At 42.3% G+C, this 442,467-nt stretch overlaps 2 protein-coding genes and 1 long non-coding RNA gene across 9 annotated transcripts; 2 read left to right on the top strand and 1 right to left on the bottom strand.

Annotated features, from left to right (window-relative positions):
* Nucleotides 1-12,121: 12,121 nt before the first annotated feature.
* On the bottom strand, nt 12,122-289,536 carry NBAS (NBAS subunit of NRZ tethering complex). Its single transcript, XM_010947343.3, has 52 exons — nt 289,382-289,536; nt 287,191-287,245; nt 285,631-285,667; nt 283,347-283,424; nt 282,797-282,844; nt 278,954-278,997; nt 266,631-266,764; nt 264,663-264,796; nt 263,085-263,183; nt 243,555-243,693; nt 238,704-238,772; nt 229,588-229,716; nt 222,546-222,609; nt 219,678-219,871; nt 218,298-218,555; nt 217,484-217,609; nt 214,401-214,552; nt 213,341-213,478; nt 212,997-213,075; nt 207,823-207,927; nt 207,332-207,468; nt 187,412-187,495; nt 183,091-183,244; nt 176,744-176,929; nt 175,062-175,235; nt 170,128-170,261; nt 168,201-168,263; nt 166,230-166,352; nt 162,578-162,680; nt 159,398-159,627; nt 156,837-156,949; nt 150,998-151,111; nt 145,281-145,394; nt 142,968-143,125; nt 142,105-142,194; nt 129,933-130,100; nt 129,163-129,276; nt 128,702-128,825; nt 119,382-119,458; nt 118,862-118,999; nt 107,667-107,896; nt 103,775-103,885; nt 94,075-94,325; nt 92,746-93,080; nt 66,536-66,754; nt 63,464-63,666; nt 61,281-61,370; nt 49,328-49,523; nt 33,212-33,351; nt 29,671-29,815; nt 23,753-23,881; nt 12,122-12,552 (listed from the first exon to the last, which is right to left on the bottom strand). The coding sequence occupies exons 1-52, from the start codon at nt 289,496-289,498 to the stop codon at nt 12,277-12,279; spliced, it is 7,122 nt and encodes a 2,373-aa protein (XP_010945645.2). The 5' UTR covers nt 289,499-289,536; the 3' UTR covers nt 12,122-12,276.
* Nucleotides 204,159-223,206, top strand: LOC105062930 (uncharacterized). 6 transcript variants are annotated; one of them, XR_012499225.1, is made up of 4 exons: nt 204,159-204,780; nt 212,257-212,339; nt 213,408-213,467; nt 222,570-223,206. It is a non-coding gene; the product is annotated as an uncharacterized LOC105062930 (long non-coding RNA). The 6 variants fall into 6 exon arrangements; XR_834727.3 differs by lacking the exon at nt 222,570-223,206 and adding an exon at nt 214,344-215,205; XR_012499227.1 differs by lacking the exon at nt 222,570-223,206 and adding an exon at nt 213,664-214,133.
* Nucleotides 289,537-303,844: 14,308 nt separating the features above from the next.
* On the top strand, nt 303,845-339,709 carry DDX1 (DEAD-box helicase 1). 2 transcript variants are annotated; one of them, XM_010947347.3, is made up of 26 exons: nt 303,845-304,035; nt 311,016-311,067; nt 311,367-311,430; nt 312,409-312,438; nt 313,043-313,139; nt 314,920-314,967; nt 317,218-317,301; nt 317,527-317,610; nt 317,972-318,048; nt 318,607-318,679; nt 319,336-319,412; nt 319,524-319,638; nt 320,343-320,481; nt 324,566-324,626; nt 327,762-327,860; nt 329,071-329,160; nt 329,886-330,074; nt 330,730-330,781; nt 332,354-332,500; nt 335,731-335,822; nt 337,103-337,175; nt 337,310-337,382; nt 337,466-337,508; nt 338,246-338,341; nt 338,620-338,740; nt 339,382-339,709. In XM_010947347.3, the coding sequence occupies exons 2-26, from the start codon at nt 311,018-311,020 to the stop codon at nt 339,510-339,512; spliced, it is 2,205 nt and encodes a 734-aa protein (XP_010945649.1). In that variant the 5' UTR covers nt 303,845-304,035; nt 311,016-311,017; the 3' UTR covers nt 339,513-339,709. The 2 variants fall into 2 exon arrangements, with proteins under 2 accessions (XP_010945649.1, XP_010945647.1); XM_010947345.3 differs by lacking the exon at nt 303,845-304,035 and adding an exon at nt 308,281-308,380.
* The last annotated feature ends 102,758 nt before the right edge of the window (nt 339,710-442,467 follow it).

The following is a 442,467-nucleotide window of genomic DNA, read 5'->3' on the forward strand; positions in this document are numbered from 1 at the left end:
AAAGCATTTTATAAGCTAAAAAATGCTGTGCTAATGTGTGTTATCATTAAGATTTTAGGAGCTTGGAAATAAAGGACTCTTGAGGCTAGCAGCATTTCCTACAGACGGCAGTGTTTGACGCTGGCACTCTGAAGCCTGGATAGAAATAAAGTGCTGGGGAGCGCGTCCCGCCAGCTCTGGCATGCAGTGCACAGACTGTTACTCAAGCTCCTCGTTCGGCTGTAATGATTATTTTAAAGCATCCAGGCCAGCTACTGAATCAGCTTGTAAGTTGGCATATTTTTATTCCAGTTTATTCCGAGTTGGAAAAATGATGTACCAGGTAGTCTTCAGGTCCACAGACAGTTGATGAAATTCCCCACCTAATTAAAGAAGGTGACAGATGGAAATGAGTTTCATGACATTATAGCCCAGGCTCACAGCTGGGCTTGGAGCAAGTTTGCCGGGCTGTTCACGGGGCCTCGGTGACGAGAAGGACGTTGTAGCTGGACAGGGTTGGTTTCCTCTTTTTCGCTCAGAGGGGCTGCAGAGACACCATGGTTTGGGGCTGCCTCTCAGCCGTGACTTCTGGGCGTCCCGCCAGTACCTCCAGCCCGAAAAGCCCCTTCCTGGTATCTGGGGAGCCCGGCTGCATTTCGTTCTCATTTGCTGTGTGCCTTCTTTCTCATGTGATTCAATCAGGGAGAATCTGTTGAGCAAAACTTCGTCTCTCCTGTGAGTAAGACTGGGTCCAGCCCTGTCCCAACACGGGATCCTTCTGACCTAAAAGCCACCAAAGGTGGATCACCGAGCTGACCCTGCGTTTATTACTGCCATTTCCCCAGGGTTCCAGCACTCTGGCCATGGACACCGTGAGGGTATCAGATCTGGTGAATTTCCAGGGACCCTGTCTATCCAGGGATGGAGTCAGGGAAACATGTAAGCGGAGACTGCTCGGTTAATTCTAAAGGATCCCTGCACCAAAAAGATGGTTGAACTGTGTGATTCTGAAGAACATTTCCAGAGCCCTAATTGATTATAAATTTGCCATGGCAGAGTAGTTGAATTTCTAAAATATTAGAACGCTCTATAGCAAAACAACATTAGCTTTTGGGCTCTGTCACTTAACGAATTCAACATCCTTGGGCAAGCAACTTGGTCTCACTGATGCTCCATTTTCCATCTTAAATAAGGATGAAAAATCCCTACCTCCCAGAAGAAATTTAAGTTCAAGGGCGTCTAAAAGCTTGACGGGCACATAGTAGGGACTCAGTAAATGTTTGTTAGTTACCTTCCCTTCCCCTACATCTCCAACAAGAGCTTCTATTTGTCTTCAAGGACTCGTCTGTCAGAAGGCCTCACAGATCATGCATTCAGAAAGAGGGGAGCTCCCAGGACACAAGTCAAGCGAGAGAGATGCTGTTCCCATCTCCTCCACTTGGGTGGGAAGTTTCTAAGACCACCACCCTTGCAGCTGCAGACGCCTTCCTCTCTACCCTCTGATTTCCACAGGGTCCTGGTGCTGTTTTTCCCTGTGGCTTGCAGGGGAAGTGGACCCCCCTTTTCTGAATCCAGGAGCAGATGGTGCCCTGCCAGGGGTCCAGAAAGCAGAGCCACCCACCTCCCAGCCAGGCCGTGTTCCAGACGCTGCATTTTACAGCACGATATTCGCAAGGCTCTGCATTTCTAGACGTAGTAAATCTTCCTTCTTCCCGCAGAAGTAATTGCCATACACACATAAAACTGACTTGAAAAAGTTTCAGCCCGTTTCTCTGTTCCCTTTCCACCACGTAAGCATTCCTCCAGATCCCGGCTCGGTTGCCCAGATGGTCTATGAGAAGAAATCAACAACTCATCACCGGGCGTTTCTGGGAGCCAAGACGCACAGAAGGTTGATGTTTCACAATGGAAAGGTAAGTAGCTCGCACAAGGCAGAACCCAGGGTAATAAAAGCTCCTCTTACTTCATATTCTCTTTCACAGTGGTAGGTTTTATTCTGAATCGCACTAGACGCTTGACAAACATAAAAACCAACCATTTCCTGCCCGAAATATGTTGCCTTCTGAGTTCTTTCTGTTTCCTTGAGCTGAGCCAGCCAGGTAAGAGAAGGCTGTTCTCCATGGGAGGGCAGCAATGTGGAGAAAGATGTCATTGTTTGCACTGGGACCAGGGGAGGGGCTGTGTGGGGCGCTGGCATCCTCCTCCCCAGGCCTCTTCCTAAAGCAGGTGGGGGATGGGGGGCAACAGTGCAGGGGGACAGGTCACCAGGCACAGGGGGTGTGGTTGCCTGTGTGTGACGCTAACATTGCCCGTGGAATTGAGTTCAAGTCCATAGACTGCTGTGGCCGTCTTTCTGTGCTGGGCACAAACTCTGCAGAACGTAATTTCTAATGCTACGTGTCTTGAATCCAGTGACGTGTCTGGATTCTGATTCAGTGCTTCTCAGACCCCCTGAAGGTTCTGATTCAGTGCTTCTCAGACCCCCTGAAGCCCATCCATGCAACCCTAGGGGTCAGTAGATCCCCAAGTTAAGCACTTTGTGCAATTTGTGCCCATCCTAGGAAATAACTTCGTAAGAAATTTTTCTTCCTTTGAATGTAAGCTGTCTGAGGGCAACGTTACCTCCCGTTCAGCTCCGTATTTCCCATGAATGTTAACCCGGGACCAAGTGGTAATGAGAGATGAATTCCACGTCCAAATCAGCACTGGCCAGGCCCACTAGGTGACTTTGCTTAATCTATTAACTGAAAAAGATTCTACCCACAGCACAGAGTGTAGAATTGTAGCACACCTCCAGTGGAGGGCTCGTTCCCGACCCTCTAAACCAGACAAACCCTCCCACTCAGACCCAGGCTCCGAGCCCTCTGCAGCTCCCAGTGCCTGTTCTAAGCATCTCCATAGCATGACCCCCTCACCTGCCCTGCTTCCTGGACCACCTCATCACCGCCCTGAAGTGCCCTCCCACGGCTCTGTTGATACTAACTAGACACCCTTCTTTCCACCAGAAGCAGGGCTATCTAAACATTTCATAGAACGCTGCACCAAGCCCATTTCTCCCCCTCCAGGTTAGGGCAGGTCTGCAAGGGTCGGATAAGCCCAAGTGCAGGCATGAGAACTGAGGAAGGCGGAGGACAGAAATGTAATGGAAAGAGGAATGGATTTGGATGGAAAATACCCAGGTTCTACTGCAGACTTTGAGGCTCACATCCCGGGCTGCGCTGGGTACATCACTTAACCTGTCTTCAACTGTTTCCTCATCTGTAAATTGAGGATGACGCTATTTACCTCGCACGGTTGTTTTGAGAATCCAAGGCTGGGGACGTGCCTTGTCAACTGTGGAGAAGTGAGGAGGAAGAACAGAAGTGTCCCCATCCTGGCGCACAGCCACTCTGCACACCCGGGCGGCGGGGACGGTGCCCGCGGGAAGCCAGGAGCCTGCCAGGACCTTCTGCACCTGCCCTGCGAGGTCATCTTGTGAGCTGAGGGGCCCGAGTTAACAGCGCTGATCCCGGTAACCTCCATGCCTTGGGATAGACCAGCCCCAGGCCACCCCCGGGACCGGGAGTCCTGAACTTCTACAGCAATTACCCTTTTTCTGGCAAACTCTGGCCTCCACCACTCTTAGCACCGCGGTTCACAGCCAGCTAATAAGCCCCGGGGGTGGGGGGTGGGGGGAGGAGAGCAGGGCAGCGGGATCCCGTCGCCATGGCAACTCCTGCAGGTGCTCCGGGAAGGAATGACAAGGCCAAGGGGGTGGGGCTGCTTTTCTTTCCCTTTCGGAGAGTCTCAAAGTGAGAGAGGTCACCCCGGGGTGAGGGAGGCAGCAGCAGACACACAGGGGCCCTTGCCTGGGGTTTCACAGCCGGTAAACGCCGACAGGGGACTGCTCCTCGGATCTGCTTGTCCTTCTGCACCGCTCAGCAAACATCCCCACTTGAGGACACCATGTCTCTGCTGCACAGACTTCCCAACCAAGCCGCCTCTCCAGACTTTCAGACACCTGTTCCCTGTCACTGTCTGGAGGACATTTACGTTAGGGCCGCTGCCAGGCCCCAGCTCCCGACTCCTCTCCTGCGCCTGCCTGCCGGTAACAGAGCCTGCTTGCTGCAGCGCTGACCCAGTGGAGTCTGTCCCCAGGATCCAGCTGTCCTTGGAGGAGGCGGGGAAGGCCCCTCTCATCTTGGGTGGCCCAGTCACTAAGATTAAGCCCACGGACCTGCCACGTGGCGAAGGCCCATGTGTGGGAGCTGGTGACAGGGGCGGGGGGTGACGAGCAGGCAGAGGACTCAGTGATGGCTGGTGAAAAATGAGGGACTTGCATAGGCGTCTGAGTCCTTAGACCTGGGGTTCCCTGCCCTTTCTGAGAGGAAACCACTGCCCCTCCCTTTGTTCTGAGCAGTCCTCCATCAACAGCACCCACGTTTCTCCCACCTTGCACACCGTCTGAGGCTGTGAGCCCCAGTCTGGTGCGGCAGCAACCATTGTGCCCTTCTCTCCAGGGACCTCTCCTCTCGCTGCTCCTGGGACCTGAGTGCCTCCACCCCTTGGAAGAGGCTCAGAAGAGGCATCAGGAACCAGGAGGGAGGAAATCAGGCATGGGGGCGGGATGGGGGGGACCTTTCCACACCCTGAGAATACCTGGCAGGCCGCCCATTCCCCTACAGGGAGCACCAGCGACATCATGGCCCCTGGGGAACTAGGAGGTAGATTTAGGTGTGGAGAGCTCTGCCACTCACAAGCTGGGTAACTTCTCTCTCTGTGCCTCAGTTTCCCCCACTGAAAGTTGGGGACTAATATGACCAACCTCACAGAGTTGTTGTCAGAATGGAAGGACATGGTGTGTTGTTCCAGGGAAGATGGAGTTTTGGCAGGATGAGCAGAGGTGCCCAAGCTCCAGCCCCACCCCAGGCATTTACTATAATAAACAAGGACTTACAAAGGAGGGGCTTGCCCCCCAGGACTCAAACCAGGGAAGGGCACACGTCACCTGTCTGCCAAGGATGCTTGAACAGGAGCAGCGGCCACTCCGTAGGATGGACTCCCGGATTCCACTTGTGGTGGGAACTCCTGGGGCTGGAGTCCTACGATTGCCCCAGCTCAGCTCAGTTTCTTGGGTGTAATCCTGGCTTTGCTGGGGCATCTGCCATTCAGAGCCCAGAGCATCCCTGCATTGCTTATCATGAACAGTCCCTCCACTTGGAAGGAAGATGGTGAACAAGATGCTACGATGCTGCTTGCTGCTCAGAAAAAGCACAAACAACAGAACACCTGTTCATTGTATGTCTATGCATACAATGAAATATTATTCAGCCTAAAAATGGAGGGAAATTCTGAAGTATGCCACAATGTGGATGAACCTTGGGTATATCACACTGCACAAAATAAACTCGTCACTGAGAGACCAACAGTGTGTGATTCCACTCATACGAGGCTCCTAGAAGAGTCAAAGCTGTAGAGATAGAAAGGAGGACGGCGGTTGCCAGGGAATGGGAGCAGGGAAATGGGGAGTTCTTTAGTGAGTGTAGATTTTCAGTTGTGCAAGATGAAAACGTTCTGGAGACAGGTCACTCAGCTATGTGAGTGTCCTTAGCACTGCTGAACTGCACTCCTCGAAATGGCTAAGATGGCAAATTTTATATGTTTTTTACCGCAATTAAAACACACACACGCTGCTTGGGGACATGGAACAGAGTAGAGGTTTGAGCCTCTGAGACCACAAGGTTCAGATCTTAGTTCTGCCACCTACTGACTGTGTGATTTGCGGACATTGTTTAATCTCTGAGCCTCGCCGTGCTCTACAGAACACATTAAAAAATCATATCTAGCAGCAAGGTGATTGTGAAGCTATACCTATAAAGGATGTTGCAAGTTTCATTAAAAATAGCCACCAATCCAAACGTGATGTAAAAGGCTTTGCTTATCGGGTTAAGAGGCTTCTCTTGTAGACCCTGAGAGCCACGGGGGGAGGTTTAAGTTGAGGGAGGACAAGGTTAGACACCTGTTTTAGAAAGATGGTTTTGGTGGTCGCAGGGAAGGGGCAGGGACTGGAAGTAAGGAGACCAGGGAGAGCAGGGTGGGAACCGGGTGAAGAGGGGGCCTGCGTGTCCGCTGGGGTAGAGAGGCCACTTGAAGAAGCATTCGGGGACTTGACCCAGCCTTGTAGGCGAAGGCGATGAAAGGGCAGGCTCAGTGATGTCCAGTGAGCATCGCTGCAGGATTCCCTGCAAACCGGAAACGCTCGGGCACGCCTGTGGACCACAGCGGCAGGGTCAGGAAGCACCACGGCTGGGAGGAGGCAAGTCACAGCTCGTAAGAGACGGAACTTTCAAACAACTAAACCTGTCGGCCCAGGGACAAGCTGCTTTGTGAGACATCCTCCAGGCCGAGACGCGAGGCCCTGGAGCAGAGTCCCAGCAGGGGGCGGGTGGGAGGCTGGACCACGCAACCTACCTGCAAGGTCCCTGCCGTCCCCAGGCCTCCGATCTCCTGCTCCCTCACAGAGGGACCGATCCTTCCCCATCTGCTAACCAGGGAGAGCTTGAGAGAGAAACGGTGGCACAGTGACTGAGCTCGGATGGAAGTGGAGTGTGGGGAAAGCAGTGTGGGGTTACCTGGAATGAGGTCTTTCTTCTGAATGGGGACATCCCTTCTCTAGGGCGGGGTCACAAAAACGTCCACTTTAATAAGAGGTTAACATGAAAGGGTTCAGAGACCTCCTTCTTCACCTGACGGAGCTTGAACACATTCTGGGTCATCTCTTTTACCCGAGGGGACAATGATTGCTGACCCTCTGGCCGTGGTCCACCCCCTTTAACAAAGTGCACCGCTGTTGCAACTATGAGCAGGACGCAGAAAGCCGGAATTCTCCAGGAGTATGGCGACCTGCAAAAGCTGGGCTTTGGAATCATGTTGACGAGAGTTCAAATCTTGACCCTCCCTTGTAGGGAGACCTCGGGCAAGTCAACTCACTCTCTGAGCTGCTTTTCTCAAATATAAATGAGGGGTCATATCTGCTTTCCTTGTTGGAGTGGCTTGTGGATAACTGTTGACATACATGAGAACTTGCACACATACAGGTGCTCAAAACCCTGGACCTTTTATTGTTTGTATTGCTAGTACCAGCAAAGAGCAAAACACCTTCCCGTTAAAGCAAAGGAGTTGTTAAAAATGGGCTCCAAGCAAATGGACCAAATGACAGAGGAGACCTCCTCCCATCTCCTGGGAAGACACACGTAGCAGCGAGGAGGACTAACTTGGACACGGGGACGACGGACGCAGGCACGGCTGTGCAGACAGACGACCTTCTGCACAGCTCTCGTTTGCTCGAGCCAGGGCCCTCATCCTGACACCCCTCCCCTCCCCCAGGCCCGGAGGAAGCACCCCCCACCCCCCGACTGAACTGGAGCCTCACAACAGTGGAGCCGTGCGGACAGGAAACAGACACTGAGAAAGCCAAGAAGGGAGGCTGCCAACATCGTACACTCGGCAGGCGGGTTCTCAAACCCAGTTCCCTGACTCAACCTGAGGCTTTCCCATAAGCTCGCTGCCTCGGCAGCAGGCACGGCACTGGTCAGGACAACGCCAGGCCCGTCCCCAGGCGGAGGTTTCCCTGCAGGACAGTGCAGGTCCCCCTCCTGCTGGCTGTCTAGTTAAGCATCGGGGTCCCCCCACCTCTAGAGCCCCTCCAGGGCCGCCGGAATCACACATCCTGCGGCTCCTCTCACCAGCTGACCTTTGTCCAGGGCTCTCGTTTCTGAAACCGGCGTCCAGTGCAGCACCCTGACAGCTCCTGGGGAGGGGACACTCACACTCAGGGAGTTTTTAACGCCAGCGTCCGAGTCCGAGCTGCTCTTCGTTTTACCCCTAAGGGTTTGATGCAGGTCGTCCCAGCTCTAGCTGTGAGCAATCTGGAGATCACAGCTCTGGAGTCGGCCACGTGAGTCTCGGGTCAGGACTCTGGGCTCCTTCCAAGCCCCGCGTCTCACAGCTCCCCCTGCCGGTGGAGAGAGAGCCCCGCGCACGGATCCTCGAACAAGAGGCTCCTCTTCCTCGCAAGCCCAGGCACGCCCGGTAGCCTGTTGTCCGATGTTCACATTTTCTAAGCCATCTTCAATTTATGAGTTTGGAGTTATAGGGAAGAGATACGAAGGAGACACCAAGGCCCCAGCTCTTGGAGCTAAATGAGGAGGGAGCTGCTGCGTTCACAGTTAACTGGAGAAAAACCGCAGCCTCCCTCCAAACAACAGGGCAAACCTGCATTTGAATGCTCGCCTGCTACACTGATCATAATGAGCTCTCCTTCCAAAAAGGTAAGACCCAGTTGTCAAGGGGAGGGGGAAGCTCAGCAGACACGGGGACCGGGCTGACTGGGAACCACAACTCCAGCTCCAAATTTCGCTGCAGGTTAAATCCGTGATGGCCCTTTCATCCCCTTTGTCAGTTGCTCCCTCCTTGGAGAGCCGGCTCCTGGCCTGGCTTAGGGGGAAGAGCACTGGCTTTGGCAGGCCACCCCAAACCCAGAGGCCAGCCTCCTGTGGCCCAGCCGACGCTTCCGCAGTGGGAATGGCATGCAGAGAGGGGGCCAGAGAGACGAGAAGCCAGTGACCTAAAAGGAATCCTGCTCCTTCCACTGGCTGTGGTTTCACACCACGGGGGCCTCGCCCCTGGAGAGTCTAATTTAATTGGTCAGGGAGGGGGTGGGGGACTCGGCACCGGTGTTTTCACTCCTGCTCAGGTGATTCTAATGTGCGGCCATGACATAACCACGGGGCCCACAGGTCTTCGAGGTGGGAAGGTGGGGATTAACACTTGGGAAGTCCTTGCCTCGCCCTCATTTCAGTGAGCTGGGTGCTGCCACGGTAACTGTCCACAGAGAATGTTGATGGTGGTCAAACCTCCCGTACCTTCCGGGAACCCTGAAATAGCCGGGAAGGTGTGAGTGAAGGCCCCGAGGTCTCCTGAGAAGTGGGGAGCCTGTTCATTTCAGTGTCAGAGCTGTTAAACAGAGACGAAGTGTGCCCTACCTTTTAGAAGGCTGGGGCATCGGCAGGCAGGTGCAAAGATTCAAAGGTCATTTCCCAACCCCCGTCTGCCCTGATATTATCATTTCATGAATGAGGGGGGAGGGAAAATATAGGGTAGTGTCATTCAAATGCCCCCCCCCCGAAAATTCATCCAGGTTTCTCAGCAGAGGACCTGAGGAGCTGTGAGGACTGGCATGAACACAGCATCATGGCCAAGGGCTAAGTTCCGAGTCAGGCTACCTAAGATTGCATCCTGGTTCCATTACTTACTTGTTGTGTGTCCTTGAGTGAATGACTTACCATCTCTGTACCTCATTTCCTTATAAGGTTGTCATGAGGATTAAATGAGTGACTGCATTTAAAGCTGGGGTACATGTTTGGGGGAAATTTTCTGCAGCTGAAGCAGGGGCCCAGCACCATTGTTAGAGAAGGGAGTCCCTTGGCAGAGAGGCAGGGCATGGGGTGGCTGATACATAGTAGCATTATCTTGTTGAACTGCTAGTATCTGGAAAGGCACTGTTAGTCCTACTGTGCGTGAGAAAGTGAGTCTGAGAGAGGACATGGCTTGCCCGAAGGGCTCCCGGCCTTCAGGCCTAGGCCATCTGACACCCAAGGCTCAGCTCCGATCTGCTCACCCTGGGGTGTATTTTCCAGGCAAGCAAGGCCATGAAATCTGAGTGTGAGGGCCAGAGAAGCCCTTCCTTCTTTTGTTCTCAAAGAAAAAGGTTTCGGGCAACTTTTATTTTTACAATAAGAAAGATAACAGTATCTTACTACTTTATGTAACATTTATGGTAAACAGCTAAATACCAACACAACGTTCTAAAACCCAGCGCAGCCTTCTAGAGTATGTATGCAATTGACATACATCTGAAATCCTTTATTTCTTTGCTCTTTTTTCTTCCCCATAGAAACTGCTCAAACCTCGGAAATTTGGTGTCTGATAAGCAAGAACATGAGTCAGCTCAGAACAACGTGCGAGGGACCCCCTTCCTCTTGAGCATCTCAGGGTGAGTCTGCTGGGATGTGGAGAACCACAACTCACAGCTGTCCCAGCACCCTCCGGGCCCCAGTTTATTAATATATGTGGTCAGGATGCCATCCTGACGTCTAAGTCCTCTAATTCTACAATTTGCAGAAAAACATCTCTGAATGGATTCCACTAAAATGGACTCTGCCACCTGAGAACACCACTCACTATGTCTTCAGTCACCTGAAATGATGGAAGTTTGCTCTAAGGTTAGAGAAAACCCAAGTTGCTAGGAGGCATCCTTCCTGGCAGTGGCTTGGTTAATGCCGCCTGGTGCTGCTGGTGCCGTCAGGGCTCTAGGAAGGCCCTTTGGCCTTGTGGGTCAGTCTGGACAGATGTTACCTCATTTGGGAGAAATGTGCTGAGCCCTTTCCTCAGAAGCATTTCTGAGACTTATGCAAGCCATTTCTCAATTACAGGTGCTGCTGAAAGTTTGGACAAGGAACTCAATCCTAAGATAGACAACTGGTCAGAAGTCAGGGAGTGAGCTATTGTGCCAATAAGTCTCCTCCAAAGATTACAGAAAACTTTTCTTGTCAGAGGACTCTCTAGCTATGCCCACAGGAGCAGAAATGAGGTGAAGCTGATGATGATGGTGATGATGATGATATGATGGTGATGATATGATGGTGGTGACAATGATGATGATATGATGGTGATGACCATGATGATATGATGATGATGGTGGTGGTGGTGATGGTGACATCGTGGTGATGATGATGATAATGATATGATGGTGATGACAATGATATGATGATGATGGTGGTGATGGTGACAATGGAGATGGTGACGATGATGGTAATGATGATAAGTGAAGTAATGAGAAGCACAGTTATCCTTAGATAGAGGGTGTACCCAGGCAGGAGTGTGTGGCCTTGGTGAGAGTGTGAGGAGGAAAGGTGGAGATGGGGCTGCCCCAATGTGCCATATCTCAAAGATGCACTGTGAGCCACGTAACCTTCAGGCCGTCGGCTTTGACAAAGCAATACGGACATTGACCAGAGGCAGCCTTTCCAAATGACTTAAACTAAAAACTATTTCTTGTAACAAAGGATTGTCCTAGATGGTATTAGCTTGCTGAACATTTCTATGAACACACAGCCACCTTCTTGCCCTCCCTTTCTTGGGGTCGAGGTAAAGACCAGGGTGCATCCGATGGACCCTCTGACGGTCCTTCAGTCACCCAGTTTGCTCTCCTTCCCCGTCGACCGCTACCTAGGTTGCTGCTGTGGTTTGCATCTGATGTGAGGCTTTCACGAGAGCTAAGCCCAGAACTTCCAGCCAGAATGTCCACCTTCAAGCACACACTCCTGCAGTGGAAGCGAGTATCAGCGAGTTATGCACAGCAGTCCTCATCATCCTGCGTGGGGAACACACTTTAAGTGCTGTCTGGAAAGTGGATCCCAGGGTGAGCAGAGCTGGGCTGAGCCTTTGGTGTCAGATGGCCTGGGCGTGAATGCCATGAGCCCTGTCAGCAGGCCACTTCTGCTCTCTCAGTCTCATTTTCTCATGCATAGTAGGACTAACAATGCCTTTCCAGATACCTGTGGTTCAACAAGATAATGCTGTTGCATTTCAGCTACCCCATATGCCCCGTTCTCACTCCGCCAAGTGGCACTGGGCCCCTGCTTCAGCTGGAGAAATTCTGCACAAGTGAGGGGGAAGAAGAGGTAACATGTGTTGGGTCCCTGCTAAGTATCTGACAGAGCCTGACGCAGACTCACATAACACTCAACAACCTAATGAGATGAACAATACAACCCTCATTTTACACACGTTAGATGAAGGTTCCAAGAGAAGGCGCACTTTGCCCAAAGTCACATAACTAACCTGAGGCTTGAATCCAGGTCCATCCTTCCTCCATCCTGGGACACAAGCTCCAACCACTGACCACTCCACTGCTCTCCCTCTCTACCTGCCCCACTCCTCCCGCCGCCAATGGTCTGAACAATTAACTCAGTTTTAGATAATAAATTAATTGTATTCTACCTGAAAAGACAAATTAAAAAAATAAATAAGAGAAAGAGTCAAGTCTCTCTTAGAAGGTATGTTAACTGGTCACTGTAAGACAGAAAAAACAGTGGCTTGCTCATCCTTTATGTACAGCTTTATTTGCAACTTGCTGGACCCACTGAAAACAATCAGTAGGTACACATGTTGCCTCTGGGGACAGCACTGGGCTCTGGGAGCTCTCTTCCACCAGGAGTGAGGGACCGGTGGCTGTGCGTGGCCACGAGCAGGCGCTCACACCCAGTGCTGCCCTGCACTGAGCGCGGTGCTGAAGGTCCACAGGGCCTGATGGGTGCCCCTGGCGGCCAGAAGGAGTGACCCAGCTTCGGCTTCATGGCCGGCCCCCCGCAGGTGTCTGGCCAGTTCCTCTGCGTCCCAGCGCCCTTGCTGGGGGCTGGCCAACAGGTGCTGGATGAGATGCGGATAGAAGGGAGTGGAGACACACTTCACCAAGAGCTTGGCATCCAGGAGCAGGGAAAGGAGTTCTTGGTCACAGTTTGAATCGTTCACCTTCAAGAAAGAAGACAGGCAGAGATGAGGATGGCGTTGCTGACTTCTCACCAGCAGACACATCACTCCCCGGCGGTTTCCTAGGCACTGCCTTTCTGCTTTTTTATCAGAAACCCCTTATCCTGGTTAACAGTGGCTGCTCCAAAAAGCACACGCGGCATGAGCATCTCTGAGATCACACCCATGGGAAGACAGACCTGGTTTCCTTTACACAAAAGACCCAGCCACAGACCGAGAACCCTCCTTGCTTCACTGCAGTGGCCACTGTACTGAGTGTCAGAAACGGTGCCAGACGCTGCACTGTCTTACTTCACTGCATCCTCCCAATTCAACCCCGTGAAGTCAGCACTTCGACCTCCTGATTTTACACATTAGGAAACTGATGTGTAAGAATTCTGCTTAACATCATGGTCAGCAAATCGTGGAGCCAGAATCTGAATTTAGGTCAGTCTTGACTTCAAAGCCTGAGCTTTTAACAACCACATTTCCCGTTTCATCTGTGCTTCACCTTGGTCCCCATTCTTTCACCCCAAACCTCTCCTCCATGTAGATCCACGTGAAAAAAAAAAATTCTTTTCAGAGCAGGAAAACCTTTTTTCTACTCCATTGGGAAACGTACACCTGTCAGCCCCACTGATGTGACCAGGATAACTGCCAGGGGGTGCTTGGAAGCCGTTCCTGCTTTCGCCTCTAGAAAACCTAGCACCAAACTTGCCTTTGCACAACGCATTTTCTGGGCTCTTTCAGTTGCAAAGTCTCTGTACTTTCTCCCTGGTCTTTGCTTCTTGGTCCGTGTATGATTTTCCAGGTCTCTGACATTTTATATTATGGTCCATATTTTTGTAAGCAATCGAGCCAACACAAATGATGTATCACAGTTCAGTGCTTCTCAGCGTTACACTGGGGTGTCATACAGCAGCTTCACGACGGCTGCTTAATGTCACCATGCACTTTTAGTAGTTTGGGCTGTAGTAACCTCAGAAATGATGTGGCATTTCAAAGCCAATTAGCCAATGTTTAGACCAGCTCTGTTCTACAACTGTGCACAAGGTGCCTGTGATGCACATTCTGTGACAAGGAGGAAAGGCTCCTGACGATCAGAAGGTCACTGGTGTCTACCGGCTGCAAGAACTAAAACGGAAGTTCTGGGAGCAAGAGCTCCTGCCCACTGCCAGGCAGCGCCTGTCTTTCCTACCACCCAGTGATCCTTCAAAACCTAACATAAACGTCAGCTCCCATGCCATCTTCTCGGTGACGTTCCCTACATCTCCTGGCCAAGCTGATCCCTCTTCCGTCTACACTCCTGGACACCGTACACCCACCTCATCACGCTGCATCAGAGGGATCTGCACGTGGCTCCCCTGCCTGGGAGCTTCGTGAGGCACCGAGGGTTACCACCCCTTCATGTCAGCATCCAGTTTCATGAACGCTTGTGACATGGCTGATGCACCGACCTGTCACAGGAACCCTGTCACATTTTTGTAAAGTACACACTACGGGATAAGGACCCGATCCCTGCAGAGCATCTGAACCAAACTAGACTCTAGACTCGGAACTGAGGAGTCTCTTGGAAACTCTGGGCGTCTCTTCTTTGACCTCTTGTTCCATCGCCACTCACATTCTGCTCGCCCACCCCTGACTCCGGAAGACATTGAGGCTGAACTCAACTTTGCCTGTTTTGATTTTGTTTTTAGAGATGGCAGCGAAAGCAGCTGGTACCGGACTAGCTTTCCTGCTGAAAGGGCCACGGGAGCTCTCAATCCTCCCCGCTGGGTTGTTGACGAGTTCCGCGGGTCCTCTTTCCTTCCTTTCTGTCCTGCTCCGCAGCCAGGAAACGATCTGAACCCAGAGGAGCTGCCTCACCATCGGTGTCTGCCACTTCCTGAGTGTCCCCCGCGCGGTGACGCACCTTCGCTCTAAGTCTTAAAACCGCCCCTCCAGACAGCTCCAGTCTCACTGGATAGATGCACCAGCTGGGGTTCAGTGAGGTCAGTGGCACGTGTCAAATGTCACATGGCTGCTAGGTGGTGAGCTGGACTGGAGCCCTCATCTGACTGGTTCATGTGTTTACAGTTTGTCCCCCCACCAACACGAGCTCCTCCAGAGCAGAGATGGTGTCTTTTCTGTCCACCCCTGCAGCCCCCACGCCCAGAACAGTGTGGGCCTCGTGTTACACGCTCAGCAGGATTTGCGGAATGAATATGTGAATGAATGAGCAACCCCAAAGTTCGCATCATTTCACTGTACACTGCTGTCTCCAGACATGCCCGTGTGTGCACACACACGCCCCCCCACACACACGGAAGCTACCATGCATGTTGTTATTTTTGTACACTCTTAACATTAAAGGCTCCTTCCACCTAACCCTCCAGGAGGGGACAGAGTGGGTCAGGATGCTATGGGCAAATGTTTGATAAAATACATGGAAAAAAGGCTCAGAACACAAGCACTGCAGGGGAGTACTTTCTTTGTTGCCCTGAATAAGTCTTCAAGGCTTGGACACCTTTATTATTCTTTCTGTTTACTCACTAACCCTTCCTTTGGGGGTCTGAAAGATTCCTGGAAAGGGAGTGATGGATTTTTCCGGCTCGAGGAAGAGACAGGGGTTCAGTCAATGCCAGCGGCTGCTGCTTCTCTGATTCCCCTCTTCTGTTTGTTTCTCTCCAGAGCAATGACATCCTTCAAATTGGTTTCCCACTGGATGGGGGAAGCCCAGCCTTCCGGACAGCTGGCCGTGTCCCGGGGCAGGGACAGGGTGGGTGTCCGCCCTTCGAAAGCGCTCTGTTTACTCTCCCAGCTGACAAAGCCTAAGGCTCAAGTCATGGGAGTGAAATACGACGTTTCTCCTGTGGCCCCAGCCGGCTCAGAGGCTCCCTAAAGAGAGGCAGAGTCAGAGGTTGCTGACCTCCACCAAGCCTGGGCAGCGGCCAGGGAGAGGCACGGAGGGAAATCTTGGTTTAGCTTCTTGTGATCAAATGCTGGGAAAATGGAATGGCTGACTTCATGTTATTTCCTTTTTCTGACTTTCTATCTGATTCTGGCTCTTTGCAAGATGCACAGAATGGCCAGAGTACACTTAATAATTGTCAAGTGCAAGGAAAACACTGCAGAGACAACTATGCTGTGCATATTTGGGACACAACAGAAAATGAAAGAATACAGAAAGCAAGAGACGGCCTTTTAAAGGACCCATCCCAACAACTGCACTTTAAAGAAGAGGAGCCTGAGGGTCAGGGAGGGGGACTGCCCAGGTCACAGGCAGCCAGGACCGCTCCTCTCCACACACTAAGTCGCCCGCTTCAGGGACTCCAAGGCCAGCCTGAGTCCTGCTCTGCACCTTACAGGGCCTGGCATCATCCCCATGTTGCTCAGATGCTGGACTGATTTGTTAAGCCTCAGTTTGTCTTCATTTTTCTTGTTTTTGAATAAAATTCTACCTTAAGGCACTAAAACTCTGGTACTATCTACCACAGAAGCCTGGTACTGTCTTAACCAGCTAGAATTACCCATGCCAATCTACTTTATTTTTCTTTTTGAAATAAAAAGAAAAAAATGGAAATAATAGTTTCAAAAAAGAAAGAGGGCACCTATACTGGATCACTGTAAGGAAGTTATTTTAGCCTCCCTTTCGCTCCAGTAACTATCCCAATGCAGGTATTTCCCCACAATCAATCATATGGTATTTTTATCCTACTTTTCTTGTTATATGTTGAGAATTTTTTAAAATATTTTTATACAGTTTTCATTCTGAAAAAGTTTAATGGCTGCAAAGTAGTCTACTGAACTAGTTATTTAACTTCTCCTGCTATAAATAGTGGTTTTTAATTGTTTAATATTATTGAAACACTACAAATGAATGTTTTACACATATACTTTATTTACTTGAATTCTCTCCTTAAGATAGATTATTAGGAAAGTTCTTCTGGGGTCTAACTGGGGTCTTCTGGGATGAAGGGTATTGCCCCTCAGATTCGTATGTTGAAGTCCTAACTCCTAATACATCAGAATGTGACTCTATTTGGAGACAGGGACTTTAAAGGGGTAAATAAGGTTTAATGAGTCCTAATCCAAATGGACTGGTGTCTTTACAAGAAGAGAAGACACATATAAGCCAAGAGGCATACGTGAGGACACAGGGAGAAGGCAGCCATCTCCAAGCCAAGGAAATCAATTCCGCTGACACCTTGACCTTGGACTCTGGGTCTCTGGAATTGCGGAAAAATAAACTTCTGTTGTTGAAGTTGCCCAGTCTGTCACACGTTGTTATGGCGGCCCACGCAGACTAAAATACGGGGCAAAGCATCTGAAACGTTTTGGCTGAGATGTGAGTGCAAGGCAGTGACGCAGGAACGCCGGCCGTCCGGTTCACGGCGGCAGTTATCCGTGGAGGAGCGTGCCCTTCTCACTGTGACCGTGTTTGGGTGTTGGGTGTGTTTATTTTGAAAAGAAAATCTTTGCAAGATGCACAGAATGGCCAGAGTACACTTAATAATTGTCAAGTGCAAGGAAAACACTGCATAGACAACTATGCTGTGCATATTTGGGACATATTTGCTAACCTGGTACCTCACAGATGCTTTCATCTGAATTTGTTTATTCGTAAGAATGAGTTTTTTCCATACATTTCCTATCATGTTTTCCTTGTGGGAGGGATCAAGTCCTTTGCTCATTTACTGGAGTTTCAGCATCATTTTTCACATGCAAAGGAGTTCTCTGTATAACTTAAACATTAGCCCTGATTTTAGTCATAATGAACATTCTAATCTGTTGTTTGCAATTCTGTTCTGGTTGTTTGTTTTCTTGTAGAAGTTTTACATTTTTATATTGTCAGGAAAGAATCTGTTCCTTTATGATTCTTTCCCTGTTGCTTTAAAGCTTAGAAGTTATACTTGAAGGATCTGATATGTGTATGTATACATATATATAAAATATTTTAATATATAATATTTTTATTATATATAAAATATTTATATACAAAATAATATCTATTTTTATTATATATAATGTAATAATATTTTTTATTTTCTGATTTTAAACATATCTACCTTTTTAACTGATCAGGAATCACTCTGGTATATGGTCTGCAGAAAATCACACATTCCTGACATTGGCTTGATTGGTGCTTTAAGAGCTTGGGGAAGAAACTATATTCTGTTATTTTGGACTCAGCTGGATGTTTGAAATAAATATGAGATAAGTCCAGGAGGACTAGCTGATTTAATTCTTCTGATCAAGTCTGAATTAGAGTGAGGAGCAGTCGTCTTGTGAAAAGACGGCAGACGGGCTTTGGGTCAGAGACCTATTTCCAATCCTGGCTTTTTTGCTAATCAGGTGTGTGACCTTGTTAAGGACAATCTCTCTGGGCCCCAGTTTTCTCATATGAAATGCAGACTGCCCACAGAGGGTGAGCTAGTCTATGCTTTTACGTGCCTGGCGTCAAGTTCAAGTTCAGTGAGTGGCTGGAGTTACTAGGGTCAAACAAATCAGGACCAAAGCACAGGACAAGGCCTTACCAATGTCATAAAGCGAGCACAATGCCTGCCTTCTCTATCAGTGATTTTTTTTTTCTGGTCAGTGATTAGTTTTTGAGAATAAATGAAACTTTGCAGATCTTGAGGAAAAAAATCTATTAAAGCGCAAAGCACCACTGTCTTCCAAGCCATTAAAATGTTATCTGCTTAATTCCTGTTTCAACAATAGGTAATGAACCTTCTCTGAATTAAATCTTTGATCTTATGGATCTATACGAAGCTAAGAGTAATTACAGTAATGAGGGAAGCTGAAATCCCAGTAGCATAATGCATGCGGGACCTCATTTAAATTACTTTAAAGGAGGTTATTTAATATTAGTTCACTGTTTACTTTAGGAAGGGTACTTGTCTCACTGCTACATATACTGTTACTAATGAGAGTTACTAGGTACATCAACTGCCAGAGCAGAAAAAGGAAACACACGGGCAACACTAGTGTACACCTGGAGTGAGAAAAATGCCTGCAGGTACATTTTTGTTTTCTGGATTTATCTGTATGACATTCAGACTCCATGTCTCAGCATTCCATCAGCCCCACTCCCGGCCTGAGATTTAACAGTACACCTCTTCTGAAGCCAACGCTAGGACAATCCTCTGACTTAGGATCTGAAAATGGGAGAGAATCTTTGAAGACCCAAGCCTGATCACCTCGATGACCAGAATCAAATGCTCCATTTTGGACCCTGAGTCTGGCCAGTCCCACACTATGGCCCCTTCCTACTTTGCTCAATTTCGTGTGTTATTATTTCATGTCAGTCACCCCAGGAGATAATTCCTCTGCACACAGCGATGGTATTGTATTTCATCTTTACAAATGTCCTACCCATTCCTCACAGTACCAGGCTGGGCATGATGGGTACTTAATATGCCTATCCACACCGACCCTAGAGCTGTCTAGAAATGGAACAGGCTAACCTACAGGGAGTGAGCTGCCTGTCACTAGAGGCATCCAGCTGAGAATATTGGGAGATATGTGGTTGCAGAGCCTCCTTCGTCGAGAAGACCAACCACTGGCTGAGGACAAATGATGACAGATAAAAGTAACATATCTAGGTGTGCCCAGAATTCTACGAAAAAAAGCCTGGTACTAAAAGAGTCAAAAGAACAGTGATTGTAATAAGGGGCCAGTTTAGTATCAGCTGGCATCTGCAAGATACAGAGGAAGGCACGCACTTGATTCTTCTTTGAATGACTGGGTCACATCGGCCTAGCTTGGTCTGGATACACTTAGAAGAAAACCAGCTGACACTAGGGCTGAAACCAAAGAAGGACTTGGCAAGACTGTCAGGCCCCAGCCCAATGCGCCTGTTAGCACAGCCCACCGAGGCACGAAGGGAAGAGCGTGAGCCCGGTTTCAACGCAGAGGAAGCAAAAATGAAGGAGGACCAAAGAGGAACAGACTCCCACTGGGAGGTACCAGCTGGAAATCTGGGTGGAGCTGAAGGGGGAATGAAGGAAGGGAGGCCTCATGGTTTTATCTACAGTTGACCCTTGAACAACGTGGGTTTGAACTGCACTGGTCCACTTATATGTGGATTTTTTTTTCAGTAAATGCTACAGCACCACACAGTCCCTGGCTGGGTGGATCCATGGATGTGGAGGAACCTCGGACGGGGACGGCCAGCTCTCAGTTATGCTTGGATGAACTTCTGGGATGTCCCAGGGTCAACTGTAAATATGTTAATCCAAGCAGGCTTTTCTGAGGATCTTTAAAGCTTACCCTCCCACCGAGACACTGGTCACTGTGAGTCCATTGGTAGGTTCCAGTGCCTTCATGGCAAAATTAAAGGGGATAATAATCACATTTATTAAAAACATGAAGGGCTTCCCTGTGGAAGCAACTAATTCTGAGCAACAACACAGGGCGGGACTGAGACCCACGTGTTCAAGACACAGGGCGAGACTTCATCCCAGAGGCGCTCTCCTACGAGGGCTTTCAAACCACGGCACAGAGCACAGCGGCCTCCCTCCTCCTATCGGACTCGACCAGGGCCCAGTGACTCAGCAGGTTTAAAGAGGAGCCCCATGCCAGGCAGGCCATCAGACTAGCTCTGCACTTCTCTTCCCAGCGCTGGTATTCTGTGGGTCGAGATGCTTTCAGCACCCTCATTTCTCTGTAGAGATAACCATCCTCCATTATGAGAGCCTGCCCAGTTCCGTCGAAAGCAGCAGCACCGTTGAGGGCAGACTCTGAAATTGGTACTGGGAGATGGTTACTATTAGCATCAGAGAGAAACAATTAGGTGCTGAACGTTTTAAACACTTCCTTTATAATCCCATAAAGTATTCTATTAATAGGCACGTGGTCCAGGACAGTCCCTGGGACGTGGGGTGGGGGCAGAGGCAGTACTGAAAAGGGGGAAGCAGTGACGAGCAGAGGCCACCACAGATCTGGAACATGAAACGGGGACTTTTTCTGTATGTGAAGCTGCTATAAATATACATCTGCTTACTTTGATGAGATGAGTCAGGGGACTCCCACCTGGTAAGAACTATCCCGGAGATGAGATTCAAACACACTCGCAAGGAAGAGCCTTCTTGGAAAGAAGGCGTCTTTGAAGGGGAGCTCTAAATCTCTCAGAGGCTGATGGAGAGGCTGATCTAGCAGTCTGGAACATATGAGGGTTTTAATTATTCATCAACAATATAATTTCTAAGACGGCCTTTCTATTTCTGGCCCAGGAAAGAGGCTGTTGGCCATTTGTAAAAAGGACATGCCAAACACCAGAGGACTGCAATTTCAGAAGAGCTCAGAGGAAGGAGTGAGGATCACTGCTAAAGAACAGCCAGCACAACCTCAGGCATCAGCACTTGAGTATCACCCTTTTGCATGTAAGCACCTATAAAGCTGTCAGTATCTCAAAGCGAACAGCGGAATAACACATGCCGTCAGCAAGCGAGAGGTGGCATTTTTCCATCTGGATCCAGGCCCTGTGCAGGAAGGACTGCCTATCAGAGGAGGCTCTTCACCTTTTCTTTTAATGTCAACAGGAACTACCATCCACAACCAATAGAGAAGAAACAAGCTGATGAACGCAGGGCCCCTACTACTGGGCAGAGCGAACAGCAAAACAAACACACAAGAAAGAAAGCAAATGCTCTCTGTTTTCCACTGCAATGCCAAGCACAATCTAAAATAGCCTGCCAGGAACCCTGCAAAAAGGCCCAGTGAAATGCTTCCCTTAGGAAAGTGTAACATGACCCTCTAAGGGTGCTGGGAGAGCAGTGATGAATTATAGTAATCTCTTATTCCATTTATACAGCATTCTTGAAATGACAGAATTACAGAGATGGAGATTAGTAGCTGCCACTGGTTGCTGGGTGGGTGGTGAGGGAGACGGTGGCTGTGGCTATAAAGGGCTGTGATGGAAATGCTCTGTACCCTGACTGGAGTGGCAGTCACATGGATCTACGTGTGACAATGGTGCACGGAACTTTACACACAGACACACACATGAGGGCATGGACAAGTGTGAAATCGAAGGTCCAGAGACCGTATCACTGTCAATGTCCTGGTTATAATTACACTGTAGTTATGCAAGCTGGAGCTGCTGGGGGAAGCCAGGTGAACAGTACAAAAGATCTGTATTATTTCCTACAACTGAATGTGAACTCAAATTACCTCAAAATTAAAAGAAAGTATTGAAAAACTGGGAAACTCTGTTAACACTTGAGTTCTTTGGAGGAAGCAAAAGGTCTTTGAACACACTTAAAGGTCACAGAGGAGCTAGCCCAGTGTGAATCCTCAACTCAGTGTGGAGAAGTTTCAAGTAAGTCTCACGATTGAATTCCTAGAAGTAAGGGTCTCGGGGTAGGGAGGTGCCTCCCCTCAGCACGGTACACCGCTGGCGTGGATTTCTGCACCTGAAGGCCACAGAGGTTTTGGGTGTTGGCACAACCCCAGGCAAACCACTCACAGTCTGCAGTGAGGCTTCACGACCGCAGAGTTTCAGCACAATGCTGCACATCAGAGGCGCAGGTGGACGTGTTATGACGGTGCCCTGGTGCCATTTAAAAATGACTTGGGTGTTGCAGCATTCCCATGTGGTTTCTTATTTTGATTGTGTGTGTGTGTGTGTGTGTGTGTGTGTGTGTGTGTGTGTGTGTGTGTGTGTGTGTGTGTGTGTGGTGTGTGAGAACAGGTGGCGCGGTTAGTTCAGTTAGGGCGTCTCTGTTCCAGGTGCATCTGATTACATCTAGTTGCATTCTAGTTGCATCTGACTGACGCATTAGAGATACAGACTCTTTTAAAGTGAAAACTGATATACTGACCTATGGAATTCCGCAGGGCATCGGGAAGTCCCTATGCAGGACGAACAGGGAAAGGCAGTGTTTAATACAGTGTTTTATTCTCAAAGAGGCCCATGGCAAAGTTTAGTGGGAACACCTAAGCCGAGATATAAATACAGTGTACAATGGTGCTGAGGAAAAAAAAAACATTGAAAGTATGCAGCCTGATTTCCTTCAGTTTCCCCTTCTCCTGATTTCTTGGATTTACAATAAAAAATTGGCTAAGAAAAAAAAAGTTCACTGTAGCTCTTAGTTTCTTGTCAATCCCTAGCATTGTGCAACTTTTATTTGAGCCCAGAAGACAGGGAGGTTACCACCGGACAAGCCCCCACCCTTCCTACTGCAGACTGATTTCTGAAAAGGCCCCTGTTACGCACCAATCTGTGATGACGGATACTCACAAAGTCTTCACAGAAGCTTTGCATTATTTTGAAAATACATCTAAATGAATAAAGGTACTAGATTTTTCTCATTTTGTTCATTATGACTATTTCCAAATGCAATTACGTTCCACTTTCTGCCTCCTTTGTCATTAACAAAATTTACATCAATGGCGTATTTTCATCAGTCTCTTCACTGCACCTCTGCAGTAGGATTCTCCTTTCCTTTCTGGTGCCTGGAAGACACCCTCTTATATTTTTGTTAAAACACACACACACACACACACACACACACACACACGCTTCAGATGAAAGAAGATCACCCTACAGAGAGGTTTCAATAACGATCATAAAACGCAAATTCATTAAAACACAACCCTGCGCTATCTAATCCTAAAGTGTGAAGTTTAAAAAGGGACGTGAAAGTTTCTCCCTCAATCATGGTAACAAGACAACCAGCCTTGAGGGGGAATCTCGAGCCTTGACACCAGCGCCCCATCTTCAAGCCGGGAGGCGAGGTGAGGCGGCTTCAGTGGCGTGTAGGTTGCCGGGGGGGAAACGCGAGCTGAGACTTCCCGTGGCGCCAGTAAGCACTTCCTGCAGCTGCTTTCTCACCTTTAATTAGCAGATAACCAAACACACACATCCAGGCCCAGAAAACCTGCCTGACACTAGGAGTGCTTCGCCCAATTTTCAGGTGGCAAGGACTAGTCCACTGGACCCAGGATGCTCTGACATTTACTTAAGAGACTAACCCACTGCTTCCCTGGAGGAAACGCTTCACCATTTGGATTTGTATTCTTGGCGTCTAAACACAGCGTGCAGTTCATAGGAGGAACTTAGTGTTCGTAAAACAAACAAGTATGTACTTAGACAAACAGAATTCAGAGAATTCGGTACATAAGACAGTCCTAGGTAAATCGTGGTTGTTATTTATGAGAATGGCTACATGAGTTCATTTCTCTGAAACATAGAGAAGAGGAAAGTCCCCTGGAGTACCTGAGTGATGGCGGTGACGTGCTCCAGCGCCGCGGCCTGCAGACCCTCGTCCTGGCTCTCGAGGAGAAGCTTCAGGGCCGGGAGCAGCAGGGACTGCTGGAGCAGCAGCGAGCACAGCTCCTTCACACCCTGAAAGCACCAGGCGACAATGTGAGTGAGAAAGCAGGGAAGCGCTGGGCCGCCCAGGCGCGGTCCTCCCACACCTTTACCCACGAGGGTGCATGTCTGTGCAAAACGTGCACGTGGGACCACGCTGACTTAGTGTTGGGTACCCGCTTCACTCGCTTCGCCATCTCCTGTGAACGTCGTTCCCCATGTCGGATGCTCGTCCATGGCACTGCTTTTAGTGGTTGCATAGCATCCCACTGGATGGACAGACAGCTACAATTTATTTTCCTAAACTCTCAGAGCCCTTATTTCTTCATAAATAAAATGGAGGTAACTGTATCTACTTCGCATTGCTTTGTGTGGGTGTGTGTGTGAGAGAATAAGCATGAGTGACTAATAATGCACAATGCTCAGCACTTACAAGATGCTTAACAATAAAACTATCAACCGTTAATACTATCAAAAATATCTAGTTATCATCTACCGTAACAAAGGAAATCAGCGTTTCAAATATTTTAAAATCTGTTTATAATTCTAAAGTCAAGGTAAACCGAGTGCTTGATATACTTGGGATATTCCATCTTCATGAAAACTCTGTGGTCCAGAAAAATCCAAATGTATTTGGAACTCCACAGATGCATTTGAATTTTATTCTTGGCTCTTTTTACCATGGCTAAACCTGTCATCAGACAGCAGGTTTTTATATAAGATAACAAATGATAATCCTTCACAACAAGAGTATAAAAGCATAGAAAATAAATTTGCAAGCTAGCGCTCCCTGCTGAGTTATATGTTCCCTCGGTGTCCTGACTTCAGCTGTAACATGAAGAACAGAACACTTGGACCAAAGACCAGACAATGAGTGCAACCTCACTACATACAGCGAGGTCTGTTTCTGAAAGAACTGAGAATCACTGCCCTGTATGGGTCTGACCTTTCTCTTGTGCTGCTGTAACAGTAGTGTATCAGAGAAGGAAAACTCAAATTCATGATATTTTCATAATTCCTTTACATTATTATAAAGTGTAGATAAAATAAGGTGGACACAAAAGTTCCTATTTAAAGCTTGGGAGAAAGGTCCCTGGAATTCCACTCATTGTAGGTTTTTTTTTAGCTCTCACCCAGCGGGATTCTGCTGGAAATCAGATTGGACATTGTGCCACACAAACCTGTGTGAAAACGATCAGTATCACCAAGGTAACAGTTTTGTAAAACGTGTACTTCAAACATGGATTCTAACTCAGAAAAGTGCTGCGTGTGCCTTAAAGCACAGAGGACACACAGAGGGGTCTCACCCAGCATCTGGGCCGAAGAGAAATGCGGATTTTTAACCCGGGGATGCCTACACCTGCAGGAAATAATTGGGAGGATGAAATTTAAACTTGGTACATACTGTACCTAAGAATATTTGTGGATTTCCCTCTCTGAACACTCGTATTTGCTTGTTCGGTAAGTTACCAGTACGTGGCAAGCAGGTATTTCTCAGCAACGTGTGATGCTCAGACTAAGCGCATCGCTTGGCTGATCTTGGCTCTGATGAAAAACTTACTGAAATAACCTTTATTTCCCTCAAGCAGACACAATGGATAGATACCCCACAGCCAGGCAAGGACACCCAGCCATGGAACAACTCATTTCATGAGAGCTACTGAGTATTTTTTATCACTCAGCTAATAGTTCCTGGCTAAACACTTACCCTGTAATTAAATACTATACTATGCTCACCAGGTATTTTCCCCTGTGTTACAAGAGGACAGTTTACTAGGACATTTATAAAGGGATTTTGGAAGCTGCAAGGAAGGGCAAAGTAGCAGAGTGAACCCCAGAACCCCTTCTATGGCACCTTCACAGCTCAAGTCTGTCTGACCGTCAAGACACAGTATAACACGAGACCTTGAATGAAGAGGAGCAGGTGGGCCTGGGCCCAGAGCCGGGCCAGAACTCTGGGCATCTGTCCTGCCTGTGGACTGTGGCTTACGGTGATGCCCTGGTCCCTGTGGCTGACGGCTGTCAGAGAAGCAGGACTGGTCCACCATGGACCTTCCGTTCTCACACAACCCTCCTGCTGGTCTGGAGGAATCCAGCACCTAAAGGTGTTGCAGGGCCTGTGACAAGAGCGTGGGGCACAAGGTTTGCCGGGACAGGTGTTGTCGAGGCTAAAAATCGAGCTCTTGACATCATCAGAAGTGCCTCCACCACGAGAGAGAACAGTCATGCTGAGACTTAGGAGCCGGGCTCCGCTGGGCGTCTCACTCCCACACCCCCACCCACAGCATCTGCACCTCAGCAAAATCATGGACACTAAGGGGCGGCTGGAACTTGAAGTTTTAAACCTAAATGCCAAGAACTTGTTTTATGCCAATTTCTGATTCTACAGATCCCCCTACTCCTGAGAATGTTTCATTGCCATGGATACAAGCTGAGAAGAAGGATGCGTGACTTTCAAGACTGGTGGACACGTGACCTGTGAGAAACCATAACTTTATCTTTCTGGTAATATTTTCCATCAGCAAAACCGTCATGGCCATAAGTAAACAAGTACCATGAGCAACAGCAGGTAATCACAAAAAGGCGTCCTGAAGAGTCGAGAAATAAAACGCCTCTACCTATAGGAAACTAGTGGGGAGGTGGGGAACAGGGATGAAGGAAAAAGTAGGACCCTTTAAGTCCTGTCAGAGATAATCAAGCAAACAGACTTCACAAACCACGCAGGAGGGCACCAGAGATACGAGAGTAAAAAATTGAGTCATGGATGATTCTACGGCCATAGTGACAGTCAATCTTACGGAACTCTGAAATGAGGCTATATAATTTCCAAATGTGGTAAAATAAAGTTCCTTCCTTTGTAACAATTCTAATTCACATTGAGCACATTTAGCGATTAATAAAAATAGTACCCATTTGAGCAAAGTTCCTTTAATCATGACATCCTAAGAAAAAAATCCACGAATGCACCCAATTAAAAGGCAGAAAGCAGCAAAAAGAAACAAAGAAGAGTCACTGGGCAACATAACTCTTTTGATAATGATCTTTCATTGCATCCAATTGGAACAGAGAAGCGATAACGACCTGCTTCAAAAGGGGGCTCAACCCCATCCTTCCTCCTCACCCCAAGATCACAAGAGGCAGTGAGTCATGTGCTGTGCACGGAGAAGCAAACAGACAGCCTCCGCTCATGCTCCTCCCTGGACTGGACCTGCACCCCTGCAGCACAGCCAGAACCAGAAGCCCCCTGAGATCACCCACCCGAACCCCTCGTTTCAGAGACGAGAGAACGGAGGTCCAGAGTCTCTCTGGCCACAGGTCGGGTTGTAGCCCCGTCCAGAGCAGAACAGCAGGGCTCCTTCTGCTGTGCTGGGTCTGAGGCCCCTGCCCTTCAGATACTCCTGGTCCTAACAAGGAGGAGAGGTGAGTGCAGCCGACCTTGAGTTATGCAGAAGTTGGGACGCCGGCGCTCAGCGCAGTTAAAAGTCCAAGTGTAACTCACAGCCGGCCCTCGGCACCCACAGTCCCTCCGCACCCCAGGGGGCACGCTAGTACTTAGCATCGAAAAAAATCCACGTAGAAGTGGACCACACTGCTCAAGCCCGTGCTGCTCCAGGTTCCACTGTGAGGCCACCTCTGCGGTGTGGTGTGGTGTGTGCTTAAGGCGCCGGGCTGTCTACTCTGATTTCCTCAAAACACTTGGGATCACTGACCAGATGATTCTGAGACCAAACAGGAGCCTTACAAATACATTTCACATGCTACTCTCGTTGTCCGAGCACGTCACCCGGGCTGCAGAAGGAGGCGGATCCTCACATCATTACAGCTGTTTAGCTTCTCATTTAACCACTGAGTCTTTTATTTTTTTTTTAAATAGGAAATAGAAAGCATACCTTTTTATACATTGGTCAATAAAAAGAACACACTTTTCCTTATATGTCCTGGAAGGTTCCCCTAGACTTTGAGTGTAATCCTGACAGGACTTACTTCTGCCACGGACACTCAGATATTATCTATCACCCACCCCCTGGTGGCTAAAAGATGACATATGTAACTGTTACTGAACCTCGATTATGCAGCTACTGGGATGATGTGTGGGTCAGAGATGCAATGGCCATGTTCTCAGCTAAATTACGTTCTTTGCCTTAGAACTAATTATAGTCAAAGTAAATCAGTATTTAAAAAAAAAAATCTTTAGGTACTGATGGAGATCCTCACACTTAACATCTAAAACACTGATCATCTAGACCCTACACACTACAGGCTGCTCTTGAGGGAAGTATCATACAAAAGGGAAAAAATTGACAATAAAACTTACAGAACTGCCTAAGGCTGACATTCAATATGCACACACCCCAGGGGTATGTAAGAGCACCCACCTGGAAGTGTTTATTTTCTAAGCATTCAAGCACGGAGACTTGAGGACCAGACGTACACTCACTGCCTGAGGGACCTGGGGCAGGACCCCTGGCCTCAGAGCGTCTACTGCATGAGCTATCAAATGCAGGGCACGGAACCTCCTCACGGGTGATGATGAAAGTGAAACGGGACAGCGGAAGTGAAGGCCCCAGGGCGCCAGCAAAGGCCAGTCACTGCCATTACCACCAGCTGGTTCCACAGGAATGACAGATCCTAAGTGACGTGAGTGATGTTTGCCAACCCAGACTCGGCAGCACTCAGAGCAGGACACTTCTGGTGTTTGGTCTTCATCTAGCAATGCCTGACCTTAGCTTATGTTAAGGCAAAGATGAAACCCATGTTATTCACATCTTATCTACCTCAGTGGGGGTAATAAACTGAGTCCCCACTCCCTGCAGTATGTGGATTCCTGCCTTGGGTGAAACAGAGATGACACAGCCGTGGTTCCCCGCTCCAGCTGCTCACAGTACAGCAGAGAAGCTCACAGTAAATCAGGAGCTGATACAAGCAGATTGCATACCACTGGAGTAAGGTCACTATAGAATAGTTCTGTCACGCTGTGGTTGGAAAACTTCTCTAAGTGGATACAACATTTTAAAATGCAATCAAAAAACACTTAGCCAGTCCCTCATTCAGAAAATAATTCATTAAATGTGCATTCATAATGAGAATATTTTCCTGGAGTGATTACAACGAGGATTCAGAGAATCATATTTACAATTTTATTTTCAAGTTTATCTCCTATGAGGTAGAAATTCAAAAACCAATTAATCAGTTTAGTGCCATTATCCAAATGTTTACATTTAAGACAGGTAAATTGCTCAAACAATATACTGCTGAGCTCAGATCTGCAGCAGGGGCTGTAATTAATATATACTTGTATATAACACAGGTATCTCTGTGACAGTCATATTATGGGATCAAATAGAGAACAAGAGTCAAAGTGGAAGTGGCTGAGTTTCCACCACGTTCACAGAGAATAAACACCGTGGCCGTGCAGTCTTATCACAGTGCTGTCCAACAGCACGGCTGGTTACCCCCGAGGGCCACTGCGGCCCACCACTCCGTTACCAACTGGCCTGGTTCACAAATGTGACCCTTGAGCTACCATGACCCCTTGGAGCAGAAACCTGAGTTAGACATAAAAGGGCACCCCCTCAAAAAAGTGAAGACGGGGCTCTACCCTGGGACTTGTGAGAGGAAAAGGCCTTCAGAGCTCCAACCAAGAGGGAGCCGCCTCGAAGCAGCCTCCCAGCGCTGCTGTTCCTCATCTGATCGGCTACAAACTATAGGCCTTTAACATAAGCTAAATGTTCCCCAAGTACAGTCGCTGATATTGCTTATAATAAAGGGCCAGGAAGGGGGAGGGCTACCCCCGGGGAAAGCCGCCTGAGGCACCCACTCACCTCCGCAGGCAGCATCTGTTCGGTGTCATACAAAGAGCGACAGATTCTCAGCACTTCGTTCCCCAGCCCTTCCTTGTCCTCTGTTTGGCACCTGGTCAGCATCGCTGTAGCCAGTCTCACCCACGGGTTCTTGGTTACGCTGGTTCTAAGGGAGAAAAACGCATGGCATTGGACATGCTTAAAGCTATGAGCAATCATAAGAATTTTAATATAGACAAGAAACCCCCCTTTTTGACGTGAAATGCTTTTGGAAAACTGCAATCATAATCTAGATGATGTGTTTCTTCACGTCTATCTTGTGGAAGAGAGGACATCTTGCAGAGGGAAAGGAGCTGACCGTGGCATGGCCAAGACCCCAGCAGCACAGAGGCGGTGGGGCATGGGGTGTGAGGGGCACAGGCTGCTTGGAAGCCCAGCAGCTCGGACGCACCTTCTGGCTCCTTGACTTGCTACTGGGGTGACTCATGGAAGCTACTTAAAAGCTCTCATTTTAAGGTGTCTCAGAAGATGCTCACATCATCTTGACTCTTGCCCACAAGCACGGGGTCTGAGTAAGGAGTCGTTTTGTTTTCCTGTAAAAATCCGCACTCTCATTCTTGTTTTCCTGCGATCGTGTGTTTGAGTGTGTATCGAGGGTGTCTTTATAAAACGCTAACTCTTGAGTTTCTAAAGGTTGCAGCTTTATGGTTCTGGGGAGGCCACCCGACCTTTCTGGGCTTTGGTTCTTTTCACTCTGAAAAGGCAACGTACTGTCTTCCCCACAGGGGGCATCGTTTAATGAATGATGTGTAACTGTGAAGTGTACTCCCAGCACCTGACTTACTATTTACTTTCCGTACCTCCGAGACTGAAAGCGCACAAGCTTGCCTCTCGTGTCCCGCCTCTGGCTGCCACTTACCCTTATTTCAGACACACATCAGGATGTACATTTCAAGACCCAAGTTAAAGGTGTGCTCGTGCCCGGGTCCTGATCTTACCTACAGCATTTTAAAATCATTTTACTATTTATTAAGAGTGCTGTCTCATTAGCACGGCTCTGGATCCTAGACACTGAACCCCTCAGGATGGTCCTTCCCTTGAAAGAATTTCATTCCTTGCGCCTGTGAAGAGCATCAAGGGTAAGTGACATCAACACGGGAGCTCACAACACAGGCCTCTGGCGGAGCCTCTGTGTCTCAGCTCAGACAGACAGCCCGTGAGGACACAGAACACCGCTGATTTCAAGGCACAGACAAAGCTCGAGAGCGGCTGACGGAGGAGTCTCCGTAGCAAGGACGCGCCCTCTGTTTCCGTCTTTCAAGTCTGACTTCAGCTCTCCTGGGTTTTTCTCTAACGGGCCGCCTCCCTGCAGCAGAAACGTTGGTCAGCCAGCACCACGCACTCCAGGGTCTTGGAAAACAATGATCAAAATGCGTTTTCCACCAGCCAGCTGGGGTACACAGGAGGAAAACGTGCATCTTCTGTAAGTACAAATCCATTAAGCTTTCCATCCACGTTCCCACGAGGGACTAAAACTAAAAGTCTAAAGCTGGTGCTGGTGAATTAGCAGTCTTGTGGATCAAGCAAATTTCTGTTTTTAACTTTACTGTGTTGCCTGGCAACACTCAGTCACTGTCACACCACCCTTCCTCCTCCTCCCCGCCTCCTTTTTGGGTTGCTTTGGAAGCGCTGGAGTCAAGCACTGCACTGTCTGGCCAAAAACAAAGTACTCAGAAGTGCTTTTAAGAACCTGTGTTTAAATATCCCGTCATACATTCTCCTGTAAAACACAAATTGGGGCCAGGCAAGCAGCAGAAATGGACTTTATTTGACTTGCCCTCTGGTTAGCTCTTGGGTAGAGGAAGGAGACACAGCTGTAAGACGGATAAGTGGCCTGGCCATGCTTGGTTCTGATGCTAACGATTTCATAAAGGAGGTTTGTAAATTCCTCACACAGGTCAGCAATTTAAAGATTTCCCAGGAGACTCCAAAAGTAAGAATATACCTTTAAAAATGAGTATCTTTTTGTCTACCAACGCATTAAATGTTTTAAGTGCAATAAATGTTTTAAATGAAGCTGATTTTGCATCTTGTGGGTGAGTGATGTGAAATGGGCAGTGTTCTAAAAGTCAGAGAAAGCACAGAACCACAGTTTATGACACTAGAGGTGTCATGTTTTGAATCAGAAAAATTCTCGAGTCTAAGAGATGATCCATTTCGAGTGTATGAAGAAATCTACAATTCAGCCCTAATGATCTTCTGAAAAAGTGAAGCATCACTAACAATCTGACGAGGGGGCCCCTCATCTACTTCCCATTATGGTCACCTCGGAGCGTTCAGACACTGACGCTCGGACTCCCGTACGAGAGACGGACCCAACGAGCAAGCGAGCACTGTTTTTAACAAGCACCCCAGGTCCTGAGGCAGCGCTGCCGAGATAATTGGGAACCCAACGGAAATGCTGTTTCAAGGCGCTGTCACAAGTGAAGCTGAAGTCTTCATGATGTGAGAACTTGCACTGCAGAGTTTCAAACAGCAAAGGTAAGAGCCTGTTCTCAAAAGCTCCACGTCAGCATGCCATCTCTGCCCTCAACAATCAAGATCTAAGAAATGCTTCTTTCCTTTCTGAAAAGACTCGGTGGAAAAACTGCTTGGTTGGCTTCTGAAATCCCTAAGAATCTCATGCCAGGGTGAAGGTAAAGAGGCTTGTCCAGATGTTCCTGAGTGGTCCTACACTGCTCACGGAACTACTGATTTTCAGGAAAACATCCTTAACATCTCAGGTGTGGAGACGCGCACACAGCCGAGCGTGGGAAGACGGAGAGGAGGCCCGCCGGGCGTCTGGAAGAGGCGCAGGGGCTGCTGCTTTCTGTCAGCAAGGAGCAGCCGGTCCTGACAGACAGCATATGCGCTTGGAGGAGATCTGGCCACTCCTTCCAAAGGAATCCTTGGCTGACAAGCACAGGGATGGTCTGACCACTATCATGTAGCTCAGAGCTGCGGCCGCCAGCTGGGCAGGACATGGAGGAAACCACGTGGGCTGTGCAGGGAGCCAGCAGTGGTCAGAACTGTCTCCTCCACCTAACAGCCGAGTGAGGCCGAAGTTATTTCACTTCTGAGCTTCAATTTTTTCACCTATAAAATGTGCTAATGTTGCCTTTCCATGTAGATTTGTTGTGTGAACTGATAACATGGAAATTGCACCTAACACTGTGTGTTCTCAATAAATGGAATTATCCATTTACTCCACGTGGATTCTCAAGTGAGCACTGTCAGCCGTGTTAAGAGTCAAAAAATTTCCTGGTGAAAATACTGGCACAAAATTATCTTGTTGACACCATAAATCAGATATTCTTATCAAGCACTGTCTGTCTATTTTTAAAGAAAATTTTTGGGTTTAGTAGGGGCAAGGAGAAATAGAAACTGCAATACTTCAAGAAAAAATTTTAACTTCATCTAAAGGCTAAGACCGATTTTATATATATCTCTCACGGCTCTTCTGAAGGTACTGATTTTTAAAACCTGAAGTCAGACAGAAGAAATCTCCCGCGTTAATACTCACACATATTCGCGCTTCATAGGCGGCCACGCCTGCAAGAGCAAAACCAGGTGCTGAAACTCAGCGTCTCGCTGACTGGCGTCCAGGAGCTCCGCGAAGAGTGAGTGGCGCTTCTCCTCATCCTCCGTGTCAGTGACGCCCACCTGGAAGGCGAACACACACCTGAAACTGGCGGCCAAAGCCGTCTGGTTTACAGAGAAATTCAAATTGGACCATTTTGATGAAACACTCTCTTGGAAATCTTTACAATGTGTTAAGAGAGGATTTAACATCCCCCACCCCAAACCCTATCCCCCCAAAACACCTTCAAAAGCTGCTTTACCCAGTTTCAAACATTCATGTTAAAATTTTTTTAGAAAGCAATCACGGGAAGTTTCTTAATATTCTTTATCAAAATAAATTCAAACAAGTGGGTTTCCACAGAACTGGCTTACTGGCATGCAATGTATGTTATGTTAAAACATTGAATTGTCTCTAAATACCTACGTGCACAGGAGTTTTTATCCAAATGTAGTAGATGAATGCCTTATTAAAATTACCACAAAGAAGTATCCCTGTTTTACCTGTTTGAGAACAAAACGCTCAAGATATTAGACTCAAGAATAAAATAACACCTTGCAATTTGACAGAAAACTGACATAAATCTATCAGAATAATAATGTTTTCTTTTCTAAAATGTTTTCTTCTTCCATGTAAAGACAAATATGCAAATTAAATATAAATATAACGTTTTCAGGCACGTGTGTATTCATACACGCTAAATGTTTAAAAGGATACCAGTTCTGTAATTTAAAAGAAATACTAAATTGTCTCATGTGAAATTGCAATAGTTCACCATATTCAACATTTGCTAATATTTCTAGTTTAAATTATCCTAAATGCGTTGCAAATTTTCATTTTAGCATTACTACTGCTAAATCTTCTGTTGTCGAGAAAATTTCTCTAATTCAAAATTAAAGATTTTTATTACAGTACATCTGTCATGACTTTTTTTGGTATAAATCATAATCAAATAAAAGATCTGTTATTCACATCTCCATTTCTAATGCAAAAGAAAGTCTGTCAAATAAAGAATACTCATTTTTCCTCTCACTAAATGACCAAATGATACTTCTTACACATTGAGGCGGTCCTGAATCACATCTCTGACACCTCTGTAAATGAAAATATTTGCTATTTTAAGTTAGAATGCAGTTTTAAATATAAAAATAAGCCAAACGCTGCTTCTCCTGTTTCACAGGCTCTCTCAACACAGATGCTCTATGTCTGGGTATGTAAGACTCAGACGGTGATACCGTGGAAGGATGAGAATGGATGGTACCTGTGTGTCACCTGAGACTACTGTGGTTACTATGGGGAGTGCGCTCAGACAGTGACCAGTCAGATTGTTCAAACTCTGCCTTAAAGTGCCCCCTTCACCGTCATTCTTCCACAGAATAATAACCCACAAGCATTTTCTAGCTGTTGAAAAAATTTTGTAATACATTACGCCCATTGACCCTTACAACAGCTGTGTGGAGAACAGCACAGGTATTGTTAACCTCTCCTTACAGATGAAGAAACAGGCTTACCTATCCTAGTAACATGGTAAGCAAGCGGCAGAACCCATAGATAATTATACTCAGATCAGGATGTTCTGAAACTAGAGGGCTCAGTAAGATAGATGAGCTTTGAATTATTTAAATCAGTGGTCTAATTGGGAGTTTGGCAATATTTACTTGTGTATTTATAAAGAAATGTTGAAAAAAAAAAAGCTCTCAAACTCAAGACATACACCTGTCATTACATGACCTCACCACCCTGAACTCCTCCAGCCCCAGGGCCCTGCAGGCGCTCTGTGTCTTCATCACCCACACTTCCACCTCGGAAGCCTGGATCTGCTTCCTCTGTCTGGAACATTCTTTCCTCAGATACCTGCACGGCACATTCCCTTGTTCCCTTCAAGTCTCTCAAATGTCAACATATCAGAAAGCGCGCTGCGTTTAACTGCCCCACCTAAAGAAGTGGCCCCCTCCCCATCTACCTCCCTCACCTTGGTTTACTTTCCTTCTGAGCACTTACAAGGATGTGACATATTGCATATCTATTGGTGAAAACAGAGACCTTATGTGTTCACTGCTTTATCCCTGCGACTTAAAATCGATCACACTTGATATAGAGGAAATGCAGAGAACTTACTGAGTGAGTGAATGAACGAATGAGTGGATATACAAAAGAACGAATGAAGATATAATTATTTATAAAGTACTGTAGCACAGAATGATATTAAATATTCATGGAGTTACCATAAAGTTTCGGCTGTTCTTTCTTTTTAAATGAAGAAAGATGTAAGGTTTAAAAAAAGATCCCACCAAAAAAGAGACGACTGAAAAAGACCCGCAGGTGGCATGTTTGCTGACATTATGTCTCAACACATGATGATGCCTGTGGTTAGCTCTGTGGTTTCGGCCAAGTCCCTCTCTTTGAGTCTCATTTTCCTCATCTTAAAAATGGGCTCCAAAAGCCCCTGACATCTAGGAGGCTATAGGAGGCGCCTGGAGGTCTGAAGCAGGGGAGAGGGTCGGTATATGGCGGCTCTCTTCTTTTTGAGTTATAATCTGAGTTTTTACAGTTTATAGAGAAGGTTTTGTGCTAAAAAAGTTTTTAGAACAATTGAATGACAGGTCCCCTAACGATGCCAATATTCAAGTTTCCATAACTAGCTTTCGTGGAAGCGATGACAAGAAGTTTCTCCTTTATATGAAGTGCAGAGTCATACCATGAAAATGAAGAGATTAGGCAAAAGGGATTCATGTCTTCAATATCATTTATATTTCTTTCTTTTCAGAAACTAATAGCTTGTACATTTTTAGGACGTGAACTGTATCAAAAGGGAAGGAAAGAGAAAAGAAATTATAAATGAGACCTTTGTATGTTTGTTTTGTTTTTATATTCGTGTGCAAATATTAGATCCCATTTTTTAAAATGTGTTTGGTAATAAACTCCTTCATGTAACACCTTTCTCACATGTACGCAGACTTAAACAGGGTGGCTTTGCCAGGAAACATTTTCTTCTGAATCCTCACCCAGCATTTCAATTATTAGTCACTTACTTTTCAGAGCATTGAACACCATGTTCAAAATACAAATGTGAAAAATACAGTGACGTACACAATCACCTGTTTTGTGTACGCACACTTACATACTCCATTATGTTGTACAGGATTTCAAATCGTTATTACCTAGCTCTTAAGAAGGCAGGTTTAAATTCTATCACCGTAGATGCAAAAGCATTGCCTTCTGTGAGAAGAAAATGGGCCTAAAAATGGACTCAAGCACATGCTTTTTTAGCACATGATAAAGAATATACACTTTGCCAGACAATCATTATGTTCTCTGATATACAAGTGTTCATCTAAGATTGTGTCCACATATTAAAATACCTAAATTTATCGAAACTTACGAAGACTATAAGCTTATCTTGTTCATCATGTCCTATGAGGCTTTAAATATAAATTCTGGTAACCAAAACTCAAAATGAGTGAACTTAAATATATTTCATAAGAATATAAGTACAGAGAACTGACTTAAGTGTCCAAATACAGCTACAATATGAAATGACTGTAGAACGTATTTCAACATCAGGGAAAAACTAACAGTAGGTGGCTTTCAAATGCTCAGCGTACTTCATAAGGACTTCATAATGTACTTCAGAACATATTACACAAAAAGACTCTAAAATAAATGATAAAGGGAGATTCTATTAAATGCACAGCTTTCAAAATAGAGCTGATAAAGTAACAGAAAAATGTGTATTTTGGAGACATTACTGGACCTTTCTGAGGCCTAATTTCCTCTTCTGTAAGATGAAATACACATTTATATGGTGGTTGTGAATATTAAATAAAAGAATATGAATACAATAGCTAGTGGGAAGCTGGCACATGGCAGACACACAGCAAATGACAGGAGGCATTTATATCATCTACATAACATGCTATGTACAAAAAGCGGGAACCTGGATGTGTGCTATGATTTCTTCTAGTAAGAATTATGTCTATAAATTAAGCAGGATAGAAAAAGAAACATAGCTCTTTTAGGATAATGGAATCATGGGTTAATTTTTATCTTCTGAAAATCTCACTTGTGCAATAAATACAGTATTTGAAACGACTCTTAAGTATGCCTTCCACAGATCAGTGAAAATAAGCTTCAGAGAAATTACTTATTCCTACACCTTGTTTTCTTCTGTCCTTCCCCTCCTGTGAAAACAGAAGTAGCAGTGAGCTGGGGGTGCAAACGTTACCTGTTTTACAGGCACCATATAGCTGGTGCCGGTTCCACGCTGCCGCCACTAACTAAACATCACAGGACTTTAAAGGGCAAAATTCAAATGACTCAAACGGAAGAACACCTCTTTCCCTTTTGTCTCTGACAATGATGTTTCCCTCCTCATTGAATTGGGTGACATTCGCCCTTGCTGGAAGTCAATTTGTCAAGCTGCTGCAGCCTCCTTATCAGACACAGAGTCACTGTCCTTGAAAAAGTGGGCTGAGTCACTTATTCTCAGATGAGACTTTTAGCCTTAAACTCCTCTGTGGCTGCTCAAAGTGAACGTGCCTATCTTGAGCCGAGGCAGCGCTCCTGAGTTCTGCATCTCCCTATGCGCAATGATGGCAGCTTATTTCATCTTTAGGTATTTGTGAATGTGAATAGGTATTAATGCATATGAAAGTACTTCCTGAATAGAAAGAAATTGCCAACGTGTAGAGGATTATTATTGATATCAGTGCTGTTAATCACCATATTCCTATCTTCCATGTGAGCTTATGCGCTGCTAGGCTGGTTCTAAAAGGCTGGATGATGACACCTGATTTAAAGTTACCCAGGAACTGTGCAATTCTTTTCAGGGATACAGTAAAGTCAGACCGTGCTGTCTCCGTACACAGGGCTTCAAAATACAAAACCAACCAACCAACCAACCAAAATCCCTACTTCAGTAGATGTATAGAAATACAAAAAGGTGACAGGAATGGTCTCTAGTGGTCCTCTGTCTGTTACAGCTACTCCTTTGATAAGGTTTAAGGTGGCCAACAATACCTGTTGTGGCCACTGGATCTGGTGAAGATCTCTGGTGAAGGGAAGTCAAATTTCTAGAAGACCAAAAAGTCATAAGTTGTTGGACTTAGAAGCTGTCAGACTGCCCCACTGAACTAAGCAGTATTCAGACCAGTGCCTGGCACACAATAGGTACTCAAAACAGTATTATTACCATTCATTATGGTAATTATTATTATTAGACAAGAAAACATAAACAGAACATAAATTATGATCATATCCATTTCCGAGTATTTATAAATTTTATTAAATAGAAAATGTAAAGTTGTGGAAATAAGATTAAAGTTCAAATATGAAATGTGGGACAGCTAACCTTCTACCAGATTTTCCCATTTCAATGGCAGAGAACGACAGAATAAACGTAGCTACCGAGAGAATTTTATAAGCATCACATCTTGCACTGCTTGTAATAAAAGGAGAACGTGTTGTTGAGACAGCCTGAAGGGTCAAACCACCTTCCCTAGCCCATGGGGGAGGGATGCCTACCTGCCTCGGGAAGGGTGTTCTGATAAGAATGAGCACCTGAATTCTCTCCTACCTTTGCCTCTAGGTCCTGTGATGAGCCCAAACTTTTAGCCTCTGCTTCTCTCCTCAGGTGTATTAGGAAACTGAGCACCTAGCCGTGAACTGCTCAAGAATAAATGGTTCTCAGTCGCCACAGAAAGGCTCTCCTAGGGCAGAGCACACACACCCTTGGGATGGGGAGAATGCGATGAAAGAATTAAGTTCCCAGGGGCTTCCAGATGTTTGGAGTTGTACGTGGGGCACATAAACACACACACACACACAATCACACACACACGGAAGAGGCCAGCAACTGCAGTTAGGAACCATGTTTTACAGCTTCCTACTTATTTTATTGTATCTCTAAAGACAGAAATTACACAATAAAGCATTCTATGATCACTCTCCATAAGTGCTGTTGTGACTTCAATACATAATATATGCTTCCACATGGTTAAATATAATATTTAATGAAACACTTTTAAAATGAGACATACGATGGGGGAAAATTCTTTGTGTTAAAATAAGAGGAGGAAAGATTTTGGCTGACAATTTATTTTCTAGGACAAATAAGCCGTCATGCCACATGAGCCTCCACAAATACGTGTGTTTACTTTAAGGAGCTGCTATAGAAGCTAATTTTTATTAAGGCCGGGCTTTGGTTTTTAGTTAAAGTTGATAAAGTATTAATAGAGTAATTCATGGAGCCAGAAATGATTTCACTGTGGTATTTCAGTCTCAGACTGAATGCTGACCCTGCCACGTAACAGCTCTGTGACCACGTAAAAATAAGGTAATAATAGCTAACGTATCAGGTTACTTTGAGGATAATATAACTTAACAGAGAACAGTATACACACAGACACACACGCCCTTATAGGTGTCTAACCCAGAGTTAACACTGAGCCTCTACACTGTCTGCCAGTAATGGTAGTTCATTATTCTACATTTCTGCCACATTTTAGCACTGAGATACTGCAGAGATTTCTTAACTACTCTACTTCCTCATGTGCTGAATAGAATGATAAGATCACATCCGCCAAAGAGTTATTATAAGGTTAAAATGATATAATAGGGGGGAGGGTATAGCTCAAAAGCTAGAGCACATGCTTAGCATGCATGAGGTCCTGGGTTCAATCCCCAGCACCTCCTCCAAAAAATAAATAAACCCAATTATCTCCTCCCTTGCCAAAAGAAAACAGTTAAATAATACAGTTAAAAAACACACCAAAAATAAATAAATCTTCACTTAAAAAATGATATGATATACACACAAAGTCTAATGGTCAGTCCATAGAGGGCCCTAAAACACATGAAAACAGTACACGAGACATCTTCTCAGCTTAAGTGAAAACAGATTTCTGCTGTAATAGTCAGAGGTTTTATTTTTAATCTATTTTCTATTCCAGGTAGAAGTTACCCAGAGGGAGTTTTGCATTGCGGAAGAAAACGGTGGCCATTGAGTCCTATGGCCTTCTATATATCCTATATACAGGGTACCTACATAGCCTCGAAAATAAAAAGAAGAAGAATAAAACTATAATAAAACCCATATATTCAGCACAATCACAGGCCCAGAATGTCTGAGCTTCAAAATTTCAGAAGTGAAAAATAAAAAGCATCATGATCTCTCACATTCCATGTAAATGTTTCACATATTCAAAAGGTAGATCTATAATTGAAATAAATAACAGAGAAAACCATACAAATAGAAATAAGATGAACTTACCTGTACTATAAGTGAATAGTTACTCACACTGAAGGAGGTGTGTGTCTGTGTGTGTGTCTGGGGGGGGGGTAACCTTGAAAATATCATTATTTTTGAGTGCTATTACTCTAAGGCTAACAGAAAGAGCTCTACACAAATACCCTAGCTAGTAAGTGGGTTGGAATTTTAAATGTACTCTAGGATTAAGCAAATAAATAAATGCATTGTGGATAAGTTTCTCACTGACAGAGAAAAGAGTTTACAAATAAAGAAAGAGAGAAGACTAGAGTGAACTCTGTGGAAATGGGTGGACCTGGAGGTATCAATACAAACTCATGGTTTTTAAAATGATCATAGTTAAATATAAACATGGATGTGGACGTATGAGTGCTCTGTCCCCTGACACCACAGTATCAACGAGCAGACCTAGCCCTTAAGCCTTGGCTTCTAAATACCATTCTTTATTAAAAAGTCCAGGCTCCTTGAAGTCAGGGAGTGAATCCAGAGCCAGGCAAGGAAAGTGCAGGAGGAGTCTAGAACATCTGTGGTTCAAAACCTGATGGGAGGGCACAAGTCGAAGGATGCAGGAGAAAACTGGAAAGGAGCTCCCAACGGCCAAATCTGAGATAATTTGTGCAAAAAAACTAAAATGATGATAGTCACAGATTGCAACCACAGACAATCACTGAGCTTGTGGTGATATAAATAAATAAGTGAATAAATACATATAAAGGGAGGAGAACAAACGACAGAAAAATACCACTTGGTAAACACCACAGTGGTAATTATCCCAGGCAATAATCACCAATGCATGCTAAATTTAGCAGGTGAAAGTGTGATGAGAAACTGTTCACAACAACCTCAAAGTACCTCACCACAGATATTTATTAATCCCAAAGGGGAAAGTAATAATTTTGTGGAGAAGAAACACGGTTGACACCACCTCAATCAAGTGGTCAAAGCGAACATTACCGGTAAAGGAACACATCAAAACTGCGCGTCTCCTGAGATAACACACTTCAGGGGACATGCCGTCACTTCCATGGCATCCTCTCCAAAAACGCACAACTTGAACACATGAACAAAAATCGGACAAAGTCAAATTCAGTGACATTTTATAAAATAATTGGTGCTTTTTAAAAAAAAAAATGTCAAGGTCAAAAAGGAAAATGAAAAAGAATAAGGAACTATATCAGATTCAAGGACATTAAAGAGACAGGGTGTTAATGCAGTGTGTGACCTGGACTGGACATGGACCAGAAGAAAAATCACTGGGACAACTGACAAAATCCAAATTATGTCTAAATTAGAAAATGGTACTGCATCGATGTTAGCTGCGGTTATCTGAGATGGTAATATTCGCTGAATCTGCATGAAGAGTATACAAAATTCTTTGTATAACGTACATCGTTTTTATTTGTAAATTAAATCTAAAATTTTCAAAGTGAAAAGTTAAAAAAAATAAGCGAAGTTATGCCCAGCTACTCATATCCCCACCGCTCTCCAATATTAAACACCTGTGTTTTTCCCGCCTTTTCTCCCCCCTTCTTCGCCTCCTCCCTCGGATCCATCAAAAGCAGGAGCAGACACGCAGCACGTGGGGAGCACGACTGCTGAGGTTATCAGGCCTCTCAGCAAAGGCGCTCGGATGTAACTGTCCCACTGCCACCAAAGCCAACTGGGACCTGAGCCGACCCTGGGAGGACGGTGCCCTGCAATGGAGTCAAAGCCATCTCCATCCAGTGACATTCACTAAACTCAAGTTCACTTCCTAGAAGGGGTCTCTGAACTAAGACACATGTACGGTTGTGAAGAAAGTCTGCCTGTGTGAAGGGGATAAACAGGGCCTCCCTATCTCACCCCCTTGCCAAAAAAAAGTGCTCGTCAGAATTTAAACATACTACATACAGCCCTGACCTGGTGTCTCTCTCCACAAAGCCAGTTTCTCCTCCAGATTTCCCAGCTAGTTAAGGGGCACCACTTTCTCCCTAGTAACTTGCGCCCAAATCAGAGGGGGACCAACCCCCCCTCCACCTCAGCCGTCACCAGGGCACTGGTACCGGCCCCTCCAGCTCTCTTCTCCCCTCTTCTCTTCACAGCTGGTACGAAGTTCAGGGCCAAGTTCGGGGACCAGACCTTTGTCCCCTAACTGGTACCCCTCCGGTCCCCTGCGCACACAGAGGTCAGAGGGCTTCTCCTAAAGCCCAGATCTGATCACACTGCCCCTCGGGCATCTCTCTTGCCGGTGGCCTCAGCGCTGTCGGGGTAAAGCCCGAGCAGGACACTGGGGGCCACCGTCTGACCTGTGCTTCCCAGTTTCCTCTCTTCGTGGCTCTTGCCTTCACACCACGCGCCCAGCTGTGCTGAGCTCGGCTCCAGAATCACCTCAGAGCAGTCTTCCCCGCTGCCCCCCGACACAGCAGCTTCATGCACACCACGTGCAGACCCACCCACAGCCCCGGAGCACTCAGGCCCTGACTGCTTTGTTACTAAACCCATTGTTAACCAGATTGGAGTCCCCACACTGAGTCCTCTGCCAGGACGGGAGTTAGAGCTCTGCAGGTATGACTCCACTTGACCCTCACAATAGTTCTACGTTATTTCCACTTTATACACGAGGAAACGGAGGTTGTGTGAGGCTGCAGAGCAGTGAGTGGTGGAACTGGGATTTGAATGCAGGTCTCCGAGGTGAAGAGCCCAAATGCTTTACTACCAATTACCTTGTCTCTTCTTCTGTCTCCAGACTGCAGCTCAGTGAATGGTGCCTAATCTATGCTTGAAGAATCTTCAATGGCTATTTCACACTGTGTTCTGTTCAAACAACAGGTATGAGGCATGGCACCTTTCAGAATGTTTTAAGTAAGCAGCAGTTCACACGCACAATGCTATGTACTGAGGGAGTGACAGATGCTGTAAGATGAAGCCATGCTTTCTGTTCTCTGAACCAAACGCCTGATTTCTCAGGCCAAATCATGTTCAGTCCACATAGAGTGACAGCAGGAAGAGAAAAGGTGAGCATGTCATCCAATGCTGCCCAAAGGTTGTGCTGGATCTACTCCCCCGGCAAACAGGAGCAAGTGTGGTACAGGGCCAGGAACACAGGCTTCAGAATCACACAGGGCTGGGGGTGAACTCCAGTTCCATCATTCACAGGCTGGACAGTTCATGGGACCTCATCTTCTAGGTCATGTGACCTCATCTAAAACACAGACTCTGCACGTCTGTTTTAAAGTTTAATGCAGTGATGGGGACTTGGTACACATTCCACCTTCCCCTCTTCCCCCACTGATGCCAGTGACAAGAGGGCAGATCTTTAGAGGAAGAGGGACCTTCTCAAGGTCTCCAGCCATTTGCAGAACCCAGGGATATGGATGCTTGCTCCATTTTAATCATCGTTAAAAAAAAAAAGGCACACGGACCTCTTGCTCATATTTTGGACAAACATGCTTGTGACCTGTATGCCTCCCCATGAGAAGGAACTAGCTGGTCAGGAATGACTATCAGCAAAATACAGCAAATTAATATAAAGTAGCATCAATCTAAATGCACCAGGGCACTCTGTAAGGAAGCATTTCCATTATTCCAGGCAAATGATTCTGCTTGCACGTAAGCGGGAAGCAGTGTGGTCTAACCATCACTCATGGCAAGAACATCAGACTGAATGTCAAGAGCCCCGGCCTTGCCATTTTAAAGGTGACCTTGAAAACTTCTTTTAAGATTTAATATTCATTTATTTGACAAATATTTACTGCGTGTCTGTAAGATCCCTGTTCTCATGGAATTTACATTCTAATGGAAAGAGAAAGTCATCACATAATAGACAGACAGACACACGGACAGGCAGTGAAGAAGTCAGGAGCGGTAAGTGACTAGAAGAGAATAAAAATGGTCACAAGACAGGTTACGACTCGGTGGATGCAGTCATTTTGGAAATGGTGACATTTAAGATAAAATCTGAGGACATAACCTCTCCCTTTCTGAACGTCCTTTTTTTTTTTTCCTATAAAATGTGACCACTGAACAGGGATGCTTGTGAAAGTGTCTTCCAACTCTAGAAATGCGTGACTTCACGATTATTAGGGATATAGTATCTGTGTAAGGACACATTTTAACATCAAATATTGTCCCACATTTGATTAAGAAAATCATTGATGGCAGTGAGTCTTAGCTTTGAAGACATTTAAGATAACAGTAAATCTTCCGTAAGGAACTAAACACAGATTTGCACACTTAACTTTTCCTACTGATTTTGTCTAAACTCTGACAAAGAAGTGCATATTTTGCTGATGTTTTGGCAGATGAGGCCAAACTGGCCTCTGACCAGAAGGGTTAATATGTCCTTCCAAGCTTCAAAGCAGGCAAAAGACATGAATTTGTAATGAGGTTAGAAGTTGTCTTAAACTAATTCTTTCTGTTGATCACTTACAATCACAAATGCAGACTAAAATTTGACAAGGCAAAAATCAAACTCTAAGCCACATGTTCTTTTTTTACATAAAAACAAAAGAAAAATTGAGCTGATGGGGTCTGGAATTTTTTAAGGAAACATCAGTATTTTGACCTGTATTTTTCATGTGCCAGTTAACTAGAAAATTACAAAACCTGAACAACTCGGATAAATCATACGAAGGGAATTAACACAATACATCCACCCCCTCCCCCTCAGCGTCCCCTCTTCCCACCCCCCACCGCCCTCCAAGCCCGGGCACCTTTCTGGAATGGAAACGAAGGCCTTGCGAGCTGTTGAAAAATGAGGGCCTCTGAATTTTTAATTGTGTTAACTAATTGTTAGAAAACTAGAAATCGCTGTCTCTCTGAGAACCAGTGAGGTAGCAGGCTCCACTGACTCTGTGTTTAATTTTGCAGGAGCTGGCTGGTTTCCCAGCAACACACTGATTTGTGGGGCCACTACTTTGGGCACCTCGAGGATAATTAAATATTAAGTCCCCCTTTGATGTATGCAAAGTCTGCCTAAGAGGATTACCAGTCCCAGTGAAGGTAGCAGTCCCGCATTTTCTGGTAATTGAACATTGCAATGTCATTATCTATTCTTATCTTCACTCTGTAAGAATCCGTCTCTATCCTTAATATTACCATTGAGAATGGAGAAGGCGACAGGGAGAAGTTAAGAAAACAGGAGCGCATGTAATCAACCTTTTGAAGTCTTCTAAGTGACTGAGGCATGGAGGGGAACAAGACAGTTTACTATGTGTCAAAGAAATGACAGACGTGAGCAAACCATCCTCTATCTCTTCAAGTTCAAGGTTCCATTTTACGCACCAAGTAGCCACGGCTCACAATTTAAGAGACTTCTCTAAGACTGTAAAATAACAGTGGAGGGAGGGTGGAGGCACAGGCCTAGGGTCCGTCCGCTAGCGCCCTGATCTTTGCTATTTCCTAGTGAGAGGTAACAGAGCCTTTTAAAAACACTGATGGAGACTACCTCAGATTTAAACCATGGGCAGAGTTTCGGAATGTTGCAGAAGTTGTTGCTATTTCCATTCTGATGCTGCAATTTTTTGGCTTTCACTTTCTAAGTAGCAAGCAGATATTTATAGCTGTAAGGCAGAGTTCCCCCACCAAATTCACCTGCCCTCCAAAGTAGATTTGAATAAGCAATGCCAGGCTTGACCCAGAATACTTAACTTTCAAAGAAGGAGGAGGAAACACTCAGTGATTTAATTTATTTTTGGAAAAGACTATAGACGAATAACATAATTAAATCACTATGGTAGATTTTTTTGGTTATTGAAGTATAGTTGACTTACAATATTAATCTGAGGTATATGACATAGTGATTTGATATTTAATAATTATATTCCATATAAAATTATTATAAAATATTGGCTAAATTCCCTGTGCTTTACATTACATCCTTGTAACTTGTTTATTTTATACCTAACAGTTTGTACCTCTTAATCCCCTTCACCGATCTTGCCCCTCTCCCTCTGGTAACCATTAGTTTGTTCTCTGTATCTGTGAGACCGTTTGTTTTTTAATATTCATTTGCTTTATGTTTTAGATTCCACATACAAGTGAAAACGTACAGTGTCTTTCCCTGACTTAGTCCACTAAGCATAATACCCTCCAGACCCATCTGTGATGTCACAAGTGACAACATTTCATTCTTTTTTATGGCTGAGTAGTATTCCAGTGTGTGTGTGTGTGTGTGTGTGTGTGTGTGTGTGTGTGTGTGTGTGTGTGTGATCTTTTTTATCCATTCATCTGTTGATGGACACTTAGGTCGCTTCCGTATCTTTGCTATTGTCAATAATGCTGCCACAGCCACTGGGGTGCAGGTATCTTTTTAAATGAGTGTTTTTTGTTCTCTTTGGATATATACCCAGGAGTGGACTTGCTGGATCATATGGTAGACCTATTTTAATTTTTTGAGGAACCTCCATAGTGGCTGCACCAGTTTACATTCTTCCCACCAGTGTACTAGGGTTCTCTTTTCTCCACATCCTTGCCAGCCACATGTAAAAGAATGAAATTAGAACATCTTCTCACACCATATACAAAAATAAACTCAAAATGGATTAAAGACCTTAATGTATGGTAGTTTTCTTATTTCCACTACCAAATACTTTAAAGAAACTCAGGTCATTAGCTTCCAAGGACCGGGAAGTTGTTTGTATTCAAGGGGAAAGTAAGAGGAGGTAGAAAATAAAAAAGTGAAGGAGACATGAAATTATTTTTGCTAAAGTTAAGAGACACTCTGTCTGGAGGGATGGTTGAGGGCCTGAAAAGTTCACATCACCAAGGGAAACAGTGATGAAATGAAGAGCAACAAACAGTCTCTGCAAATGAGAGAAAGCAGTTTGTGTTCAGTGACGTTAAAGTGAAGTCAGTTTAGAAAAGTGCCTGGAAAAGAAATCTTAACAAAAGCTAAGATCTCTTAAATCCTGTTTTTGGTAAAAGTTAAGCTAAGATGAAATTAAAATCTTAGAAGTATCCAGAAATCACTGAAATCCTATAAAAGCTGCAAGTTGTTCTTTGAATAACTGGACAATTAAGGAAAATTTATAAGAAGAAATAGTGGTTATACTCATATTATTTCTGAACTATTCAGACTCAAATATCAAAGTGTATTTTCTAGTGTTTCAACATGACAGATAAGATGGATATCTTCGTCCTTTCCTGGTTTCCATGTTCTTTCCTAATGTTTTTGGTACATTGATCTCACATGACATGAGAAACCAGCCTCATCGCCCTGCCAGGCTCCAGCCATCAAGGAAGATGAAATTAAGCAAGGCTGAGAACTTGAAAAATGGAAACTACGTAACAGTAGGAGCATTCATTTGCTTCAGGATGAGGAGAACCTAACATTCCACACGGCAAAAACAACATGATCCAACTTAGAGCTTACCTCAGGGATGTTACGTGAACATCTGTGTTTGTTGAAAACAAGCGTTACCACTAACTGTGCTGAGGACCTGGAATATATTACATAGCCCATTGCATTTGTGTTCAGAAACCTCTTAAAAGAACTTGTTAGCATCTCTTGATGCAATTCAAAGCAAAATGTTGAGAATGAAGAAGCTGATAAGGTCAGGATGCTTCAGAGAGAGTATTATTCAGATATTAGTAACTTTCAATACAATCCATTTCAGCAATTTGGCAAGATTAGAGAACCTTTGATAAGTCCATCTTTTTTGAATCTCAAATTCTCTAACTCTGAAGAAGAGATAACAGTATTTACCTGTTTCTCTCACACAGGAAAATAAGAACAAATGGGATAATTCTGATGATGCTCTCAGATGAGCCTCGAGATATTCTTAATATTTGATTCTTCTTTAAAAAGTTCATTGTTCTTTAAATGAAGCAGTAAAGATATAAATATGTTATAAAACAAAGCTTTAAAATTAGAAGGTACACTGAGTCGGAATCAGACTTCCAGGAAACTCTTCTGCAGATCAGATTACCTGGAAGTCTTATTTTCCAACTTTTATTGGCCTATGGTCTACTCCGCAAGCAAAAGCCCTTGACTGAGGTTCCCGACTCCGAGATCCTATGTCTTCAGGGTGCATCTGTTCAGAATTTAAGCCAAACTTCAAAAGCCACCATATTTCTTTGATTTAGGAATTAGCATTTCCATCTACTCAATCAACAAGCATTTAGGCTCTGAGTGCTTGCACAGCATGCTGAGAGGGCTTCAAAAGATGCTAAGCACATCCTCCAGGGCGTCTGAGTTTTCACGGTAGTGGGGAGACAAAACTTTTAGTAGTAGTAGTAACAACAATAATGACAATAACAACAACAACAACAATAGTAGTAGTAATAGATAATTAAAGCTCAAATGTGTGGAATTCAAGGTTCATTTAAGTTTGAAATGGTCAGGGAAGGTTCCAGAGAGGCAATGGACTAAATGAGCCTTGGAGGATGATGGAGAAACCAAGATCTTGCGTGTCTGCTACATTATGTCTATCCACGTACAGAAGAGAAGGGAGGACATTTGTGTGCCTGGGCAAGGCATGAAAGACACAAATTAGCTAAACTTCACACTGCATTTTCACTCAGATCTGCATTTCTCCAGGGGAAGGGCGAGCCGCCGTGATTAGGTGATACTGTGAAAAATCCTGACTATATGCTACGAGGAGAAAAGGGATACACACGTGTTATGCGAGTGAGGCATCCTCTACTACGTACATTCGAACAGATGGAAAAACGAAAAACAAACTCTGTTGCACATATTTAACTATTACATAGCTGGACTGATGAACACACTGGGCAGTCGGCATTGCCAAGGTGAATATTCACTTGAAGATAGTTTAAAGTGATAAGAAATGAGCAGCCAGAGGCTCCCTTACCTGTCTCTGGGGCCAAGTGGCTTTGACAATGGCTTCCGTTCTAAAGAACACAAGGAGCTTGCCATCCTCCTCTGTCAGGTGAAATGACTGTCCCAAAATCTGCAGCACGTGAATGCGGGGCCTCACGGGCCAGGTGTCATCAGTACAGAAAGGCCGCAGCCACTCCAGCAGGTCCTCAGAGGAAACCAGCTCTTCTCTGCAAAATCAGTGGTTAGAGAGAAACTAGTAAGTCTTTTTCTTTTTTATTCCAGTAATCAAATGTGATGACTAACCTAAGCACTTGTTTGTTGGCTGATTTTATTTTTTTCCTATTGAGAGGAGAAACGTACGTTTTAAATGGCTGAAAGCAAATCGTACTAGGTACTTAAAAACTATGCAAAATGTGATTTTTTTAAAACAGCATCAAATTAAAATGAGCTACATAAAGCAGATAAAAAATAATCAGTATTAATCAACATGTTCTTAGATACTCTGTTTCTTAAGTAAAGTTTATTAAGAAGAATGGCTTATTTCAAAGGTCTGTGAAGATGTTATCCCAGTGCCCATCCAGTTCCCAGGGCTTCACAGACCAACTTCTTGCTGAACAGACCATTAGCTCAATGGGCAGAATTGAAGATTTCCAAATCAGACTGTTTTCATTGGAGCACTGCTTTCAGAGTGGTAAGTGTTTCTACTGTAATAGTTCATGTAGAAGGGAGCTAGTGTCGTGGATACCCAGGTAGGCATTCAGAAAAATCTTTGATTGAAATGTTATTTCAGTCTTGGCAAACAAAATAATCCCTGTAATATAATCTTCGTGGATGGCTTATCTCACCAACTAGTTAATTGACTTGAATCCAAAGGAAAAAAAAAGTATGACATTTCTACTAATGACATTAAGAGCATCAGGCATCATTCTGGTAATTTTATATAAACTATTACTAGTTGATAATAACTATGTTAAGTAAATATTATAAACACTATTTTATTTTTAATTTTTTCCAGTTTTATTGAGAGGTAAGTGACATACAGCATTGTATTAGTTTAAGGTATACACTGTAATGATTTGATATTTGTCTATATCACAAAATAATGACCACAATAAGTTTAGTTAACATCCATCACCTGACAGAGTCACAAGATTTTTTCCCGAGATGAGAACTTTTAAGACCTACTCCCTTAGTAACTTTCAGATATTCAATATAGTACTGTTAACTATAGTTACCACGCTGTCCACGTAAATTCCATTTTATAGTGACATTACATGCCCAAAAACATCTACACCAGTGCAACAGGACCCCAAAGGCGATGTTCTTTCTACTACTTTCCTATGTGATAGAATTTCAATAAGGGGTTACAATAAGGGATTAGAGTATCTCTGAAGATAAAAGTTGAATGGGTGGTTATTAAACAGGGAAGTCTAAAAGGGTTCAGAGAAGGGGGACATTTGTACAACTTTCCATCCAGTGCTAGAATCTCTCTGCTTACATTCCCAGATGGACCCTCTCAGGAAAACCACTAATTTGGTGATGATGTCAATGAACTCCTTTCGGTGACTGTTAAGAGGTCACTCACACAGAAGCCTCCCTTCCACAAGGCCCTGGAGATCCACGCTAAAGCACTGAATTATATAGGTATTGTGACAACCAGATCTTTAGGAGACTCCTAGCAGTAAATCACCTACACTGAGTTCCAAATTTCATGAACTAATAAGACGAGAGGAAATTTTTTAAAACTTGAAGAATAAAATTCTACAATACTACCAAATATTTCTCTTAGTGTGCATTCTATAATATACTTGCCAATACAACCTCATGGCAATTTAAATTAAGAAACAAAGTTCATTATTTGTATTTAGGAATAAAACATATTACAAAACACTATGCACAACTGGTTTAAGCATTTCCTACATTTACAGAAATATCTGTTAGTTTTACCCGAGTGCCCTTAATATGTATCAGAAATGGCAAGACTGGGAGCAAAAGAAGCAGAATGCCATAAATATATCCCAGGTATCTACCATGTGCAGAGCAATCAGACAGTACTGTGTATTATTAAGAGTATTACTTTGGAACTTGCTGGACCTGTGAATCCTGGCCCACCCTTCCCTAACAACTCTCAAAAATCATGAATGTCGTCATTCCCGTTTTATAGTTAAGTAGACAAAGGTCCTAAAAAGTGTGTCTCTTGGAGTCTGTGAAACCAAAACAACATATACAAAGTACTTAGCACTGTATGCGGCACAGAGGGAGGACTTAATAAAAAGGAACCATCATCCAATCATCATCATCATATCAGCATCATCAAAGTACTAGTTTGTACTTGATAATCAAGGATGAAAAATGATACGATCTCTGCCTTCAAAGAACTAGTAGTACAATGGAACAGAAAGGTGCTACAAGCGACTATGCTCTCAATTACTAAAATAATATAAAATTGAACAACTGCTTTGGAGGAAGAGCTAGTAGAATCAGGGAAGGCTTCACAGAGGACGCAGCCTCTGAACGGGGTTATAAAGGACAGATGGAAGGTACACAAATGGAAAGGTGGCAAAATACACTCCAGAGAAAGAGAACAGCAAGGGGAAAATAAGTCAAAGATTTCAAAGGACATCACATGTTCAGGGAGTGATAAAACCACAGACGCCTGGAGGTAAACGGGAGGAGAGAGCTAAGCGAGGAGAGGTCCGCTGACCTGGACCACCAGGAGCTCGCACACCAGGCTCAAAGCGCGATGCAGCTCCACGCTGTGAAAGCACGGGCCCTGTGGTTGTCAGGCCCAGACTCCCCGCTTCCCGACGGCGCTACGCTCACCAAGAAGTTACTGAATGGTCCCAGCCAGCCTCAGTTTCTTACTGGTAAATTGGAGATGGATAACAATCCTTTACCCATGGAGTGGCTGAGAATTAAATACGTAACATGGAATAATAAAGCATATAATACATTATCTGACCCATAACTAAGAACTTCAATTAGTGGCAACAGTGATATTACCGAGGACGATGGTCTGATTTTGTGTGAAATGGGAATGAAGGGGGATTTCTGAGCAGTGAAATATCATAGTCATGATAGTGCTCGGAGAAGTAGGCTGGCGGGGCATGCTTGAGCCCTCCCGTGAGGCCTGCGTGGTCAAATTAAGTATAATTCAGGAGAAGAGTAAATCACGTTTTCGGCTTTGAGCCCAAGCCAATTTCACATCATGAGAAACTGACATTTTGACCTTGCTACCCGTGTTCCAAGTGGGGGCGGGTAGGACGAGCTAGAATGAGAAGAAGGTGGAGTCACGAAGCCCAGATGGAAGTTATAAGAGTAATGTCAGACCTGCATATGGTGAACAAGAATGAAAACTGTTAACAACTATGAAAGCTGACTGTGTGCCATGAATTACATTACTTCATCATCACTCTCTTTTTCATGTATTCTGTTACCATCTCCAGTTTGAAGATGAGGAAACCACCACAGAGGGTTTAATAACTCGTCCACAGTCACACAGCAGGCAGTGGAGCCAATACCTGAGCTTGGACTGTCTTACTGCCCAGTCAATCACTATGCGGTGCTAACCAAATAGGGGCATATTCCAGAACACTGTGGCAGTAGGTTGAATTATTCAGATACTGATGTGATACAGAAGGATTACTATTATCGTGTTTCTAAGTCATTAAATTGAGTTACATTCCTCATACCTTGGACATTTTGGAGAAAACTGCTCTAACTTTTGGTTGATAGTTCAAATACATCATAAAATTACGAGAACTCATTCCTAAAACAGAAGCATTGTGTTCCAGGGGCACCATGTTCCAGATGAGCCTGACTGTATATCATGGAAGTGTCTGTGCTCAATACGGCTACACAGAAATGAGAAGTAACTACAGGAAAAGCCGTCCAGGACAACTACATTCTATCTCCTACAGGTTTTAGCTGCAAAATATTTACATTTGGGTTTCAATTTGAGTTTTTAAAATTCATAGTCACTCTTATGATTCAGCAAATACACACATACAGAGAAAAGCAGAATAAAAGAATTGTCATAAAATGTTACAACTGGTGAATCAAGGGGAAGAAAATGTAGTCATTTTTCTATCTTTGCAACTTTTCTGTGGGTTTGAAAAATTTCAAGGTAAGTAGGAGGGTAAAAAATAACTAATTATGCCTTTTATAATATAAAAAACCAGAATGGGAAGGAAAATGATTCCATTTTTACAGTATTTTATGAAGGCAAGGAGAGGGTTTAATGAGCTTAGGAATAGAAAGAGAACATGATTTCAAAACATTTTTACCTTATAAAAGTTATGCAAATGATTTTATAAGATACAAAACAGATAGTAGAGAAAAACCTCTCATAGTTCATTGCAAATATGCAGACATTTGCTTTTACCTTTTTCCTTATAATGAGGATTTTCAGGGTTGGGGGAGGTTATTTTACTGCACAAGGTAATTCAATACACTATTTTTTAAGAATTAAAAAGGGAACACACATTTCATATAATCAGTTTTGGCCTAAAAGATAAGGCGTCTTCTGAAATATGCAAGTTGCTCTGTTAGCAGGAAAGCTCAAGAGCAGCAACAATGACAACAAAAATAGGTCCCTGAATAATTAACCGGAGAATGTGATGTTCTGTCATGTAATGTAGCATGAGAGGGTATTCACAAAACTACAAAGGGATGGAAGGGAGATGGAAACTAAACAAAGGCAATTACTGAATTAAAGAAAAAGACAAATTCTGAGAATGTTAACAAGCTGATCCTTCATAAGAGTTTGCAGATTCTGCATAGCGTAACATAGGAAGATAACCCAACCTTGAACTTAATTGCTTAAGGTACATTAAAAGAGATAGTAAATATGAAAAGCACTTACATATCACGATGCACTACACAAAATAAGATTATTGTTCTTATTTGAGAATGGGGGAAGGAAAGACTGCATTCAAACAAGAAAAACACAGACCTTTGCAATTTCTTGTAAATATAAATGTCATAGAATTTGAATGCTTGAAGGGAACATAAGGTCATTTTGTCTAATCTTTGATATTGAAGTTATAAACCAGCAGCCAAATTTACATACTGGTTTACACAATATATGCTAATTTTTCAAAATTAAAATATTTTACACAATCAAGATTTTCCACAACAGACACATGAAAAGATGCTCAATATCACTAATTATTAGAGAAATGCAAATCAAAATTACAATAAGGTATCACCTCACACTAGTTAGAATGGTCATCATTATAAAGTCTACAAATGATAAATGTTGGAGAGGATGTAGAGAAAAAGAAACCCTCCTACACTGTTGGTAGGAATGTAATTTGGTGCAGCCACTATGGAGGACAGTATGGAGATGCCTTAAAAAACTAAAAATAGAACTACCATATGATCCAGCATATATCTGGAGAAGACTATAATTCAAAAAGACACATGCACCCCAGTGTTCATAGCAGCACTATTTACAATAGTCAAGACATGGAAACACCCTAAATGTCCATCAACAGATGACTGGATAAAAAAGATGTGGTATACATATACAGTGGAATATTACTCAGCCATAAAAAAGAATAAAATAATGCCATTTGCAGCAACACGGATGGACCTAGATATTATTATATTGAGTGAAGTAAATCAGACAAAGATAAATATTGTATGGTATCACTTATATGTGGAATCTAAAACAAATTCTATTTACAAACCAAAAAGACTCATGGACATAGAAAACAGACTATGGTTACTAAAGGGGGAAGGGCAGGGAGGGATAAATCAGGGGTTGGGGATGGACAGACATACATTACTATGTATAAAACAGATGAACAACAAGGACCTACTGTATAGCACAGGGAACTAAACTATATTCAATTCTTTGTAATAACATATAATGGAAAAGAACCTGAAAATAAATATATGTATGTATGCACATGTATAACAGAATCACTTTGCTGTACACCTGAAACTAACATTGTAAATCGACTACACTTCAATAAAAATGAAAAAGAATTTTTTTCAGCTCTTTTCCCCCAGTTTTATTGAGATATAATGGACATACACTGTGAAAGTTTCAGGTGTACAGCATGATTTGACTTACATATATTGTAAAGATTACCACTGTAAGTTTAATGAAAATCCATCATCTCATACAGATACAAAAAAACAAAAACAAAAACAAAAAAAAACTTTCTTTTCCTTGTGGTGAGATCTCTTGGGATCTACTCTCTTAACAACATAGCTCTTTTTAAGTGCTGGAGGATGAGAACTCACTGGCAGCTGTCTTGTCTCCTTTAGAGATGGCCTCCTGAGCTCCCAAGTTCCCCTCAGCCATCTCCACTACCTGCCTCCCCCTTAAGCCCAGACCACTTGCTCATTTCCATTACCTGCTTGGCCTCAGTAGGAAATGAGTTTGCAAATTCTGATCTGTAAGATGCAAGGCTAGATTAAGAGAGGAAGAAGGACAGGCAGGTGGGCGTGCAGGAGGGAGGGTGGGAGAGGCAAGCACAGGTAACTGTGAATGAGTGAACAGTGAGGGACATAAATACACATACTTCTGGTAGGTCCCTTAACTCAGTTAAGGAATCTGTCCACACACTGTGCATACTTTCCTCGCTACACATGGAACTAGGTGGAACAGACATTTCCCAGGACAATGTCTTTTATTTATAAGCTCCCATGAACCAACTAGGGCACCTGGCAAACAATCAGAGGAAATGAAAATAAATGAATGTGAAATGCGCCAATGGCACTGCAGTAGTATAAACAGCATGACTTCCCCCAAAGCCAATACTCTTGGTGTGCACATAATCCCAATCTCAAACATTAGCTTTTGATAAATACAACGTCCCTGTGGCCGGCTTTCAAATGTATGCCAATCAGAGTATCTTCTTGAGATTCCTTCATCAATCAAAGCATGCATGCATCTCGATGCAGTAAGGCAGAAATGGCAGCTTTGAGTCATAAATAAGGCCTAAGGTGGCCTCAAGAAATACTGCCTTGGTAGAGTGGGTCCCCCATCCTAGGTGGGGACTATGACTTTCAGCAGGGCTCGGCATTCCAGGACACAGAGCACTCATGCACTGTGGGGGCGCCGAGCACATCTGACGATTTACTTTTCCTCACAGAGCGTGAAGAGTAAGAAGAAATCGGATTCAATTTGCTCTAGTGGGTTTGCTTGCTTTGGTTTTTTTTTTTTTTTTTTTTTTGGTCTTTTCTGTGCTTTAAAAATAATGTGAAGTCCCTAGGGAACGCCAAAGAGCTCAATGAAGTCTGAACGATTGGACACTGTTCAATATCCATGAAGCCAGAAGACAGCCGAGACTGGTACTGTGATTAAGCAGCAATTTAAACAAACAAATGAAAACTCCTAAAATACTCAACAGTTTTTGGAAGGCACTCTTGCTTCCTTCTTAAATAGCACACAGAGGAATTCCTCATTAATTGACTGTTTCCTGAGTGGATTTATTTCTGCACATCCTTTTGAGAATCACTAATATACTGGTTCATGCTTGTGGGTTATTCTTGTTAGGAAATTTCTTTAAAGGTATGCGAAGGCAGGGAGAAGACAAGGAAATAAGGCCAAGGCAGAGAGAAGTAGGTGGAAGAGGGGGGAAAACGGAGGGAGATGCCCCTTGACTCAAATGTCAGTCTATGGACTAGGGAGCACTTGGGAGCGGGTTAGAAATGCAGAATTTCAGGCCCCACCCACATCCACCCAAATGAAATCGATGTTTTAAAATCTATATTTTAATTTCTAAGCACAACGATGTTTTTGAGAAGCACTACTTTCCTGTCCATTGCAGGCTCTTTCATGTCAGAAGGAGATGAGATACGGTAAGAGAAATGCACAGAGTGTCCTCACCTGGGCGACCCCGGACGAATGACAAAACCTGTCCGAGCTTCATCTCCTAATCTGTAAAAAGGAGATGGTACCATCACTACTACTACTGACACGACAGGGTGGCTCCGAGGACTTGAGCAAGTTGCTAAATAACCCTTTCAAAGCTCTTGGCACAGAGTAAGCAACACATGTTCATCAGATTTTTGTTTTTAAAATGCACGGTGGTATTTTCTTCATTCCTGGCTTAACGGATATATGATTTCATAACATTATAATTTTAACTTGAATTGCTTTTAAACTTATTTTTCTTAAGCAAACTAATAAACTAATTCTCAACATAAACTAGAAGTTTAAAATATATTATCAAAATATGATGTTACAGATATACATAAATGCAGGCACACCTCCTTTCATGACACTTCACAGATACTGCGTTTCTTTACAAACTGAAGGTTGCTGGCACCCCTGCACTGACCAAGTCCATTGATGTTATTTTTCCAAAAGCATTTGCTCACTTCATGTCTCTGTGTCGCATTTTGGTAATACTCAAAATACTTCAAACTTTTTCGTTATGATTACATTGGTATGGTGCTCTGTGATCAGCGATCTTTGATGTCACTATTGTAATTGTTTTGGCATTTTTTTTAGCAATAAGGTATTTTTTAATTAAGGTACACACACTGTTTTTATCAGACATAATGCTCTTGCACAATTAACAGACTACAGTAGAGTGTAACTTTCATGAACATTGGGAAACCAAAAAATGTGTGTGCCTCGCTTTATTGTGGTGATCTGGAACCAAACCCTCAGAAGCTCTGAGGTATGCCTGTAATGGGAGAAAACATATCTTCATAAAATAAATTTAATATGCATGAGCCTCTGAATAATTAATTATCTTAATCTCATCTTTAATTGTAGATGTTATAAAAGGCTTTTGACACCATTTCAAATCCCTAGAATGCTTCACCCTGCTATCTAGAGGCAAGAATGTGGTTAAACTGAAAAGGAAGTCTGTCTGTACTGGAAGTCCGTCTGATCGCTTCACAGGTGCCTGCCTGGGTGTCGTGGTTTTATGCCGTTTACACTTAACACAAGTAAAAGAAGAGGAAAAGGGGGCTTTAAGGGACAGGCAGGGGCTACAGTTAAAAGGCAGATGATATCTGTACCAATATAAAAAGTCAAAGGAGGCCATTTACAGCATCATGGACCTAGCAATTACCATACTACGTGAAGCAAGCCAGAAAGAGAAAGAAAAATACCATATGCTATCACTTGTAAGTGGAATTAAAAAAAAAAATGATACAGATGAACTTATTTACAAAACAGAAAGAGACTTGCTTATTTACAAACAGAAAGAGACGTAGAAAAGAAACTTATGGTTACCAAAGGGGAAGGTAGGGGAGGGATAAATTAGGAGTTTGGGATTAGCAGCTACAAACTACTATATATAGTAAATAAACAAGGTCCTATTGTGTAACACAGGGAGCCACATTCAGTATCTTGTAATAACCTATAATGAAAAAGAATATTAAAAAAATGTATACATATATAACTGAATCACTATGCTGCATACCAGAAACTAACATAACACTGTAAATCAACTAAACTTCAAAAAAAAAAAAGTAAAATAAAAAAAGCCAAAGGAGGACATGCTGATAATGGCACAAACCTTCTAAAAATTAAGCACAAAACCAAACACTTGGTGGTAGCCATTATACACACGGCCAAACTGACTCTTCTACACCATCTCCCTGTCAGGCATATTATGGGATGGTGTATGCCTCACCTAAGAGTGTGAGTGTGTGTGTGTATGAGAGAGAGGTGACAATGTGTATGAAGAGAGGTGATCGGCCATTTAAACAGATGCCACAGAGGGCAGCGGATGTCCTAATTACAGGGCCGGGACTGAGGCAGGGTGAGGGCACACCAGCCTGGCATGGCCTCCTAGAGGTTAGTCGGTCATGTCAGAACAAGTAATGAGTCACCCAAGAGCGTTACTTGAAAAGAGCTTGAATCCCCATGTCACTCTGAGACCGCACTGGGAATGACGCACTGGGAAGAGCGTGAGTCCAGCAGGCACGCCAGCGGGAAGGGGAACGGAAGCCCAAGGGCATCACGTTTAACTGCGTACACTCAAAAACACCTGGCAGGAATAAAATTATGACTTTGTCTTTCTTCCTCTTTTTAAGTAAACAAAAAAGGTTCATTGAAGTGGTGTTTTGTTTGTTTGTTTTGTTTGTTTGTTTGTTAAGGAGCTTTGTTATTCTCTGTCTCTGGGATGAAAAGTAAGATCTTGTTCTCTCTCTCCCCCAGTGCCTTCCTCTTTGGAAATCGAAGCTTAAAAAAAATAGTCTGCTGGATTCTTCCATCTATCTCGCTGGAAATTCTCTAAGAAAAACACTGCCTTCTAATCTCTCTGAGATGTCCCAGAGGGACAAGACTGAGGGACCCCACTGGAAGGGGCTTAAAGCAGTGCCTGTTAACGTCCCTTTCATCATGTTAGGCCAGAATTCAGGTCAGCGCTCCCTGACAGCAGCTCACTGGGGCAGCGAGCTGGGAACTGACGGATGGGCTGTGATTGGAATGGCAGCAGCTCCACGTACCCTCTAGAAGGTGGCTGATTGACGGTTTCCCACGCAGCATCTCTGCCTGCATCTGTCTCCTGCATCTCCTTCATCTGCCTTGTTCTGGCAGTTTCCCCAGCCTAGAGTACCATTATCCACCTCCTCCTCCTCCTCGTGGACTCAGGGTTCATAGACCAGGTCCAATACCACCCCTTGCGGCCCCTGCCCTGACTTCCCAGGCAGAAGAAGCCCCCACTCCCTTGCTTTCTGCATGACATTCACTGCTCTGCTGCACATAACCTGGGCCATGGGCAAGCTGGTCTTCCCGGCAAGGCTCCAAGCTCTTCCGGATTGGAGGTTACTTCTGACCCAGAACTAACTGTTCACGAAGGAGCACAGAGCATGACGCGCGGTCAACACACAGAACAATGACATTCCTCTTTAGAAATAAGAGGCCTAAGGTAGCTACAGCCAACTCACAAACAGAGGAGTTTAGAAAAACCATGCAAAGCAAAAGGCCGAGTAAGTAGAGGGCTCTGCTCGCCGTGTTTCCCCAGATCCACCCACATGGCTCAGCCTGTGTTCTTTCACTCAAACCTTGGGCACAAAGTGATGCACGGAAATGCGCTAAAAAGGCATCTGAGTGCTAAATTATGACGCAGAGCTGGGCTGGAATCCTGGGTCTGTCTCCCAGGTTTAGTCAGTTCCTCTCTGTGAACCCTTCTATCCTCATCTGAAAACAGCAACAACATGTGCAGCTAACAAAAATCACAACCATTAAATCAACAAAGATAAATGGAAAGAGTTCCAAAAGCAAGTAAGTAAAACAGAAGAGTGTTTATATGTTTTGATCAAAACTGTATAAAAATTTATCTGTACCTGAACAATAACTAGATGGCAATATGCAAAAAAACCCAATTATACTACTGAATAAACTATGAGGGGTTTTCTCAAATATGCTTCATTATTATTACATCGTATTTTCCACTAAAGAAAGAAAACTGGAGTGAGGCCTTCCAGGACTGCCATGGACATCAGACATATGAAAGATCTTTGAAAACTCTGGGACACAGAAAACTGTCACTTTGCTGTTGCTGCTATACCTACCACTACCACTGCACCTGAACAAAAAATTCCTTCTAAAAATGGCATGGAGACACACACTGCCCCAGACTTATAAAGCCCGTATATGCTTAGTCCTCAGACAAGACAGATCTGACATATAAAAGGTTTTTAAAAAAATGACATATACACTCAGGGAATTTCCATACGTAATCATACACTTGGCCCCCTGGAGACGTGCAGCCTTCCTGTCCTCAGAGGCTCAGAGCAGTTTCCTCCCGTGGCCTCCCTCAGAAGGGAGCGCTCCACGCAAGCAGGGCTCAGGAGGGAAGGAGAGTTGTCCTGCTGAAGCAGATGGGGTAAGAGGATGGCCGGAAAATGTGTCTCCAGATGCACAAAGTCCTTGGCTTTTCCTTCAGAAACGCCTAGAAAAGACGCTTAGTCCTGGAAGCTCCATAAACATGGATCGTAAAAGCAATTCAAAGACTCGAGGGACATCATCAAGTCAGACACACAAATTGCTCTAGTCTTACCCCTTGTCCACACTGGCGTGGACTGCGGCGACAACCCCTTCCAGGACGCGGAGCGGGTCTGCCGGCCCCCCAAGGTCAGCACTGCCCTCACTGTGAAGGGAGACAGAGAAGAACGGATTCAGAACAGGATGGTTCAAGTCTCGGAAGCAAGCTGGGCGTTTACACTCGGGTAAACCCAGCTGGATCTCGGCACAGCGTACGGCCGGCTCATAACCCCTCACAGTATATGCAGCCTACTGGTGTGCCAAGTCCTGTACTGGATGCTAAGGATGTGGAGATGAAAACTTCTCTGCCCTGAACACTCACAGTCTAATATACGCTCATTTTCCTATCAAAAGAGTAACAAAAAAAAAAAAGGAAAGAAAAGAGAGTAACAAAACCTACTTGCATTCTGTCATTCAAAAATACATTCAATGGACATTAAATATATGAGCTATTTTAAATATTAAATATATAATAATCATCTAAATTCTCCAGTTGGCCTTTTTTCAAGGCAGTAATATTTACAGGGTACTTACTAGGTACCAGGCACTGCTAAGCGCCCTACACATATCCTGCCCTGGAACAATCTCAGCAGCCCATGAGGCAGGCCCTGTTATTACGCCCATTTTACAGACGTGTATTTCTGGAACTCTACTGAATTTTGAAAATGCAATAGAGGAAAAAGTTTTACGTGAGTTTTCTGAATAATTAAAGCTGTAGGATTGAAACCAACTGCTGGATTCAGTACGCTCACACCTTTGTCATTTTATGCCTACTAAATTTTACTAAACTTCTAAAAGGTAACTGTTATGGGTGCTGTCAACAGCAACTTCTTTTCCTTTGAAAAAGAGGTAGCTGACTTCCTGAAGTTCCCTTTCCTCCCACTACTGAAAGAGTTAATTCACTTTTATTGAACATCTTTTGTGTGCTAAGTGCAATATACCTTAGATCAGAACAAAATCTTTAGCAGTAGAACTGGGTACCGGGAAGGAGAGGGGAGTATGATTTGTCAGAATTTTACAAATGTAAAAATATCACATCATATTTTGATTATTAATGAAAATGTGCAACTTTTGAAAAAATTAGCTAAATTACATTCAAAGTACCAATTATTCAAACTTCTGTATTTGTGAGCTTCATCTAAACCTTAGGAAATAAAAGACAACTGAATCAAAAGATACAAAACATGGCAAATAATTATCTGTCACCATTTGAGTAAGGAAAGTGCCTCTAAAAAACCACCACCAAAACATGATCAGCTCACATGAGAATAAAGCTTTATTAATTTTCACATTTGTTATTTCTTAAAAAAATGTGACAGTATTTTATTTCTCTCCCTATATTTAAAATCATGAGACCTCAGAGCATTCAGGTGAAAGCTGTATGAAGTGGGTAATTAAACTGATAAAGGCTCATTTGATTTCAGTTCAGCTGCTGAAAACTGAGACGCATTTAATCAGAAAGTTCCTCAAGAGCAGCAAAGAAGTACAAAGAACGCTTAAAAGAAGAATAAATTAAACACAACTAAATCTTTTAGCCTAATTGCATTATTCACAGAAAGCACTTGATGCCTCATTATTTTCTTAGCTTAACTTTCCCCTCTCTCCTAATCCTCTTGGAGGCACCCTTACAAAGGTACCAGCGAATCGACAGAAAGCTAGAATTTCTCAATTGTCGGTTTTATGCCATTATTTGCAGGTAAATAACTTCCTAAGATCCTTAACAGATGTCTAGCTTCTTCAGTATATGATTAACCTTGCCTTGCGTACTTCAAAAGAAGCTCCTGGGAACTGTTCTCCCGCTGCTACAGAGAAGGGAATGAGGAAAGACAGCTCTGAGAAGCCACACTGAAGTCGCGTGACGGCCTGACAGTTACCTGTTCCCGTGCCATTTCGGTCTTTCCCGGATTTCAGGTACTATCTGAGTGGGGGAGAGGGTCTACCCGGAGGTTAGCGAGTTTCTTGACGTGTTACACACGATACCAGTGACGAGACATTTGCGTGGTTCCCCATTTTCAAGACATTTCAAGACATGAGACTCAGAAGTCTAATCGCAATCTCTCACTTTTATCAAATACTTCATAGTTTATAAAAATGCTTCTACATGCACGATGATGGTTTACGTTGTAACAACCGTGAAACATGCACTTTTACTGGCAAAATACTGCTTAGGGTTTCCTCAGTGACGATTCTGTCGCCTACCTCAGTGCAGAGACGATTTTCATCACTGCGCTCTGTACTACATCCCTGGGCGAGACGTCGAGGGGGCCAGCGGCCACCTCGAGCAGCTGCTGAATCATTCTCAGAGGCTGCCCGTCCAAACACATGGCCACAGCCTGATCATGAACTTTCTCTTTTTCTGACCGGGACAGATCATAGAGGTAACTGTATTTCTGCAGTGTTTCCTGCAAAGATACGGAATTCAATGTGTAAATATCAAATAGAAATTAAACGTTTCTACATGGACAGAGTGAAACACTCTCAGGAGACTCTCAAAGCAAACGGGGTACGACCACAAACACCACACCGAGCAACAGGTAGTGGTTGTTAAGAGCCTGGTCTCCAGGACCACCCGGACTTGAGTGGAAACCCTTGCTTTACGACTTACTAGTTAGTAAGCCACTGAGATCTCCAATCTCTAGTATCTGTAAAATGAGGATGAGGAAAACTGTGAATAGAGGGTGTTGTTCACATTTAATAAGATAAAAATCAGTCCTTTGGCACAAAGCCAGGCACAAGTAATGCTCGTTACGTGCAAATTTCTCTAGCATTATTATTGTGTTCTAACCATGTTTAACAGTTATAATCTATTAAGCGTCAACTATGTAAACCCACATATTGTACATATGTACATATGTTATCTAATTCAATGTTTATAATTATCCCACAAGGAGTTTTAATTAGCCCCATTTTATCAAAAAGGAAATTGAAGGGTAAAGATGTTCACGAGCGTGCCCAGAATCACACAGCCAGCCACTGATGGAACCAGGATTAGAATCCAAAATTCTGCCTTCCCCACCACACCCTCCCGTCCCACACTGCCTGCCCCTCTTTGATAACAGCTGTAAAAACTAATGTGACAATAAATCATTTAAGAAACAGGACACAAGCTACCAGATATGACCACAAACCAAATATGATAATGTTAATAATGCTTTCCAGGTTTTGCAAGTAATTCTGAATATAACTGCTTTGTCTTTCAAAACAACCATGTGAAAATCGAAACATTAACTGGACATCTGATGATATTAGAGAATTACTATCAACTTTCTTATTTGTAATGGTGGTAGTGATGTTTCAATGTATCTTTGAGAACCAGATATGGAAGGATTTGTGGGTAAAATGAAAAGATGACTTGGTTTTTCTTTAAAATGATCCACCGGAGCATAGGAAGGGTAGGTAGGGGCAGGCATGAAATAAGACTGGCCACATTTTGCTAACTGTGGAAGCCGGGAGTTGGGTACGTTGAGATTTCATGTTACTATTCTCATTGTGAAACTTTCTATTTAAAAAAAAAGCCCATGGGTTAGGCAGGGCAATTATTAATATATCTACCGAGACAAGAGGGAACTGAGGCTCCAATGGACAAAGTGCTTTAACTGAAATTGGACTAACCTCAAGTATGTAAGATGCTCTTTCATTGGCTATATAATTAAAGAGGTTAAAATCAAGGCCTGAACTTAAAAGAGACAAATACATAAGGTTAAGGTTATTTCCAGCATTTGCTGTGATAGTCACCTTAACAAAATCAAATAAGGTCCAGTTTAGGAACCAGAAGAGTCTCCTATTATAGACCATCCATGGTCTAACTGAACATTCGCAAGGAGCCAGCTGGTACCCTTAAATCACAGCCTAGTTCAAGCAAGCAGCTTTTTTGTTACTAACCCCCTGGCCTCATATACGCTACTCTATCCACTGAAAGACCGTACTTGTTCCAAGAAGAGTAATGACAATTCTTCGGATCTGAATACAGAATATGCGATTAGAAAAAATATGTACTAGTAGGTATAAATCACTTTTACTTTAAGAGTCAGATTTTAGCCTAGCTCTTGTAACTATTGTGAATCCCAGCAGGATACAATAAAGACTGGTAAAGCCCATGTGCTCCCCGCAAAGGCGTCTACGCCGCTCATGTCATTATATGATGTTACTCGTTAGACAGGCTAACGGGCACTGAAAAATACAAAATGAAATAAAACTGCTATCGAGCTTCTGAATTCTCCCCCAGTATCTTTTCCACGCATTTATGCGTCTCACACTTATTTTTAAATCTTCCCTTTGTTCGTTATCTGGACTCCTCTCCACTGACTGATCTTTCTAGTCAGGAAAAAAAAAATTTTTTTTTTTACAAGCCAAGAATACAATTTGATAAACAAGTAAGGTTTAGGAAAAATAGAAGAGGAGGTTAGTGGCCACTTATAGGTTCATTTACCATCGCATTAAAGGGCAAGTGGAGTATTTCTTATGTACCTAAACACTGTTTTCACCTAGGTGAAAACTATTTACTTATTTGTCAACTTTTCAGTCACGGAAAATAGTGTTAGAATTCTCACGATGGTGATAAGACAACAGAGAAGCTCCGGAGGCCACAGGGGTCCCCTCACGTGGTCCCAGCTCCCTGGTCCCCAGCCTCGTCACGGCAGGGGCTCCTCATTCCCACCAGGGTGCTTTCTGAGATGCCACGAAGGTCTCAAGTAGAAACCAACTACGAACAATCTTATTAGCCAAAACAAGTTACATCAATAATAAAGGTATATTGGAAAATGCAACATAAAAACAGGATGAGTACATGTAATTGGGGGGAAAAAAACCGTTGAAGCATATGGATGGCTATTTCTGAATTTTTCTGAAAATGAGAGGGGAAAAAAATCTATCGTTATTCAACTGGAGAGCAGAACACCTACCAGCTGGAAGTGGAGCCTGAAAACCAGAGGCTTGATCATTTCTCAGCTTTAGTGACCACTCCCCCGGCCCCGGCTCCATCCTGGCTTCAACTCAGGCCCCTCCTCTCCCACCCCTCCCACCTCCTCGCCTCCTTCCTCCACAGGTTATCGACTGTCTTAAATGACCTAGAATTCCTCCTAAAGCAGTAAAATCCCAAATGACAATCAAGAAATAATGAAGAGGTTAAAGGACAAAGGTTTGAGGATGATTTTCAAAAATATCTGCAAGACTGAAAACCCTGTCAAAACTGCAAACACAGCCTTAAAGGGTAAATGAAAGCACACGCTGTATCATCCGAGACAGTGTGCAGAGGAAGTTCTCACGCAGTACCTGCTCGCTGGTCCTCAGAGAAACGATGAAGCTGTGGTTGAGGGTTTCCAGGTGAGCCAGTGATTTCTCCAGATGATCCAAGGCATCGGTGTAGGTCGTTTTTGAATCGGTAGCTTCTTGAACATCTTCTTCTGAACTTCTTTTCCTTGGTTTCTCAATAAAATGTTTGACTGCCTTAACAGCCTTTCCAGTCATTTCCTTACGTGTCTCCACAGAGAGCTTCAGCCAAAAAAAAAAAAAAGCAACTGAACAAGAGTGACACAAATCACCCTACATTATTATCTCTGGCATATTTAATAAGGTATTAGTGTGACAAAGAGAACAAATGTGAAATTTTAATACTTACAACTTCCTTACAACTTCAGTGAATAGGACTTTTGCTACACTACTTTTTTCTTATGTGAATAAAACAAAAACAGTGAGGTATCACTTGCACTATTAAATTAGTAAATACAGATTTTTAAAAATGCTAATAACCTCCTTTCTGTGATTGAGAAATACAAGATCCTAGAACTCATGCTTACTTAGTTCAGCAGACCTCCCTGCGTTCCCCCATTATGTGGATGGCAAGACTGAGCCCCAGCGAGGTTAGGTGACAGTCTGGGTTCATGATGAGAGTGAGGAAAGTGAAAGTCAGAGTTCAGACCCCTTGGTCACCAAGCCAAGTGCTCCCCTTTCACTGCGCATCACACAGCCCCCAATCGGTTATGTCTGCTCGCCACAGGCTCCCACAGAGGATGACGGAGTGCACGCTGGCTGAGCACTGAACAAAAAGCAAGGGCAAATAAGAATCTAGGGTATTCCACTGTGTAAACACACCACAGCTTCTCTGACCTGGAGATCGTCAGTCTGAGCACAGTATGCCAGAAAGAGAAAGACAAATACCATTTGATATCACTCATACGTGGAATCTAAAAAAATGACACAAAAAATGGAAACAGATTCACAGATATAGAAAACAAACTTATGGTTACCGGGGCAGGGGGAGCGGGAGGGGAGAAGGGGATTGGAAGGGATAAATTGGGAATTTGAGATTGCAGATACTATGTATAAAATAGATAAACAAGTTTCTTCTGTATAGCACAGGGAACAATATTCAATATCTTATAGTAACCTATAATGAAAAAGAATATGAAAAGAAATGTATGTATGACTGAAACATTATGTTGTACACCAGAAATTAATACAACATTGTAGATAGACTATACTTCAATTTAAAAAAAAATGGAAAAAAAAAGAATCTACATTAGTGAATCCTTCCTATTCACTTACACTTGTTTTTCAAAGAAATATGAGTTTGGGAAATTACTTGGCTGTACCACCGAGCCAAATGTTTATACTCGCCTAGCCAACTGGGGGGCATGGAAGGGTTTCAGCAACAGACTGCCAAGCATGTAGAAACAGGGCAGGCGATTCTCACGTGCAGGAAGCGGGGTCCTGGGAGAAACGGTGGGTCTCTCCGTCCTTAGACAGGTCCAGGTTTACCTTGCCATGGCCAACCAGCCCTGGAATGGCTGGTAAGTAGGAAGAGCACTAAACTCAGAAAACCTGTGTTTAACCCTTACCACCTGGATGACTACGCAACTCGACAACATGCATCAAGCCTTACTTTCTTCATCTGTAAAGTGAAAAATGTCATCTACACAGTGTCATTTTAAGAAATTAAATGAGGCAGTAAGTCAAACTATCAGCAGAATGCTTCACCCATAGTAAGTCTCAATAAATGGAAGCTGAGTTTCAATTTGACCAACTGCTCTAATATACAGGCCACCTTCCACCTGTTAGCTTTTCATCTTCCTAATACATTTATCACGTAATTCCCTTGTAGGAAAATCTTTTTATAAACTCCCCAAATTCCTTAGCATGGCACTCAAGGCCTTTCACAAGTTGGCCCCATGTAACCGTCTAGCCTCACCCTAAGCGCCCAGCACACAGACTTCTCATCATTCCCTGGTGTTGTGACGTATCTTCTTGTCTCAGTGAAATGCCCTTTCCCCTCTACTTTGCAAGGCAAATTCCTAGTCGTGTTTCAATACGGAATCAGGCAGTTCTCCTGGACATCTGTTCCTCCAGCTTCTACAGACAGTCCGTTGGCAAGTCCTCTGCTCCAGCAACTCACCAGCGCACAGTCCACCTGCTTACACACCGGGAGACTGCTCAGCGTTACGAAGTCCAGGCCTCCCCGACAGAGCAGGGGGTAAAGGGCCAGAGAGAAAGTGTTAGGCTTTGAAGGCCACCGTGATCTCTGTTACATACTCTTTTGGTTGGTTGGCTGGTTGGTTCTTACAATCCTTTAAGGAGACGCAAAGGCCAGTCTTAGCTCAGGGCTGTGTAAGAACAGGCAATGGGCTGAATACGACCTGTAGGCCAGTTTACTGACCTCCCCCGCCTCGATTAGTAATACTAAAATGGTACAACTGGAAAGATGAACTGAGAATAAATTGTAAGGAGCCTTGAGTGCCGGGTTAGTTATGGAAGCTGACCTGCAGGAATTCAGGAGCCGCCGAAGGAAACTTGGATCCTGAGGATAATTACATGGAAATGTTTTATTCGGGTCCCATTTAAAAACACACAGTAGGAGAATCTTTTTTTTTTTTTTTAATCGCTATCTAAGAAAAAAAGTCATTCTGTCTGAAGCGTGCCTTTGCTGTCCTCCCAGATCAGCTCAGGGTTCTCTCCTCTGAGACGTCGTCCCTAACACCATCTCCGGCCCAGGTTAAAAACCACTGCTGTGCATTCCTACAGCTTACCTGTATCCAAGGACGCATCACACTGTGTTAGAACGGTCTAGTTCCTTGTACCTTTCCCTGACTAAGCAATGTCATCCTTCAGGGTAGAAACCGTGCTTTTTAAATCTCTGTACTCCTAGCACTGATGCAATGTCTAGCACATTGTAGACAAAAAGAAAATAGCTGTTAAATTACGAAACGACTCTGATCAACATACAGGGGGAGAAAAAGCTTTAAAAGCACAATGAAATAACATGTTCTCAACAAGTCCCTAGAAACTTGTGATCCAGAATGTGCCAAAAGGCTCCAATTCATCAATGACCGCAGTATCCCGTTTCTGTAAGAGGCCAGCCTGCGGCGGTTAGAAGCCACGCAGGCAGAGGCTCAAGGACATTAAACCAGCGATGACTTTCGGTGTATTCACTCGACGTGCACCCAGTGGTCACGCTGTACCTCTGCCTCGGGCTGGGTGCTGGCGGCACAGACAAAATTAGATGAGGTCCCTGCCCCTGGGTATGTCAGAGTCTAGGTGGAAAGACATTACAAAGAAGCACGATCATTATACACGTGCAGGAGGGTGCACAGCACCGCAGCGGAGGGCCCGGGAGGGGGCGCTCTGTCCCCACGGGAGGTGGGGGGGGGCGCCGGGAGGCAGGCTGGGTTTGCTGAGGGTGGCTAGTTCTAAGTCCTGTCAGAGCCGAGGAGGACGAAGCAGTGGTGCTAACTGCAGGGCCCCTGTGCCAGGCTGACAGGATGGGGCTTATGCAGGAGAGTGATGCCATCAGGGCCACCGTTTTCAGGTAATGGCTTGTTTCAAAATCCACCAAGACAACCTTCCTTGTGTGCAGGTACCTTCAGGCTGATAAATCTTGCAAAGCAGGTACTTCTTTTTTTCCTTTTAAAAAGGAACACAGCATGACCTTGAAGATAAGGCCGTTCAGGAAATGGCAGGTGACTTAAGAGAACCCAGCTGCTACCTACAGAGTCAGGTGAGAAAGTCAGGGTTTGCATTCGGTTTACATTACTAAGCAACTCCATAAAATAATGGGAAACTCAAGGGCAAAATTACTAAGAGGTGCAATTTAAATATAATTCGGGGGGGTAATGAACACTCATTTATCAAAAATTAACACATCTTTGTTGTTCTGATCAAATACATACTGCAATAATTGAAAAATAACACAAGAGTAATTTTTAAAAAAATCTTAGAGCCCCATGATCACAAGAAACACTTTAATGTTAATTTCTATTTATATAACTATTTTTGATGTGGAGAAACAAGACTTTAAGCATAAAAACAACTTGCATTATGATGAAAACTATACAGAAGCAAACTACAAAAGCTCTCACACAAAATACCTCCATCTAAACTCCTTTACTAAGAAACCGGACCAAACAGCACTTGCGGCATGACTTCTGGTGGCTGAAGGCCTTGTCTCTAGGATGATGGAGTCTCTCTTAAAACGCGAGCCTGACAAAGCTCAATGCTGCCAGCACAATTTAGTCTGTTCCAGTCAAAACCCTCTGAATCCTCTCTTGGAACAGTTACCTTAGAAAGTGTGCAATTCTAAATCCTTTCTCTGCCACTTTTGAGATATAAATGGTGTACCACCCAGAAATGACTCATCAAGGACCTGGAAGCCATCTCTTCGAAATGCAAGCATTCAAGGAGGTGGCCCTTGCTAACTTCAAGGGTGCCCTTGCTCCAATCTGCACACCTGTCCCCTGTCACAGAGATATGAGAAGTTCGCTTCTCTTCCAGATAAGTGTCAATGGGCAAACCCAGATGGCCCAGTCACATGGACCGGCCCTGCCCCTCATCCCCTGCAGTCCCTCAGCGCATCCCAGCACTTCAAGTCATTCGCCTTTTCTTTCTGTGAAGATGAACGCAGTTTATGTGAACTGTCTTCTCTACGGCAGTGCTTATCACTCAATAAAACCGCCTTTACCCCCTTAACTAGTGTCTAGCTTTATTTCTCTCTGACGAAAGAAGCGGAGTACAAGTGGCCTGAGAAAAAGCAAAGATGCAACTTTTACTGCTGAAGACGGGCTCGATCTTGTACTTTTTAAAGGGTCAGTGGTAGAGACCAAATCGCTATGTTACTGCAGATTATCCTGGATACAAATAGAGCCACATAACAGGTTTACTTTAAATGTCAATATTTAAAATATTGAGAATTAGATCATCCTTTGTGACCGATTAAAATGATAGAAGACTTTAGATATCAAGTGCTATGGTTTGCGTCCCTCAAAATTCACATGTTGAAATCCCAGCCCCCGAAGGTGATGGGATCAGGAGGTGGGGCCTGTGGGAGATGCTTATGTCACGGGGGTGGGGCCCTCATGAATGAAATCAGTGCCTCATACAAGAGGCTCCAGAAAGCCCCCAGCTCCTTTCACCACGTGAGGACACGGTGAGAAGGCACCTACCATGAACCAAGAAAAGGGCTTTCAACTCAACCACGCTGGTTTCTTTGCCTTGGACGCCCAGTCGCCAGGACTGTAAACAATAAATTTCCGCTGTTTATAAGCTGCCCAGGCTGTGGCGTTCCCATTACAGAGCTGGAATGGACTAAGGCATCGAGCGTGTGAGAGGATAACCAGCTATTTTAAATTCTCTTAGGCACATGAGCAGAAAGTTAAGTCTGCTGCTCGGGGGCACTGTTCCCCTGCAGTGTGATTTTTAGACTACCTGTACTGGAATCAACAGACCTACTTCAAAAATGTGAATTCCTCAGCCTTGTTATACTCACTGGCTCTCTGTGAGGCTGGGGAAGGCATGGGCACCAGTGGAAAGAAACCTGTATTTTGCACAGGCTTCTCCTGGTTAATTCCAACTGGCTGGTGGTGGATGTGGGATCTGGCTGGAGGTGGCTCCCAGGACTGGAAGCTGAGGGGCAGTAAGGAGGTCACTGGCACTGCAGGAGTCCAGCCAGGTTGGGGGGAGGGGTGAAAGAAGAAGGCAGTTCTGGGTTTAAATGATAAACACAAAAGAACCAAAAGACATGGCTCTGTTGCCCTGTGCCACCTGCCTGAGCACACACCCCCGCACTGCCTGCAGCCAAGTGCCTGAGTGGACCCAGCTGCTTCCAAACATTTTGCCCAAGACCCATAGTAAGAAACACATTGTGTATCAAAGCTTAGTACAATATATGTGTTTCCATGTATGCACATATTAAAAGCCAACAAAAGTTGCATGAAACAATACAACCCCTACTGCGGTGATGTACAATCTGGTATTTTCTCATATTAATAATCTACAGTCTCATGTTCTTTTCTGTTTGTTCACTTTTTTGTTTAAATGGAGGTCCTGGGGATTGAACCCAAGACTCCATGCATGCTAAGCACGTACTCTACCAGAGAACTATACCCTCTCCCCTGCTTTTGCTCAGGATACATATGTGTGTGTGTGTGTGTGTGCGTGTGTGCGTGTGTGTATATATATTATTGAAGTAGAGTCAGTTTGCAATGTGTCGCCAATTTCTGGTGTAAAGCATAATGTTTCAGTCACAGGTGTACATACATACATTGGTTTTCATATTATTTTCATTACAGGTTACTATGAGAGATTGAATATAGTTCCTTGTGCTCTACAGTAGAAACGTTGTTTATCTATGTTTGTTCGGTTTCAATGTTGATCACAACACTCTAATTACAGGATCCTCTAATGGACTGTAACTCAAAGAGTTTGTGGAACAGCTGCAAATCTGCCCCAGTGATGACAGGATGACTTGGAGGGGCAGCAAAAGTTGAGGCTACCAATGAGGTATCAAATTATCTAAGTCAGGTTTAATTGACTTCATTAAAAGCGAACTACTTTTTGTTTTCCTCATAGTGTGACGTTGCCCTCTCTCTGCACTAACGCTGAGTGTGCAGATATGTTCTGTTTCTGTGTCTACTTCCCTCAGTAGAGTATGAAACCCAAAGAGCAGGACCCATATCTTTTCCGTTTTTCACACTCAGTGCTTAGTCTAATATTTTAAGCACTGCTTTAAAAATAAACATAGAATATTATGAAGTAGCATCTTAAATATTTCACAGCAGAAAATAAAATTAAGAAGTTTTTTAAATGTTGCCTTAATCCGGTTAATGAGATATTCAAACACAAAAGTAAGAACCCAGGTTTTGTCACATTCAATTATATACTTAACAAAATAAACACTACAATTTTGTTCTTTTGCTTTAACTATCAATTGCTTACTAATAAAAATAAAAATGTAAAAAAATGAATGATGAGGGCACAGAGGCCATTTTATCTTTGCCTTCTGCCTTGTACAAAAATTACAGAAATATTGTATTATTCTTCAGCAAAGTGTAAATGGTAGCTTTTTTTTTTTTACTATTCCCTTTCAGCAGTGACATAAGCTAATACATTCCTAAGTTTTTCAGCAGCTTAAAGGTCACCTTTATCTTAGTGGGGAGGGGCATGAAGAATGCTGGAATCGAGGTGAAACGTGGCTGCAGTCAGTACTGACCGCTGCCCTCCACTGCTGCTCTGCACATACAGGTCTTAACAAAATCTGAAAGCATTCATTCACATTTTCCACTGAAAAATCTTTTCCTATCATATGCATGTATCGTATATACAACATAAATTCTTCATTTTAAGTAGATCAACTGAATTTATATCAAAATCAAGGGTAAATACGAATATCCAGGTCTTATTCCAACACTTAAAACTATTTAGCATCATTCAAATCCAACCTAAACTGTTGCTAGATGTCTGAAATTGGGCTGAAAGGAATTCAAATGCCACTTTTGGACATTATAGGTAAAACAGAAAGAGGGGTAAAGAAAAGCAGAAGGGCAGCTGACCAATACTGAGTGTCTGCTGACATCAAGATCTTTAGACTTGTTTTTAAATTTAATCCTCACAAAACTTACTCATGGAACGTGTTCCAGACACTGCGCCTGTCTCCCTGACCCAACTCAACACCATGCAGTGTGTGCAGGACTGACTCGGGGCTGCTCCAGGGTCAGTCCTGGAGGACCATTCAGGGCGATCTCATCCGTCTCACCACAGTGGTCAGTTCAGGTAATCCGGGCCAAAGGGGATCAGTACCTGGCATGCCACGAGCCACGGGAATTGGTTCGGGGTGATCTAACCGCTAAGAAGCTCAGACTTTCAGTTTGGTGCTCACGTGGGGCTCTCCCTCCCTTCCTGGGTGGATGTGGGTCAGGAAGTGACGTCGCTCCCAAACACCACTGGTCAGTGTACTGACTCTGAAGCCAAGAGCCTGATGGTGAATCTAACACCACAGACAGCAGAGAAAAGAGACTGAAAGAAACCGGCTCCTTGACGACCGCCCACTGCTGAATCAGCCAACCCCAGAGTCAGCCCTACCTCTGGCCCTTAGAGTTACATGAGCCAGTAAATTTTCTGCTCAGTTAAACTAATTTAATTGGATTTTCACTTGTGTCTAAAAACATTTTTAAATGAATCCATATTTATATGGTAGTAATTATTGTTCCCCATTATACAGAGGAAGAAATTCAGAAGACAGAGTATTTCCCCTAAGGTCAGACTTGACTGGAACTCAGGAAGGTGCAACTATAAACCTGTCTATCCATTACCATGCTACCACTGAAAGAACTCACAATGTATCAACCAAGATTTAATTCCATACATTGAGAGGCCACAATATTAATGTAGGAAAGTTTTCCAGACTTTCCTGGGTCAATGCTAACCTAGAATTGTTTTACTCTGTTCTCCTCATGGGAATTTTTAACACCGGATAAGCGGCATCAATCTCTCACAGTTTTTTCACACATACAGGTGGCATGAAATATCCCTCACCACACCAGGTATACTGGTGAAGCTTGGTTGTACTATGATTAAGGAACTTTGCTAAGTGATTCAGTGACCAAAGGGTTAAACAGTATCCTCAAAGGATGTTTATACAAAAGCATTATGAAAACAGAGATACAGCATACACGCCTGCCCTACAGAAACTAACACAAATCAAGTGAGTTTGGTGTCAGTGTCTCTCTGGTCCACCATCATCTCTCCCGTAAAACACTGCAATGGCCTTCACACTGGAGCATCCCTGTGTCCAGGCTGGTGCCTTCTGTTCCTTCTCCAGTCACTACCCAGTTTAAAATTTATGTCTAATTGGTTCGTTCTTAGGAAAGTCTAAAACATTTAGCCAGGTATACAAGAGTTTTCATTCATGACCAGGCCCTTTCTTATCTCTCTTACCTCGGAATAAACACTTCCATTTATACTATGTCTTGTAGTCAACTGAAGGTACCAGGTTATTCCATGCTTTTAGTAAAACTGCTCAGTCTGTCTGGAATGTTCCTCTCCTTCTAACCGGTTCCTCTGTGGCACTGATGACACGTCTCCCTGGTTATTAAGACTCAGCTCAAAAACCTCTTCCACCATGGGGCCTTTCCTGACTGGTCCCATCAACTCAACTGGTCCCATCAACTCAACTACTAACCATTTCTACCTTAATGTTACCACGTCACAGGTCACTAGCATATCCATCGTGAATCTCACTAATTTATTTCTCCACCACCTCCATCTAGGAAGAGCTCCCCCTGGCTGTCAAGCAGGCAAAAGCAACCAGCATCCTGAGATGGCTGCAGTTAGGCAGGGCTCTTTCCTTTGGGTACGAATACTGGAAAAGCTGTTGGCACCAGCTGAGAAGAGGGCATGGCTCTTCATTATAGATTCCTTGCTGCACAGGCTAGAGAAAGTATTTATAAAATAGCAATTAGGAGATAAATCTGCTTATAAGTTTAAAAGGCACTTAAGTGAGAGGCGGGAGCTTACAGGGTGAACAGAAAATGGAGGAGTGAAGGAAGCCCACGTCACTGAAGATTTATGGTTGAACAACAGACAACTCAGGGCTGTTAAGTCGGCCAGGGAGAGAACAGCATTTCAGTAGGGAGGTGATTTTCAGTCTCCTTTCCTCCTCTGCTTTTTTCTTGTTAAAATATGCATTGGTATTTGCTGCACGTTGTTCTGAGATCGTTGATTTATTCCTCTGTCTTCCCCAAGATTTCCACCTCCTGTGAATTGAGAGCCCACGTGCTCCCCAGGAAGGAGTGTTACTTCTTCTTGCTCTTCTGAGCGGAGAGGCCCGTGGGGGCTACAGAAACACACGGCAGCTCAGCGCCCCGCCAGACTCCTCAGAAGCAGAAGCATCACCGTTTATGACTGGACCGCACACATGGCCTTGGGCCAATCCTCAGTCTCTCTTACTAAATTATCACCTTAGCCAATCTGAAATAATTTTCCAAGCACAAACAGAGAATGAGTTTTCTGCTTGCCAGTCGAGCCAATAATCATGATCACCCCAGATGGGCTTCTGCAGCCAGATTTCTCAGGCAAGGAGGCCGTGGAAAGCAAGATTTGGGAAGCAGGGCTGTGTATGAATCCTGACCTGGTCACTTCTAGGTCATAAGACACCGGAGCGGTTATTTAACTTCCTTGAGCCTTAATTCTCTGGCCTGTTAAAGCGATGATAAAATTATTTACTTCACTGAGCTGGCAGGACAATTCACAAGGTAACATTACAATAAATATTGTCTTCCTCCTCTTACAGAATCTTGTCTGAAGGCTGGATGTGAAGAGGAAGAGTGAAGGAAACGGTCAAATTGCACCCGTAGCGAGGCACAGCCTGGATGATTGTGACAGACTTCTGGAAGGAAACTTTAGTTCCCCGTGTTATTATAGCGTGCAACTGATGGGCACTGAAGGGCCAATTCTTAGGCTTTTTCTCCGGGTCACATTATTCAGAGTGAATGCCACACCCACAATCCCTCTTTGAGGAAGCAGCCAGAAGGGGCCTGTCAAAAATAGGTTATCCGCTTGGCAACATACCTCTTCAGAATCTGGGCACAGTTAAGGGGACCAGGGAGGAGCCCTGCAGCCGACTGCAGCCACATGGAGGCTGGACAATGACCGTGGGGTGGCCCAGGGCTCTGTCCTAACGGCTGCTCTACACTGGAGAGTGATACGCAACCAGAAAGGTTCCTTTCCTGGGAAATTTTACTGTGAGCAATTAAGATGTTTGTGTGTGAGTGAGAGAGCTAGGGGGATGTGTGGGTGTGTCGGCAGGTTCACACCTTCATGTCATGACTGGTCAGCTGTTCGGGAGGCCTCGCTCACTGAGGAGTCCTTTCCCTCATGTTCTCAGTGCTGGCTCCTGTTATCCTCACTGTAATGACCCATTAACTGATACAGCCAGAGGTGGGCTTCCTTAGAGCCCGAAGGAACCAAACTACGCACACCTGTGTAGCACAGAGCACACAGTACGTCTGCTCTAGGAAGACACGTGTGGTGTCCTTCCTCAGTCTCTGACGTGCACAAGGCACGGCTTCATTCTGCACCCGTGTATGTTTACAGACAAGATGCGCGGGGTCCTGGGACACCCAAGCTGATCCCCAGGTCATGCTGCTTCAACCTTTCAAATGCTTTACATATGGAACCATTTCCAGGTTGCTGCCCCTATAGAACCACCTCAGTTCTGTATTTCTAATGACCGTCCCCTCGTTGCTCAGCCAGCTTCCACACATCAGTAATGCTATCAGCTTTAAGTCAGACTATTTAAAGTGCAGTAAATGAATGAATGATGTCTAAGTGTATCTGTAAAATGGAACTACAGCTTTTGGATAAACAGCATGTTGAGAACAAGGTTTCAGAATATGACAGAATTAGGATCCAAACCTGGCTCCGCCACTTATACGCTAGCAGTCTGGGGGAAGTCCCTCAACGTCCCTGAGCCGAAGTTTTCTGATCCACAAGAAAGGGCGGCATCACCCACCCTCATGGCTGTTATGAAGTTTATGAGATGATGCGTGTACGGCACGTGGCACATACTGATCTCAGATGCGGCTTCCCTCCCCCTCCTTACACTGCCCTCCTCCAACCCATGCTGCCAACTGGCTGGCTCACAAGACACTGCAAGATAGTACAGAGAGGTCCCATGTACCCATCGCCCATCTCCTTCCAACGGTGTAACCTCACAAAAAGTCACATCAATTTTAATACGTCAAACAACAGCTCCTGATCCTACCCCACAAAGCTGCTCCTTCCAATCTCAGTAAATAGCAACCCTGCCCTTACAGTCACTCAGACCAACAGTCTTGGTACCATCCTGGATTATTAACGTTTTCTTACCTCCCACATCAAATCCAACAGCAAACTGGCTCTATCTTCCAAATAAATCCAGAATTTGACCATTTCTCACCATGGTCACTGCTACCATCCTCATCCAAACCACCAGCATCTTTTACTTAGAAAACCACAGCTGCCTCCTCAGCCGTCTCCTTGCTTCTGCCACTACCTCCCATAACACCTTCAACAGGGCAGCAGGGGGGTCCTGTTCAAGCACCAGGTCTGATCAAAGCCTGCACTGGCTGCTCAGCCCCACGAGGCCCTATCCCAGCCGCACGGTCCTGTCACTCACCTCCCACCGCTGCCCCCTCCGCGTTCCCCGCCAGCCACGCTGGCCTCACCGTTCCTCACACGGGCCCAGCACGCGCCCCTGGGCCACCTTCCCTCCGATAAACAGTTTGTTGCTGCCTGACTTCCTGAAGCTCTTTGCTCAAATATTACATTCTCCGTGAGGTCATCTTCGACCGTCTAACTTTAAATTGCCGCAGTCCTGCTGTCTTGCACTTCTGACTCCTGGAAGGCTTATTTTTCTCTTGACTTACTACCATTACACAGGTCTGAGCTTCATCGTTTTGTTTACTGTCCAGTTTCCCTAAGGTCAGAGATGCTTGTCTATGCTGTTCGGTGCCACAGTCCCAGCCCTGAGGACAACTCCTGACATGTAACAGACACGGATGCGAGTCTCCATTGTTGCATTAAAAACTGCCCTAATTCAGAAGCTTAAAACATTAACTACCTCCTCGTTCCTATGAATCATGAATCTGAGTGCGGCTGAGCTAGGTGCCCCGGGATTAAGCTCTCTCAGGGAGTTATAATCAAACCATGGGCCGGGACTGCAGTGTCACCCGGTGACCTGCTGGGGCGCAGGAGGAGATACACGTCCGCGTTTACTCACGTGGTCATTGGCCGCCTGGGTCTCCTGCCCCACGGGGCTCTTCACCGCAGGGCAGCCGGATTCCCTAAGAGTGAGCAATCCAAGGGAGAAGAGAACGCCCAGGAAGGAAGCCACAGTCCTTCTGTAACCTCATTTTGTAAATGATGTCCCATCACGTTTGCTGTTCATTGTGCTTGTCAGCAGTGAATTAGTAAGTCTAGTCCATACACCAGGGGAGGGAGTTACACACAGGACTAATCCTGGCAGGTCGGGATCACCAGGGGCCCTCTTAGAGGCTGTCTTCCCCAGCACTCAATAAATATTCGTTCTATAAATGTCCAAATTAACCAATGACGCATACTTGAAAAAAGGAAGATCCTGAGTCAAATGGGAAAATCAGACTGACTCTTCCAGGAACTTAGGGATTTTTCACTTTTTATAAATGGAAAAAGGGCAAGGAGGAGAAGTAATCACCTGTGGAAACATAAAGGCCATGTAAAACTTTCAACAGGAGAGACTTTCTTTTTGAGTCTTGTAATAGAAGGTCATTTTTTTTTTTTGTAGAACTGTATTTTTTTCTAATTTATATTATATCATATCAACTTTCAAAAACTGTATTCTCTACCCTTCAAGTGTTCCACCTGCTCCCATGTATACTGTGCCTTGACAATCACACTGGAAAAACAATTCCTTTTTAGGTTTGCTCTTCTTTGCTTATCTCCTAAGCTCCTGGCTTTTTGCATTTTTTTTTTTTTTTTCGTCAAGATAGGGTATGCTTATCACTAAACTAAAATAAACTCTCACCTTGGAAAATAGAAGAAAATGGTTCCTTAAAAGCAAAGGCATTCAAGAACAGGAACGGGAGGCTAATGTTTACAACTATAACAATACACAGAGGCTAGCTGAAGGTCAGATGAGAGCAGTATACACTGAACATTTAACTAGCTTGAAATAATCATTATGAGGTAGCATTATTAACACATATATGTCTGGACATAGAAGGCGTTCAGTAAGTATTTATTGAGTATGTCTTCCTTTGTACACACAGCTTTTATTAATATCCTTAATGGTACTTCTTGCATCAAATTATAGTTCACTTGATACACAAGCACACATTGGTTGCAATCAACTGGGAGCTTCTCAAGGGCAGGGAGCTAGGCAGTCTTTTCTTTGTTTACAGCACTTACAACAATGGCAATGAACACGTGCTTGCGTAAACACTTCCTGAATGTATCTGGAATGAACAAAGCTCATTTAGTTCAGAATCAAAGGAGTGAAGTGATGACTACACCAAGACCAGAGATTAATGAGCAAAATACTTATTTATGAGATAAGTGGGAAATGACTTAACATTTAGTCATCTCGTAAAACTGAATGAACGTAACATCTCATAGTCAAGTTTAGTATGACTATAAAATAGCAACAATGAACATCATAAAACTTGGTGGGGGGAAGGCTAACGTGTGTGAGTATGCCCCCACATAAATACAGCTGACTGACCTTTAACAAAGGAGTAAAGGCAATACAACAGAGCAAAGACAGTCTTTTCCACAAATAGGGCTGGAACAACTGGACGTCCACAAGCAAAAAAATGAATCTAAACACAGACTTACATCCTTCACAAGAATTAACTCACAATGGATCATAGACCTAAATGTAAAACACACAACTAAAAACTCCTAAAAGGTTACATAGGAAGAAATCTAGATGACCCTAAGTATGACTATAAGTTTTTAGATAAAACACCAAAGGCACAATCCATAAAAGAAATAACTGATGGCTAGACTTCATCAAAATTAAAAACTTTCACTGTGTGAAACACAACATCAAGAGAGTGAGAGACAAACTACAGACTGGAAGAAAATATTTGCAAAAGACACATCTGATAAAGCACTGTTATACAAAATATACAAAGATCTCCTAAAACAGTAAGAAAACAAACAACTCGATGGAAAAATCAGCCAAAGACCTTAAAAGACATCTCACCAAAGAATATATACAGACGGCACATAAACACATACCATATACAAAGATGCTCCACATCATATGTCCTCAGGGAAGTGCAAGTTAAAACAATAGTGAGATACCACTATGCACCCATGAGAAAGGTCAAAATCCAGAACCCCGACAACATCAAATGCTGCCGAGGACGTGAAACAAGAAGTCTCATTCACTGCTGGTGGGAATGCAAAATGTAAAACCACTTTGGAAGACAGTTTGGAAGTTTATTACAAAACTAAACATACTCTTACCATATAACCCAGCTATTGCTCTCCTCAGTATTTATCCAAAGGAGTTAAAAATTTGTGTCCACATAAAAAAACTGCACATAAATATTTATAGCAGCTTGATTCATAATTGCCAAAACTTAGAACTGACCAAGATGTCCTTCAGAAGGTGAATGGATAAATAAACTGGTACATCCACACAATGGAATATTACTCAGCACTAAAAAGAAATGAACTATCAAGCCGTGATAAGACACGGAGACTCTTAAGTGCATATTACTAAGTGGAAGAAGCCAATCTGAAAAGGCTATGTAGTGTAGGACTACACGTAGCTATAGTCTATGACTACATTAGACTATGACATTATAAAAGAGGTAAAAATATGGACACAATAAAAAGATCACTGGTTGCCAGCTGGTGGGGTGGGGCAGGAACAGGCAGAAAATGGAGGCTTTTTAGGCCAATGAAAGTATTCTAGGATATAATAATGATGGATAGATAATACATGTCATTACACATTTGTCCACACCCCCAGAATATACAAAACCAACACTGGACCCTATGGTAAACTATGACTTTGGGTGATAATGATGTCAGTGTAGGTTTATCAATTGCAGGGAAAAAAATGTACCTTCTGGTGAGGGGCAGGGGGGCAAGTGAGAAATCTCTGTACCTTCCTCTCAGTTTTGCTGTGAACCTACTAAAACTGCTCTTAAAAAATAAAGTCTTAAAAAAATACAAGAGAATGCCACTTTCCACTTAGGAAGAGAGGAGCCTGAGAAACGCAGTGTCTTCTAACACAAACGTGCATTAGATACACATCCTTTCAATTAAAAAAAAATATGACAATCAAAAGATCTTCATTCACTGCTGTAACGTATACTCCAACAATGATACACAAAGATCAATGTGGAGACTACATAAATCAGTAATCAGAAACAGAGATGCATGTAGTTTATTTGGATTTAAAATAAGTATGTTTTATCTTGAACAAACTAAAATCCATTTACTTACACAGAAACAAAAATATGTATGTATTAAGGCAGTACATCAGCTTTGAGTTAATTATTTTTCAAGGCTTTTTACCATTTTTCCGTTTTACTATAAACTTCAGTCCTTTTATAAAACCTTATTATGAAGTCTATAAAGTCTCTAAAAGCTTATTATATATAAAAGTACAGGTAAGCAGAATTATGGTCCCCAAAGATGTCCACATCCTAACCCTTGGGCTCTGTGAACATGTTACCACACATGCCAGAGGGACTTCACAGATGTGATTAATGGTAGAGTCCCTGAGGTGGGCAGATTATCCTGGATGATCACAGAGGCTCCAATCTCAAAGCACAAATCCTTAAAAGTGAGAACCTTCCTTGCCTTTGGTCAGAGAGAGATAATGTGAAGACAGAATCAGAAAGATGCAATGTTGCTGGCTTTGAAGACGGAGGACAGAGGCCGTAAGCCAACAAACAACAGTTATGACCGTGGGTTCTCCCCTGGAGCCTCCAGAAAGCAACGCAGCCCTACCTGCACTTTGATTGTAGCCGAGTGAGACCCCTGTCTGACTTCGAACCTATAGGAATTTAAGACAGTAAATTTGTATCATTTAAGCCACTAGGTGTGTAGTAATTAGTTACAACAGACTAAGAAACTAATACATGGAAGTGATTTTTTTCCTTTCTGTTTTTGTTTTTTTTTTTTAAGGAGGAACACACATAAATCACATCAAGGAGAAGGTGATTATAACAGAAACACATGAAATCCAGGTTACTTGTGGAAAAAAGAAGAACGAGGGGTGAAAAGGCTCGGGGATACGCGGTGATTTCACTCCATTTCCCAAAGAGCAGGCATGACGAGGAGGGAGCGGTTCTATTTCTTTCTTGTTACAGAAAGGAGCTCAGGTCAAAGGGGCGGGTGTGGATTCCATATAAGAGGATAACATAAATGTACCTAATACAATGCTCAGAGAATAGTGGGTGCCTGTCTAAGGAAGAAAAGGATTATCATTGCTGAAGACCGCTAACACGGAACAGCTAAGACTAGGATTGGAATTGTGCCTCAGCTACCGACTTGCTTCTGATCTTGAACAAATTACTTAACCTCTGACCTTCAGTTTACTCATTTCAGACTGAGATACAACAGCTACGTCACCGGGCTGTTGTGACGATGACTGGAGATGAGGCAGAGGCGAGCCAGTGCCTGGCACCGAGTAAGGGAATAAAGATGGCAGCCATCACTGCTGTCTTTACACAGAATGTACAGTGGTTCCTAAGGTCTCGTAATTTATTGTTAACTTGACATCACTTAGCATGTGTGGCAGGAGCCACTTTCTCCTCCTCTGCAGTTTCCTCCCAGGCCCAGAGAGCAGGAAGTCCCCCGTGGGTCTCAAGAAGGTATGTACTGCTTCTCTCTTCACCTTTGACTCCTCGGGAGAGGAGGAGTGACATCTGACGACACCAGGAGAAGAAACTGATTATGGGTGGCTAGTTCTTTCCCTCTCTTTTTGAGATCTGCCTGTGGGGAGAGTACCCTCTCCTTCCACCTCTGTCCTTCCAGCAGTAAACATTGGTGGGACAGGCCCAGACTTTGGTTCCAGATAAGCATTATCTGTGCAGTCCATTCATGTAACTGTTGAGCCTCTGAAAGGTCTGTACTGACAAGTACAGTCAGCAGATTTGCAAAGGATATATGAAAACAAGAATGTTAAAATATCTCATTCATTATTTTTATATTGACTACATGTTGAAATGATAATATTTTGGACAACTGATAGTATTTAGGACAATTTCACCTATTTGGTTTACTTTTCTTAATGCAGCTACTAGAAAATTTCAAATTGCACATGTGGTCACATGACAGTTCTCCTGGACAGCACTAAGCCAGAGGCCACCTCTCTCGGTGCCATGAATGAGAATCAAGTGGAGAGGCAGGCCCCCTGAGGAAGCACGGATGCTCTACAGATCGACTCAGTGCTCGGCGGGGCTGTGTGAGGATCCGGTGCAGGGAGCAGGTATAAAGAAGGCTGGTGTGGAAAATCAAGCCATGTCCTCCACTCCAATCCTACCAACAATAAAGTCACTTTGATTTCCACTCAGCTGAACCTTCTATCTCGTAACTGACTGTATCTTGGGAAGACAGGATGCTGTTTATTGCTCTCTCCTGTCAAACCCCAAAGATGTGATGGAAATATTTCTATTCCCATGGAAGTAGCACAAGCATAAAATTCAGAGCCAAGCACAAAGCAAAGGCAGTAGTCCTCCCTAGGTCCTTAGGGGCACAGGTTTCAAAAATATCTATGCTGATTTCATTTGAGAGACCAAATGAGGGGGGTTTTCAGCAGAAACAAATATGGACATGGGTGAAAACTTCCCCAGGAGACAGGTTTCCGAGACAAGTGGAATTCCACAGCAAAAAGGCAGTGACACCAGCCCTGTGACACTTAACTGAAAGGAACGCAGAGCTTAAATGAGGAAACGGAAACTTGGAAGGCGGAGTGACTAGAGACAAGGATGTGTAAAATAAATCAGTCCCAGAAAGAAGACATTTTTCCTTCCTCCATGGAGAACATACACCAGATAACCTCTTGATGGTAGCCCTACCCAACTGATCTCTGGACAACTGGTTTGACCTGACATCCTGGCAAAGCTAAATCCAGTAAGGTTTTCTGTCTCCCCTCCTTCGCTCCCATCCCACCAAGCCCCTTCTACGCTCTCCAGCATTCTAGGAAGTGTATTTGGATGGAACTAAGAGCAGGATTCAAGAACCCTGCTTTGCTTGGCTAACTGTTTCAGGGCTGGTGAACTACATGAGTTTTCTAAATTATATGGTTCTGGAGCTGTGGCTGATACAGTTTTATTTTTTTCTGGTTTTCTTTTAGAGTTTTTAAAAATGGGATGCATAGAAAACTTGTGGTGGGATTAATTTAACTTCAGGTTTGCTGAAGAAGCTACACTACTCAAGGGAAACAGGGGTATTCTGCTAAAGAAACCAGGTGTTGTCCAGACATCTAACTCAGACCTCTCTGGCTAAGACAGAGTAGAAACCAGGAAAAATCACCTATCAACTTTAATTTTGTTCAACTTATGAAATTTGGATTTTGATGTAATTGAACTTTAACTAAAAGGGCAAGAAGATTTGATTTTGAGGATGTCAATTTTAGGATGTCAATTTCTCCCTCAGAATTTAATAACAGGAATTTAAATTTGGGCCATTTGAAAGTTGCTGACCTCTAATACTTGGCATATTTCTACTCTCATTTAAGCTCACTGCTTAACTTCTGATGAGTTTTAATTATCAATCTGGTTGGGCAAACTCTGAGACGGGAAATAGAATAGAGAGTAAATTTTTAGTCTAGTCTACAGGGAGTCAGAAGAGCGTGGTCTTCTGACCTACTTTAGTTTTCCGGAAGCAGAGGCTGCACTGTCATGACTGATCTCAGGAGGACACGCCACAAGACTCAGGTGCAAGAGGAGTGGCCTCGTGACATGGGAGCACCGGGACCAGGTCCTGACAGACCCTGGACTCTTTTCTCCCCTCACTGGCAAGAGGTTTCATTATTAAGCCTAATTAGTTAAGGAAACAAAAAGCCCACTGCCCTCTCCCCATCCTTCCATTACAAGGAGAAAACTCCCACCGCAGTCAACAGGCAGAAACTAAGGGAAGAGCGCGTCCATCCAGCATCTCTCTCCCCTCCGCCCTCTCCCCACAGGATGAGAACATGTCTATGTCGCTGCTCCCTGTCTGCCCTCAGTATACACTCATCCTTGGCTTCCTTATAGAATTACTCTCTGCAGCAGCTCTAACTAGGCAAGTTTCAAACAAGTTTCAAACAAACTTTGGGGAAAGACAGATCATTAGGCTGCAGATCCAGGCCACGCTCCCCAATTTCAGTTCTTCCAACAATATCTATTTATGGTTGATATTTATTTTCACCTTTCTGAATTTTAAAAGGAGGTGTGAGGAAAGGAAGGGTGGAACTATGATTAAGCATCACCCTCAAACTCTACTGTATACAGGTCCCCCAAAAATCACCCCTTCTCTGCTCTGATATCCTGGCCTGGGAATGAAGTTGAGGACATGAGGTTTAAGGAGGACCCCTTAGGAGCTGCACCCTTACTCCAAGCCCCTTCTCCTTTCTGATATGTCTCCCCTAGAGAACTCCCTGATAAGCTTGATTAATAATAAAAGATACATGTGTTAGCTGAAAAAACTATAAAGGCTAAAATTTGTTGAAGGAAAAACATATTGCAAGTTTGTAAGTTCAAAGGGTGGTACAATGATACTACCATGCACACATCCCCTTTACATTTTCAAATTCTTTCTGACACTTTTCTACATCAGCTTTCCAGGTAGAGGTATCAGACAACAAACTGAAATTTTAAGACAATCCTTTATGCACGCACCAGACACATCTTCATTATTATCTGAATTACAAATACTTAGGAAGCTGACCTGCTCTTCCGTGTGGGTATCAAGGATGCCTGTGGTTTGGGAAACAATAACCTATGATAATGGTTCTTGAAGGGGGTCCACAAACCACAAGAGTCCAAGACTCTTTCAAGGAGTCTGCAAAGTCAAAATTATTTTGATAATGACCCTAAAATATTATTTACCTTTTTTCACTGTGCTGACATTTGTATGATGGTGAAAAAGCAAATGGTGGAGAAAACTGCGGGGCCTTGGCAGAAACCGGGGGAGTGGCACCAACCTGCACTAAGAGTGCCTGTGTGCTCCGCGGGCAGTTTCACTTAAGGATGGTCATGATGAAGGAGTAAAAATGGTTAATTTTGTGAAACCTCAACCACTGAGTGCATATTTACGTGCAGAACTGAAAGATACACACAAAACGCTTCTCTGTGTGCTCAAGTGTCGTAATGAAAAAGCATCCATGTGATGTCTGAATTCCGAGTAGCTGAAGGAGCAGCCTTCTGCAAGCATTACTGTTTCTGCCTGAAAGAACAACTAACAGACATCAATGGCTATTCAGACCCGCACATGTGGCAGACCTTTTCTCCAAAGTGAACAAAGCGAGCCTGTCACTTCAGGGAAAACAATTCACAGTATTTGTTGCCAAGGATAAAATGTGAGCTTTCAGGCAAATACTGGAATTTTGGAAGACTTGTATCCACCACCGTGAGACTGATGGCTTCCCAATATTCAACGACTCATCGGATGAGATGAGTGTTCATAATAATCCATGAGACTGTGCTGATAATGTAAAATGCACTGTATCAACATTTGGATAATTTGCATAACTCAGGGAGCCACTAGTTTCCAAATGCTGAATGCATTATATATTACAAATCATACTTGGCTAAAAGAGCCATTCAAAGTGCCAACTAGAACAATGGTTTTACCGTAAAGTACTACAAAAAGATCAAGGATAAAGCTTCTGATTCCACGTTACAACTAGTCTTTAAGAATCTATCATTTGTTGAGTTTTAGTGTAGCATTAAAGAACACCCAAAATTACACTGTAGGCTATTAAAAACTCCTGGAATCTCTTCATTTTCTTCAACCAAAACAACAAAAATTGAATACAGAAACAAATACAAGAACCCAGCTGTGTTCTATTAAGCCAGACATGTAACTGTAAAATGTGGTCACTCTTTCATTATTTTTTTCTTTTTGAAATAAAGTTATTTTCCATTAAGAGATGCTATTCATGTCAACCTATAAATGGGTCTATTAATGGTAGTTTTAAATGAACTAAACAAATATTTCTAAAATTTCTTGGTTTTAACTTCTTTTTTTAAAGTCATTTTTATTTATTTACTTATTTTTATTTGGGGGGTAATTAGGTTTATTTATTTACATATTTATTTTATTTTTTTAGAGGAGGTACTGGGGACTGAACTCAGGACCTCCTGCACGCTAAGCACGCACTCTACCACTTGAGCTATACCCTTCCCCCCATTTTAACTTCTACTAGGATAAACATTGATATATTTATCATAATATATAAACAAAAGTTATTTAAGGTCCTCAATAATTTTGAAGAATATTAAGGCAAACAGAGATCAACAGATTTAAGAATTGCCAATATATGATAATAATTATTTGAACGATCACTTTGAGTATCTACTTTACACTATGCTAGAAACTAGAGCTTTTAAGATTAAAGGCACCATCCCTGCCCTCAAAGAATTTCTAATTTCACAGAGAGTGTAATTCTCAATTATAATAATTTTACTGTAAAGAAAAAAATGCCCTTCATTTTAGTGTCTTACAGGCACGTTTTTTACATCTAGGTGTCTCCAATGGCAACTAATATTGTACATGGCACACAGAATGTCTACAGACTTAGTGATCCAACAGAGTTAAGCATCAGAAAGCCATGTATCATGCCATGCAATTAGGGACTGTGCTTTATCTAAATATTTTTACATAGGTTTCAGACACCAACTGCTCATTATGGTGAAAAATGTGCTCCCATCCTTAGTTACAAGATGGTATTAGCAGCGTGAAGACCCTGAGGTTACAACTATAATGCAGCCTTTTGATTCAGACTTAAACTTAAGAAACAAATCTTTTTAGGTCATATCATGGTTTTTAACAAATTTTTTTCTTTCAGATTTTTATGCCAAATAATTTGGAAAATAGGATAGGGGAGGAAATAGTAGCTTAGGTCAAGAATCTGAACAGTCATAATATGGAAAAGTGAGGCCCTGATGCTGTTCCCACAGCCCCAGGAGACAGAACCAAAAAGTGGAAATTATAAGGAGAAACAGAAAGATCGCATGTGTGTATATGTGTGTATGTGTGAATGAATATAAAGCGTGTGTGTGTAAATAGATATAAAAGCCGAGGTAATAGCTTAATTAGCAATAGAAATGATGCTTGAAGGCCAGAGGTCAGACTAGACAAGAGGTTCTCAACAATTTTTCTGCTCTAACCCAAAGCAGGTATGTTCCCATCAGCAACAAGTGGTGGGAGCTGAAACACAGGGTGTGTGCAGGCTGGTGGGGGGGGGTGGGGTGTGGATGCCTCCCCAGTTCCAGGTTGAGAAGCGTTGGGCAGGATACTCACAGGCCTCCTCTGATTCTGTGATGACCTGGGGATTTTAAAGGATTCCGGCAAACTTCTAGGTGGCATTTCCTAAGAGGAGTAGTCTCCATGTCCTTACTTTTGGATGTAGCTACACCAGCGACTGAAAGCGAGTGGGGAGTATAAAACACGAAGGCCGGGATTACACGGAAGCTCCCCCTTATCTAACAGCACGCTGTCTGAACCAAGAGAATAGTGTGTTGACCTGCATTTCAGCTTCGCTGACCGTTTTCCTGGATTTCTCACCCACTAGCTTGTTCTCTGACCCTTCTACAAAAATGTTTCTAATTGCTGAACTGGAAAAGCCACGAGAGAGCAACTCTAACCTGATCCAAGGGAGACACAACAACAATGCACCTTAAACATCTGTATGGTTTTCTCTTCTGCAAATTCATCACCTTAAATGTCATGCAAATTCAATCTCTGCCTACATGACATGATGCCATTTTGTGAATATTTTCCCCAGAATTTCTACAAATTCAGCTACGGCAAAATGGCAACTGAGTAACTCTTCTCATGAAGGCAGAGAGCCTTCTCTGGCTTACTTCATCGTGGAATGGGTACTAAATTCAGGCTTGGGGAAACGCCCCTCTGAACTCCAGTATCTGAACAACTGCTTACTGGGCTGTCTAGCAGCAGTTCCCCAGTTCTTTCTAAAAGCTTGGCTCTGAATTGAACGTGGGGACACGTTTAAAAACTGCACACTACATATGAGTAATATACACTCAGTTTCCATCTTCAACATTGTGTACAAGCTGTGGCAACATCTGGTGTTTTGCAAACTTGGCCACAACCAGCTGCATTCCTTTTCCAAATGTGCCCTCTGACATGTGAGGGCTGTATTTCAGTTTGAATTTTACACTCTCTCTAGGATAGTATTGTGTGATTTCAAACATGCATTGTATCTTAACTTCATACTTTACCTCTCTGAATGGAAAATTGAAAGCTTGCCAATTAATAAAAGGAGAAGAAAGATAAAGCTAGACTAAAGATGTAATTTAGTGTGTCTGTGTCCCTTTTCTACAGCTTACTACTCTACAGGTGACTCAGTAGAGAACCACCTCTTGACATAGTTTACAATAAAAGAGTATCTTGCTGAAAACTACACCACCTGAACTAAGAGAAAAAAACGCTGTAATCAATTGACTCAGTCCTTCCTGGGTCAGCTACGCAGCTTTTCCTCAGGAAAAAAATGCACATATGCTCACAACTGTCATGCATTTTCAGGTGGTTGGTTGAAGGGTATCTTAAAGATACACAATTAAGAAACTAAGGTGATGAAAATGCGCTATACTTTAAAATCATCTGACTTCAAACATCATATGTAACTGAAACTGAGTAGATGCTCCATCCAACTCGTCACATTGTTTAATCAGGAGTGAATAACTGCGGCTGGAGAGTCTGGACTGTCTGCCCACCTCCACATGCACACTCACAACTAGCACACGGCCTTGGCTGGCCATGCTAGGCTTTGTCCCTGCCCTCCTATAAAACACGTAAAACCTCCTTCCGTCTGGGCCCCTCTGTCTTCCTGGCCGGTCTGCTTGCTCGTCGGGCTCCTTCAGCCAGTTCACAGGAGCCATTTTCTTGGATTACAACTCCGCACGTGGTTCAGCCGCTCCCTTCCAACATGTACTTCCCATATTGCTAGTACCTACTCGGACTCGAACCTCGTCATCCTTGGAGACTGAAATCCAATGTTTGCTGGACTGTTGTCTTTTCAGACATTGCGAGGTGCCTGCCTGGCCTTCCTCATTAGGCTCGGCCCTGCTCTGCACCCATCCCATGACAGGCTGCTCCGCTTGGACTAAAAATGCTTAGGGCTCTCTGGTCCCATTGCCCTCCCTCCCTTGACTCTGGCTGTTTGTTCCACAACTTCTTAGAGACAGTACAGCTTGCTGGTTAGGAGCAAAGGCCCGGAATAAGCCTCCTGGGGCTGAAATTGTGGCCCCTCTATTGCCAAGTTAACTCTGTCGAACCTCTGTTTCCCCCCGCCTATTAAAATCAGGGTAATACTATTATCTGTTTCACAGATTACTCAGTCTCAGCCTGATTCCAGAGGCTAAACCACAGAGGCGACAAGTGGCAGGTTCAAAGTTCAAAGCCACAGGACTCCAAACCTGTGTTCTTTTCAAATATATCGTGCTACCTCCTTTAACAATCATCCTCATTTTTTCCTTAAAAAACAACAAAAAATGATTATTTCATTTTTATAGCAGTGGCTGTAAAATTTAAAACCAAGTATTAACTAAACTGAGTTATAATAATCAGGAAATGAAGTCCTGAGTTGTCCACAACTGTTTATCTAGCAAGTTAGTTGAAACTAGCATTCCCCATGGATGCTTCAGCCTCCACCTGTGCCAACCTCCAAGTGAATGCCCTGCATCCTTGGCCTCTGCACTCAACTTGCAGGGTAATACTCGCTATAATAAACATACATGGGATCGGGTACAGGGCAGACTTGCCAACCTGGGGGAAAGAGTAGGCAGCGGCAAAGATGGGCAAGAGAAAATGAAAAGGAAGTTTCAAGTACAAGCCAGTTCAGAAACCAGGGGCTGGGAGATTTTGTAGGAGAGATTATGCCCTGTGTCCAAGCAGTGAGAAATTTACATTTGTTTCACAGTGGTGTCTGGGTGGGAGGGCAGGAAGGGGAGGAGAAGGACCCACATCTCCTGTTCTGAGTGAAACTACACGTGGTTGAAGGATCGAGAGCCGGAATCAGAGCCCAGTTAAAGGGCTCAGACCTGAGCACGGAGTGGACATTGGAAAATGCGATGGAGAATCCCATGGGTAATTTTATCATCAAATCATGTACTACATGGTATTCATGGGAAGTTTTTTTAAGACCTCGATTTAACCACAGCTAAGTTGTCAGCCTGGCGCTGAAGGCAGGCACTGGAGGTTCCTCCCAACTGTCAACTGGAAAGAATAGCATGGGGCAATTACCATAAAATGACATGAGAACTATAATATGTACAAAATGTACTTGCAGATTAGAACAGTCACGCCGGACTCAGACTACTTGCACGACTGTGACAGGAAAATAACTTCTCAGTGAAAACACCTCGTGCTTGGTAAAAACCAAAAATGCCTAACACGTAAGTACTCCCCATCTCAACGGAGGAAATAAAAACAAAATCTACAGAACGTAAGAGCGATTTTGTTTCTTTTAAAGTGTTCAATCTACTTTAAATGATCTTTTCGGTTACCTTGGTCACAGCTTTTGGAGAGAACGTAACCGCATCCACCACAGTGATGAGGTCCCCTGGGCACAGGCGATCGAAGTACTTCGCGCAGACATCGTAGGCCTGCAGCCACTCCGGGCAGGACGCCGGGACTTGCTTAATGAGGTGAGGGTCTCCGGTCCAGAACAACTTCTGCAACCAGATGGTGTACAGAGAGCTTGGCGAAAGCATCCGTCCATCCTTTTCAGGGATTTTGGGAACAAGTTTAGAAATAGATAAGATATTCTGACTTGAAAGGACTGGCTCTAATGCCTCAAGAGGGTTCGTGTTTTCATCCGTCAGCTTTTTATAATTAAGACCTATTGAATAGAAAAGGAAAAAAAAGAGTAGTTCATTCCAACATAAACACACAGGAGCTTTCAAACACACGCACAGCCCCCTGCATGGCTGGCTGAGAAGCCTTCTCTAGCAATGTAGTCACAGTGGACAGCTTAGTCTGGCAATCAGTTACATCAGAAGATCTGAGTTCAAAGTCCCCGCCTGCAACTTAGTGAACGGTGCAGTCCTCAACAGGTCACTCGGCCCCTGTGCGACCGTCTCCTCATCCGGGCACTGGTGACAGCCATATCTCCTCGCTTCTTCAGTCCCTCCATGACACCTATGATTCCTTCCATGACTGTGCTCCCCAGGCTGCATGACATTCGCCATTCATCTGGCATCTTATCTGAAGGCAGGGATGGAACCTTACCCCCTTTCCTCTGTGTCTAGTCCAGGGTCTACTTCAGTTACCCCGTAAACCACTGAGAAACGAAGTAAATGCTCTCAATTGTTACCAGTATCAGATGAATGTAGATTTGAAAGTGTCTTGCAAATTATAAAGAATCACACAGATTTGAGAGGTATGAATTCTTAGCTGTGAGCGTAAAGATACAGAGACACCATTCTAAAGATCTTCACTATTTATCAAAGATTCAAAGGCTCTGATTTTAAGGGTTTCATATATACTTTAAATATACAGGCCCCACTGAAGTAAAATTCTGCCAAACTGTCTATTGTCATTTACATAGATAAAACATAAAAATGGGAGTATGGAGAAAGCCTCTGGAGCATTCGTCAGAAACTCTGGATATTAGTACCAGGTCTACTTAAGTCGCTGTGTGACAAGTTTCTCTGGTATTTAATTCCCTCAACAGTAAGTAAAGGAGCTGGAAAGATAATAACTAAAGTCGATCAGCATCAAAATGCTGTGGCTTCTCAGTCATAACAGCCCCAGTGCAGGCACATGACTGTGTATAGACAATTAAGCCCTAGGTTTAACTTAAAGAATGAGTTCAAGCAGGAAAATGATCTTACCTGACGCAACTACCTTAAATTTCTTCAGCAGCCGAATGTGGGTTTCTGGCTTGATGGCATATGTTCCCAGATCTGCACAGCCACAGCTCTCCAGCAGACTGAAGTAATACAGCAGCCTTTCATGATCAAAGCCACCAATCGTGGGGTAAATATACTTGATCATGTGCTTGTGAAAGGCTTCGGGATCCGTCTTCAAGGTCTCGAAGAGATGAAGGGACTGAGTGCGGTTTTCAATTTCTACTGTGGACAAACTGAAGTTAAGAGACAAATTGTATTAAGATTTGGTTCCTTTATTAAACAACACGCTTTTTTTTTTTTAAAACCAAGGAGGGAAGGCTACTTCTTACCAGCCCCTTCTAGCTTCCTAATCAAAGACAGTAAACCACCAGAGTGCAGGTCACTTACATAAAGGAAGACAAACGTGTTCAATGCCTGCTATGGTACTACACGATTTTCGTGTTATCTCAGGCGGGTCTACAGTAACCCTGGGAGGTAGGCATTAGTTCACATGCCTGCAGCAGAGAGCTGCCCAATGATTAACAGCTAGGAAATGGGCCCAGATCTGTCACTGTCCACTACTCATTATTTATTCCTGTCACACAAAAAATTTTAAGTCTGAGCTTCATTATAAAAATGTAAACAAACTTAGTATTTCAGGAATTTAGAAAACAGTGAGGGGAAGAAACAACCCCAACTTCTGGGTGTAAGTTTTATATCCAAGAGGTCTGACTCGGTATTCAGCAGACAGAAACTCGACACTGGGTTCTAACAGAAATAAACTAGGAAAGAACAGTTTGCAATTTCACTTGAATTGTCTACAGTAATGAATGCCACTTGAACAAAGTACATGTCTTAATAGTTTCACCTTGACTTAGATGTTCTTATAATGTAATTTTTTAAAGTCATTTAAGGTTAAACTGTTGAAAAAAAAGTTTTTTTAAGGAGTTTGGTTGCTCAGTTTGTGTTTTTTTGGGGTGAAGGGGAGGGCTTAATGTTTTTCTTCTGTTTCTGTCTGGACAGAACACAGTGCCTCCTGCCCAGTGTAACCCCAATGCCCCACACAGGAAGCGTTTCAAACTTTCTGACTGTGAGAGGTGCTCAGGCAGCCCTTAGCACTAACAGAAATGCCCACCTTCCAGGGTTCATGGCAGCAGCCAAGTATCTGGGAGCAGGAAGTAAGGTTAGGTTTCATAATGTTCGGAAGCAACTCCTCTGAAACATGGTGCCCTGTTTATTGGAATTCCCACTTTAGTAAGTGCCCACACGTTTTTGTTTTATGTACATAAAGTTAATACAAAACATGTTTTCAAATTTTTGTGAGAATGTGATAAAACTTGGGATAACAGCAACAGTCCAAGCAATTAAGAAATACTTTTTTAATCTCCACTTCAAGAGATACCCTATTTTTCTATTAAGACACAATTCAAACATTTACAAAAATATCCCTATCTATAAAAATGTCCCTGGTCTATAAAAGTTTCTGAGAATGTCTTCTATTCATAACATGCTTTAACTATTTACCACTCTGCCTATCTCCCTTGACTATGTACCACGTGATGGCAAAGATGATACCACGTCTTCTTGATCTTTAGTTTCTCAGGACCAAGCACCAGTGTGTGGTACAAAGGAAACATTCAACATGTGCCTTACAGATGGGCGCCAAATAGACGTGTGGATGAACAAAAACTTAGGTGTCCTCTATCGCCAAAGCCCTGCGTTCAGTAACGGGGAAGATGGAAAGATTTACAACACAGGGCTCTCATCCAGCTGTTTGAAAATCCAATTGCATTACATTAAAAATACTGAACAGTGAAAGACAGTAGTATGGGCTGACAAAGGGCATGCAGTTATATTCCACTTAAGAGTAGGATCGCTAGAGCTGTCACTTCAGAGGAGGCTGGTATCAATGACAACAGAAGGCTTAATGAAAGAAGCACCTGAGCTTGGTATTGTAGAAAGGAACAAAGCAGAAATAATATGAACAAAAGTATAAAGACAAGGAACAGTGAGTATAAATGGACAGCTGGTCTGAAACCACTCCTGACACCAACACTATTCAGTGTGCAGCGCCTTCTCTGAGAGACGTGGGCAGACCTCACTGTACTGCCCTTCATTTTATTGCTCGTCACAGATACTGCTCTTCTCCTTCTCCCTTCTCCTCCTTCTCCTCCTCCTCCTCCTTCTTTTTTTTTTTTTTTTAACAAACTGAGGGTTGGTGGCACCCCTGTGTCGAGCAAGTCCAATGGTGCCATTTTTCCAACTGTTTGCTCACTTCTGTCTCTGTGTCACATCTTGGTAATTCTTGCAATATTTCAAACTTTTTCATTATTGCTATATTTGTTATGGTTGTCTGTGATCAGGGGTCTTTGATGTTACTCTTGTATTGTTTTGTCATTTTTTAGCAATAAAGTATCTTTTAATTAAGGTCTGGACATTTTTTTAGACATTTTAGCCGTAACGTTTTTGCAAACTTAACAGACTATGGTATAATATATATGTTAACTTTTACACGCACTGGGAAACAGTCATGTACTAGCTTCACTGTGACACTGGCTTTGTTGCAGTGATCTGCAACTGACCCTGCAGTGTCTCTGAGGTGTGACTGTACTGTACACCCCGTGGCAGAGGAAAGCCATAGAATTTCTGATGTTCCTTCATAATTTGCCAAATGAAGTCTGAAAACAATGTAGTGAAGAAGTAAATTAAGAAATTGTGTAACCCATTAAGATGATTCAGACTGACAAAGGTTTGCAAACAGAACAATGTGCCCGATGCAGGAAGGAAGAAAAAGAAAAAGCTTGCACGTATGACACTGATTACTATGCCAGGCAAGTTAAATCTTGGCAATTACTAACCTACAGATGAGAAAATGTCACCAGACAGGTTAGAAGGCTTGCCTAAGACCAAGCGTCCAGATCCGTCCGGACTCTGCGTGGCTCTGCTCGCCATGTCACAGAACAGCCATTGATCAATGAAGTCAAGCGCCCGCACTAACAACCATTTCAAAAACAGGATTCTTTCTGTAACACAGACATTGGTTCTCTTCCCCAGCGAAAGAGTTCTCCTGCCATACTTCATTCCTATCACCCCGATCAGCAGAGTATCCAAGACAGACTCATCTACAAAATGGACAGACAATGACTAAATCATAACAGCTTCAGCTAATCCATGTTTGACTTGATTCTCAATATAGTCTCTCTCAATCAACATTACCTTCCCCCTAGCCCACCCACCTCTTCTTCTGTGCCTACAATTTAGTTTGCCCGATGTGCAATTTTACCTAATTATCTTGTCAAGAGAGATACTGGAATACCTCTACTGACACATGATAAATACTAAAACCTCCCTCTTCAGTAAATTACAATGTGCTAAGATCTTATATAGTTGCCAGTAATCAATAACCCATTTTAATAGTTTCCATAGAAAGAAGCTGTTATCTTTCCTTTGGAACAAGAAATGAAATCTCTGTTTAGAAAATAATTTCAAAGAATCTACATTCAAGAGAGTAGGAAGAAATACCATGAAACTCCTGTGGACTTTTCACTAATCAAATCAATAATTACTCTTAAAGACTGTTTAAGTGCTTTTTCTAAGTTTTAGCTATAAGGCAAGAGATATATATATATATAATATATATATATATATGCATATACACACACACACAAATATACATATAGTGCAAATGTAACTCAGAGATTAACTGCAGGAAGAACTAGTGTTAGTTGTACTAAGGGCACAAGGAATAAATTATTAGTACTAATCCCATGATTAAGGTGTTCTGTGGTGGCTTCGAATTGTTAATCACGCAAAAATGTGATTCAAGAACAGCATATATTGAAAGGACTTATATTCATATAGAGACACAATTTTATTTAAATGCATTTAAATGATGAGTGATAATGCAACTCCATTAGCTGACTAAAAGGAATACACAGAGGGGAGAGGAAGACGCGGGGAAGGAGGAAGGAGGTGAGGGGAGAAGGCTGCTGGGAAAGGCTGCAGAGAGGGGTCTGTGCAGGTCACACGCAGTAACTTCTAAGTGTGTCCCCCAAAGATGACCCCTAAAATTCTGAAGATCTGTAAATCCACATTAGTGACCATGACCTTGAGGGAACAGGCCTCCACCACTGATTCCTGTAGAAAGAAATAATCCCACCCTCCCAGTCAGACCCCCTCCAGCCTGAGGCAAACAGTCCAGCACATCTGCCACACAGACACCTCAGAACGCACCCGCAGTGACAGCTTGCTCTGCAGTGCCGCCTGGCAGCTGAGTATGTGGTTATGCGGGGAAAACACGGTCAAAAACAATCATGGCATTTTTCAGCTTTGCGAACATTTTGGCCAAGTGTCTTTGCAAACCAAACAATGAAACTTCACTTTGCAAGGCCACCTACATGGCTGATGAGACAACTGATACTGAGTATCTCAGAGTCTATTTCTCGTCACAAAGATACTTGGTGGAACGTTTTATACGGACAGAGTGGTGACGTGGATGGAAGGTCACGTCAACAAGCTTCATCTCCTTCATAAGGATAATCCTGACCCCTTAAGCCTTTTCATGTCCCATAAAATGTCAATTCTGACCAGTTCATATAGTCTCCTACTCTTACCTGATAAAAAATATTTTAAAAGACAATGCAGCACAGAAACAGCAATAGGCATCACTTACTGAGCACTTCTTAGACGTCAAATATCATGTCATCCCATTTAACTCTCACAAAGCAGGTATCTTATAACTGATCTCCACGTTGACTTGAAAAATAATCATCCAAAACTCACATGTGTGATGTGAGGATGACAACGGTCAGAGGTAAGTTCATGGAATCTGGTCTCTTTACAGAATTAACCATAGTAGCTACTTTTTTCCCTTTGAGCACCTACAACATGTCAGGCCTTTTGCATAAATGTCTCAAATCTCTCAGCAGTTCTGCAAAATGGAGTAAGAATACTCATTCTTCACAGGAGGAAGCTTAGGAGAGAGGGACAGAACAACTTGTCTACCAAGAATACATTAGATGGAAGACACAGAGCCAAGGTTTGAACCCAGACTCACATAAATCACAGACTGAGCACTTTCTACAAGATGAAAACTAGCCCCAAATACATCTTTTTGCTTAATTTTGTGCCAGTGTCAAGAATTTTTTACTATTTGGGGGAAAAGTGACCTTAAGAATCACAACTTGGAAAGAAAGATTGCAGATATGCAGAAAGAATTGCTTTCATTTTGGTAATGGTAGTAATTAGTTTTTCCATTTTTAGGATTGGGAGATTTCTTCTTATGTGCCGTGTAAATCATAGTCTAGGTCATGATCATGAACACGGCCCCTTAGGCCAAAAAAAGATCAACAGTTAATATATGGCTCAATTTTAAAACATGTGTGACAGGGTGACCTGAATTTCTACATTCAACCTTCCAACTCTAATACGGATTTTTCCCTGGTCTTGAATTTTTACTTATTTTATTTTTCAACATTATGGTATACTTTTAAGAAGCTAAGCTGCCTTAAATCCCCTCTCTACACACTAACTATTCTCACACTAACTCCTTAACCAAGCCAAGAAGAAAAGGCCAGGATTTAGAACTCTTTACAGTGTGGCAGTCTGGACATAAGCCTGACTGTGAGCAACAGCAACCTTCAGGCAAAATTTCTGTGTATCTTCTGCCCTAATGCAGAAAAAGGGAGATACATTCTAGTTTACCCCTCTCCTCACAGCTATAACGTGCTCTTGCCCAGACTTACACCTGACACCAGAAGAATCCTACTAGAGAATCTGAAGACAGTTGGGAAAAACAGCACAGCACAGTCAGAGTTCTATGGCCAGAGACCCCTCCCATGGGTCTGAAAGAGACCGCACTAAACCAACCAGCAGAGATGATCTCTGCCACCCAAGCCAAATCACTCGGGTAATCAACCCTCTGGGTGACTACGACTCCGTACGAGAATGAAATGACGGTGTCAGATGTGTGGCTGTCGGGTCTGCTGTTCAACTAAGGAGAAAGACAGAGGAGAGTGTCATCAAGGCCGGAAGTCTAAGGTACTTCTGGCTCCTATTTCGTCCTCCATCACTCACTACGCTCCACATGCTCCCACCACAATGGGGTTCCTTTAATTACTCAAAAATGCCCAGAATTTTCCTGTCCCAGAGCCTGTTCCCTCTGCCTGAAATGCTTTTTCTTCAATTCATCAAGTGCTCTTTGATACTCAAAGAAAGGCCTTTCCTATCTGTTCCTTGAGAGTTTCCTTTATTGTACTTACTACCACTAGCAATTTACTTTCCAGCTGTTTCTAACTGTGTGTGTGTGTTGGGGGGCGGGAAGCGTGGGACAGGGGGCAGGGGTCTCCCCGATCAAATATGAGCTCTACAAGAGTTAGGATGTCTCTGTCTTGTTCAGCATTTAAACCTATGCTTGGAACACAAGGATACTATTGAAAAGATAATATTAATATTTAATGAATAAACAAATGTGGTACTATTCTGTCGGCTACAGGCTTCCTGTGGCATTTCAAAATGATCCAGTATCCAAAACTGAAAGACACACATGGAGTCAGCAGAGTTGGCAAGAACAATGACAGGAATGATCTCGACAGCACTAAAGAGCCACCAGGCTGCCCGGTCCCCAGAGCTTCCCTAATCTTTACAACAATACCAGGAAGGGACCGTGGTCCTCGTATCTGGGAAAATGGAGACTCAAGAAGATTAAGAGATTGCTCACGGCCACACAGTTGGGGCTAGGGGCAGCAGAGTTGGGTCTTGAAATGTGGCCTGACTCCAAAACCCACACCCTCACACTAGGCCACCTGTACACCGGTGGTTCATGTTGCCTCTAAGAGCCACCAGAGTGTCCGGACAGCCCAGGGGGGAAGCTGGCTCTGATGGCTGCAGTGAGGGATACACCAGCCCTGAGCCTGGAGAGCTCAGCCTGTCCCTGGAGAACCAAGAGGCTGAGGGAGCCGTGTCTCTGCTGGAACTGACTCCAGGCACATGCGGCCACTTAAAGCCAACACTGATGTTTAAAACTACCAAGAAAAAGAAAAAAAAATCAGGAAAAATAAGGGGGAAGAGAAGACCAGGGACTCAAGTCTGGGTGTTTATGACAATAATCTCTGTCTACAGGAGTGAAATTCCAGACATAACTGCCATTAATTAAGTCCTGATCATGTGTCCAGTACTGAAGGCTTGGTATTTTACCATGAAGTCATTTAACTTTTAGTATGCCTCACTCAGAGTAAAGAAAAGTGGGTTTCAGAGAGCCGAATTATCTTGCAGAAGGGGACACGCAGCTGGAGACACAGTCGGGGTCTGCCCTAGGGACCCCGACTTAACAGCTTCCGCTCTTCTGCACAACGCGCGGCACCCCACCCGTCTGTGTTCTCTCATCGGGACCCGTGCTGGGGTGGGGAATACCTCCAGGTTCAACCAAGAGGAAGAAGAGTGTAGAATTATAGAAAGATCAACTTTGGGGGGAAGATGACTTTTTTTAAAGGGATAGTAACACAAAACCCTAAAGTAAAGAACATTGTTTTTCTTGTAATTCTGACCTATTGACTTCCCATTGGCATTGATTCAACAAGTAAATGTTGGGCAATTTCTACTGTATTAACAAGGCTGATTTCTAATACTTGTGTTACCAAGTTTGAATAGTAAGGCAAACTACAGTCTTTTAAGTCAAGAACAGGGAGCACCACACACCACTTGCTAAATCAATACTAGGCATTTTGTCACTCACAAGTAATGACACCGGGAGGTAACAATTTCCTGCTTTTGTAATCGCTGTGCGTCTGCATAATCACACTGCCATCAGGTATAATGACACACCATGAACGGTCTTGCACATTACTAGATTGCCTGATAATTTATAATATATTCAGAGGCCAATGGGGCATCCTATTTGTACAGAAATGACAACCTTTTATGTAACATTCAATGAAAGGAAAAAGATATTTAATAAAATGCCAAGATTTTTTTATGCCAACATGCCTATCATAAGAAACATTTATTTGAACATATTTCTATGTCTCAAAACTGGTGAAGCCTGTGCAAGTTATCATGGATAACACTACCACTAGCAATCTCATAAATACTTAAAACATAGATGGTAGAATTTCAAAGGTATTAATAAAAATTAAAGATGATCAATTACAAGACGTCTGATCATTCAGCAGGAGTTGACTTCATTCAGTACTACCCCCTTCTCCAAACCCTTTCCTCCCACAGCTTCCCCAGGACAAGGTGCCCACATATCCTCCCCCCTGTTGCTCTCTTTACCCCTTTTGTTGGCAGCTCTTCCTCTGCCACCGATTGTGGAAGGTCCTCAAGGTCTGTCCTGTCTTCTTTCTCATTCCGTATTCATTCCCAAGGCACGCTCACAACATAGCTTACTTATCACGTACGTGCAGACGAGTCCCAGATTAGCATTTCCCGCTCCATCTTCTGAGCTCCAGATCCTTAAGATGCACTGTCTAGGTGACCTAAGATGCACTCCCTCTTGGGAATTTCCATGTGTGTAACTTCTCCACTCCTTTGCCTTTTCCCCACCCTCCTCTGAAAATACCTGGAGTCCTCGTGTGTTTTTGTCTCATCGAAAGATGTCATCATCCAACAGACAGACCAAGTAAACTCCTGGAGATGATTCTTGATCCTGCCCCTTTCACTCATCTTTGTATCCTTTGTCCTTATTAATCAATGTGTTTCATACCATCTACTTCACCTTCCACGTATCGCTGAAATCCACTCTCATCTCTCCTGCACTTCCAAAACCCCACTCCAGGCTATGACCACCTGTCATGCAGTCTGTTACTCTAATAGCTCCCTAACTGGTCCATATGTCTATGTTGGTCTCCCTAAAATCTTCTCTCAACGTGGTAGTGAACGTGATCTTACCAAACTGCCATCTGATCGCATTATCTCCCTGTTTTCTACCACTATCCCTAAATACCTTCCTGTTACTCTTAGGGAAAAGCCCACGGCCCTGGACAGGGCCGGGAAGGTCTTGCTGCAAGGTCTGGTCTCCAGTGCTCTGCAGCCCCATCTCACCACCAGCGCCCCTGACACTCAGGGTCTCACCCATAACATTTACGTGTCAAGCCCACAGACATCATGTTCCTTCCAGTCAAAGGGCTTTTGTACTTAACTGTTCTGTCTCCCTGGAAAATGGACCCCTTCTCCTGGCAGCGTACTTCACTTTGACTCAATATTTAGGTCTCGGCTCAAGAGCTACTTCTTTAGGGACGTCTTCCCTATCTATGCCAAACCCTCTGTTTCGGCTCTCTTACATGGTACTCATCACAGTTTTAATTTCACATTTGCTTATGTCATTATTCAGTTATAATCTGTCTCCCACACTAGACTCTGAGTTCCCAGACAGGTGAAATGTCTACCTCTGCTCACGACTGTAATCCTACTATCTGTGTGTTAGATACTAGTACACAGTAGATTCTCAATTAAGTATCTATGAATAAATGAACGAATGCTCAAGTCTCTAACTCAGGACTGCTATTACTGAAAAACAAAAACTAAGCAATTATCATTAGAATATCAGTGTATTGGGGACGTATGAAGCAAGACCGTACAAAGACACAGGTCTAACACAGCTGGGAAGGGAACGTCAAATTAGAACATCACAACTTCAAGATTCTTCTGAAATAGGCTCTGAAAAGAAAGATATGGAAATAAACTGACATATGCATCGTGTGCTTACCCACTGTCGGTGAACAGGAACTCTAAGTGGGTCATAAAAACTTCCCAACGGGAGACACTGTAGCGCTGAGCCAGAGAGAGAGCAATGCTGTAGACATTCTCCTCCAGTGTCCTTCAAGAATGTCCATCAGCCATAGGGAAGGGAGAGAAGAGAAACACAATACCTTAATCAGTCAAGAAAATGTTCACTAGGACTGCTCTCCAGCTGAGAGGGGTGCAGGCAGCACAGTCCTTAATAAGCCGTTTCATAGTAATTCAGTACTGTGGACACCCAAGGAATTTCAATGCTCCCTTTTCACTGTGGTGCATTGCAACTGACCAAGGAAATGTTTAGATTGAAAGATCTCACCTGAGGGTGATTCTGTCCCCAGGGGACACTGGACAATGTCCGGAGACATTTTTGATGGTCACAGTGGGAGAGGAAAAGGAGAGAGCTATAGGCATCAGGTGGGTAGAGGTCAAGGATGCTGCTGACACCCTACAGGGCATAGGACAGCCTTCCCGCAATAGAGAATGATCCAGTCCAAGATGTACTGAGATCGGGAAATTTTCATCTCAGTGTCAGAGGCTATAGCCAAAAAGTAGTGTAAAGGAGATGCATCCCTGCCCTACAGGTAGACATGTGAGAAAGCAGTTAGTCATTCAACACACGTTTGTCCTCTACACTGTGCCAGCTATTGTGTTAGCTGCTTAGGATGTGAAAACAAACAAGGTAAGGAACTCACAGCCTAATGGAGGATGTGAAATGTGAACCAGTAATTAAACAGAATGGGGCGCAGCTGTTAAAAGAAAGGTCTACAAAATACTGTGAGAATAGAGATGAGAGAGTGACTGGAACTGAAGACGGAAAAATACACAGAGGTTAACCAAGCAGAGGCGGTAAAGACGGGAAGAGAGAGATGGGCTTCCGACAGAGGAAGCAGACGGGGTCGGGGTCACAACCAGGAATGCATGGGGTCCTCACAGGACTGCACCTTATCCTAGAGGCAATGGAGAGTCAGCAGAAAGTTTAAGCCAGGGAATGATGTCACCAGATTTGAGAACCTCTGGGTATAGAAGGAATCCTGGTCCGGAGCACCCACACTAAGGCCGTTTTGGAGACACTATTTCAGGATTCTATTTCCCAGAAGTAGAGAAACATAAAGATGGAACTCTTGGAAAAATGGGGGACAAAACCACAGAAATGGGAATGAAATACCTATTTTCATGAAGTAATACTGCTAAGCCTATATTCACCCCAGCTAAGGAAACCAGGGCATTTGTCCGTCTGATCAGCCAGGGGCTGGTGAAGGTTTCTGCACGGGGGCAGAGGGCAGACCTGTAAGCTCTGCCCCCATACGGCCTCTGCAGCACATGCAGCGGACTCTTCTTTCCATTGTTTTCTCTTTTTTTAAAATTCTTGTTTTTCCACAAACCTTTAAAAATGTAAAGGCCAGTCTTTGCTCACAGACTATAAAAAAAGAGGGCAAGGACAGGGTTAAGCCTGTCAACACATGGATTATTGGGTAACTTGTCAATTAAAAATTATTTCTTGAAGTATTGATTGAGTAGCTACAACCACAGGACGGAAGGAGAATTCCCTGAGAACAGGGACCATCAGCACTCCATCCTTTCTACTATGGGAACCTGGCACGACGTCTGACACCAGGAACGTGCTGGCAAAGTGTTCATGTTTATCATCTGACAAAAGTGGGAAGAAACCAAACTGTATTATGTTCTCCTCAAAGTCACCCCAGCACTGAGAATGTATTAAGTAAGATGTACAGACAACAAAGGGCACCTACATAATGCACTAACCGAAAACAACGGCCATTAAAATAGACATACAATTAGTAAGAAGATAAAGAACGGCCACACTGTGTACAGCTGAAGGTGGGGCTGCGAGACAGAAGGAAGCAGGTTCAAGGACTCTCGCGTGTAAGACACTAAAGCGCCATTTCCAAGTCCGAACGGCTAACTCGGAAAACCATGGACACTTCGAGGCACTTTGAACAAGCCGTCTAAAGACTACTGTGTATTTTTCTAAGCAACAGATTGTGGAGAAGACCCTATTATATATTTATCAAAAGCATACATTTGTCCTCAAGGACACACTTCAAATAGCATATGCTAGTTGGATACTTTAAAAAGAAGAGACAAAAGCCCTGGGAAAATGTCACTGATGATGTCAGGCCCGCCTTACCTTGCCAACTTTCATTTTGCATAATAACCTTTTTCTAAGAAACCATGAGCATAGCACCGAGGATCACCAAATGCTCAGAGAAAAAGCCCAATGAACTTGGAAACAGGGAGCCTAGACTCAGCTCTTGGCTGCGTGACCTTGAATAATGCTTTAAAGCTCGGTGGTTCTGATTCCTCTTTCAAAAGTAAGGAGGTTGGATTAAATGATCGCTTTGGTCACTTTCAAATTGGACATTAAATGACCCTATGAAATTATGAACCTCCAGGAGAACAGAGGGGAAGAGGAAAAGAAAGATTCCATATTCCTCCTCTTTTCTGAATCCCACTATTGTTCCCTGCCTCCCTCTAAAGAGAGTTTCGGCTGTCTTCTAGTAGGAAAGAAGCCAGGCTAATACAAAATTATTACAGAGGAGCAAGGTTATTTTGCCACTTTCTTAAAGATTTAAGAATAATGACGAAAAATAGCATACGCCACTACCTTAACCAAGACTATCTTTGTTATTTTAATGTAACTGATCAGGAGAGAGAAATAATCATTAATGTAGGCACAATTTCACCTTGTTTCAAAGGCTGGAAGTCTAGATGGACTTGCATACCAGTGCTGCCTTGAGAATTCAGTCAAGCAGTGTGGGGAGGGCACATGGTGTGGTGAAGACATGATGCCTTCATATGTGACAGATCAAGGTTAAAGTCACATTTGTCTATGTAAACTCAGGCCAGGTACTTAGTATCAGTAAGCCTCCTGTTCTTCAGCTGAAACATGGGTATAACAGCATTTTATGTCATGGGGTTGTCTTTAAGGATTAAAACGTGTTTATAAAACAAAGTTTACAGAACACCCGGCACAGCTCGTTGGCCATGACAACCCCTCCACAAATTGGGGTGTTAAAAACAAAACACCTCTAACCTAATAACCACTGTGGGTGAACACACTTTCTTTAAAAAAATTTTTTTTCACTTTCCCATCTTCTGACATTTAAGTAATTCTCATTTCATCTCAACTCATTTGATCTAAAACAAAAAAGGAAGACCTACAAGTACTAAACCCAAGGGGAATCCCGTACCTGGAAAGGAACCTTCCCACGGGCCCAGAACTGGCTGCTGACTCACTTGAAGGCTTGCTTCTCTCTTGAAAGGGGCGAGGGCCTCAGGGGGAAACGGCCCCTGCTACAGGCCTCAAACAAGACAGAGTGCTGAGGCTGGCTAGCTCTTCTTTCTCTAGAAACTCAGGTCAGAAAAGGGCGCCCTGAACTCACAGCACTGGTCCTTCCTCTGGTATTAAGGCAATTGTACCCAATTCTTAACACACTGAAGAAATTAAACCGCCATGTAGTAGAAAAATAAGATTCTGGCCAGGAATAAGGGGCAATCTTGTTTTTAAATTTCTATTGTGAGCTTCACACTTTCCACCCGTGATTGTAACCCATCACCTCTAACATGGCATTGGTATTGAGCAATCAAAATCAGAGGAGACTTTAAAAAAAATTATTCCCATCCTTATTATTGAAGTCTGCAGGCTCGAAATGTTGTCCGCATCTACTGGTGTGGGAAGACACACTCAGGTCTCACAGGCTCGGAAGGAAGAGGGAAAGCCCTGTTTATGGCAACCGTGAATGTAAGCCTTCAACGGACTGGGATGAGCAGCCCCGGTCGCTCAGCTTGCTCGTGTACATTTCAAACCCATTCCTTGATGAGACCAAGGTATCCCTTACTCTGCCAGGCCAAGGATAGTTTCCCTTTTATACTGGTCGTCCGCAGTGAACCGCTGCACGTCCACGCCCTTCCGCAGGCCCTGGAGGACCTGAGCCTGCGTGAAATCCAGCAGACGCTCGTTGTAGTAGTGCAACTGCCTGGTCAGCGGCACGAGGTCCTCGGGCCAGGCTTCGTGTCCGTACCGACTCACATGCCTGGTGACCATCTTGATGAGCTCCTTAGGATCAGCCTGTAACACAAAAAGTAATTGAAAAAAAAAAAAAAAAAAGAGTAACAACAGGAAGAAGGAAGAAGACCACGTCTGCTGGGCCCGTCTGCCCGTCACACTGGTGCCATTTAATCAGGGCTCACAGGCACCTGACTAGTCAGCTGCAGAGGTGGTACGTCTTGCAGAGCATGAGGACAGGACGTGGGACTGAGTCTAGAAGCGGGTTTCTAGACTCCTGCTCTGTTCTTCCACCTTAAAAATCTCCATCCACTTAAAAAAATAATATATGCCTGCTTTTATCACCTACCATCATCCTGTATCAGACTTTTCCCCCCAATTATCTCATCATTTATATAATTCACCCTGGAAGTAATTTTTGTCATCATTGTCCCTGGATAAATATTCTTTGGACCATCTAAGAGCTCCCAGTAACCCCACCAGAAACGCCGAGATAGCTAAGTAGAGGAGTGTTTTCCCCAGGGGTAAGTTATGGAAAAGAACCCACCCCTGTTCCTGAAATCATAAACTTTCCTAGTTTCATAAGAAAGCATTCAACCAATTTTTACTCTCCTCATTTTGGGGCTCAAAGGGATACTCTTCTATAATTCTAGCAGCTTTTCTGACAATAAAATTATTCAAATAGAACAACCCAGAGTCCGACAGCTGACAGGAAAGGAAAATAAGTGGTTAACTGGTCACATTTATTTATATTAAAGTTGGTCCAGGTGTCAATGAAGCAACAGCAGCTCAGCCATGATTTTGGGATCACCTAATATGTGAACAACATTAACTCAATCCCAATTTCTGGGGAGACATGGTGCATATTTTATTATAAGCAAATCAGAAAAAAAAAAAAAAAAAGCCCAGACTCTATCTTTGCTTCTCAGCAGCGCATCTAATTATGGCAAGCTGTCGGCATTTCTAACGTGTAAGCCATTCTTCAGCGCTACACAGGAGATCTGTCAATGTCAACTCTTTATTACCAAACCTAGCCTGACATTCTCTCTTGATCCTATTACGGAACAATCTGGGAGCACTGATAAAAACCAATTAAAGAAATCCTCTTGGATTGTAGTAGGTGGATTTAAGAAAAAGTCAACCTTGCTAAATTTTTCCCCTACCTCTATGCATACACTGAGCCCTACTCTCAAAAGCCACAGATACATGTCTCAAGTCAAAAGACCTGGGTTTGAAAACTAATGCTCCAAAGTAAACTACGAGACCACTTGTCATTCAGCCAACAAATATTTTTTGTGCACCTATTATGTACCAGGTGATGTGCTGAGAAGATGTGACCCTTTCCTCCAGGAATGCAGTCTGCTAGGAGAGATAGTCAAGCAAACAAGTGGAAAATGGGGCGATACAAGTAAGCACAGGGTGCTGTGAGAACACGGGAGAACGGCATACTTGGGATGTACCCGTGAAGTCCTTCCTAAGGGAAGAGGTAATTTCTAGGCTACTTACTCAACTTACCAGTAGTACAACAGCCAGCAAAAAATAAGGAGACATTCTAATAACAGACAGAGTATGGACTAATCCTAGATGGCTAAGACCAGATGGAAAGATGGAGTGAATAAAGCAGACCTAACTGCAGTCAGAAGTGATTTGGGAATCAGCTGCATATGGATAGTGTTTCTGTCAATGGATTTTGGCAAAGGAGATCCCATGCCTCAGTTCATAGTGCCTCTACAGCTGTCATTTAACCCAACCTCCTCCTACTTACGGACTGAAGCCCTTGAGGCAGCATCCTGAATCGCCCACCAGGGGCACGGTCCCCTCTGAAGCTACCTGGCACAGCCAGGATGCAGCTCAGGGATCAGCCAACCCATCTACACCTGCTCTGTACCCTGGGTGTGCACTGCTGTTGCCCGCTCTTCTCACGCCTTATCCCATTAGGGGTTTAAAAAAAAAAGTGCTTTACTTCTTTGATGGTTGTTCCTTCACGGAGTTCCTGGCACCCATTTTGCCCTCCACCAGGAACCCATGTTACCCAAAATAATGAAGAAGGCTTTCTTCCCATGTGTGCTCGGACCCTGCGGTTTCAGACTAAAGTCTTCAGCCTCCAACTGCCCAAAGCACCTGGAAGGGAGGCTACAACCACGCAGACTGTCTATGTGTGTGACTCCTTGCCCCTCTCCACCAGGCTACCGACTCCCACCCCTCCTCGCAGAATCAGCCACCTTCATTCTCCCAAGGGTCTCTCACCACTGTTGCTCCACATTCGCTTTTTCACTTTTTTTGTTTTCTGGCATCTCAAGGATTTGGTTTCTGTACTGGGAGAGGGGTCTATACACGTGACCTCATCTCTACGCTCTTTGTATTTCAGTACAATTTATGAAACAAATCTCAAAACCAGGTAGAGAGTTAAGCTTCAAAACAGTAGCACACAGCAATAATGAACATAATTACGAACATGAACATTTACAGCGGCTTTTCTTCATCTTACAGAAAGTTTCAAGTCACCACATATAACCTTCATTTTCGTGTGTGGCCAAAAGAACCTATTCTGTCCTTCTGCCAGTGAGGGAAGCGGCATGGCTGGGGTAATACGCATGGACACACAGAAGTTAGCAGCTGGATGACCTTGTGCGAGTTATTTAGCAACTATAAACTTGATTGTCTCATCTACAAAATACATTTAAAATAAAATATATAAAAATGTAAAATTATAAAATACATATAAATTTGGGGCAAGTTACTTCGTATTTCTGTTTCCTCACCTATAAGAGAACCAATAAGCATACAATCCTCGTGGTTTGTCAGGAGGCACAAATAAGATATTTTAAAATGCTCTTTTCTCCATTATTATAGAACCCAGAGCTTATTCTCAAGGAGCTGAAAACTAGGGACCAACAAAGACGTAGACATAAACAACTCACAGACGGTATCTGAATACAAGGAGCATTAGACTCACAAACCAAGAATGCTGGGAACTCCTTTGAGGGAGCAACTGACTCTCCTGACTCTTTGGGGCTCAGTTTCTTCAGATGTAGAACAAAGGAGAAGCATCAGAAGATCGCCCTTCTAAGGCTAAGATCCTATGAATGTATAAGAATTCAATTATGCAAATAAAATAAATCCTTGTAAATCCCTCCAGGTGAGGAACTGGGGAGGTTCTGTGCCTCATCCCATTTATGTCTCCATTAAACATTTAGAACAGATTCCTTTGTTAAAAATACAATTCCAGACAAACAAATTGTAGCCAATAGATTCCTACACAGTTTAAACAACTTCAATCCCTTCTCCTTTACTAAGTAGAAATTGTCCAGTCCCTCTGTGAATAATTTTTATTTCATATGTTTTGTACATCAAATGTGTTCACTTTTCTTAGAAATATTTAAGAACAAATACTAATATTTCAGTCTCCGGCATGGAAAAGACATAGAGCTAACCATACACGAACTGAATCTCATTTAATGCTGACGATCCTGTGGGACCAGAGTCTACTAGTACCATTTGCTCTAAGATGTGTAAGGAGGGGAGCAACTAGACTAAGGCCACTCAGGGTAACTGGCAGGGCAGGATATGACTCCTAGGTATAACGCCTCTCAAGAACCAGCCTTTTACATTTGTTGTGCAGGGAGGGGTATCTCTTAAAATTATAAGGACCTTGATGAGATCAGTGTATACACAGCTCCCACCGAATATAAATAAGACTTGGCATCTGAGTCCTTTTACAAATGCTGTCATTCTACATTATATCCGGACTGACTTATGTTTTTACATGCACATTCTCCCTCTCCCCTTTTTACACATAAACACACACGTGTAAACACAAATGATCAGGGAGGACACACAATGGTAGGTGTTCAGCTGGACGTATGATTTGAGCTGTATTTCCAAGCCTTTTGTTCTCTCTTCTCTAAGAATAACAGACAGAGGCTTAGAACACCATATTCTGTTCAATCTCTCGATATAAATAAGCCTCCTTTTAAACGGCCATCCTAATATGGTGGTGAATGGGGTATTTTACCTATGAGGGAAAAACATAGGAACTGGCATCAAAGAACCTGGATTACTGGTTCTTCCTTCCTGAGCTGCAGGTTTTCTATTATTAAAATTGAAGTGATTTCTCCCTGGTAGACTCTTCACAGAGATGAATGAGCCCTGATGGATGAGTACGTTGTTGTAAGTCCTAGCTTCTATGCAAATGATTTTCTTATCAGTATCACTACTCCTTTCTGTCCCTTCCTTCAGGAACTTTCCTGGCCATGATTACTTCCAATATTTGATTTAAATTTTAGTAACAATTCTTCCCCTGAACTTATCACAATTTCTCTCAAAATATCCCAAAGGCAGCCTCTACTCACCCCAACACTTCATTTCATACACTCACTCCACAAGTGCACAGCATTCAAGTTTATATGCTCATCAGCATTTCAGGCATCCTTAGCTGTGGTCCTGCAGTGAGGAAGTGAGTCAAGCCTCCTGGCCTCTCGCCTCGTGGGATCCCCCTACATCTGGCCCGCCTCCCACCTCCCAGTGCTGCTGCCAGGTGCCCATGAACGTTCCACATCCAGCCTCACACCTGAAGTGACTGATGCTTTTGTGCAGAGTACAGTCAAACCTCTCTCCCTCTTTTTCCCACCTAAGTTCAATGACACGATCCATGCGTATGAAAGCTTTTAGCCTCTAAGAAACTTTTGAAGGACTTCACAGGTAGCTTCAAGAATTCGCATATTCAGTATTCAACATGAGACTGCAAAAACTAAAAACACAAAAAGGCATCAAACATTTTAAAAGTGTAGAGATTTAAATTATTTGAAATTTTCCCTCAAATTTGGCCATGCAGTTCTTCAATGAGGTAAAAAAGAAAATACAATTTCTTTCAGGAATATGGTCAAGTCCCTGTAAAAACAAAATGTAAATCAGTATTTACGACACCAGAATGTCTGACGACTTAATCTACTACTTACTAGTAGAGGTAATAAATCCATTCAGGCTTAATAGTCTCCGTTTCTTGGTAATATTGTTTGGAACGTTTTAAACAGGTGGTATATTTCCCCTCTAGGGTTGTTACTTGCTTGAGATAATTTTCTACTTAGTATTTCAATTAGTAGCTTAAAAAAAAACACCATATTTTAGAATAGTCTACCATAAAGTCTTGAATTTCATCCCCTGCCATGTTTGCTTCTCTAGCATTATAAAACTAAAAAGACATGTTTCCATTTTTAACTGAGTTTATCTTCTGAAACTCTTTAAAAAGAATGCTAGAGAAATCACACTTCAAGATGCATTTACAAGGAGGAGGGATAAGTTAAGGAGTTCGGGATTAGCAGGTATAAACTACTATGTACAGAATAGATAAACAACAAGGTCCTACTGTGGGGAACTATATTCAATATCTTATAATAAACTGTAATGGAAAAGAATATGAAATACATGTATAACTGAATCGCTCTGCTGTACCCCAGAAACACAACATTGTAAATTACCTATACTTCAAAAAAGATGCATTTACAATAATTATAATAAGATACAAATGAAGAAAGTCAGGTACAGAAAAATGTATACAGGTTACTCATATTTGTATAAAAAATTGTTATGAAAATATGTATACCCATGAACTATTTCTGGAAGGATACAAAAGCGAAACACTGACTTAATACTACTTTCACCACTTGAGGCTTTTTTTTTGCCGTGTGTGTATTATTTTTTAAATATAAAGAAGGTTAATTAGGACAAATACTAGGGGAGAAAATCCTCCACAAGTGACCATTTGCCCATCATCACTGTGTAACACTGAAAAGAAACCTGAAGGCATGCTAGGGGGCTGCCAGCTCCCGGGAGCCCGTGTGGTGGGCTCAGGAGGCGCCTCCCATCGAGATGCACAGGCCTGGTATCAGAAATACCACCACAAATTATATCAGCACTTTTATTCCCACCTCGTAATCTACCTAAGTTATCATTTCCGCAGCTCAGGAACCACAGGGGGTGGAAAGAGAACATGTGAAAAGACGGCGGAAATACAAACGAGCTGAACTGACAGCTGAGTGAGAGCCAAGCTTCCCCGAGGGTTATTATGTGGAGGCAACAAACGGAAACCACTGTGATTTCAGTTTCTGGGATGATTCATCAGGAGTTCGTCATACCTAATTCCAAACTCAGCAGTGCTGCTTTATGCAGAGGAAGATGCTGAAAAAACTCAAATAATAAGCCATTAAGTAGTCAATGGAAAACTCAAATGTACTTAAAACATCCAGCTAACATAACCAGCCATGATTCCTTGAAATCTAAGAGTCAGGACTCAAAACTAAAACTGACGCCCAAAGGCTGTCCCCAAACCACAGCAGCTGAAATGATTCCTAAATGTATCCTCACGGGGAGGAACAGCCACTGAGTAGCTGCGGGGGGTGGAGTTGTAGGGCCTCAGGGACAGACTGGGGCCCCTGCCCTTAGCGAGGTCACTACATGGAGAGCAGACAGACGCACATCACTACAACCGCCTAAAGGAACAGCTCCGGTGAGTGTCTCCCAGGGGACAGAAGACGCCCCAATGTCTACCGAGATGGCAGAGGGCGCTCTTCTGAGCTCAGACCCACACGCTGATGGTGGGAGGAAGGAGGACTTTCAGGCAGGAGAATTACATCCGCAAAGGCACAGAGCTGTGGAAATGGTGTTAAATCCATAAACTCTGAACAGCCAGAACATGAACTTCCACTGAGCCAGTGCCAGGGTCACGGGTGGCGGGCCAGGTCACTGAGGGGCCTCCAGGTTGGACACAGGAGTTTAGAGTTTAGCACATGAAAATGTCATGCTGGGAATGACCCGTCAGACCTGCAGGCCAGCGATCCCTCAGACCCAAAACACAGTGACAGGCTCCTTCTGCAACAGAGAGAGAGCCGCAGCATGTCCGAGCAAAAGGCAGGGAAAGCCTGCAATCGGGAGCTCTAAGGGCCAGATGTCACCTTCTACCAGAACAGCCCTTAGTAAGTAATCGAATTTCTCTGAGTTGCTTCTGCAAAGTGGGGTTGCTCGAAGGATCAAAGGGCAGAATGAACGTGGAAGGTACTGACAGGCGGTGCCTTCCGAGGGTCAGGCCGACCTTTCTCCTGTCCACTGACGACTCTTGTGAACAGGCCCCTAGGCCGACTGCTGCCGCCCCCACCACCCCTTTCTTAGCCAGAGAAAAGACCCTGCCCGGTCACAACGAAGGCTGCTCCCAGACTGTATTTCCAACCTTTTCCTCTGGAGTCAGGCAACACTTCTGCGCCCTGAATTTTATAGAGCGACTTCTCCATACTTTCTTAAACACTTTGTGAGAAAACACCACAGTCCCCATAATGGCCAGAGACCCCTCGACTCCTGCTACAGGTTCCATCCATCCGCCTGGAACGCTCTCCCCCGGTACCTCCCTGACGCCACATTCGCCCTTTTGTCTCTAATCAAAGGTCCTCTTCTCAGCCGGGGCCTTTTCTGGGCCTGTTTAAACTGTACTCTCCACCCACACGTGCAGCCTTATCCTTTGCCTTTTGTTTTCAAAGCTCATCATCTACTACAGTGTATGTTTTATTTACTTACTTGGTTTTTTGTGTCCCTTTCCCAATAGAATGTAAATCCAAAAAGGGCAAAGGTTTTAATATACTTTGTTCACTACTGTTTCCCCAGGATCTAGAACACTGCCTGGCGTGACAGTCCCCTGACAAATGTCTGATGAACACCCACGCCCGTAATTGGATTACCTCATATGTACGGACGAATTACTCATTAATTTTCAGCAACCTAGCCAGTGAACATTTGTTTACTACCCTTGGTGTTCCAGGTCCTGCTCTCAGCCTGAGGAAACCAATAAACAGAACAGACACGGGCCTCACACAGCTCGCTCTCTAGTGAGATGAAAGCAACAGAGCAGAAGGGCCACGACGGAGCCAAGTCAAGCACAGTCCCAACGCACAAGCAGGGGCACCCAGCACAGCCCGGGAGCAGCAAAGGACGGTGGCAGGAAGCAGGCCTGGGCGAGGTGACACCGGAACCCAGTCTCTGAGCAAAGAAATGCTGGGGAAACATTATAGGTGGAGTCCAACGTGTTCAAGACAAGAAACAGAGAACACACAGGGTGTCCGAGAAATTTAAGCAGCTTGGAATGGCTGGAAAAAAGGAAGATGAAGTTGCATAAACAGACAGAGGCCAGACTATCCTGCTGGGGTGGGAAAAAATCACTGGACTTTAGGTGGGACGATGGCCAGACCTCCACTTGAGAAAGACTGCTCTGACGACGCTTGGGGGAAAACACAAAAGTAACAAGGCTGAAGACAAGAGGATGTTTCATTTCATTTTTCACTCTTCATTTTACCCTTCAGACTAACAACCAGATGCCTTCCATGGAGAACTGGCCAGCTAGTGCCCCAGCCACGTGCCAGCCTAACGCTATCGCAGGGCATGTCTGTTCCTGTCTGGAGCAGCTGACAGGACAGAAACCATGTGCTGCAGCATCACCACTGGGCCGCACAAACTGAATGGGCTTCTGCTCCCCTAGGATCAGCAACAACGCTGAACAGCAGCTGCCTGACTCCCCTGGGCCCAGAAAGGGAACCGTGTCCCACAACTGGGACTCAGAGGCCAAGGCCTAGGGCCAGGCCAGAGAGCTCCCAGGGACAGCTTTGAGGGAAAGGACAGCTGGGTAGAGAAACCCAGGCAGGAACAATTCCAAGAGTCAAACGGCAGTCAAGGCAGGTTGACACAAGTTGGAAGGAAGAACAGAAATTGGGGTAAAGGGTAATAAGGGGTCGGAATTAAGTGTCACTATCCTTCCTCCTGCAAGGCCAGGCTCAAGGCTGTCCCTCAGAGCAGCCACTCCAAGAACGCTGGGCTGAGGAAAGGACGTGCAAAATAGAAACCTGAAAATAAAATACTCATGCTTCCTACCAAGTGAAAAGAAGACGGACACACCTTTACTTCTGACCCCTAGCCTTCCATGTCCTACTTTCTGTCCCTGCGTGCTCCTGCTGCAGACATCTGAATGGGGTTCCCTACAGAGTGTCTGGGCGTCTGAAGCAGGGAACAGTCACTGCCAGACAGGAAAGCTGGGGCGGAACTGCACGGTTCTCTCCTACCTGACCTCTCTCACAAGCAGTATTTTTAGGACTTTTCATTTTTGGTACAAAGTAATTTACTAGCAGGGAAAACAGGAACAATATATACTGTACTAGAACATTCCTCCAAGAGGACTATTTTAAGTTTTTAGGAAATGAACCCAACCATCAGGCCTAAACGTAGCCCTGCAGCAAGCTCCTTGGCTCCGTGACAGTCCAAGCCCATAGTCTGTCTTACATCGGGTTCCAGTCCTCTCATTTGCAGCTCTTCCAACCCACTGCTGTGTGTTGCATGTGGACCCACAGAGGAGGTGGGGCAGCCACTTTCAACTTCTTACTTCAGAGCTCAGAGTCCCCCGCACACACCAGGTGCTCCAGGGGTTTAGTGACAGGCCAGCTGGCTGAGTGGCCTTCAACCCCTGTATTCATGAGAAGTGCAGCACAGTTCTGGGCACACAGTATGGCCCTGATGCAGTCTACAGACATCGGAATAATGCATGTGACTCAGGAGTTCCGGAGCAAATTATGCTGTACTTGTGTGCAGATATACCACCATGAAAAGACGAGGGTGCTGAGAAGCAGACACCAGCAAACGTGCCACGAACACGCCTGGCCAGCCATCCGACTGAATGTCATGAGCAAGACACTGAGTAAGCACATTGTTCCAGGTATAAACCTGCCACACTTCTACCTATATGATCACTTCATTCCTTCAATTTGCAACACAGTAGGTCAATTTCTCATTTCACATAAAAACATACCTGCGATATAAAAGCAAGACAAAGGAGTGCAGAATAAAAATATCCCTGCAAATCAGCAGTGGATATCGAAAAGAAAATAAGTAAATTCAAAATTCCCAAAATAAAGTATTATCTTTCATCAACTGGCTAAAAAGGAGAAACACTCCTGTTTCTTGACCAAATGTCTTCCTAGTAAAATTAGGCCTGAGAACAATACCCACCTCCTAATGGTGATGCCCTTGGGGAGTAACTGATGTTGTACATGGTTCCCTCATGGCCCTTCCTCTTTTTAAATAAAAACTGATGAATGAAAGCCACAGATTTTGCCACAAATGGAATATTCTCATGTACTTACAGGTTCTTAGATATGTTTGGATGGCTGAGGCAGCTACAACTTTGATACACATGTGGAACTATTTCTTTACAATCTGCTTTGGGGCAGGGGAGGAAGAATCCTGTCTCAATAAAATCTCAACCTTGGATTTGTACACATAGTGGATTTGCAAGTCTGATCTATTTGCTTATCTGCTCTTAAAGTAGTAATTCTCTTCAAACGTCCGGTATGAAACGTAAGTAATTTCCCTAAAGCTGGCGTACACAAACCTGAAGGGCTTCCATTTCCGGCAGCATCTGGAAAACTTCTGTGTCCACAAAGGAAGGCACATGTGACCTGAGACTGTGCTTAGCTGCTCTCACTCAGAAAGTAACAATGAAGGTAAATAAAAGCTGTCAGAGGGTTGGTGGCAAGGAGGCACAACGTGTCTCAACATTCCAGCTGCGCAATTACTATTCCCATATCTCTGGCTTAAAAATAAATGAAAAGTGCAGCACCACTCGAAGAATTACACTGCCTGCTGTCCTAGATTTAACAAAGCCATCTTCCTTTGGAGAAGTGAATTAAGAAGCCAATTCTCCATTTCTCCTCTCCTACTGCTTTAGCCTTTCCTAAGAACGCTGTAAAATCAAACAAATAATAGAAGAGCTAAGGGACGAACGAATCAGCATTCACAATAAATATCAGAAAGTCTACCTCTCACTAGATGCCTGGAAAAGCAACTACGTCTAACACAGAAGAGGCAAAGGCTGCCAGCCGCTAGGAATGCATTCTGAACACAAAGCGCGCCGGCCCCTCCAGAGGGCTAAGCCCATGTTTCAGCTGTCTGAGAAAAGCTTTAACTCTGCTTATGAATGAAGCGGGAGCCACAAGGACTCACCCTGTAGAGAGGGTGGCACTTGTCCACGAAACACGGAGCCAACCGGGCGTAGATCTGCAAGCTGTAGTAGTAGGCTGCCAGCTGCAGGGACACCGCAGAGTGGGACTGCTTCTCAAAGCACTTGTTGGCATCTAACACCTAGAAGGGAGCACGAGAGAATGAGCTCAGCGGAAAGGACATCAGCACCATCACCATATACCATTCTATTTCTAGTCATTACTGTAGAATTTTGCTCCTAAGTTTCCACCATATCAACTCAAGCTCAAGCTCATCTTAGTATGACCACACTGAAGTTCAACAGGCACAATAAAGGTAGATCCTATGTGTGTAAAGGAGATTTAAAAACCAACTTTTCAGCTAATATTGTAGAACTGGATACTGACCACAGTCCTTCCATCATGCAGGAACAAGCAGAAACAAGTCAAACATGTAATAAACAAGTTACTGATGAAAATCCCCAGTTTAGACTTCCAGTTTCTCCACTTGTAAGTCCTTCTTTCTTGGTTAAGGGTAAACTTACCTGCGGTAAGGCAAGGAGATAAGCAAGAGCCAAGGTCATATCACTTGGTAAAGCATCACTTGCTAGTTTCAAAAGAACTGAATGTGGAGAAAAAGAAAATTGCATTATTTCATCTGAGGATCCCTATGACATTCCTAGTTACCAAGTGTCATGATTTTAGTCCTTTATGATTTCAACACTAATTAGCTTCAGAGAACTCTTTAAGACCCTTTATGAAAGTCTACTCCACGCTATTTAAACACAGGTTACACGAAACTATGCTAAATGATAACCTCGCCTTAACTCAGACAAATTATGCTGTTTGTTACTTAAACATGAGGAAATCCCATTAGTGTAGCTACAAAGTCTAAGTGCCAAGAGATCAGTGAAGATCTTAAAGCCAGTCTTTTGGTTTTCAAGATCCAGAGCAAGCTACAAAATTCTGTCTATCGATGACAGCTAACATGGAAGATGACCACAAGGGAACTAATGATCAGAGCAATAAAACAAGCTTCGTGAGTGCACGCTTAGGGTAGATCTTTTGATCACCACGATGTTGATAATATGGTTTTCTTCTTTCTCCTCACCACACTCCACAAAAAGAAACCAGTCTCTTGGTTTGATTATACAACACCTTAAAATGTCCCAAACACCTGCAACTTTTCCACAAAAATTTTTATATAAGCAACAACCTATCAATGTCATGGCTTTAATAAAAGAGGCCGCTGCCCATAACATCTGTGTTTATATACATTTTGCATTAATAAGGAGGAACTGCAGTCATTTAGGGTCTTAAATGACAAGTAACAACTACTCATTGCAACCACAATGTAAATCCTTTAGTTTTAAAGAACAGAGAGTCTCACGATTCTCACGAATGAAGTAAACAGTATGTAAATAATTCAAAGTAAATACCTGACTTGGAAAATACACCATGTAATTTTTTCCCCAGATTTACCTTCCTAATTGTGTCTGATTTGAACTAAAACTTAAAGTCATTCGTATACTCTGAGCTTCGCTGACAGTCTGGACAGGGGGGTGATGGTGGGGCGGGCAGCACCTGTAAGTGGGTGAAGTGTCAGAGGCTGACCTAAAACTCAGCGCGTCCTGTGGATGAGTCACAGGGGGAAAAGCCCAGCCTTCTCCCCTGAGCCTCTCCAAAGGGAACGTTAGTTCTCTACATACTCATTCCCTCCGTGTTCTCCAAGCCTTATGAACCAAACTGGACCACCAGTCGGCCTCAGGCCTCCCAAGGAATCACACTATTTTAGAAATGTTCCGTGATCAAAAGCTACTCATTTTAAGGCCCATTTCCAAATTCAGCCCTTCATTCAAAATCAGTGAGAACTTTCCCAGGACCAGACATTGCCCTAAAATAAGAATCTGAGCCCCTGTCCTTTGGGGATAAACACACTAGGACAAGTCTCCAGATAAGTAACTGAAAAGTACAAGGCAAAGGGCCCAAATCAAATTCTGTACAACGATCATGAGAGCAAAGAAGAGGCGTAAGATTGCTGAATGTATTCCAGAACACTAGTGAAACTGAAGAATAAAGGGGCTAAGCTGTATATTTTAGACACCAGAAGACGAAGTAAGAAAAACCATGTAAGTTTAGTCTGCTGAAAATTCTGAATTATCTGAAAAAGATTTACCTAGAATCTAGAAGCGGCATATCCGCGCAGGCGCACGTGCACGCACACGTGCACACACACACAACCCCAGGGCTGCCGTTCTGACTTATGTCTGCCTTAAGTATTCTGCCATTTGATATCAGCCCAGCAGTCCTTCAGGACCCTTACTTTGCAGGAAAAAAAATCCAATAGTTTCACATACTAATAATTCTTCCCTATTAATTTTCTCTCTCTTTTGGTTTTTTATAAGGTAATCTACAATTATAGGCCCACCCGGCTGTTTTTTTCCCACCCTACTTTTATTTTCTTCAGCTATTTCCCTTCAACATGCAGAAAAGAGGTTAATTCTCAAACAAGTACATCTAAACCTACTCATCAACATTAGCCCTGTCTCTTCAAAGCTCAGAAGCCCTTATTTCAGGTGTGTGGCTGTTGCTCCAGCCATTGTAGGCCCATCCCTCCCAGAGTTGTTAAGGCCGGCGCGAGGCTTCCCTGGGCAAACCAGTCCCATTACTGACTGTCTTTCAGTCAGATCTTTTTTTTTTTTTTTCTTCCGTATCATCAACTTAATCTAACTCCATTTAATGTGCAGTTGGCTGTTTCCAAAAACCAAAGCACCTTCAAGGGATAAAAATAAGCTAACACTGAACACATTTCTAAGCATTTGCTACAGACCCTGAAGGGAATTCCAGACACAAACAACCCAACGAAAACCAAAAACAACCGAAAAGAGTCATGATGACATAGTTGGAATAAACACACGGTCCCCAGGAGACACCTCCACCTGCACACACAAGTTCCAGCAGACTTTAAAAATACTTGGATTATTTCACTGGCATTTCTTGAACATATAAAATTGAACACAGAGCTCTTAGCAGGCAAAAGAGAAAAGCAGTAGTTAATTTCCAGGAGCTAAAAGCAAGACAAAATTCACCCTCAAAGGAGTCTAAAGAATCACTATTGTTATTTTTACCAACTAGTGAAAATAATCACTTTAAAATACAAATAGCTGCTCCAAGGGAAAAATATCCACGTAGACCTTATTTCTTACATACAAACGTGTTCATCATTTAAATTTTTCTCCTGCATTTTATGATTCTTTGACACTTGGAGGTTTTGCCAATCCTGGCAAGACTACCCTCCCAGGGCTAGTCCACTTATACGGAGAACAGTGTCCCTGTGAGCACGTCTGTGACCTGCAAAGCAACCGGCACAGAGCCAGTTCTCTGAAGCACCCTGTCTCTCAGGCTCTCGCACTCCAGAGGCAGTATTCCCTCTGCCCTGACCACCGCAGGGGCCGGTACTAGACAACCAGAGACCACCCCAGAGCCCAGAGTCCACCAAAATCACTGAAACACTTCATCTTAAGTTTGCTCAAGCTGGCCTACCACACCCTGCCTAGTCATTCCCAAGAAAGCCAATTCCTTCCCACAGAAACCCATACTTCCCCTCATGCCTTCTGCCTCCAGGCGACCCGAGTGCATCCTGCCGCGGCCCTGCTTGGGTGTCGCAGTCCCTGCTTCTAGGGATTTGCTAGTATAAACTTTCTCCTGACGATCATTTCCACGTCTAGGTGTCTGCCCGTCCCAGAATCAAACCAACATCTGGGTACATTTTAGAACAAAAACTAAAACATCTATAAATGTACAATAAACCTCTGGCCTACAAAATCAGGCAGAATGACATAGCGGGAAGGAAACCATGATGGGATCAAAGCTAAGGCCCACCACTGACTTACTTACTGCATAAGTTTTTGTTCCAGAATTTGTTCCAGAACCTTCTGGACGTCAAAGAAGATATGCTGTACAAATATCACATATTACATGATACCCTCAGCATGGTCTGAGAGCACCCAATAATCAAAGACACTAATACTTCTGCTGTAAAACATCTGAATACTCATACTAAATGAGATAAGCAGAGATTGTAAATAAACCCCATGTGAATATAGTTCAGGTTTTGATGCGAAACATGCTACAAAAAAAAATCTCCTTGGTTTTCAAAGCATTTTGGATTTTGGATCTGAGCCTTAATTTTCCTCATCTGTAAACAAGTATTAAATGAAGCAGACTGTGTACAGCGCAGAGCATCTCTCTAGCATGTGGAAGCACCTACAAAGTTCCCTTCCCTCCTCTACAAACTACAGGCTGGAGGGGACAAAATGACGTTCTTCAGTCAAGACACGATTGGATTTCCCCCTAAAAATGATGGATAATAGGTTCTTCCATTAATAACTGCCACAGCAGCAACAGAGGCAATGACTTCCATTTTATATAAGGCTTCATTATTAATGAGTTAGTGACCGTATTTAAGCCTACGGATTAACCTCAGCAGGAAGAAAGCCCCAGACCACACACGCAAGCCCGGCTCTCCGACGCGCTTGTTCCATCCTCCCCGTTACTCACCTGCTCCTCGCTGAGTGCTCGACAATTATCTGAATTTGCTTTTCCTCACAACCTCTCTGGAAGAAGACAGCTCTTTTCCTCAGTTTCCAAAAGAGGATTTAGAATCACAAAGTCCTTCTTTTCTATTTTCCAGACACCAACACATAAACAAATCACCCCAGTCTTGGGGAACTATGTTCTTTCCTTGAGAGGGCTCCATTCGAACAAACTCAGCAGCACCCTCCTCCTTTCCACTGCTCCACCTCTTAAACGAGTGGCCACCCACACTGTGTCCGACACCTTGACTCTCCTTCTTCCTTCAAGTACCGAAAAACTGGCTTTGATCCCCAGTGGTGACAGATTAGGAGTTTGGGACTAACAGATACAGTTAGTATATATAAACAGAAAAACAAAAAGGACCTACTTACAGCATAGGGAACTATATGCAATTTATTGTAATGAGCTGTAATGGAAAATAATCTGAAAACATATATATATATATATATATATATATATATATACACACACACACACACACACACACACATATATATGTGTGTGTGTATATATATATATGTATATATGTAGCGATATAATTGAATCACTTTGCTGTACACCTGGAACAAGCATTGTAAATCGACTAACTACACTTCAATAAAAAATAAGAATTTTTTAAAAAGAGGCTTCTTGACATCTGCTTCAAGATGAAGATCCCTTAAATTTGGGGTAAGTCCAAAATCATCCCCACAAGGTAAGCCTTCATTCATATGAACTGACTCCTCAGAATTAATCCTAAGAAAAAGGCACCGTGGCTTTCCATTGCCCCTATGACTCAGACTTTAGCCCCACTGTCATCGGATGAACTCCAGTGAAATCCAGAATAATAATTCTATTTAAATTCTTTGGTGATTGGTTATCTTATTAGTACAGCCCTCACGCAGATGAAAACTATAAACTCTGGATAAAGTATAAAAAAACAAGTATCAGAAGGCACTGGAAAGGTACCAAAAGCAGACAGAAACTGGAGGGTAGCTGCCATTTCGAAAAATGAATGGCACTGCTGACCTTCCCATTTTTATAGCTTTTATCCTGAAAGCAAGCCCCTGTCTGTTTCTTGCCAAGGCAGGTAAAATTCAGATGGAGAATCCCTAGTCTTAAAGAACCAGAGCCCAGAAAGATCACATCAGCTGAAAAGCAACAGGTCTGATAGTTTCTTATAAAACTAAACGAGTCCATAATTCTTGGCCCAGCAATTCCAACCTTAGATATTTACCTGAGAGAAGTAAAGATATAGGTTGACAAAAACACAGTACAGGAATTCACAGCAGCTTTTTCGTAACAACCATCAGGTGGAAAAAGCTCCCATGTCCCTTAACAGGAGAATGGATAAACTGAGGTATATTCATACAAGGGAATACTTCTGAGCAATTTTTTAAAAAAGAAGAAAGAAGAAGTACCTACTGACAGATACAGATGAATCTCAAGTTTTACACACAAGAATACATCCTGTATGATTCTCCTGAATGAATTTTAGGACATTCAAAACGAATCTACAGCAGGGTGAAAATCAGAACGCTGGCAACCTGTTGGCAGCAGGGGTGGTGTTTGCTGGGAAGAGGCGTGAACTTTCTGGGGTGACAGTAATGTTCTGTATCTTGAGAGGAGTCAGGGTTACACAGGTGCGGCACCTGTCAGAACTCATACAGTCTTATGTCTACATTCAAGACTTTTGCATTTCATTGTTTGTAAATGTCATCTGAAAAATGTAATAAATATTGACTCTAGTTAAAGATATGCACAGTGCAGTGTCAAGGAGTGAAGTGTAACTATGTCTGAAACTTTGAAATGTGTCAGAAAATAAGTTGCATTTGGTGGATGAACTATACAAGTACAGTAAAATGTTAATTGTAGGATCTAGGTGGAGAATATACGGGATTTCACTGTAGAATTTTCTCAACTTTTCTGTGCATTTGAAAATCTCCTTAATAAAACATTGGAGAAAGAGGAAATATTCTCTCTGCTGTCAAATGCTAAAGCTCCCCATCAGTTACTTATTTCCCAAATGGGGGTTTCTGGAAAGATCCTTGTGGACAAGTACACATGTGCCTGGTCTCCAGCACTCCGGCTGCTCGGTTTCTGGCCACACAAAGCCCCTGATGGCCTAGCTGCTCCAGGCCTGGAAAACGCACCATCACCAATGTCAAGCATACCACTGTCCCCAGGCTGAAAGGAAAGAGGTCATATCTCTTCCCTAATCCTTAACACAATTGTTGGTGAAGTCATTCCGTGACATCTTTTTCTGCCACAGCCAGATCACAGCTCATTAATCTCTACAACCCAAGTGCCTAGCCCAGAACCCCTCCTGACTAGTAACTGAATTGCTGAAGGGACCAGATGGCGGGATGGGGAGGGAGAGGGCAGACACTACCCCCACTCCACCTCATCAAAACTCTCTTGGCAGTGCTCACTGAGGCTTAAATCTCTTGCAAAGTAGAAATCAAAACCCCACACATGGAAAGCTTCCCAGACTTTGAATCTGCAAAGTATTTAAAGCAACATATGACAAAATTATCAATGAGGGTCTGAGGCCAACTAGATCTCACTGGGTTTCACTGGGATCCACCAGATGTCATGCTGTCTGCAGACTAAGTCATGGTGATTCTACATTACCATTTAAAATATAATAAAAAAGAAAAGAAGCCTGCCTGAGATTTAATGGTGTGTGTGAATTTAATCTGCAATGTGTGTTCTCTAACCTTGAATACGATGCATTTTCTAAACAAGTTATACAGACAAAATCAGATGAAATCTATGCCGAAGCCTCCAAGCACTAATTCTGTGCAAAATAAGTGCCTCTGGAAAGCACTCTATGATAAATTTAATTCCAGAACTAAATTCACAGAGGAGAGCTGCCCATATTATTGATTTGGAAATCATTAGCCATTAAATCATTCATTTAGCTAAATAAATAATGATCAATTTTCTTTAGCTAGTCTCCATAAAAACCTTTCATCAACTTTATTAAAAAATTCTGAAAAGTCAGATCATGTTGGGAAGTTTAATTTGTATCATGACCTACTTTTGAACCAAAGTTAGGAGTCACATTTTTACAATTTTTAAATTGGGTCATTTAACCTATATGATTCTTTAATTCTGCTGAGTTTCTGACAAGTATTTGGATACTAAAAAATAGCCAAAGATTCCTGTTTCAGACATGTCAGCATTACCAAGAGATACACCAAATGTGGTGATCATTTTGTAATGTATAGAAATATCAAAACACTATGCTGTATACCAAGAACTAACAGTGTTGTAGGTCAATTATACTTCAAAAACAAGCAGACCAAGTCACAGAAAAGAAGAGATCAGATTTGTGGTTATCAGAGGCAGAGGGGAGGAGGAGGGGGAAACAGATGAAAGTACTCAAAGGCACGAACTTCCAGTCATAGTGTAAGAAACTGCTAGGAATGCAAAGCACAACACGGTTAATGTAATCAACACTGCTGCATGTAACATATGAAAGTTACTCAGAGAGTAAATCCTAAGAGTTCTCATCACAAGGAAAAAATCTTTTTTCTCTTATTTTGTACCTATATGAGATGATGGATGTTCACTAAACTTACTTTCATAATCATTTCATGAGGCATATAAGTCAAACTGTTACACTGTACACCTTAAATTTATACTGTGCTGTATGTCAATTTTATTTCAATAAAACTGGAAGAAAAAAGATGTCACGTAGATAAGGTTCATTCAAATCAGAATGCCATTTGACAGATGCAGCAAAAGGCATGCTGGGAAGAGTATGGCTACAGTTTGTTGATTGACTCCTTGTAAATTTCAAGGGTTAGGAATATCTAAATATATTTTTAAATGAAATATCTTGTATTCTAATGTATCAGATCTATGAAATCTCACTTTATTTGTACCTCCTCTATAATAAAGTTGCCTACTTATCTGCAAAAAAGACATATCACATGTGATGTTTATGAAAATGCTTCATAAATTATAAACTAACATGTAAATTAAAGTGATGATGATGATTAAAATCACTTCTCTATTTATAAAGTTCCATTCTTAACATACACAGGAGGTGCTCTGAAATATTCCTCCCATTCAACAATATTGAAAAAAAAAGTTTTAGATATTTTAATGGACTTGGATTCATTCTCTTGGTGGAATATCCAAATCTGTCAGAAAAGACAATTTGAAGAAACATGGGGGCAGAAAGAAACCCCCTGCAGTCCCACCAGAATCTCAGACACATAGACGCTGCTGAGAACAGAACCCGCGTGTCTGGGGCTCGGGTTCAGACTCACCATGAGCATGGTGTCAGTTCCCGCCCCAGTGACTGCGTGTACACTCCGTACTTATCTCATCACTGTGAGGAGACACGGGTTTCGCATCTCTCATACAGAAAACTCTGGTAAGCGTGTTGGAAAGATACGGCACTCAAGATAGGACCCTCAGGGTGAAAAGACCAGACACAGACATAAAGGATACAGGCGCCTTTCTCCAGGACGCCAGGTGAGAGGCTCAGAAAGCAAGTGTGTCAGAGTTTGAAGACTAAACAGAGGACTGTTAGGAATAATGTGTTATCTCAAGTGATACATTCAAAGCTTCTTAACCATGGTTACACATCTGAATGGCCTGACGAACTCTAAGAGATATTTGATGTGTAGGCCTAACTTCAGGGATTCTAAAATAAATGGTCTACAGTGGTCCCAGGCTTCAGTATTCTTAAAATGCCCTAAGTGATGCTAACGTGTACCAGGATGCAGCACTACAGCAGCAGGCCTTGAAAACAAGGTGAAGTCATAACTAGATCCCAGATGATCGACAGCAAAGAAGCTAACGCAGGCCAGGACTGGTTGTTAGGAAGAGGTGCACAGACGGGGCCCCCCACCAGCATTACAGAGCAACGATCTAGGGGTGGATCACACAGGCTGTTGCGCCCATTTTACAGATGAGGAATAATATTCTTCTGCTTGAAATCCCTATTGCTTTCAGCAGAGGGCTCATTTAAAATGTTTAACTTAGCACCCACGTTCTTCCCAGCCTACTGCTGCCTCATTTCTTCACCGGCTGCTCACACATTCTCTTCTCCCCAAGTGTTAGAATCACTTACAAATCCCTGAAAAATTGTGAATAATGTCTATCTTCTTTGCTTCAGTGAATTTTATTCCTCTACCTAAAACATCCCCCTTCTCCCTCTTAATATCCCCCCTCTTTTCATCTGCTTAACTCAATTACTTAATTCAGTCTTATTTATTATTCTCCCAGTATGAGCTACACACTGTCAAGGAACTAGAACCTTCTTTCCTACCTTCTGTTGCTGGAAATACTTCTTCTCCTTCAGTTTTAGTCTCTGCCAGCTTCCCAGTTCTCAGCAGCACTTCTGCAAAGCTTTCTACTGGGACATGCTGATAGGCGTCATAGGTCACTTGAGACTAGACAAAGAAACAGTTACACCGTGTGGTAGGATGTCTTTTCCTTTATGAAGATATTCTTGGAAAACATAATGATGGGATTTCTATCTTCTGGTAACCTGAATCGTAATTTCTCACTTACTAAAGCATATTATTGTATGTAGAACTATAAACAGCTTTTAGTCTCATTACATACATTGTAACGTATATGAAACAAATCACATAAAACCAATGAATAGCATGAGTAAGAACAAAGCAAAAGGACTACATTTACAGGAAAATTTGAGACTTTGTTTACAGTAAAATGCCCCCAAGAGCATGACAGTAACTTATCTGTTCCTAGACACACTGTCCTTACCTCGACGACATAGGGATTGGCGATGACGGATTCATAAAAAGGATGGCAGCCTTGTTTTTCTAGACCTTCATTGGCTATGGTTCCGATTTGATAAGCACCCCCGAATTCTTGCCCCTAAACAGAACAAAGCGGGGAACAGTGGATAAAGAGAAAGAGAGCGGAGAGGGGTGGGGTGGGAGGAAAGGAGGAAGGAAGAAAGAACGCATAGGTATCAGGAGGAACTAATCAATGTGCATTGTGTGATCCAGAGAGTGTCAGAGAGACACGGGTACAGCGGAGGGTGCAGGAATGATCACCACACGCAAGAGCAGCACTTCAACCTCACACGGCAGGGCCTTTCGATTTTCCTGGTCACTTTGACATCACTGAATCAGAATCACTGAAGCAATCTGTGTTATACGCATGGCAAGTTTTCTATACAACAGTCAGGGTAACCTTTCTGAAGCATCGTTTTGTACACATTGCTGCTCCCTTTCTCAAAAATCCTCCACATCATTTTCCCTTTCATCCCAGTTAATTTAGTTCTGACATATAAACCAAACCTTATCTACATCTATCAGTGTCTTTCGCAAGTACTGTATGATAGAATACTGTATTCTATAAAATAATCACTTATTCCCTATCTGTTGGGAGGCCTAGATTTCTTCATAGATTGTTTTAATAATCTAAAGAAGATAAAGTTGTAGCAACAGTGAAAAACTGAAGAGCATGCTAATGAATTGATATAAAAACCACACAGCTGACTTTAAAAAGCAAGCTGCGCTGCACACCTGAAGGGGTCGAAGGTAAGTCAAAGACTTCTTCCACCACTGCCCGTCGCTGACGGCCTGCAGCACGGCCCTGGTGGTGGTCGTGGTGTTGGAGAGCACTTTCATGGTGGTAGCAGTGGTCCAGTGGAGCAGGTCAGCCGAGTTGCTGCCTGGGACACTGACCTCATCCTATGTTAAAAAAAAAAAAAAGGAAAACGGCAAGAGCAAAAATGTGCATAGTCTCAAAAACAGAGCGAAGAGTGAAGATAAACAGATGTAAAAATCCATCTCTGCCAATCACAAAAAAATGTGAAACAAGACACTACTAGCATATTGTACCTCCTTGAATTATTTACAAAATAAAATTCGGTAAAGGGAAATACGTCACAGTGCATTAGTCAAATAATCCCTTTCAGAAATATTTATGAGGCAAATAATGGGTTCTTTATGTTTTTTACCAATCTAATATCCTCCAGTGAGGTACTCATGCTGTTTCTTTGAGAAGACATTTTAAAGTATTTAGTATTTAGATTGAGTAAGAAATACATTACTCATTTGACAAAGGTGAGGTTACTATAAGGAACATTTGCATCTGAATGCATATATTAAGTTTTAATGTTTTTATTTCTAATTCTTCTCAAGGTGAAAAGGGCCTGAGGTAAGTCAGATAAGCAGAGCGATTCAAGGATTCCGAATCCACCCATCTAACAAAGAAAGGGGATGGGAGCCAAGCTAAGACTTAGTGAAGGACTCAGAGTGAAAAAGCAAAACACTGGGTGGAAAAAGGGGTCTGTAAAGCAGGGTTAGATAAGAGTAAAGGTAAAAATGAGCAAAGTGAGTTGTTGAGGGAGAAAAGAGGACCAGGTTCACAGAGAGCAGTCAGCCAGATCCAGACATCTTATTCACCAAGAGTGATGTGTAGGACTCTTGTTCATAATACGCAAGAGTCATAATGGCCACAGTTTATCAGATGTCTACTCTGTGTCAGGTGCTGAGCTAGGTGCTTCGTGTGGTCGTCCCTAAGCGGGCACGGGGATACCATTTGAGACACAAGTTTAAACTGCAGATCAAACAAGGTGAATATGCCACCCACAGGCAACTGGCTGGGGTGTCTCCTCTCTTCTTGACCTGACCTGGCTCTCAAAATGTGTGGCCCACTTGCTCTCTGCAGGGTTTTGACTCACTGGCAATACGTTACACACACGTGAGTATTTATTTAAGTTAATATATTCTTCTGCATTTGTCTGTTTGTCTTCCCAACCAGAGAGTGGCTTTTCAAGGGCAGAGGCTATGTTTATTCATGACTAAAACGTTCAGGGTATGTTAAAGTCCCTAATCTCTAGTGTTTATCTGTAGATGTGTGTCAGGAGTCTGGTTTTACTGCTCTATTTAAATGTTTGAAGAAACATTTTCTAAGCCCTAATATTTTATGCTTAAAGTAGTTAAATGTTATTCAAGTAAGATTTCATGTCACATTTTCAATTCCGGTTCATCTTCAGAATCTTCTTAATTGAGAAGGCGTACTGAATAATTTGAATGTTATCAACTAATCCAAGTAGAGGACTAAAAATATAAACATGAAGAGAAATATGGCACTTAAACAGGATAAAAGTTCATTCACAGGAAATTCAAGTCAACTGAAAAATATTTAAAAATATAGGCTACAAAACAATTATTCCATTTCATAAAATAAATTTTACTCTGTTCATATGGGTTGGCTAACTCAAGGTAGAAAATTGTAAACATCTGGAACTGAAAAGTTTGTTCCAGAAGATAAATGAAATTCAGATGACCCGAAATGTACATGAGAAAAGGATTTTCTGTAAGAGATTCCCCCAATAAGAATCACAAAAGAGAAAGTAAAATAAAGGGCTTATTTGGATCACAGAAGCAGCATTTAATCTGGGGTCCGTCTACCATGATTACAGCGTAACTAGTCATTAACGAGGAAAACAGTTTTCTTTCAACTTCATGTAATAGGGAAAGAAAAAAGAGGTTAGGCAAAATTTACCCCTGAAATGATTACTACTGGCAGTTTTTCTATTCATAGCTGCACACTGCTGATTAGAGTATATGACGGCTGAAATAGTTTAATCCCCCAAAACAAGTCAACAACCTCCAGCATAAAATTTAACATGAAATCTCATTAATGTCAAGTGTTACACAGCTCAAAGGTTAATGTACTAAGCACCAATGACATTTTTCAAATCTTACAATAGACAACATTACCAAACAGGTTCACAAGAACAAGGACATTCCACATGTCAAGCTTGGCTTACACAAACAGTTCCTGTTGATCAATTACCATAATAAACAATCCATTTATGAGTCGCCTTCTCCGGTGTCTGGTAATATGAGGGTTAATTTCTGAGAAACTTGTTTGCCATCTGTGCCCTGGGCTGGTGGCACCCGTGACCTGGGCACAGATTACAAACAGAACTCAGACTGAGCTTGGTCACTACCCCTTCTCCAACCTACCTGGAAATGATCCAAAGTAATTCCCTGCACCTAGCACTTACTTCCAGCAAATTTCATACTGCATTCAAAATATTAAGCAAATTCCACCCTGAATTAAAAATATTAAGAATGCAACCCTTATTATGGGTGATGCTACTTTTAGAACTATTTGTCAGAAAAGAAAGTAGAAAAATACCCTACGGAGTAAATCACTCTAAAGTCTGACTCTGCTTCAGTTCATCTGCTAATTAACCAGGCTACAGTTCAGCTGTGCTCATCTTTGGGCGTCATGGACCCCTCTGTACTTCTGACGAAAGCTGTAAGTGCTTCCCTCAGGGAACTGCACATGCACCTGTACATACATGAACACACAGTCAGAGACAGACACACAAAAACACACCAAATCTGACACGTTCTCTCCAGGGCTTTAGGGACCAAACCTTTCTTGGGTCTTCCAGTATCCTTGGATCCAGATTAAGTGATCTGTAGTTAGAAAATAGAAGTATATTCTATTTTCTTTTTTCCATGCCCCGTTTTTCAGTCAGCACTTACACAAAGCTATGGAGGATAAATGACAGGAAACAGGAAATTGTCTATTTCTGTAGCCATTTCTCCTGTTTTATCCCAGGGCAATACTGACATGAATATGCAAAGATGTGTACATAAAAATGCTCAGCGCAGTTCAGTCGAAAATAAAGGAATACTGGGCACAATCTAAATGTCCCAAAACAAAGGAAAAGATAAATAAATCATGGTATATGCATCCAACGACCAGTATCACACCATGACACAAACAGTCTGTATGTAATGACAAGAGCAGATGTCCACGACACATATCAGTACTTGAAAAAAAGCAAGCTTCAAAATGATATATGCAGTATGAATCCATTTTTACTAAGAACAAAATAACAGTCCTCCAGGAGACAGAGGTGGGCTGTACAGAAAGTCTGGAAGGATATATATAAACTTTAAAATGTTTACCTCTGAGCAGTAGGACTCATAGAATGGGGAGAGGAAGGAACTGAGAGAGAAGAAAGAGAACTTACATCTTCATGTATTATTTTCTTTCATGCATTATTGATCAGTTTCATATTTGAAAAAATCAGAAAGACCAAAGTTACCACAAATAAACATGTACCTCCTACCAAGAGTTAACAAATGTGTTAACATCCCTCTTGAGTGTTTCACACTTTCAGAAATGTCACATCTCTCTCTCTTTTTACACTTTCAAGAAATAAAGCATGCCAGATTACATTAATTATCTGAACTCTTATCTTCCCGTAAGTGGATTATTAAAATAAAAATCTGTACTGGATTTGTCATTAAAAAAAAAAATAACACATTCCAGTCAAGATGGAGCCATGAACTATGTTTCAATATGTTCACCATGCTCCAAAATCCTGAAAATAAAAGGAAAAAAGAGTCAAAAGACACTCAAGTTTATAGAGTTCAACATTTGGGGGCTCAGAGTTCAGATGCTCGCAAGGGCTGCCAGATGCTCCTTTGCAGGTAAGACTGTGAATCGAAAAGATTCCCCATAAGGTGGAGAGGCTTCAGCCTGGCTCACTGCCTGGGGCTATTTATATTTATTTATATAAAGTAGTGGGCCTAGGGAGAAAGAGAACAAAAGTCAGAGCCCAAAGGAACTGGGCCAAATCCCTCATTGGTTCCAGGTCTCACGTCCTTACTGGTACAAGCAGGAGGGAGTTCCAAGTGAAAAGTTAATACAGGATGCGGTTCTGGACTGAAGTACCAAGGGATATGATTGAAGGAAATCCCAAACTCCAGAATCCTTAAGTAGGGTCTGAGGAAATGCAAATTAAATGAATTGGATGGCTCACAATGAGCTTGCAACCCAAAATTCCAAAACATCTGGGAAAAAGAAATTATTAAGATAATAACTGTAACAAAAACCTACTTAAGATGAAATCATTTTAAACTTCAAAATATTAATTTGTGTCTGTGCATTCTAAATATAAGATTTAAAATCCTTTAAGAAGGAACAAGATATCACATAAAAGAAAGAAACAAATATAATCCTATTGAGTTAATGTGTGTGTGTGATATGAGGTAAAGGTCTAAGTCCATCTTTCTATATGTGGCTATTCCTCAACCCTGTACATACCTAATATAAAAAGTGGCTCATTATGACTTATTTACCAATAAATATAAAGGCTAAAACTATAGAATTCTTAGGAAAAAGCACAGGAGTAAATCTTCACAACCTTAAATTAGGCCCAGATTTCTCAGATACAATAGCAAAAGTGCAAGCAATAAAAGAAAATATTAATAAACTGGACTGTCAAAAACATTAAAGGTTTTTTGCACTTCAAAAGTCACCATTAAGAAAGTAAAACGTCAACTCACACAATGAGAAAAAAATATTTTCAAATCATACATCCAATAACAACTTGCACCCAGAGTTTAAAAACAATAATGACAACAACAACAACAAAACTCTTACAGCTCAAGATGACAAATCATGCAGTTAAAACACAGGGACGGTGAAAAACTCAAAAGCTTCCCACTAAAATCTGGGACAAGACAAGGCTGCCCACTATCACCACTCCTAGTCAACATAGTCCTGGAAGTCCTAGCCACAGCAATTAGGCAAGAGAGAGAAGTAAAAGGGATCGAAATTGGAAAAGAAGAGGTAAAAGTGTCACTATATGCCAATGACATGTTACTATATATAGAAAACCCTAAAAGGTCCACACAAAAGCTACTAGAGCTGATTGGAGAATTCAGCAAGGTAGCAGGTTACAAGATTAACGTTCAAAAATCATTTGCGTTTCTTTACACTAACAATGAATCAACAGAAGAAGAAAGTAAAGAAACAATCCCCTTTAAAATAGCACCCAAAGTAATAAAATATCTGGGAATAACCAAGGAGGTGAAAGAATTATACACAGAAAACTATAAACCATTGATGAAGTAAATTAAAGAAGACTTTAAAAAATGGAAAGATATCCCATGCTCTTGGATTGGAATAATCAATATTGTTAAAATGGTCACACTGCCCAAGGCAATCTACAGATTTAATGCAATCCCTATCAAATTACCCAGGACATATTTCACAGAACTAGAACAAATCATAATAAAATTTATATGGAACCATCAAAGACCTAGAATTGCCAAAGCATTGCTGAAGAGAAAGAAAGAGGCTGGAGGAATAACTCTCCTGGACTTCAGACAATGCTATAGAGCTACAGTCATCAAGACAGCATGGTATTGGTACAGAAACAGACATATAGACCAATGGAACAGAATAGAGAGCCCAGAAATGAACCCACAAACTTTTGGTCAACTCATCTTCGACAAAGGAGGCAAGAATATACAATGGAATAAAGACAGTCTCTTCAGCAAATGGTGTTGGGAAAACTGGACAGCAGTATGTAAAGCAATGAAGCTAGAACACTCCCTTACACCATACACAAAAATCAGCTCAAAATGGATCAAAGACTTAAACATAAGACAAGATACGATAAACCTCCTAGAGGAAAACATAGGCAAAACATTACCTGACATACATTTCAAAAATTTTCTCCTAGAAGAAATAAAAGCAAGAATAAACAAATGGGACCTAATGAAACTTACAAGCTTCTGCACAGCAAAGGAAACCAGAAGTAAAACAAGAAGACAACCTACGGAATGGGAGAAAATTTTTGCAAGTGAAACCGACAAAGGCTTGATCTCCAGAATACATAAGCAGCTCATACGACTCAGTAAGAAAAAAATAAACAACCCAATCCAAAAATGGGCAGAAGACCTAAACAAGCAATTCTCCAAGGAAGACATACAAATGATCAAAAGGCACATGAAAAAATGTTCAATATCACTAATTATCAGAGAAATGCAAATCAAAACTATAATGAGGTATCACCTCACACCTGTCAGAATGGCCATCATTCAAAACTCCACAAATGACAAATGCTGGAGAGGCTGTGGAGAAAGGGGAACCGTCCTACACTGCTGGTGGGAATGCAGTTTGGTGCAGCCACTGTGGAAAACAGTGTGGAGATTCCTCAAAAGACTAGGAATAGACTTACCATATGACCCAGGAATCCCACTCCTGGGCTTGTATCCAGAAGGAACCCTACTTCAGGATGACACCTGCACCCCAATGTTCATAGCAGCACTATTTACAATAGCCAAGACATGGAAACAGCCTAAATGTCCATCAACAGATGACTGGATAAAGAAGATGTGGTATATTTATACAATGGAATACTACTCAGCCATAAAAACCGACAACATAACGCCATTTGCAGCAACATGGATGCTCCTGGAGAATGTCATTCTAAGTGAAGTAATCCAGAAAGAGAAAGAAAAATACCGTATGAGATCGCTCATATGTGGAATCTAAAAAACAAAAACAAAAACAAACAAACAAAAACAAAGTGTAAATACAGGACAGAAGTAGACTCATAGACAGAGAATACAGACTTGTGGTTGCCAGGGGGGCGGAGGGTGGGAAGGGATAGACTGGGATTTCAAAATTGTAGAATAGATAAACAAGATTATACTGTATAGCACAGGGAAATACACACAAAATGTTAATGGTAGCTCACAGAGAAAAAAATGTGACAATGAGTGTGTATATGTCCATGTATCACTGAATAATTGTGCTGAACACTGGAATTTGACACAACATTGTAAAATGATTATAAATCAATAAAAAATGTTAAAAAAAAAAAAACAGGGAAAATATTTATAGCCGTTTCATAAAAGAAGGTATAGAAATGGCCAATAAGCACATGAAAAGATGTTCTTCATCTTTAGTTGTTTGGAAATGCACACCAAAATGATAATGAGATACTGCACGCATCAATGAGAACAGCTTTAATCAAAAAGCCAGTCAAGAACAAGTGTCAGCAAGGATGTGAGGAAACTGGAACCTTAATACTTCCTGGGTGGGAAAACAAAATGGCACATCTAGTTTGGAAAACAATTTGGCAGTTTCTCCATACAAAGTGGAAGCTCTACCCCTGGATACGTATAGAAATCAAAGCATAGCTCCATACAAAGACTTGTACACCAGTGTTCATAGCAACATCACTCATGATAGTGAAAAAGTGGAAACACCCTAAATCCATCGGCTGGTGAATGGGAAAAGGAAGGGCTGTCCATGGTACTGAAACACAACTGTCACTCTGCTAGCTTTTATTTCAATATTTCTAAATAATCCTTTTGTAAATTCGAAATAGCTCTCTGCTCAGCCCATGTCCCATTTTTAAACATTAATTAGTCCAGTTGTATAAATCTGTGGCCACTTAAAGTGTTCATACAAGATTTCCCACAGTGAAAATGATTTTTTAATGGAAAACTTGTATATAATCCATTTCCAACTCTAATTAGATTTATCTGGGGAAAACACCATGGGCTAAGTAATATAATACTAGCTAAACAAAATGTTAATATACTCTAAGTGGAATACTGTTACATCTAAAAAACATAATAAGCAACATTAATAAGAAACTGGAAATCTGTAATTTTGGTAGTTATTCACAAATTATGCATTTTGTCCTATTTAAAAATAAATATCTCATTCACAGGGACAACAGCCAATATCTTCAAACTTGGAGGCTCCATTTGTATCAAAGCAAATGCTACTACACAGCAATTACATCTTTACTTTCTTGGATATATAAGTAAAGATCATTATTTTCACAACCGAGTAATGAAAGTCTTGGCCATTAAGCAGATTATATATACAGTCAGTTCTCATATGAGTTAAAATTTAATACTGTTATTATATCTACTGTTAATGTACGACACGTGGCATCTTATAGCTAAGCACTATATTTTAATCTAATAATAGTAGCTGTAATATTCTGAAATGTACTTCATGACTCAAAGCCATAATGTGTTCAGTGAAGGTTTGGATTAACACTTCATGAGTCTAGATCCATTACAGCTTGTTGAAAGAGGACAAAGGAAGACAAGAAGGCTTTTAAGGTGCTTAAAAAAAAAAAAGAAAAAGAAAAAAGAGACAATCATTTTGGAAGAACTCCTTTTCCTTGCTAAGTGGATCCTGTGAAGGGCTGCTGGCGGTCTCCCTCATTTACTGAAGAGATTTTAATGGAGCAGTATGTGCCCACCTGTGGTAACACAGCATGTCCTGCTCCAAAGAGGCCACCAACAGGCCAGGCTGACACTTCCTAATTCATCACAGAAGCAGAAAATAGGAAACCCAGAAGCCACAAAAGGCTTTTTACAGATTTTATAAAGAAGGATGGGGATTCAGATAAGCTTATGGAACTGAACTCAGAAGAAACACGTTGCAATCCTATGCGGAACAGAGAAACGATACTCCCCTCACACCGGCCAAAACTTAACAAGATTTCAATAGAAACCAGAGCACACATATGTGAGTTAAAACTGGACATTCCTTATACTTTTAGGCTAAAATCCACTTTCTAATTCGTCTTAATCACATACTAATCTTTTTGCAATAGGAGTTTCCAACTTAGCTTTACTACATTTATTAGACATTCTCTCTGGGACAAGCACTCTGTGGAGAGGGTACAAAAATAAATGACACGCTTCCAGTTGCCACACCATACACGTGCTGCTACAATGATGTAAGATGCTTTGGGGGGTACAGAAGAGGGAACAACGAGGACTCAAGGAAAACGTTATAAAGAAAATGATACTTTAGATGGGCTCAAGGGGTCAGAAAGAAGATCAGAGCACAAGACAAGAAGGGCAGCACAGGCAGAGAGAACTCCAACACCAAAGGTGTGAAAGAGCCTACTCAGAGAATGGTAAGTTCAAGGCGACTGGAACACAGCACATGTTTAGAAGGCAGGAAAAGAGATGAGGCCAGAGAGACAGTGGAGAATGTTGCTGGACAAGCGGAGAAGAATCAGAGAGGCTCAAAAGATATAAAAATTGGGATAAAAATCTCATGAAAATCAGGTCTTCAACTAGACCTTGAAAAATGGTAAAATCTGCCAACTCCTAATAACTCAGAACATTTAGTAACTGCTGGCCAATATAAGAAGTGTTCTGAATCTCACGGAGAAAAGACTAGAGAATTTAATGTGATTTCACATCCAATAAGGGAAAACCAAACAGTGACTAATCAGTATAGACAAGTCAAAACATGCCAAAGGACAGAACGCATCCACACCACTCCAGGCCCCTGGAAAATGCGATGACTTCAGTTCAAAGGGAGAGTAACAACAATAAAAAAAAAAAAGGCCCACCGTCCGCAGTGCTGATGGTAGAACACAACCCTTCGATGAATATCGCTCTTCTACAACTGCGATGTCCAATCTGGTACCCAGTGGACTCGTGTCGCTCTTAAAATTAATTTAATTAAAATTAAACAAAATTTAAAATTTGATTCCTTAGTTGCACTATTCACATTTCAAGAACTCAACAGCTGCACGTAACTAGTGGTTACCATGTGGACAGTGGAGACAGGATATTTCCCTCACGGTAGAAAGTTCTACTCATCAGTGCTTCCCTAGAGTCACCGTTACAGGAAGAACAGGAGAAAAATCCTTATGGGCAGAAAGTCACATTACAAATTTCTTTGAGATCCTCAGGTCACTTAGCACTGACCTCGGGATACACATGTGTATTAAATGTATGTTTTGTCAAACTGAATTTTAATATAAAAGAAGGAATCATGGAAATGAGGTGATGGTACATGTTCCACTGAGGCCAAAAGCTAAATATTCTTGCCCTAACTCTATCAACAGATTCCACAACTGAAGCTTTGTATCAGAGTTCTGAAAGTAACTACATAGTATACAACTACAAGTGAGTTGAATACAACCAGTTTATAAAGAAGATGTGGTATATATACATACACAATGAATACTACTCACTCACAAAAACAGAATGAAATTTTACCACTTGTAACAACATGGGTGGGCTTGGAGGGTATTATGTTAAGTGAAATAAGTCAGACAAAGAAGGACAAATATTGTATACCACTTTTTTGTGGAATCTAAAACATACACGAGTGAATGTAACAAAAAGGAGAGAGGCTTACAGATAGAACAAACCAGTGGTTACCAGTGGGGAGAGAAAAGAAGGGAGGGGGAAAGGTAGAGTTAGAGAATTAAGAGGTACAAGCTATTAGGCATAAAATAAATAAGCTACAAGGATATACTGTACAACACAAGGAATATAGCCAATATTTTATAATAACTATAAATAGAATATAACCTTTAAAAATTGTGAATCACCATGTCATATACTTGTAACTTATATAAAATTGTACATCAACTATATCTCTATAAAAATATATAAATAAAAATTAAAAATAAATAAAATCAGTGCATGGAAATATAAAGCAACAAAAAACAAAACAAAATACAAACAAAAAAAAAGGAGATTAGATGTAGCTCACTTATCACACAGATGTCTTCTAAAATAGTTACTGGAAAAATGAATGACATTTTATACTTTGAAAGTGAACTTTACCATTTAAGAAATCCTGTGGAAACCAACCCATAAAGAGGATTAGCATCTCTTAACTTATCTAGTTAATATATTAGAAAAAGTCAACTGTCTTTGACCTGAAAAAAAAAAAAAGCTAATTCTATGTTGCTAGAACAGTCATAAAACGTTAAGTCCACAGACCAAAGGCTGACCAACAGAAGACAGGGGTCATGAGCATATCCTTACTCTTTCCTCTCCCAGGATAAATCCTCCTGAGACATATACATACTTAATGGGTCCAGACAATTTTTATTCATAAGAATTTCAATGAGGAAAGGGAAAAGGATTAGAATTCAATGGGAAATGGACAAGAGAATTGAACAGGAACCTCACAAAAGAGGCTTTCTCCTGAGATAAGCCCATCTCGTTAGTAATCAAAAAATGCAAATCAAAATCAAATAGATATCACTTAACACTTAAGAGAATAGGTAAAATTTAGAAACCCGTCCATGCCAAGGTGCTGGGTTGGAGGAAGCGGCGATGCCAAACACTGCCGGCGAGACGGCCATGGGTAAAACCACTTCAGAAGATTATTTGGGATTATGGACTGAGTTTGAACATAGACAGATATCTGATCACACATGCTTCCGGGGCTAAGTAAGGAGATGCCCAGAGAGAAAGGTCTGCACAGGTGCGCGAGAGACGTCCAGAATGACGACACAGCACTATTTTTAGTAGCCAGAACTGAAAACAAAGCAATGTCAATCAACATTAGAAAGGATAAACTGTAATAATACACACACAGCAATCACTTTCTATACAGCAGTAGCAATGACTTAACCACAATACACATAACAGCATGGATGAATCTCACAAACATAACATGAAGCACAACTATTCCTATAAAGTACAAAAACAGGTAGAATTAAACCATCATACAGCGAGGGGTGGGACAGGTTTTTAAATTACTTTGAAACAAGAACAAAAACACAAGGATCTAGTTATCAAGACTAGTCAGGAACTCTGGAGGGACAGAGAAGAGTTGGCAGTTAAAGTGGTAGAGGGTGTGCGGGCACTTGTGGAAGGCTTGCCATGCACTGTTTCCCCATCTGCATGATGGTTTCACGGATGCACTCCTCATCACACTTGGTTGAGCTGGACATTTTTGCTTTTTGCATTTTTCTCTATGAATATGGTATATTCATATATTTTATATACAAAAAAGTTTAAAAGAAAGACAGTCTCCCCGCCCCACCCCCACACACGGTCAGGCTACTCAGCTCCCTTCCATCCACAACCACTTTTTAAACTCCCCTTCCCTCTCACCCTCACTCACCTCTTGGAGCGCTTTACTGACCAAAGGTGGGACACTGATGCTCGCCCCTCCTTCTGGATGGATCTGGAAATTCACTCTTTGATAAAGAATCTGAAAAAAAGGACACAATATATTATAAAGAAATTGTCTTTAAATTTGCCTTACTTTACAATTTAGGCTTGAAACTTAAGAAGTACTCTTCAGGGAAAAAAAATCAAAAGCACTATTTCCCAATGAATACTTTCTGGTAACTGGCTTACGTCAGGGCTTCGTGAACACCTTCACAAGGACGCAACAGCAGTTTCAGAAGTGAGATTCAACTGTGAAAAACCTGATATACAATGTAATGAATGACTGTGAGATGAAAACGTGAATTCCAGAATCTCTTTATTTACCAGTGTACATACTTGACAGTGTTCCTCGACCAGAGCACTATCCTCCCTGAAATAGACTTTTCCTGTGAATTTTAGGAAATTCCGCTTCTCTCCAACCAAAGCCCACATCCTGCCGTTTCCAAAGAGCTTCAAAGGGGATGGTGCCACCACTGATTTTACCTCATATGGTTTCAAATATATTGTAAAGGACCATTGCTTATATATTTTATTCTTGACAACACTAACTTTCTCCATTATATTTGATAATTTATTTCCTAACACTACCTTCTTTTTTCTCATACCTGCATCCTTTCTTCTTTACTGTAATAAAGCCAACAATACTAATTTATATCCTAGTATTTTCAAATCCCTTTTCATATGAGTGATATTTTTCTTCCATAAATTAAAATTTTCATATTATTGGGAAAAAATGATCACAAATCTCAGATCCGCAGACCCAATAAAATACACTTCACATAGGTCAGGACTGACTCTATTGGAAGCACTTACTTCTGTCTGCAGAGAGCTGCTAGCAGCCAGGAGAAGCTGGATGCTGCCAGGAGGGCAATGTGTCAATGCAAATGCCATGAGCTCCTGGCGCGCGGCCAAGTCCTGGTAGCCTTCTGCCTGTCCTAACTGGCTACAGACATCCCAACTTTTAGAATAACCTGGAAAATGGGCAGGAAAAAAACAAGCTGATTTTCATTCAAAAAAGAAAAACCTTAATTTTACATGAGAAACGCAATGGCTTTTTGCTTAGGTGTTATGTTCCCAAAGCAAAGTCAATCATTAGTGACAACACATTACTATATAAGCAGAGACACTAAGGATGTAAAATAGAAAAGAAAGGTTAGGTGAATTTATTATCCAGAAAGTTCAGCACTGCTCCAGACAAGTTTTTCTGATAAACTATGTTAAATTTTAGGTTACCTGATAATGACTATAAATAATCTACCTAGTTTTGATATTGAGTAAAAAAACTGGCTATCTGAATTCACAAAGACTTGAGGGTATGGCCCAGACACTTGTGTGAGCTTCAGAAAGTTCCAAGTATCACACTTCCTTTACTACTACTACTACTACTACTACTACTACTACTACTACTACTACTACTACTACTACTACTACTACTACTAGTAATAGTAATAATAATAATAATATCATCTCCCTCATTGGGTTGTTAAAAGAATTAAAAACAATCTGTATTTAAAAGCACTTTATAAATTGCAAAGTGCCAGAAAAAGAGAAATTATCATAGACAGCTGCACAGAATCATTCATGTTATAGACGAAGACAGATCCAAGGTCAGTGCCAAAAATACAGTCCGCCCCTGGCTCCCAGCAGAGAGCTTTTTCCAACACAAGCTCATACTCTGAATTCTTAAACTGTACTTCTAGTCTTCTTTGAAAGAGTTCCGGTTAGAAAGCAGGATTTTTTCCCAAGTACAAAGACCTCAGCCCGATGTAAGGTACCATCCTTACAAGAATAAAATTATCACAAAGCTGTCCAAATAAATGACAAAAAGTTAAGACAACAATGTTTTCCATAATACCATAATTACTCTGAGCTTAATGCTGCAAAACCACTAGGTTAATATTACAGAACCCAGTTCCTTCATGAAATGAGTGTTCTAAAACTGAGGTTATAAAGCACCAAGCTCCTTCCCAGAATTTTTCACATCTGCAGACTCTCCTTGACCAAAGTTTAGCCAGGCTTCTCTGAGCCTTCTTCTCGACGAGGCCTGTTCTGTGGTCCAGTCCTAGCTGAGCCTGTAGTTTCAGCAGGAATCCCACCAAGTCAGCTGAGAGAAAAATCTCTCACCCCTGATACCTGGCCGCCCGGGCCTGCCATTAGCAAGAACCCCACTCAGTCAGTATAGTGAGAATCCCCCACCCTTGACGTCTCATCACTAGTTTTTCAGCCAGTGGCCCCATGACTCTGCTCCTCAGCTGTAAATGTCTTTTCTGTCTTTGGAGTTGAGCCTGATCTCTCACCTCTATTGCAAAAATCCTGAATAAAGTCTTCCTTACGATTTTAAACGGTGTCAGCGTAATTTTTTCTTTAACAGTATTCATACAGAAAGTATACAAATCGTAAGTGCACAACTCCAGGCATTACCATGAACTGAAGCCCTGCATTTGTAACCACCCACCAGGAGTGCACAGACAGTGGGGAAAAAGACGTGCCTGAGCGTTCACATATTCAGGCACAGATACAAAAGGCAGATCATTTAGTACAGAGCCTATGATAAGACACCACCACTTCCTACCCCTCTGGGGAAGGCGTTCTTTAATAGAGAAATTACTCCACAACAAAACCTACTTATCCTCCAGAAACTTGAATTATAATTTCAATACAGAAAATTTTAGGCTTGTAAACTATTTCTCTGTTTCTCAACATTAATTTGAAAAGCACTATGTTATCTTCAAAAATGAAAAAGGAATAGAAATATTGACAATTTATAGTCACAAATTGTAGATGCTTCAAAAATTTTAAATTTTCTTTCATATAGCAAATACATAAAAAGATGTTAAAATATTTTACATAAAATTGTTACTATGATTATGAGTTTGTTTTTAACATGGAATGGAAAGCAACCAAAATCTCAGATAAAATATAACCTTTGAGCCCATTAAAGTATTTACATTAATATACAGGCATATGGAATACATGCTTATCAGGGCTCCCAAAATATTTCTAAAGACTTAGGAACACAATGTGGCTGGCTTACCAATTAGGCCAACTGATTTCAAAACAGAACTTTTCCATTATTCATTATGTAAAGAGGACATGAGCAAAGTGTTAAGTGAGTGTCTACTTCACCTGTGGCCATCAGCTCCTGACAATGCACACTGGCAGCTTTGTAGTCATGGAAACGAAGGGCCTGCTCTACTAGAAGGATTAGAACCTGTCCGCGTCTTTCCTCTGGATCTTCCCCTGTAAACACATGCAAGTTACTTAGTGATTCGGGCAACCATCAATTGACAGAAGAGGTCCTTAACAAATCTTTCCAATTAATTCAAAAATAAAAAATAGAGAGTAGATTGATTTTTAAAAAATTATACAACAGCACCTTAGACTTCCCAATCTATTTATTAATCATGGAATTGGCTTTCAGTTTCCTAAGTGATCAATGATTAGTATCAGCCCCAGACCAGCCATTCCGACCTAAGTGGGTAGAAGAAATAGGTACTTTCAACATTTTTCCTATTTTTTTTAAAATATTTTACCCTTTGAATGTTCTAATTATAATTAATAAATGACAAATATGAGGGGGAAAAACTTAAATGCAAAGTAAAACGGACTTAAATTTTATAGTTCCACTGTGATAAAGTTAATTCATCTGTCAGGCTGCCCCAGAGGTCCAACCCACATCACAAATCTAAACTGAAGTCAGCCGACACTTAGGGAGGCACCAGCAAAGAAACTGAACATACACCAATCACAATCCTCCCGCTCACCTTAGGGAGCTCACCTTCCCCTAGAAAACAGGGCCTGCTCACCCCAACCCCCCAGCCAATCACGCCCTGTTTCCCTGGCTCCTACACTAACATTCTTTAAACTCACTCTAGCCCCAAATCCAGGAGCAAGAGTTCCACTGCCCGTGAGGCACTGCACCCCACCAATCCATGAATTATCTCCCCTTGAATAGAGGACATCAAACTCATTATGAAACAGTTTCAGTTTTGTCATTACAACTGACAGCACTAATCTTTTATTTATCAAGTGAGCACGTAGACTCTAAGCATATATGCCAAAATTCAGCTTAACCCAAAGATCTTAAATTATTTTCCCAAGAATGCTCTACAAGTCTGCTTAGATGTCACTTCCTTCTCTGGCATCTCCAGACTCTCTTCACTTACAAGGTGCCCCTCCTACATGTTCCTGTACTTGCCATTCTCTGAATACCAATTCACTGGAATTATCTTTTTAATAATCTACACCCTCTATCAGAACTTAAGCTCTTAGAGGACAGCAGATGCTTCCTTGTTGAAGTCTCAGTACCTAGCACCAAGTCTTGCACACAATAGGGCAGAAATATGTATCCTCAATGAAACTGGCATAGATTCAATTCAGAATGTAATTTTCAACTACAAGACAATTCAAACCTACAACACCAATACTATTGGTATATCTGAACCAAAAGGAAAAAAGTAAAAACTCTTTTATATTTTAATGAGGTACTGGAAACTTAAAATTACTTTCAATATTCCCAAGGGGAATATTTGTATTTTCTGGAAGAAAAAGTAAACATAACATAGAAAAAGTTAAATGAAACTTTTAAAATATGTCTCCCATTCATCTTCTTTCGTGTTTTAATGGTTTGAATAGGATCCAAAGCAAAGACTGGCCCAAGCTACCCTAAAAGGATTCTTTAAAAGAGAGATCTTATAGCACTAAATTCATATTATTATTAGAAGAACACACTCATGTTTTAGTAACAGTAACATGTAATACTATAAATGGAATAATACGTAAAAGTTTCTCAATAATAAACGCACTTATCACAATTAGTATAAAACCTATTTCCTAGATAGTACTCTTGAAATGTTTGCATTTATTCAGAATATCTAAATCAAAAATGAAAAAGCCAGGTGTGATTTTTTTTTAAGCTGATAACTTGGGTAGGTTATAAAGGTATTTTGCAGACCTAACTGAAGCCTCCAATTGGCTAACTTAGCCTTGTAAGGGTCCACTGATTGCCATCATGTGACATCAAGAAAGGTAGAAACATAGGGTAAGAACGAAGGATTCAAAGTCAGAAACTTCTAAACTGTGAAATCTTCAATAAATTATTTAATTTCTTTCTTCCTGTTTCCTTTCCTCACATGCAAAATGAGATTCATATGTCTGCTACAAAGGACACAGTAAAAGGTAACTTAGATTAAGTAAAAAAGTATCAAATGAGAATTACTGTTGCTATTAATGTAAACTTTTATATGCAGATGGGTCAAATATGACCTTGAAGTCTATAGTTCAATTATTTAACTGCTTTTAATTCTATAAAGTTCTAATTTGAGCAGATGGTTAAAATGAGAAGTATAAGCAAAAATAGGTTTGAAAAGAATGGTATCTAGAAAAATACTACGAACAAAATGAAATTCACAGGGAGAGCAGCCAGGAGTACGGCCAGACCAGAAATCTATTAAAGAAAGTGATTCAGATGTTTAGCTTGAAGAAAATACTGACGGTGGCATGACAAGGCCTTGAGGATATGGAATAGAATTTAAACTGGCCACCAATTCTTTGATCCTCTTTCTAAAGGTGGAGTTTAATGCTTTTCCCTTTGTGGGGGTGGGTGCTGCCCAGTGATTACTTCTAACAAACAGAATAAGGTATAAAGGACAGTGTGCGACTTCAAGAGCAGGTCATGAAAGGCCGTACAGAGTCCTCCCTGCTCTCTCGCGGCAGCTGCTCTGGGAGAAACCCCAGGAGGTGCCGCATGGAGAGGACACTCAGAAGCTCTATGGAGAGGTCCGTGTGGCAGGGAGCTGAGGCCTCTGACCACCAGCCAGGGAGGAACGGAGGCCTCTTCCAACAGCCACGTAAGCCAGCTCAGAAGCAGATCACCCAGGCCCAGTCAAGATTTTAGGCAGAGTCTATAAACATTTCCCCGGAACTTGGGAGGGCCTGTGTGACTGCTTCTGTGAACAAGACATGATGGAAATGAAGCTCCCCAAATTCCAAGGCTAAATTATAGAAAAGGGCCATGAAGCTCTTCTTGGCTTCTCTTGGGATACTGGCTCTGGGAGACTTCAGCTACCATGTAAGACATCTGAGTGCTCGGAGGCCACCTTGAGGAAAGACTACATAGCAGAGAAAGTCCCAGCTACTCTACCCCCAGCTTTTTAAATCTTCTCAGCCCAGATGCCAGACATGTGAATAAAGCAGCCTTTACGATGAGCCCATCACTAGCCACTATATCTGACTGAAGTTTCATAAAAGACCCTAAACTGCCCGGCTAAGCCCAGTCAACCTCCAGAACCAGGACAGATAAAAAGCAATGACTGTGCTTATTTTAAGCCCCTAAGTTTGGGGGTGGTTTGTAAAGCAGCAATAAATAGACAGAACACTCTAGAAGCTTCAGATGCATGTCACCTGCCTTGTGATCCCTTTCTTAACACCACCCCACCCCCAGCAAAACATTAGGACTGCCTTTCTTCAACGTTTCAATTGTCTTTCTTTCTTCTGTAACAGTTGTTTACAGAAGCCATGTTCTACCATCACACCCTTCACTGCAGCATAATTCACTGCTTCCTCCGCCTCTAAGATTCTAAACTCCCAGAGGCCAGCAGGTGTGTAACAGAACTGTGAATCCAAAGTACCCTCAAGGTGACCTTACTTTATCCCTCTGCAGCCTCCATTTCCTCATCTGTGAAATGTGGCTAACAAGAGGCTGAAGGGTGCTGGCAACAAGAGGTTGAAGGGTGCCAGCACACGGTGGCCACTGACACGTATCAGCTATTATTATGTACGCTCAGGGGCTCACAGTACGAATACTATGTTGAGTGAAATGTAGATTTCACTTATTCTTTGATGATACCGTGCTGAAGGCGTAATATAGATTCCACATGGAAGTCTGAAATCGAGGTGGCCAAGTTGAAATGGTTCCAAATACTAGAACTAAAACAGCTGCAATGAAGAAAAGAGGTCGAACACCGTGTGTTCTATGTGCTCTGCAGACTGAAGAAGAACGTTCATTCCGTTAAAAATACCGGTTTGCCAGGATCACTGATATTCCTACTTCTATGTCAAAGTCGCAAGGACAAAAATGGAAATTAAGCCTAGTCGGCAGGTACCTGGAAAATGCAGGCAGCATCCCTGACTGCTTCATCAGTGTCTATGCACTGGATCCTTACGAAATTCTTCCCTGATGCTCAGAGTGCTTCAAAGTTTACACAGTGCTTTTAGAGCATTAACTCATTTAGGTCTCTTATAACCTGGCAGGTGAAGCAAGGGGGTGTCATTCCTGTTTGACATCATTTAGCAAATGAATGGGACAGTCAAGACTGAAGCAGTCTTCTGACCCCACAACCTACTTCTCCCCAGCCATCCAAGACACGCCTGATGGACCAGTCAGTGTCAGCATCCTTCCAAGGCTGCTGCAAGTCCAGAGGTAAAGATGCTAATAGTATGCTTTCAGATAGGCTAGAAAAGGACAACTATACACTAAAATCTACTAAGACTACAGACCTTAGGAAGAGTTCTATATATTGAGATTTTAAAATATTAATAAACATTTCCACTAGTTATGCTAAATATATACATTTAAAAGTTCTAAATATAAACAAATAATCCTCTTTACCTTTTTTAAGCTAAAAATGGAATTTATTTCAACTTAAGTAAAAAAAGAAAAAATTCTGGGGATAGAAGTATCTTTAAGCAGGATTAGATCCAGAAACATGTAAGATATTATTGGAGAATTTTCTTTCTCTCTCTCAAATGAGTTTATTTTCAGAAAACTGATCAGGAAAGTGACTGCCAGAATCGCCAAGGTTGTATATGACTTTCATTTGGAAAGAAAGAGGCTCTGTCTTCCTGTGTTCAAATATCAACTAGCAGGAAAAATTCTGATTGGTTCTGCTTAAGTCACACTGTCATCCCTGAATTGGCTGGTGGACAGAATACTGTGGTCAACCACCGTGGCAAAGCATCTTGATTGGCAAGTCCAGTGGGGTCACATGGGCTGGGAGAGGGATGGTGTCCCAAAAGAAGATCCGCTCAGCAAACAGACAAACATGTCTAGTACAGATAACTAGTGTTTCAAGTCAGCAGGGGGTTAGTGTTTACTCTTTTAGTTGAAATGGGACGGTAAACGTCACAATATTGTGCTAGATCCATTTGAAAATCTTAAGCTGCACATTTAAAATCTGTTTAAGAAGATAAGGACACGCTTGAAGATGTCCATCAGATGGGATGCACAGAGGATGAGCCAAAAATACAAAAGAAAAGTATAAAGGGCTGGTGAGCAGAACAGCGTGAAACATGAAATGCGGAGTCAGAGAGACCTGCCCGGAAAGTCACAGTCTGCTGTTTAACTCTGCTGAGCAGGACACTCAACTTCTCAGACCTTCAATTTCCCTTGTAAAATGGAAAGGACACATCATCACCACCATTTAACAGAAGATGAAGTAAGCTAATACATGCGAAAACCCGATCAAATAGTAAATGCACACATTTTTCTAAGAAATGGTTTAGGTTCAAAAATATTACACCAAATTTGGACACTGAAGGTGAACCGGTAGGGCTGGTCTGCTCTACATTAAGTTTTCTGGTTATAAATTATAACCCTGACGACTGTTTCTGATCTCACAACCACTTCGTGGCACCCCAAATTAGCCTGTCCTCATTTAAAGAACAGAAGGTCCGAGCAGCTCAATACAGGTACACATTTTTATAACATTCCCATCTTTCTAGAAAAGATAAATCCTGCCCAAAAGCAGCTCTCCTGATGCGTATAAGCGTATATTCCAATGTTTTCCTAGGATGTCAAGAATAACACAGATCCCTTACTCTGCAGTTTAGCGTCCAAAACGTACCTGAGACCCTCAGCAACTCAGCAAGGCCCAGAAGCTTGGCAGACTGTCTGTAGCACGTGGGGGACTGGGAAATACACTCCTTGATGAGGCCGATCCGATCAGAGCACAATCGCACTGCAAGAGAAAGACATACTGAAGACCTGTGGCCACGGACAGAGCCCAGGGCATCGTGACCTTCCTGATTTAAGGCACTCAAACAAAATAAAACTATGTTAACCTCTAGGTCAATAATAATTAAGTAAAAGACACAATTTTAAAAAAAAAGTAAAGTTATTGTTGCTTCTGCATAAATGATGTACAACATGGATCTTTTCTTTTATCACCAAACCTCTGAAACACAGCAAATGAACTGAGATTCTGAAGCTAGGAGAAGTGTCATCTTTTCAAGTTCCAAGTCAGATTAGGGAAAGCTCTAAAACCTCACCCACTTCCTGCTACACCAGTCCTCCCACCTTACCTTAACCCCCTGAAATCCATTCCACGTTCCAAATATCCACTGTCCACCTCCACCACGTCACCTCGTTCTGGAGGGCAGGAGTCCTCACTAGTCCAATTTATTAGCCTCTCTCCAAAAGCAGTCCCCATTTTCCCACCTAAGCTACACGTCAGGAAAATAAAGTACGTCTGATCACACCAACTCACACTATGGAGTAGTTAAGCACACAAAGGGGAAAAAAAAATGCCTCGAGTTAAAGAGTTTTATGTATATACTAGAAAGGAGTGGTATCTATTTATGATAGAGGTGTCAATCTTTGAGAAACACGTCACTACCTGGGAAGCTGGGACCCAATAAATGCAACAATTATCATGATAGCAGCTGACACTGGAAGAGTATGACCTGTATCCCAGGCGCTGTTGTATGCGCTTTACGTGAGTTAACCCAACAGGGCAGAACCCGAAAAGGCAGGTACTGTCATCCTCAGGGGAAGAAACTGAGGTGCAGAAGTTTAAGTACTTAGGCCAAAGTCACTGCAAGTGATGGGACCTGAATTAGATCCAGCTCCTTAAATGTTTTCCACACCCCCATTCCTTTATCCATTCCTAAATCCATGGCTACATTGCATACATCCTGTGTTCTCCCCACACTACTTCTGGGTAGGTGGGAGGGGGCTCAGGGGTTGGGGACATGAAGGAGAAAGGGGGCAGCTTTTATTTGGAATGGGCTTTTTTTAGGGGGCGGGGTAAGTTTTTATTATGATTAAATTTCAAACTTACAGAAAGTTCACAAGAATGGTCCAAAGAACTCCTCTACAGTTTTTGCCAAGATTAACCAACTGTTAATAATTTCTCCATTCACACTTGCAATCATGCATGCCCTTCCTCCCTCCCGCTACACACGCATGTATATTCATAAATATATGTATCTACACACATCTATTTTTTTGAACCATTCAAGAGTAAGTTGCAAGTATTGTGTCTTTTTGCCCTAAATGCTTTAGCGTGTATTGGGCTATTTTAAGATGTCTATTTACGCAGCTCCAGGTACAGCACTCCCGCTGTGGCCTTTACTATGAAGTCAAAGGTAGATGTAGCCTTCAGTTACTTCACAATCATGACAGCCAACAGCTACATCCAAGCACAGCTTCTGAAGACTGTATTATTGTTCTCAGTACACACTGCAATTATTCATATCCCAAATACCCACCTCACTAACTTCGGGCTTGGCAATGGCACTTCTACAGGCAATGAAGTGTGAGTGGAAGTGACAAGCCCCTTCTGAGCAAAAGCTTAAGAGTCATCTCGGATTCCTCATCTCTTCCCTCTGCTGACAGAACGCCACGTTTAAACTTCTCATATCGCACTGAGATCTCTGAGGGTTTTTTTCTTTTCTGACTACAGAACAGTCTAACAAAAACTAACTGATACAATACACTTCAAGTTTTTCCATAACTTTTCTCAATCAAAAAATTGTTTTTTTCCCTCTACATCTGCTATTTTGTGCTTTCCTCCTAGGATATATTTTAAGATGTGTATCACTACTTCAATATTTCAGATTCAGTAACTATAAGAAAGGTACTTTCTACATATTTCTAATTTGATTTTCAAAACAATACCTGTCATAGATATTACTGTCCCTCTATATACGTAAAAACCTGGGTTTTCATAGACGCTTCAGTGGCCTTGTTTGATGAGCTCTTGTATTCTTCTTAGACAAACTCTAGGTTTAATGACTCTCCAATAAGTGATTTCCTTCCTGTTACCACTCTTTCTAGCTCAATAAAATTAAGGTGGAAAACTGAAAACACATATAGCTATGGACCATCATTTTCTCACTTCCTTTTAATGGAACACTCAAGTTTGGTTCTTTGTCTGCTTGTTGCCCTAAGTACAGTATACCACTAACACTTCAAGTTCATTAAATATATTTGGGGAGTAGGATTCTAACAGAATGTAACTGCCATGTTAAAACAAGCTTTTACTTTATCTCTCCCTTAAGCCTCTGGACAACCACTCAGTCGTTCCCTTTTACTCCTTACAATAGAACATGCTAAATTGTATTTCAAAATGTGATATCTTATGTAAATAAATTCAAGCTGTAGATGTTATCTTCCCATGAAGGGAAGAGGTCTCTGACTCCTAAAATTCCTTTTCAAAATGAAATGAATAAACATGAAAAGAAAATGCATGTATGAATCTTTTAATAACTGAGGGTCGCTCAATTCCCTCTGGATCTCACAAATATTTTTTAAAAACTTCTATAAAACAAACACACCCATACAGACACACCCATCTAAGACATAAGAAGCATTTATTGACCAGCAACCCACATGCCAAGCAGTCTCATCACGTTAGAAGGCAGGGACAGCACGTGTCCAGCAAACCACAGATGTAAAGTATCAATTTCAGCCACTCAGTAATGGCATCAGAGGCGCACAATATTTATTGTTACTCGCGATGTTGAAGCACAAATTAGACCACGTAGGTGAGGAAGGAGATAATATGCCTGGGCCAGTCACTTAACTGATGAGTTAGAACACAGGCCAGTCTCCTTCTCAAAGAAACTTTTACTTTCATGCCTCTTCATCAGTAGAGCACTGTCCACTGTTACAAATGCAGTTCTTGAGCCAGACTACCTAGGTTTGAATTCTAGCTTCACCTCTAACTAGCTGTGGGACTGTAAGCAAGCTACTCAACTTTGATCTGGAGAACGAAAACAGTAACAGTCATTATCTCGTAGGCTATTTAAGAGAGTTAATAAACACATGCAAAGCATATTCAGAACATAACAATCACTCAATTATTATTATTATTATTACTAATATAGGCACAGAAATGCTTAAGTATTGGCCCCTGCAGTGTAAGGATTCTCAGTGTTTCAAGCTTTAACTTTCAGGACTAAGGACTATTTCATTATTATCTCCACCCGAGAAAGGTAAAGTTCAAAGACGTTAAATTACAACAGAGCACAGCTCAAAGTGCTGAATCAGAATTTAAACTCAGACGTGACACACGGGCATGAATGAGAAATGAAATGAAATGAGAATGAGAAAGCACGTAAGACCACTCTAAGTCTACATCCGTACGAGGACCCCCAAGTCTGAAAACAGCCGAAATGCCGCTGATGCTCGTAGCGCTCTTACAGTACCCCAGGCACTGCAAACATATGACTTCACCTTTGTAAGAAAGTCTATGAGATGCTTCTAACTATGCCCTTCTTGTAAATGAGAAAAGTTAAACACAAAGAAAGGTTAAGACACGTGTCCAGCCACCCAGCAACAAGCGGCAAAATGTACTCCAGGCTGGAAACCTGACTTACCCTATTGTAGGAAGAATACGGGAGACAACTGGAATATCCTCAATCGGCTCATTTGAATAGTAAGAATAATTTACACACACACAAACGCCCCAGTTATAGGGGAGAGCACACACGTGTACACATGGAAACTCATCACAGGAGACTCCTACACATGGAGCCATTTTTATATGATATTTCTGATCCTGTTTTCATTTAACTCATGAACGATAACATATCCGGTACCACTAGCCTTCACCTGATGAGAAACAGCAATTCCTGGAGTGTGGGCAAAGAAGGCTTCAAAAAAAAAAAAAAAAAAAAAAAAAAGCAAAGTGACAAAATGAACTATTGTACGCTGACTGCAACAAAAATACCTGGACCATAAATCTTTGAATACCAAGTTACTTTTTTGGCTGGTATTACTGATGGATACAAAAGTAGCATAAACCTGAATTATATCTAGCATAAACACAACCAACAGTATACAAAAGGAATATTCCGCCCCCACATCCACAAGGTTTTCTGACAGACATTCTAACAGGAAAACTCCAAATCAATATATCAAGCTGAAAAGCTGTCAAGACATGAAAGTAAAATCTTTCTCAAGACCGGCTGCAGATACTGAAACCCATCCGCTGATCTGCAAATACTGCTAATTGAGCACCACAGAATAATCAGAGCACAATGTAATTTTCAAAATTCAATAGCATTTGGGAAACTATGTTTTGTACTATCTCAATCTGCTTGGATAAATAACTAGCTAAAATAAGACTTGAAGCTATAATGGCTGGACCTAAAAAGTGATATAAGACAGACAAAAGTTTCATAGTTCTCTCGACTCTCTCAGGGCTGAAAACTTCAATTAAAAATATGTGTCTCAGGGGACATAGTTAATGATTTAAGGTATCTGAGAATAAATCAGTAACTCTAATGAGTCCTCACAGTTTTAAGAAGCTTTTAGCTCAAAAATTACATGCACAGTGCAACTGAATAAAATTTACTGGTGATTTACCAATCACCTTGAATGTACTTGTTTAAGATGCTGCAGGGTATTTATAATCGCATACAAATTATTTTCAAAAAGTGATATTCAAGGTAATAGTAATACTACCTATTACAAGTCTAATAAACTTGCGTGACAAACAGAAGTTTAATTTTTAGTAAAACTGCAATGGAAATCCACATGAAAACATGAGACTGTCTCTACTGGCTCATCTTCCCTAAGATCCATTTGATTCAAAGCACCACCGAAGACAAAGACACCAAGGAACCTGTATCAGGCTGCCATTGTCCGAAGGAACTAGAAGTTTTTAAAAAAAAGAGAGAGAGAGAGAGGCAATTCTGGTAAAAATTTATTAAAAACCAGAGAGATGGAAGGAACTCAGCTATACTTCCCCCACCCTCAATTCCAAATATGTCCAGAGTTAAGACTAAACATAAGAGATTGCATGGGAACCAGCCAGGCATGCCTCTGATAACCTAGCTGCCTACTTCATTTGAGGCACTGAGGTCAAGGGTTTGAAGCAACAGAAAACCTTCCACCCACTTATCAGGCAAGGATCTGGACACCAGGAGATGCACAGGGCCCTCTCCGCACAAAGTACAAAAGGACAAGTGACCGGGTAACACGGCACGCTTGTTTGGGGTGGGACTAGCCTAACTTCTACCTTTAGGTAAAAGGACATGAGCAATGTTAAGATACTGCTAGCAATTTAACTCTCAACAACAACTTCCCGTCATTCCCTCTTGTTAAAAATATATATATATAGATTAAATTAAGGAATATTACACAGTTAAGCATAAAAAGAAATAAACATTATCAGTTACAGCTACTTCTATATCTATGCAACTGAAACAAATAAATTGCAATTCAAAACTGATGTAAACCTGAAATGTTCATCCGTAATCCCCTATTTCTACTTTTATTTTTATCCAACAGCCTCACTGCTGTTACCAATATTGGGAAATGGGACAGAGGATGGGACCCGTTGCTAATGGATTATATGACCAAAAGTACTCTTTGGTTTAAAAACCTAAAAAGGAACAATAGTAAACGGATGCAAAATAAGTTAGGGCATGTGACACCTTAAGTAGAAAACTCACCTTGCAAAGGGAGAATCTTCACACCAAATTCTTCAAGACATCCCAGGGCTTGGATAAGATCGAGCTCTTCTTCAACAGCAGCGGGCCTGTCTGTTATCAGCTGTAAGCAGCACCTGGAGAAAAAATACGTTACTTTGCCTTTTTTAAAAATATGTTTAGCTAAGTTGCCTTTCCATATTCAATAACATGAGATCCAACACATATTTCTCAAAAACCTACTACATTGCAGGTAATATGCTAGAGGCTTTCTGATATCTTGTTTAATCCTCACAGCAAGCCTGAGACAGGCAAATACCACCATCGGCTTTTTCAGGAAGCCAAAAAAGAAAAAACCTGAAGCTCAGAGAGGTGAAGTGATTTGCTCAGGGTTACAGTGAGAGTACGCAATGGTATCGCAGCACAAAGCAAGGTACGGAAACTCTGTTTCATGCTCTCTTTACTGTTGACTCCAAAGATAATAATCATCTTACAAATAATAAAACAAAAAATAGATGGAATGCAGATAATGTCCTGTTAGTTCTCTAAGGAAAACAGAAATACCTTCATTCGGTCACAATTGTGCTCTCAGAGGGAAAAAGAATCACCTAAGAAACTGCGCAAGATTTTTCTGATTAAAAAAGCAGTTGGTGACACATTACTGAGATAAACACAGGAGAAAGTGATCTGATGATGTAAGAATTTGTGATACCTACAGAGTATTTAAAGCAAATTTTTTTAAATTCAGAGAAAATGTACTTTAATAAATATTTTAAGTTACGACAATCTTATTTTTCTGCCAGGTGCATGTAGAGTGTAACAATGGGGCATGAGACTAGAAAACACAGGATCAGGCCATGAAGACCTAACAAATGCTACTCATGGACCATCAGATGAGGATATCCAGGCCCCATCACCCACCTACATGACTGAGTTACAGACACAGGCCTAGCTTGCTCTTGCAAAATTTTAGAATTTACATCAGATGGGCACTAACATATACTACTATTGGTTCGAGTATGAACAGTATATAACCTACTTGTGGCATCTACCAAAATTCTAACTGTCCTTGCCTTTGAACCCAGAAATTCCAGTTCTAGGAATTTATACTACAGACAGGCTCTCATATGCCCAGACTTAATTATGGATGTTCACTACCACCGTCTTTTCAAAATGAAAGAAAAGAGACTCAATCAGGAACTAATTAAATAAATTCTATAAAAGTCAAATCATCAAAAAAGAATAAAACAAACCTATATGTACTCATGTGGAAAAACCTTCAACGTAGACTGTAAGTGAATAAAACAAGATATAGAAAAGATGTTGTACAAGTAGTAAGGATTTATCTGTGATTTAAGAAAGAAGAGGGTAACATTTAATAAGAGTCTGGAAGAATGATTTTAAAAACAGCTAAGGGAAAAGGGGCAACTAGAATGAGGAGAGAGACATTGTCAACATCTATCCTTCTGTATTTTTGAACATTTTATCTTGTGGGTGTATTGCTTCCTCAATTAAAAAAAAACTACTTAACAAATAATAATTTAATCAGTAAGAATGGATGGGGTATTTTCTAATTCAATAAAACTGTGAACAATTAAATACACCTGGGCTCAACGGTCACCGTTTGGTTCCATGTTACACACATATGACATTTTTTAAATTAAGGTGAATCACTGTGGGAGAAAAAGGAATGGAATGAAAGGGAAATACTGTAAGTATAGTTTTAAAAATGATCTCTGGGAACACCTGTCAAAAAGATTTAGGTCAAATATAGCTCCCAGTTTCTAAGGCTATTCTATTTGATATTTTCATCATCTGAAATAGAAATACTATCCCTTGGGAGAGAAGGAAAAAAAGTACTAACTATTTTAAACAACTTTGTCAAGTTCAATAACATCGTTTGAGAAAACATGATTCTTTCTGTGGTAAGATATCACTGGGGGAAAAAAGTTACCTTAAGTTTTGCTAGAGTTAAAACAACTACCAGTCCATTTGAGGGGAAAAATAAGATAGATCGTATATAATAAAAACTTGGCAACACAGTTAAACCACAGGGCAAACGTCCCTTATGCAAAAAAGCTCCTAAGAATCAACAGTAAAAAGAGGAACACCAAATTTCCTGTACACAGGCCAGGAGAGGAGCAGAATTCATGGTCCAGAAATTTCCACCTGGAGGACTTTTGAGCTTCATCGTGTAATGAATCAGGACTCCCGTCCCTACGCAGAGCGGAAGCCGTGGAAAGGATACAGACGTCGCTTAATGTGCTGAAATTTTCCAGAACCTGAATTTGCAGGCTATCACATGAATCTCTTCCAATAGGAGAAAAGTACAACCTTACAGATAATCAGCTAGAGTGACTGTGGGAAAGCAGGCTAGACAAAAAGGGTCACAAGAAAGTTAATGAAGATTCATGATGTAATTAAGGTTTCTTTCTATAGTCAAGCAGTAAGTGACTGTCCCTCACCCAGCAGAGTCAATCTGTACTTGCGACAGCGTATTCTGTAGAGTAGAGAATAAAGCCAACCGTGGAGGTTGTGTGTTGACTCCCCTCTCCCTCTCATGGAAGAATACAGACTTGCTCTACCTGGCCAGACCCATGCAGCTGTCTGAGAGGCTGGTAGAAGAATTGAAGTACTCTCTGCTGGCGGCCAAAACCAAGTCGATACTTTTCTCATAACTGACCCTACACTGGGTTTTTCCTTTTTGGGCTCCGCTAGCTGGTGGGTTTATTGAACAAGCACTGCCGTGCATCATCTGCCCAGCCAGGTGGATATTTTCAAGGCGACTGGAACACAGAAGGCTTTCTGTAAATATCTGGGGAAAGAGAAACTGGAATTAGTGCTTACTGAGGGAGGATTCGGTTCTCAGCACAATGGAGGCTCTGATATCCAAGTGAAATAAATTAAAATACATCCATCCTATAGGTAGAGGTCGCATAATATTGTGAATAAAAAAAAAACTCAATAAAAAAAATTCATCTTTTAGGGAGAAGAAATAATTTAACTGAACAAACCAATGCTAAACATAATACCTTAACAAGTTACAAAGAATACTTGAGAAAATAAAGTTTATTCTCATTAAAAATGAGATCCATTAGACATACTGTCCCAAACTCAACAGGGCCCACTCTGATTAACCTATTTATAACATTTCAATTTTTTAAAAGAAAATCTTTGAATATGGTACACATAATGACTACTTAAAGCACATGAAGTCGTTCTCACAAACTAAACACCCAAGCTACAAATGTTAAACTTAGTCATTAAAATTACAATATACCATAACAGTTTTTTTTCCCAACCAGCAAATTAAAACCTATTTAAATAAAACAAAAGCCACTGATGACAGGTATTCATGCAAATGTCCTATTACTCTATAAAGCAACTAACAGATCAAAGAACATAAAATTTATTCTACAACTGAGATTACTTACTTACTCCAGAAAGTCATAAAGAGATCCCTTTAAACCCATACTAATGACGTCAATATGTAATTAGTACAAGAACTTCCCCAAGGATGCTCTTTCCTATCAGGCCACTGTGAGATAAGCTTAGCATAGAAACAAAAGCAAGAGATGAAAAGATTTCACAGAGAAGTAAAAGTCTCCTTGTAATTAAGAAAACTACCCAACTTTCCTAGGACCTCCTTATTTTCATTTGTTTCTAGGCTTCTGGAGAAGGGATTTTTAGACAGGCCTTTACTAAAATGACTGATAAGGATAAAATTACTGATATCTACAAAGTATTCACTATAAGATACATATTGTGACAGAAAGCAAATTGTCAATAAGTAACCTTAATCACTTAGACTGACAGGTGAAAACAGTTTCCTCCAAGTGACCAAAATGACTTAGATATAACACTTTCTCTATTCTTTGGGTTTAGTAAGCCATAAAGAGTCAAAATAATTCAGTCACTCCAATATTTTAAAATTTTGCTAAAATAAACAATATAGATTTCTGCCCTACAGGCTACACAGAAGTCTTCAACTTTATCAAAATTGTGCCAATGAGATTTCAAACTGTTTTCCAAGGACAGCAAAACCTAATACGGCAGCCACAAGTCAGTAAGACAATACAGCATGACTGAAATGGCACTAAAACATTTTAAAATGTTTAAGTTTGCCAAATCTACATTATCTTCTTCTAGAACTGTTTCAAGACTTTTAATATGATTTCAAACGTTTTCTCAAAGGAGAGAGACAAATAGGCCAAAGTCATTAAAATATCAAAGCCTGGTACCAAGGTGCTAAAATGTAACACGAACAATGCAGCACATCGAGTTGTTACGACAGATTACACAGGAGCCAGTTCAAGTGTAATATACTTAGTGTCAATTTTTAAATCAGCATCAGGAAATACCAGGAAATAATGCTATTCCTACTTTAAAACACGATTTCAGGCATACTGATGACAGTAAGATTTTGGACCCCAGTGCATATAGATTATTTTCTCCTGTAACTGAATTTCAGGTTTTCAAAGGGTAAGTTACTGGCAGTTGTACGTGGTCTGAGATTGTAATCATCAAAATAAACTTTACACACATCAAGCATTTAAAAACTTGAAGTTCAAATATAAAATCATTCATTTCTCAAAAGCCTGTATTAGTGCTCTTTTGTTAAAATCAGCTTGAATTAAAATACCAATCAGTTTCACAGAGACCCATTTTATAACTCTCATTTTATCAGGGGTTGTGCTTTGCAATGTCAGAGCAGAGCAACACAAGAAAGCGTCTATGTAATTTTGGTCTGGCTTATCTGGCTTATCAAATGGGAGTCCTCTTTAAAACCGTATCTCATTAAAAATGGGTTAGCTGAATCATTTTTTCCACACAAACCATGAATGATTTGGTGGTAACACACATACCTTCCAAAGTAAGGATTAAATCCCCCTGGGTTACACTCCTAGTAGACTGACCATTCTTAAGTATCCTTTGTGTTCCAGACACTCTAATACGCATGGTATGGTGATGCCTACCTAGGAGCTCATGACCACGGGGAAGAAACACACATAGAAACAGACAAGTCACTGCATTTGAAAGCAAGGCTATAATAAAGACAGGTTATATAAAAGGACAAATGAAGGCATCCTAGAGGGCATAATGAGTGAGCTGAATCCTAAAAATTATCAGCAATTTTCAAATTAAAAAAGAGGAACATATTCCAGGCAAAGGGAATGTGCACAAAGTCACAGAAACAGGAAACAGCATCGTCAGTGGAGGGACTCAAGGCAGACCTGGCACCACAGAAGCACAGGGTGGAGAATGCACAGGGTAGCTGCAATCTGCTGTGGCTTTCAACGTCATGCTAAGAAGGATGGATAGTTTCTGACTGTAGATATGGAAGAAGCAGTGCATTTTAAAAGGGGAAGTGTCACGAAAAGGTCTGTTTCAGAAGAATACTCTGTCAGCTTAAGAAAGAAAGAGATATGGAAGTAAGGAGACAAGTGTGGACAATACTGTAATTTATGAGATGAAGACAGGACAGATTAGAAAGAGTCAAGTACGATTTGGAGTTTTCCAGCTGAGAATTAACCCGCTAAATAAATCTAAATAGATGGTGTTGAAATGGACAGAGAGAGAAGATAGGAAGTTAGGTATGAAAGCGCTCCAACTGTAAAGCACTACTCAATTACCAGCTATTATTCGATAACTCAGTACTGTTACTTAGAGTGAAGCTTACAGTCATCATCTTTGTGTCCAATAAACAAACTGTAACGACCAAAATTTCTAAATTAAAAGGAAATAATTTACATACGGAGAGTTACCTCATAGCAAGCGTCAGCATCTAGACACGTGTAAACATTCTGCTGCATAGTTAACATGTCTTGCAGCAACATTCTCCAGTGAGACTCACCGACAGGAGGCTGCCTGGGGAAAACAAAAGAGAAAAGAAAAAAGAAAGTAATTCATGAAACTTCTCTCTTCAATTGGCCAAAAGCAAAAAAATCAGTGCCACCATTCTGTACGCCAACACGGCTCCCAAATGGTCAATAGGAATGCATCTCACTTGAATCTCCAGGAAAACACTTTGATTAAAGATGGAGGGAAAGGCTGGGCAGCGACGCATCAACGCCAGAGATGCTCCAGAGCTGCTCTGTCCTAGGCTGCCTAGACGCAATGGAATAGCATTCAACAGTAACAAAAGGGAAACAAGCTGTGAGTTTCTCAGGTAAAATGAAGCACGGTTAGATAAAGCAGCTGTGACACAGCAGAAAAAGCACCTGGAGACAGGATAATCCGCTTCAGATCCCATCTTCATCGCTCTGCAGTCACCATCAGGGCATCTTCTTAACCTCAACCACACATGCAGACCCAGAAGGCAACCAGATGCCACACCTGGCTGAGTGAGGGCAGAAGTCACAGCAGCTCGCCCCCAGGGCAGCCTCGATAGTTGCTCTCAGTGGGAGCCCTTGCAGGGGTCCACAGGGCATCCAGCATCAGACGGAGCGCTGCAGGGGTTCTCTTCCGCCCAGGTGACAGTCCAGGGGCAACAACAGAGAGCCCTGCAGGGTAGCTGCCGTTCCTATCTGGCTTAGGAAGAAGCGCCATGCCCCACAAAAGCCAGTATCTTCTGTAACAATTTCACAGGCATGGCTTTCAGGGTCCCCTCAAGGACATGGCAGTGACCACACACAGGAAAACCCCAAGTACAAAGCATCTATCAGGTTTTCTAGCTCATTTACAGTTCTTTCAGGTCAGAAGCAATTTACCAATCAGGGATCAAGCAGTGAGGCCCACAATCAAATACCATTTCATGTCAGTATCCAGAGTTACAGAGTTAGAGAATTAATGGGTCGGGGTCTCCTGCAGCAGGGGAAAGGGTTTTGTCAACAATGTCACAGTCAGTCACGTATCAGCTGTGGGATTGTGAGGATTTAATAAGCCTGAATTTCAGTTTTCTCACTTAGAGCCCATTTGAGAGAGTGGTAAAGAATGGATGAGATTAACTTTGATAAAATACAGGCACTGAAGCAAGATTTTTCCTAAGTATAAAAACAAGCTCAATTACCTGTATGGATTTGAATAAATTTCTTAATTTCCTTTAACTTTAGATTCCCTTTTTGTATATTGTGAGGATTAATTTAAACTAGAATGTATGAAAAGACACTCCTCATATTTTTCTGGTATAAAACAGTATTCAATAAAAGTGAAGGAATGAATCTGAAAGTTACAAACAGATTTTGTTTGTTTTCCTGTAGTCACACACATAATCACTAAATATTGTCTAGCAGGAGGGAGAAAATGCTGTAATCCTCTCTACCTCTCTCCAAAGTTCATCTTTCTTGAATATATATGTGAAGTTTGGAACCATCACATGTTTATTTTCTAGTCTTGAAGTTCTACATAATCATGAATCTCATTGTTTGAAAAGGGTAGGTTTTGTTCTGTTTTGTGTGTGTCAAATACCAACTGGATGTCTCTTCTCCATACATCTTTTTCTTTCTTACGCATTAAGGGCAAATAGACTGTGTTTAACAGCATTGCTATGGAAAAAGTATGTATTGGGGGATCATTCCTGTAAAAACTCTAGTCTTCAGGAATTTTTTCACCTAAAATTTCTAATAACCATATGTTTCATTTGCTTACAGCATTTTATATTTGTTATGCAAGATGGGCAATTATTTCTGTTCCATATGCAAAAAAAGCTTAAGAGAACACATTTTTCCCCCAGCATACGAACATACAAAACAAACTGACATATTTGCAAGTCGTCCAGGATAATCCCTGATATGTCTCCACTAGTTAGACCATGCGAACTCCTTGGGTGGGCTTCAAAGACCTGAAGGGCTCTGTCAAATTTGAATCGCAGGCAGGTAAGCAGCAAAATGTTTGACGAAATGAGTGTTCATCTTGCACCAGCTTCATAAAATTAGACCTGGGCATTGTCTAGCTAAATTCAAGTTCTCCCAGCCCAGCTGTTCTGGAAGCCAGCAACACTGGGACAGATGGTATTAATGTTTTCTCACACATGGTTAGCTGTAAGTACAGGTTCTAATTAAAATAAATTATAAGACATTATTTCCAGTGGCCTTTTCAGAATATATTCAGTAAATAAGAACCAAAAGTAGAACTTGGAGGCACTATACAAGAGGTTTGCAAATTATCAGAGAAATACTTGAATACGAACATGAAGTATTAGTTACAGCTTTGGAATGGAGGTGGATTTTCCTGGGAAAAACAGTCTTGCACTCAAGGTGGTAAAACCTGATTTGTGACAGATTCAATGAAATCTGTCACCATTTAGAATATGCATAAGAATATTCTAAAGGTGCTGAAGGCCAAGCCATGGTAGTGTATATGAAATAATTAAGATTCATTTCAAGTTGGCTACTTTGAAAAAAGAGGCCATATTCTCTGATACAGTCATAGTAAGTAGAAAGTCACAAGCAGAAATTAACTTCAAGGACTGCAGAAGTATCTGAGGGATTCAATGGAGAGCCAGCAGGCAATGCAGCAGCAACAGCTGGAGAGCAGGTCCTAGAGGAGAGCCAATGTGATGGGAAATACTGACCATTCATTTATAGTTGTAAAGGAAGTTTAAGACTTACACTGTCAAACTTTCTAAATTATTCATTTAATAATTACTGAGAGAAGGCCACTGATATGTGAGGTTCCAAATTAGATGCGTGGTGACAGTAACACTTTCCCTAGATAAACTTATGATTTCTCAGGGAATATAAGGCATACAAATCACCAACTATAGTGAACTGTCAAAAGAGAGACAAGGAGAGAGTTTTAAGACTTATATAAATCTACTATAATTAATACAGTATGATTGTTAAAGGAAAGACAGACAAATAGATATAGGACCCCAAAATAGGCCTCCGTTATATGGAAAATTGATTTTCAACAAAGATTCAAATGTACATGACTATTTATAGCACCTATATTTGTAAAAGCCAAAACTCAAAAGCAAATGTCCATCAACAAGTGAATAAACAAAATGAAACGAACCCATCAATGGAATAGTAGTCGGCAAACAAATGGAATAAACTTTTGATCCATGACACAGCATGGATGAATCACAAAATAACCATGCGGAGTGAAAGAAGCGAAACAAACTTGTGTGACTCCATTTACATAAAATTCTAGGAAATTCAAAGCAGTACACGGGTACAGAAAATAAATCACTGGCAGCCGGAGGAGCGGCTGGGCATGTGGTGAGGAGAAGCAGAAGGGGGGACGGGATTATAAATGAGTAAAAGAGAGTTTTTAGGGGTGATGGATATGTTCATTATCCTGAATGAGGTGATGGCTTCATGGGCATACACACATACCGTAACTTACCAGATACTTCTATACTTTCCATATGTGCAATTTATTGTTGGTCAACTATAACCCAAAGTTAAAAAAAAAAAAGAGCAGTACTTATTTTTAGTCATATACAATTATCAATTAATTTTGTTTATTACTTACTTCCGACCGGTGTGCCTGGTCAATCTAACCATCAGCTTGCGTGCCTCTTCTGAGCTAGACTGAGTATTTTTAACAAATGAAATTGGTTTCTCAAGTCCATGTTTCTCCAAAATCTCTGACACACTGTTAAGTGAATGAAGAATTTTTAAAGAAGTCTTGCTACCACACAAAAAACTCTAATAATTTTAAACATATAAGTAGCACTTAGATGTTAAGTATTAAAAAAAAAAGTAGCACATGAAATGACCCAATTTTATGTATTATATTAATTCTCAGCAAAAAAAAAAAACCCTAATAGTTATGTATCAAATCTTATTACCCCTACTGACTTTTACTACAATATAAGGTAATACATTTTTTAAAGTCAATATATTTTTTAAAAAGCCTGGTATATCCTTATTTCAAAATCTTTTTTACAATTTTCCTGTACTATAAAAGCATCAAGTCAGCAAAACAAGCCAATCTATTATTGCAATACCCAGCTTTAACTCTTTAACAACCCTAGTGAGTATTTTATTACAGGCAAGGTTGCTAGAAGAGCAATAAGCAAAGAATTTTACAGTTGGAGAACCACAGAAACACCATAAGGCTCAATTTCCCTTAAGAATCCACCCATTCCATAAACAAACAAGATTCTTGTTCTCATATGAATCTTCTTGAGATATCCCATTCCATAATCATCAGCATTGTATATATACCTTGTCTCACACTTATGAATTAACCACCACTGGGCTTAAAAAGAAGCCAGACAGAATTCAGTAACTCTTCACAAAGATACGCTTCATGGGTCATGTCACCTGACAATATGTACAACTGAAACATTTACCAACTATTAATGGCTATGAGGTAGAACAGGAATAAAAAGTTTTCCTTTTAAGAGGTGAGTAAATCAAGCTGAACAGTGAAAGATTTCAGTATCATCCAGAAACCTATACGGTGTTACCACTTTCTTGAGGTATTAAGAGCATAATTTGACTATCAAAACACCCATGGTTATACCCAGGAGCATTCAGTGAAATAAATGATGTTTATTATGAAATAATAATGTTTATGAAATAAATGATGTTTATCATACTCTCTCTTTGACAAAGCTCTTTTTAACTTTATTAGGGAAACAAAGGTAGCCACGCAGATTTGTAAGAAATGAATCTATATTGACTTAATCCATTAAGCTTTGGTCAAACTATGCTTATTTTTCAGAGAGGCTTGGGGGAAGAGAGAGACACCTAATTAGTAGATTCCAAATCTTATACTTCACTATACACATTACCACTATCAAGTGATGTCATTGCCTATAATTTCTGTAATTATATATTGGAAGAACAAAATTTATTATTACTAAAATTTTATTTTTAATGCAAATGCTTAAAAATTACACAAAAGTACATTACGTAAACATGTAAAATAGAATACTGGTAAACAATATCAGACTGTCTGAACAGCAAATCAGAAGTTTTCAGTCTCCCAAAGGGACAGTTTAATGTTTCATTTTCACAGTAAAGAATATTGATAGAGTTACCAATATAATCCAGACATTCAGTCAAGTGTCCTGTACCCAAAAAAGGAAAGTTAAGGGTATAACATTGTTTGCTGATATTGTAATAACTGCTGCAGGAACTAATATTTCTTATTTACCTACTATGTGTAAGGCACTTTAAATGCTTCATCTAATATTAATTCCACAATCTCATGAGCTAGATATTATAGATAAGAAAATCCTAGGCTCAGCTAATAAGTGACAACACCTAGATTTGAACACAGGTCTACTGGTCCTCAAAGTCCATGTCCTTATTGCTGCAGCACTCTGCTAAAATAAGCTGGTATTACTTCATTATTAAGAAAACTCCCCCCTAAGATAGTCAAACAAATATGAGGTCAAACTGGAAATGGCTACTGGGCGTATTTAAGGTAACATTTCTTGGGCAGACCCCCTTAATCAGCATAGAACCAACAGATTGTCATTTTTCTCACCTGAGAATGTGTTCCAGCTGGTCTACCATGTCATGCAGGGCTGTGGTTACCTCTGTTTTATGACTAAAGGATTAAGAAAAAAGAATTAAAATTAAGTTTTAGTAGTAGCTCTTTACCTAAAATACCAAACTCACTAAGTTAGAAAAAAAAAGTTTCCCTTTTACTTAATATATAACAATATTATGCTGACTAGGGAAAATTTCAGCCTTATCCTTTTCCCATCAATTTTTCACCTGATTTCTGTACCACTAATGACTACATGAAAAAAATGATTTCACACTGGGTTGCAAAATTAGTGACTTCTAGCATTCATTTCACAAAAAAAATAAAAATTTCCTTGGAAGGAAGAGAGAGACGGGGAAAAGAAGACAGGGACAGCAGAAAAATAAAGAGCAAAGAAAATGAGAAAACAGAGCATGAGGACTTCTTGTCTAAATACCTGATTTTGTAAATGAGAAAACGAATGACCAGAGAAGTTAAGTGACTCAGAAGAAGTCACAAAGGCTTAGAAACAGGTGCACTAAATGTTCATTCAGTGTTCTTTCATGTACTCTTACTAACTTCTCCAAATATCAAATTTATAATATGTACTACATGTTAGAAGAGAGATTAAAGGAATGATTGTTGTGTGACTTCAAAAGAGAAAATATAAATCTGATTTGCATATAACTAAATGATCCAAAAGAATGTTACATAAATTTCTATTTAAACATAAGCCCAGTTAAAAATTTTGTATATGCATTCCTCAAAAAATTAAAAATAGAACCACCACATGATTCGGCAATTCTACTTCTGGGGACATACCTGAAGAAAACAAAATCACTATGTCAAAGAGCTATCTGCACCCCATGTTCACTGCATCACTATTTATAATAGCCAAGACACAGACTCAATCTAAGTGTCCATCAAAGGATGAAGTGGATAAAGAAAATGTTGATAACTCACACAGACACACTCACAGACAGACACAGGAATAGTATTCAGCCATAAATAAGAAGGAAGTCTCACCATTTATGATAACATGGATGAACCTTGAGGGCTTTATGCTAAGTGAAATATGTCAGACAGAGAAAGACAAACACTCTATGATTTCACTTATATGCAGAATCTTAAAAAAAGAATCACAGAAAGAGAGATCAGATTTGTGGTAACCAGAAGTGGGAGGTGAGGAACTGAATGAAGGTGGTCAGAAGGCACAAACTTCCAGTTATAAGATAAATAAGTACTGGGATGTAATGTACAACATGAGGACTATAGTTAACACTTTTGTATGTTATATTTGAAAGCTGCTAGGAGAATAAATCCTAAAAGTTCTTATCAGAAGGAAAAAACACAAGGGTTTTTTTTTGTATCTGTAAGTGATGATGCTTTTTAACTAAACTTATTGTGCTAATCATTTCACAATGTATATAAGCCAAGTCATTGTTATAAACCTTAAACTTATACAGTGTTATATGTTAATTATATCTCAATACAATGGAAAGAAAAAACTAAGTTATGTATATTCATACATTACTACTTAAAAGTTTTACTCTAGGTAAGGGCCAAAAACAATTCATAGAAGAAATAAATATACTAGTCCACAAATGTGAAAAAATGCTTAATTAGAAACACAACTTCCCACAAAGAGGTATCACTAACTATCCACTTAAGGAACTACTTTTTTTTGTGGTGGCAGTGGCATTTTTGTGTTTTAATGGATAATTAATTATCAAGGTTGACAAAATTACAGTTACTTCCCATATACTGTTAGAAAAACAGAAGTTCACCCCTAGGCAACAGGTTTGCAAGATGATTTCATTCTCTTCTTTATTTTTTTTATATTCCCAAAAGTCTCTACAATGAACATTCAGGGAAGCAACATTTTCATTTTAACTGTTAGAGTAAAAAGACACAACCATAAAATCAATGTACTGTGGGTTCTTACCCGTATCCTCTTTGGGGCAGACATTCTAAGATGTCATAGCAAAGAGAGAGTTGGTCATTTCGTTCACAGTTATAGATGCAATCTAGTGCTACTGCCATCAGTTGGTCCTGATCAGGAATGATTTTTTGCTGCAACTAGAGAATATAAAGCATGCTGTACTAAACGTCAATGGATTTACAGTCAGTTTTTCCATATCCCAGTACTACTGTCAATAGAATATTAAATGGTGCAATTAATCAGCTGCAGAAACAAATCTTGGTTTTTCTTTAGCTTTCAGACTTTTGGGGTCTTTAATAATTCTAAATGAAATTGAATTTTAATTACAGAATAGCTAGAAAAGATAATTTGTGCCCAAAAGCTCTGCATCTGTTGAAAACAGAATCTTCAATTTATGACCCATTCAAGATAAAGCAGATAGAAGAAACAGTGAATTAAAAAGGAAAGTCATTAAAAAACATTTCTAACCCTAAAGCCAAATTTTATGTGTTTCAATCACAAAAAATATTTAAAATTCCTTAACTAATATTCAGAGATGTTCAAACCTGCTATTTTTCAGTATGCATTATACATTAGTCATTTAACTAAACAGCACTGACATCTTATTTGAAAGAAGTCACACTGTGATGTAATAACATGGATATCACAGAACATACTCCGTATTTCTGATGCAGAAAGGTGCTATGCTGGGTCACCTTCACCTTGCAAGCCACAGATTCCCATTCTTAAGAGTATTTTCTGAGATACAAAAGTAACAGATTTGAGCCTTGTTTTTCTCATCTATAAAACTGGGATATTAACATCTTCCTAATAGAATTGTTGTGAGGATGAAATAAATTAATACATGTAGAATGCTTGTATTATCACCATAAAACCTAAAATGGAAGTTTGAAACTATTTTCTTTAAGCCCTTTTCAACAACAAAATACGTTTAATTTCCATAATAAAGATCTACAACATTTTAGTGGAAACTCACAAAACAGATCGGAAAGTGATGGAGAGAAGCTGCCAAGAAAAGTCAGTTTCTTAGTAAAAAAAAAAAAAAAAAAATCACATCGGTGGATGAAAAGAAAAAAATGGACGGAAATAAACATTCAAGGTTACCAGGGAAGAAAGGTTTTCTAACATAGTGGGGTTAAAGGAGTTATATACATATATGTCTTCAAGGTATTAAAAAAAGAAATATATCATTAATTTAACAACAGCACTTGACAAAGAGTTAGTTATCCAAGGTCGCAAAATGACAAGCTGGTGAAATAGGGACAGACAGGGCACAATAAAAGTAAATATTAGTAAAAAATTAATGGAACTAGCTAACTTTTCCCATTTTCTTATTGTGTGCCAGGTACTATTTCTAAGCATTTTACATGCATTAATTCATAAACCCTCGAAACAACACTGTGAGGTCAGCACTGGTATCACTTATTTTACATAAAGGGACAATCAAGGCACCGGGACGACAAACAACTGGCTCGAGTCCCAGAGCTGGTCACGGTCAAGCCAGCACTGGATCGCGGGTGACTGGCTCTGGAGCTGAAGCTAAGCGTAGGCTCTCATCACCCTGGAGAAGAGCTTCACGTGCAGAGGAGGGCGAGAGACTGAGAAAAGTAGGGTAGTAAACAACTCATACATGGTGAGAGAGCATCTGGAGAAGATGAAAAAACTGAAACCAGTTTCAGCCAAGGAACAACTTGTGAAACCAGCTGAAAATGAAGCCAGAGTCCTTGATGTTTTCCTCCATCTTCCTGCCTCCTGTCTTTTCCTCCCTGAGACATTAATGTGTCGCTTGAGAGTTAAATGTTCCAGAGCCCACATTTGATCAGGTATGTTCAAAACCCTGGGTTGCAAACCCTTCAGCAGACCTTCACCTTGAAAGATCAAGAGTCATCTTTGCGCCTTCCACTCAAGCTCCTGGGTGGCCCGGTGCCGACCCACTTTCCTGGTCCTATGAACCTTCCCACTCAAAGTTTTAGTTCACTCAAGTTGAATTACTTGCCTTTATCTAAATATGCTATTAGTCTGATTACGTCTCCTTGTCTTATTCTACTCCTACCTGGAATGTCTTCTCCAGGCACTTGGTCTTAAAACCTTAGTCTCTAAAACCTACAAAATAAGAATCAACAGGATGCAGTATCGTCATACTACTCTCGTACATGAATCCTGTTTCCTCTCTGTTCTCCTTAGGAACCTTTTTCTCTGCTTCCGGTGCCACTCAGCATACCTTTCTTAATACAATCTACTGTGTACATGAATCATAAGGCTCACATTTAAGACCGTTTTCATTGTTGTCTTATTAGAGTCTCTACAAGATGTCTAAGTTTATATAGTGTAAGACACTTCTCTTTATTTCCATCATTCCTGTGCCTGTAACTCAGCAGTCATTATTAAACCATCACATTTGCTCTACCTCAAGTTAATGTAAGAGAGCCCACCTAGGACTTTCTAAGAAGACAGTAAGTTTTCCCCACCACGGGCAGCAAATTACCTCCCATATTGCAGAGCAAGCTAAAATGTAAGAAAGTCATAATTTTTTAAACAAAGTCTTAAAATTATGTACTTCTAGACAACAAGAAAAAGAACAATAGACGTCAAGATAGAATACCTGGAAAACCCTGGAGAATCAAGCAACAAAAAAAATCAGAGAAGTAGCTGAATACAAAATTAGTAACTTTCATGAACACAAACAATAAACAGAGGAAATGAGGGTAAAGAAAACTCAATTTGTAATATAAACAGAGAAAATCAAGTGCTTTGTAATAAATTAACAAGAAATGTGCAAAACCTCTATGAGGAAAAATTTTAAACACTCCTGAAAGACACTGAGAAAGATATGAGCAAACAGAATGATTTCCCCTATTCTTGAATAGAGTGACTTTAACACTATACTAAAATTCAGACAGAAACACAAATATACAAAAACAACTTTAAAAAAACTGGGGAAAAAAATACTACAGAGGATGACTACCCTTACCAGACTTTAAAAACACGTCATAAAATTCCTGGAGAGCAGGATCTTGAAGGATGGGTAGGTATTTGTTAAATGAGGAAAGGGGCCTGACCATCCCAAACAAATGAAATAGCCTAGAAGAACACAAAGAGGCATGAAAGAACCTGACAGGGCGAAGAGGTGAGGAGTTAGTGGGAGTGGACTAGTGCATTCATGGAGGGGAATGAGGCTGAAGACAGAGACTAGAAACAGATGGCAGAGAACCTTCCAAGCCACTCTGGAGAGCCCACCATTTCATGTCATGATCTATGGAGAATCTCTGGTGGCCTGCAGGCAATGGTAGGCCACCAGAGATTCTCCATAGATCATGAAATGATCAAAACTGTGCTGCGGAAAGATAACATGGAGAGAAATAGGTGGGACTGGAATAGAGGAGCCCAGCAACACGGTTGTTCTCTGCCCCGATGTTGACATATTTCAACAAAGGCAAATGGCTGTATGTTTTATTCAAAAGGCACATGCAAAATTGCCGAGTAAAAACAACAAAAAGCTGACTACATACAAAGGACTTACAAGACTCTGTAAGGAAGAAGAATCACAAACAAGATTACTGGAAAGAATCTGAAGTCATTTCCTTCTTCCTCATAAAACATTCATAGTCCATCCATCCTGCTTCTCACACAGGTTGCCATAAGCAACCCACCCTCGGTTCACAGTAAACCATGCCACGTTTAAACTCAGAATACTAAGTGGAAACTGCTTATGAGAAGATGGAGAACTCTAAACAGCCAACGAACAGAGAGATTTCCAACAGACAACCCTTTCAGAAACCAAAGAATGTGTGAGGTTAACTAAGCAATGTTTTCCTTCTTATCTTGATTATTCTGGTCCACAACCGTATAGCTTTGAGGACTTCAGATTGCTAACAAAGGCAGTACGAGAAGTACATTCAGTTAGAATTTAGGACTGGGAGGGGCCTTCAATGGCTCCTGCACGAACCCCAACCTAACACTTTAAATCTCACTACAAAGTCAGTGCTTCGAGTAATTACACCACCTGCTTGAGTCAATGAAAAGGGAGCCACTATCCCTTGAAACAGCATTGATTTGTGGCTAAATTAAGAGGTCACGGACATTGCAAAAGTAGGCTGCACATAACAAATGACTTACCTCCAGCAAATCTGAACAACTATTTAAACCCTATAGAAATATAGATAGATCAGTCTTAAGCACATAGAAGCATCATTAAGAATAATTACAAGAGTGCGGTGGGCATAACTCAGTGATGGAGCACGTGCTTAGCATGCACAAAGTACTGGGTTCAACTGCCAATACCTCTGTTAAAAACAGTAATAATAAATAAATAAATCAGTAATAGAAATATTTTTAAAAGAGTAATTACAGGATCTTATGAGATCTTAAAGATTTTAATAAATATTTTGAAGGCCCTCAATGGCAAAAACCTTTTCTTCTCCTATTGGGGTTATGGTAAAGCATATGGTTAAGAGCACAGCTAGGAAATTAGAAAATCTATATTTGAACCCAAGTTCCACTCCTCACTATGACCCTGGCCAATTGCCTGGCCACTCCATATCACGATTTTCCTTTTCTATTAATATTAATGTTATAAAAATATCTACCTCAGAGGATTGTTATAAGGATTAAATGATTTAATACTTGTAAAGCACCTGCCCTTAGTAAGAACTCAATACCTTACAACTATTAGTCTTTCTGATACTGCCTTTTCCATAATATAGTAGAGTGAACAGACTTTGGAGTAAATCAATAAGATAAACATAATCTTATGAATTTCCCAAAAATTTTTGGACTCAACTGCTGAAACATTTTTAAAGAATAAAATGACAACTATTTCTTTTTCTGTTTAAAGGGAAATTACTTGCAAAGCCTATTACTAAAAAATTGAGAAATAAAACCTGATTTTGTAGGGGAAAAAGTACAGAGATTTTTAAGAAGTTAAAGTTTCTACTTACATCAGGCTTGGAATGCTGAAATATCTTCAGGGGAAATTTCAAATCCGCTTTGGCTAAAGTTACTAAATACTCTTTTAAGAGCGCATTAGCCGCGCCGGGAGACTGCTTCTCACAACGATGCAGAAAGGGAACCATCCACTGGTAGGCGCTTGTCACATACTTGTCCTCAGAACACTGCAAGTGTAATTAACCAAAGCAAAACACACGTTAAACACCTGATAATAACAGACAGCAAGTTATAGAACTCAAAGATAATCAGACTCAGGTTAAACAATAAAAGCCCAATGCTTTCTAAAACAGATGCTCTGGTTCCCCCCTCACAAGAAGACAGAGGCGGCAGGAGAACCAGCCTCCGCCCGCGGCTGCCTGAGCCCCCAGCAGCAGGGCGCGGAGGCCCACCTCTTCATGCCACGGTCACTCTGGGGCCTCACGGCCTGAGCCCAGCTCTGGAAGACAGACACGCTGATGCTGCTACTACCAGTCGGTCATGAGGTCTTCCGGAGCACAGAGGGGCCCCATCCCACAGTGTACGCGTGTGCTTGTGTTAAAAGAATCAGAGAGGGAAAGAGAAAGACCGTAGGCCAACAGGAAGTGTGAAACAGAAAAGGGCAGAGAACAAGCATAAAGAAACTCTGGAAAGGAGCCACTTGAGGAAAGAGTCTCATCCATAAAATCCCAGACTCTCTCCCGTCCTTTTCCTCTTCTGTTTGTTCTACCCCCGCACGTCCATCTTCAAAAACTCCAAATGACACACATCATCTTGCTTATTATCCTTGAAACTCCACAGTCTCTTCTCTTAATTATCTCAGGAGAAACGCTTGAATCTCTTAAGCGGTGTCTTGCATGTAACAACTTAATTTTCATTGGGTGGATCTTGATGAAAAGAAATTAGCAAGAGAAAAGGAAGGTAGGGATAGAAGGAGAGAGAAAAGGGTGGTTGATAAGAGGAAAAAAAGATGTTGAGAGGGATGAGAAAAAAAGGAAATGAGAAAAAAGAATGGGAAAAGAACGAGCGAGAGCAGGTCCAGCCGCACCCCTTTCTCCAGCCCATTCAAACCAGGCGCCCAAGAGCAAAAGGCTCAAAAGAGCATCACTTGGCAGCCAGCACCTCCAAGGCCCAACGTTCTTGTCTCAGAGGTGGCCCTCTCTACTCAGCGGACTTAGTAGGAATCAGTTCCTAACTCTGAAGACTGTACTTTCTCCCCAGAAGCGACTCCTCCAAAAATCTAACAATGGCAGGGCAAATGCTCCTGTGTGTGCTCAACACTGGAGCCAAGATGCTTTCTTCACACAACCACCCAGCCAGCCCTCTGGACTCCAGTACTTTTTTTTTTTTTTTTAAGATATTGGAATATATATAAGTAGTTGGGAATTTTAACAGAAGGTTTAGAAACACCATTACTAGACTGAAAGCTAGTTTAGAAATATGCCTAGCTAGAAGGGAGGGGGAAAAAAAAAGTTACATCTGACGCGTATGAGTGAAGGGCAAAGAAGGTGTAAAAATAGCCAAATGGTTTTGGATGCCTTCAGTTATTTACTCATAATATTTGATATATTTTTTTTAAGTCTAGAAACCTTGACTAAGTTCTCTGGGTTGAAGAACACCACATCTTTGGCTTTCAGACATACATTAATCAGAGCACACAGGGAATGCCTAAAAAGAAAGTTAAAATAAAACCTACACTATTCATCAGCAATCTGAGTTTTTCAATGTCTTTCATCTGCTGGAGTTCTTTCAGGGTTAGGGTTAAATCACACCCAGCTTCATAAACCAATGCTTCCAGAGTAACCAAATTATCACAGAGAGCCAGCAAACCAGGGATATTCCGCTCCATTCCAAGCCGAATAAGCGACAACGCACAGTCAACCTAAAATGGAAAGGAGACAGTAAGTTTGAGTAATGCATTTTTCCCACATATTCTAAAGTAAAAGCCTCCAGTATAGAATCCAATTCTTGTAATCATTTTACATAAAAATCGCATTACCAATAACATACATTTTTTATTTAGTACAAAGACATTGGAGTTCTTTATCAAATACATCACACTGTCACAAAAGAATCAAATAAACAGCAAGAAATACTGAAAATAAAAACAAGAAAAAGACAATCATCTTAAATTCGTTAGAGCACTGCAGTTGAGAGAGCAGATTTACACATATTTCTATTAAATTCTCAAAACATTAACAATCAGGGGAAAAAAAAACATAGCTAGTGATAATGCCAAATTAACCCTGTTTTTACTATACCACTCTGCCCCAAAAAGAATGTTTTGCTTCCATATTCCTTTCAGTACCTATCCTTCCACAACAGCTCCCACATAGAAGACATTTAGTAAATACTTGTTGAATGACTAACTCTGGCAGACACTTTCTCTCTCAATTCAAATACTTAGACTTCTCTTAGACCAAAATAAGAACGATTTTCCTACAGATGCTCAGTAGACAGCAGTTTCACTCCTATCACTTGATCAGGCTTATGAAATTACATGTTTTTTCTTCAAAAATAAAGCCAAATAGTTTATTTCAAACAAATATACAATAAGATTTGACAAAAGAAGTATGAGCTAGACCCAACCAAGTCTCCTACAGGACCTTTCTGCCGTAGCATCATCTGGATTCAGCCTTTTCTTACAACGTATTTATCCAAAATATAAATATCCAGATAATAAGCTACATCCTGTGGTGTACGGCATAAAGAAACTAAAATTAAAGACAAAAAATTTAGTTGGGCTCTGACAAATCAGTCACTGTGATTTAATCACAGTTCCCTTCTAGGAAATGGCATATTCTGATTGATGGCAAAAATCATCTACTGTGGCCTTAACCTCCCCCTTACTTACTCCTTACCCCTAGAGTAACAATTACATATTAAAGACCGACTATGAACCGAATACCATTCTAAGTGTTAGGAATACAAAACTGAGGAAGATGGGATCTCTTCCTTCAAAGATGTCTCCATCTCGTAGGGAAACACAGTCTGGTAAATTAATGACCAAAATGGAGTTAGGATGACTGGGATGTCAAAGACGAGGGCATGGAGCCCGACCCGAGAGTGTCACACAATCCCCCAGAGGGGAGAACACTTAAAATGGGTTTTAAAGAATCGATGGGTATTAGGAAGTGAAGAAAGAAGAGGGGCAGGAGGACAGCATGGAAGGCAGAGATGTGACAGTACAGTTCGTTCCATAAACTGAAAAGCAGTGATGAAAAAGATGAAAAAAAAAGAAGTGATGAAAAACAAGGCCAGAGCAGCAGGGACAGGCCAGATCAAAAAGAATGTCACGTGCTGAGCTAAGGAATTCGCAGTTTATCCTGAAACGCAAGTATTACCAAAGGGTTTTCGACTGAGGCCTGCCATAAATAGACTTACACTTTGGAAAGAACACTCAAAGAAGTACTTACTGGACGACGACTGGAAATGGACCAGACTGAAAATAGGCAGACTCGTCGGCAGAGCTGCAAGTACCGGTGTTAGGAGACTCTCCATCTCCCAGTCATTCCACCCCCACCAGCCCCTGGCAATCACTCATCTTCTGTCTCTTGTTATTTGGTCTTTTCAAGTCACATAATTGGAGTCATACAATATGTAGCCTTTTCAGATTGGCTTCTTAAACTTAGTAATAGGCATTTGAGTTTCTGCCACATCTTTTCATGGCTTGACAGCTCATTTCTTTTTTAGAGCTGAGTGATATTCCACTGTGTGGATGCACCATTGTTTATTGATCCACTCGCCCACTAAAAGACATCTTGGTTTATCGGTGGTAACAAACGTACTACTCAAATGCAAGATGTTAGTAAGAGGGATAACTAATGGGTGGGCAGGGGGAAAAGTGAAGGGAGTATGTGGAAACTCTGGACTTCTTACTCCACTTTTCTATAAACCTAAAACTCTTCTAAAAAATCAAGTATTGATAAAATAAACAAGCAAAGAAGAACATAGGTAAGTGTAAAAAAAATGATTATTTTGCATTCCAGTGTGGCCATTTATCTCGTTGGTGCTATTTTTTAAAAACCTGAATGACTGAAATTTGGGTTAGAAAAATATTTACACACTGAAGTTGGTATTGGTAGAAAAACAGACATAGAGATCAATGAACCAGAATTGTAAGTCTAGAGATAAACCAACACATACATGAACAATTAATTTCTGATAAAGGAACAAATAACATAAAATGGAGAGAAGACAGTCTCTTCAATAAACGGTGCTGGGAAAACTGGACAGCCACATGCACAAGCACAGAACTAGACCACTATCTCATACCACACTCAACTCGAAATGGATTAAAGACTTGGATGTAAGACCTGAAACCACAAGACCCCTAGAAGAAAACACAGGCAGTATGCTCTTTGACATCAGTCTTAGCAACATCTTTCTGGATCTGTCTCCTCCAGGAGACAAGGGCAACAAAATCAAAAATAAACAAATGGGACTATAACAAACTAAAAAGCTTCTGTGCAGCAAAAGAAACCACTAGCAAATCAAAAAGACAAGCTACCATACTGGAGAAGATATTTGCTAATCATACATCTGATAAGGGAGTAATATCCAAAATGTATAAAGAACTCATGTAACTAAACAAAACAAACACATCTGATTAAAAAAATAGGCAGAGGAGCTGAACAGACATTTTTCCAAAGACATCAGATGGCAAACAGGCACATGAAATAATGTTCAACATCACTAATAATTAGGGAAATGCAAATCAAAACCACAATGAGCTATCACCTCATTCTCATTATAAAGGGTACCTTCAAAAAGGCAAGAAATAACAAATGTTGGTGAGGATGTGGAGATAAGGAAAGGAAACCCTCAAACACAATTTGTGGGAATGTAAATTGGTGCAGCTACCATGAAAGTGGGAGATTTCTCAAAAAATTAAAAATAGAACTACCATATCATCCAGCTGTTCGACTTCTGGGTATTTATCCAAAGAATATAAAAATACTAATTTGAAAAGATACATGATTACAATAGCCAAGATAGGGAAACAACCTAAGTGCCCATCGGTGAATAAATGGATAAAGAAAATGTATGTGTGTGTGTATACATACACATACACAATGGAACACTGACTTAGCTATAAAAAAAAAATGAAATCTTGGCATTTGCAACAACATGGATAGACCCTGAGGGTATTAGGCTTAGTCAGGTAAGTCAGACAAAGAAAGACAAATACCATGTGATTTCACTCAAATGCTTAATATAAAAAAATAAACAAACAAACAAGCAAAGCAAAGCAAACAAAACCAAACACATAGATACAGAGAACAGAGTAGGGGCTACCAGAGGGGAAACCGGGTGGCAGGAAAATTAAATGGGTTAAGGGGTCAAACTGTATGGTGACTGACAGAAACAAAGCCCTTGGTGTAGTTACACAGAAGCCAAAATACTGTTGTACACACAAAAAATAAAGTTTTTTAAATAAATAAATAAATAACCTGAATAAGAATTGAAATTTGGGTTACAAAATATTTAAACACTGAAAATTGAGGACTCATTACTTATGTTTTGAAATGCATGAGGCTCACTGCCCAGAATTTTTTACAGGGAAGTTTTTACAGAGAAATTTAAAAATTTTCAATCTTGCTCAAATGACAGACCTACCTAGAAATCAGGGGGTTTTTTAATGTATATATAACATACACACTCACCCTTTTCTCCTTACTCTCAAAAAGCTGTCTCTAAAAGTTCAGCTAAAACCCACAAATTGCTCAGACAAAACTAGCCCAAACAGGATCTTTTTCTTCATTGGCCAGAGACAATAGTAAACTACATGCGTTTGTAAACTCCTGTAAATCATATGACGCACTGGTCTTAAAAGACATTCAGATACATGGCATACAACCCACATTTGCCTGTACAAACTACAAAAATGCACCTCATCTACTCACTTGAGAGCTTTCTTCATCAATTACCAGGTGAGTTTCTCCTTTTAGCAAAGTCATAACGCCTTTGCCTAACGTGACTGATATGAACTGGTCATTTCCAGATACATGATATTGGTCTATGATTACAGTTCTCAATGGGAGCAGAACCGTCCACCAGGAGGCATTCTGGAAACCTGAGGAGGCATTTCGGTCCATCCCAAGTATTAGTGGAACTTACTGACGTTAAGTGAGAGGACAGCAGGAATGCTAGGCTAGACTTCCCACAACGTGCAGGGCAGTCCCACCCGACCACCTTGTCCTAATTCCTGCCTACCTTTTCAAACGTCCTGAAGAAACATGCTTCCATGAGTTGTTCACATCCCAGACAGTAATCTGTGGTGATTTACCCCAACAAGACAACATACCTCAATCTGTGTGCATCGTCAGCTATCTGGTTCACAGTATTTCTCACTGGCTTTGCTTCCTAGTGCAGTCATGACCAAGCATTTACATATTTATCCTACATGTTACAGTTATTATACTAATTTTTTTTTGGAAATTATTTCTGTAAATAAGATATGTCTATGATTTGCACATCAGGATAATAAGGAAGCATTACAAAATATTTCCTACAAAAAATACTATGGGTCTGAGAATTAAGAACCACTTTTTTAGATTAATTTATCTTGCTTTCAATCATTAAGATTTATGTATTTGACACAACATTGTAAAATGATTATAAATCAATAAAAAAGTTAAAAAAAAAAGATTAATGTAACTGTCCATTTTTATATGGACTCTGTAAGACAGATTACACAGAGACCTGGATTTTGTCTGGCTCTGCTCCCAAGTGTCCCTGAGCAAACTGTTCACTTTCTTTTCTGTGGACTTTAATTTATCTGTCTATAACAAAGAATTAAATAAGCCATATCTCCTCCAGACATTTTTATTCTGGTATCTTAAAATCCTACTAAACATTTTCAAATGTCCTTAGCCATCTTATGATTGAAAAGTCAATCATAAATATTCTTGGCCATTCACTCAAAATTTTGATCTGTAATATTACCATCAGCTCCAGCAAATAATTCATCTCCAATTCTGTGAATACTAAAAATAGGAATTAGATCAAGGAGAAATTCAAAAAGGCTATCAAATGGAGACACAGGGCCATGCCAGACACACTAAGTAGAAACTTAAACAAATGGGTTTATTCCTTCCTATAGTACAGCTGCTCATCAGACCCTCTGGACTCACCCTTCCTGTCAAGTGAAAAACTGTATGGTAGGACAGGAAGTCCAAAGCCAAGACTGCAAGTAGAATGAAAAAGTCATCCATTGGCCAGACCCTGAATGAGATTTCAAAGGGCATTCGGCCATTCTTTGCTCCAAATTGCCAACTTCTGTCCTCTAAGATGAGACAACTTTTGCTTACATTTGCAGAGAACTCAATTAGCATAATTTTTAATGCTCCTTCCTGTTTATTTTCTTTGCTATCATTGACTCTTGTGTAAAAACTAACCCCCTGAAAAACCTCAGGTACAGAAAAGGTAGGTAGCAGGTCCAGAGTCCCCAAGTCTACCAGTGGAAGAGTCAAGATTCGTATTTAAGTCTTCTAAGGTTCACAACCCTTGTCTCTCTCTCCCACATCCCCTCTCTGATAAAGCTGTCTCGCATCTCAGTAAAGGCACATGGGAACTGAGCGAAATTAGGCTTGGACTTAAGGAAAGCATTAGAAACAGAGCTTCAAACAGGGATCCTAGAAAGCAAGTAATAATCAACTGCATTAATGTAATTTAATGGGAGACTAATCAAGCATTTTTATGTTGATACAATCTTTTAAATTAAAATGGCATTAAGCCTATTAAGAACATATGGAAAATCTGGAAGAGTACATGCATATTTTGCAGCTTACATTTTAAAGAAAGACTTGGGAAACTTTTGTTGTATTTGTTTGCTCTTTAGGAATCAAAAAAAAAAGACACAATAGCTTCTGAGGAAATGAATAAATTATTAAAAGTACTAAGATATACTCATTTCATCCCTTGCAAACGATGTACATGATCGCTGGCACTGCTGTCAGCAGCCAGAACATGCACAGGATCCTGAGGGTCCGGCACAGCACCGCCAGCATCACGGAGCCACAGCTGGCAGTCTCCCCTCACCTGTCGAGCGTAGTGCTCGATTTCCTCCGCTCTGGCCTGATACCAGTCCGTCACCTTTCCCACTGCAAGCCGGCAGGTCCTGTACGGCAGTAACTCGGGCTGCGCAGCATACAGGAACTCACTTTCATCTGGAAGACTCGGCTCAACCACCTTTCTGCCGAGCACAAAAAGAACAGTTAGTAACTGACTGAGATGCTGGGGGAAAGTATAAATTTGTGAGAGAGGGAGACAGAGACAGAGCGACGGGGAGAGAGGAATTACTGAGACTGGCAGCACGTATGTATATGTGAGTGTGTGCGTGTGGATTGTCCTGTATGTATGTGCACACTTACAAGATAAATGGGACATTTTTTGGAGGCTTAATTTATTTTCCTATTAGTTTTCCCAACTTAAAAAAAAAACAGAATGAACAATAAATCAAAAAGAGTATGCCACAAATCAATCAAACAAGTATTAAATAAAACCAGAATCACCCTGGGAAGCGTTAACAAAATGCACGTGGCTGGGTGCCTGCCACATACCTACTAAATCACAATCACTTGTGATGGCCAGCCAGGCCTTGTTTAGTGGAAAAACACCCCCAGGTGATTCTGATTCAAATATAAATTAAGAAGCCTTGTTTTGCATGTTCATAATAATAAGAGGAAATATACCTTATTTATGTTGATAATATAACTTTAGTGGGCGTCAGCAACATAGTAGTGCACTGACATTTGCAAAATAAGAAACTAACAGCATCTAGAAGAATGTACAAAGGGAGCACATCACAGGGACCACATATTATGAGGAGCTTTTATGAGGATGGCCCTGGCCAATTGCCTTCACAGTTAAGGACTAAAGAAAAAAATTAAACTAGGATATTTCAGATAGAAATAGGGGGAAAGGCCATGTTCCATTAGGGACACTCAATCATCTAAAGCAAGTCAGTAGTGGATGACAAGTGGTATAATTGTTACTATTATAAGGCAATGGGCTTTGGAGTCAGAACTGAAGTGCAATTCCATCCCTGAAAGCTGGGAAACCTTGCATAAACTACTGAGTTAATACTAGTCTAAGATTTCATCTTATACATATAAAAATGGGAATAATCATCATGCAAGAATATCCAAAATAATATTAAAGCACAAAGAGAACACTGTTTGGCACAGAGCAGGTGCTTAGTTTTTATTTGCAGGTAGTACTTGCACTGGAATTATTAGCAGTTATAATATATGATCAGACCCAAAGCTCACAAATCTCCACGTGCCTTAGTCAGCCCACTGTGCTTACAGCTGGTGGTCCTTTACTTAACCAGTCTCACAGCTGTCATTAACATTCAGACCAGTGACTCTTTCCCCATCGCTGCCACACAACAGTCACATCCCTCCCCCTGAAATCTTCCCTTTAAAGCTACCCCATTTCAGGGGAAAAATACCCACAAGCCACTTTGAGTTCCTCTGAGAATTTTTTCAGACCTTATCTTATCCCCCTCTCAGCACTGGGTTTAACCACCTTCTCCTTCTAGAGACACGCTTGTCTCTCATCCAGCGTGCCACACTGTCAGGCCACACCGTCTCATCTTTCTGGTCGCTCCTTTTCAGTCATCTTTGCCAGAGCATCTTCCTTTAGCCAACCACTGAACACCAGCTCTTCCACAGACTCCGGCTGCCCCCTCTTCTCACTGAGCCCTCTCTAGGTCTCCCCTTCGACTCTACGATATAAATTACCACAGACATTATGACGACCACCATATTTTACCCCTACCCGAGGCTTCACTTCAAAGTTCCAAAATCTTCCTTCTATTTGCTCTTCGATGTTTTCTCAGGCATTACAAATGCAACAAGATCAAAACTGAATTCATGATATCCTCAGGTAATACAGTCATCTTTTTATAAACAGAAACCTGATCATATCATCCTTATGCCTACTTTTATAGCTCGTCATCTGCCTTAAAATATTCTCGCCTCATCCTGGTGCCAGTCTCACTTCTGCTCTGTACACTTCAACATGTCTTATCTTCAGTCCCCAAAGGGGACCTCGCCTTGAGCCTTCCAAATGTTCTCCCTTCTGCTGAGAACACTTCCTCCACTCACTTGCCAAACTCACCCTCCACTAGCTAAATGCTCTTCAGCCCTCACATCTCAGATTTCACACCACTTCCCTGGGAATATCTTCCTTGATCTCCACCGCGATTAAGTCTCCCTGTGAATGGTCCCAATGGTCCTGCCCTTCTCCATGACACTCATCACATTAGTCGCTTACAGCAGCAGCATCTTTCCTGCTAGATGACACACTTTACAAGCACAGGGATTACACGTTTTTCTTCCTTGGGTATTCTTGAATCCAACAGAAGACAGAATTAATCACAGTTGACCCTTGAACAACATGTGTTTGAACTGCATCCACTTACACGTGGGGTTTTCTCCCACAGTAAATACTGCAGTACTACACCATCTGTGGGTGTATGGGAACCACAAACACGGGGGGGAGGTCAATCACAAACTATAGGCACATTTTTGACTGTGCAGAGGGTCAGCACCCCTAAACCCCTGCGTTGTTCAAGGGTCAAGTGCAAACGAAAAAGCAACAAGATACCCCATAACCAAGCTCATGGAGACAGAGAACAGACTGGCAGTTGCCAGAGGTGGAAAGTGCGGGGTGGGAGAACTGGTTGGGTGGAAGCAAAAAGGTAATAAAATAAATGGATTAAAGAAAGATATGTCCTGAAAATTTGCATTCTCTTCAAAAGCACCTTTTCTTTTGTCAGATTTTTCCTGGCTTTTCATTGTTATAGTTTGAGGAGTTCCAGAACTGCAAGTTTTGCTTACAATTGAGCTTGCTGTGCTCGGTCTGAGAAGAAACCACCTTATTCCTTTCATTCACTTGTTAGAATCATAAAAAGGCACAGGCTAAGGAGAACTGGGCAGTATGAGACAAATGGAACAGTGCTACTCTGTCAAAAGCACCATCTTAAACTGAGAGAACTGTGGTCAAGTGTCACAGCACCTTTCCCTCCCACCATGTCCACTGGCATCAACCTCCTGCCCTTTTCCATTTATCTACTGCTTCAACTCTCATTACAACTGGGAAATGAGGACTCCTAGTTAAACACAGCTGATACATACCAGGCAGCAAGCTCCACTTTTTTCTGAAACTCCACTGCAATGACAGTGAAAGATTTTTCAAGGGGAGCAGAAATCAGGTAAATGCTCAAAGAGGAGTGGAGCACATGGAGTAAAAAGAAACTAAACCATTATCTTCCCTTGGAGCAAGTCCACAGAAAAGAGCCAGAACTAAAAAAATCAAGAAGCAGCTCAGCAGTGAAGTTATTCAGACTGGAGTAAATGCCAACAGAATCTTTTAAGAGAACTGAAAGTAGCTGCCCCCAGAGAGAGGATACGAGGAAGGAGAACAAAGGAGTCCAGGATTTGGCTTTTTCTCTTTTTTTTTTTCTTTTTTAAACAAGATTTGTAGAAAACTTTAAATCTTTAATTTGCAAATATATACACAATTTTAATAAAAAATTAAATTTAAAACAATTTTTTTAAAAGAAAGTAACGGCAAAAACACACTGGGATATCCAATTGCTATCACAATAAGACTCTTTGGAGTGAAACAGGTGACTACAAGTTACATATTCATTCACTCAGACATCAAAAATGAAGATACGAAATGAAGGGAAACTGCCAACACGAGTGCTAACATGGAGAGAGCTTCCAAATTTCACTTGTGGTGATTACAGAACTGGCCAGGGCTTTTATTTATCATTTATCAGACACAGAATTTTAAAAAATCCAAAAGCATAAGAAGACTCATAGCAAATGTAAAACCAGCCAGGAGTGTTTACCTGACTCCGAGGAGTGGCAGGCAGAGGGACTCAAATGCTCCTTAAATGGACTTACAGCCCCACACCCCCTGCCCACCCACTTCCACCGTACTGGATGCCTCCATGTTCTCAGGCTTTCCATGGTTAAATCTTTTAAAAGTGAAAATTAAAACTCAATCAAGAACAAAACTGCATGCAGACCATAATAACAACTATGAAAAATACACCTGTATGTGTCAAAGAGCAGAAGAGACTATCTCATAATGAAAAGAGTTGTTACATAAGGACCACTTTTAGAATAATCCCTTTGCAGCATTTAATAGTTTTCCATTAAAAAAGCTTTAACATACCTAGAGTCGGGTAAAGGTTTAAAAAAAATAAAAAATAAAAAAAACTTTATTCCAACTCTCAAGCAGGACTACCATCAAGTAAACAATCATCCACCCCACCTTCCAGGGCATTCCGTTCATCCACCCGACAAAGATATGAAGAGCCCTCCTGCTGGCCCGTTCTTACCTGCACTCCATCCCCTCACACCAGTCTTTATCTCGGTGTTTACGTTCGTGCCAAGGAATGATCATCAAGGAGTCATCGCTACAACTTAAAAAAAAAAAAAGAAAAGGGCATAAGCATTTAAAATACATGTTACCTCAGTGACTGGCTACACAAGGAACACGGTGCAAAAGTATGTAAATAACCTTAAATCTCCACGATTCCTGTTTACGGGACATGAAGTGGTACATGATACATATCGTATACAATATGTAAATGCAAAATACCAAATGGCTGATTTTTCTTTGATCATAACATGGTTCAAAAAGAAAACGAAAATTCAAAACAAAAAATGAGGCAAGAAACTAAAGGATGGTATGGGTTCATTCGTATATTCTAAAGTATTTATCAAAAGCCCGTGTTTCTGTTCTTAATGCCAACATAAATGGTCCCTTTCCCTCAAAAGCTTACACACTAACTTCCTGCGATCACAGAAATGTTCTACAACTGTGCCATCCGCTACAGAGACCACCGGCTGTATGCACTCTTACAAACCACACGAAATGTGACACTGATACTAAGAAAAGTTTATTATTTAATTTTAATTAACTTTATTCAAAATTTAAATAGCCACATGTGGCTGGTGGTAGCCTAGACTTAGAGGACAGGTAACAGCAAGAGTGAAGAAATAATTTTGCAGGTTTAAAACTTCACTAACAAATGACAGAAGGAGAATCTAAGAGGCAAAAATAACTCCTGATTGGACGGAGTTAAGAATAAATTAAAAAAGGGAGAATGAGGTAAAGACAGCAGAGTAGCGCAAAGCAATGTGCTCCAAATAGAGGCCAAGGGAAACAGAAATGCATCTGCTTTTAACCAGCTATGCAGTCTTTGGCACATGAGTCTCAAAGTGAAGCACTTCAAACATTATCTCTAAGGTACCTTCAGCTCTAATGTTCCATAAATCCATAAAAACTCAACTGAAACATCCTGAATTAAGAATGAAGACAAAAATTCTAAAAACAAATTTCAACTGCCTTGCTTTTACAGTTCCATAAAGCATCTTATTTCATCTTTGAGTATCACAGTAGCATTCTCCTAAAATCTATCATAGCCCCAAGAAAAGGGCTGCGCTTTTGTGTATTAGGAGGTTATGTTTTGCACCTTCTTATCTTAGTAAGTTATAAAACATGCCTTGCGCAAGAAATTACTTCAAGGGTTTGGAAATTATGTATGTGAAGAGATTAGTCTTCATGTAAAAGGTGGTAGGAGCCCACTGTGGGGTTACAAGGAACAGAGAAGCTAAAAGGGTCTGGAAATGAACAGGGTGGATTCATCAATCAACAGCATCCCCTTTGAAGTCATTATTATTGGTGCAAATTATTTGAAGTCAAAGTTCCCCATTAGGTATTCATAATAAGAAATTTATTATATACTATTTTTTAAAACAGTATTTTACCCACTTTTTAGCTACCATGTACTGTCCTAGCAAACTGTGTGCCAGGGGTACATTTTCGAAGGCCTGTTGAGTTCACATTTTTAAGTTTCAGAATCATATAGACAATTACTTAGAATGGATGCCACAATCACACTATTTCATTTGTCACCAAGTAGAAACCTATTTTATTTTCTTCCACCTCAGTAGCTAATATGTTATCACAGATCACTGAAAAGAAAAAAAGATACCATTTGGATACAGTGATGATAATAATGCTCACTCTTCCACCATAAGAATAAATTGTAGCAATGAATTGAGGGACAAGGGAAAAAAAATAACGTAGCCAACTATTACCACTTTTTCTAATTAAAGCAGACATGGTTCCATAAGCCAAATCCAAAATGTTTTCCAAAAAATCTGAGAAAAATGCATCATAAGTTGAGATTTGTATTTTCTACACAAAGTACATACTAGATACAAGGGATATTACTAAAATGATTAGTCATGGTGTGGGACTCTCAGCAAAATAACATTTATTTGGTAGCTAAAGACTAGAAAATTGTAAAGCTGTGTCAAGCTTCAATGAACAGAAATGGGTAAGAAAACATCTATGTTTATCAAAACACCCATTAAAGACAAGTTCGGCTCTGGCTCAGTCCAAAGAGGAGGCCTGAAGAGTCCTAGGTTAATGAAGTATTTTTGCTGCATTTTCAAAACACAGCACAACTCAATGTTTCTAAATGCGCTGATCACCACTGACATAATAAAAGTACTCATAGTAACACATGAGCGATGATCAGCAACAGCATGAGCTTCCATATTTACTGACCTCTCACTACAGATGAGGCAGGATGAAGGGCTTTTAATACACAATACCTAACTAGTCCTGCCTATCTAATAGGGGATATTACCTTCCTCATATTATAGTGAGAAAATCCAGGCCCAGGTTAGCTTGCCCCTCCTCATGGCCAATACAGGACAAAGCCAGGGATTTAAACACAACACGACAGGTAGGATCCAAAGCTTACGCCTCTAGTTAGTAGATGGCCACCAGGTTAGACCTGCGCAGAACAGGCAGAAGGCCATGTGAGCCTTCTCAAATCTGAATTCAGGAAACGCAATATGGAACTTTTACGTGTGTATTTAAAGCATACATTAACTGAGATATAAAACCAACCTCAACACCAGTAGTTACTAGTACCAGTCTCACATAATTAAGGTACCAAATATGGCTTGATCTTAGGTCTGATCACCAACACTTAACATAAAAACAAAAAACAAAACACAAACAAAAAGACTTTTAGCTCTTTCATTTTCTTCCAGAATGTTTCTACAAAGGAAATTACTTTAAAGCAAACTTGAGGAGTTTAAAATGCTTTCTATAAAAACATCACTTCTTTATCATGACTCAAATGATAGCTTTTAAGAAACAAATGGGACTTGTTCCCCAGTCAGAATGTAAATTCCTTAAGGGCAGAATTTTTGTTTCTTTGTCTTTTGCAACATCCTCAGTACCTAAAATAGTGCCTAACATTCAGCAGACTCTAAAATAATGTGCCAACTGAATGAGTTAACTGACAGCACAACAAAGGTTTTTTTTAAAGTGATCTCATGAATATCAAGAAATTTCAAAATTGGAATACAGCAGTAAAAGAGGACAGTTTGTAAATTTAAAAGAACAGATATGTCAAGGAGGTACACGGATATGGAATTTGTCGGTCTAAGAGAACAAGAATATTTTCCTAATATAGTTTATTATCCTGATGAAAGGGTAAACTGTACTGGGGATGGTACACATCTACAATCTAGATAATCTGACACGTAATGTTACGCTTAAGGGGGAAGAAAGATTTCAGAATATGTATTTCCCTAAATCTGACCATTCTTTACACTTCAAAGTAATTGATCATTCTTGTCATTACCTTTTTAAAAATCCCCAAATTTTAGCTACTTATTCTTTCATAAGGTAAACAGAATGATAGAATGCTTAATAAAATTCAGAGGAAAACTTTTACATTAATTGTGTTCACAACAAAAATATTAGTCATGTAAATTAATCACTAAAGGGGGTATGTGAAATTGTGGTTCAAAAAAATCCCAGAAAATATAACTGCTTCTTCTAAAGAACCATAGAGAGTCTGGTTAGTTGCAAAGCTTATACTTTGAATCTAAAGTTCTATAAACACAAAACAACATTTATATATGCTTTATTTCATCTTTTTCTTCTATTTTTTTCACTTTGCTAGGGAAGACTTAAAATTTAAATGTATCATACCCACTAAAAAAAAGAGGCACATGGTAAACTTAAATTACCTCTTTACAAAATAATGGCTGCTTTTGCTAAATTTTAGGATTCATTATATTAGAACCCTGTTCATTGTTTTATTCCAAACAATAAACTTTGCTGGTGTCATTTAAAGGTAACATTTATCTGTCAGCAGGAAATGATTACAACAAGTTCTATTATGTTCAACTACTCTTTCACCAATTATTCCTTACACTAAAGAAAATGTTTTATTTCAAAGAAATTTTATCAAGAATAAACTTACAAAAAGTTCTTTTATTCGTGTTCTATGCCTTGGAACAAAAGGCTAAACAGACAGAGTACTACTGCTAATTGCCACCTTTCATGCACTGGTTTTAAGATGTGAAGTTATATTTATTTCTATTATTTAGCATAGAAGAAAATATTCTGGTTAAAAAAAAAGAACAAAAAATAATAATAATTTGGGCCTACGTGTAGTACTACACATAGTTATTATCACTGAACAAGTCAAACTTGATCTGTAACTCAATGGGAAGCCAATTAAAAAGCTAGTTATACAAGGAGAAACTGACACTAATACAATAATACTAGGGGACTTTAACACCCTACTTCCATCAATGGACAGATCATTCATACAAGAAAAAGAAATAAAAGGCATCCAAAATGGAAGGGAAGAAGTAAAACTGCCACTATGTGCAGATGACATGATTCTGTATCTAGAAACTCTAAACTCTCTACCAAAAACCTATTAGAACTAATAAATGAATTCAGTAAAGTTGCAGGATACAAAATTAATATGCAGAAAACTCTTCAATACACTAATAACGAACTATCAGAAAGAGAAAGCAAGAAAACAATCTTGTTTAAAATCATATTAAAAAGAATAAAATGCCTAGAAATAAAACTTGATCAAGGAAGTGAAAGACATGTACTCTGAAAACTATAAAACACTGATGAAGAAAATTGAAGATAATACAAAGAAATGGAAAGGTATTCCATGTTTATGTATTAGAAGACTTAATATTGTTAAAATGCCCATATTACCTAAAGCAATCTACAGATTTAATGCAATCCCTATCAAAATACCCATGACATATTTCACAAAAAAAGTCCTAAAATTGATATGGAACCACACAAGATCCCAAATAGTCAAAGCAATCTAGAAAAAGAACAAAGCTGGAGGCACCATGCTCCATGACTTCAGACTATACTACAAAGCCACAGTAATCAAAACAGTATGGCACTGGAGCAAACACACACCACACACACGCATCCATAGGCCAGAATAGAGAGCCCAGAAATAGGCCCATACACACATGGTCAATTAAACTTCAACAAAAGAGGCAAAGATACACAATAGGGAAGACAGTCTCTTCAATAAGTGGTGTTGGGAAAACTGGACAGCTACATGTAAAAGAATTAAATTAGAACATTTTCTCACACTATATACAAAGATAACTGCAAAACGAATTAAAGACCTAAATGTAAGAATGGAAACTATAAAACTCCTAAAAGAAAATATAGGCCAAACACGAATGTTAAGTCACAACAAAATCTTTTTGGATTTGTCTCCTCAAAGGAAACAAAAGCAAAAATAAACAAGTGGGACCTAATTAAATTTAGAAGCTTTGCACAGGAAAGGAAACCACTGACAAAGCAAAAAGATAATCTACTGAATGGGAGCAAATATTTGCAAATGATATGATCACTAAGGGGTTAATATCCAAAATATATGAACAGCTCATACAACTCAATATCAAAAAAACAAACCCAATTTAAAAAATAGGCAGAGGACCTGAATATACATTTTTCCAAAGAAGACATACAAATGACGACCAGACAAATGAAAACATGCTCAATATTACTAATCAGAGAAATGCAAATCAAAATCACAATAAGATACCACATCACTCATGTCAGAATAACTATCAACAGGACCACAAATAACAAATGCTGGTGAGGATGTGGAGGTAAGGGAACCCTTGTACACTGTCAGTACATATGTAAAATGGCGCAGCCACAGTGGAAAACAGTATAGAGATTCCTCAAAAAACTAAAAATAGAACTACTATATCAGCCAATAACTCCATTCCTGGATATATATCCGAAGAGAACGAAAACACTAATTCAAAAAGATTCATGCACCCCAGTGTTCACAGCAGCATTATTTACAATAGCCAAGACAATGCAAGTAACCTAAATGTCCATCAACAACTAAATTTACATAAATGCATTATTTCACTTAACCCTTAAGAGAACTCAAAAGTTAAATATTATGATTACAAATGTGCAGGTAAGTAAATGATATGAGCCCAAAAATCATCACTGACTTATTGAATGAATGAATGAATGACCATTAGAAACAGGTTCACTTATACTCTCTTAATTCTAAAAGTAGAGCTCTCTAAAACAAGAAGAAAACTCTTAACAACTAGAAATATAAGATTCAGTTAAGATATAAATGAACAGTAAATGAACAATAATGAAAAATATAAAAGTCAATTTAAGAGGAAGACTACATAGCTAAGACTGTGCAGTGGACTCCTAGCACACTCACCTCTCTGCTACTGTAATCTGTACCCATGTCTCTCAGAGGAGCATTTTCTATCCTCAGTACCCGACTCACAGAAGGAGCTGAGCAAAATGATTCAATCAAGTAATGAATTAGCAAACTTCCTTAAGAAAGGAAGTTATTCTGTTACTCTAACTTTTTTAAAACTCTTCAAAGAAAGAAAAATGTATACTCCAGAAACCAAGCTGTATAAGGCAGCAGGAAGAAAAATGTGGATATAAGATATGTAACAAGAAAAATAAAAAATACAGCACTTTAACCTCATCTAAATGGATAGAAAAGTAGTATGGGTTCACAGCATGCATATTTATAATGTTATCTTTAACTCTGTCAATCACTGTAGTGTTCATTAAAGGAAAAAGTCTGATGTTCTCTGATGTTTCCAGACCAAGCAGCTTACCAGACTTTATTCCATATTACAAAGCCCTGCATGTATTTCTGTTACTGTTGTCAGTGCACTGGATTACAATTATTTATTTGTGTCTTGCTCCTTTTCTAAACAATAGGCTCCTTCAAAGCTTCAGTCATTTTTACATTCTTCGTTCAACACCTGGCATCCATTTAAACCTCACTAAATATTTAGTGGATGGATGGATGATGGACAGATGGAAGAATGGATAGATAAATACGAATAAATAAATGAAAAAACAAAAACTACCCCAAAACCAGACTGCAGGTGAGTCTCAGCCTGTGTGTGTGAGCGCGCATGAGCACAGAGATGTGGAATGTCCTAAGCTTTTAATAAACAAAGAGGCATCAAAGATTCTCTGCTTGGAGATTCTGCTGCCCAAGTCCACTGACAGCCTTTTCATCATGAGCTCTCTAAGTCTAAGCCAAATTACACTGCAGACTGACATACAATCACAACGGAAGAAATGAAAACTCCAGAAACCAAGAGGGAGAGGCTCTGGTGTCAATTCCACAGGGTGTGGTCGGGAAGACAGTGGAGTAGGTGTCTGTAGTGCAAGTTATTCTAACACATTACTATTACTGATAAGGCTCAAAGTTAAACTAGAGATCGTAGGAAGAGAAAGCAAGCAAAACATTGGAGAATTTGAAGGAAACTGGTCTCATTTTTTAATATAGTTTCTTAACTACATAATAAATACTTGTTCACAAAGTCAGAGACAGGAAGTGCAGAAAGTGGTGAGGGAATTGACCCTGGAATAAAAACAGACTCCATATTATCCACAAGGAAGAAACAATATCAAATAAATACCCCTATACCTGCATTGCTAATCCACTTTCTATAATTTTCAGATTAAGAAAACCCATATAGATTAACCTATTACAAATTCAGAAACCTATTGAGATCAACTGCACAGAGAGGCTGGCCTTAGAATATATACAGTAAGGTAGCTGGTGAAACTCACAGTGTGACTAAATAAACCAACAGAATCTGGGAAAGGACAAAGTATGCTGGATAACAACTCAGACAGGAACTCCACTAGTGAGATGAACAAACCTAAAAGTTTGGCATCTAATAAAAATACCAAGTATGTAAAAAAGCAAGAAATCATGGCCCATGACCAGGAGAATAATCTATTTCCAAGAAACACCAATAACATGATAAGGAAAGACAAAGAAAATTGAAAAGACCCAAAACTAACTCCTGGGAATGAAAAATTCAGCAGCTAAGAAGCAAAACAAAACAGAGTCATGAACAGCAGATACTGTGTGTCTGTGTCTGTAACACACTTTAAATATAAAGAACCAAAATGTCAGTTCAAATCCAGCATTAGAAAAGTAAGAGAGGCATTCAATTTAAGGAACATCAGAAATCTTCTCTCAGAGGCGGGGCAGGGAGGAGGGTACAGCTCAGTGGTAGAGCACTGTGCTTATTAGTATGCACAAGGTCCTGGGTTCAATCCCCAGGACCTCCATGAAGGAAGAAAGGAAGGAAGGAAGCAAGCAAGCAAGCAAGCAAGCAAGCTAATTACCTCCCCCAACCCACCCCAAAATAAAAAAAAATTTTAATTAAAAAATAAGTTGTTAAAAAAGAAATCTATCTCTGTTGACAAGAAAAGTTCTTTATGCTCTTCTAGAGTTTAGGTAAAACAGTCCTTATAAACGCTTGACGTGTTTAACAGACAAAACTAACTCATCATGTGAGAAGTCAGGGCAGTGGTTCTCCTGGGTGAGGTGATTAAAGAGGGTAAAAGAAGAAAGCACAGGGATGTTGGTTATGTCTGTTTCTGAATCTTCTTTACTTTATGATCATTCATCAAATTGCCCATTTATGACTTGTTCATTTTCCTGTATCTACAATTCAATAAAAAATGAAATTAAAAAGCTTAACTTCATTTAGAACAGTGCCCAAATTTTTTATTAATAATCTGGAATCTCAGGTACCTGATACCAGGGAAGGGCTACTGTCCCAGATAAGAAGTCAAAGCATTGTTGTCGTCAAGGAGGAATACTCCCTATTACAATTTTGCATTTTGTTTATCCATCAATCTTTTACAAGCCTACTTAATGCACCTGAAACTAAAATGTATCTATAATTCAACCTTCCTGTCAACATGTACCAAAAACTAATGCTGCTGCTAGTGCAATAGCCAAATTCGCTATTAACACAACCACGGCTGTGTGCTGACTCCTGATTTTATGCTAGGAGCTGTGCTAGGTAACGCACCTCTTAGGTTACTTAATCACCGCAATACCTCTACAGTCTCCTCATTCCACACCTGACCAAACTAACGTTCAGAGAAGCTAAGTGACTTCCCAGAAGTAACACAGCTAGCAAGTATCAGGACCAGGACAAACCCAAGTTTCTGACTGAAAGCCTTTGTTCTTCCTAGTGTATGACACTACCACTTCTCTATATCGAATATGTGTCAGTACCACGCACGTGATCCCAACATTTATACATATGATGGATTTTTTCACAGTTATTACGTATAGTATCTAAACGTTTTGAATTAAAAAATGGTACACACGGACGTCAAACCATTTCTTAAAATAACGTGTATGTTTTGCCTGCAAAATACGAATGTGATGCTTAATAGACTTTCACTTACTACAAATACAACGTTTAAATAGGCTGGTCTGTATCAGGAATTGGAAAAAGTGTATCACAGTTATTTATATGTTAATTAAATATGTATGATAAAGAGATTCATGGCTGTTACAGCCAAGTATTCACATATTTAATGAAAACTTGACAGGAAAAGACATCCTGTGATCAAAAAGCATTACAGGGATTATTTCCCGAATAGTAATTCAACCATTTGGAAGATGTACATACAGTCTATTTAAAGATCCCATGTTCTGAAATGACTGGTCAAGGTATTTAAAGTTTGGGAAAAAATGAATAATGAGAGAAAAATCTCATCTCCATGACAACAGTATTATTTGGTATCACCAGGTAATGCTGAAATACTGACTCTAGTAACAGATTTTTAGGATAATGCATTAGTTTAAAAAAATTCCCTCTGAAAGATTTTTTAATTTCAAATAAAATCATAAACTTTGCATTATTCTGTATACCTTAAATTGATACAGTAACATATCAATTATATCACAATAAAACTAGAATAAAGAAATAAACTTTAGATGTATGTTAGATAATGTTTTGCCTATATTTACCTCTAGGAGGTTTACTGTATCTTGTCTTATGTTTAAGTCTTTGATCCATTTTGAGTTGATTTTTGTGTATGGTGTGAGGGAGTGTTCTAGCTTCATTGTTTTACATGCTGCTGTCCACGACACCATTTGCTGAAGAGACTGTCTTTATTCCATTGTATATTCTTGCCTCCTTTGTCGAAGATTAGTTGACCAAAAGTTTGTGGGTTCATTTCTCGGCTCTCTATTCTGTTCCATTGGTCTATATGTCTGTTTCTGTACCAATACCATGCTGTCTTGATGACTATAGCTCTATAGTATTGTCTGAAGTCTGGGAGAGTTATTTCTCCAGCCTCTTTCTTTCTCTTCAGTAATGCTTTGGCAATTCTAGGTCTTTGATGGTTCCATATAAATTTTATTATGATTTGTTCTAGTTCTGTGAAATATGTCCTGCCTAATTGGATAGGGATTGCATTAAATCTGCAGATTGCCTTGGGTAGTGTGACCATTTTAACAATATTGATTCTTCCAATCCAAGAGCATGGGATATCTTTCCATTTTTTAAAGTCTATTAAGCCACATTAAAAACATATATACTAAAATAATTAAGCACTTAAAATAATTTTTTAAAATATTTCCCTAATGTCTCTCAAATTTTTTGCCCTGAAAGTGGGATAATAATCCCTTTTTTGCTTATCTCATAAACATGCTATGAGAATTAAAAGTGAAACATAAAATTCATTTTTAAATTTTTTAAAGTTTCATTACCATGAACTGTTCGTCAAATAAGAGGAAATAACTAATAAACCATTATACCTTAATTTCTTTAGTACATCTCAGAGCACCAAATAGATAAAAAATACCAACATACTTTCCAAGGCCCATAAAAATTATGATGAGATAATAATTTGTTTCCACCTTCGTAATCAATAAAGTTGCCCTAAATCCATTTTGCTTTTTAAATAAATAGAAAAACAAGAATTAATCAAGTCAAGATCTAAGAGCACACAGTGCCAGGAGACCTGCAAACTACCTCCCTGCCAGCCCCAGCCCCTGCTCCCAGACCAGTGAGCCTTGCAGGCCCTTCCTTCCTGATCCAACCACCAGGTTATTCCTGGATTCAGAAACTGCCAGCATATCCCATTTTGCCAAGTACTGTCTGTACGCCTCTTTCCACAGTCACTGCAGAGGGCCAACTACTTATTTCAAGCCTAGAATACAAACCAATTTATTGTTCTTTGCTCATAGCGGTTCAGGAATAAACTGCACATGTGGGAATTGAATTTTCATTAGGTAACTAATCAACTTTACAATTTTAAAGGAAAAAAAACACTTTTATGTTTCCCTTGAGAATGTAAAAAGTGAATGCAATGCCTCAATCTTTCCATAATTATTTCATCATCCAGGCTATAGTTTATGTGATATTTCATTTCAACAACAAAAAAATTATGGTGGAAATACAATGCCCAATAAAAACTGCTTTTTAAACTTCTCAGGGAAGAAAAGAGAAATCTTTATGAACAGGACTGGGCTGCACAGAAACATGAGTAAAAAGAGATTTCTAACCGTTTACTGGAAAATCTCTGCACTAATTCATTTTCAACTAACAAATGAATTGGGAACATCTTTTGTACTGTGACTAAACAATATGATACAGGTGAGGACTAAGTAGGTGGGAAAACTTCAGGTTAAGTATTTATTCAGATGACTCTTTCCTACTCAAACTTCCCAACATCAAAAACATACCTAACCTTCAAGGCCTACAGCAAACTTTATTTCTTCCAAGAAGGCTTTCCTGATTTACTTTCTTCGTAACAGGAAGTAATCTCTTCCATCTCTAAAGCTATCTATAAGCCTCCTATTACACGTATTTTAATTTTATGGCAGTCTTATCTGTGCCTAACCTGTCTGATCTTTCCTAATAGATTCTAATTTATCTGTGGACAGGGAGCACATTTGACTCGTATTTTTACCCATGTATTTAAATCTAATACCTTTACATGGAACATAAGTATTACCTAAATTTTCATTGAAATAACACAATATTTTATATGATTCTTCTACTTTCTTTAAAAGTGTCCTTGCCCTTTAGTGAAAATTAAATAATATTGAGCAATTTAGAAATGGTTCATTTTTTAAATCAGTTTCATGTGTATTCATGATTATCAATTTCACTAAAGTTAAAATTCAAAAATCAACATTTGCTTGGCAAGAAACATTATTATGCTTCTTATGGGAGAAAAACTTCCAGAATATCCTTAAAACTACGAAACTAAGCCAACAGTAATTGATTCTGGTACCACCTTCTGTTGCCTTTCAAGAAAAAAAAAAAAGTCAACCAAACAATAATTTACCTTCTGAGTGAAAGCTGCCTAGAGCCTACTCTGACTTCAATTTAAAAAAGATAGTTCGAATTATTTCATCTCTTAAAAGGCCACAAACTAACATAAAATAGCAAAATGTCACTAATTTGTAACTGAAAATGTAGGAAAAAAGCTAACTCCTATCTACCTTTCAGTTGTAAAGAATGAGAATAATGTCATCTGATCTTTCTAAAGGTAAATTCTTCATTAATGATTCAAGTTACAAGGTAAATTAATCTGACCTTAGTCAAATTTGTCCTGCTGAAATTTTTAATAAAATGCACACTGATGTTTTGCTTTTAAGACATAAATTTTATGTTGTAGTAATAACAGAAAAATCTCTATATTTGGCTATTCAAATCCAAAATTTAGAAAACAACGTACTAGAAGAGATATTAGAAACTGCCTTCATTTGGATGCCCTATTTATCATCAAAAGATGAAGAGGCTCCTCACAAGGACTCAGGCAGTGATGGTGATGCACCAGCCCACCCTGACCTAAACTCATCGCTCATTTTCATCCTTAACTTCAGCAAATACTTTTGAACATAGTTCCTCGTGCTATAGAGTATACATATCTTGTTGCTTATTGATTATATATATAGTAGTTAGTATCTGCAAATCTTGACCTCCCCATTTATCCTTATATTCAATATCTTGTAGTAACCTATAATGAAAAAGAAAATGAAAATGAGTATGTGTATGTACACGTATGACTGAACCATCATGCTGTACACCAGAAATTGACACAACATTGTAAACTGACTATACTTCAAAAAAATATATATATGTATATGTGTGTGTATATGTGTGTGTGTGTGTGTGTGTGTGTGTATGTAAAACAACCTTAAAAAAAAGAAATACTTTTGCAGCATAAATAAAAACATGACCCACAGGTGGCCAGCTACTTTAAATCTTATTTAATTATAGTATTAATTTCACTAAGAGTATATCATGCCTTGAGGACATCATGCCAGTCACAAAAAGACCAATACTATACAGTCAAATTCATAGAAAACAGAAATTAGAAGAATGGCATTTGCCAGGGGCAGGGGTGAGGGGAAAATGGGGAGCTGTCATTTAACAGGTACAGAGTTTGTTTCACAAAATAAAAAGGGTTCTGGAAATTGGGTGCACAACAATGTAAATGTACTTAACACTACTCAACTGTACAGTGAAAAATGGTTTAGATGTAAATTTTATGCTACATGTATTTTACAATTAAAAAATATGTTAAATAAAATTAAAAGTGTATCATGGCTAAATGGTCTTAACAGTCCCTATGCTTAACACAGAGCCAAAAATATACAAAGCCAGAACTATAATTTACGAATAGATTATAGACACAGATATATCCACTGTGAAGAGGACAGAACACAACCAGAATGTTACCTTGCTTGCAGTATGAAAAGTCAAAGGTTTCCTTTCCAGATTGTTTCAAAAAGAATGCTTTTGACTACATTTCATTTACTTTGCCAAATCAATCCTTGTGTTTTCCAAATACATAACTACCATTTATTCATCCAACAGTTATTAACCATCACTGCATTCATCACTATATTCACAGCACTTGATTACAAGATACACATTTGTCCCGTCATTTGAATAAAAAAAAAAAAAAACTTGCCACAGGATACTGGCAACCTCTGAAAACAAAACTATTCTCCAAACTGGTCATCGAAAGGCCTTCTAGTTTTGAGGGAGTAGCAAAGATTATCAATGAGGAGAAAAGGATGCAAAAAGGATGACATTTCCCTCTGGAAACTGGGAATGGGAAAACTCCTAGGAACCTGGATTTCTGTTGCACCATGTAGACAGCACCGAAGGGCTGAGGAAAGCAGGGATGATTTAGGGTTAGCAAGAGAATAAAACGTCAGGGACGATCACGAGTTAAAACACACACAGCACAAAGAGGTCCTAGGTCTGCTGGTCACAGGGAGGAGACTTCTGCCAGTTGGTCTGTCAACTTATCAGACTGTTTCTAAAGGAAGGTTTTTATGCTCTGGGGTAACAGCAGTTTCCAAATGAGACTAGGTATATACGGACATAAGATTAGACTGACCTCCTATGTTATCTAATCAATTGGTGACTTAAAATTTTTCACTCTGCCACTTGTTATTTTTAGCCTTAATGATGTCACATAAATTACTATGAATTCAATTTTTTTAAAAAATTAATATGGAAATAAAGGTAGAGAATAATTCATACAATCACAAATTCTGAAAAGAAAATGGAAACATCTAAAACACATTTCCCTGGTTCACACAAGCACAGCCCATCTGCATATTACAGCAGGCTTTTCATAGTCAAGATTTCAATCATCAAATAGTCTAATTAAACTTAGATATTCACAAGCAAATAAACGGCCAAGTTACTATAGAAACGGCTTTTCAGGGATGATGAAAAGAATGAGGTGTTCTGGATATTCTATGTCCATCAGAGTTTTACCACTTATGCTATAAAGTATTTCAAATATTGCAATATCCCAAAATACGCTAAATATAATTCAATCGTTCCTTGCTGATTCTGGAGGCAATCCAGGAATGTAAATATTAGTATCAATTTTCATTGTGTACTGAATGTATGTGTCAAAAAACTTCACGAGTGACAGGTATTGAATGACAGAGTTTATTTCCATATATTAAAAGTAAATGAAGTCTAAATGCAGTGTGGCATCCTAGATCAGATACTAAAACAGAAAAAAATGTATTAGGAGAAAAACTGGGTAAATCCAAATAAATACACAGTTTAGTTAACAGCACTGTACAGTCTGTACTGCCAGGTTTTCAAAATGCAAATTTGTTCCAATGAGTTTATACATTAGGGAACAACTTCAGAATAACAAATTTTGCATTTTCTGATGTCCAGGTTCACCCATAAGAAACATCAGGTGAACACAGACAGCTGTGCTCAGCTGAACTAAGACACATCAGCCCACGTGCACGCAAACCCACTCCCCAAATATCTGGCAGTGACCTCGGCTCCCAGAAAGTGTCAGGAGCCACTTCAGTCCACGTCCGGGGTTACAACCTTCCCCCGGCATCCTCGGCACCCTCTTCCGCCACTTCCCAATAGCACACAAACTGCAAGGCCTCCCACACCCACTTCCACAAGCAGTCTTCCTCAGATCTTTTGCAAGGTAGTGTCATATTTTAGTACTTATGTGTTTCTTAGTTTAACACATGTAAAACTGTAACAGAAATTTTTGCTACGTCCCTAACTTTGTTCCACTAACCCTCTTCTCCCCATAAGTCCCGTGGTTCTTGCTGCGTGATTCTGCAGGGTGTAGTGATTCTTAGGAATCCATATGTCACGTCAGATGCAGAACTGACTATTCCAGCAGTAATCTCATGTTTTGGCAACTGTTCTGTGATTGTGTAAGAAGGAAGGGAAGCTGGGTGAAGGGTATACAGGAACTTTCTGTATTTTCTTTGCAACTTTTCCGTAAGTATAAAAATATTCCAATAAGAAGTTTAAAACATTAATTAATACACGTATATAAGGCCAAAGACTCAGCATGGGCTTCTGCATTAATAATTCCTAAAGCATTAGTAGCAATTACTCGGTGCCAAGCACTGTTCCGTGTTTTATATACGTGAACTCAGTCATTCTCACAATGCTATGAAGTAAGTGCTATAACCATCCCCATTTTACAGGTGAGAAGACTGAGGTGCAGTTAAGAACCGTGTTCAAGATCACAAACCTAAGCAACTTTGCTCTAGCCAGAGTCAATGCTCTTATTCCTCTGCTATACTATTTCTATAGACAGCTGTTTAAAATACAACATTTTAAACTAGATTCCTTCATCATTCTGGAAAGGTTTTACAATAAAACAAAAGCCATAACAAAAAATCTAAATCAACTTTCTAAAACATGCTATAAGCATCAAAAATAGTAAAAGTCAAAAAATACATTTCTTTCTTTTACCAAAAGAGAACTCTTGCCACAAATTATGAAAGCTAGCACAGACAGTAAGAAGTATCACCTTTGAATTTGAAAACAGTCAACCAGAATATCAAGTGTAAACGTTTTATAGTAATGACAAGCAAGGACAGGTAGCTAACAAAGCTGTATCACCTACAACAGTAAATGTAATTTCAAAGTTTTATAAAACTTGATCACATGTCAACAATGTCAAAGACACATGATGATTTAAGAATGACAATATAAAACACTAAAATAACACAAACCGAAGAAGTTTCCCAGCAATCATAATCATAAAATTTGACTCAATCAAAATGAGTTAATCAGACCGGTTAAATGCCCGGGAAAAACTCTCCCAATGGGATCTCAAAACAGAGTAAGTAAAAGATCAACTTGTTGGCATAACTTACTACTGCTTTTCAAAATACTGAATAGCTTGAAACCTAAAATGTAAAGCCAGCCCACCCTTCCATCCATTCAAAACAAGTTACTGAGTTACCACTCTGCCCTAACGTTCTCCCGGGCACTGAGGCTACGTTAGTGAACAAGACACAAAGTCCTTCTCCTGTGGATTTTACATTAATTCACGCATTCATTTGTTAATTCATTCAACAAGTATTTACTGAGTGCCTCTCATGTGCCAGGCAGGATTCAAAGTGCAGGGTTAGGTAGGGAAAGGAAGAAAACACATAAAAATCCCTGTGCTACAGGAGCTGACATTCTAAAAGGGCAAGCAGACAATAAACGAGTAAATAAGTAAAATCCAAACTAAGTTACTGATAAATGCTAAGACGAAAATAAAGCAGGGAAGGAGGATTTAAAGCCAGGAAAAAATTATAAAGAGAATGGCCAAGGAAGAGCAGATAAAGTGGAGAAGACACATGAATAACCACATAATATGTTAGGTTTAAGTGCTGCAAAGAAAAGAAAGTTCTGATAAGGGCAAAAGAGAGAGGAGGGCGCGGAGGCAATGCACAAAAGAAGGGTCGGGAAAGGCCTTTTTGAAGAGGGATCCTCTGGGTGGAGACTGACGGATGGAAGAGGCCCAGTCACGTGAAAAACCGGGAGAAGGGCATGCCCGGCAGGGGACACCCCGACCTGGAAACACCCTCTGATGGCAGCAGGCCTGGCAGGTTCAGGGGACAGACACAGGCCTGTGTGGCCGAGAGGAGCGAGCAGGCGCTGGACAAAGTGTCCTTGCAGCAAGCTCCGGACAAGCCGGAACAACTACACGGCCGCTCCGCCTTCGGGAGCCGTACATTTCAAGGTGAGTGACTTGTTTCAAATCAATTCAACAGATAATTAAAGAGTCATTACTACTTGCAGAACACAAGCTGGGGGTGGAAGGGAAGATGAAGCAGGACGGGCTGCAGCTCTAGAGCCCTTTCACCTCCGCTCAGTGTGAATGCGCAGGCCTGCAGGCAGGGGTCCTGGGAGGGTGTAGAGCACATACGAGGGCTCCTGCTGAAGGGAACGCGTCCCGCTGGATCCGAAGCCCCGACCGCGGCACAGGCACACGGGAGGGCCTCGGTCATCGGGGAGCCGGTGAGCGCAGGACGGAGTTCAAGTCCCAAGCACTGTGTGTCCATCTGACCCAGCACTTCCAAGTGGTCTGACAATGAATACCAAACACCCAAAGAAGAACACACTTCCTCAGAAACGAAGTAAGCCCTATAATGACATCCTATGGATCCGCATGTCCAGTAGAGTAAGACTTTGGGGTAAGACAGTGCAAGCTTCAACTCTGGGCTCAAACAGCAACTGAATCTTTAAGGCCATGGGGACCTTGGAAATACTAACCCAGGCGCCTCCCATGCTAACAGGCAAAGAGTATTCTGTTGCAACCCCTTCAAGACATCCTTTAATCTCTCTTCTGAACAGGCACAAATGGATCTAATTTACCCAGTTAGCAAGCATCTTTGGAGAACCCACCACACAAACACCACACTAGGCCCTGGGGACCCAAAACTCAGGAAGAGATGGTCTCTGCCTTTTAGAGTTAGTGCGTTTGAGGAGGTGGGTATAGCTCAGTGGTATAGTGAATGCCTAGCATGCATGAGGTCCTGGGTTCAATCCCCAGTACCTCCATTAAAAATAAATAAATAAACCTAATTATCTCCTCCACCAAAACAAAACAAAAAAATCTTTAAAAAAAAAAAAAAAGACTTTTTAAGGCTGGGAGTTTGTTAAAGAGAACAAGAAAGAGAAAGGCAGTAATAAAAATGACTGACGGTAACACAGTGTAAGAAGTGTTACCACAAGAATGAACAAGTTAGGAGAATACAGGAGAAGGAGGTTATGGGAGACCTCATTAAGAGGCCACGCCGGAAACATAATTGTGGTTTTGCTTTGCAGTCACATAAAATTATAAGGAGAAAGAGACATTACTATCGAAACTTATTGCTCCTTCTGACTCTAACTATAGCAAAAATATACTCAACGTGAAAGACTTTTCTTGACAAAGATTAGCAAAAAAAAAAATCTGTATTTTCTAAATACGTTTAAAACGAATATAAGTTAAGGACTCATAAGGAATTAGAGTCTTTTCAAAGTCTGTCTAAGCAACATATCTAAGCAACACTGTCAGTTGCCAGGAGCTGGAGTTTGTAACGATTTCAATCAGAACTGTCTTAATCCGTCACTGCGTTTTATAGCTTACGTGCCAATTTCATACATATCAATTTACCTATTACTGAAAATATGCAGTATGAGTGAATAGGACAGGGAGTATCAACTCATTTTAAGATCGGATAACAAATTCAGAAAGGCTAAATCATGCAATTAATGACCAAGCCACGTTTACTCGTGGGCTAGTTCACTGGATGGGAGAGGTCTCACGACTGGGTATGTCCTTGCCTTCTGCTTCTGTGCAGGGCCTGAGAGAAGCAAGGTGTGCTCTGCACAGCTCTTCATGGCATTCAGGCCTGCAGCTGATGACCTGCCCAACTTTGAGCTACGCTCTAAGGCAAACAGAGCTGAGCCTTGAACAACAGAGAGGGAAAGGGTGCCAACCCTCCGAGCAGTTGAAAATCCACATATAACACGGTCAGTTCCTCTGTACATGCAGCTGCACATCCTCAGATCCAACCACCTAAGGACCATGTCACACTGTAGTATTTACTACTGAAAAAATCCATGCATAGGTGGAACTGCATAGCTTGAACACTTGCTGTTCAAGGGTCAACTGTATATTGTCTTTTCTTCATTCTCAAGAAGTGCGGTTCTGGTCCCTGGAAGCCAGATGGCTCCACTAGGACATAATGGTTCCATTGTTCTTAGAGTCTGTGTCACATGTCACAACCCAATTATGAAACAGCCTTGAACTGAGAGAAGGAATGTTAGTCTAATAGGAAAGTGGTGCTTTGATTTCTCATTTGTTTTTGTGCCTCTGGAATTTCATAGGGAGAAAGGGTTCTTGAGAGAAGCAGGATTCAGACATTCCTGGGTGCCCTGGACCCACTACCTAACACTGTCAGAACTATACTTGAGCTTCTAAAAGATACAACTAATTCAAACAGATATTGTTATCCTAAAAATGGCTCTTAACCGTAAAACAGAACATACTGAGTACATAGCCATAAAATCAGGAGACTCTCCAAAAAAAGGAAAGTTCATGTTCCTTAAGTTAAGGTGATCCTGTTATGCCAGACACATTTTGGCTTCAGGACCACTTAAAAATAAGACAGAAATAATGTTATAATCAGAAAAAAAAATTAATAGATAACATTAAGATAATTTTTTTTAAATTTAAGGTGTTTAGCAGGAAACAAAAATTATTATTTAGAAAAAAGGTAAAATTCAGTGAACACAGTACATACCAAGCTTCAGGCAGCAAAACAGAATATTCGTGTGGAGAAGTGGTCTCCGGGAAGTTGGAGAGAAGTGCAAGGCGATGAGGAAGCAGGTCAGATCCATGGTAAGTGAACAGAATTTCTAGGGCTTGTACATTACTTTCCTGTGCGAAAGACAAGGGTGACTTTCTAATGTGAACCTTAGAAATAAGGGAGTGATTTTGTAGGACATTCAAAACCTTAAAATTAACTTTTTGTAGTTCTGGTATGAAGTACTTTGAAATACTGATTTTTCCAGGTCTGTATCACATTTCTCAATCTAATGTTATAAAAATTATTTTTAAAACTCAGAATGATGAATACAAATTTTTTTAATATGACTCTATTTTCTTTACATTTATTAATCTTACAACAAAACAAGGAAATGTGATGATCTACCCATGCAATAACATTAACTGCATGGCTCAGAGACTTAGTGTTAATAACCATAATTGTTTAATTTACAAAAGAGAAATTACCCGAGCGTAAGTTCTTGCTGAGAGAACAATATTCTGATTTCTGAACTTCTTAAAGAACTCAGCATCATATCTCTGTTCAGATGCATGAGGCACTCCGAGGATTTCCTGCGAGGAAACAGTGATTTAATGAAAAGGCTTTTAAATATGGGTGACAAGCAAATATTAAAAATCTTTACAACTCTGCTTACCTAAATAAATAATTCATGAATTAAACTATCAACTGTTAACTAAGGTACCACATCTGCATTCTTGCCTTTATTTGAAAATGGCTGTATTTATAAATGCTGTTAATGAAGAAGAAAATCCAGAAGTAAATGAAAAAGGCAATAAAATTAGTTACAGTAGGACAACCAAAATCTACCACCTGGTAAAAACAAATAAACAACAGTCATACGTGGCTGTGTTCTGTGAGCACCTGCCACATCTGTACGAGAATTTAAGATTAACTTGACTGCTGTTAGAGTGATCTGTGTAAACTGCAGATTGAATCATTCCTCCCTTAAAGAAGTATTTATCAAGTGTCTATCATGTACTAGGCGCACACTGTGATCGGCAGCAACGATACAATGCATAATACAGGTTTCCTGCTCTCCAAGTAGTTCAAAACCTAGTAGGGAAAACCAACAAGCAATCGGAGCAGGTAAAGGGAAACACAAAGGAAGGGAGCTACAGCTAGTCCTGGGAGGACAGGGACAGGCCCCAGAAGTGGCATCAAAGCTGAAACATAAGGACAAACAGGAGTTAGCCAAGGCACGGCAAGTGTAGGTCTCCCCACTGCAATGGATGACTTTGGGCTCACGTGTCGTGTTTCACACTGAACCCCAGACACCCAGCATGCTGCCTTCCACATAATAAATAACCAATAAATATTAGCTAGCTACATTAACTTACTAAGATAGGAAAGAAGGAAGAAAGAGGATGTTCAGAGGAAGTGAGAGAGGAGGGTGGAGAGAGTTCACTTATGCAAACATGTTGAGTTTGGGACTACAGCGCATCTAAAAGAAACTCCTGATCCCCAGGTCAGGAGTTCTGGAGTAAGGCATCAGTTGGCTATGTGATGTAAGTTATCAACACAGAAGTGAGTATGATTTCAAGGGAGACTAAAGAGAATGAGATGAAAGGAGCCTGAGGAATAACATCATTAAAAGGATGAGCAAGGACAAGGAAATCTGCATCGGAAAAGTAGAGAAGCAGGAAGAGGAGGAACAAGAACGAAGAAGTGAATGCACAGGCGTGGAAATTAAAGGAAGAAAATACTTCAAAAATGTTCGTGGTTCCTCAACTCCTCATCCACAACAATCATTTCCTTTATTTCACCTCAGTTAACACATTCCAGGACCCTAGCCTGGATCTCTATCATCACCAAGAAGACACTCTCCAGGACAACTCAAACGTCAAGCACAAGACCTGCGAACAGCTGCCCCTCTTCTTCCCGCTCACCTGGTTTGTCAACAAATCCTCAACCTCGCTGAGACATCCAATCCACTCACCCTACTTCTTTTCTCACCTTCTAGCGCCCCTCAAAATCTTTCATCCCTTCTAACCAGCTTAAAGTCACTGGTCCATCATCATAGAGAGACTTCTGAAATCCCTGGCTGCCTTCCCTTGATCACCCTTACCTGGCAACACTTCATATCTAGTCAAACTCAACTCTGAACCCTGAATACAAGTTACTAGAAGTCACTGGAGAAATATCACAGAACCAAGCTGACAGTTCTCAACCAATTTCCAAATCTCAGCCTTGTTTGGATCCTGATTCAAATGAACCAACTGTATAAAAAAAAAAAAAAAAAAAAGCACTGGGAAGGCCTATAATGAAAGAGAATCTGAAAAAGAACATTTATATATATATTTATATGTATAAATGAATCACTTTGATGCACACCTGAAACTAACACAACACTGTGAATCAACTATGCTTCAATAAAAACTAAAAAAAAAAAAAAGCAGTTGGAAGCAACCTGGGAAGTTTGAACATAAAGCGGGTATCAGGCGGTATCAGGGAATGACTACTAATTACATTAGGAATAATAGTGCTGTTGTGGTGATCTAAGTCCTTATCTGTTAAAGGCACATACATATGAATGGGTAAAAAGATATCTGGAATTTGCTATAAAATACTTAACTGAAAGAAAAGGCAGGAGTGGGAAGGTGGAAAATAAAAGATACAAGATTGGCAAAATGTTAGAAATGATTGAAGCTGGCCAATGAGTAATTCAGGGTTCATTATTCTCTGTATTTCTATGAAGGTTTGAAAATGTTTATAATAAAAAGCTAAAAACCTATAAATTCAAGACAAAAAAAAATTCAAATAGATCTTACTCCCTCAATGCTACTACATTTCCCAAAGAAGTTTTCTTTGCTATGCCATTAAGAACTTTTCATTCTTTCTAGACCTTCCACATCCTATTCCCCTGCCCTCACTCTCTGCTGAAAACCTTGCTTTGTACATTTTTTAACTCACGCTATTAGATGGGAAGTCCCTCATTTTCCAACCCACCAAAAAACTACGTATCTACCTGTATCCATGATGTTTCTTCCTTCAGTTACAATAGGGAAAAACACATATATCTGCTCCTTTTTTAAAAGCCTCAAAACTCCACTCCTGCTCTGGATCCCACTGCTTCCATTTCTGAAACCATGCAAGTATCTCCCCTGTCTTCTGTTAACAAATTCCTCCTCACCCTCTGCTGGCTCATTCCCATAGCACACAAACGACTTCTCCTTTGTAGCAAAAAAGCAACCCTTACCTCACAGCCTCCTCTCACTCCCGCCATCTTCTCCGCTCCCCGTAACAACAAAACTTCTTGCTCACAACCCATCTCCACTTCCTCACTTCTCATTCTTTCCCAAACTCAACTTCTGATAAAAATTCAATTCAACTCCTTACATAGCAGGACAGACCTTTCAAAATGTTGCCACCAACTACTCTCACCACCTCTCCTCACCTCGCTCCAGGCTACCCACTCCCGACCCCTACTGTCCAGCTACCCTGACTAGCTTACTCCTTCAGGAGCAGGCCAACCTCCTCCACACCACTAGGCCTGTCTTTCAGCTCCCTGATGAATGGCACAGCCTGATGAACTGGAGGCATCGAGCTATGCATTCTTGCTTCCTATTGATTTAGACAGAATACTCACCTTCTCTAGGCCTCAGTTGGAGAGGATTACAATACTTGCCTGAAAGAATTGTCAAGAAGTACATAAAACACTGGCTGACAAACAGTAAGACCTCAAGAAATGTGATGGTATTTTTTAAGGTATTCTCTTAACTGTTAGTTCCTTCAACAAACATTTGCTGAGCTCGAATAGTCAGGAATCGTTCCAAGCTCCAGAGACACTGCAGCAAACAAGACAAGACCCCTTCCCTTACGGAGCTTCCATTCCTGCGTCTCCCACATCGTACTCCCAGAGCCCCTAAGTGAGCCTTCTTTTCCTTAAGGACTAGTTGAAATATCACTTCCTGTATAGAAGTCTTCTCAGACTTCCCAGGACAAACGTAACACTGTGCTCCCTCATCAATTCTCCGTATCTTCATTATCATCACGTTGCCTATATAGTCAGGACTCCTTAAGGATATTCCCTGTTCATCTCTCTTCTGACAGCACTGGCATTAATATCCGGCATACATTAGGCACTCACGTAAAATTTAAGTGAATCCATTTTATCTCTTTTATAACAGAATAAATAAAATAAGCCATGCCCTACGATTAAAATGCAATGTCCATCTCTACCACTAGCTAGCTGGGTAGCCATTATATCTGAACATCTTCATTTCTAAGTTTTAACGGCCAAATTAATCAATTTCACTACTTTCCAAAGGCTTAGCTTAATACCCTTTTAGTGGTTCAACAAATACTTAAACTGTCACTATTACCATGTAATAATAAATGTACTTACAATGTCAAATAGGAAATAGCAACTCACTAACTAAAGACTAACAAAATAAACTGGATAGTCAAACTCTGAACATTTTATGGAACTTTTTCTTTTTAAGATCTCATCAACAGTGAAACTACGGCTAAGTATAAAAAATAATAAACTCCATCTGTACCAATGCTGGCAATTCACAGTGCGCTTTTATATATCACCTCAAAATATCTCAAAACTCAGACATAATAAAAGGATGCATTTTAAAATAATATGACTATCCAACAGTCAAAGTAGTTGTACTACAGATAAAACTACTAGGAGTTTTGTGCAACTTGTTTGCATGAAATGATATACACATTACCATAATTTCATATAACTACAGAAATAACCCTCTTTCGTCACTAGCATTTTGTTTGAAAACATTTCTATTATATTAATGGGTGGAGAATCAAATGCTTTTTATTTGCCTGTGGGCATCGGAAGTACTAAATACCCCCATTATTCTGGGAATGGAAAGCACACCTTCAGATGTGACATTTACTGAGTCCCTCGTGTGTGCCAGTCCCTACAGCCAAGAGGGGTGTGCCTACAGAAGGGATGCTCAGACAGACGGAGGTGACCGGCAAATGAAGCCACACTGCAAAGGTGAGACATTTATATCAAATCCTGCGTAACTTAAGCTATGAGGGTCATGTAGAAAAGCAATCTAAACTATGTATATTTTATGAAATGTTTCTTATACCTTTAACAATAGCTTAACCTTTCAGTACAGAGTGCTACTGAAATGCCCAACAAGGGACATCTGTGTGTGTGGCCCTGAAGAAACAACTTTGAAGTACAGTTTAAGTTCAAGTGTCAAATTTTGGCCATAATTAGGATCAAAGTTTAACCAATTAAATTCAAACAACTAATAAATCATTAAAGTAAAATGAGCCAGATAGCTTCATATTATTAAAACCCAGTGTAAACTGGACTTCGGTACTGTAGACAGCTCTATGCCACAACCTTAAGTTTAAATGCGAAATAAGAGTAAGAGGAATGAGAAGGATTGTAAGCCTAGGAAACACAGGTGCTCTGAAGTGGCTGATGCACGGCTATTTCCTAGACTAACACAGCAGCTTTGGCCTTTCACAGACCTCTAACCTTTACCAAAACTGATTATGCGAGACCTTGCTCTGATACAAATAAGCTTTTCCCACATAAACAGTTTCAGCGACCAAGAATATCAGCTATCAAGGCAGCCAAGCATTTATAAAGGCAACGCCAATAAACATAATTGGTTTGATTAAAATGCCTTCTTACCTCATATGTTGCAAGCCGATCTAAGTAAGTCAACAGTTTCAGTCTACAACGGCAAAGTTCCTTTTGTTCCAGCGTTAACCTGTTTTGAATAACTGTTATTAAGCCACTTATATTTACCTACAAGCACATTTTTGTAAGATCTAAAACAGAACAAAAATGATCAATTTTCCATTCAGTCCAAAACTCATGGAACAGGACACGAAAGCACAAGGATAAAACGGTACTAAATGCATTTAAGCTGCTGAAATAATGCAGAGCAATTATCACTAGTAAAGAACACACTTAGATTGTTAGTTATTTTGAAGAAATTAACAGTAATAAATGAACAGTAATAAATCACTTACTTGGAAAAGTCCACTAGCTGGAGCAGTTCTCGCGTCTTCCTGAGCTCCTTCTCCCTTTTCTTGGCAGGCTCTTCGCCAGGCGGTGCAAGATCCTCGTAGGAGACACCGTCAATGTCCGTTTCACCAGGTAATATAAATCTGCACGAGAAAAAGAAAACCCCAAACTATTTTGATTACTTTTTTTTTAATTTCATGTAGTGAAAAACTGCTTTCCCCTATTTTGATTTTATTAAGTTGGTTTCCATAGAAACAGAAACAATCAATTACTTGAAAGAAAGCTGTTGCTATTCTAAGCAAAGCGATTCACTCATTTGTATCCACAGGATGGGCAAAAAGTCATGTCACTAGTAATCATCACATATGGAAACTCTAAAAATCAAGAAGATGAAAACTGCTCAGGAAAACACGCGAGGTTATAGTCACCCAATGTGAAACAGCCTGTGAAGAAAATAGTGCCCAGGGTTTACAATTTGAATCACTTCTATGTTAAGGTCTTAAATTGGTAATGAATGTCAGTCTTATTTACTTTTTTTTAATCAAATATACTATCCTACTTATATCCCAAAAAATGTTCCAAATGTCTGATGAACAACGGCTCTTGTCAAATAACTTTATTATTGTTATTAACTGACATTTGTATGGTACTGAGAAGTTTATGAGGTGCTTTTGCAAGATATATAATTTAATCAAAGTAATTCTCTGAAGGGGGTAATGATGCTACAGATAAAGACAGTGAATGAAGCTCAGACTTGCCTGCGGTGGATCATCAGACTGGTCAGTGCACCCAGATACATGCAGGCTTGAGCCCATAGCTTAGAAATGGCCAGCATTCAATAAATGTTTGTAGAATTTGCTTTTTTCTTAGCATCAAGCTATCATACATAAACATGTTTGACCTCAAGGAAAGAACACTGTGACCTCAGATAAAAAAGCATTAAATCAAAAGCAATGGCTTCATCGCAGAATAACCTAAAGAAAAGCCTTCCCTTTTTTTCCCTTTCAGCTGCAAGTTTTCACAAAGGCATCTTTACTTCAGAGTCCAAATCTTTCGGTAACCAACCTGCCATCATCTGCTCCTTGCCCTATTGCTAAAAGCGCCTCCAGGTCCGTGCCTTTTAATCCATATTGAAGCAGTTCCTTTGCAGCATCCACAGTTTCAGGAACTCTCTCCAAACACTCATGAAGAACCCAGGATCGTTTCTTTATTTTACTCTGGATATGGAGAAAATAAAAAACAGAGGCATTAAAGAACTCATGACACCTGACAGCACCAGACAACTGCCTTCTGGAATCAGAAAGCTGTACCTGAGAGAGGACAGCTCCCCAGGTTCTTGGCCACAGGCAGCTGCTCGAGAAGCTCAACAGTAAAAAGCTATTTTCCTAATGGTGGTTAGAACTGGATGCAGGGAAAGTGATTCCAACTGCAGTCTTTCTCCTTCTAACGAAACACACTGAAATACAAGCTCAGGACTCTTTTTTTTGGAAAGATAGGAAGATCCTTCCAACTTTTATAGTTGCTCTTTAGTTTGCACTTGGGCCATAGGAAAGAGAAAATAAAGCAGTAAGGCAAGACGTACCCTATTGTAACGAACACGTGTACTCTGAAACAACACTCATGAGGCACACAGCACACCAAGGCTCTGTATCTACTCGACGTGAGAGGCATGCTACAGCACCGACGGTGACTTAACCGTGGGAAGTCACGGTGCACTGTTCTTTGGAAAGACCAGGTGCTTATCCCTCCCTCCCAACAGCTTCCTTGGACTCCATTCAAAATCCTTGACTTGGCCTCTTCCCAGAATCACTGTAGAAAAAAATGTAAAGTAAAATCTGACTCGGAGCCCTGTACACTCCTCTGCACACTCCCTCCTGTGAGGTCTTTCCTCCAGTGTCTCTGATCATGTTTCCCAACGTTCACTGCCATGGAGTCTCAGATCCTATGAACTGGTTTACTTACACAGCTTATTTATTCATCCAAGAGGTACTTACTGAGTACCTTCTGTGTGCCGTGAAAATACAGCAGTAAGACGGACATCGACTCTGGCCCGTGAGTCAAGCTGGTTTCCTTTAAATTTGCTCGTCCTACTTCTCCCATTAAGAATGCCTTCCTCTATTCTCACTCTAGGACACCTACTCTGAGTCCTTTCAAATCCCTGCCCAAAACATCTTCACTATACACAGACCTCCACAGCCAGAGTCTGTAACACTTGCTACCTTCACCGGGTTCCAAAAGCATTTATCTGGAACCTTCTTGTGTGGTCATTTTTATTTTAGGCATTAAGCTTGTCTTCTCAGTAAGATTATAAGCTCCCTAAGAGCAAAGGTCGTATTTATGCCACCGCTGGACCCCTTCACATCCCCTTCACATTCCTCGTTGCCTATTTATTTTGCTGAATTAAGTATTTCCCCTGATTAAAAAAAAAAAAGTACTTGATTTGTCTCTCCTAACATCTGTCAGCTCCTTTAGAGACGAAAACTGCCTATTATCATGTTACAGAAAAAGCCATTAGGTGGATATACATGAACTCATGAGCTCACTGTCCTGAGTCACAAAAGAAGAAAGCATACAGGTTTGGTGTTCTGCTATTCTAAAGAAAATACAAGCAATTCTGTCTTCTTCCTTTATTTCACTATCTTTCATGTTCTCTTATCTCCAATATCTTACTTGTAATAACAATTTACCTTCCCGTTTCATTGATACAACTTCATCAACTTCTTAGATACTTTTTCAAATTATGTTTTTATTTATTTTTAATTACTCATGTACATGAATTTTCAGGGAAAGCAATTACCATGAAAATTTCCCAACATTCCTTAGAATATCCCTAAATGCACAGATATCTTCCTTTCTAAATGTCCGATGAGAAGTCACAACCTTCTAAAAGCATGCATGAGTCCAACTACTTCCTTACAAAGGTGCCAAGGATCCAAGTAAACAGGTTACATAGTAACTTTAACTGTGGTAGCAGGAAGCAGGAGGGATACAATTGTAGGATTTAAGCAAAAAAGAACTATCAATGTGCCAGTTATCTATTTATTGCCTCTCAGCCTCAAAAGCAGCTTCAGAGCCAGATCCACAGCATTTGCCATTTGCAGCTGACACAGTATTAAGCTCTGACAACAGAGGGCGCTGGGGAGCCTCTCACTGCAGAGGAAGAGGCTCTGGTTTCTGGTCCAGATGTGCCGTGGTTCTTCTAGCTCCTACAGGCCTGGTAGCCAGCAAGGCACGTGGGGGACATCTGGTGGTGCTACGTCCCCGCTTTCTCCTTCTGAGGACAACTTCCCATTTACTGTCAGCTGCACTTCCGTGGGCAGATTCCTTCCCAGCGAACCTCCCAGGCACCTGAATGGGAAGCTTCCCAAACTGGGCTCGCCTGCACTCCAGAGGGAGTTTTTTCTTTTCAGTACTGGCCATGGTTCCTTATCTACCAGCTCTGAGGTGCATTCATGCTCCTGGGGGGTTTCCTAAACTTACCAGTCTCTGGGGTTTTCCGACCCTCCACCCCCAACCTCAGCTCACTGGCACCCTACAACAGGCATCCAGCCTGCCCGTCCAGCCCACCTTTCCCCGCCTGCCAACCCTGGCAGCCACGGACCAGCCCTGGCCTGAGGCATCCTGGAGAACTTCTCTTCCATCCAACGTGCTACAGCCCGTCTTTGTCCAATGAAGTCTGACTCCCAGCCCGGGGGGAGGCCTCCCTTCCAAGTCTGTTCCCTCCCTGGGTATATTCCCTTTGGCCCAGGGTATTCCTTACAGCTCTCTTCGCCCTTGTGTAGTTGATCTCTCATTACTAGAAAATAGTTCTCCCTAGTAAAACTGTCCCTGTTCAAATGACTGCGTGGTTCCTGGCTCCTGACAGGACCCCGGCTGATGGGGGTGAACAGGGGTAACTGAGGTAGATGAAGGGAAAGGATTAGGCCAAGACCAGCTAGTTGGCTTGTGCATCAGTGAGTATCTGCTCACACGTCTTCAGCACCAATGTCCAGCTGCAGAGCTGACAGAATCGGTAACAAGATACTTCCCAAGGCTGAGTCGGCTGCAGAAAAGCCAGCAATGAAAAGGACTCCAACGGGAAGCCCTACAACCAAAAGATGCCCATGTGTTTGAATTTCACTACACGTTCCCAAAGCGTTCAAACATACCAAGTAATTCTGAATTGAAGCAATGTTGACAGCCGACTTCCTCCACTGCCTCTGATACACCAGGTCAGTATCCAGGCCGTAGGTCTGAGCCAGAGACAAGGCTTCCTCATACTCTTCACTTTCGATCTTGGGACGAGGAAACGTAAACAGGAAAGTTACGTTACCGAAGTGTCCGCGGCATCGCTGTGATGATACAGTGAGGGATGACAGCCCCTTACCCTGTACAGTAGGTCCTGCGTTCCTAACTACCTCGTGCACTGGGGCGCCAGAAGCTCGCCAGCATTAGGAGGGGCAGACAGAGCAAGTACTTCTTGTAAGCACTTTACCAGAAAGCTGAGAAGTAGGAGTGAAATGCCCACATTTACAGAGTGAAACAATGGCAAAGCCGGGACGGGCCGTGCAACTCCGCCCGCGGCGCTGCGGCACAGTGCCGATCGAGTCTGCCTCCCAAGCAAACCCCGACCAACGCAGGTCTGCGTTTCTTCCCGCAGCATCTGCAGTCTGAGCGGAGAGCTGTCCTTACACCCAGCTAAGGGAGAGCTGAAGGCCACGTGAAGGGTAGCAAAAACCTGGGCTGGGCCCCAGAGGGACAGTCTAGGTGAATTCGCCTTCTGTCCACTGTTTTTATTTTGATTAGTCAGGCACAAAGGCCAGCACTATTTTCAAAAGCTCTGTAATCCTGACATTTCTAACATGTTGGCCATAGAACAATCTCTCTTTAAATTTCTTCCTTGATTAAAAGAAATCGTTTATTTCTTCAGTGGAACGCAGCAAAGCCTGCTGCCTGTGCACTCGGACAGGAACAGACTCTCACCTTCCTCTGGTACAGCTCCTCGGGGCTCGTGGAGCGCAGGCTCACCAGGCGGTAGTTTTTAGTGATGGTTCGCGGGCGAGTCCGCGGCGGGGCGAATCGCTCCATTTCCGTCACCAAGTACAGGCCCTGCTTTATGTAACCAAAGTAGCGAGCCTTGGCAGATCCTTCGTGATCAGAACCCGAGTCCTCTTCTCCTTCGTCCTCCTCTCCTCCCCTCGTCTCCAAACGGGATCGCTTGGGGGCAAGTTTAATCTCACACTGAATTGAAAAAGGAGATGCTAAATTAATAGTGAGGAACTAAAGACAAACTTTTCGAGGTAATGAGAAAACTGTTTTTAATTCTACTCTGGTCTGATTCATTATACCAGCCCTGTGATTAAGGCTCAGGACGGAATTCCAAGGAGCCCAACAATAAACACTATGAACATCAGCACCTCCAGGAAGATGCACAGAAGTTACTGGCTCCAAACCTCTAAAATGAAAACCTGCTTTAATAATAGGTTAGTCACATGGTCTTGTAAAATACATGCCTGGAAATCATTTTAGGGAAATAAAGGAGTCGAGAATGTTAATTTCTTTCCTTTTGATATTTTTGTACCTGCTGTGAAAAGATGATTTTTTGGGTCTATTTAGAAAACAGCATGAAGGTATTTATTTGCTTTACCAAGAACAGCTCTCCCCCACCACCCACCACTCACTTTTAAACAATGTCTAAAGCTTCACAAAGTTCTGAGTCTGAAGGCCTGCCTGTTAAAGATAACTTTCATTGCAGACTCAACAGAGTTGGCTTAGGTTTTAAACCATGGTTCTCTTTAAAGAACATCTTTAGACTCAGCACCAAACTTTAGGGTAAAAAACATTTGTCAATCTGCACTGAAGTGAAAACTGTTGAAGGTTAATTACCATTGAAAGGCTTAAAAGAAAAATTGTAAATAACCAAAACATAACTTTAAAGTACCAGCCTCTTTTGAAAACTTTTGTCATGATAAACAAGTTTTTCTTACTAAAAGAACCAAAAGTTTTAAGTTGTCACACTTCATGGGAAAAGGTTAATGACTGTATTTCTTAGGTAGTGATACTATTTACATTTTAAGGTAACTAATCTAGGAAAAAGAAAACAAAATCTATCATGTTGATGAAGAAGAAACGCTTTATAGAAAACAAAACAACTATAAATGTTCTTTCTTACACAATGCAATTTTTTAAATTGACTAAACAACAGATCTTTTTTTACACTGAACTCAATCTCTGATTCAAGTAATAAATTTTTGTTTTTAAAGATTAAATAATGGGAAAACAAAAATTAAAGATATTTAGATTTTTGGTACAATACATGTTTACTCTCAAACACCCTGGTTGCTTTAAAAGGGAAAACATTACCTCCAAACTTAAAAATCCCCCGTCATGGGTCGCAGTGACTTGAGGGGATGGCTCAAACCATTCACAGGATTTTCCCAGTAAGTTCTTTAAAGTTTTCACCGACGAGACAGTCAAAGCACCAGAGCAGCGAGCCAAAGTCACTGCACTGTCCATCCACCAGTTCACATCTATCAGTGGGTAGAAGGACTCCTTATCTAATGGGGGAAAAGTAAATCAACACAAATGCCTCTGTCAATGTGGTTTAAATACAACACATTCAGTCCAATAATCAATTTTAAAACATATTTGGGTCCTAAGATGTGTGATAAATAATAAGAATAAATAAAATGTAAGTCATCATTCAAATTTTTACTCAAGAATAAGATGGTAATTTACTTAGTGAACATCTTAGTGCTAACAATGTTGGAGTCCAAAATCTTAGGATGTAGAGGTAAATACATTCAGGTCTTCCCTCTCGAAAACTGAACAATATTCGTAGAAGTTAAAAGGTAGGTTTGCACGAAGGAATTTGAGACACACCAGGTTCAGGAAGGACCGTCTAACCTTCCTGCGGAGCAGGTAGTAAGCTCCTCCTGTGAGAGGTGCCCTCTCCATACCTGGAGAAGAGGAGGATCCTCATCTCCAAAGACGGAGGGAAGCCAAGAAGAATTAAAACGAACAGGCCTTGCCAAGTTTCTCCCAGTTTACTACCCTTAGCTCAGACCCTCTTGTCCTACCATGTTTTCCCACAACTTTTCACTCTTCGTCCAACCTAGTCTAAAACTAATCAGGTTTACCTCTTCCTCAGGTCATCATTTCCTTATGAAGGCTCCTGTGTCCCTAAAACTTTTATTAAACACGTGTGTAAGCTTTTTTCTTGTGAATCTGTCTTTTGTTAGAGCAATTTACTGGGTACTCAGTTGGAGAATCTAATAGGGTAGTAGGAAAAAGAATTTATCCTCCCCTACACTTACTACTAATCAGAAAGAGGAAAATATATTCAAGACCAGTAAAGAATTCGAGAGGGATAAAAATGAATTATGGTTCACCGAACTGAGGCACTCAAAAGGAAATGGCAGGATATTTATTATAATTGCTTTGCCCTTTTTAATACTTTACTTGTTCCACTAAGGATCTGATGAGGTTTAAAGGTAATACAACAGTAAATCATAAATTTTAAAATATATGTAAACAGTTTGGCTAAGGAGATAGAGATTTTAAAACAGAAGGTTAGCTCCATGAGAATAACTCATCATTTTAATTAAAAAACAAAGACCATACAACTCAACATTTTCTTCCAATTTTAGTCTAAAGCAATCTATATAAATAAGGAATTCCAAGAAAATATGAAAAGCAGAGTTTCTGGACTTACAGCTAAGTGTAAAGTGGGATGAAAAGGAGTAAGTCATTTAAATATGCAGTCAACCTTCTGCTTTGACAAATTAAATTTTTTTCTCAAAAATGTTTCTCTGAAAGAGCATTTTTGATGATTATATAACAAACGCAAATAATACATGAACATGACACATAATATTAATGAATCAATACTTGAAGGCTTTTTAAGTGTAAATTAGAAGTATAATTTAATAAAGATGTTGAATCTTGTAACCATCATTGTTTCTTTTCAATTGAAGTATATAGTAAGTTACAATGTGTCAATTTCTGGTACACAACACAGCATCATTGATTTTTATAGGAGACACTTAAAAATGCAGAAATGTTTAACTTGGGGAGTTTCACCAGAAGAAAAATGAACCAATTGTTCAAAGTAACTTAATTTTTTAATTTTTCTTTTCAATTTTAACTATCAATTAAATAATCACTATTGCTTTTACTTAAATGTAAATACTGGGGGGGGGTTCTATTTATAAAATACATATTCATCATTTTAAAAAAAAGCCCCTCCAATCTCTCTTTACCTACCTCCTTCCACCCCTCACCCAGCCCCAGAGATAACTACTCAGAGTTGAGCCTTGGAGGAATCCCTTTCTGCTATCTCCTCCACGCTTTAAAAGGAGAACGCTCAGGAGCTTTGAACTCGGTGTGCCGCGTCCACATTGGCCTGTGGAGGGAGAGCCCTGCTGGATGCCACAGGCTCTGCATAGCCTTGGAAAATCCCAAAATGTTAACACATGACCATCAGAGAAGTGCATCTGTTGCGCTGTCCCATTTCTATAAAATCCTGGTGGTTCCTTCCAAAGTGAAGCAGAAGTATCTGGAGACCTTTATATGAAGAGTAGCAGAATACGCCACCCCCAAAATATGCCACTTCGGCATAAGGATCATTTTGATCTGGAAGCAATTAAGAAGCAGATACAAGAAAAGCTCTGTGCCTTCCTCCTATTTACCTAAAAGTAGGACATACTTTTACAAAGCCCTTCCCCTCTCAGCTCTCTACCAGGAAGGACAATAGTTAATCACTGGAGACAACTGTAGACTCTTACTGGCTCAGAGAGACTGCACCAAAGGAATCTACATAAAAAACTAACTCGTGCTTACCTTCCATTACTTCCCCTATATATTTGCATTTCCACAATTGCCACTCATAGAAACTCAAACTTCTTTTCCTTTGTCTTGTTACCTCTCTAAAAATTTACTGTTCCTTTGTTTAGATACTACGCAAGTCCAACTTCCAGCCAACCCTTGGAGTTACTCATCTCTGGGTACCCCCATGTATAAACTCAATGTACATACTAATACATTTCTGTTGGTTTTTCTCATATTAATCTGTCTTTTGTCAGTCTTTATTTTACAGGGCCCTAGCCAGAGAACCTAGGACAGTAGAAAGAAAAAGATGTTTCCATCCTCTGTATATATCATCTAAAAAGCACCATTATTATACAACAGGAGTCTCTTAATGTTGTAATTATGATACTTCATAAAACTCACCTTTGATTTTTTTTCTCTTCTCAGGAGAGAGTCTCCAGTTAGGATTAAGGTCATCATAGCCTGGCTGAATGTGAAACATACGCATAAAACTTCTTGAGTCAACAATGTAAGGAAATTACGAGAACATCATCAAGAACTATGAATTTTTTAAAACAAAATATAAAAATGACGCTTTCCTTTGCTCTCTTAATTACACCTAATTGAAATCTATTCCTCTCCAAGATCTTGCAAAGTAGTTGTTCTTACACTGAAAATGTGCACATGCAAGTATGTGACTCAATTTAATGAAGAAAACAGCATGATTAACAACAATGATAGTAAGTACACACTTAATACAAATGAAAGCAAGACACACTAACAGTTCTGCACACACTCACACACACACAGGCTTGCATCCTGAGAGGAGAATGGCTATGATGTTGCGAACAAACACTGGCCTGCGTGTATGTGCTGCCCTGCCCCTTGTAAGCTGAGCAGCCCCCGAGGCCTTGGTTCCCACAGCTCTGAGGCTGGACCCCACAACTTCCGTGTTATCTCCAGTTCTAACTTTGTGACCAAAAATTTGCTAAATAAAAAAATACAGCCATGCAATCCTCAAATTCAATCCATTCCAATTCTAATCTCATGGCAACACAATGTCATGCCCAGCTCTGAGAAGGTGAAGACACAGCATGATCTCTCAACCATCATAAACAACTGAGATTCAGCCACTGCCAGACAGTCTCCAGGCCCACTGCTAATTTCATAACCTCCAGAATCACAACAGGATGGGGAAACACAGCAAAATATCATTTGAGGGTTTGTCTGAAATTTTAAGCCTAAAAAAAAGTGATGTTGTACTTAAGTCAAAATGTGCTTTTTCGCCTAATGTAACAGAATAAGCATATACATTTTATACCAGTTTATCAGTGGATCTAGAGTTTTAAAATTGATATTTCTTTCCATGGCCTAAAAGAACTTTCTACTATGCTAAGTTGCTCAGAGCAATCCCTGAGAAGAGAAGATATAATTCTTTAACTTTATCAAAAAAAAGTTGCCATAAAAGGCTATTTATATATCAGGGGGAGAAATAAGTTGTCCTGGTTTCTTTGATTATTAAAAAAAGAAAAATACCAAGTTTCAAAGAATTAGAATATAATACGGTACATATTACTAAAAATAATCCACTAAATTGAAATCTCATTTGCCATTTATAAGGCACCTTAAAAGTTTTCAATACCTCCAGATCACCAGCTGTACCTGCCACCAACAGCACCACAAGTGCCGAGGCATTTATTTACATGATGACATGTGTGCCTCCTTACATTCTGTAATAGACAAGGGAAGTATGGGATAACACTCGAAAACTTTAAGCCTCACCAATAACAATTACGATTCAGCCTTGGGTGACTTTAAGGACATATACACTATAAAGAAATTTTAAAAGAAATCTTAAGAAAAATGCAAAAAGAAATCATCTCATTGGCATAAGTACTTTGAGAAGTCAAAGTGTGCTCGTTTTCCTCAAAATCAGTGATAAGTAAGAGCACCGTGAACGAGCAGTGCCAGAGCTTACTAGAGCCAGGCTCCAGACACTGGGGGACCAGACCGTTCCATGGGCCTTGCTTACACAACAGGTGTCTCTTGTGAAATTGTTTTTCAATACAAGGTGAAGATGTGTTCCTCTGCATCCAGTACTCTGTCAGTCATCCTTGAATTCCCGCACCTGTCAGTGTCCAACCGTCATAGCAGGTACAAGCTGAATGTATGAACGAACTAATCAACCTTCTGAATCACTGAGCCCTAACTAGAATGTCTAAGCTACAGGAAAATCAGCTGACACAGTACTATTCCTGCACCTTCTCAAATGCGTGGTTTCTTCTGTTACTTAGTCAATGAATACTACACACTTACAGTGTGAGAGAAGGGGGAAAAAGAAGTCAGATATTACAGGCTGCTACTAAAGCACACAGACAGCTAAGAAGTGGTGATAAATGACTATCACGTAAGGTCAAACCTGATAACCGCCAAGAAAGAGGGATAGAGAAAAGTGCCAGGGGTCTTTAAAGGATGAAGAGATCATTTTGGATACAGGCTTCAGAAAGATGAAGGGAGCGGAAGAGAAACAAAGAAAGCCTCATGGAGCTTAAGACTGGATAAGATCTGGATGTGGGAAATGGGTGGAGGAAGACACTCCGGTCAGAGAGCACGATGGGAACAGAAGGCACAGGCAGGAAAATGCTAGGCTCATTCAAGAAAGAGAGTCGGTCAGTTTGAAGTACAGGACTGCTGGGCGTCATGTTCTCATTCTATGCATTTTTTGTTTGTTTTGGGTACTTCTGAAGGGGAGAGGATTAATGAGATCATTTTTCCACTGGTGAAATTAACGTAACATAAAATTAACCATTTTTAAATGAGTAATTCAGAGTAACGCATTTAGCACATTTCCAATGTTCTACCTCCATCTAGTTTCAAAACATTTTTATCACTTCAAAATAAAACCTCTTACTCATTAAGCAGTAACTTCCCTTTTCCCCTCCCCACAGCCCCAGTCACCACCAATCTACTTTGTCTCTGTGGATTTGCCTATTCTGTGGATATTTTGTACAAATGGACTCAATACATAACCTTGTGCATCTGGCTTCTTTTGCTTATCATAAGGTTCTCGGGGCTCATCCAACTTGTAGCAGGTACTAGTGGTTCGTTTCCTCTTAATGGCTGTGTAATATTCTACTGCAAGTATATACCATAGCATGTCTATCCAGGCATTAGTAGACACTTGGGTTGTTTCCATCTGAGGCTGTTGTTAATGGTGCTGCTGTGAACATGTCTGCAAATGCATTTGTTTGAGTACCTGTTACCAGTTCTTCTGGGTATATGCCTGTCTATATTTTTGTCTTAGAAGTCGACAGCAGATTCAGTCGATATATCTGAAGTAAATGCTCAACTTCACAATATGTGGGAGTCTGAAGAAATTATCTGTACAGTACATTTAAGAAAGAAGCCCAGACAAAATCCCAAACTGAACTCTGCTTCAGGCAGAGACGGCCTGACCAGAGCAGCAACCTGACAGCTCGTCCCCTGCGACTGTCTAAGCTGACATTCCCACTGCTCCCCTCACACTACTCAAACTGGCCCCGGCTTCCCACTCTTCACCCTCAGGGCCTCTATCCGGGAAGAGAACTGTGAACTGGCCATGCTTTACAACATCTGATGCACACTCTGTGGGCTGCTGCTTCAAGGACATGATCACAAGCTCCCAAGACGGCCATGAAAGCACAGAGGGGTCCTCACTTGCGCTACGTTGACACATTCCGAGAAGCAACCTCCACGTCACTCCTCTTTGTATGGCATGCTAAATGTGTCTGAAAACAGCCTCAGGTGTGCTCACTTTACAGCCGCAGCCTAGGGAAGAAGGTCCTAAGAATACAGGTAGAGATTTTGTACAGAAAGGTTATTATATGGCTTAAAGCATATGGCTTAAATCTGTTTTCTTCAGATGTAAGGATTTTATTTGTTGACTTTTTTTTTAATGGCTGGAAGGTAAATATAACAAAGCCCTGGTTGCCAGTAGCATAAAAGCAAACTTTCAAATGTTTACTCATTCCATAAACATTTATTAGTATTTAATATGCCAAGCCCTTGGTTAGATATCAGGGAAGAAATATATATTCAGTGCCTCTTCTCCAAGAGCAGGCAGCCTAGCGAAGCTGTGAAAACAGCTGCGGAGTGTATCAAGACGAATTACACGAACTGTCATCTTCCCACTCATCCTTCACTGACTCATGCACTTGACAGAATCAGTTCAGTACCTACTGTGTGTCAAAGAGGAAATAAAATCAGGTGGAAAAGGTAAGTTCTATCTCTACTACATCTAAGAAAGTACAGATAAGTAATAAAACTTCTTCAGAGAAAATTTAAGGCCAAAAATGAGATGTGACTGTATAAACATAACATATGGGAAATGTCTGGAATAGAGATCACTTTGGCAGTTTTACTATATATTCCAAACATGAACAAAACTTAATACTCACAGATTTCTAGCCAGATGGATTTTCATATTGACAATGAAAGCCGAAGTATTTAATCAACTCAAAACTGGATAGAAGTAAATCAGAATAGACACTTCCACAACTATCCTTAATCATTACATTTTATGGAGAAAACACTCATTCAAAGAAAGCATATTATGAAAACTAATAAAGTAGCACATTGCATGAAGAAAGGCCCAGATGAGCTGAATTCCCAATTTGGTAAAAGACTTCAAAGGCTGTATCGGGCACCAGGAACATGAGTTTTTTCTCGGGCAATGTTTAAGCTAAAATTACAGGCGGACTATATGATACATATCCTCATGTACTCTATTTTAAACTAATCGGCCACCCATTCACTTCCCAGAGCAACCACAGACATTAGTGTATCAAAGAGTGTTTTCTGAAAACACTGAAGCCTCATAGACATTTGTTCATGATGGAACGAACTTTCAGAACGTACAGTAGGAAAGGCTGACAAGAGTCGGGAGCAGGAGAGGAGGGTTCAGGGAGCAAGTGTGACGCAGCATAACGATCAGACTAGAAAGCAGGGAAATGAAGGAGTTTGCATTTTGACCATAATTTTAGAATTTTAAAGAAAAGAATGGATAAAATTAAATGCCCTCCATGCCTTCAACTTTGGCCAAAAATTTCTTCTGAGGCTAAAACTGGCAGGGGTCTTAGAGGGCAGGGTCCGCCCTGCTCAGCTGGAGTCCTTCCAGGAGCTGAGCAGCAGCAAGAAGAGGGAGGGGCCAGCAGCCACCAGCCTGTGACAGGACGACTCTGGAGGGAGGGTGTGCCAGCCCCAGTGGGAAAGGCAATAAAACAGAGTTAGGTTCAGTCATCCTCGCTAAGCCACTGTTCCCTCAGCAAAGGATTCCTCTACCTGCAAGATGTCCTTGGTGATGGCAACCAGGTCCACTGTTTCCAACATCCTGGTTTTTCCAGTTTACTCAGACATTCAAGGGAAAGAATTTATACCAGCCAAATCAGAAGAAATTGATACATAACCCTCAAAATGTGTAAAAGTGTAATAAAAGATACTACTGGCTTGAGAATTGTATCATTATATGGTCTGTCTGCAGACTGTTTTGGGGGCACTGAATCAGAGGAGGTGAGGTGGAAACTCGTGGAGGTCCAACAGTATATCAGGCTTCAGCAATTCCTGATGAACTGCTCCTCTACCCTGAGTCTTTCTGTCCAAACAACTCTCCCCAGAACAACACCAAAGACAAATTTCTGGCCTGACCTCCTTCCACCACGCATCTCTGCTGACATTTTTGAATTCCCTTCCTTTCTTGTCATGTTACTTTTCTGATGGCCTATTCCAGACTACATCTGGATATTTACATCTATTCACTCTTGAGTTTCAAGATTTTTAAACAATTTTTGTGTTTTTAATAGAATCATCATAAATGTCCAGTGAATAACATTAATGAGCTAAAGAGTAATGAGTTGTAATCACACTGATTGGCAACTAACAACAAAAATGACTGATTAGTTAAAAATTCAAATGTATGTCAGTGTGGACTACAACAGATATAATTTATCTCTGTATGGAAAAAATAGGGCACCCAGAATTCAGGAAACAAAAGAGCACACTAAACAATTTTTCTTGAATAGCTGTTATGCTATAGGTATGACATTCTAGGATACTCACAAGGTGAAATATTAAGTGTGCTTCAGAACTTGATCAATATTTCTATCAGGTGAATAAAAATAAATTAGGGAAACAGAAAGCCAGGGGGAAATGCCTTTAACAACCAAAGTGGTCACTTTTAAGAAAAAACTTGCCCAAATGTAAATTCCCCACATGTAACAGAACATCAGGATCTTCCCAAATAACAGATATATTTTATCACCATGCACTGATGACCATGAAAAACGCATGGTACCTTTTGGAATTCTCTGATGAGCCTCGCTGAATGCATTAAACAAACAGTCTGGAGAGAGAATCCACTCCACCTGAGTGAAGATGTAAGTCAACTTAGCTACCACATCAGAGGACAGAGAATAGAATGTCCCTGTATTTGGCTCCTGAGGTTGAAACCTGCAGAGGATCTCTTGCATTTAGAACAAATTTAGATCCAATAAGCAAAAGAGAGTGGCAGAGATGTGGAGACCAAATTAAATTCAACGTGATGAGGAACTAGAGGGGAAAAAAATTCTTCCTAAAATTGTGTATAAGACAAAAAATTGAAGAATAGCAAAAACAAATTAAATTTCAGTCTGTGAAAAGAGTAAGAAAATGTACAGCCCCTTCCTCTTTTCCTCTGCTCTGAAAAATACAAAATGCTCTTTGCTTATTGAGAGTTCAGGGGGAGGGTATATAGCTCAGTGGTAAGTGAGCACTTAGCACTCACAAGGTCCTGGGCTCAGTTCCCTGTACCTCCATTAAAATAAATAAACCTAATTACCTCCCTCCTCCTCCCCCCCAAAAAAGAGAGAGAATTCTTTTAATGGTGCAGCTTGATGACATGAAACTCAAGAGAATGCTAATAAAAAGATCATGATCCATTCAGACCTTTCAGGGAATATGTTCCTATCTTAGAATCACAATACTGATCACCAAAGCTGGTGACAGGATATTCCTATAGGAAAGGAGAACAGGGACGCCAGAGGAGAATGAACACTTCAAGTGCTGAAATGTAAAATCACCCTCAGAGGAGTGAAAGATCTGTAACGGAAGCTGTATCTAACTGAGCAGATTTTTCTTGACTCTTCACTCGGTCACAACACATGGCATTATACGAGCAAAAGGGAAAAACAGAGAGTTCAACGGACAGGTTAGTACACAGAGTGCGTGTTCTGCAGGACAAAATCACACCAGTACAGAATGCTGCTCTGCTCTTAATCTGTCCTACTACATTGATAATATTATAAGGTAAGTAAAGAATAGGACAGCTTTGGAATCATGAGAGCAAGTTATAGCTGTAACTTACAGTGAAATATCATGAAAATGAGATGAATATTGTCAGTGCTCACCCTTAAGCGAGACTGATTGTGCGAATAATCGCATTCAAGAGACATACCTGCTCATTTTGATTCCACTCCCCTTGCTGCTTCAGAGATGGAATGGCCCAGATGCTTAGTTTCCCTGAGAAGTGAATGGCTGCAAGGAGGGTCCCATCTGGAGAAAGGCTCATCTTAAAGATTCCATCCTAGACAATAATTATATTACATTAGTGTCAGAGCAACGGACTTGCAGCTGAATAAATATAACTTCCAGAATTTAATAATACTCTTTAGGGGTGCCATGTCATAAATGATCTCTCATAATTAAGGATTCTGACAGCTTCATAACACTAGAAATGTGCTCCAGAATATAAAAAACAAGACTCTTGCCCTTAAGGAGTTTTTTTTAATCTACTTTATAGTGTTATAATTTACATATCACTCAAAACTCAAACATGCAAGCATTATAAAAATATTCCTTTATGTCACACATAGATTACCATGAGTTATCAATATCTTTTATGGGTTGATGTTGACAAAATTGTGAATCCTGAATTTGGGGTCCACATCTTTACAAGATTCTTTATGAACACAATGTCTGGAATACCCTGCACCATGGACTGGCCATAAATTCATGCTGTGAAAGAGAAGGAAAGGGAGAGGGAGGAAGAGAAAGATGAAGGAAAAGAGTTCCGAAAGGGTGATGGTAACAAGAGACTGACTAGAGGAAAATGTATTCCTTAAATTAAGGAACACTATAAACGTGTAAGATTTTCCAGATCTGCTGGCAAATTCTTCAATTTAAGGAATCTAAGTGTTGCCACCAAACAGAGACACCTTGCAATATTTTATGTGGCCAATCCCAGGGCACAGAGAAAGACGTGTCCTCTTAGTTCCACTGGCCCAGATAATCTCTTAGTTCTTCCCTATGAGAATACCAGGTTTGCTCAGCTATCACAAGAGAAACCATCCAAGTGGAGATGTCACCTGCTTACTAACTATAACAGAACCAGAAGAATCAAGGAAACAAACTAGAGATTTATTTCCAATTCAGGCATTTATTAAGAACAGGGTCTAGGTAGTGTACCTGCAAAAAAAAATAAAACAAAGACCAGAAAACAGCAGCCCACAGTCACATTTCTCCTGAACATTTAGAAAATCCGGCAACACAGGGCCCAAACAGCAACAATCAGGTGGGACTAGGGAACTGTATGCCCTCTTAGAAGGTTCATAAGCTTTCCAGTTAGCCAAAACCCCAGCACCTCTGCAATGGCCCCAACATCAAGGCCGAAAGCTGTAGAACTGAAAACTAAACGCGACTATAATGAAGAACCAGAATTTACAACTGCCTCAATTCACCGTATCTACCTGGCCTCTGTAAACAGTAGAGCTTAAGCCCACAGGTCTACGGTGACAAGGCACGTTAGCCGTCAAAAACAAACAGAACCATTTCAGGAAGTCAGGAACAGTGTCGGATGAGTGGACAGGTTAAGACGACAAGCATCCTGTAATCTCACCGAGAACTAAACTCACTTTAACTGGACAGAGCAGCTCTGTCCCAGAATGCCGTAATAAACGTGAGAAAGACGAAAACACAAATGCCCACGAAGGAGGAGCAGTAAAAGCAAAAGCACCCCAGGCAGAATTTTAAATACATCACATCCCTTTCTCTGCGATGCAGACAGGGAACGAGTGGAAAATGAAGGACCAGGCATCTTTCTTTCACGACTCTGAAATCAGTTAGCTGTGTGGTTTTGTAAGACAGGCCTCTGAAGCACAGATGCTTATTAACTGAAAGAACTCTCCATCCACCCTTCGGGGTTTATAGAGGAAGAAAGTGAAGACCTGAAGAGCTAAGACACGTGCCCAAGATCAGAACCTGAGCCAGATGCAGTCTTTGCACCCACTCCATGTCACTGGGCCGCACCACGATTCCTGCCCTCACCTGGGCCACCGCCCTCCTAGTAGTCACCAGCATGCTCCTCAGAAGAACTTATGATCAAGTATATTTATTGTTGCATCAGCTGAATAATTAGGCATGTGTGATCTCTACGGTAACTTGCAGGTATTACAAATGCTCCTAAACAAAGTCGACGAAAAGTGCTTTGAAAGCAAGTAGGAAGTTTATGAATCTCTTTAACAACAACAAAAAAAAAAACCAAAAACTGTACACTAAGTAATATGATTAATTTCATAGCATTATGACCAGGGAAATAATGACTAAATATGCTAAATTTCCTTTTGTTTTCATCCCTCCCCCTTCCTTCCATTCTTCCTATACACTTAAGCAATAAATATATTCACTAAAATGTTACCACTTCTTCTATCTCTTGATCCCTAGTTTCACTTGATACTATGACATCCACATTGCAAACTCACCATTCCTTTCCATAGCATTTTGTTGTAGAAATTTGTACTCAACTACACAAAAGTAGAAATTACAATATAATAAATACCCATGGGCCCAACAACCATCTTAAACAAAAATTAACATTTCAAACTTGTTTTCAAGTATCATTCCCCAATTACCACAGTGCCCTCAGGGATTTTCGTCCCCTAGAGTATTTTAAAGCAAATCCAAGATGTTAAATGTACACACGTCAAGTATACAGTTCTTTCAAGTCCCAAGTTACCTGCTTAACTTTCATGTATATGCACAATAGGACGATACAGTGATTAATAGCAACTAAATTGTAGCCAGTCAATGATAGAAAAGTCACCTATGCTACTAGAAACACAGTGTTTTCCCTCTGAAATATAAATTCTGCTTTCTATTTGTAGAAACATTTCTGAGTATCTATAGCATGCAGGGTATTTCTCGCCCAGAAAACAATTTATTATCCTGACAGTAACTGTGACACAAGATATAAAGCCAGAGTTAGAAAAGCCATGCTAAACACTGTGAGCAGAGTCTGCAGCATTTGAAGTCTGAATGCCTGATATTTGGCAAGGAGGAGAATTCAAGAGCATGTGCTTTGGAAATAGAAGGAAACGGCTTTTCAATCAACTGCACATCACAATAAAAATAAACCTCAAACATTCAAACCACAATTTCTCATACTGCATTAAGATTTCTCAGTGTAAGTGGATAACAATCCTGTTCCCTTCTCTTCAATTTGAATTAAGTCGTTGTAAAGGCAATAAAATTTAGGTGGAGCTGTAATTTTCAGCTGTAATTGGTTAAGATATGTCTGTGAATTTCCTTCACATTCATCAACTATAAATGCCATGTTCATCTTAATCATCATTTCAGCAGCTGGAATGTTGGTCAAGAATATCTATATTGGCAGTGAAAAGCTGGAAAGCTTTTCCTCCAAGATCAAGAGAAAGACAAGGGTGCCCACTCTTACCACTTTTATCCAACATAGTACAGAAAGTCCTAACCAGAGCACTTAGGCACTGGATAGCCACATGCAAAAGAAAGAAAGGTGGACCCCTAAATTACACTATATACCAAAAAAAAAAAAAAAAAAAAAAACAACTCTAAATGGATGAAAGACTTAAACGTAAGACCTGAAATTGTAAAACTACTAGAGAAAATATGGAGTCAGGTAAGTTTCTTGACATTCATCTTGGCAATGATTTTTTTTTGGGGGGGGGATTTGACACCAAAGCAAAGGCAACAAAAGCAAAAACAAGTGAGACTATATCAAACTAAAAAGCATCTACACAGAAAAGGAAACTATCAACAAAATGAAAAGGTAGCCTATCGAATAGAAGAAAATATTTGTAAACCACATATCCAATAAGGGGTTAACATCCAAAATATACAAGGAAATCATACAACTCAACAGTAAAAGACAACTAACCCAATTAAAAAATGGGCGAAGGATCTAAATAGGCATTTTTCCAAAGACACACAAATGGCCAACAGGTACATGGAAAGTTGCTCACCATCACTCATCATCAGGGAAATACAAATCAAAAACACAATGATATATCACCTCACAACTGTTAGGATGGCTATTATGAAAAAGACAGAGATAACAAACGCTGGCGAGAACACAGAGAAAAGAGAACCCTTGTGCACTGCTGGTAAGAATGCAAACGGGTACAGCCACTATGGAAAACAGTACGGAGGGTCTTCAAGAAATTATAAATTGAACTACCACATGATCTAGCAACCCCACTTCTGGATATATATACACGAAGGAAATGAAACCATTACCGTAAAGAGATACCTGCACTCCCATGTTCACTGCAGGATTACTCACAATAGCCAAGCTACAGAAAACCACCTAAGTGGTTCGTCCAGCAGACAAATGAAGAAAATGTGACATACCTACAAACACTCACAATGGAATATTACTCAGTCTTTAACAAGAAAGAAATCATGTCATTTGCAACAACATGAACGAATCTGGAGGGCATTTTGCTAAGTGAAATAAGCCAGATCCTGAAAGACAAATACTGCATGGTAGTCACTTACAGGTAGAATCTTTAAAAAAAAAAAAAAAAAAGTCAAAAATCATAAAAACAGAGATGAAAAAAGTGGTTGCCTTTACCAGGGGCTGGGGGGCGAAGGAAACAGGGAGAAGTTGGTGAAAGGGTACAAGCGCTGTTACAGGATGAATAAAGTCTGAGGATCTAATACATAACATGGTGACTACGGTTGACAATACTGCATTGTATCACTGCAATTTGTTGAAAATAGGACTTAAATGTCCTCACACATACTCACAGACACAAAAAGTAAATATGTGAAGTGATGCATATATTAATGAACTTAATGGAGGAAAATCCTTTCACAATATATGCCTACATATATCAAATTATCACATTGTACACTTCAACCTTCACTTATTAATTATACCTCAATAAAGGTGAGGAAAAAAAGAACAGTGAATATCACTGACCACCCACTTCAGTTTATCCCATGAGGTTTTAACTTCACCCAAAGGTAGCCTAGCTAGATGGTTACTTGGTAAGTTCGTAACACTGGGTAGACAGCAGGGTTAGAGGCAGAGGACTTACAAGGGCCTTCTTGCACAGTCAACCATCTGTTTACATGAGTACTGCATTTATGGCCCTTTTAATTAACCCCACCGTCAGCTCTCTTCCCATCTCAAATCTATTCCCAAAACTTTTCCAAAGATAATTTCCTCTGACTTCCTTGCGTCCTAATGTAGCAATGTGATACTAACAAAATACTACTAAGATGAATAATGTGAACATTATTTTAATTTCCACTTCCATTTCTCATTTATATTGAATTCCCAGCTCACATGTCCATCTGATCTTGTGTCAACTGCAAACACTAATTAAAGCCTTCTACTTCTGGCAGCAATAATGAGAGTAGGAACTGTACCTTCTCTCAAACACTGCAATAAAACTTTTCAATTGTCCTTTCTAAGAGAGAGGTTTTTTTTAATGTTAAATATCAGACCTTTATACTGAGATTAGTTTAAATTGCCTCCCTTTCTTCAACTGTCTATCACCTATATAGAACAATTAAAAATGAATGATTTCCAATTTCATTATACCTTTCAAATGTACAAATTATATTAAAACGAAAGTACTGAATTCTAGTGCCCACATTCAAAATGTTCTAAATTATTACACACACTTAGAGGAAAAAAAAACTCCGCTCAATAAAAGGTGAATCTGTAACCACTGCTCTTTCAACACTCAAAAATTATTTATCGAATATTATGCAATCAATAATGCATAATAATGTTTTACACTCTGGGGAACCTGCAGTGAACAAAACAAACAAGTCCCTGCCCTCAAGGAGCTCAGCAGATATTCTAACCCACTGTACTTTTGAAGTCTGACCCCCCAAAATAAATAGAACTGTTTTCAAATCAAAAGAAAGTCATCCTCAAAAGCCTGGTTAACAACCTGAGGGGGGAGAAAAAACTGAAAGTACGCAGGAAAGAAAAAAGCCTTTGGAAAAAAAGTTTTCCAAACCAATGAACTTTTAAAAAACAATTTTTTTTAACTATAAAGCTTTTAGTTTATTAAAAATGTGATTTGCCATGGGAATAAATATGTACACCAATTAAACACAAAAGAGAGCAAAGAAACAGAACTATAATACCCCCTCTGTAAATGTCTGTACTGACAGAGGGGGCATTATAGAATTAATTGGGAATGAATACAGCATTGAATAAATGATGCTAGCCATACACAGAATATTAAATTAGATTCCAACTAAACTTTGGCCACAAAAACAAATTCAATATGAAAACTTACAGGTGAAAAGCCAAACCATGAAACTTTAAGAAAACATAGGAGAACACCTTTACAACGTCAGGGTGTGGAAGAAATTCTTAAGACCTCAAAAGCCCAAGACATACAGGGAAAATTTTAAATTTAAGCTTTCTGGTGACAAAAGAAGCCCAAAAGAAAACAAGTAATTTTGATCATTAATATATTCTTTGAGAGATAAATTATGCCAGACAACCAGCAGTTGATTATTTCAAATCATGTAAATTTGGGGTATACTAAACCACAATTTAAATAGGACCCATAATTTAACTATCAGCTCTATAATTATGTATACAAAGAAAGTAACAGATCAGAACAGCAGCCACCACTATCATTTATCGGGGCCTGCAAAGTGACGATCACTGCCTTAGCTGTTTTAATAATATATATTCCCTCTAATATCGTCCAATCAAGTCTTGCTACTTTATAGTCTGACAAGTGACTAGAAGAAAATGAACTAAATATTAACCACATGGTCACTATATGGGAGAGCAGATCTTGTTTAAAAAGTAGCAGTAGTTAAGAGCCAACACAGTTTAAAAGAGAAATGTAATCGCTGCCAAACTTGAGTCGTACACATCATTCTTTCTGAGATGATAAGTAATTTTTAACCCGGGCTACTTTTAAGTACAACATATCTTGGCTTCTGTTTCTTCAACCGTCCAACTAAAGGTTTAGACAAGAACCAACAAGAGACAGTGAATAAACAGCACTGGGTCATGAGTCAACTCAAGACCAAACCCATCTCTGACACTAGCTAGGTAGGTGAGTTTGGGTAAGCCATTTGTCTTGAGGATTTAATGTCTTCATCAATAAAAGAGGCATTATGATGCCATGAACGCAAACTTCCTGTGAGAACATGTAAAAGGACTGTTAAGCTAGGAAGTGTTCACAACAATATGCAGTTCTTAAATAAGCTCTATGAGGTCTTTCAGCTCTAAAATTATGCTAAAAATCTATCCCCCTTAATTATTTCTGGGCTAGGAACCACTGAGTTCAAATAAGATACTCATATAACATTCAGATATTGACTGAAAGGCACTGATTTTAGAGTACTAATTTCATAAAGTCTTTTTTAAAAGTCCAAACAGTTAAGGATTCTGGTACAAGATGTCACAAAGAAAGACCAAAATATAAGGAAATTAGTTGCTTGCTTCTTCCTCCTTGGGTTCAATCACAGAGGATACTGATAAAAATAAGAAAGAGCTGAGTGCCACACAAAAGAATAACCAATAGCAGGAGTCAAAGTTACAACAATCTGGAGTTCCCAGGAGGTAAGGAAGAGAAGATGGTCATTTTATACTGAGTGAACAGAGTTACATCTGCCTATTAACATACCAAATCAACTCATCAACGAAACACTTCAGTATGTGTGAGATATGGTACAAAGGAGAGTCACGTATATCAACCCTCAAACAATTCTTGTTCTAAACGTGCTACAACTATGTTGGTCCAAATAAAATAAACATGAAACACAGAATAATAAGAGTCCACGGACCCCACCCCCAGCAGAGTGGAGAGTTCTGCGGTGTTCTCCAACACATGCCGCTCCCGGGCTGGCGCTGCCCAGCCTCTCCCTGCCTGCCTGGGGAGCGCGCCTTCGCTTCCAAATCAAGTTATCACCTCCAGATTTAAATGGCCCCTCTCTGCACCTCAAGGGCACTTCATATTACATTACAGAAGAGGTTATAAAATGTGTAACAGGGTCCTGTTTTACGGCTGCTTCCACATCCGCCTCCCCCACTACACTGAGGGCTCCCTGAGGAGGTGCACTGTATTTCGCGCGTCTGTTTACTCTCAGCTCTGACACCATGGCTAGCTCAACTTAAGTGTTTGCTGACTGACTAACAGAAAAAATAACTGTGGAAGTGCCACATAACTGCTTAATTACTGTCAAAAGAATTTTAAAAATTAAACCCTTAAAAAATTTTAAAGACAGAATAATTATTTAGATAGAATTAAAGAGAAAGGGAAAAAGGTCCAGGGAGAAAAACTAAATAATGCTCTCACCCGCTGATACACTAACAGAAAAACCAACAGACACAACACGGTCAATCAGAAACAACAAAGTGTATGGCAGGGGCCAGGTCACCTAGTCCTGCATATGTCTCTTCATCTGCTAAATGAAGACAAACTCTATGGCATAGCAGAAGAGAATGCTAACTGGAAAGCACTGTAGACATACAAGGGATTAAAATGAAAATGACTTTCTAGACATAAAGAGCAGTGTTACTGTTCAATTCTACAGGTACAATGAATGCCAAACCAGCCCAGGAGACGTGAACTAGTTGAGGTCAATGACAGAGAAATAACTAGAACTCAGAATTTTAAATACATTAAATACAAATGCAGCGAGAGAATGCTCATTATATTTCTTGAAATTTCTTTATTTCTTACTATCTCCCCTGGTTTAGTAAAGAAATTGAACAAACAGGAAAATTAGGTTGAGCCCCCCCAAAACAGGGAGGAATATGGACTGAAGAGCCCAGGTACCAAGACTCTTGTGGCAGCCGTGCAGAGACAGTGAACAGAAACAGGGCCAACGCGGCTCATTTCCTCCTGCAACATCAGTAATCTCAGATTTAGGGAAGAATCTTTTTTTTATTTTACAACAATCAAAAGGAGTATGCTATGGACAAGGACATAAAATTCACAAAAAAAAGATAAAGTAAGAAACTTCAAAGATATATAATGCTTCCAGGAGACTTCTTTGGGCTAAATCCCCAGACGCAAGGGGACTAGGTTTATTCTTTTTTTTTTTTAATTTTCTTTATTGAGACAAGAATGATATATATATGGCAAAATACACAAATCTTCAACGAAACGCTCCATGAATTCTTATTAATGCATATACCCACATAGTATATAATTAAGAGCAAAATCAGATGAAAATCTGTAACATTCAAGGTTCATTCAACTTTGCCTTTAAAGGGACTCTGGTGAAAATGTTTGAGAAGCACAAAGTTAAGCCAATTTGTATTACCTGTTCTTGTCCCTGGCGACTGTAAAACTTGACACTTAACATCCTTAATAATCCCAGTGTCTTCGGTACCTGCAAAATAAATACACATTATACAAAAAAAACCAAAATCAATGGAATGCATTCTCATTGTATAAAGTCCTTTTATCATGAAATGAAAACTACAGCAAAGCTAGTATTTTAAGAAATGGTTGAGAAAATCATCAATAAGTATCAGAAATTTATCAGTAAGTATCAGAAATCTTGGTGAGACTCTGTTTTTGTTTTGGGGAAAAAAAATCCTTCAAATGACAAGTCTTCACAAAATTTACCCACAATCAAATGTTTTTAAAATACATACAAAAAAAACAAGTCGAGTACAATCTATGCAGATTAGAACCTGCTCTACTGAGTGGCTCTTCTCAGATGCGGCTATGCCAGGTTCCCGTTTTATCCTAGCATCTCTACGGAAAAGGCCAACACTCCCAACAGAAATTTCACTCATGAAAAAATTGCTCCTACACTTAAAAAACACCAGGAAAAAAATATCATTTAGAAACAGTTTTTGAAATAATATAGTACAAGACTATTTTTGTCTCTAGATTTAAGAAATATACTTATAAGGGCAAATACACTTACCAAAGCAAAAATTATACTTATAGTTTTTTAGAAATGGAAAGTAAGTATTGTTTAAATTATAGAGAAAGTAAGTATTGTTAAAGTTCTTAAACTTGGAACACTAGTACGTTGCTGGTGAGAACATAAAACGGTACAGCCACTGTGGAAAACCGTCCAGTGGGTGCTCAGAAAGTTAAACAGAATTATCAAATAACCCAACAATTCCCTTCTAGGCATACACCCAAAAGAACTGAAAACAAAATGACCAGCACTGATAAAAGAATAAAACCAACCTGTCAAGATTAAAAAAAAAAAAACTGAAAATGGGTGTGCAAATACTTGTACAATTGTTCACAGCAATACTATTCATAATAGCCAGAAAGTAGAAGCAACTCAGATGTCTTCAGGAAGAACAGATAAACAAAACGCAGTGTACTCATACAATGGAATACTACTCAGTCGTAAAAGGGAATGAAGTATTGATGCTTGCTACAATTTGGATGAACTTCAAAAATATGTTGCTAAATGAAAGAGGCCAGATATGAAATTGTATTGTATGATTCCATTTTTATGAAATTTTCAGAATAGGCAAATCCATAGGAACAGAAAGCAGACTAGCTCTGCCAGGAGCTCAGGGGAGAGGACAACAGAGAGTGACTGTTTAAGGGGTTTGGCATTTCCCCTTGGGGTGAAGAAAATGTCTTGGACCTAGATAGTGGTGATGGTTGCATAACATCGTGAACGTACTAAACGCCCCTGAATTGTACACTTGAAAATGGATAATAGTCAGTTTTATGTTACTTGAATTTTATTTTAATCTAAAAAGAAAAGGCAAAGTGGAGGTCATTCTTTCGCTGAAGTTAAAAATGTTCCTACCAGAACTTCCGAATAGCTGAAGACATTACTGATGGCCTAGCTCCACATTTTCTCCAAAAACAAGAAAATACAAGAAGGGAAAAATACATCTACATGAAAAATCACACCCTCAGCTTAACCTGAAGATAGAAGCTTCAAAAAATTGTGAGCAGAAAGAGAAAAACCACCAAAACCCAGTGTCTCATCCCCACTGCTCTTGCCAGCCCCCAAGTTCGCACCCACCCTCACCCAGACCTACAACAAGGCTTGGTGGTGAGCATAAGTGGACTGAAAAAAATCCTGCAGGGACCAGGAGACAAGTGTGGCAAGCTAGCAAAGGGGTTCAAGGTCTATCTAAAACCACTGCCAAAAATTAACAGTCCAAGAAAACCTTTCAGGAAGGAAAAAAGACCTGAATCTATATATTGAAAGAGTGGGTATATTAACCTTGAAAAATCACTCCAAGAAATATCCTAGGAAAGCAATTAGAATTCAAAGATAAAGAAAATCCTTATAGCCTCCAAACAAAATGGCCAAAAAACATACAAAGGGCAGGTAATCTGACTTACATCAACTCTTCAAATTCTACATCAGAAGCAAAACAACGATAAAATAGTGTTGTTTTTGTTTTGGTTTTTTGGGGTTTTTTGTTTTGTTTTGTTTTTTTACAGTTCAATGAAAGAATGGATAAACCAAAGATTTTATATCCAAGTAATTCTTCCTTTAAATATCCAAGCTATGGGGAAAACAATTCCTAACAATCAAGAATTTAAGACACTCTTCATCAATGAGCCCTTCTCAAAACATCTATTAAAGGATAATTTCATCCAACCAAGAACTGACTGGGAAAACTTCAACAAAAGTGAGGGTGACCATTTCAAAATATATAAATGAACAACTGTGACTAAAGAAACATGAAGATTAGAGTTGAAACTAATGTATAAAAATTGTATGTTTTGGCAAAATAGAGATAACACAATTAAAAAGGGGCGGAGAAAGGAGAGGAAAAGGGGAAAATAAAATCAACGGATTTTTGTATAAGCACTTAGTAGGAATTAAAGAATACCAATAAACTGATCAACTGCTAAAACACTGGATGGCCCTGATAACACCAGTAAGACAGTTTCAGTGAAACGGTGGAGATAAAGCCCCATTCAGGTGAATTCAAGGAGAGAATGGAAAAAAGAGGAGTTAGATCAGGTACAGATGACTCTTGAACATGTTGAAGAAAAGGAAAGAAATGGGGTGGTAGCAGGGTTTAGGAGGCTCTAAATCCTCCAAAACTGAAGGGTTTTTACAATAGGGGAAATGAACACATGCTGTATGTTGATACACCTAAGAGACAGCAAGATTAAGGATTTGGAAAAACATCTTTCAAACATCAAAAGTGTGAGATCTAGCGGACAATGGAGGAGCTGGCCTCAGCTGGGGCAAAATGCAGTTCATCCGCAATAACGAGAAAAAAGATATGGCATCCAGGTGCAGGAGTAGGCAGGTGGTGGGATCGTATGAGAATATTCTGACTACTTCTGTCTTCTCATGGAATCAGCATTTCTCGAAGAAACAGGACTTCAAAAAGCCTGTGTTCTTTCTACAACAGTATTCTATACTAAAAAAAGCAGCAGAAGCAGTAACAGAAAAGTCAGTTTTGTTCATTTTTACATGTTTTTTCCCTAAAATTTTCATCTTAAAAATAAAAACAATAATAATTAATACCATAGAACATTTTACTGTTTATCAAGTGCCTTCACATACGTTGTCAAGAGCCTAGCACGCCAGTGGGAGGCGATGATCCAGAATCCCAATCCCAGGCATCTGCCTCCTGAGCCCAGGCTCCTTCCACTAACCTGGCACCTGCCGGAGCTTACTGCCCTCATCTGTGGGCACAGCTGTATCCTCCGGTACAGTGAGCCCCTTGAGGGCTGCTACCTTTATGTTCCTGATTCCTGGAGCTGTGATCTGATGCTGAAGAAATAAATGAACAGGTAAAACTATCTCGTTTGGATGACACTGACATTCAATTGGAACTTTGGTCAATGCACATATTGAATTTTGCATGGTCTCTTTTTACAGCCTAGCAGCCTTGTGAGAGACAAGAACATATGTGTCAGCAGCATTGTTTTCGGTCAGCGGCCATCCACCTCAACACAACGGCGACCTTTAATAAACACGAAGTTCCATGAGAACAGTACCTGCCACCTGACAAGAGAACCAATTCTCTCAACCTCGAAGTTACTTTAGGGTAGGGGAAGGCTATGCAGAATGTCTGTAAGTTTAGCTGCAAGATGCATTTAAAAGGCACTCACATAATTAAAACACACTTGCTGCATTTCAAGAAGTTTATCAAACAGCAGAGCCTTCAATTTGTAATTCATTATTTCCCCCCCACTCAGTCTGTCAGTGCACAAGCAATTTTCTTTTGAGAGACTCCAATACCGAAGCTTCAGGCCAGAGAAGGAAGGGGCGTACACAGCAGAGCAGATTCCAATACTTCAGTAAGGAGCAAAGTGAAAGCACAGAGGATTCAAAGACGCCAAGGTGCAACAAGGTTTCACAGAACCTGACAGTCCTCGGTGCCTTTCCCTGTCCTGGCCCCTCTGTCACAAATACCCTTGGCTCCGCTGCACTGAAATGGCCCTTCACAGCCTGCCTACTTTCTCTCGCCTTAAGTCCTCCACACTCACCTGTTCTTTCTTTTTTCCCTCAACCTTTCATTTTGACAAATTTCATAGCTACTGAAAAGCTGAAATGATTACACAATGAAACACCAGTATACCTTCCACCTGAGTTCACCGTTCACCACACTGGCTTTATCTGTGTACCTATGTATATTCTACATGACTATTCAGGCACAAAGGAGCGCCTGGTCTGTCTAAAACAGAAGCTCAGTCACAGAATGAATACACAAATGTCTGGACAAATAATCACTCCCAACCAGAAACAAAATGGAAGCACCAAGGCAGTCAGGAACTTGAGCAGGGGCACTTCTGACCCCCCGCCAGCTGGAGGCCCAGCTAAACGTCACGGCCCTCATCAGCATCCTGACAACACCTACTTCAAAAGTCACTGAGACGTCACTGAGCATAAAGCACTCAGAACAGCTGCCAGCACATAAAAAGGACTTAATCAATGTGAATGTCTAAACAGGCAAATGCAAGTAACAGGACTACTGTTAGGTTATTTGCTTTTCTGATATCTGCAAATACTGTTGCCAAAAATGAAACCCAAGTTAAATAAAACATGCTTGAGATAAATCTGATGTTTGAAAGAAGTCCTAAAACTGCACTTGCATTAAGTCACTCTCCTCATTCAAGGCAAACTGTTTCCTTCTCCGTGTCTCACAAAGGGCTGGTCTGTCTTCAAGACCCACAAGCCAAGTGACACAGCACCACTAATACTTACTGCAGGGACCCTGTCTCCGCCATTAGTGACCTGCTTATAATACGGCGATCCTGAAAGAACTCTCCAGGCCGAAAGTCCACAGCTAGCAGCTTTTGATAGGCCCACTTCAGCAGTTTCACATCCACCGACCAATAAAAGTCTAAAAAGGGGAAAGATAAAAAGTATCGACAAATTACAAACACGAACAAGACAACATCAAAACAAAGAGAGCAGAAACAGGTGTCTTCACAAGGAAAACTGAAACAAAGGTATGATGGACCAATCCTAGAAGGTTAAGTATTTAAGAGGAAACAAACAACAGAAAACCAGATGCTTTTTCAACTAGAATTTCACCTTCACTAACACAGAGGTCAAGTGTAAAACATCCCAACACCTGATGCCCAGAGGGGAACTTAGAAATGAGAGAAACTATTTTAAGGTTGGCTGCTGAGTATCTAAGAAACTTCATCCATGTCAATAAACTTTGACAAACAGAAGTGTCACCTCACACAGACATCTATGTGTTCACTACAGCAGTGCATCGGAGGCAGGGAGGATACAATTCCAGATGTTGGGAAGCATTGACAGCAGGGAACGCGGCAGCTGGACAGAACTGAACAGAAGTACCACTGCGATCAGACTGGGCAGTAGCTCAGTGGCACATGACGACCAGTTCACTTTTCCGTTTGTTCCACTTCTTCAGCACTTAGAGGCCAGTTACCAACAGGGCTAACAGCCTAACGGGTCCTGTAAGTTAAAAGACTACGTGACCACACACGAACTAAGCTGATTCAGAATGGAATCCAACAGTTATAAGTTTTAAAGTTACGTTCAGTAAATCTGGCAGGGAACCGTCTAACAGACATCACAGTCACCTAAAAGAGAAAAAAGTTTGAAAGTAAAACTTGGTATTACAGGAAACACCTGTTGTTCCCAGTTACATTAAGGCAATAGGGAAATGGGAGAAGCTACACATTTTTCAATATCTCAATAAAAAAAAAGGAAAAAAGCCCCTCCCCGATGCTTGGGAAAGCCCCTGCTGCCTGAGAGAGAGAAAGACTTAGGACAGAGGTCTCCTCGGTCGCATCCACACAATCTGCCCCCAGCACGGACCCAAATGACAGAAAACAACATCAAGCTCCCTTGCCAGCACAATGTACATAATGCCTGCCAACACCAGGCCTCCACGGTGTCAACAAAAGGACGCACTTCATCACATGACAAATGAGTATTTACCTTTTTCAATACCATGGTCGTAGATCAATCAGAACTTTACAAATTTTTAGCCTCCACATAAAAATTTTAGTTTCTGTGCAGAAATCGAAAGGTGAAGGAAAATGACACTTCATGACACTATTTAGAGCTGGCACATCAAAAGACTGACTCGGTTTTCTGGTGATGTTAGCCAATAACTCTTCAATGTTACATAATTAAAGTAGCTCATGACGGGGCACCATGAGCTCCCAACACTGCCCTTCAGGACCTTTGCAGACGGGTACGCCCACAGGCAGTCCAAAAGGGCTCGGCACATTAGTGCAAAATGCAACACCTGCCCTCTGCTAACGCTGCTTACCTCGTGGGGAAGGCAGAATAATGGCTCCCCAAAAATATCCATGTCCTGATCCCTAGAACTTGTGACCACGTTATATTCCATGGATTTAAGGTTGTTAATCAAACGACCTTAAAACAGGGAGATTATCCTGGATTATCCAGGTGGCTCAAAGAACCACCAGGGTCGTTAGAAGTGGAGGAGGGAAGCATGAATGTCAGTGTCAGAGCCCTGTGACATGAGAAAGGCCTGCCCAGTGACACTGCCTTTGAAGACAGAAGGGGCCACGAGCCAGGGAAGCCAGGCTGCTCTAGAAGCTGGAAACAGCAAGAAAACACTGTCCCCCAGGGCCTCCAGAAAGGACGCACCTGCTGACACCTTGACTTGAGCTCAGTGAGACCCATTCCGACTTCTCACCTCGAGAACTTCAAGATGACAAACTTGTTCTAAGCCACTGAATTGGTGGTAATCTGTCAGAGCAACCACAGAAAGCTAACACACACTGTGTTCCTTTCCCAGCCCCGGATTTCGGACGACCTGCCAGACTAATTCCACCAACTGCTGATCTGACCAACTTTCTAACATCCTTTTTTTTCCCCCTGGTTTTATTGGATATAACTGACATACAGCACTGTCTAAGTTAAGGTTTCCAGCATAATAATCTCTTCTTCTATACAGTTTGTTTTTGAGGCATAAATGACCTACTATGCGGTTCCTGTTCCAAACTAGGCTAACAATAAAAACCCGACAATAATTTTTAAAAACCGGATGTCTACATATACTCTCGGTCATAAAACTTTCCAAACGGCATAAAATCCTTCTAGGTTTAGCCAGAGAGCTTAGGCCAGTTCACAGTCTCAAAAGTCATTAAGTATACTTCAATTAAAAAAAAAAATCATAGCTAAACAACAAGGACCTACTGTAGAGCACAGGGAACTATATTCAAATCTTTTAAGAATCTATAATGGAAAAGAATCTGAAAAAGAATATATGTAAGTATAAATGAATCACCTTACTGTACACCCGAAACTAACACAGCATTGCACATCAACCATACCTGAATTTAAAAAATTTTTATATACCAAAAAAATTCATAAAATATTGTAACTGTGCTTTATTCACAAACACAACTTGAGCCTTCACTCAAAGCCTTTTTCCTACTGCTTTTATATACCGTCTAACAAGTTTTCATCACAGCAGATTAGAAACAACAAACTTTGAGAAGATGGCTTGAAGCAACCTGCTGGGCTATTTCGACCCTAGGCCAGTCCTCAAAGCTAACACAGAATTAATCCTGTTCACCAGGGCAAAAGAGATCTGAGCCCAAAGTCAAGTTAGCAGGACAAGTGTTACTTGCCTATAGCAATCATTCTGTTCAAATGATTCTTTTACTCTAAAATAATTTCTCCCAAAAAAGTTTATCTTTACACAAGATAAAATCATATTATTCCTCTGGCTCTAACTACCAGTTTAAAGAAAATACAGTTGAAAAGAGAAAAACAGTTCAAACAATACAACAAAGATGCCATCTAAATAATGGGAAATCGAAAAAAATCTAGACAATAGGAAACTACAGAATCAATGATGTGGCTTCCTCAGAACACACAACGTGTTCTCTCTCTCTCTCTCCCTCTCCCCTCTTCGTCCCTCTGAGTAAAAGATGGAGAAAGGAGGAGAGAATGGAGTACAGATCAACCAGTTAAGAGGGAACACAGTCTGGAAACTTGAAGATCCTGACAAATTATTATTAGTGATGTTCATATACGATAATGGTCTCATGTTTATGTTTTTCAGAGTCCTTATTTTTTAGAAATACATGCTGAGATATTCAGATGAAATTACATGCTGTCCAGGATTTGCTTCACAATACTCTGGGCACAGGAGGGGAGGAACAGCTGAGGCTAGAGATTAAATGAGCTTGGCCGTGAGCTGACTGTCAACCGAAAGGCAGGCACGGAGGAGTCAGTATACTCTTCTGTGAACATGCTTCAAATATTCCATAAGGAGCTTTTTATTCAAAAGTCAATTTGTTTGGAAAAACCCCTCTGAATAAACAGAAACAAAACAGCTAATTTTGAATATCTACATTTCTGAATTTAGTCATAGCATTTTCTCAAACAGAAAACATGTGATTCTCATAAAACATATCTTTAAAAATCAGAAGCCTATCGTTATAATAAAAACAAAACACTGCTGGAGAATTCAACAAATCCTTAAAAGGCCAGGATACAGCAGATCCTAATAAGCGAAATAATTTTCCTCTACTCAATGTGCAACACTGAGCATATGTAACCATATCTATATTTATAGCAACCACTTAATTCTTTCTCAAGGGGTTGAGCATTACTAGTTAATCTGCACGACTATGTCATAGAGAGGACAGATGTCATTATCTAATTTTCAGATTAAAAAATATATGTATAAGACTTTACACTGCCTGATTACTGAAGAAGAGCTAATTGAGAGTTCAGATTCTTCTTATCTCCTGGCCTTGATCCCAGAAGACACTTCCTCCCTGTGAAGTCTGAGAAACACGGCCACGCATAGATCAAACTGGCTACGACAAGATAAGCTCCATTAAAAATAAGAGATTCAGTAACTGCTTCTAAAACAGCCTTTCCTCCATCCATGCCAGACTGAGGAGTAAGTGGAGATGATGCAGACTGATGGAACCAATCACGTGCTGTTCCCACCAGACGGTATGGCAGCTTCAGGACAGGGATGCCCCAGCGACAAGAACGCCCGTGTGTTCACCGAGACAAGCAGACCTGTGCGCGTAGGTGTGTTTACAGGGAGGGGAACTGAGATGACTTCATCAACGTGTTCACAAAACAGGTAACCAGCAGCTACTGTGTGCCAGGCAACGTGCAGGCACTGAGCAGACGGAGATGAACAAGGTATTCTCTCGGCATTCAAAAGGCTTGCTCTCTGATTGAGGGCACATGGAAAGAAGACAAGCCCAGAGCCCAGGAGTAAATGGTTCAGAAGGAAAACCACCACAGCTGGAGACGACAACCCCGCCCATGCCCACCCAAGGGCCGTCTCTGTCGTACCCGCCAAGGGGCGTCAGCCCCGATTCAAGGTGTTAACTTGGTCCACCACTTTACTGCTTTACACGACTCAGTGCTGACTGGGGCGCATCTACAAGTGATTAAGGGGGAAAAGGCAGCTTAGCAGTGATGCCTGGCCTAGTAAATAAACCTTCTCCATCACGATCACAGTGTTAGAAGTAGGCTTCCCAGGCAACACCAGCCAGAGCGAAGTGAAACCATGCAACTGAGATGCAGACAGTCAATGGGAAAGAGCGCAGTCTGAGGCCCAGCACAGGACATACAACAAATGCTCAGTGAGCGACTGAGTGAATTTAAATCTCCAACTTTCTCCTCAGGTAGCACGGAGAGAAAGGTGCGACAGACACCACCTTCCCCTTGCCTGCCCTCATTCTCACTAGGTTTCAGCAGTAAGACATGAGAAGATGAGGCAGGGAGAAGGGAGGGAAACAGGGATGAGGAGTCACCAACTGACAAACAGGGCACCCGGCCGTGCTAAGGGGAGAATCTGGTAAAGAGAAGCATCAGGGTGAGAATTTCAAAATGTTCCTGAAAGACATTAAGAGTTATAAATAAAGACAGATGTACCATGCTTTTTGACAGACTCTCAATAACTTGAAGAAGCCAATTCTTCTTAATTAATCTATAAACTGAATGAAATTTCAAACAAAATCCCAACAGAACTTCTTATGGGACGGAACACACTGATGTGACAGAACTAAACAAATATGAAGTTCACACGCAAGGGCAGAGCTCTAAAGAGGTCCAACTCAACTCACACTTGACAAAGGATAATCTACTCCTTTGTAACTTGTGCTTTGTGCATCTTGACCTGTTAAAAACTTTCCTATCTCACTGTCAAGACATTTTCCTTCAAATTTGACCATGTTAAAATCTAAAACTTCTATTTGTGAAGTAAAAAAAAAAAAATCATATACCAGGAGATGTTATTTATAACATATAAAAACTAACAGAGCATATGGTTTAGCGACAAAATCTATAAAGATCTCCTACAACCAGCCCAAAAGAAAAATGGACAAAGAATAAGCCAGTCACAAAACGAAAAACACAAAAGCCAATAATATAGATTAAAGCAACACAGATTTATACCAACCACCCTCCAGAAAGTTTAAGGACACAGTAACTCTTATAAAGTACTAGTGAGACTGGAGCCATCATTTTAGAGACTGAAATGACAACATCTAACAAATGCACACCCAAAACAACCCCCCAAATTCTGTTCTAAGGAAACTCTAGGGAAATTCTTGCACAGGTATATTTATCTCTTGATAAATGCAGCACTATTTATAATGCAGAAAAATTAAAATATTTTAAATGTTTAAAAGGGACAGATAAATAAATTCAATAAATTGTTCAGGGAAACATATACAGTGTAGTGAGAACGAATATAAAAACACACATTGGAAAGTCACACACCAAAATCATGTGAACAGGTGCCTCTAGAAAGGGGAAGTGAGATAAAGGGATGGAAGCAGGAAATTTTGTTTGTACTATGGTCTCTCTCTTATTTACATGTTTGCGTGTATCTACATACACACACACACACACACACACACACACCCTTAAGTGAAAAACAACCTTAATGTTTGTTAATAATGAGTAGTAGGCACTTAGGTGTTATGTCATTCCCGATACTCTTCTCTCTTTTTTTAACTTAAGGAGGAATGTCAAGATACAGTATCCCTTGTCTGAGTCTATTTCCGGTTTGTATACAGTTCACAGACAGACAGAAAACAAACCACAGTTACCCAAGGGAAAAGGAGCTGGGAGGGATAAATTAGGAGCTTGGGTTAACATATACACACTACTGTATATAAAACAGACAAACAGCAAGTACCTACTGTGTAGCACAGGGAATAATATTCAATGTCTTATAATAACCTATAATAGAAAAGAATCTGAAAAAGAGTATATATATACATATATATATATATGTATATATATGTATATGTATAACTGAATCACTCTGCTATACACCTGAAACTAACAACATTGTAAATCAACTATACTTCAATAAAAATTTTTAAAAGATATAGTATCTCAAATTATGTACATAAATTTGTCCACTTAATGAAGTCCAGGAGAAAAATTCAGTGAATTGGTTTCATCTTTTAGCATCAACCCACAAGTCTAGTGAAATACTGAAAATGAAATTAGCATATTATTTGCTTTGTGACATTTTGAAGGTGTTTATAAGTTAATAGTTATATCTAGAGCATTCTGTAATTTACTACTGAAAGGACTGTTAGATTTTTGCAAAAATTAAGACCACAAACAGACAATACTGTAGAAAATAATTTATAACATCAATGTTATTTTATGCTGCAGTAAGTTCCTCCACCCAGAACAGTTACACACAGTGGTAACCATAACCTTCTTAAATACACAGAGCATTGGGCTCTTAAGTACTTACTTTAAGAATCACATTTTGAGGCAAGTAATTGTTTTTAAATTATTCTACAAAGATATAAAGCAATACAGAATTTCTAGTGTACAAATTAAATTCTGAAGACTAAAGCATATGATGTGTAGGAATTAAAATTTAACTTCTCCTTAACAAAAACACAAGAGAGAGAACAAGAAAGAGATTAACTTTCTCAATAATCTTCAACCTCAGAATTGTGTGGAAAATAAGAGAACCGTGGGCCTAGGAGTCAGAGGTATCAGGGTCACGTACCTCTGCAACAAAGTAACCATGTATTAGTTTCCTTCACCATCAATATTTATAAACACAAATGTTCGCTAAGCAGTGAGGAAATGTATGAGGCAGGCAAAAGCCTGCTTACTAAACCACTTCTCATTCTCAGATTCACCGGCAGCGTCGTGGCGAGCCCTCCCAGGGCATCAGTACCGACCACGGTGCGAGGCTGGGGGGCACGCGCTCTGTCCCTCCCTCCTTTCTCAGATGGCTGTGGACACACACTCAGACATGGGAATGATGATGGCACCGTCCACTCCAGGGGAAAGGACAAGCCAGCACAGACCACTCCTGCAGGGACCTCCTCAGTGACCCTCGAGTTAGGTAGAAAAACAGCCTAAGGGATACATTAACTGCATGGAGGAAGGGGTCAAGCAAGGCTTCACAGGGTAACATGAGAGAAGGGTTTATTCTTTAAACAACTTCCCAGAAGGAGACAGGGATCAGGTAAAGAGCCTTCTCGGCCAAGGGGACAGGACGTACCAGAGCACGGAGAAGAGTCTGTAAGTGGTGCGCTGGGAGAGTGACAGAAGACGCAGCGAGTGCTCCCAGCCTATAAAAGGCAAGCAGGAACAGCAGGACAGAAAGTTCCAAGGGGTCCTTAACAACACGAAACGGTTTATCGTGCTCACTTCCCAGCCACATATCACTATCCACCTTCTAAACTGTAAGTTATTGCCTCCGTCACTAAATGCTAAGCCACCTGGACACAGAGACTGTCTGTACCCTTCACAGCACTGACCACAGCTGTTTCACCCCAGAACCATCTAGCTGCGCACTATGTGCAAAGAACTACAGGGACACGAAGATAAATAAGACACAGTCCTTGTCCTTGGTTTAACCTCTCCCGCTTCAATTTTCCCCCCTGAGAAATGAAGGGGCTGAGCCAAATGATGGATGAAACTCTTTTCCAGCTCTGACACTCAAAGAGTCTAAAACTCAAAGCAGGATGGAGGTATCAGACAATAAACATAAACTGTAAGTGACGGAGCCAAAAAACAAAAGGAGTAAATTAAACGAGCGAGAGTAAAGGCTGAGGCCAGAGCAGAACAAGGGGCAATCGGAAGGGGGTGGTCAAGCCCACGTGAGGAAAGCAAGGGAGAGACACAAGGTGTGCCCCCCACATCACCTCCACACACACACGATCCTGACGCGCTGGGGTGGGGGGGAGGGCCAAACGTGACACTACAAACTGATTCCAAGAAGAATCATAAATAGTTTATTAAGAAGGGTCTTCAATCTAGTAAATGTTGGAAGAATCTGCCATCTAGTGGCATAAAACTCCTTTAAGCCAAGGAAAGAAATTTGGAACAATAGAGCAAGAAACTCTTACAGGTGACCTGTTCAGTGAATGACCAGTGGGCTTGTGGCATACAGCCAGCAAGAAAGGGAAAAAAGAAAGAAAGAAAAACTACACGTCCTGAAATTAAAAGTGCTTCAGACCACGCCTGGCAAAGTGAGGGCTCAAAAGCTGTTTCCTACTACTTCACGACCTTCTCTTGGGATCACAGAAATGTTCCTGATTTTAATTCATTTTAATTTGAACTTAGACATTCTTTACACAAATCTTACTAGTTCAACATTGAAAATTCTGTTAATCTTGGATTTCTTGGATGTCTTTGCCCCTAGTGCCGCCCTCAATCCACAGCTGAAGCCAATAATCATCTAAAATCCTAATTTCCAACCAGTCATTAGGATGGACAGGCCGCTTCTCTGCAAAAGCACAATGTAATATTAGTGTGTTCAGCATCCATCTACCTGGTCCATGTCATGTCCACTTTGAATCCTGATTTCGGAACTGTCCAGGTTCTAAAGCCAAATTCTCACCTTCTGTTTCAATACCAGCAGGCTGAGTTTTGAAGTCTTGCTCAAATTTGTTCTCAGGAAAACAAGTCCTCTCTTTGAAGCCTAGCCCCCCTCTCTACTGAATGCTGCTAACGGCGGTCTGCCAGGCCTCTCTGACAAGAGGTCTTTCTGTAATGCCTGCTACCCAACCCCCTGGCACAATTCTGCTCTGTTCAATGCCACTTAGTAGTCTGTACCAGACGTCCCGAGCAGCTTGGTAAAACAGCCACGGACAGTCTGCGCCCAGGACAGTGCCAGCCAAGTGTGGTCAAGAAAGAATGCCTTGGCTTGAGGTCACACAGCTAACAAGTAGCACAGGTCTCCTGCCTCCTAATCTAGCACATTAGCTTCACAAATATGTTGAGTTTTCTATTTGTTTATAAAACACAATGAAGCAGCATTCCTTCATTCCCACAAAGTAAACTAACGGTGCCTCAATGGTCTGTTTTCAGCTCTCTACTCCCCAGAGAGCACCCCAACAGTGAGCATCACTCCCAAGCGCAAGAAGAAATTCAGCCTGGCCCAAGTCACTCCTTAAAACTGCATTTCCATAAATCTTTGCAGAGGGATTGTGGAGCCGTCCTTAAAACCAGGGGGAAAACACCCTCCACAAAATACCTTGCTTAAGATTAATGAAATTCACTGACATACAAAGTTATCATTAACAGGTTAACTGCAATCTGAACACTCAGAGAACGAGAGACAAAGAGAGACTGGTTGATTTAGTTGCTGAACAGACTCAAAACTATACAAAGGTCTACAAAGGCCCACTTAAATATAACTGTAACATAATGAGAATGAGCCCCTCCTATCAAAGAATTGCCAATCATAGGGGAGATGGATGGGTCACAGCTGATTTACAAATAATTTAACTTTTGTCAATGCTAGGCCAAAAAAGGTCAAACTAATAAAGCACTAATTTCAACTTAAAAGACAGCCAGCTGGAGGCTGTCAAGGACCAAGATACTCCTGAGTCGCAGTACCTGTAACATATCTGGATGAAAACAGATCACAGGGTACAGCCAAGATTTCCACATCCCTGCCTCCCCACCTCCCCAGAAATAAATGCCTATGGAGCCAAAAAAAAGATTAATCTGTGAAGCTCAGCAAGTCTTTTACTTCACACCCAAGGACTGTCATCTGCACCGAGACAATGCAGCTTTCTCCACAGACAACAGCACCTCTTCCTTTCTCTTCAAAACACCAACCTGAACTTATGGAAGGAATAATTTCTCACACTGGAGGAATGAGAATTTGAAAGGCAAAATGGAAAGCTCCTTAATATGTTGCTCTATTACTGACATTCATACTTCCCAGGGACAAGGCCGCACATTAATCTCTCAGATGTCAGTGCCCCTACATTATCCAAGGCCAAGTGCAGGCTCGCCCTGCAGTGGGAGATAATCAACATTACAAGATCATGACTGTACTACACACTCCTTTTCTAGGAGCAATCCTTCATAAAATTATTAATCTCACCTAGCTAGGGTTTGTGAAAAATTTCCCAGTGCAATTTATGCCCAACTGCTCCTCTAGCTGTCACTATAGTGTATCTTTTTACACATCAATGCCCTGATTCTCACAGAATATATATGACCTTAGGAACCTGAGAGAAAGATGTGCAATTTGATGGCACTGTAACGGCTGTAAAGGTCCACTGATTAGCTTCCGAAAGCATTTCATAGATCTATACGTGGAACTTACACTTTATGAGAGAACAAAATTTACCCATGCCCTTGGGTAAACCTTTAATGTAGGGAACTCTGAACACTATATTCTCCACAAGATCAAGTTTAAACATTTGTGGGACGAACCAAATTTCCCTAGACAAAGGTGACGTATTACAGAGACTGTGGTCCCTCCCCATTCTCTACTGCACCCCTTCCTTTCTACGCCCTCTTCTACTGTTTTCCTCACATTTTGTGCCAGTGACTTATCATCATGTCCTCAGAGCTCATTTACACAATAAACATTTTTGATCCCCCACTAAGTACTTGCTATTTATTCAGAATACTCCCTTTAACCCAGGAGTGTAAAGGACCCATGTATTTAAATGCTTAGAGGTTTGTTTAGGGGAAATGAGAAACCCACACGAGATGACCTAATCGGGATACACAGAGCACAGCCCTTTAACACTTGAGCATGCTATTACTTACAGGTATTCCTCAGTGTCCCCTAAAATTAAAACAGCTTTCTAAAGACGATCTCCAATTCCACCTTCTGAGCCTTCCCCAGAATAGCAGAAATCCCCACCAGTGCACGCTTAGAAGAACGCAATAACCACCTACTCTTCAGCCAGTTCACTCCCACCTAGCTTGCCTGTAAGTAGCTGACTTGACACCCTAGCTTATTAGTCCTTGCAAATGTCTCAAGTTCTTTCTGTAGGATCTGTATTTGGCCTAAAACATAGTTGACTAAAAGGAAAAAAACTTAATCATCCAAATGCTTGGGCTCTTCCTTTGTACAACCATGACATACGTTATTAATCAAACCTGGTTCTTCCCCGTTGACTCTATGAAACATGGGTATCTTTCTTAACACAAAGATAAAAGTATGCAAATGAATGCCTGCTTAAAAGATTTTTCTTTTTCTTTCTTATTCATTCCTTTATTTACTACACTTTTACTGAAGTGTGATTTATAGTCCATGAAACTCAAAGCCAGGAGACATCTTTAACGGTAATGGAAATATTCTAAAACTGATTATAGTACTGGTTGCACAACTCTATATATTTACTAAAATCATTGAATTTTACACTTAAAATTAGTATCAAAGAATCATCAAGGATTCTGAGAATGGATGGCTTCTGAAAAGGGGCCAAGAAAGGAGACATGTTTTCAAACTTCAGTCTCTGCTGAGATGTAATTTAGGATCTAGAAAGAATTACCTTCAAACACTAATTATCTGTGTATTTTATCAAGGAATTTTGGGAGATTCCAAGTTGAAAAGTCAGATTTTGTTTATAGAAATTTACAGTAAAATTAGAATTAAAACCTCAAAAAAAGGTGTTGAAAGTATGTCATTTAAAAATATATATAGTAGTCCCACTTATCCACAGTTTCAACTTCTGCATTTCAGTTGCCCACAGTCAACTGGAGCCCAAAAGTATGAAACGAAAACTTCCAGAAATAAACAATTTGTCAATTTTAAATGGAATGCAATTCTTGCACCTTCCCGCGCCATCCTGCTCCATCCTGCCCGGGAGGTGAATCATCCCTCCGGCCAGTGTACCTCACATTTAGTCACTTAGTAGCCATCCAGGTTATCAGGTATTGACTGTCAAGGTACCACAGTGTCTATGTTCACATAACCCTTATTTTATTTAATAATGGCCCCAAAGCATAAGACTAGAGTTGCTGGCAATTCAAATACTCTCTTTCTAGGCCTAACTTATAAACTAAACCTTATCATAGGTGTTATGTATGGGAGAAAACATGGTGTATAAAGGGTTCAGTATCATCTGCAGTTTTGGGCATCCACTGGGGGTCCTGGAACATATGCCTCGTGGATAAGGGGAGACGACCAGGAATAGATGAAGTCTTGTATTTAAATGAACTCCCATTACATGGGTGCCCTTACTTGTGAATGTATGACTCCCTAAACAGACGGTACACTCCTGGAGGGCAGGCACTACATCTGAATCTCCACCAGCACGCACGGTACCCACCTGTACCAGAAGTTTAATACCATCCTTCTAAGAATGCAGAGGAGGTATATGAGATGCCTCTTAGCTGGAATCAGGGTACAAGCCAAGCCAAGACTAAGAGAACACTGAGAACAGAAAACAAAAGGCAGGGAAGTGCTGGCTGGGGCAGGTGTAGGAGGGAGAGTAGGACTGGAATACGAGGTAGTCCGGAGACGGTAAAATGCATTCATTAGGCTGTGAGTTTGAATATGTAAAAAGAAAACAGTCAAAATCAGCAAATCCAAGAGCTTATCCCAAAGCTTCTCAATTAACTTTCATTTCATATTACCCAATCTACCACCTGAGTTTATATTCAACCGTGTTTTCGGCATCAAGCAAAACGATGAACTTCATTTGTATATTATCAATTTATCTCAACTCCAATCTGGCTGATTTATTTCACATTTGTAAAATCTTTGTGGATGATAAATATCACATGCTCACCCTACTAAAGTAGCTAAATTTTTTAAAATGTGATGAATATTTCAAGCTTTCATTAAACAAAGACCACATAATGGAAAATATAAACAAACTAGCAATATTTTTGTCATGCACAGAAGAGCGTTCACACATACTCCTTGCTTTATAACAGTTTTCATTCAGAAATCTTAATGCAATCATCCAACTTGACTGCTACCCAAAATTCCCTATGATTGCAGAACCAAGAAGAGGCCCTCCTTCTACAGTTCCGTAACATATTTACCTTTTCAAAATTTTTATCTTGAGACCACTTTCCCAGAAATACCTTTATTTACCTACATCCTAGGCCAAAAAGTAAAAACCTTAAAGAAGTAATAAATGTAATCTGACTTAAGTCAAATTACTAGCATGTAATAACTATTTAGCATATGATTGATTTCAAACCTATGGTCCCAAGTGAACCACACTTACCCTCCTGAAGGAAAAAACAAACCTAATATTGACCTTTGTAATAAGTCAAGATAATGGAGTAGTCACTGTGAAATACACTAAACAAAACAAAAAACCAGCAGAGGATTAAGATATAAAATATACTTCTTTTAAAAGAGCCAAGAAAAATAAAACAAAACAGAAAAATGTGGAGAATGCAGTATACAAAATAGAAGAAAAGAAAAAGAGAAAAGAAAAATCGAAAGAAACAGTAATTCTTCTCTCCTCAGAAAAATCCAAGGAGCCAACAGATGGAGAAGTATCAATCAACCACCAACAGAGCTCCTGCACCAGAGGTGACTGCTTTTACAAAGATCTATGCCACATGTATTTGATGCCTTCACTCATCTGACATTCTAGTTGGAAAAATATCTAGTCCTCAAAATAGAAAAAATTCAGTACATATAAATAGATATCTATATTTATATCTGTATCTATCTATATATATCTATCTCTCTCTCACTCTCTCTCTCTATATATATGCGGTGCCCAAAGTGTGGCACAGAACAGCAATTCTATGTCTGAAAATGAAGAGGCCCTAGTTGCCTGTGGCTTGAACTAGCACACTGTCATCTGTAAGTCACCCAGCCACTAGTATCTCCCAACTACGTCAACATTCCTCAAACCATAGCTGATCATGTTTCCTCATCTCAAGAATCTGAGTCCCTAAAGAAGAGAAACCCACGCCATGCTGCTGACTACCTGACCTCAACCTGCCTTTCCAATGCCCTATCTCCCACCACAACCATCACCTCTCCTCCCCTCTCACACACACCCTACAGGGCCAGCCAAGCTACAACACTTGAAATCTCCCAAAAATACACTGTGGCTTCCCACCTCTTGTCACTTCACAATGTCACTCTGTCTAGAACACTCAACATATCCAGATTACATCCATTCTCCATAGTAAGTCCTAACATCACTGGCCATACTTCTCTGATCCTTCGAAAAAAGTGTATCTCCTTTATCTGGATCCCCACATCACTGCATCTCATCACTACAGCTGCACTTTTTTAAGGCCCTTACTTCTTTCTAGCTTACATTCCTATTATATATGTACATACACACGTGCACACACACACAGTTTATCTATATATACAAACATACATATTTAAGTAGAGAAAGAAATATGTATTTGAAATTATAAATATAACATATATTATAAGTATATACATATACACATACTAGATACACAGTTGACCCCTGAACAACGTGGAAGTTAGGGGCACCAACCCCCAATCCCTAGCAGTCAAAAATCTGTGTATAACTTTACAGTAGGCCCTCCCTGTGCACACATGCATGTAGTCCTCAACCAACTACAGATCACATATTACTGTAGTATGCATGCAGTGAAAAAAAATCCATGTACTGGATCCGAGCAGCTCAAACCCATGCTATTCAAGGGTCAACCGTATATACATATATATGTAACGCATGTATACATTATTTCTCATTCAAGAATATGAGACCTTGAAGTCCAGACTGCTCTTCATCTTTGTATCTTCCACAAAGCTAACACTGCGTGTTGCACACAGCAGGCTACAATAAATAAGACAGTAATAATGGAAAGCAGGCCGGCTAAAACAATAGAATAGACTTCCTACTTCATCGATCTCCGTAATACAGACAATTCCTCTAACAGAACAGATATACTTTTTAGGAGACAGCAGATTCATTTTTTTAATGTATGTAAGTGCTGAGAAAAAAAAGATATTAATAACTATGCATTAAAACAACAAAAATTAGTTGAACTAAACCAAGAAAAGGCCTTAAAAGAGCAAAGACCAGATCTCATTTGACCATAATAAAACATGCTTTCAAAGATGTAAATGTAAAGAAATAGGTCATATTCAACAGAAATCACACCAGCAATTGGAGTGTCATGGGTGTGATATATGCACTGTCTAGGCTTAGCAAAATTCACAACAGAGCTGAGAACGTCAAAGCAAAATATATTCTATCCCCTTTCTAGTAGCAAAATTTTAATTCAAGACTTAATGTGAAGCTATACAAGGAAAATATAAGAACTGAAATATAAAAACAAACATTAAAAAGCCATACTTTGTATAAGAAGTTGACAAGAACAAAAAACAGCAATCTTCTTATTCTCCTAATGTGTTTTCTATAATCAGAAGAAATGTTTGATTTAAGAAAATGTAATTATTTGCAGCATGTACAATTACACTGAATTTTATAAAATGTGAAGAACTCTAATAACTCTGCATGTGATCACTCAACCTCATCTAGAGTAAAACAAAGGTCTATTATCATTTCAGATTATTTATTGCATTTAGCATATTCTTTTCTAATTTTTTAATTTTTTAATTGGCTAGACTTTTGAAACTGATTTTCAGATTTCTTAAGAATATATCAACTGACTCTTCAAGACAGTATCTACATACACATTACTATACATAAAATAGATAAACAACAAGGATCTATTACAGCACAGTAAACTATGTTCAATTTCTTGTAATAACATACAATGGAAAATAATCCGAAAAAAGAAAGTATATGTATAACTGAATCACTTTGCTATATACCTGAAATTAACACTGTAAATCAACTACACTTCAATAAAACAGACAGTGTCTACACAAATTAAGAAAAAATAAACAGAATTATTTATTCAATGCTATCATTTCCTGAATACCTACTATGTATTTAATCCTCAAAACAACTAGTGGCTCACTGAATACTCATTTCAGTTCCTTTTGCTCTTTCTTAAGAGAGATTCTTAAAATAACTACAGAGAAATTCTAGAAATGAGAAACAAAAATTGAAACTGAAACACAACTAGTTTAAAAAAGAGATGAGGCACTGAAGAATTAGTAAATTAGAAAATAGATAAGAAAAATTAACCAGAATACAGGGTTTTTTTCTTAAACAGGATCATATGTATAATTAACTCATTATATTTATAATAGATCTCAAAAGTGCTTCAAACCACTTTCTTCATTAAGTATACAGCTATACAGAAAAAAATCTTTTTACTTCTCTTTTTCAACAACAACAAAGGGAAAAAAAGAGAATGAGAAAATTAAAGGTGAGTCCAGGAAACTCAGTATCTAGATAACAGCCATTCTGGAGAGAAAAGAGGAATCAGAAGGAAAGAAATAATCAAAGAACTAATTCAATTAATTTTCCCAAAAGTGAGTATTCAAAGTGAATGATCAATACTATGGATATAAAGGCATAATACAGTCAAATTTCAGAACACTGAGGGAAAAGAAAGAAAATCTCAGCTTTGAGAGAGAAGGGGGACCAAAGAAAAACAAAGAAAAATCGATTTTTACACTTGAGTGACATTAGAATTTTCAGGAACAACACTAGAAGCTACAAGACAACTGAGCAATACTTCCAAAATTCAAAGGCAAAATTATTTCTAACCTACAACTCTATCCAGCCAAATCATCGATTAAACATTAAGATAGACTAAAGCCATTTTTAGACAAACAAGGCCTCAAAAAATATACTTCCCATGTACCTTTCTCAGAAAGTTATAGAACGTGGTGATTCACCAAACAACCAAAGGAATCAACTAAAATAAGCTAAAAGTGGTCACCTTTGGAAAGCAAGAAATGGGGTGGAGGAGAAAGTTTTCCAGCTATTTAACATTTGGAATTATGTACAGAGACAACTCATAAAATCAAAGGTAAATTATAAGGAAAAAAAAGACAAGCCATTTGTTGGGAGAGGATACTCATCATGTATGTAGTCAACCCAGAATTAATATCCAGATTATAGACAAATATCAAGACCAAACATCCAATAAAAAAATAAATGAAACAAAAAAAGAATTTCATAGATGAGGAAACATGAATGGCCAATAACATGAAAAGCTTCTCAATATCATCAGCAATCAGAGAAATCAAATAAAACTACAATGAGTTATTCTTTTACACCTTCTAGATCAGTATTTAAAAGTCTAACATCGTCAAGAGTTGCCAGTAAGAATGAGAAACAACAGAAACTTTCATACGCTGCTGATGGGACTGTAACTTGGGAGAACCAGTCTGGAAAACATCTGCATTACCTAATAAAGTTGAAGATGTATTTACCCAAAAATTCAGCTATTCTGTTCCAAGTTACATATCCTGCAGAAACTCTTGCACACGTGTGAGAGGAATGCACAATAATTTTGGCCACAGTACTATTTTTATAACCAAAAATCCAAATTTCTACTAGAAACAAATCAAATTTTCATCTACAGAACAGATAAATATGTTGCAATATATTCCCCAAATAAAATATTCTAATAGTACTTAAAAATGAATGAACTAGAACAACATACAATAAAGCAAGTCACAAAGCAAGACTTGTATGTCTCCTGGATGATGCCATTTACATAGTCAAAGAGCAAAACCAAATATGCATAAGTGATAAAACTATAAAGCAAGCAACAGAACGATAAACAAAATTTAGGACAGTAGTTATCTTTAGGGAGTCAGATGGGATGGGATTAGGGAAGGACAAATGGGACTTCATCATGTGTGTGCGTGTGGCAGGTGGTGTATTCTTTGGTACTATAAAAGTTTTATAATAAAATTCTGAACAAAACACAAGGACAGACCCATGATTGAAAAGAATACAAAACTTGCATACATTAACCAAAAAACTTAAGTCCACTGAGGGCCAGAGAGTTTAAGGACTTACCAAGAGAGTTAAGTCTCAAAATTCAGAACTCAAGCTAGGTTTGTCTGACTCAAAATTTGACAACCTTCCCTTTTAGACAACCAAAAAGTTAGCTTGGCTAATTTATAAAATATATATAAATTTCATTTTCAAATAACAAAATTAAAAGAGAAATTATTGGAATTAAAAATGCCAAAAGTTTCAGGTGACCATCAATGGAGAGGGCAAATACCCGGAGCAGTGGCATCCATGAGAGTGGGACATGCAGATACACCTCATTTCTCTGTGTTCAGCTTTATGACGGTTCACAGATACTGTATGTTTTACAAACTGAAGGCCTGTGGCAACCTTGAGTATGAAGAGCAACTCTATCAATGCCATTTTCCCAACAGCATTTGCTCACTTCGTGTCTCTGTGTCACATTTTGGTAATTCTCTCAATAATGAAAAAGTTTGGATTATTATTATATTTGTTATAGTGATAAGTGATCAGTGATCTCTGACGTTACTATTGTAATTGGTTTTTGTTCTGTTTTACTAAGGTATGCACATTATTTTTTTAGACATAATACCATTGCACACTTAGACTACAGTAGACTGTAAACATACTTTTACAGACACTGGAAAATCAAAAAATTCATGTGACTTGCTTTGTTACAATATTCTCTTTATTGGGTGGTCTGGAACTGAATCCACAACATCTCTGAGGTCTGCCTGTAGTCTGAAGACTCAACTGTGCAATAACCAATGCAGCCCTAATTTGCCACGAAAGCAAAGAGAAGGGGCGAACACCTCCCGAGGCCCTTGTATGCAAGGGCGTTTTGTATGCACTGTTTTGTTAGACCTCTCAACGATGCTAGGTGTTAGGCACTATCTTCATTTTACAGATAAGAAAAATAAGATTCAGAGAGCTAAGGGAGAAGACAGTCCTTAGTGGGTATTCCCTGTGCCCCTTCTGGCTCAGAGAAGCCTAGTCTGCCAGGCGGATGAGCAGGAGTGTTCAGAAGATGACTACAACAATATTACAGACACTAAGAGAACTATACACAAGAGGAGGAAATGAAGAAGCCAAAAGAAAAATCAGAACAATTTCTTCTCTCTGAAACTGTGCCAACATCCACCTAATACTCCACCAAATATGAGAACAAATGGTTGCTTACCTGTGTCCAGGATGGTAAACAGCGGTGTTGATTCCATGAGGATAATGACTACTGAAGCTGAAACAGTGACTCTCCTGATAGCTCTGATTTGTTCCAACGCTAAATTTAAGAAGATAAATAATAAATACCATTAAACCACAGTGATACCACTACATACTCACTAGAATGTCTGTAATTAAGACAGACACCACTAAATATTGCTGAGGATGTAAAACCACCAGCACTCTGATACATTATTAGTAGAAATATGGATGACACAACCACCTTGGAAAAGGTCTGGCAGCTTCTTATAAAGATAAACTGTATCTACTCTATGATTTAGCAGTTCCACTCAAAGATATTGACCCAAAAGAAATGAAAGCATATACCGGTAAAGACTTGAACAAGACTGGTCATAGCAGTTTTATTCACAATAGCACAAAACTGGACACTAAGAGCTCCATCAATAGAAGAATGGATAAAGAACTCCAAAGTGTTATCTACTGAATGTTTGTGACTCCCACAGACTGTATCTTTGTATCCCCCCAAAATTCACATATTAAGCCCCTAATGCCACTGTGATGATATTTGGAGATGGTATCTTTGGGAGCTATTGGGTCACAAGAAAGGAACCCTCATGAATGGGATTAGTGCCCTTATAAGATGAGGCCAGAGAGCCAGCTAGCTCCCTTCCCACCACGTGATGATACAGGAAGTCAGCAGTCTACAACCCAGCAGAGGATCCTCTCCAGAACCTGACAGTGCTGGCACCCTGACCTCAGATGTCTAGCCTCCAGAACTGTGAGAAATAGATTTCTGTTGTTCAGCCACCCAGTTTATGGTATTTTGTGATGAGCAGCCCAAACTAAGACACATGAGATATTCATATAATGAAATACTAATCAGCCATTAAAAAGAATAAACTACTGACACATGTGAAAATATGGATGAATCTCAAGATACGCTGAATGAAAGAAGATGGACAAAAAAGTACATACTCCATGGGTCCATTAATGTAAAGCACTACAACAGACAAAAGCAACCTATAATGGGGGAAAAAATTATAAACAGTAGCTGCTCTGAGAGTGGCTGTGGGCAGAGGTTTACTGGGAAGAGGCATGAGGGAACTTTCCAGCACGATGGTAACGTTCTGTATCTTGATAGGGTTGAATCGCACACGTGTGTGCATTTGTCATAACTCACTGGCTTGGGCACTTAAGAGCTGTGTATTTCATTGTATGCAGATTTTATCCCAAAAGAAAGAAAACTATAAGCAAATGTTGAATTTTAATTAATATAAACATAAATATTTTAGCATGCATATCATTAATTCAAGTACTGACTCTGAAATACGTTAAAAAATAAGACTGATAAATGGCCAGATAAAGAGATGGATAGAAATATAACACAGCAAGTATAGTAAGACACTAAATAGAATTTTAGTGGAGGTATATGAGAGTTTACTAAAAAATTCTTTCGACCTTCCTTCTATATTTGCAATCTTTCAGAATAAAATGCTGGTGGCGGGGAAGAAGCAAAATCTGAAAGAGAAATAAACATTATTTCAAATAGGACATCCCAAAGAAATCGCACTCTTACCTTACAAGGTAGCTTCTAAGTTCTCCTCGGTAACTGATGACCAAGAGCTCCGCAGACCACTGTGCGCTTGCTTCGTACTCTAAAAATATCAACCCAGCAACAGCACAGCCCAAATCACCTGCTGAGCCAGACGCCTGCAGGAGAGGGAGAAGGCAAGCTACTAAAAAGATGCCAGATGGACGTTAACTTATGTATAACTGGAAGATATCCAAGACACTGGCCTTGCTGGGTGTACTTTAAATAAGATGGCCCCAGAACTGACCTGTATTTGAAGAACCATGCAAGCCAGAGTGCCCAGAACTAGACACTCAAGTCTAGACCAGCCCTTCCAGCCACAGGCTGGGAACACAGCAGCCTGTTTGGGTGAGATGTTCACCTAGTAAGTGAATTTCTGTTTAGACTACAAGTCTAGGGCAAAAAAGAGGGAGAAAAAAAAAGTAATGCCTCAAAGAACTCTAAGATACAGAATTCAGATATAAAGTTTCAAATGTTAATTTCCACTGCCAGTGGTAACCAATACTGAAAGAAAATCTCCAGTTATTTCCATTTGCCTAATCAGCAAGTTAAAGGGAAGGACACTTAGAACACTCACTCAGTGCCAGTATTTCTACATTGCTAAGTACCTGAAGGCATGTGCACCCCAGGAAGCACATGTAAAAAGCCCTGAACGGCTCCTCACTGTCCAGAGTCACTCTAGACGTAATAAAAGATGACAGCCACATGAGGCTACTGAACCCTTGATACCTGGCTAGTCTGAACTGAGAGATGCCAAAAATAAAAATACACACCAAATTTCAAAGACTTGGTACCAAAGTAAGAATGTGAAATATTTCTTTAATAACTTTTACCTTACCATTTTAACATGTAATTGTTTTGGATCTGTTGTATTAACTAAAACATACCAAAAACATTTCACCTGTTTAACTTAATGCTACTAAAATTTTTTAAATTACACATTGATCACATATACAGCTCACATCACATTTCTATCAGACAGTGCTAGTCTAGAAAACAGAAATTCAACCTTCTTACTTTGTTTCCCCAGAACTTCCGTAACAGGAGCCACTGTACTTTTTCAATTTCTGTTCACTCATTTCTGAACAAAAAATCATTCTCTGCATCATTGGTTCTCATCCCTCGCTTCTCATCAGAATCCGCTGAAAGCCCTGAGACACCATTAACGTCTGGGTCCCACTCAGATCCATTAGATCAGACTCTGCGGTTGGAGCCCAGGCAACACAGTAGTTTTAGCTTTTGGTTTCCTTGTCTTTATAAAGTTTCCCAGGTGATTCTAAGATGTAGCCAGAGTTAGAACCACTGTTCTACCTGACCCTGTACTTTGACCACTTGAGGAAAGAGGATACAAAGTAAAAAGCACTGAATTCCTGAAAGAGATACTTAGAAACTGGATCACATGGGGGAAGGTCACTGCACCTCCTCACAATCTACGTTCTCTAAACTGTAAAATGAGGGTAATATCTACCCCATCTTCTCAAAGGGTATTATGAATACTAAATAAGAATATATCACAAAGTCATTAATAAAGAATAAAGCATGGTACAAATACAAGTTATTACAACCACTAATTTTTTTTCCCTCCACTTGCCATTTCAATTTCTACCCCTTTAGTGTAACAAATTCTAATTCCTCTCGAAGCCGGTTCTGTTGCAATGGCCCACTGACTTCTTTCCTTCACTGGAACTTCACACCAGATTTCTGCACCTCCAGTTAGGACTGACTTACTACCACATTTTAAGAATGGTAGACTATGTCTGGACAGTGCATTACAAACACAAAGAATCAGTACTGCATGTACAGATCTCTAACTAGACTTAAGTATCTTAAATTCACAGCTTATTATTCTGATTTACAGTTACACTTCCTCTTTCATTACGTTCATTCATTCATTCAAGTACCTATATACGAAAGGCAGTCAAAGTACATTTTCTGTTTAAGGTGTATACGAACCGGGGTAATAACGAAGAGTTCACTTCCCATGAGATCAAACACCCGCACAGTCCCCGTGCTTTCGGCATAGGCCAGCAGGGTACAGTCGTAGCTCCACGCCACCCGTCTCCACTGGGGTTTCGGGTCTTTTGGAACTAGAATGAAAAGAAAAGAAGTGCCTTTAACATTACAAGGATAGTAAACACTTGTAGTTCCTGCAACTAAAGAAAGTATTCGAGTATTACCTCATTTCCTAAGGGTCTCTAACACTTCTGTTCGGTAGAAAGTAACAGTTCCCAGAAAGTAAGAGTGGGAAATACAGACCCTGACAAGCCTGCTCCCGCTTATGTGAGTAGCCCCCGTCTGCTAAACCTTCAGGAATGATACACCTCCAAAGACTCAGGGAATTCAGAGAGATCAAAAGCACAGAGGCCGGGCAGAAAATAACTGCAATGCAATGAGTTCAGTTCCTCCAAAGGCAAAAAAGAAAATTTCAAGTGAGATCTTTTAAATATGTATATCAAATGTAGACACTAAAGAAATATAAGGTGGGATGATACTGACACAGGATTAGAAAGAGAAAAAAATACATATGTGCATTAGTCAAGTGAATCAAGAACTGAGCTTAGCCAATCACACAATTAAAAGATTTTGATCAGCAACACCTTCATCATCCAACACCTGTATTTCCTTCTGTTCTGAATTGTTCAGTACAGCAATAAAAAGGCCACCAGCTGCACAAGAAAAAGGGGCTGTGAAACTCTAAACTGTGTGAGGTTTGTTTGAGGGTTTTGATCTTTCGTTTGCTTCTGTTTCCCCTTATTAGAATATCAGAACTGAAGAGACAGGCTGGACCAGTGTCTTCCCTTCACCGACAAAAATTCCAAATGGTTAGGAGACTCGAGGTGACACCACAAGTCAGGATTAGAATGAAGCCCAGAGCCTAAGGGTTCCCCACGCAGTGTGTGCCCATCACAACACACTGCCCCTCGGCCACAGTCTGGTTTAGCCTGAGGGGTGCTGCCTCAGATATGTTTCCGGAATTCATCACCTTCTCTCTATTTTTCTGCTGATATCCCCATTCAGACTGCATCACCTCTCACTTAGTTTCTCACAACAGCCTCCTAACTGATCTTGCCACCTTCAGTCTCCTCTCTTCTAATGCTTCCTCAATAGTATCCAAAGATACCTTTGTAAAGTAGGAAGATGACCAGATCGCAAGCTTCTGCTGCTAAATCCCTGATGCTTGTCCATTTCCAACAACATCAAAGTCCAAACTCCTCCACATACATGAAAGGCCCTTCATGAATGGTCCCATCGTAGCTGTCCTCCCACTCCTTCCTCCATCAGACACCTAATGACCCACTAGTAACACAACTGCTTGGCGAGTAAACCACACATGCTCCTGTCTCTGTGTCTACCACACACAGCCGTTTCCCCTAGAACGTTCATCTCCAACACTGCTCAAACGGTTCGTGTTTATTACAACTGCGGTGACAAACTGCCACCTCCTCCTCCTTTGACACTCTTCAAAACTGACCACTGTCCTCTCTGTGCCCCCAAAATGCTGTACAACCATCCCTCATAGCATTTTCACACCAGATTATGCTGTTTACATGACTGTTGCCCGCACAAGTCTGAGACGACATCTCACTCAACACTACCACCCCACAACCTGGACTGGGAAGTGGTTACTGTTTCCCTGATGAGTGAGACCCAAGCCTGTCAGGAAAATCTACAGCAACAGGGCAAGGAAAAGCTAAGGGCTTACCATGCTCAGAGACTAACAATTAAATGTGAGTTGTGTAACCGAAGTCTTCTCTCCACCTGAAGAAGGTACTATAGGGTTCAAGTTCCCTCTTATCTCTGCAATATATGTAAAACATGTTCTAGACATGGAAAAGTTCACCAAATGCCAATGAGTTTCTTCATTATGACTATGTATCAAGAGGTGAAAAGGCATGGCAAAAAAAAAATCTTAGAGAAGCCCTCGAACACAAGAGGGTCTAGTGAATTTTATTAAAGTCTAACAAAATACTGCATATACCCTGGAAAAGCAGTTTTTTAAAGAGGGGAATAAAATGAACAAAAAGATCAGTTCTCTGTCCTCAGATAGCTTTAAAAGGAAAAAAAATCGAACTTGGAAGTAAACTTAGGCACAAAATGACCAACAACACAAGACTACAAGACCCGCATCTACACAGATACTATGTAAACACCAGCAAGAAGGCAATTCAATACCCTGAGAAGGATTCACGGGCTAAAGAAACACAGCAACATTTTTCCATTATTACTGTTTTACTTGAGGTAACAGATCTTTCCTCTTATTTCATTTTGATAAGAGGATAAACAGATTTACGCACCACATTGTATCTGTCTGAAGTAAGTTCCATCCGAAGGAAATTTGTCTTTACTATTACTTCTAGTTATAACCAGTAGCTCCAGAAAACTCAGCATGTGTTTTGACCCAGATAAAGATATATTTTCATTACAAGATAAGGTTTCACATAACAATGCGAAAATAAAGACATTATCACCAGGTTTTTCCAGCACCCTATGTGGTTTTGGAAATAGTACAGATTTTCACAAAGCTAAGTGACAATGAAGTTTTCTGAGAAGTATTCAAAAAGGCTGATGATAAAATTAACAAGCAATTTGACAACTGCCGTGTTCCTGGTGAAACTGTTTACACTCGCTCATCTCCTGCACCAGCTGCGGCCCCTTCAACCTACCCAGACGCCAAGCTCCTTTCAGCTCAGGGCTTCTGTCAGTGCTGTCTTCTCTGCCTGGAACACTCTGCCCCTGGCTCCTTTTCATCTTTCTCATCTCAATGTAAGTCTCACCAGCCCTCTCTGACCACCCTGTCTAAGCAGCCCCGAGACCCCACTGTTCTCCCCCATTCCAATGATTCCACATCTTTACAGCCCTTATGCCAGGTAAGTATAGTATTTGTCTACTTTTCATTGTATGCTTTAAGCGTTAAGCTCTGAGTTCCACAATGTCAGGCGTTGCCCATCTTGTTCATCACTTTACCATCAGCACCCAGGCCTGTGCCGTACACAGCAGCACTCAGGTGCTAAGGAGCACGCTTCAATCCAGTGTTCATTTACCCAAACTAGAAATGGAAAAGGGAGAAAAATAAAACGAGGAACACCTGGTTTTATTCTCAGTGATGCCATGAAACAGCTGGGTGTGACCATGGGGCAATCACCAAGGCTTCACGGAGTGCTCTCTCCCAAACATCCTTTGACTTTTACATTAAAAATCAGCAACAGCAAACTCGTGGCACTAGAAGGACATGCAGAGGAGCTAAATATTTAAATGTGTGAAGTAACAGTGTTGGTGGAAGATATGGGAAAAATTTTACAGTCCTAGAATAAGCAAGGTCTAAGCATGATAAGAAACTCGGAAGTTACAAAGGAAAAAAGAAAAATGACAAATGCAGACACCAAAAAAAAAAAAAAAAAAAGCTTCATGGAAAAAAAAAAGAAGCCATAACACATTTAAAAGACAGATCGATAGGGAAAAATATTTGCAACATTTATGACAAGAGTAACATTCATACTACATAGAAAAACTACAAACCAGTAAGGAAAAGTCAACTAATGTAAGAAGAATATAGGCAAAAGGATACGATCTAACAATCCACAAAAAATAAAAATAAAAATAGCCACTTAACATGTTCTAGCTAATAACTAAAGATATGCAAATTGAACATGAGATGCGTTTCTCCCTGTGCCTGCAACCTGATGAATATGTTAGAAATAGGTAACATACGGTGCTGACAATGGAGAAGAGAAATGGCTTCAATCATATCTTTTTCATGGTTGTATAAATAGGCACAACTTTCAGGAAGGAATTATGGCAGTAGCTGTCACACTGTGAATACTACACCTATAGACAAACAGGTGTCTTTTCCAGCGCGGTTAGAAGGGGAGGGGAGTGAGATGGGCAAGAGAAATAAGAAGCCAGTCTAAACTTCTGCCAAGAAAGAAAGAAAGAAAATGTGGCTCACATCCTCACAATGGAATACTGTGACTACATTTAAAAGACCGAATTACGTCTGTACACACTGACTGGGAAAGCTATCACCAATTCAGCAAGTGGGGGAGCGAACTGGAGAACTACATGAGATGACCTTGTTTTGTTACCCCCAAAAAAGTCAATCCATGTATATAAATTTCTTAACTCAATGTCTCCTCCCCTGTTTTCTGGCCCTCTAAGTATATGTGTTATACTCTGTGATTGGTCGTGATTATTCCACTAGCTACTAATGTTCCATTTCTTCAGTTTTTTCCTCCATTTTTCAATTTGGATAGTTTCTTTTGCAAAGCCTTTGAGGTGGAAGACTTTTGTGTGTGTGAGAGCTACTGCCAAAATTCCTTCCTGAAAGTTGGACCTATTTATACAACCGTGTATACACAAGTTCATACAAGCATAGAAGATTTTATATTAAATCATTAACATAAGTTGCTATGAAGAATGCAAACTGAGAAAATAAAACAATCTTTTTGTTACTTTTGCTACTACCATACTGTTTGAATTTGTTACAATTATGTACTGCTTTTGTAATTAAAAGAGAAAAAAAAAAGTTACTCGTTTCAGAGTAGGCCTCCCACCATAAAATTAAACTATGTCAAAGAATGGTTTCCAGGTATTTTACGACAAGCAGTACAAACAGAAGTGAAACAGATGAGGTGAGCCCCAGGACCACCCCTGCTCTCTGCCAGGAAGCACTTTCTGGAATGTGCTGCAGGAAGAGGGACATCAAACAGAAGTCTCACTGAGCAGAGATAAAGGGTGGAGTCTGGAGTTTCTAAGCTGACTAGAATTTGCAAGGCAGAGAAGTGAGTGAGGCAGAAAAGGGACTTAAAAAATCTGCAGAGAAATCTCCTTGGGTCTTTGGCCAAATACAAAGCTACACACATGCAGAGATTCTATAAGGCCAAGAAAAGGAAAAGTATCATAGAAAAACAACTATCAGAGATTGGAGAGCATTTGAAAAGGTATGAGCTCCACCTCGTCACAGCGGAGAGACTACTGAACACTCTGAGCATCTGCAAAAGATCTTAGAAAGGCCTCACCTTAAAGCAGGGCTGAAAAACCCTCAACATAAAAGCTGTTCTAAACCTTATCTTACATGTGGTTTTTAACTTAATTTTTAAAAAATATTTTAAGATTTCTTAAGTCTTAAAAAGAAGTCTTTCAAAATTAAGCCAATCCACAGAAATCAACTACTTCCCAGAACAAAACTCAATAAATTAGGGGAGGTATAAATATCAGACACTCAGTAATATAGCAATCATAATGTTAAGCATACAATCTAAAGTTGCTAGATATGTGAAGCAGGAAAATATAACCCATAATTATGAGGAAAGTTCATCAATAGAAACATACCCAGAAATCACACATACTGAGAAATAAGACGAGGATGTCAACAGAACTATTAAAATATATTTGGGAATACGAAGGAAAACAAAGATGGGGGAACAGAGGCTCTCAACAGAATCTGATGGAGACTATAAAATATCAAACCGCTGGAAACTATAAAATATCAAACAAATTTTAAAAACGAAAAAGAAAACACCTGAAATGAAAAATTCACTGGATGGAGTTAAAAACAAATTAAACAATGCAGAGGGGGAAAAAAAATCTTCCACCTTAAACACCTCACAAAAGAAACAATCCAAACTGAAAAATGCAGGAAAAAAACTAAAGAAACAGAACATCAGCAGCCAGTGGAATAATCACAGCCCATCTACAATACATATACTTAGAGCGCCAGAAAACAGGGGAAGAGAGACTGAGAGAAGAAACTGTATTTGAATTTTAAATAATGTCCATAAATTTTGCGAATGTGATGAAATCTACAAATCCACTCATCTAAGAGGCTCAATGAACCTCAAGCAAGCTAAACTGAGAAAACAAAACCAAGTAACATGATAATAAAATTTCTGAAACCAATGATAAAGAGAACATCTTAAAAGCACTGGAGAAAAAGGACACGTTACCTACAGGGAAATAAGCAATGACTGCCGGCAAAAACAAAACAATGCAATGACATCCCTAAAGAGATAAAAGAAAAAAAAGGTCAACCTGGAATTCTATATCCAGAGAAAGTATTTTCTAAAAATAAAGACAAAAATCAAAGATGGTTTCAGACCAATGCAGGGAATTTATTAACAGACCTGCATTACAAGAAATATTAAATTCTTCAAGTTGAAGGAAAACACTATCAATCGGAAACTCAGTTTTACAGAAAGAAAAAGTTGAAAAGTAATAGAAATGGAAAACAGAAGTAAATATAAAAGATTTGTCCTTGTTTTTTAATTTCTTAAAGAGTTACTTGACAAAAACAATACATTGTGACAGTTTAATGTATATAAACAAATCTGACAACAGTACAAAGGAGTAGGAAGGCATGGGTGTATACTGTGTAATAAAATAATTATTAAATGTACATTATAAATCCTAGAACAAACACTTAAATAAAACAGAAGAGACAGGACAAATAGAAAAACAAGAAGGTAAAACTAAACCTAACCAGTTCAATAACTCCATTAAATGTAAATGCTCTAAACACTAAAATTAAATGACAAAAATTGTCAGACTGAAAATAAAAGCAAGACTCAATTATATGCATTCTACAAGAGATGTACATTAAATACAGATACACAGATAAATACAAAGAGAGAAAAAGATATGTCATGTAAATGCTAATCACAAAAAAAGCCAGAGTAACTATATTAATATTTGATAAAAATAGAACCCAGGACAAAGAGAATTACTAGAGCTAGAAAGGGACATTTCATCACAGTAAAGGAGCCATTTCATCAAGATAAAATAACATGTAAGCCCCGAAAAACTAGAATCCTAAATACATAAAGAATGACAGAACTAAAGAGTAAGATAAACAAATACACAATTATATTTGGAAATCTCAACCCTCCTCCCTCAGGAATTGATAGAACAACTAGACAGAAAATCAATAAAGATACAAAAATTTGAACAGCTCTAACACCCAACTCAATTTAATCAACATTTATAAACCACTCACTATACCCAACAACTGCACCATAGCAAGAATTTAATTCTTTTGAAAACAGACCATATTGTGGGACATAAATCAAGCTTTAATAAATTTAAAAGGTTAAAATCATATTGAATACAGTCTCTGACCACAGCAGAATTAAATTAGATATAAATAACAAAAATGCTTGTTGAAGAAAAAAATGTTTAAAGTCAGTGATCTAAACTTTCATCTTCCATCTAGTCAAATAAGAGCAAAACATATCCAGTAGGTAGAAGAAAGGAAATAAAAGCAAAAATCAAAGAAAACAGACAAACAATAGAAAAAGAAATCAAAATTTAGTTTTTCATTAAATATTAATAAATTGATAAAACTCTGTCCTGACTGATCAAGAGACAAGAAAGAGAACACAAACTGCAAATATCAAGAACAAAAAAGGGACATCAGTACAGATCTGACAGACAATAAAAGGATAACAAGGAAATAGTATAACTTTAAGCCAATATGGTCTACAATTTATAGAAAATGCCATAAAAACTGGAACTGAAAAAAGAGGTAACTGAAATTTTAAAAAGCTTTATGCCTATTTTAAAATTTTCAAAACTCCACGTTTCACTGGTGAATTCTATCAAATATTTAAGAAATAATTCCAGTTCCACACAAACTCTTGCAGAAAATAAAAAGCAACACTTGCCAACTCATGTTGAGACCAGTGCTACTCCAATAGCAAATGAGAAAGACATTACCAAAAAAATGTATAAACCAATATCCCCATGAACACAGATGCAATAATCTGCTGTTTTATTCACAACTATCTGCACAAAGGCCTAATGATGGTTCCACCCTGACTGTGAAATCAAGTGTAACACTGAGGTGCTTACTGCGCAGAGATCAAATCTGTCGGCACTTTCTGGATAATTTGGGTAGTTGGGAGACCTATGTCCTAACACTTAGGATGTTACCCAGGGAAAAAAAAAGATACTTTGGAAAGTTCTTCTTGAACTTCAACCTCAACAACTTAACAACCTACCTTTAAGAGAAGAAAGCAGATTATAAAACATTTCACTTTCACAGAACATATCCACACTAATACAGAAAAATGTCTGAAAGAACAGATCATAAAATGTTAACAGTACTTCTCTCTGGATGGTGTGCCTACTTTTATTTTCTACTTTTTCCTCATTCTTAGTTTCTAAAGTTTTTACTGAGAAAGCATATTATTTTTTCAGTAAGAATTTTAATCTCTAAAAATATGAAAATAAAATTATCATATAATCTGAGGTTCCTGAATCACAGTTTGAGAATGAAATGTTTCATTTCAAAATCTGGGTGCTTCCAACAGGCTATGCTTCTCAGCCTTTTTCATGTCAAGACACACCGAATATTATGCTTGTATGGCGCTATGGGTAAATTGATGAGGCTGCTGGAAACAGGAGGCAACAAGTCTGAGCCTGTGCTGTCACAGGGCAATCGGACCACTGGAGGGCTGATGGGACCTTAGCACATCTACAAGAGGCAAGCTGCTGCTTAGCATTAGGACGCTCTGATTTATGGGATCTCAAAACCAGAAACAGGAGGAAACTCTCCTGATGAACACAGTACAGCTCTAAAAATATACAATTCCATGTGCTACTTTCAGGTCACTATTCAAGACAGAAGGAGAAGACGAAATTACTATCTATGGCCTGGCAAACACAGCCAAAACAAGTTGTAATCCACATTTAGAACATTCTCAAATAGCATACATTTTAACTGAAAAATACCAAAGCGGAATCAAATAGCTCCTATCTTAGTTTGCAGACTCTACAATACGTAGTTTCAAAAACGCATTAACAACAATCTGGCTCCTTCTCTCCAGGCGTACACAGGAAATATCACTTGGCATATGAGAGTTATTCCCATCAAGATGAGTCAGATAATAAGCAAATGATTATTACCTCACATTATATGAAACGGAAAGATGCCATTAATGCAGCATTAAAGTCATCAATTTATACATTCAGAAGCCAACAAAATAAAACATCAGTTCTCAAAGCATTATTATCTCATTCATACTACCACATTAACTGTACACAGTAAAAGCTCTAACAAATATTACAATCTGTATGAAATACAAAAGGGTTAAGCTTCCTACTGTCATGTTAACTTATAGACTTCTCAATTTACTTACTGGCTCAGAGCAGGAGTCTAGTGTCAAAGCTCAAAGGGCCCTGTATGTCTGAATTACTCCAACATTCTGAGCATCCTTTCTCGAAGCCCACCACAGGCTCCCTAAGCCCTCATCCAACAAAAGGGAAGCACGGGGAAAAAGGCAATTGAATACCCCCAAATTACTCTTCTGGGAACTTACTGATCCTCATACATTATTTAAGGCAAGCCTGGTCTATTTCCATAAGTGTTGGTGAAGAAAGCATAGGAAGCAAATTCAGAAAATGCTAGAGTCCCAAGTTTAAGATTTCACAAAAACTACTCCCCTTCTACTATTCTCAAAAGGATACTAAGCAAACATGGCTTTTTATCTACACTTATTGTTCCAGTTGCAGTCTGTGTACACATTTGTGTACAACAGGAATAAAAAATATGAATATGACAATTCATAAACTTATATATGAGTATATAATACAAAATGTATATATTATATACCTATATATATACACACTCATGAATTTCTAAAATTAACTCAGAAGAAATAAGCAAATATCCACTTGGATATGATCAAAAGTTATATTCTTACTAGTGGCACTAGAAATTTAAAAAAAAAAAAAGTTGAGTGAGGCAGGAGCCCTCCCTTCAAAGAATTTACTATCTAATTAGGAATCAGACAAGCAAGTCAACAATTAAAAAAAGAAAGTAGATAAGGCTAGGTGTAGTGATACTGGTACAAAAAGTACTACAGAAACATTAAGATGCATAATTTATGAAGAAGAGAGTATGGAAAAAAGGTTTCCCAAAAAAGCTAATGCTTGACCTAAAACATGCAGGACTAATTAAATACAAAGGTGGGAGCACCTAGGCTAAAGGAGCTATCTGTACTAAGCATGGAAAGCACTATGGGGCTGGGAAACTGTAAGCTACTCTGTCCCAGAACACAGGACACACGGCAGAGCCACCTTACAGAACAGGCAGGCAGACTCTGGAAGGTCTCGTGTCCTGAACTAGAAAATATGAACTGCATTCTACAGTCAACGGTGAACAATTGAAAGGTTTTAGGCAGAATAATAACACTAGTAGTGGTGACTGATAACAGCTTAATGACTCCTAAGTACTCAGTATGTCAGACATTATGCTAAGAGCTTTACATGTATATCAGCTCACATCATTTTTCCACAACCCGATCTGTAAGATCATGCCCATATTATAGACAACTGAGGCTCAGAGAGGTAAAGTGACTTGTCCAAGATTACTACCTAGAAAGCAGTAGAGCCAGACTTGAAGGGTCACCTTGATAGAATCCTCATTGAAAGACGATCAATCTGACAAGCAGTGTAAAGGATGGGTTAGTGAAGAACATACAGAAGAAAGCCTTGTCAGGAGACTGTTGCAAGAAACCAAGTGAAAAAGTGTTAGGAGCCTGAGCTAGGGCTGTGGTAACTGACGTACACAAGCAGGAAGCAAGAGCCATTTACACAGACGCCCAGGTTGTGGCGAAGTTAGGCTGAGGCTTCTCCACTGTATCAGTATAAGTGCAATGAGTTACTTCTCTCTCTCTTCCCTGACGGACTATAAATCTAGGTAACCCGTATCTTATTCCTCACCATATACATAGTGCCTAGGACCACAGTGCCTGGCACAGAGTGGCAACTAAGTAAGTATTTGTGGATGAAAGAAAAGAGGGAAAGGAGAGAAGGAAAAAGAAGAGAAGATGTCTAGATTTCTGGCTTGGTACAGACAATGGTACCACTAACCTGGGCACTGAGATAACAGTGTACTCCAGGTAATAGAAGGAGCAGATTATAAGAAGGGGAGGTAAATTTATGTAAATATGTAGGAAGTTTCACATTTGCCTTTAAGTTACACACTATATGTAAAAACAACTCCACAAGAACTTTATTACTACTTTATCTACTAGTATACATGGAATTGTGTAAGAATAATGATTCTGACACACTAATAGAATTAATATTGCCATTCCTATGGGACTCAAAACATTATTTAAACCATCGATCTTTAATCTTCTGAACACACCTGGACAGCTGAGAATGAGACAAATGAGAAGGAAACCAGCCCGTGGCCACTAATGGCACACTGGACCAGAAGCTTAAGAGCAGCCGGGGAGAGTCCTCAGCACTGGCACGATTTTGCCAGTTTCACAACTACCAAGGCCTCCCTGCTCTGAGCTCTTTCACTTCGATTATTTATGTCATCCTAATGCTGCCTTAAGATAAAATACGCATACCATGTTCCTTCAGTCGAGGAGAAAATGCATGTAAAGCATTAAATACAGTGCCTGGCACACAGTAAGGGCACCATAAATGTTTGTCATCATCCCAGTGACCGTGATTATGATCATTGTGAGTCCTACAACAGTTTAACACTGTTAAACCAACACGAGGTCAGACAAATGGAACTGCAGGCCCTGTAAATAAAATGTAGGTAATAGATGCACTTACCTGTCAACACCCTCTTAATTATCTTCCTCCCGTACAGTTCCCCCTGCCTTTTCACACACTGCTCCCTCAAATTGAAACACTCCCCCATCTTCTACCTTCTACTCATTAAGGTTGCTTTCTGAAAGTCACTTTCTCAACAACATCATCTCACACCCCTAGTTAAACGCTCACTCCGTTTTTCCTTCATCAGATTTGTCAAAGTCTGTAAGTATATACTTGAGTGTCTACATGACTCATGAGGTAAGGGACCATGCATTTTTGCTCACAATCATATCCCTAAGACCCAGAAAAATGGTTCATACACATAAATAATACTCAGGAAACTTTTGCTGAATCATATATCAAAAACTGATCAAATCCCAGACTATATTTACTAGTCTATATCTGACCAACTGTTTACCTATCTATAAATTCTTTTCTGCACTGAATTCAAAATAAAAGACTGTATACACTTACCAATTCTTTATCCCAAAACTGGCTTAGATTTTTTTAAAACAGTTTCAATTTCAAACCTCTCCAAAATTCACATCTTAGAGCAAAACACTTAAGAAAAATCAATTAAGATGTTTTAAAACTATTTTAATAAAGTAATAATAATCTTTGTTAATAAATACTTGCTTAATACCTATTCTGACTTTGAAGAAATATTGTTAACTGCTGCAGATTTGAATTTTTCATTTTTAAAAGATTTTGGAAACTCTTACCTTGACATTTCCCAATAATAGACGTAAAATCGTCTTTTGCAGACCTGCAAAATGTGTAAAATTAAGACAACAGTTTTGCCATAACAACAGTACTCTATAATAGTATGTCACCACAAACACTTGTAGAGCAGGCAACTTCTTTAGACAACATTAAATCATTCCTTCTCTCACACAGATAGTTTTGTGCCTCAAGACTCCTTCATGGGTGACAAAGTTTTCTTCCAACCTTCGTATTTCACTAGGGACAAAGCTACACTAGGAATACAGTGATACAAGCATAACTGATTTTAAGCACGGTCTTTTAATACAATAGAGATGACTGGACCCCATCCCCAAAGGCTCTGGTCCAGTGAATCTGAGATAGGGCCCAACAAAAATATGTATGTTTTTTAAGCTCCATAGATTGATCCTGGTTAAGAACCACTGGTCTACATCATATTACAAAGTTTAATCACTTAGGAAAAAAAAGTCTTGTTTTAATAAGTCAAATAGAAGGTGATCATATTTATATCAGTGACCTATTTAAAATCTGCAATCTTAAAATATATACCAAAGTAGTCTAATAATTATATCTTCAAAAGTGAAAATTGATAAACCTTCTAGAAAAAAATTGTGACAATTATCCAAAGCTTTCATGTCCTTAGTATTTGATCCAGCAATTTAAGTTCTGTAAAGTTATCCCTGGGGAATAATTACAGATACACACAGATATCAAGGAAATTAATGCAGCCTAATTTATGAAAGAGAAAAGTATAGCCAACATAAAGTGATTAAGTATTAGATTTTACTATATAATCTCAATGAATATTATGCAATTACTACATGGAAAGATGCTGACAACATATTAATTTTCAAAATTTATCAAGAAAAAGGCATCAAATAGAATGTACAGTATCATTTTACTACCTATATGTAAATATGTTACACACACAGAATAGTTTCAAAGAACCATATACCAAAATATTAATAGTAGACACTCTGGATAGTAAAACTTGTACTTCTTTCATAAATACTTAACTATATTTTCTAATATTTGTAAAATGACTAAGCATTACTTATAAAACAAATTTTAAAGACTCTAAGATTTTTAGTCATTTATTAAAATATTATGTTATAACAAAAATCAGGTATAAATATGGAAATAAATTTCCTCAAGAAATTGAACTATTCAGCCTCCAAGTGGAATCGAGCAGAAAGGACATGGTCTTTGAAGTAAAACTGACCTGATTTAAACCCTCTCTATGTGTAACCTAGACAAAATATCCAATTTGATTTCATTTTCCTTTCAATAAAGTAGGCCAAGTAATAGCTTCACAACTTAGGGAAAAGATTAAATGAGATATTACATATAAATTAGCATGAATGAGACCTAAGTAAATTTTCATTACTTTCATCTTTAATATATTCATAAATAATAGTTGTTCTTTTTGCTGGAAAAGGGGAGGGAGGGAGACATAAATCTGTTCTGTCAAAACTTCACAGAATTTACTGGAGGAAGAGGGTGCCTTTTTTATGAGTCTACTATTTTAATGCTTTTTTGTTGTGTTCTGTGACGGTTTCTAATTAGTTCCCATATTTATAACAGCCCATAATCATAAGAAACTATTATTACTCACTCTTTAGGAAAAAGGAAACATACATTAGCCACTTATAATCCACAACTACCACCAAATTATAAATTAAAGTAGCAATTCACAAGTCGTTTTTCATCCACGTGCACACCACACACAAGCAGGTTAAGTATGCCATATTAGAGCAAGTGATCAGAGTCACTTGCATTCACTACAAAACTAAAGTGGGGGAACAGCAGCCCCAGCCCTATCCTGCAAAAGGCAGAGCTGTCTCCTAAAACGAGTGTGTTTCAGCCTTGCATTTTTTCACAAAGACCATTTCCTATTTATAACTGCTTTCTAATATCGAATAATAACCCCAGATACTAGAATTATCTTTCATATTCTAATCCAATCAACAAATATTTACTGAGTACTGGGTGCCTACAACTACTGCCACGGAAGGCAATCTTGGATTGTACACGCTCTTCACTGGAGTAAAGACGCACGTGGAGTAGTGAGAACAAATGTCTTAAAAACTCAGGCACAGCCACCATTCATAGCGTTTACTTCAAGGATCTACCTTGCCCTTTTCCTTTGTGGACTCTTCCACATCTTTGCTTAAAGACACTTCCCTTCAGGTTACTGAAAAGTAATTTTGTTTGTCTATATTTATTGAACAAAAGCAACCAAGTGCCAGCTGTGAGCAAGTCAGTGGGCTACGCCCTGTAATGCCCTCCCAGCATCTACTTCCCCATCCCACTTGCAAACACGCCACTTACTGATCAAACATAAATTAGACACCTACCACGTGCAAGAAAATATAAAAGTGCTACGGAAAAAGGACAGTCCATGCCTTCAAGGAACATTCAGTGTAACTGGAGCTGCGGACTTCACATGCCATTCACATGAGTTTTAAGCAAATGGCATCCCCTGGAATTATGCACAGCAGTGGATATATACCTAAATACACTGGAGGAAACCCACGTGCAAACATACAGGTATATATGTGACATGATCAAAAGGTAGCACAGATTTGTAGATAAGAGCATGAACACTGAAGCTAGGATGGCTGATTCCAAATCCTTGGGCAAGTTACTTAACCGCATTTTGCCAGCTTCCTCATTTCTAAAACAGAGAAAAATAGTTGTACCCACTTCACAGGGGTTCTTCACGAGGGAGTTAACACATGTAAAACACAACAGTGCCCAACATTATTAGCATAACCTTATCATTAAGTATAATAATGTGTTGATTATTATAGGAGCATAGAGAATCAGCACCTAACCAATGAGGGGAAGGGGGATCCACTCTGAACGTGTTCCTGAAAGGCTTCCTGATAAAGGTGACTCTTCACCAGATAAGAGTCTTTAGATATACTAAGTTACAAAGCTTTTGCAAACTACAGGCCAGGTTACTAAAATCTTGACAAGCATCACTTCTGTTGCCCAGAAATCTTCCCTTACCACTTAATCTCAAATGTAGGAGTGAATTCCTAGACGGCTGGATATAAGTTTTATAAATATTATTTTATATGCTAACAATCCAGTAGCAAATTCTTTTATAAGTCACTTTTTTTTCCTTTTCATCACAATTTTATTAACAAGTTCCAGAAACCCTTGGTCAAAGCCTCCTTGACAAGCCTAAATATCAACCCCATCCCCAAATACATATTCCAACCCTAAGACCTAAAATCATTCTGTTAATGTTCTCATTTCATGGGAAAGAGATGGAAATTTTGACTATTTTCTGCTGCTCACAAAGAAGTCACCCAATGAGCGCATTTCTCAAAAGATACTTTTCACATCACTGCAGCCAATGGGGTAGGAAGTACTAGCCAGCCCATTTCTATGACTAGTATCAGTTCATATACTGTATCAACTTGATGCTCAACGTTGCTGTTAGAAAAGAAGGCCCTGCCTATTAAAGGCATCCAGATGAAGTACTGAAGTTATGAAAGGCTGTCATTACTGCCAATCATTTCTAACCTGATGGTTTTGAGAAGGATCACTGAGACTCCTGATCTGAAGTCGGTGCCCCAGTGGGGGCAAACTCTCTGTCTACTCCCCAAGATGTTGAGGGGTTCAGTTCTAGTTGGATAAATGGGAGAAGAAACTTCACAAACAGAAGGCTAAAACAGCATGTGAGTTAATAGTCACATAATCCCTTGAAAATTCTTAGTTATTGTACATCAACCACACTTAAAATTTAAAAAAAAGAATCTTAGTTCCCATAAATGAAGGAAAACTTTTCTCAAGGGAAATTTTTTAATATGAATAATATTAACAGTTACCTGATCTCCACACACTGATCTTGAACAGCAGCCAGAAGTTTCCCATTGCTGTCATGGGGCAGAATGAGAAACAAAAACCTATGTGAATATTTGTAGCCATATTCAACATAGATGGGATTATTTTAAGAAGTTCAAATCATTTTTAAATTTTTTCACATCTTTTAATTATCCAACTTTTGGTCTTATAATTAGATGAGTATATAGGTACAAAAGAACAATTAAATACAGTTAAATTAAATGAACACATTTAAACAATACTAATCATGTGTGACAAAGGCAATTTATATACAATAAAAATCAAGGCTAGGGGTATAACTCAGTGGTACAGTGTCTGCTTAGTATGCACAAGGTCCTGGGTTCAATCCCCAGTATCTCCATTAAGTATATAAATAAGTAAATAAAAATAAACAAATCTAATTACCCTCCTCCCCCACCTTAAAAAAAAAAAAACAAGACTGCAAGCCATATGGACCCCAAAATTAATATCTATAATGGATTTTGAATGCTAATCCAGGTAGAGGAACATTACATGAATTTTATACATCCTTACCTTGCAAGCACCAAATGCCAGTTTATCTGTTTATTAACCAAGCGAACCAGTCCATCAGGGAGCAAAAAAGGTGCAGGGCTGAAATCATAACACATTAGCTAACTTAAAATCTAATCATGAAAACTACATGTAAGTAGGTAAATATTATAAACAGCATAGACCTATAGCAAGCAACAGGGATTTTTTTCCATTAGAATATAAAAAGTGAATACCAGCAAACCCAAAACCTAAAGTCACTTATTGGATATCTGAAATTTGACCACATTCACTTCTCTACAGAAAAACATGGTGATGTGCTCAATGACATGAATTTAATGTTCCTTCTAAGGAAAAGATACTGAGGGTGCCAGAAACAGAGCAGAGTGAGCTTAGAAGAGACCCTTCCTGCAATGCACACCTAGAAATTCTGGCTCAACTCACAAACACAAATTCTAGTGTACACCCACACTCAAGAGAAAGAAAGAGAAATCTCCAAGAACTACAAATGAAAACAAAACTGAAAGTCAGAATTGGGTCCAGGACAAAGGGAGGAAGAAGAATGCAACACAAGAGTTAACACCTGGGTAGGAAATGAGCTGTGGGCCACACGAAGGACAGGAGTTGGACGAGAGACTCCTGCGAAGGCCAGGACCCTCACGTGACTGCACTATCAGTGAAAGAACTAGACAGACCTCCCCAGGGCCCAGGGAGGCTTACAGGAATCCCATCTCTGCCTGGAATCCTGATCTGTGGGGGGATGGGAATGAATCGTCCTGTGGAAAATCAAAACCTCAAGTGTTTACTATATGCAAGGCTGGACTGCAGTTTCACTCACGTGATGCAAGATTCCCAAGCAGAAGGTCACAATAGCACCATTCACAAAAGACACGAGGGAACGATCCACCATATGTGAACCAGATAAAACAAATTAAAGGGGTAACACATGAAGAAATCAAGAAACCAGGTGGAAAAGAAGAATAAAGAAATAATTTGACAGGGGAAGAAATAGGAAAAAAACCACACTACAGAAATTAGAAAACACAAAATAAGATTTTTAAAAATTAGTAATATATATTCAGTATATTTATGTTCATTTTTTAAAATACAAAATATTTAATGCCATGGGATAGATACAGATATAATAAAGATCAGAAACATACACATGAATGATGCAATCAACATGAGGACAGTAATTTCCTCTGGAGGGGAAGGGAGGAGGGGCAGAAGCGGTATGGGTGAGGGTGAGGAGTGGACCTGAGCTGTAACATTTTGCATGAAAAAAAAAGGGCTCTCTGAAGCAAATACGGCAGAAGAGCAACAACCACTTTAACTCAGATAAAGATACAAACCACAGGAGGTTCATCATACTATTGTCTATAACTCTCATAATTGAAAGAAAAAAAAAACAAAAAGAAAAAGTCACTTGAAACAAACATTGGCCCCAAAACCTTTAGGTATAATGACCATAAAACTCAAGAGCAGAAAACTGAACTACAAGTTTTTCGAAAGAAACGTAACATGGAGAAGACTAGATAATCATCCCGCGGTGAGTTCCCAACCTGCACACTGAGCGACGTGGCCAACGCAGGCGAAGGGCTTCCTGGGAGAAATACCTCCCGACGCCTCACCTTAAGGTGATGTCACACAGGACAAGGCTTGTCACAGAGGGGCTCTTGCAAGTCCTCCTTCTCAATAAGTAACAACAGGACTTACTGTCAAGAAGCAACCGCAACCGACGTTTTCTGCCATCCCTATCCGAAGGGGTTCAGCACTAGCATGCGCAGCCTGGTGAGCCCAGGAAAAGCAGCCTACCTCCTCCACACCTCTCCCCACTACCACCTTCTCCCCCACTCTATTCTCTACTCCATCACAACCCACACTCCCCAAAGTTAAGACAAAATTAAATCAGAAATTTAATTTATACACATACAAACATACACACACACACACACACACACACACACACACACACAGTAACAGCAGAAAAGCAAAGGAGCTAACCCCAAAGAAGAACCAAAGGTCTTTTTTATGGAACTAAAACTATATTATCTCTAGAGCTCTTAAGATTAGACGTCCTTAAGGAAAAAGGAATCTGCTGTAAACAGTTCTATAAAACAATTCCTACACATGTATCTAAAAGCCGAATTGTATCCTTGGTCAGAATAATCATTTCATAATTGTTCCTTTTATAGCTGAAAATTAGCACCAGGCCTAAAAACATACTTAACACACAAAAGAATTAAAAAGCAGCCGAGAACTGAAACCTAACGAACCTTCTCTGATGCACAGAGAAGGGATGACTCACCTGTACCAGATATATTGGCGTAAAAATAATAAACGGTCTGTAATAAAAAGAAACAGCAAAGCCAAATATGAATGAGCTATTCTTGAGGAATCATTTGCAATTTTAGATTTATTGAGAGTAAATAATAAAAATACACTGTAGACTGAGTCATTACAAAACAAAACATGGCACAACTCCTGAAGAGAATAAATATAATCTAATATACACTACTAACTTTTACAAGATCCTATATTTGTTCTATTAAGTCCCAAGTTTGTGTTATTCAAAACTTTGAAGCATTTCCTAATAGTACAAGTTACAGTGGTTTGAGATGCCAAATTTCACCTAAGAGGTTTTAATAAAATCACAGAGTAGAAGTCAAAGTAATCACCCATTAAAACCAAAGTACTTATATAAAGATTAAGGTATCATTTTACACTTTATAGCAAAAACTTAAAAAATAATGATGCTTAAAATGAGGAAGTCCGTGGGAAATTCTATTGACAAGTAATGTTTTATACGATCCCATTTAAAACATACATGTATGTGTGAACATGTTTACACAGTTATGAAGTTACGAAGTCAACAGCAAAAGGTCTGAAGGATAAGAGATTATCTCTGGGTGGTAAAATGAAGATTTATTCTAATTTGTGGTTATTTATATTCTGTAAACTTTGTACAATTATTTTTATTACTTGTGTATATTTTCTAAATTTTCAAAATTTCACATTTGTGATAATGAAATTGAATTATGCAGCTGCTTCTTGTACCAGGAGATACAATTATAATTAATTTCAGGTACTCAACTCTTTTGAAACTGAATTTTCACTCTATAAGTAGCTGAAATACCCTGGTATAATAAGAATGGGCTTTGGAGTCAGAAAGACATGTAGTCAAATTCCAGATGAATGACCCCAGGCAAGTTTCCTCATCTAAAAGTATAAATTCTTATCATCACCTACACTTTGCTGGTCTGGTAAAGGATTACATCAATTAACATACATACAGCCATCAAAACACCTGCTTAAGGCATCTAGTGCTCAGTACTTCCTCAGATCCTATGAGCTCATATGTAAAGTCTGTCAGGAGTTAAACAACTACCCTGGTTAATCAAATCTGTAATTTGAATAACTCCGACCAGATGTCCCTGAAACATCAATGTAAACCACTTAAAATGGTCTGTCACTGTCTTTCCTTCACCTTCAGCGTTTGTAGACTCTCTGAGAGTCACAGTGGGTTTGATTTTCTTCATTTCTTCTAGGATACATCAGTAACGGTTAAACTCAGGCCATACTTTAAGCTGCATTAAAAATGCGTGTGTGTATAAACATACGTATACATTTATGTGTGTGTGTACACACATACATGTATATTTACAAGTAGACACATATGTATAGTTAAAATACTTTTTATAAAATAAAACTTAGGTAGCATTTATGCTATTCACTTTTAATCAGGTGCTACATTAGAAGTCAAAAGAACACATTTTCAAATTCCTAAACTTCCTAAAACAGCAGTTATGAATGGGAAAAATTATCTGCTAACTATACCATTATATGTAGAAAAATAAACTATACTTACCCCTAATTGCTTTCGTGATGATAAAGGATGCACCATGTTTTCGGGTGCCTCTAGGCTGCAAATGGAAAAACAAAAACCAAAAACACATTTGAATATTTCCTAGTAACACTTACACAATATGTAAAGTTATTATTTCTTTCCTAACAGAGTACTAAACACAAGTTACCAGTATTTAAAAACTACTTTTAGATAAAAGCAAAACAAGGAGAAGCAGGACTAGGAACAGTGGGAGTGCAAGTGAGCATGGCAGAGTTACAGGCATTTGCCAGGATGAATTTTGCAGGGGAGGACAAGGACTGAAAACGGACGTTTCCAAATCAAAACGTCAGTGAAAAGTCGAGGGCAAAGACCACGCTGGTCGCTGGTCGCCAGTCGCCAGTTCAGCACCCTGTTTTGGTGGGATACAGAAGCCTAAAGCAAATTTTGCTTGCAGGAAAAGTGGTCCTGTGAATTAATAAACTCAAGCCTCGAGGCAAATTTATTGAATATTGGTTATATATCCAGAGAGAAAATGCTACCAACGTCCACACTGATATATAATTGATACATTAAATAGTTTCTTAAATATAGACTAAACATGGCATAGGCAGTACCAGGCACCACAGTGACTAAGATGCACTAATGTGCTATTAAGAAAGGGACAATGGCCATCCAGTAAGTGCAGACAGAGATGGCTTAAAATCACAGGAAAGTTATTTCATTCAACAAACATGAACTGATCATCCACCTCATGCAGACAGAACTTGGTCCTGGGGAGGGATATAAAGATAAATCAGATACAGCTGTCTTCCAAGAGCTTGTAGTCTGGTTGAAATCAACAGAACCAGACCAAAAAAAAAAGGGTTTCGAGGTTTTAATGTAAGCTGAGGCTGTGCTTATTTTTTTTAATCAATTTACAATGTTAAGCCTTCTGAAACATGCTTGTAGTTAACCAGTGAGTGCTAAGGAATGGAAACTTAGCCTTATCTAACCAGTGGCACCAGCAAGTTTCCTAGCTGCAGATCCTACAAAATGTTCACTGTTCAAGACAAACAGAAACGAAGTAGATAGTTGAAAGTAATAATATATGAGGATCTCTGCCAGCCTACAAAATAAATTACTCAAGACAAGAAGAAACTGCAGTGAGAAGGTTAAAGATAAACTACAAACTTTACAGGAGACACAGGAGAATGAGTACTCTCTCCAGTTAAACAAAAAACTTAAAAAAAAAAAATCCAGTAAACAAGAATTCATACGAGCTGGACTCCATGACCTTTAATGAAAGTCCTTTTCGATCTTGCTGCATCTTCTGAGCTTAAAACAGTGACTGGCACACGTTAGGCTCTCAATAAATTTCTGTTGAATAAATACAGATTCCTGGTTCTTACTTTCACCCTGTGCCTGGGAGACACTCTCTACGAAACTAATAACCCCAAGGTCCAGTTCAGATTACCAACCCCCACATCGCCTTTTCTAGCAAAGAACCCAACCCCGGGTCAGTAGCTCCTAAATCTTCACTCTCGGGGGCATTCTGCTCACACCGCTATAATAGCGCTTATTACTGAAGGTGGTGACAAACATTTACTAGACCGTCGTCCTCTAGACTGCAAGCACCAAGTAAGTTATTCCCCTCTGTAAGCCCAGCGCCTGGCACTGTATGTGGGACAGAGACGGACACATGCAGACACTTATTAAATGCTTGTTTACTAAATAAACAAGAACCGGCGCGATTCAGGCCCAAGTAGGAGTAGAGGTTCGATGATGCACTCCACGGCACCCCGCCAGATGCTGAGATGGCTGTAAGGTCCTAGAAAGTTCTCCCACTGCAGATGAGGATCTGCCCTGGCCAGCCCTAGCGAGGGACCACCAAGAGTCTAGGTATGTAGAGGACCCTCAAGTTCAATACTGTGCCTCCCCTCCAAGAACCGGGTGGTAAAACTCAGATACCAGAGTGGGAAGGTACAAGCCTCAGAGCCCGAGGTTCCGCGCCCCCGACAACCGAATTTGGAGCCCAGGAGGAAACCCAGGAAACCCCACTTAGCTGACCCAGACCCCCGGAGCCCGCTGTGCCGTTGCCAGGGCGACCGCCCCAGCGCGGAGCCCTGCTCCCCCGCCCACCCGGCTCCCCTCTCCTGTGTGGCTCCTGCTACGTGGCTCTGCCGGTGCAGCGCCCGCGCCAAGCTGGCCGCAGCCCCGGAGGGGCCTGGTTCACCTGTACTTCTGTCTCTGGGGGCCACTCAGTGTTGACCAGCAAGTCGTAGAGAATCGTCTCCTCCTCGCCCTCCGCAGTGCCTGGATTCCCAGCCGGCGCTGACTCGGAGGCCGCCATGTCGGCCAGACCCGAGCAGCCGGGGGAGGGCCACTACGGCATCCCGCAAAGGACAAGCTTCCCTGGCCGCGCCCGCTTTTGATTTACAAGGCGTAGGGTGGAGTTCACTGGACGCGGAAAGGAAATACTGGGTTAAACCTTATGTGGATAAGAGAGAAAATCCCTACTGCTTGTTTGGGGGTAAAACTTAGGTCTTGTCCCCATGCGCTCCCTGTTTACTGATTGCGTGAGATCAGCCAAGTCTGAACTCTCTTATCCAGTCAGCTTCTATAAAACAAAAATGATAGAAGTATCTCCCTGAGAAATAATCTACCATTTATGTATTCGTTGCCTAACACGTAGAAAGAGTATCAACAGTGGTTTTTAAATAAACACCAAAAAGTTATCGAACGCGACAGATTAAACCAATGAAAGGTTTTAGAAGACTGATGCTCTAGGAGCCCAGAAAAGACAACGAAGGCCGGAGATCTAGAGCATCTGCCTGAAGGAAGGGGAGCTTATCCTGGGTCTTTCACAGCAGATAGAATCAAATCATGTGAAGGCTTGGGGAGAGCATTTCAAAGGGAGGGAATTGTGGTGAACAAAGATAGAGGCAGAAATATATACTTGAAAGAGCAGGCAGCTGATGGAACCCCAGTCGAGAAAGGGAATGGGGGCAATAAAGTTGAAACAGTAGGTAGAGGACATACATCGAGGTCCCGCCTCATTTGTTCATTCCTTCAACAAGTGCGTCTCCGTGGCAAGCCCTGTACTGCGAGCAGAGCCTGTTGACACCTGAATGAATCAGCAGTGAGCCACAATCAAAAGAAACAGAAATGCTGACCATTTCTTGCAGGAATTACACTGTATAATATCCATCAATATGCATTAGGCAAAGATACAATTAAAAGCCTCTGCTGGGAAGCCAGGGCTCCCATTACTCTCGAAGTTATATGACCTCAAAGCAAGCTCTGTATCACCTGCCTGCTCCCCTTCCTCTCTCACCTCATCTCCTGCTCCCCATCACCTTTTTTTAAAGTTTTCTTTTTTTAGGAGTTTTTTGGCTTTTTTTTTTTAATGGAGGTACTGGTGATGGAACCCAGTACTTTATCACTGAACTATATCCTCCGCCCCTCCCCCACCTCCTTTAGCCAAACTGGCCTCGCTGTTTATGAACGCACCAGATGCACATCCTCTTCAAGGGCTCTGAAAGGGCTCTCGCTGCGCTTAGAAGGCTTTCTAGCAGATTATTTGCCTTTCTCTCCCTCATCTCCAAGTTTTTGCTCAAATACCATCTTCTCTCTGAAGCCTACCATGACTGCTTGTTTTAAATGTGCAGCTACCTTCCCTGAACTCCAGATCTCCCTCACCCACTCTACATTTTTTCCATCACTTGTCATTAACCAAAGTGCTATAATTTATACTTAATTACATGTGTTCATTGTCTGTTCCCTTTCACTAAAATGCAGGCTGTGCCAGAAGAGTGCATCACGTCATACATGTTAGATGCCAAAATGGGAAAAAGTCAGCTTTCCAACCATGTAAGGGGAAATCCAGTTCTTCCTTGCCACGTGCTTCTTCCCTGGGAGTCTCCTTTACTAAGCTCTTCACTTCTGACACTTCACCAAAAGTGTGGAGGTTTCTTCCCACACCAACAAGCAAATCTCGGACACCAGCAGTGTGTCCAAGAATTCAGCTCAGTTCTGACACTGTCTACCTGGAGACAGTATGAATCTCACAGGTTAAGAACTCAGTCTCACGAGACTAAACCCCACCACGCACACATGCGCACGCGCGTGCACACACTCTTCAGATGCCAGTCAGAAAACTCAGGTTATCTCCTGTGCTTCTGGCCAATTGGCTATCAACAGGAGATTCCAAAGGTTCCCCCTCCTTGGGCTCAATTAATTTGATAGAGCAGCTCACAAAAATCCAGGAAACACATATGTTTTTTGTTAAAGGATATGATAAAGGATACAGATGAGCAGCCAGATGAAGAGATGCACAGGGTGAGGTCTGGGAGGGCCCTGAGCGGAGGAGTGTCTGTCCCCGTGGAGTTGGGGTGCAGCTCTCTTGCGGTGTGGACATGTTCACCAGCCCAGAGCTCTCAGAACCTCCTACTGTTGGGATTTTTATGGAAGCTTTCTCACATAGGTGTGATTAATTATTAATTCCACTTCCAGCCCCTCTCCCCTCTCTGAAGGATGGCAGGGGTGGAACTAAAAATTCAAAGCTTCTAATCATGGCTTGGTCTTCCTGGTGACCAGGCAGCATCCAGGGGCCTACTCAGAGCTGCCTCATTAGAACAAAAAAATGCTCCCAGTACTTATCAGCTAGGAAATTACAAGGGTTTTAGAAGCCCTGTGCCAGGAACCTGGGGTAAAACCAATACACATATTTTTCCTTTTATCTCACAGGTGCTAGTACATCCCTGCCAAATCCCCAGAGTTTATAACAGTACCTGGCACAGAGCAGAGGAAAAATATATATTATTTGTTGAATAAATGAAAAACTTCCAAAAAAGCCTTTTTTACACACTGTCTCCCCCAAGAACTTCTCTTCACAGCAGTTTTGGGTGTTGTTGTTGTTGTTGTTGTTGTTGTTGTTGTTGTTGTTTCTTTTTTTAATCAAATCCTCAATCGCAAACACCAGACATCTCTTCTCCCTCTCTGGCTGGAGCCTCGTGGCGGAGCCCCAGGGAGCACTTGTTACAGCATGTGCTGCCAGTTATGAAGAGGAAGGAACGCCAATCACTCGGATAGAATACAGTGTGGGGGGTGGCCCCTGGAGTTGTACTCAGTACTGCCCTCTCCCATTTCTGCACCCCACGTCTCCTTGACTCTTTACTCCTCTTCCCTGGCTCATCCTTTCTCAGATAGAAATTGAGATCACTTTCTACTTTGTTCAGTTTCTTCACCACCTTCACCTGATCAGCAAGATTGCAGTCAGGAGGTAACAGGCTAAGCTGACAGAGGCTGCTTCCTTCTTGGCTGGTGTTAGGAGACAGCCACAAACACGTCACCAAGAATTTGTATCTCTCTCACCATCATCACACTGTGTAGATTGCTTTCTCCATCCTCACCCTTACCCCATTTACCATAGGAAACAGGAAACAAGACCATGCCGGATGGACCTCCGGGGGCTTCTGTTTTGAAGGAACAGAAGCACAGACAGAAACAGCACTATTTGGAAAGTGACTGGACATTTAACTTAGAGCAGCTGCTGGAAGGAAAATTCTACCACCAGAGGTGCTCGGAGAAGATAGATAGGCAGGTTTTAAAGCTTTCATCACCACTATTCAAAATCCAGAATATTCCTGAGAGCAGAAGAAGGTGGTAAGAATACATGTCCTGAAAAGAACCCCAGATGGAGGCCATCAGAAATGGGGGTTGGAAAGAAAAGGCAGAGAGGTGCTCAAAGCTCAGTCAGAGTTCAGCTGAGTCAGAGGATTAGGATGATTTAAGACAGGTTGGGTGGCTGAAGCCAAATGGCTAATGGATCTTATTTACAGCAATTAATTAGTTGTCCAAACTGAGACACTTTTGAGAACAAAAAGGGGTGATTTTTTAAAAATAATTATGCCAGGAAGACAGGCGTGAAACGGGACTGTCCTAGACAAACACATGGTGGTCACACTAATCGTACACAGGAGAGTGGCTGATTTAAGAAAGAGACCTTGGACAGTTCATGAAGCCATCAAGACTCTTAGCCATCATCCTCTCTGCTTTTCCTCCCTCATGCTCACAGTGACAGCTGGCATGTGTCTGCCTGGCCTTTTGCATTTGGAAAATTGGTCCACTGCCCTTCCTTCACTCAGTCAGGTCATTCTCTTGGGGTTACCAATCCCTAAACTCCTTCCTTCATCTAAGCCTGCCCACTCTAGGAGCCCCCTTCCCCTGACTTCAAGCATTGGGCAGAGAGTTCTTCCCTGAGACTTTTTTTTTTTTTTTTTAAGATATAAGTGGAGAAATAAAGCACCTTTCCCTTTTGAATCACAGCATTTGAAGAATACACATTGGGAGTTGTCAACAGCCGTTGTATTCACTCTCAAGGGAAAGCCTGTCTGCTTGGTAAGAGAATGAAACCAACACGCTGAAGAAAAACAGGAGAAATAGAGACTTCATCTGATATTAGCATGCCTGAAACTAGTAACACCTGCATTCTTCCATCCTCCCAGTTAAGTGAGCTAGAGCATTCACCTGAAGCTAATTTGAGTTTCAGTGTCTTGAAACCACTTCTCTTTTGACATTTCGACCAGCGGATTTTGTGGATGGATCTAATTTAGAATCTGTAGCGTATGAATCTCTGCAGTGTTGCTTCTGAGTTGAGTTATTAGTTAATAATACATTGATAGTAGGCACTGACAGTATTCATGGCTTGCATATCTTCCGTCCTCACAGTCACTGCTGATGTGGATAAACAGAAACTCTAGAGAGATTCAGTTCCCCATTTCACAGATAAGGAAACGGAAGCTCAGAGAATTTCAAGGTCATAATGGAGCCAAACTTCAAGCACAGTTCTTCAGGTCCTGGTGTTGGACGCCTTCGTTCATACCACAGCACAGCACAGAGCGCACAGATGGAACAGTTAGATGGTTGAAAGTAGAAATGCACTGTCTTGGAAGACCAGAGGTACCAACATGTGGGATGGGAGTATTACCACCCTGTTCTGTCGGGGAGAAATTAAATACATCATCTGTGAGTTTGGTCACCAGGTATGACTGTGGCCGTCTAACCAGCTTCTTAATTTGGCTGGAAGGTCCTAGTCTGGTTTGAAGATATTTTAAGTCATGAATAAGTCATTCTAAGAGGAAAAACATCATGTTTTCCAAATGACAAATCCAAAGATAACTGTGAGCTAGTTGGGGGAAATAAGGCTGAAATAAAAATTGAGGCAATTCCAAAATAGGCATAATCATAATAATGGGGACACTTTGTGTATTGACTGTGCTCCAAGCACTGGTCAGGTACTTTGTTATACCTGTTTAAGGCTCTCTTTACAGTGTTGCAGGGAAAGGGTTAATATCCCTATAAATGAGGAAACTGAGGTTCTGAATCACTGTCACCCAAACAAGGCTACACACAGGTCATAATGAAGCCAGAATCAAAACACAGGTTTTGTTTAATATTCAAATTATTAATAGAGAAGGCACTGTGATATATCCATTTTAAAGAGAAGTAACAGATGTTTTTATAAGCCTTTGATGAAGGGATGAAAAAAAAAACAGAAAATTTCCCCCATTTCTTCCTATTCTCATAAGATAGCGAGTACAAATCAATTGAACTAAAATATAGTTCTCCTGCACTTTGCTGATGGCCATAGACATTACTACCTTAGAACCAGACAAAAATTACTTAACAATATCTCACATAAAGGAATCAGTTTTCTCCTCTTAATTCTTCCAAGTAGAGCCATCGTTAAGTGAGAGAGAGGTTCATTTTGTAGACACTCAGCATGTTCACTCCCATCAGCTAAACAGCCCGTTAAGCCAAAAGCCATGAACAATCCTGCACTTAACCCTTTATGCTTCTGTGTATTAGAGACCTCAGAGACTGGTCCAGCATATGGAGTTGCTTTCAATGCAATTTGAAATTGCATAATAAAATTGAACTTGACATTTAAATGCTGCTGTTATGGATGTCTTACATTGGTACTTGATTGAATGGTAAACTCTTTATGCATTCAATAGTAGCTCTTTATGAAGAGAATAAATTTTAATCGTAATAATAAAATAATATGGAGAGCAACTCAAGACACTCTATTTCCTCCAGAATGCTTGAAGAGTCCCAGTCAATCCTTCTATAAATATTCTAAGACTGCCATATTCTAAGACCTCTTGGCAGGCAAATAGACTTCATAAAGTTCAGGCATGGTATTAGCTAAGAAGAAATCTAGAGCCCCTTACTTAGAGCTCCTTGACTTTAATTCACTGCCTGATTCACACAGGCCATTTTCCCCCATCTTCCTCACTCACCAATCACATGGAACAAGAAACTGCAGAAAAGGCCTTACCAGGGACACATGCAGTTACAAATGCAAAAAAATGAGCAGCAAGTATAGAGATGAGAAAACAAAGTGGTAAAAAAAATTAAAAATCTATTGGTAAATTAATCAATCGTAGACATTAGTAACAATAGCTCTTTTGTTTTATTTGGTTTAAAAACAAAGGTAGATGATCTGTAATATGCTTGGGAGCATCAAAAAATAAAATGGATTAATGGCTAGTTTGAGGATGAATAAATGGAAAGATACATGATAAAACAAGGGTGGAAATATTAATAATAGAACCTTGGCAGCGAGTACCTGAGTGTCCATTGTGAAATCCTTTCAACTTTGCTATATATGAAATATTCATAATATATATATATATTCATAATATATTCATAAATATATTCATAATAAAATATTGGGGGGAAAGGTAAATCTATAACTTTCTATAGCACAAACAAGGGATATGGGAGGGAAGGCCCAATGAACGTGTGATAAAGACCCTTCTGTTTGGGAGCAAGATTGAGATTCTAAATAACTCCTGATTGTGGTAGGAAAATATACTGTTAATTACATATCTTTAAAAGAAATACAACACACAGCTTCCAAGCCATAGAGTGAAACTTAAAAAATTAAAAAGCTATCAGTTTGAGACAGGGGAGGACAGACTAAGTAAGCAACTATAAATGAGGATAAAGAGAAAATTCTCACATCGGGATAAGATGGTACAATCACGATTAGGCTAACACAACAGGGCACACTCAGACACACATCCACACGTATACCTCACACACACCACACTCTCGCCTTGACACATAAAAAGCAATCTCAGAAGTCTGGAATATAATTTCTTCCCTGCTCCTTTTATTTGTTTCAATCAGTCATTACATCTTCAAATATTGCCTGGACACCATTCTTTTTAGACAGACATTGGAATTCTGTAGCTCCTTGTAACACAAGCTCCTTCCCGTGCTTTTTATTTGTGTGCGTGTGTGTTTCTGATCTGTACTCAGTATAATGCCTTCATATCTCTCAGTTTGCTAGTTCACTTTTCAGCTTCGTCTCTATTTAATCTTTCTACTCAGTTTTTCAGATCAATTATTATAGATAATCTAATTTCTAGAAGTTCTTTTTAAAATTCAAATACGCTGGTCGTTTTGTTGGATTATTTCTTATTTATGCTTCAGTTCCTACTTTTAGAAACACATCAAACGTAATTCATATTCTCAGCCTGATATTTCTGATACTACTTTTTAAAAATTTTTTATTTAGTTTTTGTTTTTTGGTTTTTTGGGGGGTGTGGGAGGTAATAAGGTTTATTTATCTATATTAACTTTTTTTTAATGATGGTACTGAGGATTGAACCCAGGACCTTGTCCATGCTAAGCATACACTTTACCACTGAGCTATACCCTCCCTCAAACACTTGAAGTTTTTAAGGATTTTTTGTCCCTGCTGACTCTTTCTCAAGGTGCTTGTTTCTTTATGTAGTGTGTGTGTGTATGTGTGTGTGTGTGTGTGTTATCGCTCACTCATGTGCCTTGAATACCACCTGTGAGCATTTTTTGGAGGCCTGGGTTAGAGGGTGCCCTCGCCCTGGGAAGACTTGCCTTCATTTTTGCAGGTCACCTGTGGGACTAAGGTTCTATATTTCAGATGTTACAAATAATGTAAATTCAGCCCCCAAATTTTCAAGAGGGTCAGACTGTGGTCACAAATTCTCAAAAGAGACCTTTATATCCACTCATATTCCAGGCCGGGCAGACAAATTTATTTGCTCTCTGCCTCCGTTTAATGAGATTTATTTTTAATTGTGTAGCTCTTCCTGGGTCCTACCTTTACGTAAGGCGATCAGTGATCCAACTCCCCTCCTTTCACAGGCCCAAGGCTTTGACCCCAGCGCCCCCACCCACCCCACCCACCTCGTCAGCCCTGAAGTCAGAGCCCCGCCCCTGCCGCAGCTGGTGACCGCGCTGCCTGCTTCTTCTGGGAGTTCTCCTGCTTGTTCCTGGGACTCGGGCTGTCCTTTACTTTCTCTCAGACTCATCCATTCATTTTCAAAGTTGTGTATTTGTTTCTACATTTTAGCCAGCACCCTTGGTGTTTGTGAGAATCTTCCAGGACGTCTTGTCTGATACATTTGCTGGAATGAAACACTGAACTTCACAGAGGGAGACACAAAGGGGGAGGCATTCTCCCCAGTTCTGCCACCAACAGCCAAGCAGCTCACAGGCGCACAGACACGGCTCTGAGAGCTGGTGACCAGCAGTATCCAAAAGGAATGGGCTTATTTGCCAACATGTTTAAAATGCCTCTGGGGCTCCCCAGAAATATCTGGTAGGGGAGCTGACAAAAATGACTGAGGGTCACGTGTCACTGACTGGGAACAAGACCAGTGAAATTACAGCGTTTCATGTTCCAGTGATGACTGCCATTCACATGCCCAGACCGGGGATGCCTAGGGAGCCTCAAATAACCCCAGTAATTCAAAACTTCAAAAGGCAACTACATAACCAAAATGCTGTGATTCTCCGTGGACAGGGACAATGGCTTTTTAATCTCTGTAAACCCAGCTTGAAGGAAGGCTCTGAATACATTTTTATTGACTCCATGAATTATTCATGGTTATGTTGACACTGTGACAGATTAACCCTTTTTGCTTAAAAGGGAGATTGTAACTTTAGGAAATCACTTATTTTCTCCAGCAAAATAAGATAGGCTCAAGGAAAATTTCTCTCAATAAACAGATCATTCATAAGCTATGATTTTTTTTTTCACTACTGTTGTAATGAAATTAGGGTCAAGTCCTTTAGTTTACCCTTGAGTTGCCTGCAATGGAAACCTACAGTGGAAATATTCACCCACAGAAGACGGATTCAATGAAGCTGACGAGGAATGAATCATGATCAGATTTTTATTTTATATAATTCTGGTGATTTTGTGAAGCATGGACTTGTGGAGGCACCATTAACAGGCTTTCAGCACTGATCATGTCACTGTCTGGCTTAAAATTTGCTTCACGCACAACAGTGGTTCTCACACTAAAGTCCCAGGCCAGCAGCACCAGCATCGATGGGAACTTGTGAGAAATGCAAATGAAAGGTTTAACCCCAGACCCACTGAATCAAACTCTGGGGAGGAGGGCCCCACATCTGCAGTTCAACAAGCCCTCCAGGTGATGCACACTGAGGCTGAGAGCTGCTGATCTACCAGGTTAAACCAGTCTTCTCAATCTGGCGTACACAGGCCTCCCTGATCTAGTTCAGGTGCAGACTCTCTCACCTGATTTCTGTCCATTTTAGAATTTGAACTTGACGTCTGAAAAATGGAGAAATATTTTTTATTTCCAGGTGTGGTAGTCCCTCCCCCAAATTTCCCTCCGATGATCCTGACCGCCTTGTATCCACACCTTGGTATTTCCCTCCACATGGAACAGGACAGGTCTCTGTAATCAGTAGGCTGTTGTGGTCGAAGTGGCGTGAAGCACAAAGGCATGGGAGTCTGTGATGGGTAGGGGAGGAGGGTAATTACAAATACCAGCTACGACCACACGACCAGTTTCAGAAATGTGGACTATAACTGTCATGAGTGTTTCTTCCTGATTTTGTTATGAATGTGGGAGATATATATATATATATTTACACACACAGGGCAAATAGCTCTATTTCCTTCCCTTTCTTATGCCTTTATCATGTCACATAAGGTGTATTTACTTTATGCCATATTTAAGTATTGATAACCTTACATCATGGTATTCAAGCTACAAGATATCAAGAAGAGTAAATATCATGCAAGGACCTTGCATCCTTGTTAGTGAGTTTTCAGTTGTGCACAGGATAGTTGTACCATGTTAGGTAGAAGTAGGTTCTTGTCTCACTGCAGAAGGAATTCAGAGATGAGACACAGAGGTCAAGAAAGTAAAGTAAGGATTTATTAAACAATAGATAGGATGCTCTCAAGGGGAGAGCAGACGGACTCAGGTGAGTACCGGCCCTGTTTCTTTGGCAAGCTGGTTACATAAGGTGTAAAAATGAACAGGCAGAATATTCACTGGAGAGGGAGGGGTTTGGGGTCATATTCGCTGATGTTCATCCCAGTGCCACTTTCCTGAGGGGAGAAGGGAAGTTTGTCCTTATTTAATCCAGATAGGAAGTGTCATGGCATTGGTGTGTGATGGGTACCACTTATCTGCAAGGCTAATTTTATTGTAATGAGGGCATGATAAGCAAAAGGTTACATTTCAGATGCCAGAGAGTCCTGCCTTTTCCCAACTGTCTTTGTCTGCCTCCAGGATATTTGCCACCCCAAAATATGTGGTTTACTATTAGTCTGGAGGTTCCTGCTTTCCTCTCTCAGCCCAAGGACCCCGGTTGTTCACAAGATGTATGTTTCCTGCCGTTTGGCCCGTGACCCCCCTTCTCTGCTCATATTTAGCTATCTGCCTGCTCTAACAGTATGACCTTGTTATCATCTTTATTTGGAGATTAGCATGGTTTAAGGAGATATATATGGGTGCTAAGTTGACAAGGGGTGGACTTGTGATGGTTAATTTTATGTATCAGTTTGTCTGAGTAAAGTTGGGTCTTGTCCAATCAGTTGATGGCTTGATGACCTCCCCCAAGCAAGAGGAAATTCTGCCAGCAGACAGCCTTTGATTTGACCTGCATTATCGGCAATTCCTGGTTCTCCAGTCTGACAGCCCACCCTGTAGATTTTGCACTTGCCAACCTCTTTAATGGCTTGTGCCAATTTCTTAAAATAAATATCTTTCTCTACATCTACACATCCTATTGGTTCTGTGTCTGTGAAGAGCTCTAATCCACGGCCACGCCAGTTTATACCCAGTCCCACATGCTTTTCTTACAATAAAATGTTGACATTCCCCCTTTAAGTGGTGGGATCTATGATCCCCTTGAACCTGGTAGACCTTGGTAACTGCCTCACTTAGAATGAGGAGGAAGTGACCCAACCCTGCTTGACCTCAGAAGCTTGGTCATTAAAGAACACAGGTTTCTTGGGATGCTGCCTTGGAAATACAACCACCACGTTCTGAGAAAGCCCAGGTTACATGGAGAAGCCACGGCTGGCCAACAACCCCAGCGAGGGTTTACGCAACACAGGCATCAACTGTGTCTTGTGAGTGGAGGAACCTTCAAATGATTCTACCCCCTAGCCTTCAAGTCTTTCCGTTGAGATGCTAATTGTTAAGGAACAGAGCTAAGCCATTCCTGCTGTGCCCTGTAAGCTCATGGATTCTATGAGCGTGACAAAGGCAGGTTTTGTGCCACGACATTTCAGGGAATTTGTCATGCAGCCATAGTAACTGGAATATCACTATTCAGAGCTACACTTGAGGGAGGCTTCACGAATTCCCAGTCTCATTATTGCCACATCATGGGAAACTATGACCAGGCAGTAGACATTTCCATACTCAGAATTCTTTTCTCCAGGCATTTTAAAGAAGTCTTGACCATCCTTTTTACCACCCCCTGCTTCATTAAATACAGCAAGTGGTCTCATTTCAGTCTGTTTTAAATAAAAATTTACAGATCTTGGGAACAAAGGATCAGTTTCACAGATAGGAAGAAAGTGCAGTGAAGCAAGGACCGTGGGAGGGGGGCTGGGAAAGCAAGCCTGCACCCTGGCTGCAGCTGCAGAATGGGTCTCTTCAGCAGGTAATGGAACTCAGGGGTCCTGGCAGTTCTGGGCATCTGGATTCAGAATATCTGTCTGGTGCACAGTCTGTTCTTAAACACCCAGAACCTCCAGGCCACATTCTCTTACTCAGACTCCAAGTGTGGCACCACTTCCCCAGGAGCCATCAGCGTCCAGCGCAGGGGCTGATGAGCACTCACAGTGGCAGGCGTTGGGGAGGGAGGGCAATTCATGCCTGCCGGCCAGTCAGCACCCAGCCATAAATCGTGTCCTTGCCTGGCTTGCTTATAATGAGACCGACACCGTTAGTGAGATCTCTTTTTCTGTTTTACAGTCCCTCTGAAACTCATCCGAGTTGTCCTTTGTCTCCTGCTTCCCATATATCTGGAGTGATGGACTTTATGGCCACTTCTTCAGGGGATAGAGAATTATAGATCTCTGGATTTATGTCTGTTTGCTGGGCCCCCTCTGGTCCCTGCACCATAAGGTGAACGCTGGGGCAGGCAGAATGATGTTGCATTCTAATAGATCTGGACCAGTTTCTGACAGCTTATTTTGACAAAAGCATAAAATTCAATGATTGTTGCTCAGCTCAGAAGCTGTAGGAAATTCAGAGGGGAAAAAAAAAGAGGATGTTTAAATGTGAGCCTCCCTCTCTCCAAACTGCTCTCTGAGTCAGGTAAACTGTGAAAAACAGGGTGAGCTAAGCCAACAAACTTAATGACAACAATGGCTGGTCTAGAAGGAACATGATTTATCCCAGAGGATGCTGGATGAACATGCTTTTTTTCCTGGTATTGAAAGATTACCACCTGCTACTTGAACAAATAAGGGGTCTACTAGGGAAGCAGGGGCTGTGGAAGGCAGTCTCTAAGCTGGCCCCCCAGTGATCTTTGTCTTCGGTACTCATGCCTTTGTGTGTTTCCAACACTGAATAGGCCTCTGTGACTAATAAGATATGGCAGAAGTGATAGTGTGACTTTGATGGCTAGACCATAAATGATATCACTCACTCTGCTTTGCTCTATAGGATTGCTGGTTTCAGTGGCAAGGGAGGGGTGTAGGAGGCCCCAGCAGCCAGATCATGAAAACGTTCTGCCAGCCCTGGAAGTGGTCCCTGTGGAGAACAGAGGCCTCCTGCTAACTGCCACGCGGTCACAAGAGCGAGTGACCTTTACAAGGTGATTGCAATCCCGGCCAGCAGCTTGGCTACAACAGCAAGAATAGCCCCGAGTGGACGTGCCCAGCCAAGCTGCCCCTGAATTCCCGCTCCACAGAAACTGTGAGCAATAATAAATGTTTACTGTTTTAAGTCACTAAATTTGGGGGTAACTTGTTTTGTAGCAATAGATAACTGCACCGTGGCTAGATAAATTAGGATTAGGTTTGGTTGTTAGGGACAGAAAACCCCAAACAAAGAAGGCAGATGTTTATTTTCCTCTCATGTAAGAAATCTGAAGTCCCAGTTCTGGCTGGTATGGTGCTATGCCAGGGACTCAAGCTTCTCTCTTATTGTTCTGCCATCCTCAATATATGGCTTTTTTTTCATAGTCCAATATGGCTGCTCAAGCCCCAGCATTGCAGCCCCATTCCAGCAACAGGATGGAGGAAGAGAAAGAGAGATGCACCAGCTCCATTAAGGGCATTTCTGTTTCTATGCCATGGGCCAGAACACAGGCAGATAGCCATAACTGGCAACTGCGGGGCTGGGAAGTAGGGTCGTTATTCTAGGAAGCCAAAGGTCCAGCTTAACATAAAAAAATTTAAGGAAAAAGAGAAATAAACATTGGAGCAAACTAGCAGTATCTGTTAGCTCGGGATTAGCATCAAGCAGGATTTGCTGCATGTTGCAGCTGAATCTGAATAACAATTAGGAGTTTGCCAAGAAGATAGGTGTGGTTTATTACAGATGCCTTCAAACCTTTTGCTATTCCTTGCATCCAAAAGGTAGAACCTAATTTGAAAAGACACATGCACCCCAGTGTTCATAGCAGCACTATATACAATAGCCAAGACATGGAAGCCACCTAAATGTCCATTGACAGATGGCTGGATAAAGAAGCTGTGGTATATTTGTACAATGGAATACTACTCAGCCATAAAAAATAAAATAATGTCATTTGCAGCCACATGGACAGAACTGAAGATCATCATTCTAAGTGAAGGAAGCCAGAAAGAGAAAGAAAAATACCATATGATATCACTCATGTGGAATCTAAAAAAAGAAAAAAGAAGACAGTAATGAACTTATCTACAAAACAGAAACAGACTCACAGACATAGTAAACAAACTTATGGTTACCAGGGGAAGAAGGAGGTGGGAATGGATAAATCGAGAGTTTGAGATTAGCAGATACTATAATATATAAAATAGATAAACAACAAGTTTATACTGTATAGCAGAGGGAACTATATTCAATATCTTGTAGTAACCTGTAATGAAAAAGAATATGAAAATGAATATATGTATGTACATGTATGATTGAAACGTTATGCTGTACACCAGAAGCTGGCTCAACATTGTACACTGACTATACGTCAATTAAAAAAAAAAAGATTAAAAAAGAGAGAGCCTATTTCCCCTCCTCATGAATCTAGGCTGTGCTGGTCATGTGACTTGTGTTGACCAATAGCATTTGGCAGAAGTGACACTGTGTGCTTTCCACGGCTGACTTAAGAGATATGCACTTTCTGCTTTCTATTTGGGGTCCAGTCCTCTTGGAGCCCAGCTACCATGTAGGAAGTCTGTCTTCCCTGGGACTAACCCTGCTGGGAGAAGGTCCAAGTTGGCCACAGGGAGAGAGCCACCACCCAGGAGGCTGAGGTCTTCTCAGATCTGCCAGCCCAGCCCGCCAGCTGAATGCAGCTGAGTGAGAGACCCCAGGTAATGCCATGAGAAACAGAAGAACCAGCCAGGTAAGCTCTGCCCAGACGCCTGACTCAGAATCATGACCAATAAATTGGTTGTTGTACTCGTTTGGGGGTGTTATGCAGCAATAGATAACTGAAACTAAAAGGGGAAGTCTATTCTCGGGAGAGCAAACAGCATAAGAAAATACACAGTAGTGAGAGGCAATCTGCTGTAGGCAAGGAACTGTACATAGTCTGAGATGCTAGAAGGTAAAGAGATGCCAGGCATCAAGCTGGAAGGAAGCAGGAGGCTAGACATGGTGGGGGCGGTGGTCTGGTGTGTGTCGTCCCAAGGAGGGTGGAACCAGGAGTCTTACCAACCAAGAGCTGTATTAAAGTGGAGAGAGTCGTCTGATGGAAGGTTGGCCACATCCTCTCACAGCTGAAGTCAGGATCCAGAGCAAGTACTCTCAAGTCCTTTGGTCTCCTAACATGTGGATCTGAGGGTAAACTTCCTGCGTGGAATTAGAGGAGGGAGAATTTGCAGTGACCTGTGTAGAATGATGAGTGGTTTGTATGATGCATTGTGAGGATGGACTTTGCTGGTGGGAGATCATGTAATGAAAATATTGCATTTATTTATTTTTTGGAGGAGGCACTGGGGATTGAACCCAGGATCCTATGAAAATATTGCATTTTCAAATCAACTTCTTTTACATTAAAACAACTCTCTTTTGCTACTTCCTTCTTGGTGGCTGGATCCTTAGAAACTGGGGACTTAGGGCCCAGAAGGTGCCAGAATAAGGCCAGAGGAGTGCAGTTGGATGTCAAAGAAAGGACAAAGTAAACGACCTGATTTGACTTGCCTTCTGGAGGCTGGGTTCAGGGTCACTTCTGCTATTGCATGTGGTACATTTCATCTTCATTTTGGGTGGTAATGAAGTGTTCTATTCAAGAGCGGTTTTTGATGGTGCCTTCATGACTCAAGCCAAATGTCTCCTTCACCTTGAAGCCACAATAGGTTTGTCAACTGAAAAAAGAATTGCACAACCTAAAAGTTGAGAATTATGTTTTATTGGGCAGACTTTCTGAGGACTTAAGCCAGGAATACAGCCTCTCAGATAGCTCTGAGGGACTGCTTTGAAGAGGTAAGGGAGGAGCCAGGGATATACAGGAGTTTTTGAACAAAAACCAAGTAGTCAGAACCTCAAAAGATTACTGCTAATTAAAGAAAACCAGACATCTCAAGTTAATAAATTTAGCACTTTTCTATGTATGGAAAGATGCAAGAGTCTGGTCTTATTGAAATCATTCCTTTGATCTGCAGCCTAACTTTCTAGGGCCAGTATCCTTCTTCTCTCCATCCTGAATCCCCTCAGGGTGCACATTCAGGGGCAGCTGCAGTGGCTGCTGGCTTGCTGGCTGCTACATCTTTGTTTACCGATAGGGCAGGCAATGTTTCTCATCCACAGGTTTCTTATTGCTCTGTTCTAGAACATTTGAAGAAAAAAACTTTCTGCGTGATTCATGATACAAAATCTATGCTGATGAATCTGCCATCTCCTTTCACTTCTGTACCTGTTAGGAATGGGTTGGGCGGCAAGCGTGAGAGAACGAACAAAAAGAACACCAACAAAAAGAACAAGAAAAAAAAAAGAGGGAAAGAGAATGAAGAGTGGTTCAACTGTGTAAGGTATTCTCCAGCTGCAAGAGGTCCTGAGGCAGACAGAACTGGTCTGGTAGTAGCTCACCACCATCATCACGGACCCAATCTCCTCCTATTTTCTGCTTCAGTAGCCTTAGTGTGAAGCTTTCTTCCCCGTGGTTCATTGCTGCTTTTCCAGGCAAAGCATACATGCCAGTCAGAGCTTTTTCCTTTTTAAAAAGGGACTTCCATTTACATCTGTCCAGGCAGAACCAGATCTCATGCTGCCTCTCCTGACAAGGGAGTCTGGAAAGGCCACTTTCCCCCGACATTTTCCCCAGGCTGTAGAATAGAGAAAGGCAAGGGGAAGGGGACTGTGTGTGGCTTCTGGGTGACCAGTCCACAGAGTCTTCACGGGGCCCATCCTCTCTACAGTATTAAGGGCCTGGGTATCCCAAGGGCCTATTTCTTAGACTTGCCTTCGCAATTGCAAAACTATTTGTTCTGCAACAACCTATATTACAGCTTACCTGAAAATACATAGCATTATTTCTCTGGGTGCCTGGATAATACAGCACAATTCCACCATAACATGATTGGCTATGGGTCCAAAAGATCCAATTACATAAAATATTGCGGCAGGGGTTGGGGTTGGGGGTGGGGGGGTGCAGCTGTGGGAAGAAGTCCCAGCTGGGAGTTCAGTCCAGTTCAATCTCTACCTGGCTCAGCTGCAGTTTGGCGCCACCTAGTGGTGGTTATCTTCCTGCCTAATGATTTACACAGGTGGGTTTCTGGGACCAGGCAAGGATTCCAGGACTGTTAGTAGGTGCCCATTTAATCAGCCTGTTTTGAGGAGAGTGGACCAGCAGGATACTGGACTGTCGATACCCATCATTCATCTCTTGGTTTGGTGAAGGGGTTGCCTGCCGCTTCTTTGCCTAGCCTTGTCCTACCTGCCAAGGAGGGGAGCCAATAACGTTATGTCCCAATTCACATTATTGATGGCATTATTACTATATATATATCACATATAGTAATTATATGTATGTATATATAATGTGTGTATATGTATATATGTATATGTGTGTATATATATATATATATACACACATATGTGTGTGTGTGTGTGTGTGTATATACACACATTATATAAAAAAATATATATATATAAAAATAAAATGAGCTCTGGGGGCTATTTCTTCCCCTGACTTAGATGGAGTCTCTAGCATCTTCCGGAATTCTTCTGGTCACTCCCAGATAATGAAAATCTGCCCCGTTATTTTCATCACAATTTTAGTCTGATTTCTGTAATGAAACTTTTGGGTCCAGTGTTATGATCAAAATTCACAACTTTAACCAAAATTACAGCTTCCTCCCTCCCCAGTTTGGCAGTGTGGTAAAGGGTGTGATCAATCTCTTTTCTGCACTCCCCCCCCCCCCCCATGAGCTGCTGTTTATGACCCTTGGGGAGGGGTAAAATCTGGTCGGGGAGAGATCCACCTTTATCTGGTGCCCATGTGATCTGACTCCGGTGCTCTCTGGATCAATCATGCCCAAGGTCGATTTTTTCACTCAAGGGCACTTTTTGTTTGGTATCTTGGAGATTCTTCTTCTGGTATGTATCCTCCAAGTGCAACTCACATGAGGCAGGTGATATCTGTCCTCTGGTTAAAAAGTATGAATAAAACAGGGTCCTTTGGGGGTCTCTCTGTGTATCACTTAGCTTCTCCAGGCAGCTCCCTGGGGCATATTCTCTTTGAAGAGAGCTTCAAGTCCACTCTCCACAAGCCCAGTTATCCCTGGGGGAAAAAGTCACACATGTTTCTGGGCAGTTGTTAGGAACGTGATCTGCTTCCACAGCTGCTTTCTCTCCCCTCTGGCTCTGTTCCTGCCCTGCTGCCTTGGGGTCTTCTGGCCACAGCATCTCAAAGCCTCCCTTCTCCTTCTCAAACTCCTAAGATCAAAAGTTCTCTGACTAGTCCCTTGGAAAATGCCTTGTCCCTTGAGAGAGGAAGAAAATGGGGTACGTGTCATCTATTCAGAACTGCTACACTGCATAACTCTCAGTGGTATCATTTATTTAAATTTATACAAATTATAATGAGAACATGGACTAATGTGAATGAGGCCCCCTGGAGGTGATTGTCCTTGACTTTTGGAACTTCAGGTAAATCCTGTCACATGTAATAGTAATGATAGAGCTAACACATGCCTTGTTACCATGTGCTATGCACTGTTGTATGTGCTTTACCTATTTTATTCAATCCTCATAACAATCCTATGAAATAGGTAGTGTTATTCCTGGTTATTTCACAAATGAGTAAACTGAAGCCCAGACTTGTTCAAGGTTATGCAACCAGCAAGTGTCTAGAATTCAAACCCAGGGAGCATGGCTCCGGAAGTTATAGTTTCACCTCTATCTAAAACATCTTGCCTGAGGGTTTCGCTTTTCTCCACGTAACGTCTGCTTCCTTATATGTGCAAGAGTGGTCCAGATGACACATAGCATGCTCTAGATAAATGGTAACTCTGGGCACAGCTAATGACGACGGCTCCTGGCTACTTAGGCAAAGTGCATTTGAACTGAGTCCGCGCTGTGGGGCCCGGAACCATTCTCTCCGGGCTGGGTTCCTGCCCGGACTTGGAGAGCGGCAGGCCACGGGGAGGGGGACCGGAAGCGCGCGCCGCTCCCGCGCAGCGTGTCGGAGCGGAGGGAGGGAGCGAGAGAAGTCGCGGAGGACGGGGCGAAGATGGCGGCCTTCTCCGGTGCGTCTGCGGAGCTGGGGCTGGGGCGGGGGGCCCGATCCACGCCTCGGCCCTGCGCCGGCTGGCTGGGAGCCGCGGGGGCGGGGGCGGACAGGTGCATCGCGGTCCAGGAGGGAGCTGTCCGCGGCGGACCCCTCGATCCCCGCACTGGTGGGGGACCAGTGGAGGCGCGAGAGGCCCGGTCGGTGCGCCTGGATGCTGCAGGGAGTGCCTTTCCCTCCAGGTGCTGGCCGGGCCCGGCCTCTCCGTGCTCGTTCTCTTCTCTGTCGCCTTCCAGTCTCCGCTCGCGTGTCCTGCCAGGGGACCCACGGCTCTCGGATGCGGCGGCGCTGCTGCAGCTGCTCCCGGAGCCCAGGCCTCCTGCCCCTTGACGTGGCAGTGGTGCTCGGGCACCTTGTTCTGCCCGCGCCTGATAGAGGGTTGTCCAGGCCAGGAAGCAGCGGGGCGCGGGGAGGGTCGGTTGAAAATGACCATCCTGCGTCTGATTTTTTCAGGCGCTTCCAAAACTACAGGTCCAAACCTGATACTTATTTAAGCGCTATTTTAATAACGTTAACAAATATTGAAGCTAAAGGGAAGGCGTCTGTGTCCGCGAGCACACGAGCCCATCACAAATTTTGAAAATTTTTACTAATTGCTGATGATACCCACCTGTATTCCAAACAAATTTGAATTGGCTTATATAACGAAATAGTTGTTTCCTCTTCTTTATACATCCACAGTTTTATAGAGCTGCAATAAGCCTTATATTTTAAAAGTGGTAAATTTATATAGCAATATATATGTCAAGTTAGGCACACTATTTTTTGATATTCTTAACCTTTTCAGATGACTTCAGGTGTAACACAGTATTGTACTTTCATTTTTCTAATGTAAGAACATAAGGAATTCCACATTTTTAGTCACGAGACAGGATTTTGGATCGTTTTAGTTGCATTTCATTAAAGGCCGGGGGAAATCTGCTCATACAGGTAGCTGTTTTTCTTTTCCCAGCTCTTTCCTCAAATGAGAGCCAAGGTGTGTAGACCAGTTCCAGGTTGTCATTTTATTGGTTCACTTCTCTGGGAGTCTTGCACAAATTACAGGAGTGTTAAAAAGCACTAGAAGGGGTCTGATGTAAATTAAAGACAGAAGTGGAATTAAAGAGTGTTAACTATTCCTATTTTTCCCTTAAGTGTTAAAAATGTTATATTAAAAGAAAATATAGTTTCAAAGCAGACCTGCAGAGAACATGACCAGAATGGAGCAAAAAGTTGTCTGGAATTTGCTGAAAGCCGTCTGTGGTTGCTGCTTGCAGTAGAACAGTTTCATGAGCAACTTCAGCTTGCAGTATTATGTATACAGCATATATAATGTATGCTGTATATATTATGTAGACAGCATATATAAGACTGTCACTCCCTTTTTTCAAGCAGTTTGCATTTTAGGAGAAAGGATACACCTAGATTCTATTGGGGGCAATTCTTATACAACTTTAGATCTTGATTAGTTTTTCAATCTGTGGATTTTCCTAAAGAAATTTAGAGGTACAAAAGCCTTCCTTTTTGAAAAAAGTTTTTATACTTTCCCATGTCATCAATGTTGATATTAACTGGTTTACTGTATAAAATTTTAGCGTTGTATATATTATTCATTGCTGGTATGATTCTTCTCACATGATGCAAAGAAAAAGCTATTTTTTGCAATGGATATATTCAGTTTGTAGACTTATTTTATGCCTTTTCACAAATGATTACAAGAAATAGAAAATTTCCAAATTAGTTATCTTTGGGGCTTGGATATATTTGAGTGTGGCTCATTTTTTAAATAGGAATATATACTTTGTAAAGATATAAATAAAAAATACATTTTTATAAATGCATATTTAAAATAAAGATCACTTCTTACTTGGAAAGGAGGTTTAAGGAATACAGCTGACTATTCCATGTGGACCCTCTACAGTTCATTTGAGAAATGATAAAAAATAACCCAGTCTATTCATTTAGGATTCACTTTGTTGTAAATCATTTAAATATGTGAATAATTAAGAACAGAGTAGTTCTCCAGTTGACATTTCTAATTACTCAAGTTTTCACCACCAGCCCCTCTCTTTTCAGTTAACCAGAGTTCTGATTATGATTGCCTATAAATGTGGGCTCTCTCTGCCTGCTTGGTCATTTTCCTCAGATTGGTGAGGGTATTCACATGGTCCTCAAAAAGCCAAGGCACAGGACTTCCACAATATCTCTAGATGAAACAACCAAGGTGCTGGTCTAGAATCTTCTCTCCGACTCTGGCAGGTTTTTCACTAGTCATAGGAGGGAAACACTGGTGGATACTATGTATTAAGTGACAACCATGTGCAGGGTGCTTTACATACGATTATCTTTACTCATCCTGTATTCTTACCACGTAAGTAACATTAGCTCCATTTTGTGCAGAGAAGTAGGCTTATAGCTTGCCTGACGTCACGTTGCTACTAAGAGCCTGGATTTGAATTCAAATCTTTCTCCAAAATTTATACTGTCAGCAGTGCCATACACAGGAGATACCATATAACTGAGCTATACTTCAAACCTGTTTACCTGTTGAACAATAAGAGCAATATGATTTAAGTTTAGTATGTGTTGATTTTTAAACTAATTTTTACTTTCAGAGATGGGTGTTATGCCTGAGATTGCACAAGCCGTGGAGGAGATGGATTGGCTGTAAGTACAGCCATCTTTTAAAGCTTGAATGTCCCTGTAACAACGTTTTATAATTTCAACAGTAGTTAGTGATTTTATCAGATATTTTTGGGCGTAGTTGGGTGAGTGAAATTCAGTTTTTTCTTATGATTCTCTGAATTAGAGTTTCTTTTTTAAACACCAGTATATTTTTAGCTGAAAAGGATCGATATATTTGCCAAATAAATTTCTCTTTTAGGTTTATAGTTTAACATGACTTAATTAGCTTAGGTGATTTTTTTTTTAAATAACTAAAATTCTTCAAAATGTGATTCTTTTAGTCTCCCAACTGATATCCAGGCTGAATCTATCCCCTTGATCCTAGGAGGAGGTGATGTACTGATGGTACGTTTAAATGTGGTGAGGTGGTCGGAAGCTGGGAAAACACAGTTCTGGGGCTGTTGTAACCCACTTTAAGAGCTCCATCGGCTTAAAAATGGTATTTTCACCAAATGGGTTTTATTTATTCACAAACGTTTAGGAAACATATGCTACATACAAAGTAATTAGGTAGAAGTTGTGGGAACAGGAAGGTGAGTAAGGTGCAGTCTCCGCCCTGCAGAAGCTAAACCCAGTAGCGCAGTAGACATGTACACAGATAAATGTCATATGGGCAGAAGGTGGCACCTGCCTAAGAAATGCAAAGTATGACAAGATTCCAGTGAGGGGTCCAGCTACCTTTCTGCTTGAGGAATCATAAGGGGCTCTGCTTGGAGGAAATAGATTTTGGACATGGGAAGATAAAGGAAAAGTGCTCTCTAAGTAGACAGCATGTCAATAAAAACAGTGAGTAGGAGAGTGCAGGATATGGTCCCAGAGCAGTTCAGTAAGACGGCAGCATAAAACGTGTGTCTGGATTGGGGGTGTAACTTGGAATAAGATGGGAGGTATACAGTAGGTAAGATTATTTGAGCCCTTTCTCAAGTGTCAACGGTGAAGAATTTGGGTGTTTGTTGGGAGCAGGGAATCATCAGAAATGTTTAAGGATGTGATACATGGTTAGAATTGTGTTTAATGAAGGCTGATTTGGTAACAGCGTGTAGTGTGGCTCTGAGAGATGAGTCACTGTTAGGGTACTTTTGTCATAATCTAGGTTAGAATGGTGAGGGGTTAGCTTGGAATTGTAGCAATGGGCAAAGAAAAGGGAGGACAGATTCTTGAGGGAATGGAAGAGAAGTGGCAGGATTGGCAGTAGTTGACTGGGGACATCTGAATAATTGGAGGCATTGTGAAAATAAAGCGAGCTAGTGAACTGCTAAAGATTTCTACATGGTATCATGTTAATTTGACTTTAACTGACAAAAATTTTGTTTTTTCATTTAGGCTGCAGAAACAGGAAGCGGAAAAACTGGTGTAAGTAATAAACTTAAATTGACTTACTTTGCAAGAGTTGATTTTTACTTGTTTGAACAGTGATACTTTAAAATAGTTAATAAAATAACTTCCTTCCAAAATGTAAGAAATTGATTGCTTGCCACGGTGAGTGATTTTTTTTGCCAGCTAATTCTGAAATGAGATCTACCAGGGGATGGCTTTAAAAATATGGTTTTAAATTGGTCTTAGAGAAGGTTACCCTTGGAGAAAGGGTCTTTTAGTATTTATACTCACTTCTGAATTTTAATGTGGTGGCTCGAATAATAAAGCAGTTGCCAATAGAGGTTGATCGCCCGATCTCCTGACGTAGAGAAACAGTTTGTCAGACTGAATATTTATCCCTTGCAGCTTGGGTTCATTCTGTCGGTCCCTATTGTTACTGTTTTGTGCTGTCAGCTGGCTCTTACTCCCTTATTCAGTCAACTCGTGTTATCTTACTGGCATTTTGGGTTTGGGCAAGTTGGAGCAGCAGTCAGGAATATGTATAATTATGGTGCATGCATAATTTCTGTAATTTATATTGATTATTAAGCTGTCGTTAATATCTGAATACTAACGTGGAGACCTATTGATTCTTTGCTAGGCTTTCAGTATTCCAGTTATCCAGATAGTTTACGAAACTCTGAAAGACCAGCAGGAAGGCAAAAAAGGAAAAACGACAATTAAAACTGGTGCTTCAGGTAATTTTTGCATATTAATAATTTCCTTTTGTATAAATTAGTAACTCTCATTCCTGGCATTTCCAGATGTGAAATTTGAGTGCGTGTTTTTATTGTCAGTATCTGGAGGGTGGTATTGGCATTTGCTGCCCTGGAAACCAGGGATGCTAAACGTCATTTAGAGCGTAAACACCGAGAGGTTGTTCCTCCTAAAATACTAATATTGCCATCTCTGGGGAGACACTGGCACTTGGAAATTGTATTAAGTTATTTTAATATTTTTCTTAGCCTGATAACTTTTTATGCAGAATATTAAAGGTAGATTGGTACATTGTTTTACAAGGTATTACGGAAGGATTTTACAAATAATTGATGGAATAAAAACTCATGATGGTGAAAAATACTGCCTTCCACGGGAAAAGAGGCATGCTTTTTCCTTTAAGATAAGAAAGAAGAAGCCAGGAAGTTAAAGTGTATATTTTAAAGTCAGTTTCTTATTTCCGTCCTGTCTATATGGAGTTTGAGGTCCTGTCTGTGACATGAACAATCTTACATCAATTTTCTCATCTTTAAATTATGTTGCTTTTTAAAAATGGTTTCTGAATTCCATTCTATCTTGAGTAGTCTATGGTTTTCTTATATTTTAACAAAACTTATTCCATATTTTAAGTCACTAAACAGGATTGTGACAAAATTACAAGCTTAAGTGGAGTGAACTTGGCATTCTTCTCAGTAGTTTGAAAGTAACAGTTACACAGTTTATAGAATGAACTCATTTGTAAATGGATTGTGAGATAGTGGATATAAACTAGACTATTAGCCTATTTTGAAATAGTTTCAGAACTTGTAACAACTATAAGCCATCATTTATGAGAGATGGTGATGAAAGAGGATGCTTCCACAGAAGGATAACCAGAATGGTTGTGGTTCCAAACATCATGTCCTGTGAGGAGTAAAGAAGCTAGGTCTTTAAACATGAAGAAACAAGTATAAAAGGAGATGGCATAATTGTTAAATCATTGAAGGGATCTGGAGAGAGAATCATTGTTCCAGGAAGTAGACCAGGACTAATTAAAAATAGTCTAGTTGAAGATTTCTGTTGAACTTAATTCCTAGTAGCTAGATTGAGCCCACAATGGAAGAGAGAACCTCAAGAGAAAGTTGCTTCTCCATCATTCAAAGTGTTCAAGCAGATGCTAGGTGCCGTTTGACCAGAAAAAGTCTAGAAAAGATTTCTAGCTTGGGTGAAACTTGGGCTTGAAAACATGCAGAATTCACTTTAGCAGTCGTGATTCTTTGATTACCCAGACTACTGAAATGATTTAGAAAAGGAAAACACTGATTCCATGAAAGAAGGGAAAAACATTGTAATTTTTTGGTGTAATGTTGAATTATTTAAGATAAAGGACTTTTAATAATGATAAAATGATAATTAGATCCTGAAATGTTGGTCAATTATTTCCATAATGATTGAAGTCAGCTCGTTTAGTTACCAAAACTTCATTTTATAAGTGGCCTCAGGATTATGACAGAGATCAGCGCCATCTAACAAAGTCAGTGAAACAAGTGAGGAGAAAAGGTTTTAACCCTAGATGCGTCAGTGATTATTATTTTTGACATCATTCAGTTTTCAATTTCAGTTTTGCCTTTAGTAAAAACAGCTGCAATGTTAAGTTAAATAATGTGTAAAAACATTGAATCAAGAGGAATTAAGATATTATATAAAATATTTGTTTTAATTTTTATGGAGTGTTTTTTAAATTACATTTGTGGGTAACTTTTCTTATTTTAACTTGCTTAGTGCTCAACAAATGGCAGATGAACCCATATGATAGAGGATCTGCTTTCGGTAAGTGGATAGATTTTAGCAGCTCATCTGTAATCCAAAAGCTTGTTTTTAGTAATACCCAAAAATATCAAGAAAATTATGAAAAAGAATAATAAATGAAGATTTAACTTACCATATATTAGAATATGGTTTCTACAGTTAAATAGTTTAGTATTGACATAGAACAGACAAATAAGTGGAATGGAATGGAAATAAATCCCAGTGTATATGAGAAACTAATATGTAGATAAAAGTACTTTATTTCAGTGGGGGAAAAGGATGATTTATTCAGTAAGGGTATTGGCACAATTGATCCATCTGGAGCAATGTAAAAATTGACTTATAATTAGAAACAAATTCTGTATGTATTTAAGACTTATAAATATATATATCTGTGTATATATGTATATGTGTGTGTGTGTATATGTGTGTATATATACATATATATATATATATATATATATATATATATATATGTATATGTATATGAACTTTAAATACACAAAACTACATGTCCACTTTAGGGTGGGGGAATTTTCCTAAACCAAATAGAAAATTCAGAAAGTGTAGAAGAATAGGTACATTTGTATAAAATTTAAAAATATATGTATGGAAAAGATATCACAGAAGAAAGGCAGTAGACAAAAAAAATAGGAAGAATATTTTCAATGTTGATGAAAAATAAAGAATCCTTGTAAATTGGAAAAGGGCTCTTGTGTTGATAGCAGGTAAAGTGTTACCTGTTTTAGTAAGAAAGAGCTAAACCACCAATAAGGAAAATGGGCAAAGGATACAAACAGGCAATTCACAGAAGAGCAAACCCAAGTGGCAATAAACGTGCAAAGGTCAAGTTTACAGGTAGTCGGGAAATGGAACATTGTTTTATAGTCATCTGATTGTCAAGAATCCAAAAGAGTGATAACCGACTTACGAATTAATGCTTCTCCAGAAAGCAGTGTGGCATTACCTATTAAAATTTAAAATATATGTATTCCTGGAAAGTCAAGCTCATTGGAATGGAAGTGCCACTGTGCAAAGATATATATACAAAGCTATTCGATGCAGCGTTATTTGTAACGTTAAAAATTGCCAACAAGTAAATGCTACTGCTAGAAGGTAAACAAAGATTAGAGTGCGTCCAAGGACTATTGTATAACCATTGTGAAGAATAAGTCAGAGCTATAGTGTTGACTTGGAGGAATTGACACCAGGTGTCAATGAGAGGAAAAGCAGGATGCAGAGAAAGGTAGAGTACGCGTGACGAATCAAGCCCAAAACAAACCACCCACCCACCCCATACTACTCTCCACCATGTGGTATCTAATTTATATAAAGGTTTATGTATGCATATATACATAAAGAATTTTAAATACAAGAGTATTAAGGATTTGCCATTGTCAGAACTTTTTAAAAAATTCGAAGTTTTATATAATGTGCCCATATGAGTAAGGATTTATACTTTGAATAATTTCTGATTAGTGAAGGAAAATGTGTGATGAGGTGCTTTTGAAAAAAATTTCTTCTGCGTTCAGGTGCTGAAAATGATTGGAAGCCCCAACCAGGAAGGAAGTTACAGTTTCCAGTGTAGACAAAAGCCAAATGCTTTACTTAAAGCCAAAAAGCACCAAGAAGCTCTGTGACTGGCTGATGTATAATATAGAATGTCATCTTTTAGAGTCCTAATGTTAGCAGATAACAGCTGCAAGTTTATTCAGACTTTCCCTGCCTTCTCTTTGTGGTTTTTGGATCCATGGGTTGGAGAACAAGCCAGAGGTGGTTTCTGTTTTCCTGCTAGTTTAGGATTTACTCAAGCTCTAATTTAAGCGTAAAATCAGAGCAGCTAGTATAAATGAGTGGGGGCTGCATCTTTCTTTCTTTCTTGTACCCGTTTTCTTTGTACCCATTTCTTTAAAGGACTCTAGAGAATGGTGGTCTCAACCTGTGTTGCTGATACAGCTAACATTAGTGCAGATCAGATAAGGTGCTGTGCGGATTCCTTTTTAGACTCGTGATAAAATCCTGTCCTCGTTAACAGATAACAGTATAGAAACTAGTCCCCGACGTAAGCCACGGCCCTGCAGGGGCTGAGCAGGAGCAGGTACTCAGGGGACAGGACGGCTGGCCTTCGGGAATCAGCACGTCTCGGTCGCTGGAACACTGTAGCAGGTGAAGGAATGATCTCATTAGTGAGGCTGAACAATACTTCTTTCAGAATGTGTGATTTACATAATCTGTACTGATACGGTTTTCTGTGTTTTTCCTCAAATCCAGCAATTGGGTCGGATGGTCTTTGTTGTCAAAGCAGAGAAGTAAAAGAATGGCACGGATGTAGAGCTACTAAAGGATTAACGAAAGGTATTTAAACAGGATTGATACTTGTGTACATTTCCAAAGTTGTCTGTTAATACAGGAACTGTAAATAGCTTTAAATTGAGGATCTGAACAGATTTTTAATGTTACAAAAAGATCTACAGTTCTTCATTTGAAGCATACAAATTGTAATTCAGAAACAGTGGAAAACTGGCTCTGTAGTAAATGAATCATATGTGTATAATATATAAAAATATTTTGCCCTCGTAGGGAAACACTACTATGAAGTGTCCTGTCATGACCAGGGATTATGCAGAGTCGGGTGGTCTTCTATGCAGGCTTCCTTAGACCTAGGTAAGTGTTTCTAAACTGAATTTACCAATTTATGTTTGTGGATTTTCAACATTTTACTTTAGTGAGGAGCAAAATAATAAACTTAACCAAAGTTTATATTTTAGAGCTGTGGAAATAATTTACTTATAATTCTCCCTGTTCCAAAGAATATTTGAACTACCAAAAAGTAGTTACTACAGCATTATAAAATCAGGAGGAATGAGGTTAAGAATATGAATGAGGCTAGCAGATTTAGTGTTCATAAATACTGCACGATGCTGCATAGATGCTTCAGGTTATCTTCAGTTTGTAAACTTCTTTTATCGTGCTTTTAACTTTATATTTATTCTTGCCACATATGTAAGATACTTTTACAATTTAGGTACTGACAAGTTTGGATTTGGCTTTGGCGGAACAGGAAAGAAATCTCACAATAAACAATTTGATAATTACGGAGAGGTGAGTTGTGTTAATGACTTACTTGTAGCCCTAGTAAGTTTTTGCGCATGTTCACTTATCACTCATGACATGACTGAGGGTGTAGAAATGATTCTCCAATTCAAGTGAATTTTCCACAGGAAGTTCAGATTTGGACTAAAGTGAAGAAATGTTACCAAATGAGATAAGTATTTTTCTTTTACCCCATTTATGAGCCTCTGCGGAGTATATTACGTTGTCTTCTGTTTTCACCCCATTACGATTTTGACTTTAATACTCAGGCTGTTCTCATTTCTTACTTTGAATTGTGGTGAATCTAAATACACTTGCTCTGGTCACCTGAGTCTGCAGCAGTGTGGGAGGGCCTGGATAGCATGCTGATTCTGAGAAGTCTGTTCGGTGCTCCTGCTGTCACATGTGACGTGCTGTAACAGGCATTTTAACGTCTACATTAGAATTTTAAGGAATTGTTTTGAGACATTAACACGACACATACTTTGGATGCAGCTGTATTTGAACGTTTAACCTTATTTGCAATTTTGCTTTTTATTAACAGCACTTGACTTTCTGGTTTTCTAGGAATTCACTATGCATGATACCATTGGATGTTACCTAGATGTAGATAAAGGGCATATCAAATTCTCCAAAAACGGTAAGCTTTCTATGGATCATCTTGTTACATGTCCAGCATTTGTGATTTTTTAAATTCCCTCACCCTCTTCAATTTTTTTCCCCTCCCTGCCTTTCTTTTGAACAAATACTTCTTGAGCATTTGCTGTGTGTTAGGCATGCTGGTAGGTGCTGGAGATAGAGCAGAAAGTGAAGTAGACAAATACGTGTACTTTTGTGGGCTTACCTACTGGTAGGGAAAGACAAATACATGATTCGTTAGGTGGGAACAGCTGCGCCGAGGGAGCGTCTAAATCGGGGTCAGGAAGTGGAGAGTGATGGCCGTCTGTGGTGGTCAGAGAAGGCTTTTTTGATATGGTGACATGTGAGTAGAAATATGAATGAGTTGGGTGGTGAGCCATGTGGATATCTTGGAAGAGCCTTTCAGGCAGAGGGGCCAGTAATTGCAAAGGTCCTGAGATGAAAGCGTGCTTGGGGTATTTGAACAGTGAGGCGGCCAGGGGGTCTGGAGCACACTGAGCATGGGGGGAGGTGGTAGAATCTTAGGTCAGTGAGGTGGTGAGGCCAGGCCATGTAGGGCCTTATAGAGGGTAGGTTGGTAGATCCTGATGGTTCGAGTGTGTGGAAGTTCTTTTCTGGTAGTTTCAATCTCTCTCTTTTTTTTTTTTTTTTTTTAAGGAAAAGACCTCGGTCTAGCATTTGAAATACCACCACATTTGAAGAACCAAGCCCTGTTTCCTGCCTGTGTTTTGAAGGTAATTAGAAAAATTTGCTGTACTCATAAACTTCTTTGATCTGCATTAATTCGTATTGGTTAGTTTGCTTTTAGGTTAAGAATTTCCATTTTCTCCTTTATTCAATGCTAGAATGCTGAACTAAAATTTAACTTCGGGGAAGAAGAATTTAAGTTTCCGCCCAAAGATGGTTTCGTTGCCCTTGCCAAGGCACTGGATAGTTACGTGGTCAAATCACAGCACACAGGTATTGCACCTGAGGGGGTATGGAGTTCAGGAATGGGGTATTGGCGCAAACTCCAGTGACAGGGCTTCTTGTAGTGAGTTACATATACTCCCTTTGCTGGCTTAGTCAGCATCTTTATTGAACACGTCAGTAAAAGTCAGTTTCCAAGCCTAATTCATAGACTCCAAGTATTTAGTTTCAGTTTAGGCATTTTGGGGAACCCAGTCATGATGATGATGGTGCCTCAGTATTTATAAATTGTGTGCTCAGTAAGTGCAGTGATACTGTGTCACCTGCATTATTTAGTCTTCACAGCAGTCCTGTAAGGTTGTTTTGCAGACGGAGAACTTGAGGAATAGGGACATGAAGTAACTCACAGACAAGTGAGTGGCAGAACTGAATTCAAACGCAAACAGCCTGACTCTAGAGTGCGTACCTACTCTCACCTGTAGTACTGCCTAATCTGTTCCAGTTGTTTAAAAATAAGTTCATTTCATAGCTCATTTAATTTATCACAAAGCATATAATCAATTTCAGTTACGGCCAGTAGGTTTAAAGAAGTCTTAGTTCATTTTAGGAGTCTTAATTTTGTTTGACTATCTCCGATACCCTTTGGTAATTGTTATTTAAAATTTTGATGTTGGAATATTTGCACTCATGTTTTACAAATAAAGGTATTCTAAGCTGTGATCTGAGTGTCTTCTAATCTTTATTATTCTCTTAAGGTAACGCGCAGGTGGCACAAACCAAGTTTCTCCCCAATGCTCCGAAAGCTCTCATTGTCGAACCTTCCCGAGAGTTAGCTGAACAAACTTTGAATAACGTCAAGCAGTTTAAGAAATATATCGATAACCCTAAATTAAGGTAAAGCTTCCTTTTGTGCTTAAACGCCTAATGTCTTAAGGTCTGAGGAGTTTCGGAAGAAGAGTAAAGTAGAAAAAACTGAGGAAGAGATTCAGTGTGTGTCCATATGCAGTGCATGAGTGTGTAAATATATTGAACATTGATTTATAGTAACGAATAGTTTCTGTATAAAACTTCTATTTAAGATAGAGGTAAGTTTGACTTTAAAAAAGTAAGTTGAGATTTTTCCTGTGCCTCTTACTTGAAGAGTCCTGGTTTGCGAAACGATATCGGAGTGAAAATTAATTCTTTAAAGCGGCCATTTCTTTCATCACTTGATTTGCATAGAAAGCACATCGCTCTGTTTCTAGCATGTTGGTAAACTGACTTGGCGAGGTGAATTCTAGCCTGCCTCGCAGTGGTGACCTTCTCCCCTTTGGGCATTCGGACTGGTCACCGTAGTTCCGTAGTTCGAGGGCTCTTTCTGTCCCTGGGGGGAGACCTTAAGTCTTGTCATCTTGTGGAACTGCTTGCTCAGTAGGAATCCCTTGTAACTTGAGGGGGGCCATGCCATGTAAGTAAACTACTCTCAGTTGATTTGCCAGTTGATTTTTATTAATTTTGCTTGGTTCTTAATAAAATATAAGTCACACACCGTAAAATTCACTGTTTAAAAGGTACAATACAGTGGTTTTTAGTATGGTCACAAGGTTGTGCAACCATAACCACGATCTAACTTCAGAAACTTTGAATTATTGATGTCACACAGCCCATCTTTTTAATATACATCCATCCTATAAATTCAACTCATTCAGGGATAAGCTTATACTTAGTAAAGCTTTCTGGGTAAAATAATTCCTAATTTTGTTTTGAGGATTGATGCATTTCACTCTTTCAGTAACTATTTGAGTACCTACCACGTGAGAAGACTTAGGCTAAGGATCAGGGAATGACAGTGAGAATTAGTCTCTGCCTTCATAGAATTACGTGTGGGAGTGTGAGGTGGCGTGGAGGGGATGGAAACACCGAAAGTAGTGGGATAAGATGCCCCGAGGGCACCACAGGGAGTCACCGCGAGAGGAATAACCAGAGTGTCTGCCCCGTGTGAGGCTCAGAACTCTCCTAAAAGTGTTTTTAGAAGAATGTAAAATGCTAATATGAATTGATTTTCACGCTGTAATTGTGTGTAAAGGTTAACATGCATCTGAACAAAGGCTGGAAAAGAAGATGGATAATAAAGTCAGTTTATTTGTTAAGATGGTAAAACTGCGTGTTACGCATTTTGGTATTTAGTACAAATGAGCCTTTTCCTTTTTTGAAGACCCAGCTCAAGTCCTGGTCTTTCTGGGAAGCTGACGTGTCTGTACCGGCTCAGTCCTTTCTCCCCCCTCGGGTACCACTGTGTATGCCTCCCCTCGGTCCCTCCACTCGGCCATGCGCTGGTGCTTCTCGTCTGAAACAGTGGGCTCTCCTCGTCCCAGCTCAGCCTTACCCTCCTTAGGGCACGGGCTGGTCTGTTAACGTTCCTCAGCCCTACACTTTGCGCACAAGCACAGATTGTTATGTGCATGTACATTTTTCTTCTGCTAAATTCATAGGGATAAAAATATATATGATTAGGAAGGTGAATAAGAGTAAAGTTTTGTAGAAGAAATGATAGATTTAGGAGCATAGTTAGCAAACCTAGGAACTCAGGGGCCTCATTTAAAAATACAGATGTTTTGGTTCCTCCGCTGGATATACTAAATCAGATTTTCCAGGAAATAGGAATTGGAACTCTTTTGTTTCTTTTTCAGGGAAGAATGGCAGCTCTGCCAGGTGATTCTAAGTAGCCAGTCTGGCATCTCGTGTTACCTGATTCAGGAAACGTAATGACTTTAGAGTGCTTAGGGTCTATGCTAAGGTAATGGATGTCCACAGACTAGAAGGCTTTTTGTTTGGTTTGGTCATTTTTATTATCTAGGTCGCTTAAGGTAATGGTAGGCAATCATGAAGCCATTTTTTAATCAGTTGTAGAATTGTAAGATTCACTGCTAACATCATTTCCTGGTGTTTTCTGGTGTTTTTTTAAATGAATGGCCAAATAAGAATAAAATTAATAAATGAAGGTAGTTGGTAGTTACTTCTTACTTTTTTTTGCTTATTTTTTGGGGAGAGGTAATTGGGCTTATTTATTTATTTTTAGTGGAGATATTGGGTGTTGAACCCAGAACTTCGTGCATGCTAATAAGCACGTGCTCAGCCACTGTGCTATACCCTCCCACCTTGGTAGTTTTGATTAAAAGTTGTCTGGCTGCCCCTGGAAATAATTTTGTTTGCTGTTTATTAAAATGAGACAGTCTTTTTGTAACTAGCTGTCATGAGACATAATTCACATACCATACAATTCACTCTTTAAAGTGTACAAGTTGTTTTAGTTTTTATTATATTCACAGAATTATGCAACCACCAAAACCAATTTTAGAACATTTTTCTCCCCCTCAGAAGAAACACCATACCTCTGAGCAGTCTCTCCTGTTTCCCTCTAACCTTCCTGTCCCTAGGAAGCCACTGACTGATTTTCCGTCCATAGGATTGCCTATTTTGGACATTTTATGTAAATGGAATGCGACAATATGTGCCCTTTTGTGACTGACTTCTCTCATGTAGCATAATGTTTAAATGTGTTTAATGTTTCATCAGCATTATATCATGTACCAGTACTTAATTCCTTTTTATTGCCCAGAAGTATCCCATTATCTGCGTATACCACATTTTTGTTAATCTGTTCATTAGTTGATGGACATTTGTGTTGTTTCTAATTTTGGGGTACCGTGCTATAAACATTAGTTACAAAGTTTTCTGTGGACACACATTTTCATTTCTCCTGGTTGCATACCCGGGAGTGGAATTGCTGGATCAGATAGTTCCTTCATGTGTAACATCTTCAGGAACCGCCCAGCTGTTTTCCAGAGTGACAGCACTATTTCATGTTCCTGCCAGTAACGTGTGAGGGTTCCAGTTTCTCCACATCCTCAACTTATTTTCTGTCTTTAGGGTGTGAAGTGGTATCTGACTGTGGTTTTGGTTTGCATTTCCTTTGTGGCTAATCATGTTGAACATCTTTTTGTGTGCTTATTGGCCTTTTGTAACGTCCAGATGCTTTCCCCATTTTTCAATTGGGTTGTAAGAGTTCTTTATTCTGATACATATCAGATGTATAATATGATTAGATACATGATTAGCAAATGTTTTCTCTTTCTATGGGCGTTTTCATTCTCTTGGTAGTATCCTTTGAAGTACAAAAGGTTTTAATTTTGATGAAGTCCAATTTATCTATTTTTTTCATTTGCTGCTTTTTTTTTTTTTTGGTGTTGTAAGGGACTTTGCCTAACCTGAGGTCATGAAAATTTACTCTTGTGTTTTGTTCTAAAGTGTTACAGTTGTAGGTCTTATTTAGGTCTGAGGTTCATTTTGAGTAATTTTTGTGCACGGCATAAAGAAGAGGTTTGGTGTCATTGTGTTGCACGTGCATATCCATTTGTTCTAGCGCCTTTTTTAGAAAAGACTATTCTTCTCCCCTCATTGTCTTGGCACAGGGCAGTATTTTTTTAATCTAAATCTATTTTTAGAAGTATTTGGAATGAGAAAAATTCAAACAACACAAAAGACTATTCTGTGAAAAGTAAGTCTCCTTTCACCCCCATCCCCCAGTTTTTAATTATCCTACCTGGAGGCAACTTTTTAAAATTGACGTTTATATATTCTTTTAGAGTATATATTTTATACACATACAGCCACATGTGTCTAAAAAGGTAGATTGAAACCAGATTTGGGGGCACGTGGAATTACCCTAATTCAGAAGGATATATGTATAGATGAGGACTGATGTTTTCTGGGTTCCAGGCTTTCACATTCTCCTTGGTTACTTCACTGTGTGTTAGCATTTTATATAGTCACTGGAATAAGGTGCCTTGTTTCTTTCCTTCTCCAGACTTTTGTTGTAGGTTCTTTCTCAGTTACTCAATTTTAATATCTACCCTCCAAAAAACAAACAAACAAACAAAACAAACAATAAAGCAAGCTTTAATCTTGTTCTGCATTATTTTTCTGGTATTTATTTCAGGGAGCTTCTGATCATTGGAGGCGTTGCAGCACGCGATCAGCTCTCTGTTTTGGATAATGGGGTAAGTTGTACTTTTAATTTTTAAAAAGAAATACGTCATTTTGGCTTTATAGTTCTGTTGTGTTTCAAGAAATACCAAATGAGGCTAAAATGAGACAAGGTCAAAAGTGTGTATATTTTTCAAAAATGTCTTACCTGTATTCCTTTTCCCAAAAATATATAGCACAGGAGTCTCTTCTGAACACCCCATGCAAAATTCAACACATGAATTTTTTTTTTTTTCTTTTTGGGTTTGTCATTTGAGCACTTGAGAATTTCTTTCCCATTTTTATGCATTAAAAGTCCTTTCTTCTGGGGATAATTGAGAAAGAAACTGGAGTTAAGAATAGAAATGGGGATGAAGCGAATTGCAGAGAATGTGGAAATTTTGGCAGGGAGCCTTGGGAAGGCTGAGTAGTGGTGAGAGTGGTTCCAGCAGGAGGGGGATGAGTTCAGGTTTGTGTACAGGGAAGTCTTAAAGGCTGTGCGCTTACAAAGGACAAACCTAGAACTGTGATTTTCATTACTGGGGAAGAAGTTTGGGAAACCCTTAACTGCTCGTCAATTCAGATACGAGTAGGACTTCATAAAATATTTCGTATGTAGGAAGTAACTTTCTCCTTACAAATTTCTCCTCCATTTTCTTCTCTGAATATTTTATCATTTAATCTAAACCACCTGATACTGAGCCATGGTGAGCAAGTGTGTTCTCTTTCCAGTTACACTGGTGCCCCTGACAAGTGGAATTTTATGCTGAATGGTTTATGTTTGACTGGTGTGGCATATTAAGGGCATGGAATCGTATTACTCTACTTAATAGTGTTCTAAGATGATAATATTGCTTTGCTGTGTTCTTATTTGATGTGTTATATTTTAGTGGTTATAAAAGAGATTTAATATGTCCATTCTCTATCTTAGTTCCTCAAACCCAAATTCATTTTCCCCATAAGTTATTAAGTTTCTTAACTTACATTTTCTAGCTACAGAGTTTTTAGGGGATTAGATCTGCTTTTGCCAGTCAGATCTAAAATTTGGTACTGGCTGACGCTAAAGGCAAAGTAAAGGCAGTGTCATTCCGTAGCTTTCTTGGCAGGACTCAGTTCCATTCCACTTAGGGGATCTGATATGTTCTCTCTGCTTTTCTTCGTGTCTTACATTCTCTACTTCTGCTATCTGCCCCCAGCCTCTGGCTCAGCCTTAGCCCTGTGTTATGTCTTACACTGCGGGCAGAAGTTGGCTTTGAAGTCAGGGAAGAGAACTATGTAAATTTTGTAATCTTTTAAAGTTGGGCAGTTATGCAGCGTGTTCAGTCAGGCCTGAAGACGTGGTTGGTGCTATTATCCAAGTCATGTAAATATTTCTCTCAGGCTTTTCCAGTGTAACTGACCTTGTTTTTGTTTTTGTTTTTTAACCTGAGAGACCTGATGTCTGTTTCTATGCTGACTCCACCTACTGAAATTGAGGAGGGAGGAAACTTACATGGTGGGTTAGAATCCTGTGGTGAAGAGATAGTACACAGAGAACCAGAGTGGTATTTTGTTCATTGCTGTGTGCAGTACCTGTCACAGTGTTTGGCCCATAGGAGATTCTTAAGGCATCGAACAGGTTTTATCTTCATACTTTCAGACAGTATTTTTAGATTAATTGAGACTTGCTTATAGTTATCAATACAGTTGAAATAATAGCCTCAGAAATGTCTTTCATTTTTCATGGGAATATAAAATGCCTTCTTTTGGATTAAAAGTCCATTCAGCACAGTGCTTTTCTAATTTTCAAGAATTTAGATATTAAAGTAATGAGATGACAGTGATGAATTTGTTAGGGGACAGGTATGTGTTTAGTCTGGAATGGAGAAAGCAAGTGAAGAAGAGCAGGGATTATCTCTGCCTGTTGATAAAGCGTAGAAGTTCTGAACTGTCTTAATTTATTGACTGGTTTTATGTAATACCTTATCTGTGCTCACATGCATACATCCATATACACACTTGAAAAATCCTTCGCCTTCATTGACTACTTTCTAGAAATGGGCCAGGCCCTGGGAAATGCGTTGTACACGTTTTGTTACTCAGCCCTCACAACAGCCCTTTGTGATGGTGCACTTCCTGTTTTCACAGATCGTGAAGAGGGCTCAGACTGAATGTTAATTTGCCCCAGATCTTGCAACTCACAAGTAGAGCTTACTTCAGAGCCCATGTTCCTAATCACTGTACCATGGGGTTGATTAAAAGATGTGTGGGTTTTATGTGTGTGTATTTGAGAATAGGAAATACTGTTAATTATTTGTACTGGCATGGGGACTCATTATACTAGTCTGTGTATATCTGAGACTTTTTATAATAAAAAGTTAAATAAAACTTGGTCATATTGAATCAGACCTTTTCTCATATTTGGACTTAGAGTTTGAATCCCAGTTTGGATATTTCCTGGCTGTATCTGCTAAGTTCTTATGAATTTAGAATTTTAAACTTCAGTCTATTCATTTAAAAATAGGAATAATAATAGTAGTTAATAAAAGTAGTAACCTTAGTGGTTACATGAGATGATACATGCTTGTAAAACGTTAGCACAATGCACGTTCATTATCAGCACCTGACAAATAATAATAGTTGTTTTCCTGGATTAGTCAGGTCATCATCATTATTAATTATAACCAAACTTATCAAGCACCCCGGTACACTTGGCATCAAATCATTATGTGTCTCATCTTGTAATTATCACAACCATCTTGCAGAGCAGAAGGTATTACCCATTTCATCACCCACTTAAAAAATGAGAAAATTGAAACTAGAAGAGATTATTAAGTTGAGGTCACACAGGTGGATAATGGTGCAGCTGGAATTTGAATCCTGGTTTAATTTCAGAGTTCCTATAAATTCACCTGATTTTTCACTTGGAAAACACAAATGTTACATATTAGACTGCATATAACAGTTAAAAATGTCAAAAACAGTTGCCAAAATCTTCACATTGATCTCAAACCAGATACAAGTTTAATAATACGGCATTATCTAGAATTCATCTTTTGCACTTTTAGAGTTGACTGTGACTACTTCAATATGCGTGTTTTTATTGTAAGCAGACCGTTGGTGGTTGTTATTTTAAGGTAATTGTAATAGTTCTTCAGTTTTCATTAGGTGCTCCTTTTTGATATTTCCAGGTAGATATAGTCGTTGGCACACCGGGAAGACTGGATGATTTGGTCTCGACTGGAAAACTGAACTTATCCCAAGTTAGATTCCTGGTCCTGGATGAAGCTGTATGTTGAAATATACTCATGCTTTTTTAAAAATAAAGTTTGCTTATGTTTTTGGAGATCAAATATGCAAAATGATGAAGAAAAAGTACAATTCAGTCAGGATCCTACGACCTAGAGAGAAACATTGTCACCAGTTTGGCATATTTTCATTCACTCCTTATATCTGTATGAACAGTATTTTTTTCACTGACGTATAGTTGATTTACAATGTTTCAGGTGTACAGCAGAGTGATTCAGTTATACATATATGTAAATTCTGTTTTATGTGGTTGCAATCAGGCTCTGTGGAACCTGGGAAACCTTTTTTGCTGTGGGGCATGAATATTTCATGTCATATTTGTAAACAGGTTTTTTTTTTAAACTTTTTTTTATTGAGTTATAGTCATTTTACAATGTTGTGTCAAATTCCAGTGTAGAACACAAATTTTCAGTTATACATGAACATACATATATTCATTGTCACATTTTTGTTAACAGGTTTTAAAGGCTGTCCAATGGTCCCTTATATACATACTTCGTGGCTCATTAACCACTTTAATTACTAGTTATGTAGGTTTGTTTATTACTGCAAACAGTTATCGTGCTGGTACATACTTGTTTTTACACAGTACAAATTGCATTAGTGTATTTGAGGCTCTTGAGACATAGTTCCAAATTATTTTCAAGCTGAAGTCATTTTCAACACTGAAGGTTTTCGTTTTTTCATATTAAAATCTGGGATTTCAAAATTGTAGAATAGATAAACAAGATTATACTGTATAGCACAGGGAAATATATACAAGATCTTATGGTAGCCCACGGAGGAAAAAATGTGACAATGAATATATATATGTTCATGTATAACTGAAAAACTGTGCTGTATACTGGAATTTGATACAACATTGTAAAATGATTATAAATCAATACAAAATGGTAAAAAAAATCATATCTGTAAGGAGATGTGATCAGAGCTGTTAACTCTTATATTCATTTTAGAATACCAGAGTATGGTTTTTGAGTTACTGTCAGCTTTTTCATATTGTAGTCACATGGAATTTAAACTTGAATTTGTACCTTGTTCAATATCCAATAGAAAAAAATTATTTTGAAAATATGGAGATATGTATGTGAATGAATTAGTTTCCATATCTTAAGTTTTACATTTGATTTAGGAAAGAAAAATTTAGATACTGATTAAGAAGTCTTATACTTTTCTTTGCTTCTTGTGCAGGATGGCCTTCTTTCTCAAGGGTACTCTGATTTTATAAACAGGATTCACAATCAGATTCCTCAGATTACCTCTGACGGAAAAAGACTTCAGGTATAAAATAACTAATGCACGTTGAAATACATGTAGACAGTTGTTATGGATGCTCGCTTTTTTTTGTTTTACATTCACATTTTGTTTTAGGCTCCTCTGATTAAGTTAACTACTGTATGAAACATTTTCTTCATTACCTGATTAAATGGTACCCACAAAGGAAGCAGTCTTAGGAGCTGCTTTTAGAAATACAGGTGAAGGGAATTTGAAGAAATTACTTAGGTGTTTACAGAAGACTGTAAATAAAAGATTCTTAGTTTTTGTTTTTTTTTCCCTACAGAGCCTTCAGGGTTTATATTCTAGACTCTTTGAAGGAAAAATGCCTTGAGCTGTTAAAAAGCAGTTGTTTCCTTAGTAATTCTTAAAATATTACTCTCTCATTCTGTTTTCTTAGGAAGAATTAGAGAGGTAGAGGCTTGTAAGGGAAGGGGACAGGTAGTAACTTACGACTTAAGATTTTTAAAAGCCTTTCCATCCTACTTAGTTTCTGTAGGACCTTGAGGAGTAGATGGCGTGGTTTCTGTGGCAGTGAGAGGACGGAAGCTCAGAGAGACTAACCCGCCCAAAGTCACCCCCTAGTTGTTGCTCCAGAGTCAGGTAGCGCACGTGCCTTTAGATTCCAGGTTTAGCATAATTTGCGCCCCCCATCTGTATTTGTATGGTAGAATTATTATAAATTATAATAAACTAAAAGCTTATCTAAAGTTTGATTTTTCTGTTCTTAGGTGATTGTCTGCTCAGCCACTTTGCATTCTTTTGATGTGAAGAAACTGTCTGAGAAGATAATGCACTTTCCTACCTGGGTGGATTTGAAAGGAGAAGATTCTGTTCCAGATACTGTGCACCACGTTGTTGTGCCCGTGAATCCCAAAGCTGACAGACTCTGGGAGAGGCTTGGCAAAAACCACATTAGAGTAAGTACTTTATGATGTTAACAAATATTGTGTAGAAGTCGGCATTCATGAGCTAATTTAACCTTGGGCTCTTGGTGATGCTTAAAGCAACCAGATACTGTACCTTTAAGAAAAGAGAAGGCTGGCACATCGACCAGAAAACTTTAGGTCTGTAAGGTGTGGAATAAGCGATGCGCTCGTGCTTTACTTTTCTCTAAGTAAATAGGTTTACCCTCCCCCCCCCCACGCTCTATGTATGTGTGTGTCTACTTTCTGATACAGTGATTTCCATTTTTAGGAGTGTTTTAGACTCTTCTTAATGTGCCTTATTTTCCTAAAAATCAATTTCATGTGTCTGTCTTTTCGTTTTTTTCCACTGCTGTTAGATTTACGTTAATATAATAATAAGGTTATGTTTATTGTAAATACACAATATGCCAAAAACTACCTTTGCGTTATTATTATTATTACATTTAAAATTAATTAGCTTTAGACCTACAGTTAATAAAAGGTTTTTCTGAATCAGAAGAATGATTTTGCCTGTCAGTTATAAAGACGTATGTATGGAATGCAGTCTAAAGTTAGATACAGTTCTTCCTTTAAAAAAAAAAAATACCTGTTCTGAATCATTACTTAACCGCTCCTCACCTCTTTTGTTACCTTTCCCTCTGGATAGACTGATGAGGTGCACACAAAAGATAACACAAGACCCGGTGCTAACAGTCCAGGTGAGTTAGAAGAATCAACAAAATGTGCTGAAAGATTTTGAAAATGAATTGATTTGTTTTTTGAATTTATGCCCTATCGACTCTTCGTGAAGGAACAGGAAATCTGAAAATAAAGAAATAAAAATAACGAAGAAATGGGGGAAAAGCTGATAGCAGTAAACTTAGAGGATTATCAATCACTGAATTGAAGGTATTAGTCTCCTGGGATCAAAATAAAATATTTTAGATTATAGAATTCTCATTTTCCTAGGAAACCAGCAAATTTCTCTGGTGACAAATTCTACATCGGCCCTGAATTCCAAGAGAAATGCCACCTAGAGGCTTCATATCTGAGAATTAAGTAACAAAGGGAAGTATCTTTAGCCACAGCTTTGTGAAAGATACAGAAAGGATCTTGAAATAGTTTACTGATTCTTCTTGTGTGATTAAGGAGACATAAATCTACCACTTTAACCATTTTGGTTCAGTGAAGGTGCTTCTGAGCAGAATTGAGCCAGTTTATTTAGGTACGCAGTATTTCAAAGATACATGGAGACACATCCTGATACAGGAATAGTGCTTAGAACCTAGATTCCATCTTCAACCCATTAGGGCAGGTGTCTGATATCACACGTCTCAGGTGGATCACTGGCAAGGGTTAGACTGCATTTTTGTTCATGGTCGGATTCATTGGTAGGTTTTTGACAGGTCTCTGAAAGGTGAATTATCTGACGTTTTGGTTAAAGAGAGTACCTTTGAACTTAGTTTTATGTACAACTCCAGATTTATAAGGTGCGTGCTCACCTGGCCTTATTGTTGCCTTATTGTTGGGGAGGAGCAGAGACACTGGTAGACAAACTAATGTATCATCCCACCGTTTGGGACTGCATTTTATAAAATAACAGTTCTTACTGCTTCATATTATTTTTCCTTGTTAAAGTTTTGCTTAATTTTTACTACAATTAGAGAGACCTTAGGCTTGGTGGGTTACAGAATTAAATTTTTTTATTAGACAGCTGAGGAGTAACTGTAGCCCAGCTTCATGCTGGAAAATAGACATTTGGAGGATGGCAACTAAAAAAATTACTAACTAGGTTTGATGTAGAATTTTTATTTCACAGAGTGAATTGTGAATTGCCTGGTGTTTAGATTGATTCAGAAGGTACATTTACTATATTTTAAAGGGTTTAAAGTGATTGAGTAAACATTTATTGAGCGTTTAGGGAAGTTAATCTTTGGCGGAATATGATTAGTTCTCCATGAGAGGGAAGAGCAGAGTGTTGTGTGTGGGTGGGGGTCTGTGTGTGTGTACATGTACATTTTCCTTTACAAGAGGTATGGTGGTGGGTGTTTTGGTAGCCCATAAACTGGCATAAAAAACACTAAGAGAAATGAAAATAAATGGACAAGTGGATTATCTCCCCATTTCATCCTATCTTCTTATTTCTTGATTTTGTCTATAATACATGTATTAAAGTTGATTTTTTTTGGTGAGTTAAGCAATAAGTCTATGATTGTAATTATGTGCATTTGTGACAGTTTAAGATTGAAATTCTGGTGGGTTTTTTTTTTGTTGTTCTTGTGTTATTCAAGAGATGTGGTCTGAAGCTATTAAAATCCTGAAGGGGGAGTATGCTGTCCGAGCGATCAAGGAGCACAAGATGGATCAAGCAATTATTTTCTGTAGAACCAAAATCGACTGTGATAACTTGGAGCAGTATTTTATGCAACAAGGAGGAGGTAATGTTTCCTCACTTGAAATAAACTGTGTTTATTTCCTCACTTAATAGATTATTAATCTCACGTTGGTGCAGCATAGCGTACATGCCCAGAATGTAAAGCAGTGATGATGCATTGTAAGTATCTGTGCTTATCCAGTACTTTTCCATATGATAAGCCCTGGGAAAAACAATGAGGTAACTTTCCACACAGGGACAGTTTCATTACAGTGAAGGTGACTCGCAGCCTTCTAAGCCCTTATGTCATTTGGAAAAAGGGAAAGTTATTGATTAATGTTAAAATTCTAAGTGTAATCGTTAAATAATAGAATGTATGTCTTCTCAACCAACAAATGAGGAAAAAAACTTAATCTAAAAAAAGGTTAGAAAGGAAGGGAACAATGAGAAAAAGCAAAACAGTTGCTGTAGAAACTGTAGAATAATACAGCTGGTGGAAAAATCTGAATATTTGAGTAAATGCTATAATACACATCAGTGGACTGAAGTCTTCTGATAAAGAGCCATCGTTGTTAGACTGGATAAAATCAGGCTGCATGCTGTTTACAAGAAACTTACCTGAAACCTGAGGACATGGAAAGGTTGAAAGGAAGGGGAATGAAAAAACATATAAATGTCTGCTAAAATATTAAGCAAAAGAAAGTTGGTCTAACTGTGTTAATAAGACATGCCATAGGCTTTAAGACAAAAATGTTACTAGAAATAAAAAGGGTTACTTTGTTAATAAAGTATTCAATCTACAATGAAGATATAATGCTTATAACCTTATGCTCCTTATAACATCAAATACATAAGCCAACCTGAAAAAAATGCTAGGTATAATCAGTCATTAGGGAAATGCAAAATAAAATGACAGTGTGTTACTACTGTACACTCATTAGAATGATTAGATTAAAAATACTTAAAACACCAAATTTTGGTGTGAGTGTGGAGAAACCAGAACTCTCGTACATTGTTGATGTACAATTACTTTGGTAAAAGGTCTTATAGTTTTTTTATAAAATTAAACATCCTATCTTGTGGTCTAGCAGTTCACCTCCTCTGAGTAGTGACCCAAGATAAGTGAAAACATACATTGAGAAAAGATGTCTGCAAGATGGTTATAGCAGCTTTATTTATAATGGCTCCAAACTGTATACTAAGTGGCCATTAATAGAAGAATGGCTAAACAAAATGCAAGGTATTTATACAATGGAATACTTGCTAGTCAGCACTGAAAAGGAATAGTCTGCTGACAGACTCAACTGTGGGTGAATCTCAGAAGCATACTGAATGAAAGAATTCTTACACCAGAGTATATACCATGTGATTTCATTTGTTGAAGTTCTAGAAGAGTCAAAACTAATCTGTAGTGGGAAAAAAAACCAGAACAGTGGCTGTTCCCAGGAGGGTGGGAGTGCAGATAACTGGGAAAGGGCATTGAAGGTACTTTGTGGATGATTTCTGTATCTTGATAGGGCTTCGGGCTATATAGGTGTACGCATTTGTCAAAACTCAGCAAATGTACACTAAAGATTTGTATATTTCCTTGTATGTAACTTCAGCTTCAACAGGAAAACAAAAAACCCTAAATTCTGCACTCTAGTTGGTGATATGCATGCTGAACTGTGTACTGATATCTGCAGTTTACATTGAAATGTATCAGAAATATGAGTTGATAGGACAGAGGGGTGGATAGATAGTTTGTGGTCAAGTACAGTAAATGTTAGTGGTAAAGTTTAGGTGGTGAGAATATAGCTGTTCATTGTTAGAAGTCTTTCTGTTCTGCTGTGTTGGAAAATATAATAAGTTAAAATATGTAAGGTAGAAACTGACAGAAGTACAAAGTAACAGACAAATTCTGCCATAGTGGGGAAGGCTTTAACACATCTCTTTTGGTAATTGATGTACATCAAGGAGCTAGAAAACTCAAAAAGGATATGGAAAATTTGAACAATTTAAAAAGTGTGAACTAATGGTCATATAAAACATGTTACATTGTTTATTATAGGGAATGGTTCAGTAACTTTTTTTTTCCCCCAGAGTCCTGGCAAACAGACTTGCTTGATTGTTTTAGTAATGGTGACTGTTTTGTAATAAATCTTTCTTCATTTCCATGTTGCTTTTGAATGGAGGAGTCGATTGTGTGGCTAGGAGTGCCGAAGGTCAAGCAGCAATGTCCTTCCTTCCTTGTACCTTCCTTCTTTGTGTATTCTGGTTACTTCTGCCTAGAAAACAAGTTTCCCAAACCATTATTGAAGCCAGAATAGCCTCATACGTCCCAGATTCCAGCACTTTACGGGAGGAGAATCTCTCCTCCACACATGCACCTCAACCAGGGACTAGGGGTGTCTGTGATGTTTTCTTAAGCCAGCTGACTCAGTTCAGGATGCAGTACGACCTTAGCTGTAAGCTTTTGGAGGTTCTAGTTAGTGATTTCTTTCTTCTGCATAATTAGTTTTTGGCTAGTCATTTTGGGTGGATGTCTTTCAAACTGTATCGTTTCCTTAAATTCTGAAGTGTGTTTTATGGAATCTAATGTACTGTGGAGAGTAGTTCAGTGGAGTAATTGTTATTTTGGGCTGTCTCATGATGGTGCCTGTTGAGGTCCTGTTGAGTTCTAGAAGGCCGTTGTTGGCTTTTACTCGGGTCCAGACTGCACTGTTTTTTATTACTGGATCTACTTGAAGAGTTTCTTTTTTAGGATTGGCTGCCACTGCACCTGCCTAGAAAACACCACTTCTCCATCCTTCCCGTTTGCTGCTTCTAATCTGCTTTGGCCAGGAAGCCACATGACTGAGTTGGCTTAGAAAACCTTGAGGAGAGCAAGCTTGTGGGCGTGGCCTTTTAGTCAGGGCATGAACTTCATAATGTCTAGTTTGGTTCTTCCAAGAACGATCTCTTTTGTTTACTTTTTGATTCTTCTTTACGTGGGATAGGTGAGGTCCCTGCTTTACACATGATATTTTTCTCTTACTGATGTATTTTGGTTGGCATATTGCTGTGTCTGCTCCTTCAGATTGGGAAAGGTTGCTTAAAATGTCCTTCAAAGCAAATCAGTTTTAATGCTCATGGAGTTCATTTTAATGACATTTCACCTATGACAGAAATTGTTAACCGTGCTCTGTGACAGGTTAGAGTATAGATTTCCGTAGAAGTATATGATACCACTGTAGTCTAAACGTTACTGATTTTTTGACATAGTCTCGGGCGTAATGTTTTCCAAGGTTAACTGTTAAATGTGCTGTTCACTAGGACCTGATAAAAAAGGACACCAGTTCTCATGTGTTTGTCTTCATGGCGACAGAAAGCCTCACGAGAGGAAGCAAAACTTGGAAAGGTTCAAGGTACTGATAACTGACTGACTGCATTTCCTTAATACTTAAAAGGGGAGCTGTATCTAGTTTTAATCAGTTCCAGTTAATATTATTAAAGCAATTCTTGTCCTAGGAATTTCAGAACATTTTGCCTCTGTTGGTGTGTCCTCATCACCACTGTAATGGTTAATTACACATTCTCTGTCGGAACAACACTGCTGTCATAAGAGTTTTCAACTTAAGTTTTAGTTTAAATCTTTCAGGTAGATATTTTTAGAAGAAGCATCACTGGATAGTTAAATCATGTCTGTGAGCCTTTTTTAAATTTAGTAGCTGGTTTTAATACCCATAGGAAACATAATTTACAGATTAGTTTAAGACAGGTATCAGACTATGGTTTTGTAGAATTAAATACATTTTGAGTTATTTGGGGTAGACTGTCCCAGTTATGTGCTTGCAGCCTGTGAGCAGGCTACATAGTTCTCCGTGTAGATGGGTAGGACTTGAGCCATTTTAGAATTCAAGGTCGGGAGCCTCCACCCACGAGCGTTCTCATCCGTCTGTCATAGTGGGTTTACTCCAGGGTGCAGTACACACACCCTTTCTCTCAGACCCATAATATGAAAAAAGGTGGGATGTACTAGGCTTAGGAACTTTGGATTATGTGTCCGTGCTGAGCGTAATTGATGTGGTTGTTAAAGCATGGCACATGGCCTCATTTCAGCATGTGTCCCCCTTCTCTGTCCTGGGCTTTGTGTTGGACCAGGAGTCAGTGTGCCCTTCCCCACTTCAAATTGATAACTTTGCTGTGCCTTGGGGGCACAAATGACATCTGAAGGCTAATTTGTGTTTTCTTGGTAAAAGCATCAAGGGCCTACTCTCTTTAGGATTTTATCTGTTGTCACAAAAAGTATAACCTCGAGGTAAAATACGTAGTATTCTGAATTTATTTTAATGCAAGGATAAAAGTAATGCTTAATGTTTTTACATTTTGTTCTGTCTTTCTTTTGAATCACCAGTCAGGATTTCTAAAGATAAAGACACATTTTAGCAATGGTTTAATAACTTTGATGTAAGAAAAAAGAAAAGCAAAAATGAGTCACTGATTTATTCACCTTAAATGTCATGTTTTGGCCCTTTATATATAATTTAAAAATTAAGACTTGGTCCAGTGAATTATGAATGACTGGACCTCTGGTCTGATGGTACATTAGTTACTAGAGGTCTCATTTGGTGGGAAAGTGGCATTTGTGTTTATTTTTTAGCACACATACTAATAAATTCCGTCCTCTCCTCTCTCTTCTCTTTAGAAAGGAGATGTAAGATTCTTGATTTGCACAGATGTAGCCGCCAGAGGAATTGACATCCATGGTGTTCCTTATGGTAAAAAAAGTTTTTATGCTTGCAGTTTGAATTTTATGGAGTACATAAATATGTTTAAGATATTTAGAACATCAAATATATTTGAAAATTTCAGGAACTAATGCCAGTTGGTAATAAACTGTTTTTCTTTACAGTTATAAATGTTACCTTGCCTGATGAAAAGCAAAACTACGTCCATCGAATTGGCAGAGTGGGAAGAGCTGAGAGGTAGCCCTGTCATTTCCTTTTTCCTTTTTAAGCGTCTGTGCTTCAGGAGTAAAGTCTAATAAAGGCTTTTAAAAATCTTTCAGGATGGGTCTGGCTATTTCCCTGGTGGCAACAGAAAAGGAGAAGGTAACCTTTTCAGTGCTACATATATTCTTTGTTTGTGTTGTCATTTTAGATGTTGGAAGGAAAAGCAGTTTGATTTTTCTTTCACTGAATTCAGTTGCATATGGAATGTAAATGAACTTTTTAATGGCATCTTTTTCTCTATATTCATTGAATTGACGGCTAGTAGGGTGAAGTTTAGAAAGGAGAAAATACAAAGCACAATCTTCCCTAATAGCTTTAATATAATTGTTTTCACAGAAAAGCATTTAAACTCTCTGGCATCATGCCATGGTAGACATTTTATGGGAGAGAGGGTTAACTTATTATTTTGATATAAGTTGATATAATAATTTGATACAAATTTATAGAAGAGTTCCAAGAGTGAGGAACTCCCACAAACTCGTTGCCCAAACTAATTGTTCATTTTGCTTTTTGCTATTTCTTTATTATAATCTTACAGACAACACTTGAACCCTATTTTTGATACTAATCTTGATTTAGCATTCTCTAACATTTGCTTCTTTCTCCTTATTTTTACCTGAGAATTCCTTTCTGTAGTTGATGTCTGTTTTAGAAAAAGTGTTGGATTCCTGGCAAAAAGAACTCTTTCAGAAAACCTAGTCAGTGAGCTGCTGAATGGTGGTGGTAGCTGGGTGACATCCCATACCAGCAGTCTGTCTTAAAAAACTAATTGAGAACAAAGATATCTAGCATGTTTCAGTCTCCATACATATTAATGTTTTTTTTCTTTAATATAGGTTTGGTACCATGTATGTAGCAGCCGTGGAAAAGGGTGTTACAACACAAGACTCAAGGAAGATGGAGGCTGTACCATATGGTACAATGAGATGCAGGTGAGACTTACAAAAATCTTACTAAAGTTGGTAAAAATAGGCTGCATTTGTCTATTAAAGTTACGTATCAGCTTTTGTCTTTTTGTCAGTTAGGTAGTGAGTGACTGTGTTATTGTAGTTTATAAATTGTAGCTTGTGAGTTTATCACTTCAGAAATCTCACTTCCATTTATGCTAAGTATTATAGCCTTCCTGGTTTTATTTAATGCTGTTCAAATGCAGGGCTGTTAAAATGAAATTTTTATTTTAAAATGCTTTAATTTCCTCTCCCTGTCTTAGTTGCTGTCTGAGATAGAAGAACATCTGAACTGTACCATTTCTCAGGTTGAGCCGGATATAAAGGTACCTGTGGATGAATTTGATGGGAAAGTTACTTATGGTCAAAAAAGGACTATTGGTGGTAAGCACTGCATTACTTCTAATTCTGTTTTAAATGTGAGTCTGTTCTTTTTTGAGCTTTAGCTTAAGAAGAGAGCATTTCATTCCCTTACGTTAAGTGTGTATTTTTAGCATGTCAGTCACCCCTCCTTATTACCCCCATAGCACTCTGTCCATGCCCGTCTTGCCGCGTGTTTTGCTGTGTGATCTCTGGGTGAATGCAGGATGGCGGCCTCGCTGCTTCTCTTGAGGGGTTAATGTCATAAGAATAGTGGAACATCTGTGGAGTCATTAGGAAAGACAAGGAAAGTGGTCATTTTGAACGGTGGTAACCCAGGATGCTGCTTATTCCCTTTGCCTGCAGTACACTTAGCTCATTCCTGAAATTTTTTTTTAAGATTCAGGCTAAACTAGTGGTTTCTAAACCAAGGAGAAGAGGATCGGGGAGGGGATGGTACGGGTATTGGGACAGCTGTTCGTAAGGCCGTATCATTTATTTTAACTGATGAAACATTTTTAAAGCTCGGGGCTCTGGAGATGACTTTCCCAGCAGTACCTTTCTGTTGCTGGAAACCCTGTTTAAGTTGATACAACTGAGCGAAAGTATTGCTGACACGTTATTTCAAGCACGTCACTTACGTTGCTTTCACCTGTGTGACGCAGGTGGAAACTATAAAGGCCACGTGGATGTTTTGGCACCTACAGTTCAAGAGTTGGCTGCCCTTGAAAAGGAGGCACAGACATCGTTCCTGCATCTTGGCTACCTTCCTAACCAGCTGTTCAGAACCTTCTGATTTTAACATACCCTGAATAAGATCTGAATAATGAAAGGCTGTAGTATTAAAACTCTAAATAGTCGTACTGCAGTACAAGCAGCAGTATTTATAGTAACTTAAGCTGTTAATGCAAACGCTTGCATGTCAGGAAACATCAGTCTTAGGAATTCTTCATAAACGGTGACCTAATGAAAATAATAAATTTGATGACTGTATTTTCACGAGAGTTTGTGTCTTACTTTAAAGTTATTTTATAGGTTTTCTTCTTCAAGAAAGCTCTGGGTTTGTGAGGTGAAGTTTATGGGTATGTGACTTTGGCACAGGACCTGAGTGGAACCTCTGGTGACTGCCCTGAGTAGGGTTTCCCCAGGAGGTGATCCTGAATGGAGACAGTCTCGAGGTAGTTGTGGTCACCTCGGTGTACGCTGAAGCTCAAGAAGAGCTGTAACAGGAAGAAAAACTTGGGGGATCCCGAGGTGGAAGGACCGCGGGGTCAGCTTGGAAGCCTGGAGTTGTTTAGGGCGTTAGAACGGGTTCTGTGTCTAGGGCTGGTGCCCGATTTGGTGATGGTGATGGCGAAGATCCGTCTCTGAAGGTTTACCTTCTTTTTAAGAACCTTTCCTTCCAGATGATACAAACCTATAAAGATAAAACTATTCTGGTGTCCCTCTTGGTCATACATTTAAATGCAGTTCTTTGAAATATGTTTCCCAAAAGACACTTGCCTGAAATACCAGAGGGAAAAGGGAAAATTTATATAGATACAGTTGTGATTTTGTGCCTTTTGACTCTTGGTTTATAAAGTAGTTTCTTGGGGAAAATTATTTTTGCCCTAGAGATTCTTTAAGAGCAAAGGCTATTATAATTTTAACCTCGTTTTAGCACTGAACTATTTTCTTCAAACAAAACTTTGAGTGGAATTCAGTATGTGAACATTGGGAAAATCATTACCTAGTCTGCCGAGTCATAGTTTGTGTGAAATGATTACGAGGGTACCATTCTGTCTCCTACAGGTAGACCACTTTCTCTGGAGATTTCCTAGAACTCCCATAACCAGTCTCAAAGCCGTGTGATGACAGCTCCTTGTAATGTTCATCCCCTTAATCTCTGCTTTGAAAATGAATTTTTAATGGACATAATGGCCAAGAAAAGACTTGAGATTTAGACCATTTAAGGCTGGAGCTGGGAGAGATCTTTCTGATCTTGTGCACGTTGTGGTTTATAGATGCAGAAGCTGAGTTTCGAGGAATACGTGTTCACAGGGCCTGGTTTGTAGAGCTGGAACCAGGACCTGGGTTTCCTGGTTTTGGCTTTTACTCTTTGCTCTCCCTTTGTCAGGTCAGAATGGGTAGGTCAGAGAGGAATGCTGCCTAGACTGTGGAAGGGGTTGTCTGATTTTTCTTCTTCAAAATACCATCCATCTGAAATTACTCAGGCAACAGAGTTTTTAAAAGAGGACCCTGCATGTAACCAGACCGAGGGAGGGGCTGCCTGGAGACCTACTTTCATCGCTGTGCATCCTTACCCTTTACCCTGGGTCCCCACTTCCAGATGCCCATTCCTCAAGCCTCTGGATTAATGCTAAGGACGTAGATGATTGTGAAAGTCTGTTTAAGATGTGGTCACTGAGACATGAGAGATGCTAACTCCCCTTTCCTTCCTTTTAGATATAGAGCCTCCTGAGCTTCAGTTGGTTGTAGATACCTGGCTGGGGACTGTCCTTCCCAGGCTCTGGTCAGCGGGGTACGAGGCCAGGTGGCCCGTGCCACTCCTGGCTCGCATCCTTCTATCTGTCCTGCCCCTCCCGCCTTGGGCTGGAACTTGGTGTATTAGTGAGCCAGTGTCTATCTTTAGAAGAGTGTCATGTTTGGGGAATGGCAGAGCAACAAGATAGAAGGAACCTGGGTGACCTTGTGAAAGCTGCTCACTCAGAGAGGCCGCCTATCACAGTAACTTGGTCTTATGTGAGCTGCCGTGTGTTTCGGTCTCTGCCCCGTCTAATCAGACACTGGAGGCACTGGAAAGTCCAGAAAATGTTAAATATCAACCAGCGAATGTTGGTGTTTCCGACTCATGGCTTCAGCTTTGTCCGCTGCATAGTGTAAGAATTGATAAGTGAACTCACAGATCTCTTGTCCGTCTCCCTCTGCACAGAAGTGACCGGCCCCCTTGTCAACCCTTAGTAGACACGGCCTGGGGTCTTGAGTCCTGGCACGGTCTCTGTCATTACGCACCTCGTCTTTCCTTCTCTGTTCCTTCTCTTCAGAGCCACCTTCAGGCTTCACGAGAGCTACACTTTTCATAGTGACTGAAGTGGTCTTGTGTTTGGGGATTTTTTTTTTTTGCTGTCCAAATTGTAATAAACCAAAGTGAGCTGCTCTAACTCCGGGTTAAGTGTTTGCTGTATTGCTAATCTGGAAGGTACTAGAAGCCTCTTGTTAGGACAGAGCCACCTGAGAGAAAACATAGAAAACCAGATAAAAGGACCAAATGCTCTCAATGCCTGGGGATGTTTGCCTTAAAAGAACTGATTCTAAAGGACTCCAGCCAGCGGCATTAATTAAAGATGGACAGAACATTTCTGTATCGTTCTTAATATAGATTTTCCTGTTATTGACGGAAATAGGAACTCCGGGTTAGAGCAATCCCCCTTCTCCCTACTTTTTACTTGTGTCCTGACTCCCAGAGAAAGAGATCACTAAACAACATTTTGGCTCATTTCTTTTTTCTGAAAATGTTTTGGTGTACAGTTTAGATCTCACCGTATGTGCAGTTTTACATCTGCATCGACGTAAGTATTTTTCTTGTTATGAATACTTCAATGGCTGCAAAATGCACTGGAAGTGCTGTGGTCTGTGCGACTCGAGCGTCTAGGGGAACTGAAGAGGATGGGAGCCTCACATGTCAGGCCCGGGTGCGGATCCGGCTCCAGTCCCACCAGCAGAATGACAGAAGCGAGGTCCTTAGCCTCTCTAAGCTTGTGTTTCTTTGTTTATAAAAGTGGTGAAGGTGATTCTCATCATTCAGGATTATGTGAAGCATTTGGCAAAAGTTGGCCAGTAAGAGGCTCTCAGACCACATTTTACAGTGTTTACGCTGTTTACAGTTTTCTTGTGTTCACTTAATGTTGCTGTGAACATCTTTGTTCTGTCTTTTGAGTTGTTTCCATCTGCTGGATTCCTAGAAACTGGATCACTGAATAAAAACAAATGAACCTGTGAACACTTTTCCAGGGTCATTTTGAGATTGCATTTCTCTTTATCCCCCGTGCGCTCCCCCCATTCCTGCCTCACCACCATCATTATCATTACAGACAGGGATCCAGACTTAATGTAAGTAAGGAGCAAGGCTTTCTTTCTTTTTCTTTGAAGGTAGAAGTGTGTGTGGCAATGATCGAGAACGGCCTAGATTTAAAAAAAAAAAAAAAGTTGTTTCCCGGCCAGTTCTAAGTGGGCAAAACTATGTAGTCAGATTTTTCACCTTATTCTTCTGACCTGAGGAAACTATGCATTTTATTGCAGCTTAAAATAGATTTGTAAAATATGAGAAATGTGTTGGTCGATATAAAATGAGATCTGGGGTAGGCTTCCTTAGAGAGTAATTTTATTATTTCCCTATAGTTACTGACATCTATCAGGAATTTTTTTCCAAGTGACCTTATTTGGGGGGAAAAGGGAATATTTGTTAAAAGGGAAAAAATGTAGTGGAACAGGAAGGAAAGGGAGGGACAGTATTTTGCTGCTCCAGAGTAATTGATAGAGGATTCCTTCGGTGGGAGGAGTGGAAGGGGAATTTTTACTGTTGTTTTCCATTCTGTCGCTTTAAGTAATTACCTTTCATTAAAATCATCGAAAGCTCTGGTTTTGTGACAGATTCCACTTTTACTGGTCAAAAGCGTTGAGGGGAATTGGAAAGAACCTGGGGTCAGATAGGCCTGGGTCTGATCTCGGCAATGTCGCTGACTTCCCGTCAGTTAAATCACAGGCAGGGATCATGAAGTCCAAGGTGGGACCTGAAGTCTGCACCTTAACAGATTCCTCAGAAGATCATGAAGCAGGTGGACCTTGAACTGCAAACCAAGAAACGCTGTTGTGGAGAGATGGCCCTTCGTGCTTTAATTCTCACTGCAATCTGTTACCCCAAGACACAGGCAGGGTGACGGAGGATACCCGAGTGACAGGTGCCTGCGTGCCTGGGATCCCTGTCTTCCAGGGCTGGTCTGCTGCCTTTGCTGTGGTTCCTTCCCTTAGGTTAGTGGTTCTCAGTACTGGCTGCACATGGGGACCACCTCAGGGAGCTTTAAAAGAAAATACCAGTGTCTACACTTCACCTCCAGAAAGTCTGGTTTTATTGTTCCGGAGGGGGGCCTGGCACCCCAGGTGCTGCTCGTGTGCAGCCAGGGTTGAGCGCCGCTTCCAACAGCCTGACTGCAGATGTTTCTCCATCCTGCTGCAGATCACTGTGCCCTCTGCACGTGCCCGGCTGATACGTGTCCTAAAGTTAAATGTAGTTTAGATTCAAGCTGGAGCCCTTGCTGTCACTACACAGTAGAAGGTATTGTAGAGAAAAACTGATCAAAATGGTATCGTGTATTATTTTAAGATTATTTAAAAAATAAATTTTGTAACCAGATGAATTTTATTTTCAAAATAGTTACTTTGGGGATTCAGATCTTTTAAGGGTGCTTCAATTTTTCAAAACCCATTTGGCCTTTTAATTTTTTCCTTTTTGTTTTAGACATTACCACTTTATTTTTATTTAAAACATTTCCTCTGCTTTCGACAGACTGTAGAAATCATTGGTTTAACCCATTATTTTACCTCGAATCTTGTTCCCCAGCTTGGTAACTCATTCTGTTCACAGGAAAAGTCTCAGGTTGGCTGTTGCCTGTATGATTCCTTGACTTAAATCCCAGTTAAAGGATAAATATTTGCTGCTGCCAAGTAGGACTTTGAAGAGGCATTCCTAGGTTGTCTCTGCAGGGCAGTAATTGGATGGTAAAGGCTTTGCACTTTTTGTGGTGGGCCAGGGTCTCAGAGAAGAGAGTCTGGCATGGAAATCCTGATCAGAACAGGAGTCGTCTGGGCAGAGGTTGGAGTCCGGGAGAGAGGGCCAATGGGGATGGTGTCACTTGAGTCCCATGGGAGCAACAGGGTCTGATAATGAGTTTTGGTTTTCCTTTTCTGTAGTGTGATTCCCCTGAAATCCTGAAATGTTGCTCAAGTGTTAACAATTAGTTATGTTAGTGTGGTTTGGGTAGTGTGTGGACGGAGTGCTATTGGGGGGTGTGGGAGTCGGTTAGGACCCTGTCCTGTGGGAACTTGTGACGTAATGGCAGGAAGGGACAAGGGGAGCAGTCGTCCAGACCGAAGCTCAGAGAGGTGACAGTCAGGTTTAGCGGCAGTCAGGGGCAGCAGGCACTCCCGAGGCTTCGTAGAGTTCGTATTTGGGAGAGAACTGGCTAACCTGTCATCACACAGGCTGGAAGCTTGATGTATTTTGTTTGGCTCTGAAAACCTAGTAATTTCGAGACATTGGATTATACCCATATCGTTAAATACTGTGCACTTGAAATGATGGTGTTAGTTCTGTTGGTTGTAATAACAAACTCTCTGAGATGCTTCCGTCCATAAATTGTTATCCATTCCCCACTGTTGGCTCAGCGCAGCACCACGAGGAAGGACGCCAGCTCTCGGTCTGTCGTTTCTCATTTCCAGTCAGGTACACCAGGTGGCGCTCATGTCACACTGTGAACACCCACAGAGACCTAAACACTTATGCTGGGATATTTTTACCACTTGGGGTCACTTAAGGATTACCTGACATCCTTTTTCACTGCTAAGCAAATCACAGATTCAAAGGAATTATTTCCCATTACATCTGTCAGAGTCTGTGGTCTTTTTTTTTTTCTGGATCCCCAAGGCCAAGAAATATGCATTAGGATTTTGTTTTCCATGAGTTGGCCCCACACAGGTTGTGCTGCAGTGGTTTCTCCGGTCACAAAGCGCTTACAGGACCACCGCATCCGCTGTCTCCTGGGCCCGGCATTTGGGAGTTCTCTACACAGAAGAACTTCCACACGTGTCAAAATTGCACTTATGCTAATTGCCATTCTCATTACCGTCCCCAGAGCACAGGCTGCTTTTCCTCAGTCATTGCCATGGTGCTGCCTGTGTCTGAAAGCCCGGATCTGAATGAAGTGCGGTGGGGTATCATGTTCACGCCTGCTCATCTTCCTGCCACTTACCCGGTGATCCCAGGAATTACCGCATTGCCCTTCGAGAGCTCGGTGGAGATGTGTGGGATGATCCGCAATTGACTTTGCCTGCCTGGGGGTGGGTCTGGGTTGGGGTGAGGGCAGGATGTGTGGGCTTAGACAGGCAGCCCAGACAATGAGCCTAGTCACTCCAGAAAGTGGCCTTGGCTCCTAATTTGAAAAACCAAGATGATGATCGGACGCCCCAAGTGCCCGTCTCCCTGCCGACCAAGTAGGATTGAAGGTTGAGAGAGATCTGAGTGGGAAAACCACCAGATGTGTGATCTGTCCTCTGCTTTCTACTTTTTTCCAAAGAATACGGTCTTGAAGGGTGGAAGCAGGAGACCTGAGTCATTTATTCAAGAGCGGTCTTTTCTGGTATAATTTAAAGCTACACCAGGAGTTCATTTGCTTCCACCATTTTCAGTTTATAATTAATCCGTGTCGGCCCCTATTTAAGAACCTGCAGTGGGCCTTTACTGCCACTAAAATAAGTCCAGACTAACTTGGACACTTGGGGTCCTCTAAAATCTGGTCCCAGCATCCCTATTCTTACTTCTTTTATTCCCTGATTCACACTGAACTTGGTCTTCTCACTTCCCTCCATACATAACAATGGCTAACGTGAACTGACCCGTCCCTAGGTACCAGGGATTATTCTAAGTGTTTACTCATCCTAACTCAGTTAATCCTCATAACCCCAGAAGACAGGGGTTTCCCGATTACAGGGGGTTTCTATTAGTGTTTCCATTTCACAGATGAGAAAATTGAGGCACCAAGAGGTTAGTGATTTGCTCACGATCACCTGACTGGTAAGCAGTGGAGCCAGGATTTGAAGGCAGGTGCTTACCCACTGTGCCCTGTGCTGCCCTGAGTCCCTGCTGCTGGGACGGCGTGGCTGTGGTGCCGGCTGGGAGGCCTCCCCACCTTCCCTGTGCCTGTCAGATTCCACCCAGCGCCAGGGATCTGAGTCACTCTCATCTCCTTCATGGGGGCAAGGGAACACCATGTTTTTGAATAACAACCACGAGCCAGAGATTTTGCATTCAGCCTCATGTAACAGCCAACACGCTCTTTTTTGGCAGATAAGGAATCCAAGTTTCAGAAAGGTTAAGTCCAAATCCGCAGGTTGAGTCGGTTTCCAGAACCTGTGCTCTGCTCTAGGGAGCATTCTGATGCTTGGTCTTGCCTGTTACCTTAGGTAGCTCTGAATTTTTCAAAACTGTTCCATGACTTCCCTCGCCTTCTGTGTCTTCAAGTGGATCAGAAATCCTTCTAGTAGAAGGTTTCTGGGCTATGCCCCCTTTTCCCTTCCTGCAGTGTACATAGTGGGCCTATGACAATTACTGATCAGTTTATTTTTGTGCTATGGGGGGGCCTATCCACTCACCTGACAACCCCAACAATGCTTCTGTGCAGACGGAGACCCGGAACGGAAAGGCCCCTGGTGACTTCTAGCCCTAAACAGGAATCGTTATTCCAGGGTCTCATGCAGGACAGGATGGAAGACCAGGACCACTTGCAATAGGAAAATACAGCTTTAAAATTCTGCAGGAAAATCTTGACCCAGACAGGAGCAGGATTTTGAACATATGGGGCCCAGTGCTCTGTTTCCTATGGTTGAGGCTTCAGTGTTCTGGGGGGACCCATCCTTGCAGAGAAATATGTGAATTCATCATGGTTATTTTTGTAGCATGGAGGCTGGCGAACTTCCAAGTCAAGAACTTTGCCTTTGCAGTTCTCGGTTATTTGAGGCTGGATGACTCACTCCGTGTAACATCCTCTTGTTTTCCTCCTTTTCCTCCCGTGGGCCCCCTCCTACCTGAGAAGATTGGCAGGGGCAGGGAGGGTTATGAAACTTGAGCCGCTGTTGACAACTTCTTTTCAGTTTTGTTAACATTTGCTGGGAAGCCGTCTTGATCGCCTCTTCTCTTCCCCTCCCCCCATCCCGGGCAGGTCACTTCCTCTTCAGTGCCTCCACCCCGAACCCTTTGTTCTTTCCTTTATTATAACATTTATATTCCTACGTTTTATTTACCTGCTTTCATGTCAGTGTCTCTTCCTAGGTAGGGTAGATCCTTTACCACAGGTCTGATTTCAGTATCCTCAGTGCCTGGATCAGTGTCTGACCCAGAGAAGGTGAGTCAGTAAGCACTCACTGAGTTGGAAAGAAGGAAGGATGAGAGGAAGGAAGGGAAGGGAAGGAAATGGAGGGAGGGAGTGAGGATAGATGGATAAATAGCTTATCACAAGAAATTTCTGTGGAGGAATTTCAGACATCAGCTAGCAAAATAAGAAGTTAGGACTTGCTAGCGGCTTCATTTTTATTTTTTGGACAGGAGATCTGTGTATCCTGAGTATAAGACCAGAGAAGTAGACAGGCTCGGAGCCTCACTTTCCTCTTTAAGAAGGGTTTATGTTTTTCTGACTGAAGCTGTGCAGGCTTAACCCAGAGCCACCCGGTTACTCTAGGAGGAAATCCTCACTGTCCTCTGCTCTGCCAGGTCATCCTGAGACCCAGCAGTCACATCTACCGTGTGGCAGGCAGAGGCACCGTGCTTTGCATTTTTCTGTCTCTACACCTCTGCAAGGCAAGAATAATTACTTTCCTCTAAGGAAACAAAGGTTCGAAGAGGTGATAATTCAATGATAATAGTTGGAAACTTTAATACCCCACTTTTAACAATGGATAGAACAACTAACTAGATAGATGATGAACAAGGAAATAGAAGACTTGAACAACACCATAAACTAACTAGAAAAAACAGGCATCTCTAGAACACACCACCCAACAACCGAACACACCTTCTTCTCAAGGGCACATGGAATGTTCTACATGATAGACCACATACTGGGCCATAAAACAAGCCTCAGTACATTGAAAAAGACTGAAATTATATCAGATATGTTCTTCAACCATAATGGAAGGAAAGTAGAAATTAATAACAGCAAGAACAAATATGTGGAAATTAAACAACACAATACTGAACAACCAACGAGTCAAAGAAGAAGTCAAAGGGGAAATTAGAAAATACTTTGAGATGAATGAAAATGGAAACACATCATGGGAAATCTTATGGGATGTGGGTAAAGCGGTGCTTGGAGGGAAATTTATAGCTCTGAGTGACTGTCTTAAAAAGGAAGACAGATCTCAATATAGATACCCTATCCATCTACTTGAAGGCATTGAGAAGAAAAAAAAAAAGAGAGAGAGAGAGAAAACTAAACACAAAGCAAGCAGAAAGAAGGAAATAATAAAGACCAGAGTGGACATTAGTGAAACAGAAAATGGAAAAACAACAGGGGAAATTAACGGAGCCAAAAGTCAGTTTTTTGAAAAGATCAACAAAGGTGACATCTTAGCTAGAAAGAGGTGAGGTGATTCTAGTGAGACTCCAGGAGTGAATGGCTGTGGTCCAACAGACAGTAGGACTCTAAGACTCTGATGAGCATCTCCAGGCCAGGAGCCCACCTGGTGGTCTGTGCATCCCCAGTGCCTCGCTCGGTGCCTGACACACGTAGGGGCTCAGGAAATGTTTGCTAAACTAAAATGGAAAGTAAGCCTCCTCCCCACCCTGAGCCAACCATCTGTGTGAGATGATAAATTATGCTTCCAAGGCAGATCGGGCTGAATTGCACTATTTCTGATGAGAAATGCTGAAAACAGCAAACTGCTTGTCCTTGAAAATAAGCCCTTCAGCTTCAGGGATTTGGCCCAGAAATGAACCGTGTTACAGCTCAGGCCCCAAGACTGAGTTTATTACCCTGGAGCCAGGGGTGATGGGGTTTCTGACCGGAGTGAGAAACTCGATCACCTTGACCTGGCCCCGGGTGCGGAGTGGGAGTGCGTGCTTGGCTGCCCGCTCCCCATCCTGGTTCCCACTCCTGGTGAGGGCCGGCCCAGCTCAGAGGGGGCAGCTGATCCCGGAGAGCCCCAGATACTGAGCTTGGTCCCCAGATTGACAGATTACGAACAGGCGTGCAGCGACGGCACCCCAGCAGAACCAGCCCAGGCTCTATGTGGAGTCTAGCTTTCTGACACTTTAAAAGGGGTGAAACTTAAAGGATGTTGACTTTAATTAACCCAAGTGCATGTTGATATGTCCTGAACAGCTGTGGGGGGGAAGGGGATCCCAGGTAGATTATGTGCCTATTCAGACTGGAGTGACAGGGCCACCTGTCCTAGGGGGGCAGGGCAGAGGCAGAGGGCCTTCACAAGCGGCCGGACGGCCCGCAACGTGAGGAAGGCAGGGTGCAGGCTGTTTGCCCATTTTTCAGAAGGACTAGATGAGGCCCCTGGAAGTTGCCCGAGACTCAGCGCGGGTAGGGAAATGAACCCAGGTTTTGGACTCCCAGGTTCGCAGGTTCCTGGCCCCCCCACCCCTCATCGTGGGAGCCTGTTTGAGGGGCACTATTCATGGTCCCCGTGAAGGATGTGTGTGCGGTGTGCGCAGTGCGAGCGCTGGGAGGGCGCTGTGCACCTTCGTCTGTGTGACTTCCCTGGCTTCTATGCCATGGCACCCCCTTTTCTTAATTTAAAGATGACTCCTCTGGAAGCCCCAAATGTGGAACTGACCCTAAACTGAAAAGAAGATCCTTTTAGGGCAAGAGCTTTGTTCTTGTGAATTTTCTGCCTCACCAACCATGGGGAATGTGAGCGGGGCGGAGGGGGGGAAAGTCTGGTAAAGAAGCTGCTCATTCATTTCAAGGGGCTGAGAACCTATTTTCAAGGAGAAAATTCTCCTCATTCTCTTGGCCTTTTGATCCACACAGGCTCCGTGGCAGGAAGATGTGGAGGAATTACTCTGATCACCCAGAGCCTCCCACCTGCTGTACCCGGGGGCGAGGGGACTGGAATTAACATAAGGAAATATGGAGATTTAAAATCAGGAAAAGAATACCTTTTGTTTCCTAGAGAAAGTGATAAACTGGTCCTTGGATTTTGATCAGTTGTAAAATGTCTCTCTCGTCTCTCCTACATACCGGTGTCTTCAGAATATCTGGCACACAGGCACTGTTCAAAGTGTTGGACCTACTTTAAAATTTTTCATTTTATAATTAAAATAAAAGAAACACCTACTAATAATACATATTAGTATAAAGAATTGGTGCTAGATCAGTTAGAATTACGCTGAATTACATACAGCGGTGCACTCAAAATAATGGTGGCTTAAACACAAAGTATTTATTATTTGTTTACTAATTCATTTATTTTAAATATAAAAAAGATGTGGAGGCAGGCAGTCTGGAGCTGATGTAGTTGGTCCTTCACCATCAGAGACCAAGGTCCCTTCTGTTCTGCCAGACTTAGTTCATAGCTTCCATTCCCAAAGATGCCTCATGATCTTGGCTTGCTGCTAGGGCTCCAGCCATTACATCTGCACTTAGAATAGCAGAAAGAGGGGGAAAAGGGAGGGATGAAAGGTGCTCTCTACCTGTTTTTAAGAATCTTTCCAGACGTTTGACCCTACAACTTCTATTTACATCTCATTAGCCAGAACTGCAAGGGAATCTGTGAGGGAGGCTAGAACACATAGGGTTTCTTCCTTCCTTTATTCCTTTCTTCCTTCCTTTCTTCCTTTCTTCTTTCCTCTTCCTTTCCCTTCCTTCATTCCTTCCTCCCTCCCTTCCTTCCTTCCTTTCTTCTTTCCCTTTCTCTTTCTTTTTCGACTTCTGCGCCTGAGCCAGAATGGAAAGTTGGACACTGGTGAGGCAACTAACACCCTGTGCAACATACGCTTTATATATTTGATGGTGGAGTTACGTGAATCCGGCAGTCAGTTTGTCTCATCAGTTCTGTCATTCGTCAGTCGTTTCCCCTTCATCTACCTGCTTGTGGCATGCACACATAAATGATTAATACCCAGGTCTTTTTCTTCTCCTGTGTGGGAGATAGACAAGCAGACAGAGTACAAGCAGCAGGACCCACAAGTGTGACAAGAGAGGGAACATGGAGGGCACGGGCCCAGGGCGGAGGGTTCAGGGAAGGCTTCTAGGTGGAGGTGACAGTGGTAAATTTTGAAGGATGATTAGAAGTTAGTATTTCAAGATAGGATGTTGACTTATTTAAATGGATGTGCATCAACCAGTCCTCTATACCAGCCTGCACCATAGCAACAACAAAAATCCTTGGAAATATCCTCTGAGCAATTCCTGCTTCATTCAGATGGTATGAAGAGACAATGAGAAATTAGATACGGATCCGTTAGGAACCTCCTGATTCCAAGTGACAGAAAATTCAATTCAAACTGCTTAAGCCTAGAAGGGGATGTACCGGCCTACATAACCCAGAGGCCCCGACTCAGAGTGGCCTGCAACAGGACTCGATCCAGAAGCGCACGGGGTGGCAACGAGCCTTGGTTTCTCTGCACTCCTTGGCTCTGCTATTTTCTGGGTTGGCTTCATTCTCAGGCGTATGGTGACCCCTGATGGTCCAGGCTCAGAGCCTCTGAGTCCAGCCAAAGCAGAGAGCTGCTCTTGCACAAGAGCTAGATATAGTACGATGATCTGAACAGCGAAGATCCTGTACCCACTCATGACTAGTTACTGTGGCTGGGGTATTTGGTACATGATTGGCCAGACCTAGGTCATGTGCTTGCTGCATCCAGAATTCACAGCCCCACCAGAAACAAATGGGATGAGGAAGAAAGATGGCTCCCCAAAGGAAGCTGGAGCCCTGTGATTGGAAGGAAGGGGTGTGACGATCAAACATCAAATATCCACTACAGACAGACCTTGGTAGGTATGGAACGTATTGGTCAGGACATTCACTGATGAAAATGATACGGTTCAAAAAGGTTAGATAACTTAGCCAGTGTCCGGGGCTGGTGAGCAGCAAGTTGTGATTCAAGCCCTGGTTTCTTTGACTGCAAAGCTGACGGTCTTTGTCAGTCACTACTGCCTCCCACCTCCCACAACGGGACCCCATGCACTCCCACGGCTTCGTGGTTTGTCTGACCTGCTCGCATTCAGCTGAGTTCTTGGCCAGGGCAGCCATGGTCAGCCAGCTTCTGGTTTATATAGGCTGTTGATACATTATTTTTGATGAATAAATGATGACTATGTCCTCCATCTCTGCTGGAAACTGTAGCGCTGGGTGTGGGGCTGATGATCACAAGTTTGTTTGAAAATCTGGGAATTGGGGAAGAGATCAGAAAGTGAAATGGGGTTTGAGTCTTGAGGGACCAGTAGGTGTGGATCAGGGAAAAAGGGTTTTTCATTTTACTTTCCAAACAACATGGTGAGCTGGTGTCCATCTGTGGCTGTCCATGGACCTCTTCGGCGAGGCTGCGTTACCCCCAGTCCCTGATCGGGGAGCAGCGCCAGGCTGCCCTTTGACCCGAGGTGGGCAGAGTTCTGTCAGGGGCAGAGCCTGCCTTCCGGAGGTGGGGGTTAGTTGACTGGGGGTTCTTCTGGGACTGGAATGTTCTTTGGGGGTAGGTTAAGGTCCCTTTACCCTGAAAACACTCTCTAAGTGGCAAATCTACCGCCAGGAGCAATTTCACGTCAGCATGGGGACCCATCCAAGGCTAGTGCCGGCGGGCAGTCAAGGACGAGCCTGCTGCCACTGGGAGCCGGGGGATGCCTCAGGGCAGGGTGACCGCACGTCCTGCAGGATGGGAGTGACTTACCCCATAGACACCCAGAGCCTGGTCCCTTTGCTCAGGGAAATTTGCTTTAGAATCTCGAGGAAGGAAAAGCTAACCCGACCTCTGCCTGTTTCCCGTCCCCTGCACACTGGACAAAATCATTGGGACGGTCTGTGCTGCTTCCCTGGGGCGCTTTTTGTTTCTTATGATTTTGGTCAGTTCAAGACCTGAGGTCAGGCAAACTGTACCCCACGTACTCAGGCCCTAAATTTCCTAAACCCAGAGCTGACAGATCCCCGATTCTCCTCAGAAAGGGGCTCAGTGTGGATGGAGCCGAGCCACACCGTTACTTGGCTTCGTGCTGCTGTGCTCAGGTTCCTGGGGGACAGGCCCCCCTTGCCCCGCCAGCACTGAACCCCCTGCACACGGAGACTCCTCAGGGACAAGCCCAGCCTGCCCTGTGTGGCCTGGCAGGTGGCTGGGCTGGGTAGGCTGTTCAGGGGCAGTGTTGAGCACAGCGGGGAAAGGGTTTTATTAGAGAACTGGCTGAGGAGGAGTGAGGGCAGTGACAGGACAGCAGAGGGACTTCTCTGGAACCCGGGCTGCACTTCCTCCCTACTCGGGTTGTCTGCGCCCCACTCCCCAGCTGACCCAAGCACTGTGATTTCCGCACCAAGGGCTCTGCCAGGCCCACCCCCCGTGAGGCTGTGGAGGCCCCGGGGACCCCCACAGGATGCCCTGCCCTGCCAGAAACAGGATACCCGGCCGGGGACCCCTGAGAGGAGACCAGGGCCAGGAAACGCTTCTTCCTGCTGCAGGGACAGCTCAGTGACCTGGAAAGGTGTGGGCCAGAGGGCTTGCATTTCCAGGGTGACATCACCTCTGGGGTGGACCCGAAGCTCGGCACCTTGGGCTCAACGAGCGTGCACGGTCCACACTGTCCGAAGGGAGACTCTGCGTACAGACACGCACACCTTGCACTATGGGCTCACCACTGGAAGAATGCCTAGAACCACGGAATCTCAGCTCAAAGATGCAGGAAAGGAGAAGGATTCAGCCCTCCACTGCGCAGGCACCCTCTCCAGCCTTCCACGTGGCCTTTGCTCGTCTCGGCTGCATGCCTCTGGGGATGGGAAGCACACTCTGTGTGGGGCCATGGTGCCACTGCTGGACCAGTGCCGACTCTGTGTTGCAACGTGGATTCTCGTCATTCTCTCCGCTGCTCTTCACACCCTCCGCCGCCCGCCTCCCCTCCCCAAGCCAGATCAATCTCCCTCTGCTTCAAGCCCTTTAGAAATACACCCCCCTGGGCTTTTCTCCAGACCACAGAGCCAACACCCCTTCAGCTCTCACCCTTTAGTGTGATGTCAAGGGCCGCCTCACCCTGGTCACTGCTCTGAAAATGTTCCAGTAGTAAGAAGTGGAATCTAGGCCTGTGGAATGCTCTAAGTAGGGTCTGGCTGGTGTGGAATGAAGCAGGGTCCTCACCTCCTCGGAACTGGATGTTTGACCTCTAGGAATATAGCCTCAGGGTGCCTGAAGTGTTGACAGCTCTCAAGTCTTAGGAGCAGCTCAGCTGCCATTGGATCATCCTCTTCTTGGACAATAATTGGCATCTTAGGCCCAAATCTGTGGCTTACTCTGTTGGAGATGACCTTACTGGTCCTAGCACGTCAAGGGCCCCATGGTTCTCATCCTCCTGGATTATTTTGGTTTTCACCTTGTGAAGGACTATGGTTCTGACCATCTGATCTCTGGGTTACCTTTCCTGGAAGATGCCGGAGCCATGTCTGGCCACCTCCCGCAGGGAGAGGGAAGGTCAGGGCTACCCCGGACCCCAGGCCTCCTCTTCCCTCCCCGCCCGTCAGAGCCTGCTGTCCTGTGTAGGACGTGAACTTGATTCTCTAGTATTTTTTTCTCTCTCTCCATTTTCATATGTTGCCTCTGTCTCTCCCAGCTCAGTCCCACGTGGCCTGTCACCCATTCACTCAAGCACCACCGCTGGGCCTAGCTCCCTGCCTGTACTTGAAGGTGGGGCTGGGCCTGTCTCCCTGTAGCAGCTCCACAGGGAGGGCACACAGTTAGAGGCGGTGTAACCCCCGGGAAAGCCTGGAAAGCTGACCGGGAAGGGCAGGAGGGATCGTCTGGGCCCACCACCTCCGCTCAGCAGGGAGTTAAAGACAGACCCGAGTCTTGACACAAAACCGGGCTATGAATGAACCAACAGGGACCACGTTCTCAGGACTGCTGGGCACGCATGTGTGTTGTGCCCTGTACAAGTGTGCGAAGCCCAGGATGTGGCGGCTGGGAGCAAAGTCCTCCCACAGTTGGGGGGCAGCCTGTCTTTAAATTTCCACCCTGGGCTCCGCGTGCCCCACTATCTCCCTTCGGCACCGTGGGCCCTGATTTGAGAGTTGGTGGCGGTTCCATGGCGCCCACTTTGCCATGTCTGCGATGCCTTTGCTTTTCCTTCCTGTTAAAAAAGACTGACTTCCCAGGTAGGGTCCCGGCCAGCTCTCGGGCTCGCCGGCGAGGCTTCTCTGCGCCTGGACACCTCGTCCCTTCCTAAAGCATTCATCAGCCACGATTGTTGAGAACTCTGACCAGGCGCTGCTGCTGCTGCTGCTCACGTGGCCTGATGCTCTGAAGCCTGACCAGGTCGGGAGTCCTCCTCGTCTTCCTGCGCGGGACTGGGGTCCGGGGGCTTGGGAGGACTGCAGGCCCGGGGCAGACTTAGAGCCAAAGGCCAATCCACCAGCGTGGGCTGCCCGTGGCCCTTGGCAGGGGGGCTTGCTGACTTGCCACCTTGAAAGAAACCCCCACGAATCTCTCTTTCATTTAACTAAAGCCAACTAGAAACCGGGGCCAATGGTTAGGGACCAGGCTATTGTCACAGGGCTAGTTTTCCTGACTGAATAGAAACAACAATGGTAGGTACCTTTCAGTGAATGCCTTCTCTAAACCAGAGACTTGGACTCATTGTCTATTTTTTTTTTTTAATTATCTATTTTTATTGACCCCAGATCTCTTCCAAAGAGGCCATACCACCTCCACTTTACAAACAGGGAGTTACCAAAAAATGCCCGCAAAGCCTCTCAATCGGTCAGTACAGGCCTGGGCTTAGAGCTTTGGTGCGTCTGGCTCAGAGCTGTGTTCTTCCTGCCCCACTGCTCTGCCTGCCTGGAAATGATACGGAAGAACGTCCTTCGCCTCCCACCTCTGCCCCTTCTGCCTGCCCACTGGGGCCGTAAGTCAGGCCCCATCGCTTTGTCGGGGGCCAGGATGTCATGAGAGACCCACAGGGTGGGGGCAGGATGGCCGCACTAAATGCGCTCCGTGCTCGGGCCAGAGATCAAACAGGCCAGCAGCCAGCGCCGTGCCCCCGTAAATCACCCCAATCACCCCTCAGAGAGGAGCAGTTCCAAATGACCAGCGAGCTCAGAGATTCCCACAGACATTCAACACCACCCTCGGGTCCTCCCTGCTGCCCCTCGGGGGGGTGTGCCTCACACACCCTGGGAACCCAGACCCCGCGTCCTCCCAGGCCTCATCTCCCAATTTGGGATCTTCTGCGGCCCAGCTTTGGATCGGGTCCCGGCAGTAATTAACCCTTGCACGTGGCCGGTGAAATTGGTGTGGAGTGACCACCCCGGGTTCCAAACCTGTGGCCACGTCCTGGCTGTGTGATGGGAGACACATCACAAGCTGAATCATCACCCTTTGTGACACAGGGACTCAAAGAGGTCCCGAGGTCATGCTGAGGTCGGGAGAGGAACTGGATGGGGTGCTGGACGCCACTGATGGGTGGTTGACACTTGGAAGGGGCGAATGCCCCACACCCGCCCTCCTCAGAAGGTTCTCACAGCCTTTGTCTCATTGAAACGTCACAACCGTCGGCGTAATAGGCATGATTGCCTCTGCTCTTTGAGGAATTAGCTTCCACAGTGAAGCTGAGGTCACTTGGCTCAAAGTGTCAGTCTCAGGACTTGAACCTGGCACTCTCCGACTCTCAATTCCCTCTTCTTTTCCTGCTTCATGGGTTACCTGTCTGTAAGAGATTTACACCTAAAATCACTAATAAATTTCTGAACAACTTCCCCCCTAAAGTAATAGCGTCAATAGTGGTGCCTAATACTTTGAATTTCATTCCCTGTTCCGAGACCAAGTGGTTTTGCATACATGCTCTGCAAGCGCAATGGGCGTCCCAGGAAGGGATTCGTCAGTGACACCCATGCCTGACGACCTTGGGTGCCGGTTCGGGGTCCCCAGGAGAAGCATGGACGCTGTCACCTTCAGTGATGTGCTGTGGCTGCAGGTGGGGCATCAAGGTGATTGCACCAATAACCCTCCTTGACCTTCACACCTCCTGTGTGGCTCCAGTGGCTGAGTTTTGCAGGAACCGGAGCTGCACCCCCCGCCCCGGGAAGCCCAGGTCCCCAGCGGACCCCTCCCCACCCCGGGGCCTGCTTCTCATCTCCCAGCACCGTGGGCAGCAACCCTGCATCCTGTGAAAGCCGAAGAGGGAGGAATGTCACATGAAAGGTGCCCAAGGAGGCCTGGCCAGCGTCAGGCCCCCGATGGCAGGTGCCAGGTGGTTAGCATTAAGGGAGGGCGAGGGGGTTGGGCAGGGGGTTTGCTGGGAGGGAGCCGGTGCGGACTCTGGCAGCCCCCTTGGTCGCAGACACCAAGGAAGGCCTGTGGACCTCCTCTCCCTTCCTCTCCTCCCCGCCCACCTCTGCCTCGTGCTGGCTTAACTGATATGATTCTCATGTGCACAGTCCTGAAGCCTCCCTGACCGGGCCTGTGGCCACGACGCTGCCACCACACTCTTCTCAAAACACAGTCTGAGCTTGTGACCTGCACCATGAGCCCTGCCTGACTGCCCGTGGCCTCCAGGCTCCATTGTCTGGTATCGAAGCCCCGACCGCTCAGCCTCCCCTCTCTCTGGCACACGCCATCCTCCAGTCCCCACGGAATCATCCACTATTTTTGTACTCCCAGCGCCTAGGGCTTCTAGCACATAACACGTTACATGATTGGGTGGAAGGAAAGTGTGTCCAGCTTGGCCTGGAGCCCTGGTCCCCTCTCCCCCAACCTTAAACGAATAGAGTGTTTCAGGTTCACTTAATCCCTGAACACTTACAAAGTTTCATTATTCTCTTTTCCTTACTTTGAAACATTTTTGATATTTTCGGAAATATGACATGAAACAAAAAAAAATAACCAGACTGCATCCCCATCCCGGGCTGTCCGTGCCCCGCTCCTTGGGGTGAATCTCCTCTCATCCAGGTTTCTCCCCTATTCCTCCAAAACAAAAGCTCCCTTGCCCCCACCCCACAGCCTCCCTTGATTTCCCCGCTCACTGTGACCGTCACTCTGCCCTCCCTCCCAGGCCACCTTGGACCATTTGCTGCGCCCAGCCTCAATTCACAGTCCCTTTCTCTCTGCCTTTGCTCTGGCCAGAGGCAGATGGGCAGATGATGAGATCTGGCAGGAGCTGGAAAGGTTTCCTGGAGAGGGTGCACGGGTTGGGGGGGGGGAGGGTGAGCCTTGAAGGTGGAAGAGTAGCCCCCGTGCCCAAAACGAGGGATGCGGGATGAGTCGGGGAGAGGGCAGGGGCTAGGCCACCGGAGGCCAAGGAGGCCTTAGTTCTTGGGCAGTGGGAGCCACAAAGTGGTTTTAAGCAAGAATGACCCCCTTGTAATTTCCTGTTTTAGGAAGGTCATGCAGACAACTCTGCAGAGCATGAATTTGGAGAGGGAAGCGCGGAGACTGGAGAGAGAGGTGAGGGGCTGTGGCAACAGTCCAGGTGTGAGGTGGCAAAGGAGGATGCAAGGAACCTCCGGGAGGCATCCTCAGCTGGATGGTGTGGATAAAGGAGGGGGAGGGTCCGGGGTGCCTTCTCCGACCTCGTTGGCGTGACTGGGATGATGAGGAAGAACTCTGGGTGGAGAGACGATCGATGCACTGACTTCGTTAAAGTCCCCCAAATTGTCCTTTCACAGGAATCTTCTAAGGGCGCTGTATGAAAATACACACTCTCAGGACCTACCGCAGACCTAGGGAATCAGAATATTGGGGGAAAGGGGGCTGGAAATCTGTGTTTCAAAGTTCTCAGAATCAGAGGAGTTTTGGGGGGCAAAGCTCATGGGTCCCGGTACGCTATCTGGTTTACACCAGGCTCTCTCCCTGCACCATGAGCCCTTCTAGTCGGCAGCTGCCTCTTCCTCATCTTTATTTCCCCAGAACCTGGTCCACAGCCTGCCCACCACCCATGCCCAGTGTTTATCGAACGAATGAGCTGGTTTCCAAATCAAGATGGATTATCACTTCTCGTAAACTGCAGTGAATTATCAGTAATGCCTTTGGGGTTGGTTGGTCAGTCCTACTGCGTGATTTGTCCAAATCTGAACCAAAATTTCTCATTGCATCCCAGCCTCTGCTTACTAGCTTTGAAGGTTTCACTCCAGCATGGCTGGCCCATGGTCTCGGTGCTTTCAAGTGTGAACCACTAGGGGCTTCTACCTCTGGGTTAAGTTGAACAAGAGTGAAAAATAATTGTGCTCTCAGCCTCTCTCTCTTTTTTTTTAATAAGAGAGGAAATGTTACCAATGGCAAGGTCTTCAAAAGGCCACTTTGCAAACTCAAAATTGACTTGAAAGCACAGTCTTTCACTGGAGGCCAGGCTTGGTGTGTTTCTTATTACACTGGTGACCCTCGCCCTGCAAACCCTTTGTAGATGGGTCTTTTTTCTAGACAACCCACTGATGAGCAAATGATCTAACAGATTTCACACCACATAAATTTAAGCCTAATAAATGCCTTCAAATTCAGAGCTCCTAATTCTGGGTTCAGAGAGGTAGTCCCTTTACAAATGCAATTGTGTAGACAATTAATAAACCCCCACACAGCACAGGGAAAGAGTGAATTCTGTCCCCGTCCCCCAATCCCCTGTCCCAAAGCCAGCTCCTAATGATTAACTTTGGGAAATGCACATTTACCCCAGGGGGTACCTTGTTCGTGGTAAGGTCCTCTTAGCTGCAAACATATTCTGCCCTGTCCAGTACAGCAGCCACTAGCCACGTGTGGCTATTCCCACTTATATTAATTAAAATTAAAAATTCTGTTGTTTAATTGCACTGGCCACATGTTGTTCGTAGCTACTAAATTACAGCGCAGGACAGAAAGTCTGTTATCACAGAAGGTTCTATTGGACAGCGCCGGTCTATTATTCAGGCAAAACCTCTCAGGGCCCAAACTGCTTCTGTTTTGTCTCAATTATCGGTAACTATACCTCCCCGAGACTGCTTTATTACATTAGTCTAGGTAAGCAAAATGAAGTGCAGTTTATATGGAGGGAAAATGTAGAATTAAAAAAAAATCTTATTGTTAATGAGAAAAAAAAAAGGAACTTTGTTTTAAATCTGCTGATGGGCTGATGTTTTTCAACTCTTTGCTATTTTGGGTGGCATGTTTACAGCTTTGGGGATGAATAATCTTGATTATTTGGGGCTAGAAAACAAAATCTGCTTTCTCATTCCAGTAAGATAATTCCTCTGTCTGAATTAACCAGGTGACTGCTTTGGCTGCTTGTCCTTAAGCTTCTAAAGGCAAGTGCACCTCAACTAGAGGCAGTAAGGGTCCCGGAGATGCCCCAGGTCTGCCACCTCCTGGAGGGAGGCGGGGGGGCCAAGCAGGGGTGGGAGGGCTTAGGCAAGGCCACATGGCCAGCTTGACACAGCCAGTCATCCTGACTCCTCCCCCAGCTCATTCTCCTTAGCAAACCATATTCAACCTCTCTCTTGACATTTACACCTTGGTTTAATTAGCTATAAAAAAAGGGGAAAGACTGGCCCTTGTGTGGCAGAAGGAGCTACTTCAAAGCCAAGCCAAACCAGGAGTTGGTGGGGCTACAGAGGTCCTGGGAGATATGGCCCTCGATCTGAATTGTAGGTCAACCCCAAAGCAGAGCTTTTCAGCTTCTACAGTGGGAGGTGGGCTTTGCCTCCTAAGAAGAGGGATTCCCCAAACATGAGAAGGGGGTTCAGATGGGGGACAGCCCAAAAGAATGACAAATGCCCACTAACCTGCATCCACAGATGATGGTGCCCACTATAATACTGCATCCCAGACGTCTCTTACACCTCCAGACCTCTGTATCTTACTCCCTGTTTAACATCTTTGGGGGGTATTTTAATGGCACCCCAAAATTGTCATGTCCAAAAACTAAACTGATGATCGTTCTTCTCAAATCTGATCATCCCCGATATTCACCGGGTCACTGAAGAGACCAGCATCGTCTCAGTTAAACAAGCCAGAAGCCCGGGAACCATCCCCTCCCCCTCCCCCTCCCTCTCTTTCCATAGCAACCCACCACCAAGGTCTGCAGATTTTAACTCAAAAGCTCTCCCAAGTCTGTTCGCTTCTCTCCATATGCTTAATCCCAGCTACTGCCATGGCCAACCTGGACTGTTGCTATGGGCCCTGCCTGGTGAACCAGTATTTACTTTTGCTCCCACCCCACCCCCATCCCAAGATGTTCTCCCCACTGAAGCCAGACAGAGCATGCTCTTTGAAATGAAATGTGTATCATCTGTCTATTTTTAATTGTTTAATGATTTCCATTGACCTTAAGAGAAAGTCAAAGCTCCTTTATTAACTCAAAGCCCTTACACGGGCTGCCCCTTCCTCTCGCAAGTCTCCCGCCGCCACCCTTCTCCTCTTCCCCCTCATTTCAGATACATCCTCTGGCATCTGTCAGTCTCTCTCAGCACCGTGCTTCTGTCTCCCTTAGAGACTTTGCAGTTTGCTCTTCCTGAATCACTCCTCTCCACCCCCAGGCCTGGCCCATTTAACGCCACTCACATTTCCTGTCTCAACACAAGCATTACATCCTCGAGGGCATCAGCCATGGCCTCCCTGCCAAGGTCAAACCCCAAGTACAGGTTCTCAGAGCACAGCGGAGCTCTCTTTCGGAGCCCATACTGCAGCAGCAACATCACATGTATTTGTGTGATGACTGGACAAACGTCTTTCTCCCCCCACCAGACTGTAAGCTCCATGCTGACAGGGATCACAGGGGAATGACTCAGTGAGTGAATGAATGACTGAGCTGCACTGTGGAGTCAGTCATACATGGGTTTGAATCTTGGTTTCACTACTTCCCCTTAGTTGTGTGAACTTAAGCAAGTCATTTAATCCCTCTGAGACTCACTTTCATAATACGTAGAAGAAGGAGAATCTAATCTTTCCTACAAGGAACTTAGGACAAATGAAATGATGGCCATAGCATGCCTAAAATACCTACTGTGTCTGGTACATAGTAGGTGCTCGAGAAGTGTGGTCACCATCCAAACGCCCTTCCCATCAGAAGACAGGGCCTCCTACTCAGTATCCTGTTTTGGTTTCAACTGGCCTGAGTCTGCTGTTGCAACCAAAAGTCCTATATGGAATGTAGCTGTAGTCCAGGATAACAAAATAAAAGCACCAAGCTCCAAGTTTATGCCTCTCTTGCTTCTTTCTAGTATATTTTTTGAGTACAAACATTAACTCATTTAATTCTATGTGCATGTCCACCCTCTGAGGCATGTACTATTATTATACCCACTTACCCAGGGATAACTGATACACAGCAAAGGTAAGTAACTTGTCTGAGATCACACAGCTGCTAAGTGCCAGAGACAGGACTCACACCCAAGCTGCCTTGCTTTTAACTCTTGCTCTCTGCTATTTTATCTGAAGTTTAGATAATTAACCTCAAAGCATTTACAAGGTAAATAAACAAAATGCTTGCAAAATGTTACATAAACCACCCTTTCTACCACCACTACCACCAGGATGATCCAAATTATGTAAAACGAAAAAAAAGTATGTATCCTTATCACATGCATAGAAAAAAGACATGAAAGGAATAAATACACTAAAACAATGAATATATAGAATTATATATAGTTCATTTTTTTTCACTGATTTCCCATGTTTTCTACACTATAAAATGTATTACTATTATAATCTAAAGAAACATAAACTTTCCTGAAAAGTAAGTGAATTTCCTAGTAGTCAAAAAAGAAAAAGAAAGAGGGAAAGATATGAAGAAAAACCACTGTAATCAGAATCCAAACAGGAAAGGAGGAAGGGAGTGCGACACGGCTCTTCTACCGAGAGCTTTGTTGGATGAGTCCGATCTTTGTGGACCTGTGCAACAGCTGAAATTCTCATTTTCAGGCAAAGCTCTCTTGGAATTTTCAGTAATAAATAACCTTGACCCACAATGAGCCCACTCAATAGTGAGTAATATTACACAGTAGTTGAGCATGAGTTTGGTTCCTGGGAAAAGCCCTAACAGGGAGGGAGAGGACATCAGAGCTCTAGCCTGAGCCTGGCTGCCCCCTCACCATGTGCCTTGGAAAATCTATAGCCTCTTCATCTGCCAAATGGGCTGAATCTGCTTCATTACTTTTTTTTAAAAAATTGAAGTATAGTCAGTTACAATGTGTCAGTTTCTGGTGTCCAGCATAACGTCCCAGTCATGCATACACACACACATGCACGCCCATGTATTTGTTTTCACATTCTTTTTAATTAAAGGTTATTATAAGATACTGAATACAGTTCCCTGTGCTGTACAGCTTCATTACCTTTTGATCTGCTGTGAGTTGCAAGAAAGATAGCAAACCCTCACTATTGTGAGGCTTCACATAGATGAACTCATTTAAGCTTCAGGACAATCCTGCAAGTTAGAAAGGATTATCACCCCCATTGTACAGATGAGGAAAATGAGGCACTCTACCCAGAGTCATATGATTGATAAATGTAGAGCCAGGACTCAAATCCAGGCAATCTGGCTGTCTATTGAGTTACATGTGGCCATAATCATGATGCCAAGGGACATCGCTCAGCTTTGACATACAACATTAGAAAGAGCTTGGGATATTTCACAACACTGAAGAAAGAAAGAAAGAAAGAAAGAAAGAAAGAAAGAAAAAGAAAGAAAGAAAGAAAGAAAGAAAGAAAAAGAAAGAAAGAAAGAAAGAAAGAAAGAAAGAAAGAAAGAAAGAAAGAAAGAGGAAGGAAGGAAGGAAGGAAAGACGGAAAGAAAGAAAGAAGGAAAGAAAGAAAAAGAAAGAAAGAAAGAAAGAAAGAAAGAAAAGAAAAAGAAAGAAGGAAAGAAAAAGAAAGGAAGGAAAGAAAGAAAGAGGAAGGAAGGAAAGAAAGAAAGAAGGAAAGAGAAAAAGAAAGAGAGGAAGGAAAGAAAGAAAAAGAAAGGGAGGAAGGAAGGAAGGAAAGAAAGAAGGAAAGAAAGAAAGAAAAGAAAGAGGAAGGAAGGAAGGAAAGAAAGAAAAAGAAAGAAAAAGAAAAAGAAAAAGAAAGAAAAAGAAAGAAAGAAAGGGAAAGAAAGGAAAAAAGCAAGCTGTTAGTTTAGGGGCATTTTAAAGGAAATGGCTTCTTGGTTTGGGGCAATGTTTGAGAATGCTTAGTGATTAGGAAATAGGTATTAACCTAGGAAAGGCTGCACATAAATAAAACATTTCTACCTTTCACCAGGGAAAAAAAGTTTCCACCAAGAACACAGGAGATTCCCCAAACAGGAAGAGAGACTCCTTACTTAATAAAGTGGTGATTTTGTGTTTATATGTCCTGCTCCAGTAATCTGCCTTTCAGATAGCAGACGGATCATTTAATTAGGTTTATGAAAATTGCTTGGGCAAAGCAACCTTGAAATTCCCTCCTTCCCTCCGTACATCTATCTGTCCGTCAGTGCATCAGTTGAGCAGAAATTTGGTGAAAGTCCTATGCTGGACCCACACTCCAAAGTTGAGTTGGTTGCCTTTGATGGGAACTGGATAGTGTCTCTAAGACTCCTTGGTGGAAGAGACCTAAAAAGGTCACCTGGTTCACCTCCTTCCCCACTTACTCTCTTCCACCTAAACTGTCGCCAACAGATGAGGTGAAGTTCTATCTGCAGGGACCTCCAGGGAAGAGGAGTATCTGGCCTCTCCCTGGGAAGCCCTCATGAGTCCTTAATCAAACTGTTTAGGGCCCGTGGGAGAGCTGCAGCAGAGGCCAGCTTATCAAGGTGGGATTTATTTACTTACTGTCCAAATCGTTTCACATCAGATTGGCTTGTTGCTCTCTCTGCTCACCGGCTGGAGAGCGGAGGTGACAGATCACTCCATTGCTTACTTAACCAACCATAAACAGGACTTAAAAGAAGGGAGTCGGCTGCACACAGCGCATCTTTTGAGATTCTGACATGCATCAAGTTGATAGCAAACTTCTGCTCATTATCTCAAAACACCTTTTCTCCTTTTGCCTTTTTTTGTTCCCAAAGGAAGGCATTTTCCTTAGAAAACTCATGAGTTTTCCTCCAAAGAGAGCAGTAGAATGATGTGGATCTAAGCCAGAAAGTGGTGTGCAGTCCAAATGGCCTGGGGCTGTGGAAGGTTTTCTTTCCCACATATGTGCACCTAAGGGCAGGAGGCAGCTCACCAAATCTTGGGGCACTTTAAGTTTATCAGTTTGCCAACGCCCCTTAAACTTTAACAGCCTCTCTTACTATCCACAATTTGGACTGTGAGAGGATTAAGTTGTAATGAAGTCATGATATCTACATAATGGGTTGATCCCTATACATATGCAGGAATTGCACATTCCAAATTTCATGGAATCATTTCAGTTTAAGGTATTTTGCTTTTCTTCTAATTGCCCCTCCCCCAACACACTCTCTCCTCTCCCAATAAGGGAGTAAATGGAATGCTGGCTGTTCCCTGGCTGCAGCCCAGTGGGGACTTCGGGGTGCCCTCTCCTGCGGTCTCCCTGGGAGTCAAAGCAGACAGATACTGACCAGGCTCTCAACTTCCCTGCTGTGTGACATTATTTGGGATGTCATTTAACACGTTGTCAAGATCTTCTTAGGGCCCTGGGGACTCATGCCATTTCTTCTCCAGTCTCACATCACTGGGGTGATGGAAAGATACAAATTATTCCGTGGTCTGAAGATTCAGGTTTTAAATCCCTGAAGCATGTATTTGGTGTGATTATAAGTCCTTTGGCTTCTCAGTCTGTAAAATGAGGACAAAACAGGAATTAGGTGCCTGGGGCAGAGTATGATCAGCTCTTAGCCTTCTCTCTCCCTTGAGGATGCCAAGTCAGTGTCTTCTCAGACCTGGAAATTTTGAATGAAAAGTATCTCCTTGTTCCTCCACTTCCTAGCAGGTACAAAGAACAGTACAAACAGTCTGGTGCCTTCTCAGTCAGTTAGATGTAGAATTAGCACATGACCCACCAATCCCCCTCCTAGGTCTCCGCCAAAAGAATTGAAAACAATTCTTATTGTTCTGTTTCAACAAAAACTTGCACTAGTTCACAGCAGCATTAATCACAAGAGCCAAAAGGTAGAAACAACCCAAATGTCCATCAGCTAATAAATGGATAACCTAAATGTGGTCCATCCATACAATGGAACATTATTCAGCCATAAAACAGAATGAAGTACATGTTGTTCCATGGATGAACCTTGACAATTTTATGTTACATGAAAATGAAGGACACACAAAAAAATCACATATTGTATGATTCCACTGAAATGTCCCAGAGTAGCCAAATCCATAGAGATAGAAAGTAGATTGATTGTCAGGGTTTGGGACAGAGAGAGGAAAATGGGTAGTGGCTACTTAATGGGCATGAGGCTCCTTTTTGGGGTGATGAGAATGTTCTGGACCTAGATAGTACAACATTATGAATATACTAAATGCCACTGAATTGTATACTCTAAAATGGTTCAAATGGTAAATTATATGTTATGTGAATTTTACCATATTATTTTTTAAAGGGATGTATTAAGAAAGAAAATTGATATTAAAAATATATTTAAAAAGAAAATTATAGACCAACATCTTTGATGAACATAGATGCAAAAATCCTTAACAAAATACTAGCAAACTGAATCCAGTAATGCATTAAAAGGATCATACACCATGGTCAAATGAGATTTATCCCAGGAATCTAAGGATTTTTTAATATCTGAAAGTCAATCAATGTGATACATTACACTAACAAATTGAAGAATAAAAACCACACTATCATCTCAATAGATGCAGAAAAAAAAATTGTTAAAATTCAACATCCATTTATGATGAAAACTCTTCAGAAGCTGGGCACAGAGAAAACATATCTCAACATAATAAAGGCCATATATGACAAATCCACAGCTAACATCACACTCAATGAGGAAAAGGTGAAAGGATTTCTTCTAAGATCAGGAACAAGACAAGGATGCCCACTCTCACCATTTTTATTCAGCATAGTTTTGTTAAGTGCTAGCCATAGCAATCAGAGAAGAAAAAGAAATAAAAGGAAACTAAATTGGAAAAGAAGAAGTAAAATTGTCACTGTTTGCAGAAGATATGATATAATACATAGAAAATCCTAAAGATGCTTTCAGAAAACTACTATAGCTCATCAACGAATCTGGCAAACTTGCAGGATACATAATCAATATGTAGAAATCTGTTGCATTTCTATGTATTAACAATGAAATATCAGAAAAAGAAATGAAAGAAACAATCACATTTACCATCACATCAAAAAGAATAAAATACCTAGGAATAAACTTACTTAAGGGGGCAAAAGACCTGTACTCTGAAAATTATGACACTGATTAAAGAAATCGAAGATGACACAAACAGATGGAAAGATATACCATGTTCTTGGATTAGAAGAATCAACGTTGTTAAAATGGCCATACTACCCAAGGCAATCTTCAGATTCAGTGCAGTCCTTATCAAACTACCAATGACATTTTTCACAGAACTGGAACAAAAATTTTTAGAATTTGTATGGAAACACAAAAGACCCTGAATAGCCAAAACAATCTTGAGAAAGAAGAATGGAGCTGGAGGACTCAGGCTCCCTGACTTCAGACTATACTACAAAGCTTCAGTGATCAAAACAGTATGGTACTGGTACAAACATATAGATCAATGGAACAGGGTAGAAAGCCCAGAAATAAACCCGGGCACATATGGTCAATCAATCTATGACAAAGCAGGCAAGAATATACAGTGGAGAAAAGACAGTCTCTTCAATAAGTGGTGCTGGGAAAAGTGGACAGCTACATGGAAAGCAATGTAATTAGAACATTCCCTAACACCACATACAAAAATAAACTCAAAATAAATTAAAGACCTAAATGTAAGACCAGATAATCTAAAACTCCTAGAGGAAAACATAAGTAGAACACTCTTGGACATAAATCTCAGCAATGTTTTTTTTGCACGCATCTCCTAGAGTAACGAAATAAAAGCAAAAATAAATGGGACCTAGTTAAACTTAAAAGATTTTGCACAGCAAAGGAAACTGTAAACAAAATGCAAAGGCAACCTACAGAATGGTAGAAAATATTTGCAAACGATGCGACCTACAAGGGATTAATTTCCAATATATACAAACAGCTCATACAGCTTAATATCAAAAAAACCCAAACAATCCAATCAATAAATGGGCAGAAGACCTAAATAGACATTTCTCCAAAGAAGACATATGGATGTCCAATAAGCACAAGAAAAGATGTTCAACATTGTTAGTTATTAGAGAAACGCAAATCAAAACTACAACGAGGCATCACCTTCCACCAGTCAGAATGGCCATCGTTAAAAAGTCTACAAATGAAAGCTGGAGAGGGTGTGGAGAAAAGGTAACCCTCTTACACTGTTGATGGAAATGTAAACTGGTGCAGCCACTGTGGAAAACAGTATGAAGTTTCCTTAAAACCCCTAGGCATATATCCAGAGAAAACTCTAATATGAAAAGATACATGCACCCCAATGTTCATAGCAGCACTGTTTACAATAGCCAATACACGGAAGCAAACTAAATGTCCACCGACTGATGACTGGATAAAGATGTGATATATATACAATGAAATTTACTCAGCCATGAGAAAGAATGAAATAATGCCACTTGCAGTGACATGGATGGATCTAGAGATGATCATATTAAGTGAAGTAAGTCAGATAAAGACAAATATCATATGATATCATTTATATGTGGAGTCTAAAAAAAATGATACAAATAAACTTATTTACAGACCAGAAATAGACTCACCGACATAGAAAACAAACTGTGGTTATCAAAGGGGAAGGTGGGGGGATAAATTAGGAGTTTGGGATTAATACATACACACCACTATATATAAGATAGAAAAACAACAAGGACCTACTGTATAGCACGGGGAACTGTATTCAGTACCTTGTAATAACCTATAATGGAAAAGTTATATACATACATAACTGAATCACTTTGCTGTATGCCTGAAATGAACACAACATTGTAAATCAACTATACTTCAATTCAAAAAAAAAAAAAAAAAAAAGCTACAGCAGTGAGCCTCTGTCACATGCCAGTGTCATGTTGGCGAATGCTGTTTTTAAAATCTGGCCTGAGCCTTCTCCTCAGACGACACATCACCATGGAAAGATGTCTTTCCACACAGCTCCCCCTTGTACCCGCTCCAGGCAGCATCCCCGCTCCCCAGGCCCCCGGCACACACAGCCTGTGTGTATCCGCCTGCCCAGCCGTAGGGTCTCCATGCCGCTAGACAAAGACCCTTTCTTTCCCCGTGGTCAGGAGGAGCCGAGGGGGCACAGTGGATGCATAAACATGGGCAGGAAGGCAGGCCGCCTGAAAGCTTCCAAAAGCCCCTTTCTGACAAGTGAAAAATGTTGGGGACTTGAAGTCACAGGCCAGGCTTTTAACAACCCTCAGCGTATTTATTTAACCCAGTAAATACGTTTATTAGCAGGGCCGCCTCCTTTGTAGAGCAGGTAATGGATTCCCCATATGTTTCTGCTTTGCAGACCCGGGCAGGGCGGCCAACACCTAGCCAGCCTCCTCCAGCCTCCGAGGTGGAGGCTGGGAGTGCTGCCACTTTACCGTGTGTGTAATTACACGACTCCCTGAGAGAAGGAAATCCCGGGGCTGCGGCCTTAACTAGCCCCATATTGCACGACCGAAGGGCATGTCTCGGAGGGGGGGACAAGAGAGGTAATAAAGCTTTCACATTATTAACTTTTTCCTTCTGAAAAGAAGCCTGAAAAATGCCATCGCACCACATTAAAGGGCTTACGTGAGAGCTGCCACTGCCTAATGAGGGGCTCGGACCCTGGGCCACATGCGAAGGCTCCGAGGGGCCCTTGGAGTGGAACCTTGATGTCGAGCCAGCCCGGGGGGCACTGGTGCAAGGCAGGGCAGGGGCTGGGCTGAGGTTTGCACCTGACTTGGGGGCTGTGGGCCCAGACGGGCAGGGTGTCACCCAGGGTGGGCAGAGCTGAGCCTTCACCTCTCTGCGGGGCCCTGGGGTCACGGCTGAACAAGTGTGGGTTTCTTCCCTCCGGGAGCTGAGGACACCGTGTGGGAGGGGACATGGAAGCAGGCCGGTGTGATCAGAGTGATCCGTGTCAGAACAGGTGTGGAAAGCCCCGAGCAGTGAGACTGAAGGTGTGGTGGACTATGTCAGGGCCGAGGCCCCCCAGAGAGTATGATGTGGCGGCCGGGACCCCCAGGGTGAACGGTGGTGTCACCAAAGACGCCACCTGCAGCCTTTTTCCCAGATTCCAGCCATCCCACCCCACAGGCCAATGAAAGGATTTTTTTACTGTTCTAATTTGTTTTGATGGTTTGGCAGGGGGGCAAATTTCCTCCCTGGGCATTCCAGTTAAGTCCAGCTGTCACAAGAGTCTGTTACGGGGCAACAGAAAGACCAGGCGCTAGGAGTGACGACAAGCCGGTTTGGCGCTGAGAGCTTGTCTTGCAAGTCTCGTGACCCTGTTGGGCCCCTCTTCTCTTACGCGCTCAGGGCCTGACTGGTCGACTCTGAGCTCCCTCGGCCACCCTGCGCGGCTCTGTGCAGAGGAGGGATGGGGAGCAGAAGTCAGCAACCAGGGTGAGAACCTCTTTTTCCCAGCCTCTCCCACCCTCTCCCACTGATCTGAGGAAAGCCATCCTTGCGTGAGAAGAAAAGCAGGGCATACCCCTGGGTTTGGAGGATGGAGAAAAAATCATGTCTAGACCCTAGAATTTGTCTTCTGGTGCAGAACCTTCTTCTGGTCCTCTGATCGGTTGGGCCATTTTGCAGGCAGCCTTCCAGGTCAGGTCCAGGGAGAATTCAGCAGCCCTGCTCTCTGGAAATCTGTCTTCTCTCTGAGAGCTCCTGGGAGCAGGGGGCAGCTTTTCTATTTTCTTGCCCACTGTAATTCTGAGTTCATGTTCGTGTCAAAAACAGACCCTGATCCAGAACAGCTGCATCCAGTTGTGCGGGATGGGCACTGACCAGTTCATGGGGGTCAGGGGTGCAGGAATTCATGTAGATTATACATCTATGTGACGAAGTGGCCTTGGAGTCATGCAGCATGAAGGCCCTGCTGACCAATGGAAATCCTGGCACGTGAGAGCTGGCAGTGCCTAATGCATACTCGCTTGCAGACGGGGAGACTGAAGTCCAGGGAGGCTTGGCTCAATTGATATTCACTTTGCCCCTGCAATTGATAAAGCTTTTCTATGCCTTATCTCATAGACTCTCTTTGTGGGAGCAGGCAGGCATTCAGAATTCCATGCATGGGTAAAGTGAGGACCACACAGGGGAAGGGGCATGCCCAGTGGCACACAGCCAGGCAGGTTGTGGCAGGACCGGGGCCTGGGTCTCCAGATACCTTGTCAAGTGCTCTGGTCACAAGACCATGCTGCTCATGAGGCTGACTGGCTCATCGTGTCTCCTTGACAGGTGAAGCATCTTCAGGTAGCTGCTCTGATAGACTTCAAGAGGTAGCTTTGGGTTCAAATTCCAACTCTGCTAGCTGACTGCTCATGAGCAAGTTACATCATTCATTCATTCATTCATTCATTTATTCATTCATTCCAGAAGTACCCATCAGGTGCCTGCTGTGTGCCAAGCATGAATCTGGGCACTGGGAACACCGTAGTAAACAACACACACACACACATCCCCGCACTACGTGCTCCATCGCTGGGCGGGCCATCTGCCCATTCTCCTTGTGCTTTGTAGATGCAGCCAGGCTGTGACCTTTCCCCGGGGAGCAGAGGAGGAGGTCAAATTCTCTCTCTGGGCAGCCTCAGCCCTTGGGAGCAGGCAAGGGAGGCGTGGGAAAACTTACCCATTCATCCCTGTGCTTACATTTCCTGGCCTGGGGTAGCTGAGCATTGTCATGCTCGAGCTGGTGATAATATATTCCGCCGCCAAGTGCTCGTAACATCCGTGCTTGTCTTGGTGAATGATTTTCCCTGAGACACGGAGCATTTCCTGTACCAGGCACCGCGCGTTGTTTATTTATAAGGTCACTGAAGGAAGGGAGATGCCAGTTTCCTCAGATGTGAACTGGGGGTGGGGCGGGCCTTGGAACAGTGCTTCATCCATAGATTGTAATCATTCCATTAAAATGTCTGTGAGTGACCTCGAACAGTGCTCGGTGCATAGTAGGCAATAAGAAAAAAATGCTACCAATTTTCATGTGTGTTATTATTGGAGGCATCAAATTCTATACATGAAAGGAACGTGTCTTTGCTTGCAAAAGATTCCAATGCCTGCCAAACCCTACTCCACCACTTTTTTCAGAGGGGGACTTTGCAGGTAAGATCTAGAATAGAGAGGCTTGGTGGTCTTAATATAAACTTTCTATCTCCCCTACCAGGCAAACTCCAGTCCTCATTAGTCTAAAACAGTCCCTGCCTCCTCCAGGAAGCTTTCCTGGGGGCGGGGGGAGCAGTTTTCTGCGAAAAAGGAGAAATTGGAAAAGTCCCACTGAGGCTTCTGGGCTGGAATTCTCTGAGACGTTTGCATGTTTGCCCATCAAAGGCTGCATGTCGAGACAGTTGAGGGCTGGAAGATGAAAAGAATTTGTGGGTAGCAGGGAATTGGTAAATGTGCGGAATGGCTTCCTAGAAACATGCTTAAGAAGAAAAAAGTGAACGGCGAGTGAGTGCAAAGGATGATTTTTCCCTCCAGAAAGTCTGCTCATACTTTGATGGGATCTAAATCACTTTAGAAGCAGGAGAAGGTGATGCGTCTGGAAACATCAAAGGGGCTTTTGTTTTCACTCTCAGGAGCACTCAGGGAGTGATACAACTTCATGTGACGTCATAACATCAACTAATACATATTGATTGTGTTCCTCATTTTATAGATGAGGTGACTGAGACTCATAATATGTTGGTGTGAGGATTATGGAGTGAAATTACCTGGATTCAAATCCCAGCACGACCACCATTATCTACAGATGACTTGGGGAAGGTTACCTATTCTCTGTGCCTCAGTTTTCCGATCTGTAAAGTGGGAATAATAAATAGCACAGGGTTATTGCAGAAGCTTAGAAGAGGGCCTGGCACAAAATCAGTACTAGGTAAATGGTACTGATGATGGTGATGGTGATGATAGTGGTGGAGATGCTCAAGGCCGCATGGCCGGAAAAAGTAGAGTCTGGCTTTGAACTTGAATCTATCGGGGTTATGTTGTTTCTACTCCCCTCTCGCTGCCCCCACTGCCTTACACTTGAGCAAAGGGTACTGAAGAATCTTAAGCAGAAATATCTCAAATTAAACTGAAACCAAAGTATTAAGAAACAATTTGCTTTACCACTTGCATTTCTGGGGTGCACCATCAGCTGACCAGGAGAAAGGTTGGTGGGAGTGACGTCACCCTCGATCAGGCCCTGAAGCTCTGCTTATATCATTTAAAAAATTAAAAAAAGAAAACACAAAAGCCCCACAGTAAGTTCTCAGCTCATAGAACCCTCTATTAAGCTAAAATTTTTTTTTGGGAGGGGGCAGTTTTCTGAACTTACTTTCCCGACTCTCTGCTGTGCTCATGCTGTTCCCTGTGCCTGAAGTGCCTCTCTATCTCTGAGTCCTGCCCATCCTTCAAGATCCACTCAAGACCCACCTCCTCCAGGAAGCCTTCCCTGACCACCTGTGTGCTCATTTGGCCAGGAGCACATACTCTGTGTGAAGTGTGGCTCCTTTGCATGCGTGCATAAGTCCTTTCTTGGAAACTGTCATAAGCCACCCAAGACTGGAGCCCTGCCCTGAATTGCCCTGTATTTTTTTTTATTGTATTTTATTTTAACTATGGCTGATTCTTACTTAATTTTTATAAGTTCACATCTCCATGTGCTCATTGAGGCCTGGGAACCTTGAAGCTTACCTTTTGTTCTTGCCACTGCAGGTGACAGCATCTTGTCACAGCGCCTAGACCAAGGGGACACGTATCGGTCATTTTGTCTTCCTTTGACCAAATGAGCACAACCTCAAGACCTACCACGTGCAGGCTCCAGGGGAACAGAGATGAGGGAGCCAGCTGCACAGAAGGGAGCCTGTGGAGAGAGCCCGCATAACACAATTAATTTCAACACGCTTCGTGGTGGAACAGAGGTAGGTGTTCGGGAACAGCAAACTCTTGCCGGGATACGTGAAAGTGTGGATCTGTTGTCAGAAAAGCGGGAAGGATGCTTCAGGTAAAGGAACAGCTGGCGCAAGTGTTTTTTGCCTCACAGGAGCCTAATAGGATTCGGGGATGATAAGAAAGGAGCTGGGGTTGAAGAAAGACCCGGCGGGGAAGAGTCAACTGAGGAAGGCCTCCGAGCCCTTGGTCAAATAACTCTAGGTGCTGGACCGGTGTTCAGGATTTGAGGTACGGTGTGTAACAAACTGTGTGTTCTAGAACACAGGTTACAGGCTGCTTCCATCGTTAATCTGACTTGATAAGTCGGGAAGCCCCTGTTGACAACAAGGATCTGAATGTGAGTGAATATCGGGCGGATTAAATACCCCCCAGGGCAGTGACAAAAGCATCTGATACAAACGCAGCTTAGTTTGAAATGGCTATTTGTGTCCTGTCTGGGAGAGAGCCCACATCTCCGTGCTCCTCCCTCCTCTGGGGAAGCTGTCTGTCCTGGCAGTTGCTGCAGGTCCAGGATTCTGGTACTTGCCAACTCTGCTCTCATCCCTCTGGTCCACCTCAGGCGGCTCACAGCTTTCAGCAGAGGATTACTTAGAAAAATAAGTTAATGACTGTCCTTGGATCAGGCCAGCTTTGCTGGAAGAAGCAGGCAGGCCCAGACTTCATTACTCTCAAGTCCGAAGGGGATGGGTTGAGAACACACATTGCAAATTCCATTCTAGGGAGAAAGAAAAGAATTGTTCACCCAGTCAGAACAGCATCATTTTAGATGTAACGTGTGGGGCCAGGGCAGCATTTAAAAACGTAAAAGTGGCTGTGAGCATCTTCTGAGCGTAGCAGGGTATCTGGGCGGCAGACCTCTCTGTGGGAATGAGGAGGAGGCTGTTGGCTGTGTCGTTCTTGGGGTCAGCTGATCCAGGGCCCTATAGGAAACGACTAGGGGCTCTTGTGTGAATGGGCCCAGAGGAGGGGGTGGTTGGTAGGGTACGGACAGAGGGAGGGCACAGGAGAGGCCTGCTGGCTCTTCTCGGTCAACATCAGAGACCACCAACAGGCCCCAGCTTGGGGTCACCTTCAAAATCCTCAGAAGAGCATCAGACCAGCTGGCCTGGGGTGAGAAGAACTTTGAAGGTGTCTATACTCCCTCATTCATTCACTCAACAAACATTTGATGAACTGAACTTACCACAGGGTTAGCAGGAGGATCAAATGACACAAACCCCTTTGCCAAATGCTAACTCTGAAACCTGCACAGTCTGTTAATAACAGGGCTTCATTTGCTATGAAAAAAATACAGAAAGAAATTCAAGGAGGGGGAGCTATGGTGCTGGCTTCCTAAACCTATCCCTGTCCTAGAAAAGCCCCAGGGCCTTAAGGGCACTGAATCAGCTGGAGTTCTGGGAGGGACCAGGAGTGATGACCAAGGACAGGCGGGTGTGAAGGGTGGAGGACAGGATGGGAAGACAAACACGCCCTGCTTGCCCTGAGCAGGCCCTTAATGGGTGTTGTTTCTGATCGTTAACCCAGATAACTGCTGCTCTAGGTGGGCAGTGCGACAAGATATCAGATCCCTCCCCATTTGTGGAGACCACATTGCAAATGTCAGGGTTATGTTTTTACTCTTAAAAGGTCAATTATTTTTAACTAGAGGAAAATTGAAGCTCAGAGAGGTTAACTAAGTCACAGAGAGTAAGTGGCAGGGTTGAGCCTTGAACCCTCTGGTCTGACTCTGGCCCGTGTTTCTCGCCACGGTTCCAGGAGGTAAGGGTTGGGGCGCAGGGAGACAGAGCCAGGGGCATCCCAGGGCAGCCGGAAGTCTGGCCTGGAAGGACCGCAGAGGGCTTTGCAGGGATGCAATAGGAATGGGGATTTCCAGGCCCCGCTAGAAAGGAAGAGCTTAACCAAAGTGTGGGCTCCGGCAGCCCCCCGAGTCCCTTGAGGTCCCCTGTCCTTCCTCCCTGGCCTGGCTAGAGATCCTGGCTCTGAAACCAGAAGTTCCTGAGGGATGACAGTCAGGAATTGTCTACTGAGGGTTGTATAGGGAGAGAGAAAAACAGGTAGGACTGCAGATGGTAAAAACGGATGACTTAATGCTTTCCCTAGTCTCCTCGGGGCTGGCTGAGCTGGCTGCCTGGCGGGAGACCTCTGTCTTCAGGGGCCTCAGCTCTGGAGAAGAGCTGTTGAGATGTCACCGCTCCTGCTGGAGCTCTGGTTCCGCGGGTGTCCTACATCCCCGCCCCGCCCCCATCAGATCCAGGCTCCCTGGAGTCGGAGCCGTGCTCACCGGGGGTGCCTCTCACAGATCCACAGCTGCGTTCTCAGCCTCCGCCGCAGCTCCGCTACCAGCTGCGCCACCGGGGACGTGCAGGCTACCAGCGGGGCCTGGCTGGTTAACCACCTCTGCACCTTGTCGCCTACTTGGCTGCAAATCCAAATCCGTGCTTTGAGATCTAGCACGCAGGTCTGAGCACGCACTGATCAACTCGGCATCGCTCTCTGGCTGGCGCGCCGGGACACGGCCTTAGCTCTCTTTTCTGCCCTGAGGAGCCACGTGGCCCGGCTCTTCTCCGACCCCAGCTTGTAGTCCAGTGCATCGTATGTACTTAATCCAGCTGATAAATATTTTCACCTGATCTTATTTTTTCGAAAGATTTTGAGAAGTGGACAATGAGGATTGGGGAAGGCATCACGGGAACCCTGTATCAGAGAAAGTAGTTCCCCTGATCAAGAAGGGCCTTTTGTGCGACATGAAGGAAGCTTGAAAGCGCTTCTTTAGGCAATAGGGAGCCATCAAAGGCTTCAGAGTCAGGAACAAAGTGCAGAGAGCTATGTAATAAGCGTATCAATGGTTTATTTCATTAATGATGATAACAAAGTGCTAAGCAACAGATCATGAAACACCTCCCTCTGAACTTACATCAATAAAGCTATTCTTGTGGCCTCTTTCTTGCAGGGAGGACATTAGGTGGCCTTCTTGGAACAACATGTCCAAATGTATACTGCAGTGACTGTCCCAGGAGTCTGCAGTGTGTCTGATCTTGTTTAAGGCATTGGGAGAAATTGTCCAAACCACCACCAGCGTTGGTCACCAACGTTGGTCCCCCAGGAGGCAAAACAAGCAAAACAGACAAGGATCCGATTCTGACCCACCATGTACTGGAGGTGACCCTGGGAAATCCCAGTGTCTCCCTGAGCCTCAGTGTCTGCATTTATAAAATGGGGATAATGATGTCTGCCCCACGGAGAGTCAATGAGATACCATATATGAGGCACCTGGAATATAGCGGGAGCCAGTAAGTGCTCCTCAGCATCAATCCCCATACCAAAGTGACAGCTGGAGGCAGGGAGAAAACCCACACACGCAACATCAAAAAAAAAATTCCCTTAGGGAAAAAAAAGAGAGAAGAGGCAGGAGCATTGGAGAGGAAGAAAGGAATTAGTGCTGTCAACAGCAGGTCAGTTTGTCTTTAAACCTTTCAAATTGTGGAAAGAACTGAGAAATGTATTTCCTGGGGCAGGAGGCAGGGGGCTGGGGTGGGGGGGGGGACTTTGTGCCGGCTGTCTGAGCAGGCAGTGGAGGGAACATTCCAGAGCAGCGGGCGGCCTGGGGTTTGGGAAGCCTCGACAAAGAGATGAGTCACTGGCCTCCTCGGGCTGCAGCCCCACTGCGAGCAGGCGGGTGAGCCCAGGAAAGAGAAGGCAGGAGAGACACGCGGCAGCGGGGATGAACCTTGAACACGCTATGCTAAGTGAAAGAAACTGGGCACCAAAGAATGTGTATCGTGGGATTCCACTGATAGGAAATGTCCAGAATAGACAAATCCACAGACACAGAAAGGAGATTTGTGGGAGCCTAGGTGGGACGTGGGGGTTGGGGAGAAATGGGGAGTGACCGTGAACTGGTATGGATGGTGTTTCTTTTTGGGGGGATGAAAACGTTCAAAAACTGATTGCTGGGATGATTGCACAACTCTGTGAATATTCTAAAAACAGCTGAACCCTACGCTTGAAGTGGGTGGATTGTATGGTACGTGTGTCACATCTCAATAAACCTGTTAGGAAAAAAAAAATGAACAACAAAAGGGGAATAGATTCAAGGGAACAACACACAGCACTTTATGCATCTGCCTTAGAGACACAGCAGGTTCGAGGAAAAAAGCTCCAGGAAATTCTCTAGCCCAGCCCACACACCTTCCAGAGCAGGTGGCTGAGCGCCAGGCGTGCCGGGTGACTCGCTGGTGGCCCTGCGGGCACGTGCGGCAGGGGGAAGGGCAGTACCGCAGGCTAGCTAGCCCGGACTTCCATAGTCCCCACCATAGTCAGTCCACCCCAGCCTGTCCACTGTCAGCCACACTGGGGCCACAGGATTGCTGCCTGTGAGAAATGACTGTCAGACTCAGGTGGACTCCGTTGGTTTAAACCGTGTGTCTCCCAGGAGAGTTTTGGCTGTAGTGCCTGAAAGCACCATGAACCCCACCCTAGGCTTCTTCTCGTAAACTCCAGAGGGAGTGGGTGTTAGGGCCGAAGAGACAGAACGAAGGCCCATTGGTGTGATTTGGGGCTGGACGTCCTAATGGGCCTTCAGGGCTATCTCGGCTGAATCTACTTTTAAAGATGTGATGCGTGAAGCCCAGAGAAGGGAGGCAGTTCCCCAGGGTCACACAGGAAGGCGGCAGTGGTGGAGCTGAGATTAGAACCAGGCCTTTGGACTCTCTGTCCAGTGCTCTTTAAATGGCACCCCGTGGCCCCCTTCATCCTCTACAGGAGCAGGCAGGGAAGGCAGGGGCTGCGGGCTGTGCCAGGAGGTGGAGGGGCTTCACAGAGCCCAGCCTGGGAAACCGGGGGAGGGAGGGCATGCTTATGGGAGGTGTGGCCCATGGGAGACCAGAGGAAGAGCTCTGGGGGGAAACAGATGGAGGCAGAGAAGGAGTCCAGGAGGCTGTGACCCTCTAAGCTCTCAGGTTCCCAAGGGATAGTCCAGCCTTTGGGACCAAGGGAGGGAGGATGCTGATAAAAACTTGAGCAGGACATCACCTCAGACCCTCTCAGGAGGTGCCTGCTAGTGCTTCCGGATGGTTCTGCTCAACTTTCTTACCTCAGAGAAGGGAGGGGAGGCGCTGTCCCGCGACCAGGGATGGCTTGGGGTTAAGTGGGCTCTGACCCAGGTCCTGGTCTTCATTCTGTCTCTGACTCACTGTGACATCACAGGCAGGTTCTCTCTTCACTGGGCCACAGTCTCGTCAGGTATAAAATGGGAAGGAGATTCTGACTTGTTTTTCTGAGCAGTGAAGGTTAGCTGAGACCATGTCTGTGAAATCTGTGGAATGTTCTATTGTGACTTTATGACAAGGATTTTGCTACATGTGGGTTGCTCCTCTGGCTGCAGAAACACATTTTTGGCCCCGTGGAGGTTCTCATGCCACCCGGGGCACAGATCCCTGTGTTTGAAGCAAGGTCCTCATAGCGGAGAGGAGAGCATCTCTCTGGGGAGAGAATGAAGGTGTGACCTCCTGGAGCAGGGTCCGGCTCTCATGCTGACGGCGTCCTACTTCTCCTGAGAGCATGGCCCTGTCGGCCCCTAGAGGGGTCAGGAAGAGGCACAGCGTGGAAGAGGGAACGCAACTAACCCTAGACATCATTTAGTTCTCATACACTCCCTAGCCATGATGACGCCCATTCTAAATTCTAAATAAACCTATAGTCCCCAGATTAGAATGCAAGGCTCAGAGAGGTTAAGTAATGTGCCCAAGGTCACTTGGCCAGCAGAGAGGGGCCAGGATGAAAACCTAGGTCTGTCCAAGCCCGAATCCCACTGTCCAGAGCTGCCCAGAGCCGGGGGTGCTGGCGGCGCTCTTTGGCCACGGTCTGATTTTGTTCAGGGCTGGCTGTGAGCCAGGCCTCGGAGTTTACTGAAATGTTCTGAGCGTTGTTGGGGGAAATGTAGCTTTGAACTTGCCTAATATAACACGGGCTGGTTCTCAGGATCATAAACATGTTTCTGAACCTAATTAAAGAGTCTCGTGAAAAGAGGGAGAGCAGAGCTGAGACATGACGGTCCGTCTAAAATCTCCCTGTGGGCCAGAACGGGAGCTTTGCTTTTCCCAGACTTGGGGAGAACCAGCCCTCTCCGGGGGCAGAGAGTTAAGAGGCTTTAGAAAGAAGAAAAGGCTCTTTTACAGTCCTGGCTGGGGACCTGGGCTGTACCGGGGAGGGAATGTAGGAGGCATAATTGGCGCTTGTAAAACATTTCCAGACAAAATCACTTAATGTGTTTTGGAGAGTAAAAGGTAACAGTCCACATAATCCATACATTTGGGCAGTTTTCTACAGAGTCAACAGAGCTGGATCGGGGGATCTGAAGGCCGGCTGGACCAGTGATCAGTGCACCATGACGGCTGCAGGTGGACCATTTTCTGAGCAGCCAGACCCTGCTCCCTCACTGGGTGACACTGCTCAGGTCACTGAAGCCTCTGGACTGCAGTTTCCTCATGTGGAAAGTGAGGAGAAAATGATCTCTACCTCACAGGCTTGTTGAGAGGCTGAAATGTGTGAGTCTACGCTAACTGCTTACATCAGCACCTGGCACACGGGCAGTCCCTGTCTAAATGCTTGCTGTCCTTATTCTGCTGCCTTGGGGACAGGCTACGACCTGGCTAGGGCAGCACCATGGTTCTTGTGGAACGGTTCACGCCGGTGAGTTTTTAGAGCTGGAGTTATCCTGTCCCTTCTGAGCTCTTTCCCCTCTTTCTGCTCTGTGGCCTTTTCTGCCCATATTGATTGCTCCCATTAATTTTCCAGCAGCCCCCGGGTACCGAGAATCTTCTGGGACCCAGCTCTTTCCTCGGACAGCGCCCCATCCCTCGCAGCATAACAGTCAAAACTCGGAGCCCTTGAGACTCAGTCTAACTTTTTGCCTATGTCCAGACCTGTCCCCCATGGTTTCAGATGTTTCAGTGTCCCTTCCTTCTGGGCAAGTTGTAAATACTGCGCTTCCTGGCTCCCTTGAGGTTGGCTGGGGGCAAACGTCTAGTTTTGGCCAATGAATCGTGAGCAGAGGGAACACATGGGCTGCAGTGCTTTTTCCTTCTGCCACGGCACCTTAGGGGGATGATCTAAACCAGGTGTCAACAAACTTTTTCTGTAACCTTTTCAGCTTTGTGGGCTACACGCTATGCGCGTCTCAACTCTACAATTGTCATTGGAAAGCCATCATAGGTAATACATAAGTGAATGAGTATGACTGGGTTCCAATAAAACTTTATTTATAAAAAACAAGCAGCGGATTGGGTTTGGCTGATGGGCCATAGCTTACAAACCCCTGTTCTAGACCAGGATGTCCAGGAGAACTTTCTGCAACGATGGAACTGGTTTACAATATCTACGCTGTCCAATATGGTAGCCACTAGCCAATAGCCACTTGTGTCTATTGAAAATTTTAATAGCTAATCCTACTGTAGTGGACAGGCAGTTCTAGACAGTGGCTATTCTTTCAGTGAAGGTCCTGGAGAGAAGATGACCTGGAGGGCCATAGTAAGTCGTGATGGACATGTGGCCTGTCCAGTTCTTGACTTGGGAGATATTTGTCATTGCAGCATAACATGACCGTTCGTAAGTTACGTACCCCCGAGGCTCACCCCTACACATACCATACATATTTCATTGGCTTTCATGAAAGCCTTCCACTCACATCCAAGCCTCCAGGTCTTGGCTCATACTGTTTACTCTGTCTGGAATACCCTCAGCAGTCCCTTATTTCACTGGCATATGCTGCCTTGTGGTTTAAATTTCAGCTCACAGGTTACCGTCCCTTGGTGGTTTTCCAGTAACCTCCATACCACCTCTGTGCATAAGAATCACCTGCAGTTTGCTTAGGACTCTTTTTTTTTTTTTTTTTTAGTTTCTTGTTTGTGGGAAGGGGAGGTAATTAGGTTTATTTGTTTTTTAAGTGGAGGTGCTAGGGATTGAACCCTGGACCTCGTGCATGCTAAGCAGGCACTCTATCACTGAGCTATATCCTACCCCTGCTTAGGACTCTTTGCAAGTATAATGCAAATATAACATTGTCATAATTTTTCTTGTGTTTTCCACTAGGTTGTGAGGTCTTGGAAGAGCCCCCATCAGATCAATTGGGACCTCCATAAATTTTGTTGAATCGAATTTAACATTCATCAGACCCAGTCCATGGTGGCGTTTCAGGTCCTTAGTGGCTTTCTCTGGCCCTGGATTCAACTTTGGACCATTTTCCCCCATCTTCTTCTCATTCTTCTGGCCACAGTGAGACACCTCAGTCTCTGTAATTTAGCATTGGTGATGGGAGAGGATGAGGGGAAAGGGAGAAAAAGAGACACACATTAGTCTTATCTGGTAGTAGTATAAAAATATCAATTGGATTATTTACTAAAAATTGAGTCTACAGTAAAGAGCAGTTGGGACTATAAACACAGACACACAGCCCTGCTAATGGCTTTCAGGGCTGGCTGTAGGAACTCAGGGTTGGTGTACTGCCAAACTGGGACGTGTCGGGGAGACTGTCGTTCAAGGCATTTCTTTTAAAATTTCTTCTTTGTCAAAAACACTAGTTTATTCTTTCAATCATTTTCATTCTATTTGACAAAAGATGTTAGCGTTCTGTGTTTCTGTACAAATATGGAAATACCACGATTACCATCCTTTACATGTAAGCATCTCTTTGTGGTTAACAGGTCACTTGCTGCCCATGTCACCTTGAGCCTCCCAGTAGCCTAGGGAAGAAAGCAGGGCAGTATGTACCAACTGCGTTTTACTCATGGAGAAACTACAGCTCAGAGCGGGGAGGTCATTTACCCACAGTCACAACCAGCTGGGGCCAAATTGGGAACCTGAACTCGGACTCCAAGCTCTTAGATCAGTGCTCTCAGCCCTCAGACACATTGCAGTCTGATGGCCACAATGTCCATGTGCCCCACCCATCAGCACTGCCATTATCCCGGTGCTGGGAGGTTGGGGCGGACCTTTAGGTCCTTGCCTAATCCTCAAGTCATAGGAATTCCGTATCTTACCCCTCTGGGATACCGTTAGCCAGAGAAATTTAAGAGTTTTACTTATTACTTTTTGAAAAACAAGGCTCGATTCATTAGGAGTCTGATACCTAGAAGTATTCAAGTTATTTAAAAGGAGTTTTGAGATTTGCAGATACTAACTGCCTATATATAAAACAGATAAACAAAAAGTTTATACTGTAATACACAGGGACCTATGTTTAATATCTCATAGTAAATTATAATGAAAAAGACTATGAAAAGGAATATATATGTACATGTATGGCTGAAACATTACGCTGCCCAGCAGAAATGGACACACCATTGTAAACAGACTATATACTTCAATTTAAAAAAATGAATTTGAGAATTTTTGGATAAATATCACAAAGGAAGTAATAGACCTAAACTTCTTTCAGCACAGGGAGACATGTTTTATGAAACTCTGCCTATCCAAGGGGTCATTCTTAGTCTCCACTAAGTTTTATTCTCCCTAAAGGAGCAAAACAAAGGTTGCTGTGGAATCTCTCTGTAGCAGCAAATTATACTCCTGGTTGGGGAAACCTCACCCGGTGGTGAAGGGGATGATTTCAGCAGCTACCTCCCTTCCCAGCTGGCTGTCTTTCCCAACACTCTTTTTTTCTTTTAAATTGAAGTATAATTGATACACAATGTTGTGTTAATTTCTGGTGTACAGCACAGTGATTCAGTCATATATATATATATACACATGTATATATATTCTTTTTCATTATAGGTTATTACAAGGTATCCCATCCCTCTTTATTTTTTTTAAGTTTATTTTATTTAATGGGAGGAGGTAATTAAGTTTATTTATTTTTTTAGAGGAGTACTGGGGATTGAATCCAGGACCTCATCCATGCTAAGCCGTGCACTCTACCACTGAGCTCTACCCTCCCTGCTGGTGTCCCATCCCTCTCCATCCTCACTTGTGCTCCTCTTGCTCCCCTACCCCCCACCAAGAGCAAGAAGAAATTGACAATTGCATCCTTATACCAGGATAAACTGTGATAATATTTCATTTTGAGAACCGAAGAATCCAAGGTGGTAGACTTAACAAAACGCATACTGAACTTCTTTCAGTGCTAGTGGGCAGATTATGAAATCCCTTCATTCACTTATGGGTAATTGGACTCCTGAAATGTCCATTGTAACCACACTGTTTAAATAGTTCTACCGAAGATGGAAGAAACCTCTACATGAGCAATAAATAAATAAAAATATTCTGTGTGTGGGAGTAAGGTAAAGCATAGACTTTTACATTATAAATTGGCAGAGTATTAACTGGGGAATTGTTGGTTGTATATACGCCATATGTTATATAATGATATATGCTTCAAAGGAAGTAAAAACCGTATTCATAAAAATATTTATGGAAGTTTTTCTACAAGAGCAAAAAGCTGGAAATGATTGAATTGGGCTATAATAAGAGAATGACTTAATAAGTGGTAGTATACGGTAGCCAGTAAAAATAATAATTATGAGGATTATTCAGACCATAGACTTCAGACCAAAAATGTTAATGACAGAAGGATGTGCAAATACTAGAATTCAAGTTGGATGTTGAATTTGTGAAAAATGTTATCTTCATGTGAATCAGGAGCAGAAGTAAAAATGTGAAAAATAAAATAGCATGTTAGGAATTGGGGAGATGGGTAAATATATATATTTTTTACTTCTCTTTTTTATACTCTGATTTCCTGAGATTAATTGTCAGCATGCCAAAAACTAAGAAACCACTTTTGCTGTCTACATTATGACCTTTGAATTAAATCATTTGAACATGAAACACAGTAGATCTGATTCCTTAGGGTTTATTAAATAGTCTTAGCAAAAAAAAAAAAAGAGTATTGAAAATTTTTATACACAAATGTAAAGTACAAAGAATAGCAAATATTTGTCCACTACGTAACTCTATCAAGTCCAAATATTTTGCTATACCTGTTCCATGTTTTAAAAAGAAGCAGAATGTTATAGACACAACTGAAGCCCCCCAGGTACCTGCAAGAGTAGCTCTTTGTTTAGTACCTTAACTAGTTCTGTTACATCTTCTTTTTATACTAATGATTTTCAAGAGGATGGAGGAAGCAAGTGCTAAATGGGCTTTGGTCTCCCCATTCAGATCATGGCTCAGTATGTCCATACTGTACCTCTCAGTGAGGATGCTGGCTGCCTTAAAGAATCTGATCCTTAGTTACCTTATCTATAAAATTAAAGTTTTATGAACCTCAGAGAATAAGGACCAAATGGATGGTGTCAACAGGCTATTATATAAAGAATTTCAAAGGAGTAGAAGGTAGTTAGGCCAGGTGGAGAAAAGCTTTCCAGGCATAAGGAACAGCTTTAAAACACAAAAGATATGTAAACCTGGAGGCACAGCCTGGAGGAGACTGGCTATAGTCTCTGATGGCTGGGCCTCAGCTCAGGGTTTGGGGGAGGGAAGAGGTCACCCCTGAGATTCTGACCCTTGGTTTGCCTCTAATGACTTCTCTAAAGCTTTGCCCACCTTCCTGTTTCCAACATCAGCATCTCTCCCTAAGTCCCCAGGCCCTCATCACTCCCTTCTCTGGCCCCTCTTGGCCCCAGTCTATGCCTTGTGAAGACTCCAAAGAGCATCCTGTGGTTGTCTGTCCCCGCCTGCTTCCTCCACCAGACAGGTGGCTCCATGAAGGTGGAAATGGATCTGATTTATACGTGTCCCAGCTTCTAGCGTGGAGGAGGCCTCCGTCAATGCTCTTCAGTAATAGATGGGTGAGGGGGGAAAACGGTACAGGCACTGCTCCTCAGACCTTCCCAGAAATAGACATGCTCCCTGATCCAGCAGGAAGGAGGGGGGCTCTGAGAATATTCTCCAAAGATAATCCAGGAGGAGCCAAGATGGAGGAGTAGAGAGACTCACAGCTCGCCCTCTCCCACAAATACACCAAGAATTACATCTGCAGGCCCACTGGATCACATGGAACATCTACTGAACTCTGGCAGAGTGTCTCTCATTTTGAAATACAGGAGGATTCTCACAAAATCCAATAAACAACTTTATACTGTACAGCTCAGGGAACTATACTCGATGTCTTGTAGTAGCTTCTGTTAAAAAGAATATGAAAAATGAATATATGTATGTTCCTGTATGACTGAAGAATTGTGCTGTACACCTGAAATTGACACAACATTGTAAACTGACTATACAAAAGTAAATAAGTAAGTAAATAAATAAATAATTGCAAAGATAATCCACAGACACCCCAGTGGAATCTGCTCAAAGGAGGAAAGAGGCGAGGGAGCAAGGAGATTACAGGAGTGAACACCCCGTGGCTTCCTCAGAGCCAAGGCATTTCCCTCTCAGCAATCAAATCCCAGCTTACCCTACACCCCTCCTGCCGTGTCCACCTTTCCTTTAGACAGAAGCCCCAGAGGACAAGGGTGACCCTATAGCTAGGACTCTGGCAAAAGTTCAGGCTCCAGGGTTCAGAAAAGCCGCAAACAAGTGGAGATTCACTGTCTCCCCAGCGCCAAGCAGAGCTGGTCCGCTGGGTAAGGTTCTGTGGGGCAAGAGACAGAACTCTGAGCTCAGGCTGTGAACTCAGAGAGGTCATCAGGTCAATGGGAACTGGACACAGATTGGGAAGCCTGGGGTTTAGATCTGGTCTGACTCTGTTGCTGCATAACCAAACATCCCAAAACTTAGCGACCTAAAAATAACAGGACCATTAATTCCGCTCATGAATTGATAAGCTGGGTGGTGCTCAGTGGCAAGCATTCATCTCTGTGCCCTGAGGCATCAACCTGAACAGCTTGACTGGGGCAAATCTTCAAGATTCTTAGAGGACCTTTTGTCTGCCCCAGGGGTTCTAAGAGGCACCGCCTTCCATCTTCCTGAGGTCTTAACCAAAGATCTGAGAGTCCCAGCTGAGATTTATGCTTGACCTGAGCCCATTTCTTAATTCAAGAGTTGTCTGCCATCTGGAAAGACTTGGGAATGAAAAACAGTTGGATTTTCGAACCCAGCAAGACCTGGCTCCTTTTGCTCATCTCTCTCCGCTCACGTTTTGTCACAGCCACATAGGAGAAGCCAAGTGGCACTTTTAATATTGTGCCTGGAAACCTTCTTAGCTAGATTATCCAGCTCATTAGATGCCTCCCTATTTCCCATGATCCTGCTTTGGTCGTGGTATTGCCAACTTTTTGGCCGTCCTATAACAAGAATCCCCTAGACTTCAAAACTCCTAGGACAGTCTCATGGCTCTCCTAAAAGCCCTGGTTGACAGGCTTCTCAAGGCCTTTAGGGTTTCATCAACATTCTTGTCAAGGCCCTTCAGCCTGTATATGCTGTTGTGTGTCGTGCCTGAGGCTGCCCCCGCCCCCAGCTGGTGGTAAAGCTGGGATTTGAACCCAGGCTTGTCCGAATTCAAAACCCCTGTACTCACCACTTCAAGGAGGACTAAAGGATTGGCTGGCGTTTTAAGCCTTGAGGTATTTGAGGCTTGTCCAGCTTTGAAAGTCTGAGATGCTTGGGAGTATGGGAGTCTGAGGCTGGGTCTTAAAAAAATTTTTTTTCCAAGTATTCAACTGGGTTTCTTAGGATCTGAGAAAAGGAGGCTGAGTTGCTTCTTAAAAAATGAAGAAACCTGTTCAAGCCTGTATCCTTTATAGCTTTTCCTCTTGAAGATTTTCAGTCTCAGACTCAAAGCAGAATATTAACAGTAAACTCTGACTTTCTAGAAATCTGTCGCAATCGCCTTTTTGTTATTTTAATTGAGCCACTTTGCAATTATTGGAGTATATTTTTAAATGAGTGTGCTTTGCTTCTCTTGTGTGACAATTCTCATTCTTCTTTTGAGAAAGAAGAAAATGGATCCTCAACAGGTACTTCTGGCCAAAATCACAATGAACAAAGAAAGAGACCAGTTTGATTAGCAGCGCTCCTGCTGCAAACGCAGGGTCATCTGTCCTCGTGCTGGGACTCATCCTTGGGGTGCAGGCAGAGAGCGCCACAAACTGAACTCAGGGAGCCTGACAGCACTTGGTTTTGTCCCTTTGGGCTCTTTATTCTTTATTTCCCATTTGCCGTTCTGTTCACTTGAGCAATTCCGTGTTCAGAAATGGGTCCCTGGGACTATTTCCTGTCTGATAAAATTCAGAGCCGTGGCACCCCCGAGGATCACAGAGCTGGCAGGTGGGGCGGCTCCTTCAATCGGGGGAGGAGGCACTCCTGAACCCTCGCTGGACCCCATGCTCTCCAGCCGCCATCCAAGCCCTGGCAGAGGAAGACCCAGGTGGACATGCTCATGAGCCTCAGCCTCCCTCTCCTCCTCCAAGGCCAGTTCTTTGTGGGGTACCTGGTCCCTTTGGCGGCAAGCATTCACTTTCTTCTTGAGGAAAGAGGATGCTGTCTTCCTGGATACCTAATGGTGCGGGTCTGCTGCAGCCCTGTGGTGGGAGGAGCGCACTCCCACCGGCTCCTCCCCATCCTGGGAGCTTGGCGCTCACTCAGCCCTGCTGGCTTAAGGGGATCCTGGGTACCATGAGAGGAGAGTCACAGGAGTGTCACAGGAGAGAGAAGGCTCCCTTAGCACAGTCATGCCCAGGGGAGTTGCCCATTTTAGAGGACAGAGATGAGCTTTGAATCTGAGATTGAAGAGACTTCACCTGGAGGCCTGACAGAGGACGGGTTTCTCATCTTCCCGCCCCCTTCTCATCCTCAGGGTGAAGCCACAGAGCCCAGCCACAGCCTGGCCAGAGCCAGAGGGCAAAGAGGAGGGTGCAAAAGAAGGATCTCTTTGGGAAGGGTCAGGTACGTCAGGTAGAGACTGAGGATGGGTCTGGGGCTGGGGAGGATGGACACGGCTGCAGGGTCGTGGCTGAGGCTGTGTTTCTGCCCCTGCCACCCCTTCCGCCCCTCCCACCCCGCTGCCCACTGAGCTTGGCTGCCGGGCCTCGAAGGCAAGGCGCTCTCGGGCAGGCTCTGATGAAAAAGCCCTGATTGTTGGCAGGCAAGATTTTCTAAAACAGCTTCCATAGCAACCAGGGAACTGAGAGAAACAGCCCAACAGCTCCTGGTTGCTTAGCGAATGCGGGCTGCCAGGAAGTAACAGTGACCGCTCTGCACCTGCCGGCAGGGACAGGGGAGCCTGGGAGAGGAGGGCTGTCCACTTGTCTCTCCTTTCATTTGAGGGGCTTGAGGTCAGAGTAGGATGTTTGGGGCTCCAGGCCTCCAGGATCCTCAGCCCTGAGGAGAATGGAACTGCAGGCAGGCTTGGCGCTAAGTGGCCAATGGGGAAGCCCAGGGCCTTGTGTTTTTAGACAGGTCTAGGGAGTGAGGGAGGGCAGCAACAGGATGAGTGAGTTGCCTTGGCCCAGAGGATTCCACGCTCAGTGGGGAGGGGCTGCCACTGCGGGGGTTTGCAGGGGCCCCCTAGAGCCTGGGTTCAGAGCAGGGCCCGGGTGGGCTGGGCCTAAGGGTGGGGCTCTTTGAGATCTGGCTCCCGCATCCTTGTTGACCCACAGCTTCCGGCTGTGTTTGGAATCTGGGAGCCTCACTTTTATGATGCTATAGGCCAGCATGCTCTCTACAGGTGGGCCGCTCCAGTGTAGTGGCCTCCGAGGGGCCCAGCTGATGCCCCCCAAGCTCTCACCGAGCCCGCAGGTGGTTCCGCTCCCCTCCCTCCCTGCCTTATTCTCCAAAGAGTGGTCCTAGCTCCAGATGTGCCGTTTACCCGGGAAGCCTCTCTCCTCCTTGGTTTCCTAAATGGCCAAAATCTGCCTAAAGCTGGGCTTCCTTCTCCCTTTATTCCTCATTCTGGTCCAGCAGGGTCTCTCCAACCTTCATGCCAGGAAGGCAGCAGGAGCCGGAGAGAAGGTGGACAGTTCGTTTCACTCACTGGACTGTGATGTAGCCTAGTGCCTGGTAACCAAAAAGCCCATGGCCGTGACTTTCTTTGAGGTCAGAACCATGTCTGACTCACCCGGTTATCCTTAGTCCCCGGAGCAGGGAAGGCTCAGAAGATTTTTGCTGAGTGAGGGAGTGAGGGAAGAAAGTCCCTGGGCTGGAGGGAGAGGCCTGAGTGAGACTGGATCTGCAGGTCAGGGCAGAGGTGCGGTGGTTGGAGGTGGGAGCAAAGCACTCAGTGGAGTCGATCCTCTGGGGCTGGGCATGGGGGAGTCAGTATCTGCTATGTTCCTTTCCTTTCTTACTCTATTTAAACTGAAGGAAGCTCATGGTTGAACCGCCAGCCCAGGGGCCCGTCCCAGGAAACAATGCTACAAGCTGGCACTACAGGACTGGATCAGAGTCTTACCCTCTGACCCGTGTGGACGACAGCCAGACCCTGCCCGTAGTGATGGGGCTCCCTCCCCTGGGCCACGTCGCGAACTGGGAGCCGGGCGAGGTGGACGGATGGTGTTTTGTCAATCATTTGTGGGAACCACTAAGAGGGCCCTGGGTGTGGGTTTCTAGGATACTAGTCAGATCACATAAAGGTGGGTTTCCATGTGCGATGGAAAAGCTCACAAATGACATGGTGAGAGCGAGAGTGTTGGGGTCGGCCAGGAGGGCTGGGTTCAAATCCGGCTCTGCCCCCAGGTAGCGGGGCTGCCTTGCTCAGGGTCTGGCCCCCCGAGGGTCAGTTTCCTTCCATGTAAAACAAGGATCGACGTCTCTGCAAGGCGGGTTGCTGTCTGTAAGGATTAGACAACGTAATCCATGTCCAGCCTTTGACGAAGGGCCAGGGAGTGGTCCTGTTCAGCTTCGTGAGGTCCCTGGGTCACATCAGGGTGGAGCCTAGCGAGCCACATCCCCACCTGACCTCCGATCTGCACAGGGGTGGTGGCCTGGACTGGCGGTGTGTGTGCAGAAGGCAGGGACGGCCACGTGGCCTGATCGCAGGGATGGCCCTTCTGACTCTCTAAGACTGCCTCCTTGAGCCCAGAGCTCACGTCCCAGCATGCTCCTCCTCCAGCACCTCGTTCACCTTCCCACCTCGTGAGTTACCGGCGGCCCACAGCCTTTTACTGCGTGTTATCTGTGGACTGGGCACTGTGCCGGGGGCTGGGGTAAATAAAACAAAAATAGAAGAAAAAGCCTTCTAAGGACTCACAGAAGAGAAGCCGTCATGTGGTGCTGGGTGGCCTGGGGTCCGGGGGTGGTGGCGGGTAAATCACTGGTCCCAGCTCAAAAGCGGCAAATTTAGAATTTAAACCCACATCGATGTGGCCCCTAGTGGAGTGCTCTTAAGTACGTGTCACTTATTAAAGGACTCAGGCTTCAATTATGGAAAGACTCTTTTAACTCCAGCTCGGCTGGTCCTGCTGATGGGAGAAGGTCTCCTTGGAGAGGCAGCCTTGGGTAGCCGGGGGTTGGCTCTCTGGAAAGGTCCTTGGTGCAGAGCCCCCACTCTACTTTCATTTGCTATTAAAAAAAAAAAGCTGGGAGTAGATTTAGTGGTTGTGAAATTTAAAAAGGCAAGTGCAGAGCTGGGAGGCATTTCCTTAAGCACGAAGTAATGAAGTGGCCAGCCTGCCCGCCCAGCGCGCTGCACATGGTTGGAATTAGCGGCAGTTGCAGAGCCATTCTGCAGCCCCGCCGGGGCCCCTCCCTGGGGGAGAAGAGTCACCTCTCCCCCGCCCCTCTTTTTTTAAGACTTCATTTTTAAGAAGTTTTAGGTGCATAGCAAAATTGAGAGGGAGCTGGGGAGTGTTCCCAGATACCCCTTGTCCCAACACGTGCACAGCCTCCCCCGTTACCAACGTCTCGCACACAAGTGGTGCATTTGTTACAACTGATGACCCTACAGCGACGTGTCGCAATCCCTTAAAGTCCATAGTTTGCATCAGGGCTCGCTTTCAGTGTTGGACATGCTATGGATTTGGACAAAAGTGTAATGATAATATCTTCATCACTACAGCATCACACAGAGTGGTCTCACTGCCCTAAAAATCCTCTGTGTTCCAGCTAGCATCTCTCTCCCCCCACAGCGCTGGCAACCACCTGTCTTCTTACCGGCTCTGCGGTTTTGCCTTTTCCACAATGTCATGCAGTTGGAATCATACAGTACACAGCCTTTATAGATGGGCTTTTTTCACTTAGTAACATGCGCTTAAGTTTCTTCTGTGTCTTTTCATGGATTCGTAGCTCATTTATTTTTAGTGTTGAATAATATTCCATTGTCTGGATGCACCAGTTTATTTATCCACTCACCTCCTGAAGGACATCATGCTTGCTTCCAAGTTTTGGCAATTATGAAGAAATCTACTAGAATGGGCAGATTTTGGTGTGGACATAAGTTTTCATCTCCTTTGGGTGAATACCAAGGAGCATAATTGCTGGATCCTATAGTAACAGTATGTTTAATTTTGTAAGAAACTGCCCAACTCTCTTCCAAAGATTGGGCAGTGGCTGAACTATTTTGCATTCCCACCAGTAACGAAGGAGAGTTCTTGCTGGTCCACATTCTCGTCAGCATTTGGTGCTGTCAGTGTCCAGATTTTGGCCATTCTAACAGGTGTTCCCAATCCTCTTCAGAGGGGGAGCCCTAACAGAGGCAGGGGAGTCCTTTCATGCAGGGAGCCCTTAGGGGATTTAAGAGCACGAAGTGTCATCTCTTATTGGAGTAAATTACCCCTCCACTCACTCTTTCAATTATTCATTATGGCTTCATGTATTAACAAGTCAATATATTTACTCTTCTTTCATTTCCCTCATATTTACCCACCACAGGGCAAGGACACTTAAATGAATAAAACACTCCTGCTTGGAGGAGCTCATACATTTGTGTGATGACAGACACATAAATTAAAAAATTGCAGTTATAAAAATAGAGCTACCATATGATCCAGCAATCCCACTCCTGGACATATATTCAGAGAGAACTAATTTGAAAAGAAAACTAATTTGAACCTGCACCCCAGTGTTCATAGCAGCACTGTTTACAAGACATGGAAGCAACTTAAATGTCCATTGACAGATGACTGGTTAAAGAAGATGTGGTATATTTAGATATGGAATACTACTCAGCCACAAAAAGAATGAAATAATGCCATTTGCAGCAACATGGATGGGCCTAGAGATTGTCATATTAAGTGAAGTAAGTCAGACAGAGAAAGCCAAGTATCACATGATATCACTTATCTGTGGAATCTAAAAAAATGACACAAATGAATTTATTTATAAACCGGAAATAGACTCACAGACCTAGAAAACCAACTATGTTTACCAAAGGGAAAAGGCAGGGAGGGATAAATTAGGAGTTTGAGATTAACATATATACAGTATTATATGTAAAATAAATAAACAACAAGGACCTACTGTATAGCACAGGAAACTATATCTAATATCTTATAAAAACCTATAATGGAAAAGAATCTGAAAAAGAATGTATGTGTGTGTGTATAAATCACTTTGCTGTACACCTGAAACTAACACAATGTTGTAAATCAATTATACTTCAATTTAAAAAAAAAAAAATAAAAATAAGTAAATAAATAGAAGTCACACACACAAATTAAAAAAAAATCCAGTTCAGTAAAATAGGTGCCATTATGTAAAGATGCACAAAATTCAGTGGGGTCCAGCAGAAGGCCCAGCAGAAGGGAGGATCATCGTGGGCTTCAAGGAGGTGGTGTCCTTGAAGACTGGGTAAGCACAGATGCAGGGCTCGTCTTGGGAGAACACATGGCTCAGTGTGGCTGAGATGTAGGAGGAAAGGCAGAGGGTTCAGTAGGAGGCCCCTGATACTGAGGAAAGCTGAATTTAAAACTTTGATAAGGGTAAGTCTTCAATCACAGACACCCCTGAATGCCATGCTGGAAACGGGAGCCATTGGCAAATTTTCCCTTTTTTTCTTTCCAGGCCGGAGATGAGTGCTCTTGCTGCCATTTTGAGGTGTTTCAGCTCCCCTGCCAGCCGCCCCTTGCATGACAAATTCTCTCCGGGTCTAACAAGACTGCGGCCTTTGAGGGTCCTTCACCTTCTTGAGGCCGACAACTCCCAGTTGACTGGAGCCTTGCCTTTCCCAGACCCTCTCCTGAGTTCTCTGTGCCATTGGGTCGTGCTCCTAAGCAGTCTGTACCTTGAGGACTCCATCTGGGAGCCAGCTCCAGGGTTCAGGGGGCCCTCCCCAGCGGGGCATTGCGGGAAACATCTGCTCAGGCCAGAGCAAGACCTCTCGTTGCCGCTTGTCCTCCTCCTCTCTCTTGCTGCCCTTTGAGACAGTAATTGTTGTTTTTCAAGGACACTATGGCCCATGGCACTTTGGAAACCTTTTGGCAGGCCTGAGTCATTAGGGCTGGACCCAGATGCCCCCAGGTCCCAGGAGGCCCTGGCGTGCCAGTCACAGGTGATGACAGCCCTGGGCCAGGTCTCCAGCCTCTGGGCCTGCAGGAGCCTGCGTGTGTGCGTGTGTGTGTGTGTGTGTGTGTAAACACATGTGGCATTTCTGGGCCTTGGTTATTGCTGAGAGGGGTTCATATTTGGCCTTTTCCTTTATCACCATGTGTTTCTGGGAACTTTCCTCACATTATGGCCAATCAAGTTCAAGTCCTGCTGTGAGTGCAGAAAGAATCCACTCCTTCCCTGATTGGACAGCCCTCAGGGCCAGACTGACTTTGACCATTAGTCACTATAGGTACAGTGCCTAGGGTCTATTAGCTTTTTAAGAGCCTACAAAAATGTTTGAGGCCTGAAAAATTTATTTGCTCCCAAATATGTAAAGAAAACAGCCAAACTGAATTTAATAAGTATTCAATTGGAAGTCTATAAAACAAATAGCTGCCATTCAATTCTTTTGGAATTCTATACTTAATTTGGCAAGTTACTATAGATTAAATGTCTGTGTCCCCCCAAAATTCATATGTTGAAATCCTACCCCCAAAAGTGATGGTATTAAGAAGTGGGGTTTATCATTAAAAAGTCCACAAATGATAAATGCTGGAGAGGGTTTGGAGAAAAGGGAACCCTCCTACGCCATTGATGGGAATGTAATTTGGTGCAGCCACTATGGAAAACAGTATGGAGATTCTTTAAAAAACTGAAAATACACTTACCCTATGATCCAGCAATCCCACTCCTGGGCATATGTCCAGAGAAAACTCCAAATCAAAAAGATACATGCACCCCAATGTTCATAGCAGCACTATTTACAATAGCCAAGACATAGAAGCAACCTAAATGTCCATTGGCAACAGATGATTGGATAAAGAAATTGTGCTATATTTATACAATGGAATACTACTCAGCCATAAAAAAGAGAATGAAATAATGCCACTTTCAAGAGCATAGATGGACCTGGAGATTATCATACTAAGCGAAGTAAGTCAGACAGAGAGAGATAAATCTCATGTAATGTCACTTTTTTCAATTAAAAATTTATTTATTTATTTAGGGGGGCTAATTAGGCTTGTTTAATTTTTTTTTTTTAATGGAGGTACTGAGGATTGACCCAGGACCTCATGCATGCAAAGCACACACTCTACCACTGAGCTATACCCTCCCCACTTAATATCACTTATATATGAAATCTAAAAAAAAAAAAATGACACAAATGAACTTATTTACAAACCAGAAATAGACTCACAGACATAGAAAACATACTTATGGTTGCCAAGGGGGAAAATGGGGGAGGGATACATTGGGAGTTTGGGATTGGCAGATACAAACTACTATATACAGAATAGATAAACAACCAGGTCCTACTGTACAGCACGGGGAACTATATTCAATGACTTATAATGACCTATAAAGGAAAAGAATATGAAGGATATATATATATGTGTGTGTATAAGTGAACCAGTACGCTGTACACCAGAAATTAACACAACATCGTAAGTCAAGTAAACTTCCGAGTGAACAGAACTTTCACGTAAGTGAACTCATCTGACCCTCTAGGCCTTTGCTCATCTTATTCCCATTGGCAGAAGTGGGGGTATTTTCCTACCCATCTGGTGAACTCTTTCTTACTTGCCCCTAGAAATCAGCTCTGATGTTACTTCCTATAGGAACTCTTCCCTAAATATTACAGCCCAAAGAGCCTATCATCTCCTTCTTCGCATGCTCACTATACCTAGTCCACACTTGTGTTTGTTGCACAGTGTGTTGCAGCGTGCGTGTCGCCTCGTCCTTGACACCTCTGTATCGGGAGGGCAGATGCAGGATTTTATTTTCTCTGTTTCTCCAGCTCTGAGCCTGACACAGAATAAAAGCTCACTAAGTAAGTGCTCAATTGAATCGAATCAAGTGGCACAAAGCACGAGCTGTTCAATTAACTGTCAAGCAAGATACAAGGCGAGATAGTATTAAGTTGATAAATGAAGTCACTAAAGTGTTAATTGCTTTTCAACGAGCTTCATTCAATTAAGCAGACACTTACTTGGCCATTGACGCAGCTATCCGGCTCGCCAATGGAAAGCAGATGTTTTCTCATAATCTCCCTCTCTCCTTCCAAATACAGTTCAGGACAGGCTTGTGGTCCAGCCTCCTCACTGCAGAGTTACCCCTCTTCTCGCCAAGAACAGTGGGGTGTACTTGAAAGATGACTCTATGAACACTCCCAGGGAGACTTGTGTTTAAGCCCAGACCTGCACTTGCTATGCAAGACCTTGGGCAAAGCACATCGTTCACTGTGCTTTTAATCGGCTGTAAGGTGGAGATGAACGTTCTGTCCCAACCACCAAAACTGCCTTGAGCCTCCTGGGAGGCCACATCTCCCTGTATGCTGTTAGACGCTATGTATCCTTGAAAGTTACTAGCATCCACCACCAAGCCCAATCCATCCGCCAGTACGAGCAGCCCTCATACTAAGCACGTCTTTATTCTGATGCTTTAATATCTAGGGTCTCACTGACCCTGGAGAGACTGCCTCTCCCAGGGTTAGCAATTTCCTAGAGATAGTAACTGACTTTCTGAGTGTGCCTTTCATGTGCAAACCAACGAACCCAGAGTTCACACCCCAACCACCTCCTCTATCAGGCTCTCGCATGTGTGGGTCACTCCTCACCTGCCCTAATCGTCCCAGGGCCAGGTACCTGACAACAAGGGACAGCCCTAACCCCCCAGAGCCTGCTGAAATTATTCAAACCAGCCAGTTTACCTTGCCTCACCTATTCCTTCCTATGAAAACCACAGTGGAGGCCCTTGTCCATGTTTCCCCCACATTCCCCTTGCCTCCTAACTGACCCTGATGCTTCCCTATGTGGCCCTGCATGGCATGGTGTGTCCCTTCCTCTTGGGAACTGGAACAAACTGTCAATTCAATGGCAACCATCTTCTGATCTATTGGCATCCCCATACCTGAATAATAAATAAAACAGATTTAAAACCAGCCCTGTAAAGCAGGAAGCTGGATGATGGGGGGAGGAATAGGTGAGGAGTCACTCACTTCTTTCTTCTTTTAGAATTTGAGCATCGATGCTTCTCCTTGACGAAGTTGAAGGAACCCTCAGCAAGGGGCATGCCTTTGGGTTCCTGCTGCAGCCCAGCCCAAATGAGTGGCAAAGACTAGAACATTAGTGCCCCCTGCTCCCTGGGCCTCATGGACCATTTAAACATCTTGGAACATCAAAAAGGGAGTCTTGATTGTGAATCTGATCCTTTCAAATGCTTGATACCCAGGGGTACTCTGGGGAGCTGATTAGAATTTCCTGAACATGTGACCAGAAGCTTTGGGAACCGGAGGGAAGTGGGCACCAGAATCTCTAAGCCTGGTCTTCAGACTTAGAGCCAAAGGCTGTGCTCTGGAAGCCTACACTTTTCTGGGGAGCTTGGCTTGTAAGTGCCCATTGAAAGCATCTAGGGAAGGAGAGTGCTGGGGAGGCCTGTGCCAGCCCGGGGAGAAGGCTGACAGCCACTGCTGTCCCAGGCAGAACGAAGGGGTCCCGGTGCTGTGGTGCCTGCGGGACATCCCAGGAAGGAGGCCCTGGGAACCTCTGCTCCAGGGGCCCTAAGGCAAAATGGAGGGAGGGCAGAAGGGGAAGGCAGATGAGGGTGCTGGTCTCTTGGGTTCCGTTGGTGTCGCCAGGGCAGCTGGGAAGAGAGAGTGGTGGTGAGACTACTGAATTCGGTCTTGCAGCCTGAACCCTGTCCTGATCAAGGACACGGCCTCCCCGGTGCCTGGAAACTGAGGTGGAGCCGGTTTGGGAAGGGCTTAAGCATGAGCTTCCTAAACAAAGGACCGGGGCTGATTCATCTTCTCCTGGATCTTTGTCGTAAAGTAAATATCAACCCAAAAGGCAATTTGGAACAGAGGTTCAGGACCTGAGCTCATCTGAGCCTCCCAAGTCCCAGGCCAAATTAAAAGGCATCTGGTGCTTCTTGAAGTGGCTGATCCTGGTTCCCCAAGGGTGCCTCTCCAGATGCCAGCCTTGGGGTCTTCTAGGACTTCACTCTCCCAACCCGCCTCTGCTCTGCCTGGTCCCAGGGCTCTTTGAATGTGGCAAGCAGCCCTCTGGCCACTCCTCCTGCCCTCAGGGGTGGCCAGTGCCCTCTTGGAGCCCGTATCAGCCACAAGAGCCAAGTTCAGCCCTGGTGCCAAAGCGCATCCTTGGAGGGAAATAAACATGTTCTAATGAAAACAAAACACTTCCAAACGGGAGTTTCCTGTTGGAATTTCCTGGCTGCTCCCTAGGCAGTTGTGATTATAGAAACACTCACTGATTTTTCTTTCTTCTCCAAGGGTGTGGAAGGCACATACAATGACAGTCTTAGCTTCCCCTTTCTGGACAGAGATGACAATTGTGGTTATCAGAGGAGGCAGCCTGAAATTGGATGGTAGCCCAGAGGAGCTGCCACTCCTGGCCACCAGAAAAACTAAAAAGTGCCTGCTCGCTCATCTCGATTGATGGTCTGTATTTTCTTCCTCTAGAAATTGGAGCCACTTAAAATAACATACGAGCAAAGATCTAGATGCCATCTTAAATGGTCCTCTATTTCATCACATGCCATTGGTGACCAAGCTTCATGCATTTACCTGCTCAAAAATTTTCCCTGAGCTTCTCAAATGAAGCTCAATATCTTAACTCAGCGAGCAGGGCTTTTGGTGATCCAGTCCCTGCCTGCCTCTGCATCAACTCCTGCTTCTCCATCGATGCCTCATGCCCCAAGCTCATCAGCCTGCCTCACACCATGCCGTTTCCCTGGAGTAGCCTTTCCCTATGTCCGTGTACCGTATTAGCTTCCCAGGCCTTCACAGCACTGCACACTGAGTAGCTCAAACAGCAGGCACATATTGACGCACATTTCTGGAGGCTAGAAGTCTGAGGTCAAGGTGTCAGCAGGGCCATGCTCCTTCTGAAGGCATGAGGGAAGACTCTGGCCCACGCCTCTCTCCCAGCTGGTCTGCTGACAACCTTTGGTGCTCTGTATTGAAGTCTCTTATAGAAGTCTCTGCCTCCATGTTCACATGGTGTCCTTCCTATGTGGGTCTGTGTCCAAGTTTTCTCTATTTATAAGGATATTCAGCATATTGGATTAGGGCTCACTCCAATGATCTCATCTGAACTTGGTTCAATCTACAAAGAACCTGTCTCCACATAAGGGCTTCTGAGATGCAGGGGTTGGGGAGGGACACAATTCAACCCATAACATTTTCTTTTTTGTGTTTGTTTGTTTAACATTTTTTATTGAGTTATAATCATTTTACAATGTTGTGTCAAATTCCAGTGTACAGCACAATTTTTCAGTTATACATGAGCATACATACATTCATTGTCACATTTTGTTCTCTGTGAGCTACCATAAGATCTTGTATATATTCCCCTGTGCTGTACAGTATAATCTTGTTTATCTATTCTACATTTTGAAATCCGAGTCGCTCCCTTCCCATCCCCCACCCCCTTGGCAACTACAAGTTTGTATTCTATGTCTATGAGTCTGTTTCTGTTTTGCATTTATTTATTTATTTATTTTTTAGATTCCACAAATGAGTGATCTCATATGGTATTTTTCTTTCTCCTTCTGGCTTACTTCACTTAGAATGACATTCTCCAGGAACATCCATGTTGCTGCAAATGGTGTTATGTTGTCAGCTTTTATGGCTGAATAGTATTCCATTGTATAAATATACCACTGCTTCTTTATCCAGTCATCTGTTGATGGACATTTAGGCTGTGACCATGTCTTGGCTATTGTAAATAGTGCTGCTATGAACACTGGGGTGCAGGTGTCATTTTGAAGTAGGATTCCTTCTGGATATAAGCCCAGAAGCAGGATTCTTGGGTCATATGTTAAGTCTATTCCTAGTCTTTTGAGGAATCTCCCTACTGTTTTCCATAGTGGCTGCACCAAACTGCATTCCCACCAGCAGTGTAGGAGGGTTCCCCTTTCTCCACAGCCTCTCCAGCATTTGTCATTTGTGGATTTTTGAATGACAGCCATTCTGACTGGTGTGAGGTGATACCTCATTGTAGTTTTGATTTGCATTTCTCTGATAATTAGTGATACTGAGCATTTTTTCATGTGCCTATGGATCATTTGTATTTCTTCCTTGGAGAATTGCTTTTTTAGGTCTTCTACCCATTTTTGGATTGGGTTGTTTGTTTTTTTTTCTTTTTAAGTCGTATGAACTGCTTATATATTCTGGAGATCAAGCCTTTGTCGGTTTCATTTGCAAAAATGTTCTCCCATTCTGTAGGTTGTCACTTTATTTTACTTACGGTTTCCTTTGCTGTGCAGAAGCTTGTAAGTTTCATTAGGTCCCATTTATTTATTTTTGCTTTTATTTCTACTGCTTGGGTAGACTGCCCTAGGAGAACATTTTTGAGATGTATGTCAGATAATGTTTTGCCTATATTTTCTTCTAGGAGGTTTATTGTATCTTGTCTTATGTTTAAGTCTTTGATCTATTTTGAGTTTATTTTTGTGTATGGTGTAAGGGAGTGTTCTAGCTTCACTGATTTACATGCTGTTGTCCAGTTTTCCCAACACCATTTGCTGAAGAGACTGTCTTTATTCCATTGTATATTCTTGCCTCCTTTGTCAAAGATTAGTTGACCAAAAGTTTGTGGGTTCATTTCTGGGCTCTCTATTCTGTTCCATTGGTCCATATGTCTTTTTTTGTACCAATACCATGCTGTCTTGATGACTATAGCTCTGTAGTATTGTCTAAAGTCTGGGAGAGTTATTCCTCCAGCCTCTTTCTTTTTCTTCAGTAATGCTTTGGCAATTCTAGGTCTTTTGTGGTTCTATATAAATTTTATTATGATTTATTCTAGTTCTGTGAAATACGTCCTGGGTAATCTGATAGGCATTGCATTAAATCTGTAGATTGCCTTGGGCAGTGTGACCATTTTAACAATATTGATTCTTCCAATCCAGGAGCATGGGGTATCTTTTCATTTTTTAAAGTCTTCTTTAATTTCCTTCATCAATGGTTTATAGTTTCCTGTGTATAATTCTTTCACCCCTTGGTTAGATTTATTCTCAGGTATTTTATTACTTTGGGTGCTATTTTAAAGGAGATTGATTCTTTACTTTCTTTTTCTGTTGATTCATCGTTAGTGTAAAGAAATGCAACTGATTTTTGAAAGTTAATCTTGTAACCTACTACCTTGCTGAATTCTTCGATCAGCTCTAGTAGTTTTTGTGTGGACCTTTTAAGGTTTTCTATATATAATAACATGTCGTCGGCATATGAAAGAAATTCTCTCCAAATGCTCTTCCTTTCCAATTTGGATCCCTTTTATTTCTCTCTCTTGCCTGATTGCTGTGGCTAGGACTTCCAAGGCTATGTTGAATAGGAGTGGTGATAGTGGGCAGCCTTGTCTTGTCCCAGATTTTAGTGGGAAGCTTTCGAGTTTTTCACCATTGAGTACTATGCTGGCTGTAGGTTTGTCATATATAGCTTTTATTATGTTGAGATATGTTCCCTCTATACCCACTTTGGCGAGAGTTTTTATCATAAATGGGTGTTGAATTCCCTAACATTTTCCTTTAAAGACTTCTCTTTTCTCATGTCCCTTCTGCCTTCTTTCCGCCCCTGGAAGAATTGGCCATCTCCTTCTTTGAGCCCTCACTAGATCCTGTCCAAAAGATCATCAGAAGACCTAGAACATGGCTTTTATATGTGCATGGTTCTCATATTAGACTGTGAGTTCCTTAAAGACAGGGAGAGAGCTTTATTCCTCTGAATCCTTGGGGCCCAGAATAATGCCAAGTACACAGGAGGCGCTCAGTATTTGTTCCCTGATTAAGTGAGTGACTGAAAGCATGCAATTCTAAATGAAGGTGTGAATTGGCTCATTTTCCTCTAACCTGAATTCCCTGTCGGGCCCCCACCCTCAGTTTGTCTCTGCTGATGCTGCCTGGTCTCCCTTCTGTCAGTCCTTCCCACATCTGATCGGGTAATCTTTATAAAATACAAAATGGATTACGTTATTCCCTGGTGTCAATTGCTTGCCATCCATATTGAATTAAATCTACACGTCTTACCTTGTAGCTATTAGTTAGCAAAATTATTATGCAGATTATGATGCATCCATTTAATGGAATCTTACATAGTCATTCAGTGTGTGAAGAAAACTATCACTGACAGAGACAATGCATAGAAGTCTGAGCTCTATTCCAAACAACTGGCCAAACAGAACTGACCAGTCAGACATGGCGTGGCCGAAACAGTTTCTAGCAATAAATAACCAGTATGATAATTAACGCTCATTGTCCCTCTGTTGTTAGGGGGAGAAATGGATACAAAATGGAATACTTAGAGTGTGTGGTGGGGACAACGTGACAATGGCCTTGGTCCACAGTGTCCTTCCTGGGTTTATGTTATGTTATGTGACAAGAGGGTGATTATCCGGATAGACCTGTCTAATCACATAAGCCCTTAAAAGCCAAGAGTTTTCTCTGGCTGGTAGTAGAAAGGAGAAGTCAGAGATTGGGAGTATGGGAAAGATTTGACATGCCCTTTCTAGCTTTGAAGATGGAGGAGACCTTGGCAAGTACTAGAGAGAGGATTCTGGAAGCTGGGAGGAACCCCTGCTAACAGCTAGCAAGGAAGCAGGGACCTCCATCCTGCTGCCGCCAGGAACTGAATTCAGCCAACAACCTGCACGGGCCTGGAGGGACAGTCTTCCCAGCCTCTAGATAAAGACCTGGTTGACATCTTAACTTGGGCTTGTGACAGTCTAAGCACAGAACCTAGCTGGGCCTACCTGGACTTCAAATTCAGACCTAGCAGAACTGTGAGATAATAAATGGGCATTGTTTCAAGCCACTGAGTTTGTGGAAAATTGCTATGCAGCAGTAGAAAACGAACACAAAGTGGGGTAATCATTTTAAAAAAATGAAATTTCCAACAACTGAAAGAAAACCCCCTGACCCAGTCACAGAGGCTGCCTTTGGTCATTGCTTTCCTGCCTGTTCATTTTTCAGCATCCTTTCCAAGTGCTTCATAGTGTGCAGGCGCCACTCCTACAAGGAGCAAAACATAGGGTCTCAACCTTCTTTTTCTTACAAAGATCTAGATTTCTCAAGGACAAGGCTGATTGATCTTTGAGCCTTGGTCCATAGACATTTGAATGAACAAATTCAGCTTTCTAAGCCAAAATGGGTTTGCCTTTCCAGGTATGATCTCTAATCTCAATAGTACCTTTGAAAATTCAGTATTATTATGCCCGGTTCACAGGTGTGGAAGTGGAGACCCTCAGTGGCTGAGTGACTCGATCTAGGATCCCACACTTAGTGCACAAGGAGTCTGCCTTTGAACCCAGGTTAGTCTGTAGACCAGAGGGACCAACACATGCTTCTCTTTGTCTTTACCTTCTGCTTATTGGCATTTGCTGATGGGGTTCCAGGGTCCTGTCTGGAGCCAGGAGCTGGGGAGCTTGGGGGAAAATGGCCCGTCCTTGTTCTTGGGGGTTCTGAGCCCAGTGGAGACCCGCAAGCATAGCCCCACTTCCTAGCTGCCCTCCCTGCCCCTGCTCCCAAGGATGGACCACAGGTACTGGGACAATTTCATCTTTGATGGTCTCTGTCTGGAACCTGGTTAGCTGTGCCCTCCAGAGGCCTGAGTTCCTCCTGTATCCTCACAGTCTGGCCTAGGCAGCTGTGTGAGAAGGATCCCGCCGACCCTGGGAGGCCCTGTGCGGGGCTTGCGAGAGGGCGCAGCACCGCTGCCTGACTCACCATAACTCTATGCCTGTGTTTACAACAGAGTTTAAACAATTCTTATGCTGTCGACAACCCCCCACCAAAAGGCAGCTGCAAAACCCCTCCTTCCTGAGCTGACATCCCTGTTTAGAGAGGGACATCCGGGCTTTTCCTTTTCCTCTCTCTCTCTCTCTCCTCTAAAGTGAGATATGAAGAGAGCAGAGAGCTCTCCCAGCCCAGGGCCAGCACAGCCTTTTATCACCGGGAGGCCATGCAAGAACCATTTGGAAAGCCTACTTCCTGTCCAGAGAGGAAGTGGCTAGGTCTTGACCTCGGACATACTCTCATTCCCAATCATTTTCCAGCCTGAAATGCAGTGATTCAGTTTCCATTTATAAAGTGAAATTAGTGCCTGTTGAATACTTGGCATGAGGGAGGGGGTGGGAAGAAGGAAATGAGACCCCCTTCCAAACAATTCTCCCCTGTTTAGCTTGGAGCCGGCTCTGTTGTGGAAGGATTTCCTTATGGTCAAGGTGTTAGCGGCCTCTCTCAGGAAGGGCCCTGCTTCATTCTCTTCTGCAGTTAAAAAATTTGCTGGAGTGGCCACGTGACTCGGCACAGGCTTGGGTAGAATTAAATCTTGTGTTTCCATAGCATTTTGTGTTTTTCAAAGAACTGTCACACGTATTGTCTCTACAGAGCCTCAGAACACCTCTGGAAGGGAAGCTGGGAAAGCATTAATGTCCTCATTTAACTTTCTTTGCAAAGTGTGTTAATTCTGAGAGCTTCTATGGGAAGGCCAGGGAGACAGCAGTGGTTCGGGGGACACAGCCAGGACGCGGAGTCAGGAGACCTGGTTTCTGGTCCTTGTTGGAACTCTGTTTCCTTGTGTGACTTCCTCGACATTGCTTATTGATCTGTGACGGGGGTAATAATACAGGATCCTCACGAGTGTGCCACCCACATGAGTGAGGAGATAGTTTATAGTCTGGTAGCAATCATTTTGTTGCAGGAATAAATGGCTTTGGTGATGAGCATCTCCTTGGAACCCTGAAGAGAATCCTGAGAGAGTTGAGGAACAGGACCAGAGCGATCCACTCACTGCCAAGGCTTGGTTGACCAAGCCCTTTTATTCTTGCCAGACCGATGAGTGTGAGAGGGGGCGCTCTCCTGTTTTAACGTAATAGCTATCATTTGTTGGAGCTGCAGTCTCTTTTCTGTGCATCTGCCCTGTCCATGCTGGGCACATACTGTACCAAGGTGCTACTGTGCTGATGTGCTGACCTGAACACTCATCAGCCTTTAGTGGCTGAGAGTTTGCTTATGCTGGAGGCTCTCCTGTGTTCTTTTCCCAGACGATCTTACTACAATAACCTAGAAGAGGGAGTAACTGTTATCTCTGTCTTACAGATTTATTTCTTTGTTTCTTCATTCATTCAGCGAAATAGTGGGTGACAGTTCTGGGCCAGCCACAAACGGAGTAGGTCATCAGAATGCCTAAAAGAGGCAGCCTCTGATACGACCCATTCGATGTTTTTGGTCACCCAGATCCTTTGTGACAACAACCCAATTTCCCTTTGGGAGGTTAATTTTCCCAGAACGCATGGTCCTGGTGGAAGGATAAATTCCCAGGTAAAACCATCCACTCTGGAAATGTATGTGCTGGACCGCCCCTGTCCTGCCTATACAGCAGGAAACAGGGATTTAGGTGGTGCCTCCTAGGACTCTGAATCCAAGTGGCTCCCGAGTGAGTCAGCAAGGGAGAAAGGGAGGGGCTTCAGATCACTCGGGTGGTGCTGGTGGGCAAAGCTGCACAAGGGCAGCCCTGTCTGACTGCCTCTTTCGTGAGGGAGCTGCTGTGTGTCCTGCCTCCTACTTTCTGAGCCTTGGTGTTCCCTCTGCTAATCCCGCAGTCACCTCTCCTTTAGGTGAATCTCCTGAGACCCCTCTAACAAAGCCCCTTGGGTATAAATCCCCAGAGCTGGTTTCGGAAGTTCACAACAAGACCCTAAACTGATGTAGAAGATTTGGACCAGCAGCACTGAAGAACCAGAAGGACCTCTCTTCCCTGGACCTGCCTTCCTCCTGCATCTGTGAGCCATCCGGGGAATCGAGAAGCTCTCCTGCTGCTCCTTTTTTCCAGGGATGGGATTATGGAGGAAGGGCCAACAATTTACCAGTGGTCTATCCTCCATGCATGGAGCCCCTCTTTGCTGCCTCCCTGGGTACCTGGGCCTGGGAGGGAAATCTGTCCCTTTGATGGGAATCAAGCCCATCTTCATGGCTGCAGCCTCCATCCTGACTCAAGACACAAACTTCCAACTGGTGAAGACATTGCCCTTTCAAGGAATATTGCCAACGACCTAAACCCAGAGAGCTTTTTCCTGGTACAAATAGATTTTTCTGGAATCTTCAAGGGCAAAAGAATTTCCCTTTGGAATATAGGATCAACCCATAGGCCTGGAGCTGGGAGGAAACTCATCTTTCTTCCCTGTACTCCCCTCACAGTGATGTCCTGACCCCATGACCCCCCCTTTCTCATCCCAGCTGACCGGGAGCTCCCTAAGGGTGGAAATCAAGCTGCATTCACCCCTCCCTCCACGGCGCCAGGCACGGGTCCTGGCACAGAGATTTCGAGTTGACTAAGTGGGTGCTGCTCCCTACGCCCGCGGCACAGAGGTTAAGATTTGACTTGGAGGCACTTTGTCCCCAAAGGAGGTGGTAGTTGGGAATCTGGGCCTCGAGAAATTTTAGGGGGATAGACATTTGCTGAGTTTCCCGAGATGCCGTCACTGTGCTGGATGGTGGGACAGGATGGAAAATTATACAGTCCTTGACCGTGGGGGCCTCACAGGGGAGCTGCACAGATAAAGAAACCATTTCCATGGAGTAAGAGCTACCACGGAGGTACCAGGAACAGGTTTTTGGAGACCAACAAGTCACTTTTCAGGAAATCAAGGTGAAAAGAGGGCCTCAGTCATGCAGTGAATGGCCAAGGCTCAAGTCCAAACATTTGTACTCACAGGGCGGACGTCCGCCCATAGCTCTTTCTTCTCCATGGTGCCATTTGTGAGTTATTACATAGTTAATTCAAACACTTATTAGTGCCAGCGATGAGTCCAGCACAGTGCCTCCAGCTGCGGACGCAGAGGACAGCCGGGTGCATGCAATCACTGTATCTCTTCATGGGGCGTACATCCTGGTGGGTGGATAGCCACGCGAAAGAGAACTTGTGAGTGATTGATGCTGTTAGGAGGGGTTCAGGGTGTTGGAAGAAAGTGGTCGCTAGTGTAACCCGAGGGGCCTCTGCATTCATCCTCTCACCCATTCATTTCATTCTTCCCACAACCATTTAGTGAGCCTCCCCTATGTCGGGCATTTTTCAGTCTCTCCCAGGATGTGAGTCTCCCAGTTCTGCACTTGTTTTGGCTGAAAGCTAGAGAAATAAACATTTCTAGTAACAGAGGAAATTTGCAGGAACAAGAGCAATCAATTCTGCTGCAGAGAAATTATTGAAACTTTTTAATAGGGATCTAATTGCGGGTCTTCGCACCTTCTGTCTCCCGCTGAACATTCCATCCTGGGCTCTGGATCAGCTGTGGGAGAGGGAACACAGGCTGACTGCTGCTAAATGTGGCGTGTTTGGGAACAACATTGAGACAACAGGGATGCAAGAGAAGGGAGCTTGGTGCCATCTGCCTGAAGACCCCGGGGCTGGGGCTGGGGCAGGAGGACCACCCCGCCCTGTGGCTCTGAGTGACGGCTTCCCGCCCAGGAGTCCCGAGGACCTCAGCTCTCTGCAGAGGGGCCTTGGGAATCTTAGTGAGAGTGGTGGCTAGGGTAACAGTAGCCCTACACACCTTATAACCTACAAGGGCTGCAAGAGAGGTGCTGTGACTGGAGGAAATGCCAAGCTCAGGGCGATGAACGTAACCTGAAGTCAGGGAGGGTTCCCTGGAGGAAAAGGGAATTCGCAGGTTGGGCAGCAGACAATTGGTATAAAAAGGGGGAGTGCCTTCCGGGGGAGGAAGCCCTGTGTGCTGAAGGCATGAGTGGGAGATGTTTGAGTCCAGGAGGGGCTGAGAGGGTAGGGAGCTGAGGCTGTTCAAGGGATGTACCAGGAGATCCCGCCTTCAGGTCCTTTGCTTCTGTTTTAGCCTCCTGTACACACATCCTCCTGGATCTTGCCTCGAGTAACCCAGACCCTTTGCTGGCAGTCCCTCCCTGTCTCCTTGGCTCCTTCTTCTTGCTCATAGGATTCATTGAGGAGTCAAACCTGCTTCCCACCCTCACGTAACTCACAGCCCAGCAGAGGAGACAAAGGAAAATGGGTCTTGGCAATCCAGCGTGATAGGCTGTGAAATGGATGTAAAAATCCTGGGAGAGCAACTCTCTCTGTCCTAGAGCTTCAGACGAGGCTCATAGGACATGGACAGCGGGGTAGGAAGGCATCAGGATGAGAAAGGGAGACATTTCCAAGCAAAGAGAGGAGGCTGTCCCAAGGCCAAGCCTTGGGACATTCAGGGACCGGAGGAGCTTCAGCGGAGCTGGTGGCCACTGTGGTTTTGTTGAAAACGGTGGGGCTGTGAATTGGGCACCAGCGATGGGGCTTGATGAAGAAGGATCTCGTCAAAGAAAGGAACACTTCCCCACTGAGCACTTACCATGCACCCTCTGGGACGGGCCTGGGGCTTGGGGTTCTCGCCTGGCTTTGGCAGGTGAGGAGACAGGGGCTCACAGCGACTCAGAGCAGAGCCAGAATCTCAGGTCCCATCACCTTAGCACAGGCTCCCTGGCCTATGGTTCAGGGTTTGGTCTTTCTTCTGAGATTGCTCATGCTCCCTGGAGGCTTCTAAACAGGACCCTCTGGCCCCTGGTCGGGGCCTCGACATGCGTTGAGTCCAGGCCCTGGGGCTCTCCTCATCCCACGTGCTTGCCTCCCTTGGCCCCACCAGATCGGCCCCCTGGGCACCGTCCTGCCTGGACAGGGGCAGCGCCACTCCTGCCAGGCCAGCCCGTGGCCACCTGGAGCCTCGGGACCTGGGTGTGATCGCAGTCTGCCCTGGGTGTTTATGATTCTGCCCCAGACGGCCTCGCGCTCCTCCCCGGGCCCGCCGGCTTCCAGAGCATTTATCAGGGCCGGTGTATGTTTTTCTTGTGTGGGATTTGAAATGATTTCTTTAAACAAGGTCTAAACTGGGATTGATTTCCTCTCTTTATTTAGAGTGGTTTGTTTCGTAATATGGTTCTTTTAACAGTCTAAATTGTGGGAACCGGGAAGGAAAAAAAAGAGAATTTGCTGACTTCATATAAATACAAATTACTTTATCTCTCTTTGAAGACTTCCATGTCTTTTCCTTGAAAAGGCTGGAGCCAAATTCTTTGGGGGTCCCTTTCTTGTCAGAATTGTTATGATGGGAAGGATACACTGGCCGCGAGACTTCCATTCCGGGGCTGAGAGTTAAAAACAATTCTGGCTTTTATATGGTGCCTTGTATTTTTCTTTCAAAGCAAAATTCATATCCTTTAGTTAGATTTTCCTGGCGTAAAATTCTCCTTTCATGTGATGTTCAGAACAGCCCCACGAGGTGAGGAGGGAAGGCAAAAATCCCCATCCTGTTGATGGAGAAAGAAACGACTTGCCCGTCCAGTTGTGGTCCTGGCTTCGGAGGTACTGGGTCCCTGGCTGAGTGACTCCCATCAGCCATGTGTTGTTCTGATAAATACTTTTGAGTGCCTGCTCTGTGGCAACCTCTGAGTGGGAAGTGACCCTGAAAATAAACTGACTTTTCCCATTGACTGAATCCTCCTGCCCCCTCAAACTTGCAGATGGTAGTTCCCCTGCTTGCACGCTTCCAGTGACAGGGAGCTCACCACCTATCAAGGTAGACCATGGATGACTCAGATCGTTAGGCTCCTCCCATATACGGAGCTTAAACCACCTCCCTGTATATTTCACCCATGCTGCCCCCCAGGGGTCCCAGCTTCCCCACAGCAGAGCACATCACCCCCCACTTCATCCTGTCTTCCCTCTGTTTGGCACTAACCTCTGGGTCCTTGATTACAGGTGAGACTTGTCCAGACTACCTCTGGGTGGGGCCATTTGGCCCCTTATACTGGGCTTTATGACTCAATCAGCGTGGCACCTGCTTACCTTAGATGGGAGTCACCTTGTTCTTTTGGACTCACATTAGCCTTGTCAAGCCCCTCAGTTGTCTCCCTACATCCTCCACTTGGATCCTTCAACTGGACCGAGGAGATGAATTCTACCTTTATAGCCATTTGGCTGACTCATCACCAGCCCCGACAGATCCCGAGGACCTGCACCTCATGATCCTGGAAGCTCCCTGTCCTCCAGCAACGCTTCGCCCACACACTGGCCCAGCCCACCACCCACATCCCGTCCGAGCACTAATTAAATCGCCGTGGCTCACTAAACCCAGGAAAGGCCTCTTGCTGGCTCGCTTTGGATCATTAACAAGTGAATGTGCAGCCACACTCGTCCCCAGCTTGTCCATGAGAAGAACACGACCTCCTTTGTCTAATGTCTAGCTTGAGTATGGCTTCATTCCACCCACTGAATCCCACTGCCATCCCAGCCCAGGGAGCCTCTTAGGAGGGGGCGAGAGTTAAGGTAACTGACTCTGAAAGCTCACGTGCTGGTTCCCAGGGCACAGCGCTCGCCTTGTTTCTCTGCAGGTGTTCGATCTCCTGTGCTCTTACCCACTCTAAAATGGGATTGGGCGACGCTTTTTTGCCTTTAGTTGTATGAGAGGAGGGAAAGGAGAAGAGTAGAAGAAATAAGAAAAGTCAGTCACGGCCTTGAAGGCTGTGCAAAGGGCTTTGCAGACAGTTCTGTCCCATCTGGAGCAGGTCCAAGGCGCAGGTCCAGTCCTTTGTTGATTTGGATGCTTCTGTCTCTCTCTCTCTCTCTCATTTGCAGAAGGTTCCCGAGTACTAGCTTAAGAAGCTGTGATGCTGACAGCCTTGATTTCCAGCCTGCATATTCTGTAGCACAGAATCCTTCTGGGGAGGGTGACCACACAGTCCACCCGGCACACTACCGCTCCCCAGAGTGACAGAGGGGCTGTTGACACGTATGCCAGGACGCTAGGGGTAACTGAGGACTTCTCTGGACAAATCGCACTGAGGACCTCTCAGCTTCTGTCTCAGCCGCTCTGGGATCCTCGCGTCTCTGACCAGAGGCAGAGAGGGAACCACGTTTCACTGCCCCTGCGTGGGGCTGCAAGGGTGGAGGGCGGGGGCTGAGGGCTTGGCTGAGAAGCCAAATGTTTTGGGTTTGCTAGCGTCTCGGCCACATTATGCCTCGAGCATTTCCCTCTCACTGGCGGAACTGTGTACTTTATGGCGCAGTCATTTCATGTGGTTCTAGTGCCTTCACACTCAGCTCATTGAGCCCATTCTTGGACAAGCTTCTTGCCGTCGAGTGAGCTCTCCCTGTGGAAGGCGCCTCTCTTTGAACTTGGAAGGCTGTTTATTTTGGGGCTGGAAACTGGAAACTTCGAATTCCCCAAAGCCACAGGCTCAGCTGCTGCTTTGCAGTGATAACCTGTGGAACCTGGAGAATGACAGCCTCCGGCAGCGCCCCAGAGGGGAGAACCCGACAGATCTTTTCATCCAACCGGCTCATGTTACAGATGGGCAAACCCAGGCTCGAAGAGGAGGGAGGGGTTGAGTGAAGATCACCCAGCATCTTCCAACCTGTGCTGCTCTCCAGATATCCCCATGCCTGGTATCCTGTGGGAAATGAAGCGAGGCAATATCAATAATAAGCCATTTTATTATGTGCAGCCTTGAGGCACTCATGTTTCCAAGATGTCCTGAGGCAGTGTGCAGACCCACATCCCTGCTCCACTGTCAAGTGCAGAGCTGAGTTAAAGCTCATTCGTTATGGAAGCAGAGTGAGGGCAGAAAAAATCAACGCTGGCTGCCCAGAAAGCCAGAGGAGGTGCTGGCGGCCCCTGGGGATCAGACCCCTTGGGGTGCCTTGTGTGATGACACCCCATCTTCTCTGCACACGGCGCTCAGCTCCGCCCTCCTGGGACACAGTTGTGGGCGGCACTCCCTTCCCAGGACCCTCCAAGAAAGGCCTTGGGTCTTCACCTGCCTTGGAAGGCACCATGGCATAGAGAAGGACAGTGGGCTTTGGGTTTGAAACCCTCTTCTTTCATCGGGGGCAACTCACTTGCCATCCCTGAGACTTGGTCTCTTCCATGTAAAAACCAGCATACTTCCCTTCCGGGTTAGTCATGAGCTCTACAGGGCATGACGTGTGTACGAGTGTCTACCCTGTGTGCTTAATTCATAATACCAAGGTTATTATTACCATCACTTTAATAGAGTCTCTAACCTTGGCCACTATTGGCAATGTTTGTTGTGCGGACCGTTCTGAGCATTGAAGGATGGTTAGCAGCATCCTTAGGCTCCACCTACTAGATGTCATTAACACCCCCTCCCCCAGATTGTGACAGTAAAAGATGTCTCCAGACACAGCCATATGTCCTCTGGGGAGCAAAATCCCCTCTCCTACCCCCAGTTGAGAATCTCTGCTTTCATTGCCTGGAGTACCTAACACAGTCCCTGACATCACATGGTTGTGGGACGAGGAGAGATTACCAGCCAGACTGATATGAGCTCAAATCCAGCCTCTGCCAGTTACCACCATGTGGCTTTGGGCAAGACCCATAATCAGTCTAGCTTTGTTTTCCCATCTGTACAACGGGCATCATATTGGCTCTACCAGTTTATAGTCCGTCACATAAGGTTTTTTGTTTTGCTTTGTTTTTATTTTGTTTTGCTTTTTATGGACCTGGGTCTGCCCAGAGAAGCTGCTTGACATATGTCTGTTCTATTTGCTTCCCTTGTGGGGGGTACCCCCCTGTCAAAGGGGGTCATGGGATATTGGATGTCACATGTCACCCCAGTGCTGGGAGGGGATGGAAACTTGAGAACGGCTGAATCTGAAGTGTTAAATTACAGCTACGTTCAAAATGTCTCGAATCTTAATTTTCTGTTCCACTTCCTGAAATACCCCTTTCGTTGTTGAAAACACGCGTATCTATGTGCTGTTCACTTGTCAGAATGCATTTGGTAACTCTGGTTATTTTTTCTCTTCTCGCAGCCACACAGATAATAGCTCTCCACTGTGACTCTTTCGCCCTTTAACAAATCACTGTCATATCGGAATTTAATGTCATTTTCATAACAAGCCGGGGGGGGGGGGGAGAAAGGCCCGGAGGGGGGAAGTGAGTTCCTCAAGGCCACACTCAAGTCAGTGGCTTGCTTGGCCCAGAACCAAGTCAGCTGGCTCCTAGGAAGTCCGTTTGCTCCTGGTGCTGCAGGAGTGGGTGACGGCTGTGGGGGTGGAGGTGGCGGCGGTGGGACAGCGCCAGGTTGGGAGGGACAGCGGAGGACAGGGGTAATTAGCTTACTGGGGCAGATGTAACAAAGTATCACAGGGCGGGTGGTTTAAACAACAGAGATTTATTTTCTCATAGGTCTGGAAGTCCAAGGTGTCTGTAGGGTTAGTAGAAATGGAGGCCTCTCTCCCTGGGCACTTCTGCCCATGACCCTCCCTCTGGACACATCTGTGTCCTCCTCTCTTCTTCTTGTAAGGACACCAGTTATATTGGATCAGGGCCCACTCTAGTGACCTCATTTTAATGTAATTGCCTTTTTTTTTTTTTTAAGGACTCTGTCCCAAAACACAGTCATAACCTGAGGTCACTAGGGGTTAGCATTTCAACATATGAATTTTGAGGGACTCAATTCAACCCATCACAGGAAGGGAAAAGGGAGTCTGGGAAGATGTTGGAGGGAACTTCGAGAAAGGAGGGGGGTGAGACTGAGTGGAGAGGGTTTGGGACAAGGCTGGCCTGAGGAGGGGGACGGGAAAAGCCCAGCAGAAGTGCCGCCATGTCTCCCTCGCTCTCCCCCACCCCCTCCTCCTTCCCAGCCCCTCGCTCACTTGATTTCTTTCTCTCTCCTTCTCCTTGCCTTTGCCTGGATCTCTCTTTCTGCTGCCTTTGATTCTATCTCTCCAGTGCTCTCTCAGCCTCTCCCTCTCCAAGAAAGCAGAAAGCTCGGGGGAGTGGAGTGCGAGGCGAAGACAGTGTTTGGTGCATGATTATTTTAGTAAGCTGGCTCAGCTTTTAACACAAAACTCACTGTAAATAAATGCTGTTCGGTTAGGAGACAGGGCTTCCCTTCTCCCCACAATGAGCGCAGAGGCTGGATTCACCAAGAAGGGGCCTGTCTTTCCCAGGTCTACCTCTGTCTTGCCTTTGTCTCTGGGGCCTAATGTCTCCTGATCAGGAGACCATGACCGCACCGGCGTCCCGTCCTGCAGCAGGGCTAGCGTCTCGTCTCCGGGCGGAAAGAAAGGAAGGTGGCTTCTGTGGGTATCTGTCGTCCTCAGTGACAGGCACCGTGTGGCCTCAGATGTCGCTCGACACAGCTCCCTCTTGGAGGGATGGGGTGACGGAGGCCCAGAAGGCGGGGTGGCTGCTTCGAGCTTGCACAGCTTAGCGGTGACAGAGCTGCATCCTGACAGCAGCCCACCTCCTTGCCAAACCCGGGCAGCGCCCCAAGTCACCGCCACTGCACAGATCCTTCCCACGGTCCCCCTCCTCTGCTTTGCCTCCTGGCTGAGGAAGCAGCCTCTGAGGGTTGCCAGTGGGTGTGGGTGTGGGAAGCTGTGATCTGCCGTTGGCCGGCACCCAGCATTTAGGGCCCACAGCCTGCTGCCCGGAGCCCTGGGGTCGGTCTTCTACGAACATCCTGGGACAGAAGTGAGCTTGAAAGGTCCTTTATCTCCTGGACTTGGTGCCCTGATGTTGGTGCCTCTTGGAGGAGAGAGGTGGCCAGCAAGCAGGAACGTAGATGTCTTTGCCAGGAAAGACTCGGGCTGGACCTGAAGACTTGCTTCGCGATGCAGGGAGCAGAGGGAGAAAGTCCTGCGGACGGAAACTGAGGGGACGGGGCCCTGTCTAATCCAGAGCTGCCCTAACCCAGCACCGCAAATGGGGCAGGTAGACGATAGGAACTAGCTCCCTCAAGGATGTGGAGGCCGCAAGTCCAAGATGGATTTGCTGGCAGGGCCACAATCTCTCCAGGGGAAAAGTTCTTCCCTGACTTTCTCTTTGTTTCTGCTGTCACCAGCGATCTTTGTCTAGTGGACGCTTTGCTCCGACCGCTGCCTCTGTGGTCACGTGGCCGCCCTCCCCATGTGTCTGTGTCTCTCTGTGTCACCTCTTCTGATAACGACACAGTCATCCTGGATTTAAGGCCCTCCCTTCTTTAATATGATCTCCGCTCATTAATTATTCCTACGTCCTAATCAGGTCACATTCTGAGGTTCTGGAAAATACCTGACTTGTAGGGAGACACAATTCAAGCCAGTCCAGGGTCTAAGGGGAGTGAGGTGGCTGCAGCCTGGCTCAGGCTCCCCAGGCTGTGTAAACGTGAGGTGGTGGAGACGCAGCTCAAATCGATGCCAGGCTGACTCGGGGTGTGGCCGGCCCCTGGCAGCTCGTGGACACCTGTCCCATCTGTCAGCCCCACAACAGGGACAGACACACCGAGCAAGGTTCTGGGGCTGCGGCACCTCCTTTGTGAGAGTTGGGGGCTGGGTGGGGCTCTGTCCTGCTCACAATTTGCCTCTTGGAATAAACCAGATTAAAACACAGTCTGTGCCCTGGGCTGGTCTTTGGTGCCAACCTGCAGGCTCAGGAGGGTCTGTGGGGGGGGGTGGCTGGATACGCTCTGTGTCTTCCTGCCCAGGTAAGACTCGCAGCTCCCGGGGGTGGGAAACTACAACTGAAAGGAGGGCAGTTCTGGACAAGGCCACGTGCTGCCACGCTTTGCTGAGAAGCCTGGGAAACACACCAGTGTCGACAGAGAGTAAGTGGCATCTGGTCCACGTGGAGGAGGAGTCGCCCCGGGGAGCTCTGTGGCTCTGGGTGAGTCGGTGCCCCTCTCTGGGCCTTCCTCGTCTGGAGGTCTGGGCACACGGCTTCTAAGTTTTCCACTGATTCAGGTATTAAATTATTTAAGTGCTGTCATTACCATTTTCTCAGTGCAGCAAGTTTTCCTTTCACAAAACCCTTTTGGACATTTTATCTCATTTAATCTCATCCTGGTGGGGTCAGTAAGTCAGGTGTCTCGCTCATACTTCAGATAAAAAGCCTGAGGCCGAGTCACCGAGCAGGGCCCCGGCACTGAGCAGTCAAAGCATCTGGGAGTCAGTGCCGTAGTGACTTAGTCCGGTGTCCTGGATCCCAGATAGTTCCGTGTTAGTGGACTCATTCGTCAGCTCTGCGTTGAGTGCCTGTTATTTGCCAGGGCCTGTGCTCGGCATTGGGGGCCACGAAAGTTCACAAACTAATCAAATCTCTGCTCTCTTGGGATTTCATTCAAAATAAGAAAAACAACAATAAACAAGCAGATGGCATGTGTTTGGGGAGGGGGCGGAATAGGCAGGGGGAGGAGTCTAGGGGCCATCTCAGAGCTAGATGTGATGTACACTGTAGACACAGGGAGCCCTCTACTAAGGTGAAAGTTTGTGCATTGATTGTGAAGTCTTGCCTTTGTGTCTAAAAAGGCCAACAAAAGAAGCACAGACTGGGGAGGGGAGGTGGGGGATGGCATAAAAGGCATGAGAGAAGGAGCCTGGAAGATTCTAGCTAATAGTAAGCTCAGTTTTATGGTTCAGCCAGGTAGGAAGGCACTCAGCCAGCTGATGTGATCTCAGGCTGCATTACTAGAGATCCAATGTCTAGAACAAAGGAGGTGATGATCTTACTGTATTTTATTTATGCTGGTCTGTCTGCGCCTGAACATGGTTTTAAGTTGTTTGGAGCTCTAGTGGACTAGTTGGCAGTTCATGAAAAGACAGGGACCAGGGGAGCAAAGGAACATGAAGACATTTCCTTGGGAGGACTTTTGAAGGAAGGGAGGGTGTTTATCTTAGAGAAGGTGTAGCAGGAAGAGGCTGTTTAAACACGAATATCTGTCAGGGTAAAAGGAAGTTGTGTTTGGTACAGGTCCCAGGGAGACACACCTTCGAGCCTGGTCTCTGGGTTACTGCCTCTTACAGTTGTGATCTTCCCATCCCTGGAAGCAGTCAGGTAGAGAGAGGCCTCTACCAGAGGAAGACTCACTCTAAACAACAGTGATAAAGCAACAGCTGACATTTGTCAGTGTGACTGTGTGCCATGTACATGGTACATGAATTAACTCATTTTATTTTCCCCGCAACCCTGTCAGGTAAGTACTATTATTAACCCCCATTTTATAGATGGGAACACTGAGGCACAGAGGGCCACAAACTTGCTCAAGTTTGCAGAGGGCAGCGGCTCCTGAGCCCCAGCTCCTATGACACATGAAGAGAGTTTGAGCAGGAAGACCTCTAAGGTTTTTCCCATCCCTGAGACTCTGAGGTTTTAGGGCGTTCCCTGCTGGGACCAACCTCAAGTCATTTACTTTTTGTGGCCTTTAGGTCATGCTCTGCCTAAGGCCAAGGAGACCAGACACTGCTGACTCATTCTTCCCAGCTGCAGAGGCTGGGAACAGAGCCAGGCCGCTCGGCCAGCCCAGCCGGGTGGCAGGTGCTGGCGGCTGTGGTTTGGCAGCGGGTCAGCAGCTGGGATGCGGCCTCAGGGGCTGACCTGTGGGGAGGGCAGTGGGTCCAGGGAATCCAGGCTCTGTGACACTTCGGAGAGGGGTGGATTGGGGATAGGAAAGAAACGCGATCCAGAATGCCACAAGAGGCACGCATGAAGCTGAAAAGCCCTAGAGTTTGCTCAGCACCAGAGTCACTCATGACTGATTCCTGTCCACCTCGGTGCCATGCCCTGAGGGCTGACCTGGGGCTGCCAACAAGCCTCTCTGGCACTATTCGTCCCCTGACATTTACCCAATTCCTCCTCGGTGCCAGGGAGGAAGAGGGCCCCCTGCTGGAGGGACCTCCTCTGCCCAGTGCTTCTCAGGGGTGCAGCAAGTGTAGGGGTGCCTGGGCACCCCCCGTGGCTGCCCTGAGGGCTGAAGGGGTCCGTGTCACATGGTGCCCCTGGGGAGCTCTGCACACTCGCCCCTCAGGCACTTCGTGCTCACCTAGGGGCCCGAATCCCAGCTCCCTAGCATCTTACCCTCCAGTCTGACTTCTCCAGGATCTTCTTGGGTTGTATCAGCGTGTACTGGGATTGTCCCCTCCTGAGGGCATGGTGCCCTGGTTCTGTCACCTCTTCCAAAAATCCTTCATGCACCCCCTGCCCAAGCCTGGCTCTGGGGACTCTCCTCTCAGAGCACCGACTGCAGCCCTGTGATTGCTGGTTGGCTGGCCCGTGTCCCTGAGGACAGGGCTGCTCCTGTCTCTGGTGTGGCAGCCGTGGCAGAGGGTTGGACAGAACCATGATCGCTACTGGGGGATGGTTCCTCACAGCTGGCCAGCGCCGGACAGTTCATGATGCGTTTCACGCTCATTCTTCCATGTGACTTGCATAGGACTCTACGTGTGTTACTATTTCTACTTTACAGATGAAGAAACTGGGCATACTGAGGAGGAGAGTGACTCTGTCAGGGTCACACAGAGCTGGGCCCAGGGGTGTGGAGCCACGGCCCTCACTTGTCACCACCTGCTGGTCTGGGTGGCCCTCTGCAAGGCACAGGACGGGGCTGTCAAGGACCAGGAGAGAGTTACTGTAGAAATTAAAATCAGCCTTAGTGCTTCTTCACCATTCAGGGAAGCAAGTGTGGGAAACTCACTTCCAAGGTGGAGTTGTGGGAGGGGCGGGGCTTCCCCTGGGCTGCTCCACTTAGCTGGTACCTGATCTGGGGCAGTCTCCTAGCTTCTAGACACTTCTCTCCAGCTCTGGAGCCTGGTATTCCAATCCTAGACCCCCAGCTCCCCCAGGTCTCACCAGCCCCTGACTGTTTCAGTCTCATGCATCACCTCTCACCACTACATTTGACCAGCTTATTTCCTCTGCATGGACCCTCTTTCCTCTGCTCTTCCACTGTCCCAGCTCAGTCTAGACACCCCTCGCTCTGGGCAACCTTCCGCCTCTCTGCCCCATAACCTCCAGAGTACTTTGTAAACCCCTCCACTGACAGGTGTGCTTCTGGTTTACTCTCCTGGGTCACATATCCCGGAACTGGCCTCCCTCCACTAGACTGTGATCCTCTGGAAGCCAGAGTCAGGCTGGCACTATTTCTGTACCCCTGCACGGTACCTGTTTTGTAGCAGGTGCTCAGTCGGGGAATGAATGAACAAATGAGTGAATGAATGAATGAATGAAGAGTCTGGACTGAGTTCATCTCTGCTTCTCCAACAAGGGCAGAAAGGAAACAGCACATGAGGCCTGATCTCATGCAGTGGGGTTTCTCTGTAATTTGCATAAATAGACCCCTCGCCAGGTCCCACGCCCCCTGGGAGACCTGCCAGCTGCCTGTGACTTTCAGTGTCTGGAAAGGAAGCCCAGCTCAGCGGATCTTCAGGGAGTGAATCACCTCCCCCACAGAGTCCCTTTCTCACTGTGCTGGAGGGACAGAGCCGCTGTTGGCCATTTGAGTGGCCCTGCCACACAGCAGAGTTCCAGCGCCGTCTGTGTGACCGCATGACATCATCCCCGAGACGATTTTCATCTTCCCTCATCTGCAGCCCCTGCAGGTGTCTTCCTTGTGCAGAGGGTGCTATCATCATCTCCACTTCACAGGTGGGAACCGGTCCTGGTCAGGAGACTAAAGACAGGGGCGGGGCAAAGTCTGGCGTCTCCAGACCAGCTCAAGGCTACCTCTGGATGCTGGCCTCTCCGTGATGCAGTTGGGGGCTCCAAAGCCCCAGAGAGCTTTCTTTATCTTTTCCAACCAGCTATGGCCCAGATTAACATCTTGCTTTTCAGAACGTCCTTAAAAAAACATTTTAAACTCAAAAAGCTGCTTAGGGTCCTTACCTGAGCTTGTGAAAATCTTCCCCCTGTTCTTTCCTGGCTGAGCTGTTTGGATGATTGAAGCCCCCTCTTACGTGCAGCTGTGCTGAGACGAGGTTTTCTGTGAGTGGAGCTCGTGGGTGTAATTAACGACTCTAGGATGACTTTCTCCCGGTTCCCCAGTACCTCCTGCCCTGCCTCTCCTAAGGGAGGGTTTTGTGCGTGAAAGTCTCTTTTTTTCGTTTTTGGACACTTGGGTGAAAGAAGGGTAGACAAATCTTGGCACCAAAAACAACCACCAGCCAAACCCTGTTATCCCTACTAATTGGGAAGGAATTCAGTGTGAGTGAGTGGTTCCCAAACTTGTCTGATGATGAAACCCGCTTGATCAGAACCTTTCTGTGAGGAACCTGACAAACCTACATTTTAAAATAAGAGTCCCTCTCCTTCAAACTTTTATCATGGAGTAAGACCCGGAGGGAAAAAAATTTGAGCTAGAGATTCAACTCATAGCGCCTTCATCTTGGACTTGAGAGACACTTAAGGAATCTACACTAATGATTTGATAAAACTAAAATGTAAAGAACGCAGCGAACGTTAAACGTTCTTTGACAGCACTTATTGTGAGCCAGATGTGATGCTTTATAAATATTTGCTCATTTAATTTTCAGAGAACCCAGCAGAGGCCCAGGGGATTAAGTCACTTGCCCAAGGTCGCACAGAAGTGGTAGACCTGCGTTGGACTGGGGCTGTCTGGCTCCGAGTGTTTGATCTAAACCCCTAAGCTATATGTGTTTAAAAAAAAAAAAAATCTCTTTTCATCTGGCCACAGAGCAAACCTTCTCTTCCTAATCATTGTAAGTGATAGAACAGCTTCGTCTGCATGATTTCAAATCCTTTGCCGCTGGGGTCCAATTAGCGGTGCTGTTATTGTACGTGGAGCCCGATCTGACTTTCTCTTTTGATGGAAAAACATGCCCATTGTTATGGCAATCCCAAATGCCATGGAAGCTTTAAAGTACAGATTTGAATCCCTTTGTTTCTCACCCCAAATGTTGAAACAAACCTAAGAGCTCTGCTGATTCCTGACAGTTTCGAGTCTTTCCGCGTTTCAAATATTTCAGACCAGCTTGAGAGCAAACCCATGATAGTCTGCCTCTTTCTCTTGCACAGTTTATTTTTAAAGCATGCATCTGGCTGCTTTTTCGTTCCCCAGAAGGAGGAGGGAAATTGCTCCCCAAAAGGCGGGTGTTGAATGGGAACTACTCCCCAAGGGTTAAGAGGCAGCTCTGTCCGGGTCTAGTTCCTTAGTGGGTGCTGTCCCTTGATTGGTCTCGTCCCTCTGCCTCAGTCTGAAGGCTTCCAAGCTCTTCCAAGAATCCTCTGACCTGCTGGGCTCCTTGCACGTGGACAGGACAGAAGATGTTGGTTCCTTGTATGTGTTCATCTTCCCGGAGGAGTCGTTCAGTCACCTAATCGTCCCTGGTCAGGTCAGATGGAGGACCCCTGTCTGGCCGAGAGCTCGAGGTCACAGTGCCATAATCATCGGCTCTGTGTTGGGTCTATGGGTGGATAGGCCACGAAGGACGCATTATTAGCCTCCATTTTAAAAAACCAGCAACCGAGGCCGAGGGGAGCTAAGGGTCCTCCATGCCCAAGGTCACATGGCTCATGAGAGCAGAGAGGGGGCTGGAGCCTCGGTTTGACACCAGCACTCCTGCTCATGGCACCACCCCGTGAAGAGAGGATTCATCCTTCTGCCTCATTCCTAATGCTGCATCCTGGGTAGTCTCTGTGGGAGCACTTAAGCAGCGAAGTCCTGTGGGTCAGCAGCTGGAGACTCTGTGCCGTCTGAAAACTATGTGCCCTGATTATAGGTGTTGCTTCAGGATTTTCTTGGAGGAACCTGAGTCCCTAGAGAAGCACAAGGAGTGAAATTCACACAGCCTTTTGGGATCCCAAGTACACTTTCACCAATGGCCTTAATCAGGGATGATCAGGTGACCCTAAGCAGGTGGTTGATGTTAACCAGTAGGTTCTGTGCTTGCTAATTATCTTCCTCAAGGAGCTGGAGCCGAAACTTGTATGCAGCAGGAGGCAAAACAGCTCTGGCTTGAGATTTGGTTCCATTCTGTGTCTTTTCTTCAAGCCCCAGATCTGCCACCCACTAGTGGTAGGCCCTGTGGCATGTGACTGGCCCACACCAAGTCTCAACTTCTGCATCTGTAAGTTGGGGGGTCACAGTCTGTCTGCACTGGGTGGTTTCAAGGACTGGAAGACACAGCATAAAAAGCCCCTGGCAGTAGGAGGCATGTCCCCTCTGAGGGTCACTGGGAACCACCCAGAGCATCCCCTACACTGGGGGACAATGTCCCCTTCTTGTCATCCCAAGGCCTCTTGCCTCCTGAGCTCTCTAGGCAGGTTCAATTCCCTTAACTGTAAAATGGGGATAATAATATATAAACCAAGAGTCACCCTGCCCCTGGGTCCTCAACAACTCCAGCCTGCTCAGTCCCTGTCCTTTAAAATTCAAGTAGTGGTAGCTGCAGACTTTTTGTAGATGTCCTTTATTAGACTGAGGACGTTCCCTTCTATTTCTAATTTGCTAGGAGTTTTTAAATCAATGGGTGTTAAATTTTGTCAAATGATTTTTCTTCAATTGATACATCACGTGGTGTTCCTTCTTTAGAAGGTTAACGTGGTGGATTACAAAGATTGATTTTCTGAAAACAAAATCAAACCAGCCTTTTACTTCCAGAGTAAATGCCTCTTGGTTGTTGTATATTATTCTTTTGAAATAGTGCTGGATGCAATTTGTAAATATTTTGTGGAGGACCTTTTGCATCCATGTTCAGAAAGGATATTAATCTCTAGTTTTCTTTTTTCTTTTTTAATACCTTATCTGATTTTGATATTAGAGTAATGGAGGCCTAATAACATGATTGGGGGTGGGGTTCCTTCTTTTTTATTTTCTGACAGACATTGTAGAATTGATACTATTTCTTCTTCAGTTGTTTGGTAGAATTCTACAGTGAAATGATCTAACCTGGAGTTTGTTGCAGTTTTTTTTACAACTACAAAATAAATTTCTTTAGTAGTTATAGAACTATTCAGGTCATTTATTTCATCTCAGGTGAATTTTGTAGTTTGTGTTGTTTGAGGAATCGGTCCGTTTAACGTAAGCTGGAGAATTTATGTGTGCAGAGTTGTCCACACATCTCCTTTATCTTTTTAACGCCTGTGATAGGTCTAGAGCTAGCCCCTCTTTTATTCCTGTTATTGATAATTTGTGCCTGTCTCTTACTGCCTTTATCAGTCTTGGTAGAGGTTTACAGATTTCGGTGTTCTTTTCAAAGACCCAGATCAGTTTAACTGACTCTCTTAATTGCTTTCTGTTTTAATTCTATTGATTTCTGTTCTTATCTTTATTATATTTTTTCTTCAGCTTGCTTTGGGTTTGTTTATCTTCTTCTTCTTCTTCTTCTTCTTCCTCTTCCTCTTCCTCTTCCTCTTCCTCTTCCTCTTCCTCTTCCTCTTCCTCTTCTTCTTCTTCTTCTTCTTCTTCTTCTTCTTCTTCTTCTTCTTCTTCTTCTTCTTCTTCTTCTTCTTCTTCTTCTTCATTTATTCTTTTAGTTTCCTAAGGTGGAGGTTTAGATCACTGATTTGAGATTTCTCTCTCTTTTTTTCATTTATAATTCATTTGATGCTATAAGTTTTCCTCTAACCACTGCTTTAGCTGCATAGTACAAATTCTGATATGTTGTATTTTAATTTATGCTCAGTTAAAAATATTTTCTTATCTCCCTTGATACTTCCTCATCGCCCATGGATTATTTCGAAGTATACTGTTTCATTTTCAAGTGATGGGAGATTTTTCTGTTATCTTTCTGTTGCTGATTTCTAGTTTAATTCCATTATGACCAGAGAACACACCTTATACAATTTCAGTTCTCTTAAATTTGTTAAGGTTCTTTTTTAATGGCCCAGGGTATAGTACACCTTGGTGGATGTTCCACGTGAGCTTGAAAGGAATGTGTATTCTGTTGTTGGGTGACATGTTCTGTAAATGTCATTTACATCCATTTGGTTGACGATCTTGTTCAGTTCATTAATCTCCTAATTGATTTTCTGTCTAATTCTACCTATTATTACCGAGAGAGGAGGCTTGAAGTCTCCTAGTATAATCTTTCCACGCATCCTGTCCAGATTTTATAGTTGTTTTCACTGGGAGTAAGTATGCTCATTCCACATTATTCATAACCAAAGTCCATTTGCCTCTCTATCTAAATCATGCCTGTGTCCACTGCTGATTGACTCGGGAGAGACATGTCCTAGTGATGAAACATCTGACTCCCTTCATTTTCTGAGTGCCTAATCCTAAGGCAGGGTTTAAGAAGAACCAGTTGGGGGAGAGTGGGGTATTCAGGCTGCATCCAGAAAGGGGGTCCCTCCCACACATAAGAAGGGTCTAGGTGTTCACCGAGGAGTCTCTGCTGTCTCCTTGCCTTCCCACAGCAGGGTTCAAGGATCAGCAGTTTCAGATCTATGCTCAGCCAATTCTGAGAGCGGCCATATTATTACCATAGTACCATACCACATCATTAACTATAGTCACCATGCTGTACGTTAGATCCTCAAAAGTTATTCACCTTTTAACTGAGTACATTTTGCACCCTTTGACCTATATCTCTCCATTTCCCCCAACCCCTGGCCACTACCATTTTGCTCTCTGTTTCTATGAAATTGGCTTTTTTTTTTTTTTTAAAAGATTCCACAAATAAGTGATACCATACAGTATCTGTCTTTCTGTGTTTGGCTAATTTCACTTAGCCTAAGCCCCTCCAGTTTCATCTACGTTGTTGCAAATGGCAGGATTTCCTTTTTTTTTTTTTTATAGCTGAATAGTATTTTATTGTATATATAGATAGATAGATAGATAGATAGATAGATAGGTAGATAGATAGATACCAATGTCCTTTATCCATTCATCCATCCACGGACACTAAGGTCGCTTCCGTGTCTTGGCTACTGTGAATAATACACAATGAACACAAGAGTGCAGACATCTCTTCAAGGTCCTGATTTCATTTCCTTTGGGTATATTCCCAGAAGTGAGATTGCTGAATCGTATCATAAGGTAGCTTTATTTTTAATTTTGAGGGGGCCCTATTTTCCATAATGTCTTGTCCAATTTTATTTTTTAAATAAATCTCTCATCCCTGGGGCCCTCCCAGATCACTTTTGAGATTCCCAAGCTTTTCCATTTTTTCTGTTTCCAAACCATTTCCATGTGCAACCACTACCTGCAGGTCCCCGTCCCTCGAGGGGGCACATCAGTGTTTCAAAGGATTGTCTGAGTGACCTTGAACTTCATAGTCTGAAAAAGCACCCCTTACCCTGAAAGGTGTTCCTCCTCTCTGTGCCTGGGGAAGAACCTCTGATTGAGTTCAAAACTTTTCATTTTACAGAGAGTGAAACAAGACTGAGATGGGGGGTAGGGACCATCGAGGGGATTAGAACTGAGACTGGGATTTGGGATGTGGATTCTTTAGTACGAAATGAATCATGGTCGACAGTTACCGAGCACTTAGCCTATCCCATGACAGTCTGCTAATCCCATTTGTGGATGAATTCCTGTATCTTCACAACACTCTAGGAGGTAGAGACCACTACCACTGAGCTCATTTCACAGATGAGGAAACGGAGGCACCGACAAGTTTGGTGACTTGTGGGAGCTCATGCAGCTAGTGCACAGGGAAGCTGGAGTCAGCCTAGGCACTCCAAGCTCCTCCGTGCCTTTGCGCCCAGCCATGCACCTCTCCTGCTTTCCTGCCCGCCTCCCTGTTTCTCAGTGTCAGAATCCCTCTGACCAAATGAACAGCTTTTGATTTGCTTTGTTTTCCTTTTAAGGACACCTGATCCGTCAGCAGGGGTTCCTCAGCACGAGTTATATTGACAAGGAGTGTCCGGTTCCTCAGCACGAGTTATATAGACAAGGAGTGTCTGGTGCCTGCACACAGCCGAGTGCCTCCCTGTCCCCTGCCCCCAGGTGTCCTGCCCCCACCAAGGAAGGACCCTGACTGGGCCTGGCCTCCCATCTTACGGACATGGCCTCCTTCCAAAGCCCACATCCTCTCAAGGTCTCGAGACCAGGAGCCCTTCCCAGCTCAGGCAGGACCCAGCTGAGGGGTGGCCTGGGGCAGGAATGACAATGCATCTGAAATTACCCCAGCTGAAGGCTGTGTGCCCTCCACCCTTCCTGCATTCCTCCCTGAGACTGGACCAGCCCAGAGAGAGACCTCTGTGGATTTGGTGATTTATATTGAAAGTTGTGCTCCCAGCCTCTGGGTCCTCCTAGGCCAGAGCGCTGGGAGGGCTCCCTGGAAATACAGCAGGTGTGAAGCCAACTTGCCAGGGGGATTGGTGCTCTGGCCCAAAGTCTTCTTTTGAGCTGTGGAGGGTTGTCTGGGCATCTGTGTTCCTTCGCCTTGGATCACATTTGCCTGGCTAACAGATGTTCTCCTAGATGCCCCTTCCTCCAGGAAGCCTTCCTTGCATACCTCCCTTCTGAGTTGCATGCCCTTCTCCATCCAACGCTCACCCCTCATAGGACTTTTCACTATCTGCCTGTTCATGAGTCTGTCTCTTCAAGTAAAGACTGTAGTATACTGAATCACTGTAGTATACTGAATCCCCAGCACAACACCCAACACATAAGACATGCTTAAAAGTGCTTGTTGAATTGACTAATTAAAGCAAAGAAGTCAAGGGTGAAGACTGAGTAGTATGGTTTTCTTCATGCACTAGCTTTAGGAAATCCACACACTTAAAGAAATGAAGCGTTCCAATGATCAGGTGGCCAACGAAGACACATGCCTTGTATCATCTGTTATTTCAGGAGTCGCAAACCCCGGCTGTTTCTGCAGGTATCTAAACTTGCTGAATGGGACACTTGGGATAAAACTTTAGAATGTCTGCTAGCAGCACTCTGAGAGGGCTTTATCCCTCTGTTACAAAGAAGGAAGTGGAGGCTCAGAGAGGTTCAGTAACTTGCTAGTGTCACACAGCCAGGAAATGGGAGGTTTGGGGCTATCTCGTTGTTCATAAGGAGTGTGTGGCTCTTACCTTCATGGGGCTTTCGTGTGGCATGGAAGGCACCCAGGTGCTAAGACAATGACGTATTTCTGGGAAAAATACGGTGATAGAGGGAAGGGGAAAATTGCTGTGGGAGCCCAAGGGAAGAGGGAACTGACTGCCCAAGCATCTGCCACATAGATGCACAGACTGGGGTGGGAGGTGATGGGAAGAGTGTGTGGAAGTCAAGGAGGTGGGAAATGTGGGGCTTCTGGGGGACAGTGCCCCTGCCTGCCTCCTGAGCAGCTATAGAGATGAGGTGAACACTTGGGGAGTTAACGTTGGCTTTTGCTGTTTCCCTAAAATGAGGTCACGTCTGGCCACTGAATTGTCAGCGTTACCAACGTTGCCTGTTCTCCCTGACAGCAATAAAAACTGGTCACCTCTCTTCACCCTCTACCATCAAACAAACCAAATTTCCTGAATGTCAGAATTTCTGGAAGTAGAAGAGCTTTGCTGAGAGGTGGAGAAGAGCTCTCCGGCTGGGTCTGTGGGCGTGTCCTGCTGGGCCACCTTCCCACCCCTCCAGGCAGTGCCTGTCCTTCCCTCTGTCCATCCATCCGTCCATCCATCCATCCCGGCCAACTTGACAGGTCGGGGCAGGAGCCTTCCCTGGCCTCTGCAGGCTCCCTCTGAGTGATGAATGCGCCGGGGGATTAGCCGACTTTAACGGGCCCTGGCGGTGCCAGGAGTGAGCGCATTCCTGAAAGGCCAGAGCTGATGGCGGCCTTGGGGGGAGGGGAGGCTTCAGGGAGAGGGGAGGCTCCAGTTCGGGAGGGGATTCCTAACATTCCCAGGGATGGGGGCAGAGTGCCTGGAGCCCTGATGGACAGACAGCTGAGAGAACAGGCCCAGACCAGGTGGGGGGCGGCGGCCTGGCCTCCCCCACCCCCCAGCGCCCTGGAATGTTATCTTCCCTCTAATCACCCACAGGCCAGGGAAGAAAGAGGGGCTGGCACCTGTGCTGTGTGCTTCTGAGAGGTGGCTCTTTCTGGATGGGGGAGGTGGGGAGGACGGCGGCCTAACGAGGTGGAAAGAAAGCCCTAGAGCTTCCTGAATCCCCCCCACGTGCACTGTAGTGGGAAAGGATGCTGATCCTATGAGCTCCCTGTACAAGATCCTACAGTGACACCTCCTCCATCCCTCTATCTGGTGGCCAAGGAGTCCTCAGGCCTGGGACACAGACCAGAACTCTTGATTTATTTTTTTCAGTTTCATAATCAAATATTCCTTCTCAGATACGCCTTGTCCTCAGTTTCCCCAACTCTAGAACTGAGAAGGTTGGATTCCTTTGTCTCTAAAGACCGTCCTGGTTCTGATGTCCTTGGACCCTGGACCACTCACAGGCGGTGACTGGTGAACAGGCCAAGCGGCGAGAGGGAAGTTTGTGTCTTCCTGCTCTCCTCCTCTGGGGAAATTTTCTTTGGAAAATACTGGAGGGATGGAGCCCTTGAAATCTTCTTTGCAACCTGAGCCCCGGAGGCCGCCAGGCACAGTGGACGCGTCAGGCCCACCCCTTGTGCACGCGGCTGAATCTCTGCGAGCATCCCTTCCTAACCTAGGCAACAGGGTGGCCGCGGTGACCGCCCATGACAGGTGTCAGGCCGGGGCAGGTTTCCCCGATGACCCGCGACCCGCCTCCCGGCCGCCCGCGACCGCCCGCTCTGGCTCGTGTGGGGCTCTAGTCTCTCGTGGGTCGTGCAGACCAGACAGGTTTTTTCTGTGGTTGTTCTTTCCCACAACGCACTTCACCATCTAAATGGGGTATGCTTTTCACGTCTCTTAATACGTTGCATTAAAAACAAGTTTGTAAATTGGAGAACAGGCCATGGAAGACTGGGGATGTGAGGCATTTCCCCGCCCTCCGCTGAGCCACCGGGGACAGGACTGTGCCAGGGTGTCCGCACACACGTCTCCCTTCGTCCTCGGGACAGCCCCCGAGCCAGGTGCCGGCACACCTCGTTGGACTCTAGGGCACTTTGCAGATATTAACGATTATTACAGATTGAAGGCTGGTGGCAACCCTGTGTTGTTGAGTCTATTGGAGCCATTTTCCCAACTGTGTTTGCTCCCTTCATGTCTCTGTGTCACATTTTAGTCGTTCTCGCAATATTTCAAATTTTTTCATTATGACTATGTCTGTTATGTGATTGGCGATCAGTAATCTTTGATGTGACTGTTGCAAAAAGATTAAGACTTGTTGAAGGTTCAGATAGGGTTAGCATTTGTTAGCAATCAACCATTACAAAATTAAAGTATGCACATTGTTTTTTCAGACACAATGCTATTGCAGACTTAATAGCCTACTAGAGAGCGTGAACACAGCTTTTACGTGCACTGGGCAACCAGAAAATTCACATGACTCACTTTATTGTGATACTGGATTTATTGAGGTGGTCTGGAGCCAGGCTCCCAGCATCTCCAAGATATGCCCGTATTTCTCCCCATTTTATAGATGAAGAAACTGAGGCTGAGGGAGCTCAAGGTCACACAACTAGTATGAGGCAGAACTGGGGCTCATTGTAGACGTGTGATGAGTAAGAACCATTCTCTTGTGGTTACACAATGATTTACTTAAGGACAATTGACCTGAACACACTAGTTGCTTTTAAATTCTTAATATTCTAAATAATGCTGCCACTGTCATTTCCATACATTTATTCACGATATATACAAAATGCAACTGTGTGCTTGGCAATGAGTTGGCTCCTCGATGTGCAAGTGTGTTTGTGTCAATCACTGAGGGACTGGTCATCCTCTCTGTCTTGCTCCCTCCCCCACTGTGTCTGTCACTGCGCCTTGAACACATAGCTGTCCTGAAAGTATCCATCACGCTTCAGAGACATCAGAGAGCCCAGTGGAGGCTGGTTCTACCTTTCTTCAGCTAGGAAGCTAAACACTGTATCTCTTGAGGGAAGCCACCCTTGAATACTAGCTGGAAAAAAACCGACGGTGATTCATGGCACTGTCCCCATCAGAGCTTCCTGAAACCCTTCAAAGGAGCAGCATGTTAGATGGGTGGTAATATCCCCATTACCTCATCTCCTTTGCTGTCCTCCTGTTTTTGGTCAAATCAAACAAAAACTAAACATTGGCCAACACTATCCTCCTGGGGCTGTTCTATATTAAGATGAGCAATTGTGAGGAAATCTAAAATTAGCTTGGCGTTAATCAGGTCCTGTTGCCAACATGGATGAGTAAGTTTTCAACTGCACAAGTCGTGAATCCCGACAGTGCTCTTGGGGGTGGTGCTCAGTGGACGGAGTGCAGTGCTGGGACATCATATGCCTATGGACACTGGCAGGAAGGCACCAGTTTTAGAGTCAGGCAGCGGGGTTTCAATTCTGGCCCCTACCTTCACAAGCTTCAAGTCCAAGGGCAGCCTTCTTAGCCTCTCTGAGCTTCAGAGGGGCTGAAAGCACCTATGTCATGAGGTTGCTGTAACAATTCAGTAAGATAAGGTATATAAAGGTGGTCCTAGCATAATCCTGAAGCAATGGTTCCTCCCCACAAGGCTGTGGTTCTCTACCCAACTTACAACAGCAGCCAGAGGACTGTCTCACCTTGGTTATCTGAGTTTGTCTCCTTCTGTGCACGTCCAGCACCAGCCCAACATGCTAGAAGTCCCCATTTCTACGTAGCCAGTAGGGCAATTTGATCAGCGCTCTGCTTAGCTGGGGGTCAGATGTAGGAGTCTCTCAACTCCAGAGCATGGCCATCGCACCGGAAGTAAGCAGGACATGCACCTGGGTGGCAAGGGAAGTAATTTCTGGCGAGGACTGTGTTCTTCCACAGAGCAGACAGGGCCAACCTTGGGCTTTCTTGTGAGAGTTTGGTGGCACAGAATTCTGCGTGGAGTGAAAATTATTGACTCAGTCATGTTGGGTGTCTGATTTCTTCGGAAAAACCTAATAACTCCTCCTTGTTAGTGGGAATAATGGTTCAGAAGGGCTGAGGACACATTGAGAGATGGAACAGAGAAGCAGTAGCTGGGGGAAGTGGTGCTGGGGAAAAAAATGGAATTAGTCACTGGAGACAAGGTGGGGGCAGTGAGTACAGGGACACTTGGGCTCATAGAACCTGGCGTTTTCAGAGGACATCAGTAGATCAAAGTCTGTTTAAAGTCATTGATGTTGCATGCATTACCGAGTCCAGGCTCCTACTGCTTACCATGCAACAGGCCAGTAAATCTAGAGACAAAGTGTTGGGGCAAGGAAAAGCAACTTTAATCAGAAAGCCAGCAGACTGCGAAGATGGTGGACTAGTGTCCCAAAGAACCATCTTAACCCAAGTTAGAATTCAGGCTCCTTTTGTACTAAAAGGAGAGGGGCTGTGGCAGGTTGTTGCAAACTTCTTGGTGCCAGAATCCTTTGTTCTTGCAGCTGTCCATGTTGGTCAGGTCATGATGCTCCTATAAACCTCCAACAAGACAATTGTTTTCTGTCCTGCAACTTTTTGTCTCTATACGAGTGGAAAAGAGTTATACTTTTAGAGGTCAGAGCCTTGAGAATGGGCTGTCCTGTGGATTTCAGGCTCTAGGCAGCATCCTTTTACAAGGGTGCAGAACCAGCAGGGCTAAGCACAGGAAACAGCACAAAAGTTAGGGCTAAAGGAATAGATCCAATATGGAGTCAGGTTTGTTCTTTTCCGTTACACATGTACTCTGTTAAAGAAGTCAGGAATGCTTATAATCCATTTTATACTCCCAACACAAATGGCTAAAAATATAAAAGCTTATCACTTCAAGTGGAAAATGTCTGTAATCTGAAAGATTGGCTTTTGTGGAACGGTTTACTCACCTCATCACTCGTAGAGGACAGGCGGTGGCTATAGAAAAGGTTTTTTCTGGTCTCAAAAAAGAATAATAGCATGGTGGGGCATGGTAGGGGGATCAGGGGAAATCTCTGTACCTTTCACCCAATTTTGCTGTGAACCAAACACTGCTTTGAAAACTAAAATCTACAAAGGAAAAAAAAAGGACTAATACGGGATTGACACAGTTTGGTTTTTAATGTTTCTGTTTCTAACACTGAATAAGTGAATATATATCACCATTGACTTCTGATGGGTGAGGAATGTGCCTCTTTCTGAACCTCCATTTTCTTATCTGTAAAATGGGGACAAAACCATCATGGATCTCCTAGGGCTGCAGTGAGGTTTAAACCAGACAGGATTATAAAGCCCTGGGCACAGTGCTCAGTCCGGTGGAGGTATCACTAGAACTACCTTTCTTTGGATTTAAAGGGGAAAAAAATCAATTTCGAGTAACTGTGACAGCACCAAGGAACAAGAGCTTGATTAAGGTCAGAAAAAAGGACATTGTGAGTCATCAAGTCCCCGCTTTCAGGAGGAGTCGGCTGCATCATGTTATGAACCCTTCCCGTGATGAAGGTGCCTTTTCCATCTCTTCCCCACCAAGTCTCCTTGCAGTCCCTGCCCACTGAAGCTGTGAGCTGGGAGGGAGAGGAGGAACTGTCCCTTGAGCCTGGGAGTCTTTAGGCTGAGCAGTTGATGGGTCCCTCAAACATACCTGTAATATGCAACGACATTTTGAGGACCTGGGTGATGGCCCCTCTTGGACCTCTTCACACACATCACCTGAAGGGTCCCACCCTCATTAAGGCGGCAGGAAGACTGTGAGCATAAGAAGGCAGGACTTGTGAACCCTTCCCTTGCATCTCCAGAAGGAGGGCACCAGGGGTGTGAGAGGACTCTAGGACAAGGAGTCAGGCAGACCTGGCTTCGTGGAGCCTCAGTTTTGATGGGAAAAGTTGTGTTGATAATTTCTGCCTTGAGGGCCTTCAGATGCTGTTGGGAGCATCAAATAGGGTACCTAGTTTGCAAACACTTTGGAAACTGTGAGCTGCAGAAGTTGAGACTGAGGAGGAGAAAGGCCATTTTGGGTCCTGGCTACCTTGCCATCTTAAGATGTCCCCACCTGCTTCTCTTTCTTCTTACTGGGCTGTGGTGCACTTGGCTTTGGCTCAAGTCCATGTGCTTCATCGTAGACTCTCAGTGGGATCAGCCTGCTAGCATTGCCACCATGGAAGCCATGGTGGCAGACCCTGGAAGCCATGGTGGCAGACCCTGGGTCTGTGGGCTCCCAGACCTACCTCCACCACTCCCACTGGCACTCACAGCCTGATGGTCTTTCCATTTGCCCATCACTCAACGCCATGAGCACATTAACTGAAACATTTTCTCTCCTGATATGCTGTGGAGGGTGTGTCTACAGGACATTTTCCAAAAATAATATTTTTGCTTTCCGGCAGCAAAATACACAGAATTCGTTCTTGTCATTTTTGAATCTCTGTCAAGAACTCAACACATTCTTATTTAGAACAATATAACAATCTGACTTCTGTTTGGGCCCCTCAATTCTTTTGTCCCTTCCAGCCAAGTGTGAAATATGCACTTCCTGGAGTAGACAACAGCTCCTGACAGTGTAGACAGAGGTGGTTGGGGGCCCTGAGCCCAGCCCCTTTTGAATCTTTGCGTTATAAGGAAGATCAAAAATAAATAGCTGGCAATAACTATCTGGTTACAATGGGTTGGCAACATCTTCTGGTTGTGCTTTGCAGTCAAGGATGGTGTGATGCCAAAGGCTGTTCCTAACCGACCCCGATATGTACCTCACTTCCCCTGATCAATATCGCTCACACAAGGTGATCCCTCTGCCTGAGCACCTACGACCCCGTCTTAACCTCAGAGTCAACTTAAATGTTATCTCCTCTGAAGACCTTCCCGATCATTCATCTAGTCAGTAAATGTTTGCTGAAATCTACAACGTGTCTGCATTTTTCGGATGGTGGTAATCAAGATCCAAATGCAGGTTAGCACTCCCTCCTCTGTGCTACGTCTATTTGTGTTTCTTCATCGTAGGTACAAGGAAACTGACGTCCAGAGAGGGGAGGTGATCTTAAACCAAAGTGATGTAACAAGTGACCTGAGAGCACAGAGGTGCTGAGAGGCTTTGCCACTGCTCAAGGTTCCATAGATACCCTGGGTTACACATGTGGGCAACTGGTCAACCCCTCATCTCTGCACAGTGGCCAGAGAGTCCCAGAGGACTCAAGAGTAGGAGGACATGGTGGCTGTGTCTTACTCCACCCCAAGGTGTTGGGGTGCACCCTAGATGGGGCAAGAAGAGCTAGGCAGGGGGCTGGGGGCGGGGTGATGCATGATTCCAACAAGAGGTGATGGAGGTCAGGGTTGATGCACCCAGGAGGGAAGCTGCCACGTGCTACAGAGAAGGGGGTGATTACTAATCTAGATGATTCAGGCATCAAATTTAAGAATGAAGCCAGAATGTTGCAGACATCTCTTGAGTTCTAAAGCTTGCCAAAGCCACGTCTAGGGCCAGACTGCTGCAGAGGGCTCAAAATCTTTTCCTTTTTCAAATTTCGTCTTTACTCTCAGCACTCACCTCTGCCTGGTTAATGAGTGTTTTTGGATGTGAGAGAGAGTAATTTCCCCACGGGGTGGACGCCTTACCTTGTAGCAGACTCAGCTGGAAACCAATAGAGAAGACGATGTCCCAGGGAGGTGAAGCATTCGTTGCAAACTTAGCCCAGCTCTACTTTCAAAACATGTCCAGAACCTGACCACTCTCACTCTTTCCACAGTTACCCCAGGCCTCAGCTCTTATCAACTCTCCTTTGGAAGACTGGAGGCTTCCTAACTAATTTTCCCAGTCTGTTTCCACATGACAGCCAGGGTGCTACTTTAGAACATAACTCCTTTCTCCAAAGAAGATCTATAAATGGCCATAAACACATGAAAAGATGCTCAACATCATTAATCATTAGGAAACTGCAAATCGAGACCACAGTAACATGCATTTCATACCTGTGAGGATGACTATAATTTAAAAAAAATGAAAAATAACCAGTATTATTGAGTATGTGGAGAAATGAGAATCCTAGTTGCTGATGGGAATGTAAAATGGTGCAGCCACTGTGTAAGACATTATGGAGGTTCCTTAAAAATTTAAACACAGAATTACCATATGACTTGGCAATTTCGCTCCTAGGTATATACCTGAAACAATTGGAAATAGACATTTAAGTACTTGTACATGAATAGGAATAGCAGCACTAATCACAACAGCCCAAAGGTGGAAATAACGTAAATTTCCATCAATGGATAAATGCATAAACAAAATGTGGTGTAGACATGCAGTGGAGTATTATTCAGTCATAAAAAGGAATGATGTACTACGTACTACAACTTAGATGAACCTTAAACATCTTGCCTAGTGAAAGAAGCCAGACACAAAAGGCCATATATTTTAGGATTCCACTTATATGAGCCATCCAGAATGAACTGAAATCCATAAAGGCAGACTGGTGATTACCAGGGTTTAATGGGGGTTTAGGGAAATGGAAAGTAACCATTTAATGGGTATTGTCTCTGGAGAATTTAAAAACAACATTAGAAACTGACTAAAAGTCAGCTTGCTTTTTCTTATCACCATGTGCTGGCAATTCTAAACAACATCAGTGATAAAACATTCCTTTCCAAAATGTCTTCTGTGGATCTAAGTTCTAAACAATAGCTAGTATTACTCTGTGTGTGTGTGTGTGTGTGCGTGTCCATGTTATATAAACACATATATATTATATAAAAATTATATAAATAAATATATCAACACACATATATATATATATATATAAGTTTTTAATCACTTATCCTTAGTAAGCATTGTATTCTTGGTAGAAGTTAATCTGGAGAACTTTCATGTATAATTGGCTCCCTCGGCATCTACGGACCAAGCCGATGTGCCGGTTTTGAGAGTAAGTTTGTAATGGTCTCAAGTCCTTTAAATTGCTTTGGTGCATAGTGTGTGTCCAACCCCTGCGATACCACTCATTAATGACTTTAAATAAGAGATGTGAAATACCGACAGCACAGGGGTTGTAAAGATAAAGAAAGAGAACTTGAGTTTGTCATTCTATCCTTCTTGTGATCGCTTGGAGCTTTTATTTGTGTTTAAAATTGAAAAGAGTGAAATGGTGCAAACTGTGAGGTGTACTATGTTTGTTCAGTAAGTGCAAAATTTAGTTTGTACATACAATATTTGACTGGATTTGTACAATATCTTTAAAAGTGAAAGGCATTTTTCATTTTGAATTGTTAATTGCTTGTTTTGAAACTGAAGAAGTAACCAAGAAAAGGTTGATTATAACTGAAAATAATTTGGTTGTTTACAGGAGGAGGTGTTAGAAAATGTTAAACTCTGGATGTCACATACACTAGACAAGCCATTAGGCAAGATCTTTTCCAAACACAAGCCTGACCCTGCAGCCCCCAAAGCTTTAGACTCAAACCCCAAGGCCTCAGCGCAGACGTTCTTTGCCCAAATGCTCTGGCCAGTGGCACGGGCGGTTTCCAGGGCAGAAGTTGAGTGGGTGACTGGGTTCTGCTGGTGGGATGGCCATGGGGAGGGGCTCCTTTAGCTCAGCCTCTTCCAGGCCCACTGTCAGCCTAGGCTGGCAGAGTTTACTCTCCGGAGAGGAAAGAAGAAAAATGCAAATTGTTTGTGATTCAAGAGAAAGTGAGACTTATCACTACTTTGTGGAATTGTCTTTGTCAACTTCTTCAGCCTGTTCCCTGCTTTGGCACCAAACTAGACCCCTAATTATCCACAGGCAGCAATTGTTTCCTCCCCACTAAAATGTTTCCTTTTTCTTCTTCTTCTTCTTTTTTTTTTTTTTAAGACATTTATATGGAGTGAAGAAATTGGGCAAAATACGCAACAAGATTGTAGTATTCCTGTAATGTCCCCCAAACGATTAGCAAACCGAGCTCCCACTGAAATCCCTTGGCCTGCGGGGAGTTGCTGCCTTTGGGCAAGTCCTCTCCCAGGCTGAGTTCTTCTCACCTTTCAAATGGGGGTTCTGACCCTTGGCCTCTCTCTCTCTTACAGGATGCTCTGAGCTGCACTGTTCCAAACTTACAGGGCTGACAGTTTTCATCTCATTTGTGCCAGGCCCTGGGCTGGACGTTGGGGATTTGGAGATGGATGAGAGAGAGAGAGTCCCTGGACTCTGGTGCATCGCCTTGGGGTGCTCACTGCTGGTGGAGAAGGAAGATTTGGGGAGAGTTTGGACAGGGCCTGGGTAAACAAAGAGGAGGGAGGAAATGGTCAGGGGATGGATAGAAACAAAGCACATGATCTGCTGAGCAGAGGCTGGACTAGAGATGAGGCTAGAAGTGGGAGACGGGGTTGGGAAGGTGTGTGGAGGGAAGTTTGTCTCCGGGGTGAAGTGGAGGATGGGCAGTTGCTTCAGCAGGCGTAAGAGGCAGGAGACTAGAGACCACGGCCCATGCTTTAAATCTTCATCATAGAGAAAGAATCCTCCACATGGCATGCTCCTGCCAGGGGCTGTCACATGCGGGACCTCATTTACTCTCTCAATTCATACCATGTGGGGGCACTATAATTTGCATTTTACCCAGAAGGAAATGAAGGCTCCAAGATTAATGATTAGCCCAAAGTCACAGAGATGGTCAGAGTGAAGACCAAGTCTGACACCTGAGACTTGAGACAATTTGGGAAATGGTCCATCAGTTGGCCTCTTCATTAGTCAGAGTTCTTAACTACCAGTGACTGAAAAGATTCTGGCCAATAAGAACAGAAAAGGATTCATGACAAGGATGGTTCAGAGTTCAGGAGGGCTGGAGACCCAAGCGGGTGGGTGAGAACCAAATGACGGAACTGGATGTGAGGACTCGAATGCCTCCACCGCTGAGGACTAGATGCTGTCACTTGCTCCCTGATGTGTCCGGCTTTGGACACTGGACTCGGTGTGGCCACAGCTGCCAGCCAAGTGGCCACTGCTGCCCCAGGAGCCCCGTCTGTTTCTCCTGCCCCCTGACTGTCACCCAAGAGCATCCCCACTTCCTGCCTCACCAGCCTGGAGTCAGGTCCAGGCAGCTGCAGCTGATGCTGAAGACCAGGACAAGATCACCTGCTCCAGACTGGCACCGTCAGGACGGGCCGACTTCAGCTTGTACTGTGGGGACAGACTCTGCCTCCCACCAAGACTCACAGGTGGTTAACATATGGGGTGGAGGGGGTCAGATTTTATTTTTTTGGCTAAAGAGAATGACAAATGTCCGCTCAACATCATTCCTAGGCTCACAGTATATCTGAGACTGCCCACCCCCAAAACAAGAAGAAAGCATTGTGGTGTGGAGAGGCCCAGATTTGGGATCAGTGCCTGAATTCTAAATTCAGATCACCTACCGCTGGACCCTCAAAACCTCACAAGGTGGGCAGGACAGGGCTTACGAGATGAAGAAACAGAGGCCAAGAGAGTGGAAGGGATGTGCCCAAGCTTATGGCTGTCACGAATGCAAGCTGGTCTCGTGTACCCAGGAATTTGGATTCTGAAACAAACCTCTTCGGAGTCCATGGAGACCAGGGCACCGCAGGAAATAGGGCTTTTCTCAGAATCAGCTCTGCCTGCTTGACACTTGATCTGGGCTGGGGAGGTGGGGTCAGGAATGAGCATCAGATCGGATCTGAGCTGTACGGAGGGTAAGTGTTCTGTGCGTTTATTGTGTCTGAAGTGAATCCGCCTCTTGTCTGGGCCCTCCGTAGGAGGGGCTGTGTGGGAGCGCAGTGCACAGTGCCCGGGGGGGCAGGACTCAAGAATGCCCATTCTTTCAGCAGGAAGGGTGGTGGATGGCTCCTTGTGCGTCGGCTGGTTCATGGGGACCTGGGAGTGCATTTCTCCTAGGCCACAGCTGGCAGCATCTTTGGTGCTGTGGGGCTTCAGTGGACTCTGGGTTCAAACCACACGGTCTCTGCCCCAGAGCATTAGGGCAAGATGGATAGCCTGGGCCGTGGAGGGTTTACCCAGGCGCCTGAAGGCAGCAGAACTTTCCAGCCCTGGATCTTGGGGCCCTGGGAGTAACAGCATCCTGTTAGGGGCGGCCATCCTGTGGCTTACCTTGTCTGCTTAACTGCCTGAGCCGTAAAGAAACTCCTATGGTGATTTTGGCCTGTGAACCTGGAGCGTCTTCTGGCCCCTGGGGAGGAGCCCTGAATTTGGAATCACATGACCCCAACACCGGTCCCAGCTCGGCTGCAGCATCAGTGCACAGCCTGGACAAGTCACTCCCTTGCGCTCAGCCTCAATTTCCTCTTCCCTCAAGGGGATAATCAGACTGTGAGCAATGACACAGCTTGTAGACGAGAACGCCTCACAGCGGATGGGACCTAATGATACCTGTGGACGGACTGGGGGAGGGGGCGAGTTAACTAAGGGGTGTGTGGAGTTAGGATGGAGGAGCAGATCAGATCGGGGCTCTGCATGGCGGGTTTCAGAGAGAACTTAAGTATCTTGTCCAACGGCATCGTTTCAAAGGTGGAAGAATTGAGGCTGGAGACAGGAATTGACTTTCCTGAGGTCACGTGGTGCCAGGGTCCCCTCCCTAATCTCTGCTCCTTAGTCTCTCTGTGTTCCTCTCTGGCTGGCCGCCTTCTGATATACAATGGAGGCCCCAGTGGTCAATGAATTGCATGGGCTTTCGAATCCCTCAGTCTTGGGTTATAATCCTCGGCTGGGGGCTTTGTCAAGGCCATCTGGCTTCGTGAGTCTCTGTTTCCTTTACCTGCAAGATGGAGATAATGATGCCAACCTTGGTGATGATGAAATGCCTGGTTCGCAGGAGACACTGAAAGGAATTTGAGGACCAAAGTCCCAGAGGTGGCTGCCCAGAGAGCACCAGCACCCATTTGTTCCCCATTAGATGCACTGTCCCTGGGGGCTTGCAGGACAGAGTCCCCAGGAGGGTCCAGACGGGAAAGCTCTCCTCCACAGGGGACAAAGTCAGACTCTGCACAGCGAGGGGGTGGGGACAAGCCAGCTGGTGCGACCCTGGGCAGGGGCTGCCCTTCTGTGACCTTGCACTCCCATCTATAAAGTGAGGGGGTTGGTTTAGGTGATTTTAAGAGCTCTTCTATCTCTGATGTTTAAACATTCTCCAAATGTAGTAATTTCAGAACTCCTGGCAATACTTCCAGGAGCTACGTTTCCTACCAGGTCAGTTTTGAAATAATAACCCGGCAGCTCATTAGTTTCTCTGCCCATACAGGCAATTCTGGGGAGGTTGGGGGCGACACACTTCCTGCACTGTGCACATGCCAATTTTCCAACATCGCATGTTTTCAAATAATAACTGTTATTCCTACTAGGCGGCTCACTCACAAAGGTCTTTCTGTGCCAAGGTGCCTGGGGCTGGGGTCTGAGCACACAGATTTGGCAATCTTCTCCCTCTGAGAATGTGTCTCCACCTGCAAGACAATTAACCAAATAATTTAAGTCAAAAGCCCACCGATTTACACCCGAAATATGCTAATGATTGAGAAACAACAACAACGAAAGACCTGTGGGTGTGTTTCGGACATCAGTTATCTGAATAGCTGCCTCAGAAATTCATTTAGGCTGTTCAGAAGGAGCCTCACTAAAGTGACTTTTCCCAAAAACAAGATATACAGTTTCTAAATCTTCTCTTCAAGGCCCAGGAAGGTGGATCTCATCAGGGGCTTCCTCGAAAATCAGAATGTAGGGAAAAGAGATTGTTCTTTCGGTTCAGGAAAACCTGAGCTTGCATCTCCGCCCTGTCTTTTACCAGTATGTCCCTTTGGGCAAATCATTGCACCTCTGAGTCCTTCACAAGGATAAATCCACTGGTGAATATCCAGGAACTCTGTCCTCAGGTGGTCCAGAGGTGCGGCGTGGGTGAGTGCGTTGCGATGAAGGGAGGCCAGGCAAGGCGGAGTGGCACCTCTCTCTCTCTCTCTCACACCCTGCCATCCCAAATCATGGCCCAGACCTTCACAGGAGACTCTCTGTGTGCCTAGAATGTCCTCATACTCTTGGCAGCCTAGCAAACTGTTTCTCATTCTCTGAGGCCTTCAAGTGTTTTTCCCGCTCAGAGAAGCCTTCCCCGACCCCAACCTACCTCCACATCCAGTCTGAGTTAATCACCCTTTATTACCATTTAATTTACACATGGTTTAGCAAAAGAATAAACTGGAAGGTCCTTTTACAGATGCACACAGACCTCAGTAAATGTGAAGAGGTGAGGTTCCTCTTACTGGATCTTTTGGAGTGAGTTAGCAGCGGCTGGAGTGTGAAATGTATTGGAGGAATTTTTATTGAAACAATAAATGACACAATGGGGGAGGCAAGGTATAGTTCAGTGGTAGAGTGTGTGCTTAGCATGCACGAGGTCCTGGGTTCAATCTCCAGTACCTCCGTTAAAAATAAATAAATAAATAAACCTAATTACCTACCCCTGCCAAAAAAAAAAAAACAAAAAAAACCAAACAAACAAAAAAACCAAAAAACAACAACAACCCAACCCCCCCCAAAATAAAATAAAATATCTGTTTAAAAAATACATAAATAAATGACACAATGAGTGAATGAGTGAAATGGACACTTCTCATAATTAG

Source organism: Camelus bactrianus, chromosome 15, assembly GCF_048773025.1.
Source record: "Camelus bactrianus isolate YW-2024 breed Bactrian camel chromosome 15, ASM4877302v1, whole genome shotgun sequence".
Lineage (NCBI taxonomy): Eukaryota > Metazoa > Chordata > Mammalia > Artiodactyla > Camelidae > Camelus > Camelus bactrianus.

Bases quoted from the DNA above. Each gene is read 5' to 3' on its own strand.
- NBAS (XM_010947343.3), bottom strand. From the start codon at position 289,498: ATGGCGGCCTCCGAGTCAGCGCCGGCTGGGAATCCAGGCACTGCGGAG. The intron at 282,845-283,346 runs GTAAGGATGTAT...GCCCCATGACAG, and splicing joins TGGCATTTGGTGCTTGCAAG to CAATGGGAAACTTCTGGCTG. The intron at 170,262-175,061 runs GTAAGTAGAAAC...TATATTCTCTAG, and splicing joins TTCAGCATTCCAAGCCTGAT to TTGCAGCAAAAAATCATTCC.
- DDX1 (XM_010947345.3), top strand. The intron at 327,861-329,070 runs GTATGTTGAAAT...CTTCTTGTGCAG, and splicing joins TCCTGGTCCTGGATGAAGCT to GATGGCCTTCTTTCTCAAGG. The intron at 337,509-338,245 runs GTAACCTTTTCA...TCTTTAATATAG, and splicing joins TGGCAACAGAAAAGGAGAAG to GTTTGGTACCATGTATGTAG.